The 576,716-nt window shown below is 41.7% G+C and overlaps 2 protein-coding genes across 2 annotated transcripts; one reads left to right on the top strand and one right to left on the bottom strand.

Moving 5' to 3' along the window:
- Positions 1–95,392: 95,392 nt before the first annotated feature.
- Positions 95,393–452,308, top strand: bach2b (BTB and CNC homology 1, basic leucine zipper transcription factor 2b). Its single transcript, XM_063033290.1, has 6 exons — positions 95,393–95,809; positions 214,541–214,651; positions 351,763–352,017; positions 404,174–405,679; positions 429,926–430,132; positions 441,670–452,308. The coding sequence occupies exons 2-6, from the start codon at positions 214,616–214,618 to the stop codon at positions 442,156–442,158; spliced, it is 2,493 nt and encodes an 830-aa protein (XP_062889360.1). The 5' UTR covers positions 95,393–95,809; positions 214,541–214,615; the 3' UTR covers positions 442,159–452,308.
- Positions 452,309–509,011: 56,703 nt separating this feature from the next.
- gja10b (gap junction protein alpha 10 b) lies at positions 509,012–531,171 on the bottom strand. Its single transcript, XM_063040325.1, has 3 exons — positions 530,257–531,171; positions 515,395–515,565; positions 509,012–509,050 (listed from the first exon to the last, which is right to left on the bottom strand). Exons 1-3 carry the CDS (start codon positions 531,169–531,171, stop codon positions 509,012–509,014), a joined length of 1,125 nt encoding a protein of 374 aa, XP_062896395.1.
- Positions 531,172–576,716: the final 45,545 nt, after the last annotated feature.

A 576,716-nucleotide genomic window follows, 5' to 3' on the forward strand; every position in this document is an offset into this window, starting at 1 on the left:
AGAATAAACATCTTAACTGCATCAGTCCAGGTAAATCACTTCCACATCCTCTCCGAAGCCTCAGCATTCATAACGTGGCTGTGCTCATTCTGTTGCCCTCTGTTCCCTTGAAGCTGCATGAGTACACAGCCATGCAGTAACTGAAAGGCTCCCACGCACATAGGCTTCGTTGCCACGCAGCTGGAATTGAACGCAGCCAGAGAAAGTTTGCAATACATTAACTATTTTCTTTGCTGTACTGTATTTCATTTTACCCTTCAATTAATAAATAAAATCAAAAATTTTCATTCTAAATATTTATAGTACAGTCCGCCCTCCATATCCATGTGTTCCGCATCCGCAGATTCAACCAACTGCGGATCGAAAATATATGGGGGAAAAAAGTCAGAAAGTTCCAAAAAGCAAAACTTGAATTTGCCGCGCGCCGAGCACTAAGCTGAACCCACGTGAATGAAGTGATGTGTAGGCATACCCTGCTGTAGTCTCCCGCCATCTCACAGATCCTCAGTCTCTCTCCAGCACTCATTGTTTGAGCATTGTCCGCCTCGCATCTCGTTCGCTACTTGTGTTGTGAATGAGAGGAAGGAGTTTAAGGCTAGTAAGGGATGGCTGGCTATGTAAAGCGCTACAGCCTCAAGAACTTAAAGATCGCGGGAGAATCGGCATCGGCTGACGCCGAGGCAGCATCAGCGTTCCCAGAAGAGCTACGATGGTTGCGTTTGAACTGAACATGTAGACTTTTTTTCTTGTCATTATTCCCTAAACAATACAGTATAACAACTATTTACATAGCATTTACATTGTATTAGGTATTATAAGTAATCTAGAGATGATTTAATGTATACGGGAGGATGTGCGTAGGTTATATGCAAATACTACACCATTTTATATAAGGGACTTGAGCATCCGCGGATTTTGGTATCCCCGGGGGGGTCCTGGAACCAATCCCCAGCGGATACCGAGGGACGACTGTATGCATATTACAAAAAGCATTTAAAATGCCATGCAGTTCAAAGTTCAGAGTACATTTATTATTGAAGTATGCATGCAGTATAGAACCCTGAGATTCGTGTTCCCTTGAAACAAAGTAACACCATGGAACCCGTTCAAAGAAAACATCAAACACCCAATGCACGAGAAAAAGAACAAATTGTGCAAATGGCAAAAAGCAAGCGAACAACAGATAAAATATCAAACATCAACCCATAGAACCTGTACAAAGAAAACGTCAAACACCCAAAGCGCAAACAAATCACACGAATGGAAAAGAACTAGTGAAAAACACAGAATATAAAAGATCAAACCACAGTTTAGTTCAGTTCAGTTCAACTTACCACTGTTACTCGTTGACTGCAGGCCACAGAGTCAATCTGCCCTGATCAAATTTGCACAAAATAACAAGGAGCAATAAAAAGGAGTAACCTGAAACCAAAGCACATTACAAGATGAACTACAGAGCCCAATGCGTAAACCACATTGATTAAACCTTGCCCAAGTCCCAAGGCTCCGTCACCATCCTCTGGGAGCAGAGAGAGAGAGAGAGAGAGAGACCAGTGCTCATGTAGGTAAACAGCATTGAACACCTACTCGCTTTCCACTCTTGTCCTTGTTGATTTCAGGCCAGGTAAATATTTCCTGTGCAGAGGAATAGTTGGTCTGCACAGCTGTAAAAACAATTAGAGGGAGCTTTGTTGCTGCCTACACCCTGGTTCTGCTCATGGCTGTTCAGTTTAATGTCAGACTCCTGATGTAGGAAATTACCCCTCTGTTGTTGAATTGTGCTCTGCAAGACAGCCAGCCATTGATTCTCCATACAGTGCCCTGAAATATCCTGTGTTTCAGATCTGGCCCTGTGAGGTATGAATCAGCAGTCAGCAGGGACCATACCCCAAGCTCTTTCAGTCAAGTATTAATTAGGTGGATGATTATTCTAGACGGGTCTGGAGCACGCATGCACTTGAAAACTACAAAAATATATACGATGATGCAATACTGTGTATTTTCCGATTACCACGCACAAAGCTGGAATTTAAAAAGATTTAAGTTTTAACTCAAGGCTTGTTTACATGAGAATACATGAGGGTCAGAGCTGTCTCTATTTCTTGAGGAGACTGAGGTCCTTTAACATCTGCTGGACGATGCTGAGGATGTTCTACGAGTCTGTGGTGGCCAGTGCTATCATGTTTGCTGTTGTGTGCTGGGGCAGCAGGCTGAGGGTAGCAGACACCAACAGAATCAACAAACTCATTTGTAAGGCCAGTGATGTTGTGGGGATGGAACTGGACTCTCTGACGGTGGTGTCTGAAAAGAGGATGCTGTCCAAGTTGCATGCCATCTTGGACAATGTCTCCCATCCACTACATACTGTACTGGGTGGGCACAGGAGTACATTCAGCCAGAGACTCATTCCACCGAGATGCAACACAGAGCGTCATAGGAAGTCATTCCTGCCTGTGGCCATCAAACTTTACAACTCCTCCCTTGGAGGGTCAGACACCCTGAGGCAATAGGCTGGTCCTGGACTTATTTCCTGGCATAATTTACATATTACTATTTAACTGTTTATGGTTTTATTACTATTTAATTATTTATGGTGCAACTGTAACGAAAACCAATTTCCCCTGGGATCAATAAAGTATGACTATGACTATGATTAATACAGAATCAGAATTATAAAGGCAGAACCAGGTCCTTTGACCACTACGTCAGCTTGAACTCCTATCTGCACATATCCACTTCAAGTTCAAGTTTATTGTCATTCACCATACACATACACAACTAAATGAAACATTTTCCCTCTGAGGCCAAGGTGCAAACCATAGTCGCACAGTTTACGTTTCCCAATCTGATATACCAAAGGTCAAAAGATATTACATTATTCTTCATGCCATCAGGTTGGAGGCTACACAGACAGAATATAAGGTGTTGCTCCTCTAACCTGAATGTGGCTTCATCTTGACGGTAGTGGAGGCTGTGGATAGACATATCAATATTTTGGGTCTCCCCCTCCCCCTCCCACTTCCAAATCTCTTACTATCTCTTCTTTCAGTTAGTCCTGATGATGGGTCTCGGCCCAAAGCGTTGACTGTACCTCTTCCTCTGGATGCTGCCTGGCCTGCTGTGTTCCACCAGCATTTTGTGTGCTTTGCTTGAATTTCCAGCATCTGCAGATTTTCTCGTCTTTACATTATTCTTCCACGGATTTTCCATCATCTTCTTCTGCTGTTTTTTGTCCCTTGTTTCATAGTGAAGATAATTCATCAGCCCTTTCCTTCATTCGTTCTATCCCAATAAAGTTGAGATTAACTTTGTTCAACTAAAGTTGAGGAGAAGATGGTGGCGCGACACAGCTTGCACAGCCACTCCGGTGAATGATATCTGTAATCTGTCAAGTAGGGTGCCGTGCACAATCCTGATTTGATGGAGACAGATGTGAGAGAGCGGAGGAACATCTGGAGAAACTTCTGAAATGCCTTTTTCATTGCTGCTGCTACTGTGTGATCCAGAATTTCCAGAGGGGAAGGCCCCGAGTCCTCGGCTTTGCTTGTTGCTCGGCGGCTGGGCCAGGGTCGAAGCGCTTGGCAGAGATGGTGCTCGGTGCTCGGTGTCGAAGGACTGGTCGGAAGCTCGAAGTTTTCGGACGGGATCAGAGTCGGCTGTGGTCGGGTGCTTCCAATGCATCGACAGTTGTCGGCGCCTGGAAGTTTACGGCAGGGAGAGTTTCTCCTTCTGCCGCCTGCTATCGGGGACCATCAGGAGTCGATCAGAACTTTGAGACCTTTTTTTACCGTGCCCGTGGTCTGCTCTTTATCAAATTATGGTATTGCTTTGCACTGTTGTAACTATATGTTATAATTATGTGGTCTTGTCAGTGTTAGTCTTTGGTTTGTCCTGTTTTTTGTTTGTGATATCACTCTGAAGGAACATTGTATCATTTCTTAATGCACGCATGCATTTCTAAATGACAATAAACGAGGACTGAGTGTCCTCATAATCTAATCTAATAAGAAACAGGAGCAAGAGTAGGCTATCTGGCTGGGTGAGCCTGCTCCACCATTCAATAAGGTCATGGCTGATCTGGCCATATTTGAACCACTCCTTGAAACATCAAAACACACAGTGAAATGTGTCATTTGCCACAATGTCCATCACAGTCCAAGGATATGCTTAGGGTGGCTTGGTAGCTAGTGGTTAGCACAACGCTTTACAGTAGCAGTGACCTGCGTTCAATTCCCACTGCTGCCTGCGAGGAGTTTTTATGTTCTCCCCGTGACTGTGTGGGTTTCCTCCGGGTGCTCCAGTTTCCTCCCACAGTCCAAAGACATACCAGTCAGTAGGTTAATTGGGCATTGTAAATTGTCCCGTGAATAGGCTCGGGTTAAATTGGGGGATTGCTGAGTGCCGTGGCTCAAAGGGCTGGAAGGGGCTATTCTGTGCTGTATCTCAATAAATAATTAACTGTGTGTTGCCATGCTTCAGGTACCAACATTGCAGGCCTACAACTCACTAAACTCACTAACCCTAACCCATACATCTGTGGAATGTGGGAGGAAACGCATAAACTCCTTAGAGACAGAGCTGGGAATTGAAGACCAAAAAATCTGCAGCTGCTGGAAATCCAAAGCAACATGCACACACACACACACACACACACACACACACACACACACACACGCGCGCGCACACACACACACACACACACACACACACACACACACACACAATGCTGCAGGAACTCAGCAGGCCGGGCAGCATCTATGGAAAAGAGTAAACAGTAGACGTTTCAGACTGAGACCCTTCATGTTGTGTGTGTTGGCAGGAACTGAATCGGGTCACTGGTACCGTAAAGTATTACACTAACCGCTATGCCTCTGCGCCGCACCGGCAAGTTGGGCTTTTGTTAGCGTACTTTGTGCTGTGATGTCTCTAATATTGAATCACAACTCACTCTATTGATTTTGCACCACTTTTAAAATAGATGTTTCCATATGACATGCAAGTTCAAAACTCTAACTTTACTGGTGCTCGGAGGAGCAGAAACCACTTCACTTATCTATTGATGGGCTGAGTTGTTGCATGTTAATGCAAGTTTAGCAACTGCACGTGCTTTATTACTCAATTTCATAATTTCATCCCCTAAATAACAGCCAGTAAATAGCAGATGCTTACAGACTGGTCACTCATTGGTGTGCTCATTTTTAATCCAAAATACTTGATTGAATTATGTGCTAAAGTTATCAAGAATGTAGCTATTATCCATTATAATATTTGCACGTTAACAGAGATTTCATACACATAGGGCGGTTTTAGACAAAGATAACAAGTCAAAATCAGAATCAGATTTAGTAAACCGACATATGTCATGAAATTTGTCAACTTTATGGCAGCAGTGCAATGGAATACATGATAAATAAATATAGAGAAAAACTGAGTTACATTAAATATATGTCTATTGACAGTTAAAAGAGGTTGTGCAAAAAACAGAAATAAAGAAGTAGTGAGGTAATGTTCATGGGTTCAATGTCCATTTCAAAATCGGATGACTGAGGGGATGAAGCTGTTCCTGAGTCACTGAGTGTGTGCCTTCGGGCTCCTGTACCTCCTTCCCAACAGTAACAGCATGAAGAGGGCATGTCCTGGGTGCTGGGGGTCCTTAATGATGGACATCACCTTCCTAAGGCACCGCTCCTTGAAGATGTCTTGGATACTACGAAGGCTGGTACCCATTAGCTGACTAATTTCACAAGTTGTTGCAACCCTTTTCAGTCCTGTGCCATAGACCCACCCACACCATACCAGATGATGATGCAGCCAGTCAGAATGCTCTCCAAAGTACATTGTAGAAGTTTTTGAGTGTTTTAGTTGACAAACCAAATCTCGGAATCAGAATCAGGTTTATTATCATCAACATGTGTCGTGAAATTTGTTAACTTAGCAGCAGCAGTTCAATGCAATACATAGTATAGAAAATAATTAATTAATAACAGCATACTTATATTGAATCTCCTCAAACTCCTTATGAAATATAGTCTCCCTCTTGCCTTTTTTATAGCTGCATCCAGGTTAGGTCCTTGGAGATACTGACACCCAGGAACTTGAAATTCCTCACTCTCTCCACTTCTGATCCCTCTATTGGTTTGTGTTCTCTCATCTTACCCTTCCTAAAGTTCACAATCAGCTCTTTGGTCTTATTGACATTGAGTGCAAGGTTATTGCTGCGTCACCATTCAATTCACTGTTACATCTCACTCCTGTATGCCCTTTCATCAACATTTGAAATTCTGCCAACAAGGGAATCTTGATTTTCAAGAGATACTGAGGCCCTGTCTAAGCTATATAAAAAAAAGAGGCAGCTAGGAACAAATGAGGTGTTTATGGAGTATAAGAAATGCAAGAAAATACTTAATCAAGAGGGCTAAAAGAAACCTTAGCAGGTTGCCTTAGCACACAAGGTGAAAGAGAATCTTAAGGGATTCTACAGATATATTAAGTGCAAAAGGATTGCAAGGGACAAAATTGGACTCCAGAAGATCAGACTGGTAATCTATGTGTACAGCCAAAGCAGATAGGGGAGATCTTAAATGAATTTTTTTGCACCTGTATTTACTCAGGAGATGGACACAGAGTCTATAGAAATGAGTCTATGAGGCAAAACAGCATCAACTTCAAGGACCCTGTACAAATTACAGAGGAGGAGGTGTTTGCTGACCCAGGGGCGGCTCTAAGGTGGTGCTAGCTGGGGCTATAGCCCCAGCAGAAATTACAATAGCACCAGCGTAGGCACCACCAAGAAATTAACTGCAGCTGCTTTGCTTTCTCTGGGTAGTTTTGAATACAGCTTGTTTCTCCAGTTGATCTAGTGAAACAGCGCCCCCAATTACCATAGCACCCACGCAGCAATAAAGTTATAAACTCTGTCAGATCCACTCTACACTTCTGCTTATTCGTTCGTTGTCAATGTCTTGCCGTTGCTGTCCTCAGATCAGTTAAGCTGATCTAAGATCACTTAAGGTGGTGATGTCACTCACTCTCACTCACACGAGAGATTGATAGTATACATCCAGGCGCAGATCCGTGGTCTTGCGAGACTAACGGATGCCACACGTGCACACTGTGCTTTTACAAGCGAGCGTCGACCTGGCACGTGCATTGTTTTGGCCGGCGTGAAAAATGGATCGATTTTTAGTCAGAAAACAACCTCATCCAGAGGGATCAGTGGTGTCTCAGCCTAAGCATGTCTTAATTGAAAGTGACATGCAGAAAGGAGTAAGTGGGGATGAGGACGACAGCAGTTCATCGAAGGAGCGTGAGGGTGAAATAGAGGAACAAGAAATGGAGTGGGATTGAGAAGAGAACGTGGATGAAGCTGCTCTCAGTGCGAGTGGGAATACTGTTAGCGATGTTAGCCAGCAGCCTGAGGAAGGACCCCGTCGGCCAGCATTGAAAAAGTACCGTTCGCAACAGCTTGGCAATCAGCAAGGGAGTTTTATTCATGGCTGGTTTGACCTGTACTCCTGGCTGGAATATTCAATCACAAAAGATGCTACGTTCTGCTTCGCATGCAGGCATTTCCTGTGTGGAGGACATGGGTTCCATTCTGAGTCTACCTTTACTGTCACCGGTTACCGCAACTGACGGAAAGCTACAGCAGCTTTAAAAACCCACCATGTAAGTGCAGCTCATAAGTTTGTGATGGAGGCATGGGCCAAATTCAGATTGAGAAAACAAGACGGTTCAAGATTGGGAAATATGCTTGACAAAGGACATGCAAAGATTGTCCAAGGAAATCGTGAGTATATGAGAGCAGTGGCTGAGTCTCTACGCTATACTGCGTGCCAAGGCATTGCCAAGCGAGGACACCGGGAGAATGATGGATCTGGCAACAGGGGAAACTTTGTTGAGTTGCTTAGTGTAATTGGGAAGTTTGATAAGACTGTAGCTAAAAAAATAGAGGACAATCCTGGAAATGCCAAAAACACCCATCATGATATCCAAAATGAAATTATGGGTATTATGGCAGATATGGTCAGACGTCAAATAAGTGCAGGAATCAAGGAGGCTGGATATTTTGCCATCATGGTGGATGAAATTAAAGACTTGAGTAAAAAGGAGAAAATATCAGTGATGGTGCTGTATTTGAATAACAAAACAGTGCTTGAAGAATTCTTGCACTTCACTCCAGCAGAAGGGTTGGATGCAGAGTCGCTTCTCAAAAGCATTGAACAGACACTCGCCCAGTGTGTTATTGATAAGAACGCGTGTATAGGTCAGTGTTATGACGGAGCGGCAGTGATGTCCGGGTGCAATAACGAGGTACAAGAGAGGTTCAGGAAAGAGGCCCCTCAGGCATTATATACACTGCTATGCTCACAGACTTGACCTTGTTTTAGTGGATGTTGTGAGCAATGTACCACAAGCGGGTGAGTTTTTTGAAACTGTGCGGCTGCTTTACAACTTCTTTTCAAACTCTGTTGCCCACGATCTTTTCATGAAGAAACAGAGAGAACTGGAATCAACTGCACAGCCCGTGGAGTTGAAATTGTCAGATACACGCTGGGCATGGCAGTATACAGCTTTGTGGGCTATGAGGAAATCACTCCCTGCCATTCTAGCTACACTACAGGATATTATGGGTCAACCAAATGCAGGGAGGAAAACGGAGGCCAGAGCAGTAAATGGACTGATTGACGAGCAGTTTGCTTTACTACTCATTCTGTTTGAGGATTTATTCCAAGTCACCAAGTTCATGTCAGACCAGCTACAATCTCCCAGTTTGGAGCTTTCATCCGCTGTGGACTTGGCTCAGTCTGTTATCGATGCACTCTCAGCAAAACGGGGAGAGGAATCATGGAGTGAAATTCAGACGTGAGCTGGGGACCTGTGCATTAAGGCCGGTATACAGAGCAGACCACATGAAAGGAGACAGGCCCAGCCACCCCGCCGCCTACATGATTTTGTTGTTGAGGCCTAAACTGAACGCACACCTGTCACATCCTCTGATGACCTTCGCAAGCACTGTTTCTATCCAGTTATAGACAGACTTCTGACTGAAATGAAAAGACGGTTCTCAGTTGACACTGGGAGTGTTCTGACTGGAGTCTCAGCATTGAGTCCTAAACACAAGTTCTTCCTAGACAAGAATTGCCTTTGGCCAATGGCCCAATACTATGGAGTGACTGAAGTGAACCTGACTGCAGAGCTACATCAGGTTCGGCGTCTGCTGGAAACAAAACAAAAGCAAGGACAGAGAGTGAATTTCTAGTGAATTTCTAGTCTAATGAGACCCTACCGCGATGCATTTATAGAGTTATACAAACTAATCTGCATATCACTGACTCTGCCTGTTACATCTGCCTCATGCAAATGGAGTTTCTCTTGCCTCAGACACATCAAGACTACTTAAGGAATAGCAGCGACGATGCTCGGAACAGCAACTTGGCTCTGTTGGCCATAAACAGCTGGAGGACCAAAGCACTTGACATCCAGAAAATCATTGATGCTTTCACCACCAATCACACCAGACGGATTGTGCTTCTTTGAAAACATCAATGGTAAGTGCAGTTGATTTTTTTTTAATTTGGGCCAAGACTAATGCTGATTATTATTATTATTTTGTGGTGGATACCCCATAGTCCTTATGTTTCCTGCAAGTCCTAAAATATTACATTTACTGCTATTAAGCCTACTGGTTTTGCTTATACTTCCAAGCAGTGATTCTGTTGATTTTTGTTTTAAGTTCAACAGCCGAATTAATTGAGGTACTGCATGGTCAGAGTACGATTTGTCCAACTCCTGGTAAAGGCTTGCATCTGTTGTTTGCCTTATTTGACTTTAATAACGGTGTATCTTTTGGCATTGCTATCTGTGTAATGCGAATAGCAGTGGGTTTGTGTTGTGTTTTTCAGTTGAAAAGCTGCATTTGACGCTGATTGCGGGATTGGTGCGTGATTCACGTTGTCCGCTGTTGCTCGGATGCTCTGTTTGTTTTTTTTTGTTTATGCTCCGTGTAGCCCAGGTTGTCTCCGATGCTGTTGACACAATAAGTTCTCTTCTATATTAGATCTATCAATTGCTGTTGCTTGTGAATCAACAGAGGCATTTATAGTAGGCACATAATGCTTAAAACTGACTTCTTAATGCCACGTGTCTGGCCTTGCGAATACATATTACCAAACAGTGCATCCCTCAGCTCCATCACTGAATAATTCAGCCCCTCCGTAGCACCAGCAAGAAAACATCTCTGGCGCCGCTGCTGTGCTGACCTGAGGCAAAACAGGGTGACTAAATCCCTAGGGCCTGAGAAGGTGTTCCCTTGGAGCCTGTGGCAGAAATCGCAGGGGTCCTAGCAGAGACATTTAAATCATCCATAGTGACAGGAGAGGTAGCAGAGGATTTGAAGATAGGGTAATGTTGTTTGGCTGTTTAAGAAAGGCTCTAAAAGTAAACCAGGAAATTATAAGCCAGTGAGCTTGACATCATAGTGGGAAAGTTATTGGAAGATATTCTAAGGGACTGGATATATGAATATTTGGGTGGATATGGACTGATTAGGGATAGTCAGCATGGGCTTGTGCATTGTAGGTCAAGTCTAACCAAACTTATAGAGAAAGTTAGCAGGAAACTTGATGATGACAAGGCAGTGGATATTGTCTTCATGGATTTTAGTAAGGCATTTGACTAGGTCCCACATGGGAGGTTAGTCAGGAAGATTCAGTCATTTGGCATTCAAGATTCAAAGCAAAGGAGTGCCCCAAAGAATGAACAACAGTTAAATGTTAGAACCCCAAAGTCCCCCCACCCCCAGCTCCCCTCCCTCCCGCATGTAAGCATCAGCACCTGCTACCAAGCACTCAAGCGTCAGCAAAGCAATAGCAAAGACACAGACTTACAATTACCCAAAAGACTTCGCGTTTCATCCGGTATACGACATATCACAGGCTCTCTCTCTCCCTAATAAAGGAGAAGGAGATGTCTGTTTTCCCAGCGAGTGGGGAGACATAACAAACAACTCACTGGTTTATGATGTTAGAAGTCCATTGTGTCACTTTTTTCAAGCTCTGTGCCTGAAAATCACGAAGGTCCTGGGTCTCCAGGCATAGATATTTCAACTCCCCTGACGACACACGGGCCTCCTGCTGTGACACCAACTCCCGATCCACCGATCCTCGATGTGCCCAAACAACAGCCAGTTGTCAAACCCCGAGAGCAGGTCCCAGTCCTGTAAAGAACCAAAGTCAGCATCTAACTCCAGGTCCGGGTCTTCAAAAGAACCCTGCAAGGGAAAAATACAGATAGTAAAGATAGAAATAGAACTGGCCTTCATAAATCAAAGTATTGAGTACAGGAGATAGGATGTTACATTGACGTTGTATACGACGGTGGTGAGGCCCAATTTGGAGTATTGTGTGCAGTTTTGGTCGACTACCCACAGAAAAGATCTAAGTAAGGTTGAAAGAGTACAGAGAAAATTTACAAGTATTTTGCTGGGACTGGAGGACCTGAGTTATAATGAAAGAGTGAATTGGTTCAGACTTTATTCCTTGAAATGTAGAATATTTGATAGAGATATACAAAATTATGAGGGATATAGGTAGGGTAAATACAAGCAGGCTTTTTCCACTGAGGTTAGTGGGACTAATATAAGAGGTCATGGGTTAAGGGTGAGAGGTGAAAAGTTTAAGGGAAACTTCTTCATTCAGAGAGTCTTGAGAGTGTGGAATGATCTACCTGCACAAGTGGTGCATGCGAGCTCGATTTCAGTATTTAAGAGAAGGTTGGATAGGTGAATAAGCAGTAGGGCATGGAAGGCTATGCTCCAGTGCAGGTCAATGGGAGTAGACAGTTTAATCGATTCAGCATGGACTAGATGGGCTGAAGGGTCTGTTTCTGTGCTGTACTTTTCTATGACTCGATGACTCTAAACCTGGAACAATAAAAAACAGCTTGTGGAACACATTGGGCTGTACAGCATCTGCAAAGGGAGAGGAATCATTACAGTTTGGATCTTAACCAAAAACATCAATCAGCCTTCTTTCTGTCTACACAGATTTTTTTTGACAAAAATAAAATTATGTACAATAAACCATCCAATGACTGTCAATCCTTGTTTCCATTACGGTCTATACATTTCCACACTTTTAGCCACCCACGTGGCACTCTGTTGTTCCACACCATTGTTGAGGGATATACACCCTGCCACCCGACCCCTCCCACTCCCGCGGGAGAAGAACCCTAAACCGTGATCCTTCTCCACCGGGCCCTTGCGGTGGCTGCACCGAGTTTCAGTGCGTCCCTCAGCACGTACTCCTGCAGCTGAGAATGTGCCAGTCGGCAGCATTCTCCCACGGACATCTCCATGTGCTGGTAGATCATCAAGTTTCAAAGATCATCACCAAAGAGCGTCTGTCACCGAGTTGATGATCTGCCAGCAGCATCGGATGTTGGTTTCCGTGTGCGTCCCCGGGAACAGCCCGTAGATCAGAGAGTCCTCTGTTACGCAGCTGCTGGGGATGAAACGTGACACTAGCCCGTCCATCCTCCTCCACACCTTCTCAGCGAACCATAGTGTGCAAAGAGGTGGGTCACAGACTCCTCCTCACTGCAGTCCTCCCGTGGGCAGTGGGGTGCGGAGATGACGTTCCGGGCGTACAGGAGGGATATGACTGGGAGGGCCCCTCTCACCGCCAGCCAGGCGAGGTCTTGGTGCCTGTTGGTGAGATCTGGCGATGAGGCATTTTGCCAGATGAACTGGACAGTCCGCTCACGGAACCACCCCACTGTGCCCATCACATCCTTCTCCTGCAGTGCCTGCAGGACATTACGTGCTGACCCTGATGGCCCTGTGGTCAAAGGCGTTCTCCTGGAAGAACTTTTCTATGAAGGACAGGTATGGCGGCAACGACCAGCTGACTGGGGTGTTGCGCGGGAGCGGGGGCAGACCTTGGTAGCCAGGGCGACAGGTAGAATCTGGGCACATAGTGGCACTTGGTGCCCACATACCTGGGTTCTACACACAACCTGATGCAGCCACACACGAAGCTGGCCATCAGGGTGAGGACGACACTGGGGACGTTCTTGCCCCCATTGTTCTATAGATGCACAATGGAGAATGCTGTGTATTTAATATTTCAGTAATATCTGAGATAAATGGTCTGATTAAGTATTCTTTGTTGCTTATATAATGCATTGTGGGTTATCTGTAAAAGTATGTAAATGGCATACGTTATCACACCACCAGGTGATAAGTGTGCACCTCACTTGAAGTAAAAAACCAAGTCAGACTCACAGTTCAGATTTACGTCTTTTCCTTTCAATCAGTTTTTATGTTTTGGAGTTACAAATCATAACAGAGAATATCCTGACTGGTTGCATCACAGCCTGGTGTAGAAACACCAATGGCCAAGATCAAGAAATCCAACATACAGTATGTTGTGGATATAGCCCACTTAATGTTAGGAAAAGCCCTTCCCACTATTGAACACACCTACAAAGAGCCAGAAGAAAGCAATAACCAACATGAAGGACCACAACCATCCAGAACGTGCTCTCTCCTCACTGCTGCCATCAGAAAGAGGGTACAGGAGCAATAGGCCACACACCACCAGGTTCAGGAACAATTATTACCCTTCAACCATCTGGTTTCTGCACTGGTATGAATAATTTTACTCACCTCAAGTCTGAAATGATTCCACAACCTACAACTCACTTCCAAGAACTCGACAGCTCATGTTCTCAGGAATGTTTATTTATAAATTAGCTATCTATCCATCTATTTTTTTAATTTTCTATTTATTACAACTTCCAGTAAGATGGTGGTGAATTAAGGTGCAGAGGCCAGCCAAGGGTGTTTTTGTCTTTTTGAGACATCATTTTTATAATCACAATACAACGCTGGACATTCAGAACTTCAGGTACTGTTGGTCTACCCCATCAGCGAGCTGCTTATTGAGAGCGGAGCTGGACTTAGCACAGACCGTTTTGCAGCCTGCTACAGGAAGGTATTGGAGCGAAGGCAGTGGACAGTCTAACAGCGAATGTTTGCCTTTGATGTTTCTCTTTCGATCACAAGGCCCTGCTGGACATTGGTAATGTAAGATGTTACAACTGTACATGCACAGTTCGTCTTCTTCTGCACATCGATTATTTGTCAGACTTTGTGCGTAGTTTTTGATTGAATCTGTTGTACTCTTTGTCTACTGGGGATGCCGGCAAGAAAATCAATCTCAGGATAATATATGCTGATGTACTCTGATAATAAATTTACATGGTACTTTTTTTTAGATTATGAGAACACTCAGTCCTCTTTTATTGTCATTTAGAAATGCATACATGCATTAAGAAATGATACAATGTTTCTCCGGAGTGATATCACAGAAAACATGACAAACCAAAGACTAACACTGACAGAACCACATAATTATAACATATAGTTACAGCAGTGCAAAGCAATACCATAATTTGATAAAGAGCAGACAATGGGCACAGTAAAAAAAAGTCTCAAAGTCCCTGAGTCGACCTACTCCTGAGCCCCCGATAGCAGGCGGCAAAAGGGAGAAACTCCCTGCCATAAACCTCCAGGCACCGTCAACTTGCCGATACCTTGGAAGCAACCGACCACAGCCGACACTGAGTCCATCTGTCCGAAAACTTCGAGCTTCCGTCCAGCCTCTCCGATACAGCCTCCCAAGCGCCATCCTCTGCCGAGCGCCTTCGATCTCTCCCCGGCCGCTGAAACAAGCAAAGCCGAGGATTTCGAGGCCTTCAGCTCCAGAGATTCTGGTTATCACCCAGTAGCAGCGGCAGTGAAGCGGGCATTTCAGAAGTTTTCCAGATATTCCACCGTGCTTTCACATCTGTCTCCATCAAATCCGAATTGTGCACAGTCCCCTACTTGTCAGATAACAGATATTCATCACCGGAGAGGCCGCGCGCGCTGCTCTCGCACCGCCATCTTCTCCCCCCCCCCCCCGGGAGCATTTTGTACTTTGCATGTTAAACGAAAGCACTGTTATGCATTGGCATTTAATTTGTTTTAATATCATTCCAGTTCAAGTAAATTTATTAACAAAGTACATATATACCTCCATATACAACACTGGGATTTGTTTCCTTGTGGGCATACTCGATAAATCCAATAACCGCGATAGAATCAACGAAAGACCGCACCCCAAACAGCACGGACAAGCCATTAGTGGGCAAAAGACAACAAATGTGCAAATACAAAAAAAGTAATAATAATCACAAATAAATAAGCAATAACTATTGAGAAAATTGGATAAATAGTTTACAGAATTATAAAGATAATGCTGGCTTGTAATGATCATCAAAAGTTATTATAATTTAATGTTTCACCATATCCAACAAAATTTGTTTAACAAGCATTATTGGGTCTGGTAAGATAGAAACACCAGAGGTATTTCACTCAGATGAAATTAAACTTGTTTTGGAGTATAAGCATGACCACAGATCAATTCAGCCAGCTGGCCAGTTTCTGTGGGGCACATTTGCATCTATAATGTTTTTAGCTTCGTACTTTGTGGATCAACTTTATTCGCCAGATACACTCAGTGGCCACTTTATTAGGTACACCTGTACACCTGCACGTTAATACAAATATCTAATGTATCGAGCGAGATTGAAAACACCAAGGACAAGAGTGGAAGGCAAGGTGGGCTGGTCAGCATCACCTGCTTGCATTTAACTGGCCTCCCCCCTCTTTCTCTCGCATGTTGCTGCCGGAGGAAGTTGCAGGAGTCTTGGGCGAGGTTTGCTCACTGCGGTTTGTGGATTGGACCCATTTTTAGAGGACTCTGCAGTTCATGTAACATGCGTATTTTGCGTGATTTTGACCTGGGCTCTGTGGCCTGCAGTTAACGAACAACCCAGCACTAAATTAAACTGAGCATTCCTAGACTGCTTCAAGAACTCTGGGGTTTGATGTTTAATAATCTGTGTGTTAATGGCTTGCTTTTTGGTATTGGTGCGATTTATTCTTTTTTCGCATGATAGATGCTTGATTTTTTTGAACAGGTTTCATGGTTTTTTTTCATGGCTCTCTGCGGGAGGGTTTGAGACTGCATGCATACTTTGATAATAAATGTACTTTGATTCTTAAACAGCCAATTATGTGACAGCAACTCAATGGATAAAAGCATAAAGAGGTTCAGTTGTTATTCAGGCCAAACATTAGAATGGGGAAGAAATGTGACCTAAGTGACTGACCGTGGAATGATCACTAGTGCCAGACGAAGTGGCTGCACTCTGGACAAATATCTCTGATGGGTGGAGGAGAGACCCCGATGATACTCTCAGTAGTCCCCGCAATCCGTTATAGTCCATTATAGGGACTTAATGTCAGATGCCTTGCAATTCCCCTACCAGATGGTCAGGACACCCTCGATGGTCGTGTAACCACAAGTTAAAAGAACATGTGACATGGTTAAATCTGATTTATGTCAATCGATCATGATTTGCAAAAGGGAGGAATAACTTTGTTTTATTTGATGAATGTGGTTCTATCTGTAAAATGTGGTCTGACGAAAGCTGATTTTACCAGTGAGTCACCATCAATTTTATACAATAATCATTTCCGAACAATGTGATCTGAAAGCTGGATTTACTTTGCACTGAGATGACATTAAATACTCCACAAACAAGTACTAAAAAGGCAGTTCTAAAGTAAAATCTGTGAGTTATCACCCGCCCACGCATTCTTCATCCTTCCAAGCTATATTTAAACATGGTAGCTTATGAAAATGTTGTCATATGAGAGAAAACTATTAATGGTTTCATGAATATGTAATGATGCGCAACGATGATCCAAAACAAAATTCATGAATGTGTAAATTGAGCATTCATCAATATATTTCGATTATGTTTGAGCAATAATGTGCAACACTGAGCAGTATTCCAATTAATTAACTTTAGATCTTTGAATAACTTTTCTTTAAAGTGCCTATCACTGTCAATTTCAGAATGAAAAAGTAGTTGTGGATATTAGTAATATTATTATCATTAAGATTAAGACATATGAGCAGAAATAGGCCATTTGGCCTATCAAGTCCGCCCTCCATTCCATCATGGCTGATTTATTATCCCCCTCAACCCCATTCTCCTGCCTTCTCCCTGTAACTTTTGATGCCCTGACTAACCAAGAACCTTCAGTCCTGACGAAGGGTCTCGGCCTGAAACGTCAACTGCACCTCTTCCTACAGATGCTGCCTGGCCTGCTGCGTTCACCAGCAACTTTTATGTGTGTTGCGTTAATCAAGAACCTATCAATTTCCGCTTCAGATATTCCTAATGACTTGGCCTGCACAGCCACCTATGGTAATGAATTCCAGAAATTCACCACCCTCTGGCTAAAGAAATTCCTCCTCATCTCTGTTCTCGAGGGGCCTACTCTGAGGTTATGCCCTCTGGTTCTAGGTTTCCTCACTACTGGAAACATCCTCTCTATGTCCACTCTGTCTAGGCCTTTCAATATTTGGTAGGTTAATTACCTACACAGACTAACAGTTACCCCAGCAGGTGAATTACCCAACAGTTATTACCCTTCAACCATCAGGCTCCTGAACCAGTGTGGATAACTTCATTTGACTCAATGTTGAACCAATTCCACAACCTATAGACTCACTTTCAAGGCTCTACAACTCACGTTCTCAGTATTATTTATTTGTTTGTTCTCTTTTGTATTTGAAAATTTTGTCTTCTTTTGCACAACTGTTGTTTGTCAGTTTTTCTGTGTAGTTCTTCATTAATTCTATTGTATTTCTTTGTACCTGCTGTGAATCCCCGAAAGAAAATGAATCTTCAGGGGTAGTAATCCATGGTGATATTTGATACTTTGAACTTTGAATTTAATGTAATTATCTCCAAGTGGACCACACCTTGCCATAGGGTTTGGAGGCTTGTGTGCCTTAATGACCGAAAGAGCTATGTTGGCTAGAGTCAGGGCCTTGTGCTTTGGCTCCTGGTAAGGTCACCTATATCAGTCAGGTCAAAGGATAGAGGTCAGACTAAGAGTGGTGCACCGGTCCTCCAGGTTCAAGGGTTCAGCTTGGGACTAACAACCCTGACTAGCCAAAAAAAACTGTGATCGAAACAGCAGTGAAGAATCCTTCTTTATGTGTGTATGACGGTATGGACAGTCAGAGGTGGAGGACTTTCATTGGTTCCCTAAACGTCAGTGGAGTAACGGGTAATAAGTAAATAATGCTAATTAGCCAGCGATCTCTGGTCAGGCTGCTGATTCTGTGCTCCTTTGTTGACTCTACCAGTCCATTAAACACAATTCATTGCTTCCATGGACTAAGTAATATGAGATTCACAGATAGGCTGTGGGTTTATATCTGTTCCCATGCAGTTATCAGGATTTTTATTTGTTACATTTGGAGCATTTGGAAAAAAGAGTAAGAAAACACTTCGTATATGAATCATTCACATATTTGTCAATTTTTCCTTCAAACTGCTTTCCGGAGGGCAAATGGTTCTTAAACGAGTCAATCAATTAATGATTGAAACTAAAAACAGCTACTTTCTTTTCATCTGGGGTGAGAATTTGTAATTTTGTGATTGTATTTTGTAATCACATTACAACGAAAGGAGCCAAGTATACAAAGCCCTTCCAACACATGCCTCTATCAGCTCTGGCTAAAGTGATTGAAAAGCTCCAAATTGGCCACGATGTGGATACATTGGCTCATAGTCTTGCATTTGGAATTCCACTGAAGCATTTACAGTAAGGATTGGTGTTATGAAGGGTTGCAAGTCCCGTAATTTCTCTTATTTGATTTTTTTTAAACTTTAAACTGTGTTTACCTCACTTTGTCACATTGTTCAAGATAGCACCAGCAAACATCCAATGGCAACATCCTGCTAACAGTTCACGAAACAACTTCTTTTATTTCTTCTTCTTTCAAACATGATTCTACCATGAAGCTGTGTGCGATTAGAACCTATGATTTACATTTTCTGATGCGTTTTTGGGCTAATTGACCTTTGCTGTGTCTGAGGGTGTTCTGTGAGGTTCGATGCAGAGAGTGCATCCTGGAGGACTGATCGCCTGGATAGGGGGAACGAGCCCATTATCGACTGCATGGCTTCTCTTCGACAGAAGTTGATATGGACAAGAGTGGAAGACAGGCGGATATTCAGAACCGTCTGCCTGCCGTGGCCAGACTTCCGCTCCCTCTCGCTAGCTGCTGTCGGAGGAAAGTGAAAGAGTCTTGGGTTCCGCATTATCGGGATTGATTGGCGAGGCCGAGGACCCATTCTGGAGGGGCATGTGTTCCTGGAGTCTAGTTACTCTTTTTTTTTGTTTGATCAGGGTGATCAATACGGACTGGGACACTTTGGCAAGGCTAGTGGGGTGGCACTGAACTGGACTAAATGGAACACGACAGGTTTGATGTTTGATATTCTATGTGGTGTTCACTCGCTTTATGCTGTTTGCGCAATTTGTTCTGTTTTGCACGCATTGGGTGTTTGATGTTTTCTTGAACGGATTCTATGGTGTTTCTTTGTTTCATGGCTGCCTGTGGGAGGGCGAATCTCACAGTAGTATTCTGTTAACATACCTTGATAATAAATGTACTTTGAATCATTCATGTACCTTGCTAATTTACCAATTGGAACTATCCTGCATCATGACACAGCAAGGAATGTTTTTCACCTGGTTGTCACTCATTTCTCAGTAACTCAGGTGGCAATGAGCAGGCATACAGGAGCGAAATAGATTGGCCAGTCGAGTGGGGTCGCAACAACGACCTTGCACTCACTGTCAGTAAGACCAAGAAATTGATTCAGGAAGGGCACGTCGCGAGAGCACACACACATCCTCATGGAGGGGTCAGCAGTTGAAAGGGTGGATAGATTTAAGTTCCTGGGTGTCAACGCCCCAGAGCCCAACTGATTGGTGAAATCATAGAAAGGTATACCAGTGGCTCTACTTTGTTAGTTTGAGGAGATTTGGAATGTTACCAAGTATCCTTTCTAATTTCTATAGTTAGAGCATTCTGACTATAGATAGACCATTTCCACACCTGGAATATTCTAACTGATCACCACCCTCTGGCTAAAGAAGTTGCTCTTCATCTCTGTTCTAAACGAATGTCTATTCTGAGGCTGTGCTCTTTGGTCTTTGACTCGTCCATCCCCTGTGAGAAGTTTGTACTTTTTTTGCCGTGAATACAGGGATTTCCTCCGGATGCTCCAGTTTCCTGCCATGTTCCAAAGACAGACCGTTTTGGTAGATTGTGGTCATTGTAAATTGCCCTGTGAGTAGGCTGGGGTTAAATGGGTGGGTTACTGGGGTGGTGCAGCTTGTTGGGCTGGAAAGGCCTGTTTTGTGCTGTATCTCTAAATTTAAAAAAATCACTAACTAAAATGCCATCCATATAGAACAGCGGTTCCCAACTGGGGGCCATGGACCCCTTGCTCAATGGTATTGGTCCTTGGCATGAATAAGGTTGAGATCTAGAATAAGTGAAAGTATGTTTAAGGTAACACACTGGAGCAAGTCAGTGAAGATGATGTAGAACTGAGAAATATTACTCATCCGCAGCATATATTAGAAAATGGTGTACTGTCCTCAGCCAGTCAAGGTTTCCACCTACAGTTGGAAACATGTCACCAAGTGGCCTGTTACTCCTGATATTCAAATAGAAATGGAGTGAGACATCTTATCCCTTCAACTCAGGAAATGAGAGAACTTTTTAATCTAGTTTTAGCAACAAAAAGAATTGCTTTTAGTTTTTAATTGAGTGTATACTGCAGGAATTAAACAATTTTATATAGTGATTGTGATGTGGAAATGTTTTTAATATTCTTGGCATCAAGCAGTCCATGGGCTCTACTTTAAACAACTTAATAGATTCCATCTTCTGATGTACCCCATGGTATAGAATATATTAAGTTGTTTGAAGCACGACACAGTAGTGGAGCAGTTAGTGCAATGGTTTAGAGTATTTAAAGATCTAGGTTCAATTCCCACTGCTGTCAGCAAGCAGTCTGTATGTTCTGAAGATGTACAGGTTAGGTTAGTGAATTGTGGGCACACTGTGTTGGCACCAGAAGCATGTCAACTTGCGGGCTGTCCACAGAACATCCTTGGACTGTGTTTGGTCGTTGACACAAACTACACATATGTTTCAATGTATTTGAGCAAAATTTTGAAAACAAAACAGTACTACTGACTTAAGAGATGGGGGTTTATGGGGCCAAATGTTCTCTAAATTCTCCTGTACTGTAAAATGTAAGGGAGGGGAAGAAGAGGGGGAGAAGAGGGGGAGGCCCTGTGTTCGTGGAAGTTCGAAACCTTAGAGAAATGGCCATTTATTTTGTTTTTGATGGGCTCTGTATCATGGTCTCCTGGGGCTTTGCTATTGCTTGCACGGTGGATGGCGGGAGTTTTGAATAAACGTCGACTCTTTATTCATTTGCATACATGCTGCCTGACCTACTGAGTTCCTCATTTTTGTGTGGGCTGCTTTAGGTTTAAAAATGTATCCCTTGAATTCTTTGGAGGAGAATTATATCACCATTGATAGTCGAAACTTGGTTTCCCATGAAAGCTGCAAATTTGTGTCTTTGCTGACAAAAAATCTAAGCCCTATGAAGATGCATATGCAAGGATTCTTTAATATAAAACAATAGTGTTTCTCCTTCTGCATTGAATCAAAGATATTACAATGTAAGAAGGTTTAGAGCAGAGCCTGGGTCCAACTCACATGGAAACAGGTTAAAGATCGCACTGCGGTTATACACCCCATGGCCTCTTTATTTGCGACCTCCTCGACCTAACAAGACCAGAAGGCCATAAGACACAGGAGCAGAATTAGGCCATCTGGCCCAACGAGTCTGCTCTGCCATTCAAGCATGGCTGATCTTTTCCTTTATCTCTTCCTCAACCCCAGTTCCCGGCCTTCTCCCCATAACATTTGATACTATGTCCAATCAAGGACCAATCAATCTCTGCCTTAAAAACACCCAATGACCTGGCTTCCACAGCTGCCTGTGGAAACAAATTCCACAAATTCACCACCCTTTGGCTAAAGAAATTTCTCTGCTTCTCTGTTTTGAAAGGGCACCCCTCTATCCTGAGGCTGTGCCCTCTTGTCCTAAACTCTCTCACCATGGGAAACATCCTTTCCACATCTACTCTGTCTAGGCCTTTCAACATTTGAAAGGTTTCAATGAGATCCTCCCTCATCTTTCTGAATTCCAGCAAGTACAGACCCAGAGCCATCTAACGTTCCTCGTATGATAACCCTTTCATTCCCAGAATCATCCTTGTGAACCTCCTCTGGACCCTCTCCAATGCCAGCCCATCCTTTCTCACATGAGGGGCCCAAAACTGTTCACAATACTCAATGTGAGGCCTCACCAGAGCCTTATAAAGCCTCAGCATCACATCCCTGCTGTTGTATTCTAGACCTCTTGAAATGAATGCTAACATTCCATTAGCCATCCTCACCACCGACTCAACCTGCAAGTTCACCTTCAAGGTGTTCTGCACAAGGACTCCCAAGTCCCTTTGCATCTCAGATTCCTGGATTTTCTCCCCATTTAGAAAATACTCTGCACATTTATTTCTTCTACCAAAGTGCATGACCAAGCATTTTCCAACACTATATTTCATTTTCTACTTTCTTGCCCGTTCTCCTAATCTGTCTAAGTCCTTCTGCAGCCCTCATGTTTCCTCAATACTACCAGCCCCTCCACGAATTTTTGTATCATCTGCAAAATTGGCAGCAAAGCCATCTATTCCATCATCTATACAAAATACTCTGCAGATGCTGGGGTCAAAGTAACATTCACAACAAGCTGGAGGAACTCAGCAGGTCAGGCAGCATCCGTGGAAACGATGAGTCGACGTTTCGGGTCGGAGCCCTTCGTCAGGACCATAGGGGGAAGGGGCAGAGGCCCTATAAAGAAGGTGGGGGGAGGGTGGGAAGGAGAAGGCTGGTAGGTTCCAGGTGAAAAACCAGTAAGGGGAAAGATAAAGGGGTGCGGGAGGGGAAGCAGGGAGGTGATAGGCAGGAAAGGTGAAGAAAGAATAGGGGAAAACACAATGGGTAGTAGAAGGAGGCGGAACCATGAGGGAGGTGATAGGCAGCTGGGGGAGGGGGCAGAGTGACATAGGGATAGAGGAAGGGAGGGGGAGGGAATTACCGGAAGTTGGAGAATTCTATGTTCATACCAAGGGGCTGGAGACTACCTAGACGGTATATGAGGTGCTGCTCCTCCAACCTGAGTTTAGCCTCATCATGGCAGTAGAGGAGGCCATGTATGGACATATCTGAATGGGAGTGGGAAGCAGAGTTGAAGTGGGTGGCTACTGAGAGATCCTGTCTGTTGTGGCAGACGGAGCGGAGGTGCTCGACGAAGGGGTCCCCCAATCTGCGTCGGGTCTCACCGATGTAGAGGAGGCCGCACCGGGAGCACCGGATGCAATAGATGACCCCAAAAGACTCACAAGTGAAATGTTGCCTCACCTGCATCAAAGGATATGGTGAGAAGGCAGGCATATGGGGTTGCGTGGGAACCAGGATCAGCTGTGATGGAATGGCGGAGCAGACTCGATGGGCTGAATGGCTTAATTCTGCTCCAGTGTTTGAACACGGCCCAGTCCACTGGCTCAAAGCAATCCTGCAGCCGCTCTTCTGCGTCCTGCGACCACCTCTTTGTTCTCCTAATCTCTGTAGTTTTGCTTTTTAACCTTTGCCTGTATGTAGGTAGAAGTACAGCCATGCGATCCGATTTACTGAAATGCGGTCTGTGCATGGAACAGTAGGCATTCTTTATTTTAGTATAACTGTGGTCCAGTATATGAAAAAGATGGGGTCAGAAAGCCAGTGCTCCGTCAACACCCTGAATGATATGACTATTAAGGTTTGTACAAGTTTGTTTTCTTTCACGGTTCCGATTCTAAACTGCTGCAAGAGCACTTTTCAAAATCTTTTGCGTTTATCTGCAGTTCCACAAACATTAAGAAAACATGAGCTGCAGAAAACCACAATGTATGCACAATGCCCTCAAGAAGGTTTATTGAAACCCAAGTAAAATACCAAGGACATTATAATTATCTCAACCTGGGACATTTAAAAAAAACAGAAGAAGCTATTTTGTTTAATTGATCTTCAACTTATTTGAACACCCTAAACTATAATATGCATTAGTTGCAAAGAACTGGTTGAATGTAACAAATATGTTTATTAACATAACAGAACATTTCTAGGTGGAAAACAGAAAGCCACATTAAAACCAAACAAACCACCAACGTGTAATCCTCACACCTATAACAGAAGTTAACTGCAGGATAATAAACACACCCAAATTCAGCTAAAATATTTGAAACCTTGAACACTGAATTACACTCAGTGGCCACTTTATTAGGTACACCTGTACACCTGCTTGTTAATGTAAATATCTGATCAGCCAATCGTGTGGCAGCAACTCAATGCATAAAGCATGCAAACATGGTCAAAAGTTCAGTTGTTGTTCAGACCAAATTTCAGAATGGAGAAGAAATGTGATCTAAGTGGCTTTGACCGTGACATATTCTAGGTGCCAGATGGGGAGGTCTGAGTATCTCAAACTGCTGATTTCCTGGGATTTTCACACACAGCAGTTTCTAGACCAGAGTTTCCCAACCTGAAGTCCATGGAGATCTTTGTTAATGGTAAAGATCCATGGCATGAAAAGGTTTGGGGATCCCTGCTCTGAAGTTTACAGAGAATGACATGAAAAACAAAAAAACATCCAGCTGTGGCAGTTCTGTGGACAAAAAGGCCTTGTTAATGACAGAGGTCAGAGGAGAATGGCCAGACTGGTTCAAGCTGACAGGAAAGTGACAGTAACTCAAATAACCATATGATACAACAGCAGTGTGCAGAAGAGCATCTCTGAATGCACAGCATGTCAAACCTTGAGTGGATGGACTGCAGCAACAGGAGATCCTAAACATTCACTCAGTGGCCACGTTATTAGGTACAGGTGGTAGCTCATAAAGTGGCCAATGAGTGTTTATTGATGAATTTATTTTTAAAGAATATCTGAGGATTCTGTTGTTTCACTTGCTCTAGTGGGTCCAGTCACCTCCTTCCTTCCGATTCCCTCCTAAGAAGATTGAGGTAAGCAAAGCTCCTGCTGTGCATCTCAACCACATTTTACAGGAGTTACCATTGCACGCCACCTCGGCTGAACTTTCAGTAACAGACTAAGACAAATTGTACTGCTCCAAAGAGCGCTATACGAGGTCATTCTTACTGTCAGCCATCAGGTTCTATAATGAGTCAACCTGTATCTGGGGATGTGATCTTGTAATTTTTGACTTGTAAATCTTATTTTTAACGTAACTTATTTTTCTTCTTTCTTACTTCTCTTCTAATATGTGTATACCTGTGCACTTGTAATGCTTCTGTGACACTGTAATTTCCTTTGGGATCAATAAATTATCTGTCTTTGAGACTGTCCTGACAGGTTGCATCTCTGTCTGGTCTGGGAGCAGCCGAGAGTCGGACCAGAAGTCCCTATAAAGGACTGCCAGATCAGCTGAGAGGATCATTGGGGTCTCCCTACCACCCATCGGGGACCTTTATCAGGAGCCGCTGCGTATGCAGGGCCCTTAGTATCACTAACGATCCCACCAACCCATTCAGCATCCTCTTTAACTTTCTACCATCAGGCAGGAGACTCTGATGCATAAAAACAGGAATGGTCAGGATGAGAAACAGCTTCTTCCCCAAGAACATTAGGCTTCTGAACTCCCTACTGGATTGTATTGAAAGTGTCAGGTTACTATACGACAATCCTACTGCTAGGATTAAAATCAATGGATATTTATCTAATAGTTTTGCCCTAGAAAGGGGCACGAAACAGGGTTGTGCATGGTCACCAGTACTCTTCGCATTATATCTGGAACCAGTAACTCAATACATTAGACAAAATGAAGATATCAGGGGAATAACTATTAAAGGGACAGAGCATAAATTGGCCTGTTACACAGATGACATTTTGATCTATCTAGGGCAACCAACATACTCTTTACCTAAATTGATGCAATCCTTTGAACAATATGGCCAATTATCAGGATACACGATCAACATAGATAAAACCCAACTACTTTCATATAACTGTAGCCCACCAAGAGAATTTGAAAGTAGATATCCTTGGGCATGGCAAACAGAGTCTGTCAAATATTTGGACATCATTATGCCAAAAGATTTGGCAAAATTATCAGAACGCAATTATCAGCCTATATATAAAAAAATTAAGGAAGATATAACAAGATGGAACCTAATTCCTTTTCTTGGTCTCAGTTCAAGGATTGAATCTATTAAAATGAATATACTGCCCAGACTACTATATCTCTTTCAGACCCTACCAATAGAGATTAACCAAAATCAATTCAATGAATGGAACAAGATGCTATCAAGATATATATGGCAAGGTAAAAGGCCTAGGGTTCATCTCAAAACTTTGCAATTAGCCAAGGAAAAGGGGGGATGGGGCCTACCTTCTCTTAGAGATTATTATTTTGCAGCACAGTTGAGAGCTGTGATATGCTGGTGCAACCCATCATATGACACTCAATGGAAAAACATTGAGGAGAGGATACTTTCCATCCCCATACAGGCAATTTTGGCTGATAATAACCTACCAAGTTACATAAATAATATTGATAACCTGTGGGTGAAATAGACTCTTAAAATATGGAAAACTATTATAAAAGAATATAAGCTAGAGAGAGACATTGCAATTCTTAAATGGTGTACATATGACGCGGATTTTACACCGAATAAACTGGATGCTAGTTTTAAGGACTGGACAGCTGAAGGAATAACAGCTATTTGCAATATAATGAAAGGAGGAACACTGTTCAGTTTTGAAATGCTCAAAGAGAAACACTTATTAGAAAAACAAGACTTTTACCGGTATCTACAGATGCGACAGTATGTTCATAGGACGGTTAAAAATATAACCAAGGCAAGTACATGTCTGATAGAGCTATTTAGAAAAGCATATAATTCAGACAACAGTAGTGGAATCATTTCAAGCGTGTATAAGAGTTTGTCAAATTGTAAAACATATTCGACTTCATACATTAAAACAAAATGGGAGAAGGAAGGAGGGATAATAATATCTGAGGAAGACTGGACAATAATATGGAGGTATCAATGGAACTGTACCAGTACACAGAAATGGAGAGAGTTTGGGTGGGAAAACTTAATAAGATATTTTATTACACCCTCTCAGAAATCCCATTTTGATAGTAACATCCCTGTTTGCTGGAGAAATTGTGGAAATCAAAATGCAAACCATTATCATATTTTCTGGGAATGCCCCATTATCAAAGACTATTGGAGTGGGATACATAATGCCCTTCAAGACATCTTCAAATATGAAATACCTTTAGAGAGTAAGACCATATATTTTGGGTATATACCTCAAGAATGTTTGAAAAGAGATAAGTATTTAATAAATATACTGCTGGTGGCTGGTAAAAAGTCCCTTACCAGGAAATGGTTATCACAGGAGAGCCCAACTTTAAATGTATGGATGGAAATTACAATGGACATTTACAAAATGGAGAAGATAACAGCATCTGTTAATCATAAGTTGGAACAATTTGATTCGTACTGGGGAAAATGGTTTAACTACATAACACCTCATAGGCCTGATTTTATTCTCACAAGTCAATGAATATAGTGTAAAAAAAAGATCACTCCCTACTTTGTACATAGTTTTCTTCTTTCGATTGTTCTTTCTTTCCTCTCCTTTCTATAAGTGCGTATCAGATAAATATTACGTGGAGATTTTTGACAAATATGATTATATGATATATGTACAGTATTTGAAAGACATCTTATAGAAATATTTGTTTGATGATGAACTTCAAGAAAAAAATAAATTACAACAAAAAGGAAGTGTCACAGGTTTATCTGTTCCGACTTTACAATACTTAATATTAATGTACTTTAGTTCGTTATTTACGTGATGCATTTGTAGATTTTATCCTTACCTTCAGAAGTTATTGTGTGTTATGTGTACTATTGTAATTTACACCCTGGTTCAAAGAAACGTCTCATTTCTATATACATTATATGGTTATATATGTTATATACATGTATATAGATAAAGGACAATAAACCTGACTGATATTCTCTCACTCTTTCTCTTCTAAGTGCCTTTGAAAGTGTGGTAAACCATATATATGTTGTAACTGGGTTAGCTGTCTGGACACGCCCCTCTGCTGACGGCCCCTGTGGCTCCTCCCACAGATCCCTGAATAATGGTGATTGCGCCCTGCCCCTCCCCCTCAGTCCAGGGGCAGACACTCACCATGGAGGTTGTATTGTACAGCGAATAAAAGCCTTTCAGTATTTTACCCTACTTCCGTCTTTTGGAGTTATTCAAGGAGCTTCAGAAAGGTTCCTGCAAACAAAGATTGTTCTCCACAAGCTGGAAGTATTTCTCCAACAGAAATTCAATGCCAGTGATTAGTATTTCATCCATCAGTATAGATAAGTATAATGAATCATTTATTTTCTTGCAATACTTTCTAGAATATTCTTTCCAATCCTATGGGACAAAAGGAGGTAGTTTGAACCATTGGATCTGTGTTGGCACATTCCAACTCTCCTATTCTTTCCCCTTTCCCCTTGCGCTGTATCAGACAGACACACACACACATTCACTGTCACTGTCTCACACACACACACACATTCACTGTCACTGACTCACACACACTCACATTCACTCTCACTGACTCACACACACACACATTCACTGTCACTGACTCACAGACACACACATTCACTGTCACTGACTCACAGACACACACACATTCACTCTCACTGACTCACACACACACACATTCACTGTCACTGACTCACAGACACACACACACATTCACTGTCACTGACTCACAGACACACACACATTCACTGTCACTGACTCAGCACGTACCATTACCAACATGACTTAGTTAAAATGTTGCTGGTTTTGCTCCACGCGTACTCCACAGCCCTGACAACTATTTTGCCCAATGTGCTCCTCTTTGCCCTAACTGAATCTGCCTCCAGTGAATCCAAAATCATAACTACTCTGCATAAAATATCATCTTTCCTTACTTTGTATCTGTGGTTCCTAATACTTGAAGCATTGACAATTGAGAACAGCTTTTTTCCACTTCACTTGCTCAGGTTGGCATGATCTCTGTCAAATCCTCTCTATCAACCTTCTCTGTTGCAATGAGTGTAAATGAAGGGTCATATATGAACATCAAAATGCTGTATATGAATATCAAAAGATGGAAGTGTCTAAAATCTGAAATAAAAATGGAAAACACTGGAAATACTCAGCTGGTCAGGCAGTACCTGTGGAAAGAGAAGTGCATGTAACACATTTCACGACATTTGCCGGCGATATTAAACGTTATTCCGATTCTGGAGTTTCAGGTCAGAAAGCCTCCTTCAATATTCTTCAACTTGAAGTGTAACTCTGACCTGTTGAATGTTCCGGCACTTAGAATATTCCAGATTTGCTAATGATCTCAACATATCGATGCAGTAATAAAGAAAGTAAGGCAGTGGCTAGATTTCAGCTTTCGCTGACAATGTTCTACAGTTGTACCGTGGAAAGCGTTCTGACTGGCTGCATCACTCTCTGGCATGGTGGGGTAGGGGTGCTTGCAAAGATTCAAAGTAAGCTGTAGAGAGTTGTAAAATTAGCCAGCTCCATCATGGGTACTAATCTCCATGGTATCCAAGACATCAGATCAGCTCTCGATCCCCTGCAGATTGCCTATAAGGAGCGCAATGGAGTTGGCAATGCTGTCATCTACCTGCTGAACAGAGCTTACTCCCATTTGGATAAGCAGAGCAGCACTGTGAAGATCATGTGTTTTTTATTTCTCAAGTGCCTTCGATACCGTACAGTACTCACTACTGGAGGAAAAGCTCTGTTCAGTGCAGGTTGGCACTTCCATTGCATCCTGGATAATGGACGACCTGACTGGCAGACCACAGTTTGTGCACCTTCAGAGCTGTGTGTCAGACATGGCCATAAGCAGCACTGGGGCCCCACAGGGGACTGTATTGACTCCCTTCTTGTCTATCCTGTATACCTTGAACTTTAGATACAACACTGAGTCATGTCGTCTGCGGAAATTCTCTGATGACTCAGCAATAGTTGGGTGTATAAAGGGATGACGGGAGGATGAATACAGAGCCCTGGTGGAGGACTTTGTCAAATGGTCGAAGCTGCAGATCAACATTAGTAAGACACAGGAGATGTTTATGGGCTTCAGGAAGACTAAACCTGCATTGCTCCCTGTCACTATTGATGGTGAGGACGTGGATGTGGTGAGGATCTACAAGTACCTGGGGGGTGCACCTGGACAACAGACTTGAGTGGAGCACTAACACAGAGGCTGTGTACAAGAAGGGTCAGAGTTGCCTCTACTTCCTGAGGAGACTGAGGTCCTTTGGAGTATGCAGGCCTCTCCTTCATATATTCTACCAGTCTGTTGTCACCAGTACAACCTTCTATGCAGTGGTGTGCTGGGGCAATGGCATCAACATGGGTGATGCCAGCAGGCTCAATAAACTGATTAAAAAGGCTGGCTCTGTTATAGAAGTTAAACTGGACACACTGGAGGCTGTGGTAGAACAAAGGACCCTACGGAAAATCCTGGCAATTCTGGACAATGTTTCTCACACTCTGCATGCCACCTTGGCTGAACAGAGGAACATTTTAGAGATAGACTAAGACACCTGCGTGCTCCAAAGAGCATTACACGAAGTGATTCTTACCCTCGGCCATTAGGTTCTATAATGAGTAAACATATAGTTGGAGGAGTGATGACCCCCTCCTGTTAGACTGTTTGAGGTAACGTTTTTCATTCTTTCTACCTGTCTTCTAATATTTATATCTGTGCACTTGTAATGCTACTGTGACACTATAATTTCTTTTGGGATCAACAAAGGATCTATCTTCAAGAAGCGATGATTCAAAAGGGTAATGCCCATCATTAAGGACCCCCATCACCCAGGTCATGCCTTGTTCTCATCTCCACCATCAGGAAGGAGGTGCAGGAGCCTGAAGGCACACGCTCAGTGATTCAGGAACAGCTCCTTCCCATCTGCCATCTGATTTCTAAATGGACACTACCTCACTATGTTTTTATTTCAATTTTTGCACAACTTATTTATTTTATACTGTATATACCAACTGTAATTCAGTTCTTTTTCTATATTACCATGTATTTCACTGTACTGCTGCCATAAAGCTAACAAGATTCACGATATACGCCGGTGATATTAAACCTGATTCTGATTCTAGAGTGGTGAGGCTAAAATCTTTCACACCCGGAACTATCCTAATTTTTCTTTCCTTCACCCTTTTCAGAACTTTTCTATAGCGTGACAACCAGAAATGCATATAATAGCCAGGTGTGGCCTAACCAATTTATAGTAGCATTGGCAAAGGTTTAAGAAGCCAGAGAAACTAATAACCATTAAAAGTAATTCAAAGGATTGGAAGTACATTTATTATCAAAGAATGTATAAATGACACAACATTGAGATTTGTCTGCCTACAGGCAGCCACAAAACAAGAAACCTGAAAGAACCCAATTAAAAAAAAACCAACACCCGATGCACAGAGAAAGAGGAAAACCAGAAATCAGGCAAAGCAACAGCATTCCGAACCAAATTGAGTCCATTGACCTGAAGCCCTGGACCAGCCAGAGTAGGCCCAAAAGCCTCAGTCTCAGTTCATTGATAGCGGGGCAAATCGCCGTGCAGCTCGCCGACATGAAGTGCTTAGCAGCCAGAGCAGTCTCACAGCCTCAGCACGGCAGAGAAAGGAGTAAGCGTCACAGACAGCGATGAGAAACGGTCCAACCCTTGCCTTCGATCCCGGTGCCACACCTTCCCTGTCTATCTGGGTTGACATTCAAATTGCCCAAACACCCGGGTCCTAGTGCAGTGATACACTCTGGGCTTAGACCTCGCCACACAGACTGTAGCATCCTCGGCCTCTCCAAATCGGCTCGGTGCTTGGAGCAATCCAACCTCGCACCTGCGTTAGGTGGACAGGCACCGAAACTCCTCGGCCCCAACGCCTCCCCAAATCGCTCAATCCGACTCCATTTTCAGCAGTAACACCATCTCCACCTGTGAGCCCATCTCGAACATGTTATGCTCCAATGGAATCAGCTTCGCCTCCGTTCATTGTTTGCAGTGATAGCTTAACACAAATTACTTCAGAAAAGGTGTTATTAATAATATTTTCAGCTGATTTTCTTGCCTTTTGAACCACCAATATCAACTTCAGTAGCGCCATCTTAAACCGGAATATATGTATCAGAATCAGAACCAGGCTCATTGTCACTGATATGAAGTGTGGGCACGTGGCCAAGTGGTTAAGGCATTCGTCTAGTGATCTGAAGGTCGCTGGTTCGAGCATTAGCTGAGGCAGCGTGTTGTGTCCTTGAGCAAGGCACTTAACTACACATTGCTCTGAGACGACACCAGTGCCAAGCTGTATCAGCTCTAGTGCCCTTCCCTTGGACAACATCGGTGGCGTGGAGAGGGGAGACTTGCAACATGGGCAACTGCCGGTCTTCCATACAACCTTGCCCAGGCCTGTTTCCTGGAAACCTTCCAAGGCACAAATCCATGGTCTCACGAGACTAACAGATGCTATAAATATATGTCATGAAGTGTAATACATAGAAATTACTGTAAGTTACAGTAAGAAATATATATACTATACATAAAATAAATAATGGTGCAAAAAGAGGTCTCCTGATGAATTACCTTGGCCCAAATGTCAGCTGTTTATTCCACTGCAGAGGTGCTGCCTGAGGCTGCTGAATCTCCCAGCATTTTTTATGTATTATTCTGGTTTTCCAGCATTGACACAATCTCTTGGGTTTCCAGAACAGTTAGGTAGTGTTCAGGGGTTCATAGACCATTCGGAAATCTGATGGTGGCGGGCAAAAGGCTGCTCCCAAAATGTTGAGTGTGCATCTTCAGGCTCCTGTACCTCCTCCCTGACGGGATGACGGTAGTAGCGAGAAGAGGACATGCCCTGAGTGGTGAGGGTGCTTCATGATGGATGATGTCATGTTGAAGATGTCCTTGACTGTGGGGAGCTAGTGCCCATGATGGGACTGGCTGAGCGAGCAATCCTCTGTAGCTTGTTCTGATCCTGTGCATTGGAGCCTCCCTATCGGACAGCGATACAACCAGTCAGAATGCTGTCCATGGTAAATCTGTAGAAGTTAGCTAGCCTTTGGTGACTTACCAAATCTCTTAAAATTCCTAATGAAATATAGCCGTGCTGGCATGCCTTCTTTGTGATTGCATCAATACATAGGGACCAGGATAAATCTTGAGACATAATGTATGCAGTACAACATCTAATGAAATACTACCACTATATCAGAAGATATATCTATTTAGCGATTTTAATTTCCAAATGTATTTATAAAATGGCTTAAAATGCCCCTGTTGAAAACTTTGCCCAAAATGCTTCCCTAAAGGAAAGTGTTACTTACTGGTGCAGACAATTCTGTTAGTTCCATCTTCACATTATTTTCTATAAGGCTATCAATTCATGTTATATTCCTCTGGGAGAGAACTAACAACTGAAATGAGAAGTCATTAATGGTGTAGTGTCGACTAAAGTTCATCCCTTAAAATGGATTAAGAGTGCAGGGGGTGAAATGCCAGTAAACCACTCTGCAAGGTGCAACGTGTTTTCTGTTTACAATCCTTCCTCACTCGATTATGATTACCTGTTGCTAGAGATTAGGCAAATTCTGAGGGAAAAAGACAACCATTACTACTCGTGCACACCTCCTTGTGGCTACTTTCAGATCAGCAGTGAAGGTAAATGTGAGAGATCATTTGGACTGGCCTGCTGGGGTATTCAAGGAAGGTAAGAGCATAGGACCATAAGATATAGGAACAGAATGAGGCCATTTGGCCCATCGAGTCTGCTCCGCCATTTCATCATGGTTGATCCATTTCCTCTTCAACCTCATTCTCCTGGTTTCTCCCTGTAACCTTTCACACCCTGACTAATCAAGAACCTATAAATACACCAAATGACCTGAACTCCCAAGTTGTCTGTGGCAATCAATTCCTCACATTCAATAGGTTTCATTGAGATATCCCCTCATTCTTCCAAATTCCAGCGAGAAGAGGCCCAGAGCCATCAAACACTCCTCATAACATAAGCCTTTTATTCCTGGAATCATTTTCGTAAACCTCCTCTGAACCCTCTCCAATGTCCCCACATCCTTTCTTGGATAAGGGGCCCAAAACTGCTCACAGTACTCCAAGTGAGGCTTCACCAGTGATTTACAAAGTCTCAACATTACATCCTTGCTTTTATATTTCAGTCCTCTGGTACGAGCAGAAAGCTTTAACAAGGAATAATTTCCCAAGGACCTTCGGAAAGGGAATATGTAAGTGGGCCCCTCGAGATTGTTTCTATTTATTCTATTTAAAGATACAGCACAGAACAGACCATTCACGTCCAATGAGCCTGCACCATCCAATTACAATCATGTGACCAATTAACCTACTAACCCATATGTCCTTAGCATGTCCTTAGGAAGGAAAAGATGAATTATGAAAGGAAGCTGGTGACTAATATCAAAGAAGATACTAAAAGCTTTTTTAAATATATAAAGGAAAAAAGATGGTTGAGGGTAGATATAGGACCAATAGAAAATGACTCTGGAGATATTGTAATGAGAGACGCAGAGATGGAAGAGGAACTGAATGCGTATTTTGCATCAGTCTACACAGCGGAATACATCTGCAGTATACCGGACATTCAGGAGTGTCAGGGATGTAAAGTATGTGCAGTGAAAATTACGACTGAGAAGGTGCTCAGGAAGCTTAATGGTCTGAGGGTGGATAAATCTCCTGGACCTGATGGAATGCACCCTTGGATTCTGAAAGAAGTAGCTGGAGAGATTGTGGAGGCATTAACAATGATCTTTCAAGACTCAATAGATTCTGGCATTGTACAGATGACTGGAAAACTGCAAAAGTTACTCCGCTATTTAAGAAGGGTGGGAGGCAGCAGAAAGGAAACTATAGGCCTGTTGGCCTGACATCAGTGGTTGGGAAGTTGTTGGAATTGATTGTTAGGGATGAGATTACAGAGTACCCGGAGGCACATGACAAGATAGGCCAAAGCCAGCATGGTTTCCTGAAAGGAACATCCTGCCTGACTGACCTACTGCAATTCTTTGAGGAAATTACATGCAGGGTAGACAAAGGAGATGCAGTGGATGTGGTGTACTTGGATTTTCAGAAGGCCTTTGACAAGGTGCTGCACGTGAGGCCGCTTAGCAGGATAAGAGCCCATGGAATTACAGGGGAGTTACTAGCATGGGTGGAGCATTGGCTGGTCGGCAGAAAACAGAGAGTGGGAATAAAGGGATCCTATTCTGGCTGGCTGCCAGTTACCAGTGGAGTTCCCCAGGGGTCGGTGTTGGGACCACTGCTTTATACGATGTATGTCAATGATTTGAACTATGGGATTAATGAATTTGTGGCTAAATTTACCAATTATACAGATAGATGGAGGAGCGGGTAATGTTGAGGAAACAGAGAGCCTGCAGAGAGACTTAGATAGTTTAGGGGAATGGGCAAAGAAGTGGCAATGTTGGTCATGTACTTTGGTGGAAGAAATAAAAGGGCAGACTATTATTTAGATGGGGAGAGAATTCAAAATGCAGAGATGCAAAGGGACTTGGGAGTCATTGTGCAGGATACCCTAAAGGTTAACCTCCAGGTTGAGTCGGTGGTGCAGAAGGCGAATGCAATGTTGGCATTCATTTCTAGAGGTATAAAATATAAGAGCAGGGATGTGTTGTTGAGGCTCTAAAAGGTACTCGTGAGACCACACTTGGTGTATTGTGTGCAGTTTTGGGCTCCTTATTTTAGAAAGGATATATTGACATTGGAGAGGGTTCAGAGAAGATTGACGAATGATTCCAGGAACGAAAGGGTTACCATATGAGGAACATTTGGCAGCTCTTGGGCTATAGTCATAGTCATACTTTATTGATCCTGAGGGAAATTGGTTTTCGTTACAGTTGCACCAACCAAGAATAGAGTATAAATATAGCAATATAAAACCATAAATAATTAAATAGTAATACGTAAATTGTGCCAGGAAATAAGTCCAGGAACAGTCTATTGGCTCAGGGTGTCTGACCCTCCAAGGGAGGAGTTGTAAAGTTTGATGGCCACAGGCAGGAATGACTTCCTATGACACTCTGTTGCATCTCGGTGGAATGAGTCTCTGGCTGAATGTACTCCTGTGCCCAACCAGCACATTATGTAGTGGATGGGAGACATTGACCAAGATGGCATGCAACTTGGACAGTATCCTCTTTTCAGACACCACCGCGAGAGAGTCCAGTTCCATCCCCACAACATCACTGAATGAGTTTGTTGATTCTGTTGGTGTCTGCTACCCTCAGCCTGCTGCCCCAGCTCACAACAGCTAACGTGATAGCACTGTCCACCACAGACTCGCAGAACTTCCTCAGCATCGTCCAACAGATGTTAAAGGACCTCAGTCTCCTCAGGAAAAGGCTCTATTCCCTGGAGTTCAGAAGAATGAGGAAGAAACATTCCAAATGTTAAAAAGCCTGAACAGATTAGATATGGCAAAGTTATTTCCCATGGTAGGGGAGTCTAGGACAAGAGGATTCAGGATTGAAGGACGTCCATTTAGAACAGAGATGCAGAGAAATTACTTTAGTCAGAGGGTGGTATATCTGTGGAATTTGTTGCCATGAGCAGCTGTGGAGACCAAGTCACTGGGTATATTTAAGGCAGAGATAGATAGGTTCTTGATTAGCCAGGACATCAAAGGGTATGGGGAGAAGCAGGTGAGGGGGATGACTGGAAGACTTGGATCAGCCCATGATTGAATGGCGGAGCATTAGGAGAATGACCTACTTCTGCTCCTATATCTTACGGTCATATGGTCTTATGTGAGAGGAAAAGGGAGCACCTGGAGGGAACCCACGTGGTCACAGGGAGAATGTACAAATGCCTTACAGACAGTGGCAGGAATTGAACCTGGACTGCTGGCATTGCAATACCGTCACACTAACCACTACACTACTGTGCAGCCCCAAATCTTCAATCAGGTCATAGTTGGCACTACATCTCTCAGCTAGTTTTAGCAAAATGAAACTTGCTTACTTCCCATTACGCCACTAGCATTGCGGGCAGCGATGAAGGTCTTCCATCTCTGGTGGTGTTCAAGGCTTCCTTCATCGTATCAGTCGTTTCCTCTCAGTTTTCACTACTGTCAGTCGTGCAAGAGCCGGATGGAAACTCAGGAATACAGTCGCATTCGGATTTAGAAGAATTCTTCATTGTTTCATAGATCTCCGGAGAGGAATAAACAGTCAATGTTTTCGGTCAAGTCCCTTCATCAGGTTTGGAAACGAAGAGAACAGAAGCCAGAATTAGAAGGTGGTGGTAGAGGACGGAGTACAAACTAGAAGTTGATAGGTGAGACCTGGTGAGGGGGAAAGTGAGTGGGGAGGGGGCAACTGGGAGGTGATAGGTGGAAAAAGTAAAGCGTAAAGAAGAAGGAATCTGATGGGAGAGGACAGTGGACCATGGAAGAAAGGGAAAGAGAACAGCACTATAGGGAGGTGATGGGTCAGTGAGAAGAGAAGGGCTAAAAGGGGAGCCAGAATGGGGAATGGCAAAAGAGAGAAGGAGGGAGAGGAAAGAAATCTCTAAAAGTTAGAGAAATCAATGTTCATGCCATCAGGTTGGTCGCTACCCAGACAGAATAAGAGGTGTTGCTCCTCTAGCCTGAGAGAGACCTCATCGAGGGAGTAGAGGTGGCCAAGGACCAACGTGCCAGAGTGGGAATGGGAAGTAGAATTAAAATGAATGGCCACTGGGAAAACCTGCCTTTTGTGGCTTGTAGAATAGAGGTGCTCAACAAAGTGGTTCCCCAATCCTTATAACTATTACATTTTATGATCTGTGTCCAGTATAATCAATTTGGCTTCAGTGATAGCTCATTGTTCTCTGAATAGCAGGTTCTGAACCATTTTCATTCTATTTTCTGCTGGTGGAATATTTCGTGTTGTCCTGATGAACTACACAGCGAAAGAAAATCATCCCGTATTGTTTAACTCCTGCATATTTTATCAGCCTCTCTTCTTCCCCAATGGCTGATTAAAAAAAAGATGCCAATGAATTTATTGATAGTGACATTTCAGTTGGAAAAGTTGCAAATGAAATATTTATCTTCATTAGAGCTAAAATTTTTAAAAAACTATTCACAGAACCAGAATGAGGTCTTAAGAACAGAATCAAACATCTCTGTAATACTGTATCAGGATCAATGAAAACAAGAATTTGAGGATTAAGATGAGTAAGTTACAAATAACAGTCTGTTGCTCATTGGGGTTGCAACCGCCTTTATTATTTGTTATATTCTAATGAAAATAATCACACTTCCATTCAAAGCTCCTCATTGAGTTAACCTGTTTTAATGCCATACCATCTAACATTGTAAACATTAATTCCCTCCAGCACTGGCACAGATTGGCCACAATATATATCATCTACAAAATCCACCAGTTAATCATGCAAACTACTCTGCGAACACTTCCCAAACTGATAGACCTCCATCACCCCAAATGACAAAAGCAGCACATTCATGGGAACAGATCACTTCTCCGTGCAAGTCAAGAAATCCCACATAGACCATAAGTCAGGAGCAGGTTTAGGCCATTTGGCTCATTGAATCTGCTTGCCCTTCCATCATGGCTGATTTAGTATTCCTCTCAACCCCATTCTCCTGCCTTCTCCCTGTAACCCTTAACATCCTGATTAATAAAGGCCCTATCAACCTCAGCTTTAAATATACCCAATGACTTGGCCTCACAGCTGTCTGTGGCAACAAATTCGACAGCTTCATCACCCTCTGGTTAAAAAACACTTTCTTCAGTTCTGTTCTAAATGGGCTTCCCTCAATTCTGAGTCTGGTCCTAAACTCCTCCACTACAGGAAACACTCTCTCCACATCCACTCTATCCGGGGTTTTCAATATTCAATAAGTTTCAATGAGATCCCCTCTCATTCGTCTAAACTCCACCAAGTACAGGTCCAGAGCCATCAAACATTCCTCATAGGTTAACTCTTTCATTCCTGGGATTATTCTTGTGAACCTCCTCTGGACTCCCTCCAATGCCAGCACATTTTTTCTTAGCTAAGGGGCCCAAAATTTCTCGCAAAACTCTAAGTGAGGTTTGACTAATACCTTATAAAGCCTCAGCATTACATCCTTGCTTTTATATTCTAGTCCTCTCAAAATGAATACTAGCATTGCATTTGCCTTCCTCACCACTGACTCAACCTGCAATTTAACCTTCATGGAACCCTGCACAAAGACTTCCAAGTCCCTTTGCACCTCTGATTTTTGAATTTTCTCCCATTTAGTAAATATTCCACTACTTTATTCCTACTACCAAAGTGTATAACCATGCATTTCCCTATACTATATTGCAACTGCCACTTTTTTATCCATTCCCCCAATCTGTCTAAGTCCTTCTGCAGACACCCTGCTTCCTCAACACTACCTGCCCCTAGATCTATCTTCGTATCGGCTGCAAACCTGGCCACAAAGCCATCAATTCCTTCATTCAAGTAATTGACACAGAAGAAGAAAGAAGTGGTGCCAACTCTAAAACCAGTGAAACACCACCATCACCAGTAGCCAACCAGAAAAGGCCTCCTTTATTCCCACTCTTTGCCCCCTGCCAATCCGTCAATCTTCTATCCATGCTAGTATCTTTCCTGTACTGCCATAGGCTCTTATGTTGTTAAGCAGCTTGATGTGTGGCACCTTGTCAGAGGCATTTGAATATCCAAATAAAAACATGCAATGACTCTCTTTTTTTCTATCCTGCTTGCTATTTTTTCAGAGAATTCCAACAGATCTGTCAGGCAAGATTTTCCCTTGAGGAAACCATGCTGACTTTGGTCTATTTTATCATGCGCTTCTAAGTACCCTGAAACCTCATCCTTAATAATAGGCTCCAATATCTTTCCAACCACTGAAGTCAGGCTAACTGGCCTATAATTTCCTTTCTTCTGCTTCCCTCCCTCCATAAAGAGGGGAGTGACAATTGCAATTTTCTAGTCCTCAGGAACAATTCCAGAATTCAGTGATTCTTGAAAGATCAATACTAATGCCTCCTCAACCTCTCCAACTACCTCTTTCAGAACCCTGGAGGGGCAGTCCATCTGGTCTAAGTGACTTATCTACTTTCAGCTTCCCAAGCACATTCTCCTCAGTAATAGCAATGGAACTCACTTCTGGCCCCTAACACGCTCTTATTTCAGGCATTCTGGTAATGTCTTCCCCAGTGAAGACCGACATGTTGTCCACCCAGTACTAACCCTGCAACCTCATTTTCCAGCAGTCCGATACCCACTCTTGTCTCCCTTTTACTCTTTATATATCTGAAAAAAATTTAGGTATCCTTTTTTATACTATAGGCTAGCTTACCTTCCTATTTCACCTCTTCACTCTTTATGGCTGTTTTGGTTGCCTTCTGTTGGTTATTAAAAGCTCCCCAATCCTCTAACTTCCTACTAATTTTTGCTCTATTATGTGCTCTCTCTTTAGCCTTTATGTTTTATTTAATTTCCCTTGTCAGCCACAGTTGCCTCATCCTCCCTTTAGAATACTTCTTCATCTGTGGGACGTATCTTTCGTGTACCTTCCGAATTTGCCCCAGAAACACCAGCCATTTCTGTTCTGCTGTCATCCCTGCTAGTGCCCCCTTCCAATCAACTTTGGCCAGCTTCTCTCTCAGGCCTCTGCAATCCCCTTTAATTCGCCGTGATACTGATACATCCGATTTTTGCTTCTCATTGTCAAGCTGGAGGGTGAATTCTATCATATCACGATCACTGTCTCCTAAGAGTTCCTTTACCTTAAGCTCTCTAATCAAATCTAGTCATTACATAACACTCAATCCAGAACTGCCATTCCCTGCGTGGGCTCAGCCACAACCTGCTCTAGAAAGCTATCTCATTGACATTCTACAAATCCCTTCTCTAGGGATGCAGCACCAACCTGCTCTTCCCAATCTACCTGCATATTGAAATCCCTCATGATTATCGCAACGTGGCCCTTTCGACATGCCATTTCTATCTCCTGTTGTATTTTGTTACTCACATCCTGACTACTGTTTGGGGGCTTGTACATAACTTCCATCAGGGTCTTTTTACCCTTGCAGTTTCTTAACTCCATCTGCAAGGATTCTACATCTTCCGAACCTATGGCACCTCTTCCTATAGATAGGATTTCATTTTTTAGCAACAGATTCACGCCCCCACCCCGCGTACTTGCCTGTCCTTTTGATATGATGTGTATTTTGGATGCTAAGCTCCCAACTATGATCTGCTTTTTGTCACGACTGAATCCTGAGCCCGTCCCGTCTACTTGCGTTTGATCCCTCTCCCTCCCTTCTTACTGCTACCATCGGGCAGGAAATGCTGGAATGTTAGGTCACACACCACCAAGTTCATGAACAGCTGTTGCCCTACACCAGCTTCATTTCCCTCAGCACTGAAATGACTACTCAGCCTGTACACTCACTTTCAAGGCCTTTGTTGTGTATGGCTTTTCATAGATTCTATTACATTTCTTTATCTTCTTGTGGGTGCCTACAAGAAAATTAGTCTCCAGGTTGTATATGGTATACTTACTTTGATACTAGATTTACTTTGAACTTTGAAGAACTACAGGTTCTCTCCAAGTGACACTCCACCATGGCTTGGGAGTATTTTATTAGTTCTTTGCCACTGGTCTAATGTGGTGATGGATCAGAACATAGGAGGGAGACTGAAGTTCTGGCTGAGTGGTGCCACAACGACAACCTCTCACTCAATGTCAGCAAGACCAAGGATCTGATTATTGACTTCAGGAGGAGGAAATCAGAGGTCCGTGAACCAGTTCTCATTGAGGGATTAGAAGTGGAATGGGTCATAAATTTTAAATTCCTTTATATTATCATTTCAGAGGACTTCTCCTGGGCCCAGCACATAATTGCAATTAAGAAGATAGCACAACAGTGTCTCTACTTCCTTAGGAGATTGTGAAGATTTGCCATGATATCTAAAACTTTGACAAACTTCTTGGATGAGTGATGGAGTCTGGTTGCATCATGGCCTGACAGAGGAACACCAATGCCCTTGAATGAAAAGTCCTACAAAGAGTAGTGAATCATGATGGACCCAGTCCATCACGGGTAAAGTCCTCTCCACCATTGAGCACATCTACACAGAGCTTTGTCACAGGAAAGCAGTATCCGTCATCAGGGACGTTCACCACCCAGGTTATGCTCTCTTCTGCTGTAGTCATCAGGAAAAAGGTACAGGAGCCTCAGGACTCACAGTACCAGGTCCGGAACAGTTATGACCCCTCAGTCATCAGGCTCTTGAACCAAAGGGGATAACTTACTCAACTTCACTTGCCCCATCACTGAAATGTTCCCACAGCCTGCAGGCTCACTTTCAAGGACTATTCAGAACCAGAATTAGAATTGGAATCAGGTTTAATATCTTTGGCATATGTCATAAAATTTGTTTACAGCAGTAGTACACTAACATACATGATAAATAAATATAGAAAAAAGTGAGTTACATTATATATGTAACTTGATAGAGGTATTTAAAATTATAAGAGGGATAGATAGAGTTGATGTGGATAGGCTTTTTCCATTGAGAGTAGGGGAGATTCAAACAAGAGGACATGAGTTGAGAGTTAAAGGGCAAAAGTTTAGGGGTAACGTGAGGGGGATCTTCTTTACTCAGAGAGTGGTAGCTGTGTGGAACGAGCTTCCAGCAGAAGTGGTTGAGGCAGGTTGGATGTTGTCGTTTAAAGTTAAATTGGACAGCTATACGGACAGGAAAGGAATGGAGGGTTATGGGCTGAGTGCAGGTCGGTGGGACTAGGTGAGAGTAAGAGTTCGGCACAGACTAGAAGGGCTGAGATGGCCTGTTTCCGTGTTGTAATTGTTATATGGCTTTATATATATATATAGATATAGATATATAATATATATATAGAAATATATTAAATAGTAATGTTAAAATAGGTAGTGCACAAAAAAGGAATAGAAAGAAGTAGAGAGTTAGTGTCCATGGGTTCAATGTTCTGTTGAAAATCGGACGGCAGAGGGGAAGAATCTGTTCCTGAATCGCTGAGTGTGTGACTTCAGGCTTCTGTACCTCCTTCCCAATAGTAACAGTGTGAAGAGAGCACGTCCTGAGTGGTGGGGATCCTTAATGATGGACAACACCTTCCTAAGGCACTGCTCCTTGAAGATGTCTTAGATACAAAAGAGGCTGGTACCCATGATGGAGCTGACTAATTTTACAAGTTTTTGCAACTTTTCTGTCTTATGCAGTTCCCCCACCACACCAGAGAGTGATGCAGCCAGTCAAAATGCTCTACATGGTACATTGTAGAAGTTTTTGAAGTATAGCTGCGGCCTTTCCTTCTTTATAGCTACATCAATATGTTGCGCCCAGATTAGCTCTCTCCACTTCTGATCCCTCTACAAGGATTGGTTCGTGCTCTTTCATCTTACCCTTTCTGAAGTTCACAATCAGCTCTTTGGTCTTGCTGACTTTGAGTGCAAGGTTATTGCTGTGACACCACTCAACTCGCTGGTATATCTCACTCGTGTACGCCCTTTCATCACCATCTGAGATTCTGCCAACAATGGTAATATCATCAGCAAGTTTATAGATGGTATTTGAACTGTGCCTGGCCACACAGTCATGGGTGTAGAGGCAGTAGAGCAGTGGGCTAAGAACACATCCCAGTGTTGATCGTCAGCAAGACGGAGATGTTACTTCCAATTCTCACAGATTGTCGTCTTCCGGTTTGGAAGCCGAGGATCCAGTTGCAGAGGAAGGTTCTGTAGCTTTTCAATCAGGACTTTCGGAATGATGGTGTAGAATGCTGAGCCATAGTTAATAAGCAGCATCCTGACATAGGTACTTGCATTAACCTGGTGATGCAAGGACACAAGAAGAGCCATTGAGATCACTCCTGCTATACACCTATTGCGGCAATTGGAACATTACGGTGGGTCCAAGTTCTTTCTGAGATAAGTGTTGATTCTAGCCATGATCAACCTCTCAGCAAATTTTATTACTGTAGATGTGAGCGCTACTGGATGACAGTTGTTGAGGCAGCTCACACTACACTTCTTGGGCACTGGTACAACTGTTGCCCTTTTGAAGCAGGTGGAACTTCCAACAGAGCAATGGAAGATCGAAGCTGTCTTTGAATACCCCCGCCAGTTGGTTGGCACAGGTTTTCAGAGCCTTACCTGGTACTCCATCGGGGCCTGCCACCTTGAGAGAGTTCAACTTCTTGAAAAACAGCTGACGTCAGCCTCCGGGACAGAGATCACAGGGGCACAGGATGTCACACAGATACTTTCCACTATGAAGTTTGAAGTCCCAGAACCATAGGAGTACTTTAATCAAAAGGATGAAAGCCATTCAGGAAGGCTTCTTACCCGTTATATATCCAGGCAAGCTGAGAGAGGGCAATAAATGTGTCCTTGTTAGGAATGAACGCATCCCCAAAAAACTGAGTTACTCAGCCTTCATTTTTGAGAAAGAAACTAAAGAAAGTCCTTTATCTATCATCACATTTGGGAAAATATAATGATACAGATATAAAAAATAAATATTACAGATATAAAATGCTGAAAAATCAGCAGGTCAGGAATATTTTGTGGAAAGGGTATCAAAGTTAACCTTTCAGGTTGAAGACCATACATCAGAAATATTACTGATGATGAATCAGACTGCTGTTCACATTTGTTCGTCTCTATATATAGAGACATTATAGAAATGTCTGATTACGCAGGAGTGAAACGTTACAGTACTTACTGACTTCATAGATGGCAATCTGTGGTCAGCCTACCCACCCTTGTGTGGGAGGATACACAGAGCTAAACTTTTCTTCAGTATTTCTATTGCAGGAACTTCACTTTCTGTGCTGTATTTCCAGTTATACCAACTGGAAGATTTGTTTTCAAAATTTAACAATTGTTTTAGGAAAGCATATATCTGAGCAGGTTTTAAGCAAAATATTTTCATATTTGACTCAACCATACTTCTACAAATGCACAATCAATCCAGTTCTCATGGTCCACTCTCCTCTCCTATCAGGTTCCTTCTTGTCCAGCCATTAACCTTCCCACCCACCTGGCTTCACCTATCATCTTCCAGCTAGCCCCCTTCCCCTCCCTTCAACTTTTTTCTGGTGTCTTCCCCCGCCCTTCTCAGTCCTGATGAAGGGTCTCGGCCTGAAACGTCAACTGTTCATCTCCATAGGTGCTGTCTGACCTACTCGAGTTTTGCCAGCATTTTGTGTTTATTGCTTTTTACATTCCAATTTGAATTTTATTTTGGACAATAAGACCAACAGACATAGGAGGAGAATTAGGCCATTTGGCCCATCAAGTCTACTCCACCATTCCATCATGGCTGAAATATTATCTCTCTCAACCCCATCCTCGTTCCTTCTCACTACAACCTTTGATGGCCTTACTAATCGAGAACATGAGAACGTAAGAAATAGGAGCAGGAGTCGGCCATCTGGCCCATCGAGCCTGCCCCGCCATTCAATAAGATCATGGCTGATCTGTCCGTAAACTCAGCTCCATCTACCTGCCTTTTCCCCATAACCCTTAATTCCGTTACTATGTAAAAACCTATCTGTATCTTAAATATATTTAGTGAAGAAGCCTCAACTGCTTCCCTGGGCAGAGAATTCCACAGATTCACCACTCTCTGGGAAAAAGAGTTTCTCCTCATCTCCATCTTAAATCTTCTCCCCTGAATCTTGAGGCAATGTCCCATAGTTCTAGTCTCACCTACCAATGGAAACAACTTTCCTACTTCTATCTTATCTATCCCTTTCAAAATTTTGTCTGTTTCTATAAGATCCCCTCTCGTTCTTCTGAATTCCAGAGAGTATAGTCCCAGGTGACTCAATCTCTTTTCATAAATTAACCCCTTCATCTCTAGAATCAACCTGGTGAACCTCCTCTGCACTGCCTCCAAAGCCAGTGCAAAGAGCCTATCAGCCTCTGCTTTTAACATCTTATTTTTACTTTTTATGTTTATGTGACACAATTTTCAGATGGCAAAGTGGAGATTCGTCTTTATCAAAAGAGGTGTAAAGCATTCCTCCCCTCTGCTAACCTGCAAGTCATTCTTGGACAAGGTGTACCTCCTACTTAGGACCCCGATCAGATGGAAACAGATGCTGAATGGTCTTATGAGAAGCAGGTGCAGATCACAAGTCTTGGTTATGTGACCACTGATGCCAGGCAGACAGTTTCTGAAGAGTATTGATAGTACCTGGGGTCACCAGTCTTGTAAAGACACTGCCCAGAAGAAGGCAATGGCAAACCACTTCTGTAGAAAAATTTAGCAAGAACAATCATGGACAGGGAAAGACCATGATCATCTATATCATATGTCTTAGCACATACAACTGAACTACACAGTTTTACACTGTTCAGATCTACTCTTGAATTGATCTATGAATAGAAATCATGGGAGATTTTCTTTATTCGTTCCTTATCGTGAGGTGTTAATGTACTATGTAACATTCTATTATCTTGTATGTGCCTAATACCTGTACTACACAGAGTACTGCACAAAACTGGTCCCATGCAGAATGACAACCCCCCTCACCAGTTTCATCATATGTATAAGTTGGGCAATACTTGGACCATTTCCTCAGTTAAGCCCAGAAACCACTCCGAATCACTCAGAGAGTGGTTTATACTCACCGAGTCCATGGTTGAAATGTACAGGAATTTCCACTGGCTTTTCTCCCTTTTGGTGTCTCACAGATGCAGCTGTAGTACTGTATGAGGCGGAAGTCATAAATCAGGGGAGCTCCTTGGAAAGGACCGGAGGGTACAGCATCAGAATAGAAGGATCTCTGTTTAGGACAGAGTTGAGGAGGAATGTCCTTAGCCAGAGAATGGTGGATCTGTGGAATACATTACCACAGACCAGGACCAGGTCACTAGGTCACTGGGTGCACTTAAAGCGGAGTTAGAGAGATTCTTCATTAATCGGGGTGGTAAAGGTTACGGGGAGAAGACAGGAAAATGCAGTAGAGAGGGATACTAAATCAGCCATGATGGAATGGTGGAGCAGACTCAATGGGCTGAATGGCCTAATTCTGCGCCTATGTCTTATGGTCTTATAATTTCAGAAGCAATATGCAAATCATCAATTTACCTGCACAAAGTCCCATCACATTTAACCCTCTTAAGCAGTTCTTCCCAATGAGAATCACTGCTGAAACTTGTGAGAGATCTTCAGCTGACCTCCACTTAAACTGATAAGATGGACATTTAGTAGCATCCCACTTCTGCATCACTCAATTTAATTCATGACAGAAGAGACAGACACCTGGCCAAGGACAAGAGCTATTGAGAGCAGACCCTCAAAAGAGTTTTTGAAAGCCTTATTTTAAAAAAAAAGCTGTGATCCAACTGGACTATCTAGGCATTAGTAAAGAATTGGTGGTAGAATCCCAACAATGGCTTGGGTGAAGACTTTACTAAGAACTAAAACAGATATTCAATCCGTAGGTCATAAACACAAGAGGTTCTGCAGACGCTGGCAATGCAGGTCAACACACACAGAATGCTGGAGGAACTCAGCAGGTCAAGCAACATCAATGGATGTGAATAATCAGTTGACATTTCAGGCTAAGACCCTTCATTAGGACTGAGAAGGAAGGGGGAAGCGGACATGGTGAGAGGATGGGGGAAGAATAAGGAGGACAAGCTGGCAGATGGCAAGCAAGACCAGGTGAGGGGGAATGTGGGTAGGTGGGGAGGGGATGAATTAAGAAGCTGGGAGGTGATAGGTGGAAAAGGTAAAGGGCTGAGGAAGAAGGGGTCTGATAGGAGAGGATAATGGAGCATGGGAAAAAGGGAAGGAGGAGGTGAACCAAAGGGTGGTGAAGGACAGGTGGGGAGAAGGGGCAAGATGAAAGGAGTAACAGAATGGGGAATGGAAAAAAAGAAAGGGATGGGGAGAGAAATTCTGGACAGTTGGAGAAATTGATGTTCATAACACAAGGTGGGAAACTATTCAGATGAAATATGAAGTGTTGCTCCTCCAATGTGAGTCTGACTACATTGTGGCAGTACAGGAGGCCATGGACCGACATATTGGAATGGGAATGGGAATGGGCATAGCCTGGTCAAATAGCAGTACCATTGCAGCTTTGTTGCACGTAGTCATGCTCTAATGTTGCAGCAATGATATTAACTATAATTTTTGTCACATCTGAATGCACTACAGCCTCCTCTTATAGGCATGTTTAGCACATTTAATGTGCAAGTCACAGTTGCAAAATATGCTTTACATGATAGGAAGAGCCAATTAAGCTGAATAACTTCACATTGCATTTCAAACAAATTGCACATAAAATGATTGCAATCACCTTTCCGGAACATAATTTTGACTTTGCAAAGACTTATAAAGGGTATGTTTTAATATCCCAGTGTCCTTGAAGTATTTATTTTTAAAATGTTATGTAACATAAGACCATAAGATATAGGAGCAATATTAGGCCCATTTGACCCAATGGGTCCACACTGGCTCATGGCTGATCCAATTTTCCTCTGAGCCTGAATCACCTGCCTTCTCCCCGTATCCCTTCATGACCCGGACAATCAAGAATCTGTCAACCTCTGCCTTAAATATACTTAAAGGCTTGGCCTCCACCGCTCCACAGACTCACCACACTCTGGCTAAGAAATTCCCCCTCATTTCCATTCCAAAAAGATGCCCTTTTAATCTGAGGCTGAGTCCTCTGGACTTAGACTCTCCCTCCATAGGAAACATCCTCTCCACATCCACTCTATCAAGGCATTTTACCATTCCATAGGTGCAAATGAGGTCACATCTCATTCTTCTGAAATGTAATGAGTAACTTTGCAGTAAGTTCATTTACCCTACTCCATACACTGCGCACTTTTCAGTCCTGTATTCACTCTTTTCGATTTTGTTGACTGCAATTTTACCCTATCAACAGCCTCTCCTCACTACACATTGCCTGTTTGTAAACCAACTACTTCATCTTCAGCACTATTATCAGCCTTTCCTGTAAAACGTCTTGCATTGAAATATATGCAGCTCAGGAGACTAGTCTCACCATGCTCAACCTTTTGTTTTCTTAATTTCTCTGAGGTCTTACCAACATCTGCCTTCACAACCTCTCCACTAACTGTTCTGGTGCTCTGGTTCCCATCACTGTGCAACTCTAGATTAAACCCTACCCTGCAGCATTAACAAACCTTCCCATTCGGATATTCGTTCCCCTCCAGTTCAGGTGCAAATGGTCCTTTCTGTACAGGTCCAACCTTCCCTGGAAGGGAGTCCAATGATTCAAAAATTCTTATGCCCACCCTCCTACACCAACTCCTTAGCCAAGTGTTACACTGCATGATCTTCCTAGTTCTGGCCTCACTAGCACGTGGCACCAGCCACAGATCACAACCCTGGAGCTCCTGCCCGTTAGCTTAACTCCCTGAAATCCCTATGCAGAACCTCGTCACTCATCCTACCCTTGACATTGGTACCTACATGAACCACGACTTCTGGCTATTCACGGCCCCACTTGAGAATGCTGAGGACTCAGTCTGAGAAATCCCAGACCCTGGCATCTGGTAAGCAATATGCCATCTAGGAATCTTGTTCTTGCTCACAGAACCTCCAGCCCATTCCCCTAACTAACGAATCCCCTATCGCCGCAGCGTGCCTCTTCGCCCGACTTCCCTTCTGAGACACAGCGACAGACCCAGTGCCAGGACCAGCTCCAACTCCTTAATGCGAATTGTTAGAAGCTGCAGCAGGGTGCACTTCTCATATTTCAGGGACACTGGAGCTCTCCGTGCCTTCCCACATCCCACAAGAGGAGCATTCCACTATCCTGCCTGGCATCTCTACTGTCCTAGCTGAGAAGATATAAAGAAGGGAAGGAAAAATAACTTGAGCTTTTCTTTTCTCTGGCTGAAGCCTCTCTTTGCGGTATCCTCAAAGAGCTAAAGCCTTGAGATCACCACTCTGACTCTGCCCACTCAGATGACCGCTGCTGTGGCGACGGGCACTGTGCAAGCCTTTGCCTTCCTTTAATTTGCTGATCAATCCCAAATGCCAGCTGATCGCTGGTCAAAGTGCTTTTTTGCAGTAGCGTCCCGCTGCTGCCTTTTCTACTTGGGCAGTGTATCTGACTGAAATCCCCTCCTCTGAAAATTTCCAATGTCCGGATTGGCTGCTGGTCAAAGCTCTTTTTTATGGTCTTTCAAACGTTGTAATTGTTCCTGCCTCTGCAGCTTCCTCTGGCTGTTTACAGTACCTACCACCCTCTGGTTGAAAAATAGTTTTTCCTCAAGCCCTTATGAATCTTTCTCCTCACACCTTAAGTCTATGTCTTCTCGTTTTAGACTGGACGGACATCCCAATGCCCTAGGCTTGACTACAACATGTAAATTATTTAAATAGTGTAAATAATCTTTTTTTTGACTGTGTATAAATTAAAGAGAATGCAAAATGACAATTTCTGAAAACACATAATAAAATTTATCTCTTCTCCTCACCTATCACCTCCCCCCGGTGAACCTCCTCTTCCCTTTCTCCACACTTCATGATTCACTCTTCTCTCCCATCAGATTCCTTCTTCTCCAGCCCCTTCCCTTCCAAAGTTCGAAGTAAATTTATTATCAAAGTACATATTTGACAGCATGTACGACCCTGAGATTCATTTCCTTGCATACATACTCAATAAATCCTAGTCAGGTCACTCATCTGGTACCATGTAACCCAGTACTACCTGTCGCATGGTCGGGTGGTTGGCGACTAAACCAGCTCCCCCACCAGGCTTGCCTGGTGAGGAGGGTGGATAGACACCCTGCAGGACGAAAAACGAGGCCTGTCAAAGGGTGGATGAACCCTCTCGTAGGGTCAACGGCCATCTAGCAAACACGTGCCGTGAAGCGCGGAAAGGGCATCCCTTGCACCGAAACTTGGTCTGGCCATTCACTGCAACAGAACTTCCCCCAGCCGTCTTGGACCCCACCATGCCGCTGGATCCGGGAGGGGATGTCGAGAGGGTGGGTCTGGACCTGTGCAGCCCCCTACTCACCTAAAATCCATTCACGCACACGTTGTTCCTTTCTGACGAGTGGGGTATCCTAAACCCCACTAACTGACTGAAAGGAACCATCATCGTCCTATGGGATGGTTAGCCAGAGAGACTCAATAAATCCATAACAGAATGATAACCATAATAGAATTAATGAAAAACTGCGACAGCTTGGGTGTTCAACCAGTGTGCAAAAGACAACAAGTTACAGATACAAAAAGAAAGAAATAACAATAATAAATAAATTAGCAATAAATATTGAGAACGTGAGATCAGGAGTACTTGAAGCTGAGTCCATTGGTTGTGAGAACATTTTAATGATAGGGCAGAGAGAAGTTATTCCTTTTGTTTCATGAGCCTGATGGTTGAGAGTAGTAACTGTTCCTGAACCTGGTGGCGTGAGTCCTCGGGCTCCTGTGCCTTCTTCCTGAAGCAGATGGCATGGGCTCAGTGGCTGGGGTCCAGACAGTGGACCTTTCGCACCCACCTGGCTTCACCTATCACCGCCTAGCTATCCCCCTTCGCCTCCCCCACCTTTCTATTCCCCCTTTCCTTTCCAGTCCTGATGAAGGGTCTCAGCCTGAAATATCCACTGCTTATTCTCCTCCATAGATGCTGTCTGACCTACTGAGCTCCTCCAGCATTTTGTGTGGATTTCCAGAATTTGCATAATCTCTTGTGTTTACAATAAAAATTGAGTGACTCTTTCAGTTTTACCAATACCCTAATGTTTCTAAATTACATGAAAGTATCAACTATAACTATAGGACGTGAAACTTTTTATCATATAACAATATAACAAACCATATAACAATTACAGCACTGAAACAGGCCATCTCGGCCCTTCTAGTCCATGCCTAACTCTTACTCTCACCTAGTCCCACCGACCTGCACTCAGCCCATAACCCTCCATTCCTTTCCTGTCCATATACCTGTCCAATTTAACTTTAAACAACATCAAACCTGCCTCAACCACTTCTGCTGGAAGCTCATTCCACACAGCCACCACTCTCTGAGTAAAGAAGTTCCCCCTCATGTTACCCCTAAACCTTTGTCCTTTAACTTTCAACTCATGTCCTCTTGTTTGAATCTCCCCCATTCTCAATAGAAAAAGCCTATCCACGTCAACTCTATCAATCCCCCTCATAATTTTAAACACCTCTGTCAACCCCCCCCCAACCTTCTACGCTCCAAAGAATAAAGACCCAACTTGTTCAACCTAAACCTAATCATCGAGGATTGAGGATGATTTCTTCCTCAAATTCTAGGTCAACACAAAGTTACTTGGGAAAGACATTTGCAGAAGGCATAGCCCTGTTGAAATACCATATATAGAAAAGGATGGGTAATAAAATGTTCAAAGTTTATTATCAGAGTACATACATGTCACCACATACAACCCTGAGATTCTTTTTCTGCAGACATACTTAGCAACTCTATAGAACAGTAACTGTAAACAGGATCAGTGGACAGCAAACTGCAAATGAAGATATAAATAAATAGCAATAAGAGGAAGAGATTGAAGCAAAGGTGCTTAAATTCATTGCCATAATAAAGACCTGTTTGCAGGATGAACAAGATTGCAAATTAATTATTTCAAGTCTTTTGGAAAAGAAAATGGGAGGTAAGACCGTGATAGCAATAAGTTAAAAAAATGGAAGCATATTAAGTCAGAAAATCACTTCGTAAAACTGTTTGATTGGAAATATATAAATAAAAACAAAAATCACTCTCTAAGTTGCACCTGGAGTATAATGTGCAGTTCCGGACACCACGCTATAGGAAGCATTAGAAAGTGCAGGACATTCACTAGGATATTAACCTGGATTGGAGAACTGTAGTTATGGAGAAAGAGGGGATGATTATTTATTTATTTTTTATTCTGATTTAGCACGGAATAGGCCCTTCCGACTCTTTGAGACACACCACCCAGCGACCTCTGATTTAACCCTAGCATTTTCACGGGACAATTTACAATGACCATCCAATTTATCAATCAATGTGTCTTTGGACCGTGGGAGGAAACCAGAGCAACTGGAGGAAACCCCAGTCACACAGGGAAAATGTACAAGCTCCTTACATATAGCAGTGGGAATTGAACCTGGTTCGCTGGTACTGTCAAGCGTTATGCTAACCATTACGTTACAATGTTACTTATTTAAGAGTAGACCTGATAGTGGTATATAAAATACTAAGTCACCTTAGAACAGAGATGAGGAGGAATTTCTTTAGCCAGAGGGTGGATAATCTGTGGACTTTATTGCCACAGATGTCTGTGGACGCCAAGACATTGGGTATCATTAAAGTGGAGTTTAATAGGTTCTTGATTATCAGGGTGTCAAAAGTTACGGGGAAAAGTCAAGAAAATGGTGTGCAGAGGGATAATGATCAGCCCTGATGGAATGGCTTGGTGGAGATTCGTCTCTACCAAAGGAGGTGTAAAAGCTGATTTATGCTTGTGCATCAAATTGACGCCGTAGGTACGGCGTAGCCGCGAACCCTACGCAGATCCCTATGCCGTAGCCTGACGCTCACCTCACCCAAAATGTAACTACACGTCGCGGCAACGCAGACCACAACAACTGTGATTGGTCCGCTTGGTAGCATCGCTTTTCCTCCTACGCTGCAATAGCTTCCCATTGGGCGACTGAAGGGCAGGGAAGGAACTCTGACTGCAATGCTTTCCGTAAAGCTTTACAGACCTCCAAAATTATGGAGGACACATTTCGCTTTTACAAAAAAGACGCTCATTTTAAACTTGTTTACCCTGAGAAAGACAACCATGACCATGAAGCCTTGCATGGGCAGGTGTGTGCGCATGCGTGACATGCATGAATTGCAGAACGACGCAGACACACCAACGCACAAGTATAAATGCTCACAACGGCGCAGCCCACTTGCGTAGGCTACGGCATAAGCTGGTACGCACAAGTATAAATCAGCCTTAAGGCACTCCTTCCCTCCTTAGCCTGCAGGTCACCCTTGAGTAAGCTATAGCACCTGTTTAGCGCCACCCCCAAACAAGGTCACGTCAAGCCATAGGAGATGATTGTATGAGCAGCTGGTGCATATCACAACTCCTGGTTATGCAACCACTGAAGCGAGACAGACAATCTTTGAAGAGTATCGATAATGGCTGGGATCACCTGTCTTGTGAAGACACTGCCCAGAAGAAGGCAATGGCAAACCACTTCTGTAAAAAAATTACCAAGAACAATGATGGTCAGGGAAAGACCATGACTGCTTATGTCATACAACATGGCACATGATGGCGATGATGATGATAGAATGGTGGAGAAGACTCATTGGGCCGAATGGCCTAATCCGGCTATGTCTTATGGTCTTATGTTAATTATTGATGAATCTGTTTTCACTTCATTAGTGTCGTCAATGACTGACACAGTACAAATTTGTAGGAGGCAGCCTGCAAGTGTCGCCATGCTTCTAGCACCAACATAACATGCCCACAAATCACTAACCTTAACCGTACATCTTCAGAACGTGGGAGGAAACCAGGGCATCCGGAGGAAATCTACACAGTCATGGGGAGAACACACAAACTGCTAGCAGACAGAAATGGGAATTGAACCCCGAACGTAGACTCTATAATAGAATTACACTAACCACTATGCTACCATGCTGTTAGCGTGGAAGTTACATAAGTTTGTATTAATAAATAGTACTGAAAAATTGAATAAGACTGAAGATTAAATAGTAATACCCTATTGCCACTGGCCGATGTTCCAGCATTTTATAAGGAGAGATCCAAAGTAGTTTTGATCTTGCAGAATTTTATAGATTTTAGAATGATTTCTGAAGACTAGAAGATGGCAACAGGAAGCAGATTGGAGAATCCTTTCTTAATGGTGTGGTAACAAGACATAGAACAGTATAGCACAGTACAGGCCCTTCGGCCCACATTGTTGTGCCGACCCTCAAACCCTGCCTCCCATATAAGCCCCCACCTTAAATTCCTCCATATAGCTGTCTAGTAGTCTCTTAAACTTCACTAGTGTATCTGCCTCCACCACTGACTCAGGCAGTGCATTCCACGCACCAACCATTCTCTGAGTAAAAAACCTTCCTCTAATATCCCCCTTGAACTTCCCACCCCTTACCTTAAAGCCATGTCCTCTTGTATTGAGCAGTGGTGCCCTCAGGAAGAGGCACTGGCTATCCACTCTATCTATCTAGAGACATAGGAAGTCATAACATGACTGGGCAGAGTCAGTTTTGGGTTTACCAAAAGGAAACTGTATCCCAAAAAAATCTTTTGAGTTTTTCTGAGAATGAAAATGTAACTCAAAGAGCAATTATGAAGAAGTGATTTAGTGGATTTGTATTTTTAATAACTGCCAAAGAGGCCAAGTAAGGGATTATTACAAAAGAATTAAGGATACTGGAATACAGACAGATCTGAGGCTGAATCTATTGAGATTAACTACTTACAATTTACATCAATGGATCAGATGAATGGTCATATTTCCTAGTTCAAGGTTAATTGTCATTCAACCATACATGAATGCCCATGAATATTGCTAAATGAAACAGTGTTACTCCAAACGAAACAGCAGTAATAATCTGAGTTTGCTTGTGACAATTAAACTATGGGAAGGATGCAAAGGAACTTTTTGTCACAAACATGGATGGTTGTTAATTTTTTTTCCAATTAGTTTGTCAACTGGTAGGTACGTACTGTCCTTGGGTTGTTTACCATTTATGTTTATTTGTTCTGCTTTTTCACTTGGTTTTGCAGGTGTCTCATTTGAGGTCATGGGGATTGTTGAGCTCTCTTTGTATTTATCGCTTTTCTCTAACTTGGGGTAGTTTAATTTGCATGGTATTGACAAAGTCCTATGTGCTCCAGGGTGTGTGTTAGAGGGGCAAGCCAACCTCTCTCCTTTGGGTCGTTGTGGTTCCTTGTCGGGTGAAATTCAGACTGAGTTTTTCTGTGTATCGTCGGTGATTTCTGTTCATCAAGATTCTGTACAGCTTCCCTGAGCTCTTGCTAGTTTTTCTAGTTACCTTAAGTGACAAATCTTTAGTTTTGTTTGAATTGCCAGTGTCTGTGATTCTTGCACTTGAGTGCGCTAGCAATCTTCACTCTTTTTCTGACAACCATAGGAGATGCAACACATGTCCCTACACTTCGTCCCTCACCACCATCTAGGTATCTAAACAGCCCTTTCAGATGAGGTAGAGATTCATCTACTCTGGCCTTGCGTATGGCATTCAGCCCATGTGTAACCGTTTTGTGGAATCCTGTATTCTGTTTACAACAGGCATCTTACGCTTCTGATTGTATGCAATATTCCCTCGTGTGTGTGTGCGTGTGTGTGTGAGCACGCATGCATGTGTGTGTGTGTGTGCATGCATGTGTGCACGTGTGGGTGTGCGTGTGTGTGTGCATGTGTGTGTGTGTGTGCATGCATGCGTGTGTGCACGCATGCGTGTGTGCACGTGTGGGTGTGCGTGTGTGTGTGTGTGTGTGTGTGTGTGTGTGTGTGTGTGTGTATGTGTCTGTGCATGCACACACATCTTTTGCTACTAACACACAAAGGAATTTAAACTGCACAAAAAGGCTGTTACCCTCTGCCACATTGACATGTTAAGTATATTTCACGATCATACACATTTCCTTTTCCAGTTTCTGGTGTAGAGAGTGTTGACAACATGAAATTTGCGATGATTTATCTGCAGATTTTAGAACTGGCTTATTTATACTGCTTTTATTGAAGAGATTATTCAGTGTGCACATGTTGTTGTCATGGGGCAAAAAATATCTCGGTAAAAGACTTGCGCACAGTGGTCATTACAAATTAGAGGGAACATTGATTGTATGTCATGTCAACTCCCCTCCCACCCCCACACTCTTCTGTCTGTCCTTAGCCTCTTGCACAGCCATGGTGAGGCTAACTGCAAAGCAGAGGAACAGCATCTCATGATCCACTTGGGGAGCAGACAATCCAATGGTCTGAACGTTAACATTTCCGATTCCAGGTCAACCTGTGTTTGTCTTACCAGGCAACTTAGTTTCACTCCCCATTTGTTCGCCTTTCCACCTGCCCATCAACTGCAGTACTGTGCAAAAGTCTTAGACATCTACTGTATGTGTATACATAAGTCTGTAAATCTGGCGGGAGCAAAGGGTGTTGGGAATGGCGAGTGGAGATCTGCTGGAGGGGTGTGGAACAGGTGGCAGAGGAGTGCCAGAGGCAGAGGTGGTATGGGTGCAGACACACCCAGCCCTGAGACACCAGGCGAGGTCATTTGAGTCTAAACAATTGGTTTATTGATCATTACAGAATGTCTCTCTGGTGCTTCACACTCCCTCCCCTCTCCCTTCTCCTTTCCCCAACCATGATTCCCCTCTCCCTGCCCTCTTCTCACTCTCAGTCCACAATAAAGACCCGTATCAGAATCAGGTTTATCATCAATCACATATGTCATGAAATTTGTTTTTTTTTGTGGCAGCAATACAGTGCAATACATAAAGTCAAATGGGAGGGAAAACCAGAGAGAAGTCATGATAGGTATTGTACAGTACTCTGCAAAAGTCTTAGACACCCTAGCCATATATATATATATATATGTAGCTAAGACTTTTGCACAGTACTGTACATACCTATCATGACTTCTCTCTGGTTTCCCCTCCCATTTGGTTCCACTATTCCATGTCTATCACTCCTCTTATTTCTGGTTGCAGTCTCTTGAGACTCCAAGCAGAGGAGCCTGCCGGATTAAATGAGCAGAATGGAACCTGTGCAATATGATGTTAGGTATTGCATTTTTTTTCTTGGTTGATAAAGTAGAGAGGCCAAATACAATTTAAAGTTAAAAGAATATTAAATAAACATCCCAGAAGAGAGGTACATCCCTTTAGAACAGAGATGAGGAGGAATTTCTTTAGCCAGAGGCTGGTGAATCTGTGGAATTTATTGCCACAGATAGCATAGAGAACCAAATCATTAGATATATTCGAAGTGGAGGTTGATAGATTCTTCATTATTAAGGGAGTCAAAGGAAAAGACAAGAGAATGAAGTTGAAGGGGGTAATAAATCAACCATGGTGGAATGACTGAACTGACTCAATGGACCAAATAACCTAATTCTGTTCTTATGGAAAGGAAAATAGCCTAATTCTCCTCCCTCATTCCAAAGATGTATAATTAGTAGGTTTATCAATCAAATGGGTTCAATGTCTTTTGGATTTATGGTCTAAATATTGGTATTTATTTAAAGCAAGATATCCTTGCATACCAACCATGGGAAATTACAGCAAATGATAAGGAATATGCTGCACTTCATTATAAATGAATTGGACTGTGCAAGTCAATGCATGTTATTGCAATTTTATGGTGTTTTGGTGAGTTCTTATTATTTTGGTTGACTTACCTTGGAATGAAATAAAAATTATGAAAATACTTTGTGGGAAAAGGAGATTATCTCATAAAACAGATTTTTAAAAAGATATTTAGTAAATTCAGCTCATTTGCCCGAGTTTATAAAAATGAGAGTTTTCATAGAAATATAAGTCATCTAAATCAACAGGTTAGAAGTTGGGAGGATGTCAAAAATCACGCAAAAGTCTAAAAACTAATGTCACTATCTCAGAATAATTAGATGAGAGAGAAGGAATATGTTTCCTTGATGGTTTCTGAATCTGTGCTATGTTCTTTTCTAATGGGCAGTGATTTCTCATTAGACATAAATCAAATGATTCTCCAATAAGATGTAAGAAATAGACTTAATGTAAAAATCACCAATGATCATATTGAGTTGCACAACAGGCTTCATAGACTGAAGGCCCAATTTCTACTCTTATACCTTACACACTTTAGGGGCACAATGGTTGCATGACGCTATTACAGCTTGGGTGTCAGAATTTGGAGTTTAATCCAGTGTCCTCTGTAAGAAGTTTGTACCTCCTCCCCAAGGAATGCTTGGGTTTCCTCCAGGTGCTCCAGTTTCCTCCCACAAGGCAAAGACCTATCGGTTAGTAGGTTAACTGTTCACTGTAAATTGTCCCATGATTAGGCTAGGGTTAAATCAGGGGCTGCTGGGCAACAGGGCTCAAAAGGCTGGAAGGGCTTATTCCATGTTGTATCTCTAAATAAATAAATCAACCTTTTTTCGGTTCTAGGCTTGGATGAAGGTTCGGGGATGGTGTGGTAGTGTTGTGGTTAGCACAACGTTTTACAGGACCAGCAACCCAGGTTCAATTCCTGCCACTGTCTGTAAGCAGTTAGTGCATTCTCTCCATGACCGGTTGGGTTTCCTCTGGCTGCTCTGGATCTGAATTCTGTACGGATAATTGGCCACATGGGTGTAATTGGGCAGTGCGGTCCCATTGGGCCAGAAAGGCTGGTTACCATGCCGTACCTCTGCAAAAAGAAAAAACGATGAGAACAAAGCGGCTTTAAAATGTTTAAAAATGCTACCTATCAATGTATCATGAAAATTGTTAATACTAGCTGTCAGAAGAGGAAAATGTCAAAAATGCAAAATAATTCAATCAACATTTAAAACAGAAAGACAAGTTAATATTTCAATTTTAGTTGAGACATTCTTTGAGCTATTGTGCATTTCCAATATGCTCAACTTTTATTTCTAAATAATATTTATTGTTTGAAACATAGAGATATGCATGCATCCATTCTGATATTTGAATAAAGATTCCCATTAGAGCAACAGCCTGGAATACTCCAGAGGTTTTGATTGAATGTGTGCTATGTGGTTTCAGTAATGAGACATCAGTACCACCCTCCAGCTATCCAGCAGCTATTCGACTGACTGACACCATAACCAGAGAGTCTGCCAGGGGCCAGGAGGTTCAGTCTAACTCCTGCTCATAAAAATCTCTGTTTCATTTTAAATATTCAATTACTTTAAACATATTCCTGCTGAAAAATGAATGAAAGTAGAAGACATCATCTGTCAAAATGTAAAAATAATGAGGACATTACCTGTCACAATGTAAGACTGGTAATGTAAAAGTCATGCATGGTTTTTGATGAGAGTGTGCCTTGAAAAGAAAAGCCAAGGAGCTATTGATGGCCTAACAGGATCATTATATGACGGGCAACATGAAGTAAATTTCTGATAGGACTTAACTTGTTGGAGGGTTGAATATCATTAGAATCTGCACAGAACAGATTTGGAAATGCCTTTATTCTTGTCCAAAGGATTTGATAGCAGAAAAAAAAAACATGAGGCAGTTAGTCATATTTTTTGTTTAGAAAGATGATCAAGAACTAAATTCACTAGAGAGATAATTTTCTATTCTTTTGTGATTTATTTTACATACACTCACTGGCCACTTCCTTAAGTACACCTGGATACCTGCTCGTTAATGCATATACCTAATCAGCCAATCATGTGGCAGCAACTCGATGCATAAAAGCATGCAGACATGGTCAAGAGGTTCAGTTGTTGTTCAGACCAAACATCAGAATGGGGAAGAAATGTGATCTGAGTGACTTTGACCATGGAGTGATGGTTGGTGCCTTATGGGCTGGTTTGAGCTGGTCTCCTGGAACTTTCACATGCCACAACTTCCAGAGTTCACGGAGAAGGGTGTGAAGAACAAAAAAAAAACATCCAGTGAGCAGCAGTTCTGTGGGCGAGAACGCCTTATTAATGAGAGAGGTCAGAGGAGAATGACCAGACTGGTTCACACTGACAGGAAGGTGACAGTAATTCAAATAACCATGCATTACAACAGTGGTGTGCAGAAGAGCATCTCTGAAAGCACAACATATCGAACCTTGACGTGGATGGGCTACAGCAGCAGAAGACCTCATTGGGTTCCACTCCCATAGCTAATAAGGTGGTCACTAAGGTGATTCTCTGTTCTGATTATTTGCATTTCAAGCTTTAGTTTTAAATTGTTCTTTGATTTATAGTCTGATTTTCATTTGTTGCCACTGTTCCCACTCTGTAGGTGGGATGGAGGAAGGCAACTACTCTCTTTCGTGTTGTCACTGCCAACCATATCACATGCATTTGCCAAGGATCAACTAGATGAACTTACTTCTTTCCTACTGTGACGAAAGAGGGTTACAAAAGTACACATAGACTAAGATGCTAACTGTCCTGTGCTAGCACCAGTGGGATCAACAGTTGATCTGCCATCTGTCTTCAGGAGAGAGAGATAAGTGAGACAATGGAGCAGCATTTGGAAATGTTAATGAAGAGATGAGAGAGTTTAATGGAAGGAGACACCGGTCTGAGTATTGTCAAGACCGGCTCCTTTTGAACCCTGAACTGTTTGAAGTGTGATGGACAGGCGATACCCCAGCAGGGAGATAAAAAGGGGCAGGTTCGCTAAGACACGACACACGACACCACGAGGTAACGAGACCCTGGAAGCGGTGCGCCCCCACAAGTCGGTGGGAGTTTTGGTGGTCTGGTCGCGGGACCAGCCATAGACGCACAGGGTGGAAAGATACGGTCGGCGGGAACCTGGTGAGTGTCCACCCTTGCCTGGGTGCCGGGTTCACCGCTGAAGAACGATCGTGTCTGGAACGGAGGGGTCACAGTCGGTGACCTCAGAAGACATTATAAAGCTCGTCCGAAAGCTAACTGCGAGGAATATCGAAGGTCTGTTTGGAATCCGATTTGCATATTCATTCGTTCTCTCTCTCTCTCCAATGGCACGATGGCGATTACTGCAAACTGAACTAAACTGAACTCTGTCACCTGTGATTGATCATCTTACCCCTAGACTGCGATAGAGCTTATTATCCTAGTTCTGTGTACGTGTGTTTATTCATTGCTAACCTGTTGCATTTATATCCTTACTATTAGAGTACTGTGTTGCTTATTTCTTTAATAAAACTTTCTTAGTTCCAGTAATCCAGACTCCAACTGAGTGGTCCATTTCTGCTGGTTTGGCAACTCAGTTACGGGGTACGTAACACTACAAATAGAATAACTATTTTGGTTGATGTTGGTCAATGGCCTCCTCTTCTGCCACAAGGAGGCCACACTCGGAATGGGGGAGCAACTCTTCATATTCTGTCTGGTTAGCCACTAACCTGATGGCATAAACATTGAGTTCTCCAACTTGCAGTAATTTCTCCCCTTCCTCATTCCCCCTTCTTTGATTCCCCACTCTGGCCTTCTCTTACCTCTTCTCATCTCCTCGCATTCCTATCACCTCCCCCAGTGCCCCTCCTTCCATTTCTCCTATGGCCCACTCTCCTCTCCTATCAGATTCCTTCTTCTCTAGCCCTTTACCTTTCCACCTATCACCTCCCAGCTTCTTACCTCATCCCTCCTTGCCTACCCACCTGGCTTTGCCTATCTTCTTCATATTAGTACTTCTTCACCTCCCCCCCCCCGCCACCTACCTTCTTATTTTAGCACCTTCCCCTTCCTTTCCAGTCCCGATGAAGGGTCTTTGCCAAAACGTCAACAGTTTATTCCTCTCCATTCATGCTGCCTGACCTACTGAGTCCTTCCAGCATTGTGTATGTATTATTCCATCTCTGAATGATAGACAGGGTTGGAATTAAATTGTCTGAATCGAGCCACACAGTCAATGCTTTTATGGAATAAAAATCAAAAGAGTAATCTGTAATGCCGATATCCTGAGAAGGGACTCGACTGAAATATGTCTGACCTGCTGAGTTCCTCCAGCATTTTGTGTGTGTTCCTTTAGATTTCCAGCATCTGCAGAACAAACCTCTTGTGTTTATAATAAAAAGCCTGAGTGACCCTGAGAGTTGTACCAATATCCTTCAAGTTTCTAAGTTGCATGAACACTCACCATAACTATAGGACGTGAAGCTTTTTATCATCGAGCATTGAGGATGAATTCTTCCACAAGCACTAGGTTATTCTGTGTGTGTTGCTCCAGATTTCCAGCATCTGCAGAATCTCTTGATTGACTTTTATTTCTTGCATCCTTCACATACATGAGGAGTAAAAATCTTTATGTTACTTCTCTGTCTAAATGTGCAACGTGCAATTTATAGTAATTTGTAATAAATAGTATGTACAACAGGACAGTCAATATAACATAGAAAAACAATTGTATCAGCGTGAATTAATCAGTCTGATGGCCTGGTGGAAGAAGCTGTCCCGGAGCCCATTGGTCCTGGCTTTTATGCTGAGGTACTGTTTCCTGGATGGCAGCAGCTGGAACGGTTTGTGATTGGGGTGACTTGGGTCCCTAATGATCCTTTGGGCCCTTTTTACACACCTGTCACTGTAAATGTCCTGAATAGTGGGAAGTTCACATCTACAGATGCACTGGGCTGTCCGCACCACTCTCTGCAGAGTCCTGCGATTGAGGGAAGTACAGTTCCCATACCAGGCAGTGATGCAGCCAGTCAGGATGCTCTCAATTGTGCCCCTGTAGAAAGTCCTTAGGATTTGGAGACTCGTACCAAATTTCTTTAACCGTCTAATGTGACAGAGGCGCTGTTGTGCTTTTTTCACCACACAGCCAGTATGTACAGACCATCTGAGAACCTCGGTGATTTTTATGCCGAGGAACTTAAAGCTGTTCACCCTCTCAACCACAAATCCATTGATGTCAATAGGGGTTAGCCTGTCTCCATTCCTCCTGTAGTCCACAACCAGCTCCTTTTTTTTTGCGACATTGAGGGAGAGGCTGTTTTCTTGACACCATTGTGTCAGAGTGATGACTTCTTCCTGTAGGCTGTCTCATTATTATTTGAGATAAGGCCAATTAGTGTAGTGTCATCAGCAGATTTAATTAGCAGATTAGAGCTGTGGGTGGTGATACAGTCATGGGTGTACAGAGAGTAAAGGAGAGGGCTTAGGTCTCAGCCCTGAGGGGCACCTGTGTTGAGGGCAGAGGGGTAGAAGTGAGGGAATAAGTTTGAATTAATGCCACCCTGCAACAAGAGGCAGTTAAGAAACTCAATACAATGAAGAATGTGGCTCTGGCAATATCCCAGCTGTAGCAAGGATGCCCTTCAGAATTACTTGGACCTCTAGCCAAGAAAGTCCAACTAATTGGCAGTTGTAAATTTGTTCATGATTAACCGATCTAAAAATACGGGTAAAAATCCTGATAAGCTCTTATTTCATGATCGTGCACACTTCTTTATCTTTTCTCCCTTGTTAATGTTCTTGTATATACAGTACAAGACTGTAAAAGTCTTAGACACACACACACATACATATCTATATAACCTAAGACTTTTGCATGGTACCATAGTAATTTTACGTATTACACTGTACTGCTGCCAGAAAAAAAAAACAAATTTCATGACATATGTGAGTGATGATAAACCTGATTCTGTTACGGGTCTCTCTTGTGGACTGAGAGTGGAAGGGGGCAGGGAGAGGGGAATCATGGTTGGGAAAAGGGGAAGGGAGAGGGGAGGGGGTGGGAAGCACCAGAGAGACATTCTGTAATGACCAATAACCAATTGTTTGGAATCAAATGGCCTTGCCTGGTGTCTCAGGGCTGGGTGTGTCTTCACTTGGACCACCCCCTGCCCCTGGCAGTCCTTCTCTGCCACCTGTCCCACATCCCCCCCGCAGTGCTTCACCCTTTGCCCAACATCCTTTAGCCCTGCCAGATTTACAAACTTGCACTCCACTCCATGTTACCGAGGTAAGGAAGGCTCCATGGCACTGAGTCTGTTATTCAAGTGTAAAGCAGATGCAAGATAAACAAATTTGTAAATGGATTTGTAGAAGATTGTGTGCAGAGCTCTCATATGAACCAGGTACTAGGTCCTTTGTACTGTCAATAAACATGATGTTTGAGGGTCTATTTCTAAATAGTTCTGCATTCATAAATGCTATGCTTCATAACTTCAAAACATTAAACTAATTCAAAGGAAGACATGGGAGTCCAGGGACGCAGGTGTAACTTCATACTTACTTTACACAAGGTGCACACGTATCACGTCGTAGCATGATGATATATAAAGTAAAGTAAAGGCATCCGTTAGTCTTACGAGACCATGGATCTGTGCCTGGAAAGTCTTCACTCTCCAGGGCGCAGGCCTGGGCAAGGTTGTACGGAAGACTGGCAGTTGCCCATGCTGCAAGTCTCCCCTCTCCACGACACCAATGTTGTCCAAGGGAAGGGCATTAGGACCCATACAGCTTGGCACCAGTGTGATTAAGTGCCTTGCTCAAGGACACAACACGTTGCCTCGGCTGGGGCTCGAACTCACAACCTTCAGGTAGCTAGTCCAATGCCTTAATCACTTGGCTACGTGCCCACATGATTTCATGTATTTATTACATATAACCCGTAATGAATTATTTAAACCAACAAGAATGCTAAATCAACCAATATATTTACAAGATTACTAAACGATTACTGATGTATTAAATACACAAACTAAATGCTTCCTAGCCAGCCCAACCTAAAAGAAACCATACAGATGACAAACCCAAACAGTATGGTAGCATAGTGGTTAGCATAATACTGCTACAGGCACCAGCAACCAGGGTGACATTACTTTAAGGAATTTGTGTGTTCTCCCCACGACTGGATGATCCAGTTTCCTCTCACATTCCAAAGACATACAAGTGAGTAGATCAATAGGTCACATGGGTACAATCGGATAGCAGAGGCTTGATGGGCCAGAGGGCCTGTTACCCTATTGCATCTCTGAATTTAAAAACAGGGAAAAGAAATGCTTAGCAGGATTTAGTGCTAAGTGCCATTGGAAGATGCCTATCGGCTATGCAGTGGAAGATGCACTGCCATCACTGTATATGATCATCACCGTAACTTTCCCCAAGTTAGTATCCTGCTTATTGATTTCTCTTAATTTCCTATCTGATCCACTCCCGGTTGCTTCCAACTTCTGATTGTTCTATGGCTTGAGTGTTATTCATGTTATGCCATTTCAATGTCACAGTCCAAAGTTCAAAGTAAAATTTACTACCAAAGTATGTATTTTTCTCCATATGCAATCCTGAGATTAATTTTCTTGCAGGCATTCACAGTAAATCCAAGAACCATAATAGAATCAATGAAAGACCACACCCAACAGGGCAGACAAACAACCAATGTGCAAAAGACAACTAACTATGCAAATACAAAAGAAAAAAAAGAAATAATAATAATAATAAAAATAAGCAATAAATATTAGGAACATGAGACGAAGAGTTCTTGAAAGTGAGTCTATAGGTTGTGGGAACAGTTCAGTTTTGGGGTGAATGAGGTTGAATAAAGTTATCTTCTTTGGTTCCAGAGCCTGATGGTTGAGGGGTAGTAACTTGCTGAACCTGGTGGGGTGAGTCCTGAGGCTCCTGTACCTTCTTCCTGATGGCAGTAGCGAGAAGAGAGCATGGCCTTGGTGGAGGGAGTGCCTGACTGCTTTCCTGCGACAACGCTCCATGCAGATGGCCTTACCTCTGATGGACTGGACCATATCCACTAGATTTTGTAGGATTTTCCATTCAAGGGCTTTGGTGTTTCCATACTCTGCACCACACAACTCTTGAAGTTAGTCAAAGTTTTAAATGTTATGCTGAATCTTCCCAAACTTCAAAGGAAGTAAAGGCATTGCCGTCCTTTCTTCGTAATTGCACTTACGAGCTGGGTCCAGGACAGGTCCTCGGAAATGATAACACTGAGGAATTCCAAGTTGCTCTTCCTTCCAAACATTGTCACACGCACTCCTTCTGTTTGTTCCCATTTCCCCAACTGGTGCCATCTGCCAACAATAGCTAACTACCTATGGATGCCAGATAAACTTCAGCAGCTCATTAATCCATTGTAAATGAGGTTAGAATCAAATAATGGGAAGAGTCTTCAAATCGCGGTGCAAGAATTAATCATTCAGTTATCTGAGAAGGCCTTGCTTGCAATGATCAATTTCATTGTCATAATATTTTAAGAAACATTTTTAAAGCAATTAACACAAGAGATTCTTGATTGAGTGGATGTGGAGAGGGTGTTTCCTATGGTAGGAGAGTCTAGGACCAGAGGACACAGCCTCAGAATAGAGGGACATCCTTTTAGAACAGAGATGAGGATGAATTTCTTTAGCCAAAGAGTGGTGAAACTGTGGAATTCGTTGCCACAGGTAGCTGTGGAGACCAAGTCTTTACAAATATTTAAGGCAGAGTTTGATAGATTCCTGATTGGTCAGGGCATAAAATGAAATGGGGAGAAGGCAGAAGGTTGGGACTGAGAGGAAAAGTGGATCAGCCATGATGAAATCATGGAGCAGACTTGATCGGCCTCATGGCCTAATTCTGCTCCTATATCTTATGGATGCAGGAAATCCAGAGGATCACACAGAAAAAGTGGAGGATTTCGGCAGGTCAGAGAGCTTCAATGGAGAGAAGTAAATAGTTGATATTTCAGGTCAAAACCCTTAATCAGGACTGGAGTGGAAGGGTGAAGAAACCAGAATAAGAAGGTTGTGGAAGGGAAAGGTCTACAAACTGACTGGTGATAGGTGAGATGAAGTGAGGGGGGAAGATGAGTGGGTGGTGGAGGGGGAGTGATGAAGTGAGAAGTTGTGAGGTGATGGGTGGAAGTGGTAAAGAGCTGAAGAAGAAGGAATATGATAGGAGAGGAGAGTACACCATGGGGGAAAGGGAAGGAGGAGATGGGTAGGTGAGGAGAAGAGAATGGGTAAGAGAGGAGCCAGAATGAGGAACAGAAACAGAGTGAAGGATGAGGAGCGAGAAATTACAGAGGTTAGAGAAATTGATGCTTATGCCATCAGATTGGAGGTTACCCAGATGTTACTGAGTGTGACAATGCAAGGGAAACTACTTGCCAAAGTCAGAGCTATATAATCAAAGGTATGTGAGACTAAAGAACACTAATTCACAGATTCATTACTGTCATTTTAATACTGATAAAGATTTGAAATGAGAAAATTTAAGCAATTCAGAATTATTGGCCTCTTTCTTTTATCAATGTGTTTAGTTATTTCCGCAAAGGATTCTCTTGTGGCAAAAATTGTCAGGGAGTTTTTAATTAACTCCAGTCCCTTCAAAGTGACAATTAATGTCATTCTTTATAATGGTCTCCAGAAGTTTAGCCATTTAGCTATGCTGAAGCATTAACAATCATCTGAATTCTGCAGTGCCAAGGATAATCCACTTCAACCTCCTCCTAAAGTTTCCTCTTTTATTTTATTTTGAGATAAACTATTTCATTTAGAATAGATCCGTCCTTACAGACAACACCAGAATTCAATGGTTCAACAGTTCAATTTAATACCACAGAATGTATACAGTATACAACCTGAAATTCTTACTCTTCACAGACATCCACGAAACAGAAGCAAAACCCCAAAGAATGAATGACAGAAAATGCTAGAACCCCAACTTCCCCCCTACAATGAACAAGCAGCAGAAGAAGCATCAACTCTCCCCCTCCCCCCACTTGCTCCTGCAAAAGCATCGAACCCCCCCACCACCACCACCCTTCCACCATGCGAGCAATAGCAAAGCCCCCAGAGATCATGATCCAGAGTCCATCAAAAACTACTGACCATCCCAACACTTGGACGTCTCAGACTGGCTCTCTCTCTCACTAGTGAGGGAGGGAGAAATATCGCTCCTGCAAGAGACGAGAGGGAGACCAACAGCTCGCTGTTTCGATGTTACAGTCTGCAATTTCAAACTCCAGAATGCCCAAGCTTTAATAGCATTGCATTAACCACTATGCTAGCATTTTACTTTTATGTATCTTTGGATTGTGGGAGGAAACCCATGGGCTCTTGGAGAAGACAAACAAGCTTTTTACTGACAGTGCTGGAATTGCCCCTATCTACAGGGGCACCATCGAGAGCATCCTGACTGGCTGTGTCATCACCTGGTACGGGAACGGTACTACCCTCAATGGCAGGGCACTGCAGAGAGTGGTGCGGACAGCCCAGTGCATCTGTGGATGTGAACTTTCCTCCATTCAGGACATTTACAGCAGCAGGTGCATTAAAAGGGCCCAAAATATTATCAGGGACACCAGCCATCCCAACCACAAACTGTTTCAGCTGCTACCATCTGGCAAAGGGTATCTCAGCATTAAGGCCAAGACCACAGGCTTCTTTCACCAGGCCATCAGATTTATCGATAAACATTGATCTGATTGCATAGCTGACTGTACATACATGTATACAATTATATATACAATCTTCATGTCTTACAATCAATATCCCCCCACATTTCTTGCAGGTGCATTGCAACGGAGACACAACATAAAGAATTTTACTCCCTCGGATGTAAGAAATAAAATAAATGCAACATGCAAAATACAAATTGAACTCCAAATTCTGACACCCCTGGTACTTATAGGACAAGAACAGAGGAAAGTTAAAGTTGCTGTTCAAACAGGAGCTTGTTATTTATCTAAAGGGAAAGGATTTTCATAACTTATGCCTAATATTTTGTTTTCTCTCTTACTCACATTATTTTCCAAAGCCTATCTTTATTTTCAATATTTCATTTAAATGTACTTCATATATTTTTTCTTTTATAGTCCCTTCTTTGGCTTCTGCGTGTATCACAGTTGGAATCCCTCAAAGTCATTCCACAGAGAGAACTATTGGGTTGAAATAGAACATATTGCCTCTGCTGTGAAATGAATTTATTTTATTTAGAGATACAGTGTGGCTCAGACCCTTCTGGCCCAACGAGCCACACTGCCCAGCAACCCACCTACTTAACTCGAGCCTGATCACAGGACAATTTACATCTACTAACCAGTACATCTTTGGAAAGGGGAGGAATTCAGAGCACCCGAAGGAACCAAACACCGTCATTGGGAGAAAGTACAAGCTCCTTACTGAGGACACTGGAAATGATCTCCAAACGCTGAAGGCTCCGAGCTGTAATAGTTTCGTGCTAAGCGTTATGCTATCATGGTATGGAACAGACACGCGTCTTCAATTGTCTCAATTCTCTCAATATGATAAACAAAAAACAAAAGGAAACAGTAAAGGGAATTCAATACAACAAAGGATTTGGCCTTCAACTGCATCCTAGTTGCGATCTCCAATACAGCTGACGTACTGGCATTTACCCAAAGTGTAAAATGATTCCAGGTTATCCTGTCTTTAAAAAAATGAAATATCAATTATGACTAGTTGCAATTATGTCAGTCTATTCTCTATTCCAATCACCATCCAGTAATAGCTACCATCAAAACAAAATTAAAGAAACTGAAACATGGAAAAAAGAGGAAGAAGTATATGTTGGGAGAATTTAAAAATGATAGCATACTTAAGCAACAATTCAAAACAGCTGTAGGAGAGCACCTCAACGAAAACGAAAGAACACCTATTGGGGGCAGATTTAAATATACTATGCAGCAATCAGCAGAGGAGATAATCCCAGTACAAGAAATCCAACACACCAACAAGGGGTGGGTAACCCAAGAAATTCCAGATCTGATGGAACAAAGAAGGTTAGTGAGGAATAATGAAGTACAATACAGACAGCTAGACAGACGGACCAGACAATTGAGCAATATTGCAAAGGAAGAATGGCTGAATCAAAAATGCAATGAAGTAGGAAGTCATATTAACAACAACAAAGAAATGCACAAGAAAATTAAGGAGATTACTGGAATTAAGAAAACCTCCTCTACAGGATGCATAAGATCAGCAGACGGATCCATGCTAACAGATCCAGATAAAGTATGTGAGAGGTGGATTCAGTATATAGAGCAGCTTATTGAAGATAATTGAAGGGAACCCCCAGATATTAAACACCCTAATTCTGGCCCACCTATTACCAAAGAAGAAATAACTAAAGCAATGAAAAGCATGAAACATGGTAAAGCCACTGGACCTGATGAAATTTCAGTGGAAATGATACAAGCCCTAGCAGATCTGGGCATAGATATTCTTTCTGATCTGTTTAATGACATATATGAGTCTGGTGTATTGCCTGACAATCTCTTGAAATCAGTATTTCTAACTCTGCCAAAAATTCCTGGAACTACTGACTGTGAAAATTATAGAACGATCAGTCTTATGAGTCACATAATAAAGATTTTGTTGAGAGTTGTTCTGAGTCGTATTAAAAACAAATTAAGCCCAGAAACTTCTAAACTGCAATATGGATTTATTGAGGATAGAGGAACTAGGAACGCAATTTTCATACTATTAATACTTCCAGAAAGGGCAATTGAATATCAAAATAATGTCTTTTTATGTTTTATTGATTTCATTAAAGCATTCGACAAGGTGCAACATGAAAAATTATTTCAAATTCTCGCTAAACTGAACATTGACGGAAGGGACCAACAACTACTTCAAAATTTGTATTGGAATCAAAGCGGTGGTAAAAATGGATGCTAATATAAGCAGTTGGACTAAAATTCAAAGAGGAATTAGACAGGGATGTGTTGCCTCACCAGAATTATTTAATATCTATAGTGAAATGATTCTCAGAGAAATAGAAGAGCTAGATGGGATAAAAATTGGAGGTGTTAACATCAACAATATAAGAGATGCAGACGATACCATCCTAAAAGCAAGTGCTGCAGAAGACCTACAAATCCTCCTAGACAAAGTAGTACAAACAAGTCCAGATTTTGTCTAACCATCTACTGTAAAGAAACCAAATGTATGGTAATGTAGGGTTTAAACTAATTTGGCAGGGGGATGGGAACCGGAATGATAGAATGGAGGAAGGGGAAAACAGAAATAAATCTAAGATAGTGAGCAGTAAAGATGTCAGGAAAGACAGGCAGGTGATGGGACAAATTTGTAGCCATTGGGATGAGTTGCAGTGCAATAAAGTTGCAGTGAAATCAAAGCAAAAAGTATCAAATACTGGTCTTAAGGTGTTGTACTTAAATGCACGCAGCATAAGGAATAAAGTGGATGATCTTGTTGTACAGCTACAGATTGGCAGGTATGATATTGTGGCCATCACTGAGACCTGGCTAAGGGATGCATGTCTCTGGGAGCTGAACGTCCAAGGATACACAGTGTATCGGAAGGATAGGAAGGTAGGCAGAGGGGGAGGCGTGGCTTTATTGGTAAGAAATGGTATTAAATCATTAGAAAGAGGTGATATAGGATCGGAAGGTGCAGAATCTTTATGGGTTGAGCTAAGAAATAGCAGGGGTAAAAGGACCCTAATGGCAGTTATTTATAGGCCTGCAAACAGCTGCAGGGATGTGGACTACAAATTACAACTGGAAATAGAAAAGGCTTGTCAGAAGGGCAGTGTTATGATAATTGTGGGGGATTTTAACATGCGAGTAGATTGGAAAAATCAGGTCAGCACTGGATCTCAAGAGAGAGAATTTGTAGAATGCCTGCGAGATGGCTTTTTAGAACAGCTTGTTGTTGAGCCCACTTGGGGATCGGCTGTACTGGATTGGGTATTGTGTAATGAACAGGAGGTGATTGGAGAGATTGAGGTGAAGGAACCGTTAGGAGGCAGTGATCATAACATGATTGAGTTGACTGTGAAATTAGAAAAAGAGAAGCCGAAATCTGATGTGTCGGTATTTCAGTGGAGTAAAGGAAATTACAGTGGCATGAGAGAGGAACTGGCCAAAGTTGACTGGAAAGGGACGCTGGCGGGAAAGTTTATGTGAGAAGTGAGGAAGGTGCAAGACAGGTATATTCCAAAAAAGTAGAAATTTTCGAGTGGAAAAAGGATGCAACCATGGTTGACAAGAGAAGTCAAAGCCAAAGTTAAAGCAAAGGAGAGGGCATACAAGGAAGCAAAAATTAGTGGGAAGACAGAGGATTGGGAAGTTTTTAAAACCTTACAAAAGGAAACCAAGAAGGTCATTAAGAGAGAAAAGATTAACTATGAAAGGAAGCTAGCAAATAATATCAAAGAGGATACTAAAAGCTTTTGTAAGTACATAAAAAGTAAAAGACAGGTGAGAGTAGATATAGGACCGATAGAAAATGATGCTGGAGAAATTGTAATGGGAGATGAGGAGATGGCAGAGGAACTGAATGAGTATTTTGCATCAGTCTTCACTGAGGAAGACATCAGCAGTATACCGGACACTCAAGGGTGGCAGAGAAGTGTGCACAGTCACAATTACAACAGAGAAAGTACTCAGGAAGCTGAATAGGCTAAAGGTAGATAAATCTCCTGGACCAGATGGAATGCACCCTTGTGTTCTGAAGGAAGTAGCTGTGGAGATTGCGGAGGCATTAGCGATGATCTTGCAAAAGTCGATAGATTCTGGCATGGTTCCGGAAGACTGGAAGATTGCAAATGTCACTCCGCTATTTAAGAAGGGGGCAAGGAAGCAAAAAGGAAATTATAGACCTGTTAGCTTGATGTCGGTGGTTGGGAAGTTGTTGGAGTCGATTGTCAAGGATGAGGTTACAGAGTACCTAGAGGCATATGACAAGATAGGCAGAACTCAGCATGGATTCCTTAAAGGAAAATCCTGCCTGACATTAACCTATTACAATTTTTTGAGGAAATTACCAGTAGGCTAGACAAGGGAGATGCAGTGGATGTTGTATATTTGGATTTTCAGAAGACCTTTGACAAGGTGCCACACATGAGGCTACTTAACAAGATAAGAGCCCATGGAATTACGGGAAAGTTACATGCATGGATAGAGCATTGGCTGATTGGTAGGAAACAGAGAGTGGGAATAAAGGGATCCTATTCTGGTTGGCTGCCGGTTACCAGTGGTGTTCCACAGGGATCAGTGTTGGGACCGCTTCTTTTTACATTGTACATCAACAATTTGGATTATGGAATAGATGGCTTTGTGGCTAATTTTGCTGACGATACGAAGATAGGTGGAGGGGTCGGTAGTGCTGAGGAAATGGAGAGTCTGCAGAGAGACTTGGATAGATTGGAAGAATGGGCAAAGAAGTGGCAAATGAAGTACAATGTTGGAAAGTGTTTGGTTATGCACTTTGGCAGAAAGAATAAATGGGCAGACTATTATTTAAATGGGGAAAGAATTCAAAGTTCTGAGATGCAACAGGACTTGGGAGTCCTCGTACAGGATACCCTTAAAGTTAATCTACAGGTTGAGTCAGTAGTGAAGAAGGCGAATGCAATGTTGGCATTCATTTCTAGAGGAATAGAGTATAGGAGCAGGGATGTGATGTTGAGGCTCTATAAGGCGCTGGTGAGAACTCACTTGGAGTACTGTGGGCAGTTTTGGTCTCCTTATTTAAGAAAGGATGTGCTGGCGTTGGAGAGGGTACGGAGAAGATTCACTAGAATGATTCTGGGAATGAGAGGGTTAACATATGAGGAACGTTTTTCCGCTCTTGGACTGTATTCCTTGGAGTTTAGAAGAATGCGGGGAGACCTCATAGAAACATTTCGAATGTTAAAAGGCATGGACAGAGTGGATGTGGCAAAGTTGTTTCCCATGATGGGGGAGTCTAGTACGAGAGGGCATGACTTAAGGATTGAAGGGTGCCCTTTCAGAACAGAAATGCGAAGTAATTTTTTAGTCAGAGGGTGGTGAATCTATGGAATTTGTTGCCACGGGCAGCAGTGGAGGCCAAGTCATTGGGTGTATTTAAGGCAGAGATTGATAGGTATCTGAGTAGCCAGGGCATCAAAGGTTATGGTGAGAAGGCGGGGGAGTGGGACTAAATAGGAGAATGGATTAGCTCATGATAAAATGGCGGAGTAGAATAGATGGGCCGAATGGCCTACTTCTGCTCCTTTGTCTTATGGTCTTATGGTAATATCAAAACAGCAGGATACTCCCAACTGCCAATTGTACATCGGTAACCAAGAGATTGAACAAAAGACAAGCTTTAATTACCTTGGTAGCTTTATATCACAAGATGCTGGAAGTAAAGTAGAAATAAAAAGAAGAATTGCCATTGCCAAAACCAACTTCCAAAAAATGAAACCCATTTTACCAACAGATACATTTTCTATGCTAACAAGGCTTAGGCTACTAAAATGTTATATCTGGTCAATCTTGCTGTATACTTCTTAGAAGAACGTTGAAAATATCATATAGAGATAGGGTAACTAATGAGATAGTAGTCCAATGTGCCCATACAAAAAGATCTTTAATGAGAACATTAAATGAGAGGAAACTTAAATTTTGGGCCATGTCATCAGAAAGGGAGAAATAGAATGCCTTACATTACGAGGCTGTATGCCTGGGAAACACGGAAGAGGAAGGCAAAGAAGAAAGTATGTGGACACTGTGAAAGAGCTAACAAATCTAAATGTGCGAGATATCATTGAAGCTGCAAGGGATCGTTTGATGTGGAGAGCCATGATCGCCCAAGCGTGTAACGTGCAAGGCACATGAAGAAGAAGAAGATTCTCAATCATTTGCAAAGCAATAGAAACTCTTGTTAATAGTGGCAACCACTCCCATGTGTTATGAATAAATAGATTTCCAAATAAAATTAGTCCTTGTAAATTCCCCATAGTTATACAAATTACTTATTCACAGATGCTTCCACAATTCCCTCTTGAAATTTATTATTATTCAGATTTTACAATTAGTTAATACTTCCTCTATTTGTGCTAAACATTCCCTAATTCAATTTAAAGTGGTGCATAGAGCACATATGTCCAAAGATAAGTTAGCGCGTTTTTACTCGCATATTAATCCTTTCTGTGATAGATGTTCGGGGCAGATAGCCTCTTTAACTCATATGTTTTGGTCTTGCCCTACTTTGGAAACTTTTTGGAGAGATATTTTCAATATTATTTCTAAGGTATTAAATATAGATATCTCTCCTCACCCTATTACTGCTATCTTTGGACTACCTAAAATTTCTAGTAATCTTTCCCCTTCAGCCCGTAGAATGATTGCATTTCTTACTTTAATGGCGAAAAGATGTATTTTACAACATTGGAAAGAGCTTAATGCTCCAACTACCTTTTTTTGGTTTTCTCAGACGATTTTATGTTTGAATCTGGAGAAAATTAGAAGTAACCTTTATGATTCTTCATTTAAATTTGAACAGATTTGGGGACCTTTTATTCGATATTTTCATTTAATGTAATATTTACCCTTCTTGTTTTTTTTCACTGTTTTAATGGAGGTCGGGATTGAGGACGTGATTTTAAGTTTAACTCTGTTTGGTTTCAAGTTAGCCCATTGCTTTGCTTTGCTTTTAGTTAGTTGCACGGTGGGTTTTTTTTGGGGGGTTTTTTTTCTTTTTTTCCATTGATACATATAAAATCTAGTATACTATTATGTTATCTTGGTTTCTTATGCTTAAATTACATTGTTTGTAGTATTTTCTTTTTGGTATTGTTACCTTTTGGAATTTTATTATACTTTAACATTGTATTAATGTTTATATGGCTTACCTTTTTTTGTATACTTACTCAATAAAAAGATTTAAAAAGAAAGAAAGAAATTTATTATTGAATCTTCTTCCGCAGGGAGATAAATTACAGAAGCAAGCCAATTGTCCAATCAGTCTATGCAGCATTAGTGCTCTTTTCAAGATTTCTCCCATGTTTCCACAAGACCATGAAACTTAGGAGCAGAATGAGGCCATTTGGCCCATCAAGTCAACTCCACCATTCCATCTTGGCTGACTTATTAGACCTCTTAACCGTATCATCCTGCCTTCTCCCCGAAAGTTTTGACACCCTAATTAATCAAGAACACATCAACCTTATATACACCCAATGACTTGGCCTGCACAGCCATCTATGGCAATGAATTCCATAGATTCACCACCATCTGGCTAAAGACAATTTCCCTCATCTCTATTCTAAAGGGACATCCCTCAATTCTGAGGCTGTGCTTTCTGGTCCTAGTCTCCCCCACGACAGGAAACATCCTCTCCACATCCTCTTTATCCAGATCTTTCCATATTCAATACCCAGATTCTTCTAACTGCCAGTGACTACTGTGAGGCATCATATGCTCTTCATATGTTAAACCTTTTATTCCTGGGATCATTCTTCTGAACCTCTTCTGGACCCTCTCCAATACCTGCCTATCTTTTCTTAGATAAGGGGCCCAAAACTGCACAATGTCTGACCAATGCCTCTTAAAGCCTCAGCATTATATCCTTGCTTTTGTATTCTAGTCCTCTCAAAATGAATGTTAACATTACACTTGCATTCCTTACAACTGACTCAAACTGTAAGTTAACCTCAGGGAACCATGTTCAAGGATTTCCAAGTCCCTCTGCACCTGATTTTTGAATTTTCTCCCCAGTTATAAAATAGTCCATGCCTTTATTCCTTCTGTCAAAGTACATGACCGTACACTTCCCTACATTATATTCTATCTACCACTTCTTTGCCTATTCCCCCAATCTGAGACCTTCTGCAGACACCGTTTCCTCAACTCCACCTACCTTCATATCATCCGCAAACCTGGCCACAAAGATGTTAATTCCTTCATCCAAATTGTTGACATAAAACATAGAAAGAAGCGGTCCCAACAACAGCCCCTGTGGCACACCACTAGTCACTGGCAGCCAATCAGAAAAGGCCCCCTTTATTCCCACTCTTTGCCTTCCGCCAGTCAGCCACTGCTTCATCCTTGCTAGTGAGTGCAACCCTCGTCGGTCAGGGTCGACCATGAATGTTGTGTCCTAGCTGTCTAGGTACACACGCCTGGGCAGTATGATATAGAAATATAGAAACATAGAAAACCTACAGCACAATACAGGCCCTTCAGCCCATAATGCTGTGCCGAACATGTACTTACTTTAGAAATTACTTAGAGTTACCCATAGCCCTCTATTTTTCTAAGCTCCATGTACCTATCCAGGAATCTCTTAAAAGACCCTCTCGTATCCACCTCCACTACCATTACCAGCAGCCCATTCCACGCACTCACCACTCTCTGCGTAAAAAACTTACCCCCAACATCTCTTCTGTACCTTTTTCCAAGCATCTTAGAACTGTGCTCTCTCGTGTTTCAGCCCTGGGAAAAAGCCTCTGACTATCCACACAATCTATGCCTCTCATCATCTTGTACACCTCTGTCAGGTCACCTCTCATCCTCCGTCACTCCAAGGAGAAAAGGCCAAGTTCACTCAACCTATTCTCATAAGGCATGCTCCCCAATCCAGGCAACATTCTTGTAAATCTCCTCTGCACCCTTTCTATGGTTTCCACGTCCTTCCTGTAGTGAAGCGACCAGAACTGTGCACAGTACTGCAAGTGGGGTCTGATCAGGGTCCTGTATAGCTGCAACATTACCTCTGGGTTCTTAAACTCAATCCCTCAGTTGATGAAGGCCAATGCACGGTATGCCTTCTTAACCACAGAGTCAATGTAGCAAGCTCACCCTCTCCACACATCTGATGAACCCAAAGGAACGGCAGAGACCGATACATTTTGGTATCAGTAGTGTCACAGGAGTTGCCAGTCAGTGCTGGTCTCAACATAGGATTGCCTTAGGGATTCCAGCTTCAGAGTTTTCCCAAGGGGATTACTCCCAAAGCCTTCCCCATCAGTGTGTATAGCCACAAGGCCAGTGATGTTGTGGGGATGAAACTGGACTCTCTGACGGTGCTGTCTGAAAAGAGGATGCTGTCTAAGTTGCATGCCATCTTGGACAATGTCTCCCATCCACTACATAATGTACTGGTTGGGCGCAGGAGTACATTCAGCCAGAGACTCATTCCACCGAGATGCAACACAGAGCGTCACAGGAAGTCATTCCTGCCTGTGACCATCAAACTTTACAACTCCTCGCTTGGAGGGTCAGACACCCTGTGCCAATAGGCTGGTCCTGGACTTATTTCATAATTTATTGGCATAATTTACATATTACTATTTAACTATTTATGGTTCTATTACTATTTATTATTTATGGTGCAACTGTAATGAAAACCAATTTCCCCCGGGATCAATAAAGTATGACTATGACTATGAAGGTAGCAGAAGTTTGAGATCAGAGTTCCCTAGATCTCCTAGATGAGCTGTCAAGCCCAGCTGACGAACCCCATTTGCCTGATATGACTAGTCTTAAGGTGCAGTAACTTGCCCTTGACCATTCTCCTGTCAGTAGAAATGGTTCCTCCGGGCTTAGTAGCTAAGCCACACATGAAGGCTAGGAGCTGGACTTGGTTATCAGAGGCTATCTGAGCCACATGCCAATGGGAACATTTAATAGGCAGTGGGAGCTTGTCCTCTGCTTTTACAACCTTCAAGAACCAACTATCCATGTTAGTAACTTTCCTGTAATACCATGCGGTCTTAACTTGTTAAACAGCCTCATGTGTGACACCTTGTCAAAGACCTTCTGAAAATCCAAATAACAACATCCACTGACTTTCCTTTGTCTCGACTACTAGACAGGTATATGGGGGAATTTAAGGTGGGGGGTTATATGAAAGGCAGGATTTGAGGGTCGGCACAACATTGTGGGCACTGTGCTGTACTATTCTATGTTCTAAGTTCTATGTTCTATCCTGCCTATTATATTCTCAAAGAATTCCGATCAAGATGGCACCTATGTACAACGCTCCCGTGGTCGACATCTTCTGGATAGATCACAAAATCATATATTCCACCTCTTTTATATCTTCCACATTTGCTTTTCATCTTGAATGTGTTTCTGCAACTGTTGGAGCCTGTGATTTGTAGCTTGGAGACCGTTTGGGCGTTTCAGTGCTCTGCAGTCTTCAGGACGAGACTGGGAGACAGAGGCAGCGTGTGTGAACCTCGTGGCGAGAAAGCTATAGGGGCGGGTGTGAGCCAATATTCAATTCCACTTTGCCAACTGAAGCTTCCATTGTTCACCAATTAAAGTGATGAGGGAGATTGAAACATTGAGGAAGGTGAGCACCGACTGCCTGCCTTTTGATCGCTGATAGGATCGGTCAGCTGCCAGAGAAGGGAGACTGCTTTTTGATCGCTCTGCTGCCAGAGACAGGAGACTGCTATTGATCGTTGGTGGGATCGATCTGCTGCTGGAGAGAGGGGAGACTGCCTTTTGATTGCCGGTGGAATTGCCTTGCTGACGGAGGTGAGAGACTGTCTTTTGATCGTCAGTGGGATCGCTCTACTGCTGGAGACAGGAGGCTGCCTTTTGATCAATGGGGTTTGCTCTGCTGCTGGAGAGGGGAGAGGCTGCTTCTGTGCTTGGAGAATGTTACTCAGGTTTCTGCGACTTGGACTATGGACTTTTTTCAGTCTTATTGTTTTTTACATTCTGTGTTTTCCATCCGTTCTTTCTTATTATTTTGTGGGGGGGGGTCGATGTGCCTGTCTTTGTACTTGTATTTGTATTTTTGTCTTTGTATTTTTTGTCTGGGGATGGGGAATTTGGGCGTTGATGATCGTGGTGCCATCCTTTTCTTTCTTGGTTTTGTGGTTATCTGGAGAAGAAGAATTTCAGAGTTACATACTTTGATAATGACTTCCAACAGATTTGTCAGGCAAGATCTCCCCGTTATAAAACCATGCAGTATTTGGTCCATTTAATCATGTGCCTCCAAGTATCCCGAAGTTTCATACATAATAATCGACTCATCTTTCCAACCACTGAAGTTAGTCTATAGTTTTGTTTCTTCTATTTCCCTCCTTTCTCACAGAGTGGAGTGAAATTTGCAATTTTCTAGTCCTCTGGAATCATTCCAGAATCTAGTGATTCATGAAAGATCATTACTAATGCCTCCACCATCTCTTCAGCTGCCTCTTTCAGAAACCTGGGGTTTAGTCCATCTGGTCCAGGTGATTTATTGACCTTCAGACTTTTCAGCTTCCCGAGCACCTTCTCTTCAGTCATAGCAACTCACTTCTACCCCAACATTCTCACATTTCTGGCATATTGTTAGTGTCTTGCACTGTGAAGACAGATGTAAAATACCCATTAAGTTCGTCTGTCATTTCTTTGTTCTCCATTACTATCTCTCCTGTGTCATTTTCCAGCAGTCTGATATCCACTTTTAACTCTCTTTTACCTTTTATATAATCTGAAAAAAACACTTTGTATCCTCTTTTCACTAATTTTTCCTCCATTATATGCCCTCTGTTTGGCTTTTATGTTGGCTTTGACTTCTCTTGTCAGCTAAAGTTGCATCATCCTGCCTGTGGGATATTTCTTCCTGTGCCTTCCGAATGGCTCCCAGAAACTCCTGCTCTGTCAGCGTACCTGCTAGCGTCCCCTTCCCATCACCTTTCGTATTTTAATGCCTAAGCTGTAATAACGTTGTGCTTACCTTGTGGCCTTGATTTGACCCTCCTTTGATGATAAGATTCCTTCAGTAAAGTCTGATTGTTTTTACTAGGGGCAGTATGGTACCATAGTGATTAGCACAATGCTTTACAGTACAGGCTACCTAGGTTCAATTCCCACTGCTGCCTGTAAGGAGCGTGTACGTCCTTCCCGTAACTGCTTGGCTTTCCGGGGATCGCTGGGTGGCGTAGCTCGAACGGCCAGAAGAGCCTACTCTGTGCTGCATCACAATAAACAAACCTTTGGCCAGCTCCTCTCCCATGACTCTGTAATTGCCTTGACTCCAGTGGAATACTGATACATCTGATTTTAGCCTCTCCTCAAATTGTAGGGTGAATTTTATCATATTATGATCACTTTACCCTTAGGATTCCTAAACCTTAAGCTATCCAATCAATTCCAGTTCAGTGCACAATACCCAACTCAGAATAGCTGATCTCTTGGTAGGCTCAACTATGAGCTGCTTTAAAAAGACATCTCGTACGGATTATAGAACTTCCCCCTCTTGGGATCCAGCACCGACCTGAGATTCCCAATCTGCACATGTGTTGAAATCCCCCATGACTATCATAACATTTCCCTTTTGACATGCGTTTTCTATCTCCCGTTGTAATTTCTAGCCCACCCCTTACTATGGCAATGACGTGGGCTACAAATTATAAATGTGCTTACACATTTTGTTTCCACCACTCATTTTGTTAGAGAATCCCACATTCTTATTTCTCATTGGATAAAGCTTCTTTTCCTTTCTAATTTCATTTCTGAAAGACCAACTTGTCCTCTTGTTATTTCAAGTGGAAGACTTATCTCTGTATCCACTTTGTTGCAACCTGTGATCATTTTAAAGACATTCATCAAGTCACCCTTCACTTTTTATTCCCACAAGAAAAGTGAACCTCTCTGGCCATGTTTTCCTGAGGTAAATAACTCTGCAAACTTGATATTTTTTGTAAATCTTGTCTCAATCCTCTCCAACGCCTCCATATACTTTCTTCATATGGAAACTAAAACTGTAGCAAATTACAAGAACATCACATATTTACAAAATTCAATGCAGATTCAACATGATTCTCCTGCTTCTCAAGTCTATCTTCAAGAAAAATACCCCTTTGTTAATTTTGTTTTATTTTTGGTCTTATTATTCTACAATAAGTCCATAAGACATAGGAGTAGAATTAGCCCACCTGGCCCATCGAGTCTGCTTCGGCATTCAATCATGGTTGATCCTTTTGTAAAAATCTCCTCCTCAACCCCAGTCCCCGGCCTTCTCCCTGTTACCTTTGATGCCATGTCCAATCAAGAACCTATCAATCTCTGCCTTAAATACACCCAGCGACCTGGCCTCCACAGCTGCATGTGGCAACAAATTCCACTAATTCACCACCCTTTGACTAAAGAAATTTCTCCACATCTCTGTTTTGAAAGGGGACCCCTCTATCCTGAGGCTGTGCCCTCTTGTCCTGGACTCTCCCATATCAGCATATTATAAAAAACTTAGACAAAGTTCTATATATGTGTAGTTGAGAGTGTATTGACCGGTTGCATGATAGCCCGGGATGGCAACACTACTACCTTTGAATGGAAAAGCATACAATGAGTAGTGGATATGGCCCAGTCCATCATGGCTAAGTCCTCCCTAACAGTGAGCGCAAGGAGTGCTGTTGCAGGAAAGCAACATCTATCATCGGAGACATCCACCATCCAGATCATGCTCTCTTCTGACTGCTGCCATCAGGAAGAAGGCACAGGAGCCTCAGGACTCACATCACCAGGTTCAGGAACAGTTATTACCCTTCAATCATCAGGCTCTTGAGCTAGAGCTGATAACTTCACTCACCTTTACTTGCCCCATCGTTGAAATGTTCCCACAACCAATTGATTCACTTTCAAGGACTCTTCATCACACTTTCTAGATATTTAATGCTCATTTATTTATTATTATTATTTTGCCTTTTTTTTGTTTCCTTTTATTTACTGTGAATGCCCTGCAAGAAAATATATCTCAGGGTTGTATATGGTGACATATACAGTATGTATTTTGATAATGAATTTACTTTGAAGTGACTTTCCTCTTCTGCCTCAAAATGCGTTACCTTACACTGACCATCTCCTTCTGCTCCCAGCAGCTACCTTTCACTCACACTTTCTGCTTTCTGTCCTGAGGTCAGCTGGCAATCCATTATTCTATTTGTCTCTTAACTCCATATTCTATTATTCCAAAACTCTGCATGACAATGATTGCCCTGATAAAGAGTCTCAGCCTGAAATGACAGCTCTCTAATGCCCTCTCCATAGATGCCATTTGACCCGATGAGTTCCTCCAGCATTTTGTGTGTGTTAGTCTTCAAGACAACGCACTCCAGATCATAACCATCAACACAAGAAATTCTGCAGACACCGGAAATCCAAAGCAACATACACAAAATGCTGGAGGAACTCAACAGATCAGACTGCATCTGTGGAAAAAAGTAAACAGTTGAAGTTTCGGGCCAAAACCCTTTTTCAGGACTGAGAGGGAAGGGGTGAGATGCCTGAATTAGAAGATGGGGGGAGGCGTGGGGAGGAAGGTAGCTGGCTGGAAGGTGATGGGTGAAGCCAGGTGTGTGGGAAAGGTCAGGGGTTGGAGAAGAAAGAATCTGATAGGATTGGAGAGTGGACAATTGGAGAAAGGGAAGGGTGAGGAGCCCCAAGGGAAAGTAATAGGCAAGAAAGAAGAAGGTTGCAGTGGGGAACAGAGGATGTGGGGGTGAATTTTTGTTCACTGGAAGTAGAAATATATATTCATGCCATCGGATTGGAGGGTACCCAGATGGAATATAAAGTGTTGCTCCTCCACTCTGAGGGTGGCCTCATCTTGGCGCAAGAGGATGCCCTGGAACATAAAAATCATGGATCATAGCCGTAAACCTCTGGTTCATTTGCAGGCAGTGACACGACAAATAGCGAGGAGCAGTGGAAGGGCTTTACCCTCCCTCAGATCCTGCTGACCGCTGGTAGGTAAGCAAGATTGATGCGATCTCTTCCAGTCTGTATAGCCTTCTCAGATCCTCAGCTGCTCCCATCTGGCTTTTTGTGCATTCCTGATTTCATCCTATCTTTTAGCCCCAATGGACACTATACTTCATTTATATCTACACTAATATAGCTATGGAGGAGGGAATGGTTAGATTAATCTTAGAGTAATTCTATGTAAGATGAAGAACTTTAGAGGGTTTGCACAATAAGTTCTTTAATGCTATGATAGAATTGCATGATTTTACTCATTTATTTCTATCTAATCAATGCAGCTTAATTGTTGCCCTGTGTACCTACGTCAAAGAAAGTAAAGCAATTAATATTTTCTATCAATTGTATCATACCAAGTGTCTTCAGGTACAATATGCATCAAGTAGGGCTCGCATTTGATTAGAATCTTTCACAATATTCCACAATACCTTACAGACAATGACATAGTTCTAAACTGTAGTCACTGTTACAATTAGGAAACATAACAGACCACTGCAGTACAGCAAGGTCTAAAAGCAGCAATGTCATAGTGACTGGATAAACCATGAGTCAAGTCAAGTCAAGTTTAATGCCATTTAACTATATACAGTAATGCATACTGTCAAACAAGACGTTTCTCTGGGGCAGGGTGTAAAACACAGTGGTACACCTGACACACATATAACACACAATAACTTAGGAAAGTAAGAATTCAATCTACAAATGAATTGTGCATAAATAAACACAGCAAAGTGCATAAATTAAAAATTGTAGGGTACAGAACAGGTTAACAGGTGATACTCTGAATGCAATGTGGTAGGCAGTTCAGAAGCCTAATGGCCTGAGGGAAGAAGCTGTTTCCCATCCTGACTGTTTTTGTCTTTATACATTGGAGTGTCCTGTTTAATGGTAGAAAGTCAAAGAACATGCTGAATGGATGGGTGGGATCCTTGATTATACTAAAGGCCCTGTAAATACAGCGCTCCTGATAAATGGATGGTATGGAGACCCCCATTATCCTCTCAGCCATTCTCACAGTCCTTTGTAGGACCGATGCTCAACTGATCCCATACCAAATGGAGATGCAGCTTGTCAGGATACTCTCAATGGTCCTCCTATAAAATTTGGTTAAGATTGGCGGGGAGGGGAGGACCCTCACACCTCAAACTCCTCAGGAGGTGGAGGAGCTGCTGTGCCTTCTTGTTCAGGGAGGTGATATTGAGGGACCAGCTGAGGTCATCTGTGATGTGAACTTGGTGCACTTACTGTAACTCTCTATGGAGGAGCCATATATGCACCGAAGGGGATAGTTCATCTGCACCTTCCTAAAGCCCACAATCTTGTCCTTGATCTTCTCCACATTCAGACTTAGGTTGTTTCTTTCATACCAGTCCACCAGCCGCTCCACTTCCTCTCTGTACTCTGACTCATCGTCATTGTTGATAAGTCCAGCCTCTGTTGTGTCATCTGCAAACTTGACGATACGGTTTGAGATGAATCCTGCGACTGTCATACGTCAGCATTGTGAACAGCAGCAGGCTGAACACACAGTCCTGAGGAACGTCAGCGCTCAGTGCAATGAGACTAGTGATGTTGCTGCCCACACATTCTGACTGTCCAGGATCCAGTTATGGAGGGCGGTGTTAAGACCCAGCAAGACCAGTTTCCCCAACAATTTCTGGGGTATGATGGTGTTAAACACCAAAATGAAGTCCATAAACAGCAGCCTGGCATATGAAACCCCATTTCCCAGGTGGGACACGATGGAGTGAACGGCAGAGGCAATGGCATCATCAATGGATCAATTTGAGCGACAAACAAATGGGAAAGGGTCCAATGTAGCGGGGAGAAATCCATATTGAGTGAGGACAACAAAATAATTCCTCAAAGTGAAGATTATCTTTATGAGTCACATGCGTCAAAACATGGAAACATACAGAGCAAAGCTTCACTTGTGTTGGAGATATGCTGGGGCAGCCCACAGGTGACACCATGCTTTCAGCTCCCTTACTGTCCATCATGCCATTGGATCATAGCTATTCACTTAATAGGGTGATAGGGGATAGGGATTGGGTGGTGGGCTGGAGATATGTCATCACCAAAGGCCATGTAAAGTGCTCTTTCTCTCTGTGAGCCTGCCAATCACTCTTGGGCAAGGTGTAGCACCCATTAGCACGTCCCCCCACCCCCACCAGATCAAGGTCATAGGAAGCCACGGGAGAAGATGGTGGATGGTCGAATGAGCAGCTGGTGCATACCACAAGTCCTGGTTATGTGACCATTGACACCAGGCAGACAATCTCTGAAGAGTATTGATAATAACTGGAGTCACCCATCTCGTAAAGACATTGCCCAGAAGAAGGCAATGGCAAACCACTTCTGTGGAAACATGGTCATGGAAAGACCATGATCACCTACATCATATAATCCGGCACATAAGAAACAAATGAATTGCATTTAGATCATAGACGTTCACTTTGATTTAGTATCTCCCTCAAATTTGATGGCATACTTCTTCAGCCAGCAAAGGTGCCACCGCAGCCCATTACTATAATTGGTATTAGCCTCAGCTCTATGCTCATCAGTATCAAGTGAGGCTTGAACCTGCAACCACTGGACTCTGCGGTAATAGGTCCACCAGCTGAATGACGTCAAACACTGTCTGTCCGATGCCAATGTCCAATTTATATCACCAATTGCATGACTAGAGTGGGGGAGAAAAGGATTGGGATCAGGAAGAAGGATTGGCATTTACTGTATTATACCTTGGGTCATGATGTTGATAGAAATTATGAGCTGCTAGCTGCCGTAAAATAGTGCATCACATATCCCTTAGCATTCTCACAACAGGGAAAGCAAATAACATCACCAAGCCAAAACCATTATCAAAGGCAAGCAGAAATTTTAAACACATTATTATTATTTTCATTTTTATTTTTCCCAGCTCAAGTTGGTAAAACCTGAGGTACGGGCATGGTCAAACTCACTCATTTCTCAACTGCTAGGATCTTTCAGATGAACCTAGTGATGTTTAGTATTGTGCTTTCTGAAGATTTACATAAGTATTGCTGTGTAGTCTTTATCGTTTAATGCTATTGTGCAGTGACTTTGGGTTGATACCAGTTGTAGATATTACTATTGGGACAATATATACCTTGTTCATGTTCCATAGTCTTTCAATTTCCTCTTGTAGTTCAGCATATTTCTGCTCTTTTTCATTTATTGATTTCTGTATGTTATGTGTGTTTGAAATGGCTATATCTATTAAGTAAGTTGTTCTTGCTTGTTTATCCTGTATTATTATATCTAGATGGTTATTATAGATTCTCCTATCTGTAATAACGGATTGGTAGTAATACAATACAATTTGTGGGATTCTGCCTCTAAAACTGGATCAGGCTTGTACCTATAGTAAGTTATTATTTCATTATGAGCTTGTATTTTAAAGCTAGATTTTGGTGAATGATGTTTGCTACATAATTGTGTCTGTGTAAGTAATCAGATTGAGTTAAACTGCTGCGGAATCCTGTAATGTGTTGGATTGTTTCTGGTTTCTCTTGGTATTTTTTGCATTTATTGCCTTGAATATGTTGGTCTTTTGTTATGTATTTTTGATAACTTTCTGTGTTAACCACCTGGTCGTGCATTGCCACAAGGAATCCTTCTGTTTCAGGGAAGGGGTCTCCAACTCTGAGCCAAGCATTCAATGCTTCCATGTTGACATCTAGTCTGCTCAAATTGTGAGGATGTTTTCCATGGAAAGTCATGCCGTTCCATTGATTAACTTTTTCTTCAATAGTGATAATTTCTTCATTTTTCTGGGTTGTGCTTTCCTTTCAGTTTAGTGGTGTGTACTTCTTATCAGAATTGCATATTATTATTATGTCTTTATTTATTATTTATTATCTCTTTGTATTTACTGTGAATGCCTGCAGGGAAATGAATCTCAAGGTAGTACATACTTTGATAATAAATTTACTTTGAACTTTCCTTCTGCATAATAATTTCTCTGTTGGTATCATCTAAATTTTCTATACGTTTTTGTTTTGTAATCATTTTTCAAACGCAACTTCTGGCTTATTTTAATTTAAATTTTCATCTTAGTCATGAAATATTAACTTCTGTTGAAACATGATTAGATCTTATGTGAATATCGTTATTGAATATCCTAGAGAATATCTGTTTGAAGATTACCAATTGTTGATCTATTACCTCAGTGGCCATTTTTTTATTTTCAGTTCCCTCAGGTAATTTGTTTTTAAGAAAAGCTCATCGAAATTTGGTTTCTTTTTAACCCGTACATTGATGTTTTGACACTTGCCTGCAATTTTCAATGTTTATATTGAACCTTATGTTATGGTCGTGTTTCGCCTCACCTTACATTACCTACTTGGCCCACATCAATTCTTAGAACTAGATTCAGCACTTCCTCCTTCTTTGTTACTATGGCAACAATATCGGCTTGCATTTATATAACAAATGTATAAAAATACCTAACTGTACTTTTTAGAAAAATAGTGATAAGGACGTGGCAGGATTAAATTTAGACATTGGAATAAAAGCATGAACATGAAGAAAGCTTTTGAGAACCTATTTTAGAGACATAGACAGGCAGAAAAAATAGGTTGGAGGCTGTATTTAACAGAGTCTTTGTACTTTTTACTTCAATCGATCTTATAAGCCAGCTTGACAATTTTATGCAGCGTAGTAATTCTGGTCTTTTAGCATTATGTAAGGAAATAGTACCATTCTGTTTCTTTCTCCTTCTTCCTTTTACATGTGATTCACAACATCTCCATAAAATAAATTAAGCTAAACTCTACTCTTTATGCCGTTCCTAAGTACTTCTGCTCCATCTACTAATTGTTAATGTTGGGTATACTCGAAGTTCAAAGTAATTTTATTTTCAAAGTACATAAATGTCACCATATACAGCCCTGAGGTTCATTTTCTTATAGACATTCATAGTAAATACAAATAAACACAATAGAATCAATGAAAAATCACACAAAGAATGACGAACAACCAATGTGTAAAAAACAACAAATTGTGCAAATAATAATAGTAAAGCTGAAGCAATTAATTCAAATAGTAGAACATTTTTATAAGATATAAACATGAATGTTGGACTGGATAAATGCAGAACATTAAACATAAATAAATGTGCACCAGAGCTAACAGAATACAAAACAGAGCAACAGGATACAATACAACCGATGGATGAATATGAAACATGCCGGTATCTGGGATATCAACAAGCAAAGAATCATAGTGTGATAAAGGAAAAAACTTTTCACAGAATTTACTTCAAGGCTTAAGAAAATCTGCTGAACAGAGCACAACAGAAAAGGTATAACAAAGGCAATAAACACTTTTGTTATATCTATATTAACATATTCATTTGGCATAACACCTTGGTCCAAAATAGATCCAGAAGATTACGTACACTTGAATACGCTTAGATTTACACTCCCTGGGACAGAAGGGGGAAGAGGAATAACAGACATTAAGAGTCACCACAACAGTCAGTTAAAACTTCTGAGGATGTATTTTAATAAATGAAAAGAGGATTCACCCCTCCACATCAGCATATGCAATTCTGATAGTAAATATATGCTACTAAACTTGAATGAGAAACAACCCAGAAATATGAAGAAATTATCACTATTGAAGAAAATGTTAACCAATGGAAGAGCATAACCCTCCATAGAAGACATCCTCACAATCTGAGCAGGAAGCATTGAACCCCTGGCTCAACGTTGGAGACCACTTCTCAGAAACAGAAGGGTTCCTTGTAGCAATACAGGACCAGAAGGTTGATGCAAAATTTATCAGAAATACATAATAAAAGACCAACAAATACAAGATGATAAATGTAGAAAATGCTAAGGAAAACTAGAAATAATCCAACACGTTACAGAATCCTGTAACAGTTTAACACAATCTGATTACTTACGCAAGCATAATCAAGCAGGAAAATCATAAAAGAAATCATACCTTACTATAAATACAAGCCTGTCAGAATACAGTTTTGGATCAGAGTACTGTACCACAAATTATATTATGACTGATCCATTATTACAGATAGGACAATCCATAATAACCATCCAGATATAATAATACAGGATAAACAACTTACTTAATAACATAACTTACAGAAATCAATAAGTGAAAAACATCTAAAATATGCTGAAAAAGAGGAAATTGAAAGACTATTCAACATGGGCATTGTCCCAATATCAATATTTATAATTGGTAGCATCCAAAGCCACTATAGAATAGCATTAAACAATTAGGCCTACACAGCAATATTTATGTAAATCTCCAGAAAGCCACAATAGTAAACACCACTAGAATAGTCCAAAGGTTCCTAGCAATTGGGAAATAAATGGACTTTGCTCTGCCCGTACCTCAGGTTTTACCATCTTAAGCTGAGAAAAAATAAAAATAGTACGATAATAATAAAATATAAATATGTAGTAAGCATTGAGAACATGAGTCATAAAGTCCTTGAAAACGAATTCATATTTTGTGGAACCAGTTCATTATTGGGGTGACTTAAGTTATCCATGTCGGTTCAGGAGCCTAATGGTTAATGGATAATAACTGTTCTTGAACCTGGTGGGGTGGGATCTAAGGCTCCTATATCTCCTTCCTGATAGCAGCAGTGATAAGAGGTCCTGGCCAAACAATTGATCAAATACTAAACACTATTTACAAAATTAATAGTGTTGCTTCTAAGTGTCTAAACTTCTCACTTTATTGGACGCTTCATATTCAAGCATGGGTACTTGTTGATGGAAATGTGGTTTGTGCAGAAAAATGTTACCCTGTCTCTCATGGGCTTGTATACTCTGGAATTTAGAAGGCTGAGAGGGGATCTTATTGAAACATATAAGATTATTAAGGGATTGGACACGCTGGAGGCAGGAAGCATGTTCCCGCTGATGGGAGAGTCCAGAACCAGAGGCCACAGTTTAAGAATTAGGGGTAGGCCATTTAGAATGGAGTTGAGGAAAAACTTTTTCACCCAGAGAGTGGTGGATATATGGAATGCTCTGCCCCAGAAGGCTGTGGAGGCCAAGTCTCTGGATGCTTTCAAAAAAGAGATGGATAGAGCTCTTAAAGATATTGGAATCAAAGGTCATGGGGATAAGGCAGGATCTGGACACTGATTGTGGATGATCAGCCATGATCACAGTGAATAGCGGTGCTGGCTCGAAGGGCTGAATGGCCTACTCCTGCACCTATTGTCTATTGTCATGTCTAATATCAGAATCAGGTTTAATATCATTGGCATATGTTGTGAGATTTATTGCTCTGTGGCAGTAGCACAATGCAATACATAATAATAAAACCTGTAAACTGTAAACCCTGGTCAGACTCCACTGGAGTACCCTGTTCAGTTCTGGTCACCTCACTACAGGAAGGATGTGAATTCTATAGAGAGAGTGCAGAGGAGATTTACAAGGAAGTTGCCTGGATTGGAGGGCGTACCTTATGAGAATAGGTTGAATGTACCTGGACTTTTCTCCTTGGAGCGATGGAGGATGAGAGGTGACCTGATAGAGGTATATAAGATGATGGGGGCATCGATCATGTGGCCGGCCAGAGGCTTTTTCCCAGGGATAAAATGACTAACACGAGGGGGCATAGTTTTAAGGTGCTTGGAAGTAGGTACCGGGGGGATGTCAGGGGTAAGTTTTTTACGCAGAGATTGGTGAGTGCGTGAGATGGGCTGTCGGCAGTGGTGGTTGAAGCAGATACAATAGGGTCTTTTAAGAGCCTCTTAGATAGGTATGGGGAGCTTAGAAAAATAGAGCTATGCACTTCTAGACAGTTTCTAGAGTAGGTTACATGGTTGGCACAACATTGTACGCTGAATGGTCTGTAATATGTCATAAATTTCTATGTACTATGTACAGGAAGTGTATGTATATATATATATATATATATATATATATATTTTAAAAAGTTAAATTACATAAATAGTGCAAAAAGAGAAAAAAAGGAAAAGAGAAATAATGTGGTCATGTGTTCATGGGTTCAGTGTCCATTCAGAAATCAGAGGTCAGAAATATACAGAAATAATCTGTATTTCAGAACAGAAAAAAATTGTTAAATTTGCCAATGGTATTAAAACTATGGACTTAAGAAATTCCAAAAGCCCTAGGTCATGCCTGCAAACTTCTATGCTTTTGGAAAAATATTTATTAATTTCTATTGAGCTTAAAAGTGGAAGCTGCTAAGAAAGATCTGATAGTAGTAGATTCAAACAAGGTATGTTCTGTTACTGCAGAGCAGCAATTAAAACAAAATATCGAGATGTCAGCAAAATATAAACCTCAGGTCATGAAGCTGAAGACATATAACATCTGAAGTAAGAACAGAAAAACTTCAGGAAGTTCTAGCTAAGGAAAGAGGAATAGAGTTAGTGTTTATTGTGGGGGTTCACTTTATTCTATAATATATTGTATTCTCTTCTGGTTACCAAAGGAAATGGCACATTCCTGGATGGTACAATATGTAGTGAAAGGTTACAAGGTAGGTCAAAATATTATAAGGCTGAGTTATGAGGAATAATTAATAAAGCGTGAACTCCTGTCTTGAAATAGGCAATTGATAAGGACTCTGTGCACATATATTGATACTAAGAGAAAGGGCATAAATATTGCTTCAAATTAAATCATAAATGCAGAAGACGCACTCTGTGGCCACTTTATTGGGTACCACTTGCAGTTAATAAAATGGTCACTGAGTATATGTTCGTGATCTTCTGCTGCTGTAGCTTAGAAGTGTTGTGCGTTCAGAGATGCTATTTTGCACACCACTGTTGTAACATGTAGTTATTTAAGTTGCTGTTGCCGTCCTGTTAGCTTGAACCAGTTTGGCCATTCTCCTCTGACCTCTATCATTAACAAGGCATTTCCTGTTACGAACTGCATTTTTTTTTTGTTTTTCACACCATTCTCTCTAAATAGTGTTCTATGTGAAATTCCTAGGAGATCATCAGTTTCTGAGATACTCAAACGACCAACCATCATTCCACGGTCAATGTCACTTAGATCACATTTCTTCTCCATTCTGATGTTTGTCCCGAGCATCTTGACCACGTCTGCATGCTTTTATGCATTGAGTTGATGCCACATGATTGGCAGATTGGATATTTGAATTAATGAGCAGGTGTACCTAATAAAGTGGCCACTGAGTGTAATTTAATTTGGCTAAAGGTAAAGAGGAGGTAATATATTTTTCATATTTAATTCTTTGCTGCTGCCCTCCTTACCCCAAACCATTGATTTAGTCCATTCTTATTTGAAACCCCCGTGTACTTCTAATCACTAGGAAATGCCAACGCTTCTCAGAATCGTTGTAACTCCTGAGTCGACCTCCCTTTGGATGGCATAAGTTAAAACTCCACAGTCAGGAATGATTAAACCTGAGACCTTTTTTTTTGTTTCATGTGGCTCAGATGCACGCAGCCTTAACCTGGGAAAAAGTAGAAACAACATTTCGCATTCATTTTGCGCTTTGTAACAGTAATCAGAGATTATTTTAACTTTACAGTAATACATTGCAAATGTGTAATACATAAACTTTCGTTTCAACGTTACAGTTCCCCGATTAATAGTTTATCGAATCTTTGGAGTTTACATTTAAAGCTTTATTTTTTTTTCTTCCTCTCTTCTGTGTGGCATAAATCTTGTAGTTTTTTTCAAAATTATATGCAAGCTGACATCTGCCAAGTAACCGCACACAGACCATAGAGTGGGTACCGTGAATGAAGATAAGTTTTCTTGACGTTAAACGTACCCCGCATGAACGTTGTAAGATTTTCCACTGTAAAGGTCACATGGGGGTCAATGAGGAGAATAACATCATCTCCAATTTATGAAATCAGTTATAATAGAATCCAGAAAACGAATTCCACGTACTTTTAAGATATTTTCAGGTTTTATTAAGAGTTTTACCATGCAACTTTTAAAACGCCAACGGCTTCCATCAAATCAATCCAAACATTGCCATCGGCTGAGGATCGTATCGATATCCCTGTCACCGAATCTTGTTTTGTCGTTTAGTCACGGCCGATGTTCTTGATTTCGCCAACAAGTATTTGACTTAATTAGAAGGTGTATTGGTTATTGGGTGCACGGCGTCCGGCACATTTCTATTCTCGGTTTTCTTCACTGCGATGATTGTCCTCAACTCGGCTTTGGGAAGCATTTTAGTAAATAAAAACACCGATTCTGCCAAATGTTTGATAGTGTTTCAGGATCTGATACCTCAGTCCATCCTTTATCATGTTGGACCAGTACAATCTCATTGTGAAACATCCTTATTGTGTTTTATTTTTGTTCCTTATCGCTGAAATGTAAATGTTTTCAAAAGGGGTAGCTTTCAACTACTAGCAATCACAATAACAGTAGATGTTCAATGCATACTTGATGTAATGGAACTCCAGAGGATAGGGTAATGTTATTGACTATTCCGTTTATACTGACATTAAAACAAATATTCCAGTCAGAATCTGAAGATTTTATCTTCAGAGTGCATTCCTTGCAGCAGTATAATTGCGCGATCGTTATCGAATCGCGCTAAGTAAGTGGAGAGGGGTGGGAGGGAGAGAGGCTGGCCACCGGGTTCCTCAACCACACTCCACACTCTCGGGACGGAGCGCGCCGCCGTCCACCCCCCGCCCCTCCCGCCCGCGCGACGGAGACCCGTCGCCCGCACATGCGCCGCGGGGCGGGAGAGAGCGGCGACTGATGGAATCCCGTCCGAGCGGAGCGGAATGCGAGCATGCGCGCTTGGAGTTCGGCCGGGGCGTGGGGTGTGTTGGAGGGGGGGAGGGAGGTGATTGGGCAGGGTCCGGCCGTGCCCGCGGAGGCGCGCGCGCGCGCGTGCCCGGCGGTGGTGGGGGTGGTAGGGGGGGGCTAGGTTTTGGCGGCGGCGCGTGCGTCAGAGGGAACGTCAGCGGCCGCTGTGCGAATGTCAACAAAAAAAAATGAGAAGCCAGTGAGAGTGAAGTGAGGGAAGAGGAGGTGAAGGGAGGAGGAGGAGGAGGAGGAGGAGAGGAGGCGGCGCCGCTGCTGCACCGCGCAGGGGAGGGCGGCTTTCGCTGGGCGCGCTGTACACGCGTGCGGGTGGCAGATTTTGCAAAAAAAAGGCGCTTCGGCTCCACGTTGCGGAGAGAGAGAGTCGCCTCGAGTTGGCGCATTGGAAAACATAACTCAGACACGCTGCTCTCCCCCCTCCTCCCCTCATCATCACCACACACACACACACACACACACACACAACTCAAAACAAGCCCGCAGCCACGCCGATTCTGCTCATCTCAGCTCCCTCCCTCCGCCGGTGGCCGGGCTCCTCCGGGCGCACTGAATCATGAGGTGTTTGTTTTGAACTTGGAGCTGCCTTGAACATAGTCGAAAGTTAACCAGGGTAAGGAGGATGCAATCTGCTTATTTATGTTTTTTTTAAAATCCCTTCCGAAAGTGGTGGAGGGGAGGGGGGCGCTTGTGGAAGTGTACATCACCTCCGCGATACAAGTGGCTGTTCCGATGTGATTTGCTGCGGAAAGGCTGGAGGCATTGGCAAGCGTGGCTTTGCTGAATTTTTTTTGGTTGAGTTCGAGCTGTCACGGTGCGGACAGGCTGAGTGGGAACTGGAACTCCGTCCCCGAGCCGAGGCCTTGACCGTGTGCAGCAGCGAAAGAAAGCATTACAGCTTCGCCGCCTCCTAGCCTTGGCATCTCACTCAGCATTCTGACATAATGCATTCAGCATGGACCTGCTTATGTTTTGCATTTTGATAGTTTAACAGCCAGCTGATTGTTGCAAAGACAGCTAAACTGTGTATGAACATGTAAAGGTTTTGCATGTTTATGCATACATAATACGTTTGGAACTGGCAGCAACTGGGGATGGTGTTCACAGTTTCTTTGTGCGGTTTTGAATTGATAACCTGTATGTTTTCATGATTTCTTTCACTGTGGGTGCATGCAACAAATTATGCCCTAAAATGCAGTGGTTGTGACAATGCATGAATGTCTTCGGGAGTCTCGATGCAATGATGATCTTGTTTACTTGAGAAATATTGTCTGTTGCAGCAATCTGATTATATTTGCATACTTTTGAACAAAGTAAAGTCTGTGATTATCAAATCAGTTGAGTTTATGTTATTGTGAGATTGGTCTCGACCGAAAAATGGTAGTCCAGGTAGTGAAGCTAGCATTTTGTCAATGAAAAATTGTAGCGACGAGTACGCGACCGAGTTAATTTCGGAGCCCTCTGGCTAACAGCTTGCGAGCTTTCTATTTTGAAGTTACAACTTGGAGTATCTTGAAAAATGCCGGGGTTTCTCCAGATGCTGTTCGAGGTGGAGCTTGTTTCGCTCCTGAATTCATCAGCTTGGAACAAATGCCGTGGATGTTGTTTTTGCATGTGCTCTTTAACAATGACGAAACCCCAGCCTTAAAGCCGGGGCATTGGTTTAAAGATGAAATTTGCCATATAGACCCTTTATTCCCTCCAGAATATGTCGCAGTTCTTTTGATCAGTATAATAAGGGAGCCTGCAATTCCTGGATTTTTTTTACGACTAGCTGATGTTGAATGCAGTACGGAATTCTGACAAAGGAACGCGCCTTTCGCCGTAGTCTTGTTTATGCACCCTTGTGGAACTAGGGCCACATTGATAAGAAATAGTGATGAGTAAATGACCTGATTGATGCCTGTCATTCTGCCGCTACCTAACTACATTTCAGAAGAGGCTAGTGTTTTTTTTCCGAGGAAAGACGTTTCATGTGTTCTTTTGTATAATTAGGAGGTAGTGAAAGAGTGGTGGGACTTCGGGCAATATTTCGAGTCTGCAGGATTGTTAAAGTCCTAGCTTTCGTGGTCGAGGCTGTGTTCCCAGGGTTGCAGGACAGACCCAGTACGGCCATGTTCTCAGAAACTACTCTCCATCTAAGATAACTAGCAATAATTTGATACAGTTTAAAGATAGAACACTGAGGTAACACACCTAAATGTATATACTATAAGTATAATACCTACTCAAATACACTGCGGAAAAAAAAACTTAACTGATGTTTCGTATCCTACGTCAACATTTCTAAAACGTATCAGTAAAGGAAATTTATACTCCCCACAGGCACATAAAAGATGAGGTAATGTAAATGAATGGCTTTATAGGTCATGTGATCTAAAGCTGAAGATCACCGTCAACCTGCTCCTAAACATTCCCGAACCGTGATGTGAAGATTTAGAACGGGATAACTTACTTTACATGATGTTCTGCCTTAATATTTTGATCCTAAGATATCCATTGATTGACCTCGGTTTAAAAAAAAATAAAATCCAAGGCAAAACGTTAAATAAAAATAATCACATTCTGTTATGTTTCCTAAGGCTAATAGATATTTTAAAAATATCAATCTCAGTTACCTGGAATTTAGTTTATATTACAGAATCTTTAGAAATGATGGGTTCTGACTAATGGCTAGGATTAAATATTTGTAAATCATTACCAGCCATTTTCAAAACTATTGAGCGGCACCACGAGATAGCACTTGCAGTCTGAGTTTATCATTAATACAGCACATAATCTCGGGCAAGATTCTTCAGGAGGATATTCCTGATAATCTCGCCCACTCGCAACCTAGACCTATGTTTCTATTTTGCAAGCAACTTCCGGGGGCTTTAGTACTTACGCTATTCTTCGAAAATATCAGCATTTTTCTTTAACTATATTACCTCTGATTGGCGATGTCAAACAACATGAGCCTCACCACTCTTTCAAAAGCAGAGCTGGGACATAAAATGTCTTTTGGAATTCAAAGGAAAATGTTTCTAATCTTTGATCTTTGTAACGTTTCTACTTCAAAACAAACAAGTTGAAATTTCTAGAAAAAATTGCATTTAACAGGGAAATTCGGGAAGCTTGCGGAATGTAGGTTGGCCATGTAAAATGTCAGACTGCATTTTATGGCAAAAAGTCTATGGTAACCTGAAAGTAAGCTTCTCTTTTTCATGAAGATTTTTTTTTCTTGTGAGAAAATATAGGTTGTGGGATTTGTTATGTTTTGTATATATACAAGATTACTCAAGTATTGAAATATTAAATACACAACAGGATTGCCAGGAGTTACACATCAGCAATGAAAAATCATCAGTTTTTTTCACACACACAATTAACATTAGGATAACCTAAGCGGATAGTTGAAGATCCCTGCATGTTAATAAAAGTAGTAAAATAATAAATGCATGAAATAAAAGACATAGCAACGATAATCAGCTTTCAGTAATTTGGTCCTATCGTTGATTAATTTGTGGCTTTAAAGTAATTACACAAAACCGTAATTAATTGCGGACTGTTGGAGTGCCCGTTACTTGTGCGCTGTGCGGTGATGTGTGTGTGGTGACCGCGCGTCAGCACTTTAAGCAAACCCTGCGCTTCTGTTGCTGACTCACCTGCGTACAAACCAAAACGTGACGCCAGTCCCACCTCCTTTCACCCCACAGCAATGAATCATCGCGACCCACTCGCTGGGCAGCGCGCCGCTCTGATTGACAAACCGATGCCGCCACTTACAGGTGGCAGTCGTCCTCGACTATCCAATCAGCGTGAGCCGGGGCTGACTGATGGGCGGGCAGATGGGACGCTGTTGTGCGGTCATTGTTGGCAGCGCACGGAGCCAGGCATTGCATTGCCCACGGTGACTGCGTGCAGATAGAGAACTTGCCAGCAAAAATAATAAATAAACCCACGGCAGCACAGGACGAAGGAGCTTATTTCTGATTTCCGTCACTGTGTAACCGGTGGATGACTCACCAGCGTTGTTACTGATAACATTGTGATGAAACGCTTGGTCGCATCTCCATCACTTGCTGGTGAGATGTTGGAAAATATTAGAGCAACGTCAATAAACTCAAGCTTCACGTTGACCAGATTAAATCAGCACATAATGTGCGATTTGTGTTAATTTTTTTTCTAGTACCCATAGCCTTGATTTCGTAGTCTGGTTTAAATAAAGCGACAGTATACTTAGCTTCCTTTGTCTCATCTCAAGTAAAATTAAAAAGATTAGTGAAGGAAACATTAAAATATTCAAGCAATACGAAGTTTTAGGATAATTCCTGGAAATTATCTGCTAATCTATTGAATCCCCACGTTAAGTGTCGTACCTTTCCACATTAACTCTTTCTTTCGAAACACGTTTGCTGCCAGTAGGTGACATGCAGAAAAGTGACCGAATATAAACAGAATTTGCTAAGGGCATTCAGACGTCAACTTGTATATTGTGAATTCATCGTTAGAGCCCCGGTCTCTGTGTAAGAACAAAGCTGTGGGTTCAGTGCCAATTTTAGCAATTGACATTCAAGTGCAGCTTGAAGGAGTGTGGTGTTGAAAGCTTCTGTACTTAAGAGGGCTTCCCCTATGCCAGATGAATGTTGCAGGTCCTATGGACTATATTGAAGAATATTTTCCCCAATGTTATAGCCAATACCCATCCCTCAACTATCACTAAAACTGATTGCTGTTTATGCAGCCCTAAATTAGTGCATTTGTTTTCAGGAATATCAATGGAAATACACTTCAAAAGAAGTTCATTCTCTGAAAAAGAAGCTCTGTGTAATACCCCAAGATCTTGAATACTTTGTAGAAATACATTTTAACTCTCCCTTCAGTTTACCAGCTCTTATGGCATTGTCTCCTTGTCCTTCTCTCCTTCAGTGCTTTCCATTATTCTTTTATTTCTTGTTTTGTCTTTGCCTTACACACATTCTCAAAGCTGGCCTGTTCACTCAATCTTGATGAAGGGGCTCGGCCCGAAATGTCGACTGTACTCTTTTCCATAGATGCTGCCTGGCCTGCTGAATACCTCCAGTATTTTGTGTATGTGTTGCTGTTCACTCCTGCATGTGGTTCCCCTTTTAACAGTTTGATGCCCAGTTTTGCCTTTGAAATACATTTGGACATGTTAAGCCTCAAAACATTTCAGGAGTCATCAGGGCCTGAAGATTAATCTTTTGGATATCACCGCAGATAACCTTGGAGGAGGATGTTGCTCATTTTCTTCGGAGACATTACATTAGGTTTAAAACTACAAGAAATGGGAAGAGACTAGATATTTGGAGATAGGAGGAGATTTTAGAGTGATAATTGGGTAGACAAGGTGGAGGTTGATAGGTTCTTGATTAGTCAGGGCATCAAAAGTTATGAGGAGAAGGCAGGAGAATGGGGTCGAGAGGGATCATAAACTAGCCATGATGGAATGGTGGAGCAGATAGGTTGAATGGCCTAATTCGGCTCCATTGTCTTATAGTCTTATGGACTTAATTCCAGCTAGAGTTGGGAATTGTATTTTATTGTGTTTTCTAAGAGTTATTATTGGGTCCATCTTATTGGGTACTTTATAATATATACCTTTCATCGTCCAAGGGGAAGCTCTTCGTAAACACTACTTGATCTTCAATATAAACAAGTTAAGCGTGAGACTTTTTAATTTTCTGCTCTGTACTAAAGTAAACTTGTTAAACATGGAACACAGAACAGCCCAGCACAGTAACATTTGCCTACACATAATCCATAACCCTCAATTCCCATCATGTTCATATGCCTCTCTATATCCCTCTTAAATGCCTCTATCATGTCTGCTTCCACCACCACCTCTGGCAGTGCAGCCACCACTCGGTGTAATAAAATACTTGACTTGCACATTCCTTTAAACTTTTTCCCTCTCATGTTAAAGCAATGCACTATTATTTGATATTTCTCACATGAGAAAAGGACTCTGACTATCTACCATGTTGGCGACTCTCTTAATATTAAAACTATTATCTTCAGCCTTCGATTCTCTGGAGAAAACAATCCAAGGTCACCTAACCTCTCTTTGTAGCTAATAGTCTCCCAATACAGGCAGCACCTGGTGAACCTCTTCTGCACCCTTTCCAAAACCTCCACATCTTTTTTGTAATGGATTAGTCAGGGCATCAGGAATGCACATAATACTCCAAATATGGTCTAACCAAAATTTTATGCAGTTGTAACATGTCTTCTTGGCAGTGCCCTGACTGATGAAGGCAAACATGCAATATGCCTACCCTGACCTTATCTCTTGGTGTTTCCATTTCCAAGCTATGGACTTGGATCCCAAGATTCAGATTCAGTCATTTTTGTCCCTTTTATGATCCATAAAATGGGGCTTTGGAATACTGGAATTAACATTTAATATAAGCAGAAATTTAACTATACAAATAGAAGAAGCAAATAAAAATTGTCAGTATGACCTCTTGGACTTGAATGGAATTTATTAAATATCTTCTTTCCTTTTAACCATAAGACATGGAAGCAGAATTAGGCCACTCAACCCATCGAGCCTGCTCCACCATTCCATCATGGCTGATTTATTATCCCTCTCAACCCTATTCTCCTGCTGTCTCCGCATAACCTTTGATGCTATGACTAACCAAGAATCTATCAATCTCTGCTTTAAATATACTCAATGATTTGGCCTCCACAGATGTCTTTGGCAATGAATTCCATATTCATCACCCTCTAGCTAAAGAAATTCCTTCTCATCTCTGTTCTAAATGAATGTTCTCTATTTTGAGGCTGTACTCTCTGGTCCTAGACTCACCCATTATAGGAAACATCCTCTCCACATCTGCCCTGTCTAAGCCTTTCAATGTTCGATAGGTTTCACTGAGATTCCCCCTCATTCTTCTGAACTCCAGTGAGTACAGGCCCATAGCCATCAAACGCTTCTCATAAGTTAACCATTTCATTCCTGGAATCATTCTCGTGAATGCTCTGGACCCTCTCCAATGCCTGCACGTCTTTTTTTTAGATAAAAGATCAAAACCTACTCACAATATTCCAAGTATGGTTTGATCAATGCCTTATAAAGTCTCAGCATCACATCTTTGCTCTTATATGCTAATCCTCTTACATGCTAGCATTGCATTTACCTTCCTTACCACTGACTCAACATACGAGTAAACCTTTAGGGGATCCTGCACAAGGACTCCAAACTCTATGCACTTCTGATTTTTCTCCACTTCTAGAAAATAAGTCTACTCCTTTATTCCTTCTACCACTGTCACCTCTTTGCCTATTCTTCCAATCTTTCTAAGTCCTTCTGCAGACTTTCTGCTTCCTCGACACTACCTGACTCTCCACCTATCTTTGTATCAAATACATACTTGGCCACAAAGCCATCAATTCCATCATCCAAACTAATGACATATAATGTGAAAGTAAGTTGTTGAAAAACACCATTTGTCACCTGTGGCCAACCAGAATAGGCCCCCTTTATTTTGACTCTTTGCTTCCAACCAATCAGCCAATCCTCTATCCGTGCTAGTATCTTTCCTGTAATACCATGGGCTCTTAAATTAAGCAGCCTCATGTGTGGCACCTTGTCAAAGCCCTTCTGAAAATCAAAGTAAGCAACATCCACAGACTCTCTATGTCTGTTGTTTCCTCAAGGATTTCCAAAAGATTTGTTAAGCAAGATTTCCCTTAAGGAAACCATGCTTACCTGGCCTACTTTATTACATGCCTCCAAGTAACTTAAAACCTCATCCTTAATAATGGGCTTCACTATTTTCCCAACCACTGAAGTCAGGCTAACTGACCTATAATTTCCTTTCTTCTACTTCCCTTCCTTCTTATAAAGGTTGACAATTGCAATTCTTCTGTTCTCTAGAAATGTTCCAGAATCTAGTGATTCTTAAAAGGTAAGTACTAATGCCAGCACAATCTCTTCACCTACCTCTTTTAGAATCCTGGTGTGTAGTCCATTAAGTCCAGGTGAGTCTACTGTCAGACCCGTCAGCTTTCCAAGCACCTTCTCCTTAGTAATAGCAACTATATTCACTTCTTCCCCTAGAATTAATGGCATAATGCTAGTGTCTTCCACGGTGCTGGTTGATACAAAATACCTACTAAGTTCATCTGCCATTTATTTGTCCCCCATTACTATCTCTCCAATATCCACTCTTGCCTTGGTTTTACTCTTTATATATCTATATGTGATGGGATGGCGATATGTGTCTACCAAAGGAGGAATAAGGTACTCCTTCTCTTTGCTGGCCTGCGGGTCACCTTGGGCAATGTGTAACACCTCCTTAGCCCCCACCGATCCAGGTCATGTGAAGACACGGGAGCAGATGGTGGATGGTTGTATGAGCAGTAGCCGCATATCACAGGTCTTGGTTATGTGACCACTGACACTAGGCAGACTATCTCTGAAGAGTAATAATAAAAGCTGGGGTCATCCATCTTGTACAGCAGCCCAGAAGAAGGCAATGGCAAACCACTTCTGTAGAAAAATTTGCCGAGAACGATCATGGTCGTGGAAAAACCATGATTGCCCACGTCATATGGCACGGCACATAACAAGTGAACGATTATCTGAAAGAACGTTTTATATCCTCTTTGATATTTTTGGCTAACTTACCTTTATCTTTCATCTTTTCTCTCCTTATGTGCTTTTTAGTTGCCTTCTGTTGGTTTTTAAAAGCTTCCCAATCCTCTAACTTTCAACTATTTTTTGCTATATTAAATGTTTTTGCTGTTATGCTTAGACTTCCCTTGTCACCCACAGTTGCCCCATCCTCCCTTTAGAATACTTTTTCATCTTTGGCATTTATCTATCCTGTGCCTTCCAAATTACCCTTAGAATCTCCAGCCATTGCTGTTGTGCTGTCATTCCTGATAGTGTACCTTTCCAATCAACTTTGGTCAGCTCCTCTTTTAAAATGAATTCAACTTAATAATTTTTAATTCTTAACATAATGACAGAAGTCGCTTCCTAATGTTGCAGATTGGTAGAGTCCTTTTGCTTAGGATGCCACTCTCATCGTCAGTAAGATTCTTTAATATATACTTTGCATATAAAATGATAGCAGTCACCTTCAGATTCAGTTACAGTCATTGCACAGTTTTTCATGTAGTAACTCTGAAAATAGTAATGGTTGCAATGCAGAACCCCGAAGCACACCTCAGAATTCCGACTGTCAAACGTGGACAAAAAAGATCTGCTTTCTGTTCTTTGACCAATTCGATCTTCAAGGTGTTGATTTCCCTTTAATTTTTTTTGAAACTTTATCAATCTATTCCATTGCTTTTTGAAATTGCATACGTAGAGCAACATCCCTTTCTCCTTATCACACTCCTACTCGTTTTTTTGAAGAGCTCCAATTAAATTTATCAAACGTGACTTGCTTGCTCACAACAGTGAATCTTAATTTCTAAGTGTGTCTTAATAGTTTTCAGTTTATTTAGATTACACAATTGTGAAATGTAATCAAAAATTAACTACAAGTGCTTTAAAGTGCTCTAAGTGTTCTAAAGTCAAATTATTCTGATGGGTTTTAAGGGGTTATCTTGTCATTGACATGAGGGACAAAAGCAGAGATTCAAACATTCAGAGTAGTATTAAACAGGCCAGGGTTCTTTTCACATAAATGGTCTTCCATGTGTTTGATTGTATGGATGTTTTGGGGTCAGAGGGGGGAAGTTAGGGCTTAGGAACAGGGATGTGCGGAGTTAGAGGTCAGTCCAGAGTCTAGGGCTCCATCTGTGCTTTGCATTCAAAGACCACCAACAGTGTAGACAAAGAACATCAGTGGATGGATGTCAGGCCCACAGGTGCCTTGGATGAAGACCACTAACAATGGGGACAAAAAGTATCTGTGCCATGGATGAAGACTAGTGAGGACAAGGGCTGGGGCCCCCACCCCCCAATCAGCAAGTTCCCCGCAGGATCAGCAGGCAGGAGGCACAAGGAATGATCCCCTGAGTACACAAGTCAGGGAGTCCTGGGTTGATACTGAAGGCTAAAGGTTGATTGGAAGTCCACATGCAACGTCCTGAGAGTCTGTGAGTCCACAAAGGAAGTTGAAGGTCTGATGTCTGTGAAACCCTGAGACTAATGGAGACTGGAGGCTCAGGGGTAGCCTGATCTTGAGTTGGAGGACGTCCTGTGTATATGAGTGAGTGGATGGAAGGAAGGGAATGGGCTTGTTTTGCTTTTGTTCTGCTGAATGCGGCCATGAATGTGTGGTGATATTTGTGAGCTGCCCCTGCACATGTTTAGGTTGGTTTGGTTGTTAACGGAAATGACACGTTTCATTGTGTGTTTCGATGTACTTATGGTAAGTAATTGAATCTGAATCCAATCAGATTGATATACAGATTATATTGTCACCTACCGGTATAAACAGAGTAGGAGTCAGAATAAGAAGCTAGAATAAAAATGTGAGGGGAGGGAAGGGGGTACGAGCTGACAGGTGATGGGTATGACTGGGGGGGAGTTGGTGGGAGAGGGCTATGCCCTCCCAGCCTCTTACTTCATTCTGCTCTCCCGCCCACCTGTTCACACCTTGTACTCTTTCCCTTCTCCCCATGTTATTCTGGCAACTGCCTCCTCCCTGAAGAAGGGTCTTAGCTCAAAACATCTACAATTTATTCCCCTCCGTCGATGGTTCCTGACTTGCTGAGTACCTCCAGTATTTTGTGTGTATTGTTCAAGATTTCCAGCATCTGCTGAATCTCTTGTGCTTGTGCCAAAGACATAAACTAGGCATTGGTAAATCCAGCAGTCAGATTAGGAGAAACCATGCTACACAGAGGAGTATGGGGAGGGGTGGTATGCTAGAAGGTGAAATTTATTTGTTTATTTATTTATTTAGTGATACAGTGTGGAGTTGGCCCTTCTGGTCCTTCGAAGAGTGCCGCCCAGCAAACCCCAACAATTCGGATTTAACGCTAACCTAATTACGGGACAATTTACAATGACTAATTAACCTCTCCAGTTCATCTTCGGAGAGTGGAAAGAAACAGGAGTACCTGGGGAAAACTCACGCATCACACAGGAATGATGTACAGACTCCTTACAGAGGACACCGGGATTGAACTCTGAGCTCCAACACCCCAAGCTGTAATAGCGTTGCTCTAACTTTTACGCTCCTGTGGCGTCCTATTTAGTACCACAGGGAGTAATAAAGGGCATAGCAAGAAGTATTTAAAGAGAAACTAGATAAGTGGGGAAGGAATAGAAGAACACCTTGATGTGGTTAGAGGGAGAGGGGTCATTAAGTACATCGTTGCATGGCACTGTGTCCTTTTCTCAGTGATCTCAAGCAAAAGGATAACTAGTTCACAGGGGAACCAACTTTGGTGCCCTTACGAAGCTGGAAGTGGAGGATGTTGAAGTGCATGGCACCTGAATGGCAAGAACTCTGGTAGTGATCCATATTTCTGGCAAGTTTAATGATTACATTGTTCTCAGTATGTAATCTGCTCAACTATTTGCACCGAACAATAAATATCTAAGTTATGAATGACCTCAATGTGTTGGATAGTTTATTAGCATCTAAAAATGGTAGCACCCCATTTTAAGAAATTGCTGCATACAGTATATGCGTTCTTTGTGAATTAAATTTAGGCTCGCCAGGATAGGCTCACCCGCGACATTTTGCCCCTGTAATGCTGCTTACCTTTTCCAGCCAAGTAAGGAACACTTGAAACAATGAAGCTTTATTCTTGTAGGCGGTAATTTTTTCTCAGATGTTTTAAAAGATAAGCTTTTTTTTTCTAAACTTCCTTTTCAGTTCATTTTTTTTCAGGCTTACACAATCTTTCATTCTCTTTCTTCAGAGCTATTCAGTACCTGGTTTTACATGAATTCTTACTATTTTGTTCACCATTTATTTTTGTTCATTAGAATCTTTAAATCTCTTTGGTTAATGAGGCAGATGATTTGGTCCCTGTTTCACCCATGACCCAGATACACTGTTGAAGTTGTGGCACCACTGTCAACTTGCACTTGAAATAATTTGTGATGCAAAATTATTCAAGCTCAAAGTTGAGAGAAAATGTGTGTAATGGTGTAAGCTAAGAGATACCTCAGTCCTCATATTCATGGTCCGAGTTTCACATTCGAGCAAATACAATTTTAAGTGGAGTCCTTCAAGCCCAAGATTGGAAACCCATATTCCTAACTGCGATCAGGAATGCTGTTGATTGTGTTTTTAAAAAAAAATTTACATGATGGTAGTGATGGAAATAAGAGAGAACACCTTTTTGGAAAATAGAAGCCTTGAATTATATTTCTGGACAAATCTGTCCAGAAGTGGGAGCCTGGCTAAAAGTAATTAGTATATTTATTTAAATATTGCATTGTGAACTGTTCAATTCTAGTCAGTATAAAAGACCTTCCAAAATATACTAGCAGATATTTTGATTTGACAAAGAAATAAGTTAACCAGCTTCTCTTTCTGCAAGCCAAACATTTCATTTGAGCTTATCTCGTCCGTTTTGCATTTATGCATTTGTAGTGGTATTCTGTATCCTGAATACATTGAAATATCAGTTGTCATTTTTTTTTCAAAACATTGTTTGTTATCTGAACATTGCATTCAGTGAAGTGAATAAATTCAATTTTGCTGGGGAAGCTGCAGCTGTTTTCTGAGAAATTAAAGTGTGTGTGGGAAAGCCAGGTTCAGTCAACTTGTCTAAACAGCGAAGATCACAAGACTGAATTGCAGTCATGCCTCTGGTGACACTGATATTTATTGCCACTCATTGGCTATAGATGCTTTTGTAGAGAAATTTAAAGCAGTTTCCTTTTATTATTGTGGGCATCACTGAGTCGTGGCTGAAAGAAGGCCATAGTTGGGAACTTAATATGAAAGGATATACTTTGTATCACAAGGACAGATGGGAAGACATAGGTGGTGGTGTGGCTGTGTTGCTAAGAGATGGAATTACATCTTTAGAAAGAGGTTACATAGGATTAGAGAATGTTGAATCTTTGTGGGTGGAGATAAGAAACTGCAAGGGTTAAAAAAAATTTATGAGAATCATATATAGGCCTCCAAATAGTAGCCAAGATGTGGGGTTGAGATTGCAAAGGGAGTTGGAAAGAGCTTGTAATAAGGGTAATGCCACAATTGTAGTGGGGGACTTCAATATGCAGGTGAATTGGGAAAGTCAGGTTGGTGTCAGATCACAAGAGAGGGACTTTGTTGAATGCCTGCAAGATGGCTTTTTAGAGCAGATTGTGCTTGAGCCTACTCGGGGAAAGGTCATTGTAGATTGGTCGTTGTGTAATAATCCAGGTTTTATTAGGGAGCTTGAGGTGAGGGAACCCTTAGGAGACATTAATCATAATGTGATTGAATTCAGACTGCAATTTGAAGAAAAAGTCACATTTATCAGTATCACAATGGAATATAGGGAATTACAAAGGCATGAGAGAGGAGCTTGCCCAGGTGGATTGGAGGAGGATACTGGCAGGGATGACGGCAGAGCAGAGAATGCTGAAGTTTCTAGGAATAGTTCATAAGGCGCAAGATAGATATGTCCCACAGAAGAAGTTGATCTCAAATGGCAAGGATAGGCAAATGCAGCTGACAAGGGAAGTTAAGGACTGCATAAAAGCCAAGGAAAGGGCAAATAATGTAGCAAAAGTGAATTAGAAGTTGGATGATTGGGAAGATTTTAAAATCCGCTAAAAAAACCATGAGAAAGGAAAAGATTAAATATGAGGGCAAACTAGCCAGTCATATAAAGCAGCATACTAAAAGTATTTTCAGCTGTATAAAAAGTAAAAGGGAGGCGAGAGTTGATATTGGACCACTGGAAAATGATGCTGGTGAGATAATAATGGGGGACAAAAAAATGGCAGATGCACTTAATAAGTACTTTGCCTCAGTCTTCACAGTGGAAGACACTTGCAGTGTGCCAGAGGTCTGTGAGTGTCAGGGAGCGGGAATGAGTGCCATTTATTACAAAGGAAAAAGGACGAGGCATACTCAAAGGTCTTAAGGTGGATAAGTCACCTGGCCCAGATGGACTACACCCCAGAGTTCTGAAAGATGTTGCTGAAAAGATAGCAGATGCATTAGTTATGATCTTATAAGAATCACTTGATTCTGGCATGGTTCTGGAGGACTGGAAAATTGCAAATGCCACTTCACTCTTTAAGAAGGGACGAAGGCAAAAGAAAGGAAGTTATAGGCTAGTTAGCCTAACCTCAGTGGTTAGGAAACTGTTGGAGTTCATTATGCAGGGGTACTTGGAGACTAATGATAAAATAAGGCAAAGTTGGCATGGTTTCTGTAAAGGGAAATCTTGACTGACAAATCTGTTAGAGTTCTTCGAGGAAGTAGCAAGCAGGGTGGACAAAGGAGAGGTAGTGGATGTCATTTATTTGGATTTTCAGAAGGCATTTGATAGAGTGCCACACATGAGGCTGCTTAACAAGATAAAATCTTATGGTGTTACGGGAAAGCTATTGACATGGATAGTGGAATGGTTGACAGGCAGGAGGCAATGAGTGGGAATAAAGGGGGCTTTTTCTGGTTGGCTGTCAGTGACATGGTATTCTTAAGGGGTCAGTAATGGGACCACTACTTTTCACATTGTCAACAATTTAGATGGCTTTGTGGCAAAGTTTGCAGATGGTACAAAGATAGGTGGAGGGGTAGGTAGTGCTGAGAAAACACTGTGATTGCAGAAGGACTTAGACACATTCGAAGAATGGGCAAAAAAGTGAGAGATGGAATACAGACAAGAGAAAATCTGCAGATGCTGGAAATCTGAGCAACACACCCAAAATGCTGGAAGAACTCAGCAAGCCAGGCGACATCTAGGAAAAGAGTACAGTCAGCATTTTGGGTTGAAATTAAAAAATCCACTTGGGATTTATGCTTTCTTTTGATAATGTTTTACAGGATTCCAGTACACTGGAATGTAAGAAACAGGAGCAGGAGTGGGCTACGTGAGCCCTTACAGTCTGTTCTGCCTTTCCATAAGATCATAAGTGATACCATGCCTTTGCAAATTTAACTTTTCAATTCCCATTTCTACTGATACCTTCAGTATTTGAGAAATTTATCCGTCCCTGTCTTGAATATACACAATGTCTGAAATCTTATCTGTCATTATCTATCAGTGTCCAGAAATCTATCAGCTTTAGCCTTGAATACACTCCAGTGTGTGAACATTCACAATTCAGTGAGATAGGGAATTAACCAAAAACATCCTTCTTAGTCATAAACACATGTTGTCCTGATGAAATGTCTTGGCCCGAAATGCCAGCTGTTCATTTCTGTTCATAGATACTGCCTTACCTGCTGCATTCCTCCAACATTTTGTGTGGTCACACGTCTCTGATCCTATATCCTGAGGCGTTGTGCTGTAGTTCTAGACACCACTGATAGAGGTAACAACTTCTCACCGTCTACCAGCTCAACCTTAAAATCTTGCATCTCAATGAGATCACCACTAATTTCTCTAATTCAAGATTCAAGATTGTTTAATGTAATTTCCTATACACAACATTGCATAACTGTACAAGGTATTTAACCATCTTTCCTCTTGGATGCTCCCCTCAATCCAGGAATAGGTTGTGTAAGTAATTCTAATACTGGGCTGTTATAGCAGGTAATTAGCCAAAACTGCAAGTCACAAAGTGCCAAATAAAATTTCAGTCTTCAGAGAGAATTTGAATACCTAGTAATAGATTGTCAGGCACTGAATAACAGTTCAGTACTTACGATTTAGTTAATGTGTGTGTGTGTGTGTGTGTGTGTGTGTGTGTATATATATATATATAGGAGTTAGAGTGTAGTACACTTATGCTACCATATAGGCATGCATTATCAACAAAGGTACGTGGGTAATTTTCGAGGCAATATTTCTTTCATCCTCCACTTATGAAACCTAGCAGATGTGTTAAGTGATTAACACCTCTAATACCTGCGTGTTGTGACATAGCGTATTGGTGTGTGGTTGTTGATCTATTTTGCAGACTTGCTTTTCAGAAACTTGCTTACGTCATCTGTTTTTGTTTGAAAGTCTCTATTCATACAGACAAAATTGCCTAATATCGATAAAAAATGTACAGGCTTGTTTATTGTTCAATAAAGGTTATTTTTTCTCACATTCTCACAGCATGCCTTAATTAAATAACCTTTTGATCTGAGCTCAATTTAGCAATTAAATGCCTGAAACTATGCCATCTTTGTAAAATAATGCAAATAATCTTTTGGGAGATTAATGGTGTTATATTTATTAACTGGTATTGTACGTGCAATTTTGAAAAGTTGTATGTAAAAAGAGGAAAATTTTGAAAAGTCTCAGTTGATACGTCATGAACTTGAAATGGTATCTCTGGTTCTCTCCCTGCGGATGCTGTCTGGTATTTTCTGTGTTTATTTCAGATTACAAAAGCTTTGATATTTTGCTTTTCTATTAAATTCTTCATGTTTAGGCAGGATGGAGTTGGAAGTTATGGAGTTGAACTTATTTTTAGGCTTTTCCTGTACCTAGTTTTGTTGTCAATTTGAATCAGACTGGGAACTACAATTGTGCAGATGATTCAAAGTTCAGAATTTGCAAATGTACATTCAGGTACCTAATAAAGTGGCCACTGAGTGTGTGTTCATGGTCTTCTGCTTCTATGGTCCATCCATTTTAAGGTTCGATGTTTATGTGTTTAGAGATGCTGTTCTCCACACCACTGTTATAGCACATGGTTATTTGAGTTACTGTCACCTTGAACCAGTCTGGCCATTCTCCTCTGAACTTTCTCATTAACAAGGCATTTTCACCCACAGAACTGCCTACTCACAGAATCCTTTTTTGTTTTTTGAACCATTCTCTGTAAACTCTAGAGATGTGTGTGAAAATTGCAGGAAATCAGCAGTTTCTGAAATACTCAAACCATCCCGTTTGGCACCTAGAATCATTCCATAGTCATAGTTGCTTATGTCATATTTCTTTCCAATTTTGATGTTTGGTCTGAACAACCACTGAATCTCTTGACCATGTTTGCATGTTTTTATTCATTGAGTTACTGCCACATGATTGGCCGATTAGATATTTACACATTTATAATACATTCCAGCCACTGAGTGTATATGTTCATAGATAATAAATTTATTTGATCGATGAAAAGCTTGGAGATGGGAAACAGAAAGTAATGCATAATAGTAATAATGTAATTGGAGTGGAATGATAAAGCATATGCAAAATATCAGCCATAATATTATTCAATGGCTGTATGGTGAACTATTGGTTCTAGTTCTTGCAGTTATCCATTCTGTCAGAACTCCAGAATGCTCGTATATTAAGTGGAAATGGATCCAGATCTGTGATGTTCTGGGAACAACAATTGCTGATCTTGATTATAATAAGGTGTTAAAAGGAACCAAGGCATTTTGCTGAGATTTTTCAGGGACAGTGCATAAAGCAAAGGTTTTCTACCTCATTTTCCAATCTTTAGTTCAAATGTGATACTGGTAAAAATCTAGGAAATGGAACATCTCACCATAGAAACTCAAATAAAACTGAAATAAATTTTTCTGAAAGCTATAAAGGTAATTTTTAGAACAGTGAGATTGTACATTTTATGTCTCTAGGCTGACGTTACTTGAATTAATTTCTCTGGATCTCTTTTGAATGCTCCTGTTTCTATGACTTAAATTTGTGAAACGCACTTTCAACGTAATCCTCTGCACCAGTTGGAATCACTCTACATGTGTCAGCTATATCTAAGATACATTTTGTTGCTTTATTGTAAAATAATAAAAAATTCCATTCATTCCTAAATCTTGTCCCCAAAATTAAAATATTTGCTTCCATCTGTACAAACAAAATCCATTACATCTTGTATATCCTTGGGAACTTGAAATCAACAACTGCCCCTGCAGATTTATGCTGAGGTAGGGATTTTGAATTAAAGAAGATATAGGTATGAATTTTGCAGTCTCTGGCAAAGTGATAGCACTTGTAACTTACAGCAAAGAATGTTTTACATAGATCCAATGAGTAGTATTGCATGCCTTTTACCTTTTTTGGTTTGAGGTAAAGCATTATGTCAGTCTGATCCCTGGAGTCCAGCACCAGTCATGATACAAATCAGGCTTGGCTATCGATTGTGTAGGAGCCATGTATCTGTTTTCTATGTGCAATGTATTCAGTATTGCACCTTTATTATGTTTATTATGGTAGCTAATCATTTGGGGGGGGTGCATTGTGTAGTGAGGAGAATAAGTCGAGTGTCATATCTTTTGTTGACTGCTTAACTTAGCTAAATTAAACTGAATATTGTTAGTTTTAGTTTCATTTCATCAATTCAAGATTGTATGTTTTGCTAGATGCTAATAGGGATCGAATACATTTCTTCGTCTTTTTAGAATCTTGTTATTGGATTGATCAGAAGGCACGTTGTACAGGATAACAACCCTTGTGAGATCTCCAGCAGCGACGTTGGTTTGTTCAAGTTTCTGCTACAGATTGTATTAAATAATGTCAACAGATGGCATCTCAGGTGGTAAAATTACAAAAGTCTGGCAGGTTATGAAGTAAAAATTGGCAGGTGCGCATGAGATTAAAGTAGAAATTGGAATATCATAAATCAATTAAAATATTTTCTTAATTTAAGAAGTGCTGAATTTTGAAACAGTTATTGGAGGAATTGACACCCTCCAAAGAAGTGTTTCTTAAGGGGAGAAAATATGTTGCGTTTCTAAAATATCACTTAGACCAATTACTATAAAGCATAGTATTTCCAGGGAAGTTTCTAACAGGAGTGTATTGTAAATATCTGAATTTCTTGTCAGTTCACTGATTTCTGTTGATATCCAAGGAGAAAGTTGCAAAATAGCACACCCTTTGGACTTGCGTCAGTGAGGATAATTCCACTTTCCTGTATTGGATTGCATGTGTGCATATTCCAGAAGTTGGTACCAGATTCTCTCTATTATGATGGTGAACACTGAGAGCTTCATTGTTATTTTAAGGGTTCTATGTATTCTAAGCAATTTGTGTCCTTAAAGTGATATATAACTTTTCACATTCTGAACGGAATCATTAGTTTGGTGTCTTTATCAGGCACTAACTGTCTGTTAAAATTATCTAATAGACATAGAAATGTTCAGTTTAGATACTGTTACACTTAGTAAGAAAATTTAACCAAATTTGTATTACTGACTTAGAGTTCAGTTGTGAAATTTGTGCACACTCTTTCCTGATCATTAAAGGCTGGGGAATTGTATTGTGTCCATATCATGGTGTCACCGATTAGCTAATGCACATAAGAGACTCCTCGGGAATGCACTGGTATGAGCACAATTAAAGCATTCCCGCGCTGAATACTGTCTGGGACACTCAGTCGTAGAGAGGTACCTTATAACCCATATCGTGGATCAGCAGCTGAATGCAAAGGAGGTCCATAAGTAAAACTTGGCTCATTTGCAATGTAACTTTTAAGAGCTCATATTGTATTTCTTTCCAACAAAATTGAGGCCTCTAATTTAGACCTAGGCTAATGCAGTTTTTATTGGCAGCAAGGATGAAGGGAAGTTAGCACAGTGGGAAAAAAAGAAAACATTAATTAATTAATTAATTGAGATGCAGTGTGGAATATGCCCATCCAGCCCTTCAAGCCGCACCACCCAGCAACCCCTGATTTAACCCTAGCCTAATGATGGGACAGTTTATAATGACCAATTAACTCACCAACCAGTATGTCTTTGTACCGTGGAAGGAAACCAGAGCACTGAGAGGAGACCCACGTGGTCACAGGGAGAACATACAAACTCCTTACAGGTAGCAATGGGAATTGAACCTGGGTCATCATACTGTAAAGCGTTGTGCTAACAACTACCCTACTGTACAATGGGACTGAAAGGCAGATATTCCCAGGGTTCTAGGACATATCCCGTAGATTGGAAAGCAAAATATGTAAATAACTATTTAAGGCAGGAGAGTGAAGAAGTAGTTAGTCTGTCATCAGTTGGAAAGAAAATGCTGGAATGTATTATAAATGAAGTTAACAAGGCAAAGTAATAATAAGATTAGATAGAGCCAGTATGAACTTATGAAAGGGAAATTATGCTTGACCAATTTGTTAAAATTAGTAGAATGGAGAAGGATAAGCTAGTTGGTGAGGTTAATTGGAGTTTCAAAAGAGGTTATCAAATAAAATTAAAGTGTATTGCATATCCTGACATGAATTGGCTATTTATTAATAGACAGTACACAGAGAATAGAAGTAAACAGGTCATTTTTAGCTTGAAAGGCTATGACAATACAATAGAGATCTGTGCTGGGGCCCCAGCTACTCTCAATCTCTTATCATTGATTTGGACAACAGACCAAGTGTAATAAATCCACGTTTGCTGGCAGTAGAAGCTGGAGTTGCAGTGTTGGCTGCAAGGAGAACACAGATAGGCAAAGTGAATTAGCAAGACTTGGCAGGTGGAATGAGATATGGTAAAAATATGAGATCATCTCTAGTAGAAAAGAACATTCTTTGTGTGAGGTTGAAAGGTGTTGGTCTTCAATGGAACTTGGAGATTTTTGTACTTGAAATGCTGAAAGTTTACATGCAAGTTGAGTAAGTGGTATGCTTTCTATGTTGTAAGGGTGATTTGAGCTCAAGTCTTGCTCTGTATAGGCACCTAATGAGACTGCTCCTGAAGTATTCTGTAAAGGGATTCATCAAAGGTTCACCAGATTTGGTAGGCTGTTTGTATACATGCAATACATAGAATACGTAGACTGGGTCTATACAGTCACGATTTTAGAAGAATGGGAAGTGATCTCATTCTGAATTAGCCTATCACAGTAGATGCATGGATGATGTTACCCCTGCTTCATACGTCTAGAACCAGACGTCATAGTGTCCAAAACAACACAGAGTAGGGATGAGAATAGGATGTTTCTAGGGAATTCTCTGTCCAAGAAGGTTGTGGAAGTTCAGTCGGTGAATATACTCAAGGTTAAAAAAAATCAGTAAATGTTTTGTTATAAAGTGAATGGCTTTGGTGCGGGAAAACGGACTGAGATAAAATAGTAGTCACGACCTAGTGGAATAGTGAGTAAGCATAATGACTGAATGGCCAGGTACTGTTCTATATCATATGTCCTTAAGACATTATAACAAGAAGCATGCTGTATTTCACTCACTTTGTGTTGAATATTTAAATAAGGTACGCTGTCTGTTAAGTTTATTTTTCTAATCCTGTGATGAAGTAAGAGTGATCATAAATTGGACAACCACAAATTTCAATATCAATCATATTCCTGTAAAGATAACCACGAAACAAGTAACTCTGCTGCTTTTATCTTTTCCCCTTAATATCTAAATGGTGCTAGAATGCGACCGCAAACCCCTAAAGGCTTCTCTGAAGTATTCAAATATGAACATTTGCTGGACATTAATTCATCTCATTTCTGGGAACTGATTTGTTTTGCAGAATGCTTATTGTTTCTGTGATTGAAAACTTACAAAGGGTGAGATGACTTTTCTGGGAGGACTGACTTCAGTTTAATTTTCCTACAAACATAGTAAAATGAAAGGTAGACACGAGGAAATCTGCAGATGCTAGAAATTCAAGCAACACACACAAAAAATGATTCACAGGTGAAGTGTCGCCTCACCTGGAAGGACTGTCTGGGGCCCTGAATGGTGGTGAGGGAGGAAGTGTAAGGGCGTGTGTCGCACTTGTTTCGCTTACATGATTAAGTGCTGGGAGGGAGATCGGTGGGAAGGGATGGAGGGACGAATGGACAAGGGAGTCGCGTAGGGACCGTTCCCTGCGGAAAGTGGGGGGGGGGAGGGAAAGATGTGCTTAGTGGTGGGATCCCGTTGAAGGTGGCGGAAGTTACGGAAAATTTTATTTTGGACCCGGAGGCTGGTGGGGTGGTAGGTAAAGACAAGGGGAACCCTATTCCTAGTGGGGTGGCGGGAGGATGGGGTGAGATCAGATGTGCGTGAAATGGGAGAGATGCGTTTGAAAGCAGAGTTGATGGTGGAGGAAGGGAAGCCTCTTTTTTTAAAAAAGGAAGACATCTCCTTCATCGTGGAATGAAAAGCCTCATCCTGAGAGTAGATGTGGCGGAGACGGAGGAATTGCAAGAAGGGGATGGCATTTTTGCTGTAGGGTTCGGTCCCTACGTGACTCCCTTGTCCATTCGTCCGCCCCATCCCTTCCCACCGATCTCCCTCCTGGCACTTATCCTTGTAAGCGGAACAAGTGCTACACATGCCCTTACACTTCCTTCCTCACCACCATTCAGGGCCCCAGACAGTCCTTCCAGGTGAGGCGACACTTCACCTGTGAGTCGGCTGGGGTGATATACGGTGTCCAGTTCTCCCGGTGCGGCCTTCTATATATTGGCGAGACCCGACGCAGACTGGGAGACCATTTCCTTGAACACCTACGCTCTGTCCGCCAGAGAATGCAAGATCTCCCAGTGGCCATACATTTTAATTCCACGTCCCATTCCCATTTTGATATGTCTATCCACAGCCTCCTCTACTGTCAAGATGAAGCCACACTCAGGTTGGAGGAACAACACCTTATATTCCGTCTGGGTAGCCTCCAGCCTGATGGCATGAATATTGACTTTTCTAACTTCCGTTAAGGCCCCTCCTCCCCTTCACACCCCAGCCTTTACTTTTTAATTTTATATATCCCCCCCCCACGCCTTTTTTCCCTCTCTCTTTTTTTTCTCCCTCTGTCCCTCTCACTATAACTCTTTGTCTGCTCTCCACCCTCCGGGCTCCCCTCCCCACTTCTCTCTCTCCCCAGGCTTCCTGTCCCATGATCCTCTCCCTTCTCCAGTCTGGTATCCCTTTTGCTAATCAACTTTCCAGCTGTTAGATCCGCCCCTCCCCTCCTGTCTTCTCCTATCATTTCAGATCTCCCCCTCTCCCTCCTACTTTCAAATCTCTTACTGTCTCTTCTTTCAGTTAGTCCTGACGAAGGGTTCTGGCCCGAAACGTCGACTGTACCTCCTCCTATAGATGCTGCCTGGCCTACTGAGTTCCACCAGCTTTTTTTGTGTGTAAAATGAAAGGTGTTCACAGTTCACACATTATGGCGATCAAAATTAAATAGAAGTTGTCTGTCTTTTTTATTGTAAAAGTATTTGGTGATTTTTATCCATTCTGTGAGTTGAGACAGGTCACTTCCCACATCCTGTCTCTTACAGATACGAAAGCAAAAATAAAAGAATTCTCAATGGGTCAGGCAGCATCTGTGAAGTGAAGCACATTAGCGATTTGGATAAATGACCTTTTATCAAAACCAGTGTTTATGCAAGTATTGTTTTGTGAGCTTACATTGGCTTTCCATAAATAAACATTTAACTCGTCCTTATTTACATTTACTTCCAGTCTCATCCTACACTATGTCTGGAAATACCAGGAGTCAGTCCGACATACTAATGACACTTTTCACCCCTTCTGACTGCTTACTTGGTATCTTCTTCTTTCAGTGTCAGCTAAAGCTCAGTTGACAGCATTAATGTCTATGAAACAAAAACTCCAAGTTTAAGCCCCACCTCAGTGGTTAGGCAAGTTGTTAAGTTGATGCCTGTATGTTTTCTTTGGAAGATATGAAAGATTACACGCTTTTATTGCAAAGGAGAAGTGGGGAATTATCCCCAATAGCCTAACTAATTTTTATCCCTCAGTCACAACATATCTGAAATAGGTTATTTGATTGTTATCACAATGAAATTTGTGTTTGCCACATTGTCATTTTCTACATTATAGTAGTACTTCTAATTCAAAAATATTTGATTTTCTCTGAAGCATGTTAGTGTATTCTGACATGAATGTGAAAAGTGTTATACAAACATAAGTTTTCGGTTGTTTCTAGAGTGCTCTACCTGAACTCCAGATTCTGTTTCCCTTTCATTCGTCTTCTATGCATTGTGTCAAATGAATGAAAAAGAAAATTATTTTGAATTAGGTATTTTATTTATTCCAGATCTTAATTCAATGCAGTTTAGATGTAGAACAAAATACCTTCATTGTACAGGTATCCCCCGCTGTACGAAAGTTCGCTTTACGCCACTTGGCTTTTACGAAAGACCTACATTAGTACCTGTTTTCGCTAACCAAAAGGAATCCGAAGAGGATTTTCGCTTTTACGAGAAAAGGCGAAAAGTGAAAATAGCGTTCAGCGTTCGTTTTGCAGCGAGCCATTATTGAGGCAAGCGCACACCCCAAGCAACGCTGCCAAGCTCCTTCCCCGGGAACTACACTCAGCATCCAGCCGCCATAGCTTAGAAACGTGTCTGTGAGCATCTGTGCTTTATCTTGATTTATTTTGTGCATCCGTTAGCAAGCTGTGTGCTACAGTATCAGAAAAGCCTAAGATAGCTTGTAAGGGTGTTACGCTTAGAGTAAAACTGGACATAATTAAGCATTTCGATTGTGGTGAATGAAATAAAGACATTGTGCATACGTTGAACTTGCCGGCGTCCACCATTCGTACTATTTACACGTATAGAGAAAGAATCTTGAAAGCTGCCAGTGTTACTATTGGTTCTGCTAGTAGCAAAGTGGTCTCTTTTAGTTGGCATCCAGTAATGGATAAAATGGAAAGTCTATTGCTTGAGTGGATTGATGGGTGTACAAAGCGTGGTGTTCCGTTGTTACCTTATACTTAAGGAGAAATCAGTCAGTCTTTTTAATAAGCTGAAACAGCAAGCATTGGACGATGGTGATGAAATTGTTGCGAAAGTAGAAGTTAAAGGTAGTCATGGGTGGTTTGATCGGTTTTTGAGGTGGCGCAGCTTCATAGTTTAACGCTTGCTGGGAAGAGTGCTTCCGCTGATACTGAAGCTGCCGAAAAGTTCCCAGCAGAACTGAAGAAAATAATTACAGAAGGTGGCTATTCGTATAAACAAGTGCTTAACTGTGATGAAACTGCAATTTACAGGAAAAAAATTGCCGAGCAAGACATTTATTTTGATAGGAGAAAAGCAGGCTAAGGGACACAAGGCATCGAAGGACAGGTTTACCCTAATGCCTATTATTAACACCACTGGTGGTGCTGTCCTTAAGCCTCTACTGGTGTACCATTCAGAAAATCCGAGGGCACTTAAAGGCATTGATAAGAATACACTTCCTGCTGTGTTTCGTTCACATCCAAGCAGTTGGAATACCCAAGTGACTTTTTCTGAGTACATGAGTGGATACGTTAGTCCTTTTGTTGAAAAATACTGTAGAGAAAATAACCTCGATAATAGGTGTCTTGTGATTGTCGATAATTGTGCTGCTCATCCACCTGGCATTACCGAGTATGGCGGTAACATTCGTGTTGTGTTCTTACCGCCGAATACGACATCGTTGCTGCAGCCGTGTGACCAAAGCCTAATAGCCACAATTAAGGCTTGCTATATGCAAAATGTGGTGTGTTTTATTGTAAGTACCGTTGACAGAGAGGGCAACTCCGAAGCATGTTTGCGAGAGATCTGGAGAGACTACAGTATAAAATTGGCGACCGCCAACCTTGGAGATGCTCCCAATAGGCTAACAGTCTCGATAAGAAATGGCGTTTGGAGGAAACTGTGTCCCGAAGCAGTGAACGATTTTAAAGGCTTTGAACCAACAACAATAAATACGGCAATAGTGACTTTGGCTAAGGAGGCTGGGTTTGTGGAAGTTGACGAAGATGAAGTTGATGTTGAAGAGGCTTTAGCATCCCATGACCAAGAACTGACAGGTGAAGAGCTGATGCTGTGATCGATGTGGAAGGCTTGAAATACGGCAGTATGCTTGACTGTTTAGCCTCATGCATTTTTCTATCAAACAGTTCTTTGTAAGCATTCAAAACATCCAGCAAACCTGCCCTAAACCTACGTGCCCTTTCAAAATTAAAGTCATACTTTTCTGCAATCATTGCAGCACTGTCAATCTTAGCAAAAATCTCATGCAAGTGCTTCACCTTCAGTTCCTGGACGACTTCACTTTCAGGCCATTCGCTATTGCGTTCAGTTTCAATTCGTATCCCTTCCTCTTGCGATTCTCGACCTTTGACATCAAGGCAATAGGCATAGAAGAAGGTGTTGACGTTAGTGACCTGCCTGCCCTGATGGATTCAGATGATGATGAGATGTTAATAGATGACACTCTTCCTCTCTCTCCTACACCCCAGTCTCCTGCACCTCCCACCACCTCAACCTCTGACGACTCAGCCTAACACACCATCATCAGTGTGCTCGCCGTATTCCCGATTCTGGTAAGTGGAACTACACTATACTTATGTTATTTCTACTTTATATAGGCTGTGTATTTATCATATCATTCCCGCTTTTACTATATGTTAGTGTTCTTTTGGGTTTGATGTGTTATTTGGTATGATTTGGTAGGTAATTTTTCGGGTCTGGGAACACTCAAAAATTTTTCCCGTATAAATTAATGGTAATTGCTTCTTTGCTTTACGCCATTTCAGCTTAGAAAAGGTTTCATAGGAAGGCTGTACTTTCGGGTAGTGGGGGAAACCTGTACCTTGGTTCCGGTCGGGTTGGTTCCTTTCATATTTTTCCATTTCAGCCTCAGTGAGATTGCTGATTTCAAGAAACTTCGAATATACTTGTCCGGATGCTCAAGTCCACCCTAACCAGCAAACCGAGGAGAATAGAACATAGAAATCTACATGTTGTGTTGAACATGTATCCTACTCTAGAAACTGCCTATAATTACCCTACTGCATAGCCCTCTATTTTTCTAAACTCCATGTACCTGTCTAGGAGTCTCTTAAAAGACCCTATTGTATCCGCCTCCACCACCATTACCGACTGTGCATTCCACGCACCTACCACTCTCTGTGTGAAAAAACTACAACTGACATCGCCTCTGTACCTACTTCCAAGCACCTTAAAATTATGTCCCCTCGTGTTAGCCATTCCAGCCCTGAGAAAAAGCCTCTGGCTATCCACACGTCAATGCCTCTCATCATATAATACACCTCTATCAGGTCACTTCTCTTCCTCTGTCACTTCAAGGAGAAAAGGCCAAGTTCACTCAACCTATTCTACTAAGACATGCTCCCCAGTCCTGGCAACATCCTTGTAAATCTCCTCTGCACTCTCTCCATAGTATCCACATCCTTCCTGTAGTGAGGCGACCAGAACTGAACACAGTACTCCACGTGGGGTCTGACCAAGGTCTTATATAATTGTAACATTACTTCACGGCTCTTGAACTCAATCCCATGGTCGATGAATGCCAACACACCATACACCTTCTTAAAAACACTATCAACCTGCGCAGCAGCTTTGAGTATCCTACTGACATGAACCCCAAGATCTCGCTGATCCTCCACACTGCCAAGAGTCTACCATTAATACTATATTCTGTCCTCAAATTTGAATGTCATGCCATGATTCTGTGCTTTAAATCCACGTCCACAAAGTTGCATATTTAGCAACAACTTACGATAGCTTTTAACTCTTGCAAAAATTTGCTTATGTATTTGAGTTCAATGGTAATGGGTATTGGAATAAAATCTGTTTGGCAAGGTGGCTGCATTGTGGTGTAGTTTTATTTACATTGTAGGTGTGCTTGCTGTAGTATCTGCAACATCTGTTTGAAGTAGATTACCACAATCTTGAAAAATTACTAATTAAAGTTAATTAACTGGCACTGCTAATCAGTTCTCAACTGTGTATAACAGTACCACTAATTAACTCACACACAGTTATTTCAGATCCAGTGTTTTATTTTTGGATTTATTACCAAATTGCTGCTGCAGTTCTTACAAAGATTAATTGGAAGTATAGGATACAACAGATGTATTTTTCACAAAATGGTAATTGAAAGTTTAAATGTTTCTCTTCCTCAATCAGTGATGCCATCCTGAAATGAGTACTGTCTATGCCTTCAAAAATTTAAAAAAACACAAACAAAGAGAATTAATATATTTTTTCCCCATTTGCACTCAATTTTATTGTCAGGCACCATCTCATTTCCATGTACTTCGGAGTTGATGGTCTCATTGAAGAAATGGATTGGATAAGTTTGACTCCAGCTATTTGATTCAACTTACAAAGGTGAAGTGACAAAGTGGTTGCTTGTGGAAAAAGGTTTGAATAAACTGGAACTATACAGTTTTAACAGAGTGAGGGAAAACATTCTGAAAGGACTTGAGAAGATAAATGTGAGATCTTTCTCCAGTGGGGAAAATAAAACTAGGAACATAATTTAGGATGAAAATGGCTACTTAAAGTGAGGAGGAATTGCTTCTCTTTTAAGTATTGTGAATTTTGAAAAATGATCTAGTGCTTTCCTGGCATATATTACAAATAAACTCTTTTGGACTTCTGGCTGGGTATCATCAGCATCATCATCGTCAGGTGCCGTGTCCAGTTTGAACTTTGACTGCCTTGTCCCACACACTCGTGTTTCGGGTCAAGTGGATCAATTCATTGGTATTCATTTCCAGTTCTCTGGCTGCTGTCTCCATCATCATTTGCCTTTGTCTTCTTCTTGCTTTCTTCCCTTCAATCTTTCCCAAAATTACCATGCATTCTAACTCCTCTTTCCTAATCACATGTCCAATGAAGTTATGTTGCCTTTTCATGATCGCATACATTATTTCCCTTTTTATGTTTGCTCTGTTCATGACATCCTCGTTAGGTATTTGTTCCGTCCATGATATTCTTTGCATCCTCCTCAAAAACGGCATCTCTGCTGCTTCAATTCGTTTCCTCATGTTATTAGATATTGTCCAACATTCTGAGCTATATAACGTAACTGGATAAACGTAACATTTCAGTACTCTGAGGTGGGTTGTCATGCCTAGTTTAGTATTGGTCAATATACTCTTCATTCTTGTAAAGGTGTTTTTTGCCATCCCTATTCTTCTTGTGATGTCCATGTCGCACCTGCCATCTGATGTCACCCAGCTTCCTAAGTAGCAAAAGGTTTTGATTATAACCAACGTTTCAATGACAAGCTGTGCCATCTGCATCGGGGATGATGCCTGGGTATGTCTAGTCCGGTGGTATTTATCAAGGTGGGAGAGCAAAAACCTGATTGGATGACAACTAACCAATCAGGAGGTATGGACTATGGGGGTACAAATACCACCGGACTAGACACGCCCGGGTATCATCCCACTGAAGATGACAGAGTTTGTCATCAAAGTATAATGTATAATCGATAGCTGTACCTGGCTGAAAGCCTGAGAAGAGACCATTTGCCTTTAGAGTTTTGCACCCTGAGAGCTCTGAATGTTGGATCATTAAATATATTCTAGATGGAATAGAATATTGGACTACTGGGTTTCATTGTTTAATACCACAAAGCCATAAGAACAGAATTTGGCCATTCAGCCCATTGTTAAGTGTGTCCAGGACGGATTCCTGTCACAGTATGTTGACAGGCTGACTAGGGCGAATGCCATACTAGTATTAGGTAACAAACCAGGTCAGGTCCCAAGATCTCTCAGTGGGTGAGCATCTGGGGGACAGTGACCACCGCTCCCTGGCCTTTAGCATTATCATGGAAAAGGATAGAATCAGAGAGGACAGGAAAATTTTTAATTGGGGAAGGGCAAATTATGGGGCTATAAGGCTAGAACTTGTGGATGTGAATTGGGATGATATTTTTGCAGGGAAATGTACTATGGACATGTGGTCGATGTTTAGGGATCTCTTGCAGGATGTTAAGGATAAATTTGTCCCAGTGAGGAAGATAAAGAATGGTAGGATGAAGGAATCATGGGTGACAAGTGAGGTGGAAAATGTAGTCAGGTGGAAGAAGGCAGCATACATGAGGTTTAGGAAGCAAGGATGAGATGGGTCTGTTGAGGAATATAGGGAAGCAAGAAAGGAGCTTAGGAAGGGACTGAGCAGAGGAATCTGGGGGTACATGTTCACAGATCCCTGAAAGTTTCCTACCTGTGAGTTTAAGAGTTGCGAGGTAATGATGCAGCTCTATAAAACTCTGGTTAGGCCACACTTGGAGTACTGTGTCCAGTTCTGGTCGCCTCACTATAGGAAGGATGTGGAAGCATTGGAAAGGGTACAGGGAAGATTTACCAGGATGCTGCCTGGTTTGGAGAGTATGCATTATGATCAGAGATTAAGGGAGCTAGGGCTTTACTCTCTGGAGAGAAGGAGGATGAGAGGAGACAAGATATTAAGAGGAATAGATAGAGTGGACAGCCAGCGCCTCTTCCCCAGGCACCACTGCTCAATACAAGAGTACATGGCTTTAAGGTAATAGAACATAGAACAAAGAATAGTACAGCACATTACAGGCCCTTCGGCCCACAATGTTGTGCTGACCCTCAAACCCAGCCTCAAATATAACCCCCCACCTTAAATTCCTCCCTATACCTGTCTAGTAGTCTCTAAAACTTTACTAGTGTATCTGCCTCCACCACTGACTCAGGCAGTGCATTCCACGCACCAACCACTCTCTGAGTAAAAAATCTTCCTCTAATATCCCCCTTGAACTTTCCACCCCTTACCTTAAAGCCATGTCCTCTTGTATTGAGCAGTGGTGCCCTGGGGAAGAGGCGCTGGCTATCCACTCTATCTATTCCTCTTAATATCTTGTACACCTCTATCATGTCTCCTCTCATCCTTCTTCTCTTCAAAGAGTAAAGCCCTAGCTCCCTTAATCTCTGATCAGAATCCATACTCTCTAAACCAGGCAGCATCCTGGTAAGTCTCCTCTGTACCCTTTCCAATGCTTTCACATCCCTCCTATAGTGAGGTGACCAGAACTGGACACAGTATGTACTCCAAGTGTGGCCTAACCAGAGTTTTATAGAGCTGCATCATTACATCGCGACTCTTAAACTCTATCCCTCGACTTATGAAAGCTAACATCCCATAAGCTTTCTTAACTACCCTATCAACCTGTGAGGCAACTTTCAGGGATCTGTGGACATGTACCCCCAGATCCCTCTGCTCCTCCACACTACCAAGTATCCTGCTATTTACTTTGTACTCTGCCTTGGAGTTTGTCTTTCCAAAGTGTACCACCTCACATTTCTCCAGGTTGAACTCCATCTGCCACTTCTCAGCCCACTTCTGCATCCTATCAATGTCTCTCTGCAATCTTCAACAATTCTCTACACTATCTACAACACCACCAACCTTTGTGTCGTCTGCAAACTTGCCAACCCACCCTTCTACCTCCACATCCAGGTCGTTAATAAAAATCACGAAAAGTAGAGGTCCCAGAACAGATACTTGTGGGACACCACTAGTCACAACCCTCCAATCTGAATGTACTCCCTCTACCACGATCCTCATCTATATGCCTGGTCACCTCCTCAAAGAACTCTATCAGGCTTGTTAGACACGATCTGCCCTTCACAAATCCATGCTGACTGTCCCTGATCAGACCATGATTCTCTAAATGCCCATAGATCCTAACTCTAAGAATCTTTTCCAGCAGCTTTCCCACCACAGACGTAAGGCTCACTGGTCTATAATTACCCGGACTATCCCTACTACCTTTTTTGAACAAGGGGACAACATTCGCCTCCCTCCAATCCTCTGGTACCATTCCCGTGGACAATGAGGACATAAAGATCCCAGCCAGAGGCTCAGGAATCTCTTCCCTCACCTCATGGAGCAGCCTGGGAAATATTCCGTCAGGCCCCGGGGACTTATCCGTCCTAATGTATTTTAGCAACTCCAACACCTCCTCTCCCTTAATATCAACATGTTCCAGACATCAACCTTACTCATATTGTCCTCACCGTCATCAAGTTACCTCTCATTGGTGAATACCAAAGAGAAGTATTCACTGAGGACCTCGCTCACTTCCACAGCCTCCAGGCACATCTTCCCACCTTTATCTCTAATTGGTCCTACCTTCACTCCCGTCATCCTTTTGTTCTTCACATAATTGAAGAATGCCTTGGGGTTTTTCTTTACCCTACTCGCCAAGGCCTTCTCATGCCCTCTTTTTGCTCTTCTCAGCCCCTTCTTAAGCTCCTTTCTTGCTTCCCTATATTCCTCAATAGACCCATTTGATCCTTGCTTCCTAAACCTCATGTATGCTGCCTTCTTCCACCTGACTAGATTTTCCACCTCACTTGTCACCCATGGTTCCCTCACCCTACCATTCTTTATCTTCCTCACCAGGACAAATTTATCCCTTACATCCCGCAAGAGATCTCTAAACATCGACCACATATCCATAGTACATTTCCCTGCAAAAACATCATCCCAATTCACACCCGCAAGGTTCTAGCCTTGTAGCCTCATAATTTGCCTTTCCCCAATTAAAAACTTCTCCTGTACTCTCTGATTCTATCCTTTTCCATGATGATGCTAAAGGCCAGGGAGCGGTGATCACTGTCCCCCAGATGCTCACCCACTGAGAGATCTGTGACCTGACCTGACCCGGTTCGTTACCTAGTACTAGATCTAGTAAGTGGTGGGAAGTTCAAGGGGGATATTAGAGGAAGGTTTTTTACTCAGAGAGTGGTTGGTGCGTGGAATACACTGCCTGAGTCAGTGATGGAGGCAGATACACTAGTGAAATTTAAGAGACTACTGGACAGGTATATGGAGGAATTGAAGGTGGGGATTGTAAGGGAGGCAGGGTTTAAGGGTTGGCACAACATTGTGGGCCGAAGTGCCTGTACTGTTCTATGTTCTATGTTCACTACTCAATCATGGCTTACTTATTTTCCCTTTCGATCTTGTTCTCCTGTCTTCTCCTGTAAGAAGAGAGACAGGAAGGAAAGCAGTGCTGAAACCAGCTAAACGATCAGCAGTGAACGGCGGAGCTGATTTTCAAGGCCTTATGTACCATGCTGCTGCTCTTGTTTGGTATGGTCAATTGTTCTTATGTTAGAATCATTAAGATAATAATACCACCAGGAGGTTGCCCAGAAGAAAACATCCTCTTGAACGGACTTTCTAAAAACATGATCTCACACTTTCATAAAAGCAGGAAAGTCTAGAAAGACTGAAGGTTTTAGATAAACTGTATGTGCTATTTAACCTTGTTATTTGTGAATCACATGCTCCTTTTATAACAGTAGAGCCCAAAAAACAGGGGAAATTGTAATGCACATAAAACTAAAAATTCAAAAACTGAAATGTCAGCAATTCGAAAGTATTTGTCTACCTTTTGCTTAGTGCTTAGTTGAACCTCCTCTCATAGCTATTACAGCTGTTACTCTTTTCAGATAAGTCTCAATGTTCAGTTCCTTTGAGATATCTTGTGCCCTTCCCCAGATTTGTGCTTCTCTATTATCAATTCCCTGAATTGTCTTGAATGGTCTTGTGTGATCATTTTGGTTTGATTTCTTGATAAGCTAGCATACTGTTGGATCTTACAGAGTGAGGGTGTATTTATTCATATGAATTAATTGAAAACAAGTAATCCTCCATTTTTCTACATCAGCAAATTGGGTGGTTGGTAAGGTAATATGCAGTATTGCACCTCAGCAGAGCTAGCATAGGAATTACAAAGGATGAATACTGTTTTAGCCTCAGAGTTTTTGTTTTTAATTTCAGTAAATTGTTGACCGGTTTTGGATTTTTTATTTTGATTTGATATAATGTTCAATGGTTTGTAGATTTGCTCAAAAATCCTACTTCAATTTTATTTTAATTTTAAAAATGAGATAGTAAAATGTGAAAATAGTTGTGGAGGTTGAATAGTTCATTAAGGCACTGTATATCAAAGGATGAGAATGATAATCATTATGATTTTTTGTGACTTCTTGTATCTTTAATTGGGTCTTAATAATATCCTCATTTCAATAATTATAAATTCTTCTCTTTCTGTTAATACATAAATATGTTCCCTTGTGAAATCATGTGAAATTCATGATCATGCTTATTAATAGTTAGCAGGACTTCTCCTCTGAGATTTTTTTTTGCTCTAGATTCTCAACTTAGTTTTACTGATGCTTTGGCTACGAACATGCTTTAGTACAGAGTAAATGACAGTTTATAAAATGTAATTTTGAATTTTTTTATAAAACCGTAAAATGAAAGAGCATCGAGCCCTTTCAACCAGTACAATAGATTACTGTACATTAAAATAAGTTGTTTCTTCATGTACATGAGGAAGTCTGCAGATGCTGGAAACACAAAATGCTCGGCAGATAAGGCAACATCTATGGAAATTAATATAGTTGTCATTTTGAGGCAAAGCCCTACTTCAGGACTGAGAAGGAAGGGGGAAGAAACCAAAGGCGATAAGTGAACCCAGGTGGGTGGAAGAAGCACCAGACACAGGAAATACACTACATCTACAAGTTCCCCTTTATCAACAGAGCATTGTTTGGGCCTCAATCAATCAGTCAATAAATATCCACTGGATCCTAGAATCTTGGGAAATTTGGGAGATTTACCTCCCAAATTTCCCAATTACCTCCTGAATTACCTCCCCCATCTTTCCCCTTGTGTGCTGCCGAATCACTTATGGGAGCGATCTGACTCTACTGGTGTCGTTGAAAATTGGAAGGAACTTTTCATTCTGAAGATGGTCCAGTGTGGCAATTTTTGAAGAAGAGGTGTGAGATGGAAGAGGAGGATTCTAGACCTAGGCTTGCAGACAATTCTGATAAGGTTAATAATGAAGAATTGTAATCTTCTGAGTCAATTCACTGCACTAGTGAAACAATGGACACGGGAAGTCCGTATTTACAATGAAAGCTACTTATCAGTGGGTTTTACATGGGCTGGTGATCCAAGTTGTCCTATTCCATTGTGCCTAGTCTGTGGGAAACAACTTACAAATGTAACAGTGGCTCCAGCAGAATGGAAAAAAACACTGGAGAGGGTTCAGAGAAGATTCATGAGCATGATTCCAGAAGTGAAAGGGTTACCATATGAGGAACGTCTGGCAGCTCTTGGGCTGTATTCCCTGGAGTTCAGGAGAATGAGGGGGGGATCTCATAAAAACATTCTGAATGTTAGAACGCCTGAACAGGTTAGATATGGCAAAGTTATTTTCCATGGTAGGGGAGTCTAGGGCAAGAGGGCACGACTTCAGGATTGAAGGAGGTCCATTTAGAACAGAGATATGGAGAAATTACTTTAGTCAGAGGGTGGTAAATCTGTGGAATTTGTTGCCATGAGCAGCTGCGGAGGTATTGGGTGTATTTAAGACAGGGATAGATAGGTTCTTGATTAGCCAGGGCATCAAAGGGTATGGGGAAAAGGCAGGGGAGTGGGGATGACTGGAAGAATTGGATCAGCCCATAATTGAATGGCGGAACAGACTCGATGGGCTGAATGGCCTACTTCTGCTCCTATAATCTTATGGTCTTAACTACAAAAACTACAAATCACAGCCATATACAACATAGAATATAGAATACTGTATCACAGTACAGGCCCTTCGGCGCACAATGTTGTGCCGACCCTTAAACCCTGCCTCCCATTATAACCCCCCCCACCTTAAATTCGTCCATATACCTGTCTAGTATGACACGTAAAAGTGCTGATTACTTTAAACGACTATTGGAATCTCAAAACAAACAGATTAAAGCTTTTGAAACTAAAGTCACAGTAAAAAGACTCAGGAATCAGGTTATTTAGCAGCTTTAAGACCAGTTTACTTGAAAATGTTCAAAAACAACTGTGTGAAAACCTAGACAAAGAGCATACCAATCTCTTGCTACAGACAGAAATTTGGTGGCTTAGAGTTCTCAACAGTGTGTTTGAGCTGAAAGGTGAATTGCAGGAGTACTTTCAACAAAATAATAGGTCAGATTTTGCTAAGTGCTTTTAATGGCTGCAGAAACTAGCCTACCTAACAGACATTTTTCATCATATGAACCACTGGAACATAGAACATAGAATAGTACAGCACAGTACAGGCCCTTCGGCCCACAATGTTGTGCCGACCCTCAAACCCTGCCTCCCATATAAGCCCCCACCTTAGATTCCTCCAAGTCTCTGCAAGGCCTTGGAGAAAAAGTTTTGACCAAGATTCCAGAATTTAAAGGAAACAATCTTCATGAGTGTTATTGAAAACCACTGGAAGAACTGCAGAACAAAATTGAACACTATTTTTTCCTCCCTTTCAACACAAGTGTATGACTAGGTGAGTGACCCTTTCTGATGCTTTTGCTCAGCTTGAGAACTTGGCTCTGAGAGAAGAGGAAAAACTTTGTGAGCTGCTCTCTGATCATGCATTCAAGATGAGATTTACTAACTTGCCCCTGGACAAATTCTAGATTTCTGTGAAAGAAGAGTATCCTGCAATTCATGGGAAAGCAATGAACATTTTGCTGCAGTTTACAACTTCTTACGTGTGTGAGCAAGCTTTTTCTTCACTTTCAGTTGAAGGTGAAATCTGTGAGTGATTATCTCAGGTTCAACCCAGATTTGAGAAATTTATTATGTTTGCTTTATGAATTTTTAAAATTTATGAAAGGAAAAGAAAGATTAATTTCAAGAAAGGTAAGCTAAGCTTAACTATTTGTTTTTTTCCAAGGAAGGTTGGCTAAAAATTTATTCTCTGCTCATAAGAGCATTGAAAATTGTTTTTGGATTATTATATTTACAACTTGCTGATCACGCTAACATACTATGAGCTGTAGATATAATAATTTTTATGAGGAGATCCCTGAGACCTGAAAATTATTTCAAGGGTTCCACCAGGGCAAGAAGGTTGAGAAAGGCTGCTCTAAGGGAATGTTATTTAATTCCCTTCCTTTTCATATTCTTGTAGAATATTCTTATCAGATTTTATATTTCCTGCTAGCTTGCTCTCAGAGTCCATTTTCTCCCTTTTTATTACTTTTGAGTCATCCTTTGCTGGCTTCTAATTTCATCCATTTTATGGCCTGTTCCTAATCTTGGTGACATTATATGCCTTGTCATTCAACATGATACCATCTCCAACTTCCTTTGTTAGCCACCACTGTATCATCCTTCTTGTGGTCATTTCATTGCTAAATGGAAGTTGTCTTTGTTCATAATTTTGAAATAGCTCCAGCCATATTCACTTACTGTTTTCTTTTAATCGATCTTTCATAGCCATGTTAGACAGCTCTGCTTTCATACCTTTGATATATGTATATGTGTGTCTGAGTATGTACACTTACAGCCCTAGGTTCAGGTCTAAGTTTCTCATTCCCACACCGAATATGAAATTCTGTCGTATTACGATCACTCTTTCCCAGAGGGTCCTTTACTTATAATCATTTCTCAGTACACATGAGCAGATCTAAAATAGCATGCTCCAGCATCACAACGCTTTCTTTATTCAAAGAAACTAACTTGTATGTCTTAAGCATGTCCCAAAGGCTGCCCTTACCAATTTACTTTGTCTACTCTATATAAAAAGTTTATACCTTTCCTGCTATTACGTTAGTACCCCTCTTGCAGGTACTTATTCTTTTCCTGATCTATGCTGCATTCCACAGTGCAGCTTCTGTGGGGGAACTTTAAATCATCTCCTGACCTGAACTTTTCAATAGCCTTTTCACAGAGATGCTTGGAGTGTTCTTTTGTCTTGATGGTGTAGTTTTTGCCAGGATGCTGACTCGCCAGCAGATGGACCTTCCAAATACAGGTGTATTTTTACTACAATCAGTTGAAACACCTTGACTGCACACATCTCCAAAAACAGATCTCTATTTAACTAATTATGTGACTTCTAAAACCAAATGGCTGCACCAGTGATGATTTGGTGTGTCATTCTAAGGGGGAGGGTGTGAATACTTATGCAATCAATTATTTTGTGCTTTATATCTGTAAGAATATAATTTTTATATTTCACAAATATAATATTTGTAAAAAGATCATTTTGTAGAGATTTGTTTTCACTTTGACACAAAAGAGTCTTTTTCTGTTGATCAGTGTCAAAAAAGCTAAATTAAACCCACTGTGGTTCAATGTTGTAAAACAATAAAACATGAGAACTTCCAGGGGGGATGAATACTTTTTATAGGCACTGTATAGTTAGATACACGCAAAAATGCAGGTGTAAAAACTGGTCATGGAAATTGCACTGCCAACTACACAGCCTTACCAACCATAATTATGCCACAGCTGTACAATTATACAAATCACTTCGAGATTTACTGAAGTGCAAGTGAAATTTGAAAACTTCAATGAAACATAAAAAGGACAGCTGTAAAATATGAATCAACAATTCATGTACTGTATATAATGTTTTACATCCTGATGAAGGGCTTCAACCTGAAATGTTAACTGTCTGTTTTCCTCTGTAGATACTGCCTGACCCACTGACTTCTTCTGACATCTTCTGTGTTTTTCCAGATTCTAGCATCTGCAGTCTCTTGTACCTCTAATATTTTGTGTGTTGTGCATGACAAAACCTTGTTATTGTGCTTGTACTGAAGTTACTTTATAAAACTTTTTTAGCAAAAACCAATAGTATAATTCAAACTAAGGTCTTCACAGTCAGTCTTGGAGAGTGTAGAAAATGTTCACTAGGACAATACCCTGGATGAAGAAGTTAATTGCTGAAGAGTTTAAGATGTTATTCAAGGGAGTGCACGCATAATAGGAACTGGTGAGTTGAGACATACAGCATACTGAGGTGGATTGATAGTACGGATGTTAAAAGTATGTTTCCGCTGGTGGAATTTGGCTGATATAGTTTCAGAATAACGGGCTGCCCATCTTGGATGGGGGTGAGGAGGAGATTTTTCTCCTGAGAATGATGGAACTTTGTAATTTTGATTTCCTGACATTTATGGTGATAGACTTGTTAAATATATTAGAAATGAATATTGACGTTCATTTAAACAATAAGATGTCCAAAGAGTATGAGGAGAAAATGCGATAGTGACATTGGAGCCAAATGAGAGTCAGCTGTGATCTTGCTGAATAGCAGAGATTGATTAGCTTACTTCTACTCCTAATTCTTATGTTTTTATATACTCTCAGTAAAATATGTACCCATTTGTTAATAAATATCGGGTAATATCACAGAGTGGTCTTGTTGAGGAGATGAATCAGTGAGAAATTCCTTAGAATGTTTTCAGTCCTATGGCTGGTAGAGCTAGTATGGCTAAATATATATTTAATTTGCTCTTTATGTGAACATTCTGACATATTCCCATTCCTGAGCTGTATACTCCTATGATTCTAAAAACAACTGAATGGTTATTTTCCATTATTAGATATATCAAAAACAGAGAGCAATAACATAGCAAACTATGTAGCAAAGTAGGGAAAGGAGACCAAAGAGGAGATTGGGACAATCCTCACCTACCACCCCTCCAGCTCTGCGTCCAGCATATAATTCTCTGAAACTTTCGTTAGCTCTAATGGGATCGCACCACCAAGCACGGCTTTCTCTCTCTCCCACTTTCTGCTTTATGTAGGGTTTACTCCCTATGTGACTCCCTTGTCCATTAGTCCTTCCCCACTGATCTCCCTCTTGGCACTTAGCCTTGCAAGCGAAACAACTGCTACTCCTGCCCCTATACCTCCTCTGTCACTACCATCCAAGGCCCTAAACAGTCCTTCCAGGTGAGGCAACACTTCACCTGTGAGTCTATTGGGGTCATTTACTGTGTTCGGTGCTCCTGGTGTGGCCTCTTGTACATTGATGAGACCCAACATAGATTGGGAGACCACTTCGCCAAGCATCTACCAGAGTAAGTGGGATCTCCCAGTGGCCACTTATTTTATTTCCACTTCCCATTTCCATTCCGATATGTCCATCCATGGCTTTCTCCACTGTCGTGATGAGGCCACACTTGGGTTGGAGGAACAACACCTCATATTCCGTTTGGGTAGCTTTCAACCTGGTGGCATGAACATCGATTTTTCTTAACTTCTGGTAATACCACTCTCACCCCCCCCCACCTTCTCCATCCCCTTTTCCCTCTCTCATCTCATCTCACCAATCAATTTCCCAGCTCTTTACTTCATCCCTCCCTCTCCAGATTTATCTATCATCTGGTGGTTCTCTCTCCCCTCTCCCCACCTTTTAAATCTACTCCTCAGTTTTTTTCCTCCTGGCCTGCCGAAGGGTTTTGGCCGGAAACATCGACTGTACTTTTTTCCATGGATGCTGCCTGTGTTCCTCCAGCATTTTGTGTGTGTTGCTCAGACAAGTTAAATTGTTCCTTCTCCATATGTTAAATATTGTGAAAAAGAAAGAATAGTGAACTTGTGTGTATGTTTGCATGTATGTTTGTCAGAGTGGGGTTAAGGAGTAGTATACACTTCTGACTTCTGGCGTCTTTTGGAAAGTGAAGTAATGTCATTTAAAAAAGTAAGCAGGAACAGGTGCAGCACAATAGTGTAGCAGTTGGTGTAAAGCTATCACAGCACTGGCAACCTAGGTTCAAATCTGCTGCAGCCTGTAAGGAGTTTGTACTTTCTCCCCATGCCCATATGGGTTTCCTGCGGTTGATCTGGTTTCCTCCCACATTCCAAAATCATAGGGTTCAGTCGGGTAATTGATCACGTCGAGGCCCTTCATCAGGTTGTATTTGGGTGGTGTGAGTTTGTTGGACCAGAAGTACTGTATCTCTAAATGAAAATAACTAAAAAATTTGGGGGAAAATAGAAAGGTCTGAGGAAATGACAAAAGATGGATTAAATGAATTGAACTTTTAAAGGAGTAACTCTATGACCCCTTTCTGTACAGTGTGATTCTCTTACCTCTCTTATGATATTAATATATCCAGAACAAAGACATTTATTCTTCCATTTTCAGCTTGGGAGAATAGATTGTGTGATGGATGTAAGATTTCATATACTATTGTTCTGATTTCATACTTGGCCTTTGTGATAAGATGAATATGGATCTGAAAAAAAAATAGTGTTTTGTGGCAAAGACTGAGATAGATGGAAATTAAGATACACAGTGCCTTGTAAAAATATTTAGCCCCTAGACTTTGGTTCACATGAGTGAGTATTACAACCAGGGATTTTGATTAGTTTAACTGAGATTTTTATTTGGGGATCACATGCTCATTTTTTCACAGTAGAGCCCAAAAAACAGGGAAAATTGTAAAGCATGAAAACTAACAATAACTGAAATGTTAGCATTTCAAAAGTATTTATCCCCCTTTGCTGAGTATTTAGTTAAACCATCTCTCGTAGCTATTACAGCCAGTAGTCTTTTGGATAAGTCTCTATTAGCTTTACACAACGTAATAAAGCAAGATTTGCCCACTTGCTGTACAAGGTTAGTTGGGGAACAGCAATCTTGAGGTCTTGCTAGAAGTGTTTGATTGGGTTAAGGTCAGGACTCTGACTGGGCCACCCAAGGACATCAATTTTCTTCATTTGAAGCCACTCCATGGTTGCTCTGGCAGTGTGCTTTGGATTGTCCTGTTCAAAAACAAGCTTCCTCCCCAGTTTAAGCTTCCTGGCAGAGGTTAGCAGGTTTTTATCCAGGATCTTTCTGTATTTAGCAGCATTTATCCTCCCATCAATCCTGGCTTGGTTTCTAGTCTCTGCTGCTGAAAAACATCCCCACAGCATGATGCTACCTCCACCATTCTTTACAGTAGGGATGGTGTCACCTGGCTGATGTACAGTACAAGATTCATGCCACACCTACTGCTTAGTGTTGAGGTTAAAAAGTTCCACTTCAGTCTCATCCAACAATAAGACGTTCTTACACATTTTTACAGTATCTTCCAGGTGACACTTTGCAAAGTCTTCATGGGCAAGGCTATGTTCGTTTTTTTTTAAACAGGGCTTCTTCCTTGCCACTCTTGTAAATACCCTTTTTCTTCAAGGCCTTAAAGATTATGGAGCCATGAATTTCATCTCCAGTTGCAGCCACTGACTTCTGCAGCTCACCCAGAGTGACTATTGGTGTCTCTTTTACAAGTGCTTCTCTGGCGACTTAGTGGGGTGATCTGACATAGGCAATGTATCTATGGTTTCATATTTTTTCCAGTTTTTATGATGGACTGCACTGAGCTCTGAGATATGTTCATTGCCTTTGAGGTGGTCTTGTACTCTTGCCCACATTTGTGCTTCATATCATTTCCATGACTTGTATTGAATGCTCTTTTGTCTTCATTTTGGTTTGATCTTTTGAAAAGTTTATGGAGTGAGGTGGCATTTATTCTTATGAATTCGTTGAAAACAGGTGATCCTCCAATTTTCTACATCAACAAATTGGGTGAGGTGGTAAAGTAGTCTACAGTATTGCACCTGAGGAAAGATAGCATAATAATTACAAACAGGATGAGTACTTTTCAGCCTAACAATTTTGGTTTTTAATTTTCATAAATTGTTGAGGGGTTTTGGAATTTTTCTTTTGATTTGACATAATGCACAATGGTTTGTAGAACAGCTCAAAAAATCCTACTTCAATATTTTAAGTTTAGAAAATGAATAAAGTAAAATGTGAAAATAGTTGTGGGGGCTGAATACTTTTTCAAGGGACTGTAAATGTCTATTCTCCAAGGAGAAAAAAGGACACCGCAGAGACAGAATTCTGTTGTGAGATGTTCCAGATCATTCAAAAGCATGAATTTGGGGCATCATTCTGAGCCAGATTTGAAATCTACGTCAGTTGTTGAGTTATTTTTATGCCATTCTTTTCCTCTTCATTTTGTTCACTTGAAATTTTAAGAGTTTATGTCTGTGGCCATAGGCAAATTTTGTATGCATTATACATATGTTGTCGTAGATAGATTGTGGCTCATATGATGCAGCTGGAAAGTGTGCGGGGACTGTCTGCTTCCTGTGAGATTTGTACAGGTGGTCGGGGGAGGTACAGTGAAATGGCATTTCACCCACTTCCTTTGTCATACGCAGTGACATACTGTAATCCACTGGCCGATTACAAGGCTGATTCTTCAGCAGGCTTTATTTGTGGTGACTTCTTGCTGCTACTGATTTGCCTTTTGTAGGTGTGTGACTACTCTTGTGGTTAAATGTGCCCATTTTGGTTTGAAGATCTTCAAGTCATTTTGAATTTTAAATTATTCCTTCTGCTGTGCAGCCCACCACTCTTCAAATATTTTCCATTACCTCTCAAAATTAAAACAGTAAAAAAAACACTGCATTATTAAAACGATTTTTACGAGGCATTTTAAAAAAAAATAAAAGCCATTTTGTTTATCTGAACTATAAACAACTTACCTTCAGGAATCTGATCTAGGTTAATTACAGAAGAAGCTGGAAACACTCGGTCAGTCAGCAGCATCTGTGGAGAGAGTTAAAGAGTTAATATTTCTGTCAAAGACCCATCATCAGATCTGAGGAAGGGAGAAAGTAAAGCAACACACATCAGAATTGCTGGTGAACGCAGCAGGCCAGGCAGCATCTCTAGGAAGAGGTACAGTCGACGTTTCAGGCCGAGACCCTTCGTTAGGACTAGAAAGTAAGTTAGTTTTAACTTGCCAAGAGGATTGGGGGGGGGGGTAGGCAGGGGATAGGGATAGGAGAAAGAGGATATGTCTGAAAGGTTAGAGACAGGATAGTAATGGTGATAAGTCGTTGTTGATGCCATCTAGTTGATAGATAAATAAGCAAGTTAGAGAAAACCATGTTGACATTGTGAAATGCAGGTCAGAGCCACAGGAAATGCCAAGCACATCAGGCAGCGTCAATAGAGAGGGAAACAAAACTGAGATAATAATACACATGGATGACCTGAAGCAGAACTGGAAAGTCTTGATACATATGAGAAAATGAGTTATCTGAAGTAATTGAATTTGATGTTGTTGTTCTGGTTTGTAAACTCAGCCATCTCCGTCATGGCCACTCGCCACTGAGGCTCAAAAGGCTATGCCCTAAAAACATGGCATCCATCATTAAGGACCCACTACACCCAGCACATGTCCTCTTCTCATTACTATCATCAGAGATGAGATAAAGGAGTCTGAAGACACACTCTCAATGTTTTAGGAACAGCCTCTTCCCTTCCGCCATCAGATTTCTGAACAGCCAATGAACCCACGAATGCTACATCACCATTTTTGGTCTCCTTTTGCACATATATTTTTGTATTTATGTGTATATGTCTATATATGTATATAATTATTTACAGTATGTTTTATATTGTAATTGATAGTATATTTTATGTATTGCATTGCGCTGTTGCAGCAAAACAATAAATTTCATGACATACTGCATATCAGTTATAATAAATCTGACTCTCATCCCTCTGAGTCCAAAAGGATACAATGTGCTCAGACAGAAGATGAGATTCTGGTTGACCATGTTGGTATAGAGCAGGAAGCCACAGCTATTAGTTTCACTGGGAGTGGAACCGATCAGTTCTGTTGCAGGTTATCCATCTCTGGTTTTGCTGTGAGATATACCAAGGACTTCTAAGATAACGATGAAAGAGAATATTTCTAACAGTTACCTGCAGTAAATGGAATCGTAGCATTATACTGTCTGATAAAGGAATCCACTGTGTGCAGTTATACAGTAAGCCCTTAACATCCAAAGGGAATACCATGCCAGAAATACTTGTAAATATTGATAACGGAAAATATAAACTTATCTAAAAATGGAAGTCAAGAAAAGTAGGTACAATATCAATGTAAAATTCAAAGTTCAAAGTAAATTTTATTATCAGAGTACATATATGCCACCATTTACAACCCTGAGATTCTTTTCTCTGTGGGCATACTCAGCGAATCTACAGAATAGTAACTATAAAAGGATTAATGAAAGATCAACTAGAGTTTAGAAAACAACAAACTGTGCAAATGGAAATATAAATAAATAACAATAAGTAGCGAGAACATGAAATAACAAGAAAAAGAGTCCTTAAAATGAGATAGTTGGTTGTGGGAACATCTCAATAGATGAGTGTAGCTATCCCCTTTTGTTTAAGAGCCTGATGGTTGAGGGGTACTAACTGTTGTCATTGTTAAATTAGAACACTACCGATAGTACTACAATACATATCAAAGAGACAGTGTTAATAACAATGCTGTAACTCCTGTTGATAAAATAACTTGGTAACTCTGCTGTTCGCTGCTTCATTGGTAGCCACCACTGATGGTGAGAAAAGTCAGAAGCCAGTAAATAGAAACATAGAAAACCTACAGCACAATACAGGCCCTTCCCGCTCTATGGTTACAGTAAATCAAAAGCAAACTAATCTTGTTTTGACAGGCTAAAACATGCAAGTCATCCATCCAACCACATTTATTGATCGAAATACCAGATGAAAGGGCATCATTAGGGTTGTGATATTCATTAAAATTCCAGGATTAAGGAAAATAAGGAAAATTTCTGATTAATATAGGAATTTCTTATCCAGTAATTGTTTCAGAGTGAATGGGTGCAGATTATCTTAATTTTTGGCTGATTCTTTTTATCTAATTCTATAGGTGCCCAACTGAGTTTTTGTATTCAATTTTAAGTACTGTGGATTCTAGTTAATTGGGACACATCGGGACTAGTACATTTTGGCCTAATTAAGTGGCTGCCCCAATTAGCCAAAGTTTCATGGAAATAGATAAAAATATATAAAAAAGAAAAACTGAGTAGCAAATTATATATTTAAATAAAATGCAGAACGAATTAGAACTACAGAGCAGTACTACAACACTATAAAACTGTATTAGTTCCTAATTGTAATCAACAGAGGAATTCATCCGGTGTACGCAATGAACAAAATCAGCACACGCACCTGCTGCATACAATGGACTGCCTTCATACCATACTGTCAACGATTGCATCCTTCAAATCTTCATTTTCATTGTAATATTCGAGATGTTTCTTTATACCATATTTAAGTTTATTGACATCACTACTGTTGTTGGCCGAATCAAAGGTGGTGACAGATCAGTATATGTATAGGGGGGAGATTGAAACTCTGGCTGAGTGGTACCACAACAACCTCTTACTCAATGTCAGCAAGAGCAAGGAGCTGATTCTTGACTTCAAGAGGAGGAAAGGAGTCCATGAGCCAGTCACGTCAGGAGATCAGCAATGAAAAGCGTCAGCAATTTAAAATTCTTCTCCGTTTATCATTTCAGAGGACCGGTCCTGGTCCCAGCACGTAAGTGCAATTACAAAGAAAACACAGCAGCACCTCTACTTAGAAGTTGTGAGGATTCAGCATGATATCTAAAACTTTGACAAATTTCTATAGATGTGGTGGAGAGTATATTGACTGGCTGCATCACAGACTGTTATGAAAACTCCAATGCCTTGTATGAAAAATTCTACAAAACATAGTGGCTACATCCCTGTCCATTATTGGGTAAGGCCCTCCCCACCATTGAGCATACTTACATGGAATACTGTTGCAGGAAAGCAACATTCGTCATTGAGGACCCCCACTACCCAGGCCAAACTCTCTTCTTGTTGCTGCCATCAGGAAGAAGGTACAGAAGCCTCAGAATTCACACCAACCAGCTTCAGAAATAGCCTCAACTATCAGGCTCTTGAACGAATGGGGATAGCTTCTCTCAATTTCACTCGCCCCATCACTGAACTGTTCCCAAAACCTATGTACTCACTTTTAAGAACTTGTCATCTCACGTTCTTGATATTTATTGCTTGTTTATTATTATTATTACTTCTTTCTTTATTTTGTATTTGCATAGTCCGCTGTCTTTTCTATATTGTTTGTCCATCCTGTTGGATGCAGTCTTTTTAAAAACACAAACAACAGGAATTCTGCAGATGATGGAAATTCAAGCAACACACATAAAAGTTGCTGGTGAACGCAGCAGGTCAGGCAGCATCTCTAGGAAGAGGTGCAGTCGACGTTTCAGGCCGAGACCCTTCGTCAGGACTAACTGAAGGAAGAGTGAGTAAGGGATTTGAAAGTTGGAGGGGGAGGGGGAGATCCAAAATGACAGGAGAAGACAGGAGGGGGAGGGATAGAGCCGAGAGCTGGACAGGTGATAGGCAAAAGGGGATACGAGAGGATCATGGGACAGGAGATCCGGGAAGAAAGACCGGGGGGGGGGACCCAGAAGCTGGGCAAGGGGTATATTCAGAGGGACAGAGGGAGAAAAAGGAGAGTGAGAGAAAGAATGTGTGTATAAAAATAAGTAACAGATGGGGTACGAGGGGGAGGTGGGGCATTAGCGGAAGTTAGAGAAATCGATGTTCATGCCATCAGGTTGGAGGCTACCCAGACGGAATATAAGGTGTTGTTCCTCCAACCTGAGTGTGGCTTCATCTTTACAGTAGAGGAGGCCGTGGATAGACATGTCAGAATGGGAATGGGATGTGGAATTAAAATGTGTGGCCACTGGGAGATCCTGCTTTCTCTGGCGGACAGAGCGTAGGTGTTCAGCAAAGCGGTCTCCCAGTCTGCGTCGGGTCTTGCCGATATATAAAAGGCCACACCGGGATCCAGAGAAAGCAGGATCTCCCAGTGGCCACACATTTTAATTCCACACCCCACTCCCATTCTGATATGTCTATCCACAGCCTCCTCTGCTGTAAAGATGAAGCCACACTCAGGTTGGAGGAACAACACCTTATATTCCGTCTGGGTAGCCTCCAACCTGATGGCATGAACATCGACTTCTCTAACTTCCGCTAATGCCCCACCTCCCCCTCGTACCCCATCTGTTACTTATTTTTATACACACATTCTTTCTCTCACTCTCCTTTTTCTCCCTCTGTCCCTCTGAATATACCCCTTGCCCATCCTCTGGGTCCCCCCCCCCCCGTCTTTCTTCCCGGACCTCCTGTCCCATGATCCTCTCGTATCCCTTTTGCCTATCACCTGTCCAGCTCTTGGCTCCATCCCTCCCCCTCCTGTCTTCTCCTATCATTTTGGATCTCCCCCTCCCCCTCCAACTTTCAAATCCCTTACTCACTCTTCCTTCAGTTAATCCTGACGAAGGGTCTCGGCCTGAAACGTCGACTGCACCTCTTCCTAGAGATGCTGCTTGGCCTGCTGCGTTCACCAGCAACTTTGATGTGTGTTGGATGCAGTCTTTAATTGATTTCATTATGTTTCTTGGATTTACTGAGAATACCTGCAAGAAAACAAATTTCAAGGTTGTTTATGGTGCATATATGTACTTTGATAATAAACTTACTTTGATGTTTGAAATTCTTCATAGTACCTAACTTGTTGAAGTAGTGAAATCATTTCATTTTCACACTTTTTCACTCCTGGCCATTTCTGGCATGTCTAAGCCTGAATGTTTGAAACCAAAGTGAGAAGAATAGTTTGGAATTGTCTTACTGCTTATTTCTCACGAACTATCAATGACAAAAATTACTGTTTTGCTTGCTTTGGTTTCAAGAGGAATAGATAGAGTTGATAGCCAGCGCCTCTTCCCCAGGGCACCACTGCTCAATACAAGAGGACATGGCTTTAAAGTAAGGGGTGGGAAGTTCAAGGGGGATATTAGAGGAAGGTTTTTTACTCGGAGAGTGGTTGGTGCGTGGAATGCACTGCCTGAGTCAGTGGTGGAGGCAGATACACTAGTGAAATTTAAGAGACTACTAGACAGGTACATGGAGGAATTTAATGTGGGGGGTTATATGGGAGGCAGGGTTTATGTGTCAGCACAATATGGGCCGAAGGGCCTGTACTGTGCTGTACTATTCTATGTTCTAAATATTCAGTCTTAGACAGTGACAAAAATTACTGTTTTTTGAGCACAAACACATGCAACAGAGCCATTTCTGATTGACATTCACAATCCTGATTGATAAGTTACAGAACCTGGGCCTCTGAACCTCCCTCTGTAATTGGATCCTTGACTTCCTAACGGGAAGACCACAATCTGTGCGGATTGGTGATAATATCTCCTCCTCACTGACGATCAACACTGGTGCACCTCAGGGGTGTGTGCTTAGCCCACTGCTCTACTCTCTCTATACCTCTGACTGTGTGGTTAGGCATAGCTCAAATACCATCTATAAATTTGCTGATGATACAACTATTATTGGTAGATCACAAATAGAGACGCGAGGGTGTACAGGAGCGAGATATACCAACTAGTGGAGTGGTGTCACAGCAACAACCTTGCACTCAAAGTCAGTAAGACGAAAGAGCTGGTTGTGGACTTCAGGAAAGGTAAGACGAAGGAACACATACCAATCCTCATAGAGGGATCAGAAGTGGAGCAAGTGAGCAGTTCCTGGGAGTCAGGATCTCTGAGGACCTAACCTGGTCCCAGCATATCGATGCGACTATAAAGAAGGCAAGACAACAATTATACATCATTAGGAGTTTGAATTTTTGGTATGTCAACAAAAACACTCAAAAACTACTATAGATGTACCATGGAGAGCATTCTGACAGGCTGCATCACTGTCTGGTTTGGGGGGTGGGGGTGGGGCTACTGCACCGAACTGAAAGTAGCTGCAGTGGGTTGTAAATTTAGTCCGCTCCATCTTCAGTACTACCCTACAAAGTACCCAGTTTTTAATCTTGTACATTTCCTCATATCTGATATTCTGATGTAGAGCATCTAGAGGATTTCATAATTTCATATTTCTTATAATTCTCTTTATATTTGCTTTCTGGTAAAGGATAATAATGACATATATGGGTCAGATTATTCTATCATGTTTCAGAACATTTCAAAATATTTTGTATTCAACTGATCATTTTTGAAGTTAAAACTAGAGATTGATAAAAATACTCAGACAACATGATAGCATTTGTGGAGAGAAAAGTAGTTTTAGCTCCGTGACCTTTCATTAGTTCTGGTGAAAGGTCATGAACCTGAAACATTCATGTTTCTTTTCTCACAGATCCTACATGTTCTTTTCGGTATTTCTAGCATTTGCTCTTTTTTATTTCAGATTTCCTCCATCAGCAACTTTCTGCTTTTGGAAGTATTTTTTTGAATTGTGGTCAATATTTGCCTATTGGTACTAATCTGGAAATACCATACTTCATATGATCTCAGTAGCTAAAAAGACTGAAACCTGGCAAATGTTCTGATGGGGCTCTACCAAGAACGCCTAGTGTAGTAGTCTTTAACCTGAAGGGTTGATGGGTACCACCAGATCATTCTGCCCAAAAACTACCAATGTACAAAGCTGAGTCTGTGTACCTGTGGCCTAATCCTCTTCGTAATCAGTCTCTATATAAACTCATAGTTGAGATAGACTTGAGTCTAATTTTGGCATTGAGTCAATGTATGTAGAGGAAATTGAGTTTTAACATTGTATCAGTAGCATCAGTGTCTCTGTCTTGTGATATTCCTTTAATTTCAGATTGACCTCATTTATATCACACTAAAGACTAAAATTACATTATTTGGAAAGATTATTTCTTCAAAATTCAAAGTAAATTTATTATGTAAGTACATATTTGTCACTATATACAACCCTGAGATTCATTTTGTTGTGGCCATACTCAATCAATCCATAATAGAATAATAACCATAATAGAATCAATAAAAGATCACACCAACAGGTGTTCAACCAGTGTGCAGAAGACAACAAATTGTGCAAATACAAAAGAACAAAAGAAATAATAATAATAAATAAATAAATAAGCAATAAATATTAAAAACATGAGATGAAGAGTCCTTAAAAGTGAGACCATAGGATGTGGAAACATTTCAGTGATGGGACAAGTGAAATTGAGTGAAGTTACCCTCTTTGGTTCAAGAGTCTGACGGTGGAGGAGGGATAACTGTTCCTGAACCTGGTGGTGTGAGTCCTGAGGCTCTTGTACCTTCTTCCTGATGGCAGCAGTGAGAAGAGAGCATGACCTGTGTGGTGAAGCTCTCTCATGCCACTTTCCTGTGACAGTGCTCTATTTAGATGTGGTCAATGGTGGGGAGGACTGGGCCATATCCACTACGTTTTGTCGGCTTTTCAGTTCAAAGGTACTATATTGGTGTTTCCATACCAGGCTGTGATGCAGCCCGCCTATATGTTCTCCACCCGATATCTGTAGGAGTTTGTCAAAGTTTTAGATATCACGCCAAATCTTCACAAACTTCTAAGGAAGCAGAGGTGCTGTCGTGCTTTCTGCGTAATTGCACTTAGGTGGTGGGCCCACGACAAGTCCTCTGAATGGGTAACACCAAGGAATCTTAAAGTTGCTGGCTGTCTCCACCTCTGTTCCTCTGATGAGGACTGGCTCATGGACCTCTGGTTTTGGATTAAAACTTTACCCTATAACTTATTTTTAAAAGCTTTCTTTAGATTTGGGTATTCCAAAAGGTTTTATGCTCATGCTTTTATTTTCCCTTCACACTTTCTCATTTGGATCAGAATAATTTACAAACTAAAACACCAAAACAGTGGCAACTAAGAACTTCAAGGTGTTTTTTTTAAAGTGAAGACATCCGTTAAGTAGTTTTATACTGGCTCAGTGCTGGTACATATGCACTGCTTAATGACTAGAATTTTGTTCTGTCTTGGATTTACTCAGTAGTTACATCATAAAGGAGCATTTGCTGATATTTCTAATTGTTCTTTTGTAGGGATGCCCTCTAACATTTTGTGGAGGCTCAGTTCTAATGGGGATTTGTGAAAACAAATGAAAAACAAAGTGACAGATTTCTGCCAACGGGAACTTGCTTGATTGTCAGGGAAAGTAACAAAGAATGGAATTAAAAATAACATTTAATCTCTGTGGTGTTTTTATTCTATTTACCGTATTTATTTATTTCGAGATACAATGCGGAATAGGTCCTTCCAGCTCTGATAACCCTGATTTAGCCGGAGCCTAATCACACGACAATTTGCAATGGCCATTTAACCTACCCGGTACGTCTTTGGACTGTGGGAGGAAACTGGAGAACCCAGAGAAAACCGACGCATTCCTTGGGGAGAATGCACAGATTCCTTACAGAGGATGCCGTAATTAAACTCTGAACTTTGTCGCCCTGAGCGGTAATAGTGTTGCACTAACTGCTACGCTAATGTGTTGCCCTTTTCTTTCATTCTAAGCAGGGCAATTTGATTGTTTTCTAAAGATTAAAATCAAACAGAGCAGTTGGAGTTGAATTGGCGAAGGATTTCCTGCAGTTGAATTGTCCTGCAATTTCTGCAAGTAGGTTGATAGAAACTATCAATGAGTTTTCACTGTCAGAGTTTCTGCATTGGTCTTTACCATTGCAAGAGAAATACAGGTTTTTTTTAAAAGTAGTTTTTAGATCAATGAATCAGCATGAATGTGCCATAGCAAATTTCAGGGTACTGTGAGCAAACCTATGTGGATGTTTTGTAATGTTTGCGAAATAAAGTTTCTTCATATCATTACTCTTTTCTGCCATGTTATCAGCAGGCAAACTCATGCTGGATGCTTTAAGTGTTACTTATATTTTCCACAAGTTACGTCTTGTAATGACTACATGGTAAACACTCAGTGCTCATTGATGTTCAACCGGTTTTTGAATGTACCTTGCCATCTAATTATATTTATCTCATACATTTAGCATTTCCTCATATTGCCAACCCAGTAGATGTGTAGTGTAGATTGTAGGTGTGTAATGGAGAGTGTATATACTGGCTGTATCCAGCCTTGGTATGGAAGCACCAATGCTTTTGAACAGAAAGTCCTACAAAAGATAGTGGATTTGGCCATGTACATTATGGGTATAATCCTCCTAACCATTGAGCACACTTACATAAAATGCTGTCACGGGAAAGCAGCATCCATCATCAGAGATCCTCACTACCCAGGCCATGCTCTTTTCTCACTGCTGCCATCAGGTAGAAAATACAAGAGCTTCAGGACTCACACCACCAGGTTCAAGAACAGTTACTACTCCTCAACTCTTGAACCAGTGTGGATAACTTCAGTTGTTCCATCACTGAACAGTTCCCACAACCTACTGACTCACTTTCAAGGACTCTTCATCTCAAGATCTCAATATTTATTGCTTGTTTATTTATTTATTATTATTTTGTGTTTGCGCAGTTTGTTGTCTTTTGCGTGTTGGTTGTTTGTCCACCCAGTTGGGTTGGTTCTTTTTTTGAGGCTCTTGAACAAAAGGGGTAACTACACTCACTTGCCCATTCTTGGAGAAGTTCTCACAACCAGTTATCTCACTTTAAGGATGCTTTATCTCATTATCTCAAGTTCATACTTTTTTGCTATTTATTTATAGTTGCACAGTTTGTCATTTTCTGAACTCTACTTGATCTTTCATTGATCCTTTTATAGTTACTACTCTATAGATTTGTTGAGTTTACCCACAGGAAAAAGAATCTCAGGTCAGGGTTGTATTTGGTGACATATATGTACTTTGATAATAAAATTTACTTTGAACTTTGAACTTTAATAACATGATTCTTCTCCCCCTGAAATTGTTCTATCCCCTCTTCTCCCCTCCCCTAAAGAAGGGGTTTCTTCTACAACTGTACAGCTTAGCAACTGCTCTCAGCTATGTTTCATACCTTCATGTTGTTAGCCAAAATCAATTTTTAAGTCATGGAAGTGAAAACCATCATCTTTTTCAGCTATTTGATTACAATTCTCATCTGATGATGTTCATTGCGTAGTGATCAGTTAGAAATGAGCCGGAACAGGCAAAAGATATTTTTCCCTACACCTCAACAAAAATTTGCCGAGGCAAAGCTGAACATATTTAAATGGTTAATATTTCACATCCAAGAAAAATATATACTTAGCTTTGGCAAGTGGAGGTCTTGCTCTATGTATCTATGTATCTGAATCGTATTTCTCTGTCACAGCAGATTCTCATTCTTCTTGGCCAAGTTTATTATCAGCTGCCTCACTTTAGGCTGCTCACCACAACCTCTATTGAACAGTTACAGCAATTGCACTTATTAGCCTATTTTTTTTTCACCCATTTAAAACCCCAAAAGTGAACTTCAACCATAGTAACATTTTCACCATTCTTTACCTTAGTGAGCTTCCTGCTGCCATCATCTCCCCTCAGAAGACTGTGCCCTTCTATCAGATTCCTGCTCATTCACATCCTCAAAGCCTTGGGCTTAAAATTTTGTTTTGTCATTGAGGTATACAAAATTATGAGGGGTATAGATGCAAGCATGCTTTTTCCACTGAGATTTGGTGTGACTACAATTAGAGGTCATGGGTTAAGGGTGAAAGGTGAAAAGTTTAAGGGGAACATGAGGGGAAACTTCTCACTAAGAGGGTCTTGAGAGTGTGGTACGTGCTGCCAGTGCAAATGGTGCATGCGAGATTGATTTCAATGTTTAAGCGAAGTTTGGATAGGTATATGGGTAGTAAGGGTATGGAGGACTATGATCCTGGGGCAGGTCGATGGGAATAAGCGGTTTGAATGGCTCGGTATGGACTGGATGGGCTGAATGGCCTGTTTCTGTGCTGTACTTTTCTATGATTCTAGATCACCGTGGCTAACCTAACTTCTTACTACACTATGTTCAGTGTTAAATACTGATGGTTTAATAACCAGTTCCAACTTAACTGGCGTATTCCTCCACCCCTTGTGTTTTTTTTGTTCAAATGTAGTCCACTTGAATTTCCAGATGTTTCCCACAATGTGATTTTCTTTCTCTACATCTGAATTATGAAACTCAATCTTGATTTGATTTTCCCATTTCCCAATTTCTTCTTGATTGGCTTGTTTGTTTTTGTCTTTCTCCATCTTGTCCTTGCAACTAAGTCTTTCAATTGTGTATTGAATTACCTCCTTGATTTAATTAGCACATGTAAGTTTGAGACCAGTGAATTCTATATCACTTTTTTTCCAACCCATCATGTGACCCACTAACGTGGAAAGCTCACTAATGTTTCTACTTTCTGAGGAAGCTGAAGGGAACTGGATTATGCACATCAATACTCACATCATTCTACAGATGTGTGATAGGGCGCACCCTAGGAAGCTGCATCATTGTACGTTATATTATGGAAAGTGCACTGCAGCAGACTCAAAATTTCCTAATGCATCACCAGCACCAGCCTACCTGACATCAAGGACAGATATATATAGAAAGGTGCCAGATAAGGGCCAGTAACATCATGAAGGATCCCACCCACCCTGCTCATGGACTGTTTGTCCCACTCCATGAGGGAGGAGACTATGTAGCATCCCAACCAAGACCACCAGACTCAAAAACAATTAGTTTCCCCCAAGCAGTAAGGCTGATCAACACCTCCACCCACTAACCCACCCCTCCATATTCCCAACCACCACTACTTTATCATTTCCTGTCAGAGTCACCATGTACGGCCACTTATGTGGCTGACATCACTTTATGGACATAAAAGCAATCTATGTATAGAAACAATATTGTGTATTTATATATGTATTTATTAATGTGTTCTTTAACCTATGTTTTTCTTGTGCTGCATCAGATTCAGAGTAACAGTTATCTTGTTCTCCTTTACATGTGCACTAGAAATAACTTTAAATAGTCTGGAATTGTAATGTACTTCTGACATCGCATTAAAACACAAATATTCACTGCTTGATTTTTTCCTCTTATGCTGCAATTGTGTTTATTGCTGTCAATTTAATTTAAATTTCTCTTAATCATTCTACCACCATATTATCATGTCATTTAGTAATCCAGCTATTAATAAACAATCCCCACCTTGCTGCTGAGTGAAACGGCTATCACTCTGACTTCATATCTATTACAGGTCTCCCCCACCATTCGAAGGTAGAGTGTTCCTATGAAATGGTTCGTAAGCCGGAATGTCGTGAAGTGAAGAAGCAATTACCATTTATTTATATGGGAAAAATTTGTGAGTGTTCGCAGACCCAAAAAATAACCTACCAAATCATACCAAATAACACATGAAACCTAAAATAACAGTAACATATAGTAAAAGCAGGAATGATATGATAAATACACAGCCTATATAAAATAGAAATACTTTTCTACAATCATTGCTGCACTGTTCTCCATAGCGAAAGTCTCACGCAAGCGCTCTCGGCAGAAACACTTTCTCCAGTAATCTTTAAGCTATGAAGCTGCCAAATAACACATAAAAATACACAGCCTATATAACGTAGAAATAATGTATGTACAGTGTAGTATCACTTACTGGAACCGGGAAGACAGCGCCGAGCACACTGATGATGGTGTGTTAGGCTGAGTCATCGGAGGTTGGGGTGGTGCAGTGGTCCCCAACCTCCGGGCCACCGACCCATACCGATCTGCAAAGAATGCAGGGGTACAGCGGTAGCCGGGACGCACCCAGCACATCTTTAAGAAAAAAGCCGAAATAAACAAGCTAATTAATTAGGTGCTGCCCAGCACATAAATGTTGGTCCAGATCAGAGGCAATGCAATTGGCAATCGCCTCTGATCTGGGCCATCATTTACATGCTGGGTGGCACCTGATTAATTAGCTTGTTTATTTCGGCTTTTTTCTTGAAGATGTGCTGGGTGCATCCCGGCTACCGCAGCATTCTCCGCGGCAGTGTATTGGTCCGTGGCCCGGGGGTTAGGGTGGTGGGACACTGGGGTGTCATCTCATCGTGGTCCGTTTCCATCAGGGCTGGCAGGTCATCTTCTTCTATGTCTGCCTGCCTCGATGTTGAAGGTCGAGGTTCGTCGTCTGCTGTGGCTGATGTGGGAGGCTTGCTTGACTGCTTAGCCTTGCGCATTTTTCTATCATCTCATGCAGTTGCTTCACAGTCAGTTCCTGGACAACTTCTCTTTCGGTCCATTCGCTACTGCATTCGGTTTCGATTGTTATCCTTTCCTCTTCCAATTGCATCAGCTCTTTACCTATCAGTTCTTGGTCATGGGATACCAAAACCTCTTCAGCATCATCTTCGTCAACTTCCACAAGCCAAACTCACTTTGTCCTTACTTCGTTCCCCACGATCGAAACACTTAATTATGTCTAGTTTTATGCTAAGTGTAATACCCTTATGAGCTCTTTTAGGCTTTTCCAATACCTTAGAACTCATCTTACTAATGGCTGCTCACAGGCACGTGTTTAAGCAATGCCGGCTAGAATGCAGTTCCGGGGGAGGAGCAGCTGCTCGGGGCACGCGCTGCCTTTTTTCGTAACAGTGAAAACACCTTCTGTTAGTGAAAACAGGGAACTAATGTAGGTCTTTTGTAACAATGAGGTTTCGTAAAGCGAACGTTCGAAAAGCGAGGGACACCTGCAACTATAATGGAATAACACTTAGGAAGAGTGAGTTTATCAGATCTGTGTTGTGGATAGTGTTGTAGATGCTATTTGGCTCTATTCCTGGAGAGTTCTTCATGTGATGTATTGTCTCAGATGTAATCATTCTGATGTAACTTGCTACATGACAACAACATGCTAGTGATTGGCATTTAACAAAACCTGAATAGTCTGGCCAACCTGATCAGATATTTGGATTAGGTTTCAGCTTCATGCTCCAATTCATGTCTTGATGGCATGCAGGACTTTCTCTTCCCTATCTACTATCTCACCTATAAAACTTGTGTCACAGAATCTGTCATACACCTGAAACGTGTAACGACTAGGGAAGGAAATGCCTCAAGAAGGCAGCTTCTATTAGCGACCCTCACATCGGGACATGACTACCATTGGGGAGGAGGTACAGGAACTTGAAGACTCAATGCTTTAGGAGCCGCTTCTTCCCCTCCACCAACAGATTTCTGAATGGTAGATAAACACTACCTCACTCTAATTCTTTTGCACTATTTATTTATTATAACTTATAGTAATTTCAATTTCTTGCTACTGTAATGCTGCCACAGTACAACAAATTTCACCGCATATGTCTATGGTAATAAAGCTGATTCTGGTGCTAATTGCTGTAGCTTAGGCATAAGCACACTTTGTGCAACAGGTAATGCTCAAGTGTTTCAAGTTTGTCAGTTTAGCTGATTCGCTCCCCATGAATACATCCTTTAAGTTGTATCCATCAATCGCATGAACATGTACAAGTGTGCACATACTGACAGACAGATCTATTGACAGAATTTTTAGGAGTCTTTAAGAGGAGAAGATTCCTCGTTAATGCAGAGGTCACTTCTGAGGTGATCACTTAGCATTTGGATAGGACAGATAAATGGTGAAACTGGAAACTACCAGTCCAGTGTTTCAGGCACTTGTGGATTGATGTGTATTGATTATTTAGATATCAATGACAGGTTCAGAAAGCTATCAAAATGGGTAATGGAATGGTGATCTTCACCTCTTGAGGACGAGAATGTAAGGTGATAGAAGTTGTGCCAAGTTTGTGAGAAAAGATTTCTCCTGTTGGTTAACCTTTTTTTTACAGTTGCATGAATCCTTTATTGGGTTAACTCTCCAAGTCCTTACTTTCTGTTGGACTTGTGAAATCAAAATGCCACCCTTGAGAGAAACATTTAGTTAAATCAAATATAATCTGAGAACTTCTATCAGAGCTAAGGCATCACACTTACAAAGCAAGATTTTCCATTTGGGTGCAATGGATTCAAAGTACTGTGTGATTCACACACACCCAGAGTCATATTGCTGACCCCACCATAATTTCTGGGTCAGCCTCATTTAAATATAGTGGGCGAGCTCAGAACAAACAGTTTGTCTGTTGGGAGGTGGAAATGGCACAATGTGGGAGGTGATAAGGCTTGCAGCAGCTTTAAAGGGCTCTAAGGACATCATCTAACTTGTTTGTGTGGCACTTCACCAATACATATATGGAGAAACATGGTAGCCATGACTAAGAGAGATAAGCTGATGAGGCAGACTGTTTTTAGAAAGGTGAAATGCAGGTTGCCAAGTGAAAAGCAAATACGTACTTGCAGCACCTCTCATAATCTTAGAGCATGAAAGTACTTTATATTCACCATGATACTTTTAAGATCACTGGTGCCAGGTTGCATTTGTAGCGAGGTATTTATAAAACCATAACATATAGGAGCAGATTAGGCCATTTGGCCCATCGAGTCTGCTCCACTATTTCATCATCGCTGATCTACAAACATATTTCCCTCTTAGCCCCAATCTCCTGCCTTCTCCCCGCATCCCTTTATGCACTTACTAATCAAGAATCAATCATTCTCTGCCTTAAATATACCCAGATGACTTGGCCTTCACAGCCACCTTGGGTAAGATTCACCACTCTGGCTGAAGAAATTCCTCCTCATCTGTGTTCTAAAAGGATGCCCCTCTGTTCTGAGGCTGTGATCTCTGGTTTTAGACTTCCTTTACTATGGAAAATATCCTCTCCACATCCACTCTATCAAAGCCTTTCAATATTTGATCGGTTTCAATGAGGTCACCTCCTCATTGTTCTGAATTCCAGTGAGTAGAGGCCCAGAGCCATCAAACGCTCTTCATATGATAAGTTTTTTAATCCTGTAATCATTTTTGTGAACCTCCTTTGAACCCTGTCCAATGTCAACACATCCGTTCTTAGATAAGAGGCCCAGATCTGCCCACAATACTCCATGAGGCCTCAATTATGCAAGGTAATGTCTTATAGGCAGCTCAGATAGTCTTCATCTGTTGTTTTGGTTGCCCTTTCTCATTGGTGGAGGGGCAGGTAGTGTTGAGGAAACAGGTAGGCTGCAGAAGTACTTAGACAGATTAGGAAAATGGGCAAAAAGGTGGCAAATGAAATACAATGTTAGAAAATGCATGGTCATGCACTTTGGTAGAAGAAATAAGTGTGCAGACTATTTTCTAAATGGGGAGAAAATCCAAAAATCTGAGATGCAAAGGGACTTGGGAGTCCTTGTGCAGAATGCCATAAAGTTTAACTTGCAGGTTGGTTTGGTAGTGAGAAAGGCAAATGCAATATTAGCATTTATTTCAAGAGGTCTACAATACTAGAGCAGGATGTGAAGCTGAGGCTTTATAAGGCACTGGTGAGCCCTCACACTTTTCTAATATTTCTGTTCTGAACTATTTTTAATCTATTTAATATATGTGTGTGTGTGTGTGTATATATATATATATATATATATGTATACACTCACATATATTTTTACTGTAGTTGATTTACTTATTTTTTCTTTCTACAGTATCATGCATTGCATTGTACAGCTGCTGCTAAGTTAATACATTTTTATGACACATGACGGTGATAACCTACCTGATTCTGATCATATCCAAAAACTGACAGCTCTGTCACTGCAACACTCTGTCATTATTGTACCAAAGTATGAATGTAGATTACCTGCTCAGACAAAAACAGAAATATTCAGCAAATAACAACTCAATAGATGGAGCAGCTTCTGCAGAGGTAATGGATACTTGAATTTTCAGGTTATGACCCTTCATCTGGACTTGACCTGAAACAGCGACTATTCATTTCCTTCCACAGCTAGTGCTTGGCTCGCTGAGCTTCTCCAATATTTTGCTCTGTTTTTTTGCTCCCGATTCCAGTATCTGCAGTTTCCCATATCAGTACTTGGCATATCAGACATCATCTGACATCTGACTGGTAGTGTAGTGATTAGCACCATGCTTCACAGCAACCCGTCTTCAATTCCTGCCATAGCCGGTAAGGAGTTTGTACGTTCTCCCAGTGATTGTGTGGGTTTCCTCTGGGTGCTCTGGTTTTGTCCCGCAGTCCAAAGACGTACCAGTTTGTAGGTTAATTGGACAGTGTAAATTGTCTCGTCATTAGGCAAAGTTAAATAAGGGGTTGTGGAGCAGGACAGCTCGAAGGACCGGAAGGGCCTATTATGTGCTGTATCTCAATAAGTAAATAAATAAACCTACGGAAAAAGAAATACAAGTGTAGAAACAGGAGCTGTTCAGCTTTGGAGTAACGACCAACTTTAGCATTTCCTCTACAGGTTATAGAGTTATAGAGACGTGAAAAAGTACAGCACAGAAACAGTCCCTGCTAAACCATTTAAATTGCCTTCCCCAATTGACCTGTACCTGGATCATAGTCCTCCATGCCCCTGCCATTATTGTTTTTACCAAACTTTTCTTAAATATTGAAATCAAACTGCATACACCACTTATGCTGGCAGCTTGTTCCACACTCACAAGGTTGAAGAAGTGTCCCCTCATGTTCCCCTTAAACTTTTCACCCTACATCCTTTACCCATGACCTCAAGTTGTAGTCCAACACAACCTCATTGGAAAAAGCCTGCTTGCATTAACCCTATCTATACCCCTCATAATTTTGTATACCTTTTAAATCTTCCCCCAATCTTCCATGTTCCAAGAAATAAAGTCCTAATCTATTCAATCTTTTCATATAACTCAGGTTCTTCAGTCCTGGCAACATCCTTGTAAGTTTTCTCTGTACTCTTTCCAGGTCATCCAAAACTCACAATGTACTGATAGATTAATCCACACGTGATGGATATATAATATAATATCCATATAAACCTCCATATAATCCATCGCACATCCAGTGGCTAGCAAAAATGTTCAAAGGACTATGATATAACATATTCCAACTATGTAGGTGCATAATTCTCTCTGTTTAGAGGGAAGAATTTCATGCTTTCAAAGTACAGTTTATTTGCAAACAGCTGAGCAACATGCGCCAACTGAAAATTTGAGTCTTTGGAACTTTTTAAGTAATTGTCTGTCCCAGAATTCTTAGGTTCTGAAAGATAAGCCTCAGGATAATATGTGGGAGATCAAGATTATTTACTGCAAATTAACTAATGACATCTGTGTGGTTTTGGGGAATAATAGCCTGATGCCACTCAGATACCTCAGTTACAGAACACCACACACAGTAACTGATTAATGAGGTCCAATAATGTGGACTTGGAGAAGCATTCATGGATGGCTGAATAACATAAGAGGTTGCATGGTGCCTGATGGTAGAGCATTTCTCAGGTACCAAGTTAGGGAAACAAGTGGCACTCAAAGAAGATAAGATGATCAGTCTCTTGTCTTCTGCAGGAGATATTTGTTTCACTCTGAAATGGGAGACTTTCTCTTGTCTATCGTTTTGTAAGTTGCAGAGAAGGGGGCAAGAGTGGCAAAATAATGGGATTATCTATTATAGATTAATAGTCTTAGGATACCTTTATCAGAACTTCCCCCCCAAACATTCCTCTGAATCTATGAAAACTTTTCACTGTGAAATTTAATAAATCTCTATTTATATCTGCAGTTTCAAACATCTTCACATGTACATGCATGCAGATCAATCACATTGCCACCATAATCACATGGAAAAATCATATGTGAGTAGATGAATGTAAAAAGCACAAAGTAAATTTTATTATCAAACAACACATATGTTACCATACACAACCCTGAGATTCATTTTCTTGGGGGCATGCTTAATAATTCCATAGAATAATAACTATAACAGAATCAATGAAAAACTACACAACTAGGCCATTCAATCAGAGTGCAGAAGACACCAAACTGCAAAAGCAAAAGGAGAAACAATAATAGTAAATAAATAAGCAATAAATATCGAGAACATGGAAGTCTTTGTAAGTGTGTTCATTGACTGTGGGAACATTTCATTGATGGGGTAAGTGAAGTTGAGTTGAAGCTATCCTCTTTGGTTTAAGAGCCTGATGGTTGAGGGGTAGTATCTGTTCCTGAACCTGGTGGTGTGAGTTCTGAGGCTCTTGTACCTTCACGCTGCTGAACATCTCCTGGGATGGGGGTCGCTGATGATGGATGCTGCTTTCCTGCTATAGCGTTTCATGTAGATGTGCTCAATGGTTGGGAGGGCTTTACCAGTGATCCACTACTTTTTGTAGGATTTTCTGTTCAAGGGGTTTGGCGTTTCCATACCAGGCTGTGATGCAGTCAATACTTTCCACCACACATCTGTAGAAGTATAGAATGTAAATATGTTCAGTTCATGTTTGTTGGTGCTGGATTCTCCAGACTGCTACTTTGTAAATGGACCCATCCTTGTCAGTTAGGTTTTACTGTTATCCACAGGAATAGATGAAGTGGTTATCTAATGCATTCCGGTAGAACCCTCTTGAGGCTGAAGTTGCCATTAATGGTCAGTAGCTACGTTCACTGTAGGTAGTCATGCACTGGGAAGATACCAGTAAAACCTCTGTCACTAGAAGAGTTTAACAGGTGGCAGAGGAAAAAGTTCTTCATGTTTACAAAACCACTTTGGAAAAACTGCAATATTCTGACTACTTTTTGGGAATCTCTGGCCCATGGCTTCTCAAGATGGAGAAAGAGCAGCTGGGATGGCACTGTGAGCCTTGAATTCAAGTGTCAGGGACACACAGAAGCCGAGTGATGGAACCTCACAAAATACCCACTCATCCTTCCCGTTGGGCAGCTCGCACCCCACCTGTGGTATAGTCTATGGGTCCCATATTGACCTCAGAAACCATAGAACTACAGTGCGACCACCAAAGAAGAAGAAGGAGGAGGAGGAGAAGTATTAAGTCCAGAATCAGTTTTAAATGATGATATAGGTGCAGGCTGTACTTTATTGATTCCAAAGTCAACTGGGTCCAATATCCTTTCTGATACGGGGAAGGACTGGAAATATTTTAGTGACTCAACCCATAACTGATGTTATGAAAGTTAGGACTTATTGTGTTTTATCACTAGAGCTGTTCATTGTCTTGGTAAACTGTTCTGCTTTTGTTTCTGTAGCATTCTCATTTTATAAAAGCAGTAAACAGAAGTTTGAGAGTAACTGTGATAAGCTAGTACACTTTTGCTTTTGAAAAATACAGATAGTGGAATATGTACCCAGGTTATATTTGTGGATTATATTTCAGCCATACCACTGATTTATTATGCTATTAAAATTATACTTTTAATAACAGTGATACAGCAGTTATTGGATATGGTCTGTGTGAAATTTGTATGTGACTGAATGGGTTTCCTCCAGATGGTCCCATTTTTTTCCCACATTCCAAACATGTACTCCTGTATAAATTAGAGTATTCAGATTGGCTGTATTGGACAGAATAAGTTGAAGCGTTTACAGGGAAATGAGGTGAAGGGGTAATGGGAATAATGGGATTTCTTCCTGGGGAGCCAACGTTGTCCCGATAGATGGTATGTTCTCCGTTGTTGTTATTAAGTCAACGAGGATGTTGATAAACATATTGCTCACATAAAAATATCTACCAGTTAAGTTTGAAAGAAGTTTGTATTTTGTGCAGTCTTATATAAAGTGCTTTTGCTAAGAATTAATAAATTTTCTTAATTTTACTTGGGGAATACTCTGAACTGTTTTATGAGTGCTGCAAGTCAAGTAGATATGTACCATTAGTCCATTGAACTATTCAAAATTTACATTTATTAGATTTGAAGAAGTGGATTCAAAGTATATAGCAGAAATTGTCAGTATATAGTACTGAAAAAGTGTGGGTTGGTCTGCCAGCAGTATTTTCAACTAAAACTGTGTATTTTCCATGAGGAAAGTGATTACATTTCCGTCTCACGGGTAACACAGGAAATAATCGCCTACAGTTATTTATGCGTCAGCTGTTATCCTCATTTTTAAAAGTTATTCTGTGAGGTGCAGAGGTTTCACTATGGTTTCTAAAATGTGTTTCAGAGGTGAATGAAATTGTAAGTAAAGATTTACCTGCGTGAAAAGTTATAAATACTGTGCATCACAGTACCGCAGAACCTTGTGACTTTTCCTTTTTTTTGTCATATTAAACAGCTTTAAAATATGCAAATATTTCAGCAATGGGCTCAAAATAAAGAGGAGGCAGTTGTCTACAGAATATCTTGTAGATACGTCTGGAACACATCCTATGCATGTTGCCTACCGTAAAATCACCACTAATTTTAATTTCTTTATAGTTCAGATAAAATAAATCTCAGAAATCATTAGGTATTGACAACAGGTAGTTTCTGGTAACCAGATATTGTCTGCATTTGGACATCCTTTCTGTCCAGTTTAACTATTATCCCACTCCAGTATATTTAAACTATTAGGACAGTACAGGCTTCCAACTTAACCTTGTTCTGAGTTTGCTGAACCCCTCTCAGCACTTTTAATTTGATCTGGAATATTATCATTCCTTTTTCCTTCAGGCTTATGCATAGATATTGTCCACTCTTCTGAATGAAAATCATTGGTTCTCTAACTTGTTTATTATATCTTTTTTCGGTTTTGTTTTACATTGCTGACTTCCTTATTCAGTTGTCTATGTTTGTAGGTCTATGTGTTGCTTCCTGTTTCTCTACTGAGAATGCAGCTTTGTCACCTAGTGCCATTACTAGAATTTATGAAAGTAACTCTTTGCAAATAAATGAGAATTTTGTTTTACAACCGAATTTCAGAGGTTCTGGTTGCAATTTAGATTCTTTTGAAGAACATCCTTTATCCCACAACCTATTTAATTGTGTTATATTTTTACAAGATTTGGTGCTCATGTCACATTATGGCATTGCTGTTTGATTTGTGAATCAGAATGGTCTGGTGTTTAACTATCAAATCAATTAAGTGGAAGGCAGTTGAACTGTAAGTATTGAACCATGAATCTCCTTCCTATTGCCATAATTTTTCCTGCCAATTTACCAAATGGGATAATGATTGTGTTAATCCAAGAACAAACAAAAACACAGATGCTGAACAATCTAGAAGAAAATGGAAAAAACACTGAAAATGCTCAGCAGATCAGATGGCAATTGTGGGAGAGTATTTTCTGTTTGATTCCAGGTTTCCATTTCCTGCAGTATTTTCCTTTTGTATTAATATTCCCCTTCATGATGAAAACTATCTAAATGATGTGTGGGGCATGAAAGTCTAAAAGGTTCTTCTATTTCTGTGTATTTGCTTGAAATGGATATGAAACAGCATCAGTTTGGCACTCATCGAACATAGACCATAATTCAGAAAGAATTGACTGATTTGGTGATGCCAATATGGAACTGGTTTTATAAATGCAATAATTCTCTGAGACAGACTGGAGCATTTTGTTTTTTGAAATTGGGGTCTATATGTCATATTGAGGCAAGTCTAAAGAGTAAATCAGTCCCTGCCCAGTGGATAGTGACAATGGCTTTGTGTCAAAAGTATCCAAATGGTGTGAACTAAAGTCCTGATGAACAGAGATTTGAAGGTAAAGGGCTTAAGAAAATAGACACCAAGAAACTAAGTTATGTAGTGGCTACTTTTTGTGTCGCATGGTGTAATCTTGACTTAAACTGGAATGGGTTGAGTAAGAGGACATGCATTGATTTTTTGTTTTCAAATAATGTATTCATTTTCCAGAAAATAGATCTTCATTTCTCCTTTCCAGCTGTATCTCTGAAAGCTCTGATTCTAATCATCTACAGGGTAATTTACTCTATCCTGCGATAAAATTCAATATGAAAAATCAGTTATTTGTTTAAATTGCAGTGTGATAGTTCTGCAAGATGGTGTTGTATGTACAGTGTTGCATGCAGAAAAATACGGAACTATTTTGTAAATTAAATTATTGCCTTTCCATAAACCCAATTAGGCACATTTCAATCACCAGTTTTCCCTTTATCAGTAAACGTGACAGCTGAATAATATGGATTCTAGACTCCTCCCTGTTCCCTTTCTTCCATGGTCTCCCGTCCTCTCCTATCAGATTCCCCCTCCTCCAGTCCTTTATCTTTTTCACCAATCAACTTCCCAGCTCTTTACTTCACCCCTTCCCCCTCTCCTGGTTTCCCCTATCTCCTACCATCTTGAATTTTTTTCCTCTCTTCTCCCCGCACCTCCTTAGTCTGACTCCTTTTAGTCCTGATGAAGGGTCTCAGTCCAAAATGTCAACTGTTTACTCTTTTCCATAGATGCTGAGTTCCTCCAACATTTTGTATGTGTTGCTATGGATTCTAGCCTGTTAATCTCAGAAATGAGTAGCAGCTGGCAAGTTTGTCTGTGATTACCATGAAACCAGGTTTTGAACCATAAGTGACCATCTGAATGAACTAGAGCAGCAATACACGTTACTCTACTGTCCTGCACTGTGTCCTACTGAGAATGAACATTCAACATTTAAATCTCAGTGGCAGGAAAAGTTGACCAAATAGATCATTATATAATAGAACTGCTGATATGGAAGTGTGCAGTAGATTTCTTCAGACTCAATTAAAACCATGTGTTCTCATAAAATATAGATTTGGTGAGACAGGTTTACTGTTATGTTTCCCTTCTGCCCTTTCTTTGTTTTAAATGGTTTACATTAACAAGTGTCAGGAGCCTTCCACCAATGCAGAAAGCTATTTCCTTGCCTTTGAATGAGAAGTGGACACAATAAAGTTGACTGATGTTCCATATTTTATCATAAATACTGCCATTCGTTTCATCATTGTCACTCCACTTTAGGTTAATATCTAATTTTTAACTTAGTGGTTTTGTGCTCAACAAAGTGCTCCTAGTGTGTTAATATATAATGCAATATTTAATGTTCCAGTCTTCATTATAAATTTTCTATGAAGTAAAATAAACGATACATCTATACTGAATCTACCGTAATTACATAGTACATTCTCAAACTACAAATTACAGTGGATAAAAAATAAAACTTTTTGACTTTAATGTTGTTTATGATAACTACTAATTGTGAAATTGCAAACCACTGTTACAAGGGACCACTGAATGATTTTAGTGCTACTTTTCTATTTTAAACAGTCAAAGCTTTTGTTTTACTCTGGAAGTGTCTGTTCATCTCCAACTATTTCCTTCCCTTTCCATGTTGTCGGTTTTGAAAGATATTATTGCAAATTATACTTGTGCAACATTTGGCTTTCATTGGTAAGTTTAATGTATTGTAATAGCCTAATTACATGACTTGTAACATGGTACCTAACCACATCAGGAATAAGCAACCAACGACAGCATAAATCCAGCCTGTGTGCTAAAGGTTGACCCCTTCAAGAATGTCCTACCTCTCAGTGCAATCGTGGATGATCTGTCCCAGGCGTCAACTAATCTCTTATGCCTGTTGCTCATGGCCTTTAATTCCACAGTTTTTCCAGAATATGTCCACCTTCTGCTTAAACCACTTTCAGGTGGAGTCTTCTGGAGATCCACGACAGTCCGTGAGAAGAAATTCCTGTGCACCTCACTTTTCAATGACCAAGTCCTTATATCTATGTCCTTGTCTTTGAGAGTATGCCACCAGTGGGAGTATTTCAGCATCCGCCCTGTCATTGCCCCCTTAAGATCTTATGAGGCCTTCCACTGGTTGGGGTCGGCATGGATGCTGTGTCGTAACTGTCATACGCAAACCAGGGCATACGATATGAAGAGCTAGCTGTTGCCCATACAGCAGGTGACCTCTTGCCACACAGCTGATGAATCCAAAGGAATGGAAGAGACTGATAAAGTTTGGCAGCAGCAGCATTGCAGAGGTTGCCAGTCAATGTTGAACTCAATGTAGAACTGCCTTAAGGTCTCCAGCCCTGGATTTTTCCTCAGGGTTTACTCCTGAAGCCTTCCTCACAAGTGGTTATAGCCGCAAGGCAGCAGAGGCTTGAGATCAGAGTTTTCCTTCTCTTCGATGAGCTGCCAACCATGGCTAATGAGCGTTATCTGTCAGAAGAGACTGGTTTTAAGATGCTAGTAACCTGCCTTTGCCCTTCTCCTGTCAGTGGAAACAGTTCCCCTTGGCTTAGTAACTAAGCTATACATGAAGGTCAGGAGCTGGACTTGGTTGTCAGAGGCTAGTTGAGATACACGGCATTGGGAGCTTATCCCCACTATCTCCCTCAGCTATAACAACCTTAATAAACCAATTACTGAAATCGTATATACATCAGTAAAAGCAATCCTTATAATCTATAAAGAAAATCGATCCATTTAGTGGGTTAGTCTGTTTGCAGATGACATGGAGGCTGGAGGTGTGGGTAGTGTTTAAAAAAAGCAGTTGTTGAGGGTTACAGTGGGATACTAATAAGATGCAGAGCGGATGGAGTTCAGCCTGGAAAAGTGAGAAGTGATTCACTTTGGAATATCATACTTGAAGGCAGAATACAGGGTTGCTAGCAAGGTTCTTAGTAGTGTGGAGGAACATAAGGATCTTGGTGGTCCACGTCCTTAAATCCCTCAAAGTTTCTGTATAGGTTAAGAGGGTTGTTAAGAAGATGTGTGGTGCGTTGGTCTTCATTAGTTAATGATTGACTTCAAGAGCCTTGAGGTAATGCTGTAACTCTATAAGGCCTTGGTTAGATCCTACTTGGAATTGTGCTCAATTCTGGTCATCTCAAGATATGGAAGCTTTAGGGAGGGTGCAGAGGAGATTTACCAGGATTCTGTTTGGATTGGAGAGCGCGTCTTATGAGAATAGTTTGAGTGAGCTAAGGCTTTTTTATTTGGAGCAAAGGAGGACAAGAGGTTACTTGAAATGAGTATTCAAGATGATAACATAGAAACATACAAACACAGAAAACATACAGCACAATACAGGCCCTTTGACCCACAAAGCTGTGCCGAACATGTCCTTACCTTAGAACTACCTAGGCTTACCCATAGTCCTCTATTTTTCTAAGCTCCATGTAGCCATCCAGGAGTCTCTAAAAAGACCCTATTGTTTCCGCCACCGGCAGACCATTCCATGCACTCACCACCCTCTGTGTAAAAAAAACTTACCCCTGACACCTCCTCTGTACCTACTTCCAAGCACCTTAAAACTATGCCCTCTCGTGCTAGCCATTTCAGCCCTGGGAAAAGCCTCTGACTATCCACACGATCAATGCCTCTCATTACCTTGTACACCTCTATCAAGTCACCTCTCATCCTCTGTCGCTCCAAGGAGAAAAGGCCGAGTTCACTCAACCTATTCTCATAAGGCATGCTCCCCAATCCAGGTAACATCCTTGTAAATCTCCTCTGCACCCTTTCTATGGTTTCCACATCCTTCCTCTAGTGAGGCGACCAGAACTGAGCACAGTACTCCAAGCGGGGTCTGACCAGGGTCCTATATAGCTGCAACATTACCTCTCGGCTCTTAAACTCAATCCCACGGTTGATGAAGGCCAATGCACCCTATGCCTTCTTAACCACCGAGATGAGTGGCATAGATCGAGTGAGCAGCCAGAGACTTGGTCTCAGGGCAGAAGTGCACGGGGACACAATTTTAAGGTGATTGGAGTATAGGGGAATGTCAAGGGTAATTTTTTTTTTACTCAGGAAGCGGTGGATGCATGGAATGTGCTGCCTGGGGAGGTGGTAGAGGCAGATACGTTAAGGACATTTAAGAGATTTTTAGATAGGCACGTGAATGGTAGAACAATAGAGGGCTATGATGGAGGGAAGGATTAGATTGATCTTAGAGGAGGTTAAAAGATTGGTACAACATTGTGTGCCTAAGAACCTGTACCGTGCTGTACTGTTCAATGTTCTATGTATGTTAGTTTTTGTTCAGCTGTTTGTGATGGGGCGTGGCTTCCTAAATTTATTTTTAAGAAGTTGAGGCGGCGCGTAGAAGTCTGATTCTGAAAGCAAGCTTTAAATGATTAGCCCTTTAAATAAAGTACAGGTTGGAAATACAGTGTTTGTAAAATATGATAAAGAAATGAACTATAGGCGCACAAAGCTTGAAATAAAAAAGCTGAGGATTTTCTGCAAGTCAGCAGTCACGGAGAAGAAAGCAGTCGACATTGCAAGCTAATGCTTCTTCATCAGAATGATCTCCAAAATTTTCTAAACACAAGAGATTCTGCAGACGCTGGAAATCCAGACCAACACACGCAAATTGCTGGAGGAACTCAGCAGGTCAGGCAGAAAGTATGGAAGTAAATAGACAGTCAACATTTCAGGCCAAGACCCTTCATCAAGACTTCATAAAGACTGTTTATTCATTTCCTTAGATGCTGCCTGACCTGCTGAGATCCTTCAGCATTTTGTGTGTGTTGTTCTAGAATTTTCTGATTTTTTAATTATTATTTTACCAAAAGCTGTTTTTCTATCAATGAATAGCACCTGCTCTTATTTAGACCAGTGTGGTTGAAAACTTCACCTTGGAGCACTGTTGATAAGTTGTATTCTGGAAAAAGAAATTGCTAGGGACCAAGAAAATGTCACACCAATGTAATTATATATTAATAACAATAGATTTTAATTCACCCCAAAACAGAGTTAAAGCTGGCTTATGAGCAAGTAAAATCTGCAGATGCTGGAAATCCAAACAACACACACAATATGCTGGAGAAACTCAGCAGGCCAGGCAGCATCTATGGAAAAGAGTACAGCTGATGTTTCAGGTTGAGACCTTTCAGCAGGACTGGAGAAAAAAAGTTGAGTAGAGTTAAAATGTGGGGAGAGGGGAGAGAGAAACACAAGGTGATAGGTGAAGTAAAGAGCAGGGAAGTTGATTGATGAAAGAGATACAGGGCTGGGGAAGGGCGAATCTAACTGAAGAGGATGGAAGGCCATGGAAGAAAGAAAAGAGGGGAGGAGCACCAGAGGAAGGCGATGGGCAGGCAAGGAGGTAAGGTGAGAAAGGGAAAAGGAAATGGAGTATGGTGAAGGCGAGGTGGGGTGGGTAATACTGGAAGTTCGAGAAGTTGATGTTCATGCCAGCAGGTTGGAGGGTACCCAGATGGAATATAAGCTGTTGTTTCTCCAACCTGAGTGTGGCCTCGCAGCGACACTAGAGGTGGCTGCTTTATCATGACAGCCATTTTCATTCTGCTTCCCATTCACCCATTTTAATTCCACTTCGGATATGTTTATTTAGGGCCTCTTCTGCTGTCGTGATGAGGCCACGCTCAGATTGGAGGAACACCTTATATTCCATCTGGGTAGATGGCACCTGATGGCACTAACATCGATCTCTCAAACCTCCGGTGATGTCCCTCCCCACCTTCACCATTCCCCATCCCTTTATCCCTCTCTTGCCTTATCTCCTTGCCTGTCCATTGCCTCGCTCTGGTGCTCCTACCCCCTTTTCTTTCTTCCATGACCACCTGTCCTCTCTTATCAGAATCCCTCTTCTCCAGTGCTGCATCTCTTTCACCAATCAACTTCCCGGCTCTTTACTTCACCCTTTCCCCTCCTGGTTTCACCTATTACCTTGTGCTTCTCCCTCCCCTCCTCCCACCTTTTAACTCTACTCTTCACCTTTTTTCTCCAGTCCTGCTGAAGGGTCTCAATCCTAAATGTCAACTGTACTCTTTTCCATAGATGCTGCCTGGCCTGCTGAGTTCCTCCGGCATTTTCTGTGTGTTGCAAAGTTGGCTTACACTATTGAACACTATTTTTGACTACATACTGCCTCTATTACTAGCATTGCATGGGTGATTTTTTAAAAATTTCATTATTTTCTTTTACATGTGAGCAATTATTAAAGGATAGTTTTTGAGAATAGTTTTATCCTGGTAGAACTCTGGAGATATACAGGCAATTTGTTTATTCCTAACAAATGATGCAGAAAACTGTGTTTAAATAGAGAAAAATTCCTGAAGGAATTTTCCTTAACAGCTTTTTTTGAAAATTTTATTTCAATTTATTTAGTATTTTTATTGATTGAAAAGAACCAGTAATTATATTTTTCTTTGCTTTAATCCATCAATTAATTATCTTAATAATAGATCTACTTTGGAATATGCCTCTTGGTCATTGATTGAAAGTGATGTCTTGAAATAGTAGAGTTCCATTGTTTATAGCACCAGAGGTAATCCAGTTATAATCCTGAATTTTACCCAGTGTGAAATCCCACATGCATTTCACTTAGGTTTATAAAATGCACAGTATTGTAGTAATTTTATATTTTGCACTGTACTACTACTTGCAAAAAAACCAAATTTCATGACATATGTGAGTGATGATACTGTAAACTGAATTTTGGTGTGGGTCTCTATTGTGGACTGAGAGCGGGAAGGGGGCAGGGAGAAGAGAATCATGGTAGGGAAAAGGGGAAGAGAGAGGATATGGAGCAGGAAACACCAGAGAGATATTCTGTAATTGTCAATAAACCAATTGTTGGGAATCAAATGAACTTGCCTGGTGTCTCAGTGCTGGATGCGTATGCACCTGTGCCAACCCCTACGTCTGGCACACTTTCTCTGTCACCTGTCCACACTCCTGCAGTGGTGCTCCACCCACGCCATTCCCAACATTCTTTTCTCTAGCCAGACTTACAAGCTCGCTCTCCACTCTATCAGGTCAAGTCAAGTGAAGTTTATTGTCATTTAACTACATAAATGTATATAATGTATATGGAAACGAAACATTTCTTCGAACCAAGGTGAAAAGCACAGAACACACATAGCACACAATAACTTATGAAAGTAAGGAGAAAATCTACAGATGAATCACACATAAATAACAAACTAAAGTGTATTAATATAAAGTATTGTAAGGTACAGAACACAGATTCATTTATTATCAAAGTGTACAACTCTGAAATTCTTCTTCTTCAGATAGCCATGAAATCACAAAAGAAAAGAACAGTGGCAGTATCATCAACCCCACCAAATCCCTCCTCCCTGCACAAAAAAAATCAAAAACTGATCAGGCACTTTGACCCCTCAAATTCCTCTCCCCCGCACACAAAAAAACAAGAAATATCGGGCTAAAAACACAGAATATAAAAAAACTGCAAGGCTGTAAAAAAAAGTCTATAGTCCAAATCCATATCCAAAACTGAGAAATCCTGGGTAACATTCTCCAGGCACAACAGCAGGCCTTTCCGCCTTTCCTTCTCCAGCAACATTGCGATCCCCCCAGCGATCAAAAGGTGGGCTCCCCTCTCTGTAGCAGAGCGATCTTACCAGCGATCAAAAGGCAGTCTCTCCTCTCTGGCAGCAGAGCGATCCCACCAGCGATAAAAAGGTAGGTAGCTGGCCCTCACCTTCCGCATTCGCCTGAATGTTTCAGTATCCTCGTCTCTTTACTTAGCAAACAATGGAAGCTTTAATTGGTGAAATGGAGTCGAAGGTTGACTCACACCCCATCTCTCAGCCTACTCAGCATGAAGGTCATACATGCTGCTTCTGCCCCCTGAAATCCTCTTGGATCTTGCAGAGAGATGAAACACCCTAACATCTCCAAACTGTAAATCACAGGCTTCAACAGTTCCAAAATTGCATTCAAGATGAGAAACAAACATAAAAGACATAATAGAAGTGAAATATATGGTTTCATGAAATATCCAGAAGATGTTGACTGAAAGAACGGTGTATGCAAGCGCCTTCTTGACTGGAAGGTAGATGATCTTTCATCAGATCAGAGAAAGTAGAAAAACAAATCAGTTTCAAAGAGAATACCTCTGATAGGATTAGACCAGGGTTGCCAAGGTGATAAATAGTTGATGAAATGCTGATTGATTGATGAATGAGAGAGCAAGGCAAACACAGGGACATGGAAAAGCTGTGAAATGGAGGTCAGAGGTATTGCAAAGAATTGACACCAAAAGGAAAAAAATTTGGAAAAGTCGAGCAGGTTCATCTAAAATAAATATATCCCATCCATTCATTTATTTAAATCATTTCCTGAACTTAATAATATGTTATATAACAACAATTATTATTGTACTTACAAATGTAAGCACTTCCTAGTTCCAATGGTCAAACATTTCCCATTAGAAATTAGAATGAACTTAAATTGGCTGTCCTGTGTTATTTCTAAAGGCTCAGTCATGGTAGTATCTGTACTGTAATAGTTCTACACCCACTCCAATATATGCCCCCTGATAAATAATTATTATGATTACTAAATAACTTGAATAAAATAAAATTGTTGACAAAATGACCTTTAAATTACCTATTAGTTTAGTAATTCCTTAATCTATTCTGTTGAATGCTGAGTTGCTTTCATTCCCGATGAAGCTGCTCATTCATGCAGTCATATTTTCCTGTTTTAGCCTGATTTAGATGTACAACTTCAAAGCCCAGCATGATTCAGTTGTGATATATGGAATAGATGTGTAGCAGAATAAGTGCACGTGTATACTAAGGATCTCTTTCCATCACTACAAGTTAGTACGGTACACTTTGTGCTTTTATTATGTCTCTTGCACAGAACATTTAATACCAGTTCTAAATATTTCTTTCTGTAGCTTTGGCCCTAGCAAGAAATTCTGAACAGACAGCATCAGTAGAGTTAATTTATCCCCCACCTCCTGCTAGAAATTGAAAGTTCAAAAGTTCAAAGTAAATTTATTGGCAAAGTACAGATATGTCACCATCTACAATCCTGAGATTCATTTTCTTGTGGGCATACCCAATAAATCCAGCAGCCGTAATAGAATCAATGAATGACCACACCAGATGGGCGTAAAACCTGTGTCCAAAAGACAACAGACTGCAAATACAAAACAAAAGAAGAAATGATAATAATAATATGAATAAATAAGCAATGATTATCAAAAACATGAGATGAAGAGTCTTTGAAAGTGAGTCCATAGGTTGTTGGAGCAATTCATTGAGGGGCAAGGGATGTTGAGTGAAGTTAGATCATAAGACATAGGAGCAGAATTAGGCCATTTGGCCCATCGAGTCTGCTCCACCATTCAATCATGGCTGATCCTTTTTTCCCCCCCTCAGCCTCACTCCCTGGCTTTCTCCCTGTAATGTGTCCAGTTAAGAACCTATCAAGCTTTGCCTTAAATACATCCAACGATCTGGCCTCCATAGCTGCCTGTGGTAATAAATCCCACAAGTTCACCACCTTCTGGCTAAATAAATTTCTCAGCATATCATTTTAAATGGACGCCCCTCTAGCTGACGGTGCTGTCTTATCCTAGACTCCCCCAGCATGAGAAGCATCCTTTCCACATCTACTCTGTCTACGCCTTTCAACATTTGAAAGGTTTCAATGAGATCCCCCCCTCATCCTTCTAAATTCCAGCGAGTACAGAGCCAGAGCTATCAAACACTCCTCGAATGATAACCCTTTCATTTCTGGAATCATTCTTGTGGACCTCATTTGAACCCTGTCCAATGCCAGCACATCTTTTCTTAGAGGAGGAGCCCAAAACTGTTCACAGTACTCAAGGTGAGGCTTTACCAGTGCCTTATAAAGCCTTAGCATCACATCTATGCTCTCATATTCTAGACCTCTTGAAATGAATGCTAACATTGCATTTGCCTTCCTCACCACCAACACTGCATGCAAGTTTACCTTTAGGATGTTCTGCACAAGGGCTCCTAATTCCCTTTGCATCTCAAATTTTTGGATTTTCTCCCTGTTTAGAAAATAGTCTGCACTTATTTTTCTACTACCAAAGCGCATGAACATGCATTTTCCAACATTTGCCACTCCCTTGCCCATTCTGCTAGCCTGTCTAAATCCTTCTCCAGCCTACCTGTTTCCTCAACAATACCTGCCCCACACCAATCTTCGTATCATCTGAAAACTTGGCAATAAAGCCATCTATTCCATCATGCAAATCATTGATATACAGCATGAAAAGAAGCGTTCCCAACACCAAGCCCTGAGGAACACTAGTAGTCATTGGCAGCCAACCAGAAAAGGATCATTTTATTCCCACTTGCTGCCTCCTACCAATCAGCCAATGCTCTAACCATGTTAGTAACTTTCCTGTAATACCATGGGCTCTTAACTTCGTAAGAAGCCTCATGTGTGGCATGTTGTCAAAGGCCTTCTGAAAATCCAAATATACAACATTCGCTGCATCCCCTTTATTGATCCTAATTGTAATTTCCTCAAAGAATTCCAACAGGTTTATCAGGCAAGATTTTCCCTTAAGGAAACCTTGCTGACTTTGTCCTATCTTGCCCTGTGTCACCAAGTACTCCATAACCTCATCCTTAATAATTAACTCCAACATCTTCCCAACCACTGAGGTCAGGCTAACTGGTCTATAATTTCCTGTCTGCTGCCTCCCTCCTTTCTTAAAGAGTGGAGAGACATTTGCAATTTTCCAATCCTTTAGAACCATGCCAGAGTCCAATGATTCTTGAAATATCAGTCTCTGACGCTACGTCTTTTAGAACCATAGGGTGCAGTTCATCTGGTCCAGGTGACTTATGTACTTTTAGGTCTTTCAGCTTTTTGAACACCTCCCATTTAATAGTAACTGCACTCACTTCTCTTCCTTCCCACGCACTACAACATCTGGCACACTGCTACTGTCTTCCACAGTAAAGACTGATGCAAAATACAGTTCATCTGCCATCTCCTTGTCCTTATATTCTTGAAAAAGCTTTTATTATTCATCAGAGATTAAGGGCTTTACTCTTTAGGGAGAAGGAGGATGAGAGGAGACATGATAGAGGTATACAAGATATTAAGAGGAATAGGTAGAGTGGACAGCCTGTGCCTCTTCCCCAGGGCACCACTGCTCAGTAGAAGAGGACATGGCTTTAAGGTAAGGGGTGGGAAGTTCAAGGGGGATATTAGAGGAAGGTTTTTTACTCGAGAGTGATTGGTGCGTGGAATGCACTGTCTGAGTCAGTGGTGGAGGCAGATACACTAGTGAAATTTAAGAGACCACTAGACAGGTATATGGAGGAAATTAAGGTTGCGGGGTTATATGGGAGGCAGAGTTTAAGGGTCAGCACAACATTTTGGGCCGAAGGGCCTGTACTGTGCTGTAGTATTCTATGTTCTGTTTTCTATTTTGACATTGCTTGTTATCTTGCTTTCATATTTCTTCTTTTCCCTCCTAATAATTCTTTAAGTTGCTTTCTGTAGGTTTTTAAAAGCTTCCCAATCCTCTATCTTCTCGCAAAATTTTGCTTTGTTGTATGCCCTCTCTTTTGCTTTTACATTAGCTTTGACTTCCCTTGCAAGCCACAGTTGTACTATTTTGCCATTTGAATATTTCTTTGATTTTGGAGTGCATCTATCCTGCACCTTTCTTATTTTTCCCAGAAGCTCAAGCCATTGCTACTCCGCTGTCATCACTACAAGCATCTCCTTCTAATTTACTTTGGCCAACTCCTCTCTCATACTACCGTAATTTCCTTTACTCCACTGAAATACTGCTATGACAGACTTTACTTTCTCCCTGTCAAATTTCAAGTTGAACTGAATCATATTGTGATTACTGACTCCTAAGGGTTTCTTTACCTTAAGCTCCCTTTTTACCTTTGGTTCACTGTATAACACGCAATCCAGTATAGCTGATCCCCTAGTATCTCAACGACAAACTGCTTTAAACAGCCATCTCTTAGGCATTCAATAAATTCACTCTCTTGAGATCCATTACCAACCTGATTTTCCCAATCGACCTGCATGTTAAAATCCCCTATGACAATCATAACATTACCTTTTTATCCATCTTTTCTATTTCCCGCTGTAAACTGTAATCCATATCCCTGCTGCTGTTTGGAGGCTGGTATATAACTGCTATCAGAGTCCTTTTACCTTTTGTAAACTCTACCCGCAAGGATTCAACATCTTGCCGATCCTATGTCACATCTTTCTATAGATTTGCTGCCATTCTTTACCAGCAGAGCCACGCCACCCCCTCTGGCAACCTTCCTATCCATCGTGTAATGTGTAACCTTGGACATTTAGCTCCCTACTACAACTATTCTTCAGCCACGATTCAGTGATGTCCACAACATCATACCAGACAATCTGTAATTGTGCAACAAGATCATCCACCTTACATTTATACTCCATGCATTAAGAAATAGCACTTTGAGTACTGTATTTGCTACCCTTTTTGACTCTGCATCCCTAATGCACTGATACTCACCGGGCTGACTGCAATTATGTCCTATTATCTTCCTGACAGTCTGACTGCATGCTATGATCCATCCTATCGTGAGTCCCTTCACTGTTGTTTCCCACCCTCCGCCAAATTAGTTTAAACCCTCCCCAATATCTTTAACAGATCTGCCTGTGAGAATATTAGTTCCACTCAGGTTCAGGTGCAACTTGTCACTTTTGAACAGATCATACCTCCCACAGAAGAGATCCCAATGATCCAAGAACCTGAAGCCCTGCCCTCTGCACCAGCTTCTCAGCCATGAATTAATCCACCAGATAATCCTGTTTCTACCCTCACTGGTGTATGGCACAGGTAGCAATCCTGAAATTACTACCCAGGAGGTCCTGCTTCTCAGCTTTCTACCTAGCTCTCTAAATTCTCTCTTCAGGACCTCTTTGCTTTTCCTTCCTGTGTCATTGGTACCAATACATCTGGCTGCTGTCTCTTCCTCTCCAAATTGTTGTGGACGCAATCTGAGATGCCCCTGACCCTGGCACCTGGGAGGTAACATACCATTCGGGTGTTCCATTCATGTCCACAGAATCTCCTGTCTGTTCCCCTGACTATTGTGTCCCCTATCACTACCAATCCTCTTTTCTCCATCTTTCCCTTCTGCGCCATGGACCTATGCTCAGTGCCACTAAGCCAGTCTCCATGCCATTCCCTTGGGAGGTTGTTCCCCACAACGTATCCAAAACGATCTGCTTATTATTGAGGGAAATGGCTACAGGGTTGCTCTGTACTAATTGCCTATTCACATTTCCATTTCTCCTGACGGTCACCCAGCTGCTTGCCTCCTGCAATTTCGGGGTGACTACTTCCCTGTAACTCTAATCAATTATAATCTCACTCTCCCTTACAAGCTGAAGGTTATCCAGATGCTGCTGCAGGTCCCTTACAGTCTTCAAGGAGCTACAGCTGGATGTACTTCACGCAGATGTGCCATCCAGCATGAAGAACATACAACAGCCATTTACTACACTAGGTACAGTGAGAGAAAAGACAAAGGAATCTTAACAGAAGCTTACCCAGAGCCAGTGCCTCTTTCAGGGCGAAGCCTCCTTTGAGCCAAAACCTGACACGCTTACTCTCACCACTGGCCTACTCCCAAGAATGGCCGTCCCGCTTGTCTCTTCTGTATTTATAAACAAACATCGCTGACCTGCGAGAAACCTCGTCACTGTGGTCTGCTACTGCCACTGATTGTGCAGTCAAAATGAGCCTGAACACCTGTGAAACTCCCCTTTTAAACATGCTCTGCTGACCTGTGAGAAACCTTGTTGCTGTGGCCGGCTCCTGCCGCTGATTGGGCCATCGTTATCCCCTTTGGTTCAAGAGGCTGTGGTTGAGGGGTAATTAACTGTTTCTTAACCCAGCGAGACAAAAGTTGGGAGTGTTGTGGGTAGTCTGGAGGGTTGTCAGGGGTTATAGTGTGACATCGATAGGATGCGGAACTGGGCTGAGAGGTGGCAGATGGAGTTCAACCCAGCTAAATGTGAAGTCGTTCACTTCGGTAGGACAAATTTGAAGACAGAATATAATATTAATGGTAAGACTCTTGATAATGTGGAGGATCAGCAAGATCTTGGGGTCTGTGTCCAGAGGACACTCAAAGCTGCTGCACAGGTTGACAGTGTTGTTCAGAAGGCTTATGGTGTGTTGGCCTTCATCAACCATAGGATTGAGTTCAAGGGCTTTGAGGTAATGTTACAGCTTTATGAGACCTTAGTTAGATCCCACTTGGAGTACTATGTTCATTTTTAGTCACCTCACTACTGGAAGGATGTGGATACTGTAGAGAAAGTGTAGAAAGAGGAGATTTACAAGGCTGTTGCCTGGATTGGAGAGCATGCCTTATTAGAATAGGTTGAGTGAACTTGGCCTTTTCTCCTTGGAGCGACAGGTTGAGAGGTGACCAAATAGATGTGCATAAGATGATGAGAGGTATTGATTGTGTGGATAGTCTGAGGCTTTTTCCAAGGGCTGAAATGGCTAACATGAGGAGGCATAGTTTTAAGCTGCTTGGAAGTAGGTATAAGGGGGATGTCAGAGGTAACTTTTTCACACAGAGAATGGTGGGTGTGTGGCATGCACCGCCAGTGATGGTGATAAAGGTGGATACAATCAGGTCTTTTAACAGACCCTAGGATCTTTTAGATAGGTACTTGGAGCTATGCACGAGGGAAATTCTGGCTAGTTTTTAGAGTAGCTTACATGGTCGGCACAATATTGTGGGCCAAAAGGCCTGTAATGTGCTGTAGGTTTTCATGTTCTATGTTCTATGGTAGTGTGCGTCCTGAGGCTTCTGTACCTTCTTCCTGATGGCAGCAGCAAGAAGAGAGCATGGCCTGGGTGATGGAGTCCCTGATGCTAGATGCTATTTTCCTGTGATAGTGCTTTGTGTAGATGTCCTCAATGGTGGGAATGGGCTTTATCTGTGATGGACTAGGCCATATGCACTACCTTTTGTAGGATTTTCCATTCAAGGGCATTGGCATTTCCATACTGGTCTGTGATGGAACCAATCAATAAACTCTCCACCACTCATCTATAGAAGTATGTCAAAGTTTTAGATGTCATGCTGAATGTTCACAAACTGCTATGGAAGTAGAGACACTATTGTGCTGGGCCCAGGTCAGGTCCTCCAAAATAGTAACACCAAGGAATTTAAAGCTGCTGACCCTCTCCATCTCTGATCTTCTGATGAGGATTGGCTCATGGACTTATGGTTTTCCCCTCCTGAGGTCAAAAATCAACTCCTTGTACTTGCTGGCATTGATTAAGAGGTTGTTGTTTTCGCACCACACAGCCAGATTTTCAGACTCCCTCCTATGTGCTGATACGTCACCACCTTTGATTCAGCCAATGACAGTGGTGTTGACGCAGACTTGAATATGGCATTGGAGCTGTGCTTAGCCACATATTCATATGTGTAAAGTGAGTAGAGCATGGGGCTAAACACACAAACTTGTGGTGCACCTGTGCTGATGGAGATTGTGGAGGAGATGTTGCCAATCAAAACTGACTGGTGTCTACAAGTGAAGAAACCGAAGATCCAATTGCACATGGAAGTATTGAAGCCAAGGTCTTGAAGCTTATTAATTAGTTTTGAGGAGATGGTAGTATTTAATGCTGAGCTGTAGTCGATAAAGAGCATCCTGACATATGCATCTTTGTTGTCCAGATGTTCCAGGGTTGAGTGAAGAGCCAGTGAGTTGGTATCTGCTGTGGACCTATTATGCTGATAGGCAAATTGGAGCAATCCAAGTTGCTTCTCAGCCTGAAGTTGTTATGTTTTATCACTAACCTCTCAAAACACTTCATCACTGTGGATGTAAGTGCTACTGGATTTAGTCAATTGAGGCAGGTCACCAAGTTCTTCTTAGGCACTGCTATAATTGAAGCCTGCTTGAAACAGATGGGTACCTCAGACTGCCGAAGTGAGACGTTAAAGATCTTGGTGAATTCTCCAGCCAGTTAATCAGCACAGGTCTTTAGTACCTGGCCAGGTACTCTGTTTGGGTTGGTTGCCTCCTGGGTTCACCCTCCTGAAGGATGTTCACACATAGGCCTCAGATACTGAAATCACAGGATCATCAAGGGTTGTGGGAATTCTTGATGATCCCTCCATATTTTGATGGTCAAAGCCAGCATAGAAGGCATTGAACTCATTCTGGAAGCTAAGCCCTGTTGTCACCTACGTCACTTGATTTTACTTTATAAGAGGTGATCACATTCAGCCCTGCCACAACTGTTGTGTATCCTTCATTGACTTAAGTTTAGTCTAGAATTGCAATTTTGCCCATGAGATAGCTTTTAGGAGATTGTACCTGGTCCTTTTGTAACTTTCTTGACTTGAATGCCTCTGATCTGACCCTTAGCAGATTGCGGATCTCATGGTTCATCCAGGGTTTCTGTTTGGGGAAGACTCTGAACAACTTTGTGGGGACACACTTGGCTACAACTGTTTTTATAAAGCCTGGGACAACCACGGTGTATTCATTCAGAACCACAGATATAGTCCTTGAACACAATCCAGTCCACCAATGTGAAGCTATCCTGTAGCCACTCCTCTGCCTCCCACAACGACCTCTTTGTTGTCCTCATCTCGGGGAAGCCTTGCTGTGTAGCATGTATGCAAGTAGATGAAGGACAGCTAAGTGATCAGATTTCCCAAAATGTGGTCTGGGCATAGAATGGTAGGCATTGGTTCTGCCTACCTTGACATGAATGGATACAACTTGTGAAGGTTTCTGAGAACCAACGTGACGTCATCTGTCTACTGCAAATAAAAGGATCAGATTTACCTAATGGAGTGATGGGGGTAAGAACATAAGTACTAGAGTGAGGAATAAGCTTTTCAGTCTTTTGAACCTGATCCATGGGTAAAGAAAAGAATCATGGGTGGTACTCTTGTCTTTTTTTCATCTAATCACCTTGATTCCCTTAACGTACAAGATTCAATTGCTCTTTTGTAAGCAATTGAACATACGTCACCCTCAGCTGAAATGAGAGAATCTATAGAATATTTTTCACTTTGGGTTAAGTAATATGTATTCAGCTGAGCCTTGAATGGCTGATCTTCTCTGAGATCATGCCCCATGCTTCTTCAGCCCTCAGCAACAGAAAGTTTCTTTTCTGAATCATGTATGTTTAAAAGAAATCATCTCTTACTCTACTGAACTCGAGCAAACTTGTTCCAGTCTTATCAATGCTTTCTTAAAGGATGACCCTCTCCCATCAAGAAATAAGTCTCATTAACTTATTTATTTATTTATTAATTTACAGGATGTGGGCATCGCCAGCTAAGCCACCATTATTTGCCCATCCCCACTTGCCCTTGAGAAGGTGGTGATGAGCTGCCTTCTTGAACCGCTGCAGTCCGTGAGGTGTAAGTGCACCCACAGTGCTGTTAGGGAGGGAATTCCACGATTTTAACCCAGTGACAATGAAGGAACGGCGATATGTTTTCAAGTGGTGGAGTGCTCCCAGGTATTTGCTGTTCTCGTCACTCTGGATGGTAGTAGTCATGGGTCTGGAAGGTGCTGCTTTAGGAACTTTAGTGCATCTTGTAGATAATACACACTGCTGCAACTGTTCGGCGGTGGTGGAGTTTAATACTGACAAGTGTGAGGTATTGCACGTTGGAAGGACAAACCAACGTAGAACGTACAAGGTTAATGGTAAGGCACTGAGGAGTGAAGTGGAACAGAGGGATCTAGGAATACAGATACAAAATTCCCTAAAAGTGTCGTCACAGGTAGATAGGGTGGTAAAGAAAGCTTTTGGTACATTGGCCTTTATTAATCGAAGTATTGAGTATAAGAGCTGGAATGTTATGATGAGGTTGTATAAGGCAATGGTGAGGCCGAATCTGGAGTATTGTGTTCAGTTTTGGTCACCAAATTACAGGAAGGATATAAATAAGGTTGAAAGAGTGCAGAGAAGGTTTACAAGGATGTTGCCGGGACTTGAGAAACTCAGTTACAGAGAAAGGTTGAATAGGTTAGGACTTTATTCCCTGGAGTGTAGAAGAATGAGGGGAGATTTGATAGAGGTATATAAAATTATGATGGGTATAGATAGAGTGAATGCAAGCATGCTTTTTCCACTGAGGCAAGGGGAGAAAAAAACCAGAGGACATGGGTTAAGGGTGAGGGGGGAAAAGTTTAAAGGGAACATTAGCGGGGGCTTTTTCACACAGAGAGTGGTGGGAGTATGGAATGAGCTGCCAGACGAGGTGGTAAATGCGGGTTCTTTTGTAACATTTAAGAATAAATTGGACAGATACATGGATGGGAGGTGTATGGAGGGATATGGTCCGTGTGCAGGTCAGTGGGACAAGGCAGAAAATGGTTCGGCACAGCCAAGAAGGGCCAAAAGGCCTGTTTCTGTGCTGTAGTTTCTATGGTTTCTATGGATTGTGGAAGAGGCTGCCTTGTACTGGATGGTCTCAAGCTTCTTGAGTGTTGATGGAGCTGCACTCATCCAGATGAGTGGTGAGCCCCGACCTGAGCCTTGTAGGTGGTGGACAGGCTTTGGGGAGTCGGGAGATGAGTTACACGCTGCAGGATTCTGAGCCTTTCACCTGCTGTGGGTATGGAAATGGACTTCTGCAATGGTTCTCTAACATGTATGCTCTTCTCTTATGCTAAGCATTAGATAACAATGGAAAGTATTGTTAATTACAGATACTCTATCCAAGCCTGATGTCCTTCATGCAATATCGCATTAGAAGTGTGATGTGTTGTTCCTATTGTTATGTGCTAAATATTTAGCTTTCTGTAATTTCAGATCACTTTGTGGTTATTTTCTCTTTAGTAATTAGTGTGCTGTATGCTCAGTAGGGTTTAATTCTTGTACTGTATGCCAGATTTCCGTTGTAGTTAGCTTGTAGTACTCTATGGGCAGTGTTTGGCACTGTGGTCTGTTTCAAGCTCTGTGGTATTCTGGCCAATATAGTGTGGTGTCAGTTATTCGTATTTTATGGACTGCATTTGGCACTTGGTGGTCTACATTTGTCATTATGAGCAGTTTATTGCACTTTGTTAGTGCTGCATATAATCACTTTTCAGCACAGGGAGATCATTTACATCTTTACTAAATTATGGCTTCTGGCAATAATGGAAACTTGTTCAGAGCCAGTAGATAAGTGACAGTTATACATGAGTTATCATATCTATGGAGTCAGTAAATTATCCTAACAGTGACGCACTGTCGTGTGTTAAAATTACTCAAGGACATCAGTTATCAAAACCACAATATGCCTTCTTTTTTCCTCACATTCATGTGGATTTTCTCAAAATGGTTCCATCTTCTGCTGCACTCCTTGGGTTCCTGAATGGGATCCTTATTCTAAAATGTAATTTTACCAGAATATATGCAATGGGTTCTTACTAAATAAGAGATTCAAGGTATTTATTAGGCCTGCTGGAATAAGTATTGGAACAGAATTTAAACCAGGGCAGACACAGTCACATAATTGGAGCTTTGGTACTCATTTGATTCTATCTTGCGATAAATATTGTTTGCACATGAGGTAAGAACATGGTTTTCATTATTGCATTACCTGATCTTGATGAGAACAAACTATTATAGATTGACATACCAATGCTGTCTAACATACATTAAGTTCTTGGGCTTTTATTTGTCCTTATCCAACAGTTTTGTGCAGGAAATGTGGCTGGATTAGGATGTCCTCATTACTATAACAGTGCAGTAAATCAACAGCTGCAGCAAGTTTCCTGTTTCCCAAAAGTGCACAATGAGTTTAAAGTCTGGTCAAGAAAGCTGTCTCTTGTGTTCTTTCGATAATGAGAAACTGACATCATTCTAGATTTTAAGTTCTTGAAAGCTATGAATAAGTACCTTGCTTCGTAGGATATCCCAAAAAGAATCTTTAGGAAAACAATTTGTGTAAAATTGCTTTTAGTTTGGACTTTATTTTCCTTCTGAGTTGGGGCCAGGGAGTGGGAAATCTGTGTTCCTGGATTAAATAGTTTCTGCAGCTTTAAGTTATAACCTGCAGAATCTCAACTACAATGTTTTTCATTAATCCTGGTACCTTTTGGGGAAAGTTGTGCATGCTTGTGAATGTGATGGGCTCTTTAGCTGCTTCCTGCAAACTTAAACAGCATCAATGTAGGCCTGAACTTGTTCCAAAGTTGAGTTGGTAATACCATGCACTGTTCATCTCCGCCCACTCTGCCCACTTCGTGCCCTCACTTGTGCTACAGCTGGTAGATGCAATGCATGTCCAACAGCCGTCGATCCCAAGTGATCATGGGTTTGCACCTCTGGTGGACTGTGTCCTCTCCAGGGTGCAAGCCTGGGCGGGAGGATTTGGAGAACTGGCTGTTGCCCGTGCAGTGGATTCTCCCTCTCCAAGTCACTGATGTAGTCCAAGGGAAGGGCAGCGCCAATACAGCTTGGCACCAGAGTCGTCGCAGAAGCTGCCAGAGTGAAGTTGTAAACAATCCTTGGGAACACTCCCGAACCCTTTCCCATTGGTGGGTATGGCCTCGAGGCAGCAGAAGTTTAAAATCAGAGTTTTCCTTCTCCTAGGCGGGCTGCCGTCCAAGGCTGATAAGCCCCACCTGCCCGACCAACAGTAGAGCAGGCATGGAAAGAAAGCATCGCAGAAAATTTCTGGGATGTGGTACAACAAATTGTTCACATAAAGAATAAAATGCCCTGAAAAATTAAAACACTAAGAAGAATTCTCACCAACAGCCATTGGATCAGTGAGGGTGGGGAAGTGTGGTTGCAATCTGGTATTCGTACTAGGAAGAGAGCGAGCATGTGGTATGTCAAATGCTGGGTGAACAATGTAGTCTTTGGAGTACTGCAAGTCTGTGTCTTTACTGTTGCTTTGCTCATGCTTGAGTGCTCGGTGACAGGTGCCAATGCTTTATTTTTGCCGGTGGGGGAAAGGGGGATTGTTGCTCACTGCCACTTACGCACGGGGGGGGGGAGAGCTGGGGGGGGGACTTTGGGTTTCTAACATTTAACTGTCATTCATTCTTTGGGGCACTCCTCTGTTTTCGTGGATGATTGCGAAGAAGAAGTATTTCAGGATGAATATTGCATACATTTCTCTGACATTAAATGTACCTTTGAAACCTTTGGTCGGGTGTTCCATGGTCACTGCTGGAGGATGATGGAGGATAATGGCGACCTTGTGAATGTTTCAAGACATCATTAAAGTTTCATTGATTGTGAATCAGAGTGTCTGTTAGAAAATCTGACGGATAGAGTTGGAAGCAGAACAAGAAATGTGGATGGGGAAGCTAATTAGCGAGACTGGACAGTTGGTATTTAGAATTAGTGATGTAGTATTTGAGAGCCTGGTAGAGGTCATGGGGCAGAGGCTGGGTTTGGCCTAGTATTCATTTCTATAGTAGTTTTTGAGAAATGTATTGGCTGATAGAGCATCCTGTGTGTGACGTATGTATGTTTACTGCTCTGCTGCATCGGAGCTCAGTTATAATATTCTTCTGCAGCAAACCTTCACAGATCACTGTGTACAAGTACTTAATTATGGCAGGCCTTGTACAGCAGAGACCTACTAACATTTCAGAGTTCTGACAGCTGGAATCCCAGGAGAATCACAGGGAAATTAAGCTGCAAAGTAAGAAGTAGTGAAAAATCAAATTGCTTTTTTAAACTTTCACAATAGAAGCAGCTGGAGAAGCAATAATTTTTGGCTGGAATACAGGAAAAGTTATCTTTACTGATTCGAGATGATCTCAGTGTCAGGCAGTGTAATTTACTTAAGAATAGATTTTATGATGAAGGTAGCTTGACATTTTTATTGAGTCACACAAAGAGAATATGAAAGCAACACAGAGTGGATGCAGTTGGAAATACAGCAAACCCTGGTGAAAAACAAAACAAAAACTGCTGATCAAGTTTAGCTTATTGTCATTAAACCAGACACATAAATACCACCTAATGAGACAACGTTCCTCCAGATCCTCCTGCCTGATGTTAGGGGGGTCAAAGAGATTGTTGGACGATGGGAGGGATCCTTGACAATGCTATGAGCCCTCCGCATGCAGCGCTGCTGATAAATATCGTGGATATCAGATGCTACAAGTCTGAAATACAAACAGAAATTGCTGTAACTACTGAGCAGGCAAGGTAGTTTCCATGGAGGGAGAAATAAAATTAACATTTGAGAAATAGTTGCAGGAACAGATCATTCAGACTTGGTTCCGATTCCACTATTGAATAAGATCATGTTAGATCCTTTAACTCAGCATTATTTTCCTGCACTAACTCCATATTCCTTGATTTCCTTAAAATTAGTCACAGTGCACTTGGTAGAAAATTCTGAAGATTTACTTTTCCTGGATGAAAAAACACTAACTGAATGCCTGAACTCTTATTGTGATACCTGGTTGTAGACATAGAAAATATTATTTGTGAACTTTTACAAGGCGGCACAGTGGAGCTGCTGCCTCGCAGTAAAAGTTGTTCTCATGCTTGTTCATAAATTCTCTTGCAATAAATGGCAACTGATCATTTACCTTCCCAATTGCTCACTAAACCTGCATGTCAATATTCCCTGAAAAATATACTGGGACACTTCTTTTATAACACAAATACCTTTTAATTGCTCATCCTTTCAAATATATTCTGTTTTGCTGGTTTTTTTTTACCAAAGTGGATAACCTTGTATTTTTGTACACCATGTTCCACCTTCATACACTTATCCAATCACTTAGCCTGTGAATATTTTCCTTGAAACCTCCTAAGGTCTTTCAACTCTATATTGTGAGCAAACATAGATATATTACGCATGTTCTCATCTAGATGGATAGTGAATTCGAGCTGGGGGGCGGCATTGATCCTTGTATTTATTAATTATGTTTTCCCAAACCAAAAATATGTTTATTCGATAATCAAACATTATTCCATGTTGATATCTTATCTATAATCCTGTGAGCTCTAATTTTATACATTAGGCTCTCGTATGACAATTTATCAAAGACCTGATAGGCTTGAGATGAGACCGGATAGAAGTTTATAAGATTATGAGAGGCATAGATAGCATAGACGAGCCAGTATCTTTTTTCCAGGGTCAAAGTCTGTCATTCTAGAGGGGATATATATATACTTACAGGGAGTAAGTTCAAAGGAGATGTGTGAGGCAAGTTTTTTACTCTAAGAATGGTGGGTGACTGGAATGTGCTGCCAAGGGTGCTTAAAAGGCCTTTAGATAGGCGTGTGGATGGGCAGAGAATGGAGGATATGGACAATGTGTAGGCATAAGGGTATAGTTAGGCATTTAATTACTTCTTTAATTTGTTCGTCATAGCAACGGGGGCCGAAGGTCCTGTTCTTGTCCTATACTGTTCTACATTCTATGTTCTGAAGGATTCTCCTCATCTATTTTGCTCTTTAAAATCTAAAAATCTCTTTAACACCAGCAACCAGCATGACTTTTTTTCATAGATTTTTGAATCTTTGTGAACCATACTTGACTCTGGAATTTTGGAAGATGATAACCAGTGCATCTTCTTTCTCCTTAGCCCCTCCAGGACCTTAGGAAAAAAGACAACAAATGCTGGAGTTCTATCATGTTTTGAATCTATTAATTTTTTTCACTAATGCTAATTTCCTTGAACTCCTCATTTGCATCAGAACTGTGGTTCTCCACTATTTCTGAGAGATTTCAAAACATAGAACATAGAATAGTACAGCACAGTACAGGCCCTTCGGCCCACAATGTTGTGCCAACCCTCAAACCCTGCCTCCCATATAAGCCCCCACCTTAAATTCCTCCATATACCTGTCTAGTAGTCTCTTAAACTTCACTAGTGTATCTGCCTCCACCACTGACTCAGGCAGTGCATTCCACGCACCAACCACTCTCTGAGTAAAAAACCTTCCTCTAATATCCCCCTTGAACTTCCCACCCCTTACCTTAAAGCCATGTCCTCTTGTATTGAACAGTGGTGCCCTGGGGAAGAGGCACTGGCTATCCACTCTATCTATTCCTCTTATTATCTTGTACACCTCTATCATGTCTCCTCTCACCCTCCTTCTCTCCAAAGAGTAAAGCCCTAGCTCCCTTAATCTCTGATCATAATGCATACTCTCTAAACCAGGCAGCATCCTGATAAATCTCCTCTGTACCCTTTCCAATGCTTCCACATCCTTCCTATTTTGAGGCGACCAGAACTGGACACAGTACTCCCAAGTGTGGCCTAACCAGAGTTTTATAGAGCTGCATCATTACATCGCGACTCTTAAACTCTATCCCTCGACTTATGAAAGCTAACACCCCATAAGCTTTCTTAACTACCCTATCCACCTGTGAGACAACTTCCAGGGATCTGTGGACATGTACCCCCAGATCCCTCTGCTCCTCCACCCTACCAAGTAGTGTCTGTGTCTTCATCTGTGAGGACTGACATCGCAAATTTACCTGTCATTTCCTAATTCCCAACATGATTTCGCCTGTCTTACTGTTAAAGGACCCATCTTTGCTAAGTTTTATTTTGTGTATGGAATAGAACTGCAGCTCAGAATTAAGCCTTTTGGCCCACCTAGTCCATTCCAAACCATTAATCTGCCTGCTCTCTGACTGTAGCCCTCCATGCCCCTCTCACTCATGTACCTATCCAAATTTCTCTTAAATGTTGAAATCAGTCCGACATCCACCACTTATGCTGGCAGTTCCTTCCACATTCTCGCTACCTTCTGAGTGAAGAAGTTCCCCCTCATGTTCCCGTTAAATATTTCATCCTTAACCAATGAAATCTAATTGTAGTCTCATCCAACCTCAGTGCCTGCTTGTATTTACCCTGTCTATACCCCTTATAATTCTGTATACCTCTACCAAACTTCCTCTCAATCTTTTGCATTCTGGGAATAAAGTCCTAATCTATTCAATCGTTCCCTACTACTCAGGTCCTCAAGTCCTGCCAACATCCTTGTAAGTTTTCTCTGTACTCTTTCACTCTTTTCTGCAGGCAGGTGATCAAAACTGCACACAATACTCCAAATAAGGCCTCACCAACACCTAATACAATTTCAACATACCATCCCAATTCCTGTACTTAATATTTTAATTTATGAAAGCCAATGTGCTAAAAGCTTTCTTTACGATCCTATCTACCTGTGATGCCACTTTCTACGAATTCTGGGTCTGTGTTCCCAGATCCCTTTGTTCCAGTGCACTCCTCAGTGCCCTACTGCTTACTGTATATGAGCTAGCCTTGCTGATCCTCCCAAAGTGCAATACCTCACGTGTGCCTGCATTAAATTCCACTACATCTGCCATAGCCCCTCCATACCCCTCCCATCCATGCACCTATCCAAATTTCTCTTAAATGTTGAAATCAATCTCATATCTACCACTTTCACTAACAACTCATTCCACACTTTCACCACCCACTGAATGAAGAAGATCCCCCTCATGTTCCAGCCCATTTTTCAAGCTGGTCCAGATCCTGCTGCAAGCTTTGATAGTCTTCCTCACTGTCTACTACACACCAAGCCTTAGTGTCATCCACAAATTTGCTGATCCAGTTAACCACATTATCATCCAGATCATTGACATAGCAGCAACTGACCCAGCACTGATCCCTGCGACATACCACGAGTCACAGGTCTCTAGCCAGAGAGGCTGCATCTATTACCAGTCTCTGGCTTCTCCCACAAAGCCAATGTCTAATCCAATTTACTACCTCACCTTGAATGCCAAGCTACCAAACCTTTTTGACCAAGCCTCCCATGCGGGAGCTTGTCAAAGGCCTTGCTAAAGTCCATGTAAACAATATCCACTGCCTTGCCTTCAGCAACTTTCTTGGTAACTTCTTCGAGGAACTCTTAAGATTAGTTAGACATGGTCTACAAGCACAAAACCACATTTATTAACCCCAATCAGTCCCTGTCTATCCAAAAACTTGTACTGTATATTTAGATTAGATTAGATTCAACTTTATTGTCATTGTGCCGAGTACAGATAGAAAGCAAATGAAATGCATTTAGCATCTGACCAGAAATGCAAAGAATAGTGTTATTTACAAAATAACTGCGAATAAAAAGTGCTGCTGCACACAAATATAAAAGTACTGAGACAGTACAATAAGGATGCAATACTGCTTAGCGCTGTGATGTGAGGTTCAGCAGTGTCATAGCCTCAGGGAAGAAGCTCTTCCTGTGCCTGCTGGTGCTGGAACAGAGGCTCCTGTAGCGCCTACTGGATGGGAGGAGAGTAAAAAGTCCATGGTTAGGGTGAGATGCATCCATGATAATGCTTTTTGCCCTGCCCAGGCAGCGTTTATGGTAGATGTTCTCAATGGTGGGCAATTGGGTGCTGATAATCCGCTGGGCAGTTTTCACCACACGCTGGAGTGCTTTGCGGTCCGATACAGGACAATTGCCATACCACACTGAGATGCAGTTTGTGAGTATGCTCTCAATGGTACAGCGGTAAAAGTCCGTCAGTATCCTGGGACAGAGGTGAGCTTTCTTGATGCTCTACAGGCAATAAAGGTGCTGTTGCGCCTTTTCTGATCAGGATGGAGGAGTTCAGGGACCAGGTGAGATCCTTGGAAATGTGGACACCAAGGAATTTGAAGCTTGATACACGCTCCACTACAGCTCCGTTGATGTAGATGGGGACGTGAGTGTGGCTCCTAGCATGCCTGAAGTCCACAATGATCACCGTGGTCTTCTGGGTGTTAAGGGCCAGGTTGTTGTCGGCACACTACATGGCCAGATGCTGGACCTCGTCCCTGTAGGCTGTCTCGTCATTCCCTCTGATCAGGCCAACCACCGTGGTATCATCTACGAACTTGATTATGGAGTTAGAACCATGTACAGGAACGCAGTCATAGATGAAAAGGGAGTACAGAAGAGGGCTCAGCACACAGCAGACAGGTTGTCTAACTTAACTGATTGGGGTCTGTTAGTCAGAAAGTCCAAGGTCCAATTGCGGAGGGATGAGCTAATACCAAGCTGGCAAAGTTTGACGATCAGCTTGGAGGGGATCACAGTATTAAATGCCAAACTAAAGTCAATGAACAGCATTCTGACGTAAGTTGGGGCTGTCCAGGTGGGTCAGGGCAGAGTGAAGTGCCGTGGAGATGGCGTCCTCTGTTGACCTGTTGGTGCGATAGGCAAATTGATGGGGGTCCAGGGTAGTGGGCAGACAGGATTTCAGATGTGATAGAACCAGTCTCTCAAAGCACTTTGCAATGATGGGGGTGAGTGCAACTGGACAGAAGTCATTCAGGCCTGTGGCAGTGGAATGCTTCTGCACTGGCACAATGGTGGCGATCTTGAAGCTTGTGGGGACCACTGCCTGGGCCAGGGACAGATTAAAAATGTCCGTGAAGACCCTGGCCAACTGCCCTGCACAGACTCTGAGCACACGGCCAGTTATTCCATCCAGACCAGCTGCCTTCCGTACATTCACCCTGCTCAGGGTGGCACAAACATCGGAGGTGGAAAGTGAGAGAGGCAGTTCACCAGGTGGGAGATCTGATTTGAGGGTGATCTCCTTGTTCTCTCGGTCAAAGCGAACGTAGAAGTAATTGAGCTCATCAGGGAGGGAAGCAGAGCTGGAAGGGGGCACACTACTAGGTGGTTTGAAGTCTGTAATGACCTGTATGCCATGCCACGTGCGCCAGGGGTCTGAGGAGTTGAAATGCTCCTCGATTCTCTGTTTGTATATGTGTTTAGCCTGAGAGATTCCCCTCCTCAGGTTGGCCCTGGCTGAGGTGTAAGCCTCCCAGTCTCCAGACCTGAAGGCTGAATCTCTGGCTTTGAGCAGGAGGCGAACTTCTCTGTTCATCCATGGTTTCTGATCGGGGAAAACTTTTAAGCAACACACATAAAAGTTGCTGGTGAACGCAGCAGGCCAGGCAGCATCTCTAGGAAGAGGTGCAGTCGACGTTTCAGGGCGAGACCCTTCGTCAGGACTAACTGAAGGTCAGTTAGTCCTGATGAAGGGTCTCGGCCTGAAACGTCGACTGCACCTCTTCCTAGAGATGCTGCCTGGCCTGCTGCGTTCACCAGCAACTTTTATGTGTGTTGCTTGAATTTCCAGCATCTGCAGAATTCCTGTTGTTTGGGGAAAAGTTTTATTTGTTTTTGTGATGTCACTCTATCTACACACTTGTTGATGTGCTCAAGGACAGAGTTGGTGTATAAATCAATGTTAATCTGAGAGTCTGTGGTGGCATGGGCAGCAAACGCACTCCAGTCTCTGTGCTGGAATTGGTGCTGAAGAGCAGAGTCAGCCCCCTCCAGCCAGATCTTAATAGTCTTCATTGTGGGTTTCACATGTTTAATGACTGGGCTATACTTGGGAAGCAGAAGCAATGAAAGATGGTTGGAAAATGAAAGATGATCCGGCCCCTTAGAATACCTTCCAATAACTTTCCCACAACAGATCTCATGCTCACTTCCATTAGCTATTTTCCAATCCTCCTGCTTCTCACTCGTAGCTAAAGATGATTTAAATATTTTTGCGAGGACCCCTGTAATTTCTGTACTAGCCTCCCACAGGGTCCAAGAGAACAGCTTGTCAGGCCCTGAGGATTTATCTACCCTAATTTGCCTCAAAACCGCAAACACCTCCTGCTCTGTAATCTGTATAGCGTCCATGACTTTGCTGCTGCATTTCTTCATATCTATAGTCTCTGTTTCTGCCTCAGGAGTAAATACAGCTGCAAAAAAAAAATCCATTTAAGATGAGAGTCTTACTTCAGTGGTTGGTAAGTTGATGGAGAAGATCCTGAGAGGCAAGATTTATAAACATTTGGAGAGGTATAATATGATTAGGAATAGTCAGCATGGCTTTGTCAAAGGCGGGTCGTGCCTTACGAGCCTGGTTGAATTTTTTGAGGATGTGACTAAACACATTGATGAAGGCAGAGCGGTAGATGTAGTGTGTATGGATTTCAGCAAGGCATTTGGTAAGTTACCCCATGCAAGGCTTATTGAGAAAGTAAGGAGGCATGGGATCCAAGGGGACGTTGCTTTGTGGATCCAGAATTGGCTTGCCCACAGAAGGCAAAGAGTGGTGATAGACGGGTCATATTCTGCATGGAGGTTGGTGACCAGTGGTGTGCCTCAGGGATCTGTTCTGGGACCCCTTCTCTTCGTAATGTTTATAAATGACCTGAATGAGGAAGTGGAGGGATGGGTGAGTAAATTTGCTGATGATACAAAGGTTGGGGGTGTTGTGGATAGTGTGGAGGGCTGTCAGAGGTTACAGCAGGACATCGATAGGATGCAAAACTGGGCTGAGAAGTGGCAGATGGAGTTCAATCCAGATAAGTGTGAGGTGGTTCATTTTGGTAGGTCAAATATGATGGCAGAATATAGCATTAATGGTAAGACTCTTGGCAGTGTGGAGGATCAGAGGGATCTTGGTGTCCGAGTCTGTAGGACACTCAAAGCTGCTGTGCAGATTGACTGTGTGCATTGGCCTTCATCAATCGCAGGATTGTGTTCAAGAGCCGAGAGGTAATGTTGCAGCTATATAGGACCCTGGTCAGACCCCACTTGGAGTACTGTGCTCAGTTCTGGTCACCTCACTACAGGAAGGATGTTGAGACTATAAAAAGGATGCAGAGGAGATTTACAAAGATGTTGCCTGGATTGGGGAGCATGCCTTATGTGAATAGGTTGAGTGAACTTGGTCTTTTCTCCTTGGAGCGACCAAGGATGAGGTGACCTGAAGGAGATGTATAAGATGATGAGAGGCATTAATCATGTGGACAGAGCATTTTCCCAGGGCTGAAATGGCTAACATGAGAGGGCTCAGTTTTAAGGTGCTTGGAAGTAGTTGCAGAGGGGATGTCAGTGGTAAGTTTTTTACACAGAGATTGGTGAGTGTGTGGAATGGGCTGCCGGCGATAGTGGTGGAGGCCAATACGATAGGGTCTTTTAAGAGACTCCTGGATAGGTACATGGAGCTTAGAAAAATGGAGGGCTATGGGTAACCCTAGGTAATTTCTAAAGTAAGTACATGTTCGGCACAGCATTGTGCGCTGAAGGGCCTGTATTGTGCTGTAGGGTTTCTATATTTCTATGTTATGATCTCCCTGATCTCTTTTGGTTCCATGCATAGATTACCACTCTGATCTTCCAGAGGACCTTGCTATCCTTTTGCTCTTAATATATCGGTAGAAGCCCTTCGGATTCTCCTTCACCTTTTTTTTGTTTGAACAATCTCATACCTTCTTTTTGCCCTCCTGGTTTCCTCCTTAACTGTTTTCTTGCATTTCTTATACTCCTCAAGTACCTCATTTGTTCTTGCCTGCCTATAATGCATTTTTTTCTTTTTCTTAACCAGGGCGTCAATATCTCTTGAAAACCAAGGCTCCCTAAACCTTGTTATCCTTGCCTTTTATTCTGACCGGAACATACAAACTCTGTATTCTCAAAATTTCACCTTTGAAGTCTTCCCATTTACGATGCACAACTTTGCCAGAAAACAACCTGTCCCAATCTAGTCTTGACAGATCCTTTTTGATACCATCAAACTTGACCTTTCTCCCATTTAGAATTTCAACCTGAGGACTAGTCCTATCCTTTTCCAAATTACATTGAAACTAATGGCATTATGCTCACTAGGTGTGAAGTATTCTCCTACACAAACTTCTGTCACCTGCCCATCTCATTTCCTAATAGGATAGCTAGTATTGCACTCTCCAGTTGGGACTTCTATGTGCTGATAAGGAAATTTTCTTGAATACATTTGACACATTCTTTCCCATCCAGCCCTTTAATAGTATGGGGGTTCCACTCAATATGTGGAAAGTTAAAATTACCTTCTATCACAAACTTATGTTTCTTGCAACAGACTGCAATTGCTCTACAAATTAAGTCCCATGGACTGTTGGGTGGTCTGCAATGTTATCTCATTAATGTGACCATACGTTTCTTATTTCTCAGTTCTACTCATGAAGCTTCAGTAAATGAACTCTCTAGTCTGTCCTGACTGAGCACTGCCATGACATTTTCCTGGACTAGTAATAACAACCTTCCTCTGTGACATCTAAAACAACGGAAGGCCAGTCTTGCCCCTCCTGCAATCAAGTCTTACTAATGCCTGCAATGTCATAATTCCAGATGCAAATCCATGCCCTCATCTGTCTTTCCTGCAATACTCCTTGCATTGAAATATAGACAGTTCAGAACATTAATCCCACTGTAGTCGTCCTTTTGATTCCTGACCTTGTACGTAGGATTAACAACATCTTTCTCCACAACCACTCTGTTCTGAATACAAATATGGATTTTTTTTTGGTAATGAGTACCAGGGTAGCATAGTGATTAGCGTGACGTTATTACAGCTTGGGATGTTGGAGTTTGGAGATCATTTCTAATGCTGTCTATAAGAAGTTGGTTCCCGTCAGCATGTGCAATTTCTTTGGTTTCCTCCCACAGTCCGAAGACGTATCAGTTAGTCGGTTACCTGACATTGCAAATTGTCCTGTGATTAGGCTAGCATTAAATAGGTGGTTTGCAGGGCAGTGCGGTTCAGTGGGCTGGAAGGGCCTGTTTTGTGCTGTATCACTAAATAAATAAATGTGCTAGTAGGTCAGAGTTAAGCACCCTGCAAAAGCTGTGTAATTCAGAGACACACAAAACATATGTTGCACTCAATATATAAATACTATACATGGAGCAGAGAAAAAATAACTACACAAAACTCTGCCTGTTGTGTTGCATCTTGCTGTCTTTAAGGCATCCATGTAGTTGGAGCAGCCAGCTGATTGCAGCAGACAGTCACCTGTCTGCCAATTGTGTTCTTAAACCAGATGCTGATGGTTATACAGAAAGGATGTGAGTTAAGAGCAATGTTGTCATTCATGACTTTTTCTCCTTTCCTCTCACTCTACTGTATCCTGCTAATGAAAACATATGATGGTTTGGGAATTAAGGGGAAATAGAGGCTTGTGTTCTGACCTACCATAGCTGAATGCCTCACTACATCAGCCTGCTGTGTCATTGTATTAGCCCCAGGTCGTCCTGTTGATGCTTATGATATTGCTCAGCAAATTGGAGTTTCGGTATGAGCTGCCAAGGACCGATCAAAAAATTTGATCCTCTGTATCCCAGACAGTGAGTTCTCAATCTCTGGTAGTGTACTGAATGAAGTTCAAGTTGTTTCACCACAAAGGGGATTGGAAAATTGACAAGGGCATTTCCCAAGCTGGTTACTCAGCTGCAGTGTTGAACCCTTACTGACAGAGAAAATGCGCTTTGTAATTCTTGCTGTTTTTTTCAGATCGCTACTGGCAGCTGAAAAGTATGTCGCATGATGTTCACAGAATGGTATGTGACCTGTGACGTCATTATTGAAGCGTTACCCTGAAGTGAATGTAGTTGATTAAAGGGAACTCTTGTACATGTGATTTATAATGTGTTCTATTTATACTGCAGTACTGTACAAATTCAGATTTAAACAATTTGGTCAAAAGTTCAAAACAAATTCATAACAGTATGTATACCTCACCATACACTATCTTGAGATTCATTTTCTTGCAGGCATTCACAGGAAAACTAGGGAATATGATAGAATCAATAAAAACCTTACAGAACTAAATACTGACAAACAACTAATGTGAAAAACAAGACAGGCTGTGCAAATATATATAAGTAGGCAGAAACTAAGTTGAAGTGAGTGAAGTTGTCCACACTGGTTCAAGAACCTAGTGGTGGTAGAGTATTAACCCTTCCTGAAGCTGGTGATGATCAAGTCCAAGACTGTGACCCAGTGGTTGTTGCACAGGTTCAGGAGCCTGGTGGTCATAGAATAATAACTGGTCTTGAACCTGGTGGTGATCAAATCCAAGTCCAATGGTTGCATTGATTCACTTTGGGTACAGTGGAGAGATTTTAAAGAACAGATGGATAGAGTGTAATCATTACCATCAGTCTGAAGCCATTTAATCCAGGAAGCCCAAACCAGCTTTTCCTTAAAGCGGTATAGTTTGTTCCATTCTGTTTTTTTTTTACCCATAACCTTACAGTTTTCTCTTTCTTCAAGTACTAATTCAATTCTTTTTTGAAAGCTTGAGTTGACCCTGGTTTCAAGCAAGTGTAAAGGATATCACAATCTCAAAAATTAAAATGAATTTTGTTTCAGAATGAATTTTGAATAGTTGAGAGTGTGCCTTCAGGCTCTGTACCTCCTTCCTGATGATAGCAATGAGAATAGGGCATGTTTCTGTGTAATAATAAGTAGAATTTTTAAAGTGAATTGGGCAGCAGAATCCGGCTAACATCTTTGGGAGCTATGCTGGATCAGATAGTTCGTTGATGCGATTTTGTGGAAGTCAGATACCCCATTGTGAGTTTACATTTCTCACCTTTTCGATTGAGCACAGACCAACCAACAAGGCTTGTGGTCTTAAAGTTGTAAATTCCTTTTCTATCCCAGTGTGATAGTGGTTGCCAAGAAGGGATATGTAAAAGAGATCAATGTTATTCAGCAAATGAAAACAGAGTCAAAAGTTTACTGGAATGTTGGAATTAGTATGGATCTACAGGACTCTTTCAGATTAGAGAGTCGTTATGGTTATTTCTCTCAACAACCATAATGTTGTTCCATTTTCATCCTATATGTGCAATGAAGTTACCAAAAAGTGGAAGAGAAAAAGTAGGTGTAATTGCAGTAGTTTAAAATACATTACCTGCCCTACGTAGAAAAGTTCTTCCAGGAGAACGCCTTTGACCACAGGGCCATCAGGCAGTGGTCGGCACGTAATGTCCTGCAGGCACTGCAGGAGAAGGACGTGATGGACACAGTGGGGTGGTTCCCTGAGCAGACCGTCCAGTTCATCTGGCAAAATGCCTCATCGCCAGATCTCACCAACAGGCACCAGGACCTCACCTGGCTGGCGGTGAGAGGGGCCCTCCCAGTCAGATCCCTCCTGTACGCCCGGAACGTCATCTCCGCACCCCACTGCCCACGGGAGGACTGCAGTGAGGAGGAGTCTGTGACCCACCTCTTTGCACACTGTGAGTTCGCAGAGAAGGTGTGGAGGAGGATGGACGGGCTAGTGTCATGTTTCATCCCCAGCAGCTGCGTAACAGAGGACTCTCTGATCTACGGGCTGTTCCTGGGGACGCACATGGAGACCAACATCCGGTGCTGCTGGCAGATCATCAACTCGGTGAAAGATGCTCTTTGGTCGGCCCGAAACTTGATGGTCTACCAGCACATGGAGATGTCCGTGGGAGAATGCTGCCGACTGGCACATTCTCGGCTGCAGGAGTACGTGCTGAGGGACGCACTGAAACTCGGTGCGGCCACCGCAAGGGCCCGGTGGGGAAGGATCACGGTTTAGGTTTCTCCACCCGCGGGAGTGGGAGGGGTCCGGTGGTGGGGAGCATACCCCTCAACAATGATGTGGTAAGGTGAACAACTGGAGTGCCATGTGGGTGGCCATAAGTACAGATATGTACTGACTATAATGGAAACGTATGTAAAAGATGGCAAGTTATTGAATGGTTTATTGTATATAATTTTATTTTTGAATAAAATATATTTTGAAATATAAAAAAAAATACATTTGCAGACATCCCACCTCTCCCAGAACTTCCGGGAGTCTCCCACATATTAATAGTGGCTCCCTGATGCCCGCAAATTATATACAATATCACGGAAATCAATTTTTTTGAGAGCGAGCGAGAGAAAAGCAAGAGAGAGCGCGAGAGCGACCACGAGAGAGCGAGCGAGAGCGTGCCATGGCAGAGTGTTCCAAAAAATATAAAATGTACGTCACCCCAGACTACACTAAAGTGTACCCCTGCCTAATAGGGGTCAAAATAATGACAGTGTTGCTCGCTGCACTGTTTGCAACAGTGACTTTTCTATTGCCCATGGTGGGTTAAGATTGTAAAAGACATGTTGAGGTGAGCTTAACAGGTGTCATTCGTTCATTAGCATAGCTAACGTTATTTAAACTAGCTGGCCAGCTGCTAAAGAGCTACTCTATTGCAGACATCCCACCTCTCCCAGAAGTCTCCTGCAAATTGATGGTGCTACCTCCCTGAAATGAGTTTTTGCAGGGTGGGATGTCTGCATTTGGGTAAGTACATAGGTTGCATAGCTACTGGCATTAAAAGACCTGTTCATCACCAGAGGGATGAAAAGAGCTGAAAAAATTACTGCTGATCCACCAGCTTTTATTGTGTTGTCTGTTCTGGTATTGTACTGTGTGTCATGCTTGGCATCGAACCACAATCAATTCTGGTATGTTTCACATACTGGCAATAAAATGATTCTGATGGATAGAAAAGATTTTGGACCAAATACAGGCACGTGGTACGAGATTGAATAGACATCTTGTTCAGCATGAAAGAGTTATGTCAAAAAGGGCCATTTTCCATGCTGTAGAACTCAATGATTGTCTTGAAATGTTTGGAAGGATTTAATCCATGTTCCAGTTTCTAGTGCTAAGTTCTTAACCTTGAAGGAGGAGTAGTTGTGTATCATGGCTCTTTGGAGGAACTAATCAGGCATGGAGCCAAATTAAGAATGTACTTTAAAACATTTACATTGCTTATGTCATTGTGGCCAGGATTGGTTGGCCTTGATAATTTTTGCATCATTTTGATCTGGGAACCATGAGCTTTTTGCTTTTTGAAATATTTAAGAATACCATCTGGCTATACATTTTTGAATAGCTCGATGTGGGATGTAACATTCTGTGGTGATCTTAAGATATGTGGGGGTTTGGTCTTAGTTCTAGAATTAGGTGTGAATGATACTCCAATGAAAGGGTTACCGTATGAAGAACGTCTGACAGCTCTTAGGCTGTATTCCTTGGAGTTCAGGAGAATGAGGGGGGATCTCATAGAAACACTCAATGTTAAAAGACCTGAACAGATTAGGTATGGCAAAGTTATTTCTCATGGTAGGGGAGTCTAGGACAAGAGGGCACGACTTCAATATTGAAGGATGTCCATTTAAAACAGAGATGCGGAGAAATTACTTTAGTCAGAGGGTGGTAAATCTGTGGAATTTGTTGCCACGAGTGGCTGTGGAGGCCAAGTCATTGGCTGCATTTGAGGCAGAAATAGATAGGTTCTTGATTAGCCAGGGCATCAAAGGGTATGGGGAGAAGGCAGGGGAGTGGGGATGACTGGAAGAATTGGATCAGCCCATGATTGAATGGTGGAACAGACTCGATGGGCCAAATGGCCTACTTCTGCTCCTATGTCTTATGGTCTTCAACTCCATGATTGTCACAGACTTGTTGGGCTGAAGGACCTTTTTCATGACTGTGACTCTATGACATCTGAAAACAAATTATGAGGGACTTTGAGTGGCAGAGTCAGGTGCAATATTACATCTATATTAGTAACCAATCCTTTATGCCAGCCGGACTGAGGGAGTGAAACTTTTTTTTTGCTGTTCCTGAACATGGTTAATGAGCCCCAAGACGGTTCTCTGTGGTACCCTCATAACCAAACTGCAGTAATAATTGACATCAAATGATTCTGGTTATTTGGAGTTGGAATGAAAAATATTGCCTTATTAGTGTGTTCTGAAGCTCTGCTGAAACAGTTTTGAAGCTCTCAGAAAGTGAGTCTTACATAACCGCCGGTTGTCTCAGCTTTGTCTCAGAAGTGCTTGTCCCTGACTTCTGGCCAGCACAGTCTGCATGCCCTCACTACAGCCTGAAAAGGCTCTGAGACGATCTAAAGAAATCAATGATCCCATGTACAAAACAGTCTTTGGCAATCTAAAATAAATAAAATGACACATGGAAGTAATTAAGGATGAATTTTGTAATGTGCAAATTTAGATATACTGGAATAAGTTTTATAAATATATATTTTAAAATTATTTGAAGTACTCTTAATTGCTGCCTTCTAAGTTTAGTTAGGATTGTGACCTCACATTGCTGCTTTTCATTTACTTACAACCTGCCAAATTTTATTTTCTGTTGGTTGGCATACTAGTTAGGTCATTGTTGGCATCCGAGTTTGTTTATTGTTATCTGTACTTGAGGAATTGAATTTGTTTGCATCTTACCCAATGGAACATAAATAATAAGTCCTTGCTTTCCAAAAAGTTGCCATGGCTTGGAGAACACGGTGATTTGTTTGCACCAGTATGATTATTTTTAACCACAGGGAACTCTAGGATTTTACAGAGATTGAATGAAAGTTGTTTAAATATTTAAATAAAAAGAATTTGTAAAGCTGTGAGAGTAGAGTGTGGGAATGGATGAAAGTGCAATTTTGTTCATTCTTCTCTGTCTGGATAAATGATTATAACTTGTTAGCAAATTAACAGATTTGTATGTATGAAAATATTCCTTTAAGGAACAAAGAAGTACCTTTTATCTCCCAGTGGCCACACATTTTAATTCCACATCCCATTCCCATTCTGACATGTCTATCCACGGCCTCCTCTACTGTAAAGATGAAGCCACACTCAGGTTGGAGGAACAACACCTTATATTCCGTCTGGGTAGCCTCCAACCTGATGGCATGAACATCGACTTCTCTAACTTCCGCTAATGCCCCACCTCCCCCTCGTACCTCATCTGTTACTTATTTTTATACACACATTCTTTCCCTCACTCTCCTTTTTCTCCCTCTGTCCCTCTGAATAACCCCTTGCCCATCCTCTGGGTCCCCCCCCCCACTTGTCTTTCTTCCCGGACCTCCTGTCCCATGATCCTCTCGTATCCCTTTTGCCTATCACCTGTCCAGCTCTTGGTTCCATCCCTCCCCCTCCTGTCTTCTCCTATCATTTTGGATCTTCCCCTCCCCCTCCAACTTTCAAATCCCTTACTCACTCTTCCTTCAGTTAATCCTGACGAAGGGTCTCGGCCTGAAACGTCGACTGCACCTCTTCCTAGAGATGCTGCCTAGCCTGCTGCGTTCACCAGCAACTTTTATGTGTGTTCCTTTTAAGTAAATGTCTAAAGGTTAAGATAGAGGCAGAGTTGACCGTATATTCTATCATTGTTTTAAGAATCTGTTGATATTAAGGCAAAATTAATTTTCCCTCTTTTCTCCCCATTCTCCTTTACACTGAGTTGCTGTTCCCTGCTTGCTACCTACTATGCAGATATTTTCCAGACACTGTTTCTGAAACTAGTTGACTTTTTGCTTACAAATATGACTATACAGTGACCTCAAGATTATTTAAAGAAGCACAGATATTCCAGAGAGGAAAACAGTCACTGTAATTGGCCTTTTTTTTTCAAAAGAATTCTTTTAAACGTTCTGCAGAAGTTACTCTCCCTAATCAGTTTTTGTTTGCCATCAAACTTTCAGTTGCTCTACACTTCAAAACTGATATAAAATCTAACATTACTCTATTGGAATCTGTTGGCTCCATAGCAGTAGACAGCCAGGACACTTTGGAATAATTTACTTATTTAATTTATTTTTTGGATGTAGCGCAGAAAAGGCTGTTCCATCCCTTCGAACCGTGCTGCCCAGCATCCCCTAATTTAACCCTAGACAAAACACATGACAGTTGACAATGACTAATTAACTTGCCAACTGGTATATCTTTGGACTGTAGGAGGAATCTGAAGCAACTAGAGGAAATCCATGCAGTCACAGGGAGAACGTGCAGACTCCTTACAGGCATTGGGGGGATTTGAGCCCAGGTTGCTGGCATTGTAAAGAGTTGTGCTAAGCACTACGCTACTGTGCTGCGTTAAATAAACCCAGTAACTAATTTTTGATAGTATCATGATCCTGCACTGAATGAAAAATACCAAAGTTTTCACGTTCGTGAACAAGGGAAAGTCTGTAATTGCTGGAAATCAAAGCAACAGTTGCAAAATGCTGGAGGAACTTAGCAGGCCTGGCAGCAACAACCAGAAAAGAGTAGAGTTGAAGTTTTGGGCCTGGACCCTTCAGCATTACTGGAAAAACCTCCAGTGCTGCTGAAGGGTCTCGGCCCTAGATGTCGACTATACTCTTTTCCATAGATGCTGCCTGGCCTGCTGAGTTCCTCTATCATTTTGTGTTTGTTGCAAAGTTTTCACATTTCCAAGTTGTAGCCTTTTATGTGCTCACTACTAAAAATCTTCTCATTTAGCTTTTTCTGTCTTGGTTCTTTTTAAGTATCGGGTAATGACATGCATTGTATTTTTTCCTGTATTATTGACCAATTAGAAACAAATTTATTAGAAGGCATTGTTCAATAGAAATGTAAATGAATGGTAGTCATTGACCTGAAACATTACCTCAGTTTCTCTTTCAATAGTTGCTGCCTGATGTGCAAAGCATTTTCAACATTTTCTGTCCTAAAAATCAGGTTTATTATCACTGACATATATCGTGAAATTACTTATTTTGCTTTAGTGGTACAGTGCAATTCATAATAGAAATTACTATGCATTCCATTGTACCTTCTGGTATCTCCTTTACCTAATAAAGTATGTGTATAAACTGAGTGTATGTTCGTGGTTTTCTGCTGCTGTATCACATTCACTTCAAGGTTCGCTGTGTTGTGCGTTCAGAGATGCTCTTCTGCACACCATTGTTGTAACACGTAGTTATTTGAGTTACTGTTGCCTTCCTGTCAGCTTGAACCAGACTGACTATTCTCCTCTGTCCTCTCTCATTAACAGGGCATTTTCACCCACAGAACACCCACTCACTGGATTTAAAAAATTTTGAACCATTTTCTGTAAACCCTAGAACATAAGAACATTAGAAATAGGAGCAGGAATAGGCCATCTGACCCGTCAAGCCTTCTCCGCCATTCAGTAAGATTATGGCTGATCTGGCCATGGACTCATCTCCACCTACCTGCCTTTTCCCCACAACCTTTAATTCCCCTACTATGCAAAAATCTATCCAACCTTGTCTTAAATATATTTACTGTGATAGCCACCACTGCTTCTTTGGACAGTGACGTGTGTGAAAATGACAGGAGATCAACAGCTTTTGAGGTGCTCAAACCTCTCCATCTGGCACTGGCAATAATTCCACAATCAAAGCCACAACTCTTCCCCATTCTGATGTTTGGACTGAACAAACTAAACCTCTTGACCATGTCTGTATGCTTTTATACAACTCATTTTTAATTCACTTTTTTTTTAGTTGTTACATGGTATTATTTTTTCTTCAGTGATTCAGGTAAGTTTGGGAGCACGGGAACTGGGATCACAGAAATAGAGTCATGAAGGGTTTGGGCATCAAGTTTGTTAGATAGCTTGAGACGTTGAAGCCAAGAGCAGTTATCTGCAATCCTGCTGTTCACTACATGTGGCAATCTCCCGTTGTGTCTTCTTGGTGTTGTGAGCAGGCTGCTTCTTACCATCGATGAGGAAGTTGATATCTTTTTGGGCCATTGCAAGTTCAGCCACAACTTTCTGTGTGGAGTCATTAAGTTTCGGTGTTCCCTCAGTTTGCACGTTGCCCTTTGTTGCTGCCATTCAACACTAAAATCCAGCAAAGTTTGGACTGTAATGTGTTTTGAAACAAGTAGAGTTTACTTTGACTCATGCCTTTTGTCAATGTATAGTGTAATTAATTTGTCAGGAAATCTGAAAAGAATATTTTAATTTAGTGTCTGGGATAGTGTGGCTTGAAACTACTACTAGTACGTCGACTGAGGCCTAGGGGGTCGGCGTCGGGCACGATGACGGACTGTCCTCCCTCTCCTTCATCAGTGTGTTCAGTTCATCTACATTAGCCATGCTGCTGTCTTCTAGGAGCGTGTGGGAGGGCGCCCAGGGTTCATCCTCCCATGCTTGGGCTCCCATATGATGACTAAGCTGACAGGTAGCTCGGGGTGGCATAGACAGTGCCCTGCTAGTTGCAGTCTTCTCGCCTCGATTTTAGTGGTGAGCATCTGTAGGTCGTCATAGAGCTTGACGTTCGTCTTGTGCTGTTGCCAGCTCACTTCAAGAGCCATCCGGAGCATTCGTGTATAGCAACCATCTAGAGACTTTCGCATAGTCTTGGTGAGTGTCCACGTCTCACATCCGTACGTGAGAATGGACTCTATGACTGCTGTGAAGATCCTCTTTTTAAGCCCTCTGGTCAGGTTCGACTTCCAGATTTCTTTCATTTCGTTCATAGCCCTCCACGCCAGCGCCTTCCGTATCTTCATGTCCTTCTCCGAACTCATCATTCTTGACCCGAGGTACTAGTAGTCAAAGACTTTCTTAATGGTATCATTCTTTATGGTCTTGACAGTACCTTCGTTGCAGTTAAACGCCATGTACTCTGTCAAAGACAGAGTGGCTTGAAAAATGCACCATAAATATTTTGTATTTGCTGCCCGTTGATAGCTTAACTTGTTCCTTGCTCAGTTGAAATTGAAATTCAGTCATTGAAAGTTAGTTTGTTGCTTTGATAGCTTTGGTTAAAAAAGTGATTAAAATATAGTAATATAAAGAAAGCTTCATTTTGTAATATAAAAACATAGTATTTCTTCAGATGTGGCTAGCTTCCTACTTGGTATGAAGTTTGTTGTCCATAGAAATCATTGATCCTTTCACTTGGAGTGATTTTTATGGTCAATTTTGTTTTGGAACTGAAGTTCATCTACTTTTCCTGACATTGACTTAATGGTTATAGCAACAAAATAGCCTTCCTTTCATCTCTTCCGCAGTCTGACCTTTTATCTCTTCTCAGCTGCCTCTTTCTTCCCCGGGACCCTTCCACCTTCTGTTTCTTCATTTGTCCACTCGCCTCTCCTATTAGATTCTTTCATCTCCAGCCCTTGACCTTTCCCACTCACCTGGCTTTACCTATCACCTTCCACCCAGACTCCTTCCCAGCCCCCCGCCTTTTTATTTTGTCATCTTCTCCCTTCCTTAGTCCAGTAGAAGTGTCTCTCAGTGCAAAATTTCAACTGTTTTTCCATAGATGCTGCCTGACCTGCTGAGTTCCTCTAACATTTTGTGTGTGTTGCTCTGGATTTCCTGCACCAGCAGACTTTCTCATGTTTAACGAAATAGCTTGACGGTTTATTTGGAAATATTTATAAATTAGCTTCTGAATAAAGTATTTTCTGAGAGAGCAGATTCTGTGCAGAGATAGATTTCTTTTTTTTTCCTTATTTGAGTTGTGTTTCAGTTGTTCTTTATTTGCATCTCTGCTTATTATACTCTTGAAGAAATTTGGCATTCTTCAAAAGAATCCTTAGTTTAATAAATATACTCTAAAATAAAAATATTTAAAATTCAAAACTGCTTTGCTTGACAATTAGGAGTTCTTTTTAACGTGTGTCTGATAGTTTTTATACAAGTATTTTGTTAAGGTTGTAAATCAGAATTTGCTCCTAGCACAGAGCAGAAGATACTATAGAACTGGCAGGAAAGTGGTCAGTAGAATAAGCCAGGAAATTATGATAAACGGCATTGTTTAAAACCATACTATGAATAGGCAAGTCATCTGTTTAACAAATGTGACTTGAAGTCTTGAAGGGGGTGCAAGGAGAGATATCTGTACGACAACATATATGTAATATATAGAGCTGGATGATATTTTACTTTATGGAAAATGGGAACTTGATACAATAATAATAAAAGTGTAGTTAAAGAACAAAATTAGGTTCAGAGCATTTTAAAGTGTGTGCATAAACTATGTCAGATGATAGCTTTCTTGACCTGCTAAATCCTAAAACCAGATGTCATGTATTACTTAACTCTTTTTTATATAATTTACAAATAGGAAGTTAGTCCATGTGGTTTTGATAATAATTGTTTAGATATTTAAATATTGCAACAACCACTAAAGATAAGAAATGAGTGTATCATTTTCCCAAGACTAAATGTAAATATATATCAAAGTCATTAGAATGACAAATATCGAAACAGGTTCTGCGGGAACAACCATGCTGAGTCTCCAGTGGTTATGCATGCACTTATTCAATTTGATTAAAATAAAACTATTGTAGAAATTGCAGTAGAATCTATATTAGGAAATATTTGAAGGACAGAAAAATAGTCCTTGTGGGCAGGTTATATGGTATAATGACTTGTACACACGTGCATATATCAATAATTCAACTAACAGTGGATTGTGAGTCACTATTAGCCTGTCTAGTCATCTGCTATATTATAACCTCCACCTACTGTTTATGGGACTGACCTGTCCACTCCTACTGTCACACTGACTTCTGCATTCCCACCATCACGCTGTCCACTCTCATTGTCTACTGACCTCTGCGCTCCTACTGTCAAACTATCCCTCCCCACTGTCACACTGACCTCTGCATTCCCACTATCACATTGTCCATTCTCGTTGTCTACTGACCTCTGCATACCCACTGTCAAACTACCCTTCCCCACTGTCACACTGACCTCTCCCAATTTCACATTTACCTCTCACCTAACAAAAGCTTATCATATGCAAGTTTCAAGTTTTGCTTTGCAAACTTTTCAATCATTCTGAAGCAAGTTTTTCTATACTGTATTTTGTGTAGCTTGCAAATTGTGAAACTGTAATCAGATTGATTGAAACCAGTTTGGGAAAGACACTGATGAGTTTTCAAGGAGGTTGTACTCTTAAAATTCAGAGAAGGAGATGAGAGTATGACACTGATATATTGGCTTTTAAAGTCATAGATAAATAAATAGAATTAAATAGATCCAACTTGAAAGAATGCAGAAAAATCCACAATGATGTAACTGGAATTGGAGGGTTTGAATTATACAGAGAGTACAATAGCTGGAACATTTGAACTTGGATCATATGAGGCTGAGGGGCGACCTTATAGAGTAGGGGTTACCAAACTGGGTCCATAGTTAATGGTAAGGGTCCGTGGATTCCTACATTTACACACTTAGTCCAGCAGTCGTGGAGCATACGGATCCCTCCTTTGTAGAAGTCGGGGTCTTGGACCTCCAGAAGTGGTCCATAGTAGGGGTGATTGATAAGTTTGTGGCCTAAGGTAGAAGGAGATGAGTTATTAACTTCAAACTTTCTGCATTTGCACCCAAAAAGTTGAACTGCACGTGCACATTACGAGAGTGATATAACTCATCTCCTTCTACCTTAGGCCACAAACTTATCAATCACCCTTCGTAGATAAGGTGGGTGATTACAGTCTTCTCTCGGGGTAGGGGAGTTTAAAAAAGTGTGCATGGAACTGGAGGAGATAGCAGAGGTACTCAATGAGTACTTTGCTTCAGTATACACTACGGAAAAAAATCTTGGCAATTGTAAGGATGACTTACAGCAGACTGAAAAGCTTGAGCACGTAGATGTTAAGAAAGAGGATGTGCTGGAGCTTTTGGAAAGCATCAAGTTGGATAAGTCACCAGGACCAGGCGAGATGTACTCCAGGCAACTGTGGGAGGCGAGGGAGGAGATTGCTGTGCCTCTGGCGATGATCTTTGCATCATCAATGGAGAGGTTCCGGAGGATTGGAGGGCTGTGGATGTTTTTCCAGTGTTCAAGAAAGGGAGTAGAGATAGCTCAGGAAGTTATAGACCAGTGAGTCTTACTTCAGTGGTTGGTAAATTGATGGAGAAGATCCTGAGAGGCAGGATTTATGAACATTTGGAGAGGCATAATATGTTTAGGAATAGTCAGCATGGTTTTGTGAAAGGCAGGTGGTGCCTTACGAGCCTGATTTAATTTTTTGAGGATGTGACTAAACACATTGATGAAGGAAGAACAGTATATGTAGTGTATATGGATTTCAACAAGGCATTTGATAAGGTACCCCATGCAAGGCTTATTGAGAAAGTAAGGAGGCATGGGATCCAAGGGGACATTGCTTTGTGGATCCAGAACTGGCTTGCCCACAGAAGGCAAAGAGTGGTTGTAGACGGGTCATATTCTGCATGGAGGTCGGTCACCAGTTGTGCCTCGGATCTGTTCTGGGACCCTGCTCTTTGTGATTTTTATAAATGACCTCGATGAAGAAGTGAGGGGATGGGTTAGTAAATTTGCTGATGACACAAATGTTGGGGATGTTGTGGATAGTGTGGAAGGCTGTCAGAGGTTACATCGGGACATTGATAGGATGCAAAACTGGGCTGAGAAGTGGCAGATGGAGTTCAACCCAGATAAGTATGAGGTGGCTCATTTTGGTAGGTCAAATATGGCAGAATATAGTATTAATGGTAAGACTGTTGGCAGGTAATTTCTCAGGTAAGGACATGTTCAGCACAGCTTTGTGGGCCAAGGGCCTGTATTGTGCTGTAGGTTTTCTTTGTTTCTATGAATGGGTTTAAGGTGATCGGGAAAATTTTAAAGGGGACCTGAGGGGCAACCCTTTCACACGGTGGGTTGTGCAACCAGTTGTGAGAGGAAGCTGCAGAGGCCAATAAAATAACAATGTTTAAAAGACATTTGGATATGGATATGGCTTGAGGAACATGGACCAAATGTAGTTAAATGGAACTAACTCAGACAGACATTTTAATCACGTTGGGACGAATTGGACCATTGGGCCTGTTTCTGAGCAGTATAACTAGGACTCTTGTTTGCGTTTCTAGATCAGTGTGTTGCTTTTGGCTTAAATTTCAAGAATTACAGTAGGTGAAATGGTTCTGCCTCTTGGATTATTATTCTGGTGTTCTAGACAGTTTATGCAGTAATATTACAGTTTATTATATTCTCAAAGGTTCCTTCATTGTTAATATCCAGAGTTCATGTAGCAAATCTGACATAAATTAGCCTAACTTCCAATGTGTTTATTTTTTCCTCTGTTCCTTAAGTTGAAGCAGAAGGAGTGAATGATGAAGTTCAGCCTGTATTATACTAATTAGTGGCACAGTGCATTGTATTAATGAAGTTTCAGTCTTTGGCTTCAGCTACTCTGCTATGTCTGGCCCAATCCTTAGTGTAATACAGCTAGTTTAGCTTGTTTAGACTGTTATTAACAATCAGGTTGGTAGGAAATCAATTCAGTTTAAAAAAAACTTTTTATTTAGAGATCTTACAATAATCTCAGAAAATTTATTTAATAATTTTAAAATAAAAATTATTTTGGAGATCACCCTTTTTTACGGGTGTTACCGTTAATCAAATTTTAAAGTTAATGCATAAGCCTAAAGGAGAATTGACCTGAATTTTCTTTGTAAAGGTGAAAAGTGAAAGAGTTCAAAGTGTACGTCTCTTTGAGATAATTCATTCCTATACTTTTCTACTTACACATAGGCATATGCATTGATTCCACCCACCCCACATACATACACACCCACACATCCTGCCCCCAATCCTTTGAACATTGACACATCTACATCTTGTGTTTAGTGAGTCACAGACCTTTGAGGTGCAGATACAAACGGTTTCACTTCCAGTTGACTTTATGTTAAAGCATCTGAAGAGTTCCAAATGGTTCAATAATTTGGTTAAGAATTAAGAGTTGCTTCTTATTAGTAAATTTTCAGTGTGTATTTTCCTAAGCATTAAGCCCTTATGAGGTATAACAGGCAACACAGAGTTAGTTATTTAACCATCAGCTCTTTGGTTCTCCAGAGTGGTCCCACCATTCTCAAAACCCCTTCTATCTGTAGCTCAGCAACCTATCTCTCTCACTTATCCATCTTGGTTCTTTTGTCACTTATTTGCACAAAGTAATAATTTACAATAGAAAGAAAAAAACTGCATTTCTTTAGGAACAATCTGGAATATCTGACACGGTCACAGGGCAAATGTGCAAATTCACAGAGACAGTCCCAAGTTATAGATCAAGTTCAGGACTTTGGAGTTGTGAAGTAACAGTGACAACTGCTGTGTCACTTATAATACAAAATTATGTAATTATATACAGCACATCCACATGATAGAGGAAAGGGGGCCTCAGACAATACTAACTTCAACAATGCAGCAGCTCCTCAAAAACACATTGAAATGTTAGCCTTCATGTTATGCTCAATTCTCTGAAGAGTAACTTGAATACATGACCATCTTAAATGGGAGCATGAATGATGTCACTGAGCCAATGTTGATCTATAATGAACAATTAAAAACTTGGAAACAGAATTTACTTGTGAAGGAGTTAGAGTATCATAGTAATCAGACTTCAAGCCATTTTGTTTTCCTACTTGCTTAAGTTATTTGAAAGTTGAAACAAATAATGAACATTAAAATTGTAAGCAAAGCCTTAATCGTCGAGCTGCAGAATTAGAGGATCTAGATATGTGTATGTTTATATTTAGATCATTTATGTAACTGGGGAACAAAGAATAAATAACCAATGAACAGCAACAAATATATTACATAAATTTGAAGAATGAGATGGACAGATACAGAAGGAAGATTGTGAGATTGAGAAGTAGATATGAGTATAACAGTAAATTTGATGTTGCCAATATTAAGGCAGGTCAGATAAAAAGTTGAAACACATCACCAAACAATTGGCACAGATTGTGCTTTATCTTCATAACACTACAGTGTTTGGCACCTTGAAAAATAACGAAGTATAATTTATTGAATAAAGTAATAGATATTCTATTCAAATTATGCCCACTATGATTTGGAAACATTCACCTTTGTAATCTTAAAGGCCATAAAACTGGTGAGTGATTCAAGGATGGCTATTAGTAAGATATATCAACGTTATCTGTGCTATACCTATATTTTTGTCTCAAATCTAAAATCTACAAGGTGACATGGTGGAGGTGAGTGATTGATTACTGAGTGAGGTGAATTACAGTACTGGACAGAATCAGTGGGTTAAATACCATTCAGGAGCAGGAATTTGGATGTGATCACTTTAGGAGGGACACATAATATATGTACATATGGGTGAGATTGATGTACAGTACATAATGACTATTCTGAGTGCCCTTCCCCTGCTGGCTCTACCCTGCACACTTTTTCTTCACATTAGAAGAGATTGGAATTAGCAATTCATATTTTTTTATTAATGTCTGCCACAGGGTGGTCAAGGAGATTTCATCCTTAACAGAAACATCTAGATTTATTGCATTGTTTATTAACTGAGAGCTGGACTATTGTCAAACCAATCTCCCTGAAAAACTGCCTTGAAGTTTCTACAATCCTGAAATTTCATAGACAAATGTCTCAATTATTAAATTTATCACTTTCTACTTTTACTGTTAGAAACTACACATTCACTGAGTGCGATAGAGTATGTTATCTTTGTTGTGCATGTATCTATTGGTAATGAGCTGTAAAATACTTCAATAAAATTAATAGTTTTTGACATTAAAATTGCTTCTTTTTGTTGCAGAACACAGTGTTGATGGCATTTGGAAATGTGGAAGGGGTGGGTGGGTGCAATTTTATTGTCAAGAAACCACATGGAAGGAGGTCATGAAAGAGTATAGAAATCTTTTAGTTAAATAAATCTAAGATTGATATCTACCTGTCTCTTTATCTATTTATCTATATATCTTCTTTCTTTATTTCTACTGATCGATCTATCCAGCTGACAGTGTGTGTCTAAATATCTGTTAGCCTATCTGACTGCCTGTCTATCACTCTGTGTATCTGTCTGTTGATATGAAGACACAAGAACTTCTGTAGATGTTGGAGGTCTGGAGCACCACATACAGAACTCTGAAAGAGCCCAGTAGGTCAGGCAGCATCTATGGAGGGGAATAAACAGTCCATTTCCCTCCATAAATACTGGCTGACTTGCTCAGTTCCTCCAGTATTTTGTGTGTATCTTTTGGTATAATTTCAGGAAGAACTTGTTTAGAAATTTGCACAAGAGTAATTTAATTGTATTTTAAAGATAGATTTTAAAGTGGGATTATATGCAAAATATACATAGTGATAGCAAAAAAACTTGTTTTTATCTATAAATTTCTTCTTGTGTGAAATGTTGGAGGTTTGGGGGAATTGACATCTGACACACCCAAACTAGGCACAGAATCTGTTTGCAAGTAATTAGTCTCAAATTGATCAGGGGACAATGATGAATTACATAGACTTTATACCATGTGGCATTGATAATACTATTTATTGTATAATATGCACATAACCTACCACATCATAGTTCTAACTATTAAAGTTAGGCAATACAGAACAAAAGGTCAGAATGGGACATAAACTGAAACAATAAAGTTAGGAGATAAAAATGATTAATTGAATGTATGGATGAATGGAGAAGGGGATTACATCACTTGGGAAACTGTGATTAAGAATACTTGCTTGTAGTGGGGAAAAAAAATGCCGGTTCCTGGGAATCCTAAACCTGTAGCCTCTCAGCTTAGAAGAGGCATATTCAGGATAACTTTGAGAATGTGGACTCCATCCACTAGGAATACACAGAAACACAGCATAACCAACTAACCAGTGAAGATAACTTCACTCAACTTCACTTACCCCATCACTGAACTGTTCCCACAACCTATGGACTCATTTCCAAGAACTCTTCATCTCATGTTCTTAATATTTATTGTTTGTTTGTTTATTTATTTATTTATTATTTCTTTTTTTCTTTTGTATTTGCAGTTTGATGCCTTTGGCACATTGGTCTTCCATTGATTCTATTATGATACTTGGATTTACTGAGAATGCAGGCAAGAAAGCAGATCTCAGGGTTGTATATGGTGACATATATGTACTTCAATAATAAATTTACTTTGATCTTTGAATCCCTATACCCCTATGCTACTGTCCTGCTTACCTTTAAAGTACCTCCTGACCCACTTGTACAGAATCAGTGAATCCCACATTGATCTCATTAGTCATCTCACAACCATCAGAACTGGGGTGAAAGCAAATTATTCTCAATCCCAAGGGACTGACTAAAAAGAAGAGGAGGCAAATCAAGCTTTCAAAAAGAATGTGGTCACAGAGTTATTGCATGTCATAATAAGAGCATATCCTTCCCAACTTTCTCCTTGCAAAATAGAAAGTATTGCTATAATGGCTGAGATCTTGTTGGCCTGATCCTCCAATGTGGACTGAATGTCACTATTATAAATGAAGAATGTGTGTTGCTGGCTCTCCAAGTCCGGGAGTCCAGCACCTGTAGTGCACCATGATAGTGCCTCATTGACATGCCGCTCTCAGGCTGGATGAGCATCACCTCATATTCCATCTGAGTAGCCCTCTGATGGCATGAACATCAACTTTTATAATTTCCACCAATTTTGTCCCCTCCCCCTTCTCTCTTTTTCTATTCCCCATCTGGTTCCCCTCTTACCCCTTCTCTTCTCCTAGCCTGCCCATCACCCTGCTCTGGTGTGCCTCCCCCTTCCCTTTCTTCCATTGTCCACTTTCCTCTCTTATCAGTTTCCTTCTTCTTCAGTACTTTACCTTTTCCACCGATCACCTCCTGGCTTCTCACGTCATCCTCCTTTCCCCTTCCCACCTACCTTCCAACTCACCTGGCTTCATCCAGATTCTTATTCTGGCTTTTACCACTCCTGCTTTCCTTTCCATGAAACATAGATTGTTTATTCTTCTTCATAAATGCTGCCTGACCCACTGAGTTGCTCCAGCATTTTGCGTGTGTTGCTCTGGATTTCTGGCATCTGCTGAATCTTGTGTTTATGACAGTGCTTCAGCTGCGCAGTGAGGAGATATGTCCCCCGAAATGTCACAACAGCCTCTTTCCCCATTTCCAATGGGGAAAATATGTACTTGATCTCAAAAGATTTTTTAATGTCTCTAACATCTAAAATAGATGTCAAATATTAAGAAATATCTTTTAACTTAAAAATCTAATAGCTATAAACACTTCTAAGTGCTCAATATATGAAACAAAGACCTCATATCCATAACGCATAGCAACAGAAGTATGCCATTCAGCCCATCAAGTCTGCTCTGCTATTCAATCCTGGCTAATTTAATTTCCCGCACTTTCACACCTCACAGTGTTTGGGATTTACTTAGTTGCTGGCCAGTGGTGTCAGTGGGAACCAGCAAGTTCTGGCCAGTGTCTTTGATCACCTCATACTCACTCAGTTTAAAAGGAGTGGTTGTGTTTTGCTATTGCTAGAATGTCTATTTATATATCAGGTACATGAGCTGTGTATCGCCCAGCACCCATTTATCACGTGGTTGTGTCTGTGAGTTCATGCTGTTCCTGCTGCAATTTTTCTCTTTGTATTCCACATACTGTCTTAAAAGTACCTTGCCGGTCTGAGTAATTAACACAAAGAATGCTTGGAGTCTCGGATTAGGCAAAGTAGGACGAGTGTTACAGTAGGAATAATGATGCCAGAATTTAATTCTTTCTGTAGGAAGTTGACTATGATTGCACATAGGAACCAGATGGCATTCTGAAACACTATCATGGCTTCTGGAAATGCCAAATCTACAGCATATGCTTCCATCAACTAACAATCAGTGGATGTATATAAGCTAATCTTTATAAGCTTTATATAAGCTAATATTTATATTTATTGTGTTGTGTTTTTTATGTGTTGCGTTGGATCTGGCATAACAATCACTTCGTTTTCCTTTACACTTATGTACTGAAGGTCGACAATAAACTATTGAATCTGGAACTTTCAATGAGTAAAAGGAGTTAACTGATTTGTGATTGTAACTCTTGTATCACATATACGTATATCATTTGGTTGGTGTCAAATATTGAGTTGCTTCTCTGCACTCCAGTATATCATGTTTAAGTTTTATTGTGTATTTTTCAGTTTTTCATCAAATTAAGGTAATTAACATTTATTTCATACAACAGGCAGCATTAAGGTGTTGTACTTGGGAACACAGCTTCTTCACCCCTTCACAGCTGCACTCTTGTGGTTGCAGCCTCTATGTCATTTACGAGTACAGCACCAGAGGTTGTATTTGGAAATCACTTGCTTTTGACTTCAAGCAGTGGCACAGCCTATTTAAAGAACTGCTAAGCTCATTCATCTGCTTTTCTGAGCCGTTTCCTTTTATTTTTAGCCAAATCCATCAGACTTGACAAGTGGGTAATTTGAGCCAACAGAGGAGGCTTTGCTTCAGGTTTTTATTCACAAAGTAATTCTTCTCTTCCTTCCTGGGAAGCCACCGAACTTGACTTGATCTATTCAAGTGATCTGTTGAGTCATGTGAGATCTTGTACACAAAAAAAAACATACTCATGCAGTGTGGGCAGCGTAAAAAATCTACTTAGCGGCAGTAAGGCAAAGGAATGCAGCAGATTCGTACTTGTATAAGTCGACGTCTTGTATACCACAGGGCTAAAGACTTGAAAACATTGCTTGGATAAACAAGATTCTGCGTAAGAGTTAAAGGGAGATTTTCTTGCGTGTTTTAAAATACACCTTTGAAAGGACTGTTTTCAACGTGAACTTTTTGTCAGGTTTGCTTTCAGGCATATCTTCTCAAACATTAGCAAAGTGCTAAGGTCCTTTGCATACCTGATTGACTTGTTATCATAGTTTCAGTCAAGGCGCTGACATAATGATTCCTTTAAGGACATAGAGCATTCCGAAGTGGATGCACTGCATTCTCTGCGGCATGACATTGCATTGTTTGAAGTATTGTTTTTTGCTGGGTCTTTCACCAGTGGGATAGAAAACAAGATCTAGCCCCACCCACAAAGGGTTAGCTACTTTAGCCAGAATTGTCAAACATTCAGAATATCTAAAACAGTCATAGACCTTAGTAAACTATAAAAACATTCAACAATGCCCTATATAAAATATACAGATTAATTAGACTCACTTGTGTTAGTCTTAATAATAACCACAATAACACTGGCAAAGGTTTCATTTTTGTTTTGGATTTATTTGCAGCCTCAGTTATCATATCAAATGGATTCAGTATAGGACGAATGAGTAGTGTAAGCTCAGCTCATGTTAAGACCATCAGACCATAAGAGCAGAATTAGGCCATTTGGCCCATTGATTCTGCTCTTCAATTTCATCATGGATGATCTATATTCCCTCTCAGTTCAAATCCCTTGCCTTTTCCCTGTGTTCCTTCATGCCCTGACTAATCAAGAATCTATCAAACTCTGCCTTAAATACACCCGATGACTTGGCCTTCACAGCCACCTGTGGCGACGAATTCCGCAGATTCACCACTCTGACTAAAGAGACCCCTAAACAATAGAACTCAGAACCTGGGGGGTAATAATCAGGGAAGTAATGATTAGGGCAATGTTCAATGGGGTAAAAATTTGGTTTTCGTTGTAGCAGTATATTGAGTGCTGTCAAGTTGTTGTCGACTCATGGCAACCCTATGGATAGTGTAGTTGTCCATAGGGTTTTCACGGATAGATATGGAGTTTGTAGATTACCAAGCCTTTCTTCTGTACTGATACTGCTGCTGTCCAAGTTGGAACCTGGCCAAACTTGGATCATCTGTGTCTAAAAGTCCAGTGTTGATGCTACGACACCACCAGTCGACCTAATATATGCAATATAGAAATCCATATATTATGTTACACATCCAGAATTCAGTTTCTTTAGATGTGATTAGTGCCATGTTGACAATAACTAATTTCTGCTCAGTTTTTCCTTATTATTCAGCAGATATCGTCTCTGTTTCTGAGTTATGAGTTTATTCCCCATTTTTGAGCTTGAGTAGAAATTATTGCTGTCAATTGAACCGGAGAAGAGAAAGATTAACTGAAAGTCTTGTCATATTTGAAAGACATTGATTGATTCAAAGTGCTGATCATTGCAGTACTGAATCATTGGGATTATGAGAAGTGTTAATATAATGGGGACTGTTCCATATTTGTTTTTAATTCTGAACTTTCTTTCAGAGGATAAGTGTGGAGTGGAGTCAACTTTATGCTGGAGTGAAAGCCCAGTGGAGGTGGGGCGATGGACTGTTAAATATGCACTCAGAATGTAGTGACTATTCAACCCTTGGGGTAGGTAATTTGTTTATAACTATTGTATACATTTCATTAAAATTTCATTTCATTTCTGTTGGATTATCTGTAACAAAAAAACTTGCATGTTTGTGGGGATAAAAGAAACCTTATTTCTGAGGGAGTATTTGTATGTTTATATCAACCCAAAGGGGAACTTGTACAAAATATCCTTTCTGGTGATGAACATGGGAATGAGAGGCATTTAAAATGTTAGCAACAATGGAAAGCAATTGAACTGATTGAAATCAATATAGTATATGAATGAAAAGTTTCATCAAAAATAATCTGTTTCATCCACTAGCTGGAGATGTAGTTCTCATTCTCTCATCCATATTCTGTGTACTGATTTGCAGTTAGAACATTTTGGCCCAGAATTTGAAACAGACTAGATCCAAAACGATACCAGTTTCTCCTTCAATAGTCATTTCTTGACCAGCTGAATACATCTAGCATTTTCTGTTTTTGTTTTAGATTTACAGTATTTGCGTTTTAAAAAAAAATTTGTCCCAGATTTTTTTGGCAACAGCACACTGTTTGGTGTTCCCCTACTGACTGATTTGCACTTACTTGAAGCAGATCTTTGAACAACATCTTGCTGAGAGAGGCTGGCTCCAGCATGATCGGAAAAGCCTTGTGCAGCACAGGGTCTTCTGGTGATAAACACCAACAACTGGTGGACCCTGAACAAGCTCCACTCACTGATGCTTTGTCTATCACTTAAAATCCACCCAGGCTTTTCCAGCTGCCAAAACTCCCAAATGTTTATTTTCAAATACTTAATAAAACAGATTAAAATGTGAAACGACTAATCTACATAAAACTATAGGGAATAAGATTGCCTTATTTGTCACATGTATATCGAAACATACAGTGAAATGTGTCATTTCCATCAAATCAAAGTAGCAAAGATTAGGCTGAGGGCAGCCCACAATTGTCACCATTCTTCTGGCGACAATGAGGCACCCAGTGCTCACTAACTCTAATCCATACATAGTTGGAATCTGGGAGGAAACCAGAGCACCCAGAGGAAACCCACGTAGTCACAGGAAGACTACAGATAGTGATGGGAATTGAACCATGACCTTTCAGTCGGTGCTGTAAAGCATTGTGCTAACTGCTACACTATAGGAACTAATGCATTATTTCATTAATTAAATTAAAATTATTAAATCCATATAATGAATTAAAAGTAGTATGAATTGCATTAAACTTGTTTTTTTTCCCTTCATAGTTATTCCTCTCCATAGAAAAGAATGAGGTTATTGAACTACTGCCAAGTCTAACCTTGCGCAAGTTCAGTGGGCGTATTCCACAGCTTAAATTTTGGGAAGTGGTAGTGCATCAGAAGTCCTTTCCTGTTTGTTGAGAGTATTTAAGGACGGTGACCAAAAGTGCACTCAGAAGAGATCTGTTAGTCCTGACGAAGGGTCTCGGCCCGAAATGTCGACTGTACCTCTTCCTAGAGATGCTGCCTGGCCTGCTGTGTTCACCAGCAACTTTGATGTGTGTTGCTCTCTTTTTAAGTATGTGAGATGAAATATTTGGAGTTGTGTTGAGCTTAGATGTCCCTTCACTCATGGTAGTGGAAAAGTTACACTTGAGTTACAAAAACGGATAATGAGACGGGTTGTAAGAAACGTGAACAAGGAAGGATAAGGAATTATCTTCAAGTGATGCATTTGATAAAAGCTGATAAAGATGGGCTAAATGGATTTTGTACATTAGTCAGTTTATGAATGAACAGCTTGTGAATGTAGAGGTTAGTACTGAGTCTGAAAATGACTAAAAGACAGGGATCAGAGGAGGTAAGATAGAAATGTTATTATGAATGCTTTGCAGGTGACCTTAAGTCTGTTGTTGTGCAGAACATGATGGGTTTTGCAGGTTGTTGAGTTTGTGTACTATGAGACATGTTTCACAGACAAAACTGATGAGTCAAACATGGGGATGTGTTGGTGGAGAAAGGTAGAGGTAGATATCATCAGAATCATCTGTTTGTCCACAGGTGATAAACATTAAGGACAGCACAGCAGTGTAGCGGTTAGTGTAATGCTATTACAGCGCCAGAGACACAGCTGGAATTGTACCACTTCTGCAAAGAGTTTGTATGTTCTCCCTATGACCACATGTGTTTCCTCAGGGTGCTCCAGTTTCCTCCAGTATTCCAAAGATGTACGGGTTAGTAGGCTAATTGGTCACATGCCTGTGATTGGGGTCATAGGACCAGAAGGCTCTGTTACTGTGCTATATCTAAATGAATAAAATTTAAAATATTACTTTTAATGTTTCTTCGTCACTTTACACAGCATTTTTATTTTGTTTTTATGATTGATACCCTTGAAGTTTACTATTATTAGACAATGCTTGGAACTAGGAATGGAGATCATCTAGCTGACGCTAAGTTTCCCAGTTACTTGAGATGCAGAGATACAGGATGATTTTTGAACTTTAAACCTGTGCTGATTCCTGGTTTCTGTCTTCTGTGTTGATTGTCTACTCTACAGGGAGAGGTTTTTTTTATTGTGAATGGCAAGTTCAGAAAGTGACCACCCTTCCTCACATGACACAAGTTAAGATAACTAACATTGATATTTGAAATGGAACTCTTCTGTCCGTGGTTGCGGGAAGCTTCACAATTGCTTGATAATAAGCTAGCAAAATGAACAAAGGAATGCAAGCTGTGATATGCTCAATAATGATTCATTTGATTTCAAATTGGATTCATTTTATTAGTGTACAGGCATAATGAAGCCTTGAGAGGGAAAGTGATCTGGAGTTAAAAGGTTCATGGATGATGCACTCCTGGAATGTAATGAAGCAAAGCAATAAATGGAATGGAATAGATGAAATGATCTAGTAAACAAATGATCTAGTAAGCAAACAAACAGGTATCTCTTCTCACACCAAAAGAACAGTGCATTTCAGTTGCTGTGATAACAAAGTCAATGTGATTAATTTCATGTTGAGGAAGGTCAACCAGAGCGTAGGGAAAAAAATTTTACTTCAAGGGACCTGATCTAAATAATGTAACACACACAAAATGCTAGAGGAATTCAGCAGGTCAGGCAGCATCTACAGAAATGAATAAATAGCTGACGTTTTGGGCTGAGTCTGAGAAGGGGGAACATGCCAGAATAAAACGTTGGGGGAAGGGGAAGGTGGTAGCTGAGGCCAGGTGTGGGAAAGGTCATTGCCTGGAAAAGAAAGAATCTAAGCAGGTCCGGGTGAGTACATGGTCGGAGAGTCAGGGCAGTATCTCAGCGGTTGGCAGGAGAATAGCATTTAGTAGGACATGATAGACAACTTTCTCGCTAAGGGCAAATGAAGAAAGTTGGTAGAAAAGAGATTGATAATGATTGTTATGAGTGAATTAATGTGCTGAGGATTATGTGATACAGCGACACAAGGAGAATAGAATTCATATAAGATGACTCAGAAAGGGACTTGACAGTCTAGACAATACAGTGATGCAATTAAAGTTTAGGATCCTCAATTACATAGCTGGAGGAATGAAGTGGTAATCCATGAGTGGTTGCTAAGAATATGCAGGAGCTTCATAATGCATTGCTCAGACTCCGTATATATTTCATTCTTTGGTAATCGACCAGTGCAAAGTGTTATGATGAAGGGATTTCACATCTTCAGTAAATTTTGTAGTTATACACAGTTATAAATTTGATCTAATTGAATGAATTACTGTATAAAATTCCTGGTGGCTGCTGCATTAAAAGCGGAACACACAGAAGATGCTGGAGGAGCCCAGCAGGTCCGGCAGCATCTATTAACTGCCCTGATGAAGGGTCTCAGCCCGAAACGTTGGCTGTTGATTTCCTTCCATAGATGGTGTCTGACCTGCTGAGTTCGTCCAGCATTCTTGGATGTGTTGCTCAAGATTTTCAGCATTTGCAGAACCATTTGAGTTTCTGTATTAAAAAGTGCTATTAATTAGCAACAATTTTTTAATAGTTATACTATCAATTTGCATGATTTGCCAAAATTTTTGCCTCTCAGATGGTTGTAGGTTCAAATTCATACCAGAACATGCAGTCTCTGGTGACACTTCAGTTTAACAGGGAAAGGTTGAACAGATTGAGGGGAGATTTGGTAGAGGTTTACAAAGTAATAGGGGGAATAGATAGGGTAAATGCTTTTCCATTGAGGTTGGGTGAGACTAGAACTAGATATCATAGGATGAGGGTGAAAGGTGAAATATTTAAGGGGAGCATGAGAGGGATCTTCTGAGAGTGCGGAACAAGCTGCTAGTAGAAATAGTGGATGTGAGTTCAATTTCAGCATTGAAGAGGAATTTGGGTAGATACATGGCTGGGAGGGGTATGAATAATTATGTTCTGGGTACAGGGCAATGGGACTAGGCAGAGTAACTGTTTGGCATGGACTAGATGGGCTGAATGGCTTGTTTCTGTGCTATATTGCTTCTTGACTCTAGTAGTGATAGAGTGCTAAATTATTATTGGTGCCAAACTTAAAACGATATATTAGTCTAAGGCAACACACACAAAATGCTGGTGAAACTCAGCAGGTCAGGCAGCATCTACAGAAATGAATAAACAGTCGACAGTACATCATTAAAGACCCCTCACACCCTCTCCATGAACCCCTCACACCCTCTCCTTTGTTCTTCTGCCATCAGGCAAACGTTACAGGAGCATCAAAACTAAAACCACAAGGCTACTAAATAGCTTCCTCCCACAGGCAGTCAGACTGCTAAATACTACTGACTCTGCTTTGGACACTTTTAACTTGCACTGGACACTTATAACTTGATTTTAACTGACATGTGGCTGTTGTGTTTTACTATTTATTGTTATGTTTATTATTTAGTGTTGCGTTTGTTATGTTATGATTGCACTGCTTCTGGGAAACGCTGTCTCATTCTGCCCTGCAGAGCTGATGTATGGTTGGAATGACAATAAAGTTTTTTGAATCTTTTGAATTTCAGGCCGTGACCCTTCTTTGGGACTGAAATAGAAGGGGGAAGATGCCAGAATAAAAAGATGGGAGCAGGAGAAAGAGGCTAGCTGCAAGGTGATAGGTGAAGCCAGGTGGGTGGGAAAGGTAAAAGGCTGGAGAAGAAGGACTCTATAACAGATTATTTGGTAAATCATCAGTGTTCATGAGGCTTTTGCTGTAGGCTAATTGACCACTATATTTGCCTGCATAACTTGAAGTGGTAACACTCAGCTGAAATTTATTTGCTGTAATGTGTTTTAGGATGTTAGTTGGAGCTGATAGTTCTATTATTCTTTCAGAATCCATTCCAGTAATTTCCTTCACAATAAGCACTGAAAATAAAGAAGGAAGCAGAGCCAAATACCTGTTTGGGAGCTTTTAAGTTTATTACCTTTTAGCCTCCATTTGTAACCAAGCTTTAAAAAAGTAGTCTGAACCAATTTATTTCAAGTGGCAGAGAGGTTAATGGCTGGTCTAGTTCACGTGATTGAGAAGAAATGACCATTTTCATCGTAAAGCCCGTAAGTGCAATCTGAACACTAGATTCTGCAGATGCTGGAAATTTTGAGGAGCACACACCAAGTGCAGAAGGCACTCAGCTGGTCAGGCAGCGTATATAGAGATGAGTAAACAGTCGGAAATACTTTGGGTCAAGACCCTTCATCAGGACTGGAAAGGAAGGGGACAAAAGCCAGAATAAATAGGTGGGAGGAGGGGAAGGAGTACAAACTGGTAGGTGGGGGGGCAGGGAACTACTGGAAGTTAGGGAATCTGTAGTTTGTTTATAGTATGATCTGAGGTTGCCAGATTAGGTTTACAATTTAAAGTGGCAGCATATCATGAATAAAGTTGTTCTGTTCTTTTTAGCTAATCAGTAGAACTAACTGACATCGATATTAACATCTGTCGATCAGTAACAATTGGTTGAGAGAATGAGATTTTTTACTAAACTGATAACTGTGTGGGAAGAACATTTATCTCTTGGGTGAAGCAAATTCACACTGAGGCTTCTTCCAGTGCATTTGGTGCTCATGGTGAGGTCTCCTCTACACAGGAGATACCAAACACTGATCCGACAACTACTTTGCAGAACACTTACACTTGGTCTGTAAAGATGACCTGAGCTAGCAGTTCTCTGTCCCTTTTAATTCTGCATCCCACTCCCACTATAATCTCCCTGCCTTTTCCCTCCTACTCTGTTCAATAAGGTCACGAAGCAGCTTCTCATCTTCCGACTTGACAATTATACCAATGTCAGGACTTAAGATTCAATTCAACAATATCAGATTACCTTCCTTTCTAGTTTTGTATCTGCATTAGACAGTTCAGATCCAAGGTGATCAACCAGAAATGGTCACTAATTTGAGCAACATATACAAAATGCTGGAGGAACTCAGCATCTACAGTGCCTTGAAAAGTATTCGGCCCCCAACCCTTTGTTCACATAAGTTTTACAACCAAGGATTTTAATCAATATAATTGAGAATTTTTATTTGTGAATCAGATGCTCTGTTTTCACAGCAGAGTCCAAATAAGAGAAAATTCTTAAGAAGCTAAAAACTGCACCTCTTGTAGCTAATGCAGCTGGTAGTTTTTTTGGATAAGTCTATTAGCTTTGCACAATGTGATAGAGCAAAATTTTCCCATTCCTCTGCAAAATTGCTCAAGTTTTCTGGCAGAGGCTAGCAGGTTTTTAACCAGGGTCTCTCTATATTTAGGAGCATTCATCTTCCCATCATTTTGACCAGATTTTCAGTCCCTGCTGCTGAAAGCATTCCCATAGCATGATACTACCACCACCATACTTTACAGTAGGGATGATGTTACCTGGCTGATGCACAGTATTAGATTTACACACACGTCGCTTATTATTGTTGAGGCCATAAAGTTCCACTTTAGTCCCATCCGAACACAAGATCTTCTTCCACATCTTTATCGTATCTTCAAAGCGGCACTTTGCAAAGTCTTCACAGGCAAGGATATGCTTTCTTTAGCCAGGGCTTCTTACTTGCCACTCTTCCATAAATACCTTTTTTGTGCAAGGCCTTAGAGATGATGGAGCCATGAACTTCATTTCCAGCTGCAACACTGAGTTCTACAGCTCACTCAGTGACTGTTGGTGTCAGTTACAAGTACCAATCTTCTCCGGCGACTAAGTTTAGATGGCTGGCCTGACCTAGGCAGTGTAGCTGTGGTTTCATACTTTTTCCACTTTTTCAGGATGGACTGCACAGAGCTCCAAGGTATGCTCAGTGCCTTTGAGATGGCCTTGGTAAGGTAGTATGTATATTGCACGTGAGGACAGTAGTCATTACAAAGGGGAAGAATACTTTTTCAGCCTCACAATTTTGGTTTTTAAGTTTCAGTGAACTGTTGACAGGTTTTGGAATTTTTCTTTTGATGCACAATGTTTTGTAGATTAGCTCAAAAATCCTTCTTAAATACATTTTACATTAAAAAATGAGACGTTAAAATGTGTATATAGTTGTGGTGGCTGAATTCTTTTTCAAGGCAATGTATTCAGTGAAATAAATAGTTGATGTTCAGGGCTGAAACCCTTCATTAGGACTCAATTTAACTAACTTTCTTTCTCACTCCACAGATTCTGCCTGACTTGCTAAGTATTTCCAGTATTCCCTGTTTTTTATTTTAAGTATCAATAATTTGCAGTCTTTTCCATCTCCAGATTTCACATTGCATTCTTTCTCTCTTTTTTTCATTTATCTCCTCCTCTTTACATCACTTCTGGACAGGTCATATTTGATTACCCCAGGCTCTACCATTCTCCTTCAGCTGGTACCACCACCACTTCGAGTCATAGAGGCCTAGAAAATTACAGCACAGAAACTGGCCCTATGGCCCATCTAGTCCGTGCCGAACCATCTAAACTACATACTCCCATCGACCTGCACTGGGACTACAGCCTTCCAGTAACCTGTTCCAACTTCTTGCCTGCTTGCATTAAACTTATCTATACCCCTCAAAATTTTGTATACCTCTATAAAATCTCCACTCAGTCTTCAACATTCCATTAATAAAGTCCTAACCTGTTCAGTTTTTCCACTTAGCTCAGGTCCTCCAGACCTGGCAACATCCTTGTAAACTTTCTCTGTGTTCTTCCTGCCTTATTTTCATCTTTTCTGTAGGTCAGTGACCAAAACTCACACAATACTTCAAAGTTGGCCTCAGCCATGTCTTATACAACTTCAACATTAACATCTCATCTCCTGTACTCAGTACTTAGATTTCTGAAGGCCACTGAGCCATAAGCTTTCTTTATGACCTTATCTACCTGTGAGACCACTTTCAATGAATTATGGACCTATATTCCCTGAACCCTTTGTTGTACCTCACTCCTCAGTGCCCTATCTAACTTGTGTTAGTCATTCTCTTCCCATCCTTACCGTGTCAAAGATATTCTGCACATTCCAACCCTCTATCTCCTCTGCAGTTTAAGCACTATTTGACATATAACTTTTCTGAGTCATGATGAAAGATCATCGTCCTGAAGCATTAGTTCATTTTCTTTTTCCACAGCTGCTGTCTGGCCCTACTAAAATTTTTGGCATTCTCTATTTTTAGTTTAGATTTCCAACATTGGTAACTTTTAGCATTTTCAACATTACTTTTTTTAAATAATAGTTGATCTTTAAAAGTATGTTTCTGGAGATGATACAGCAGTTGTGTACTAACAATAGCTGGCATGAAAGTCCAAAATTCACATCTGACCTGAGTTGATGCCAGCAGAACAATGCTAAGCAATACCATGAACCAGGTAAGGGAAAGAGAAAGTAATTAGGCTTCCCACACTTGTCAGTAAACAGCCAACTCAATATGCTGACATATTGTGCTAGCGTTTTTGACTTCAGCATTTTGTTTCAACAATTATTTCCAAATGCTGCCCATCACAAGTGTTATCTTTGTGGAGTGGCTGTGATGCAGTGTTCTGCAGCATGACAGATAGGTGTTTGGGAACCAAGGGTCACATCTTGTAGGTCAGACATACAGAAAGCAATCTTTGAATTCTAGCCTCAGAACGGTGCAAAGGATGAAACAGCAGTTTACAGCTTGTGGGCTGCTAAGCAGCAATAACCGTCACCAGGAAACTTATTTACTGTGTCTAAACATTAGGTTCCTGTCTCACTTCTGTTTTTATGTGGCACTGTGTTAAAACACACACACTCTCACTCACTCCATTTAAGATTGCAAAGGGCATGACCTCCAATAGAATTCTTGAGCTGAGAAGTTGGGTTGGAACTAGGTATAGTTTATTTTTGGTAAATCCTTTGCCAACATGAACTGGCATTAATAAAAATAAACTTGTATAAAATACCTCTCAGTTTCAGATTTAACATTAAATGTTTGAGTTCTGGCAAAGATTTTGGATTTAAGAAGTTGCCCGTACCTCTTTCCACAGATTCTTTCTGACAAGCTGAGTGTTTCTAGCTGTTTTTTCATTTCATTGCAAATTTCCAATGCCTGATTTTGTTTTATTTTCATGAAGCTTTCTAGTTTGCATAAGATCTCTCTGCAGACAATACCTACACTGAGATGCTTTTGAAATGTTTGGAATAAACTTGTGGTATTGAACTCTTATTGGTAAATGTTGATTTTGTTTCACATTGATTTAAAAAAAACTTCCATTATTGATAATGAGAGTTTGTTAGTGTGCAGCTTATTAGTGTGAATGGAGTAAATTACTGTAGTTAGAATTGGCATTGTGAATAACTTGTTCTGTATGCAATTCAGATGTACAGTACAGTGATATTAGGGTTAGAGTTCAGTAATGCCATCCTTTCCTCTTGGTTTAGATGCATTAATGGTAGTTAATCAATTAAGTCCTGAAAATTTAATTCAATAAAACTTGGATCAACTGCTTAAAAATAATGTTGATTTTGCTTAAAATATTCCAAAAATGTTGAACTCTGCAGCACAGTAGAAACGTTAGTTTTGAAAAATATTTGAAAAAAATATATGTATGCTTGAAATAATTAGCAACAAAACAATAAAGCAGGAAACTTGGCCTAGGATATTTATAAAAGGTCTAAAATGCTACTATGCAGGAGTTCTGCTAGAATTTGTTCTGTGAGTGTAGAAAGTGATTTTCTTACTTGTAACATGAGCAAAGCATATAATTGGCATAATTCCTAGACTTTTTGTAACAGCACAAGCTCTTAAAATGGCGATTCCTAACGGAAGTCATTACTTCAGGCAGTAGGGCTGAAGTGTATTGCAGAGATCCAAGTCTGACATGTCTTGCAGATGGATCTCTTTCGTAAGCCATAGGTGGGCACCCAGGGGAAGCATTAGTATCACCACTCTAAAAGAGTAACAAAGCTTTACCTTGAACATAAGACGATTAGTTTGTATGTGATAATTGTATTGCTGGTGTCAGTGTTAGTAGTCTCATAAAGAGCCTCTGTACTCTAAGTTTAAGTGGACTTCTATCAAACCGTTAAAACTTGTACATGTCGTCAAGGCCCAAACAGTTTCTTTAGCAGGTAGTTGGTGCTCCAGTTTCATTGTGATGATGACAAACTTGTCTTAGACCAGATGACACTACTGATGCATACCCAGTGTCAGTAAATTCAGTTGGTCTTATTGAGTCGATGTTAAGGAATGCAAATGCAATGTTAGCATTCATTTTGGGAGGACCAGAATACCAAGGCAAGAATGTAATGCTGAGGCTTTATAAAGCAATGGTCGGACAGCAGTTGGAGTACTGTGAGCAGCTTTGGGCCCCTTAGCTGACATTGGAGACGGTCTAGGAAAGATTCACGGGAGTGATCTCTGGAATGAAAGGTTAGCAAATGAGGAGCGTTTGATAGCTCTAGGCCTGCACTCACTGAAGTTTAGAAGAATCAGGGGGAAATCTCACTGAAACATATTGAATATGGAAAGGCCTGCAAGAATGGATGTGGAGAAGATGTTTCATATAGTGGGGGATTCTAGGACCAGTGGGCACAATCTCAGAATATAAGGATGTCCCTTTAGAAAAGAAATGAGGAGAAATTTCGTTAGCTAGAGGGTGGTGAATCTGTGGAAATCATTGCCACAGATAGTTGTCCAGGCTAAGTCACTCATTGGGTATATTTAAAGTGGAGGTTGATAGGTTCTTGATTAATCAGGGCATTAAAGGTTAAAAAGAGAGGGCAGGAGAATGAGGGATAATAAATCAGCTATGGTGAAATGGTGGAACAGGCTCGATGGACCCAATGGCTTAATTCTGCTCCTTATTGTGACTGGGGTCTGCAAGTGAGGAAATCAAGGATCAAAAGAGAAGGTATTAAGGCCAAGGTCCTGAAGCTTATTGATTAGTTTTCAAGAATAATAGTACTAAATGCCGAGCTGCCAGATATACAATGACACTTGAATGCATCAAATGGCCTAATTCTGCTCCTATGTCTTAATGTCTTGTGATCTGTTTGGCCAGGGTGAACCTACCAAGAGCCAAAGCAAAAGGCCCTATCTCCAGCCAACATAGCTCTCCAGGTCATTAATGCACGTAAGCTTCCAAACCCTACAACAAGATTGTGGTCCTCTTGGGGTTAAGAATAAATAGCTCTAAGTAAAGATCGCCTGTCATGTAGGCACAAACATCTTTGGTATTATATTGAGGTTTACTGCATGCAAAACCCACAACAAAATAAAATTAGAGGTACTTATAATGTGCTTTCTCAGCACAGCTTTTATAGAAAGGATAAAGTAGTGGAAAGGAGTGGTGGGAGGAGAAGATAGCAGCACGCCACGCGCGCGCTGCTTTCCGGTGAAAATGATATCATATCCGTTAAATAGGGACCGTGGACAATTCTGATTTGATGGAGACAGACGTGAAAGCACAGAGGAACATCTGGAGAAATTTCTGAAACGCCGGTTTGCTGCTGCTGTTACTGGGCGATTGAGAATCTTCCGAGGGAAGGCCCCAAAATCCCCGGCTTTGCCGGTGACCGAGATTAAGGTCGAATCGTTCGGATAGAGATGGTGCTTGGTACTTGGTGTCGGAGGGCTGATCGGAGGCTCGAAGTTTTCGGACGACTCATAGTCAGACTGTGGTTGGGCATGGCAGGGAGAGTTTTCTTCCTTCTCCCGTCTGCGTGAGATGTGGGACAGTTGAGAAACTTTGAACTTTTTTACTGTGCACTGTTGCACTGTTGCAACTATATGTTATAATTAGGTGGTTTTGTTAGTTTTTTCAGTCTTGGTCTGTCCTGTGTTTTGTGATATCACACCGGAGGAATATTGTATCATTTCTTAATGCATGCATTACTAAATGACAATAAAAGAGGACTGTGTGTTCTCATAATCTAATAATCTAATATTATGATATAGAAAAATGCGAGGTTTGGGCAATATTTGAAAGATTTGAGCAACACACACAAAATGCTGGTGGAATGCAGCAGGCCAGACAGCATCCATAGGAAGAAGCACAGTTGACGTTTCGGGCTGAGACCCTTTGTCAGGACTAACTGAAAGAAGAGATAGTAAGAGATTTGAAAGTGGGAGGGGGAGGTTTGAAAGATCTGAATAGATTACAGAGAACTATAGAGGGAATCAACATTTTGAAAAGTTATGAATGATAGCATTCTCAGACATACGGAGTACCTAACTAAAATCAAAGTAAAAATGGGAATGGAATTCTCTAGGAAGTTTTGGGTCAAACTGAAGTACAGATTGACAGTTGATTGAATTAGAATTTTAACTAAAACAGTTAAAGAAACTGCAAATTAATTGACAGTTAACAGAAGCTCCTTATCAGTGGCAGTTAACAGTTAAAACAGTCAATCAGGTAAGAAATTACTTTCAGCAAGAGGCTGAATCAGGACTTGTAAATAGGGTGGGGCTCTAAAAGGTGTATAAATGTAAATTGTTTCCGTTGGTGCTGAGTAGACTGCATATTATCTGGAAGTTGAAGGTTCAGCAAGAGTATGTAAGACTGGAAGAGAGAGGCTGCATCTTGTTTACGTGTAGTGCCTAGTGTAAACTTGAGGCAGTAACTATTTAAAATGTTGCCAAAAGTTTAATTGCTTAGTGCAGGTTATTATATTTATTAAAAACTGCAACAGCCTTTAAATAACAGACTCAAATACACAGAGCAAATAGCGTGGCTTATGAATATTGAAATTGCACAGTAAACATGTTGGCAGGCAATGTGTCTGCTCTGATCAGCGATCTGCAGTGTGAGTTCAGTCTGCAAATACATTATATAGGAATCAGAAGGATTATTTGGGCACTTCATCATAGACCATGCTCCCAACTTTTGTGAGTTAGTTGGAAATGGTTAAGGAGCACCTTGTTTAAGACGGCAGTCTGAGTGATCTGGAGGAGAAGAAGCTGCAGAAATTAATCCTGTCCATCAGGTTCAATATTGTGGCAACCTGCAAGGAAAAGGCTAAAGATTGTTCACACAAAATAATCCGCAGATGCTGAGGTCAAAGCAACACTGACGAAGGGTTCCGGCCCGAAACGTCGACTCATCATTTCCAGGGATGCTGCCCGACCTGCTGAGTTCCTCCAGTGTGTTGTGAGTGTTGCTAAAAATTGTTCAAATGCTTGAGAAAGAATGGAAGTGTAATGTTCTTGGAATTCAAAGTTCAAAGTAAATTTATTGTTGAAGTTCATATATGTCACTATATATAACCCTGCCATTCATTTCTTGTAAGCATAATCAATAAATCTTTAAAATAATAATCATAACAGAATCAATGAAAGACTGCACTAACTAGGATGTTCAAGTAGTGTGTCAAAGATAGCAAACTGTGCAAATACAAATAAATAAATAAATAAATAAATAAGCAATAAATATCGAGGAGATGAGATGAAGTGTCCTTGAAAGTGTCCATTGGTTTTGGGAACATTTCAGTGATGGGGCACATGAAGCTGAGTGAAGTTATCTCCTTTGGTTGAAGAACCTGGTGGTTAAGGGGTAGTTACTGTTCCTGAACGTGAGGGTCTGAGTCGTGAGCCTCCTGTACTTTCTTCCTGATGGCGTCAATGGGAAGAGAGCATGTCTTGGTTGTGGGAGACCCTGACGATGGATGCTGCTTTCCTGTGACAGTGCTTCATGCAGATGTGCTCAGTGGTGGGCAGGACTTTACCCGTGATGGGCTGGACCATATCCAATATTTGGTGATTAGAAAGACAAGTTGCACACATCAAAGTTGCTGGTGAACGTAGCAGGCCAGGCAGCATCTCTAGGAAGAGGTACAGTCGACGTTTCGGGCCGAGACCCTTCATCAGGACTAACTGAAAGAAGAGCTAGTAAGAGATTTGAAAGTGGGAGGGGGAGGAGGAGATCCAGAATGATAGGATTAGACAGGAGGGGGAGGGATGGAGCCAAGAGCTGGACAGGTGATTGGCAAAGGAGATATGAGAGGATCATGGGACAGGAGGCCTAGGGAGAAAGAAAAGGGGGAGGGGTGAAGCCCAGAGGATGGGCAAGGAGTATAGTGAGAGGGACAGAGGGAGAAAAAGGAGAGAGAGAAAAAGAATATATATATAATAAATAAATAACGGATGGGGTATGAGGGGGAGGAGGGGCATTAATGGAAGTTAGAGAAGTCAATGTTCATGCCATCAGGTTGGAGGCTACCCAGACGGAATATAAGGTGTTATTCCTCCAACCTGAGTGTGGCTTCATCTTTACAGTAGAGGAGGCTGTGGATAGACATATCAGAATCAGAATGGGACGTGGTATTAAAATGTGTGTCCACTGGGAGATCCTGCTTTCTCTGGCGGACAGAGCGTAGATGTTCAGCGAAACCGTCTCCCAGTCTGCGCTGGGTCTCGCCAATATATAGAAGGCCACATCAGGAGTACCGGATGCAGTATATCACCCCAGCCGACTCACAGGTGAAGTGTCACCTCACCTGGAAGGACTGTCTGGGGCCCTGAATGGTGGTAAGGGAGGAAGTGTAAGGGCATGTGTAGCCCTTACAAGGATAGGTGCCGGGAGGGAGATCGGTGGGGACGGATGGGGGGGAACGAATGGAGAAGGGAGTCGCGTAGGGAGCGATCCCTGCGGAAAGCGGGGGGGGCGGGGAGGGAAAGATGTGCTTAGTGGTGGGATCCTGTTGGAGGTGGCAGAAGTTATGGAGAATTATATGTTGGACCCAGAGGCTGGTGGGGTGGTAGGTGAGGACCAAGGGAACCCTATTCCTAGTGGCGTGGCGGGAGGATGGGGTGAGAGCAGATGTGCGTGAAATGGGAGAGATGTGTTTGATTGCAGAGTTGATAATGGAGGAAAGGAAGCCTCTTTCTTTAAAAAAGGAGGACATCTCCTTCGTCCCGGAATGAAAAGCCTCATCCTGAGAGCAGATGCGGCGGAGAAGGAGGAATTGCGAGAAGGGGATGGTTAGTCCTGACGAAGGGTCTTGGCCTGAAACATTGACTGTACCTCTTCGTATAGATGCTGCCTGGCCTGCTGCGTTCACCAGCAACTTTTATGTGTGTTGCTTGAAATTCCAGCATCTGCAGATTTCCTCGTGTTTGCGAGAGAGACAAGTTGCATACTTTTTAAAGAGAATGGATAATCTGTCAATATATATGTTGAGACTTTATGAAGCACTGATGATGCCTCACTTAGAGTATTTTGAGCATTTTTGGGCCCCTTATCTTCAAAAGGATTTGCTGAAACTGGAGACGGTTCAAATGAGGTTCACAAAAATGATTCCAGGATTGAATGGCTTGTCATAGGAAGAGCGTTTGATGGTTCTGGACCTGTACTCATTAGAATTCAGAAGAATGAGGGTTGACCTCATTGCAACCAATTGAATGGTGAAAGGCCTTGATAGAATGGATGTGGAAAGTATGTTTCCTTTGGTTGGGGTGTCTAAGACCAGAGGACACAGCCTCAGAATAGAGGGTTGTCCTTTTAGAATGGAAATGTGGAGGAATTTCTTTAGCCAGAGAGTAGTGAATCTTTGGAATTCTTTGCCACAGGCAGCTTTGGAGGCTAAGTCTTTATGTATATCTAAGGCAGAGATTGATAGGTTCTTAATTAGTTGGGCATGAAGGGATAAGTGGAGAAGGTAGGAGTTGGAAAAAATGGATTAGCCATGATAAAATGGCAGAGCAGACTCAATGGGCCAAATGACCTAATTCTGCTCCTATGTCTTATGGTATTATATGGGATGGAGACATTTCAAATTCAGAGTTCAGGGTCCCATTATTGGGCAGTCCGGGGGTCATTAGTGAAGTTTGAAGCCCAAAGGTCAATTGGAAGTCTGGCAGTCGAAGGCCAGTAGCTGAAGTCTGCACACTGGAGGCTGAAGACTGGAAGCCAAAGGTCCATGTGAGTGGGAGGGAGCAAAGGTTTTTTTTTTAGTGTTGCTGTTTTGTTGCTTGTTCTGTTTTGTTATATTGCGTTCACCAGCAACTTTGATGTATGTTGTTATATTTTGTGTTGTTTTGCCGAGATTGTGGGTATGCTGTGATGGTACTGGAATAGAAACAGAAACAGAAAACATACAGCACATTACAGGCCCTTCAGCCCACAAAGCTGTGCCAAACATGTCCCTACCTTAGAATTACCCAGCCTTTACCCATAGCCCTCTATTTTTCTAAGCTCCGTGCAGCCATCCAGGAATCTCTTAAAAGACCCTATTGTTTCCGCCGCCGCCGGCAGCCCATTTCATACACTCACCACTCTCTGTGTAAAAAAAAACTTACCTCTGACATCTCCCCTGTACCTACTTCCAAGCACCTTAAAACTATGCCCTCTCATTCTAGCCATTTCAGCCCTGGGGAAAAGCCTCTGACTATCCACATGATCAATGCCTCTCATTATCTTGTACACCTCTATCAGGTCACCTCTCATCTTCCGTCGCTCCAAGGAGAAAAGGCCAAGTTCACTTAACCTATTTTCAAAGGCATGCTCCCCAATCCAGGCAACAGCCTTGTAAGTCTCCTCTGCACCCTTTCTATGGTTTCCACATCCTTCCTGCAGTGAGGCGACCAGAATTGAGCACAGTACTCCAAGTGGGGTCTGACCAGGGTCCTGTATAGCTGCAACATTACCTCTCGGCTCTTAAACTCAATCCCACGATTGATGAAGGCCAATGCACCGTACGCCTTCTTAACCACAGAGTCAACTTGTGCAGCAGCTTTGACTGTCCTATGGTATCGGACCCCAAGATCCCTCTGATCCTCCACACTGTGGGGTGACACTTGCAGGCTCCTCCAGCACATCCGTGGGTGTCTTGGTTGTTAATGTAAATGACGGATTTAACTGTACGTGTGATAAATCTGAATCTTAATTGAGGGGAATGCTTTTTGGTAGAGGAAGAGATCAAAAGATAAGGAATAAGTAGCAGTGAGGATTTGTACATAATACTTGGAAGCTAAACTAAAGAACTGGACCGTAAGGATAATTAATTCCTGATTATTACCTGTACTATCTGCAGAATGACATGGAGAAAAATCGAATCAGAATCAGGTTTAGTATCGCTGGCAGCTGTCATGAAATTTGCAGTTTTGTGACAGTGATACATTGCAATACATAATCAAAAACAAAACTATAAATCACAATGAGTACATGTACAATCTGAGTCTGAGGTTGCTATCGGTGAGAGTTGACCGTGGATGTTGTGTTCTAGCAATATCCATGCTAGTTTTAGTGAAAGCATAAACAGTTAAAACAGTAATGCTTTTGAAAATGGCTGTAAGGACTGACAAATCTCCAGGACCAGAATGATTCAAACCCAGGGTTTGAATAGAACCAGGTGAGAGCATGGTCAACGCCACATATAATTAACTAAAGGCATCTGTTAGTCTTGCGAGACCATGGATCTGCGCCTGGAAAGTCTTCACTCTCCAGGGCGCAGGCCTGGGCAAGGTTGTATGGGAGACCAGCAGTTGCCCATGCTGCAAGTCTCCCCTCTCCACGACACCAATGTTGTCCAAGGGAAGGGCATTAGGACCCATACAGCTTGGCACCAATGCCACATATATAAGGTTCCCATTGTCTTTATTCAGAAAGTTATTCCCTTACATTGGCAAATGGCAGTTCCCTCCCTCTTCTTCATTGAAGGTTAGAGTGGAATCATAAAAAACTGAAGAGTGGTCAATTTGATACTTGTTGTCGGGAAGTCACCAGCAATTATAATAAAGGATACTGTCTGAACAGCGTGAAAAAACATGAAGTCACCTCTCCAAATTTCTAATCTGTTTTCAGGTGTTAGGGATCCCCACTTTTACCAAAGTTGACAAATGTCCTCCAACGGGATGGAGGTATGGCTGTGGAGAGCCGCAATCTTTTGGGGAAAGGCTGGGCAGACAAAAATTTAGAAAACAGAGGAGAATGTGCCTCTTGTCCATCTCCTGAGTAAACGCACATGCAAAAATAATATTTAAAATCTCCCTCGTATGTTTTGTCTCCTCATATGGATTACCATTCTGATCTTCCATAGGATTAATTTTTTCCCTTCAAGTGCCTCCCTCAGGGATGTTTCATCTTGTGCCACATAGAATTTTGGGTCGTTCATTTAAAAAGGAGATAGTTTTTGTCTTTTGAGTGGGTCTTGAGTCTTTAGAACTCTTCCTCAAAGGGAAGAAGAATTTTGAAATCATTTTAGGTAGAGGTAGGTAGTGTCTTGATAAGGGGGTGAAAGGTGCCAGTAGGTTGCAGATTGAAGGTTTGAGATTATATTCAAAGCTGCAAAGTCTTACTTAATGGTACATCAGGCTCAAGGAACTTTTGTTTATAATAATGTCAAATTGTGAAAAGTTCTTGTAACTTGTGGTATGTTTGTATTTATGAGAGAGCAAGATTGTAATATGCCATTTTACCTTTTGTTTTGCTGTTCCAGCAGTCATCAAAAATAAAACAGATACATTTCAAAGTTAGACCAGTGTTTAAATGAGACCAGGGAGAGTTGATTTCATTTAATTTGCTCTGCTTGTTATTATTTTGACATTTATTTTACATACTGACGGTAGAGGAAATAAGGAAGTGATATAATTTTTGTGCCTTGCAGCTAATTATCTGGAGGAGGAGACACCCCTCCATCGAACGATGTCTGAGCTTTTTTCTCTATATTTCTGGATAAGCAGATTTGGACAGGGTGTTAGGCTGTCTTGCCAACTACAACTTTTTTTTGTGTTGCATCAGAAGCTATGTGTTTAAGATAAATTATGCTTTAGGGTGGAATTCCTTACTTAATTTTTTGCCAAAGACTTGACTGTGAGTAATAGACAGTACAGTAGAGCTTTAGCAGAATGCAGGAGCAGCCATTGTGAGGTCCACTTTAGGGAGTGAAGAATGTGATGATACAATGAGAACCATGTGTTAGGGCAATTGATGAAGGGAAATATTTGCCTATGGCTCTACTTTTTCCCATTCATTCCTTGGCTGGATTTATTTTCACCCATCTCTTTGTATGTTCAAATGTACTAGAGATTAATGTAACCCTTTCCAGTGGAACGTTTATCGTCTTAGGGAGGAGAAAGGACTGTTTATCATTTCATTGGTTCACGTGTGCCTCCAGCAGCCGGTTCACCATGTAGGACTTTTAGGAGGTAGTGAGTTCCACCTACCCTTTTGAGAAGGTGGAATGCAATGGGACAGGAGTGTAGCACGCACAACATTCTGGAGGAACTCAGCAGCTGAGGCAGCATTTGTAGAGGGGAATAAAGAGTGTTTCAGGCTGAGGCCCTTCATCAGGACTGGAAAGGAATGGGGGAAAACGCCAGAATAAGAAGGTGCGGGAAGGGGAAGGAGGACAAGGTGGGAGGTGATTAGTGAAGCCAGGTGAGAGGACAGGAGTGTTTTTTTTTGTTTCTGAAGCTGTTCAAAATATAGAGGATGTGATCATCATCTGAAAAATTCTATCCCTTGTGCTCCAGAAGCAGCTTAAAGACTTTATATAAATGCATGCTTTTATTGAATTTAAATATATGTTAGCTCATTTGTATAAATGCAAGCATCCACCAAAATGCAAAACTAGATCATGTATTCTCTGAAAGGCGAATGGGTAATTATCCTGACTGTTAGCTAAGCGAGCCTGATAAACACAACAGGGATTGAGAGTATGACAACAATTCAGAATTATTTAATGGGTCCAGAATCTGAATTGGTTATCCAATCAAGAAATAGAGTGGGAATAAGGAGGTCTTTATCAGGATGACAGATTATGACTATTGAGGTACTGCAAGGAATAGACTATTCAGTCTTTATCAAGATCTATCCTGTGCTCAACATATTGATGCAATTATGAAGAAGGCAGGTCTGCTGCTTTATTTCATTAGGAGTTTGAAGAGATTGGTATGCCTCCAAAGATTCTAACAAATATCTACAGATGTACCATCGAGAGCATTCTAACTGGTTGCAACACCAACTAGTGCGGAGGGGCCACTGAACAGGATCAGAAAAAAACTGCAGAGGGTTGTAAACTCAGCCAGCTCCATCGTGGGCACTGGCCTCCACAGCATTGAGGACCCCATACCCAGGACATGCTCTCTTCTCATTGCTACTATCAGGAAGGAATTACAGGAGCCTGAAGACAAAACTCAACATTTTGGAACAGCTTCTTTCCCTCTGCTATATTTCTGAATAGTCAATGAATCGACCCCTGAACACAACCTCTCTTTTTCCATTACTTATTTAATTTAATATTTTGTATATATATTTCCTTTTGTAATTTATAGTAGTTTTTAATGTACAGGTTGACCATCACTAAGCCGGCACCATTGGGACCTGAGGAGTGCCGGATTAGTGAAAATGCTGAATTGCAGAAGGATCACGTTAAGCATAATCCGTGCTGGATTATTGAAGGAACCGGATTACAGGTAGTCGGATTAGTGAAGGTCGACCTGTATTACACTGTACTGCTACCACAAAACAACAAATTTCATGGCAGTTGTCAGTGATACTAAACCTGATTTTGATTCTCAGTTATTTACCCAAAGGGACCAAATCTGCAGACAAAACTAAGCTAGGTAGGATTCTGAGAATGGAGCAAGAGGCTTCCAGGGCACACGGACAACAATAGTAAGGGATAGAAGCACAACAGATGAAACAGAATGTGGGAAAAACATTTGACAATCTACAATGGGATACATATCAGTATTTGTTAAATGGTGAAGAATTAGGTATTACAGATGTTTAAAGAGACCTATGTATCATTGGATACAAGTTGCTGAAGGCCAACATACAGATGTAGCAAATGCCGTGTTAGTCTTTATTGGGAAAGGGTTTGAGAAAGGGAGTAAGGAAGCCTTTCCGCAGTTGTACAGAGAACTGCATATGGATTATCATGTTCTGTTTGGCCTCCTTGACAAAGAAAGGATGTAATTGCTATAGAGGGAGAATGCAGCACAGCTTCAGTCGACTTGTTCCGGAGATGGCAAGTTTGCTCTTTGAAGAGGAAGTGAGTGCTCTAGATCTTAAAGACCGAAAGGAAGTCTCATGGACGCATACGTAAAGCATTGGCACTGCTTCCTGCACGCATGCTGAGCTCGTTGCCTCCAACTTTCACCCTACCCTCAGGTTTACCTGGTTCATTTCCGATACCTCGCTCCCCTTTCTTGACCTTTCTGTCTCTATCTCTGGAGACAGCTTATCTACTGATATCTACTATAAGCCTACGGACTCTCACAGCTACCTGGACCATTCCTTCTCCCACCCTGACTCTTGCAAAAATCCCATCCCCTTCTCGCAATTCCTCTGTCTCCACTGCATCTGCTCTCTGGATGAGGCCTTTCATTCCAGGACAAAGGAGATGTCCTTTTTTAAAGAAGGGGGCTTCCCTTCCTCCACCATCAACTCTGCTCTCAAACGCATCTCTCCCATTTCACTTACATCTGCTCTCACCCCATCCTTCTGCCACCCCACGAGGAATAGGGTTCCCCTTGTCCTCACCTACCACCCCACCAGCCTCCGGGTCCAACATATAATTCAACGTAACTTCCGCCACCTCCAATGGGATCCCACCACTAAGCACATCTTTCCCTCCCCCCGCTTTCTGCTTTCCGCAGGGATCGCTCCCTACGCGACTCCCTTGTCCATTTGTCCACCCCCATCCCTTCCCACCGATCTCCCTCCCAGCACTTATCCTTGTAAGCGGAACAAGTGCTACACATGCCCTTACACTTCCTCCCTTACCACCATTCAGGGCCCCAGACAGTCCTTCCAGGTGAGGCGACACTTCACCTGTGAGTCGGCTGGGGTGATATACTGCGTCCGGTGCTCCCAATGTGGCCTTCTATATATGGGCGAGACCCAGCGCAGACTGGGAGACAGTTTCGCTGAACACCTACGCTCTGTCTGCCAGAGAAAGCAGGATCTTCCAGTAGACACACATTTTAATTCCACATCCCATTCCCATTCTGATATGTCTATCCACGGCCTCCACTACTGTAAAGATGAATCCACACTCAGGTTGGAGGAACAACACCTTATATTCTGTCTGGGTAGCCTCCAACCTGATGGCATGAACATTGACTTCTCTAACTTTTGTTAATGCCCCATCTGCCCTTTGTACCCCATCCCTTCCTTCCTTCCTTCCTTATTTATCTTTATCTCTGTCTCTGTCTCTCTCGCTCTATACTCCTTGCCCAGCCTCTGGGTCCCCTCCCCCTTTCTTTCTGCCTAGGCCTCCCATCCCATGATCCTCTCCCTTCTCCAGCCTTGTATCCCTTTTGCCAATCAACTTCCCAGCTCTTAGCTCCATCCCTCCCCCTCCTGTCTTCTCCTATCATTTTGGATCTCCCCCTCTCCCTCCCACTTTCAAATCTCTTGCTATCTCTTCTTTCAGTTAGTCCTGATGAAGGGTCTCAGCCCGAAACGTCGACTCTTCCTATAGATGCTGCCTCGCCTGCTGTGTTCACCAGCATTTTTTGTGTGTGTTGCTTGAACTTCCAGCATCTGCAGATTTCCTCGTGTTTTCATTTTCTAAAAGAACTTGACAGTTCAGATGTAGTGAGGATGTTTCCACTGGCTGGGAAGTTCGGGGATCACAATTTCAGAATAAAGTGTGACACGGTGATGTAGCAGCTTCTTTTACACTTTGCAGTACCAGTGATCAGTGTTCAACTCCCACCGCTGTCTGTGAGGAGTTTGCATGTTCTTCCTGTGACCGCATGGGTTTCCCCCGGGTGCGCCAGCTTCCTCCCACGTTCCAAAGACATACAGGTTAGTAAGGGTTAGTAAATTGTGGTCATTCAGTGTTGGTGTGGGAAGTGTAGTGACACTTGCAGACTGACCCCAGCACATCCTCGGAATGTGTTGGTCATTGATGGAAATGGCGCATTTCACTGTATGTTTCAATGCGGATGTGACAAATAAAACTAATGTTTAAATCTTTAAAGATTAGAGTACGAAGTTAAGTGAAATTTCTTCACCAAGGGTGAAGAAATTTTCTACCCCAGTGGATGCTCAGTTATGGTGCTCATTCAAAATGCAGATTGCTGTATGACTGGGCAATAAGGGAACCAAGAGATTTGGGAATAGAGATGGGAAATAGCACTAAGCTACCAGTTCTCTTACTGCGTAACCTGAATACTGCAGAAGGTGAGCATGGGCATTTAACGGGTAGCTTAGTTTACCCCAACTTCAAGCTTTTTATAACTATTTAGTAAACAACAGTTGAATATCTGGCCCACATTTCTGCCCTGCAGTATTACTGCTAACCCATTTATGTACATCGTTCATGAAGTTTGGCTTGAATCCAGAATCTTCTTTGTTAGGATACACTAAAAGACCTCCTGTATCTAATAAACTGGCCACTGAATGTATGTTCATGGTCTTCTGCTGCTGAAGCCCATCCACTTTAAGGTTCAACGTGTTGTGTGTTCAGAGATGCCTTTCTGTACACCACTGTTGTAACATGTGGTTATCTGAGTTACTGTCGCCTGTCTGTCAGCTTGAACCAGTCTGAGTATTCTCCTCTGACTTCTTTCAATTAACAAGATGTTTTCACCCACAGAACTGCCACTCACTGGATTTTTTTTTTCATTTCTCACACCGTTCTCTGTAAACTCAAGAGACCATTGTGCCTGAAAATCACAGAAGATCAGCAGTTCCTGAGATATTCAAACTATCCTGTCTGGCACCAACAATCACTCCACAGTTAAAATCACTTGGATCACATTTCTTCCCCATTCTGATGTTTCGGTCTGAACAACAATTGAACCTCTTGACCACGTCTGCTTGCTTTTATGCATCGAGTTGCTGCCACATGATTGGCTGATTAGATCTTTGCATTAATAAGCAGGTGTACCTGAAAAAGTGACCATTGAATGTAACTGCTACCATTCAAATGAAAACTGGAGGACTATGTGGGAAGGAATTGTTAGATTAATCTTTGAGTTGGTTAAAAGGTCAGCACAACATTATGGGCCAGTACTTTCCTTTAATGTTCTGTGCTCATCTGGGTCAAGCTAACAGTAGTGCTGACCAGTGAAATGCAAGTTATTTTACTTGTTTCCTGTTATTTTTCCTCTGATGAGATCACCCCTTTATTGTTGCTTCCGGGATGATGGCGGGAGAGCTTAAACTGTTCTCTAAACTGATAACGATAGACACCCCATGCTGGATCACTGCCTGCCCTGACTTTTTTTTAGACACCCCACCCTGATTATATCTTTTTGTAGATACCCCACCCTGGATCCTTTTTTTTGTAGACATCCTGCCCTGGATCTTTTTTTCTGTAGACACCCCCCCCCCACTCTATATCTTTTATTTTAGACGCACCCCAGATCTCTTTTTTGTAGACACCCCACCCTGTATCTTTTCTTTTTAGACACCCTGTGATGGTTTTCTGCTTGTCCTAGATCTTCTTTTAACAACTGTCCTCATCTTCTTGGACAGCCCATGATGGTTCTCCATTATTGATGCTGCCCTCACCCGCATCTCCTCCATTTCCAGAATATCTGCACTCACCCCTCCCTTGCCCTCTTAACAATGATAGAGTTCCGCTTGCCCTTACCTACCACCCATGACCCTCCATATCCAACACATTATTCTCAGCAAATTCCACCATGTGCAAATGAATATACCATCAAACGTATGTTTACCTTGCTGCCCTCCACTTTCTGCAGAGATCGCTCCCTCTGTGTATCCCTTGTCCATTCGTCTCTCCCACTAATCTCCCTCCCGGCACTTATCCCTGAAAGTGGCCACAGTGCTACACCTGCCCATTCACCTTCTCCCTCATCTCCATTCAGGGCCCCAAGCAATCCTCCTAGGTGAGGCAAAACTTCACCTGCGAATCTGCTGGGGTTGTCTATTGTGTCTGGTGCTCTTGATGCTGCCTGTACATTGGTGAGACCCTTTGTAAATTAGTGGACTGCTTCGTCGAGCATCTCTGCTGCATCCAGCAAAAGCAGGACTACCTGGTGGCTAGATATTTTAATTCCAGTTCCCATTCTCGTTCTGACCTGTCGGTCCATGGCCTTCTTTTTGCCAAGATGGGACACCCTCAGGATAGAGGAGCAACACCTTATATTCTGTCTGGGTATTTTCCAACCTGATGGCATGAATATCTATTTCTCCTTCTGGTAAAATAAAATTCCTTCCCTCCCCTCTTCTTCTATTTCCCACTCTGGCCTCTTACCTCTTCTCACCTGCCTATTACTTCTCCCTGGGTCTGTTCCCTTTCTGCTATGGTCCACTCTCCTCTCCTATCAGATAGATTCCTTCCTTTCTGCCCTTTTCCTTTTCTACCCTCTTGGCTTCACCTATCGCCGTCTAGCTATCCTTCTCCCCCCCCCCCATCTTTTTATTTCTGGCGTCTTTCCCCTTTCTTTTCAGTTCTGAAGAAGGATCTTGGTCCAAAATATCGACTGTTTATTCATTTCCATGGATGCTGCCTGACCTGCTGAGTTCCTCCAGCATTCTGTGTGTGTTGCTCTGGATTTCCAGCATCTGCAGAATCTCTCGTGTTTCAAAGATTCAAACTGCGTATGTACACAGAATGCAACTGTGAGATTCGTCCACCTACAGGCAGCCCTGAAACAAAGAAACGCCATGGAACCCATTCAAGAAAACATCAAACATCCAATGTGCAAAAGCGATAAATTGCACAAACGACAAAAAGTGTGCAAACGCATAAAATATCAAACATGAAGTGATTTGTAATCCATTGCCTGTAATTGATCCTTGATTTCAATCTTGTCTGCTGTTGTGGACTGTTCTAGCACCGGAAGTGCAAAGATTTGCTAACAGTAAAATAAAGACAAAGACTTATGTGCTAAATGAATAGCAATAAAGCCAATATGATCTAACAATAAACAGATAACATTTTATAAATAAACTTGTTTAAAAGATCATGAATCACATTAACAATTTTATTAAATGATGTTTTTAAATATAAAATTTTTGGCTTTTCCTTTCAAAGTTCAAAGTAAATTTACTATCAAAAGACATTTATATCACCAGATACTACCCTGAGATTCATTTTCTTGCAGGCATTCATAGTAAATAGAAATAAACAATGCAATCAATGAAAACACACACAACAAATAAGGACAAACAGTCAGTGTGCAAAAGACAACAAACTGCAAATACAAAAAGGAGAAAAAAGTAATAATAATGTATAAGCAATAAATTTTAAGAATCTGATTTGTAGAGTCCTTACAAGTATCCATAGGTTTTGTGAATATGATATCATCACTTGCTTAAAAGGTCATGAGTCCATCATGGGTGCTAATCTCCCTAGGATTGAGGACACCTTCAAAAGCAATGCATCAAAAAGGCAGTGTCCATTATTAAGGACCTCCATCATCCAGTATATGCCCTCTTCTCATTACTACCATCAAAGAGCAGGTACAGGAGCCTGAAGAGACACGGTCAACATTTCATTTGAGCCTCTTCCCCTCCGCCATTAGAATTCTGAATAGACAATGAACCCATGTACACTACCTCAGTGTTTTTCCTTTCTTTTTGCACTACTATTTAATTTAATTTTATACATATTATTGTAATTTATTAATTTTTCATTCTCGTTGCAGTGTTCTGCTGACACAAAACAAATTTCACAATGTACGGAATGTTAGTAATATTAAACTTGATTCTGATTCTGAATTTCATCAAGAATTTTATTACATGAATTTTAAAGATGGAACTTTTTGATGTTTCCTTTTGTGGATATGCTATCCTTATTGATGTCCCATCATTTGCACATGCCTTAATGTATTTATTTTCAAATATAATCCCTTGTATGTGGATTATTCCAGTTTCCTTTGCAACTTCTTTACCTCCTTGTTCTGACCTTGGCACAGCAACGTCACAGTAGGGTTGGCAATGCAGTCTTATGTGCTTCAGTTCTTCCCTCTGGATCTCTAGCTGCTGATTTAAATGATTATTAATGGTAATGTTAACACATAAGATGACTAAAATATGTACTTGGTCTTTAGCCTGGATAACATAGTAGCAGAAAGTCATTTGTAGTTTTGTGCTATAGCTTGTGTAACAAGGGTTAAAAGTGGAAAGAAAAGGATAAATTATATTGAATACTTGTTGTGTTTAATTGAACCTAATTAATGTACACATCTCCCTTAATCTACTGACCTGATTATGGTACTAAAGACTTGTGATCCAGGACCAGCTGCATTGCTGTACCAAGTGTTGCATGACTTGGAAGAAAGAAAGAAATAATATTAAATCATTAGAAAGGGATGATATGGAATCAGAAAGCATAGAGTCTTTATGGGTTGAATTAGGAAATGGCAAGGGTTAAAGGACCCTAATGGCAATTGTATACAGGCCTCCAAACAGCAGCTGGGACGTGGATTACAAATTACAGCAGGAGATAGAAAAGGCGTGTCAGAAGGGCATTGTCATGATAATTGTTGGGGATTTTAACATGAGAGTGTATTGGGAAAACCAGGCCAGTACTGGACCTCAAAAAAGAGAATTTATAGAAAGTCTGAGGGATGGCTTTTCGGAACAGCTTGTTGTTGAGCCCACTAGGGGATCGGCTGTACTGAATTGGGTGTTGTGCAATTTTCCAGAGGTGATAAGAGAGCTTAAGGTTAAGGAACCCTTAGGGAACAATGATCACAATATGACTGAGTTCATTCTGAAATTTGAGAAGGAGAAAATAAAATCCAATGTGTTGGTATTTCAGTGGAATAAAGGAAATTATAATGGCATGAGAGGGGAACAAAGGGACTCGAGCAGGAAGGACAGCAGAGCAGCAATGGCTGGAGTTTCTGTGAAAGCTAAGGGAGGTGCAAGACAGATATATTCCAAATGAGAAGAAATTTTCGAATGGAAGAAGGACACTACTGTGGCTGACAAGTGAGGTCAGAGCCAAAGTGAAAGCAAAAGAGAGGGCATACAAGGAAGCCAAATCTAGTGGGAAGATAGAGGATTGGGAAAATTTTAAAAACTTGCAAAAGGAAACTAAGAAGGTCATTAGGAAGGAGAAGATGGATTATGAAAGGAAGCTGGTGACTAATATCAAAAAGATACTCAAAGCTTTTTTAAGTATATAAAGGGTAAAAGAAAGTTGAAGACAGATATAGGACCAATAGAAAATGACGCTGGAGATATTGTAATGAGAGATGCAGAGATGGCAGAGGAACTGAATGCGTATTTTGCATCAGTCTTCACAGTGGAAGACATCTGCAGTGTTCTGGACATTCAAGAGTGTCAAGGAAGTGAAGTATGTGCAGTGAAAATTACGACTGAGAAGGTGCTCAGTAAGCTTAATGGTCTGAGGGTGGATAAATCTCTTGGACCTGATGGAATGCACCCTTGGGTTCTGAAGGAAGTAGATGGAGAGATTGCGGAGGCACTAACAATGATTATTCAAGAATCGATAGATTCTGGCATTGTACCGGATGACTGGGAAATTGCAAATGTTACTACATTATTTAAGAAGGTTGGGAGGCAGCAGAAAGGAAACTATAGACCTGTTAGCCTGACATCAGTGCTTGGGAAGTTGTTGGAATCAATTGTTAGGGAAGAGATTACGGAGTACCTGGAGGCACATGACAAGATAGTTTCCTGGCAGGAAATTCTTTCCTGACTAACCTACTGCAATTTTTTTGAGGAAGTTACAAGCAGGGTAGACAAAGAAGATACAGTAGATAGGTGTACTTGGATTTTTAGAAGTCCTTTGACAAGGTGCTACACATGAGGCTGCTTAGAAAGATAAGAGCCCATGGAATTACAGGGAAGCTCCTAGCATGCATGGAGCATTGGCTGATCGGCAGAAAACAGAGAGTGTGAATAAAGGGATCCTGTTCTGGCTGGCTGCCAGTTTCCAGTGGAGTTCCACAGGGGTCAGTGTTGGGACCGCTGCTTTTTACAATGTATGTCAATGACTTGGACAATGGGATTAATGGATTTGTGGCTAAATTTGATATAAAGATAGGTGGAGGAGCAGGTAGTCTGGAGGAAACAGAGAGCCTGTAGAGAGACTTAAATAGTTTAGGGGAATAGTTAAAGAAGTGGCAAATGAAATACAATATTGGAAAGTGTATGATCATGCACTTTGGCGGAAGAAATAAACAGACAGACTATTATCTAGATGGAGGGAGAATTCAAAATGCAGAGGTGCAAAGGGACTTGGGAGTCATTGTGCAGGATACTCTAAAGGTTAACCTCCAGATTGAGTCAGTGGTACAGAAGGCAAATGCAATGTTGGCATTCATTTTTGGAGGTATAAAATATAAGAGCAGGGATGTGATGTTGAGGCTCTATAAGGCACTCCTGAGACCACACTTGGAGTATTGTGTGTAGTTTTGGGCTCCTTATTTTAGAGAGGATATACTGACATTGATATCCTGGGTATGACTCTAAGCCGCAACCGGTGATGAGGCTCTGATTGGGCACTTTTAGAGCTTTGGGGAAAGTGGAGTTACCCCTTAGTCATTCATTGCTCCCAGGGCCGCTCTGACCTGGAATGGTAGCACCTGCAAGGGTTCCTGCTCAGGATACGAGCGAAGGCCAATGGCAGATCCGGCAGGTTCAGTAACTGAACTTATGACAGAGAAGGCAGATGAGCTAGGACCTCAAATGTCAATGGCTATAGTACAGGTGGATGAACATTTGGGAAGAGAAATGGCAATTTCTTTAGTTCGCCCATCCGAAGGCAATAGCAAACCACCGTTGCTATATACTAGGTTTCCTAGAATCTATTTGCTTAGAAAACCATGGTCAAACTCACAAAATGTATCACACAACAACAGCATCAAGAGGATCTTCAAGACAATTCTGAAGATGCTTCACTCGGTAAGGTTGATTCTGGTCAGCAGGGGATCCCCGACCGTCATCAAGCTACTGCTCATAAAAGCTGAAATAGGTAAAGAACAATGTGGTTTTGTGAAAGACAACACAAAAGCATTTGATAAAGTGAAGCACAATAAGTTATTTGAAATATTACAGAAAACTCTGGATCTAGATCGAAAGACCTCCGCCTAATCAGAAATCTGTACTGGGAACAAACTGCTGCTGTAAGAATAGATGGAGAAGTGAATCAGTTTAAAAAAAATCAAGAGAGGCATTGGACAAGGGTGTGTTTTCTCCCCTGATTTATTTAATGTGTACAGTGAAACAATATTACAAAAAATAAGAGACATCTTGGGAATCAAAGTTGGCGGTGAAAACATCGATAGTTTCAGATATGCAGATGACACTGTGTTAATTGCAAGTACAGAGGAAGACTACAAAACTAATTAATATTGTTGTTGAAGAAAGAGAGATCCATTTTTTGCACTATCAATTGCAAAAAGACAGAATGTATGGCGATATCCAAAGAGAAGGAGCATCCTATCTGCAGGCTGAGAATAAATGGGGAAGACATAAAACAAGTACAGAACTCTTGCTACTTAGGAAGCTGGGTGAGATCAGATGGCAGGTGCGATATGGACATCAAAAGAATAATAGGGATGGCAAAAGACACCTTTACGATAATGAAGAGTATACTGACCAATACTAAACTAGGCATGACAACCCGCCTCAGAGTACTGAAATGTTACGTTTATCCAGTTATGTTATATGGCTCAGAATGTTGGACAATATCTAGTAACATGAGGAAATGAATTGAAGCAACAGAGATCTGGTTTTTGAGGAGGATGCAAAGAATATCATGGACGAAACGAATATCTAATGATGTCATGAACAGAGCAAACACAAAACGAGAAGTAATGTATGAGATCATGAAAAGGCAACGTAACTTCATTGGACATGTGATTAGGAAAGAGGAGCTAGAATGCACGGTAATTATGGGAAAGATTGAAGGGAAGAAAGCAAGAAGAAGATAAAGACAAATGATGATGGATACAGCAGCCAGAGAACTGGAAATGAATACCAATGAATTGATCCACTTGACCCGAAACAGGAGTGTGTGGGCCATGGCCGTCAAAGCTCAAACTGGGCACTGCACCTGATGATGATGATGATACTGACATTGGAGAGGGTTCAGAGAAGATTGACGAGAATGATTCCAGGAATGAAAGGATTACCATATGAGGATCATCTGGCAGCTCTTAGGCTGTATTCCTTGGAGTTCAGGAGATTGAAGGAGTCATCGCTTAGAAATATTCCGAATGTTAAAAGGCCTGAACAGATTAGATATGCCAAAGTTATTTCCCATGGTGGGGGAATGTAGAACATGAGGTCACGACTTTGGGATTGAAAGATGTCCATTTAGAGCAGAGATGTGAAGAAATTACTTTCGTCAAAGGGTGGTAAATCTGTGGAATTCGTTGCCACAAGCGTTTGTGGAAGCCAAGTCATTGAGTGCATTTAAGGCAGAGATGGATAGTTTCTAGATTAGCCAGGGTATCAAAGAGTATGGGGAGAAGGCAGCGGAGTGGGGGTGACTGGAAGAATTGGATCAGCCCATGATTGAATGGCGGAGCAGACCTGATGGGCCAAATGGCTTACTTCTGTTCCTATATCTTATGGTCTTATGACAAGTGCATTGTCGGCATCTACTCAATAAAGTGGAAAATTACCCAGGTATATTTTGCCCATGAAAATCGGGACACATCTAACTGTGCTAATCATTGCATTCTCAATCACCATCAAAAAGACTGAAAAGGATAGTCAAACTGTGCTATTTGGTGGCACTTAAATGGCCACTGTTACTGTGATACTCATTCTGGGTTTCAGCAGGCCTGCTCCATTGCAGCATGGTCCAGTGATGGAGCAAAGAGATCACTTCTAGAGGGGAGCTGCTACAGTCATGTTAATCAGTAATCTACCTTCATTTGAAAAGCAACAGCAATATTGTTACCAAAAAGTCCACCTCCAACATTTTGTGATGTCACCAGTGACCAACAACTTGGATGGACCAGCTACATAAATACTCTGTTTACGCAACAAGTCTGAGCCTGAGTGTTTTATGGAATGTTACTTATCTCCTGGCACCCCAAAGTTTCTCCACCAAAATGTAAAATGATAAAAAAAAAAATGAGCTAAGGGGCTTTTAATGGTGTATGCTTTCCAAAAAGTGTATGTATTCACCTGAACAGTTTGCTTTGGGCAGATGTTAAGTGACTTGTTATGAGGTGATGGTTTTTAAAGAAGAAAGGATTGCTGAATTTGTGCAGATTTATTTCAGAACTTTAACCATCTTGCACACATTTGTCTGAGAATGTCTGCTTTTTGCCCTTTGCCTGATAACTCTGTGAAGTTTAGTTTTCAGAAAATAAAACATAGTTGCTGGTATTTGTTTAGAAGTTTAAGACCTGAAAGACTGACTGAAGGTTAATTTACTCACTGCCCATTACGCTGCTGGTGTTTAGGGCAGAAACAAAGGTGCCTCCACTTTGTTGGTGTCTAGAGCTTCCTTCATTGCGTCAGTAGCTTCTGTTCGGTTTTCACAATTGTCAGTCATGCGACTGGGTGGAGTCTCACAAATACTATCACATTCAGATGTAGAAGGATTCTTCATTGTTGTTTCTGTAACAATTTTGTTTTGCTATTGAGAGTTGTTAGCCCTGAATGGAACTCCCGAACCTGGAGGACCAGTGACCACTTTTAGTCTGGCTTCTACCTTTTGACCTGTTTGGCCAAGAGCCAAAACGTAAAGCCCTGTCTTTGGCCAATATAGCTCTCTGGGTTATTGAGGCATGCAAGCCTCCATATCGTGACAAGATTGTGTTCCTCGTGGAGGGAAGGTTAATTTAGTTTGGTGCTAAAACCAGCAGAGTACATTAAGGGCATGCTCTCTATAATCTTATGATGGTATAACTTTTCCTGGCAGGTGCACATTAGAAGTGGGCATGGGGAATATTGTTCTTTGAAAGAGTTAACCCTGCCATTTCAGCCATGATTTTCTTGGTGGTGGAACAGCAGAATAACCTTGAACACAATTGAATTGCCTGTCAATTTTAAAATGAGGTCATACGACATCTGTGAGATAATTTCATTTAATTTTTGTGTGACTATAGTTTGGCTGTGTTCTTAAGCCTGATTATTAAGTCATTGCCGTCAGGAATAACATGCCTAATACTTGTACTTGACAGCAGTCAGTTCAATAACTAAGGTTTCTTCACTAAGCTGAAGCTAACTGAAAGATGAAATTTCAACTAAATGTACAGAGCATGAGATCATTCTAATCAATACAATGCCTAAATGCCTCACTTTAGTGCATGACATCAGTGCTAGACATTGAGTGGTGGGATGGATTTCACTCTGTATGATTTCCCATGTTAAGATGAGAATTTAGTCATTCATCGTTCTTGGCATATTGTGTGCAGAGATATGAGAATGCCTTAAGGTACTGCAGCAATCCTGTAGTATAACCTGTAATGAAATAAGCAAAGAATGTCAATTGCATTCTTTTATAAATCATTTATAAAAGTGAGAGATTAAATCTAAGTCTCCTCTTATTCTCCTTTTGGGTATTGTAGAACGAAACTCTGCAGATGGAGTAGACAAAAGGTAAAGCTCGCAGAACTAATTTGGCTGCCTGATATATAACGTATGATGTAATCTTTAATCCATTCCAGTACTGTGGACAAATGAAAGTAAACCACAATTTTATCCCTTTGCATCATTCTTATTTTTATGTTTTCCATTTATGCTTTAAGTTCTGCTATTTTGTTTTTAATGTCATGTGTTATTTTCAACAAAATTACTTGATCAATTCCATGTCCTAAGATACTTCAAATAATTTTATTATATTTTTAATAGCAACGTAATTAGATTTGTGATTAGTAAAGTCCAGGTTCATTGCATATAATTATTAATATTACCAGAAAATTGATATTAATTAATATGAGAATAATTATGCATGTACTGTAGTGGTAATCTTGGTCAGAATGGCAGAAGCATTAAAAACTAAACTTGAATGGCCTATAAAATTTGATTCTGAACTGAGATTATATGTTTGAAATCACCCAAGTATTTTTATACATTATGAAATTAGCAGTAACTTTAATTGGTTGTAGGTCCTTCGACAATTTACTAATGGAGGTTCCAGTCAGTATTAGAGATGTTAAAAACACCTGCTTTAACAGTCCTATAATTACTACACCTATCAGTGATTTTCCTGCATTTCTGCTCCTCTAATTCCAGCTGGTAATTTGGGGACTTATTGTGCGATCCCATCAAAGTGATTCAGGTTGTCTTAGAGGACAGTGGTTGATAATGATCACCATCACAAGCCTGGGCAGAAGGTCTGCAGATCCTGAATTGCCCATTTGTCAAGACCCCCCTCTCGGCCCCACCAGCGTAGTCCAAAGGCAAGCTTGTGAAGCAATATGTTTAGCACCAGCTTGGCTGCTGGAGCTGCCTGAAAGACGTTGAATGACATCCAGCCACCTTAGGGGCTCCACTCTGGATTTTCTGTTGGGGTTTACTCCTGTAGCCTCCGTCTATTCCGAGGCTGCCCATGGGGCTATTTACCCATAGCTGGGGGTTTGGCTCACGAGCACCAGGGTGTGTCCACACACCAGTGGGCCTGCATGCTACGTGTGCAGAGGCCACGCCTCTTTCCTGTCCTTTGGTGACACACAGATCAAAGTGATCCCACCTTCCTTATTTCTATGTTCTACACACACACCTTGGACCTTCTGTCCAGCATATCCTATCTAATTACTGCCACGATGATCTCTCTGACCAATAGCATAACACCTGTTTCTCTCTATCCTCTACCTCTTTCACGACAGAAGCATTGATACCCTGGAACATTAAACTGCCAGTCGTGTTCATCCCTCAGTCAAGTTTCCGTAATAGCTACAATATCACAATCCCTTGTGCCAATCTATGCTCTGAGTTGATCTGCCTTGGCTGCCAAACTTCTTACATTAAAATAAATGCTCTTCAGCTGGTCAGGCCTTCCTCACTTGCTTGTGCCCTGCTTGACCTTTCTCACTCTAACCTCTACATTTACTTGAACTTTCATATCTGTTGGACTGCAACTTTAAGCTCTACTTTAGCAATGTAGCGTATATAGCTAAATTGTTCTGCACTGATAGCCTTTTTCACTTGACCAGGTGCCTTTTTTTTTCCTGATCCAGACAACATAGAATTTGGGAGAAGTCATTTCTTGACTTTTTAAATTAACAACAAAGTCACAATTCATTAGCATTGCAGTAAGAGCCTACACGATAGGGTTTTGTGTCCTCCATGTGCCAGTGTTATTTTGGGAAGCTACAATTATTTGAGTAGAAGATACAGTAAGTAAGATATCATTACCAATTAAACTACAGCCAACTTCCTATCATTATGGAGTCAAGGGATATGGGGAGAAGGCAGGAACAGGGTACTGAGTGTGGATGATCAGCCATGATCACAGTGAATAGTGGTGCTGGCTCAAAGGGCCGAATAGTCTACTCCTGCACCTATTGTCTATTACTTCATCACATTTAGGTCTGGATTGCGTTTTTCTTTCTTTTCGAGCTTGATAAGTTTTGTTACTGTGCTGATGATTTAAAGGACCTTTAACAAGGAAAGCATTCGAAGCTCACAATACAGCAAAATGCTGCTCTGAGTATTTCTGTTTAATCATAAATAGTTATTTAGGAGCCAGGTACAGGGAAAAAGAGAATACTGTACTTGTGAACTGAAGGCAGGTTTGTTCCAACGTGTATGGTATTTTAGAAGTGTGAAATTACTTGTCATACTCACCTAATGTCCCTGTAAATACTACTGGTTTCCAGTTTTAGTACCATCATTTTTGGGTATGAGTTTGGCGCCTCACGGGATGCTTATTCTGTTGGGAGAGTCATCGTGCAGTTATAGTGATACTGAGTGACCATGGCAGCTGTCCTCTAAAGAAACCACTATCATACTTCACCATCTGGAGAAAATGTACGTGTCAGAAAATGCAATGGCGACACTTTAGAAGAAGAGATTTGAAGAGAGCAGTCTTTAATTTTAATTTTGCTATGCAACCGTTTTCTTAGTTTTTCTTTTTAGCTCAGGATTTTTACTTGAATTCTTTTTGGTCATTATGTATTCTATATTATATTTGTTATTGTAATTTATAGTTTATTTATGTAATTGCACTGTACTGCTGCCACAAAACAACAAATTTGTCAGTGATGGTAAACCTGTTTCTGAAGCAGCTTTAGCTTTTTATCCCATTCCCACCATCATTTCCAGGCTTTCTCATCAACTTCGTATCATTGAACAGCACCAGCTCCACTCAGACGGAATCAATCTGTGTTCTGTATGAGCATTTTGAAAGACTTATGCAGCATTTTTAAAGAAAACTGTATGAAATAGAAACTCTACGTGCTTGATATTTATTTATCATTCAACACCAGGCAGGCTCTCCCATTGAGCCTACGTTGACCATCAGCACTCAGTGAAACTAATTCCCAATAGTTCCCACATGGGTTTACCACTCACCTGCAATATATATTAGAGCTAATTTATTGTGACCAGTTGGCCTACCAATCTTCACATCTTTGTGAGACAAAAGGAATGAGAAAACCCTAATGGAGATGTAGAGAATATATAAACTTTACCTAGATAGCACCTGAGTTTAAGATTGAATGTGTTCATTGGAAATGTAAGACAGCAGCTATTAGTTACTCCACTATGCTGTCATGTTTTTAAATTTGGAGTTATTTTTTAATAAAACTGTTTCTCAAGTAGACTTTTTTTAGGGAGGGGGTTCAGTTTTTATTAGGCTTATTTATTTTCTTTCCCTTTTAGGAAGAAAGGCTATGAGGATCAAAGAGTTCTAATCTCTGTCAGTGTTTTGCAAAAATTCAAAAGGACAACTTTTTGTCAGTCTGTCATGGTGAATGTTACAGCTGTAGTGAAAACACTAATTTCAAGGTTGCTTAATTGTAAAATATGAGAACATTAAGAGCTACAAGTCTTATCTGTATGTGGTACTTGTATGTTATGAGTTGAAGATGAATTTGAAAGGGTGGATCAGTCATAAAGTCTGGACCACATTGCTTTTTCCAGCTTGGTACTGGGTGACCAACTACCATCCATTAGCATGGCTGAATATAACACAAGTCCTCCCCCAGCATGAATGGGTAACTTTTCACAGAAGGCAGTGAGTCCCTGATTCGAAGATCAGCTGCAAAAGCTGTCACTAAAAATGGATATCTGAATGTTTTTGACAATCTCAAACACTCAGAAAATTGTGCGCCATGAAAACGTAAAAATATATAATTTTGCAAAGCCTAAACATAAAGATGTATACTTCAAAATAAATTTTAAACGTGCTAACCCAAATAAAAATAGCTGTTCTCACAGAGGCTATTTGATCCCATTTATTTTAATGGAGCTGGTATACTTGGAGCAAGTTAATTTGACACAGATTCTTGGGCAGGTTTCCCAATCTCCTGGCAAAGTGTGGGAGCTCAGGGACCACCAGTTAAGTGCAGTGGAACCCAGTGAGTTACATCAGGTAATTGGCCTTTGAGCTCTCTATCTCATAAACTCAAGAGATTCAGGAGATGATGGAAATCCACACATAATGCTCGAGGAACTCAGCAGGTCAGGTTGCATCTATGGAAAGGAATAAAAAGCCAACATTTCAGGTCAAGACCTTTCATCAGGACTTGAATTGGGGGGGGGGGAGTGGCGCAGCAGAGGGGAGAGGCCAGAATAAGAAGCTGGGGAAGGAGTACAAGCTTGAAGATGATAGATGAAGCCAGGTCGGTGGGAGTTGAAGTGAGATGCTGGATGATAGGTAGGGCTGAAGAAGAAGGAATCTGATAGGACAGGAGAGTGAACATGGGAGAAAGGGAAGGAGGAGGCTCACCTGAGGGAGGAGATAAGCAGGTGAGGAGAAGAGGACAATCTATCTCAGCATCTTGTATCTTCAAGGTCTCAAAAATAGTGGTCAGGTGTTTCCAACAGGCCAAGCAGCATCCACAGAAAGAGAAAGGGTAGGCGTGTTGGATCCAAGATGCTTTGTCTGGAATCATTGCTCTGCCCAGGAATAGCTGTATTTTGCTAGTGTTGCTATGATTTACTTGGCCTGCTGGGTGCTTTCATCATCTTCCGGGTGAGTCAGTTTTCATTCTGTTGTAGGTAGTCATGGTTTCCGCAGGTTGGGGGTAAAAGAAGGCTATATATATATATACATCAGCATAATTATATTGTAATTCTTATTCACAAGTGAAAGCGAACCTGAGTATTGTGAAATATATTACTAATTTGCTGATTCTATGAACAATTTTATGGCAAGAGCAAATGATCCAGGAGGATTACTGAGTAGTGTATATTTTATTGGTTCACTGTCTTAACACTCTGACATTAAGTACCAAATGAGCAACACAGCAGGCACTATTTATAATTGGCAGTCAATGAATGTGTCCTAATGGGTATTATTTACTCTTAATGTGTCTTAACTTTTTAAGTAGCTGGATGGTATTGTTAAGTACATGTAAAGCTCATTGTGTCACCCTGACACTGTAAGAACGTGAACTCAGTGTGGATTCAGCTGCAGTTTTTGACTTTTGATTTATTCAAATTGACAGACAAATTAGCTGCACCATTTAGAGAGATAGGAGAAGTTAGCTTTATTTGTCACATGTACATCGAAACTTATAGTGAAATACCAACACAGTCCAAGGAAACACAAAGACAAGAAAATCTGTAGATGCTGGAAATCCAAAGCAACACACACAATGCTGGAGGGGCTGCAGCAAGCCAGGAAGCATCTATAGAAAAGACAGCTGAATTTTCAGGCCGAGACCCTTCATCAGGAATGGAAAGGAAGGGGGAGGAAGTCAGAGTAAGAAGTTATGGGAAGGGAGGAAGAAACGCAAGGTAGCAGGGGATAGGTGAAACCGGGAGAGGAGGAGATGGTGAAGTAAGGAGCTTGGAATTTGATTGGTGAAAGAGATAAAGGGCTGGGAGAGAAGCACCAGAGGGAGATTATGAGAAGGTAAGGAGATAAGGGAGATGGAATATTCTTGGGGTAGTCCGCATGTCGCCATGCTTCCATTGCCAACATATCATGCCCACAAATCTCTTAACCTTAACCGTACATCTTTTTGGAAAGTGGGAGGAAACCCACACGATCACAGGGAGAACATACAAACTCCTAACAGACAGCTGTGGAAATTGAAGCCTGATTGGTGATTCCTGCCGCTAACAGCTACGCTATCGTACAAGGCCAAGAATCTTGGATGCATGATTGCTAAAAGCATCGGCAGGACTGCAGAAGAAGGCATTGAGGAACAGAGTTCACGGGACCTGTACGGAGTATTACATGGCTAAAGGAGAAAACAGAAATCGGAAGTGGTGTTGAGTGATAGGTTTCCAGTGTTGGGTAACCAGGCTAGGTTGCTGGTTTTGAACTGAATTGTAGAGGTCAATAGGTAGAAGGCTGGTCAAAGGTTGGAATTGTGCCATCTAATTCGGTAAGGACAAAGATTAGATAAATATTTAATTGGCAGCTGAATTATTTACTTATTCATGCTGAATTTGTTGTTTTTAGGAACATTATTGCCTTTCTATTTAATCCATATAGGAAATCAATTAAACAAACACTTTTGATGATCTTTCTGTGTAAGTATTAAAAGCAACAATCTTGATTATATTTAAATATAATTGATTACAATTTTTAATAAGTCAGTGAAATACATTAAGAATAGCAGAATGCAATATGGCTTTAGTGTAATTATCATTATCATATTTTCTTTGAGAGCAAAATCTGTCTTTGTACAGCGATTGTGGTCCTTTTGCATTGATCTGTTAATGAGGAAAAAGCAAGATATGCTCACCTGCATTAATTAGGATAAGGGAAATTCCTTGTGAATGCTCCTGGTAGCTTAAGGTAGTTATTTGATGAATCTTGTTTAGTTTTATGTGAGGCAAACTGTGCAGAGAGCTAGTTGTGTTTTTCTTTAAATGCTTGCTGACATTAACCAGCAAAGCAAAAACTGTATAATCCAAACCAAATGTATACCTCAGTACCACTCCTTCTCCATCCAGATACACAACCCTTGATCTGCCCAATTTCCAACCTGATACAAAACCCCGGTATCTCCCCCTCTCCATCCCAGTACCACATCTAGTCCATCCCAGTACACAGACACTGGCCCTCCGACCCATTAGACTTTGCCAAACCATTAATCTGCTTAGTCTCATCGATTTGCACCTGGACCATAGCCCTGCATACCCCTTATGCATGTACTTATCCAAATTTCTCTTAAATGTTAAAATTGATCCCTGGATCCACCACTTTCACTAGCAGCTTATTCCACACTCCCATAACCCTCTGACCGAAGGAATCCCCTCATATGCATTTACCCTATTTATACCCTTCATTATTGTGTATACCGCTATCAAATCTCCCCTTGCTCTTCTACGTTCTAGAGAGAACATAGTATGTACTCCCTATAACTCAGGTCCGTAATTACCTTTAAACTAATGCATTATGATCACGAGATGCACTCTTCTGTCACCTGCCCTGTTGCTTCCCTAATAGGAGATCTGGTATCAGTGCTCTCTCCATTCCTGAACGCATTTGATGAACTCATTCCCATTCAGCTCTTCTACGGTGTGGGAATCCCAGTCAATTTGTGGAAAGTTAAAATCATTTACTCTCACAACCTTATGTTCCTTGAAATAGTCGGCAACCTCTCTACAAATTTGTTCCTCTAAATTCCAGGGACTGTTGGGTGGTCTATAATATAATCTCATTAACGTGGTCATATTCTTATTCCTCAGTTCTACCCATAAACCTCACTGGTGAGCTCTCCAGTCCATCCTGACCGAGCACTGCCGTGACATTTTCCCTGACTAGTAATGTCACCCTTCCCCTTTAATCCCTCCTGCTCTTATCACGTCTGCCCATCTGCAACCAAGTCTTACTGATAGTTGCAATGTCATAATTCCATGTGCAGATCCATGCCCTAAGCTCATCCACCTTTCCCACAACACTCCTTAATTAAAATTTATGCACCTCAGAATATTAGTCCCACCATGCTTAACCTTTCATTTCCTGACATTGCATTGTATGTTGGCTTAACAACATCATCTTTCTGCACAACCACTCTACTATCTTTTCTGGTGCTCTTGTTCCTATCCCTGAGTGTTGGTTGTGTTGATTGTTAATTCAAATAACACATTTTTCTGTATGTTTCGATATATGTGCAATAAACATTTGACGTACATCTGTGGAATATGTTGCCACAGGCAGCTATGCAGGTCAAGTCATTGGGTATATTTAAGGCAGAAGTTGATAGATTTTTGATTAGTCAGGGCATGATGGGATACAGGGAGAAGACAGGAGAATGGGGCCAACAGGGAAATGGATCAGCCATGATGAAATGGTGGAACAGACTCGATGGGCCAAATGGCCTAATTCTGCTGCTGTAGCTTCTGGTTTTATGGTCTATAAATAAATAAATCTGACTCTGATCAAATCCTTCAGGCAGTATTGTTCATGTTGTTACTATTTCAAAAAGTAAATCATGAACTTGTATATTTAAATTTTGTATTGTGTACTTTAGTATTTTTATGCAATGCACTTAATATTGTTTTTAAACATAACAAGGGTTTAAGGACAACAGGATTTGGAAATAAACAGTTCACACGCTATTCTGGCTAGCTCCTCAACATGTCAATTAGTAGATTGTTTCTTAAAGAGTTGCAGAATTTAGAAATAAGTTCATCTTTGCAGACAACAATTGTGGACAAGTCTTTAAGCTACCCATGCAATGTTATGAATTATTGAAGTGGCTCTTGCGGTTGTCATGAATTACTTTGAGTGCCATTAAATTGTTTTGGGATCTTTTGGTCCTCTAATGCATCAGATATAATGAAAATCAGAGACCTTTTGTGGCTGGCGAGAATTTACTCTGTTTCAAGAACATTGCATTCATGGTGGGCATCGTGCACAAAGGCCTGGTTTTGTAATTTCCATTGTATTCATAGATGATGTGACAATGTTAAACCTTTGTCCCCTGAGGTATTAAAGATGTCCTGATGTATTTTTTTGTGGTGCATAAATCATCTACTTAGAAATACATTCTAGTCGGTTGTGCCAAACTCAAAACACGAAAGCAACTGTGCATTCTATTTTAGTATCTCCTTTAATAGATGCGACTTTTGGAAACCTAGTTGAATATACAGTTATTGGTGTATATATAGAGCAATATTTAAGTTCTCTTAGTTTTCTTTAGCTTCAAGATGGTATCTCTGAAATTCTTATTTTTCTTTTTGAATATTTCTGACCAGTTTTACTTGTGTCTTTATCCTATTGTGTCATTATGTTTTCATTAATCTTGAAGTTAAAAGAGGCTAAAAGAAGAAATCTACAGAGAAAGAGGAAAAAGCTTTAATAATTATTGTGTGGATTTTCTTGTCTTGAGTACTTGGTTGCACTTTTTGGTGAAGCACTGTACAGTGCAGACTACAAAGATTGCTTGTGGGACATAATTTCCATCTTCTACCATATTTTAACTCTGGAAGGTAGGAACACAAAAAATGATTTTGACAGTCAGCTAGAGAAGAAAACTAAGCAACTGATTTGTTGTGTGAGGTTTTTGGTGGATTCTACTGTGCTTCTCTGTTTTGTAGCTGCCTACGAGAAGATATGATCTCAAGGTTGTGTATGGTATACATACTTTGATAATAAATGTACCTTGAACAACAGTCATTAGGTTTTGGAGTTGCACTTGCAGTTAATTGAGGGTTGCTGGCATTGATTTTATTTTTAATAAATGCTATAAGGATACTTAATGTTACAGTATAGGGTGCCATGGTAGAGTAGTGATCAGCATGAGCCTCTTACAGCTCGGGTTATTCTGGAGTTTGGAGTTCAATTTCAGGACTGGTCTGTAAGGAGTCTGAATGTTCTCCCCGTGGAATGTGTGCATCTTTTCCGGGTCCTCTGATTTCTTCCCACAGTTTAAAGACATACCGGGTAGATTAATTAGTCATTGCAAATTGCTCTCAGATTAGGCTGAGATTAAATCAGAGTTCGCTGGGATGCTGTATCTAAAAAAAAACGTATTAGATATCAAAGTACTGGTCTGAAGACTCTAATTCACAATACTTTTACCATGATGAAGACTTGAAGACTTGTATTTTTAACAAGTCATTGACAAAGGTCATAAGTCACGAGCTTTTGATCCAATTTCTATCAATAAGTAATTGATTTAAAACATGTTAAAGTGCTTTAATGTGCTTGATGTCTATGTATAAAAAGCTATTAAGTGAGTCCAATTCCATGGGGCAGGTGTTCTTTTCTTTAGTGATAGAGCTGTACTTTAGAAGTTCGCTGATTTATAGTCATACAATATCAGCAACCAGAGATTATTAAGCAAAGTTAGAGTTGGAAATAAAGTGCTTTGGATACAAGATGTACTATACCAGCAGTTCAAATCAGTCTCTCCTTCCGAGAATATCGATGGGGTCGGAGCTCTTGGCCAAATCTACTCAGTGTGTAATTTCACCCATCTTTTGCTGTGAGTAATAGCATAAGAAAATAGTCCCCCACCTCTGCCTCCCCTTTGCTTCATGTGTGTACCTCAGTGACACAGCTAAACTGGGAGTAGATTTTTTTGTTTTTGGTATAGTTGTTACATTTAATATTAAATAGTCATATAGCACTACAGCATAGAAACAGGACCTTCAACGAATCTAGTCTGTGCTGTCCTGGTCTTCTGCTTTTTCTCATCTACTTGCAGCGAAACCTGAGATCATTTGAAATCACCCTCTGAGTAAACAAGTTGCTCCTGAGATTCCCATAAGGCATAGGAGCAGAATTGTCATGCCTTGCCCAGAATTCCTCTGAATGCATTAATATAGACTTCCTTTAATGCTTTTGCGCCAGTTTGCTCTGTACATCTTTGCCCTCTCCAACTATCTATGTAAACAGAATGGTTTTTGCACTATTGCCTAATATAGAAATATGTATTGTTTCATTCATTGAGCCATTGAGTCACAGAGGGCTACAGCACAGAAACAGGCCCTTTGGCCCATCTAGTCTGTCCTGAACTATTAATCTGCCTTAGTCCCATTGACCTGTACCTGGAAAAGAGCCACAGAGCACTACATTTAGTGGAAAGTAGAATATATTATGATGATTAATCATTTATAATAAGTAAACAAGACATTGATTCTGATAGAATTCGTAGTATTTGCTTTAAATGAATTATTTTGTGGAAATGAAAAAGCAGTAGTCTCGAGTTATTAATCGTTTATTTATGCAGTTATGCATTGAGCTATCAAACGTACTGAATTGAAAACAAATTGGTTGAACAGATGCATTGTGAGTGCATACCAGAAGGAAATGTATTGTTCTGGCTGCACTGAGACACCAGCTAAGTTTGAAGTTAACCATATGTGGGAAAATTGGAAACAGTTTTGAGTTTGGTTGGAGACTTGCTCATGATTCTTCAACTGTCAGTGAACAATGAATTGGTAGAGATTAAATGAATTTTGGGCTTGTTGGGGAAAATGGCACAGATCCAGTGGGCTGGATGAGATTGAATGGGAAGATGATCTCTTGTTTGAGAACTGATGGATCAGGTTGCAGAAAGTAGTGGTAATAGGGAGTAGCTGGTGAAGAAGACACTAGTCTAGGTAGACAGAATCATTCTTCAAACCTGTCAGTTAGCTGGACAACAATTAGAGATAGTTTAAGTCATGAGAAGGATAAGTTAAATAATGGTTAATAGAAACAAACTGGTTAAACATATCCATTTGGTGTTGAGGAGGAAGATTTCCAACAAGATTTGCAAAATACTTTATGCTTTTTTAAACTGCTTTCTCAACCTGCTCTGCCCTTTCATATATGTATAGTATTGTGCAAAGGTGTTAGGCACATATATGTGGCTAGGACGCCTAAGACTTTTACACAGTACCGTATTAGTCAACGTGGAGCGGAAAGTGACTGTAAATCTGGTGGGAGCAAAGGATGTTGGGAATGGCAAGGGTGAAGCACCATGGGAGGGGTGTTGGACAGATGCAGAGAGGAATGCCTGGTGGGGGGTGATGCAGGTTCAAACACGTACAGCCCTGAGACACCAGGCAAGGTCATTTGATTCCAAACAATTGGTTTAATGATCATTACGGAATGTCTCTCTGGTGCTTCCTGCTCCCTCCCCTTTCTCTTCCCCTTTTTCCCAACCATGATTCCCCTCTCCCTGTCCTGTTCCTCCTCTCACTCTACAATAGAGACCCATATCAGAATTAGGACTTACATATGTCATGATTTTTTAAAAATTTTGCAGCGGTAGTATAGTGTAATACATAAAATTACTACAGTACTCTACAAAGTCTTAGGAACTCTAGATATATATATATATCTATGTGTCTAAAACTTTTGCATAGTACTGTATATACATATATTTGTGATCTGTCTTATACAACTTAGCAATGTGCCCTCCAGTTTATATTGCCAAATAAATAACACAATGCAGTTTTATTAGCCTAAGCATGCTTGTTATAAATAGGCTTGTTCATATTTGTATCATTGTGTGCATAATTTGATTGTTGCTGTAAAATTATGTGTTTGTTTATTAAACAAAGCTGGTTAAATTTATATAAGGTGTTAAAGTTCTCTTAATCTTCAAGGCCAGCATATGTAGTATATTAGCAAGGCATTGATGAAAGGCACAACAGAGATGGTAGCTTTGTGGGCCATCCTGATCAAAGGATGCTCTTTAGTTATAAATTGGTGACTTCTTCAGCACCAAAGTCCTTTAGCTCATATTTTTATTGGGATTAGATTAGCTTTATTTCTCACATACTGAAATGCATCGTTTGCATCAAAGCAAATCAGTGAGGATTGTGATGGATAGCCAGTAAGTGTCGCCACATTTCAGGCGCCAACGTAGCAGAAATGAACCCTTTGGAATGTGAAAGGAAACTGGAACACCTAGAGGAAACCCATGCAGTTAAAGGAGGAATCTACAAACTCCTTAAAGAGAGTGGTGGGAATCAAATCCTGTTTGATTTTAAAACTGGAGCTGAAAGCATTGCACCTGCCACACCAATCTTCCAAATCTGTACAAGGACATCAGTGTGTAAATCAGGTTGTAAAACTTTTTGTGATGTTCAGCTTGGAGTGTAGCAGCACTTTGAAATGTGCAAGGGAGAAAGAAGCTAACTGCAGACCTGCCCATTTCATGGTAGTTGTAGGCAAACTATTAATAAGTGATTCAGCAATTGAACAATTGCTTTTAAAAATTGTAAGCTGTGCAATATTAATGTTGTTGATGTCTTAGGGAGGTTACTAATAAGCAAGTAAAAGTGTGGTAACAATTTATATATTGTGTTGAAGACATTGATTTCATTGGAGCTGAATGTATAGAGAAAGACAGCACAATCTGAATTCCACACTAAAGCCAAATGACAATCCTCATGGACATTATCTATATAAAAATAAAAAAAATTGACAAGGTTCTGCAAGAGGTAATTAGCAAGACTAAAAAGTATATGGAATAAGGTGAAACATTTTATCCTTGATGCAAAATTCTTTGGTGGGGAGGAGAGCGGGAATTGTCTGTCAGATTGGTAGTGTGAAAGATAAAGATTTTTTGCCCTCTGTTTCTTCATTTTACCAAGATTTGGACAAAGAGCTATAAAGTTTATAGATCATGTAGGAAATGACAGTGCATTTGAATGCTGGAAATTTGACACAGTATCCACTGTCAAAGGGTTAAAATACATATTGAATCAAGACTACCTTCAAGCAATAGAATTTGATTTATTTCATGTGTTCTTTTAAGACTTCGATATTTTGCACTTGCATTTTTTAGATAATTTGATCGAAACCGATTTTGTAACAAGTGTTTTACAGACATTTCCAGCTTAGTTATAGACAAAAGGGAAAATTTTGAAGCTGTCTCATTTTCGTCACGTAACGCCGTTTAACGTGTCAGTGTTCCTTTGAAGGAATGAATGTAAACTAGAATGGAATTTCTTTATGCCACTGCAGACAGTTAATAAGTGGGATTACCATAAGCGTAATTTATAATTTTAATTTTGGAGTCTAAAAGGCTTTATTTAATCACAGTATGGAAAGATATGCTGTTTAAAGCATGTTGGGATTAGTTGACACTGCAGGATCATGTTGTAGTGTGGTACTTGATGTTTAAGTTCCTGCATGGCAGACCAAAGAGCTCAATCACTATTTGATATGAGCAGAAGAATGCTATGAAATTGATTGCAGTTCCAGTTTAATCAGATGTGATTCAAGAATTAACAAATAAATAAATAAATTCTGAGTTGCAGAGCCCTGCCATCACTAGTCCAAATAACACAGACCAGCCACTCAGGTTGGTAAACTGCCATCCCAGACTAAACTTGAGTTAGATTTCAGGTGACTACATGAAACTAATCCAATACAAATGTATTAGGGTTTTTGGAGGTGAAGCAGTTTCTGCTAACCGGAGTTGGTATTTGTGCAGTGGATAGTTGAGGTCTGCTCACCTCTGGCAGTGATGCTTGCCCAGGAAACTGAGGAAAGCATTCAGTCTTTCTCCTTAAAAAATGAGGGGAATATTCCTGCTGCATGTTAGGTATAGTGGGACAAAGGAATGCAGTATGAATGTCTGCCTCAATATTAGTTAGCATCTACCTGCCATAAGACCAAAAGACATTGGAGAGAATTAGACCATTTGGTTCCTCAAGTCTGCCATTCGATCGTGGCTGATTAATTATCCCTTTCAAACTTATTCTCTTGCCTTTTCCTTGTATCCTTCTGACCTGAATCAACAACCTGTCAGCCTGCGCTTGAGGTATACCTAATGACTTGGCCTTCACAGACATCTGTGGCAGTGAATTCCACAGATTCACCACTCTCTGGCTAAGAAAATTTCTCTTTATCTCTGTTCTAAAGGGATGTTCTTATACTCTGAGGATGTGCTCTCTGGTCCGAGACTCCACCCTCATGAATAGAACCAGGTAAATCTCAGTGCAAGATAGTTTAGTTTTGGTTTTAGACGTGTACATGAGACTAGAAAATGACGGCCTGTTGCTGGGCAATGCCAGGGACGTTGTCAATAAGGATTTCACTTTCCACACTCTTATGATGCAAATTCTGAAAGAAGGAGAGAATTGATGGAAAGAAATTAAGGAAGACAGGTAGGGACATGGATAGATCGCTTAAGCGGTATCTGTGAGAAATGTGGTTGTATCAAGAGATACAACTCTTTTTACATCTGACGTTTACGTGCCTCATTCCTGACCTTTTCCCCTAACTAACTTAAAGAACATTGAAACAACGCTATATTGGCAGTGGAATGTGTGGTGGCACTTGTGGGCTTCTCCCAGCACAGCCTTATGTTGTGTTGGTTGTTAACACATTAAAGCATTTCACTATATTTTTATAACTAAATGGATCAAATAAGTATTGTAGGTTACATGATTGCACATTTCTTTTTTCAAGCATATAGACAGCCTAGCAGTGGCTTCACATGAACACCCAGTTTTGTTTTGAGGGTTTCACCTGGACTATGCATCTACAAGTAACTTTCAATCTATTTTTGTTTCAGACTATAGCACCTCATTTGACCATCACTGGCAGCTGGGTGCTGCATTTCTAGTGTAAACACAATGTGTTTGCCACAATGTAAGAGCATTTGGCTTCAGACGTCTTTATAGTGTTGGCCCAAAGTTGAACAACGAGCTGAATTCCAGAGAGACATTGAGAGTGAATGCTTCTTGGCATCATCCTTTGTCGATGTGTGACACCAAAGAACTTGACTAAAACTGCAGTCGTAGGAACTCAAGGGGAAACTTCAGCACTGTCTAGAGTTATAGCTGGCATAGAAAACAATAGTTACACTTGCTAGGGACAAATTCTCTCAGGGCTGTAAGCATTCCTCAAGGCAGTATCCTATGTCCAACTATCTTCAGCTTCTTCATCGGGTTGCACATGGTGGTAGCCACTAATGATTATAACACATTTAAAATGCTGGAGGAACTCAGCAGGTCAGGCTGCATCTATGGAAAGAAATAAAGAGTTGACAATACCCTTGATCAGGACTGGAATGGAAAGGAGAAGAAGCCAGAATAAGAGTGTATGGGGATTGCTGATCACTGATTATTGTAACATGTTCACTAATAACTCCAAGGGAAAGAAGCAGCTCAAATGTGCATGCAGCAAGACCTTAGACAACATTTGGGCATGGGCTGATGAGTACCATACAGAGATTAAGAGAGATTTTATCCACCTGCTCTTTAGTGGTACAGTCTAGACACACACACACACACACACACACACACACACACACACACACACATTTAACATCAGGGGGATTACTATTGACAAGAACTTTAACTGAACCACATAAATACTGTGTACAAGGGCAGGTCAAGGGCAAGATCTTGCATCAAGTGCACTTCTGAATTCCTGAAGCCATTTAACCACTCAGAAGGTACAGATCAGCAGTATGAATGAATTTGAATTGTGTAACCTTTTGTAATAATTTGCCATGTCATCCTTTGGATATATTAGAGATGAATTTGGTAACTCTAACAATACTTGATCTCAACAGAATCCAAGGTAAAACCGCCCAGTTGATAAGTACACCACTTAATGTTGTCTACTTATTGCCAACACGACCAGCACAAAAAAATCCACTGTGGCAATCTGCCTAGAAATCTTCAGTGATTGTTTGCCAAACCACCAAGAGCACTGCTACCTTTAAATTCTGCCTGAAGAGGCACACCATGCTGAAATTGAGCTGTAGCACCATTTGTTATTGTTGCATGGTTAAAAGCTGCTATTCCTACCAAACAGCACCATGTGAGGACCTTCAGTAGAAGGACTTCAGTGGGACAAGTCAGCAGCTTAAGGCAAACCAGAGAGAGAGGTAAGAAATGCTGATCGGGCTGATTTGCAACCCTTTTTAAATTTGAAAAAAACTCACTATTTATGCTGATTAGGTGCTTACTTTAGATGCATTGCCATTGATTTTGTTACCAGTATCTTCAGTGGGGATACGACAGACCACAATACCTCTTTTCAGGATGTGGGGGTTGACGCTATAATCAGTCACTGCTCTGTTGGGGGAGAGAATGTCAGTGTCGAAAGGAAGTAGGAGTTAAGAATGAAAACTGAGTAGATTTTCTATGCAAGAGCAGGTAGGTTTTGCTCACTGTTTGAAAGCCGCTCACCAGATTTCAGATACAGATGCGGTGTGGGCTCCAGGGAAAGCAGGTGCATTGGCGTTCATCGTTCAGCGGTTTCACTGAGGTATTTTGCTAAGCTCTTTCCCTTCAGTCTTGAAGTATTTTGCTATGATTCTTTTTCACAGATACTGAGAAGCAGACAAGATCGATGACTGTCTGTTCTAAGTTATTGTGAGCGATATGAATTTCAGTCGTTTTCTGGAATAGTTTTTGGCAAACTTTTCTTATTCTCTCATTCTTCTTCTGGAATATGTGATTGATTTAATGGGTGCTATTCCCCAATATTTATTGTTACATTTTGGATTTCTCTTTGAGATCACCAGTCTAATATCTGTGTTATCAGATGTTTGAGATCTTCTTGACTGATCATTTGTTTCTGTACTTTGCAATGAAACATTTTCCAAATACCTTTGTGTTCTGTTGAAGTGGCCGTTCTTGCTGTTAGGAATGAATTAAAATTCTTGAGAGTTATTCCAGGGGTGTGTCAGAAATTTTGAAAGCTGGCTTGCTATATCCAGTCAATAATTTGTTCACAGTGCCATCTACAGATGCAATACCATTAACCATCTAAAAACAGACATCAAGGCTCATTTCAGTTGTATTTTTCTCAAATAAATGACATCGGGTTGTATATCCTGGCCCATAGACAGAGAATTGAAGTTCAAAGTTAATTTATTATCAAGAAAGAAGTGTCCTTAAAGTGAGATCATTAGTTGTGGGAACATTTCAATGATAGGGTAAGGGAAGTTGAATGTAATTATCCCCTTCTATTCAAGAGCCAGATGATTAAGGGGTAGAAGCTTTTCTTGAACCTGGTGGTGTAAGCTCTGAGTCTCTTGTACCTTCTACCTGATAGCAGCAGTGAGAAGAGGGCATAGCCTGGGTCACGGCGATCTCTGATGATGGATGCTGCTTTCCTACGGCAGCGTTTCATGTAGATGTGCTTAATGGTTATACCCTATACCCATGATGTATTGGGCCGAATCCACTACTTTTGTAGGATTTTCTGTTCAGACATTGGCGTTTCCATACTAGGTCATAATGCAGCCAGTCAATACACTCTCCACCACGCATCTATAGAAGTTTGTCAAAGTTTTAGATGTCATGCCAAATCTCTGCAGACTCCTGTGGAAGTATAATCGATATTTGGTATGTTAGTGACTAGAAGTTAAAATTGTTCAGCTATTTATATAGGATATATTTGAATACAATTTATTAGTTTTAATTATGAATTAGTAATTTAATTATTTCTCAACTTGTTTCTATTTGTACACTTGAAAATACACTGAGACAAGACCTCAGCTAGTTTCTTGGTGCAGTAGCAGTGAAGGGAGTAGTTAGTGCATTGTTATGTAAGTATGGTAAATGCCTGATATTTTGCACAGTATAGATGCAGATATATTCTGTTACTTCATACCTCATTTTAGGTAGGGTTTTCATGTTCTTTCATGTAAATATTTCCATCACTTTTTTCCCTATTCAATCCAAACCCTGAACATTACTTTGCACATTTCTTAGAGTATTATCTGTGGAAGCTTGCATTACAAGCACGATGCAAGTGGCTTTTTTTCAGATTCCTTACTTATGTTAACTATTGCAACATATTCTTGTCCAACATCACCAAGGTGAAGAGAAAGCCAGCTTCTGCTTTGTTTACTGTGTATATTGATCAGTGATAACATGAAAATTAATGTAGCTGCTGGAAAGAAGTGGTACAGGTAAAACAGAAAATACTGGAAACACTCAGCAGGTCAGGCAGCATCTACAGAGAGAGGAACAGAGCTGTCATTTGAGGTAAAGACTTAACCAGAATGATAACAAAGACACTGAGAATTTGCAACTTTGTTCTTAAGGGAATTTTTAGTTTTTGTTTAAATTAAAATATTAGAGCTCTATATGTGAATGAATTGTTCACTCTTTCCTCCCCCCAGTAATATACTGCTCCCAGCTGGTCTCGGTAAGGTTACATATCTACATTTCAATGACTAAGAGACTTTGAGGTTCTTGTGAAATTAGTACTTTTTGGATAGTGGACCTTGAATTTCACTCAACATTTTCTGGAAGCTAATCCTCTGGCTTTAGCTAAGTAGATTTGGTCTAGCCTATAGACAGGACAATTTTAAATGACCAATTAACCTACGAACTGGTAGGTCTTCGGAATGTGGAAGGAAACTGGAGTACCTGGAGGAAACCCACGTGGTCATAGTGAGATTGTACAAACTCCTTACAAGCAGCAGCGGGAAATGAACCCAGGTCGCCTGTATCGTAAAGCATTGTGCTAACCACCTCGCTATAGTGTCACCCCAAGTGTATTCTCTACAAGTGTATTATCAGTTTGCAAATCTGTCTTTTGTGACTACAGCTGGTTGACAGTGGAACATTAGAAAACTGCCCTTTGTACCATAACAGTACGTATGTTGAAGGAGAATGTAATTTACTCTTATCTAGTTGTCATTTTAGGAATATCGATTAACATAGTTGCATGTGAGGTAATGCAGTGAATCAGGAACAGAAGATTAATTTCATTTTGGTAATGCTTTTGTGATCTGTAAATAAAACTATCATTCCAGCAGTGCATTCGAATATACAGTACAGCATAGGAAGTCTATTTGGACCTCAGTGTTATGCTAAGTTAATTGAAATAATCCCTTTTGCCTGCCCATGGTCTGTATTCCTCCATATTCTGCATATTCATGTGCCTCTCTAAAAGTCTCTTAAACGCCTCTATCATATCTGCTTCCAGCTCTGCCCCGGCAGTGCATTTCAAGCACCTGCTGCTGAGTATAAAATTTAAAAAAACCTTGAGCCACACATCTCTTTTGAACTTTCCCTCTCTCACTTTAACTGCATGCCCACTAGTGTTAGATATTTCAACTCGAGGATAAAGATACTGGCTACCTACTCTATCTGTTCCTCTTATAATTTTTATAAACTTTATGTAAAAATTTTATCAGGTCTTCCCTCAACTCCCACCACTCCAGAGAAAACAATCCTCCTTTATCCAACCTCTTTGATAAGTATCAGCTGTTATATTAATTACATTATATACAGTATAGAAGCATTCCCTAAAATAGTTCAGCTGCAGCAACTGTATCTCAAATACAGTAGATTCAAGAGGGGTGAAAGATTACAAAAAATATTTTAGTTTATTGAAAATCAGATGATGATTATTGTAATTTAAAGTATTCCATTTGATGATTAGTTTCACATTTTATCTAGGAAAATTTTAGATTGCATTTTTTTTTACCTAAACTTAAATTAATGTCTTTGTCTTTCAATTGTCACTCTTATCCCATAAACAGTACTGTTAAACTGATTTTAGCTGTTTGCCATGTCATTGCTGACATGGGAGCTTGGAAAAGTGCAGTTTGGCTTCAGAAAAGCTCTTGTCTGCATCACTGAAAGAGCACGGTCATTCTTTATTGGAAACTGAACTTTTGCTTCACCTCATTGAAAATTCTCTACGAGTTTTGGATAAGTTTTTAAGATGCTTCTGCCCCCCCCACCCCCAAACCAGATCCTTTTGAAATGTTTGTTGTTTGATTGATATTTTATGCTCCTGGTTTCCAAATTCACAAATGTGCGTGGCTGCAGTTAACCTTCAAATTGAACTTCCCAATTTTGTTTTCTGTGAAGGAGACTTACAACCTTCCTTTCCTACCAGAAAGGACTTTAAAGGAGATGGTCTTAAGTTCCTTTACATATGTGCTGACTTCAGCTGACTTTAGGACCACAGAAATTCTTTTCAACATCCCATGGGAGACCACAAAGGGACAAAGATTCACTTTTACTTGCAGTGTCGTGACCACAAAAGCAGTAGACCTTGCACCACAGAGATCACAGAGATTTAACACCATGGAGACTGGAAACAGTCACAGACTATAAGAACCAAAGGTCACTTTATGTCTAGTGACAATGTACCAATGAGGTATAGCAGAAATTGGAGGAAGGAATGACAGTCAGTGAGGGCAGCAGGGTTTGAATGTGTTACTGTTAAAGCTTTGTTAATTGTTAATGTTGTTATCCATAGATCAGATGTTGAACAAACTTCAACACATTGCCACCACTTTGATAGAACTCTCAGGGGAGGAAGTAAGCAGGCCAGGCAGTTTTTGAAGAGGAAAATGGACATTCTACATTTTGGAAAGGAGAAAATCTGCAGATGCTGGAAATGCGAGCAACATACAGAAAAGGCTGGAAGAACTCAGCAGGCCAGGCAGCATCTATGGAAAAAAGTGTAGTCGGCGTTGAGGGCCGAAACCCTTCAATAGGACTGGAGAAGAAAATGCTGAGGAGTACATTTGAAAGATGGGGGGAGGGGAGAGAGAAACGCCAGGCAATAGGTAAAACTTGGAGGGGGAGGGATGAAGCAAAGAGCTAGGAAGTTGATTGGTGAAAGACAGAAGGCCATGGAAAAAAGAAGAAGGGGGGATGGGTGAGCAAGGTGATAACATGAGAGAGGGACAAGGGGATGGGAAATGGTGAAGGGGGAGGTGGAGGCATTACTGGAAGTTTGAGAAATCGATGTTCATGCCATCGGGTTGGAGGCTACCCAAACGGAATATAAGATGTTGTTCCTCAAACCTAAGTGTGGCCTTATCCTGATAGTAGAGGAGGGGCCATAGATGGACATATCGAATGGGAATGGGAAGTGGAATTAAAATGAGTGGCCACTGGGAGATCCTGCTTGTTCTGGCGGACGGAGCGTAGATGCTTGGCAAAGCGATCTCCCAATCTACGTCGGGTCTCACCAATTATACAAGAGGCCACGCTGGGAGCACTAAATACAGTATATGACCCCAACAAGTGAAGTGTCACCTCACCTAGAAGGACTGATTGGGGCCCTGAATGGTAGTGAGGGAGGAGGTGTAGAGGCAGGTGCAACACTTGTTCTGCTTGCAAGGATAGGTGCTGCCAGGAGGGAGATCAGTGGGGAGGCACAAATTGACAAGGGAGTCGCGAAGGGAATTATCCCTTTGGAAAGCAGAAAGTGAGGGGGAGGGAAAGATGTGTTTGGTGGTGAGATCCAGTTGGAGGTGGCAGAAGTTTTGGAGTATTATATGCTGGACGCGGAGGTTGGTGGGGTGGTAGGTGAGGACAAGAGGAACCCTGTCCCTGGTAGCATGACGCGAGGATGGGGCAAGAGCAGACATACATGAAATGGAAGAGATGTGGTTGAGGGAAGTGTTGATGGTGAAGGAAGGGACGCTCCTTTCTTTGAAAAAGAAGGACATCTCCTTCATTGTAGAATGAAAAGCCTCATCCTGAGAACAGATGCAGTAGAGATGGAGGAATTGAGAGAAGGGGATGGCATTTTTTCAAACAGCAGGGTGGGTTGAGGTATAGTCCAGGTTGCTGTGAGATTCTGTTGGTTTATATAGACATTGGTGGATAAGCTGTCTCCAGAGATAGATACGGTGAGATTGAGAAAGGGAAGAGAAGTGTCGGAAATGGACCAGGTGAATTTGAGGGCTGGGTGGAAGTTGGAGGCAAAGTGGATGAAATTGACGAGTTCAGTATGGGTGCAGGAAGCAGCACCAATGCAGTCATTGATGTAGTGTAGGAAAAGTGCAGGACGGTCACCAGTGTAGGCTTGGAACATAGACTGTTCTACGTAGCTGACAAACAGGCAGGCATAGCTGGGATCCATGCTAGTGCCCATGGCTATCCCTTTTGTTTGGAGGAAGTGGGAGGACGCAAAGGAGAAATTATTTAGAGTGAGGACAAGTTCCGCTAGGCAGAGGAGAGTGGTGTTGGAGGTGAACTGGTTGGGTTTGTGGTCCAGAAAGAAATGAAGAGTTTTGAGGCCTTCCTGGTGGGGAATGGAGTTGTAGAGGGACTGGACGTCTATAGTAAAAATAAGATGATGGGGACCAAGGAACCTGAAATCCTTGAAAAGGTCAAGAGCGTGTCAGTTTTTTTTCACATTTTGGGTTTATCTGGACGGAACGATTGAGGGGAGCTGTTCAGAATAAAGAGAGGCGGGGAAAGAGCTGGAGAATGAAAGGTAAATCAAGGTGTGGAGGGATGATTGGCAGATAGAAGAGGGAGTAGTTGTTATAACAACAAAGTCTGGGAGGTGATTGGTGAAGGTAATGAAGGGCTGCAGAGGATGGAATCTGATAGGAAAGGAAGGTGGAGCACATGACCAAATATAGGAGTTGGGTGGGCAAATGGGCACAGTGGGGGAGAGGGTCCATTGGGAGATTCCAGCATCACTGAGGAACAACAGTGTCTATTGTTTATTTACTTGCATTATCATCCTTGAAACAAGTCACTGGACATGCAGTCAGAATTTTCGATTATTGATCCAGAGATCTGTAATTGTGAAGACTCCTGTATCTGCTAGTGATATATAAATTCAACAAATAAGAAAAACCTCCAGAATTACAAAAACTAGAAATGGTAACAGTGACCATGAAGTTACCAGATTTTTGTAAAAACCTAATTGGTTTAATACTGACCTTTAGGAAAAGAAAACTGCCATCCTTGTCCAGTCAGGTATGTTTATGATTCCGAATCCATCATGTTGTTGACTCAGCTATTTCCTCAGTCAGGACTGGATAAGTGCTGGCATTGCCAATGATGTAGTGATTTGATGAACAATAAAATAAATGCAGCTATTACTAATTTCACTCAACCATAGTGAAAGCATTCTGGATACTCTTATCGATAAAGTGCTTTGGAATAATAGACCTACACTCAATGGCCACGTTATTAGGGACATCTGTACACCTGCTTGTGAACGCATTTATCAGCCAATCTGTGGCAGCAACTCAAAATATAAGAGTGTGCAGATGTGGTCAAGAGGTTCAGTTGTTGTTCAGACCAAGCATCAGAACGGGGAAAAAATATGATCAAAGTGACTTCGACCATGGAATGATTGTTGGTGCCAGACAGAGTGGTTTGAGTATCACAGCAACTGCTGATCTCCTGGGATTTTCACACACAACTTTCTAGAGTTTATAGACAATGGTGTGAAAAAAACAACGAAAATAGTGAGTGGCAGTTCTGTGGGCAAAAATGCCTTGTTAATGAGGGGGTTCATGAGAGTGTGGAATGAGCTGCCAGCGCAAGTGGTGCATGCAAGCCTGATTTCAACATTTAGGAGAAGTTTGGGTAGGTACGTGGAACACACATAAAAAATGCTGGAGAAACTCAGCAGGTCAACCTGCACCTATGGAAAAAAATATAGTCGACGTTTCAGGCCAAGATCGTTTGGCAAGACTGATTTGCAGGAGTGTGAAGGGTATGGTCTGAGTGCAGGTCGATGGAAATAGGCAGTTTAAATGGTTTGGCACAGACTAGATGGACCAAAAGGCCTGTTTCTGTGCTGTACTTTTCTTTGACTCTGACTCTGGGTCAGAGGGAATGGCCAGACTGTTTCAAGCTGACAGGAAGGTGACGGTAAATCAAATAACCACACGTTATGACAGCGGTATATAGAAGAGCATCTCTGAAGGCATAACATATTGAACTTTGAAGTGGATGGACTACAACAGCAATCATAGAGAAATAGCTCTCCGACCATTTTATTAGATATCTCCTATACCTCATAAAGTGGCCACTGAGTGTATGTAAATATAGGTTCATTTTCTTAACGATCTTGCTGTACGTAAGTAGTACTGTTGAGCACCATCACTCTTCCGTTATCATGGAATCAACGTTCATCTCTCTTGGAGCATGTGAAAAATGTATATTGATTAAGTGTAATATGTTATGCATTTTACATGAATTTCACACAGATGATGTACAAAAACATAATGGCAATGTGGTTAAAACTTTTAACTGCTTTATTAGTCGTTTGCTTCTACCTCTTAAGCAAAGATATTAATCTGTCAAACAAATTAATTAATTCTGCATTTGGTTTCAATACTTGTGCCTTTGCTCCCGCTTTTCCAGTCAATGTACCTTTTTTTTAAATACGCAATTGTTATTTTCAATATGATGATATTTCTCAGCACCACATGTATGTTTGGGCAACTGTTAAGTCACATGATTTTTCTGTGCCCTTACGCAATTTTCATGAGAAGAGAAGGTTTAGTAAGTATTTAGTCCTGTATACAGATCATTCAAAAAGTGTATCATAGACGTGCACAGGGCTCACTTACACACTGAGATATGATTTCATAGAAATTGTAAATATTCTGGACTCCATCAAAGGCAGACATTCTTCCTCCGTGTGCCAAAACCACACAAAGGTACATATAGATAGGGAAGGCCAATTAGGCAAATATTTTCTGCCGTTATAAACTGAGTGTTTTCTGATCCTGTCTTTGACTGTATCGTGAGTGACTCCAGAGTTTTAGCCTTCACCATCCTACACAAATGTCTATTCTATTTAGTAAATTTTTTAAAAATTCCTTGAATGACAAAGCATATTTTTAACATCAATCCCAAATTTTACTTTACTTGTTGAGATACAGCATGGAATAGGCCCTTCTGGACCTTCAAACTGCACGGCCCAGCAATCCGTAATCCTAATCCTAGCCCATTCACAGAACAACTTACAATGTCGAATTAACCTACCAACCAATACATCTTTGGACTGTGGGAGAAAACCAGAGCACCCGGAGGAAACCCACATGGAACATAGAAACTCCTTACAGGCAGTGGCGGGAATTGAACCTGTGTTGCCTGTACTGTAAAGCGTTGTGCTAACCACTACACTACTGTGCCACCAGATTTCTAGCTATGATTTCATGTCTACTTATTAACTTCTCTGTGGCTCTTTTGCTTTGACAGCTCTCAGATTCATTTATCTCCTTTTTTGAGTTGTTTTTCTCTAGTACAATTTTTCCTCCAAGTGCCAAAACTACAGAAAATTTATTACCATTTATCGTTCACCATTAATTTAGCACTACCTATATCCAAAGCTTTGCACAGTTGAAAATGACAATAAGACAAAAAAACAGATGGGTTAAGGTGGCAATATAATACTAGTAGATTCTCAAATGTGACAACAGAACGGTGCTGTCTGTTTGTACCTTGGAGACAGTTGAACTGAAGGATAAGGTGGCGTCAGAGGCAAGGGTAAGGATCAGGCAAAAGTGAAGCCCGCGTAGCAAGCTATGAATTATGGGATTCAAACTTCTGTTAAATATTTATTTGTCTGTGATAATTTTTCAATAAAGTTAAGAGACCAAACAGTTTTCCTTTTTTTCTAATATGAAACAACAAAATTTAAAGATAATTACATTTTTAATAGGGTCTATTAGAAATAAGGTATTTTCTTTTTTAACTGTGCTCTTGTTCTGTGAGCCAATAATTGAATAGTAAGTGATTTGTTTATTCAATTATCAATAATCAAGGCAGTAATTGAATTTGTACATTATCATTATCTAAACCAGGGATCCCTAACCTGCAGTCCGCAGACCCATGTAGCGGCCCATGGCATAAAAAAGGTTGGGAACCTTTGATCTATACCAAATTTACAGTTGTATTTCACTGCAACAATCTCAACTTGTACATCATAAAATAAAATCAGTATGAATAAAATTAATATGTGTTAATGCTGATTTAAAAGAGCAATATCTTCTGAGATTTCCCCGTGATAGGTTTGCTCTGCTGTTCAAGTACCTAGTGATGATGATGATTGATGTCGTGACCTGGGAGATTGGGTGACTATTTGGAGACATTATATCTTGGGTTCTGAGGGCTTGAAAAATGTCATACCCAATGCTTAGTTCGTTACCTTAGGTGGAATTTTTGTCTTACCCCAACACATGGGAGGATAATGTTCTATTTACTGGAGGTATAGAGCTTGAAGAAAAATGCAGTCATAAGGACTTTCCCATCTTTAGTGCTGTGAGTCATCCTTTCAACTTTCCCATGAACAAAATACCTAACATATAGTTAAATTGATCATTATCTGCACTGGTATTTTGGTGGTGAGTCCTCTGTTACATGCTAGTGAGACCTGGTGCACTGTCTGTATACTCAGCGTTTCATAGAGACCCTATTTCAGAATATCGTCACAGCTAAATACGAGTGAAATAAGATGACTGGAATTGAATCTGTTTTCTTCAAAGAATTACAGTAAATGTTAAGTGCATATTTTGAGGGGTTTTAAAAACAGTCTTGCTTCTCAATGTAAAAGAGATGCCATTTGAGCATGAGAATGAAACCCGAGGATGTTGTGCGTTAAGGGTTACAGAAGGGTGGCTACAAAGTGTGGCGTTTAGCTTAACACTATTACAGCACCAGCGATCCAGGCTCAATTCCCCCGCTAACTGTAGGAAGTTTTGTATGTTCTCCTTATGACCACATGGGCTTCCTCTGGTTGCTCCAGTTTCCTCCCACATTCCAAAGGCATACAGGTTAATTAGTTACATGGGTATAATTGGACTATGTGGGGTCATTGGGCCAGAAGAGCTGGTTGCAGTGCTGTATCTCTAATAAAAAAATAAAATAAACATGGTGTAAGAGTTTTCAGTGTATCCTGCATTAACTTTAGAAGGGATCTAAAGTTAATGCAGAAGGGCCTTGGTCTGAAATGTCAACTATCTATTCCTTTCCATTGATACTGCCTGAGTTCCTCCAGCATTTTGTGTGTGTTGCTTTGGATTTTCATTATCTGCAGACATCCTCATGGTTATAACTTTAGAAAAATATATTTTATATCTAGCCAGAGTGAGCTAACAACACTTCCCAGTTTATGATAGGCTATGTATTGCCTTACTTAACCTTAGTTCTACACCAAGCTGTAATGAAGAAACTGTAAACAATTGTTGAGATTGAAATTTTTTGTGATTCTAAGTTTTTCTGTCTATTCAGTTGTACCATGTTTGGTACAATTGCGAATAGAAATTGAATGATTTGATATTGTAATGTGCAAAACGTTTGTTCTTTAACTTTTTCATTGTGCTTAATTATAAGCTATTTACAGTACCTAGCTTGGAAGCTGAGTAACCAACAAGGTTCCTGTACTTTCTTTCTGTCATTATCAAACTGAGTTCCAGGATTGGCTTAAGATTTCCTTTAGGATTGTACTACGATTCCATGTGGTATTGGTTTAATATCGTCAGATGTACTAAGATACAGTGAAAAGCACATCTTGCATATTTTTCATACTGATTAAATTATTATACAGTGCATTGAGCTAGAATAATGTAAAACATTGTAGAATAAAGTGGGGGAATCTTATTGAAACCTTTCAAATATTGAAAGGCCTAGATAGAGTGGACGTGGAGAGGATGTTTCCTACAGTGGGGGATTCTAGGACTAGAGGGCACAACCTCAGAATAGAAGGACGTTCCTTTAGAACAGAAGTGAAGAGGAATCTCTTTAACTGGAGGATAGTGAATGTGTGAAATTCATTGCCACAGACAACTGTGGAGGCCAAGCCATTGGGTCCATTTAAAGTGAAGGCTGGTAGGTTCTTGATTAGTAAAAACGTTAAAGGTCATGAGGGAAAAAGCAGGAGAATGGGGTTTAGAGGGATAATAAATCAGCCATGATGAAATGGCAGAGAAGACTCAATGGGCAAAATGGCCTAGTTCCTGTGTGTTATGGTCTTATGGTAAAAGCTACCAAAATAGTGTAGAGGTAAACGATAAATACAAGGTTATAAATATCTGGTTCTGTAAACTCACCAATTTTAACCTAATTTTAGTTTACAAAATCAGTCTTATAGTTAAGATAAAAATTGGTTACCACCAACTCTTAAACCCTTCTTGAGCTTTTTCCTGATATTGTATCTAACTGCAAATTTTAGTTGATTTGTGTTATGTATCTATCAAAGTCTTCATCATTGAAAGAGACAGAGGGTTTGATCTCAAATGATATGTGAACACTATTATATAAGAAAGAAGAATTAAAAAAAACTTAAATGCCTGGTTGAAACTGAATTGTTAATCTGTGCAGGTTTGTCAGATTTTGCCACTGCATCTAGTTGTACACATGCTGATTAGTTTGTCATTACATGTTTTGAATGAAAGTGGCAGTTCTACTCGAAACTTGTAAAATGTGCAACCATGCTCATTGCTTGCAATTTGACCGGTCAATGAATGCTTATTGCTGGTAAGTTCAATAGTTCAATGCCCAAGTAGATGAGAGATGGGAGGGTTGAAGTTAAGGAGATGGTCCCAAGAAGGGAGCAGTTGGGATGTCCCTTGTAGATAGAATGTGTATAGTTGTGGGGTGGGGGGAGAGTTCTGCAGAGCCATGATTGTAGCCACCTTAAAGGGGGAGGGGGGATCTACCAGAATTGATCAGAGTGGCAGCAAGAGACCTACTCAGTGAAGTCCGTCACAGGAAACCCCCTCCCACCACTGAGCACATTCACAAGAGGCACTGCCACAAGAAGGCAGCCTCTATCATCAAGGACCTGTACCATCCAGCCCATCTTCTCTTAATTGCTATTATCATCAGGAAAAAGGTACAGGAGCCTTCAGCCCCACATCACCAGGTGCAGGAATAGTTATTATGCTTCAATCATCAGGTTCCTGAACCAAAGTTCAAAGTAAATTTATTATCTAAGTATTTATATATGTTATCATATAAAACCCTGTGATTCATTTTCTTGTGGGCAATCACACTAATTACAAGAAACACAATCGAATCAATGAAAGACCGCGCCTAACAGTCGAACAACAGTCAGTGTGAGAAAAAAATAATGAACTGTTCAAATACAAGAAGAATGAGAAAAAATTATAATAAATAAATAAACAATAAATATCGAGAACATGAGATGAAGAGTCCTTGAAAGTGAGTCCAGTTCAGTGGGAACAGTTAAGTGATGATGGGTGAGTGAAGTTATCCCTTCTGGTTCAAGAGCCTAATGGTTGAGGGGTAGTTACTGTTCCTGAACCTGGTGCTGTGGGTCCTGCACCTTCTTCCTGATGGTAGCAATGAGAAGAGAGCATGGCCTGGGTGGTGGCGTTCTCGATGGTGACTGCACTCCGTGGAGATGTGCTGTTTGGTGGGAAGGGCTTTACTTGTGATGGAAGACTGGGCCGTATCCATTATTTTTTGATGGATTTTCCATTCAAGGGCATTGGTGTTTCCATACCAGGCTGTGATGTAACCAGTCAATATACTCTCCACCACACATCTGGAGAAATTAGTCAAAGTTTTAGATGACATCCTGTATCTTCACAAATCTAAGAAAATCGTGGCGTTGCTGTGCTTTCTTCGTAATGACACTTACGTGCTGGGTCCTTCACTCACCTCAATTCAGAAATGATTCCACAACCTATGGGTTCACTTTCAAGGACTCTGCAACTTATATCCTTGGAATTGTTTGTTTGTTTATTTATTTTGTATTTACATATTTTGTTTTCTTTTGCACATTGGTCGTTGCAGTCTTTGTGTGTAGTTTTTCCATTGATTCTATCGTATTTCTTTGTTCAACTGTACATGCCTGCAAGAAAATGCACCTGAGTGGCAAATAGTGATTTTGAGAATAAAGTTACTTTGAACATTTGAAGTCCCCTCTAAGTCACCTATATACAGCCTGACAGCCACCTGCAAATTATGTGGACCCCACACATCAACAAAATACAGTAAAATGCCAGTAATCCAGCACACTCGGGATACGGTAATCCCAAACTACTAGATTTTCAAAATTACTGGATATTATGCTGATCAATACCCCAACATACTCTCAATATTTTTAGTATAACTTTCCAGTAGGTTTCAAAGGAACATGGGAAAACAGAATCAAATGATTTTCAAGGATGCCTGGGAGTTGGATGCCAGTGTATTCATAGAAGAGGAGAGGAACAGGGCTCCAGCAGGTTTAAAGGAAGCGAGGGAACTGGGACCCCAGTGAGTGAAAGGGGACTCGCAGGAACATGCGTCAGAGTTCGCATGAGAATCAGATCCCAGATGCCAAATCATCAGGATTTCTCAAGAGTCCAGACAAAGGATTATAAGAGTTGGCAGCATATTATAGAAGCTCCATGTGTTTGTTTGTCTTAATGTTATTTAACATGTTGCTTTCATTTGTTTTTGTACTGGCTAGCAATACTGTGAAATAACAATGGACATTAATCTGTTTAAAAACATTTTCACCCTGCTTCTGCTTCTGTCTCTCTATCTATTCAGGCATGTGTTATGTGTATTCTGTATCACAGACAAAGTTTAGGACTTTCCATGTGTCAGTGTGTCAGACAAATGGAAAACATAGAAGGCATTTTGTGTGTGTTACTCTAGGGCAAGGGTTCCAAACCTTTTTTTATTGCCATGAACCCCTAGCAATAAGACCCTTGCTCCAGAATGAAATTGCATGATCCCAATGTTTTTTGTGTTTTCATTTGATGATGGATTGCGTAGTGTACGTAAACAGGGTTACCATTCCATTTCCAGAAAGCTATCTCTGAAAGTGGCTTTAAGGGTCAGTTTTTCTCAGTCAAGTTGGCATTGCACTCAGATTGTACTTTGTACTTGGTTGATTATGCACACGTACAACAGTTTAAAATCTAAGTTTAGCATATTTGGATTATTGAATAGACTGCTTGCAGAATACACCTTCAACGAAAATTAGGGATATAGATTGTTTTTAATCGGTATACCATTGTTGTAAATAGACATTTCGGAAGATTTCACTTGGATCTTGCCAAATTAAGATTACAAAGCACTGATTAAAATCAGTCTGTACACAAAATAAAAAAAACTGCCTGGAGGAACTGTGATCAGAAAACTAACCAAGGATAAGGTACTTAAAATGTTGAAAATAAAAAGGCAGTTAGCCACTTAGTATCTGCAAGTAATGGTCTCCCTTGATCTAAGGCACTGGTGGCTTATTGGCATGTATTGTCAAGCCTGATGTCGTTCACGGACCAGTACAATGAAAGGCACTTCTCATGCTCCGGTTCCAAAGGACTAGTGTCAAGAATATTGAAGAAGTCCTACTTGAATGAATTCTTCGATTTCTAGTTTGATAAAAGTAACATAAATAAAAGGAAAAGAAATAGTGAATACTAGAAATTGGAAATAAAATGCTGTTGTTGTCTGCCTCTGGGAAAGAAGAAAGCTATTACTAGTTTTGATGCAAGCCCCTTTGTCATTTGTTCTGTCAAACCTTGAATTACATTGCAAACCCTGTTTTTTCACTTAGTTCTTTGCTTTTCCAGCTGTCTTCTGTTTTTCTTTTGAGAAATGTTTGTGCATCATGTTATAGCTGCATTTCTGATATCTGAAAGTATCAACCATCAACCTCTTGTACCAAAGGGGAAAGCTTCATTTTACTTCACTTAACCCATCAATGAACTTTTTCCACAGCCAATGGACTCTCTTCATCCCGTGTCTCAATATTTATTATTATTATTTATCTCTGCAGAGTTTGTTGTTTTTTGCACACTGGTTGAATGCCCAGGTTGGTGCGGATTTTATTATGATTGGATTCTATTATGGTTATTATTCTAATAAGGATATATTGTGTATGCCTGCAAAAATTAATCTTAGGGTTGTTTATGGTGACATATATGTATTTTGATAATAAATAAATTTAGCTTGAACTTTAAACTTTCAATTTTTAGTTTTTTTATGAGCCACAGGAGGCAGGTATACCTCATACATTAGTTCCTCCTTGTTTCCCCTTATGTTTCCACACGTTTCTCCCCTTCCCAAACCTGAACTTTGTTCTTTTCCTCCTCACTCTTTTTATTGCTGATTGTGAACTCATTTTGTGTGTGGCTCTACCTCTTGTTATGTAGGTTATACTCACAGAATTATAGTATCCAATGTCTCAAAATTGGATCACATCACCCTGCTTTGATTTTCAGTGCTAAATGGTTGAAATTTTATTTAATCCAGAGTAAATTGCGTAATCCTGTTGGTGACTATTTCCAGATCAAATTGTATTAATTATGAAATTTAACAAGTTACTTCCAGCCACGGCTTACTTTCATCTCAGGACCAAGATCTTGTTTTATTCTACTTCAGAAGCTACTTCCTTTAAAAGAAATGCAGGGGGAGTTGGACAGTATTGTCCTTGGGCTGTTCTGAGCAATGGTGTTAAAACTGGGCCAATTTTTAAAATAATTTGTGCTGCCATTATTTCCTCTTTCTTCATGAATTATTGATGTTAAAAACTTGGTCCAGTTTTAGCACCATTGTCCCAGAAGTGCCAGATCACTGGTGGCCTCAGGATAATATTGTCCAGTTTCCCCCTATAGTTTCTATGATTATTCCCAAACAGAAGAATACAGGATCCTTACTGACCTGAAGTTCATTGTTGATCCCATCTTTCTGCATCATCAATGGGGATGGGAGAGGTTCTGGAGGATTGGAGGGTTGCAGATTTTGTTCCCTTATTCAAGAAAGGGAGTAGAAATAGTTCAAGAAATTATAGACCAGCGAGTCTTACTTCAGTGGTTGGTAAGTTGCTAGAGAAGATCCTGAGAGGCAGGATTTATGAACATTTGGAGAGGCATAATATGATTAGGAATAGTCAGCATGGCTTCGTCAAAGACAGTTTGTGCCTTACGAGCCTGATTGAATTTTTTGAGGATATGACTAAACACATCGATGAAGGTAGAGCAGTAGATGTAGTATGTATGGAATTCTGAAAGGCATTTGATAAGGTACCCCATGCAAGGTTTATTGAGCGAGTAAGGAGGCATGGGATCCATGGGGACCTTGCTTTGTGGATCCAGGACTGGCTTGCCCACAGAAGGCAAAGAGTGGTTGTAGACAGATCATATTCTGCATGGAGGTCGGTGACCAGTGGTGTGCCTCAGGGATCTGTTCTGGGACCCCTACTCTTCGTGATTTTTATAAATGACCTGGATGAAGAAGTGGTGGGATGGGTTAGTAAATTTGCTGATGACACAAAGGTTGGGGATGTTGTGGATAGTATGGAGGGCTATCAGAGGTTACAGTGGGACATTGATAGGATGCAAAACTGAGCTGAGAATTGGCAGATGGAGTTCAACCCAGATAAGTGTGAGGTGGTTCATTTTGGTAGGTCCAATATGATGACAGAATATAATATTAATGGTAAGACTCTTGGCAGTGTGGAGTATCAGAGGAATCTTGGGGTCCGAGCCCATTGGATACTCCAGGCTGCTGCGCAGGTTGACTCTGTGGTTAAGAAAGCATACTGTGCATTAGCCTTCATCAATCGTGGGATTGAGTTTAGGAGCTGAGAGGTAATGTTACAGCTAGATAGGACCCTAGTCAGACCCCACTTGGAGTACTGTGCTCAGTTCTGGTCGCCTCACTATAGGAAGGATGTGGAAATCATAGAAAGGGTGCAGAGGAGATTTACAAGGATGTTGCCTGGAATTGGGAGCATGCCTTATGAGAATAGGTTGAGTGAATTCGACCTTTTCTCCTTGGAGCGACGGAGGATGAGAGGTACCCTGATAGAGGTGAATAAGATGAGAGGCATTAATCGGGTGGCTAGTCAGAGGCTTTTTCCCAGGACTGAAATGGCTAACATGAGGGTGCACAGTTTTAAGGTGCTTGGAAGTAGGTACAGAGGGAATGTCAGGGTAAGTTTTTTATGCAGAGATTGGTGAGTGTGTGGAATGGGCTGCCAGCGACTGTGGTGGAGGCGGATACAATAGGGTCTTTTAAGAGGCTCCTGGATAGGTACATGGAGCTTAGAAACATAGAGGGCTATGGGTAACCCAGGGTAATTTCTAAAGTAAGTTCATGTTCGGCACAGCATTGTGTGCTGAAGGGCCTGTATTGTGCTGTAGATTTTCTATGTTTCTCTGTTTCTGCCCCTACTCTTCACCTCCATCACAAGCCAATAAAAAAATGTTTGCATAACCCAATAAATTGTTCTACTACCTCATTAATGACAGTTTAGTGCATTTCTATGCAAAAGAAACAGCATGGAATAAGCACAAACGAGCAAATCTGCAGATGGTCCCATTTGGACTATGGGATTAATGGATTTATGGCTAAATTTGCCGATGATGCAAAGATAGGTGGAGGAGCAGTTAGTGTTGAGGAAACAGAGAGCCTGCAGAGAGACTTAGATGGTTTCGGGGAATGGGCAAAGAAGTGACAAATGAAATGCAATGTCGAAAAGTGTATGGTCATGCACTTTGGTGGAAGAAATAAACAAGCAGACTTATACAGTATTTAGATGGGGCTAGAATTCAAAATGCAGAGATGTAAAGGGACTTGGGAATCCTTGTGCAGGATACTCTAAAGGTTAACCTCCAGTTGAGTTGGTGGGAAGAAGGCAAGTGCAATATTGGCATTCATTTCTAGAGGTATAGAATCTAAGAGCAGGGAAGTGATGTTGAGGCTCTATAAGGCATTGGTGAGACCATGCTTGGAGTATTGTGTGCAGTTTTGGGTTCCTTATTTTAGAAAGACTATACTGACATTGGAGAGGGTTCAGAGAAGATTCATGAGTTTGATTCTGGGAATAAAAGGGTTACTGTGTGAGAAACATCTGGCAGCTCTTGGCCTGTATTCCTTGGAATTCAGGAGAATGAGGGAGGATCTCATAGAAACATTCTGAATGTTAAAAGGCCTGAACAGATTAGATATGGCAAAGTTATTTCCCATGATAGGGGAGTCCAGGACAAGAGAACATGATTTCAGGATTGAAGGACGTCCATTTAGAACAGAGATGCGGAGAAATTACTTTAGTCAGAGGGTGGTAAATCTGTGGAATTTGTTGCTCTGAGCGGCTGTGGAGGCCAAGTTTTTGGGTGCATTTAAGGCAGAGATAGATAGGTTCTTGATTAGCCAGGGCATCAAAGGGTATGGGGAGAAGGCAGGGGAGTGGGGATGATTGGAAGAATTGGATCAACCCATGATTGACAGGCGGATCAGACTTGATGGACCAAGTGGCCTACTTCTGCTCCTATATGAATTCCAGGACCTGATGAAAGGTCTTGGCCTGAAACGTCAACTGTACTCTTTTCCATAGATGCTGCCTGGCCTGCTGAGATCCTTCGGCATTTTGTGTGTGTGTTGCATAGATCAAGGCTCTCTTGCCGAATGAGGCCATTCTGGTTCTTTATGTATTGGACAAGCTAGAATTTTGTTAGTATAGATCAGGGTGCTTTCTGTAGAGCAATGGAAGCTGAGGATAGACCTGATAAAAATTTGAAATGCTTTCTGCAGAGGACCTACATTTAAGGTGAGAGGGGGAAACTTTAAAGGGAATGCATGAGTTGAATGTATGAGTGATAGTGCCTGAATTGTACTGCCAACGATAGAAAGGCACAATAATATGCAGAAAATAGAGGGATATAGACCATGTGCAGGCAGAGGGGATTAGTGTAATAAGTTAATTAATTCAGCAAGCATCGCAGGCAAAGGGCATGTTTCTGCACTGTATTGCTCTATGTGCTATGCACTGTTTTTATAAAGCATTTCTGTTAGTCTCATCTCAGCATTATAAAAGTTTCTGTGACCTCCAGAAATGCACTGGATCTCCAGTGGGCCGCTGGGTTCTTGGTTAAAATTTTCAGTCTTTTGACCTCTCTTACCAGTTTTGTTAGTTACAGTTGGTCATGTAATCATCAAGGAATGAGCTAATGTAGTGAGAATTGCCACAGGATATTGTGTCAAAGCTCAGTTTATATACTGTGCAGAAGTTATGCTTTCAATGAATTCCTGGGATTAAATGTAATCAAGTTATTTTGCAACTGGTTTGAGATGCACCAGAGCACCAGCGTTCTCGTAAAAGTAAAACCTTGTCTTTGCATTAATAACTCATAATTCTGCCTCTTGAATTAAATGGAAAAAGTGTGCCAGGGTTGTAATCCTGGGGTCAGATGGGAAGGAGTGGGCCAAAATTTAACCCTATGGCCAAATCAGTAAGTAAGTTCATAACAATAATAGCTCTGTCTGTGGTGGAGAAAGTGACCACAAGTCTTGGCCTGGGATACTGCAGATTCATTCCAAGGATCCACAGGAGACTGCTGTCAGATCATCCAATTCTGTAAATTCCTGTATGAATCATCCAGGGCCTGGATTTTCAAGGCTGCTTTCTCTTTTTACAACTTGCCAATTGGCCAGGGAAAACTCTTAGAGGACAGATTATATTTACTGATTACATCAGCCACCAAAGACTGTTCCACTTGCTTGTTTTTAATGTTATATAAGTCCTTGCTGTGTTGGATGATGCCCTTACAACCCTATCATTCCTATCCCAGCTTTATTTCACAAAGGAAGTTGTTGATGGACAGCACATACCCAGCATATATCACTTCCAACAACATAGCGCACAAAATTCTGGTGTAATGGTTAGCGCAGCGCTTTACAGTACAGGTGAACCAGATTCAATACCCATCCCTGCCAGTAAAGAAATTGTACGTTCTTCCCGGGACTGCATTGGTTTCCTCCCACAGTTCAAAGACATACCAGTTAGTATGTTAATTGGTCATTGTAAGTTGCCCTGCGATTAGGCTAGGATTAAATTGAAGGATTGCTAGGCGCCATGACCCGAAAGGCTGGAAGGGGCTATTCTGCACTGTATCTCAATAAATAAAGGTTGAAATAGGAGTACCTTGTAGTGTGTACTAAATGCATCTCTTGGATCTCAAGATTTTGCTACTGGGACATCACAGTAGATTTTCTGCAGGAGTAATAATGCTGATGTCAAAAGACCAGCCCCTGAGAATACAAAGCAATAACTGTGGCTGGTGATGCATCACAGAGAAGCACTTGCTGTCCTTCATGTGCAAAGATCGTTACGTTTTAGAAAGCATCAGTCTGTAAAAAGGTAAATATGGAGTCAAGTTGCATGGAAGCAGGTCCTTCAGCCCATTACATCAATGCCAACCCTTTTGCCTTTCTGCACTTATCCAAGTTGCCTGCATTAGGACAGTATCTTGTACCTTGCCTGTTTCCTTATCTTCTCTCTCTGAGGCCCTCTGTTGGTTGAGGTTGACCCTGGATGTTGCGTGCCTGCTGTCTACGTCATACGCAAGCCAATACGCAAACAAGCCTGGGCAGTACGATATGGAGAGCAAGCTGTTTCCCATGCAGCAGGCTCCCCCTCTCCCCACAGCTGATGAATCCAAAGGAACACCAGAGATGATACAGTTTGGCACCAGCAGTATCACAGGAATTGCCAGCCAGCACTGAAGTCAACGTAGGGCTGCCTTAGGAACTCCAGTTCTGTATATTTAACATAGAAACATAGAAAACCTACAGCACAATACAGGCCCTTGTTCCAAACATGTCCCTACATTAGAAATTACTAGGCTTACCCATAGCCCTCTATTTTTCTAAGTTCCATTACCTATCCAAAAGTCTCTTAAAAGACCCTTTCGTATCTGCCTCCACCACCGTCGCTGGCAGCCCATTCCATGCACTCACCACTCTCTGGGTAAAAAACTTACCTCTGACATCACCTCTGTACCTACTCCCCAGCACCTTAAACCTGTGTCCTCTTGTGGGAACCATTTCAGCCCTGGGAAAAAGCCTCTGACTTTCCACACGATCAATGCCTCTCATCATATTATACACAATGGTTTCCTCGGGGTTTACACCCAAAGCCTTCCCCATGAGTGGGTACAGCCGCAAGACAGAGGAGGTTTGGGATCAGAGGTTTCCTTCTCCCAGATGAGCTGGGGCTAACAAGCCCCATCTGCCCAAAACAACTAACTTTAAGGTGCCAGTAACCACATTTGCCCCTTCTTCTGTCACTAGAAACGGGTTCGCTAGGCTTAGTAGCAAACCACATGTGAAGGATAGGAGCTGGACTTGGTTGTCAGAGGCTATTTGAGGAACATGCCATTGGGAGTATTTAATAGGTCGTGGGAGCTTATCCCCACTACCTCCCCCGGATATAACAACTTTAAGGAACTTAATTATTTATCTTAAACAGGTTAATTAAATCTGATTCCATCAGCTCCTCTGGAGACTACACTCAGTGGCCACTTTATTAGGTACACCTGTACAACAGCTTGTTAATGTAAATATCTAATCAGCCAATCCTGTGGCAGCAACATAAATGCATAAAATCATGCAGTCATGGTCAAGAGGTTCATTTGTTGTATAGACCAAATGTCAGAATGGGGAAGGAATGTAATCTAAATGGCACTGACCATGGAATCATTGTTGGTGCCAGACAGCGTGGTTTGAGTATCTTAGAAATTGCTGATCTCCTGGATTTTCATGCACAACGGTCTCTGGAGTTTACAGACATCCTCTTTCCTGGATTCAAATTCCCTAACTATAAACAATGATATTCTCTTGAGTTTCCTAAATTTTTTGCATATCTACAATGTATTATAATAGTTTGAGAATTATGCATTAGGATACCTAGATCTTACTGCATCTTAGAACTCCTCAATCTCACCTTCTGAATAAAATGTTTTATTTTCATATATTTCCTTCCAAAATAGACTATTTCACATTTCCATACATCATTTCCCTTTGTCTGAATTTATCCATCTAAACCCACTTCCCTCTGCAGATCCCTTATATCCTTAATTTGCTTTTTTTAAGTTCTCAGGAAATTTCATATCCATATCTTTTGCACAACTGTCATCACATTTTGCCAACCAGCTAAAGACCCACTTATCCTGTTAGAATCAAATAGATCTGTGCTTTACAGTTATCAGGGGTTCCCAACCTGGGGTCCATGGACCCCTTGCTTAACGGTATTGTTCCATGGCATAAAATCGTTTGGGAACAGCATAGATTCTAGATTGTTGCTTTCTAGACTGTTGTGATCATTTGATCTTCAGTGTGTGAGGCCTGATAGAAATATTCATAAAGTTTTCTAATAATACTAATGGGTTCTCCCTGTTGCATTCTAACCAAAAAGACTTCGTGAATATTTTATTCTGAGTGAGTGAGAACAAAAGGGGGACAAAAAGCTTTTTTATAAGTTCTGCCTGTTTTTATAAAGAACTGAAGAAAGTAAATGGATTTAAAATCAAACAATATAAAAACAGAACCTTGAGTGAAAAGGAGCTTTAAAGCACAGTCTATCTGTTCTAACACGATAACAAGATTTCTGGCTAGCAGATTATTTTCTTCTCCATTGAAAAAGTACCAAATGCAAATGTAACTGAATATAGGAATCCAATTGAATTGAGCTGAAACAGCCATTGAAATAAGTATGGGATTAGAGTTCCAAGATTAATTGAATCACTTCCATTAATTCTGAAGATCCCCACAGAATGATTTTATGGTAGTGATACTCATTTCTGATCAAAGTCTCCATTTTAAGGAAAAAGAGAAATGTATAAAATAACTTTCAGAAAGGTTTAGTGGATTTTAAACAATGTACTATAAAGTACTATAATTTGGTATTATTTTGTATAATTATTTCTGAATTGAATTTTGCACCTTTCACATTTTTGAATTTTTTTACTGCTTAGAACTTTCATATCTTATAGTCATTGAAATCTCTGAATTTTTATGGTTTTGATTTGGTGCATTTTTTTTAAAAGCTTGTGTTGTTTTCTCTGGTGTGCCGGAGGCTGAGGGGAGGTCTGATAAAGGTTTATAAGATTATGAGAGGCGTAGTAGGCAGTATCTTTTTCTCAGGGTTGAAGTGTTTCATACCAGAGGGCATGCATTTAAGGCAAGAGGGGTTAATTTTAAAGGAGATGTGAGAGGTAAATATTTTAAATGGAGGGAAGTGGGTGCGTGCAATATACAGCCTGGGGTCGTGGTAGAGAAAGATACATTGGGGATTTTTAAGAGACATTTAGATAGGCACACGAATGTGATGGCAATGGAAGGATACGGTTATTGTGTAGGTATTAGGATTAGTTTAGTTAGCCATTTGATTACTGTACTAATTTGTTTGGTTCGGCACAATATTGTGGACTGAAATGCCTTTTCCTGTGCTGTACTGTTCTATGTTCTATTCATTTTAAAAGACTAAATTCAGTGATAGTAATGAGGATGCCTGATGTTGGTTAAACTTTAACACCAGCAGTTGTTTGAGTTGCAAATTGATGACTAGGCTGAAAACAAGATTAAAGTAAAAACAATATTAATTTAATGTATCAAAATCTTTAATACCAGTTAACTTACAAAAAAAGAGACTCAATACTTTCATCTTTAATCTTTGTTAGCCAATATGCTCACTGCAATTTTTATCTCACCTTATTAAAAGGAAATATAATATTGAAATGGCTCGATCTACTTATCATCTTGAAAGAATATTGTCAGAACTGTTGCTTTAAATCTGTGGCTTTTTTAAAGCTAAACTGTGTGACAAAAAATTATTGTACATAACTGAGAAAAAAAAATTATAATTGAATGGACATTAACTCTGTTTGAAATGCACTGCCTGAGTGGGTAAAAGATGCAGGTACTCTCACAGTATTTATGAAATATTCTGTTGAGCACTTGTATGTTCAATGCCAAGAAAGCAGTGGACTAATTACAAGTAAATAGGATTAGTACAGTAGGTCAATGTGGACCAAATGACCTGTTTCTGTGCTGAATGACTGTAAATCCATGGCCACTGAAGATGCTGTATAAATGCTCATCATCTTGCACAAGTGACAATCAGCTGGAGGCAGTTTGTGTAAGGACTTCTGCCCCAGTGAGAACTGATGAAAGACATCAGTATTTGATTAACAGCAGCTTGTGCATTTGAGAAGATTCTGAATTTTGATCTTGGATTTGTATAAATGTTCAACTGTACAGGAGCCTTATTTTTTTCCATTCATAATTTTGTGTTAGTCAGGTTGGTCTGATGATGTAATATAGTGGATTCTGGTTAATGGGGCCATCGGTTAATGAACTGTTTAATTGAGACAGGAGACTGTTCCCGAACAGGTTCTAAATAGTGTGGTCATTAGACAATACACCATACGTCTTAGCATCAGTTGTGTGTTTGTGTTCAAAACACAGTGACTATTGATCATTTTGTTTTTTATTTTGACTTAATGCAGGAAGACAATGAAGGAAGTCCATCATCTACACTAGGCGTCTGCGTAGATCTTGTTCATTTACAGTTAATTAAAAGCAAACAGCAGCGATGAATTCTTCCGCCATTAAATATTACGAATTAATATACAATTTTATAATACTTTAGTAGTATTGGTACTGCTCTAGTTTGTTCTGTATTTCATTTCAAAGCATAATTTGTTAATCCGTCTTTTTTATGTCGTTTTATTTGTTTCCATGAAACTGGGGCTAACTGGGATGGCTGCTTAATTGGGCCAAAATGTACTGGTCCCAATGTGTCCCAATTAACCAAAATTTATCATATATTAACCTACTTAGTGGCCAAGTTATTCAAATAATATTGTTTGCACTTAGTTGTTGCAGGTGGATTTTGAGAGTCGTTACTAATTCCTGGAGAAACTTTAGACATCAAAGCTTGAGCTCAGAACTAGTACTGAAGAGCAGCCACTTTTTTTGGCAGCTTCACAGACCAATTGCAACCTTACCTGGAATAGATCATACAGCAGATCGTTTCCAGGTGAAATCATGCCAGATGTGCAATACTAATCACATTAGCATGACTGGGTTTTCCTGCCATCTGGTGTGTAGCAGATGATGTAACCATTTCTGCCCTTCCTGACATCAATTGAGGAGGAAAGCTGTGACCTACAACTGTTATGGAACAGTCTCTGTACAACTAGCAACACATGCTAGTTTTGTTTATTAACTTCTTAAAATGAGACTACATTGATGTCAGGTAACCTATTTGGAAAACTACATAGATAAAAACAAGCTGTCCAAAGTCCACAGAGTGGATTTAGCACAAAAAGAGAAAGTTTTTTTCTGGCGCTTTGATTCTGAGACATGCATTTCTCAGGTGCTTCAAAGCCAGAGGGTGGTGAATCTGTGGAATGCATTGTCACAGACGCCTGTGGAGGGCAAGTCATTATATTTAAAGTGGAAGCTAACTGGTCCTTGATTAGTTAGGGTGTCAAAAGATACAGGGAGAAGGCAGGTTAATGGTGTTGAGAGGGTCAATAAATCAGTATGATCGAACAGCGGAGCAGATTTGATGGACGAAATGGTCTAGTTCTGTTCCTATGACTTAGGGATATCACTAACAGAAATCCACCTCTAGGTGTGTCATTATGGCCATAACTGACCATTCAGGATAGGTGAGGGGCCTCAGAGCAGGAGTAAAAAGCTTGCACATCAGTAAAGAGCCTCTGTGCAAACACCACATTCTACTTGGACCTTTAATTAACAATGTGTTCTCAGGTTTTCCCTAGGCTGTCGTGACTGAGATAATTAATGTATAATTTGGCGAAGAAATCCAAAATCCTTGAAGGTGAAAATGCAGGTAGATTAGGTGGTGAAGAAGGCACTCAAGATGCTTGCCTTCAGCCAGAGAATAGAAGAAAGGAAATCTTGTTATGAATTCATAGCATATCGGTTTAGCCACAGCTAGAGGATTCTGTATGGTTCTAGTTGCCACATTGCAGGAAGGACGTGATTGCACTGGCTAGGCTGCAGATGAGATTCACCAGAATACTACCCAGCATCGAGTATTTTAGTTTTGAAAAGATAAACAATGCATTCCACTATACGTTTCAATGTACATGTAATAATTAGATCTAAATCTGAGTTTACTTCCCTTGGTGTGGGGTAAATTCCCTTGGTGTATACAAAATTTTCAGGGACATGGATGGCATAGATAGGACAAAACTTTGTCCTATAAATACCTGACCCTGATTTAGGATAAAGAGTACGAGCTTTAGATGGGTTCTGAGAAAGACATCTTTCTCCAGAGGGTAGTTGAAATGTGGAATGCACTTCTGAAGAGGTGATGGAGACAGCAACTTTATCATTTAAGAGGTATCTGAAGCTGGCAGGAACGTAGTTCACCAGCACCTCACACAGTTTGCATTGTCCGACTGATTGCTGATACTGTGGTAAACCAATATATGTTGTAACTGGGTTACCCGTCTGGACACGCTCCTCTGCTGATTGCTCCTGTGACTCCTCACACAGACCCCTGAATAAAGGCCATTGGACCATTGCTCCTCCTCCTCAGTCCGGGGGCAGACACTGAGCATGATGGAGGTCACATTTTAGTGCTGATAAAAGCCTTTCAGTATTTACTCTACTTCCAGTCTTTTGGAGTAATTGATGGTGCATCAGGTACAAAAGCCACATAAGTAGCAGAGTAATAGTGAAAAATGCCAATGGCCTCCTCCGGGTGAGATTTTGTTTACTGCCTTGATCTGAGAGGATACTGCAGCACACCCCCAGAAGCTGTGGAAACTCCATTGGCTGCATCACTGAAGGCAGTCGTAGTTGAGCATAGCAAAATTGTGTGCAATCATTTTTGAAGTAATAGTTGCAAATCAATGAGTAAGTTCATATGGATACAAATGTTTTTGTGGATAAATACATTTTTTTCTATAAATGTATTGTGACAGTGAATGGAAACTTTTTGGCCTCGAAGAGAGACATTTGAAATAAAAATGTAGCAAGATAGTTGCCTCAGAAAGGATATGATAGAGCGAAGTGACCCAGATTTCAGGTTTTCCTTACCCCAGGGATATTTCTAATCATTTCAACCTGTATAATGGGACTTGTGCCAAACACTTCACAGTTCTGGAGTGTAAGTAGTTTTGTCACAGATCCACAAACCAGGGCATAGCCATGAAGAACACTGAGAACTGCATACATTAATATTTCTTCTGTTTGTTCAAAAACATGCCATTTTACATTTTATTTGAATTATGAACAAATCGGAATATCTTTTTCAGTATTTCTACAGTTATGCTGATTGTAGACACACTGTAGAACAAAACTCATGGAGATGCTGCCTGACCTGCTGCGTTCCACCAGCATTTTGTGTGTGTTTCATGGAGATAGACTTTTAATAACATCATTAGGGTGACAGAATCACTGGAAAGGTGCAGCATTATGATTGTACATGCTGATGACAAGGGCAAGATTTGTATCATAATAAAACAGTGTTGAGAGCCATATTTAGAATTGGGGGCATACACGAGTGGATTTATACAAGCTGTGCAAGAGGAAAGGCATGTCAGAAGGTGAAATTGTTGACTCCTAGCAACAAGCAAAAGATTCAGAATGACGTGAATGTTCAAGGGCCTCGACACAACAGTCCTCAGTACAAATGGAGCTGTCACCAAGTGCTGCTGATGGAGTTTCCCTCTGCAAACTGCTTCTCTGTCACCTGCCCCAATTAAATGGCATACTGTCCAAAATAAACATCAGCATCTGCTCCGATTAACCGATGGCTCAAAAACTGGAACCTACTGTTTTTGTGTGTGTGTGTGTGTATATATATATATATATATATATATATATATATGTGTGTGTGTATGTGTGTGTGTGTGTGTATATATATATATATATATATCGTATTAAGGCATCCATTAGTCTTGCGAGACCATGGATCTGCGCCTGGAAAGTCTTCACTCTCCAGGGCGTAGGCCTGGGTAAGGTTGTATGGAAGACCGGCAGTTGCCCATGCTGCCGGTTTCCCCTCTCCACGACACCGATGTTGTTCAGGGGAGGGGCATTAGGACCCATACAGCTTGGCACCAATGTCGTCGCAGAGCAATGTGTGATTAAGTGCCTTGCTCAAGGACACAACACATTCCCTCGGGTGGGGCTCGAACTCACAACCTTCAGGTCGCTATTCCAATGCCTTAACCACTTGGCCACATGCCCACACATATTGCGTATACGTGTATTATATAAAATTATATGTAATATACAGTAGTGTACCAGTTAGCATAATGCTTTACAGCACTAGTGACCTGAGTTCAATTCCTGCCATTGTTTGTAAGAAATTTGTACATTCTCCCCTTGACTGCGTGGGTTTCTACCGGATGCTCCAGTCTTCTCCCTCTTTCCGAAGCAATATGGGTTAGTAGGTTAATCAGTCACATGGGTGTAATTGGGCAGAATGGGCTTATTGGACCAGAACAGCCTGTTACTTTCTGTCTCTCTGAATAAAGAAATTACTAGAAATAAAAACTGACCAGTTTTGGTGATTTCTATTCAGCCCATGAATAGAAGTATTTTTAAAGACCTCTGTCATTCATTTACAGTTTTGCAGGTTTTCTTTATAACTTAATATTACTCCTGCAATTGGAATTAAATGTTTTTCAGAATATTTGTAAAATGCAGAAACTTTAATGCAGAGTTTTGACTCATTGAAAGGGTTTGAGGATATTGTATTGGCATTATAAACATCGTATAGGCTTTATGCTTAATCTCTTTTTCGTAACAAAAGGTATAATGATGCTTTTTTACAGAAAGTGCAGTCACTGTTCAGCATGTTGGAGAGAACCAGATTACACATTTTAGTTTCATGACTTTAATCAGTTCTGATAAGAATCAACGAATCAGAATCAACATAATTCCAACTCTCTTTCTTGCTCCACTTCTATTTGCTGATAAGCCGACATTATCTCTTTTTATAATTTAGAACTTAAGCATCTATTTTGCTATTGAAATGAATGCAAATATAATACATGGCCCGAATAGAGTTTAAGCTGCCAAAGTTGAAGTACAATTGCCAGTGCTTCACCTCTTGGTTTAGTGATGTATCCAACTATAAACTGGGGACTTGATACACTTTCATCTGATCTTCAACTCATCTCTTGATTTCCACATTGACTTTCATGCCTACATATAGAACATAAAACATAGAAAAGTACAGCACATTACAGGCTCTTTGGCCCACATTGTTGTGCCGATCCTCAAACCCTGCCTCCCATATAAGCCCCCACCTTAAATTCCTCCATATACCTGTCTAGTAGCCTCTTAAATTTCACTAGTGTATCTGCCTCCACCACTGACTCAGGCAGTGCATTCCACGCACCAACCACTCTCTGAGTTAAAAACCTTCCTCTAATATCCCCCTTGAACTTCCCACCCCTTACCTTAAAGCCATGTCCTCTTGTATTGAGCAGTGGTGCCCTGGGGAAGAGGCGCTGGCTATCCACTCTATATATTCCTCTTATTATCTTGTACGCCTCTATCATGTCTCCTCTCATCCTCCTTCTCCTCAAAGAGTAAAGCCCTAGCTTCCTTAATCTCTGATCATAATGAGTACTGTTTAAACCAGGCAGCATCCTGGTAAATCTCCTCTGTACCCTTTCCAATGCTTCCACATCCTTCCTATAGTGAGGCGACCAGAACTGAACACAATACTCCAAGTGTGGCCTAACCAGAGTTTTATAGAGCTGCATCATTACATCGCGACTCTTAAAGTTGCAGAGGTAAGTTGATCCATGTAGATTTCACCAGAGGTATTCTAAATAAGTAAAATTTGGACCATTAGCACCGAGATAGTGGACATGTAAGTGCAATTGCGAAGAAAACTTAACAGCATCTCTACTTCCTTAGAAGTTTGTGAAGATTGGGCATGACATCTAAAACTTTGACAAACTTCTATAGATGTGTAGTGGAGAGTGTATTGACTGGCTGCATCACAGCCTAGTATGGAAACACCAATGCCTTTGAATGAATAATCCTACAAAAGGTAGTAGAATTGGCCCACTGCGTCACAGATAAAGCCCTCCCAACGATGGAGCATATCTACATGAACTACTCGTAGATAAGCAAATCCATCATCAGAGATCCCCATCACCCAGGTCATGTTCTTTTCTTGCTGCTGCCATCAGTTTGAAGGTGGAAGAGCCTTAGGACTCGTACCACCAGGTTCAAGAACAGTTATTACCCCTCAAGCATTAGGCTCTTGAACAAAATCCATAACTACACACCAGTTGATCTTTCATTGATCCCGTCATAGTTACTATTCAATAGATTTACTGAGTATGCCTGCAAGAAAATCAATCTCAGGGTCCTGTACATGTGGTACATATGTACGTACAGTACATGTGGTGCTGTATATGTACTTCAGTAATAAAATTTACTTTGAATTCCACTTTGCATCTTATCTTGCAAATAAAAACACTCCAAAACACTCTGTTAATTCAGTCTAGGAAAAGCATCACCCTGCTGAATTAGTAGAGCAGGTGATGTCACATTTAGTGGTCAGTGAATAGTGGATCAGTTACAGTTTCTGCTTAGCCTAGCATGGCAAATTCTGTGTGAGCGGCAATATGAAACAAGTGGTAAGGACTGATTGTTTCATATGCAACATTCAGTCCTGAAAAAGATGAAAACAGCTTGCATTTTTCCATGACTGACACAATCTATTCTAAATATTCATCATAAACAAAGCATTTCCTTTTGAAGTGACATCACTGACATTAAGGGGGAAAATATCACTACTTTGTTCACCTTCCACAGACACCCTTAAAATTCAAGTTTAAGTGCAATTTATTTTATAAATTGTTGTGAGAGCAATAAGTGTATGTCATGACATTGCAAGAAGGGAATGTGTGGCAACACTTGCAGGCTGCGTCCAGCACATAATGGACTGTGTTGGCTGTTATGCAAACAACACATTCCATTGTGTTTTTTGATGTACATGTGATAAATCTGAATCTATTTCACTCTTCCACAAATAAGACAATGGAATCTTTTGCAGCTCCATGCAATGACAGATGGGACCTTAGTTCATTTGTAAAACTTCATCCCAGGCAGTTTGGCAATTGCTCAGTATTCCAATGAAGTGACAAGTTAGCTTATATACAAAGTATCTAAACAGGGACTTGAAACCAGTCTTTCGTCTCATAGGACGGGATGTAGACTTTGGCCTACAAAACACCAAAACCTTTCATCTTTTTGTACATTCGCTAATGATCGAAGATAATCTGCATCTACATCTACTCTGGCTTTGTGCATTCCTTGTGTCTTGATCTTCAACCACCATTTTCCTCACTCAACCAAAGGATGTGCTGGTTCATGGAAAGTGGTGGATCATTTCAACATTAATCTATACCTTTGTATTAGGAGTTATCCATACTTTTTATGGTCTTGCTGTAAATGTTCTTTGTTGGAGAGCAGAAGCAGGTTGGTAGGGAAGGCGTGACTTGTGGATGTTGAGTATATGGCTGATCAACCCATTGCTTCAGTGAATAAGCTGATGATTGCTTGAAGCCAAGCCTTGGAGTGTGCAAAAGCACAAGCAATGTCTACGTTACTGAAGATCAATTGCTGGTAATAGGTTTCCTGGACAGTCATCACCATGGGTTGAACAGTTTCCCATTAGTTCTGAATATCAGCAGAATTCCCACGCAAGGTTTGTTTGAGGCAAAGTACAATATTGCAGTGAGGACGACTGAGATTATGTAGCCTAGTTTAACATCAGACAGCCACACAAAATGCTGGAGGAACTTAGCAGATCAGGCAGCATCAATAGAAAGGAATATCTGGACACCATTCTTTACTGAAGTTAACTCTGTTGTGGAGCTGTTTGTTGTTTGCCTGCAAGTGTAAGATGCAGACAAATGCTTGTTGCGGATGTACCACAATCTCTCTGATTTGTGGAGTCAGTGTGTTTAGGGAGATTGAAGAAGGCACTGTATAGTGGCTGGTGCCACTCCCTGCATATTTCATGGAATTGTCGCACTGAAGATATAGCCTCATGGCTTGGCTTTGTGAACGAAGATTTAGGAAGGGGGCTGCTGACATCTTCTGCAGGCTGGCTGGTGGCTGACGAGGCCAATACGGGACAGGCAGGCCTGGCCAAAGTGGCTGCAAGGGAAATTCTGGGAGGATGGTCGTAGACGTGGGTGTATCCTTCGGCCTGCGCAATGGTATTTTAGGTGGAGTGCAGTGTGCACTGTACTGGCCCCACCCTTTACACCTGGGGTTCATCTGCCATAGCCGAGCATGCTGGGACGGTGACAGCGAGGTCCTCGGGTCGTAGGATTTACGTCGGAGTGTCCTTGTCCGAGGTGGATGGTCTGACAAGGCTAATGAGCCCCACCTGCCCGGGTTTGGATTCAGAGTTGTCCTTCTCTTAGGCTGGCTGTCAACCAAAGCTAACGAGCCCAGCCTACCCATCCAGTTATACCGCCGGACACTTGGTCGCGCCATGACGTAGCAAGCTTGGTGGAAACGGGGGGCACCGACGACAAGGTGTTGCTACGGACGTAGTAATGTAGGAGAGGCCATTTGCAGTAGCCTCCTGCCTAGCAGGCCAGACAGTGACCACATGGCGATCACTACATCGGGAAAGGAGAGGCGATGTATTGGGTGTACACTTTCCCTGGGTGAGCAGGACGTCAGGCCCAGACCTCACCCGCCCCCCCCATATGAAGATTTATCCACTTTGGCTCTAAATGGATAGAATCCGTTTTATGATTCAGGGACTGCTCTTTGGCCACTGGGAAAAGATGGCTCAGATGACCCTGGTGATGGCAAACAGCATGGAGGCCCATCTGTTCCCACCACTCTCTGTCGACTGGACTCTTTTCCACAGATGCTCCCTTGCCTGCTGAGTTCCTCCAGCATTTTGTGTGTGTTGCTCTGGATTTCCAGCATCCAGTTCATACAGGAATTGGTGACTCTTAACAAGGGTGCAGACGTATCAGTCAAATAATAATTCAAAGGCAACCTAGAGATTGATGCAAAAAAATCTCTTTCACTGTTCAGAGAAAAGTGTGTACATTTTCCTTTTGTCTCTCAGCCAAACCCAATATATAAAACATATACTGTCTAATTTTTCTCATGGATTTTGCTAATATACGCTGCATTTTCTGCTTATTACTAAGACCTCAAAACTTTTTAAGTGGCTCTTAAGAATTAGGGACAGTCTGAGGGCACAAAAACTGTGAGTGCTTATCAATTCAGCTCTTGGTAGAGAACAATTTGTCAAAAGTAGAGTACTGGAAAACTGTTTCAAAACTCAAGATCAAAATAAAGAGAATGTTAAATATGTAAAAGAGTTATGTATTCATACACAAGTTTGTGCAAGGGGTAGCAGTATTTTGTAGTTAGGATAAACAATTGTATTGGTAAGTTTCTGAAAAAGAACAATTAGAATAATTTAGGAAATAACACAAGCTTCAGTAAGAACAAAAGATGTTCCAGCATCTCCTGTATATTGAAAATTTGGTTTGGTGTTTCAGAGATGTTCAATAGATAACTGAATTATCTTATGTGTTTACTTTTTCTGCTCATGACATAACTCTGAAATTAATCTTTGGTCTGAGAAATAATGAATTTTTGGCAGTGTTTATGGAGTCATTATTGGCAGAGAGTTATAAGTTACCACAGAAATGCATGCCATTAGTGTCTCGTACACAAATTCATTATATGCATGGTGCTAGATGTTTGCTCCTGTAAATTCTTTGCTAAGCCACAAAGAAGATTTAATCTATTGATATCATCAAGTCTGCTTAATGATTTAAATTGGGATTATGTACTGTAGAACAGTTTTTTTAATTCTATAGTGTTGCAAATATTTCTCCGTGACTTGATCTGTTGTCCTGTCAAGTGGAAAATGGCACAATTGTTGAAAGTCGATTCATCTGAAAAATTATTTCAAGGTGTATGACAAAACAGGGTGCATTACCACTTAATATTTATAAAATATAGAATAGTCAGTTATGGTTATTGATCACATACCTTAAGTAACTAACTTCAACCAGATGACAGTGGAATATACTGTATATGCAATAGAAATGCCACAGCAAACTGTTGAGGCCAGTTCATTAGCTATGTTTAAAAGGAAGTTAGATATGGCCCTTGTGGCTACAGGGGTCAGGGGGTATGGAGGGAAGGCTGGGTTCTGAGTTGGATGATCAGCCATGATCATAATAAATGGCGGTGCAGGCTCGAAGGGCCGAATGGCCTACTCCTGCACCTATTTTCTATGTTTCTATGTTTCTATATTAACCGGAGACTGTTATTCCATGGAATTTCCAACATAGTACAGTGAAGATTAGTGAGAAGTTAGAGGATTGGGAAGCTTTTAAAAACCAATGGAAAGCAACTAAAAAAGTCATTAAGAAAATAAAGATGGAATATGAAAGTAAGTATTACAGAGGATACCAAAAGTTTCTTCAGATACATAACTGAAAAGGAGAGGTGAGAGTGGATATCGGAACACTGGAAAGTGATGCTGGAGAGCTAGTAAAGGCGGACAACGAAATGCCGGGTGAACTGAATAAATATTTTTCATTAGTCTTCACTGTGGAAGATGAAGTAAGTTTGAGGTGTCAGGGAGCATGAAGTGTGTGAAATTACCTTAACGAAACAGAAGGTTCTTTGGAAACTGAAAGGTCTGAAGGTAGATAAGTCACCTTGACCAGATGGTGTACGTCCCAGAATTCTGAAAAAGATGGCTGAAGAGATTGTGGAGGCATCAGTAATGATCTTTCAAGTATCAGTAGACTCTAGATTGGCTTTGGAGGATTAACAAATTGCAAATGTCACTCTACTCTTCAATAAGGGAGAGAGGCAGAAGAAAGGAAACCAGTTAGTCTGACCTCAGTGGTTGGGAATCTTTTAGAGTCAATTATAAACGGTGAGATCTCAGGCTACTTGGAGGCATATGATAAAATAAGCCTCAGTCAGCATAGTTTTGTCGAGGGAAACTCTTGCCTGAGGAATCTGTTGGAATTCTTTGAAGAAGCAAAAGCAAGATAGACATCGGAGAATCAGTTGTGTACTTGGATTTTCTGAAAACCTTTGACAAGGTGCCACACACGAGGCTGCTTAACGAGTCACAAACCCATTGTATTGTACCACAGAGACAAAATTCAAAAGGGTGAGGAATGCAGGACTGAAGATGCTGTATTCAGAATAAAGTGGACAAGCTCGTGGCACAATTAGAGACATTGTGGGCATCACTGACTTGTGGCTGAAAGAAAGCCATAGTTGGGAGCGTAACGTCAAAGAACAGGGAGGAAGGCATAGGCAGTGGTGTGGCTCTATTGGCAAGAGATGGAATTACACCTTTAGAAAGAGTTGACAGAGGGTCAGAGAAAACTGAATCTTTATGGGTGGAGTTATTAATTGCAAGGGTGAAAAAAACCACTATAGGAATCATATATTGACCTCCAAATAGTAGCCAAGATGTGGGGTTGAGATTGCAAAGGGAGCTGGAAAAGGCATGTAATAAGGTTAATAGCACAATTGTAAAAGGGCACTTCAACATGCAAGGGGTTTGGGAAAATCAGTTTGGTGTCGGATCACAGGGTAGGAAACTTTTTGAACGCCAACAAAATGGCTTTTTAGAGCAACTTGTGCTTGAGCCTTCTAGAGGAAAGGCTGTGTTAGATTGCAGGTTGTGTAATAACCCAGATCTTATTAGGGAGCTTAACATAAAAGTACCACTTAAGGCGGTCAGTGATCATAATATGATTGAATACATACTTGAGAGGGAGAAGCATAACTCACATGTATCAGTATAGCAGTGGAATAAAGGGAATTACAGAGGCATGAGAGAGGAGCTTGCCCAGGTGGATCGGAGGAGGAACTGGCAGGGATGGTGGCAGAGCAGAGATGGCTGAACTTTCTGGGAATAGTTCACAAGGCACAGGATATATAGGTTCCACAGAAGAAAAAGTTCTCAAATGGCCAGGTTAGGTAACCGTGGCTGACAAGGGAAGTTAAGGACTGCATAAAAGCCAAAGAAAGGGCAGATAATATAGCAAAAGTGACTGGGAATTTGTATGATTGGGAAGCTTTTAAAATCAAACAAAAGACAACCAAAAAAAGCCATAAGAAGAGAAAAGATGAAATATGAGGGCAAACTAGCCAATAATATAAAGCTGGAGAGTAAAAGTTTTTTCCAGTTATATGAAATAAAAGGGAGGTGAGAGTTGATATTGGACCACTGGAAAATGATGCTGGTGAGATACTAATGGGGGACAAAGAAATGGCAGATGAACTTAATGAGTACTTTGCAACAGTTTTCACTGTGGAAGACACTGGCAGTGTGCAAGAGGTCTCTCAGTGTCAAGGAGCAGGAGTAGAACATAGAATAGTACAGCACAGTACAGGCCCTTCAGCCCACAATGTTGTGCCGACCCTCAAACCCTGCCTCCCATATAAGCCCCCACCTTAGATTCCTCCATATACCTGTCTAGTAGTCGATTAAACTTCACAAGTGTATCTGCCTCCACCACTGACTCAGGCAGTGCATTCCACACACCAACCACTCTCTGAGTAAAAAACCTTCCTCTAATATCCCCCTTGAACTTCCCACCCCTTACCTTAAAGCCATGTCCTCTTGTAATGAGCAGTGATGCCCTGGGGAAGAGGCGCTGGCTATCTACTCTATCTATTCCTCTTATTATCTTGTACACCTCTATCATGTGTCCTCTCATCCTCCTTCTCTCCAAAGAGTAAAGCCCTAGCTCCCTTAATCTCTGATCATAATCCATACTCTCCAAACCAGGCAGTATCCTGGTAAACCTCCTCTGTACCCTTTCCAATGCTTCCACATCCTTCCTATAGTGAGGTGACCAGAACTGGACACAGTACTCCAAGTGTGGCCTAACCAGAGTTTTATAGAGCTGCATCATTACATCGCGACTCTTAAACTCTATCCCTCGACTTATGAAAGCTAACACCCCATAAGCTTTCTTCACTACCCTATCCACCTGTGAGGCAACTTTCAGGGATCTGTGTACATGTACCCCAAGATCCCTCTGCTCCTTCACACTACCAAGTATTCTGCCATTTACTTTGTACTCTGCCTTGGAGTTTGTCCTTCCAAAGTGTACCACCTCACACTTCTCCGGGTTGAACTCCATCTGCCACTTCTCAGCCCACAGCATCCTATCAATGTCTCTCTGCAATCTTTGACAATCCTCTACACTATCTACAACACCACCAACCTTTGTATCATCTGCAAACTTGCCAACCCACCCTTCTACCCCCACATCCAGGTCGTTAATAAAAATCATGAAAAGTAGAGGTCCCAGAACAGATCCTTGTGGGCCACCACTAGTCACAATCCTCCAATCTGAATGTACTCCCTCCACCACGACTCTCTGCCTTCTGCAGGCAAGCCAATTCTGAATCCACCTGGCCAAACTTCCCTGGATCCCATGCCTTCTAACTTTCTGAATAAGCCTACCATGTGGAACCTTGTCAGATGCCTTACTAAAATCCATATAGATCACATCCACTGCACTACCCTCATCTATATGCCTGGTCACCTCCTCAAAAAACTCTATCAGGCTTGTTAGACACGATCTGCCCGTCACAAAGCCATGCTGACTGTCCCTGATCAGACCATGATTCTCTAAATGCCGAAAGATCCTATCTCTAAGAATCTTTTCCAACAGCTTTCCCACCACAGACGTAAGGCTCACTGGTCTATAATTACCCGGACTATCCCTGCTACCTTTTTTGAACAAGGGAACAACATTCACCTCCTTCCAATCCTCCGGTACCATTCCCGTGGACAACGAGGACATAAAGATCCTAGCCAGAGGCTCAGCAATCTCTTCTCTCGCCTCATGGAGCAGCCTGGGAAATATTCCGTCAGGCCCTGGGGACTTATCTGTCCTAATGTATTTTAACAACTCCAACACCTCCTCTCCCTTAATATCAACATGCTCCAGAACATCAACCTCACTCATATTGTCCTCACCATCATCAAGTTTCCTCTCATTGGTGAATACCGAAGAGAAGTATTCATTGAGGACCTCGCTCACTTCCACAGCCTCGAGGCACATCTTCCCACCTTTATCTCTAATCAGTCCTACCTTCACTCCTGTCATCCTTTTTTTCTTCACATAATTGAAGAATGCCTTTGGGTTTTCCTTTACCCTACTCGCCAAGGCCTTCTCATGCCCCCTTCTTGCTCTTCTCAGCCCCTTCTTAAGCTCCTTTCTTGCTTCCCTATATTCCTCAGTAGACCCATCTGATCCTTGCTTCCTAAACCTCATGTATGCTGCCTTCTTCCACCTGACTAGATTTTCCACCTCACTTGTCACCCATGATTCCTTCACCCTACCATTCTTTATTTTCCTCACCGGGACAAATTTATCCCTTACATCCCGCAAGAGATCTCTAAACATCAACCACATGTCCATAGTCCATTTCTCTGCAAAAACATCATAATTTGCCTTTCCCCAATTAAAAATTTTCCTGTCCTCTTTGATTCTATCCTTTTCCATGATAATTATAAAGGCCAGGGAGCGGTGGTCACTGTCCCCCAGATGCTCACACACTGAGAGATCTGTGACCTGACCCGGTTCATTACCTAGTACTAGGTCTAGTATGGCATTCTCCCTGGTTGGGCTGAGTGAGTGAGTGAGTGAATGCCATTGCTATTACAAAGGAAAAAGTGCTAGGCAAACTGAAAGGTCTTAAGATGGATAAGTCATCTGGACCAGATGGACTACATCTCACAGTTCTGTGAGAGATTGCTCAAGAGATAATAGATGCATTGGTTATGATCTTTCAAGAATCACTTGATTCTGGCATGGTTCTAGAGGACTGCAAATTGTCACGCCACTCCTTAAGAAGGGAAGAAAGCAAAAGAAAGGAAATTATAGGCCACACACATCAAAGTTGCTGGTGAACGCAGCAGGTCAGGCAGTATCTCTAGGAAGAGGTACAGTCGACATTTCAGGCCGAGACGTTGATGTGTGTTGCTTGAATTTCCAGCATCTGCAGAATTCCTGCTGTTTGCATTTTGAAATTATAGGCCAGTTAGCCTAACCTCAGTGGTTGAGAAAGTGTTGTAGTCTGTTTTAAAGGATGGGTTGTTGGGGTACTTTGAGAATGATGATAAAATAAGACAAAGTCAGCATGGTTTCTGTAAAAAAGGAAATCTTGCCTGAAAAATCTGTAAGTAACAAGCAGGGTGGACAATGGAGAGGCAGTGGATGACATTTACTTGGATTTTCAGAAGGCATTTAATAAGGTGCCACACATGAGGCTGTTTAACAAGTTAAAACCCTGTGACATTACAGGAAATACTAGCATGGATAGAGGAATGGCTGACAGGCAGGAGGCAGCAAGTGGGAATAAAGGGGGGCCTTTTCTGGCTGGCTGCTATGACTAATGGTATTCATCAGGGGTCAGTATTGGGACCACTACTTTTCACATTGTTTGTCAATGATTTAAGGTCAGGATCCATGCAAATGACTGAGGACCCTTCACCACTGCGGCCTCTATCCATCTTCCTGTCGTTGTAATGTGTCATCATTTTCACCCAGCTGCACCGTTGAGGTCTTCATTGCATCACTCCTTGTCTGGAATCACCACCTTTGACATTACTGCCAAGGGTCGTCCAACCAGGAGCTAAGCACCAGATGGCTAAACTCCAGATAGAATTACTCTTGGATCTCAGGACTCACAAGCCTCTCCATTATGACAAGGTGACATTCCTCAGAGAAGACTTGTCATAATTCGGAGGAACATCATGAAAGTTGGTTCAGTTTCAATCAGGATCAATGTCAACTTAACTCACTCTAGTCAGGCTATTGGCTTTGCTGTATACAGCTAATAGTAATGAGTTTGTTAGAGAAGGAGCAGCCAAGGATCTCTGTCCAACATTGCTGGACATCTGCATTTATTTGTATTAGATTAATTGTGATGACTTCGAGTATAATACTTCTGTACAATCGATTGAAAGGTTATCACATGACAAATGATTGCCACTTGGATGAAATAATGGATTGCGGTGAAATCTGTGGTGTTGTAGTCTGGCGGGTATTCAATTTATTTGGGAGGAAAGGAGATCTCTTTACATTTTCATACCAAATATAATGTATGACATTTGATTTAGACATTGTTCTATACCGATAATCCTACTTAAAAGATATTGATACATGAGTTGTATCAATTTGGTGAATCCTTAATTCCCAATATTTGTTCAATTTAGTCAGTGGTGGTAAAATCTGTCAAAAATTTGTGAGATCTATCCAGGATGATGGAATGTGTTTTTTTTTTGCTGTTGACTTCAGTACTAGCGTTCTGTGACAAAGTCATTGGTAACAAAGCATGCCTTGTTAGCAATGAACTTCATGACATATACCAGTGATAGTAAACCTGATTCTGATTAATTGTGCTTAAATCTGCAGTTAAGCAGTTTAATATATTAGATTTTTTAATCAACCATAAGGTCATAATGTTGTTAGAGGTAGCTAATTTCCAATAAACCAACAGCCTATTCTCTTAACAAGGACCCTTTTATTCTCAGATAACCCACCCTGTGTATTCCTTCATCTCTTTAGCCATCCCAACGAAGATGAATTACATTTCTAGACTGTTGCTTAAATTTGGGACTTTTCTGGCTAGAGTGGCTGATGTTGACTGATGTTGAGGCTCTATAAAGCACTTGTGAGACCACACTTGGAGTATTGTGTGCAGGTTTGCGCTCCTTATTTTAGAAAGGATATACTGACATTGGAGAAGGTTCAGAGAAGATTCACAAGAATGATTCCAGGAATGAGGAACCATATGAGGAACGAGAGTTACTGTGTGAGTAATGAAGGTTACTGTATGAGGAACGTCTGGCAGCTCTTGGGCTGTATTCCCTGGAGTTCAGGAGAATGAGGGGGGAGCTCATAGAAACATTCCAAATGTTAAAAGACCTGAACAGATTAGATATGGCAAAGTTATTTCTCATGGTAGGGGAGTCTAGGACAAGAGGGCATGACTTCTGGATTGAAGGACATCAATTTGGAACAGAGATGTGGAGAAATTACTTTAGTCAGACGGTGGTAAATCTGTGGAATTTGATGCCACGAGCGGCTGTGGAGGCCAAATCATTGGGTGTATTTAAGGCAGAGATAGATAGGTTTTTGATTAGCTAGGGCATCAAAGGGCATGGGGAGAAGACAGGGGAGTGGGGGTGACTGGAAGAATTGGATCAGCCCATGATTGAATGGCGGAGCAGACTCAATGGGCCGAATAGCCTATTTCTGCTCCTATATCTTACAGTCTATGGCACCATATGTATGCCCATTAAACTGTTAGCAGAACTTGGTGTAACACACACAATATGTTAGAGGAACTCAACAGGCCAGGCAGCATCCATGGAAAAGAGTATAGTTGACGTTTCAGACCGAGACCCTTCATTAGGACTCATCAGGATTTATGAGTCCTGATGAAGGGTCTCAGCCCAAAACATCAACTGTACTCTTTTCCATGGTTGCTGCCTGGCCTGTTGAGTTCCTCTAATGTGTGTGTTGCTTGAATTTTCAGCATCTGCAGATTTTCTCTTGTTTGTGGCAAAACTTGGTGTAATGTTCTGGTTAGACCACACTAGGAATGTTGTGATCAGTTCTTGTCACCTCATTATAGGAAGAATCTGAAAACTTTAGAGAGGGTGCAGAGGAAGTTTACCAGGTTGTTGCCTGGGTTGGAGAGCATGTCTTATAAGGATAGCTAGGGCTTTGCTCTTTGGAGTGAAAAAGGATAATATAGGGTATACAAGATGATGAGAGGCATAAATCAAGTGGATAGCCAGAGAGACTTTTTCCAACAGTGGAAGTGCAGGGTGGAGATGTGTCTCTACCATAACTTTAAGGTGATTGGAGGAAAGTACAGAGGGATGTCCAAGGTAAGTGTGTTACACATGGAATGTGCTGCCAGGGGTGGTGGTGAAGTACATTAGGAGCATTTAGGTAGGCACATGGATGATAGGAAAATGGAGGACTACAGTATGTAAGGGGGAAGGGTTAGATTGATCTTAAAGTAGGTTAGATGGTCAGCACAACATCGTGGGCCGAAGGGCCTGTGCTGGGTTTTTATATTCTATAATGGTGGAAATGATTAAAGCACAAATTAAATATTCATATTGGGTAACAAATCATATGTAATGCTATCATGCAAAACTGCAATTATGCTTTTATTTGGAGCATGGCAGTGATTCGCAAAAGATAGATGGATATTCACTGGGGAATAACGGTTTTACTTTTGCGTTTGAAGAGAGAACCATTTTTTCTGGCTCTGAGTCGGAAGATATGGTTGTCAAAAAAAGTCTTTTATAGCATTTCATAATACCTTTTATAATATTAGTGAACGGGCATTCTTCTATGATTTGCTGAGAAAAGAAAGCTTCATTCTTCATGCAATCATTCATAAGTGAAGAGACTTTTGTTATAACATGCAAAAGAAAGCCTAAGATTTTTTGGTTTAATTGAAATGTTGGACCAAATAGCACTGCCTTTCATGGAACTGCCCTTTTGTAAATCTGCATTATAATGGAAAGTTTTATTCAAATAAATCAGACAAGAACAAGAAATGCTGAGATTTTTATTTTCTTAAACAAGTGGAAAAGAGCTTTGCATATCAGTTATCAGTGAGATTAATTTGTTCAGACAATGTCGTATAATAGCGAGGAGTTATAATAGCACAAAGGAAAATAAGTCTGAGTCATTGTTACTGACATCGCTTGATATTCTGGCTGGCAGTGCTTTTATTGATTTCCTTGACTAAGGCTATTCTTTGGTGGTTACTCGATAGTGAACAGGAACTGAAAAATCAATAACAGACAGAAATTTTACCGTGTAAAGCAGAGAGCAATAAAGTACACTGAAAATAACAGACCATTACTGAGAGAATGTATTGCTAACAGGCTGGAAGTGTGAGGTAAATGCAATGGTCACAATTGTTGGAATCCGTTGCAAGGGAAACGGAGGCTTGTGGTGTGATGCAGAGGAGTGAAACCTAGGGAAAAAGTACAGGAGTGCAAAAGCTCAGAACCAGGATAAACAAGCAGTTTGTAGAAATTACTCTGAACGACTCCTCTTGTGAAGAACAAGCTTCCTTCGATTGAGAAAAAGATGCAAAAGAAAATCAAGGTGTGTATAAGGGCTACTTGTTATTAACGTTTGGTGGGGGTGTGAGGAACCTGTAATACACAATCCCAGTGATTTTCTGCTGTTAAAAAAAATATTTAAATAATGATTATTTTACTTGGTCTAGAACAAAATAAAGGCTTGCATTTTGTTACTGAGGCAGACCATTCCAGTACTTTGCTTTACTTGTGCCAATGAGTAATTTGATTATTTTTCCCCTACAAAAGTGTTCATCATCCTATTCCTTTGCCTGTTGAATTTATTGTTTCACAGTGCGGTTTCATTGGTTGGTGCTTTTAATGATTCTATAATAGTATCTGTTACCGAAGAGTTAATTCCACTATGTAGCGTAGATCAGGGTGGATGTACTTCTTGCAGCACTGCTTCATACTCCTCGTTTGAGTGCCATTTCTCTTGGGGAGTACATCATTGTGGAATATTCTTATATTTTTCCAGAAGGGTGAACTGAAAATCATTTGATCTCCCCCACCCACCCACATTCAAACATGATTCAGTACCGGTTTATTCTGTCTCTGTAAAATATACATATGATGTTTACACTGTCATTGTCTCTGACTTTATAGCTGGTAATATAATAAGGAACATTCAACTCTTTTATTTTCCAGTATTGTTCAGAAAGGAAAATATCTTCAGGGTATCTGCTGGCATATTTAGTAATTAATCTAGCGAGTCTTGCATGCCTATTGATTTACTGAAGAACACTAATTATACACACTGCTGTATTTAAGTCTCAGTGCTCACTGATTTCCTGTACTATATCATGGACTGCATTCTGACACATCAGCATTGCTAATAAGAGACATTAGAAAGTTCAAAAATATCTTCTAAAATGATCAGAAATTCAGGATTATGACAGATTTGCACTCACTTTCACTGGTGAAATAAACAAGACCTGTTCATTTTCAGAGCACAAGTGGCCAAGTGTGCAGTGAATGTCTATAATTCTCTGATCTTTGCACTAGAAATGATACTTGGATAACAAAAAAAATTCAAAGAGTGAAACTTATGAGTTCTATGTCCCTTGAATCAAAGCCAGTTTCATATTTTATTGCCATCTCGAAACCTCAAAAAACAAGTGGTATGACTCATTCAGTACGGAAAAATTAGTCCTTTTTTCCCTCGTCAGTTAACACTTTCTTCATGTTAAATTTTGAAATGAGCCTTTTAATATCTTTAAATCTCTGAAAACATATCTCCATACATTATAAACACAAGAAATTCTGCAGATGCGGGAAATACAGAATAACACACAAAATGCTGGAGGAGCTCAGCAGCACCTATGGAAATGAATAAACAGTCAACGTTTCAGTCTGAGACCCTTCTTCAGGACATACGTCATACAATGCATACATTAGCTCAACTGCAAATTGTCAGATGCTAAACAGGAAATTTCATTACGGATAGCTTACCAATTTCATATATTTTGTTAAAGTGAACACGTATGACAATCAGTCATTTAATCAGAGGACATTTAGGTATTTCAAGTTTATTGTAACAGTGGGTTTTTTGAAAAAGTGATAAAGCTTTTGCATTAGGATTTTTTAGAATATTCCTTTTAGCTCATAAATGAGTGCCCGAGAGTGGAATATAATACACTAGAATAAGGACTGAAACAAAGAGACACACAATGGACACTAGGCATAAGGAGACTGGAAAAAATTATATTAAATGTTCAATCTTATTTAACATCCTCCAAAAGATGCTCAGGTTCATAGAAAACAAAGTTTAGGTAAACATTTCTTTTTAAAATGCTGTGTGTTTCCACTGATTTTTGTTTATTTTGGCATGATCCTAGTGTCATTTAATAGACATACCGTACAATTTAATACTGTAGTATTAGGACAAGGACTGTTACGATGGAAAACAGCTTCTTCTACCAAGCCTTAAGATTATTGAACTCTCTGCCATCACTCAGTTCTCATCACGTACGAAGTACCAGTCGCATTAAACTGTATACTTTTTAAAGTGTATCATCAATACAATTTATGCTAAATGTGTATCTTTTGGACTATATTTTATTTGTTAATTTATTTTGTGGTAATATTACCATATGTGTTACATGTAGTGTATTTTTGTTGAGCACCTTGGTCCAGAAGAACATTGTTTTATTTGGCGGTGTACTGTACATGTATACGGTTGAATGACAATACACTTGAATTTAAACTTGGACATTATCTTTGATTACATATTTGGGAAAGTATAGCATATTGCATTTTATTCTTTGTCAGAAGAATGCTTTATGTGCCATAGGGTGTTAAATGTAGCAGCTTATTGAACTATGAACAGAGACAACATGAATGGATGCAGAAGAAAAGTAATTCTTTATCTTTTTTAATAATTGCTGGTGAGAGAAGATGTATCTCAGTTAAGACTTACTCATTTCTGGAATTATGTTCTGTCATGTTATTGATGGCAGCGTGAAGCAGGACATCATAGCTAATCTTATCTTCAGATGGATCAAATTTCCAAGATTTAATCAGATGAAGTAATTCTGTAACATAAAAGTCATACTGCAATTTACTGTATTTTTTTTTCAGAGAATGTAACAGAGATAATAAAAAAGGGAGTTTTGCAGAAATTTTTGGTGCTCATCAGAATGAGTTGAATGGTGGTGCTAAAATAGGAAAATGAGTGCTGTTCAGAGCCAGGCTAACGACTGAGATGAGAACACACAACCTTGGGGATGCTGGAGAGAGGTCACCTTCAAGTATTTGTCGAGTCTAGATTAAAACCCAAATCCTGCAAGTGAGAGGAGTCTACAACTGATGAATTTGCTATCTTGTCCCCAAAATGGACAAGGACTTAAGGTGGGGAGGAACTGTTTAGGGTGTATTCATGAACTGCAGCCTTGTACTGTGTTGTTTGTAGACATGACACAAGATTGGATTCTGGTCTAGATTAGCCTTTAAACCTGGATTTCCTTGCTTAAATGAGAAGAGAAATCTGGTTAGTGGAAGGGCTTTTATGCTATGTGCTGAAGTGGTATGTAAAACAATATATCATCCAATGCCTCCGCGTGCCTTTGCCACGATGAATCTGATGAAGCCTGCAATATTGTTTTAACATTTTCTATGTTTCTATGTTAAAACAATATTGAAGGCTTCATCAGTTTCATCGTGGCAAAGGCACGCGGAGGCATTGGATGATCATTCAAAATGTTGCTTATGTCAGCAATTCTTGTCGCTCAGTTTTGAAATGCATTCAAGATTCAAGATGTTATTTTCAGTACATAAATGTAAAGGAGAATGGAATAATTGTCACTCTAGATCCCATGGAGCACAAAAAAGTGTGATAAAGAATACAATAAATTTTTAAAAAACACAAATATAAATCTTTAAGTCCAATGACAAACAAGAGAAAATCTGCAGTTGCTGGAAATCCAAGCAACACACCCAAAATGCTGGAGGAACTCAGCAGGCCAGGCAACATCTGTGAAAAAGAGTACAGTTGACGTTTGGGGCAGAGACTCGACATCAGGGTACTGCTGAGGAGTCTCGGCCCGAAACGTCAACTGTACTCTTTTCCATAGATACTGCCTGGCCTGCTGAGTTCCTCCAGCATTTTGAGTGTATTGTACAAATATATAAGATAGCTTTTCAATATAAAGTGAGGCTAGACACAGGAGTGTCTGTACATAAGGTGACTCTGACAGGAAATGATACAGTGGTGGTGTTTGGGGGTGTGGAGGGGGAGTTAGTGGGTGGAGGTGTTCATCAGCCTTACTGCTTGGGGAAAGTAACTGTTCTTGAATCTGGTCGTCCTGACGTGGATGCTTCATAGCCTCCTCCCTGATGGGAGTGGGACAAATAGTTCATGAGCAGGGTGGGTGGGATCCTTCATGTTGTTACTGGCCTTTTTCCAGTACCTTTCTGAATATATGTCTTTGTGAGTAGGCTGGTGCTGATAATGCGTTGGGCAGTTTTGACTATTCATTGTAGAGCATACCTATCTATCATAGTGAGGTTTCCATACCATGCAGTGATGCACAACTCCCCACTGCTCATCTGTACTCCCTGAGATACAAAATTAATTTAAAACTTTCTTTTTATCCTGGTATTCAGTCAGACAGTAAACAGTCCACCCTCTGCCTCTCTGAGTCCAGGGGTGGCAATTATGGTCATACAAAATGTGATTTGCTACCACGTCACTATACTGTAGACCACCCATATCCTGCTGTGAAAACCTGTAAAAAAAAATCAGCTACTTCTCATTTATATGTGATGGTGCAACTTTATCCTGACGAGTGTTTGTCAAGCAAATTATTTTCATTTCATTACTATAAAAATTAGATGTAATTTAAAATACAAATTTGAATTAAAAAGAATCATTTCCAGGAAGAAGGATATGTCAAACCAAATTCTTTCACCAAGAAAGCTCATCTTTCCAGGAAAGCTTGACAGAATTATTAATACCAAAACCAGTAATAATTTCACTCTTAATGATTATTAATTGTGTTTTTACTTTATAATCTGTGAGATATAATGTCAGGCATATTTCACAAACATCGGTTGTGCACTATTCGACTAATCTCTCAGATTTAATATTATTTTACAAGCTCATGGTGCATGCACTTGGCGAGTTGTGACAAATTTTGGGGGGGATTCCCACATAATGGTCTGTAATTCCAGGCGCACTAAATTTTCTGGCCATGCAAGGGCTCTTCATCATCAGAACGGTGAGTCACAAGTAGGGAAATTTGCTTCAAAAGTGAACTTGAACCTATTGGGTTCTACCAAAAAAGTAGAGCATTTATATTATCACGGTCTAGATAGAGAGTTCTGCTCTAGTCTGGCCACCACATATTTGGCTCTATCAGATGTTGTTCTTGGTTGCATTTCTGTGTGATTTATAAATTAAGGTGCACAGTCAGGTTGTTTGCAGTTGCAAGCAGTTGTGCCCCCTCAGTATCTGTAAAGTTATTTCCTCTTTTCCAATCCCACATGAGTGGGAGTAAGCATGGTAGAAGGGAGGAAAAATCGGTTGAGTCTTCCTGCCACATACCTGTTTGCCCACCAGTTTAAAAATAGAAATTGCATTTTGGGGTAGGGTGAATGAATACTTTGCACACTCTGCCCAAAATAGAATGTGTCAAACCCAACTTCAGCTAAAAATAAATCCTGTCCTCTGCCCACATTTTCTAAAACAAACAACATCTTCCACTATCACCCACCATTACCTCTAAAATAAATAAATGCCGTTTCCTCCCCACAACTATATCAAACCATTCTTTCAGTGGACTGAAATGGATCTCTTATCTCCAGTTCTATTTGACGATCTGAAACGTAGCCCCCAACCACAAATGGCTGTGTGCTGTTTTCTGCTATGAGCCCACTGAGTCATGTACCTACTGCTTATATGATTCGAAAAAAGTAGAAAATAAAAATTAATACATCTTGCCAAGGATCGCATATTGCTTGTACAGCACCAGCTGTAAGACATGTAATCACTTCCCCCCCCCCCCCCGCTGTCTGTAAGACGTTTGTACATTCTTCCCTTGAAAACATGGGTTTCTTCCAGGTGCTATTTTCCTCCCACATCCCACAGACATACCGTTAGGGTTAGAGAGTCGTGGGCATGCTATATTGGCACCAGAAATGTGATGACGCTTGTGGGTTACCCCCAGCACAGTCCTTGGACAGAGCTGATCGTTGACACAAAAGATACATTTCACTGGATGTTTCAATGCACATATGACAAATGATGTTAGTAACAATGAAAAAACAAAATTTTATACAAGTCCTTGTGTATATTTGAACTCCATAACAAAAGTTACCGGGGACATGAGGTTGACCAGTTAATGAGACACTGCTGATACTTGATCAACTGATAGCAAAGAATTTGAAAACGAGAATTTTGGAGCTAAAATCTCCCTTCTGGCGTGAAAGGACAATGCACATCTCTCAGGGTAGTTTGTCTATCTTACTAATAGAATACTGCTTGATTTCTTTAAAGGAGCAGCAAGCAACGAAGTGTCCATTTGATTGGCCCTATCCACCCCTGAACATTTACTTCCTGCATCATTGAAGCACAGAGGTTGCATTGTCCACCATAAGTAAAATGCACTACAGCAGCTTACCAAGGTTTGATAGTGCATCTCAAACCGTAAACCTCTACTGCAAGCAAATGGTCCAACCATTACCAGCAGCTTATAAGCTTGACTTGACTTGAAAGTAGCAGCAGGACATGCCTAGCCTGCATCCTACCCCTTTAGTTGCACCCTATCCTGACTCATCATCCCTTTGTAACATTACCTTGAGCACCCTCCTTAATATCATTGTGGCAGTAACTTCACCACAGGGACCAGCTGTTCAAGAAGATGGCTCACCACCAATTTGTGTGCCATGGTAGTGTAGTGGCTAGCGCAAAGCTATTATAGATCAGTTCCATTCCAACATCTTCTGTAAGAAGTTTGTACATCTTTCCCATGGTTTTCCTTTGAGGTGCTCCAGTTTCCTCCCACAATCCAAAGACAAACAGTTTAGTAGGTAGTTGGTCATTCTAAATTGTCCTGTGATTAGACTAGGATTAAACAGATGGGTCGCTGGGCAGTATGGCTCACCTAGCCGGAAGGGCCAGTAAATAAAGAAAATTTCCCAAGGTCAATTAGAGTTAAAATGTGGTCTTGACAATTATAGCTATATCCACCAGATAATAAAAAGATTGTTTATGAATTGATTGCTAGTTATATCTTCATGAACCCAATGTAAACCTCAAGTTCAAGTTTATTGTTGTCATAGACCTGCTCTCACTGGATATAAATGCCATAACAATTGGCTTTTAACTGCAGCACATTACAATGCCAGATGAGGATAGGCATAAGTTAACTTAAACCTAACTAAACGTAAGTTATACTTACCTTACAGATGTGCAAAATAAACAGCTGATGTGATGTTACACATTGGATAATATGATGTAAATCACAAGAGATTCTGCCAATGTTGGACATTCAGAGAAACACATACAAGATGCTGGAAAAACTCAACAGGTCAGGCAGAATCTGTGGAAATGAATAAACAGTTGATGTTTCAGGCTGAGACCCTTCATCAGGACGATGGAAGTATTTTCCTGATGAAGGCTCTCGGCAAAATGTCAACTTCTTATTCCTTTCCATAGATGATGCCTGACTTGCGGAGTCCTCCAGCATTTTGCATGTGTTGCTAATGTGATGAGATTCTTTTGTACATTATTGGGGAATGGTAATTAAGCCAAAATATAAAAATGTTGTTTCTATTGCAGAATTACTTTCTATGCAGCAATTATTGCACATGTAATCATTGATGTTTCATTGTCTAGTTATCTGGTATGAGAAAGAATTAGCATAGAATAGGATATGGTTCTGTAATTTATTTATTAATTGCAATAAAACTTTCTGTTTACATAGAAGATCGTTATTCTTTAGCATTAACCAAGTACTTCATTTGTTATCTTAACCCAGAGCGAGAAGATAGTCTGCATTCTCTGTACTGTTCTTCCTTAATTATATCAAAGACACTATACATTATGTAGACAAACAAAGGATTCTGCAGATGCTGGAAATCCAGAGCAACCCACACAAAATGCTGGAGGAACTCAGTAGGTCAGGCAGCATCAATGGAAAGGAACAAAGTGTATTTTTCTTGGTGAAAGAATTTGGTTTGACATTTCCTTCTTCCTGGAAATAATTATTTTTAATTTGAGGAATGAAATGAAAATGAAGAGTCTTTTTCTCACCTGCCTCAGGTACCGCTCCTCTTTCTCTCATTGTCCGCTCTTCTGTCTGATCAGATCCCTTCTTCTTCATCCCTTATCACCGTGCAGCTTCTCACTTCATTCTCACCCACCCACCTTTCCTCTCACCTGGCTTCGCCTATCGCCTTCTAGCTTAGAGTCCTTACTCTTCCCCCCAACTTCTTATTCTGGCCTTTTCCTCCTTCCTTTCCAGTCGTGATGTAGGGTATTGGCCCAAAATGTCATCTGTTTTTTTCCTCTGCCTGACATGCTGAGTTCCTCCAGCATTTTGAGTATGTTTATAGTGGAGTAAAGGGCATGAGAGAAGAGCTAGACAGAATCGATTGGCTAGTTTATGGGGGACAACGAAATGGCGGACGAACTGAATAAGTATTTCACATCAGTCTTCACTGTGGAAGATGCTATGGAGGAAGTTCCATGTGTCAGGGGTCATGATGTGTGTGGAGTTACCATAACTAAAGAGAAGGTTCTTGAGAAATTAAAAGCTGTGAAGTAGAGAGATCACCTGGACTAGATGGTGCACACTGCAGAGTTCTGAAAGAGGCGGCTGAAGAGATTTTGGAGGCATTAGTAATGATCTTTCAAGTATCACTAGATTCTGGAATGGTTCCAGAAGACTGGAAGATTGCAGATGTTACTGTACTCTTCAAGAAGGGAGAGAAACAGGAAAAGGAAACAGTGGGCCTGTAAGATGTTGGAGTCGATTATTATGGATGAGGTCTCAGCGTACTTAGAGGCACATAATAAAATAGGCCATAGTCAGTATGGTTTCCTCAAGGGAAAATCTTGCCTGACAAATCTGTTGGAATTCTCTGAAGAAATAACAAGCAGGGTAGACAAAGGAAAATCAGTTGATGTTGTGTACTTGGATTTTCAGAAAGCCTTTGACAAGGTGCCACACATGAGGCTGCTTAACAAGCCACGAGCCCATGGTTTTACAGGAAAGATTCTACCATGGATAAAGCAGTGGCTGATTGGCAGGAGGCAAAGAGTGGGAATAAAGCGACCCTTTTCTGGTTGGCTGCCAGTGACTGGTGGTGTTTCACAGGGGTCTGTGTTAGGACCGATTTTGTTTTTTTTTTAACTTTATATGTCAGTATTTTGGATGATGGAATTGATGGCTTTGTTGCAAAGTTTGCAGGATATGAAGTTAGGTGGAGGGGCAGGTAATTTTGAGGAAGTATAGACGCTACAGAAGGACTTGGACAGATTCGGAGAGTGGGCAAAGAAATGGCAGATGGAACACAGTGTTGGGAAGTGTTTCGTCGTGCACTTTGGCAGAAGAAATGAAAGGGATCATTATTTTCTAAATGGGAAGAAAATGCAAAAACTGAGATATAAAGGGACTTGGGAGTCCTTGTGCAGGATTCCCTAAAGGTTAATTTGCAGGTTGAGTCTGTAGTGAGGAAGGCAACTGTAATGTTAGCATTCATTTTCTTTTAGAAAGGATATGCTGAAACTGGAGAGGGTTCAAAGGAGGTTCATGAAAATGATTCCAGGATTGAATGGCTTGTTATTTGAAGAGCACTTGATGGCTTTCGGCCTGTATTCACATCAAATGAGGGATGATCTCATTGAAACCTATCAAATGGTGAAAGAGTGGATGTGGAGGAGATGTTTCCTATGGTGGAAGAGTCTGGGACCAGAGGACACAGCCTCAGAATAGAGGGGCATCCTTTTAGAAAGGAGATAAGGAGGAATTTCTTTAGCCAGAGAGTGATGAATTGGTGGAATACTTTGCCATAGGCAGCTGTGGAGGCCAAGTCTTTATAACTTGATGGAGGTTGGCTTGACAGAGGTTGATAGATTCTTGATTGGTCAGGGCTGAAGGGATACGGGGAGAAGGTAGGAGACTGGGGCTGAGAGGAAAATGCGATCAGCCATGATGAAATAGCAGAGCAAATACAATTGGCCAAATGGCCTAATTCTGCTCCTATATCTTATGGTGTTATGGTCTTGTGGTGTTACACATAATGTAGTTCAAGACTAGACAAATTACAACCCCTTTACCTAAATGGAATTGTCAGAAGAAATTGTGAACTGTGCAAAGTTCATTCTTCTTGATACTAAATCAATATTTTAAATTCAGCAACCGTTTTAAATATTTATTCTGTAAAAAGTATTGTGCATGATGCTTGAATGGCTTTCGTGATTTGGTGATGGTGTGTGCAGATCAGTTTGTTCAATGTGTGATCCCTGAAAATATCTAGCCTGACGTCTCAGTCAGCATCTCAAGATTGATTTAAAGTATCCCACGGCTGAAGTCGTGGCACTCACAAATACAAATATTTGTGTATAGTTTTTCTGCCTTTTGATTATATTACTTCAGAAAACACCAGAGTAACGTAGCACAGTAGCATAACACTTTACAGTACCAGAGACCAATGTTACCTCTCATTTGTAGTGACCAGTGTGTGCAAAAGTCTTGTGCTGTGCAATTTTTTTGCCCTGTGATAACAGCATGTGTACACTGAATAATTTCTTCAATAAAAACAGTATAAGTAAGCCAGTTCTAAAATGTGCAGACAAATCATTGCAAACTCCACGTTGTCAACACTGTCTGCATCAGAAACCAGAAAAGGAAATGTGATTACGTACAATCGTGAAATATACTTAACGTGCCGAAGAGGTGGAGGGTGACAACTTTTTACGCCAGTAGCAAAAGACGTGTGTGCGCACATGTTTACACTTTAGAGGGAGCATTGCCAGCGACCTGGGTTCAATTCCCGCCGCTGCCTGTAAGGAGTTTGTACGTTCTCCACATGACCGCGTGGGTTTCCTCTGGGTGCTCCAGTTTCCTCCCACGGTTCAAAGAAGTACTGGTTGGTAAGTGAATTGGCCATTGTAAATTATCCTGTGCTTAAATTAGGTTTACATCGGGGGTTGCTGAGCAGCACAGCTTGAAGGGCTAGAAGGGGCTATTCCATGCTGTATATCAATAAATATTGTCAATAAATAAATAAATAATGAAAACAACAATTATACAAATCTATGATCTGAAACTTGGGAAATTTCCAGCAGTTTGTTGATTAATATCATCACATTAAAGGAAAGGAAGTGGCACTGGTGAAGAAATAGGTAATGTAACTGTTAATTACAAATGAACCACTAGAGATTGTACTGGGGTAAAAAAGGACATTTGTACTTAATTACTTCAATGAAAATAATGCATAAGTTACGACGATGGGAAATTGGACAAGGCATTGCTGATCATGATTTGCACTAATGGTGAGGTTATTTCCGTGCCATATTTTGTGCATTGAAAATGAAATCAATATGTATAGCACTTGTTAATTAGTTAGTGACAGAATCGGATTAAAGGGTTGAGATATACAACCCCTGCTGCAATTAACTCACAACCTAATGAGGAATGCATCATGCTGGAAGCAGTGAATTTAGAAGTGTCCTTCCTGGTCTACCATTTTTGTCTTAAAAATCATCCCCTGCCATATGTAGTTTACAGGTCTTTGATCCGTGACCCAGTGACTGGTGCTGTTCACAGGAGATTGCAGCAATCTGTGACCATGAGCCTCCATGCTCATGAAGAAATGCTGTAAACCGCGCCCCCCCCCGTCCTCTGTGCTTCCCCAGCTTTGTGTTCGTCCCTCACGCTTTTCACTACCAGCCACCCCGAGCCCCTTTTCCCCACAATTAGACCTCATCTCCTTGACGTCCTGGGGAGATCATTTCATCAACACTGACATATCCCCCTGGTTTATAGAGGGAGAGGAGAACTTCCAGTTTGGTACTATCATGACAGAGCACACCAAATATTTGAGAAAAAAAAGATTTCTAAGCAGTTCTGATCACCACACTATAGGGGCGGATTTGAAGTGGACAATAAAAACTGCTGGAATAACTCAGTCGGTCAAGAAGCTTCTGGGGACACAAAAGATGGGTTTCAGGTTGAGGCCCTGCAATAGGACTAGTGTTCGCAAGAGACTGCAGATGCTAGAATCTAAATAAAGATTAGCTTTATTTGTCACGTGTATCAAAATATAGGGAAATGCATCAATGACATACAGTCTGAATATGTGCTGGGGGCAGCCCACAATTTTTGCTGCGCTTCTGGCCCCAACATAGCATGCCCATAACCTGCAGAACCTTACCAATTCATATGTCGTTTTAAAATGTGGGAGGAAATCAGAGCATTTGGAGGAAAACCACACAGTCATGGGGAGAATGTACAAAGGTGGGAGGAAGTGTCCTTAAAGTAAGTGTGTAGTCATAGTCATAGTCAGCCTCGGCCTGTGTGTTTGATATCTGGAAGTCACTGTAAGCAGATGTGGTGGAATCACGTATTATTATTCTCTTTAAGAGGCATTTAGATTCTTCTTAGGCGTCCATTGTTCGGGGTCAACCATGAAGATTGTGCCCCAGCTGTCTATGTGATAAACAAGGCAAGACAATATGATGTGGAGAGCAAGCTGTTGTCCATGCTGCACGCTCCCCACTCCACACAGCTGATGACTCCAAAGGAACAGCAGAAACTGATACAGTTTGGCACCAGCAGCATCGCAGGAGTTTCCAATCAGCATTGAACTCAACACAGGACCGCCTCAGGGACTCCAGCTCCAGATTTTTCCATAGTCATAGTCATACTTTATTGATCCCGGCGGAAATTGGTTTTCGTTACATTTACACCATAAATAATTAAATAGTAATAAAACCATAACTAGTTAAATAGTAATATGTAAATTATGCCAAGAAAAAAGTCTAGGACCAGCCTATTGGCTCAGGGTGTCTGACCCTCCAAGGGAGGAGTTGTAAAGTTTGATGGCCACAGCAGGAATGACTTCCTATGACGCTCTGTGTTGCATCTCGGTGGAATGAGTCTCTGGCTGTATGTACTCCTGTGCCCAACCAGTACATTATGTAGTGGATGGGAGACATTGTCCAAGATGGCATGCAACTTGGACAGCATCCTCTTTTCAGACACCACCGTCAGAGAGTCCAGTTCCATCCCCACAACATCACTGACCTTACGAATGAGTTTGTTGATTCTGTTGGTGTCTGCTACCCTCAGCCTGCTGCCCCAGCACATAACAGCAAACATGATCGCACTGGCCACCACAGACTCGTAGAACATCCTCAGCATCGTCCAGCAGTTGTTAAAGGACCTCAGTCTCCTCAGGAAATAGAGACGGGTTTCCTCCTGGGTTTTCCACTGGGTTTCCTCCTGAAGCCTTCCCCATGAGCGGGTATAACCACAAAGCAGCGGAGGTTTGAAATCAGAGTTTTCGTCCTTCTATTTGAACTGCCAACCACGGCTGATGTGCCCCATCTGCTGCTGCAATTATTTTTAAGGCACCAGTCACCTACCTTTGCCCTTTCTCCTGTCAGTAGAAATGATTCCATCAGGGTTAGTAGCTAAGCCATCCATAAAGGCCAGATGTTGGACTTGGTTGTCAGAGGCTAGTTGAGGAGCACACCATTGGGAGCATTTAATAGATGGTCGGAGCTTATCCCCACTACCACCCCTGATTATAGCAACTTCAAGGAACCTACGCATTTAGGCAGACATTGGAATATGCAAGATATAGAGGAATACCATCCTGATGCAGTCAAATGAGCAAAAAGATCAGCATGGATGTGGTGAATGAATGGTCCATTTTTGTGCTGTACGGTTCTGTGCCTAAAATCTGCAGGGTATACTAACGACATTTGCAGACTCTCCATATGACAATGTAATTTCATAAAGAATGCACTGAGTAGGTTTTCAAGTAACTGTAAACGATGAGGTTTGCATCCTGATTAAATTATTTACCCAATACACTTCATGCGTCAGTCAAGTTTTTATTTTTCTTTCCCACAGTGCCCTGGAGTGCTCATTAGTAATTTGAGGCTATAATCAAATTTTAAAGTAATAGGTTTCACAGTTGGCTTGGTCATTATTTTTATTAATTTCAGTAACAATATGCCACATTAATATTGCAGAGTTAAATAAAAGATATTCCCATGTGTACCAAGCAAAATCAGCAAACAGATTTATAAGAGATGTGTCAGCAAAGTCATGACAGTAAAATAAAACATTTGAATCTATCTTTGCAAAATGTGCTCAGACCGAACAATAGAGAGAATCCATCTATAAAGTAGTTTTTACACTCTCTTCATCAAAAAGCATGAAGTCGTTGTGAAATGTAATTACTGCTTTAATTTTAGAAATGTGGCAGCCAGATTGCCCACAGCCATAACCATCCAAATCATTTTTTTCACTGATGATATTTGAAAACTAAATATTGAGAGCACACTGGGGATAATCTTCCCTACTCTTCTTCAAAAACAGTATCACGTGTCTCTTTAATGGCTCATTCGAGGGACAATAGTTTAACATTCATTCGGTATTCCTTCTTATCCAGCCCTTCGCCTTTCCCACCCACCTGGTTTCACCTATCACCTTTCAGCTAGCATCCTTTCCCTCCCCCCACCTTTTTACTCTGTTGTCTTTCCTCTTCCTTCTTAGTCCTGAAGAAGTGTCTTAGTGGAAATGTCGACTGTTTATTCATTTCCATAGATAGAAACATAGAAACATAGAAAATAGGTGCAGGAGTAGGCCATTCGGCCCTTCGAGCCTGCACCGCCATTTATTATGATCATGGCTGATCATCCAACTCAGAACCCAGCCTTCCCTCCATACCCCGTGACCCCTGTAGCCACAAGGGCCATATCTAACTTCCTTTTAAACATAGCTAATGAACTGGCCTCAACAGTTTGCTGTGGCAGAGAATTCCACAGATTCACCACTCCCTGTGTGAAGAAGTTTTTCCTAACCTCGGTCCTAAAAGGCTTCCCCTCTATCCTCAAACTGTGACCCCTCGTTCTAGACCTCCCCAACATCGGGAACAATCTTCCTGCATCTAGCCTGTCCAATCCCTTTAGGATCTTATACGTTTCAATCAGATCCCCCCTCAATCTTCTAAATTCCAACGAGTACAAGCCCAGTTCATCCAGTCTTTCTTCATATGAAAGACCTGCCATCCCAGGAATCAATCTGGTGAACCTTCTTTGTACTCCCTCTATGGCAAGGATGTCTTTCCTCAGATTAGGGGACCAAAACTCCAGGTGTGGTCTCACCAAGGCCTTGTACAACTGCAGTAGTACCTCCCTGCTCCTGTACTCGAATCCTCTCGCTATAAATGCCAGCATACCGTTCGCCTTTTTCACCGCCTGCTGTACCTGCATGCCCACTTTCAATGACTGGTGTATAATGACACCCAGGTCTCGTTGCACCTCCCCTTTTCCTAATCGGCCACCATTCAGATAATAATCTGTTTTCCTATTTTTGCCACCAAAGTGGATAACTTCACATTTATCCACATTAAATTGCATCTGCCATGAGTTTGCCCACTCACCCAACCTATCCAAGTCACCCTGCATCCTCTTAGCATCCTCCTCACTGCTAACACTGCCACCCAGCTTCGTGTCATCCGCAAACTTGGAGATGCTGCATTTAATTCCCTCATCCAAGTCATTAATATATATTGTAAACAACTGGGGTCCCAGCACTGAGCCTTGCGGTACCCCACTAGTCACCGCCTGCCATTCTGAAAAGGTCCCGTTTATTCCCACTCTTTGCTTCCTGTCTGCTAACCAATTCTCCACCCACACCAATACCTTACCCCCAATACCATGTGCTTTAAGTTTGCACACTAATCTCCTGTGTGGGACCTTGTCAAAAGCCTTTTGAAAATCCAAATATACCACATCCACTGGTTCTCCCCTATCCACTCTACTAGTTACATCCTCAAAAAATTCTATGAGATTCGTCAGACATGATTTTCCTTTCACAAATCCATGCTGACTTTGTCCGATCATTTCACCGCTTTCCAAATGTGCTGTTATCACATCCTTGATAACTGACTCCAGCAGTTTCCCCACCACCGACGTTAGGCTAACCGGCCTATAATTCCCCGGTTTCTCTCTCCCTCCTTTTTTAAAAAGTGGGGTTACATTAGCCACCCTCCAATCCTCAGGAACTAGTCCAGAATCTAACGAGTTTTGAAAAATTATCACTAATGCATCCACTATTTCTTGGGCCACTTCCTTAAGCACTCTGGGATGCAGACCATCTGGCCCTGGGGATTTATCTGCCTTCAATCCCTTCAATTTACCTAACATCACTTCCCTACTAACATGTATTTCGCTCAGTTCCTCCATCTCACTGGACCCTCTGTCCCTTACTATTTCTGGAAGATTATTTATGTCCTCCTTAGTGAAGACAGAACCAAAGTAATTATTCAATTGGTCTGCCATGTCCTTGCTCCCCATAATCAATTCACCTGTTTCTGTTTGCAGGGGACCTACATTTGTCTTTATCAGTCTTTTCCTTTTTACATATCTATAAAAGCTTTTACAGTCCGTTTTTATGTTCTCTGCCAGTTTTCTCTCATAATCTTTTTTCCCCTTCCTAATTAAGCCCTTTGTCCTCCTCTGCTGAACTCTGAATTTCTCCCAGTCCTCAGGTGAGCCACTTTCTCTGGCTAATTTGTATGCTACTTCTTTGGAATTGATACTATCCCTAATTTCTCTTGTCAGCCACGGGTGCACTACCTTCCTTGATTTATTCTTTTGCCAAACTGGGATGAACAATTGTTGTAGTTCATCCATGCAACCTTTAAATGCCTGCCATTGCATATCCACCGTCAATCCTTGAAGTGTCATTTGCCAGTCTATCTTAGCTAATTCACGTCTCATACCTTCAAAGTTACCCCTCTGACCTGCTGAGTTCCTCCAGCATTGTGTGTGTGTGTGTGTTGCTTTGGATTTCCAGCATCAGCAGACTTTCTCATGTTTATTCATTGCTTTGATTTATACATTCAAAATTCAAGTGTATTTTACCTCATAAATTACCCCACATTCCAGTCCCTAAAACCATAACCTGACCCCCAACTCCCCTCCCTACCCCAATAAACAACTAAAACTGAGCTGTAGCCTCGTTGGAGGTTGCAGCACTGCACCATCTTCCTAAGCATCATCTCTTGGATGGGTCTTCAACTATACTACCTTTTGACTCTGAAATGAGCTTCTCAGCAAGTGAAGCAACACTGACACGTAGGAATTCATAGAACAGTTATAGTACAAGAGGAGGCCCTGTGGCCCATTATGTCCATGCAGCTCCCTACAGGAACAGGTTGCTAATCCAACCCCAGAGTCCATTCCCATTGTTTATTATTGTCTTAGACCAGGACTTCTGTCCACAACTCCTCTCTTTATGCGTCATTTGCATCAATGACCAATACAGTCAAAGGACATACTAGGTGCAGCCCACAAATGTGGCCGTGCTTCCAGCAGTAACATAGCATGCCCACAACTTACAAACCTGTATGTCTTTGAAATGTGTGGGGAAACCAAAACACTCAGAGGAAACTTACGCTTTCACAAGGCAAACATACAAACTCTTTACAGATAGCAGCATGAATTGAACCTGGATTGTAGAGTTGATGCTGTGAGGCATAACACTAGCCATTAAAATACGGTGCCACTTAGTTGCTTTTAGGGCTAATTGACAGGTTCACTCTGTTATGCAGGTCAAAAGTAACAGAATATAGATATTCTTGTACCGCAATTATCACTGAATATTTTGTAAGATTGCCATCAGTATCCTTTGGAGAATTTGGATTTTTTTTCAAATAATGTGCTGCTTTGCTTCTCAGTTATTGGCAGAAATAAAGATTTTTTTTGTTGATTGTTTCAAATTGAATTGTTTAATTCTTTCATTTTGGGATAACTAGCAACTTAACTGTGGAAGAATGAGGAATTCCTGTTATATACTCTCACCTTAGAATATAGAACATACCACATTTCAGTATAGTACGTATCCTACAACCTACAATTTTGTGCTGACATTTTAACCTACTCTGCTGTGTACATACATCTATTGATGCTTCTGGACACATCTTCAGTGATGTTCCTGGAATGATCGGGTGTTTCAGGTCTTTCAACGTCATACAACCTCCTCCAGGTGACCCACCCGGGGCTGATCAGACCCCAGCTTGTGTCCAGATGGCTAGCTACTTATGACTCCATGGCTCCCCTCTTTTGAGCCACAGCCATCTTGAGGTCCTCTCTGCCGCATTGGTGGTACTGCGGATGGCTCTCGTCTTCCTCTCTCCCTCGATGCCCAAAATGCTGAAAGCTCTAACTAAAGAGTGGGCTACAAATCCCCTACAACCAACCTCCACTGGGAGACACTCTAAAATCAATCTAAGATATCCCTTACATATTCTTCGATTTTTCTATCATCCATATGCCTATCTAATAATTTCTTTAATGCCCCTCTACCACCATCCCTGGCAGGGCTTTCGCTGCACCTAGCAAGGAACTTGCTTTTGACATCTCCCTATACACTTTCCTTCAATCACCCTAAAATTATGCCTCCTTGTATTTGTCATTTCCATTGGGAAAAAGTCTCTGGCTATCCACTTGATCTATGACTCATTATCTTGAGCAACTCTATCAAGTCACCTCTCATCCTCCCTCATTCCAAAGAGAAAAGCCTTCCCTCATTCAACTTATCCTGAAAAGACATGTCCTCCAGACCAGGTATTTTCTGGCATGTGATAGTCCTTCAACAGTACTCAAGCCAAAGTGTGAAAGATTTGGTACTCTGGACTTACGCATGTCTTATTCAGACATTACAGATCCATCAGTTACTTCTATCCTCTGGAGTAGGGGTTCCCAACCTGGGATTTATAGATCCCTTGCTTAATGGTATTGGTCCATGGCATAAAAAGGGTTGGGAACCCCTGCGTCTAGAAGGCCTGCTGCTGACTATTTCACGTCAAGTCAGACTCCATTACTTTGCCTAATGCTTGTTGCAATGGAGCTTAGACCATAGATTACCTGTCTCTTTTCATTCTCATCAGTTCTTTATGCTTATCCATCCAAAACTTTTCTGGACTTCCTTTTTTTTTACAGCTTATGCTCCCTTTCAGCTGGATAAAAAGTCTTGGATTTCAGTTAAACTCTCGGTTGTTTGCTTTATTTATTTGTTCTGAGCTCCAATGATATTTAGATCCTTTGAATTCATGCTCTTATTTCTGCTCCAAATCAATTTGTCAAAAGACATGAAAGCTCAAATAGGAAAATAGGCTCAGTCTGAAATAACAGCCAGAGAAAACTTGTCAAAGTTGCTGGTGAACGCAACAGGCTGTCCTGACGAAGGGTCTCGGCCTGAAACGTCGACTGTACCTCTTCCTAGAGATGCTGCCTGGCCTGCTGCGTTCACCAGCAACTTTGATATGTGTTGCTTGAATTTCCAGCATCTGCAGAATTCCTGTTGTTTAGTGAAAACTTGGGTAGATTTTAGTGGGTTTGTCGAGTAACATACTGTAAGTGGAGAAGTAGATTGCTCATCCTCTTGAACCTGCTCTGCCATACAGATGAATCATGGTTGTCTGTAAACCAACACTATATTTGCTTGTTTGATTAGGCAAGACCCTGAATGATTTTGTGGGGACACATTTGTCCTCGAGTGAATTATAAAGATCTTGACAATCATGGTGTATTCATTCAGGTCCCCGATGAGTTCTTGATGATGGCCAAGTCCATCGCTCGAAGCAGTCCTGTAGCTTCTTCTCTGCCTTCCATAAACACCTCTTTGTTGTCCTTACCTTTGGTGCCTTACTCTATAGTCTCTGCCTATATGCAGGTTGGAGGAGGACAGTCAGATGACCAGTTTTTCCTGAAATCAGCCAAGGGATGGAATGGTAGGCAACATACTTGACAATTGCTACCATTGAATGGTTGTAGTTGTCAAGTATGTTGGGCCCTCTAGTGCTGCAAGTTATGTGCCGCTGGGAGCTGGGCAGAGATTTCATCGAGCAAACCTGAGTGAAGTTCCCAGCAGGGATATGAAAGACATAAGGGCAGGTCATTTCTTGTTTGTTAATCATGGCACTCAATACATTAAGTGCTTGCTTGACATCTACCTTTGGTGGTATGTAAACTGCGGGCAAGATCACGGTAGAGAACTCGCTCAGTAAGTAGAATGTAAGCTGTTGTTGATTTTGATACATGTCCTTTGGTATCCCTGCAAAATCTGCAAGTCTTATAAGACATGGTACACAGTAGAGCAGAGGAACAGGCTATTCAGCCCATCATCACTATACTGACCATAATATTAAATCAAATTAATTTCCATGTGTCTGCACATAATCTATATCCCTCTATTCCCCTCCTGGTCACGTGCCAGTCTAAATGTCTTTTCACCATTGCTATCATATCTGCTTCCACTGGTAGTGTGTTCCAGGCATCAAAACACTATGTGTGTAAAAAAAAAACTCCTTCAAGCTTTGGTCTGTCACCTTAGCATTTGATGGCTCTGGGCCTGTACTCACTAGAATTCAGAAGGATGAAGGGAAATTTCATGGAAACCTATCGAATGTTGAAAGGCCTCAATAGAGTGGATATGGAGAGGACGTTTCCTATGGTGGAGGAGTCTAAGTCTAGAGGACAAAGCCTCAGAATAGAAGGACGTCCTTTTAGAACAGAGGTGAGGAGGAATTTCTTTAGCCAGAGAGTGGCGAATCTGTGGAATTCACTGCCGTGGGCAGCTGTGGAGGCCAAGTCATTGGGTATATTTAAGGCAGAAATTCACAATTTCTTCTTTAGTCATGGTATGAAGGGATACGGGGAGAAGGAAGGAGATTGTTCTGAGAGGGAAAATGGATCACCATGACGAAATGGCGGAGCATACATGATGGGCCAAATGGCTTAATTCTGTACCATATCTTATGGTTTTATGGTCTTAAAGCAGTTTACAGCTTACATTCTACTTACTGAGCGAGTTTTCTACCCTCTGAAAAAAGCTAGTTATATACACAACCTCATAATTGTTTATACTTCTATCAGGGTTCCTCTTGGCCTCTGGTACTCCAGAGATAGCAATTCAAGTTTGTCCAAACTCTCCTTAGCAATCAGACATCCATCCTATGCTCGTCCTACCCTGATATCATTTCATTGTCCCAACGTTCCATTCTCATTATGATAACTTACCAGTCCAGCAACATCCTTGGAAATCTTTTCTACTTCAATTTCATTGTGAAACATGTTTCCTTCAGGCATGCCTCCATTCTCGAGCTAGGATTGAATAACAACTGCACTGTTCCAGCAGGACCTTCCTGTTCAGAATCAGTGTCATGAAATTTGTTGTATTTGTCGCAGTAGCACAGTGTAAGACAGAAAAGAAGTGACAATAAAAAGGAAAATAAATAAATAGAGCAAAAGAGGAATAGTGAGGTAGTGTTTATGGGTCTGTACACCATTCAGAAATATGATTGCGGAGCAGAAGAAGTAATTCCTAAAATGTAGAGTGTTCATCCTTAGGTTTTTGTACCTCCTCAGCAATAGTAGTAACAAGAAGAGGGAAAGTTCCTTAGTGAATGGATGCTACATTCTTGAGGACCACCTTTTGGGATGCTTGTGTCCCTGATGATGACAATGGTTTGAATGTTTTGCTATGTCTTCCAACCAGTAATGCTAAAAGCATTTATCACGTCCGTGGAATGACTCATGCTATTTAGCTCAGTGAAATATTTATGGACTATGTATTACGATTGGCATTTATGGAAAGAGGAGAAAATAGTTTTTAAAGAGCAAAGTATTAAATGATCAGGCTTTTTGATTTAATAATACTGTATTGCACAATTGCTGGGTGAACTGTTTTGATCATTTTTGGCCACAGCTTCTTCATTCCAGCATGAACATGTCCATGGATGCGTAGAGGAGATTAATGAGACCAGCGGACTTAATTGCCGTAGTCTAAGCAGAATAGTATAAATGTTTTGCTGCTGCTAAGTCAGTCCCTTTATAACTTCAATCTTAAAGCATGTATCAATCACAATAAGGAAAGCAGTGATCCATGGAAGAGGTTCATCACCTTCTTGAGGCATGAGCAATAAGTAAACCCTTGCCAAAGTTACTTGCATTCAGAGAATGCACTTAAAAGTAACGTGCATTTAAAAAATAAGTTGATCCTATACTATACGTGTATAAACTAAACCGCTTGTATTTGTTTTTTTTTTGTTCATTTTAAACTCTCAATAGTACTGTACAGGTCTTAATTTATTGACATTTACAGTATTAATGCTAACTAAACAAGGTGTAAATCTCACAATTTCCTTGTGGTCTTTCTCAACTGGTTTTACTTTGTGATTTCTGGGGGTGGAGGTTTCAGAAAAAGAAAACTAAAGAACACTTTTGAATGTGTTCATTGCCCAAGAAGGATTTGTGGTGAGGAGTGGTATCTCCAATGTTTGTAATTAGTACTTCAGACCGAGTCCAGTAATACTGCAATAATATAACCAGAGCTCTAAGGAAATAACTTTCTCATAACTGCAACACCAGAGGCAAATAATGATTATAAATAGTACAATATGACTTCAGAAGCTTCCCCTTTGGTCCACAAGCAATTGTCCTTTGACTTAATAAATCTATGCTCTGTGACTTTATGGATCTCTTAACTCTGACTGAAACTACTGGAATTTATTTTTCTTAATTTTTGTTCACATAATGTCTTTCATAATCTGCCCCATAGCACTTTTGAGGGAGGTATTTGTTACTAGCTGCACCATCTCAAAGAATAAAGCCATCTCAGGACATATTACATGTGCTGAGTTCTTCATTGCAAAGGTGTTTTGTATCTAGAGTTATTAGAGCTGTTTTTGTTCTACCTGGATTGTGAGTATAAAATTCTGTTCTCTGTCCACCCTAGTCCCAGGAGCCACAGATTTATATTTTTGAGGACAGAATATGAGGAAAGATATTTTTACCCAATGAGCGACAGTGAAATAAAATTTACATTTTACAAGGGTTTTAGAAGCAGAAACATCTAGGATTTCAAAATTAAGACCTTATCCAATTTGTGATATTATGGAATTGCAGATTCCATATTATCAGATGTGTGCCAAAATAGACTGGATTGTTCAACATCTACTACTCCCAGGATCCCATCACAGACCAAAACTCTGCCCTCTTACTCCCCACCTACCAGCTAACACTAGATCCACCGAATTAATATAACATGATCAAGGAAGTATACAGTTCATAAAATACAAAAACTGTAGAATTTCGCTGATGACTAGTTGAGCCTTGACTCGTACTGTGTCTCAATAATAAACAACACACCTTCATAGGATAAAGTTTTAAAGAGAATCCAGAGACTATTTACTACAATGGATGCAAGTTCGAGAAGCTAGTGAAGCAGTAGTTATTCTCTATAGAGCTAAAGCAGTTAGTGTATTTAGCGATTCAGTACAGTAACAGCTCTTTCCAGCCCAAAGAGCCCATATCACTCAGTTAGCCGGTGAACCTATTAATCCGTAGACCGGAGCACCCGGAAAAAACCCACATCACCATGGGGAGAATGTACAAACTCCTTACAAACAGTGGTGAAATTGAACACTGCACTACAACAGTGTTACACTAATCACTATACTACCATGTTGCCCAAAAGAGTCTTCTTTGCGAAACAAAATATTGCAAGTTAATGGCAATGTTTGAAATCATTTTGATGATTGATTCAGAAAATCAATCGCAACCTTTTCCAATGACAGATGGATCATTATGAACATGTAGATTCGAAGTAATTGTGAGAAGAAAAAGCGGTGAGATCAATATTTTTTCGATGCAAGGAGGCATGGGTAAAGTACTAAAGATGCAAGAAATATGAGCATGTATGTTATATTCCTTTGACCATTGAGAAGTACAGTAGAAGGAGATGATGAATCAGCATTGGAGGGAGATTGAAAATTTGGCTGCATGGTGTAATTACAACAAGCTCTCGCTCAATGTCAAAACGAACAAGGAACTGCTTGTAGACTTCTGGAGAGGGAAACCAGAGGTCTGTGAGCCAGTAATCATCAGAGGTGGAGATAGTCATTAACTTTAAATTCTTGGGTGTCACTGTCTCAGAGGACCTGTCCTGGACGCATCATATAAATACAATTGCGAAGAAAGCACAACAGCGTCTCAAATTCCTCAGGTGTCTGTAGAGATCTGGCATGTCATCAAAAACCTTGGCAAACTTCTATAGATGTGTAGTGGAAAGTGTAATGACTGGCTGCATTATGGCCTGGTATGGCAAGACCAATGCCTGTGAGCAGAAAGTCCTACAAAAGTTAGTGGATTCATCATGGGTAAACATTGAGCACATCTACATGAAACATTGCCGTAGAAAAGCAGCATCCATCATCAGAGATCCTCACCACTCAGGCCTGGTCTTTTCTCACTGCTACCATCAGCTACAAGAGCCTCAGGACTTACACCACCAAGTTCAAGAACAGTTACTACCCCTCAACCATCAAGCTCTTGAACAAAAGGAGATAACCACACTAATTTAAGACCTCTTTTATCTTGTTATTTCATGCTCTTTATTTATTGCTATTTATTTATTATCTGCATTTGTACAGTTTGTTTATAGTTAACAGTTCCAGATGTTTACAGTTACTATTCTATAGATTTGCTAAGTATGCCCACAGAAAAAGAATCTCAGGGTTGTATTGTGACATGTATGTACTCTGATAATAAATTTTACATTGAACTTTGAACTTTTTCTTCCGATGATGAGCTCACAAGGGACTTGAATGTGCTTTGATTAACAATAGTGACTGTGTGATGAGAGGCCTAGATCAGAATGGTAAGGACCCAAGTGCTGGAGTATTTGAGGCTAGGATCGAGACACTATTTCGAGACTCAGATGAGAAAAGGGTTGTTGACTAGATCCACACAGGCAAATGCTAGAGAAACTCAGCAGGTCAGGCAGCATCCATGGAAATGAACATTTTGGGCTGAGACCCTCCTTCAGGACTAGAAAGGAAACAAGGAGTTTCCAGAATTAAAAAGGTGGGGGGGTGGTGAGGCCAGAAGGCTAGCTGAAAGGTGATAAGTGAAGCTGGGTGAGTGGGAAAGGTCAAGAGCTGGAGAAAAAGGAATCTGATAGGCAAGGAGAGTGAACCATAGGAGAAATGGAAGGAGGAGGGGACCCAGGGGAAGTAATAGGCAGGTGAGAACAGACAAAAGTTAGAGTGCGAAATAGAGGGGGAGGAGAATGTTTTTAACTGAAAGGAGGAATCGATATTCATGCCATCAGGTTTGGGGGCTACCCAAATGGAATATAAGGTGTTGCTCTTCCACCCTGAGGGTAGCCTCATCTTGGCATAAGAGGAGGCCACGAACTGACATGTCAGAACGGAAGGGGAATAAGCATTAAAAGGCTTGGTCACTGGGAAGTTCCGCCTTTGGTGGATGGAGCGGAGGTGTGTGACGAAACTGTCATGATGAACATAGAACATAGAACATAGAATAGTACAGTACAGGCCCTTCGGCCCACAATGTTGTGCTGACCCTCAAACCCTGCCTCCCATATAAGCCCCCACCTTAGATTCCTCCATATACCTGTCTAGTAGTCTCTTAAACTTCACTAGTGTATCTGCCTCCACCACTGACTCAGGCAGCGCATTCCACGCACCAACCACTCTCTGAGTAAAAAACCTTCCTCTAATATCCCCCTTGAACTCCCCACCCCTTACCTTAAAGCCATGCCCTCTTGTATTGAGCAGTGGTGCCCTGGGGAAGAGGTGCTGGCTGTCCACTCTATCTATTCCTCTTATTATCTTGTACACCTCTATCATGTCTCCTCTCATCCTCCTTCTCTCCAAAGAGTAACGCCCTAGCCCTAGTAATGATGGGTCTCACCCATATAGAAGAGAGTACAGGAAATCCATAGATGACTTCAGCAGATCTGCAGATGAAATGTTGCCTCAACTGGAAGGACTGTCCGGGGCCCTGAGTGGATTTAAGGGAGGAGGTGAATGGGCAGGTGTAACACTTAGACTGCTTGCAAAGGTAAGTGCTGGGAGGGAGATTAGTGGGAAGGGATGAATGGACAAGGGAATCACGGAAGGAGGATCTCTAGTGGAGAGGGGGTGGTAAAGGTATGTTTGGTTGTAGGATCCCTTTGGAGATGTTGGAAGTTGCGGAGGATGATGTGTTGGGTGTGGAGGCTCATGGCATGGTAGGTAAGGACAAGGGGAGCTCTATCACTATTAAGGTGGTGGGAAGATAGAGTGAGTGCAGATGCGTGGGAAATGGAGGAGATACAGGTGAGGGTAGCATCAATAGAGGTGGAATGGAAACGCAGTTCATTGAAGGAAGACATCTCTGATGTCCTGGAATGGAAAGCTTTGTCCCAGGAACAGATATGGCAGAGCCGAGGAAACTGAGAAAAGAGAATAGCATTTTTACAGGACATTAAATGGGACGAGGTATAGTCAAGGTTACTGTGGGGGTCAGAACATTTATAAAAGATGTTGGTCAACAGTTTGTCTCCAGGGATGGAGACAGACAGATCGAGAAAGGGGAGGGAGGTGTCAGAGATGGGTAAAGTGAGTTTAAGGGCAGAGCGGAAGTTGAAGCCGTCGTCAGTGTAACCAAGGAAGAGTACAACTGAGGAAGGCTTTGAACATGGACTGTTCCACATAGTCAATGGAAAGGCAGGCATAGCTTGCCTAGAATTCTTGACTAGTTGCTAGCCGAGAACCTGATTAAACTACCCTAGAATCCAAATGAGACAGAAATCCTGAACACAATCGCAGACTGAACCAAAGTTGAGCTGCTGATTGAGCACCAAACCTGAGTTCAGGTGCTCTCTAAATACCCAAATCCTGGCTGCCAATTAGCAGAGCGGACTGAATATTTAAAGGGATCACAGCAGCTATCCATACTCTGGAGAATCGGAGTATCTAAACCACAGAGACTGGCATGGTAGGGTGTGTACCGTAACAAACTGAGCTTCCCAAATGACTTATTGCATACTGTACTTCCACCATGTTGTGAGGTGCTACACTGTGCAATAATACGTCTTGTATTTTTTTTTTGATTAACTGGCATAGTAGTTTGGATGTTAGATTGACCTAAAAAGACAGCTAATGTTCCTGTTCCTGGCAATTACCTGACTATTTGGCAAGTCACAAAAACTTCAAGTTTTGTTGTGGTCAAGCTGTATCTTCCCTCTGGTGCCTGTCATTGTCAAATAATCCATTACTGACTGATTTTTCAAAAGTTTATATATGAATCCTTTGGTTAAATCTTTGAATGCAAGTTAGAACTGTGAGGTTTTATTTGCATGAAGTATTCATTCAGCAGTCCCATAGACAAGACAAGGCAGGGGAACATGTCTGGACTAGGTAGGTAAGAAGTTTTGAAATTAAGACTCAAGTAATTAATTAAACTTGAAATTTGTCACCAGTACTTCATGCAGAACTTCCCTTATGGAACACCTTTCCCAAGAAGTTGGTTATTATCTTGCCAGAAGCAACATGAAACTTGGCTGTTTACTTTTATTTGAGTTAGTTAAGCTTGACAATATTAATAAAAGACAAGAAAGAAAAAAATACTTTTCATGACCCAGGCTTGTCTTACATTGCTTTGCATCCATTGCTATTGTGACTATTTTTAAAAGTATTTCAAATTTTTTAAAGTATTTCAATATAAAGCATCTGATCTCTACACTGTAAGATCACATAACAAGCAATGTGATAGTGATCAGATAGTTTTTTTAATAAAGATTCAGGACGCAGTGCACAGGTATAAAGGAGAACAAATTAATTGTTACTCTGGATCTGTTGCCGCACTTAAAATAACACAATAAGATAAAGAACACAATAAATATAAATACATAAGATCATTTATATACTTTGATATTATGTACATAAAGTGACATTAGGTACAGAAGTATCTGTACATAATGTGATTCTGACAGGACATGATAAAGTTGTGGTGATGGGTGGCAGGTTGTGGAAAGGTAGGTTTGTGGGTGGAAGTGTTGAACACTCTTACTGCTTGGGGAAAGTAACTGTGAGTCTGTTGATCCTGGTGTGGGTGCTGCGTAGTCTTCCCTAATGGGAGTGGGACAAACAGTCATTGAACAAGGTGGCTAAGATCCTTCATGATGTTAGTGGCCTTTTTCCAGCACCTTTCTGTATCTATGATCTTGATGCAGAGTGATACTGGTTGAGACAATAGCCTCTGCTTTTGCTAAAAAGATTAACTTCAACAATGTTCAGTCCTTTGTAACATATTGGAGAATCAGCATAGATTACGTGCTCCAGTCTCCACAATGGGATTTAAAACCATTATTACTTGGTTCAGAAACACTGACTCTGAGCCACTTGACCCCTTAAGTACAAATAAAAGTTGAGTGATTATATGTCTCACTGATAGTATTCAGTCATTACATTTCTTAATCCAATTTAAAATTGCAACCTTAATAACAATCATTCTATACAGCTTTGTTGATATTACTTACATAACTTTGCCTAATTATGGAATGTAGTTTCATGCTGTTATACAACAATGTGAACGCGCTAACTGTTTTTAGTATGACACTGCTTTGTACCTCTATTAATTATCTAGCAATGTTGTTTGCTTTCTTGTCATTGAAATTTGTATTATTTGTTAGAATTGATTTTCTCCATTTATCATCTGTAAGTCATTCCTTGACATAATTTCAGTGTGATATTGATATTATGTATGGAATTAGTTGACATTTTTAGGTGACTATTAGAAACTCCCCGTTCTTGCCAATAATCACATGCCTTTTCAAAAATGCCATCCCCCTTCTCTCAATTCCTCCATCTCCGCCGCATCTACTCTGAGGATGAGGCCTTTCATTCCAGAATGAAGGAAATGTCCTCCTTCTCCAAAGAAAGGTGTTTCCCTTCTTCCACCATCAACGCTGCCCCCAACTGCATTTCTTCCATTTTGCACACGTCTGTTCTCACCCCATCCTCCTGCCACCCCACAAGCGATAGGGTTCCTCTTGTCCTCACCTACCACCCCACCAGTCTCCGATCCAGCAAACAATCCTCTGTAACTCCCGCCATCTCCAACAGGATCCCACCACCAAGCACATCTTTCCCTCCACCCCCACTTTCTGCATTTCGGAGGGATCGCTCCCTACGTGACTCCCTTAACCTCCCACTGATCTCCCTCCTGGCACTTATCCTTACAAGCAGAACAAGTGCTACACCTGCCCCTACATCTCCTCCCCAACTACCATTCAGGGCCCCAAACAATTCCTCCAGGTGAGGCAACACTTCACCTTTCAGTCTGTTGGGGTTATCTATTGCAGGAGTCCCCAACCTTTTTTGCACCGCGGACCGGTTTAATATTGACAATTTTCTTGTGGACCGGCCAACTGGGGGGTTTGCCAGCTTTCTCACTCCCAAATAAGGGACAAAAGTAGCAGTCAAATCCTGACGAAGGGTCCCAGCCCGAAATGTCAACTGTACTTCTTCCTATAGATGCTGCCTGGCCTGCTGCGTTCACCAGCATTTTTTGTGTGTGTTGATGGGACACTTGTGTTTACCCTGAGAAAGACTACCATGACCATGAAGCCTTGCGCAGGCACCTGTGTGCACATGCCTGATGTGCACATATGTGGCGTGCGCATGCACGTACTTGATTTTTTTTCCACAAATCCGTTTTGGCTTAATCTTCCCGACTACACTGTACATAACATTATTTCTGCTTTATATAGGCTGTGTATTTATCATATCATTAATGCTTTTACTATATGTTAGAGTTATTTTAGGTTTTATGTGTTATTTGGTAGGTTATCTTTTGGGTCTGGGAACGTTCAAAAATCTTTTCCATATAAATTAATGGTAATTGCTTCTTCGCTTCACGCCATTTCGGCACAAAAGGATTCATAGGAACACTGTACCTTAGCGGGGGAAATACGGGACGAGGGCGCTCCCATATGGGACAAACCAATTTAGCCTGATATACGGGATGTCCCAGCAAATACGGGACAGTTGGCAACCCTATGTTCAAGTTCAACAGTGGGCGTGACAGGGAATGAGAAAAGGTGCAGCTGACTCATATCGTTTCCTTGCGGCCCGGTCCGCAGTCCGGTGGTTGGGGACCACTGATCTATTGGATCCGGTACTCCCAGAATGGCCTCTTGTATTTTGATGAGACCCGACGCAGATTGGAAGACTGCTTTGCTGAGCACCTACGCCAGGTAAAGCAGGACTCCCAGTGGCCACCCATTTTAATTCCGCTTCCCATTCCCATTCCCATTCTGATATGTCCATCCATGGCCTTCTCTACTGTCACGATGAGACCACACTCAGGTTAGAGGAGCAACACCTTATATTCTGTCTACGTAGCCTCCAAACTGATGGCATGAACATCAATTTCTCAAACTTCCAGTAATGCCCCCCCCAACTTCTCTATTCCTGATCCCCTTTTCCCTCTCTCACCTTATCTCCTTGCCTGCCCATCGCCTCCCTCCGGTGCTTCTCCTTTTTTTTTTCTTCCTGGGCCTTCCATCCTCTCCCATTAGATTCTCCCTTCTCCAGCCCTGTATCTCTTTCACCAAGCAACTTCCCAGCTCTTTACTTCACCCCTCCTCCCTCCCAGTTTCACCTGTCACCTTGTGTTTCTCCCTCCCTTCCCCACACCTTCTAACTCTGACTCCTCATCTTTTGTTCCTCCAGTGTAGATGAAGGATCTTAGCACAAAACATCGGCTGTACTCTTTTCTCTAGATGCTGCCTGGCCTGCTGATTTCCTCCAGCTTTGTGTGTGTTGCTTGCCTTTCCAATCATTCTTTAAAACCAAGAAGGAGCCCATTTGACCCAAAAAAAGCCCTATTATTCCATTAATTTTCCTTATCATATATTTTCCCAATATTCTCATCAATTCCATTCAGACTGGTTGGCCCGTCTTATCCATGCCAACCTGGGTGGCAGGGTGGATATACATTTCTACCAAAGGTTTTTTTTTAACGTGTCGCACCAGACAGTCAGCCATCCTTGCCTGGCGTGTGGTGTCAGGATTGGTCTCCTTTCAGATTAGCCGGGTTCACGATATGAACATTCCTGACGCGACCCTTTTTTTTAAACGGGGCTGAGTGGCTAGCTCGATGCTGAACCCGGCACAGATGGTGGGGGGTGGCCCGACTTGGATTTGAACTTGGGAGGCTTCTCTCCGGAGCCTGGCGCTGATGCCATTGCGCCACCAGCCGGCCTTCTACCAAAGGTAAGATGCTCCTTCTCTCCCCTAGTCTTCAGGTCAGCCTTGGGCAAGATGTGGCATCTGCTTAGCCTCCTCCCGATCAGGGTCATGTGAAGCCATGGGAGCAGGTGGTGGATGGTCGTACGAGCAGCTGGTGCATGTCACAAGTCCTGCCAGGCAGGCAATCTCTGAAGAGCAGCCATAATGGCTGGCGTCATCCATCTTGTAAAGATAGTCTCCAGAAGAAGACAATGGCAAACCACTTCTGTAGAAAAACTGAACAAAAGCAATCATGGTCAGGGAAAGACCAACCGAGATAGAAACATAGAAAACCTACAGCACAATACAGGCCCTTCGGCCCACAAAGTTGTGCCAACTATATCCTTACCTTAGAACTACCGAGGCTTACCCAAAGCCCTCTATTTTTCTAAGCTCCATGTATCCATCCAGGAGTCTCTTAAAAGACCCTATCATTGCCACCCTGAATCGGCCCATTTCCTCCTTATTTATAAAATATATTTTGTATTTGTTTTTTTTTCTCTACTCTTGGGATATAATTACATTTTGTAGTTTCTATATTATGGCAAATGGTGATTAATGTTGTTCTTACACTTTTTCCCTTGATATATTTTTTGTCCTTCCAAACTTTGACTGTTAGACAATAGACAATAGACAAAGGAGCAGAATAATGCCATTCAATCAATTGAGTCTGCTCTGCCATTTAGTCGTTGCTTTTTCCTAACCATCCGGTAACCCTTAACCTCTTTCCCAGTCAAACTTCTTACTGAATTCAAACTTCATTATAGCTAACCTTAAATATTTTCCTCCTGTTTGGTGCAGGGATCAAAGTAGCTCTGTTGCTATAAAATTGTTCCATAAGATGTGATGGACTATCCCTGTGGTCAAGTACAAACATCTGAATTTTCACCAAATTTATTTTCAATTTACTAAGGATCATCCACTCTTTTCATTTCAATAAAACAAACTTGCTAGGAAGCAACAGCGTCCATTCAATATTTAGTGTGCTCACAAACTATTACAACACAGATTTGATCACTAGCAGTTTGGTTCCTAGGCTTACGAGTTGTAACATGTTTTTAAGTACCTTTGCATAAATATCATCCCTGGCATTTAATCACAGAAATTTTTAATTAGGTCTTAATGGAATTATTTCTCTCAAATTATTTTCTCAAATATTTCCTTTCTCAAAGGAATTATTTCAAGTATCAACATGGAGATAATTTTGTACTATTACCACACCATAGAACCATAGAACACTACAACACAGAAAACAGACCATTCGGCCCTTCTAGTCTGTGCCGAAATGTTATTCCTCTAGTCCCATTGACCTGCAGCCAGTCCATAACCCTCCAGACCTCTCCCATCCATGTATCTATCCAATTTATTCTTAAAACTTAAGAGTGAGCCGGCATTTAGCACGTCAGATGGCAGCTCGTTCCGCACTCCCACCACTCTCTGAGTGAAGAAGTTCCCCCTAATGTTCCCCCTAAACCTTACCCCTTTCACCCTAAAGCCATGTCCTCTCGCATTTATCTCTCCTAATCTAAGTGGAAAGAGCCTATTCACATTTACTCTGTCTATACCCCTCATAATTTTGTAAACCTCCATCAAATCTCCCCTCATTCTGCTACGCTCCAAAGAATAAAGTCCTAACTTGTTCAATCTTTCCCTGTAACTCAACTCCTGAAGACCCGGCAACATCCTATTAAATCTTCTCTGCACTCTTTCAATCTTACTGATATCCTTGCTATAGTTAGATGACCAGAACTGCGCACAATACCCCAAATTTGGCCTCACCAATGTCTTATACAACCTCCCCATAACATCCCAACTCCTATACTCAATACTTTGATTTATGAATACCAGGATGCCAAAAGCCTTCTGTACAACCCTGTCTACCTGTGACGCCACTTTCGGGGAATTATGTATCTGAACTCCCAGATCTCTTTGCTCCTCCACACTCCTCAGTGCGCTACCATTTACTGTGTATGTCCTACCTTGATTTGTCCTTCCAAAATGCAACACCTCACATTTGTTTGCATTAAATTCCATCTGCCATTTTCTGGCCCATTTTTCCAGTTGGTCCAGAACAGGAAGGCATTTTGTGTCGGAAAGAAGCAAGCTTATTCTTACAATACCTGAAATGGAGATAATATTTACATCTTATTAGGAACTTCAGGAGAGCAAATATTATGGAGTCAGCTGAGCTGATTTTTTTTTTAAGATGAAACCTATAATATTCAGGTCCTCTTGCGGACTTTATCCTTTGCCACCACAAGATTGAAGATGTTGTCAAGTAAACCCCATGCATTCCCCAGTGGCCTTTCAATTAACTGGCCTCCAACTGCTGTTGTCGTTGTTGGGCAGTTTAAGTTTATAAAACCATATTACGAAGTGCTGATGTTACATGAAATAAGTTTGCTTCATTTACGGTAGTGGTCTTGACTCCCAAACCTACTGACAGATCTATGTACAGTGCAACTGCACCTAAAGTAACAAATTTTGCCTGTAATAAGCATGAAGCCGTGTAGGGTAAGCCTTTTTCGAATGTATTAGGCAAACTAGCACAGATATCTTGCTCGTTGATTCATCTGTTATGGGGTGTGACGTGAGCGATCATGGTCTTTCTATGACCATGATTGTTCTTGCCATATTTTTCTACAGATGTGGTTTAACATTGCCTTCTTCTGGCCAGTGTCTTTACAAGACAGGTGACCCCAGCCATTATCAATACTCCTCAGAGATATTCTGCCAGGCATCAGCGGTCGCATAACCAGGACTTGTGATATGTAGCAGCTGCTCATTTGACCTTTCACCACCTGCTCCCATGGCTTCACGTGACCCTGACTGGGGGCTAAGCAGGTGCTAAACCTTTCCCAAAGGTGATCTGCAGGCTAGAGGAGGTAAGGAGCACCTTGCATCTCATTTGGTAGAGATATATCGCCACCCCACCACCCAAGATCTTCTGCATAACACCATTTAGCACGTTTTCACACACAAATGGTTTTCTGTCCATTTCCCAAATCCTGCTGGAGAAGTTTTTTTTTCTTAAAATGTCTCCAATGATATTATGCATTAGCACAGCTGGGATTGAGAGGCTGCATTTATTTATTTATTGAGCTACAGCACTGTTACGTACACACAACCCTGGGGAAAGTACCGGTTACATGCACGCAACACTAAAAGTATCAGCAGCAATAGAACACACCTGGCGTCTGGTTTTGCTGTTAACAAAACACTATTTTATTAGTAACTACGTCATATAGTAACCTAACCGGGTAAATCAAGAGTTACCGGGGTTATGCATATTTAGGTGTACATATATAAATCCCCAAACTTCAGAGCAAGGGTGGTAAGTGATACAGTCTTACGATGGTATGTAAGAAAGTTCTGTTCAGTTCAATCTATGGAATTTGAGGTGAGAGAGAGATATTTGTAATCCAAACAAACAGGTGTCGTCGATCTTCCCGTAGTCCTCCGAATACTCACAGGAAATATCACCAACAGTAGCTTATCACAAAGGGGACCATCTTCGAGGGAACCACCACGCAGACAAGGGTCGACACATACGGTTATCCCAAACACACTATGTGATAGCCACTTATCCAGTTCCACGACATACAAAATAACTCCAACAGTGATTTGCCACAGGGATGCCTTTCTTCAGTGAACTACCACACCCAGACAAAGGGGAAACACACAAGTGGTATTCACTAAGGTTTTCTGTCATCAGAGAACCCACTCTTATGGATTAACTATGTGACAATCACACTTTTGTATTCGAATGGAATCAAACTCACCCTTACAGGCTACTTAGAAGAGAGTCCAAACAGTGATCTCTTTATCCCTAGGTTTCTTCTGTTTCAAACCATTCTCTCCCCTCCTCTCTGCCAACTTCTTCTAGTTGCAGTACTTTGTGAGAGTCGTTTATCAATACTATGGCTCGATCTTAACTCACCCCTTTTGGGCGACTGGAAGTTGAAACCAGCAACCCCACTCGCTGGTGACTTGCATTGATCAAAACCATCTTGGCTCTGAACTGTGTGTGTCTGTAAGAGGATCATCTGACCTTGCTTATTCAAAACAAGCCGCGAGAAACCATAAACATTCATTGTCCATCAAATAACTCCACCTCTCTCACCATAGTAATCAAGCAATTTTGCAGTCAGCAGAAATCCAACAGTGCCCCAAAAGTCAGTCTCATTCTCTCGGCGTTTTGAAGTGACAGTCCACAGAAAAAATGAACCCTAGGGCTATATCGGCATCCGTTAGTCTCATGAGACCATGGATTCGCGCCTTGGAAGGTATCCAGGGCGCAGGCCTGGGCAAGGTTGTATGGAAGACTGGCAGTTGCCCATGCTGCAAGTCTCCCCTCTCCACGACACCAATGTTGTCCAAGGGAAGGGCATTAGGACTCATATAGCTTGGCACCGGTGTCGTCGCAGAGCACTGTGTGGTTAAGTGCCTTGCTCAAGGACACACACGCTGCCTCAACCAAGGCTCGAACTAGCGACCTTCAAATCACTAGACGAACGCCTTAGCCACGTGGTCATGCGCCAACACATGCAGGTATATAACAGCACGGAGTAGTCTCTTCTAGTTGCACTGCCCAGCAACCCCTTATTTAACCTTGGCTTATCACCAGACAATTTACAGTGACCAATCTTTTGAGTCAGTATGGGTGGAAGTCAGGAACAGGAAGGGAGCAGTTATTCTATTGGGAATATTCTATAGGCCCCCTGGTAGCAGCAGAGATAGCGAGGAGCAGATTGAGAGGCAGAGTTTGGAAAGGTGAAAAAATAACAGGGTTGTTATCATGGGTTACTTTAACTTCCCTAATATTGATTGGCACCTGATTAGTTCCAATGGTTTAGATGGGGCAGAGTTTGTTAAGTGTGTCCAGGACAGAATCCTGTCATAGTATGTAGACAGGCTGACTAGGGGGAATGCCATACTAGATCCAGTATTAGGTAATGAACTAGGTCAGGTCACAGATCTCTCAGTGGGTGAGCATCTGGGGGACAGTGACCACCGCTCCCTGGCCTTTAGCATTGTCATGGAAAAGGATAGAATCAGAGAGGACAGGAAAATTTATAATTGGGAAAGGGCAAATTATGAGGCTATAAGGCTAGAACTTGCGGGTGTGAATTGGGATGATGTTTTTGCAGGAAAATGTACTATGGACATGTGGTCGATGTTTAGGGATCTCTTGCAGGATGTTAGGGATAAATTTGTCCCAGTGAGGAAGATAAAGAATGGTAGGGTGAGGAAACCATGGGTGACAAGTGAGGTGGAAAATCTAGTCAGGTGGAAGAAGGCAGCATACATGAGGTTTAGGAAGCAAGGATCAGATGGGTCTATTGAGGGATATAGAGTAGCCAGAAAGGAGCTTAAGAAGGGGCTGAGGAGAGCAAGAAGGGGGCATGAGAAAGCCTTGGCAAATAGGGTAAAGGAAAACCCCAAGGCATTCTTCAATTATGTGAAGAAAAAAAGGATGACAGGAGTGAAGGTAGGACCGATTAGAGATAAAGGTGGGAAGATGTGCCTGGACGCTGTGGAAGTGAGCGAGGCCCTCAATAAACACTTCTCTTCAGTATTCACTAATGAGAAGGAACTTGATGACAGTGAGGACAATATGAGTGAGGTTGATGTTCTGGAGCATGTTGATATTAAGGAAGAGGAGGTGTTGGAATTGCTAAAATACATTAGGATGGGTAAGTCCCCAGGACCTGACAGAATATTCCCCAGGCTGCTCCACGAGGCGAGGGAAGAGATTGCTGAGCCTCTGGCTAGGATCTTTATGTCCTCGTTGTCCACTGGAATGGTACCGGAGGATTGGAGGGAGGCGAATGTTGTCCCCTTGTTCAAAAAAGGTAGTGGGGATAGTCTGGGTAATTACAGACCAGTGAGCCTTACGTCTGTGGTGGGAAAGCTGTTGGAAAAGATTCTTAGAGATAGGATCTATGGGCATTTAGAGAATCATGGTCTGATCAGGGACAGTCAGCATGGCTTTGTGAAGGGCAGATCGTGTCCAACAAGCCTGATAGAGTTCTTTGAGGAGGTGACCAGGCATATAGATGAGGGGAGTGCAGTGGATGTGATCTACATGGATTTTAGTAAGGCATTTGACAAGGTCGAACATGGTAGGCTTATTCAGAAAGTCAGAAGACACGGGATCCAGGGAAGTTTGGCCAGGTGGATTCAGAATTGGCTTGCCTGCAGAAAGCAGAGGGTAGTGGTGGAGGGAGTACATTTGGATTGGAGGATTGTGACTAGTGGTGTCCCAGAAGGATCTGTTCTGGGACCTCTACTTTTCGAGATTTTTATTAGGACCTGGATGTGGGGGGGAGAAAGGTGGGTTGGCAGGTTTGCAGATGACACAAAGTTGGTGGTGTTGTGGATAGTGTAGAGGATTGTCGAAGATTGCAGAGAGAAATTAATAAGATGCAGAAATGGGCTGAGAAGTGGCAGATGGAGTTCAACTCAGAGAAGTGTGAGGTGGTACACTTTGGAAGGACGAACTCCAAGGCAAAGTACAAAGTAAATGGCAGGATACTTGGTAGTGTGGAGGAGCAGAGGGATCTGAGGGTACATGTCCACAGATCCCTGAAAGTTGCCTCACAGGTAGATAGGGTAGTTAAGAAAGCTTATGGGGTGATAGCTTTCATAAGTCGAGGGATAGAGTTTAAGAGTCGCGATGTAATGATGCAGCTCTATAAAACTCTGGTTAGGCCACACTTGGAGTACTGTGTCCAGTTCTAGTCGCCTCACTAAAGGAAAGGATGAGGAAGCATTGGAAAGGGTACAGAGGAGATTTACCAGGATGCTGCCTGGTTTAGAGAGTATGCATTCTGATCAGAGATTAAGGGAGCTAGGGCTTTACTCTTTAGAGAGAAGGAGGATGAGAGGAGACATGATAGAGGTGTACAAGATAATAAGAGGAATAGATAGAGTGGATAGCCAACACCTCTTCCCCAGGGCACCACTGCTCAATACAAGAGGACATGGCTTTAAGGTAAGGGGTGGGAAGTTCAAGGGGGATATTAGAGGAAGGTTTTTTACTCAGAGAGTGGTTGGTGCGTGGAATACACTGCCTGAGTCAGTGGTGGAGGCAGATACACTAGTGAAGTTTAAGAGACTACTAGACAGGTATATGGAGGAATTTAAGATGGGGGGTTATATGGGAGGCAGGGTTTAAGGGTCGGCACAACATTGTGGGCCGAAGGGCCTGTACTGTGCTGTACTATTCTATGTTCTATGTTCAATTAATCTACTGACTAGTACATCTCTGGACTGTAGGAGGAAACCAGAGCACCTGGGGGAAATCCACACGGTCACGGGGATACGTACAAACTCCTTACAGGGAGCAGCAGGAATTGAACCCAGATCACTGGTACTGTTAAAGCCTTGTGATAACCACTATACTACTGTGCTGCCTTATTATTGTGTTATGATGCGCCATCACATTGGTTTTGGTATCAAATGTACCTTCCCCGTCATGTCAAGAGCTCTTAGTTCAATGAACTGTGCAGTAATATAAATACTGCAGTCACTCAAGTCAAGTATGACGTTCTCCCAATGGGTTGTCTGTTGGTGGAATCTCAGGTGGCTGTGGGGGCTCATCAGTGATCCACATATTCTGTTGCAGTGTGGGCAGTGGTGTATAAGAAATAACATAATTGCAAACTCCAACAATCATTCATAAACCTAAGAATCAGGATTTTCAGTTACATTGTTGGACTGGAGATGCTGGCGTTATTCTCCTTGAAGGAAAGAGGATATTTGATGGAGACGTTAAATATTGGCAGTTTTAGATAAAGTAACTCTTTACTCAGAGTAGTTATAAACTAGAATTCACAGCTTGCTAAAATTGTAGAAGCAGATTCAATCAGTGCCTTCAAAAGGAATTTCTTATTCTCTGGAGAGCATCTGTTGGGCTTTGAGGAAGGAGAAGGAATTCTACTGAAGGAATTGTTCCTCTGGGAGCCAGCATGGACTCAATCAACCACTTCACTTTCTATGCCATAACAGCTACATAATTCGATTATGTAAGGACAATATATAGAGAGTCTGATATGACTGATTAAATGAACAGCAAATATAATGCATAGCCTTGAGTTGGCAATTTTGTTTAATGCTTTTTGATTTCTAAAAACTTGGTAGTTACTTTCAGTTGAACTAATTGAAAACAAAGCATTTAATCAAAGTTCAAAGTAAATTTTACAATTTCACTATATACAACTCTGAGGTTCATTTTCTTGTGGGAATACTCAACAAATCTACAGATTAATAACTATAACAGAATCAATGAGAGACCACACCAACAGGGATCTGTACTGGGTCCAATGTTGTTTGTCATATACATTAATGATCTGGATGATGGTGTGATAAATTGGATTAGTAAGTATGCAGATAATACTAAGATAGGTGGAGTTGTGGATAATGAAGTAGGTTTTCAAAGCTTGCAGAGAGATTTAGGCCAGTTAGAAGAGTGAAAGGCTGAAAGATGGCAGATGGAGTTTAATGCTGATGAATGTGAGGTGCTACATCTTGGTAGGACTAATCAAAATAGGACATACATGGTAAATGGTAGGGCATTGAAGAATGCAGTAGAACAGAGGGATCTGGGAATAATGGTGAATAGTTCCCTGAAGGTGGAATCTCATGTGGATAGGGTGGTAAAGAAAGCTTTTGGTATACTGGTCTTTATAAATCAGAGCATTGAGTATAGGAGTTGAGATGTAATGTTGAAATTGTACAAGGCATTGGTAAGGCCAAATTTGGAGTATTGTGTACAGTTTTGGTCACTGAATTATAGGAAAGATGTCAACAAAATAGAGAGAGTACAGAGAAGATTTACTGGAATGTTACCTGGGTTTCATTGCCTAAGTTACAGAGAAAGGTTGAACAAGTTAGGTCTTTATTCTTTGGAGCATAGAAGGTTGAGGGGGGACTTGATAGAGGTATTTAAAATTATGAGGGGGATAGATAGAGTTGACGTGGATAGGCTTTTTCTATTGAGAGTGAGGGAGATTCAAACAAGAAGACATGAGTTGAGAGTTAAAGGGCAAATGTTTAGGGGTAACATGTAGCAAGAGGATTCGAGTACAGGCGCAGGGAGGTACTACTGCAGTTGTACAAGGCCTTGGTGAGACCACACCTGGAGTATTGTGTGTAGTTTTGGTCCCCTAATCTGAGGAAAGACATTCTTGCCATAGAGGGAGTACAAAGAAGGTTCACCAGATTGATTCCTGGGATGGCAGGACTTTCATATGATGAAAGACTGGATCGGCTAGGCTTATACTCACTGGAATTTAGAAGATTGAGCAGGGATCTTATTGAAAGGTATAAAATTCTAAAGGGATTGGACAGGCTAGATGCAGGAAGATTGTTCTCGATGTTGGGGAAGTCCAGAACGAGGGGTCACTGTTTAAGGATAAAGGGGAAGTCTTTTAGGTCCGAGATGAGAAAAAACTTCTTCACACAGAGAGTGGTGAATCTGTGGAATTCTCTGCCGCAGGAAACAGTTGAGGCCAGTTCATTGGCTATATTTAAGAGGGAGTTAGATATGGCCCTTGTGGCTAAAGGGATCAGGGGTTATGCAGAGAAGGCAGGTACAGGGTTCTGAGTTGGATGATCAGCCATGATCATACTGAATGGCGGTGCAGGCTCGAAGGGCAGAATGGCCTACTCCTGCACCTATTTTCTATGTTTCTATGAGTGGGAGCTTCTTTACTCAGAGAGTGGTAGCTGTGTGGAACGAGCTTCCAGCAGAAGTGGTTGAGGCAGGTTCGATGTTGTCATTTAAAGTTAAATTGGATAGATATATGGACAGGAAAGGAATGGAGGGTTATGAGCTGAGTGCAGGTCGGTGGGACTAAGTGAGAGTAAGAGTTCAGCATGGACTAGAAGGGTCGAGATGGCCTGTTTCTGTGCTGTAGTTGTTATATGGTTGACTTGAGTGTACAACTGGAGTGCAAAAGACAACAAGCTCAAAAGGACAGCAAATACAAAAAGAAGAAAATAATATTAAAAAATAAGCAATAAATATTGAGAACATGGGATGAAGAGTGTTATTTGATAGCTAATTATTACAGGAAATTGATAACTAATGATATAGCTAATTGTTATACAAATGTGACTGACTGCTGTCACTTTGCTATTTGGTAGTATGTAAACCAGTACACCCCACCAGCTGGTGGTGTGGTGGTATCAGCACTGGACTTCAAGGCAGATGGTCCTGAGTTCAAACCCAGCCAGGTCCCAACCTGGGCAGCAGCAGTATCTGTGCAGAAGAAAGGCCTGGCAATTTTTCTTCCTTATCTTCCATGAAAACCCTATGGTCCATGAGGTCATGAAGAGTTGGACTCGACTTAACAACTGAACAACAAGACTAGTACACCCACAACCTGGGCCAGCCTTGGAAGTTAGCTGGAGGTCAGCAGAACTGAAAGCAAGACCTCTTGCAAGGGGAAACAATAACTAACCGGACTCGGAGAAAGGATAGACGCCACAAATTCCTTCTCCCTGAAAAACCAAAAACAATCCAACTAATCCAACTAACTTATTGTTGGCTGATCAAAAATAGGTTGTTGATCGGGATAGAGTGACGAAGGGTGCTGCAATGTCTTGGGTGCCAGGGTGGTGTAGCAGTTACCTCGAAGCTGTTACAGATCAAGGCATACCAGAGTCTGGAATTCAATTCTGGCGTCCTCTGTAAAGAGTTTATACATTCTCCCAGAGACCATTTGTGTTTCCTACAGATGCTGTGGTTTTGTCCCACATTCCAAAGGTGCACTGTAAATTGTCCTGTGATTGATTAGGCTAGTATTAAATAGGTGGGTTGCAGGCAGTGCAGCTTGTTGGGCTGAAAGAGTCCGTTCCACACTGTGTCTCTAAATAAATAAATCAAAGATGCCCCAATGGTCACAGCAACCTTGACTGAGAAGGGCCTGCCTCACTTCATAGTCATAGTCGTACTTTATTGATCCCGGGGGAAATTGGTTTTCGTTACAGTTGCACCATAAATAATAAATAGTAATAGAACCATAAATAGTTAAATAGTAATATGTAAATTATGCCAGTAAATTATGAAATAAGTCCAGGACCAGCCTATTGGCTCAGGGTGTCTGACCCTCCAAGCGAGGAGTTGTAAAGTTTGATGGCCACAGGCAGGAATGACTTCCTATGACGCTCTGTGTTGCATCTCGGTGGAATGAGTCTCTAGCTGAATGTACTCCTGTGTCCACCCAGTACATTATGTAGTGGATGGGAGACATTGACCAAGTTGGCATGCAACTTGGACCGCATCCTCTTTTCAGACACCACCGTGAGAGAGTCCAGTTCCATCTCCACAACATCACTGGCCTTACGAATGAACAACATTACTGGCCTTACGAATGAACAACATCACTGGCCTTACGAATGACGGCTATATTTCGACGGCTGGAGCTCTGATATCTATCATGATAGTTGATAGGCTTGTGTTTGTGATTGGGCAAGGGTCACGTTTCCGGCACCAGCATAGTATGCCCACAATTCACTAACCCTAACTGTATGTCTTTGGAGTGAGGGAGGAAATCCAGGCAGTCCTGGGGTGAAGCTGCTTACAGACAGCTGTGGGAATTCCTCCCCGATCTTACAGCTTGTACTTGTAAAGCATTGTGCTGACTGCTACGCCACCATGCCTCCCTCATATTAACATTAGTGTGAAACATCTCTCCGTGGAACACTATTTCTCTTTTTAAGGCCAGGCACAACAACTAGGAACTTTCACTTTCCTCTGAGAAGTAGTTGACTGCCACCTTAGAATCACCTGAACATTTAGATAAAGTGACTGATAAAAAGTGAAGAAAATTCCTGATCCACCCAGGTTCCCTCAGTAAAGGTAGACACTGGAGTGAATAAAGTGTTTGGGTCTTTGGAGAACGAGTAAAAGATTGAGGCTGACAGAATTGCTTTACCAGAAGCTGCTATTCCCGCCGGTGAGCCCAACGGCCTTGTTCTATACCAGAATAATAATTCCATTATGTATCTGGATCAGCAAAAATATTTTTGGAGTTTTGGCTATGGTTTAAAACTTTAAAGCCAAATCCAACTAATATTTGGTTGTGACTACCTATAAGTAATACCAGTAATAAGTGTTTGGCACAATGGCATAGGAGTTAGTTTTGGTTCCTCACATCTCCAGCAACCTGGGGTCAGTCCTGAACCTGGGTGCTTTCTGTGTGAATTATGCATGTTTTCCCTGTGATCACATGTATTTCCTCTTGTGTGCTCTGACAATGCCCTGCAGACGTTTCTTAACTTTTAAATTAACTTTTCACTACATTACAGTGTGGAAGTAATCTAACGTGCACATTCTTTCTTTTTTTTTAGGGTCTGAACGGAATGTCTGTGGATGAGAAGTCTGAATCGCCCATGTATGTGTATGAGTCAACAGTGCATTGTACAAATATCCTCCTGTGCCTGAACGACCAGCGCAAGCAGGATATCCTCTGCGATGTGACCGTACTGGTGGAGAGGAAGGAATTCCGTGCCCACCGCGCTGTCCTAGCCGCGTGCAGCGAATATTTCCTACAGACTTTGATTGGGCAAACAGAACATGAGCTTGTTATCACTCTACCTGAGGAGGTATGATGTAGTGTCTTACTTTAAGATTAGGGAGAGTATAGCTACAGTAATCTCTACAGCCAAAAGACAATAACCGGTTGAAATTTGCAAGTGCTCTATTTCTGATTCAGAACTCTATAAGATCATAATGAAGAGTAAACTATCTACTTGCTGTCTCGACCCTGTCCCTACCACACTTTTAAGTGTTTTCATTTCTGTTAGGAAAATCATTTACACATCCCTAGAGACTGGAGCTTTTCCAGAGGCTCTCAAACTGCGGCTATCAAAACCCTACTTAAAAAGTTAAATCTTGATAGTGAGGTACCAGCTAACTACAAGCCTGTATCAAATCTTTCCTTCCTGGGAAAGATTCTTGAGAAAGACATTTTCAACCAACTCAACAACCTTCTAAATGAGAACAAAATTCTAGAAAAGTTTCAGTCAGATTTTAGACAAAACTACAGCACGGAGCTGGCTTTTACCAAAATTGTTAGTGACTGTAGGCTCAAAGTCTCAGTTCTAGTTCTTTTATATCTAAGTGCTGCGTTCAACACAATTGATCACAAAATTCTCCTAGATTGCCTTGAGAATTGGGTTGGCCTCTCTGGTAGTGCCCTAAGTTGATTTTGTTCATATATCTTAGAGAAAAATATTTTGTCTGTCTTGGCGACCAATTTTTTAAGAGATACAATGTACCTTTTGGTATTGCTCGGAGAAACTGTCTTGGTCCCCTACTCTTCTCCTGATACATACTCCTTTTAGGAGACAACATTAGAGAGCATAAACTTGGTTTCCACAGTTATGCAGCTGACACACAATTGTATTTCTTGGTTGAACCTGATGATGAACCACACTATCTTCTCTGACTTCTGGTATGGCTGCAATAAACAAATGGATGAGCAATAATTTTTTAAAATAAATGATGATAAAACTGAAATCCCAAAGCCAAACGAAATAAACTTCTTGATTAACTTGGGAACTTGGCTCCCCTTGTAAAATCAGAAATATCAAGTCTGGTTGTTATCCTGGATTCATATTTGATTAAATCCCACATAAATAAAGTGACCAGAGAAGCATTTTTACACTTAAGAAATATTGCAAAAGATGCCTGTTTCCATCACGTAATGATGCTGCAAAACTAATCCACGCCTTTATATCGAATGGACTAGATTACTGCAGTGCACTTTTTACTTGCCTTTCTAAGCAAACTGTCGACCAACTTCAACTCATTCAGAATGCTGCTGCTAGACTTGTAACCAAACCCAGGATGAGAGAACATATCACTGCTGTACTAGCTACTCTGAATTGGCTTCCTGTATCTTTAAGAATTGATTTTAAAGTTCTCTTCCTTGTTTTTAAAGCTCTGGGATCAGAGTACATCACAAAATTATTTTGTTATATAATCCTGCTTGAGCTCTCGGGTCTTCCTCTGGCCAGTCTCTTAAATTTACGCAATTTCCCTCAAAAGATAATTGGGAGATCAGCTTTTATGAACTACACGCCTAAACTGTGGAATTTAATACCTAAAACTATAAGGGATGCAGACTCAGTTGAAACTTTTAAACACTAGCTTAAAATCTATTTATTTAACCTTGCTTTTCGCTAACATCTGGTGTCTTTTACTTTACTTATTTTTTTATTTCTATTTTATTTTCATATTCATGCTTTTTGTAAAGCACTTTGAAATACATCATCTGTATGAAAAGTGCTCTATAAATAAGGTTATTATGATTATTATTATTTAAATACAGAGCATAGGTTAATCAGATCGTACTGCTGCAGGAAGCATGACATGGGAACAGTGTTATGTTATTTCCTTGGTGTCTAAAAATAGCAACCAGTTTATAATAACAAGTTATTTTTACTCTTTATGGAATTTATCATTCTAAATTAAAGGTAAAAACATTAAAAATGCATAGTATGGAGTGTGGAGATGCAAAGGTGCGATATCTTGGAGCATTAGTATTTGTTGCTGTCATGGTAACTGTATATTCCACCAACTCACTAATCCTCCAGAGCATTGTAGAATTCCAAGTCTCAGCAATTTCCTTTCCTCATGTAAAGGTGTAAAGTTCACTAGAAATTCCTACCTGTGTTACCCCTTGAACCCCTGTTCTAATATTTAGGGCATGAATGAGAACTAGTCCAGATCCCGATCTGACAAACAGCAGGAAATTAGGACACCCACTCCTTCTGTTAAAAAAAATTATATAGACTAAAGCACTGAAGACCAATTAGCCCAAAATATTTGTGTCATCTTTTTGCTGGGAAAGCAAATTACAGACCATCTGTTTTTTTTCTGGAATACCTGTAATGACTACTAATCTGTTAAGAAATTGTGCTATGGGACAAATTTGGTTGAAGCAAGTAATTAGAGGTTTTAAAGATGCATGGCATATGCTGTGGTTTGTCTTAAGTTATAATTACAGGGGCCAGTCATTAACTTTGGAGAAAACTTGATGTTAATTATAATGTCACTGTAATATGCCTGAGTAAACACAAGTCATAAATGTATTGAATATCCTGGACAATCAAAATCAACTAGTAGTTAAGATTTTTGCTAAGTCTAATGCACTGGAACAAAAGAGAAAACCAGTCAAAACTTCGACCTCAAGGCTTCACTGAGGATAAGAATCTTATTCCAAGGCCTGATTTCATAGAAATCTACTCATCCATCCTTACTGATATCAGTACCCAAAATGTTGTGTCTAACTTAGTATTAAAGTGAGGGAAAAACTAGTCTGAAACATAAATCAAAAAGAGGAGGTATGCAGTATATCAGTAAATGAAAACTGGATTGGCATTTCAGACAGAGACTTTTGTCAGAGGCTAATAGCATTCCAGTCATCATCATATGTGGTATCATATGACATAGCTGATCATGGTCTCAAGACCATGATTGGTTTGAGGCAAATTCTTCTACAGAAATGGTTTGCTTTTGCCTTCTTCTGGGCATTGTCTTTACAAGATGGGTGACCCCAGCCATTATCAATACTTTTCAGAGACTGCCCGCCTGGTGTCAGTAGTTGCATAAGCAGGACTTGTGATATGTACCAGCTGCTCATACGACCATCCACCACCTGCTCCCATGAGTTCATATGACCCTGATCAGGGGGCTAAGCAGGTGCTACTCTTTGCCCAAGGGTGACTTGCAGGCTAGCGGAGAGAAGGATCACTTTCCACCTCCTTTGATGTATCTTCACCGCACCACCCATATTTCCAGTCCTTGATATACTTAAATGTCTGGCATTTTTAAATTTCTTTTACTCAACTAGATTGAATTCAACAGTAAGTCAATGAATTAAAGATGAGAATTGTATGATCTCTGATTATCTTTAACTTAGTAGTTGTCTTTTCATATAAAAGATATCAATTCAAAATAACACCAGAGTTAGTTAATGATACATGGATGGGAGGTGTATGGAGGGATATGGTCCGTGTGCAGGTCAGTGGGACTAGGCAAAAAATGGTTCGGCACAGCCAAGAAGGGCCAAAAGGCCTGTTTCTGTGCTATGGTTTCTATGGATGGTTCCTTTATAGCTGTATTACATCTAGTCTTTTGTTGCTGATCTCGATGTTTAAGGCATAACGTGCCTTCACACATTATGATTAAGTGGCATTAATGTGTGAGTAGAAAACATTTATTTTTTTGCTTTTTGAACTAAGAATTATGTTGTTTGCTTTTCATTTTCTCATCAGCTTTGGAGAAAATAAATTTCATGTGCATATTTTGTTTTAAGACCCTAACTGTTTTCTTCTCAGTTAACTAACTGAAATCAACTCTGAAAGAAGCAGTGACTGTGTCATTCTTAAATATGATGGTAGTGAATTTTAACAAAGGTTCTCAGATTAGTCCAGTAAATTAAAGTTGACGGGCCACAGGAACTCCTGAAAATGCTTGGTACCATCCATATTCTCCCCTGATCACTACCTTCTCAGCTCAGGATGTAAAATGACAACATCCTGGCATCATTTAAATGACATTAGCTATTATTCTGCTTTTCGTGCAGAAGAAAGTGACTTAACAACCACCAGTCTGTCTAAGTCCAAAGGAGATCAGAGTAGAATGAGGCTATTTGGCCCATTGTGTCTGCTCCGCCATTCCATCATGACTGATTCGTTATCTCTCTCATCCCCACTCTGTTTCTTTCTGCCTGTAACATTTCATGCCCTGACTAATCAAGAACCTATCAACCACCACTTTTAATATACCCAATGACTTGGCTTCCAGAGCCGTCTGTGGCAATGAATTCCACAGATGCCCTACCTACTAACTGAAGAAATTCCTCCTCATCTCTGTTGTAAAAGGATGTCCCTCTATTCTGAGGCTGTATCCTCTGGTTCAACACTTGCTTTACTCAAGGAAACATCCTCTCCACGTCCATGCTCTCAAGTCTGTTCAATATTTGATAGGTTTCATTAAAATTCACCCCCCCCCACCCCTTACTTCTAATCTCCAATCCTTAGCTGAACACTATTGGAGACTAAAGAGGGCTATTCTTAAATGTTCCATCCTAGTTGGGCCTGATCACTTTGATATTGTGCCTGTGAGATCCCTGCTTTTACCTCCAATGTGAAATTTGCAGGTGCAGGCATAGTGCAGCTGAGCTGGGCCAGCAGCCAAACTATGGGGAATGTTTCACTTCACTAGCACTGGAACAAATGTGGACTGTATGCTATAAACATGTGTAAGTACAAATAGAATCGAAAAGGGAAGGGTGCTTTACAGAGAAAGGAGGAAGAAGTAGAACAGAGATTCGATTACATAAATAATGAGGCATGGGTGGAAAGAGGAAAAACTGCAAGGCAACCACTAAACAGGAGATAACAATAAAAGGAAAACAGCTGAGCTATTTATAAGAGTAGAGGCAAAAGAATTATATCACCTAGAGAGGCAGGAAGGCCAGGCCAAGTACTGCTAGAAGTGGGGTGGGTGTCTGTATCCCAGAAAAATTGAAAGAAAAGTGCAAGCACACACAAAATGCTGGAGGAACTCAGCAGGTCAGGCAGCATCTATGGAGAAGGTTTCAGCCCAAAACGTTGACTATTTATTCCTCTCCAAGATGCTGGATCCTCTGGACCTCCAATGTCTGCAGAATTTCTAGTGTTTGTTAAAAATGTGAGCTGTTTTGTTCAGAGTGAAACATAGAAACATAGAAAATAGGTGCAGGAGTAGGCCATTCGGCCCTTCGAGCCTGCACCGCCATTTATTATGATCATGGCTGATCATCCAACTCAGAACCCAGCCTTCCCTCCATACCCCCTGACCCCTGTAGCCACAAGGGAAAACAGGAAGTACTGCAATACTCAGCAGGTCAAACAGCATCTGAAGAAAGGGAAGCTGTTAATGTTTTTGATCAAAGACTCTTGATCAGACCTGGAAGAGAGGAAGCAAGATAAGTTTCAAAGTGCAGAGAGGGTGAGGAAGGTGTGGATAGGACAAAGGGAATATTTCTGCGGTCATGAACTCAACATTGCCTTGGTGATGTGTTGTTCACAGAAACACCTTACTGATGTACTGTACTAATGAGGACTGCAGAGAGACAGAACACAGAGTTTATGTAAGAGACAGAACAGAGATGTACAAGGCTAATTTTATGGCATTAGATAGAGACATTTCAAAGTTTGATTAAGACAGAGTTAGATAAAAGAATGTCTGGCAAGTAGGAAGATTTTTAAAAGTAAGATAGGGAGGGGTCAGGGCCAAAATATTACTGTCAGGGGCATGGCTGACAGGACTAGGAACTCTAGCTAATGAGAGGCAAAGCAGTTAGCAATGCATGTTGCAGTGCCAGTGACCCAGGCTCTGTATAAGAAGTTTGTATGTTCTCTCCATGATTACGTGGGTTTGCCCTGGGTGCTCTACACTTGTTAGTAAGTTGTGGGCATGGTATTTTGGCAACACTGGCAGGCTGTCCCCAGCACAATCCTTGGACTGTGTTGGATGCCGATGCAAACGACACATTTCACTATATGTACATGTGACAAATAAAATTAATCTTGGAAAAAGGATATTGATGTATTGGTCAGGAGAAAGAACTCATACAGGTTCAGGCAGTGGTGATCAAGAGTATAAGGAATGAAGGAATACACTAACAAAGGAAACCAGGAGGCCTAAAAGAGGATGTAAGGTACCATTAAGACTATAAGATAAAGAAGCAGAATTAGGCTACTTGGCCCGTCGACGGTTGATCCAATTTTCCTCTGAGCTCCAAACTCCTGTCTTCTCCCCATATCCCTTCATGCTCTGACCATCAAAAATCTATCAACCTCTGCCCTAAATATACACAAAACTTGGTCTCCACAGCTGATTGTGGCAAAAAATTCCCCAGATTCACTACACTCTGGCTAAAGAAATTCCTCTTCATCTCCATTCTAAAAGGACACCCCTATACTCTGAGGCTGTGTCCTCTGGTCTTAGACTCTCCCACCATAGGAAACATCTTCTCCACATGCATTCTTATCAAGACCGTTCACCATTCGATGGGTTTCAATAAGGTCACCCCCATTCTTCTGAATTCTAGTGAATACAGGCCCAGAGCCATCAAACACTCTTCATGTGATAAACTATTCAATCCTGGAATATTTTCTGTGAACCTCCTTTGAACACTCTCCAGTTTCAAAACATCCTTTCTAAAATAAGGGGCCCGAAACTGCTCACAATACTCCAAGTGGGGCCTCACCAGTGCTTTATAAAGTCTCAACATTACATCTTTGCTTTTGTATTCTAGTCCTCTTGAAATGAATGCTAACATTGCATTTGCCTTCCTCACCATAGACTCAACCTGCAAATTAACCTTTAGGGAATTCTGCACAAGGGCTCCCAAGTCTCCTTGCACCTCAGATTTTTTTCGCTCCATTTAGAAAATAGTCAACCTTTTCATTTCCTCAACCAAAGTACATGACTATACACTTCCCGACATTGTATTCCATCTGCCATTTCTTTGCCCATTTTCCTAATCTGTCTAAGTCCTCCTGTAGCCTCTCTACTTCCTCAAAACCAGCTGCCCCTCCATCTATCTTCATATCATCTGCAAGCTTTGCAACAAAGCCATTAATTCCATCATCCTAATCATTGACGTATAACGTGAAAAGAATTGGTCTAAACACAGACCCCTGTGGAACACCATTAGTCACCGGCAGCTAACCAGAAAAGTCTCCCTTTATTCCCAAACAAGAGAAAATTTGCAAATGCTGGAAATCCAAGCAGCACACACAAAATGCTGCAGAAACTCAGCAGGCCAAGCAGCATCTATGGGAAGAAATACAGTTAACATAAAGTCAGAGTTGGCTTTGTTAGCCACAGTTGTGTCAACTTTAGAATACAATACTTCTTCGTCTTTGGGATGTTTATATCCTGAATCTTCCGAATTACTTTCAGAAATTCCAGCTATTGCTGCTCTGCTGTCATCCCTGCCAGTGTTCTTTTCCAATCAACTCTGGCCCAATCCTCTCTCATGCCTCTATAATTCCCTTTACTCCACTGTAACATTGATACGTCTGACTTCAGCTTCTCCTTCTCAAATTTCAGGGTGAAGTCAATTGTATTTTGATCACTTTCCCCGAAGGGTACTTTTACCTTAAGCTCCTTAATCCTTGCACAAGACCCAGACCAGAATAGCTGATCCCCTTGTGAGCTTAACCATGAGCTGCTCTAAAAAGCCATTTTATAGGCACTCTAGAAATTCCTCCTCCTGTAATCCAGCACTAACCTGATTTTCCCAATCTCCCTGCGTGTTGAAATCCCCCATGACTATTGTAACATTGCCCTTTTGATATGCATTTTTTTAATCTCCTGTTGTAATTTGTAGGCCACGTCCTTACTACTGTTTGGGGGTCTGTATACAACTTGCATCAGGGTCTTTTTAACCTTGCAGTTCCTTAGCTGTATCCACAATGGTTCAACACCTTCTGACCCTATGTCACCTGTTTCTAATAATTTAATTTCATTTTTTTTTACCAACAGAGATATACAGTCTCCTCTGCCTTCCTGCCTGTCCTTTTGAAACAATATGTATCCTTGGACATTCAGTTGCCAGATACAAATTTCTTTCAGCCATGATTCAATAATACATAAAACATCATAGCTGTCACTTTGCAACTGTACTGCAAGTTCATCCCCGTGCTGCAAGTTCATACCACTGGAAGATTAGGTAATATAGAATTCTAAGAGATTCTATACTAAGAATGAAATGAAATCCAGGGAGAGAATTGTTCCCCGTAAGGAATAGTGTGATGGTCTATCTGTTCAGATGCAGGAGATGGATAAGATCTTGAGGGATTTCTTCTTGGCTGTATTTACTGTGGATAAAGGCCTGAGAGCTAGGGAATTCAGAAACTGGACAGTGATGTTATGAAAAAGGAAGGGTTGGTGATGCTGAGGTGTGTGAAGGTACAAAAGATCCTTCGGGCCTGACCATGTTTATCCCAAGATATTGTGAGAAACATTGCCAAGTCTGGGGCTCTGCTTAGCAGCATGTGAGGTACTGTACTGGAAAAGGGTGAGTGACTAGCACTGTGCCTTGATTTACGAAGGGCATGCATAGAAAGCGGTTGATATCCAGAATGTGCTGCTGGAGGAGGTAGTAGAATCAGATACAATTACTATGTTTAACAGGTATTTTGACAGACACTTAAATCCATAAGGCAGAGGAAGATACACTCCTAATGCACGCCAATGTGATTAGGAGAGATGAGAAAAAGCTCAGCACAGAGGTGGGTCACGAGAATGATCTGGGAATGAAAGCTTTAACACCATGAGCTGGTTCTGGGCCTGTACTTGCTGTAGTTTAGAAGTGTAACTCTCGCTTCGGCTAGCAGCTTAATATAGGGGGTGATAGCCCCCCGACCCAGCCAAACTTAAGAAATCTCGTTTGGGTGGATACTGCACGATGTAGCCCCTGTTACAAATCAGTACCCCGAAATAACAAACAGTACATGATATGCGATTAACGATTAAGCTTTATAATTCTTACTTTGACTATATGCTTAGTAAAGAAAAAAAGGGCCCAACAGTCTGTTGCGCAATGTTGGAGCTCACAGATAAGCTGATCGTTCACCATCGACCTCCTCCGATCGTCACTGCCCTTCGGACCCTCGCTCCAAGTCCACCCCGTCCGGCAGTCTACCAACTCTCTCCATTTGCGTCATCTCTCCCCAGCAAAAGACCGTAAAAATCTCCTTTCCAGCTCACAAAGAACAACAGCATTCCAAACCCCGTTGTCTCTAGTCATAGAACCATAGAACGGCTGTGCCGAACCATTTTTCTGCCTAGTCCCACTGACCTGCACACGGACCATATCCCTCCATACACCTCTCATCCATGTACCTATCCAAGTTTTTCTTAAATGTTAAAAGTGACCCATATTTACCACTTCGTCTGGCAGCTCATTCCATACTCCCACCACTCTCTGTGTGAAGAAGCCCCCACCGATGTTCCCTTTAAACTTTTCCCCCCTCACCCTTAACCCATGTCCTCTGGGTTTTTTTCTCCCCTTGCCTCAGTGGAAAAAGCCTGCTTGCATTCACCCTATCTATACTCATCATAATTTTACATACATCTATCAAATCTCCCCTCATTCTTCTACACTCCAGGGAATAAAGTCCTAACCTATTCAACCTTTCTCTGTAACTCAGTTTCTCAAGTCCTGGCAACATCCTTGTAAACCTTTTCTGCACTCTTTCAACCTTATAATATCCTTCCTGTAATTTGGTGACCAAAACTGCACACAATAGTCCAAATTCGGCCTCACTAATGCCTTATACAACCTCATCATAACATTCCAACTCTTATACTGAATACTTTGATTTATAAAGGCTAATGTTCCAAAAGCTCTCTTTACGACCCTATCTACCTGTGACAACACTTTTAGGGAATTTTGTATCTGTATTCCCAGATCCCTCTGTTCTACTGCACTCCTCCGTGCCCTACCATTTACTTTGTATGTTCTACCTTGCTTTGTCCTTCCAAAGTGCAATACCTCACACTTGTCTGTATTAAACTCCATCTGCCATTTTTCAGCCCATTTTTCCAGCTGGTCCAAGTCCCTCTGCAAGCTTTGAAAACTTTCCTCACTGTCCACTACAGTTCCAATCTTTGTATCATCAGCAAATTTGCTCATCCAGTTTACCACATTATCATCCAGATCATTGACATAGATGACAAATAACAATGGACCCAGCACTGGTCCCTGTGGCACACCACTAGTCACAGGCCTCCACTCAGAGAAGCAATTCTCTACCACCACTCTTTGGCTTCTTCCATTGAGCCAATGTCTAATCCAGTGTACTACCTGTCCATGTATACCTAGCGACTGAATTTTCCTAACTAACCTCCCATGCGGGACCTTGTCAAAGGCCTTACTGAACTCCGTGTAGACAACATCGACTGCCTTCCCTGCATCCACTTTCCTGGTAACCTCCTCCAAAAACTCTTAATGGATTTGTTAAACATGACCTACCACGCACAAAGCCATGTTGACTCTCCCTAATAAGTCCCTGTCTATCCAAATACTTGTAGATTCTGTCTCTTAGTACTCCTTCCAATAATTTACCTACTACTGACGTCAAATTTACTGGCCTATAATTTCCTGGATTACTTTTAGAGCCTTTTTTAAACAACAGAACAACATGAGTTAAATATTGCTGCTACAGAGAAACCATTACATTAGCAGTGAAACCCTACAGCATGTTACAGAAGAATGAGGGGGAATCTTATTGAAACCCATCAAATATTAAAAGGCCTAGACATAGTTGACACAGAGGGGATGATTCCTATAGTGGAGGAATTTAGGACTAGAGAGCATAGCCTCATAATACAAGGGCATCCCTTTAGAACAGAGATGAAGAGGAATGTAATTAACCAGAGATGGTGAATCTGTGGAATTTATTGCCACCAATGGCTGTGTAGGCCAGGTCATTAGGTATATTTAAAGTGGAGTTCTTGGTTAGTAAAAGTGTCAAAGGTTACTGGGAAGAAGGCAGGGTAATGGGGTGAGATAGATAATAAATCAGCCATAATAGAATGGTGGAGCAGACTCATTGGGCCAGATGGCCAAATTCTGCTCCTGTCTTATTGTCTGAAATATCCATTGCTGTTCTGTACAGCTCTAGGACACTAAGATGTGCCTGTTTGTTCCTACACTGGCCGCTGGGAAATGAGCCAATTCCAAAAGATACAGCCATTACAGCTGCCGATGTTTCCCTCCACCCAAATCCTTCTTATCAGTGGCACCAAATGAGCCTCATGCAATGCAAGGCACGAGCTCCTGAGCCTGCAGTGATCGCACTCTCGTAGCACTCAGAGAACCAGCAATGGCAACTGTGGGACACAGAGCAGAGAGCAATCAAACATGCATGGCTTCTTGCATGTTGATCGCTACATCATTTGGATAAAGGAAGCTGTTAGATTCTTGGGTTTCGACCAAAGAAAGAAATGGCTGGAGTCGCTTAGCACTTTAGTGTTGAGTGCATCAAAAATCAAACTTTACAATTGGCGAAAGTAGCGAGAAGAAAACTGCCAGTATTTACAAAAAATATCTACCAGAAAACACCTAATAACTCCATACTATTTTTGTCTAGTGTGAACTCCTGGCAGCAGTCTCAATCTCTCCCTCCCTCTCTCCCTCTCTCCCTCCCCAATGAACCTCATATTACAAAGTAAACAGAAGTATCGACCTTAAATACAGTACTGCATACAAACACTATATACATATTTACACATCCCTGTTACTAAATAAATGGAATATTTTGCTGTGTATGGCGGGAAAAGCACCATAAAGCCAAACCCTTTATGACCCATTATGAGAATATACTGGAGGAAGTGCATACTCTCAGCACATCGACAGCAGAATGACGAGGCAATGGGTTTGTGTGTGTGTGTGTGTAAGGAGTGTGTTTACCAAACATTCTCCCGCACGGAAGCCTAAAAAATGCCAGCTGTGATGGGCTGAATCACATCACAAAGTGTCTGGTATTGTTTCCAAGTGGGTAGTTTCAAGTAGCAATGGATGTACCCCCATTAAAGCATGCACAGGAATGATTTACACACAGAAGTCAAGGGTTAAATACTCCCAATTTCTGGATCAAAATGTACAGATCCTCACTTATGTATTGTCTTTTCTGCCCAGTGCTACAGGTGTGAAGTGCTTGTGATTTTTGTAAAGATACTGTATCTTTTCAAACCAGCTCAGACACCAAACTGTGATTTTGTCATTTATGGTTACACTTATCATCCCATTTGCTATAAATCAATATATATCTAAACCTATTTCAAGTAGATAACAGCACTGAGTCACTTTTGATGATGTTAGCCTATTAACTGTTTCAGATAACAATCATAAATGCAAAGCAGTGGAGCCGAACATTTTATAAAAGTGATAACAAATCCAGTATACCTTATACTAAGCTGTTTTTCTGAGTATCCAGTGCAGGTTATTTTAAGTGGTAGCACATTAACAGGGATCCAGTATATTTCAAATTGGATAACTTTTGGACATTGTATTGTCAGCACACATTTTTCTGTCATTCATTCTACATGGCAAAAGTACCAAGTTAAGATCCCACTTCTATCTATATATAGTGTATTAGGGTGCTCCATTTTCCTCCCATAGTTGATTAGTAGTTTAATTGGTCATTGTAAATTGTCCTGTGTTAAATGGTGGTGTGCCTTGTTGGGCTGGAAGTGCCTGTTCCTCACTGTATCTCTCAGGAAATAAACAAAATTAATAAATCGTGCTATCTAGGTGATAGTGGCACCAAAGGAACAGAAGTGCTGGCTAGGTAAAGCTTGGACTATCATTGTCTATGTGCAGCATATGCCTGGACCTTAATATTTAACATTGTTTTATCCCAAAAGAAGCCAAATTGTGTATTTGAGTTACATTGGATCAACATCTGTGAGAGATTTAGTAGGTATGGAGGTAGCAAAAGGCAGAATGGATTCTGGAATACTGTAATGACTTAAGTTGTTGTAGAACTGACGAAGTTCCTCTCCTACTTTGCTGACTGTTCTGAAATATTTTTTGCTGATCCTTTTTGTTACCCTGAGTACCATTTGAGCATGTGAGGATAGAACTTGGAACAGTACAGCACAGTTGTAGAGTCATAGAAAAGTACAGGACAAAAACAGGCCCTTTGGGTCATCTGGTTTGTGCTGAACCAGTTGTGCCCACGATGTTATGCCAACCTTTCACCTACTTCATGATCAATCTAACCCTCTCCTGTTACATCGTCCACACACCTCGATTTTTTTCTTTCATCAATGTGTCTGTCTAAGAATGTCTTAAATCTCCCTAATATACCAGTCCCTATGTAATGTAAGCTTCCTCCGGCACATCTTGGAATGTGTTGGTCATTGATGTAACACATTTCAGTGTACATATGACAAACAAAGCTCATCTCTAATCTCTATCTGTGCTTCTTATAAACTTATAACCTCTATCAAGTCACCTCTCATCCCCCTTTTCTCCTAAAAGAAAAGCTCTTGCTCGTCCTTTGTTCGGGACATCTTATCTCACCTGCAGAGGAATTTGCAGTGGGAGGCAGAAGATCTAGTTGTCGTGGTCCATGTGGGTATCAACGACAGAGGTAGAATGAGGAAAAAGTCTCTGCTGAGGGAAGTTGATCACCTAGGGACTAAATTAAAAAGCAAATCCAAAAAGGTGGTAATCTGTGGATTACTACCTGAGCCACATGCAAATTGCCACAGGGTCAAGAAGATTAGAGAGTTAAATGCGTGGTTTGAGGATTGGTGTCAGAGAAGTGGGTTTGAATTCAGAGGAAGCTGGTGCCAGTGTTGGGGAAGGAGGGAACTGTTACATTGGGATGGACTGCACCTGAACTGTGATGGGACCTGGATCCTGGCGAAACGCATAACTAGGTTCAACAGATTGGAGAAGTGTGGATAAAGTAAAAGAGAAAAGTGTGGATAAAGACAAAGTAAAAGCAAAAGTTAAAAAAGAGAAAACTATGGGTGGAGTGCAGAAAAGTCAAGTGCAAAAGAGACAAAAGTTATTAGATTTTAGACCATAAGATATAGGAGCAGAAGTAGGCCATTCAGTCCATCAAGTCTGCTCTGCCATTCAATCATGGCTGATCCAATTCTTCCAGTCATCCCCACTCCCCTGCCTTCTCCCCATTCCCTTTGATACCCTGGCTAGTCAAGCACCTATCTATTTCTGCCTTAAATCCATCCAGTGACTTGGCCTCCACAGCCACTCGTGGCAACAAATTCCACAGATTTACCATCCTCTCACTAAAGTAATTTCTCCACATCTCTGTTCTAAATGGACGTCCTTGAATCCTGAAGTCGTGCCCCCTTGTCTAGACTCCCCTACCATGGGAAATAACTTTGCGATATCTAATCTGTTCAGGCCTTTTAACATTTGGAATGTTTCTATGAGATCCCCCTCATTCTCCTGAACTTCAGGGAATACAGCCCAAGAGCTGTCAGTCGTTCCTCATATGGTAACAGGGATGAAGGGGTTAACCTATGAGGAGAGATTGAGTCATTTTGGACTATACTCTTTGGAATTCAAAAGAATGAGAGGGGATCTTATAGAAACATATATAAGACTCGCTTTGCCTAGTGGCATGATTTCGGGGGTGGCACCCCCTACCCGGCCAAACTTTAGCACTCTTGTTTGGGTGGATGCTGCGTGTCGCGTCCCCTGTGTAACATCAGTACCCCAAAATAACATTCAGTCCACAACGTGCAGTTAAACAATTAAGATTTTATATTTAAGTATAGGGTTAGTAGAGAAACAAAAGAAAAGGAAAACATAGAAACATAGAAAATAGGTGCAGGAGTAGGCCATTCGGCCCTTCGAGCCATTCAGTACGATCATGGCTGATCATCCAACTCAGAACCCTGTACCTGCCTTCTCTCCATACCCCCTGATCCCTTTAGCCACAAGGGCCATATCTAACTCCCTCTTAAATATAGCCAATGAACTGGCCTCAACTGTTTCCTGTGGCAGAGAATTCCACAGATTCACCACTCTCTGTGTGAAGAAGTTTTTCCTCATCTTGGTCCTAAAAGGCTTCCCCTTTATCCTCAAAGTGTGACCCCTCATTCTGGACTTCCCCAACATCGGGAACAATCTTCCTGCATCTAGCCTGTCCAATCCCTTTCGGGTTTTATACATTTCAGTCAGATCCCCTCTCAATTTTCTAAATTCCAGAGAGTATAAGCCTAGTTGATCCAGTCTTTCATCATATGCAAGTCCTGCCATCCCAGGAATCAATCTGGTGAACCTTCTTTGTACTCCCTCTATGGCAAGAATGTCTTTCCTCAGATTAGGGGACCAAAACTGCACACAATACTCCAGGTGTGGTCTCACCAAGGCCTTGTACAACTGCAGTAGTACCTCCCTGCTCCTGTACTTGAATCCTCTTGCAGTGAATGCCAGCATACCATTCGCCTTTTTCACCGCCTGCTGTACCTGCATGCCCACTTTCAATGACTGGTGTACAATGACACCCAGGTCTCGTTTTACCTCCCCTTTTCCCTAATCGGCCACCATTCAGATAATAACGCAAACAACAGGAATTCTGCAGATGCTGGAAATTCAAGCAACACACATAAAAGTTGCTGGTGAACGCAGCAGGCCAGGCAGCACCTCTTCCTAGAGATGCTGCCTGGCCTGCTGCGTTCACCAGCAACTTTTATGTGTGTTATTCAGATAATAATCTGTTTTCCTGTTCTTGCCACCAAAGTGGATAACCTCACATTTATTCACATTAAATTGCATCTGCCATGAATTTGCCCACTCACCTAACCTATCCAAGTCACCCTGCATCCTCTTAGCATCCTCCTCACAGCTAACACTGCCACCCAGCTTTGTGTCATCCACAAACTTGGAGATGCTGCATTTAATTCCCTCATTCAAGTCATTAATATATATTGTAAACAACTGGGGTCCCAGCACTGAGCCTTGCAGTACCCCACTAGTCAGTGCCTGCCATTCTGAAAAGGTCCCGTTTATTCCCACTCTTTGCTTCCTGTCTGCCAACCAATTCTCTATCCACATCAATACCATACCCCCAATACCGTGTGCTTTAAGTTTGCACACTAATCTCCTGTGTAGGACCTTGTCAAAAGCCTTTTGAAAATCCAAATATACCACATCCACTGGTTCTCCCCTATCCACTCTACTAGTTACATCCTCAAAAAATTCTATGAGATTCGTCAGACATGATTTTCCTTTCACAAATCCATGCTGACTTTGTCCGATCATTTCACCGCTTTCCAAATGTGCTGTTATCACATCTTTGATAACTGACTCCAGCAGTTTCCCCACCACCGATGTCAGGCTTACCGGTCTATAATTCCCCGGTTTCTCTCTCCCTCCTTTTTTAAAAAGTGGGGTTACATTAGCCACCCTCCAATCCTCAGGAACTAATCCAGAATCTAAAGAGTTTTGAAAAATTATCACTAATGCATCCACTATTTCTTGGGCTACTTCCTTAAGCACTCTGGGATGCAGACCATCTGGCCCTGGGGATTTATCTGCCTTCAATCCCTTCAATTTACCTAACACCACTTCCCTACTAACATGTATTTCCCTCAGTTCCTCCATCTCACTAGACCCTCGGTCCCCTACTATTTCTGGAAGATTATTTATGTCCTCCTTAGTGAAGACAGAACCAAAGTAGTTATTCAATTGGTCTGCCATGTCCTTGTCCCCCATAATCAATTCACCTGTTTCTGACTGTAAGGGATCTACATTTGTCTTAACCAATCTTTTTCTTTTCACATATCTATAGAAGCTTTTACAGTCAGTTTTTTATGTTCCCTGCCAGCTTTCTCTCATAATCTTTTTTCCCTTTCCTAATCGAGCCCTTTGTCCTCTTCTGCTGGACTCTGAATTTCTCCCAGTCCTCAGGTGTGCCACTTTTTCTGGTTAATTTGTATGTTTCTTCTTTGGAATTGATACTATCTCTAATTTCCCTTGTCAGCCATGGGTGCACTACCTTCCCTGGTTTATTCTTTTGCCAAACTGGGATGAACAATTGTTGTAGTTCATCCATGCGATCTCTAAAACAAATAAAAGGCGCCGATAGTCTCATAAACATGTCCAGTGCACAAACGTAGGAGCTCGCAGATTCTCTTTTGCTGATCCTCCTCCACCCGTCATCGACCTCTGGGCTCCTGCACCGAGCCCAGGCCCATCGGATCCAGCAACCATCTCCTCAAGCCAGGTCTTCTCTCTTCATCCTCCTCGCGCCTTCTCCCCCAAGCCCGCGCAAACTGACAGCTTTCACACAGACAGAATAACATCTATCCCAATTGATTAGCAAATGAATACAAGTCTCGTTATCACTAATTATAACCCAAACATGCTGCTATAGAGAACCACTGCCTCAGCAGTTAATAGTACAGAGAAGCCATTTTATTCACCTTAGCAGTAACATGAAAAAAGAAACCCTTACACATACAAAATTTTGAAAGGGATGGATAAGATAGAAGTAGGAAAGGTGTTTCCATTGGTAGGTGAGACTAGAACTAGGGGACATTGCCTCAAGATTCAGGGGAGAAGATTTAGGATGGAGATGAAGAGAAACAGTTTTTCCCAGAGAGTGATGACTCTGTGGAATTCTCTGCCCAGGGAAGCAGTTGAGGCTTCTTCACTAAATATATTTAAGATACAGTTAGATAGGTTTTTACATAGTAGGGGAATTAAGGGTTATGGGGAAAAGGCAGGTAGATAGGGTTATGCTGCAACTGTATAGGGTACTGTGTGCAGTTCTGGTATCCTTAATCGAGGAAGGATATACTGGCTTTGGAGGTGGTGCAGAGGAGGTTCACCAGGTTGATTCCAGAGATGAGGGGGTTAGACTATGAGGAGAGATTGAGTCGCCTGGGACTATACTCGCTGGAATTCAGAAGAATGAGAGGAGATCTTGTAGTTCTTACAGAAACATCTGCATGATGCTAAGCTAGGGCACATCATCAGTGATGTTACCTGGGGTCGTCAGGTGTTTTGGGTCTTTCAACATCATACACCCTCGCCCAGGCGATCCAGAGCCATCTTGACGCTTTCTCTGCTGCATCTGTGGTGGTAGAAATGGCTCTCCTCCTTCTCTGTCCCGTGATTCCAAGTGCAGTGTATACTTTGCAGAGCGACTGGCCGGCAAAGCCACAACACCCGACCTCCACGGGCCAACACTTTGCTCTCCGGCCTCTTCTTTGGCAGCTGTTCTTCAGATCTTCATACTTGGCTCTTTTCCGCCCGTAGGCTTCCTCCATGCGTTCTCCCCACGGCACGGTAAGCTCAAACATAAGAATGTGCTTCAATGAGTCGGACCACAACACAATGTCGGGCCGCAATGTAGCCTCTGTGATGTGGGCTGGAATTCAGAAGAATGAGAGGAGATCTTGTAGAAATATATAATATTATGAAAGGGATCAATAAGATAGAGACAGGAAAGTTTATGGACAGGAAAGTTTTCACTGGTAGATGAGACTAGAACTAGGGGCTCAAGATTTGGGGGAGTAAATTTAGGACTGAGATGAGGTGGAGCTACTTTCCCAAAGAGAGGGGAATCTGTGGCCATCCAATGAAGTAGTGGAGGCTACCTCAGTAAATATATTTAAGACAAGGTTGGATAGAGTTTTGCATAGTGGGGGAATTAAGGGTTATGGGGAAAAGGCAGGCAGATGGAAATGAGTCTATGGTCAGATCAGCCATGATCTTATTGAGTGGCAGAGCAAGCTCGACGGGCCAGATGGCCGACTCCTGCTCCTAGTTCTTATGTTCTTGTGTTCAGTGTGTGTAGTTCTCAGTGAAGTTTGGAACTGCTATGTTCTCAGTCTAAGTCAAGTGGCCCTTATACAGATTATGAAAATGCAAAACACAATGGGATGAGACACAATTTTTTGTAACTTCTGAACATGGCCTTGGTCTAGAATTGGCAGCTCCTGTAATAAGCTCTGCAGTTTTGTGTGGGGAGCCGGAGAGCTTTGGGCTCCGAGGTTTTTAGAATTCCTGAATTGGTTAATTGTTGTTTAAAGAAGTCGCTAATCGTTTAAAGTTCCTTGCTTTTCTCGAGCCGACTCGCTCTTTGTTATGTGGTTTCCTGGTGCTTTCTGTTTAAGTTTGTTCAGTTTATGTTGATAGACTTGGGGATTCCGTGTTGCTTGTATTATTTAAGTGTAATCCCGATTAGCGTTAATTGTGGGCTCCTAGTTTTGAGAAAGTTATGTCTCGTGGTGTCGCTTGGCCAAGCCACCTATGTACTGTTGGAATTCTTATGAATTCTACATTGGAATCTGTCTTTCCTCTGCTCTTGGGTTCCGACATGGCCAACGCACATTGTGACGGCTCTAGTTTCTAAGAAAGAGAGCACATTACAATACAATTTCTTTGTCTAAATGTTTAAGTGTGGGCTAAAATACAAAGAACATAGCGGATACTATGGAATTGTAAGGGTACTATATGAATAAATTAAATTTATATAAAATATTACACTGCTAGCAGATTTGAATGAGAAATGTCTTTAATGAGCTTATTCGAAATAAAAACTACTGGGCTTTAAATTAACTAAAACATGTTAATTAAATATTTGAATCTTATTCAAAGATTTAATGGTGAGAGAAAATTGCAATTAGAAACATGAAGAACTGCGTCTAACACTCAAATATGATTTCAAATTAAGACAATTTTTCTTTTCTATTAAAAAGACAACGGGCATATTTTGTTATGACTTTGGTTATAACAAATGGTCTTAAGACTAAAACATTCATTCTGTTTCTCATTCCATAAATATTATGCCTTTTGCTCAACACTTTTAGCAATTTTTGTAGAATTACACATCTGCAGATTTTTAATTTTTATTTTCAGTGCTTTAGCATAAGTTTGAAAGGGTATTGATTAGGAGTGGTAATGTGCATGTGGCCTCCGTCGGTCGTGGTCGACCATGGGTACTGCGCCTCTGGTAGTCACTGGGGAGTGGCCTCTCCAGGGCGCAAGCCAGGGCAGAGTTGATATGGAGATCCGTCTGTTGCCCGTGCAGTGGGACCCCCTCTCCATGCTGATGACAAGTCTAAAGGAACGACGAAAGTCGATACAGTTTGGTGCCAGCAGCATCACAGGAGTTGCCGTGCTGGTGCTGGGTACAGCAGTCAGCCGCCTTCGGGACTGCGACTCCGGATTTTTCCTCGGGGTTTACTCCCAAAGCCTTTCCCGTGAGCGGGTATAGCCGCAAGGCAGCAGAGGTTTGAAATTGGAGTTTTCCCTCTCCTACATGAGCTGCCATCTGTGGTTAACGAGCCCCATCTGCCCAGAGCCACTGGTTTTAAGGCGCCAGTGGCCCGCCTTTGCCCCTTCTCCTGTCAGTGAGAACAGCTCCACCGGGCATAAGAACTATGCCACACGTGAAGGCCTGGAGTTAGACTTGGTTTTCAGAGGCTGTTTGAGACACACGCCATGAAGAGCATTTGTTTAGCAGTGGGAGCTCGTCCCCACTACCCCACCCTTTGGCTATGACTACCTTTGGAGCTAGGAGTTTAAAAATGGATTTTAAAATATTTTCAAGAACACCCAAGTGTGCAAGGGAAGTAGATGGCCCTGCTGCTAGTGGTCATAGTATTGTAGAAAATTTACAAGAAAGGAGGCCACTCAATCCATTGCATGTGTTCTTATCAAAAAATGTTCTTCACCCTCAGAATCGGGTTTCCGTCGGGTTTTTTTAAAAATCACTGACATATGTCGATTTGTGGCAGCAGTACAGTGCATGACATCATAGCTTTCAGCATCTGATCCATCGCCCTGCGAGAGTCAGTAGAAAAGTCTAGATGCTTGAAATGTGAAATAAAATCAAAAAAAAATCCTGTCAATACTCAACAGAGCAGGCGGTATCTGCAGAGAGAGAAACAGAGTTAGTGTTTCACGTCAGTGACCCTACATCAGAACCATATTGTGACATCCAGCAGGGTTCTCAAACAGAGGGGTGACAGAAATCCTAGTTCAATTAGTTGATTTACATGCTGTGTGAGGAGTTTATTTGCCATATAGTGTATATTTATGTGTCTTAGGGATTTGTTATGTTAGTGCAACATGCAACAAAAACAACATTCAACAATTATAATAAAGAATAAAGAATTATATAGAAGTAAAGTTAGTCTAAAGAATGGATATGGAATGAAATGAGTTTAAATAAATATCAGCATTATTTACAACGCATTATAAAAAGTGGTTTAAAGTGTCTATAGTGCAATGCAGTGACTGAGGTAATAAATAGAGGGGGATGGGGAGCCAACTAGAATGGTTGATCAGATTAACTGACTGGGGGAAGTCTTCTGGTTCTCCAGCATGCAGAATTGTAGCAATGCCAGGGAATGCAGACAAAATTCTGGTGTGTCTACATCTGACACTTCATGAAGTTTTATTTACAATAACTTACCAGAATATAACTTAATTGAACAGAAATTTAGTTATTTAGAGATGGAACCAAAGTAATAAATAATGAAATTTAAAGGAAAGTGTTGAGTCCTGATGAGATGTCTCATCCCAAGACATTTGACTGTTCATTCCCCTCCATGGATGCTGCCTGAATTCCTCCAGTATTTTGTGGTGTTGCTCATGTAACCCTCAGGCTCGGCCAGCACGTGATCGTCTAGGGGAAAACAACTTCTGGTCCCTCCAAACTGAGAAATCTCGTTTGTGTGGGTGCTGCGTGATGTGTTGTCCGGTTACAAATCGCACCACAAAATATCAGACAGTACACCATTTGCAATTAAATGATTGAACTTTATAAGTCTTAATCTGAATAAAGGGTTGGTAAGAAAAAGAAAAAGGGCCCATTATAAGGGAAAAAGTGTATTGTGCATCGTTGGAGCTCACTGATATGGCTATTCATCAACCATTGACCTCCTCCAAGCGTCGTCGACCTTCAGACCCTCGCTGCTCAGTCCACTCCGTCCGGTGGTCTTCCGACTCTCCCCATTCGCGTCCTCTCTCTCCATCGCTCCCCGACGGAAACCCGCAAAAATCTCCCTTCCAGACTCACAAGAAAGAACAACGTTTCTCCCATTGGATAATATACATTCCAAAATCCCGTTATCTCTAGTCATAACCCAAACGTTGCTGCTACAGAGAAACCATTGCATTAGCAGTGAAACATTACATAGGAGCCGTTACATTAGCCTTAGCAGTGAAACCTTACAGCAGGTTATACTGAGATTCCCACTAACTGCAGAATCTCTTCTGTCCAGATCTGAAAGGGATATAATTTTGTATTAATGGAAATTGAAGTTTTAGGATGGTAGGAAGATTATCAGTCATCAAAACAGCCATGACCTTTTGAATAAGGGAACATGTCTTGTTATGAATGACACCTGCTTGTCTTCTGATATTATTATGGTCGTATTTATTTGCAATAATTTCGGTGAAATCATGGCTGATCAGTGAGTCTGAGACAAATATCCTCAGAACTTTTGTTGGCTTACCATTTAGTTTATTATTTGCAAATCTTAATGTGTAAAAGAAATATTGATCAATATTTTTAAAATTCCTTTAAATGAAAGCTTGCACAGACCAGTAAGAATCTTATCAGAAACCAGGTGCAGAGAGACTTAAATGTGCAGAAACAAATATCAATAAAAAAGTAAGTGGAATTTTGGTGTGTTTAATGTTAAAGTAAAAACTGGTGAGTTAGATTATATCATCACATGCACCAAGATGTAGAGAAAACTTTTGTTTTGCATGCCATCCATACAGATCATTACATCAATATTTTGTGATAGTCTAAGGGTAAAATAACAACAGAATGCAGAATAAAGTGTTACAGTTACCGAAAAAGTGCAGAACAGGAGGACAATAAGGTACAATGTCATAACAAGGGAGATTGTGTGACCAAGAGTTCATCTTATCATGCAAGGCAACCCATTAAAAAGTCTTATACTGTAACAGTGGGATAGAATCTGTCCTTGAACCTAGTGGTACATGATTTCAGACTGCTGTATCTTCTGCCTGATGGGAGAGGGAAAGAGAGGGAAAGTTTGGGGTGGGTGGAATATTTGATTATGCTGGCTGCTTTACTAAGGTAGTGAGAAGTGTAGACATAGTCCATGGAGGGGAAGCTGGTTTCTGTGATGCGTTGAACTGAGTCTACAACTCTCTGCAGGTTTCTTTGTGGCTTCAGCTAGACCAGTTGCCATACCAAGCTGTGATAAATCTGAATAGGATGATTTCTAAGGTGCATCTATAAAAATTAGTGAGGGTCAACAGGGACATGCCAAGTTTCTTTAACCTGGTGAGGAAGTAGACACGATCCTGCTTAAGTTCTGGCATGCTTACAGTGGGAAAATTGCATGTAATTCATGATATGACCTTGACCCTTTGGACAGTGTACTCTGAATAGTCACTACAATTACTATTAGAAATTATACTTATTTTAGTAATTGACAGTCTGACAGCTCTTCAACGATGTCTTGAACTGGATTCGGGAGGAATGACTTTAACGTTTGTAACTTTGGAAGTACTTCAAGCAAGCAATAAATAGAAAAGCTAATTTCAAACAAAATACACTTACCAAGAAAATCCAGAGCTAAAAGTAATTTATGTGAACGACTGAGCTTTCAATTGATTAGGGTTGCCCTTACAAATTAGTTTTTCATGTTACGGTGAATGGAAGTTAAAATTTGTAGCAATGATTGGCTGTTTGGTTAATCATAGTCGAGATTGTATGGCAAAATAAAACAGTAAAAAGTACTGAAGGGTTGTACCAATATGTTAAGAATTTGGCTTAGTCTCTTAGACAAGGCAGAATCCAGGGGTAGAAACCTACAGTACACAATTCGAAGAATGGTTGTCTCAGGAGTATTCAAGCAGCTACTTGCCTTCCAAGAATTTTTTTGCCAAGTTCTTTCAAGAAAATTGCTCCAGAGAACTTAACTGCTCTTTATATTTTTTTTCAAACATGCTGTGTGTCCTGACTGACTTCAGCAATTGGTTGAAATTCCATCATTTCCTTGCGTTTGCATTTTCAACTTTTCGCTTCCCTTTGTCCATTTCTGAGGCTAGCCCGTCAACTATAGAACCCAGAACAGGACAGCACAAGATTAGTCACTTCAGCCCATTCTGCCTGTGCCAAACATGATGCCAAGTTAAACTAAATCCCTTCTGCCTGCCTTGTTTTGCTTTCGTACTGGTCTGAGTCAAATTCCATCTGCCATTCCTTTGTCTTCTCTCTTTGTTGATTAATGTTAACTTTCTTCATGAGCCACACTAACACCATTTTTTGTGTCGTTGCAAACTTGCTAACCATGCTATGTACATTTTCATCTAAATCATGAATATATGACAATTAACAGGCCCATCGCTGATACAAATCTGACAAACTGCTCTCCACTACCACCCTCTGCCCCTTCCCATCAAGCTAGTTCTATTTCCAGTTGACATCCTGGATCAGAATCAGATTTATTGTCACCGGCATGTGACGTGAAATTTGTTAACTTAGCAGCAGCAGTTCAGTGCAATACATAATCTAGCAGAGAGAAGAAATAATAATAATAAATAAAATAAAACAATAATAATAAATTAACAAGTAAATCCCATGTGTTCTAACCATCCAAACTAGCCTACCATGTAGAACCTTGTCAGAAGTTTTGCTAGAGTCCATCGAGACAATACCTACTGCCCAGTCCTCATCAATCCTCTTGTTAACTTCTTCAGACAACTCAATCAAATTCATGAGACTTCCCAAGCACGGCCCTGTGCTGACTATCCCTATTCAGTCCTTGACTTTCCAAATGCAAATAATAATCTCTCAGAATCTCTTCAAATAACTTTGTCACAACTGATGTAAGGTTTACCAGCCTGTAGTTCCTTGGGTTATCCTCCTCTTGTACTACCTTACCTATAGATAACAAAGTTACCAAAGACTGTGCCAGGGCCCCAGCAATCTCCTTCTTTGCTTCCTATTGTGTCCTTGGATACGCCTGGTTAGCCACCAGGGATTTATCCACCTTTAATGCATCTCAGGCCTTCCATCTTTCTTAATCCTGATGTGTTGAATAAGCTCAATGCTTCTTCCCCAAAAATCACTGACTTCTACAACTTTCTCCACAGTAAAAACAGATGAGAAATATTAATTTAAAACCTCACTGATTTCCCATGGCTCCACACATAGACTATCACGTTGATCCTGAGGAGGATCTACTCTTTCTCTAATTACCCTTTCACTTTTCAAATATTTATGTAATCGGTTGACTCTCCTTATTTGTCAAGGATATCTCATGGCCTATTTTGCCCTCCTCGTTTCCTCCTTAAGTGTACTCTTACATCCTCAGTATTCTTTAAGAGACCCACTTGATTTCAGCTGCTTAGTGCATAAGACCATAAGGCATTAGGCCATTCGGCCCATCAAGTCTGAAAATCCAAACGAAAACTGCAGATGCTGGAAATCTAAAATAGGAACAGAAAAAGCTGGAAACATTCAGCAGTCAGGCAGCATGTATAGAAGGAGAAAAGGAGGTACGTTTCAAGTGGAAGACCCTTTGCCAGAACTTCAGTGCCTTCTGTCTGATGAGATGTGAAAAGATTATGTGATAAATTGGACCCTTGATCTCACAATCAACCTCACAGTGATTTTGAACCTTACTGTCTAGCTGCACTTCACTTTCTCGATAGCTGCTGCACTTTATTCTGCACTGTCATCCTTTTGTCTTCTACCACTTCAGTGCATGGTATAATGAATTGATCTGTATGAAAAGTATGCAAGACAACCTTTTCACTGTATCCCAGTACATGTGACAACAATAAACCAGTAACAAATTCAAGATTTATGTATGTGTCCACTTGCAGAGAGTAAATAAAGCAAGAATTATAAACTTTACTGCCTCATAAAGGATATATTTCTTGAGTTTGTTTGCAGACTCCTTCAGTGATATAGTATAGACCTTTTGCTTAAAATATGGGAAAACTATCTCACTTCCAGGTGAGCAGCCACTGCCAGTAACAGCAGCAGACATGAGGAGGACTCTGCAGAGAGCTAACCCCCATAAGGCAGCCGGGCCGGACAACATTCCAGGCTGAGTACTCAGAGAGTGTGCACACCAGCTCACTGCCATCTTCACAAACGTCAACACTTCACTCATCCACACTCCTGCCCTCACAAGCTTCAAATCAGCCACCATCATCCCTGTACCAAAGAATTCTGTACCTTCAAAACTAAATGACTACTGCCCAGAAGCACTCACACCAGTCATCATGAAGTGTTTTGAACGGCTGATAATGGCAACATCAAAAACTCCATTCCTGCCACACTGGACACTCCCAAATCCTTACTGACAAAACCACTCTATGATAGATAACATAGCATTTATGCACCTGGCCCTGACACACCGAGAAAACAAGGACACTCACGGCAGAATACTGTTTCTGGATTTCGGTTCAGCATTCAACAGTATTGTCCCACAGACCTTAGTAAACAAGTTCCTACTCCTCGATCTAAATACATCACTGTGCAACTGGGTGTTGGACTTCCTAACCAGCAAGCCTCAGATTGTCAGGGTGTACAACTGCTCCTCCCTCCCCATCATCCTCACTTGGGTACCTCCAGGGCAGTGTGCTGAACCCACTGCTGTACTCTCTGTTTACACATGACTGCATGGCCAAACACCTGCGTAATCACATTGTCAAGTTCACTGATGACACGACAGTTGTAGGGCTCATCACCAACAACAATGAGACAGTCTACAGAGAGGAGGTAGAAGAGCTCAAGGCCTGGTGCCAAGCAAACAACCTTTTCCCCTCTTCAATCTCAGCAAGACAGCAGAGATGGTTATCAACTTCAGGAGAACTTGCACAATTCACACCCCTCTTTACATCAGCAGTGGAAACTACGAGCAGTTTCAAACCCCTGGAAGTACACATCTCGCACAACCTCTCATGGTCCAAGAACACATTCTACACAATCACAAAAGTGTCACAACCATGGATTAGGCAGCGCAGCAGATTTGGCAATTGTGCTCGTGAATATGCATGTGTCAGCTAATTATTATTTCATTGTGATATATTTAACTCCATTCATTCTGTCGTAGTATTTGTCGAGACTTGGACATAGCAATGCTTCACTGCCTGCTTGCTTTTCGCATTGCCTGAGAAATTGAACTGTCGAGTCAACTGACTCTGACAACTAGCGGTATTCGTTTAATCAACACGCACAAAACGCTGGAGGAACTCAGCAGGTCGGGCAGCATCCGTGGAAACGAACAGTCAACGCTTCGGGCTGAGACCCTTCATCAGGACTGAAGAGGGAGGGGGCAGGGGCCCTATAAAGAAGGTGGGGGGAGGGTGGGAAGGAGAAGGCTGGTAGGTTCCAGGTGAAAAACCAGTAGGGGGAATCCCTGTTTCCCCTCCCCCACCCCTTGATCTTTCAGCTTACTGGTTTTTCACCTGGCATCTACCAGCCTTCTCCTTCCCACCCTCCCCCCACATTCTTTATAGGGCCTCTGCCCCCTCCCTCTTCAGTCCTGACGAAGGGTCTCAGCCCGAAACATTGACTGTTCATTTCCACGGATGCTGCCCGACCTGCTGAGTTCCTCCAGCGTTTTGTGTGTGTTGCATCTGCAGAATATTTTGTAGTATTTGTTTAATTCCTAGCTGTTCTTTTCAGCCACAATGTAGGCTTCGTTTTCCATTTGAGAGACAGTTAACAGCCCTGTTTGCCCTAGCATTTATTGTTTTCTATCCCCTTTAAGTCTGTGAACTATCAACCTGCTTCAGTGTCTCTCACTCTGCACGTGGACCATGTCCGCACCAGGTGACAGTAAGTCTCGACCCAGCAGGGAGAGGGCAGCTGACCTTGGCCATGAGATTCCGTTGGAATTCCTATGTATAAACTGTTCCTGTCTTCATCGTGACAGAAAGATCTTGCCAAGTAATGGGCCCAGCAAAGTTTGAACAGTGATGTTTTGACGTTGGTGGCTTGAAGAGAGGGTTCCTTTATTCTGAGTGCATGTCCTGACTCTACGTTCCGAGAGTCCCAAGTCTACATTCCGAGCTTCTCTAGTCTACATGGAGTTTCTCCGGTATCCATTCCAAGCTTCTCAAGTCACAAGTACCCAGATTCCCAGTTTTGTGGTCCCATGACTCAGATCTGCGTAACAGGCTTATCAATTGATTCAACAAATCATCATTCAAGTTAATAGTGTAAATTCTGGAAGAGCCCTACTCCAAGAGTAACCCTATCAAGAGTGTTTTTAACCTCTTGATGAAAGTCATGGTACAGAATGGGAAAATTGAACTTTCATGTAGCAAATTAAACGGATCTACAGAGAACCAACTAGCTTAGCGATGAAAGAAACCTATCTATGCTGTCTTGATCTGTAAAATTGAGACCATATCCTAATTGCCTCTAGAAAAAAAGTCATGAAAGATAAAACACAGTGAGCAAGATTTGAAAAGGTTCCTTCTCTAGGTTTCAAGTTTCATGTTTTCAAGGTTTCCCAAGGACTTTTCTCGATGTTCCCAAAGTTTTTATTTTTCCGATTGTTTCCAAGGCTTATACAATGTGTTTAGGGTTTTTCAATGTCCTCCGCATCTCGAGGACTCCCAAGCCTCCCTCTCGGCCCCGCCCAAGGTTTCTTGATCTCAGTCTGTTGGGGTTCCCAGGTCTCTCTGTCTCTCTAGATCTCCGAGTCTCCCTGTCTCTCGAGTTCCCCCAGGTCTCTTGAGTCATCCCTGGACCTCGAGTTTTCAGGTCTTCCTGGGCATCAGATGCTAGCTACAGGGAGGGGGGGATCCTATAGTGACTTCTTCAGGCCCGTGCAGGGCATCAGGGAGCATTGTGCTCTGAGATTTTTAGAGCACCTGAATTGGTTAATCGTTGCTTAACAGTTATTAATGGTTTAAGAGATCCTGATGTTTTTCTTGAGTGACTCACTCTTTATAATGCGGTTTCCTGGTGCTTTCTGTTTAAGTTTGTTAAGTTTATTTTGATAGGCTCAGGGATTCTGTGTTAGTTTTATCATTGAAGCAGATGCCCGATTAGCTTCAGTCAGAGGGTCGTCATTTTGAGAATAATCCGTCTCACGCTGTCACTTGGTAGAGCTATCTCTGTAAAAGCTCTTGTTTCTGTCTCTACATGGAAGTCTTTGGCTCCGATATTGGCAGTGCACACCATGGCACTTACCTACCAGCATCACTGAAGGACAGCTTGGACAAGTCCCTCATCCAGGACTTCCAACAGACACAGGTCTGTGGCGCCTCAGGGGCTGCGCTTAGAGAGGGGGAGCCTGTCACAACCACGGATGTGGCAGCACAGCAGATTCGGCAATTGCACTCGTGAATGTGCACGTCAGCTAATTATTATTTCATTGTGATAGTATTTAACTCCATTCATTCGTCATAGTATTTGTCAAGACTTGGACATAGCAATGCTTCATTGCGTGCTGCATTTCACCTTGCCCGAGAAATTGGACAGTCGAGTCAACTGATTCTGAATACTAGTAGTACTGTATTCGTTTTATTCTGAGTTGTTCTTTTTAGCCGCAGTGGAGGCTCGTTTTCCATTTGAGAGTTTTAGTTAATGGACCTGTTTGGCCTAACATCTATTGTTTGCTTTTCCCTTCAACACTGTTCACATTAAAGTCTGTGAACTATCAACCTGCTTCAGTGTTTCTCACTCCGTACTTGGGCCATACCCGAACCAGGTGAGAGAAAGCTCACCAATACCTATGTTTCCTGAGGAGGGAGAAGGCTAGACTGTTCACATCTATTGTCACAGATACACAGAAGAGAATATCCTAATATGCTGTGTCACTGGTACGGAAACTGCACAGCAGCAAACAGGAAGGCTGTACAACTCGTAGTCAACACTGCCAAATACATCACTGGCACCAGCCTACCTAGCATCAAGGACATGTATATGGAAAGCTGCTGGAAAAAGGCCAGTAACTTCATGAAAGATCCCACCCACCCTGCTCATAGACTATTTATCCCACCCCCATCAGGTAGTAGGCTATGTAGCATCCGTACCATGACCACCAGACTCAAAAACAGTTACTTTCCACAACTGTAAGACTAATCAACACCTCCACCCACTAACCCACCCCTTCACACCCCTCCACCACGACTATTTTATTATTTCCTGTCATCACCTTTATGTTCTGACATTCTTGTACCTAGCTTACTTTATGGACATACAATCAATGTATGTATATAAGCTGTCTTAAAGCTAAATGTTATTATTGTGTTTTTTATCTTATTGTGCATTTTTTGTGCTGCATTGGATCTGGAGAAAGAGTCAGTTCGTTCTCCTTTACACTTGTTTACTGGAAATGACATTCCAGTCCTGAAGAAGGGTCTCGGCCCAAAATGTCAATTGCTTATTCATTTAAAAAGATGCTGCCTGACCTGCTGAGTTCCTCTAGCATTTTGTGTGTGCTGCGTTGAATCTTGAACTCAGTATTTCAAATCTGTACCAACTCTTTAAGAAACGAGTCCAATTAGTACCAACCATCATTTTCTTTCTCCATAATCCTGACCCGGATCTGGGGCCGTACCCTCCAAATATACGGACCTGCCTCTCAGTTTTTTTGCAGTACCTTACTTCCCATTTTTCTATTTTCTATTTATGATTTATAATTTTAATTTTTAATATTTACTAATTTTAACTATTTTTAATATTTAGTATTTGTAATCCAGGGAGTGTGAAGCGCAGAATCAAATATCGCTGTGATGATTGTACGTTCTTGTACCAATTGTTTGGCGACAATAAAGTATAAAGTATAAACCAGCGTATGTTTATTTTTCATTTTTGCCTTGGAGAGCTCTGGCCTTGTTGCACAGTCACTTGCATCAGTATAGTCACCACTTTTGTGCCAGTGGAGATCTGTTGATAGTTATCTTAGCATGAATGGAGAAATTCAATTCTGGTATAGAAGAAGGGAGTAAGCATGCCCAAATTCTTCTCCTAGACACTGGGTCAAAGTTCATTTGAGGATATTCTTATTTTAATTAGTTGACCTACAATCTCTGATTTTTATTTCTGTGATATTTAGATATTTTTGCTTAATAAATGAAACACTAGTACATTTTGATTCAGTAATCAGGTCACTGGCTCCAGTATGAATTCTGTTTTATGTCTAATTTATTGAAAAATACAGCCCTGTTTATGTTTCTTGTTGCAATGGATTCTGACATTGTGCCATTTTATCTGAAGATCCTCATACAAAATTAAAGGCTGCTTTCCTACCTTGTCCCTTTTAAGTCAATCACTCACATATGATCAAACCAGGAGCAATTCAGTCAGAAGTTGAACGTCTTTGCCGGTGCTCTGCAGAATTTGCCTTTGTTTGACATGAGAAATACTTGCATCACTTGGTCGGTGCTGTTATTTGTTATAAGGGAACAAAGGCCAAACTCTGCACAATGCAGGTCTGTGTGGCTATGTGTTGGATTTTGGCAGTGTTCCTGGACCTGCCATTGATTTTTGTGTATTTTATTATGTTATACATACAAAGTACTGACCTGCAATAGTTTCTGTTCCTCGTGTGCAGAGTAATATAAGCCTAAGCCGAGGGAACTGGTATTAGCATAAGTGTCCTAGTTCTGTCATTTTGATTAATTTGTCTCTTTGTCTGTACCCTATACCATGAGCTTTTACTACTGCAGAGCCTCATGTGTCAGTGGCTTCAAATTGTACTTTACTTCACCTTTTTTTTGTTTTTTCCCCCTTTTTCTTTATTATTTTTCTTATTCAGCACTTTTTGGAGATTTTTTTTCCACACATTTCCATTAATAGCTTGCTTTAATGCTACAGTAATCACATATGGTGCTGGATATTCATGAAGCGGTGATCTCAGGGGCAGCAGCTGCTGATGCAAGCTGAAAATAGATCCAACATACCTTGTGTAGCTCTCCCAGAGGTCCCCTGTTTGCTGGTAACCGTCTCTGACTGAGAACACTCACTTCAATAAAACAAAAGGAAGAAAAGATGACGGGGCAATTCAGCTTAGCCTTCCAGGACAATGGAGAGTGAGCCTCTAATTGATGAACACCTTAGCTTTATATCTACATACAGTATTTCCGTTGGTATTAGAAATGTAGGTGAGGGTCAAAACCTTAAATTATTAATTAAACTTGTAAATTTTGTGGTGTTTTATAGGATGCCAAGAAATTTATTTCACCATCTGTATGACTAGAAATGACTCACTCTGTACTATTTTAATGCATCAGATTGAAGTAAATTTGTGGGAAGTATTATTACTTATGAAGCTAAAAATCCACAAGAGCTGCCAATTTGGCATTAGTAGCTTATTTTGAATGCCACAGTGGAAATAAAAGAATTTATATCTCTACTGTATCAGTATGACTAGTGACAGAAACAGTAATAAAAACAGCCATTGGAACTTCATAGCCAAGAAATATTGACTCTACCTGGCACTGATAGACTACTGCAACCCTCACAAGAGCATAGCTGAATTTAATTACAACCAGGAGAGTACTGCCGTTCAGTTAAGGTGAACATTTATGGTATTTGTTTTCTGATGATCCTTAATTATTTGTGTCAGGATAGAAGTGACAAATATCTGCATGTTGTGCAGGGACAGAACCATGCCAAACTTGATAACTGGATCCTTCTATATTAATCTGAGTAAGTTGCATGCACCATTGCCCAGAAAGTTACTCTGTATTACATATGCCCAAGAACTGGAAAATCAGAGAAATCAGTATAAATTTATTACTGCCATAAACAGGAGTATCATGATGGCAGAAAATTCCTACTGTAATAGCCAAAGAATCTGGAGGTTCTACTGCAGAAGTGATACAAAAGCAAGTGGCCCTCATATATTATGAACGTATAGTTGCCACCCTAATTGATCCTCTGTACCAGATGGAGAAGTCCACAATTTTCTTCAAAGTCAAAATAAAGTATATTATCAAAGTACATGTAAGTACCATATACTACCTTGAAATTAATTTTTCTTGCAGGCATTTACAGGGAAATACAGAAATAACAGAAAATTTGTGGGGGGAAACTACATAAAGACTGACAATCAGCACATACATGTTTGAAAATAGTTGCATCCTTGAAGAAGTCGGATCACCATTGAGATCCAGGCACTAATGTGTTTTTTGGCACTACTGGAGGAGAGTAAAACTCCACTAATATATTTTCCAAATCTTCAGATATCCCGATTGTTCAGCGAGTATTGTTCCATGCATTCCCTTTTAAGTTGCCAGAGCCAGGACTCCATGATCACTGGGATTATGGTTTACTCCGCCCACTTTAAATTTATTGGGGCCATGGTTCTCAAGATCCTTTAGCCTCACTGAGGCCATGGATTCTGCGCTCTTTTGAAATTGACTGCTACCCTCATTTCCATGCTTCATTCAAACTCGTCTTGGCTCTGGATCTCTGATCCCTCTGAACTCACTGGAACCCTATTCCCATTTTCCCCTCCGAACTCACTGGGATCCTATTCCCATTTCTCCTCTGAACTCACTGTGCAACCTTTCCCATTTCCCCTCTGAATTCATTGAGACCCCATTCCCACTTTCCTCTAAGCTCACTGGGACCCCATTCCCATTTTCCCTCTGAACTCGTGAGGACTCCATTCCTATTTTCCTTCTAACTTCAGGAGGGCTGCATTCCCATTCATCCTTACCTGTACCTCATTTCCCCCACCCCCTTTAAACTTAATGGATTCAATAGAAAATGTATTATTCTACTATGTAATTTTTAAAGAATAAGTAAATTGAGAGCCGCAATAACTTCCAATCATCTGTGCACTCTGCCAGTCTGGCATGTCAAATGTGTTAGTTTAACCAAGCCATACTGTATTGGACTTCAATTCTGAGTGTTTCCAAAAAGTTTATGTGAGTCAGATAATCTAAATCAGTTTAATTTGGGAAAACATGAGTTTTAACAGCTTATTGCTAAGTTCCATGTCCAAAGCAGGTAACATAATTGCACATTCATAGCCAGTTGTGTGGTCGAAGTGTAACAATTCCTTTCAATTGCTTTGATTATATTGTTCAATTATTCCCTTGAGCCTAAATACACAAATTACAACATTTGGATGTGAGCAGGTAACATTATATCTCAGTGATGAATGTCACTCATCAAGGAGCATTTTAGTTTACAGTAGGTAATGAGGGAACAGTTATTTTTTTCCAGACATATTAACCACTTCTAATGTTACAATCCAAATTATGACCAAATGAAGTTTAATATTGAACGGAACTTATAAAGTGGAATTTTTTGTGCAGTGTTATCTTTTCTTTTTAATCTTGGACCTCTATTTGTTGTTCTCTTCGCTTCAGACTAAGTAATATCGAACACAATCTCTCAGTTCCTGGTAATTGCAGAGATGTTGAAAGATTGGGGAATGTAAGTAGTATTCCATTTTTCCCACAGCACGAGAGTGAAACAACATCCTGAGTCTGCAAGGCAACTTAGGGGACTCCACCACAACCAGTTTGTGGCTTGATATTTTGCACAAGTCATCAGCCTCCTTTCATGAAAACAAATGATCACATTTGAAGGAGAGGCATGAGAATGGAGTTACAGGGTTCTCCTGGTCAACATTTGCGTATTACACCTTGTATAACATTGCTTTTCCTCGATTCTCGTGTCTCCCATACCTCACCTGCTAAAGCTGCAGTGGATTATTAAGAAATTCCACAATTAATTCAAGTTCAACTTCAGATTCATTGTCTTTCAACCATACTTTTAGTACAGCTAAGTGAAACATCATTTCTATGGGGCCAAGGTGCAAAACGTAGTACATTTAGTCGTGTGAGCACATATAGTTATGATGCAGCATACACAGGTACAAAATACTATTACCACAAGTCCCAGAATGACATGGCCTGAAGATTGACAGATTGGTATAAGTGCAAGGTGCATATTTATGTCAGACAGTATAATGTTATTGGCACTATTATAATAAAACAAGCAGTCATATAAATATGTCAAACAGTAGCAATAAAAGATGACTGGTGCAGGAGGAGAGTGTGTCAGTGAGCTGAGGAGTGAGTGTTGGAGGCAGGTCATTCTGGCGGGGTGTACGTGTGTGCTGGGTGGCAGCAATTCACCCAAATTGTAATATTATATGCCTAAAATTGATCTGTCCAGCCTCCTCATCGAACAGCACTTCTAAAAGGAATATCAACCTGGGTAATTTCATTGTTTCACCTACTCTTCATACATTTTATATTGCCTAATTCTCTTGACTTCTTTTGGAAGAATTGAGGTGGGCAATGGTGTGGAGCAAGCTCAGACACATTACTGCAGTGTAATTTATTTAGCGGGCATACGGGATGAAGTATAATAATTTCTAGTATTCCATATCACTTTATTGGAGGAATATCTGCTTTGGATCATCTTACGAAAGTGAGTGATAAAATATTGCAAACACCCTACTCCTGCACCTCTGGAGGCTTGGATCCCACAAAATGGCAATTATGCCTGCCTGTGCATTTTCACTGGTGATAAGCAAGACGTGCCATCTAATTAATTCCAATGACAAAACACGCAACGGTGAGACACAAAATGCTAATCATGCTCCTGAACATGTATATGCACTGTGCATTCATCTTTTCCTTCACCTCTCCTCAAGAGACAGAATATTGGACTGTGTGGAAATAGCAATGATTGTCAATGGAGTGCTTAAAGATGGTGATTATCATGATTTGTTCGTTCATTATGTTCCGTGTTTTATGACGTGGGCGATCATGGTCATTCTATGACCATGATTTTTCTTGGCAAATTTTTCTACAGAAGTGGTTTGCCATTACCTTCTTCTGGGCAGTGTCTCACTGCAGTTATCAATACACTCTGAAGATTATCTGCCTGGCGTCAATGGTCCCATAACCAGGACTTATGATATGCACCAGTTGCTCATACGAGCATCCACCACCTGCTTCTGTGGCATCTCGTGACCCCATCCAGGCTCGTGTTCAGAAGGAACATCTTACACCTCCTTTGGTAAGGATGTATATTGACCCCACCTCCATCATGATTATATTGGTTAAACTTATCAAGGGCACAAAATAAACTGTGGTAAATAGCTATAGCATATAGCATCTAATGCATTGAGCAGAAGAACAGATTTGAGTGTCAAATAGTCATTGCTGAGAGGAAGTTCCTGTAACCACAATTGTTAACTAGATGTTTTTAATATTGAACAAACACATTAAAGGACCTACCCATAATTTCAGCTCAAAACCAGTGAATATCGGTGACATGCCAAATCTCTTTATTATGCAAAATCTGCACTTTTAATGCAAAAACCTGATTATTTTTCTATACTCTTGAAATACATATTTGATAACAATATAAAAATGTTAATTTTCTGTGTTGAACATCCCTTTTTACTTTTTTTGCATAATTTTTGAAAGTAGTTTGTTCAATTATGTATGTGTGTTTTGAGCAAACTATTCAGAACATATCTTGAAATATAGCATCAAAGCTATTCATATTGTGCCATGAGGTATATTTCATACTTGTGAGGAGAAATATTTGTAACCAAGAATCAGTTCCAGAGAAGAGACTTGTTTTAGAATCGAACATGTCCATTTGTTGGGTATGGGCAGCATGGTAGTGTAGAGGTAACGCTAAGTTCCTGCACACCAGTGATCCAGGTTCAATTCTGCTGCTGCCTTGAAGGAGCTTGTACATTTTCTCCATTGTCATGTGTTTCCTGTGGATGCTGCAGTTTCCTCACACATTTTAAAGATGTACAGGTTAGTAGGTCAGTTGGTCACATGGGTGTATTGTGTGTGTAGCCTCATTGGGCTAGAAGGCATCTCTAAATAACTAAGTAACTCACATTCATTAAGGAGGCTCTTCCTTTTGTCTCCTCTCTTCACTCTCATAGACATAAAAGATTCTGTGATGTTATTTAAAAGAGATGTCCTGGACATAATTCACTCATCACTGAACATCACTGAAACAAAATAGTTGCAAAATGCAGCTTTGTAGCACCTGTTGTTTGTGCTGTGTGGGGACTGAATCTGTTTCAATGCTGCCATCAATGTCTGAACAGATGTGTGCTCCAAACGGTTGGACGTCACCATATTGGTGCCAATACTGATGCACGGAGGTCTGGTAGCCTGTGGAAGAATACATAGGTGCCAGGTCACAACCTTATACCATTACTTCTATCATCAGGTAGACATTTACTAACTTCTCAACAAATGCTGACTTTGCCACTGAAGCCTCTGAACTGGTATTGATTTATTGCTGTTACATTTATCAAGATACAGCGAAAAGGTTGTCTTATGTACTGTTAATACAGATCATTTTATTGAGGTAGAATAAGGTAAAACAATAACAATGGATAATAAAGTGCAAAATCTACTGTAAAAATGAAGTGCAGATAAACGATAAAGTGCAAGATCATAATGAGGTAGATTGTGACATCTTGGTCTATTTCATTGCAAAAGAGAACCATTCAAGAGCCTGATAACAGTGAGATTGAAGCTATCCTTGAGACTTGTGGTGCGTACCTTCGGACTTTTGTATCTCCATTGAACAGTTCCCTGCTTTCTGATATTCATTTCTAGAGCACTAGAGAAAGATCATTTAATTGCTCACTTATCTTGAAAGATTGTTGCTTCCCACCATCTTCACCTATAATGTAGTTGCTGTACATCCAGTCCTTCTCTGAGTCAGCTCTCGTGTTGTGTCGATTCCACCTCTGCAGTTTTTCCCGCTGTGAATGGTTTGCATTGACAGTTCACTCTGATTGGAGGTTCTAGAGTTGGATTTGCTTTATCGAAGGAACAGGTATGCTGCAGATCACTGCCATTGCACACTTAGCACTCATCTGGTACTGACTTTCTTCCTCTCACAGAGCTCTCACTCCAATTTCTTAACTTAAGCTTTCATTTTCATTGTCATTTCTATTCCACTGTTATCAGACTCTTGAATGGACCATGTTGTCTGGAACTTAGCTCTTCATAGGGCCACACTACTACTCTTGAATGGACCCCTTGTAGGATACAATGGACCTGAGACCTCACAATCTACCTCATTATGATCATTTACCTGTACTTCACCTTTTTTGGTAGCTTTTACATTTTATTGTTCATTGTTATTGTTTTATTGTTCCTTCTCAATGGCCGATTTCATTTTCATTGTCAATTCTATCAAGATTACAATCAGATAATCCTAGTCAAATCAAAGACTCCTCAGGATCTCCTTCACGATCTGAGCTACATGTAAAACCCAGCAGTGCACAGTTTAAAAGTTCACCAAAAGTTAACAATGTCTGGATAAATCTTTTCATGCTGTAATGTAATTACTGATTGTTTCTCCTGATCCTTGATCCTTCTCGCTAAACTACCAACCCTCGTCTTCTTCAAATAGCAGTCTACTGAAATAATCGTCCAACAACATTATTTCCCTGAGTGAAACATCTTTTACTGTACTGTGCTGTTGCCAGTTTAATAAGTGAGTAGTCATCACAAACCAGTCTTAAATCAATAAGATAACTCATTATATGCTTTGAAACAATATTTTGTGCCTGCAGATTTGCAATGTTTTAGCCATTAAGAAATTCCATCCTTTCCAATGCTTTGTGAAGGACTTGTATTCACTTGTAAGTTGCTTGGCTAACCTGAATTTGAACTGCTATATGGTTCTGTTTCCCAACTAAACAGAGATGCCAATGCTCTTCTGTCCTGTGTGTTTAATCTACTCGGTAATTATAACACAGAAGACCATTCATTCCATTGTGTCTGTGCACAAATCCCAGCCCAGCAACCTTATCAGTTCCACTTAATGCTCTTCCTTTCCTCTAACTCTGTAACTCGTTCTCTTGCATACTCTCCTTTGCATTAACCACTTTTAAAATAACTTTGAGATATGTGTTTGAGTACATTCTGCCCAGAGGTCAGTGATCAGTGGTACTCTGGAACCCCTGCTCTTTATGATCTTTATAAATGACTTGCATGGGAAAGTGGAAGGGTGGATTGGTAAGTTTGCAGATGACGTGAAGCTTGCTGATGTTGTGGATAGTGTAGAAGGTTGTCACAGGACACTGACAGGATGCAGACCTGATTCACTTTGGAAGTTTGAATTCCGAAGCTGAATACAGGGTTAATGGAAGGATTCCTAACAGTGTGGAAGAGCAGAAGGTTCTTGGGGTCCATGTCCATTGATTTCTCAAAGTTGCTATGCAAGTTGATAGGGTGGTAATGAATAATAGTGGGGAGTATAACCATAGGTGTTTGGAGGAAAGTAAGGAGGCATGTCAGAGGTAGGTTTGTTTTTTTTAGACGCAGAGAGTGGTGGATGCATGGAATGCACTGCCGGGGTCGTGGTAGAGGCAGAAACGTGGGGCATTTAGAGGCATTAGAGACTTGGATAGAGGCATGAATGAAAGAAAAATATAGAGGGTTATGTGAGAAGGAAGGGTTATATTGATCTTGGAGTAAGTTAAAGGGTCAGGACAACATCGTGGGCTGAAAGGCTTGAATTGTGCTGTACTATTCAATGAAAGAAAATGGGAGGTCATGAGGGAAACCCAGATGGTTTACAGACAGAACGTGCAAACTGCGTGCAGACAGCACCTGAGGCCAGGATCGAACGCAGACTGCTTGGACCATAATACAGCAGCACTATTTTGTGGAGCTATTGTTTAGTGTTCTGTATTCACCATTACATGGTACGTGGTATGCAGTGCTACATGGTATAGATTGCTCAGGTTTACAGGCCAACACCTGAGCTTTTCTCAGCTTCATCGGTAAAGTTTTCAGGTACTGTCTTCCAGTTCTCAATAGCTGCTTCGAAGAGCTTCTTTCAACTGTTCTTTCTGAAGTTGCCTTGCAGTTTTTGTGACCAGTTGTAAAGTAATCAGAGATATTTTGTAAGCCAGTTTTGTAGTGCTGGTAAGTACAGTACATAATAATCTCCAGGATCTTCAGAATACTTCATGTAACGTTCACATGTAACCCATTTACACATTTTCAGAGTAATACACGACTTTCTGTCTCCACCACGGGAGACTTTCTGATGCAGGTGTCTGACTGTCATGGGGATTGTGCCCTTGAAGGCTGTCATTTTGAGTGCTGGGAAATGGTACAGAAGTTGCTTTACGGTAATACAACTCCCCTTGGGTCCATGCCGGTCACGATTCAGTGCATTGTTTTTAGATAGAAACTGCATTAATCCTGTGGTACACTTACTTTCAACCAATTTTGAGACTTTGGTAACTTAATTTAGCACAAACGCGATATGCAACAAAGTTTTGTTGTACCATAAGGGTGAAACAAAATTTCTAGATAGTTTCTAGATGTGCCAGTGCTCAGGAAGGGCAAAGTATTTCATTACTATTTGGCCTTGAAGTTGCATGATTGAATACTAATTTGTTACCATGTTTATCTGATATTTGTTCTTCATCTGACTTAATTGAAGTGCCCACTTATTTATTTTTTAAGCAGTTTCATACTGCCAAGAAATTTCCAAAGAATACATTAATTGCTTCTGTAGCAATAACTCAAGATGCAACTTCAAGGCCAAAATATCTTCAATTACTTTTTAGGAAGGAATCATGAGCATGATTAATGTGCATCAGAATTTAGTACCAAATGCTTTATGATATCGTTCAAATGGAAGTGGTATGTACTTTTCCTGACTCACTAGTCTCCCAATGAAACAGTTTCCCAAAATTTTTATCATCAAAGCTGTAAGAAGCTGCAAGAACATTGAGCTTGTTTCCATCTTCAAATCTGAACTGTAGCTGTGCCATCGCAGAAAGTTTAATAATTTGATTAAAGGACCTCTGCTTGTCAGCTGTTTCCTATTGAAGTCAGAAACTCCAATCGAAACTATGTAGTGTACATTATAGTAAAGACATATGTGCAATCTCACTTATATATTAATCTGTTTAGATAACTGTTAAGCTATTGATAGTTCACACACAATATAATACAGGTTTCCTGCTATCCTGATTCTTTCCTTAATCAACCTCCCATTGGTAACTCAACAGTTGCCATGATACTTTACACCACCAGCTGCAAGATCAGGGTCCGATTCCCGCTGTTGACTCTAAGTTTATATGTTCTCGTGACCGAAAGGGTTACTTCCGGATGCCCTGGTTTCCCACATTTACAAAGATGTACGTTTAAGGTCAATAAGTTGTGGTCATGCTATGTTGACACAAAAAGCACGGTAACAACTGCCCAGCGCAATCCTCAGTGATTTGATTTGATGTAAATGATGTATTTTGCTGTATGTTTCAATGTACATATGATAAATAAAGCTAATCTTTAATCTTATCACAAATAAGAGAAAATCTGCAGATGCTGGAGATCCAAGCAACACACACAAAATGCTGGAGGAACTCAGCAAGCCAGGCAGCTTCCATGGAAAAGAGTGAACAGTTGACATTTAGGGCCGAGACCCTTCAGCAGGATCATTGTGACATTTCCTGCTGAAGGGTCTCGACCTGAAACGTCGACTGTACTTTTTTTCCATAGATGCTGCCTGGCCTGCTAAGTTCTTCCAACAATTTGTTTGTGCAATCTTTTTCAAAAACAAACTGTTCATTCATCTGTGGAGTCTTCAGAAACCACATAAACTGGCTGCTGCATTCACTTCCATGACTGCAGTTCAGAGTAATGCAATGAATGGCAGCCTCTGGAACAGTCCTGTGATACCTAATGCCATATCAAAATAAATTTGGTTTTCTTTCTAATTGAAACCAAGTCTATGCCCCTTAGCTAAATTGCTCCTATTTTTGGTGGAGTATAAACATGGATACCCAAAAAGAACATCACCTAAAAGCTATGGTCTTCCTCATCCTCTTTTTATTACTGCTGCTCTTCAGGCTTCATCTCATGGCAGCCCTCTTTGATGTCCTGGTCTGCTTTCTCCTCTAACATCAATTTCTGATGGTGCTGTTGAAAGATGGCGATATTTTGCAGGCAGCTTACAAAAGTTCTAAATACAGTATACTACTTCCAATTACTTTCACTGCTTTCTGACTACTGTGACTGGAATTTCACTGTAAGTAATGTACATTTGGTCTTTGGACTTTCACAACTTTGAAGGATTTGACAGCATACAGTGCAGAGCAAGGAAGTTGACTTCCAGTAGACGTGTACTGAACTGGGGTAGGTAGTGAAACCTCACATTGAGGACACCAGTTGCATCCTCCTCTGTCACATGGGGGCATTGGTGGTGGACCCAAATGCAAGACACAGACACTGAAGTACTAGGAACAGGACTTCACTAGAGAGCTGGGACAAGAACACAGACTTGGGCTAGGACTTTGGCTAGGAAAGCAGAACTGGCACAAGGAACTAGGAACTAGGAGCCTGGGCTTGGACTCCAAGCCAGAGACTGGACAAGGACCCAGAACCTGGGTCTTGACTGGGGCTCAGACTCCAGAACTAGACAAAGACATGATGTGGCTACAGGACTGGAGGAGGCTTGGATTCTTCAAGGCTTTCCTGGGCAGGACAAAGTACTCCTGGGCTGGGTGAGGCACAACAACAGGACGAGACCCCGAAGCCTTGACTTGGTCTTGAGAGAATAGGAACGTGGAACACAGAGCTGGGACCCCTCCTTGGGAACAGGACTTGGGGCCAGGGCTCTACAGAGTCAGGACCTCTCCTAGGGAGCAGGACATAGGGCCAGGACTCATACACAGAACACAGAGAGACAGTTTTCAAAACAAGGTAGCAGCAAACAGCCAGACCTTCCTAGCAAAGGCAAGGGCACAAAGAGACAGTTCCAAACAACAATAGACACTTCCTTATTTTGCTCCAGTGGTTGAACTTGATAGCAGTGCAGGCAAGGCTCCAGGCACTGGTTGCAGGGCAAGACTTCAGGTGGAAGGAGCAGAGATGGGATTCAGACAGAGGGTTTGGACAGGAACAATCCAGCAACTGAAGCTGAACCAAGGAGCTATTTATGTAGCCAGTCCAAAATGTGAATCAGCTGCCTCAATTAGAGCACCAAGCAGAAAAAGGGAAAACCAGAAAACCTGGAATAAGGAATGATGGACCGGATTGTGAACCGGAATCCAGACTTCATGGACCAGACCATAACATCCTCGTACTTGTGTGGCTTTTGTTGTATCTGCAGTCAGCTGTGATTACAAAGCACTGTGGTGTGAGTAACCAGACAATTGAGGCGAGCCCCTACACATCAGGATCCATTGGTCTAATTGTTATAAATATTCAGCAATGCAGACTCCCTCGGGTTGAAGGAGTCACATATGCTTTGTGGAAATATAGCATTCACTATGAGGAATTTCCAATGATCCATGGGATGCTGCACATTTTCTGCTGGAGAAAATGTCTGTGCTTTTCAGGGGAGCTCTTATGGGAATGTGCTGCCTACCTTTGTAGGAAGCCTGGAGAGCTGGCAAATCCCAGTGTCCCAGATATCATCTGAGATCTTAGTAATTAAATTTTACCATAAAAGTAGTGCTTAAGACAGTGGTGAGCAACAATTTGGAAGACATGTTAGGAAAAAACTTGACAACCTCTTGGAAAAACTCCTTTTGTAAAGGGAGTTGAGAGTTAAAGTGACTTTGATCTCCACCATCCCACAGGAGAGTGTGGCCAAAGGTCATCATGCCCTTGGAAGAGCTGAACTTGCTGGCTCGGAGGTCTAGGTAGGATGTTGTGTCTCTGAAAAGTCTCAGTTGGCTCTTCTGAGATGGAAAATTCTCTGCCTTCGGCCTAAAGACTTCACCTACCCTGTCTGGCCAAACTTGAACATAATGGCACCTTCAATAATGTGGTAATGCCAGTGGTATTGCATTTTAAGATCCCCAAAACCAAATATTTCAGCTGCAAATTGCTAGAAAGAAAATACACCTTATAAGTTTAAGTAAATTGTGGACTTTAAAAATGTTTAAGAAGATTGTGATGAGATTTCCACCATCAGCAGTGTAACTCTTTAAATTGTAAACAACACACATCAAAGTTGCTGGTGAACGCAGCAGGCCAAGCGGCATCTGTAGGAAGAGGTGCAGTCGACGTTTCAGGCCGAGACTCTTCGTCAGGACTAACTGAAGGAAGAGTGAGTAAGGGATTTGAAAGTTGGAGGGGGAGGGGGAGATCCAAAATGATAGGAGGAGTTTCCCCTTCCTGTCTTCTCCTATCATTTTGGATCTCCCCCTCCCCCTCCAACTTTCAAATCCCTTACTCACTCTTCCTTCAGTTAGTCCTGATGAAGGGTCTCGGCCTGAAACGTCGACTGCACCTCTTCCTACAGATGCCGCTTGGCCTGCTGCGTTCACCAGCAACTTTGATGTGTGTTGCTTGAATTTCCAGCATCTGCAGAATTCCTGTTGTTTGTCTTTAAATTGTAAGTTGGTTTATTATTGTGACATGCACTGAGGTTTTCTGTAAAACTGCTTTGCATGATGACCGTCCATCATATTTCATCACGCTGGTACATTGAGGTAGTAAAGAGGAAAAACAATAGCAGAGTGCAGAGCTAAGTGTTACAGTTGCAGGGAAGTGCAGTGCTGGCAGACAGTAAGGTACAACACATGACCGGTTAAGAGTCCATCTTATCGTACAAGAGGTCTGTTCAAAAGTTTGATAACAGCGGGTTGAAAACTGTCCTTCAGCCATGTGGCACATGCTTTCAGATTTCTTCACATTCCTTTTAACTAAACAACTACTTTTAAGGAAGCTGGCTAAATTAAGTTGAGCAGCAAGTCAGGAAGCACAAAGGAGCAAGCTATTCAAAGTTCAAAGTACATTTATTGTCAAAGGTTGTATACTCCATAGAATCCTTTAAAATCAAAAGAAGACCATCAAACACCGAGTGTGCAGAGAGAAAGAAAAACACACAATTGTGTAAACTATAAAAGCAAACAGACAGCATTCAGAATTGAAGTTCACAAAGCCAGGCATCACTGCAGTCAATCCAGAAGCCCACTGGTTGCAGGCCACAGCCTCAGTCCCGCACAAAGAGGAGCAAACACCTACCATTCCATGCCCAGACAGCATTTTGGGAAATCTGATCACTACTTGGCTGTCCTTCTCCAACCTGTGTACAGGCAGAAGCTAAAGAGCAAAGATTCAGAGATTAGGACAACAAAGAGGTGGTCAGGGGGTTGCTGATGAGCAGTTACAGGATTGCTTCGAGTCAGGGGACTGGGTTGTGTTCAAGGACTTATCTATAGATCTGAATGAATACACCATGGTTGTAACAGACTTAATAAAAACAGTAGGAGCCGAAAGTGTCCTCACAAAATCATTCATAGCCTTCCCCAACCAGAAGCCCTGGATGAACCATGAGATCCGCAATTTGCTGAGGGTACCTGGCCAAGTACAAAAGACATGCGCTGATCAACTGGCCAGAGTGTTCACTGAGATCTTTAACCTTCCACTTAGGCAGACTGAAGTACCTACCTGCTTTAAGCAGGCTTCAACTGTACTGGTGACCAAAAAGAACATGGTAACCTGACTATCGTCCAGTAGTACTTACTTCCACATTGATGATGTGGTTTGAGAGGTTGATGATGAAACATATCAACTCCTGCCTGAGAAGTGACTTGGATCTGCTCCTATTTGTCTACCGGACTAGGAGGTCCACAGCAGATGCCATTTCATTGGCTCTTCGCTCAATCCTGGAACATCTGGACATCAGAGAAGCATACATCATATCTTACTTTCTTCTTATAGGCATCCGTTAGTCTCGTGAGACCATGGATTTGCGCCTTGGAAGTTTTCTAGGGCGCAGGCCTGGGCAAGGTTGTATGGAAGACCGGCAGTTGCCCATGCTGCAAGTCTCCCCTCTCTATGCCACCAATGTTGTCCAAGGGAAGGACACTAGGGCCGATACAGCTTGGCACTGGTGTTGTCGCAGAGCAATGTGTAGTTAAGTGCCTTGCTCAAGGACACAACACGCTGCCTCAGTTGAGGCTCAAACTAGCGACCTTCAGATCACTAGACCGACGCCTTAACCACTTGGCCACGCGCCAACACAACATACATCAGGATGCTTTTTATCCTCTATAGCTCAGCATTAATACTATTATTCCCTCAAAACTAATCAATGAGCTTCAAGACAATTGTGCAATTGGATCCTCAATTTCCTCACTTGCAGACCCTAGTTGGTTTGGATTGGCAACAACATCTCCACATTTTCCATCAACACAGGTGCACCACAAGGCTGTGTGCTTAGCCCCCTACTCTACTCATAACTGTGTTTCCACTTATAACTGTGTGGCTAAGCAGTGCTCTAAGGCCATGTTCGAATTTGCTGATGACACCACTGTCAAAGACAAATTAAAGGTGGTGACGAATTAGCGTATTGGAGGGAGATTTAAAACTGGCTGAGTGGTGCCACAACAACGTCTTACTCAATGTCATTAAGACTTAGAAGGAGAAAACTGAAGATCCATGAGCCAGTGCTCATCAGAGGTGGAGTGGGTCAGCAACTTTAAATTCCTTGATGTTATCATTTCAGAGGACCTATTCTGAGCCAGCATACGTGCAATTACGAAAAAGCACGGCAGTGCCTCTACTTCCTTAGGAGTTGACAAACTTACATAGATGTGTGATGTAGAGTATTTTGACTGGCTGCACCACAGCCTGGTATGGAAACACCAATGCTGTTGGTGTTGAATGGAAAATTCTGCATAAAGTAGTGGTTATGGCCCAGTTCACCATGGATAAACCCCTCCCCACCCTTGAGCGGCATCATCATTAGGGACCCCACCACCCAGGTCATGCTCTCTTCTCACTGCTGCCATCAGGACGGAGGCACAGGAGCCTCAGGACTCACACCTCCAGATTCAGGAACAGTTATTACCCGTCAACCATCAGGCTCTTGAACCAAAGGGAATAACTTAACTTCACTTGCTTCATCACTGAACTGTCCCCACAACCTATGGACTCACTTTCAAGGACTCTTCATCTCATGTTCCTGATATTTATTAATATTATTTTTTACTTCTTTCTGTATATGCACAGTTGATTGTCTTTTGCACATTGGTTGCATGCGATCGCACCTGGTTGGTGCAATTGTTCATCGATTCTATTATGGCTATTAGACTTATTGAGTATGCCTACAAGAAATTGAATCTCAGGGTTGCATATGATGACATTTATGTACTTTGATAATAAATCTACTTAGAACTTTGAAACTGTTTTAAAGTTCATGATGACAATAGGCGCACGATGTAGAGACAATGTTTGGTCTTCCTTCCTCAAGGGCACCAGCCATCCAGACCATGCTCTCTTCTCCCTGCTGCCATCAGGGGGGAGGTACAGGAGTCTTCAGTCCCACATCACTAGCTTAACGAACAATTATTACCCTTCAGCCATTAGGCTCTTGAACCAAGGTGGATAACTTCTCTCACCTTAACTCTAAACTGATTCCACAACCTGTGGACTTACTTTAAGGACACTGCAACTCGTGTGCTCAGTTTTATTTATTTATTTTTGTATTAGCACAGTTTGCCTTCTTTTGCACATTTTTGTCTGCTGTCCGTGTGTAATTTATATTTATTTATTTATTTATTTAGCAATACAGCACGAAATTGGCTCTTCCTACCCTTCAAGCTTTGGCACCCCAGCAATCCTCAACAATCCTGATTTAACCCTAACCTAATCACAGGACAATTACAATGACCATTTAACCTACCCATTACATCTCTGGGCTGTGGGAGGAAACTGGAATACCTGGGGCAAACCCCTGCATTCCACAGGGACTCTTTACAGAAGGCGCCAGAAAGGAACTTTGAACCCTGATACCTCGAACTGTAAGAGCATTGCGCTAACCACGACAGTGTCGTGGCTCCCCCACGGCAAGTTCCTGTGCTGTGACTCAATAATGGATTAGAATGGGTGCCAGTAGTAAGACCATAAGACATAAAAGCAGAATTAGGCCATTCAGCCCATCAAGTCTGCTCCGCAATTCCATTATGCCTGATCCTGAATCCCACTCAACCCTACACACCCACCTCCTTGCCATATCCATTGATGCCCTGACCAATCAGGAAACTGTCAACTTCTGCCTTAAATATACCCACAGACTTGGCCTCCACCACATTCTGTGGCAGAGCATTCCACAGGTGCACTACTCACTGGTTAAAAAAATTCCTCCTTACATCTGGTCTAAAAGGTCTCCCCATAATTTTGAGGCTATACCCTCTAGTTCTGGACACCCACACCATAGGAAACATCCTCTCCACATCCACCCTATCTAGTCCTTTCAACATTTGGTAGGATTCAAAGAAATTCCCCACATTCTTCTAAATTCCAGTGAGTACAGGCCCAAAGCTGCCAAAAGTTCCTCGTATGTTAACTGCTTCATTCTCGGAATCACCCTTGTGAACCTGCTCAGTTTGTTGTGTCACAGTTGTTCATGAAAAATGAATAAATAAGAATCCTGTTTTTAGGGACACAGTAGCTGATGTCAGGATTGAACTCGGAACCCCAGAACTGTAAAGGCATCATGCTAACTGCTACACTACCATGGCAATTTCACTGATTCCATTGTGTTTCTTTATGTCTGCTATAAATGCCCACAAGAAAATGAATCACAATGTACATATATAGTAACATATGCATGCTTTGATAATACATTAGAACTTTGATGCAGGAGATTCTGTAGAAGCTGGAAACCCTAAGGGACACACACCAACAAAATGCTGGAGGAATTCAGCGTGTCAAGTGCATCTATGAAGTGGAATAAACTGTCGAGGTTTCGGACCGAATCCCTTTGTCAGGGCTGGAAAGGAAGGGGGCTAAAGCTAGAATAAGAAGGTGGGGAAGGGTGTTCCTCCACCACTTTGTGTGTGTCACACTTGATGTATGCCAGATGCTTTGACATTGAGAATAATCACAAATCACGAGCATAGGTCATTTGGTGACTGAATTGATGTTTTTACACACATGCATTGGCTTTTTTGGCAAGTGTACAATGTTCTGTCAGAAGATGAGAAAATTACAAAACTTATTTATACACCAGATTTAATCTGTAATATTACTATTTGATCCTTTGCTAAATGTCTCTTTGATAATGGTATTAGTGAAAGAGGTTCCATTATGTTGTAATGTAGGAATTATGGTCTTAACGTTCAAAATTGAGGACTATTGAGTTCATTCATTCAGGGTCTGATTTTATACAGTACAGGCTCTGGGGTTTAATGTTGTAGAACTATCAAGCTACTTATTTAGCTTGCATTGTCTGAACTTTGCTTTTAACAAGATAAATTATAAATTGAATCTTGCAATATTAACGACATTATGGAATCATAGTTCAGAAAGAGGCCATATGAGAAATGAAAACGTCATACTTTATGACATCTGACAATTATTTTGCAAATTTCACATGCAAAGACCTGAGAAGTAGAGGATGAAAAATTCAGGTCAGTTACCCATTCCACATGTAACACTACTCCGGCTGCTCCAGGCTCCATATCTGTGAGCTTCACAACAATTTGCCCCACTGTGTGATGAACTGACACTAAGGCTATGGGCCTAGTCCGGCTGCTCTGAGCTTCGGGTCTATGGACTCAATTTTGTCCTAAATGCTGTTGCTTCCTTTTATTATTTGCACGATTTGTCTGTCTGCCTTTCTTTATTTCTTTCTTTCTCTCCCTCTCCCTCTCTCCCTCCCTCTCTCCTTTCCTCTCTCCCTCTCTCTCCCAACCCTCCCCCCTCTCTCTCCCCTCTCCCCCTCTCCCTCCACTTTGGGCATTTGTTAGTCTATTTTGAAATTAGGTTCTTTCAGATTTCTTGTTTTGTGGCTGCCTGCAAGCAGACAAATCTCAAGTTTGTATAATTTATACATACTTTGATAAGAAATGTATTTTGAACTTTGATCTTTTTGAATCCTTTTATACTAATAATTTTGTGAAGTCAAATAACTCCCTGGGCAGAAAACTAGCATATATGTTTAAATACCCAATGTGCTGGAGGAGCTCATCAGGAGAGGCAGCATCTACGGATAGGAATAAACAGTCGACATTTCAGGCTGAGACCCTTCAGTAGGACACATGCATCATAGCATGTGTCTATGATGTATGTTTAATTTCTACCTTAGACGTAAAGTAATAATTAAAAATAAATGCATCTATTAAAATATGCATAAATATATATTCTTGGCTGAGGCTTGTGAGTAGTTTTACTCCATGACCTATTAAGTTGGTTGATGGAGTATTGTCTGTTAAAAGTAATATCATGTTGTCTGTGCTTTAATATCCAAAATATGTGTCCCTTGGTTTCCACTAATCATTGTCCAATAGAAACCTCCAATTTATTCATTTAATTTTTGGGTTTTTTTTTGCAACTCAGTCACTTTAATTACATATTTTGGTCTTTAGAATATAACATTATCAAAAAAACTTCATTTGTTCACAGTATTTGAAGGGCATATAATGTTTGTGATAATCAGCTAGGAACATTTGAGGTATATTCATATTGACAAAACCTGTGAATTGTCAGTACTCACAAATGAAGGCAATCTCCATTTGCCTCATCACTGACTTTTATAATTGACCAGTATGGCATAAAACACTGGGATACTCTGGCCTTTGTATAATAATGTAAATTTTAACAATGGAAATGAAGCTGGCAGGAGGTGTAAAGCAATTTGCTAATTCACTCTTGTCCATTGTACAAAGTCAGAATTATCACCTCAGGGGTGGAATTTTATTTGTGGTCGATATCTTTATTCTGTGGTAAAATGGGTGTTTTTGAATATGTGGCATTTAAATTTGCAAACATATCTGCAGGCATTAACCAACACTGGTAGCTGCATTACTACCTTTTAAAGGCATTTAAATGATGTTCTGGGTCATATCAATGGTCTTTGTGAAAGTCTCATCAAGATGGAGTTCTTCAGTTGCAGGGTTTCTACAGATGAGTTCGATCAGATTTTCCTCTGCAACATTTAAAATAAAACACATCTATTAGGTGTTTGACCCACAATGGACGAGAGTCTTTGGAGGATTATGGTGTTTTTGTCATAGGATCCAGTCGTAGGATAAGAAGATGGTGAGTGTATCATGACCTAACATGAGAGGAAATTTGTTTTGAGGTTCTTGAAGCAAAGAATTGAAAGGAACTGGACAGAGTAACACACACAAATGCAGGAGGAACTCAGGAGGTTAGGCAGCATCTATAGAAAGGAATAGAGAGTTGACGTTTCAGGCTGAGACCCTTCATCAGGACTAGAAAGAAAGGGAGAAGTAGCCAGAATAAGAAGGTCGGGCGGAGGGGAGGCAGTACAAGCTGGAAGGTGAGAGGTGAAGCCAGGTGGACTATGCAAAAAGGAGAATGAGGAAAGGCACCAGTGGGAGATGATAGGCAGGTAAGGAAACGAGAAGAGGTGAGAGGGGAGCCAGAATGGGGAATGAAAGAAGAGAGAAGTGGGAGGTGGAGAAATTACCAGGTTTGAGAAATTTATGTTCATGCCGTCAGATTGGAGGCTACCCAGAGGGAATATGAGGTGTTGCTCTTCCGACCTGAGAGTAGTCTCATCTTGACAGTAGAAGCATGGACTGACATGTTGGAATGGGAATGGGGATTTGAAAGGAAATTGACATTGAGTTGTTGGAGGTAGGTAATGTTACAAGAAAGGAGCCAACGTCACTAGGAGAGGAATGAGAAGTAGGAGATAATTTACTTATTGATCATTTTAATTCCTAAAAATGTATTTGAATTATATATTTGTTTTCTATTAAATCAGCAAAAGAGTAGATTGGATAACCCACTTTTTAGGTGAATTTAAAAAGGCTTTACCTCTGGAGAGATAAATTTGTGTAGAAATTCCACCATCATTTCTCAAAACTCTTCAGCAAATAGATCTTTATCAAACACTCTCCCAGGGAATTAAAGTAAGCATTTAGATAAAAATTGGAATTTTACGGTCATCTGTTTAAACCTTAACATTTTATGAAAGTCGAGTGAAGCAAGCATTCTTGTACATTGAAGCATTTCTGTGTCATTGTTGTCTAATAAGCATAATAATAATTTGAAATGCCATATCAAGATTTTGTATAATTTTCACCAATGCATTTTAAAAATAAAATCTATTATTACATGTAGAATTACTGCCTTTTAAAGTAAATAAACAAATACAATGTTCGCCGTTGAGACACAAAATATTAACTGACAGTTTTGTGTAATTGTTTTTGAACATTAGAACTGTCAGACATCCTAACTACACTTGAAGTATTTTGGACAATAGCACTGTTGATAGTAATGCTGGCAATTTCCGTGTTTTGTAGGTCACCGCCAGAGGATTTAGCCCATTGTTACAGTTTGCCTACACTGCTAAGCTATTACTCAGCAGAGACAACATTCAAGAGGTCATGCATTGTGCTCAAGTCCTGCACATGCATAACCTGGAGGACTCCTGCTTCCGTTTCCTTGAAGCTCAGCTCTTTAATGAGAAAGATGGCTTTATCTTTTACACCAAAATGTCAACTTTCCAGCAGTCCGATGAACAAGAAGACGGGAACTCTGAAGGCGAGGAAGAGCACATGCAGTCTGAGACCCATAAGATCACCTGTTCAAAGGAAATAATGTGTGATGAGACACTTGGATGTGAGACATCTCCAAGGTTATCTGAGAAGGAACCGGCTGTGATATCCATTCCCGTGACATCGAGTGATGATATGGGACGCTGCCCAAAATACAGGAAATATCAACTGGCCTGCACAAAGCATATCAATAGCACACCACATACTAGTACCTCAGGTTTTCAAAGCACATTTAGAGAAGACCGCTCAGTCCATGCCCAAACCCAAGGATACAGCAAGGCACAGATAAAAATCGAACCACAGGCATCAGAAACCGCCGGAGAAAAGCATTTATCTGGAGTTGAATCCAATGCAATGGATCATGCTATCATGGAGAAGGAAATGGATCTTAAACAATTGAGTCCAATGTGTGTTGATAGACCTTCCAGTAAAACACCCCCTTGTTCGAGATTCACAAAAAAGACTGATATGGAATCTACTGAGAGACAAAGTCCACTGCAACAAGCCTTCAACACCAGAACATCTTGTTCCCTTGAAGAGGGAATGACTCAGGGTGACCTCAAAACAGAATACAGGCCTTACAGTGTGAACTCTGGACTATCTTGCACTCCGCAAAAAGATTGCAGTAGCTTTATTGCTGCACCATCTTGTGAAGTGATTTGCAAGCAAGAACTGGAGTCAGATAGAAAGAGTGTAATATTTTCTTCGGGTACCTTGGACGCTCCTGCTGCACATTCATATCCCGGTGGGAGTTCACTAGAAAGCGAGCTCACTGAACATGTGCCAAAGGGTTTGTGGACTGGTACCAGCCAGTCGCTCCCATGTTCACAGACTTGTCCTTCTACTGGACTTTCAGTGGAGCCTTTATTACCATTGAATTCTTGTAGAATTCGATCCACATGTAACACCAGCTGCCCAGTGCCAATTAAAGTGTGCCCCCGATCCCCTCCTTCTGAAACCAGAACCAGAACTTCAAGTTCCTGCTCTTCCTACTCTTTTCCTGAAGATGGAAGTGGTGGTTCCCCTTGCAGTTTGCCTCAGTTTGAGTTGTCCACTTCTCCCTGCTCACAAGGAACCCGCTTTCTATCTGCAGAGCAGCAAGACCTCAGCATAATGGGAGATGCAATGTACAGCCAGTGTAAGCCACCATTAAAATGTGAACAGTCCTACGTCACCAACTCAAGTGATGAATCTGGGTCATTTTCAGAAGGGGATAGTGAGTCATGCTCAACTCGAGAGAGGGGAAATGAGGTAAAGTAGCAATATTTTAATAAAATACTTCTCTGTGTGTTCATTGAACTGGGATTATCGTGCATGTACTGCCCATGTTACATGTTTATATTCATGTCATAGGGGGATAATAAGCACATTTGAATTTCTGCTATAATTAGTTCCACATCAGAGCCAGTCAGAGCAAAGTAACGTCAAGTATTGAGTGGGGAGTGGTAAAAGCGAAGGGAAAAAAATCATTGGAATGGAAATTACCCTCAATATGTTATTGTAGAAATGTGTGTTACAAAACACTTCTGGCAAACCCATGTCTCCTATGCTTTAGTGAAGACATTAACAGATTTGTTCACCTTTCAAGCAGTGTTGATGTGATAAGGTTCAGTATTCGTATCAATATTAGAACATCGAAATTTTTGTCCAGCTGCATCAGTAACAGTATTTTGATGCCACGGAGGACAGTCACATGTGGATGGTCTTTGGCCACTGACTCTAAGCTGCCAGGAACCTAGGCAAAAATAACTCCCTAAAAATATTAACCATATTTGCACAATTGCCTGTTAATTCATACATAAAGGGAGAAGATTTGTAGAATGTGTAAGGGTTGGAGTTTTAGAACAGCTTGTTGTTGAGCCCACTAGTGGATTGGCTGTGCTGGATTGGGTGTTGTGCAATGATCCGGAGGTGATAAGAGAGCTTAAAGTTAAGGAATCCTTAGGGATCAGTGATCACAATATGATCGAGTTCACATTGAAATTTGAGAGGGAAAAAATAAAATCCAATGTGTCAGTATTTCAGTGGAATAAAGGAAATTACAGTGGCATGAGAAGGGAACTGGCCAAAGTTGACTGGAAAGAGACATTTGCAGGAAGGACAGCAGAGCAGCAATGGCTGGAGTTTCTGCGAAAAATGAAGGAAGTGCAAGACAGATATATGGAGTATTGTGTGCAGTTTTGGGGTCCTTATTTTAGAAAGGATATACTGACATTGGAGAGGGTTCAGAGAAGATTCACGAGAATGATTCCAGGAATGAAAGGGTTACTGTATGAGGAACGTCTGGCAGCTCCTGGGCTGTATTCCCTGGAGTTCAGGTGAATGAGGGGGGATCTCATAGAAACATTTCAAATGTTAAAAGGCCTGAACAGGTTAGATATGGCAAAGTTATTTCCCATGGTAGGGGATTCTAGGACAAGAGGGCACAACTTCAGGATTGAAGGACATTTTTTTAGAACTGAGATGTGGAGAAGTTACTTTAATCAGAGGGTGGTAAATCTGTGGAATTTGTTGCCATGAGCGGCTGTGGAAGCCAAGTCATTGGGTATATTTAAGGCAGAGGTAGATAGGTTCTTGATTTGCTAGGGAATCAAAGGGTATGGTGTGAAAGGAGGGGAGTGGGGATGACTGGAAGAATTGGATCAGCCCATGATTGATGGCGTAGCAGACTCTATGGGCCGAATGGCCTATTCCTGCTCCTATATCTTATGGTCTTATAAAAGAATTTGGTGCACCAGAATTGGTTTTCAATTCGTTTTGAAATTACCATATAGTGCATTACACAGTATTCCAGGAGCTAGGCACACTATGTTTGCAGAGAAAGTTCCAAGAGGTTTATCTAAGCTCACTGAGGTTTACTCTCCTCTGCGCTGTAACTACCAGGCTCCCAGACCGGCTGCAGTGACGATTGGCTTCACGCCTGTGAACTCATGGTCCTGGATTTGCGTTCTGAATGTTACGCGCTTACTTTTTATTGTTTGCGCAATTTGTTCTCTTTGTTTTGCACTTTGGGTCTTTTTTAATGAGTTCTAATGCGTTTCTTTGTTTAGTGGCTGCTTGTAAGGAGACGAATCTCAAGGCTGTATATGGTTTACATTGATAATAAATGTCCTTTGAACTTTGAATTACATGTGAGCCTATAGATACTGACAATAGCAATACATATATCACGTGCATAATTTTATTGTACTTGCCCTGGTAACTTGATATTGATTGATATTTTTACGTGTTTAAAAAAAGCATAACAAAGTTCTTTTATTTAGAACATTTTATATAGCAAAATACCCTGAAGTGAAGTGTACTTCATTAAATTTGCAATTTTTGTAGACTGAAGGTCTGATTGCAAATCCAGTACTTCTGAAAAACAGTTTTTGCTATCTTGTACAGTGTTGTCTATTCAGGCTTCAGCAAAACCTTCGACAAGGTCCCACATGGTAAGGTGGTCTTACCTACAGTCCACAAACAATGCTCATATCTTAATGACATTGAGTGTGAGGTTGTTGATGCGACACCACTCAACCGGCGGATCTGTCTCAACCAGCCGCCTTGTGGCTGTCTGGGACATGGTCTACTGTTCTATAAGTGGAACCAAGCTCCCATGAACAGTGACTGCTTTGGGGCCACAGATAGATATGACAGTGGCCTGTCATATTACTACACAGATGGTTTTTGTTATGCTTTAAAGCACCAGCTGTAAGATCGGAGTTCAGTACCTACCACTCTTTAAGTTCTCCCCATGATCACATGCATTTCCTTCAGGTGCTCTGGTTTCCTCCCACATATGAGTTAGGCTTAGTAAGTTATGGGTGTGCTATGAGGCACAGGAAGCATGGTGACACTTGCAGGCTGCCCCCAGCACATCCTGGGCTGTGTTGGACATTGACGCAAACAACACATTCCATTGGATCAACACACACAAAATGCTGGAGGAAGGCAGCATCTATGGAAAGGAATAAACAATCAACATTTCGGGCTGAAACCCTTCTTTGGGACTGAGAATGAAAAAGGAAGGTGCCTGAATAAAAAAGTAGGGGTGGGGGGGGGAGGAGAAGGAATCTAGCTGAAAGATGATAGGTGAAGCCAGGTGTGTGGGAAAGGTTAAGGGCTGAAGAAGAAAGGATCTGATAGGAGGGGAGAGTGGACAGTGGGAGAAAGGGGAAGAAGGAGGGGACCCGTGGGGGAAATAATTGGCAGGTGAGAAGAGGTGAAAGAACATAGAAATTTACAGCACATTACAGGCCCTTTGTCCTATAATGTTGTGCCAACCACATAACCTAAAGATCAGAGTAGAGAATGGGGGTCGGGGGAGAAATTTGTTCACCGGAGTGAGAAAGCAATATTGATACCATCTGGTTGGAAGGTATCTAGACAGAATATAAGATGTTGCTCCTCCACCTTGTGGATGGTCTCATCTTGGCACGAGGAGGCCATGAACAAACATGTCGGAACTGGATGTTTCAATGTGCTTGTCATAAATAATTCTTTAAAATTGTGACCTGTTGTGAAGCAATGGACAAATACAGCTCCTTTGAATAGCACTGTTTGCACAGAATATGATTGTGAACGGAGATCAGGGTGATAGCTTCAAATGACAACATACCCAAAATTGGTTCTACATAGCGTTTGCATAAGAATTGGACAATCCCAAGACCACTATGTGAAAAATATCTGGAAAAAAAAGTTACTTATTCCCCAGTTTATCATTGACATCTGCTCTTCTGTAAAAGGTAGTATTTTTGACAGTGGCACAGTGAATAAAACCTGTTGTAATATTGCTGCTACTATCTGCTGTTTGGCAATTAGATTGTAAATTGTCAAAGCAGAATGAACATCCCTAATCTGTCAGATAATAGTACAATGATCTTTGTTGTAGGTGTTTAATGGATGGAACCCTCATGTAGGGCAGAGCACTAAACGAAAGCCTGAATTTTTTTGAAATTGCATATGTGCATTTTTTACCAAGCTAGTCATTATTTCTGCTGAACTATAAATAAATACAGTGCATGTCAATAGGCTGAAGAAGGAGAATGAGGTTAAAAATAGCAGCATGTTAGACTGAAAACAATAGATTGTAGAGGAGGGAGGAAACTGTCAGTAAGTGGGCAGGGCCTAATGGGGATTGTTTTTTTCTGAATTTTACATAATTATAGAACAATACAGCACAGTACAGGCCCTTCGGCCCTTTAACATACTGCAAGACCAATCTAACACTTCCCTCCCACATATAGAAGACCTCCGTTTTTACTTCATCCATGTGCCTATCTAAGAGTCTTTTAAATGTCCCTAATGTATCTGCTTCTGCCACCACCCCAGCAGCGAGTTCCATGCACTTACCACTCTATGTAAATAAACCCTACATCTGACATTCTCCCATACTTCCCTCACAATACCTTAAAATTAAGTACCCTCATAGCCATTTCAGTCCTGGAAAAAAGCCTCTGACTGTCCACTTAGTCTATGCCTTTTATCATCCTGTACACCAAATCTTATAATATAGATTTACAAATAATTGATCTAGTCATCAGCACTTCATCCTGCCTTCCCCCAATCTCACATCTTACCCCTCACCTGGCTTCACCTGTCACCTGCCAGCATGTACTCCTTCCCCTCTCCCACCTTCTTGTTCTTGCTTCTTCCCCGCTTCCTTTCCAGTCCTGGCCAGAAACGTTGACTGTTCATTCCTCTCGATAGATGCTGTCTGACCTGCTGAGTTCCTCCAGCATTTTGTGTGTGTTACACTAATGTTTAATTAATTATTGAAATTTTCAGTTTACGTTGACTGGATATAGCACACATGAATGGCATTGTTCACACAGAATAAGACTCTGAATTTAGATTAGGGTGTCAGCATGAATTGTCAACATACTTAAAGTGAGTTATACAGATTGTCTGCTTTGGTGGTTCTCCTTTATATCTGACAATGACAGAAACCCTGTGTTGGAGAGTTTTTTAAGTTTTAGCGTTGCACTGGGGGCAGTTCCACTCTCTTGACCTCAGAAGTCTGGGTCCAGTGGAACGAACAAGAGTCACAACCGGGGGTGTCCTTTGGTTTTAGTGGATGACCATGGTAGCTTCTGTGTCTTGTCATGCCCTTTGCTCTCCAAGGAGCGTTGCAGAACCACCTTCCCAGTTGTTGGATCTCATCCGCCCAGTCCACCGGAGCTGACTTCCCATGGTAGGACAGGCATGTCCCTTTCTCACCAGGGTACGAGGCTGCTGACTACCCTCACCTGGTCTAGCCCACATGTCGATGTGGTGTACTGGGGTGTGGCCACTTTCACATGCAAACAGCTACCTGAGTCCACAGGAGAGAGCTGAGTGAGCTGCCCCAGAATGGACATGACAAGCCCGTTCACCAGAGGCGTGACCCTTTCCTGGACACCCCATATAGCCCAGATTCTACAGATTGTAGATTCCTGGTAAATACCGAATTGTGTTGGAAGCCATATATTAACAACACAAACTGGTAAGTTTCGTTATTGGAGATAAAGTATTTCAGCCTTTTGTTATAAAATATTTATATTAATTGCATTAAATCTTTCTAAACCAGTTTGGCTTATAAGAGAAAATGCTTTGTCATAACTTACCTCATGATATCTAACAACGAGATGCAGTAATTCCATGTTTTGGAAGCAGTTAATGACCTGACAGTTCAGAATCAAAGTGGATTCATCTTGAAATGTCCCTGTGCTTTACAGTTTAAGAAATTTTGGCCAAGAGCTGCTTGCTGAGTTATTTTGGCTCCTGGTTCTTTATTTATATTGAAGTTGTATTTGAACCAAAATATCATGTACATTAATAAATTTGGCTGCAGGCATTGAGCTAAAATTCCTGTCCTGTATAGAAGGACAGAAGCAGATTAATGCTGATTTGCAGCCAGCTATGAAAGTATTGCTGTTTTTTTCCAATCTGGTTGTCATTAATTGTTCACATTAATCTTTATTTCCATTCTAAATCAGGTTTCTAAAGTTTATGACTCATCGTACCATAATGGGAGACGTATCAGAAAAACATCTCCCGAGCAGAAACCAGTGATTTCTAAACAGTGGAATTCATCATTGCCAAAGTGAGAACTCACAAATAACCTGAAGCTTCAGGAAAAAAAACTACAATTTTCCATTTTAACAGAAATTTTGGAGAGGTCTATATAAGCATATAAGGGAGTGGATTATACAGGAGCAGAGAGCAACCTGGAGTCACTGCCCTGAGCCAACACCTTTTACATGGTCAGAGTGAGCCTGTTTCAGTCCATATCCTGCAGTTCAGTGACCTCTCCCTCATGGTGACTGTTCAGTAGTTAATATCAGAGAATGTATACAATATACAGCCTGACAGTCTTGCTCTTCACAGACATCCACGAAAACAGAAGAGTACCCCAAAGAATGAGTGAGAGAACCCCAAAGCCCCCTACTCCCCCCTCCCACGCACGAGCAGCAGCAGAGCAATTACCCTCCCCCTCCCCCACTTACTTCAGCAAAAAAAAAGCATCAGCGCCATCCACTCATAAAGCAAGCAGTAGCAAAGCCCCAAGAACGACCATGATCTCTAGTACAGCAAAAGCTAATTGTTCGTCTGATAATTCGACCTGCCACAGGCTTTCTCTCTCCCTAGTAAAGGGTAGAGACACTTTTTTCAGATGAGCTCAAAGAAGCTGCTCTCCAAGGCCGTCATAGCTCCGCCAAGTAAAACTAAAACTAGAGCCTGGCCTCTAATAAATCCTTTTCCTTCAATTAGGATAGTTTTTAGATATCGCTCACTTACAGATAGACATCAAAAGACTATTAATGAAGAATATCACACACAAAATACTGGAGGAACTCAGCAGGTCAGGCAGCGTCTGTGAAGGGGAATAAACAGTCAGCATTTCGGCTAAGACCCTTAATCAGGACTGGATAGGAAGGAGGAAGTCCCTTCCTTTCCAGTCCTGATAAAGGGTCTCGGCCTGAAATGTCAACTGTTCATTCCCTTTCATAGTCATAATCATACTTTATTGATCCTGGGCTAAATTGGTTTTCATTACAGTTGCACCATAAATAATTAAATAGTAATAAAACCATAAATAGTTAAATAGTAATATGTAAATTATGCCAGGACCAGCCTATTGGCTCAGGGTGTCTGACCCTCCAAGGGAGGAGTTGTAAAGTTTGATGGCCACAGGCAGGAATGACTTCCTATGACGCTCTGTGTTGCATCTCGGTGGAATGAGTCTCTGGCTGAATGTACTCCTGTGCCCACCCAGTACATTATGTAGTGGATGGGAGACATTGACCAAGATGGCATGCAACTTAGACAGCATCCTCTTTTCAGACACCACCGTGAGAGAGTCCAGTTCCATCCCCACAACATCACTGGCCTTACGAATGAGTTTGTTGATTCTGTTGGTGTCTGCTACCCTCAGCCTGCTGCCCCAGCACACAACAGCAAACATGATCGCACTGGCCACCACAGACTCGTAGAACATCCTCAGCATATACTGTATACTACCTGACCCGCTGACTTCCTCCAGCATTGTGTGTGTTACTCTGGATTTGCAGCATCTGCAGAATCTCTTGTGTTTATGAAGTTGAAGAACATTTTTTTTAACATGTAAAGAAATTGAGTTCAAAAATGCACTTTTAATTAAGAACATTAACCTTAAACAAAATGTCTTAACTCATAACATACTCCTTATCCCTTAAAATAAAGGGCATCTCTAAATCCTGCTCCAAATTTGTTATTATGTTCTAGGCTTTCATGTGTCACTAGACATGTATGAAAACTGGGATTTACCACCACTGAAGCCGTTGAACCCCGGATCATACCAGCAACATTCAGAGATCTAGGCTCGGTGAATGTTTAATTAGAGAAGGACAAAAAAGTTCAAAGTAAATTTTATTATCGAGGTACATATATGTTACCACATACAACCCTGGAATTCATTTTCCTGCGGGCATACTCAGCAAATCCATAGAATAGTAACTATAACAGGAGCAATTAAAAATCAACCAGAGTGCAGAAGACAACAAACTGTGTAAATACAAATATGAATAAATGGCATTAAATAACGAGAGCGTGAAATAACAAGTTAAAATGAGATTATTGGTTGTGGGAACATCTCAGTAGGTTTTTGTTCAAGAGCCTGATAGTTGAGGGATAGTAACTGTTCTAGAACCTTCCTCGTTCTGCACTCCATTGATACCTATTTCTGTGCCTCATTTTTTTAATTCTCTATCTCCAAAGGTTAAACAAAAAATCTAGTATACACAATGGCCTCATAGATCTCTCAAATAAACATGAAAATTTCATGTTGCTGAGCTGAGCAATTATTCTCATTCTTTTATGACATGTTAATTTTATAGCTACTTTTCCTAGTACTCACTGATCTCCTAGTGGCCAACCATTTTAATTTCACTTCCATGCCGATATGTCAATCCATGGCCTCCTGTACTGCCGCAATGAGGCTGCACTCAGGTTGGAGGAACAACACCTTATATTCTGTCTGGGTAGCCCCCAACATGATAGCATGAACATTGATTTTGCGGACTTCCAGTAATGGCCCCCTCTGCCCCTCTCCTTCACCATTCCCCATCTCCTTTTCCCTCTCTCATCTTATCCCCTTGCCTGCCCATCACCTCCCTCTGGTGCATCTCCCCCTTCTACTTTCTTCCATGGCCTTCTGTCATCTCCTATCAGACTCCCCCCTACTCCAGCCCTGTATCTCTTTCACCAATCAACTTCTCAGCTCTTTACTTCATCCCTCCCCCTCCCAGTTTCACCTAGCACCTTGTGTTTCTCCTTCCCCTCCCACACCTTTTAAATCTACTCCTCATCTTTTTAATCCCGTCCTGCCAAAGGGTCTCGGACTGAACCGTCGACTGTACCTTTTTCTATAGATGCTGCCTGGTTTGCAGAGTTCCTCCAGCATTTTGTGTGTTACTCATTGATGCCTTTGTTAAGAGCACCAGGATGAAACTCCTCACAAGTGTGGAACTCATTCAGTGCTTGAAAAGTCACATCTTCGGAGCTAGGGACAAGCTACACTTATGGGTACACTTAAGGTTTTTGCAAGCTAAGGCACAACAGTGCTCTAGTTTATCTACATTGTTCTGTCAGCTTACTCTCTTGACAGTTCTCCAATAAATAATTCATGGCCTTCCAGACAGATATATCAAATTAATGGCACAAGTTTTTAATCACTACAACATAGAAACATGGAAAATCTACAGCACATTACAGGCCCTTGGGCCCATAATGTTGTGCTGACCATGTAACCTACTCTAGAAGCTGCCCAGAATTTCCCTTCCGCCCTCTATTTATAATAGAAAGAGAATATAACTCTCTATTTTCTAAGCTCCATATACCTATCTAAGAGTCTCTTAAAAAGAGCCTATTGTATCCGCTTCTACCACCTTTGTTGGTACATTCCACGCACCTACCACTCTCTGTGTGAAAATCTTGCCTTTGACATCCCCCTTATACCTACTTCCAAGCACCTTAAAACTATGCCCCCTCATGTTAGCCGTTTCAGCCCTGGGAAAAAGCCACTGGCTATCCACACAATCAATGCCTCTCATCATCTTATATACCTCTGTAAGGTCATTTCTCATCCTCTGTCGCTTCAAGGAGAAAAGGCCAAGTTCACACAATCTATTCTCATAAGACATGCTCTCCAATCCAGGCAACATCCTAGTAAATCTCCTCTGCACTCTCTGTATAGCATCTGCATCCTTCCTGTAATGAAGTGACCAGAACTGAACACAGTACTCCAAGTGGGGTCTAAATAAGGTCTTATATAGCTGTAACATACCTCACACCTCTTGAACTCAATCCCACGGTTGATGGATGCCAACACACCATACGCCTTCTTAACAACTCTGTCAACCTGCACAGCAGCTTTGAGTGTCCTATGGACATGCACCCCAAGATCTCGCAGATCCTCCACACTGCCAAGAGTCTTACTATTAATATTATATTCTGTCTTCAAATTTGACCTACCGAAATAAACCCCTTCACACTTGTCTGGGTTGAAGTCCATCTGCCACTTCTCAGTCCAGTTCTGCATCCTATCGATGTCCTGCTATAACCTCTGACAACCATCCAGACTATCCGCAACACCTCAATTTTTGTATCATCAGCAAACTTACTAACTCACCCTTCTACTTCCTCATCCAGGTTGTTTATAAAAATATAAAAATATTTATTAAAAAAAAAGGAGGGGTCCCAGAACAGATCCCCACAGAACACCGCTGGTCACCGTCCTCCTTGCAGAATATGACCTGTCTACAACCACTCTTTGACTTCTGTGCTCAAGCCAATTCTGGATCCACAATGCAAGATCTCCTTGGATCCCATGCCTCATTACTTTCTGAATGAACCTCACATGGGGAACCTTATCAAATGCCTTACTGAAATCCATAGACACTACATCCTCTGCTCTACCTTCATCAATGTGTTTTGTTACATCCTCAAAGAATTCAATTAGGTTCGTAAGGCATGATCTGCCCTTGACAAAGCCCTACTGACTATCCCTAATCAGATTATGTCTCTACAAATGCTCATAAATCCTGCTTCTCAGGATCTTCTCCAACAACTTGCCCTCCACTGAAATAAGACTCACTGCAAGATCTGCAAAATCTTCTCTACTAAAGATCTTACATGTCAGTCCATGAGATGAGGGGTCCAGAGTGGAGGAGCAACACCTTATATTTCGTCTGAGTAGATTCCAACCTGGTGGCATGAATATCAATTTCTCCTTCCAGTAAAATATTTTTTCCCTTCCCCTCCCCTCTTCTCTGATTCCTCACTCTTGTCTTCTTATCTCTTCTCATCTTCCTATCATCTCCCCCTGGGTCTCCCCCTCCTTCCCTTTCTCCTCTAGTCCACTGGGCTCTTCTCACAGATTCCTTCCTCTCCAGCCCCTTATTTTTCCTTCTCACCTGGCATCACTTATCACCTTCTAGCCATCCTCCTTCCCCTCCCTTCACCTTTTTATTTTGGCATCTTCCCCCTTCCTTTCCAGTGCTAAAGAAGGGTCTTGGCTGGAAACGTCGACTCAGCATTCATTTTCGTAGATGCTGCTTGACCTGCTTTGTTCCTCCAGCATTTTCTCTGTGTGTTGCTATAGATTCACTGCATGTTTCAATGTGCTTGTGACAAATGAAGCTAATCTTTACCTTTCGTGTTGATTGAAACCTGCAGTAACAAAAGTGTCTCAGCCTGAATGCTACACCCTGTTCAAATTCAAATCTAATTTGTAATGAAGAATAATGGTACTCAGATTTATAGGTTCTATCTCTTACAACAAGTTCCAAACATGCCCAGAGAGTAATTACAAATGCAGAAAATGAATTTGACTGTTTTGTTTGAGATATGAATAAATTCTCCAAGACATTCAATGGCATTATAGAAACATAGAAACATAGAAAATAGGTGCAGGAGTAGGCCATTCGGCCCTTCGAGCCTGCACCGCCATTTATTATGATCATGGCTGATCATCCAACTCAGAACCCAGCCTTCCCTCCATACCCCGTGACCCCTGTAGCCACAAGGGCCATATCTAACTTCCTTTTAAACATAGCTAATGAACTGGCCTCAACAGTTTGCTGTGGCAGAGAATTCCACAGATTCACCACTCTCTGTGTGAAGAAGTTTTTCCTAACGTCGGTCCTAAAAGGCTTCCCCTCTATCCTCAAACTGTGACCCCTCGTTCTAGACCTCCCCAACATCGGGAACAATCTTCCCGCATCTAGCCTGTCCAATCCCTTTAGGATCTTATACGTTTCAATCAGATCCCCCCTCAATCTTCTAAATTCCAACGAGTACAAGCCCAGTTCATCCAGTCTTTCTTCATTATGTTCACTGGCATTTAAAAACTCATGCATATTGTGTTTCCTTCCTTCCTTGCTTCCTTCATAAACTGAATCATAAAATAGTTTTCCATTAACTGTGGAAAATTGTTCATTGTCTTACCAGAAGAAAATCGTTGCCCCTGTCAATTTGTAGTAAGTTGAGCTTTTCAACTATCACAGTTCATCCCTTACCAGATGCTTTCCATACTCTATTCCATCAAGGCTTTCAACTCGTGCTGGGGTATTTCAGCATACCCTCATTAATGGCTTAGTCCCACAGCCTTCTCTTCATTCTACACACTGAACCATGTCTGTCTTTCAGTTTTTTATTTCCTCTCTCATGTGTCTCAGAGTTCAGTTTGTGTATATTGCTCCATCAGCTCCATCATTTTCTTCCCCTTAAACTGTCTTCATTAAGTAATTTATAGCTGTCCAGCTTTATTTATATGTTGCAATTGTTCCATCAGTCAGCAGGATGTCACAACTCACAGGCACTACCAATTTATATATCGTACTTGTCAAACTGAATGCATTATTACAAGCAGAACAAATGGTACACAAGCCCTACATCTCCTCCCTCACTACCACTCAGGGCCCTAAACAGTCCTTCCAGTGAGATGACACTCCCCCTGCGAGTCTGTTGGGGTCATCTACTGGATCGGTGCTCCCAGTGTAGCCTCCTGTGTATTGGTGAGACCCAATGTAGATTGGGAGGCCGATTTGCCAAGCACATTCACTCCATCCAACACAAAGAGCGGGATCTCCCAGTGACCATCCATTTCAACTCTACTTCTCACTTCCATTCTGACATGTAGGTCTCCCCTCATACAAACTCTTCTCACTCCTGCCATCTGGCAAAAAGTACCGAAGCATTCGGGTTCTCACGACCAGACTGTGTAACAGTTTCTTCCCCCAAGCCATTAGACTCCTCAATTCCCAGAGTCTAGTCTGACACCAACTACACACACACACACACACACACACACACACACACACATACACACACACACACACACTCACACCCTCAACTGAACACCATTCCACTCCCTTTGCAATTTTTGTTCATTTCTTTCTCAATTCCTGCTAAAACATTGTTTACATTTACATTTATGTTTACATCATTTATTATTATATTGTAATTTGTCCTTGACTGTGCCTATTGTCTTGTTTATTAATTATTGTACTGTTTTGCACTGTTTTGTGCACTTTATGTAGTCCCGTGTAAGCCCAAAGGCTAATGTAGTTTTGTGTTGTTTCACGTAGTCTAGTGTAGTTTTGTGTTTTTTCAGGTAGCACCATGGTCCTGGAAGATCGTTGTTTCGTTTTTGCTGTGTACTGTACCAGCAGTTATGGTTGAAATGATAATAAAAGCGACTTGACTTGACTTCTCTGCTGCCAGGATGAGGCCACACTCGGGTTGGAGGAGCACCACCTCATATTCTGTCTGGGTAGCATCCAACCTGATTGCATGAACATCAATTTCTTGAACTTCCAGTAATGGCCCTTCCCACTCTTCTCCTTCATCATTCCCCATTCCTGTGTCCCTCTCTCACCTTATCTTCTTACCTGCCCATCATCTCCTGCTGGTTCTCCTCCCCCTGGGTGTCATCATCTGTAAAGACCTATCTTAAGCCCAACATATTGATGCAAGTACAAAGAAGATGTAACAACAGCTATATTTCACTAGGAGTATGATACTAATGACACTCGCACATTTTTACAGAGGTACCGTGGCGAGCATTGTAACTGGTTTTCTCGGGTGCTCCCATATTCAAAGGCAATGGATTAGTTAGGGTTAGTAAGTTGTGGGCTTGCTTGTTGGCGCCAGAAGCATAGTGACACTTGTAGGCTGCCCCTGCACATCCTCAAACTGTGTTGGTTGTTGACGCAAACAACACATTTCACTGTATGTTTTGATGTTTCAGTGTACATATGACAAATGAAGCTAATCTTTAATCTTTAAAAGGAAAAGATTAGCAAAGGTTAGTGCTGGTCACTTGGGCGAGAAAAAGAAACAGCAGAGAAATTAATTAATTACACAGTGCCTATCTTCACAACAGAAAGGAGAGAAGAATTCCTACATCCAGATTGAGTGAGGCGCTGCGAAAAATAGCATTCTTTAAAAAAAGATTGGAGAATTTAGCAAAGATGGAGTGTGCCTAATGGCTTGGAATTGATGGCTTGCACCCCAAGCTTTTAAAAGATTGTCATCTTCCAAGGTTTTATAAACTCTAGAATAGTTTCCAAGGGTTGGACAACAGGGACGTACAGTCAGAAAAAACTGGAAACGGACAGCAAGTTAGGCAGCGCCTGTGGAAAGAGAAGCCATCAATATTTCAAATGAGAATTCCTTCATCAAGCAAGCCAGTTGGCATGAATTAATAGTAAGGAAAATGCTAGAATCTATTCTTAACAAGGTGATAATGGAACACAAGAATATTAGAATTAAGCATGGAATTATGAAATAAAAATTATTTCTGACGTATCTTAGTTTTTGAGGCTGTGACTAGCAGAGTAAGTAAGGGTAAGCCGGTGAATGCGAGTAGTATTTGAATCATTATTCGAGGTTTCAGAGACCTTTGATGAGGAGGCTATCAGGTTAGAGTGCACTATAATCAGCATGGACTGAGGATTGCTTAATGGATTAAAAACTGTCGAGTGAGCTAATTTTAGATATGATGTTTGTGTCCACTGGGCTACAAGAATTGGTGCTGAAGCTTCAGATGTTCACAATTTGCATCAGTGTTGTGGATGTTGGGACCAAGTGTAATATATCTAATTTTGCTGGGGACACGTATCTGGGTGGTAATGTGGGTTCTGAGGAAAACGCAGAAAGACTCCAGGAGGTTTTAAGCTGGTTGGATGAATGGCAAGGATTATGGTAAATGGAACATAATTAAATAAAATGTGAGGTGTGCATTTTGTTTGAAGTAATGGAAATGCACAGTATTTTTTTTAAATGTTAAGGGACTAAAAAGTGATGGTGTTCAGACGTACTGGTGCTCCCCTTTATGTAAACCACTGGAAGTTAACACATAAGCATTGTAAGCAATTAGGAAACAAAACTTAAATCAGTCGTTTCTGCAACGGGAATGAAATGTTCGCACCTCGCTGGAATACTGCAGGGCCAAGAGAACCTACGTCTGAAATATTCTATACAGTACTGTGCAAAAGTCTTAGGCACCCTAGATTTTTTATATGGTTTCAGATTCTGTGGCTTCTACAGAGCCCTGATTTCAACATTATCGAAGCTGACTGAGATTACCTGGAGACACAGAACCAAGGGAGACAGCCAAAGTCTGCAGAAGAATTGTGGCAAGTTCTCCAAGGTGCTTGGAACATCGTACCAGCTGATTTTCTTGTAAAATTGCTCAACAGTGTACCCAAAAGAATTGATGCCGTTTTAAAGGCAAGGAGTGGTCACACCAAATATTGATTTGATTTAGTTTTTTAGTTTACTGCACTTTATAGTAATTTTTGACATTTAAAAACTTTTTGTTTCATTATTTTGAAAGCATCTTTGCTTTACAGAATTTTTTTTTACTTGTGCTTAAGAATTTTGCACAGTACTGTCTATGGTAATATAGATGAATTTGTCAGGGATGGAATGCAGCCAAGGTTCAGCAGATTATATGAAGAGATTGAGGAGATATGGATGTGCAAAGTCTGGAAAGGTGGGAGATGGTCTCACATTAACATTTGTACAGTGCATAATAGGATAACTGCGGTGTTGATGCTTTCCTCAACTGGAGGAACCTGACACACAATACTTAAATAAAGGGTTGTCCAGTCAGGACCAAGATGAGAAGAAATTTCTTTGCCCAGAGGGTGGTGAATCTTATTGCAACTATAGCAGCAGAAGTCAAACAATGGAAATTATTGTCAAAGAATGGTGATTTTTTCCAGCTTCCAGCCCATGCAGCTGACACTGGAGGACTGTCAATGTACATGGATGTGAAGGGTAAACGCTTGCAGGGTTTTTTCTCCTCGGGAGTGGCGAGACTAGAACTAAAGGTCAAAAGCTAATGATTATGATTATGAGGACACGCAGTTCCTCCTTTATTATCATTTAGTAATGAATGCATTAAGAAATGATACAATGTTTTTCCAGAATCATATCAAGGAAATACATGACAAACCGACTTAAAAACTAACAAAAACCACATAATTATAACATATAGTCACAACAGTGCAAAGCAATACTGTAATTTGATAAGAACAGACCATGGCATGGTAAAAGTCTCCAAGTCTCTCGAAAGTCCCATCATCTCACACAGACGGTGAACCTCCAGCACCGCAAACTTTCCGGTGCAGCATCCTGGAAGCATCCGACCACAGTCCAACTCCGAGTCCGTCCGAAAACTCTGAGCCTCCAACCAGCTCTCCGACACCGAGCACCGAGCACCATCTCTGCTGAGCGCTTCGACCCCAGCCCGGGCAACAGGCAATAGGCAAAGCCGAGGATTTGGGGCCTTCGTCTCCGGAGATTCTTGATCGCACAGTAGCAGCGGCAGCGAAGCGGGCATTTCAGAAGTTACTCCAGGTGTTCCGCTGTGCTTCTCACGGCTGTCTCCATCAAATCCGGATTGTGCATGGCCCCCCCTACTTACACATAATCGATATTTATTTGGAACGGCTGCGCACACTGCGTCGCGCCACCATCTTCTCCTCCCTCCCCTTAGGGTGAAAAGTAAAATATTTAAGAAGAACCTGAAGGGCAGTCTTCACACAGGGTGGTGCAAGTGTGGAATAAGCTGCCAGTGAAAGTGGCAGATGCAAGTTTATTTGTAACACTTAAGAAGTTTTGATAGCTGCATAGCTGTGGTCCAGGTGCAGGTTAATTGGACTAGGGATAAGATGGACTAGATGGGCCGAAGGGACTGTTTCTGCGCTGTAGTATTCAATGACAATGTCATACTCAAGGTTAGTTCCAATTATCCACTGAGATGAAACTATTAACATATCTAACAGCATAGGATCTACGCTTGTTCAAAATTCCAAAATCCATAAACCTCCGAGATCCAAAATTTCCTTCAGCCCTGACATGACATCACAAGTGGAAAATTCCACAAAGTGTCACAGAGGCAGACTCAGTGTCAGATACCCGACTGCAGTGGTCATCCCCCTTACAGATTTCAAAGTGATATACCCGTTGTTGACAGGATAGCCACAGGGTTACTCTGCACTGGCTCCTTAACCTGTTTCCCCTTCCTGACTGTTACCCAGTTTCCTGTGTCCTGCACCTTGGAGGTACCTACCTCTCTATATGCCCTTTCTCTCATCCCCTCAGCCTCTCAAATGATCCGAAGTTCATCCAGTTCCAGCTCCAGCTCCTTAACATAGCTTGTTAGAAGCTGCAACTGGATGCCCTTCTCACAGTTGTAGTCATCAGGGACACTGGAGGTCTCCTTGCCTTCCCACATCCTGCAAGAGGAGCATTCAATTTTCCTGCCTGGAATCTCTACTGTCCTAGCTGAGCAGATATAAAGAAGGGAAGGAAAAAGAAACTTTGCCTAGAGCTTTTCTTTTTTGCCTTCTCTGAATCAAGTCGTGAAGAGCTAAAGCCACCACTCTGATTCTGCCCACTACAACGATGTCCACTGTGACGATTGCCTCTGGACTTGCCCCTGCTTTCCTTTAATTTGCTCTTGCTAATCAATCCTAAACGCCGATTGATCACTGGTAAGAGCTCCCAATAAATTGTCACGATTCACCACTGCCTTTTTCAACTTGGTCAATGGACTTGAGTGAAATCCCCTCCTCTCAATCTTATGACGTCCGGATTCGTTGCTGGTCAGAGCTCCAAAAAAACACATGTAGTTGCATGCACTTACAGTAGAACAAAGAAATTTAATAGAATCAATGAAGCCTGCATACAAACACCGACAAGCAACCAATGTGCAAAAGAAGACAAGCTGTGCAAATAAAAAGGTAATCAATAATACTGAGAACATGGGTTGCAGAGTCCTTAAAAGTGTGTTTGTAGGTTGTAAAATCAGTTCATAATTGTCGTAAATGAAGTTATCTAAGCTGGTTCAGAAGTCTGATGGTTGTAGGGTAATGACTGTACCTGAACCTGGCAGTATGGGACCTAGGGTGTGGGCAGTTTACGTATCAGTGCCTAGACTTTGGAGCCAGATTTCAGCATTATCATGGCTGTGTCAAAGTCAGTTGCATGACCTGGAAAAGATCACCGTTCTTTGACAGTAAGTTTCATTGTTTGACTACCACTGCTGCTGTAGTTGCAGTAAAGATTAATTAGTGATTCAATTGCTGCAGAGTATAACCACAATCTATCATATCTAGTTAATATTTGGTTCTTTTCATCCCTCCGTTAGTAAGTGGGCGTGCAATGTTGTAGCTTGTTGATGCAAAACGACATACTTCGCTGTATGTTTTGATGTACAGAGGAGGCCATGAACTGACATGTTGGAATGGGAATGGGAAGTAGATTTGAAATGGGTTACACTGGGAGCTGCCACTTTTTTTGACACGGGTGCTCAGCGAAGCAGTCTCCCAATCTACATCGGCTCACCAATAACAGAAGGCCACATTGGGAGCACCCCAACTGTAGATGACCCCAACAGACTCACAGGTGAAGTGTTGCCTCAGCTGGAAGGACTGTTTCCCATTCCAACATATCAGTGCATAGCCTTCTCTATTGCTGCGATGAGGCCATACTGAGGTTGGAGGAACAGCACCTTATATTCCTTCTAGGCAGCCTCCAACCTGATGACACGTACATCGATTTCTTGAACTTCCAGTAATTGCCCCCATCCCATCCTTTACTATTCCCATTCCCATTTCCCTCTCTCACCTTATCTCCTGACCTGCCCATCGCCTCCCTTTGGTGCGCCTCCCCCTCCCTTTCTTCCATGGTCTTCTAGCCTCTCCTATGAGATTCCCCCTTCTCCGGCCCGTTATCTTGTTCACCTGTCAGCTTCCCTGCTGTTTACTTCACCCCTCCCCCTTTACTAGTTTCACCTATCTCCTATCTCCTTGTACTTCTTCTTCCCCTCCCCTAACCTTCTTATCTTTTTTTTCCAGTCATGATGAAGGGTCCAGCCCGAAACATCAACTCTTTTCTCTCTTCCACAGATGCTCCCTGGCCTGCTGAGTTCCCCCAGCATTTTGTGTGTTGCTTAGATTTCCAGCTTCTGCAGATTTTCTCATCTTTAAAGCCAACTCCTGAAGTGATTTAGTTCCCATCTTTTTCCCTCCTCAGTATAACTTGTAATAATAGCTTAAAATTTTCCAATATGTTGTCATTTTTACCTGGCTTCCAAAACCACACATTCCAGAATTTAAAATTCTGCACCACACCCTCATAGAACAGAAACTTACAGCGCATTACAGGCCCTTCTGCACACAATACTGTGCTGACCATGTAACCTATTCTAGAGACTACCTAGAATTACCCTAGCACATAGCCCTCTATTTTTCTAAGCTCAGTATACCTATCTAAGAAGGTCTTAAAAGATCCTTTTGTATCCGCTTTCCACCACCGCCGCTGGCAGTGCATTCCAGACACCCACTGCTCTCTGTGTGATAAACTTACCCCTGACATCCCCTCGGTACCTATTCCCAAACACCTTAAAACTATGCCCCCTCGTGTTAGCCAATTCAGCCCTCGGAAAAAGCCTCTGGGTATCCACACGATCAATGCCTCTCGTCATCTTATACACCTGATGAAAGGTCTCGGCCCGAAACGTTATCTCCATAGATGGTGCCTGGCCTGCTGAGTTCCTCCAGCACAACACACACTTGTGTCCCCACAGCCAAACCCAAAATATTTGCAGCTTCAAATTCATTAATGTTAACATCCATTTTAGCAGTATTTTAACAGTCTTAATAAAAGATGAGCCTGTAAATTGATGCCATATGCCTTGGCGAGAGGAGGTCTTCTTAAGTAAAGAATGGAGGTCACCTATTATATCATCAGTGCACTAACATGGTCCTCATGGCAGGACCCTGAACTTCCCACAAAGAATTTAAATCCTTTGGGTATCTGACACTTTGGAGTCTAGTAGCAAGCTCTGCTGTGGAAACTTATAAATCAGGATCAGAATCAGGTTTATTATCACCGGCAGGTGACGTGAGATTTGTTAACTTAGCAGCAGCAGTTCAATGTAATACATAATCTAGCAGAGAGTGAGAGAAAAAAAAATAAAATAAAACATAATAAATAAACAAGTAAATCAATTAAGGTATACATATATTGAATAGATTAAAAAACATGCAAAAAGCAAAAATATTGTGTATTAAAATAAGTGAGGTAGTGAACAAAGGTTTAATGTCCATTTAGAAATCAGGTGGCAGAGAGGAAGAAGCTGTTCCTGAATCACTGAGTGTGTGCGTTTGGGCTTCTGCACCTCCTACCTGATGGTAACAGTGAGAAAAGGGCATGCCCTGGGTGCTGGAGGTCCTTAATAATGGATACTGCCTTTTCTGAGACACCGCTCCCTAAAGGTGTCCTGGGTACTTTGTAGGCTAGTACCCAAGGTGGAGCTGACTAGGTTTACAACCCTCTGCAGTTTCTTTCGGTCCTGTGCTGTAGCGCTCCCCCCACCATACCAGACAGTAATGCAGCTGTCAGAATGCTCTCCACGGTACATCTGGAGAAGTTTTTGAGTGTATTTGTTGACATGCCAAATCTCTTCAAACTCCTAATGAAGTATAGCCACTGTCTTGCCTTCTTTATAACTACATTGATATTTTGGGATCAGGTTAGGTCCTTGGAGATCTTGACACCCAGGAGCTTGAAACTGCTCACTCTCTCCACTTCTGATCCCTCTATGAGGATTGGTATGTGTTCCTTTGTCTTACCCTTCCTGAAGTCCACTGACTTTTTCATCTTACTGACATTGAGTGCCAGGTTGTTGCTGCGACACCACTCCACTAGTTGGCATATCTCACTCCTGTACGTCCCGACGTCACCACCTGAGATTCTACCAACAATGGTTGTATCGTCAGCAAATTTATAGATGGTATTTGAGCTGTACCTAGCCATACAGTCGTGTGTATATAGAAAGTAGAACAGTGGGCTAAGCACACACCCCTGAGCTGCGCCAGTGTTGATCGTCAGTGAGGAGGAGATGTTATCACCAATCCGCACAGATTGTGGTCTTCCGGTTAGGAAGTCGAGGATCCAATTGCAGAAGGAGGTACAGAGGCCCAGGTTCTGCAACTTGTCAATGGGGATTGTGGGAATGATGAACTATAATGAAATGGTACAGACTTCAATATTTTAAGAGTTGATGTGTGTGCACTTTGCAGTGCAAGGTGGATGTGCCTCTATAACAGGGGTTCCTAACCTTCTTTATGCAATGGACCCCTACCATTAACTGAGGGGTCTGTGGACTCTTGGGAACCCCTGATCTATCATCCCCCAGCCTCTACTTCTCTCCCCACCCACTCACCTTCCCCCTCACCCGGTTTCTCCTGGCATCTGTCAATTTGTACTCCTTCCCTCTCCCTCCACCCACCATCTTATACTGGCTTCTTTCCCTTTCTTTTCCAGTATTGATGAAGGTCTCAGCCCAAAACTGTTTATTCCCCTCCATGGATGCTGCTTGACTTGCTGAGTTCCTCTGGTATTTTGTGTGTATTGCTCTGGATTTCCAGCATCTGTGTTTAGGATAACCAGGGATGTAGATTACTTGTTTTTGTGTCTCAGTGGATTAATACAAAAGCAGAGAAGTCATCCTAAAACTCTATAAAACATTAGTTAGGTCACACTGAGAATATTGTTTATATTTCTGGTCAGTATGATACAGGAATAATATAGAAAGAGAGAAAAGGAGATTTACGAGGATATTATCAGGACTGAAGAATTGTAGTTATGAGAAGAGTGACTTGGCTGCTGTGGTTTTCTTCAGATTGTAGGAGACAAAGAAATGTAGTTGAGGTCTATTAAGCTGTGCAGGCCTAGACAGAATAAATGGAAAAGACACAATTCCTTTAGCAGTAACTAGAAGAATATAGATTTATTTAAGTGGTAGAAGGATGGGACGGGGATGATTTAAATAAAATATTTCGCTCAGTGAACGGAGGGGTCTATAATTTATCTGCTGAGAGGGTAATGGAGGCAAAAACTCTCAGCCTGTTTAGCAAGTACTTGGATGAGCACTTTAAGAGAGCATTACAACAGGCGTGGACCAAATGGAGATCTTCTGTGCTGTAAATGTCTGATTTCATGAAATTCACTTTTTTACTGATGGTTGACTGAATGATAGAGTTCTTCCAAATAACTCTCCTGACTGTGTACGATTGTTTTCTCGTTGCTCTTCTCTGATTGTCAGAGAAAGTGCTTTCTTGTGCGTTGATGAACCGTTATTGTAAGATTGTGAACTGCACTATAATAATTAAAAGTGATTAACCACCTTTTGTTGTTCCAATCCAGAGTGCATGATGGTTCATTCTGCCAGTGCCACCTGCAGGTTGGAGACGGCATTGCAAGACAACGGGGCTTTGCATTGAAATTATGGAGATTTGTCATCTCTGTAAAATGCCAAGCTCCCAGTCTAACTGGGTATTGCTATGAAATACTTTGCAGGTTCATATGTCTTGCAGTATTTGTGACTGGATGTGTTTCTAATGTAGCTTTACCAATTTTGCAGATTTTCTTTACAGCTATAACTCACACCTACAGTGCACACCTGCATATTAGATTAGATTAGATTCAACTTCATTGTCATTGTGCCGAGTACAGATACAAAGCCAATGAAATGCAATTAGCAGCTGACCAGAAGTGCAAAAGAATAGCCAGTCAGTCAGTCAGTGGGTGCTGTCCCAAATCCGGGGTTGGCGGCTATGCACTTCCATCTTCTTCGATCTTGCGCTCTTTTTCTGGCCTCGGCATAACTCAACCCAGTCCATTGCCTCACATTATCGTACCAAGTGGTTCGCTGCCTTCCTCTTTCCCTCTTTCCTTCTATTGTCCCATCCAATAACAATTCCTGCAGTCCACCACCTCTTAACAAGTGCCCGGCATATTCCAGCTTCCTTTTCTGCACATTCTTCAGCAACTCCTTTTCTCTCCTCGCTCTCTTCAACACTTCCATATTACTGACCTTCATCACCCATCTAATTTTCTGCATTCTCCTTAAACACCACATTTCAAATGCCTTCAGTCGTCACTGTGCTTCCTTGCAAAAGGTCCACGATTCGACTCCATACAACAGACTGCTCCAGATGTAGCATTTCCAAATTCTACAACGCAGCCCAGAGTCCAACCTCTTGCCACACAGCACATCACTCAGGCTCCAGAACGCTGATCTTGCAATCTCAATTCTTCGTCTAATTTCTGTATCACATTTCCCATCCTCTGTGACCAGCTGTCCCAAGTACACAAACTTCTTGACTTGCTCTATGCCTATGCCGTTAATTTTGATACTGATTTTGGGGACTTCTTTCTTCCGTGATACTACTACCATCATCTTCGTCTCTGCGGCATTTATTTTCATTCCAAATCGTTCTCCTTCAGCATTTATCTTATCTACTATTCTGAGTAACTCGTCCTCAGTCTCGGCTAACAACACTGAATCATCTGCATAGCTCAAGTTGCTCACCATCACTCCACCAATTTGGACACCAGCTTCATCATTCAACACCCTAAAGATTACCTCTGAGTAAATGTTAAATAATAAAGGGGAGATAATGCAGCCCTGGTGAACCCCTTTTTGGATCTCAACTTTCAGTGAATTCCCACCACTAGTTCTTATTACTGCCTTCTGATGCCAGTACAGACTCACAATCAGTCGAACATCTTTCCCATCCAGTCCCAGTGAGTTCAGGCAATTGACCAGCTGTTCATGATTGACTCGGTCAAAAGCTTTTTCGTAATCCAGGAAGCACATGTAAATGTCTTTCTTTTTTTCTAGACCTCGTTCCACAATTATTCGCAAATTGAAAATCCCTTCACGGGTGCCCTTACCCGGTATAAATCCGCTCTGGCACTCATTAATTTCATTAAGAACTGTCCTTTTTATTCTGCTTATAAGTATTATTAACAAGATCTTGGAGGCATGATTTATAAGACTTATAGTTCTAAAGTCTGAACATTTCGTGCTCTTACTTTTCTTTGGGATCATGACAAACACTGACACCACAAAATCTGCTGGCCACTTTCCTGTTGAGTAGATTGTATTGCAAAGCCTCGTGATCTCCTATAGTATTATTTACAAAATAACTGCGAATAAAAAGTTAGTGCTACAGCACACAAATATAAAAGTACTGAGACAGTCCAATATGGGTGCAGTACTGCTTAGCGCTGTGATGTGAGGTTCAGCAGGGTCACAGCCTCAGGGAAGAAGCCCTTCCTGAGCCTGCTGGTGCGGGAGAGGAGGCTCCTGTAGCGCCTACCGGATGGGAGGAGAGTAAAAGGTCCATGGTTATGCTGAGATGCATCCTTGATAACGCTTTTTGCCCTGCCCAGGCAGCGTTTATGGTAGACGTCCTCAATGGTGGGCAACTGGGTGCCAATAATCCGCAGGGCAGTTTTCACCACACGCTGGAGTGGAGTGCTCAACCTCCCAGCGTAGATCCTGCTATTCTAATTTTAGTGTACTCTTTTTCTCAATTAATGATGATCCCAATTGGAACTATTACTTTTATAGATGGATTGTTCCAATGTACTTGATAACCAACTTATGTTACATTTGTATTCTAGGTTAAACTCCCCTTTCCAATAGATCAAATCACAGATCTTCCAAGGAATGATTTCCAAATGATGGTAAAGATGCACAAATTAACCTCTGAGCAGTTAGAGTTTATTCACGATGTCCGCCGGCGCAGTAAAAATCGGATTGCAGCCCAGCGTTGTCGGAAGCGAAAACTTGACTGCATTCAGAACTTGGAATGTGAAATTCAGAAGTTGGTGAGTGTTTATTTAAACCCAACTATTTGTTGTCAAAGTTAGATGAATTTTTGTTCACTGCTTGCATTATAATTGGCTATGGCAGTAAAATATTCTTATATTCTCATCTTGGGGAGGAGCCATGGGTTTGTATCTAGACACCAATCTACAGAGAAATAATTGACTTCAAAGTGGCCTAACGATATGTCAAACATGAGAAAATCTGCAGATGCTGGAAATCCAAGCAACACACACAAAATGCTAGAGGAACTCAGCAGGTCAGGCAGCATCTATTGACAAGCGTAAACAGTCGACGTTACGGGTTGAGACCTTTCATCAGGACTGCCCTGAGGGTTTCAGTCAAAGAAGTCAGTTGTTTCCGTTTTTTCATAGATGCAGTCTGAATGGTCGAGTTCCTCCCGCATTTTGTGTGTGTTGCTAATGATATGTCTTTGTGAGATATAGCACACAAACATGCCAGAGACCACAATCAAATACCCATCGTTACACCCAATCCTACTTTAACCTATTTTATCCTACCACTCACTTGAACATAAGGGGAAATTTACAATGACCAGTGAAGCACCACACATTTTGTCATGTAGGAGGAAAACAGGGTGCTTGAAGGAAACTCACACAGGTATGGTACAGGAATAACGTGCAAACTCCACTCCAACGGCACTGGAAGTCACAGTTAAACCTAGTTCTTTGGAGCTGACAAATCAAGTCAAGTTTATTGTCATTTAGCTATAAAAATGTATACCATCAAACAATGTTTCTCCAGACTATGGTGTAAAGCGCAATAGTACACATTAACAGACACAACACACAATATCTTATAAAAGGAAGGATAAAATCTACAGATGAATCACGAATAAATAACAAACTAAAGTGCATAAATTGAATATTGTACAGCCCAGAACAAATTAACCAGTGACACTTTAACTGCAGTGCGGCAGGGAGTTCAGAAGCCTTAATGGCCTGGGGGAAGAAACTGTTTCCCATCCCAACCGTTCTTGTTTTTATGCATCAGAGTCTCCTGCCTGATGGTAGAAAGTCAAAGAGGATGCTGGATGGATGCGAGGCAGCAGCTCTCTCCATTCTGTGCCATCCTGTTATCTTGGAGCTCATTTTACCATTAAGATATGTTAAACTCTTATCAACCTCAGGGCACATTAATAACACATTATGTAGTGTCACTGTTATTCTAAACATACTTCTATTATAAGCAATAATTTGGGTGGAAAACCATCAGATGGAGTTTAATCCAGACAAGTGTGTATGTCTATATAAAATAAAAATAAATAAAGTGAGAGGCCATTTTTTTTGTGAGGTCAGATGCAAGTGGAAGGAGTTCACTAAATGGCGGGATCATTGGACCGTTATATGCAGGGGCATCTTGGGGTGCAAATCCACTGGACCCTGAAAATGGCAGTAAGAATGAATAAGGTAGTAAAGAGAGCTTGTCTCCATTTGTCAGGACATTGAGTATAAAAGTGGGAGGTCATGATGCAGTTGTATAAAGATTTTGTTAGACCACCTATGGAGTATTGTGTGCAGTTCAGCTCGCCACGTTCAATGAAGAAAGCTGAGATTCTGGAGATGGGTAAGGGTTCACCAAGATGCTGCCTAGATTGGAGATAAGGAGATCGTGAACAAACTTGGATTGTTTTTGCTGGAGCATTGGAGGCTGAAGGATAACCTGATAAAAGTATATGGAATGATAAGAGGCATAGATAGGGTAGGTTATCTCTTCTTCTCTTCCTCACTCTGGCTGCTTACCTCTTCTCACCTTCCCTGATGCCCCTCATTTTCTCTTCCTTCCATGGTCTGCTCTTCCTCTCCTATCAAGTTTCTTCATCTCCAGCCCTTTTCCTTTCCCACCCACCTGGTTCCATCTATCACCTTCTAGCTAGCTTCCTTCCCCTCCCCCAACCTTTTCATACTGCTGCCTTCCCCCTTCCTTTCCAGTACTGAAGAAGGGTCTCAGCCCAAAACATCAACTGTTTATTAATTTCTGCAGATGTTGCCTGACCTGTTAAGTTCCTCCTGCCCATTTGGTGTGTGATGCTATTGGATTCCCAGCATCTGCAGAATCTCTTGTGTTTAGGTAGTAGAGTCCTTTTCCTATTTGAAAATATCAAATAGTGGAAGGCAAGGTAGAGAGAGATACAGACCATGTGCATGAAGATGAGATTGGTTAGACTGGTATCATGGGGAGTACAGATTTAGTGAGACAAAGGGCCTGTTCCTACTAGGGTGCACTATTCTGTGTTCCATGTATGTCATTAGAGTTTTTTCCTTAAATATTTCTCATGGATTCAAAGCCTGAACCAATTCCTTCAGATACTGACGGGCTCAAGCAAAATATGTTTGGCAGTACAAAGTAATAGATTAAAAATCTCAGTTTATAAATTGGAGTGTATTTTAATGAACTAAATAATTTACCTTTGACATGATGCATTTTTATTGCACTTTGAAGAATCATGCGCATTTTAAACACACACAAAGTCTGACTGCACTTGGCCATAATTAGCTGCAATATTAATTAGCAGAGTCCTGACAAAGGGTCTCAGCCCAAAACATTGACTGTTCATTGATGCTGTCTGACCTGCTGAGTTCCTCCAACATTTTGTGTGGGTTGTTCTGGATTTCCAGCCTCTGCCGAATCTCTTGTATTTCTTTTTTTTTTACTTAAAAAAGGATTTTTGTTATTTTAAGAAATTCCTATAGAATTCTATTCAATTCAATTCAATTCAAGTTTAATTGTCATTCAACCATACATGAATACCCATGAATACAGCCAAACGAAACAGTATTACTCTGGGGCCAAAGTGCAAAATACAGTACCAACAGTCACACACAGCACAAAGTACACACAACATGTGCAAGATGACAAGCACATATGGTATTACAGCCACGTAATAAAACAGTCCAAAACTCAAGCCATCAATCTACAGTATCTATAGTGGACCACAATACAGCTTGTCTTCTGCCGAGCAAACACAGCGGGGGGGGGCGGGGGCAATGTGGACCCCAGCCTGGATGCTCACCACACTCCCCCAGTGGAGTGCACTGGGTCTGATGGTTCTCAGGCAACGCCACATCTTGAGGCCTAGTGTTCGCCAATGCAAGATAATAAACCACATATAGAATATCAGTAAAATAAAACATATATACACTCTAGACCTTTTAGAGCATAAGAAAACCACTCTTAACCTGCTGGTTTCTTGCAGTCTTGATAAACTGACCCATTCTCAAGAAAAAAAAGACATCAATTTACAAAGGTTCTTAACAGCAGCTGCATTGCCTTCTCTTTGAACACAGCATGTAGGTAATGGGAGGCCTCAGATGAACAGACAGTTTAAACAGAAGTGACCCTTGAGAGCAAACAGTCACAACCAGACAACTCATAAGCAATGTTACGATGAGTTTGCCATCTGGTGAAACAATATGTTAAGTATTCAAGCTGTTTATACAGTTAAAATAATTAATGTTATTATCCTGTTCTTGATGTGGCTTCCAGCAACAAATCTTTCCTATTGCCATTATTCCAAGCTGTGAAGCATCAGTTTAAGGATGCACAGCAAAGCCAGGCCTGATGGATTGGAGCAACAAATTGTTTGCAGTTATAGATTGCCAAAATTGTTACCTCTAACATAAATATACTTGTTAGGGCTCTGAATGAGGACCAGCCCCTCCTCACCTGCCTATTAAGTCCATAGTGCTCCCTTTAGATCCAATCAGTGCTGTTCCCTGCTCATTCCCCAAAGCCCTACAAATAATTTATTTTTTATTGCTTATTCAATTACCTTTGGAAAATGCTGACTCGCTTTGTTTCCACCACAGAAAATGATGTATGGATAATAAATGTAGTTTGTTTGGCCTTCCCTCACATTCCCTTTGTACCTTTGCCCAAAATTGAATTTGCATATCCTGGACATTAAATCATTTACTAATGGGAAGTGTAACACCTGTGTAGTGCTGGTCTTATCTCGTGTGACTGGTTGCCGCACTGTTTATGAGAAAATCAAATTAGATAGTACTACACTAGGTGCTGGTAGGCGATCAGAAGCTCTACATATCGGAAGGAGGCAGTGAATAGAAAACACACACTTCTGGAGGTAAGTTTGGTTTATAAAAAAAACAATATATACAAAATATTTACATGAGTAAGTCAAAATTCCAACATTTGTCAGGTTCCAAATCTCAGCTATCAAATTAAAACCAAAACCAAATCCTGTTTAGTTAGAATCAGTGATATTCATTAGAATAACTTTTATTACTCTAATTAGATCTAGTGTTATTCCCTATTTAAAGGGTACAGATTAATCTTTCCTTTTTATTTATCCCTAATTAGTTAGAAAACTAATTGAATTCCTATTCTTAAATATTATGGTTGACTTCAGTTTCAGTCAGTATGTCTACAAATTCAAATTCAAACCCCCCCCAAAAAGAATATAGCTTAACTCCTTTCACAACAATTCTTCAACATCCCAATTTTTAAACAAAGTAAGTCATGTTCAGTAGTTTATAAAAGTCTTTGCAAAAATGAACAGTTCTTGCAGAAAGTCAAATTCAGATCCTTGGAATGAAAATAAACTTGTATATCCAACCGTATTAAATCCTCTACATCATTGAACATTTCATTCCCGTGCTGGTTCTTCAATCTTGGGTGACTTGCCATCTTGTTTCTTGGCTTGTTGGATGAAATTTCACACACAAATTTCATACACTTGGAACAGTAAAAGTTTTAACTCACCAAATCCCTTGGTACGATTAACAGAACTAATTCCCGGTTACACTGTAGAGATCTTGGACACTCGTCTCTGCCGATATTGTCTTGTTATAGCTGCTGCTTGTTATAGCCGTAACTTCAGTAAATCTTTTATTGCTATTGTCTCTCCAGGGGTTTCACCCTCAGGTTTTCAAGTAGAGATACTCACTACTAATTCCACTTTTAACCATTTATATCTTTAACTTATAATAGTTTTTCTGTGTTTCTCTCATTTTCCCATGTCTGCATCAGCCACGCCTTGTTCTCGCATAGCATTTTGTTTCCCCAAGTATTTTTTTTTAATTTGGTAAACTTCGTCTTCATCCTTCCACAGGAGGAGCTTTCTAACATTATATGTTTGGGTTTAATTAACCTGGATTACAGAAGACCTTTTGGTTTTCCAGCCATTATGATCTGGAGTACTGCTATCATATTCCACTCCCCCCCGCCCCCCGCATCTTTCAATGATCCAGGGAAAACAATCCCAGTTTCTCCAATTACATCTTGTGGTTAAACTTCTTCATACCTGGAACCATTCTAATAAAGCAACGCACATCAAAGTTGCTGGTGAACGCGTTCACCAGCAACTTTGATGTGTGTTGCTTGAATTTCCAGCATCTGCAGAATTCCTGTTGTTACCATTCTAATAAAACTGCTTTACACCCATAAAATGTAGTAACCCAGGATGGATTGTAATTTGCATTTGTGTCCTTAGCACAACATAACCTTTCTACTTTGCTACTCGAGATCTCCTTTTAAGAAGCTTTATTTGTCACATATACGTCGAAACATAGTGAAATGCGTTGTTTGCATCAATAACCAACATAGTCCAAGGATTGAGCGGGGCGGGGGGGCAGCCTGGAAGTGTCACCTCCTTTCCAGCACCAATATAGCATGTGCACAACTCCCTAACCCTGACCCGTACATCTTTGGACTGTGGGAGGAAGCCGGAGCACCCGAGGAAACCCGCGCGGCTACAGCAAAGACATACAAACTCCTTACAAACAGCAGTGGTTGTTGAACTCCAGTCGGTGATTACAGGCACTGTGAAGCTTTGCACTGATCACAACACTACCATGCCGTCTCCTTTTATACCACAATATGTATGAGCAGAATTAGGCCATTTGGCCTCTCAAGTCTGCTGTACCACTCCATCATGGCTGATCCATCATCCCATTCTCCTGCCTTCTCCTCAGAATCTTTGCCACCCTGATTAATCGAGAACCTACCAACCTCCACCTTAAATATACCCAATGACTTGGACTGCACAGCCATCTGTGGCAAAGAATTCCCCCAATTCACTACCTTCAGGCTGAGGCTGTACCCTCTGGTTTATTAATTCATTGGACTCCTCTGCCATCCGATTTCTAAATGGGCATTGAATCCATGAACGCTACCTCACAACCTTCTTTTCTTAATTTTTATTTTTGCACTCCTTTAATTTAACTAGTATATAGCTGTGTATATGTGTGTGTGTGTATATATATATATATATATATACACACACACAAACACATACACTTTTTTTCTATTATTATGTATAGCATTGTACTGCTGCTGCAAAGACTCCAAATTTCACAACATACAGTATGCTGGTGATATTAAACCTGATTCTGATTCTGACCTCCAAAACTGTCTGAAATACTCACATAGTACCTGCCCATTGTCCCCACTTTCTACCTCTCGACAATGGGTCAGTAACTTCCATTTAAATTCCTTAGTCTCAAATAAAAACTGCAGACACTGCAAGTCTGAGATAAAATCAGAAAATGTCAGAAGCACACAGCAGGTTAGGCAGCATCTGTGGAGTGAAAAACAGATTTGGCGTTCCCAGCTGGAGACCCTTCACCAGAACTTTATGCCAGTGAGCTCCGATTTAACTAAGTATCTGTGAGAATGCCATCAGAGTTCCACGAATAAAATTCATAGCCATTTACCCAATCCTTCTTTAGCTCCCTCTTTAAAATACTAAACATGTTTATTCAACATGACCTCATATTTGCAAACCCATAGCAGCTATCAAGGTTTTCCGCCATTCTATCCTTAATGAAGTATCTTTATAATTTCTGGTAAAAGTTGTTAGGTTAATTTAGTCTACAGTTCCCTCTCCAACCTTCCATAGATATTGGAGTAACCTACAATATGGGTGGATGGTGGAGATTTGTCTCTTCCAAAGGAGGTATAAGGCGCTCCTTCCCTCCGTCAGCCTGCAAGTCACCCTTGGGGAAAGTGTAGTACCTAAACATAGACATAGAAAATAGGTGCAGGAGTAGGCCATTCGGCCCTTCGAGCCTGCACCGCCATTTATTATAATCATGGCTGATCATCCAACTCAGAACCCCGCCCCAGCCTTCCCTCCATACCCGCTGATCCCCGTAGCCACAAGGGCCATATCTAACTCCCTCTTAAATATAGTCAATGAACTGGCCTCAACTGTTTCCTGTGGCAGAGAATTCCACAGATTCACCACTCTCTGTGTGAAGAAGTTTTTCCTAATCTCGGTCCTAAAAGGTTTCCCCTTTATCCTCAAACTGTGACCCCTTGTTCTGGACTTCCCAACATCGGGAACAATCTTCCTGCATCCAGCCTGTCCAATCCCTTTAGGATTTTATACGTTTCAATCAGATCCCCCCTCAATCTTCTAAATTCCAATGAGTACAAGCCTAGTTCATCCAGTCTTTCTTCATATGAAAGTCCTGCCATCCCAGGAATCAATCTGGTGAACCTTCTTTGTACTCCCTCTATGGCAAGGATGTCTTTCCTCAGATTAGGGGACCAAAACTGCACACAATACTCCAGGTGTGGTCTCACCAAGGCCTTGTACAACTGCAGTAGTACCTCCCTGCTCCTGTACTCGAATCCTCTCGCTATAAATGCCAGCATACCATTCGCCTTTTTCACCGCCTGCTGTACCTGCATGCCCACTTTCAATGACTGGTGTATAATGACACCCAGGTCTCGTTGCACCTCCCCTTTTCCTAATTGGCCACCATTCAGATAATAATCTGTTTTCCTATTTTTGCCACCAAAGTGGATAACTTCACATTTATCCACATTAAATTGCATCTGCCATGAATTTGCCCACTCACCCAACCTATCCAAGTCACTCTTCATCCTCTTAGCATCCTCCTCACAGCTAACACTGCCACCCAGCTTCGTGTCATCCGCAAACTTGGAGATGCTGCATTTAATTCCCTCATCCAAGTCATTAATATATATTGTAAACAACTGGGGTCCCAGCACTGAGCCTTGCGGTACCCCACTAGTCACCGCCTGCCATTCTGAAAAGGTCCCGTTTATTCCCACTCTTTGCTTCCTGTCTGCCAACCAATTCTCCACCCACACCAATACCTTACCCCCAATACCGTGTGCTTTAAGTTTGCACACTAATCTCCTGTGTGGGACTTTGTCAAAAGCCTTTTGAAAATCCAAATATACCACATCCACTGGTTCTCCCCTATCCACTCTACTAGTTACATCCTCAAAAAATTCTATGAGATTCGTCAGACATGATTTTCCTTTCACAAATCCATGCTGACTTTGTCCGATCATTTCACCGCTTTCCAAATGTGCTGTTATCACATCTTTGATAACTGACTCCAGCAGTTTCCCCACCACCGACGTTAGGCTAACCGGTCTATAACTCCCTGGTTTCTCTCTCCCTCCTTTTTAAAAAAGTGGGGTTACATTAGCCACCCGCCAATCCTCAGGAACTAGTCCAGAATCTAACGAGTTTTGAAAAATTATCACTAATGCATCCACTATTTCTTGGGCTACTTCCTTAAGCACTCTAGGATGCAGACCATCTGGCCCTGGGGATTTATCTGTCTTCAATCCTTTCAATTTGCCTAACACCACTTCCCTACTAACATGTATTTCGCTCAGTTCCTCCATCTCACTGGACCCTCTGTCCCCTACTATTTCTGGAAGATTATTTATGTCCTCCTTAGTGAAGACAGAACCAAAGTAATTATTCGATTGGTCTGCCATGTCCTTGCTCCCCATAATCAATTCACCTGTTTCTGTCTGTAGGGGACCTACATTTGTCTTTACCAGTCTTTTCCTTTTTACATATCTATAAAAGCTTTTACAGTCCGTTTTTATGTTCCCTGCCAGTTTTCTCTCATAATCTTTTTTCCCCTTCCTAATTAAGCCCTTTGTCCTCCTCTGCTGAACTCTGAATTTCTCCCAGTCCTCAGGTGAGCCACTTTCTCTGGCTAATTTGTATGCTTCTTCTTTGGAATTGATACTATCCCTAATTTCTCTTGTCAGCCACGGGTGCACTACCTTCCTTGATTTATTCTTTTGCCAAACTGGGATGAACAATTGTTGTAGTTCATCCATGCAACCTTTAAATGCTTGCCATTGCATATCCACCGTCAATCCTTTAAGTGTCATTTGCCAGTCTATCTTAGCTAATTCACGTCTCATACCTTCAAAGTTACCCCTCTTTAAGTTCAGAACCTTTGTTTCTGAATTAACTATGTCACATAGAAACATAGAAACATAGAAAATAGGTGCAGGAGTAGGCCATTCGGCCCTTCGAGCCTGCACCGCTATTTATTATGATCATGGCTGATCATCCAACTCAGTTTCCCGCCCCAGCCTTCCCTCCATACCCCCTGATCCCCGTAGCCACAAGGGCCATATCTAACTCCCTCTTAAATATAGCCAATGAACTGGCCTCAACTGTTTCCTGTGGCAGAGAATTCCACAGATTCACCACTCTCTGTGTGAAGAAGTTTTTCCTAATCTCGGTCCTAAAAGGTTTCCCCTTTATCCTCAAACTGTGACCCCTTGTTCTGGACTTCCCAACATCGGGAACAATCTTCCTGCATCCAGCCTGTCCAATCCCTTTAGGATTTTATACGTTTCAATCAGATCCCCCCTCAATCTTCTAAATTCCAACGAGTACAAGCCTAGTTCATCCAGTCTTTCTTCATATGAAAGTCCTGCCATCCCAGGAATCAATCTGGTGAACCTTCTTTGTACTCCCTCTATGGCAAGGATGTCTTTCCTCAGATTAGGGGACCAAAACTGCACACAATACTCCAGGTGTGGTCTCACCAAGGCCTTGTACAACTGCAGTAGTACCTCCCTGCTCCTGTACTCGAATCCTCTCGCTATAAATGCCAGCATACCATTCGCCTTTTTCACCGCCTGCTGTACCTGCATGCCCACTTTCAATGACTGGTGTATAATGACACCCAGGTCTCGTTGCACCTCCCCTTTTCCTAATTGGCCACCATTCAGATAATAATCTGTTTTCCTATTTTTGCCACCAAAGTGGATAACTTCACATTTATCCACATTAAATTGCATCTGCCATGAATTTGCCCACTCACCCAACCTATCCAAGTCACTCTGCATCCTCTTAGCATCCTCCTCACAGCTAACACTGCCGCCCAGCTTTGTGTCATCCGCAAACTTGGAGATGCTGCATTTAATTCCCTCATCCAAGTCATTAATATATATTGTAAACAACTGGGGTCCCAGCACTGAGCCTTGCGGTACCCCACTAGTCACCCCCTGCCATTCTGAAAAGGTCCCATTTATTCCCACTCTTTGCTTCCTGTCTGCTAACCAATTCTCTATCCACATCAATACCTCACCCCCAATACCGTGTGCTTTAAGTTTGCACACTAATCTCCTGTGTGGGACCTTGTCAAAAGCCTTTTGAAAATATCCATCTTAATGAAGAATTCCACCATATTATGGTCAACCTCCCTACCCCCTACTTGATCAGGGTCACGTGAAGCCATGGGAGCAGATGGTAGGTGGTCGTAGGAGCAGCTGGTGCACATCAGAGGTCCTGGTAATGTGACCACTGATGCAGGCAGACAATCTCCGAAGAGTATTGACAATGGCTGGGGTCATCTGTCTTGTAAAGAGACTGCCCAGAAGAAGCAATGGCTAACCACTGCTGTGGAAACATTTGTCAAGAGCAATCATGGTCATAGAAAGACCATGATCACCCACGTCTTACGACACGGCACATAGTAGAGATGACGAACCTCGAAGAAGCAGCCAAGATGCCTCAAAGTTTAATTAATATTAAAAAAAAATGTCATGTTATTGAATATATTGGCACCGGATTTTCATTTTACTCTACAGAAGATTAATTTTAATTTGAAGTGGGTGTTCAGATTGATGGAGGCAGTGTGGAGATCATGTTGGATTTAAGTCTGGTGATTTACTGACGTTCCACATCCTGCCCGATTCCACACAAAAATCAGAGTGACTATTGAAAAGTGAATGTCGGGCAACAAATTTCACAACATATTAAACCTGATTCTGACGCCCGTGGCCTTTTCCATGGTGATGGGATATGGTTTTCAGGATGTCTTGCAAGATGGAAAAGGGGAGTAGGAGTCTAGTAGAAATGAGTCTGGATGATAAACCAGTGGCCTTCATGCTTTCTCAAAGAAACACTTCATACATACTTGAAGTGTAGATGCCATCTGGTTCCTTTTAATGTTATTGGGTCCAATTTCAATAAAGGTACGAGACTCCTGAAGTAAGTACCCCACTTGCTGTAAAAGCCTGTGGATTAATAATGAAATAACTGGGCAGTTATAAATTCATGTTCCCATTGGTTTCTGCCAGACAGGTATAACTAACAAGTTAAATTGTTTAGTCTGCTTGGAATGGAAACTCAGCTCCAGAACATTTTACTTTAAGTTATATGGCTCTAATCAGTTATATAGAAGAGAGATTATGATCAGATGTTGCCAAGATCCTAAGGTATATAATCACCTATTTTTTTCTGGATTTTTCCTAGCTTTGTGAAAAAGAAAAGTTACTGACCGAAAGAAACCAGCTGAATGCTTGCATGGGAGAACTGTGGGATAATTTCTCATGTCTTTGCCAAGAAGTGTGCGGCGACGTCCAGTTAAGTCCAGAGCAAATGCAGTCATTACACAAGTTTTGTCCCGTCTTCAGGCCGATGGATGAACCTGCAGCCACGGGTGGCACTACCTCGCCCCCGGATGGATTAAAGCAGAAGTTTCTGAAAACACAATGCACTGGAGATAGTATGCAATGTTGTGCAGAGCAAGGAGGGTCCCACCATCAGGATCAGTGGTCACGTAGCCACAACGCAGAAGTATGCTCGTCAGGAAATATGCAGGAGCTGCTTGACCAAGGAACATGCTCAGAGAAGAGGCCCTCATTTGAACAGTGCAGTCAGACAGTGACGGTAGATTTCTGCCAGGAAATGACAGATAAATGTACAACCGATGAACAACCGAGGAAAGACTGCACCCAGTGACTGACTCGTTCTTCCCTTTTTTTCTGGTTGTTTTTTTCTTAAAGTAAGCAGGAGGTTCACTTGTTCAGGATGCAGGCAACATTCATCTGTTGATGCTTTTTGTCTTTGATGCACACTACAACAGTCTTAAACTGCAGCAGAACTGTCCAGGTACTACTCCTCAGAACAGCTGAGGTCTATCCTCACATTGGTGCTATACCTTGCTTGTGCAGGGAACTTGACAGTGACAATGACGCTGTTATTTTGTAATGATTATTAATTATTGTTGTAAGGACCTGACCTTCATTCTCGAAAGGGAATGAGTCAGGTGGCATCTCATTTTACCTTGAAGGACCCTACAGAAATCTCAGTTAAGTCTTTCAGCAAGCTCGGTGGCCCATGTCACACAACAACTCAGGAAATCTTCTGAATGTTCAACATGACTCAGTAACATAAAAGATGGTTTCTCATCTAACATCTGCATACTGTAAACATACTCCTGCATTCTCAGTTTTAATTAATTAGATTACTGGAACTCTTGTGTTTGCCTTGTACAAAGAATCTGGTTACAACATTCCCATTTTGCCTTCTGCAGAACCTGACCGAAACTTTTAAGAACTTAGACAGTTAGATTTTCACACTTGAGCAATATCACCTTCTTTGTACTTTAGAAAAAAAAGAGAAAAAATATTGAAGTGTAATTTATGTAAATTGTAACACACCTCAGGCACTCTTTGAAGGTGCCTTTTGAGCAGGGAAGATCTGTTATTTCTGATGTAGAACAGTGATGGTCGAAACTGCCACTTGCACTGTGTGCGTCATTGGGTTCTTTGCTATACCACCTGATGCATTACACAACTGTATTCAAAAACAAAACAAAGAGATGGTATTCAGTGAGATGGGGTGAAGTTGCGTCCCTTCCCAACCCAAACTTTGAGAGATGATGCTTGCTATAGCAGCTGCTACAAACACAAGTTGTGTAGAGTGACCGATAACAGCTTTTGGCATTCATAACCATCAATGTTTTTATTTTAAACTCTAGTTTTCAATCCTAATTATCATTGTCTAATGAAACTTCTGCTTTTAGACGGTGTAACATTGGAGTGCAGGGAAATTACTACATGGGCCATTGAATCTAAAATATTGTATGGACAATCTTTTTTGAAAAGATTTTTTAAAATTGTTTGAACTTTTATATAATCTCAACTTTTTTTTGTTTTTCTGTTATAATATCCCAGGAAGCAAGCTTTTAAGGAGAGTAAAATGGCAGTGGTCTTTGGTCCTGCTGTCACACTCTGTCGCTAAGTCAGTGACTAACTCCAAATCTCCCTTTGAATTTGCTTCTCTCCATCTCTCTCTATCCTGCTTTTTCTCTCTCCCCTTCCTCCTTCTCTCCCTACCCCTCCTTTGCTTCTCTCCTCTTCTCCCCTCTCTCATCCTCTCTCTCTCTCTCTCTCTCTCTCATTCTCTCCCCACCCCCCTCCCCCTCCCAGGTATTTGCCCAACTGAATAGAACATGGATGTATGAACTGCCTTCCCATTGGGATTTACACATAGTGCATGAAACCTCTGCATAAGAGGACCACACAGATATTACTGAAGGCAAACGCTATATCACAAGGGACCAGGTGACAGTTTTGTCTTGAAGCTTTCTGCACATTCACCCTTGTTACTTTGGTTTATTAAATGTGATGAAAACCACACAGACTTAATAGCCCAATTCAAGAGTTTTTCTTGATGTTCTTATTTAAAGAAAGCTGAGGAACTTACTTTCCAAGCCACATTACAACATTTAATTGAAATATTTCATTGGTTGTGAGATGTCTGGGGACACACAGAGGCTGTGAACATGTTAAATAAATGCAATTTTCTTTATGGTTATTGGAGGAGATAAAGGATGTTCCTCCAAAGCTAGGGACAAAATGGCAGAAGTAGTGAGAGCAAACAAAGATTACTGCTATCAATACTATACGGCAAAGCATTCCGTTTTCCAGTTTCTTCAGCCCTTAGCTGAAAAGTATAGTAAGGAAATGATAAAAGCATTCCTCCCTGGCCTACCTGAACTGTAAGAACACCTGAATTTAAAATGTATCACCCACCACACTCCTTCCCGCAGTAGCCGATGATTGCTAATAATTTTTTCCCAACCAAGGTCACATTTCAGCGGAATTCAGCATTGTATAAGGAAAACATTTTTGCTAAATTGTGAAACAAATTTAAGTGTGTTTCTGAAACACAGTATTTGGCAGGGCAATCACTTTGTCTCTTTCTGCCCCCCATAGAAGCCTACAGAGGTTGAGATGGCAGGGGCAGGGGCAGGGCCAGGGTCCCAGAGGCAACAGTGGAGAGGGATTAGGGATTTGGGAGTTAGCTGGAGACGCAAGACTGGCCAGACTGGCAGTGGGCGTACAGAGGCTGGATCAGGAGTGGAGTGACGGTGACAACATTTAGGAGTAGGGTCCTAGAAGTGATAACAGGAGGGAGTCTAGGGGGTGAACACTGAGAGTGTGATCCTAAAAGTGAACACTGGGAATGGGATCTCGATGGTGACATGGGAGGTGGGGTCCCAGTGGAAACATTGGAAACCAGGTCACGGACTTGATTTTGGGAGCAGGGTCTCAATGGCAGAAGTGGGAACAGAGTCCTGCAAGAACAGTGCAAGCAAAGATGAGCGAAAGGTATAGGAGCAGAATTAAGCCACGCCTCTGCTTGAACCTGAAGCTGGGACAGGAATAGAGTGCCGGTGTCAACAATGGGAGCAGAGTGTTGGAGGTTCAATCAGGAACCTAGTCTTTGTCACAAGTGTGAGGTCCCAATGGTTGCAGCAAGGTGGAGTTCAGGAAGGAATATCATGCTGAGAGCCAGGTCCCAATGACAGCAGCAGGAGATGAGAAGGGTCCAGGGCAGGCTTAAATCTTGCCCAGTTTAAGAGATTGTAAGCAACCTAGAAGTAAACTCTGCAGTACGTTAATTGAGAAGTGATATAGAGTGAGCATTAGATCAGATATTATTAGGGATGGTTTACTTTTTAATTTGCAAAGGCAAGAATGACTTTCTCTGTTATGCTAACACCCTGTCACCAACCATCCGTCATCATCATCAGGTGCAGTGCCCAGTTTGAGCTTTGACTGCCATGGCCCACACACTCCTGTTTCGGGTCAAGTTGATCAATTCATTGGTATTCATTTCCAGTTCTCTGGCTGCTGTCTCCATCATCATTTGTCTTTGTCTTCCTCTTGCTTTCTTCCCTTCAATCTTTCCCATAATTACCGTGCATTCTAACTCCTATTTCCAAATCACATGTCCAATGAAGTTACGTTGCCTTTTCATGATCTCATGCATTATTTCTCTTTTTGTGTTTGCTCCGTCAATCCATACCTCTGTAAACTCCTCAAGCATGCCATCGTCTTTCAAATCTTTCAATTCCGCCCAAAAAGTCCCTGCTTTGCCAAGTCATAGAGTCATGGAGCACTCTGGCACAGCAATGGGCCTTCAGCCCATCTAGTTCATGCCAAACTATTATTCTTCCTAGTCCCAGCGACCTGCACCTGGACCATTGTCCTCCATACCCCTTCCATCCATATATAACCATATAATAATTACAGCACAGAAACGGGCCATCTCAGCCCTTCTAGTCCGTGCCGAACTCTTACTCTCACCTAGTCCCACCGACCTGCACTCAGCCCATAACCCTCCATTCCTTTCCTGTCCATATAGCTGTCCAATTTAACTTTAAACGACAACATCTAACCTGCCTCAACCACTTCTGCTGGAAGCTCGTTCCACACAGCTGCCACACTCTGAGTAAAGAAGTTCCCCCTATCATGTTACCCCTAAACTTTTGCCCTTTAACTCTCAACTCATGTCCTCTTGTTTGAATCTCCCCAACTCTCAATGGAAAAAGCCTATCCACGTCAACTCTATCCCTCTTATAATTTTAAATACCTCTATCAAGTCCCCCCTCAACCTTCTACGTTCCAAAGAATAAAGACCCATGTACAGTACTTATCCAAATTTCCCATATATGTTGAAATTGAACACGCATCCTCCACTTCTGCTGGCAGCTCATTCCACTTTCTCATCACCCTGTGAAGAAGCTCTCCCTCACTTAGTACTGAAACTGTTCTGATCTAAGTCACAGATGACGGCCTTCATGACCATGATGTAAATGATCCCATTGACTTTATTTTGAATGCATTAAGAACACGGTCCCCTTACAATGCCTTTCTATTCTTATCCTGTTAGATGAGACCATGATCTGCAGTCACCACACAGTTACTGCTGGTGTCCCTCAAGGACCTTTTCCTGGTTGTCTCCTGTCTTTAGCAACGTACCACCCTCAGTACCGTCATCCAAATCTGTAATGTCTGTAGTCGTGTGTGTGTCTGTTAATTACTCGCTCTCTACTGCTTCTCTTACTGTCCAAAGGTAGTCTTACTACACAACACTGGATGAGCAGAATTTCCTTAGAGGTGAATAATTAGGAAACTAAAGTCATTGTCTGCAGTCCCTGTCAATAAATGTCTGCAGCCTATGCCTTGCAACATTCTCATTTAACATAACAAGTGTCACAGTAATCCAGGATGTGCTTTGGACCAGAAACACATGTCATCACTGAAACTACCTTTGTCCACCTCAGTGACATAACCAGTGACAGTGACAGAATTAGCCTCAGCTCATCTCTAGCTGAAACTCTCATGTAAATCTTTCTTCCCACATTTTAACGTTTGTAAGTTCGGAGGTTTTTCCCAAGTACTGCATCCTATATCCGAACTTGTGCCATCCCATTTGCCATTCACTCCTCTGCTTGCTGGCCTGTTCAGTTTCAGGTTAAGCAATGCCTTTTTTCAAAAATTCAGAGTCTTGCTGAAGGACCTCCGTCCAAAACATCGACTGTTTATTCATCTCCATAAATGCTGACTGACCTGTTGAGTTCCTCCAGCATTTTGCATTTTGTGTGTGTTACTCTGGATTTCCAGCATCTGCAGAATCTCTTGTATTTCTTTTAAATTCACCTCTTTTCAAATCTTTCCGTGGCCTTGACCCTCTCAGTCTCAGTAGTGTCTTCCAGCCCTAGAATCTTCAGTTTTAATCTTTAGAGCATTCCCTGCTTAAATCTGCTTAGCACTGTCAGTGCTTAACAGTGCTAAGTCCTTAAGCTCTGGAATTCCTGTCCCAAGTTCCTCCACCTGTCTACCTCCTTGTTCATCTTTGATGCACTCCTGAAAACCTACCTCTGACCAAAGTTTGGGTTATCTTCCCTCATAATCTCCTTTTGTGCTTGGTGGCAAATAATTACTCTTTGGAATGTTTTTACAATTTACAGGTGCTACATATACAAGATAACTGTTGTTGCTATTAGTATGCAATCGCATGTTCCTGCTGTTGGGGCAATGATCTGTCCTTGTACAGAGCCTGAAGTTATTGGGATGCAGACCACTGGCTGTTTAAAGTTGGAAGGCGGGACATTAGCAAACCAATTAACAGAGAATAAAAGGGAAGCTTCTGTTATATTAATTTTTTTAAATTAAAGTGAGTTTAAATTTCACCTTGAATTCAAATAGTGATTATTCTATCAAAAGCTGTTTCCAGGAGCTGCCAACATTGTCTAGTTCATAAGCTATGCTGGTTGTAACTGTATAACCCAACCATACTGAGAAAATGCTATTAATTTTTTGATGTAACTTTAAATAATCTTAGAGATTTGATCTCTTGAAAGCAAGCAAACACCCCTTCTCCTGACACAGATTTGCATTTGTCAGTTTTCACCCTTAGTTTTATCTGAGCACGTTTTTGTTGAAATTTCTGATGCAGCTTTTTAAGCCTGTTTTTAACTGTCATAGTTGTCCATCATCATTTCCAGTTTCCAAAAAAAATGTGAACTGTAACAACCTTCGATCAAAGTCTTGCATTTAAAACCATTGTTCAAACAACATTTTTATGCTTCAGTGAAGTTCAGTTTAGGAGTAAATAGTCTTCATATTTACATAATTGATTATATAATTTTTTGTTGCTATTCTGAACCATGTTACAAAGCTTATCAGGAGATTAACAGGAAACATTATTCATCTCCCAAGTATTCTTGTAATAAATAGTGCACAGGTGACCTCATTTCATTATGTGTTGTTGACAAGTTAGCGTAAAAGTAGATTAGGTATTTTTGTTCATGACCCAAAGGTGCCTTGTTTTATTCCAAATTGATTCTGGAACAGACAGAATTTATCCCATGACACTTTACCCTTGTTGATGTCTTCATGCATGTAAATATTGTAAGATTTTAGAGTAAGCTGCTGTGTATGTTTCTTGTTACTGAATTATCCTCATGCATGGTCAGAATCCTAATTTTAGATGTTTTGTGTAGTAATTCAGTTAAACAATTTGATATTAACTTTTACCCTTTTTAAACTTCTGTGTTTCCACCATCTAAAAGATCTAACAGACTGTTTATTTGATTGGATAACATTCAGTATAAACTGACAAGGTATTATTTCTAGTGATTTGAAAATATGCCCTGCTGCCTACTAGAAGTTTAAATATCAAATTTTATTTTCCTTTACAGAAATTTTAATTCTTTTAATATTTACAATTTCCAATGTCTTCCCAAATAAGTAATTTTTCCATGGATTTTTAAAAAAAATTTATAAGCCTAGTTATAGTTTTATTTTGGCTAGTATGCTTTTTTAAATTAAAAATTGCTCATTCTGCACTGCTTGCTATCCATTGAGTAAATGTACCTTAACCAAGGAAGAACCCAATTTCAAACTGCTTTGTTATTCAATCTCAGACCGGACAGTGACCAGAGAATCACAGGTAACTTCAAGTTCTTGTTGTTGGGTAAAGTGGAAGAAAATGAACTGGGTATCCAATTTCTGGCTCTCTTTGAGTGTTGTGTTGAAGTAGATTCAAATGATCGGGAATGTTTTTCCAAGCAGTGAGTGGTGGTACATGGTGAAACCGAAGTGATGTATGGACTCTTGATCAGCTATGATGCAATTTTATGTCATTATTCCAAGTCAAAGTAAATGTTTATGCTGAAGGACATCATAATTAGGAACACGGTCACATGATTGAACTGAAATTGTGCGAAGTCCCAGTTCTAACGAGTTCTTGTTACTTTTCAACTTTTTGTGGTACCATAAATTAGTAATAAGTAATTATTCCGATGTTCTGTTAGCAGAGTTCTAAGGTTACAAGTTCAACAAATTAATTTTGTATTACTTTATTTTAAATCCTCCCTTTTTTTAAAAACAGAAAAATAAATTCATCTGTTTCCCTCCCTCAGGCAAATTGCCACCCATTTTTAGACTAACACAAAATTATTTCCCAGGATCTGTTTTAAACTCCAACTTCCCAGAAAAGCCAGGATGATTTCAAAGTTTACTCCAATCACATCAAAATCACAAGGTTTGTCTTAGATATTTGACCAGGCATTGCAAATTATAACAGCTATGAATTGTCAGAATTACTCAGGGGTAATTACATTGAATAGTTCTTGAGTTTGTCTCTGTGACTTTCAGTTCAATTTCATCACATCAGCCTTGGCAATCTCTCCCAAGCATATTCCCCAGTGGGTGTCATAAGCATTCATTATGTTCAAAAGTGAAAAGCCTTTTATAAGCAAATATCAGTTGCACTTCTAATTCACCTAGAAAAGGTTCGGACTGTGAAAATCAATATACAATATTAATTCTGGATGCATCAGCAGGTGGTATGAAACACAAGCACGGTATGTACCTTTCTGAGGGTTAAACAGTGGATAGAGCTTCCTGTCTGATCCATGCCCATAGCTTGTGAGGTAGACTAGGAATTCTGTAATCAAAGAAGATTCATTATTATGTATGAGAGACGGGTCTCCTATAATAGAGAAAAAAAAGGCAACATTCTGAAAATACAAGCAGATTAGGCAGCATCTATGAAGAGATAACAGAATTAATGTTTCAATTCAATAGCCCTTTATCCCAATCCCATCTTCAGTTTTTGTGACTTTCCACAGGCTCTGCAATATCTCAGTCTGAAGGAGGGTAGCTTTGAGCTATTCATGAACGGTTTACTGTGCTGTCGGTTCTGTACACATGCAAATGCTGTAGTTCTGTTGAACAGGAATAGACAACATATGGTCAGATTCCAAGTGTACCAGGTGGTTTCTAGAACAGTATTTCACATTCCAAATCAGTAAAAGTCAATGTACAGTGATAACTAGATACACATACATTATCCACTTGCACAAATAACATTTACCGTAGTAGAAATAAAAATAGGCACTGCACACATGGTATAGAACGTTTAACACATTCGGTCTCCTTGCCTGTCCCCATCCTTTTCCTCTGCAATTCTGAGTTGTCTTATAAAATGGCTGCACTACCCTGCCATTGCAGAGCCCCCCAAATTATGAATTAATTTAATCAGGTGTTGAACCTGATTTTTGATTTTGGCTTGTGGGAACTGGTGAAAATTCACACTCCATTTCCAACTCAGTGCAGTAGGACCGATCTAATTGATTCATCTGCCTACTGGGGCTTTATTTAAATCCACCCCTCCTGGTTGCAAACTGAATGGGCAACAGTGGCTTCTGACCCATGAGGTTTGGCTGACCGGGTGGCGGGGCAACTCTCACCTAAATGGCCACAATCCAAGTTGGGAATGAGAGGTGGAACTGCGGTCTGGAAAGGGATGGAATGGTTACCTATGTTCACTTCCCTCCAACCCCCATAATGAATGTCGCAGTCCTTGATTTCTCATTCATGGCATTTTTTTTTCATTAAACGTCAGCATGCAGTCTCTGCAGCGAGGAAGTCATTAAAATTCGATGAGCGCCTTTTGAAGAAATTATTTCCATAAATATTTTTGCGGTTGAATCACAGGCACTTCCACTCCACTAGTTCCCCCTTGCCCGTCTGCCCCACTCCCCCTTTAAAAGACAATGACTCAAGCAGCAGTTTTTATTCTGGCTTTTCCCAGTTTCTGTCAAACAAAGAGAGTCAACATTTCTCATGAGTGGAGGTGCTTTCCATTATTCAGGAATATTCCCTTTGTATTGAAGCACACTTTACACATGCTCAGTATTTAGATCTGATAAAACTTCAGGCAATGATGGATGTAATACCAAAGGGGAAATTTAAAAAATATTAACAAGTTTCTACGTTAAGAGAAATTGTAATGCTATAATTTGATAGCTGTTTCTTGAACAATTTGATAATGATGCTCTGCTGCTTAACCATATACTCCAAGAGGATAAATACCCTGTTAATCAGGTTAAAATATCTTTTCAAAGGCAATGGTTTCATTAGCTCTTTATGTCTCTCAAAATTAAAATACTATCACTACTAATGTAGTGTTAACAGATTCAAATTAAGATCCGCAAGTTTTGCGATTGTTTGTTTTATTTTTTAAATGTAAATATGTTTTACTTTTTAAATAACCTCTTCATGAGTATAATTTTATCCCTAAAGTGTTGTGTGAAGAAATATGTTGCTAATTTAAATTAGTGTGTTATTTAATGTATGAAATACATTAATGCCCACCTTATGTCCCTCTGTGCATACACCTCCAAAGGAGGTGAAATGATTAAAAACGCGTCACCTAGGAAGCCTGGCTGTTTGACAGAACAGGTGTGTTAGAATCATATTGGAATTAAATGCACCTTCACTCTTGCCTTATGTAACATAGAATACTGTGGAAGCCATTTTCATGATGGGATGGAAATAGTTCATCTGGAGTGGGTGGGCTTGGGACAGTGGGTAGAACAACCCATGTCAGAGTGTAAGATCTTCTCTCGAGCGACACATATCTACCTGTATATTAATCCATACCTCTCATACCTGGTCAACGACTGTTACCATCAGGTGTTTTTCTACATATTTTTTTACACAGATTTTGTGTGGAATTAATGTAGTAAATAGATTCAGCATATCATTTCAAGGTTCAAGGTCTGAGGCTTGTAGTTCGGAGTTATTTTTATCCCAGGTGACTGTGTTTTCTGCGGTGTTTTTACTGTCGAGATCAGATAGTTGTAATCGCTTCCTCTTTGTCTAAAAAAATGTTGGAATGAAGTGAAGAAAAATCACATTCAATGTAAATACAGTATTGTTCAAAAACTGTTTTAATAATTTCACTTCTAGTGTTTAAAAGATTTTTGTCTAAAATCTGTTTCCGTTGAAATAAATGACATATCATCGCATAGCATATCAGATTGTGTTTGTAATTGCTAATTGAGTTCAAACACATTATTTGCATCTATGAATAAATTAACTTATATTCATTTTTTTTAAATATACATTTTCATTCTAAACAGTCAATTGGTTTAAGGTGGTTGTCCTATTACTAAGCCTACTTACATAATCACCTGAAGAATTAGCAACCAAGGATGGTATAGCAGTTAGCGTAATGCTTTGTTGGTGGCCAGATATCACCAACTGGAGTTGAATTCTTACCATCATCCATAAGGAGTTTGTATGTTCTCTCTATGATTACATGAATTTCCTCCAGGTGCTCTACCTTCCTTCCACATCCCAAGGCTGTATGGGCTAGGGTTAGTGAGTTGAGGACGTGCTATGTTAGTGCCGGAGACATGTCAGCGGTTGCCGGCTACCCCCAGCATATCCTTGCTGACTTGGTTTGATATGAACAAAACATATCACTGTCTGTTTTGATATACACATGATAAATAAAGCTCATCTTTATCTTTTTCCGAAGCACTTAATCTAGCTAAATTTTCAGCCGGTGGACATAAGAATGTTACTCAGTAAAGCAGCTCAAGTTTAACAGTTCTGATTTTGGGCAGTCTGCATAAGCCACAAGATATAGGAACAGAAGCAGGCTATTCTGTCCATTGAGTCTGCTCCACCATTCAATCATGGCTGATCCAATTCTTCCAGTCATCCCCACTCCTCTGCCTTCGCCCCATACCCTTTGTAATTCCTCCACATCTCTGTTCAAAATGGATGTCCTTTAATCCTGAAGTCGTGCCCTCTTGTCCTAGACTCCCCTACCATGGGAAATAACTTTGCCATATCTAATCTGTTCAGGCCTCTTAACATTCGGAATGTTTCTATGAGATCCCTCCTCATTCTCCTGAATTCCAGGGAATACAGCCTAAGAGCTGCCAGACGTTCCTCATACAGTAATCCTTTCATTCCTATTTGCATAGTTCCAAATAATCAGCACAGCACAGAATTCTGTATTTTCATCTGTCATTTATTACTGAAAGACATGGGATTTTATGGATGGAGAAATAATCTAAAAAAAAGAACATAATATACACGCTAGAGATTCTCTAGATGCTGCAAATCTAGAGCAAGAGCACACAAAATAGTGGAAGAGCTCAGCAGGTCAGGCAGTACCTATGGAGGGGAATAAAAAGTCAACGTTTCGGGTCAAGATCTGGTGAATGGTCTTGACCCGAAATGTTGAATCTTTATTCCTTTCAATGGATGCTGCCTGACCTGCTGAGTTCCTCCAGCATTTTGTGTAGAACATAATATACAGACTCGGAGCCCTCCGTTGTTTGGGCTTGACCATGAATGTGGCATGCCAGCTGTCTACATGATATGCAAGCCAGTACGTAAAGAAGCCAGGGCAGTATGATATGGAGAGCAAGCTGTTCCCCATGCAACAGGCTCTCCCCCCACCCCACACACACACACATGCACACACACGCCAAGATAGGCAAAGACCATTACACTTTGGCACCAACAGTGTCGCAGGAGTTACCAGTTATCATTGAACACAACACAGGACTGCCTTCGGGACTCCAGCTCTGGATTTTTCCCTCAGGGTTTACTCCTGAAGTCTTCCTCATGACTGGGTACAGCCGCAAGGCAGTGGAGGTTTGAGATCAGAGTTTTCCTTCTCCTAGGTGAGCTGCCAACCACAGCTGACCAAAGTGACTGGTTTTAAGGTGCCAGTAACCTGCCTTTGCCCCTTCTCCTGCCAGTAGAAATTGTTTTGCTGGGATTAGTAGCTAAGCCACACATGACGGCCAAGATGGACTTGGCTGTCAGAGGCTATTGGAGGTGCACACCATTGGGAGCGTTTAATAGGTAGTGGGACCTTATCTGCACTACCGCATCCAGCGAGTATGCACTACTTCATAACTATAACCAATAACATCTGATGTGAGACTGACTCTAAATTAGTAATCTGAACAGGCAGTACTATAATATTGAAGCAGTAAATCCGTGTTGGATAGAAATGTTGACTGGAAAACTAAACACAGTTTCAAATATTAAAGAAAGACTAGAATCCAGAGAGACTATGCAGGGCAATCCCCTGTACAGAGTATACAATGGATTGCTGAAACGTACCATCGACTTTGTGAAAGGAGGCTCATTATTGATTCAGCACAGGAAAGGTGATCAGGATTCTGCACAGCAAGAACTGCAGGTTTTCATCAACCAGTACCTGAGAAGGATCATAAACATCAGCTGGACTGGCAAAGTAACCAGACACTGAGGAAACACCAACCAGGAATTCGTAGACATACAAATACACAAACGGAAATGGAGGATGATTGGCCACACCTTGAGGAAGCCAATCAACAACACCATACAATATTGCGGATAGGATAGGGTCTTTTAAGAGGCTCCTGGATAGGTACATGGAGCTTAGAAAAATAGAGGGCTATGGGTAACCCTAGGTTAAGATAAGGACATGTTCGGCACAGTTTTGTTGGCCAAGGGGCCTGTATTGTGCTGTAGGTTTTCTATGTTTCAATAGACAATAGGTGCAGGAGTAGGCCATTCGGCCCTTTGAGCCAGCACCACCATTCACTGTGATCATGGCTGATCATCCACAATCAGTACCCCGTTCCTGCCTTCTCCCCATATCCCGTGACTCCACCATCTTTAAGAGCTCTATCTAACTCTTTCTTGAAAGAATCCAGAGAATTGGCCTCCACTGCCTTCTGAGGCAGAGCATTCCACAGATCCACAACTCTCTGGGTGAAAAAGTTTTTCCTCAACCCCGTTCTAAATGGCCTGCCCCCTATTCTTAAACTGTAGCCTCTGGTTCTGGACTCCCCCAACATCGGCAACATGTTTCCTGCCTCTAGCATGTCCAATCCCTTAATAATCTTCTTTGTTTCAATCAGATCCCCTCTCATTCTTCTAAATTCCAGTGTATACAAGCCCAGTCGCTCCAATCTTTCAACATATGACAGTCCCACCATCTCAGGAATTAACCTCGTGAACCTACGCTGCACTCCCTCAATAGCAAGAATGCCCTTCTTCCAATTTGGAGACCAAAACTGCACACAATTCTCCAGGTGTGGTCTCACCAGGGCTCTGTACAGGTGCAGAAGGACCTCTTTGCTCCTATACTCAACTCCCCTTGTTATGAAGGCCAACATGCCATTAGCTTTCTTCACTGCCTGCTGTACCTGCATGCTTACTTTCAGTGACTGATGAACAAGGACACCTAGATCTCGTTGTACTTCCCCTTTTCCTAATGTGACGCCATTCAGATAGTAATCTCCCTTCCTGTTCTTGCCACCAAAGTGGATAACCTCACATTTATCCACATTAAACTGCATCTGCCCATTCACCCAACCTGTCCAAGTCGACCTGTATTCTCATAACATCCTTCTCACATTTCACACTGCCACCCAGCTTCTAACACCAGGTAGGCATTAAAGTGGAATCCTCAAGGAAAGCGGAAAAAGAACATCCAAAAAACACATGGAGGAGAGACATGGACGTCAATGCTGAAATTAGGTGTTGGGGACCCTCACCACATAATTTCTGGTCCACCCTCAAGAAACTGGCTCAGAACAGAGGACAATGGAGACAGAGGTCATCAATGGCCTATGCTCCACTAGGAGCTCAGGGCCCAAGAAGAAGAAGAGTCTAGAAAGAAAGAAAAGCTCATTAAAGAAAGGCAGTGGCATTTAGGTCTGGTGACCAAGTAAGATACAAAAAGTCCTGGTACAATCTCTAGAAACCCATCTCACAGGCAATGTGGCAATTCCAGACTAAAGTTGAGTCACAGAACGATGCTCAGCAGCTGTGGCAGGACTTGAATGCTATCACCTCTTACAAAGTGAAACCAAATGGCAACAGGGTTTCACTTCCAGATAAGCTCAATTCCTTCCATGCTCACTTTGACTGTTAAAACATGGAGGAACCTACATGGACTCTCACGGCCCCAGTGACACTCGGATTTCAGGCATCTTGATGCTCTTTATGAACCACAGCTTGGCATCCCCTCAAAACTAATCAATAAGCTTCAAGACCTTAGCCTCAATACCTCCTTGAGCAATTGGATCTTGATTTCCTCACTTGCAAACCCCAATCTATTCAGATTGGCAACTATATCTCCTCCACAATCTCCGTCAGCACAGATGGAGTGCTTAGCTCCTGCTCTTCTCGCTTTACACCTATGACTGTGTGGCTAAGCACAGCTCCAATGCCATATTTCAGTTTGCTGACAACACCATTGTCGTTGGTCGATTCAAAGGTGGTGACGAATCAGCATATAGAATGAAGATTGAACAATGATCTCTCACTCAGTTTCGGTGACCATGGAACTGATTATTGACTTTAGGAGAGGGAAACCTGAGGTCCATGAGCCAGTCCTCATTGAGGAATCTGATGTGGAGATGGTCAGCAAATTTAAATTCCCCAGCGTTGTCATTTCAGAGGATCTGTCCTGGGCCCTTTACTTATGTGCAATTACAAAGAAAGCACAGCAGAGCTCTACTTCCTTAGAAGTTTTTTGAAGATTCAGCATGATATTTAAAACTTTGACAAACCTCTGTAGATGTGTGGTAGAGAGTGTAATGACTCGTATCACAGCCTGCTATGGAAACACCAATGCCCTTCAAAGGAAAATCCAACAAAAAGTAGTGGATACAGACCAGTGCATTGCAGATAAAGCCCTCCCCACCATTGAGCACACCTACACAGAACTTTGTTGCAGGAAAGCATCATCCATTATCAGTGACCCCCACCACCTATATCATGCTCTCTTCCCACTGTTGCCATGGGGAAGGTGGTACAGGAGCCTCATTTCTTACTCCACCAGGTTCAGGAACAGTTATTACCCCTCAGCCATTAGGTTCTTGGGGGTAATCACCCAACTTCACTTGCCCCCCATCACTGACCTGTTCTTCTACCTATGGACTCACCTTCAAAGACTCTTCATCTTATGTTCTCCATATTTATGGTTTATTCATTTATTTATAGGAAAATAAATCTCAGGAGTGCATATGAGATTGAGAAAGGGATGGGTGATGTCAATAATGGACCAAGTGAATGTAAGGGCAGGGTGGAAGGTAGAGGCAAAGTTGATGAAATTGAGCAGCTCAGGATGAGTGTATGAAGCAGCACCATTGCAGTTGTCAATGTAGCAGAGGAAGAGATGGGAAGCATTACTGGGGAAGGCTTGGCAGCAGGACTGTTCTACGTAGCCATCAGAGAGGCAGTCATGGCTGGGGCCAATGCAAGTGCCATGGCTAAAGGTGCATTGGGACTGGACATCCATGGTGAAAATGAGGCGGTCAGGGCCAGGGAATTGAAAGTTACCGAGGAGGTCGAGAGCTTGAGATGTGTCGTGGATGTAGGTGGGAAGGGACTAAACCAAGGGAGATAGAATGGAGTTGAGGTATGAGGACACAGGTTCAGTGAGACAGCAGCAGGCAGAGACAATGGCCCTACCTAGACAATCAGGTATGTGGATCTTGGGTAGGAGGTAATGCTGGGTAAGGAAACTATGAACTTGGTGGCAGTGGATGGGAGATCATGGTATGCTCACCATCAAAACACTATAGCAAGCTATTCAATCTATTCTCCTGCCTTATCCCTGTAGCCTTTGACACCCTGACTAATCAAAAACCTATCAACCTCCGCTTTCTGACAGTGGTGTCTGAAAAGAGGATGCTGTCCAAGTTGCATGCCATCTTGGACAATGTCTCCCATCCACTACATAATGTACTGGGTGGGCACAGGAGTACATTCAGCCAGAGACTCATTCCACCGAGATGCAACACAGAGCGTCATAGGAAGTCATTCCTGCCTGTGGGCATCAAACTTTACAACTCCTCCCTTGGAGGGTCAGACACCCTGAGGCAATAGGGTGGTCCTGGTCTTATTTCCTGGCATAATTTACATATTACTATTTAACTATTTATGGTTCTATTACTATTTATTATTTATGGTACAACTGTAACGAAAACCAATTTCCCCCGGGATCAATAAAGTATGACTATGACTATAACTATTAAATAAGACTTGGCCACCACAGCTGTCTGTGGTACTGAATTCCACAGATTCTCCACCCTCTGGCTCAAGAAATTCCTCCTCATCTCTGTTCAGAAGCTGTGCCCTCTCGTCCTAGACTTTTCCACTGTTTTAATCATCCTTTCCACATCCATTCTATCTAGGCCTTTCATTTCAAGAGCATTTCATACTTCAAGAGCAAGTGCCGAGGTGCTTGATTGTACGAGACTTATGCTACATATAAGCAGCTTAGTCTACAAACTTGGTCATACCAAAACACAAATATGCTAATAGGAGTAGGAGTCTCTTCAACACTGTGTTGCTATTTATTAAGAACATGGCTCATCTGACTGTAACATCCACATTACTTTTTACCCAAAGTAAATGGTAACCTGCTTGCTTGTTAAGAGAGTGTTCCAAAGACTCACAGCCCTCTGAAAATTGGACTTCCTCTCAAAGTTCAAAATAAATTTATTATCAAAGTACATATACATCACCATATACAACCCTGAGATTCATTTTCCTGTGGGCATACGCAGTAATTCTATAGAATAGTAACTATAACGGGATCAAGAAGGATCAATCAGAGTGCAGAAGACAACAAACTGTGCAAATGCAAATAGAAATAAATAGCAATAAATAACAAGAACATGAGATAAAGAGTCCTTAAAGTAAGATCATTAGTTGTGGCATCTCAATGGACAAGCAAATGAGTGTAGTTATCTCCTTTTGTTCAAGAGCCTGAAGATGTGTTGTAGAGTCCTTTAAAGTGAGTCACAAGATCACTAGTCCATTTCGACAGTTCAAAAGTACATTCCTTAAATTACAGGCTACGAACTGCAGGGATTGTAGCTCAAAAGAAGTACATGAAGAAGTTTCATGAGCTGCCCACAAAATGCTGCCGTCTATGACTAGTAGTATCCTGGATCAATAAGTTCAATCAAAATCTCACTTCCCTAAGCTGCAGCTGATAAAACCTATCTCAAAAGAAAACCTGTCCACTATTTGTCCAATTAATCTCCTCTGAATGGCTCGAAGAGTTAATGAAGATCAATTCTGTACATAGCACTCCAGATGTAGTCTCTTGTTTGCCCTTTATAAATGATTTATAACTGCCTTACTTTTGTATTCTAGTTCCCTAGAATACACAACAAAATTCTGTTTGCATTTCAAATTATTGGCGCACGAGCCCTTTGTCAATGATGCTGCGGGATACCTAGATCCTTCTGCATCTCAGAATTCTTCAGTCTCACCAGTTCAATGATCTTTCCTGCTAAAATTATCATTTTCCTACATTTTGCTCATTTGACAGATCATCTCTCACTCATTTAATCCATAAGTTTAGCAAATATACCTTCAGTAGTTTCATTCAACTCATTTAGATAAATTGTTAAAAATCAAGGCCCTGCCTGTGATGCACCCTTTATTGCTCTGACCAAACAGGAAATGACTTGCTTAAACCCACTTAATTTACTCTGTTAGCCAGCTAATTCTCTCCCTCTATCAGTATCTTGTCCATGAAATTGTGGATTTTTTAATATTAACCCTTTAGATTTAGATCCATTTAGTTATCATGTATACATCACAACACCCAGTGAAATGTGTCGTTTGTGTTGACAACCAACACAACCCAAGGATGTTCTGGGGGGAGTCCGCAAGTGTCACCAACATGGCGTGCCCACTGTGTTCATCAGAACAACACAGCAACACGAGCAACAACAACATAACCATAGAACATTACAGCACAGAAACAGGCCTTTTGGCCCTTCTTGGCTGTGCCGAACCATTTTTCTGCCTAGTCCCACTGACCTGCACCTGGACCATATCCCTCCATACACCTCCCATCCATGTGCCTGTCCAAGTTTTTCTTAAATGTTAAAAGTGAGCCCGCATTTACCAATTCATCTGGCAGCTCATTCCACACTCCCACCACTCTCTGTGTGAAGAAGCCTCCCCCCCAATGTTCCCTTTAAACTTTTCCCCCTTCATCCTTAACCCATAATCCTCTGGTTTTTTTCTCCCTTAGCCTCAGTGGAAAAAAACCTGCTTGCATTCACTCTGTCTATACCCATCATAATTTTATATACCTCTATCAAATCTCCCCTCATTCTTCTATGATCCAGGGAATAAAGTCCTAACCTATTCAACCTTTCTCTGTAACTCAGTTTCTCAAGTCCCGGCAACATCCTTGTAAACCTTCTCTGCGCTCTTTCAACCTTATTTATATCCTTCCTGGAATTTGGTGACCAAAACTGCACACAATACTCCAAATTCGGCCTCACCAATGCCTTATACAACCTCACCATAACATTTCAACTCTTATACTCAATACTTTGATTTATAAAGGCCAATGTACCAAAAGCTCTCTTTACGACCCTATCTACCTGTGACGCCACTTTTAGGGAATTTTGTATCTGTATTCCCAGATCCCTCTGTTCTACTGCACTCCTCAGTGCCTTACCATTAACCCTGTATGTTCTACCTTGGTTTGTCCTTCCAAAGTGCAATAACAACAAGCAACAAAACAGCAACAGCAACGTAAGCTCCTTTCCTTTCTCCCACTCCCTCACGCACCCTCTCATACACACACACACACACAGGCCTCCAACTCCAGGGCAGGCCGCATCCGAGCATTTAGCCTGCAGTGGACTTGCAGGCCCAGTGCTTTGGCCATTGGGCCTCAACTTCTAGACTTGCTGGCTTCAGTTTTTCAACTTCAGGCTTTGATCTTTGGTATTGACCCGAGGACTCACCAATGGTGGTCCCCTGCCCTCATGCCTCCTACCCACACAGAACTCCAATCCCTTGAATGCAGTACCTTCTCGAATTCTTCTGTAAATCTACAGAGAATATTCACTTCAAGATGACTAGAATATAAAGAACAAGGATGTAATGTTGAGGCTTTATAGGGCACTGGTGAGGCCTCGCTTGGAGTACTGTGAGCAGTTTTATCCATGAAAAGAGGTGATGATATTGGAGAGGGTTAAAAGAAGGTTCATGAAAATGATTCCAGGATTGAAAGGCTTATCATATGATGGCTCTGGGCTTGATTCACGGGAGTTCAGAAGAATGAGGGGTGACCTTATTGAAACCTATCAAATTAAAACCTTTTGAAAGGCCTTGATAGAGTGGATATGGAGAGGATGTTTTCTATGGAGGGAAAGTGTAAGGGCAACCTTTTAGAACGGAGATGAGGAGGAATTTCTTTAGCCAGGAGTGGTATGTCTGTGTAATTCATTGCCACAGGTGGCTGTAGAGACAAAATCATTGGATCTACTTAAGGCAGAGGTTGATAGATTCTTGATTAGTCAGGGCATGAAGGGATGCAGGGAGAGGGCAGGAGATTGGGGCTGATAGGGAATTGGATCAGCCATGATGAAATGGTGAAGCAGACTCGATGGGCCAAATGGCCCAATTCTGTTCCTATACCTACCTTATGGTCTTATACCTGTATTCATAGTGCATTAGTTCTTCAAAGAAACCCCCAAAAAATTGGTTGAGCAAATGTTTGCTTTTCACAAAATTATGTTGACTTTGTCAGATTACCTTAAGTATTTTGGGGCGCAAAGATATAGCTTCCGAGCAACTTCATCTGCATTCATCGACTCTGGAATGCTTTTGAGCAACTCAGGGTAACAGAAGAAGAATTTTCCCAGTCTTCCTTATCTTTATCTGAGCTTTCTCCGGTTTTGCTTTCCTGATTTAGGATCAAATGTGAAAAGTCAAAGTTAATTTAATATCTGAGTGCATTCATGTCACAATGTACTAACGTACAAAATCCTAGTGGAATCTACCCAGTACAGCATAGAAACATAGAAAATAGGTGCAGGAGTAGGCCATTCGGCCCTTCGAGCCTGCACCGCCATTCAGTATGATCATGGCTGATCATCCAACTCAGAACCCCGCCCCAGCCTTCCCTCCATACCCCCTGACCCCCGTAGCCACAAGGGCCATATCTAACTCCCTCTTAAATATAGCCAATGAACTGGCCTCAACTGTTTCCTGTGGCAGAGAATTCCACAGATTCACCACTCTCTGTGTGAAGAAGTTTTTCCTAATCTCGGTCCAAAAAGGCTTCCCCTTTATCCTCAAACTGTGACCCCTCGTTCTGGACTTCCCCAACATCGGGAACAATCTACCTGCATCGAGCCTGTCCAATCCCTTTAGGATTTTATACGTTTCAATCAGATCCCCCCTCAATCTTCTAAATTCCAACGAGTACAAGCCCAGTTCATCCAGTCTTTCTTCATATGAAAGTCCTGCCATCCCAGGAATCAATCTGGTGAACCTTCTTTGTACACCCTCTATGGCAAAGATGTCTTTCCTCAGATTAGGGGACCAAAACTGCACACAATACTCCAGGTGTGGTCTCACCAAGGCCTTGTACAACTGCAGTAGTACCTCCCTGCTCCTGTACTCGAATCCTCTCGCTATAAATGCCAGCATACCATTCGCCTTTTTCACCGCCTGCTGTACCTCATGCCCACTTTCAATGACTGGTGTATAATGACATCCAGGTCTCGTTGCACCTCCCCTTTTCCTAATCGGCCACCATTCAGATAATAATCTGTTTTCCTATTTTTGCCACCAAAGTGGATAACTTCACATTTATCCACATTAAATTGCATCTGCCATGAATTTGCCCACTCACCCAACCTATCCAAGTCACCCTGCATCCTCTTAGCATCCTCCTCACTGCTAACACTGCCACCCAGCTTCGTGTCATCCGCAAACTTGGAGATGCTGCATTTAATTCCCTCATCCAAGTCATTAATATATATTGTAAACAACTGGGGTTCCAGCACTGAGCCTTGCGGTACCCCACTAGTCACCGCCTGCCATTCTGAAAAGGTCCCGTTTATTCCCACTCTTTGCTTCCTGTCTGCTAACCAATTCTCCATCCACACCAATACCTTACCCCCAATACCGTGTGCTTTAAGTTTGCACACTAATCTCCTGTGTGGGACCTTGTCAAAAGCCTTTTGAAAATCCAAATATACCACATCCACTGGTTCTCCCCTATCCACTCTACTAGTTACATCCTCAAAAAATTCTATGAGATTCGTCAGACATGATTTTCTTTTCACAAATCCATGCTGACTTTGTCCAATCATTTCACCGCTATCCAAATGTGCTGTTATCACAAATAATAAAGCTCGCCCAAATATTGAGCACATCTCCTTGAAATGCCATCATAAGAAAGCAGCATCCATCATCTAGGAACCCCACCACCTAGGTCATGCTCTCTTCTAGCTACTGTCATCAGGAAGAAGGTACAGGAGCCTCAGGACTCACACCGCCAGGTTCAGGGAGAGTTATTACCCCTCAACCATCATTCTTCTGAACCAAAGGGGATAACTTCATCAACTTCATTTGCCCCAACATTGAAATACTCCCACAACCAATCGACTCAGCTACGAGGACTCTTCATCTCATGTTCTCATTATTTATTGTTATTTATTTATATTTGTATTTACATAGTCTCTACACTCTAGCTGAACGCCCTAGTTGGGCAGCCTTTCATTGACCTGTTACAGTTACTATTCTCTAGACTTATTGAGTATGCCCCAAGAAAATGAACCTCAGGGTTGTGTATGGTGACATATCTGTACTTTGGTAATAAAATTTCATTTGAACTTTGGAACTTTGAGATTTATCTTTTCTTCACAGGCATTTATAAAAAAAATACAATAGAATTTATGAAAACTATAAATTATCAAAGACTGACAAACAACCAAAGTGGAGCAGAAGACAAATTATACCACTGATAAATATGTAAATATACATGAGATGTAGAAGCCTTGAAAGTGGGTCCATAGATTGTAGAGTCTTTACATGTTGAGGTGAGTCAAGTTTTCCACATTGATTCAGGAGTTCCATGGTTGTAAAGCCAGTCCACACATCCCAGAGTTCCAGAGGCTTTAAAGAAATAAATCATCAAATATTTTTTTTCCAAAAGTATTGTGTCAGGGAAAATGCATCTAGCTGTGTGTGGACGTGACCTGGATTCAATAATTTATGAAATTATACATGTCCAACAATGCGGCATAAAACTGCCCCGAAACAGAATTAAATCCAAACCTTCCTGACCGACAATAATAAAAAAACACTGAACTAAGATGTAACAAAAAGGTGATATACAGAAGAAAGAATTGTGAGGGAGAACACATTAATAGAAAATAGTGAAAGTGAAAGATGCGGTTCATACTGCGGGAAACTTTTTGCTAATTCAAAGGCTTCTGAAAGGATAAGTTGCTTTCAGACATTAGCAGGAAGACGTCTTCTTAGAGCAGAGGATGACTGTGAGAAGTTCAAAGTCCAGCAGAACTGACTGCTAGTCAAGTGGGTGGTAGCTAGAAGGCGTGGTGGGGTGGGGAGGGGTGGGGGGAAATGAGTACTTAACTGATGGTTATCCAGGATGTTCTGGCAATGAGTAGCTAAGGAACAAAATATGAGCCACTCACCAAAGAAACCCCGTCAACAAAAAACATTTTGCTGAGATTTCTGTGGATAATTATAACTATGTTTAATGATATACCCTCATGTGGGCAAATGAAATTCGTGCATCAGCGGTGGCGAACCTATGGCACGTGTGCCCAAGATAGTACAGTCAAAAATTTTGTTGGCTTGTGTCATGCATTGCCATTGCCTCCAACTGCAAAAGCAAAAGATTCAAGATTCAAGAACACTTATTATCAAAGAATGTATAAATTATTCTACCTTGAGGTTTGCTTGCTCCTCACAGGTGGCCCCAAAGCAAGAAACCCAACAGGACCAAATTTAAAAAAAAAAATTTTTTAAATAAAAGACCAACAGCTGAAGTGCAAGAGAAAGAAAAATATAACAAAAAAACATGCAAACAATTGAAGTGAACAACAGCATTCTGAACCAAATTGAATCCCCAAATCCAAACCCTGGAGCAGCGCAGAGTAGGCCCAAAGCCTCACTTTATCAGTTCATCATATTAGTGGGCACAGAGCACAGCATCCGGGGCAGTCTTCATAGCCTCAGTGCCATGGATAGGGGAGTGAGCATCGTGGAGAATGAGCACAATCAGCTTTTGCCTCTGATCAGAGTTGGCATTTAAATTGTCTGAACAACAGTTCGTACTTTGCACTAGGACCCGGATGCAGTGAAAGACTTTGGGCTTAGGCCAGGCCACACATCAACTTGCACTCGGCCCAAATTTCACCACCCAACCCAAAGCCACTCTCAAACTCTTCAGCTCAGCACCCAGAGCGATTCAACCTAGCACCTGGGTCAGCTGTATGGGCATTGGGACTCCATCTGCAACACACCATCTCGGCTCATCCTTCAGACTCAACTCGCCACCACTCGCCCCTTCACTGTTTGTGGCAAAAATTTAACACAAGTTACCTCAGAAAATGTATTTTTAGTGATACTTTAGTTGGATTTCTTAGCTGTTTAACTAACAGAGAGCTGTCGCATTTGTTCAGTAGTGCCATCTTAACGGAAAGTTCATCACGACTATTTTAACATCAGGATTATTAAAAGATACATACGATTACCTTTACTGCCAAAGGAAGCAGTGAATGATCTTTTACACTGCTAGAACAGTGAGGTGTTTTCACAGGAAATGTCTCATGCCAGTTTAGTGCCAGCTAGATGGTTGTGAGAACAAGTGACATTGGATAAGAAGTCTTGGAATCCTCACAGACCTGGCATACACAACAGTCTTTGGACAGTTACTATAACAATACTACTTAAAAATGCTGTTATTTTTTGATTGTTTACTTATTGAGATACCTCGTGGAATAGACCCTTCCAGCCTTCAAGTCAGGTCAAGTTTTTTGTCACTTAACTATATACTGTACATGTATACAGTCAAACGAGACAACGTTTCTCTGGGCCAGGGTGTAAAGCACAGTAGTATACATACAGTAACACATAATTTAGGAAGGCAAGAATAAAATCTACAAATGAATTACACATAAATAAACAAAGTTAAATGCATACATTAAATATTGTAGTGAAAAGAACAGATTAACCAGTGACACATGATGTGTTGGCGCGTGGCCAACCGGTTAAGGCATCGGTCTAGTGATCTGAAAGTCGCTAGTTTGAGCCTCAGCTGAGGCAGTGTGTTGTGTCCTTGAGCAAGGCACTTAACCACACATTGCTCTGCGACAACACCGGTGCCAAGCTGTATCGGCCCTACTGCCCTTCTCTTGGACAATATTGGTGGCGTGGAGAGGGGAGACTTGCAGCATGGGCAACTGCCGGTCTTCCATACAACCTTGCCCAGGCCTGCGCCCTGGAGACCTTCCAAGGTGCAAATCCATGGCCTCATGAGACTAACGGATGCCTATATATGAGTGCGATGCAGCAGGCAGTTCAGAAACCTAAAGGCCCAAGGGAAGAAACTGTTTCCCATCCTGACTGTTCTTGTTTTTATGTATCAGAGTCTCCTGCCTGATGGTAGGAAGTCAAACAGGATGCGGGGTGGACGGGTAGGAACCTTAATAATCCGAAGGGCCCTGCATACGCAGCACTCCTGATAAATGTCCCCGATGGAAGGTAGGGAGACCCCAGTGATCCTCTCAGCCATTCTCACAGTCCTTTGTAGGGACTTCTGGTCCGATGCTTGACTGCTCCCAGACCAGATGGAGATGCAACTGGCCAGAATGCTCTCAGTGGTACTCGTGTAAGACACAGTTAAGAAGGGGATTGAGGATGGGGCACGCCTCAATCTCCTCAGGAGGTGGAGCTGCAGTTGTGTCTTCTGATTCAGGGAGGTGCTACTGAGGGACCAGGTGAGATCATCTGTGACATAAACTCGGTGCACTTAACTCTCTCCATGAGAAGCCATGTATGCACAGTTGTCTTTTTGGAAGATTAACATTAATAATTTTTGATGTCACAATTTCTCAAAATACCAGCAACAAGAGATGACAAATTGAGTCGGGTTTTAATCTTAAAACCACTATATTTATTTACATCTACTCAAAAACATAGAAAATCGAAAAACTACTTCCTTAAACAGAAGTTAACAGTGTTAGGCATCTATAGCTCCCTTACAGTCAAACTTAAAACCCATTCTTAACAAATCTTACTCAAGCATAGTCTTAAAGTGGCAGTTCAGAGAATCCCAGTAATTCACGAAATAGGTGAGAGGAGAGAGTTGTGGATTCACAATGTAGCAACGAGGCGATCACGACGAATTCCAAAGATTCCATGGCTAGCGAACGAGGAAATGGTTACTGAAGATCCCAGCTGAGGAATACATAAAAGCTTCTATAGATATGTGAAAAGAAAAAGATTGGCTAAGACAAATGTAGGTCCCCTACAGACAGAAACAGGTGAATTGATTATGGGGAGCAAGGACATGGCAGACCAATTGAATAATTACTTTGGTTCTGTCTTCACTAAGGAGGACATAAATAATCTTCCAGAAATAGTAGGGGACCGAGGGTCTAGTGAGATGGAGGAACTGAGGGAAATACATGTTAGTAGGGAAGTGGTGTTAGGTAAATTGAAGGGATTGAAGGCAGATAAATCCCCAGGGCCAGATGGTCTGCATCCCAGAGTGCTTAAGGAAGTAGCCCAAGAAATAGTGGATGCATTAGTGATAATTTTTCAAAACTCATTAGATTCTGGATTAGTTCCTGAGGATTGGAGGGTGGCTAATGTAACCCCACTTTTTAAAAAAGGAGGGAGAGAGAAACCGGGGAATTATAGACTGGTTAGCCTAACATCGGTGGTGGGGAAACTGCTGGAGTCAGTTATCAAAGATATGATAACAGCACATTTGGAAAGCGGTGAAATCATCGGACAAAGTCAGCATGGATTTGTGAAAGGAAAATCATGTCTGACGAATCTCATAGAATTTTTTGAGGATGTAACTAGTAGAGTGGATAGGGGAGAACCAGTGGATGTGGTATATTTGGATTTTCAAAAGGCTTTTGACAAGGTCCCACACAGGAGATTAGTGTGCAAACTTAAAGCACACGGTATTGGGGGTAAGGTATTGATGTGGATAGAGAATTGGTTGGCAGGCAGGAAGCAAAGAGTGGGAATAAACAGGACCTTTTCAGAATGGCAGGCAGTGACTAGTGGGGTACCGCAAGGCTCAGTGCTGGGACCCCAGTTGTTTACAATATATATTAATGACTTAGATGAGAGAATTAAATGCAGCATCTCCAAGTTTGCGGATGACACGAAGCTGGGCGGCAGTGTTAGCTGTGAGGAGGATGCTAAGAGGATGCAGGGTGACTTGGATAGGTTAGGTGAGTGGGCAAATTCATAGCAGATGTAATTTAATGTGGATAAATGTGAGGTTATCCATTTTGGTGGCAAAAACGAGATAACAGATTATTATCTGAATGGTGGCTGATTAGGAAAAGGGGAGGTGCAACGAGACCTGGGTGTCATTATACACCAGTCATTGAAAGTGGGCATGCAGGTACAGCAGGTGGTGAAAAAGGCGAATGGTATGCTGGCATTTATAGCGAGAGGATTCGAGTACAGGAGCAGGGAGGTACTACTGCAGTTGTACAAGGCCTTGGTGAGACCACACCTGGAGTATTGTGTGCAGTTTTGATCCCCTAATCTGAGGAAAGACATCCTGGCCATAGAGGGAGTACAAAGAAGGTTCACCAGATTGATTCCTGGGATGGCAGGACTTTCATATGATGAAAGACTGGATCAACTAGGCTTATACTCATTGGAATTTAGAAGATTGAGGGGGGGATCTGATCGAAACGTATAAAATTCTAAAGGGATTGGATAGGCTAGATGTAGGAAGATTGTTCCCGATGTTGGGGAAGTCCAGAACAAGGGGTCACAGTTTGAGGATAAAGGGGAAGCCTTTTAGGACCGAGATTAGGAAAAACTTCTTCATACAGAGAGTGGTGAATCTGTGGAATTCTCTGCCATAGGAAACAGTTGAGGCCAGTTTATTGGCTATATTTAAGAGGGAGTTAGATATGGCCCTTGTGGCTACGGGGATCAGGGGGTATGGAGGGAAGGCTGGTACAGGGTTCTGGGTTGGATGATCAGCCATGATCGTACTGAATGGCGGTGCAGGCTCGAAGGGCCGAATGGCCTACTCCTGCACCTATTTTCTATGTTTCTGTGTTCCAAAGTCCACAACGAGCGATTTCACAAAGTGACTGTCACAAAATTCACATCCACGGATCATACGAAGGACAGACACGTCTCCACAATGCACAGTGTGCCGCTAATTAACCCAATCCTTTGGGTTTGGGTAAGCATTAGACTTTACCCTTCTCGATCGTGAGCTGTTCCCGGATAGCTCGAAGCCTGCGACCTTCACTCTCTCTCTCTTTCCTTCAACTCTTTCTCAGCAAAATGTCCACATTTCTTTTACGCCGTTGGCACACGTCATAAGGTAACGCTCACAGAAACGAAACTGTGGACTCAAAGTAAAAGGAAACTGGGGACACGTGACTCCCTCAGTAAACGAAACTATGGACACGTTAACATTAAAAAGGGTGGAATGGTAGCATAGCGGGAGAGTCAAACCTACGATGGTATATCACGGAACTGAAATCAGTAAAGCTTGTGATGTGAGCTGTGGGATTTAGACATCATGAAAGCGATGGGATTCCTAGAGAAACTAACTAATGTTCTGCAGCAACAGGGCATTTACCAGTCCTGTTCATTCAGTCCGTATACCACTCCAGTACCACACACCGGTGAGACTTCTATTCCTCTCTGAACTGCCACGTCGGCCTACAGGGAGACCCAAGAATGGTGGCAGATGCTGCAATGAAGCCATTTTGTGCTCCTCCCCCTCCCCTCCCCTCCTACCCTTTCATTCTGGCTTCTGCCCTCATTCTATCCAGCACCTGCGGAAGGGCCTCAGCCTGAAACATCGACTGTTCGGGTGAACCAGTGGAATTCTCTACCACGGATGGTTGGAGAGGCCGGGCTGCTGAGTATGTTAAAGGAGGGATAGATTTATTGATGGGACTTTGGAGGAGGGGGACATGGTTTTGATCATCGGTTAAATGGTACAGCAGGCTTGAAGGCCTGATCAGCCTACTCCAGCTCCTGTTTTCTGTTTTTTATTTTTCCAAGTTTTCTTTAGGAAAGAAATGTTATGCCAGTCAGGTAGATAGCTACAGAAAAAGACCTTCTCAGCTCCTTGATCTGTACTTCAGCTCTACCCGTGTTTACTGTTATAAAAACAAATTAATATTTGATCATTTGAACTGATCCATAATTTAGAATCTTCAGGAGAGCAAGCTCTCAGGTTCTATTAGCCTTTGTGGGAAATTGACAATTCCTCGTTATGCGCATCCCTAAGATCACATTGTTTAACTTACCTCTCTCCAGCTATATGTTTGATATCAAGTGTTATACTTCGGATTTTTTAAAAATTTAAAATTAGGAAAGGTACTGATTTGCCAATAAATGAAATGGCCTACAAAGCTTGTTGGTAACACCGAGAAAATCCAATTTTAACCCACAAGAAAAAGGTATGAAAAATTGTTACTTTTCAAATATCTTAGGTCTCACTTGATCCCTCAACATCACCTCTTTGGCCAAGAAAACACAGCAGCGTCTCCACTTCCTATGGAGATTGAAGCAAGTGATGCTCCCTCCTCACCTCCATTTTAATGAGGGCACCATTGGGAGTGTCCTGACCAGCTGCACCGCTGTGTGGAACAGGAATTGTAAGGCCTCGGAGATCAAGACCTTAGAAAGGATTGCAAGAGCTGCTGAGGGGATCATCAGAGCATCTTTTCCACCCATCAGATATTTATCAGGAGTGCTGCATAAGCAGGGACCTTATCATTGACAATGATCCTTCCCATCCATATAACCATATAACAATTACAGCACGGAAAGAGGCCATCTCGGCCCTCCTAGTCCGTGCCGAACTTTTGCTCTCACCTAGTCCCACTGACCTGCACTCAGCCCATAACCCTCCATTCCTTTCCTGTCCATATAGCTGTCTAATTTAACTTTAAACGACAACATCGAACCTGCCTCAACCACTTCTGCTGGAAGCTCGTTCCACACAGCTACCACTCTCTGAGTAAAGAAGTCCCCCCTCATGTTACCCCTAAACTTTTGCCCTTTAACTCTCAACTCATGTCCTCGTTTGAATTTCCCCCACTCTCAATGGAAAAAGCCTTTCCACGTCAACTCTATCTATCCCCCTCATAATTTTAAACACCTCTATCAAGTCTCCCCTCAACCTTCTACGCTCCGAAGAATAAAGACCCAACTTGTTCAACCTTCCTCTGTAACTTAGGTGCTGAAACCCAGGTAACATTCTCATAAATCTTCTCTGTACTCTCTCTATTTTGTTGACATCTTTCCTATAATTCGGTGACCAGAACTGTACATCATACTTCAAATTTGGCCTTACCAATGCCTTGTACAATTTTAACATTACATCCCAACTCCTGTACTCAATGCTCTGATTTATAAAGGCCAGCATACCAAAAGCTTTCTTCACCACCCTATCCACATGAGATTCCACCTTCAGGGAACTATTCACCATTATTCCTAGATCCGTCTGTTCTACTGCATTCTTCAATGCCCTACCATTTACCATGTATGTCCTATTTTGATTAGTCCTACCAAAATGTAGCACCTCACATTTATCAGAATTAAACTCCATTTGCCATCTTTCAGCCCACTCTTCTAACTGGCCTAAAACTCTCTGCAAGCTTTGAAAACCTACTTCATTATCCACAACGCCACCTATCTTAGTATCATCTGCATACTTACTAATCCAATTTACCACCCCATCATCCAGATCATTAATGTATATGACAAACAACATTGGACCCAGTACAGATCCCTGAGGCACACCACTAGTCACCGGCCTCCAACCTGACAAAGTTATCCACCACTACTTTCTGGCATCTCCCATCCAGCCACTGCTGGATCCATTTTACTACTTCAATATTAATACCTAAAGATTGAACCTTCCTAACTAATGTTCCAGGTGGAACCTTGTCAAAGGCTCACCCACCGCTTTACCCTCGTCAACTTTCCCTGTAACCTCTTCAAAAAAATTCAATAAGATTTGTCAAACATGACCTTCCACGCACAAATCCATGTTGACTGTTCCTAATCAGACCCTGACTATCCAGATAATTATATATACCATCTCTATGAATACTTTCCATTAATTTACCACCACTGACGTCAAACTTACAGGCCGGTAATTGCTATGTTTACTCCTAGAACCCTTTTTAAACCATGGAACAACATGAGCAATACGCCAATCCTCAGGCACCATCCCTGTTTCTAATGACATTTGAAATATTTCTGTCAGAGCCCCTGCTATTTCCACACTAACTTCCTTCAAGGTCCTAGGGAATATCCATTCAACAATCTCTTTGACTCCCTACCATCAGGCAGGAGGTCCATAGCATTAGGACAAGAACTGTTAGGATGGGAAACTGCTTCGTCTCTCAAGATGCAAGACTGCTGAACTCCCTGCCACCACCCAGGCTTCATCATGTAATGAAGTGCCAGTAGTGTTATCCTGTGCACTGTACATTTTTTTTTGGGAATAGAAAGTCACTGCAGGATATTAAGAACATCAAACATATAGGTCTACCCCATCAGCGAGTTGCTTGTTAATGATGGAGCTGGTGTTATTGTGTATTGTTGCGATGTTACCTGGACCCATGGTGCCAAGATGGTGCATAGTCTAACTCTGGATGGCAATTGTCTTGGACATTTTTATTGTGATCGCAGCACCTTGCTGGACATTGGTAACATAGAATTGGTGTACAAAGGCTGTTGTAAATCTAGTCAAGAAGAAAAGAAGAGTTTACGAAAGGTTCAAAAAACTAGGTAATGATAGAGATCTAGATTATAAGAGGAAGGAGCTTAAGAATGAAATTAGGAGACCCAGAAGGGGTCATGAGAAGGTCTCGGCAGACCAGATTAAGGAAAACCCCAAGGCATTCTGCAAGTATGTGAAGAGCGAGAGGATAAGACGTGAGAGAATAGGACCAATCAAGTATGACAATGGAAAAGTGTGTATGGAACCGGAGGAGATAGCAGAAGTACTTAATGAGTAGTTTGCTTCACCACGGAAAAGGATCTTGGCGATTGTAGGGATGACTTACAGCGGACTGAAACGCTTGAGCATGTAGATATTAAGAAAGAGGATGTGCTGGAGCTTTCGGAAAGCATCAAGTTGGATAAGTCATTGAGACCGGACGAGATTTACCCCAGGCTACTGTGGGAGGCGAGGGAGAAGATTACTGAGCCTCTGGCGAAGATCTTTGCATTATCAATGGGTCGGGAGAGGTTCTGGAGGATTGAAGTGTCGTGGATGTTGTTCTATTATTCAAGAAAGGGAGTAGAGATAGCCCAGGAAATTATAGACCAGTGAATCTTACTTCAGTAGTTGTTAAGTTGATGGAGAAGATCCTCAGAGGCAGGATTTATGAACATTTGGAGAGGAATAATATGATTAGGAATAGTCAGCATAGCTTTGTCAAAGGCAGGTCACGCCTTACAAGCCTGACTGAATTTTTTGAGGATGTGACTTAACACATTGATGAAGGTAGAGCAGTAGATGTAGTGTATATGGATTTCAGCAAGGCATTTGATAAGGTACCCCATGCCAGGCTTATTGAGAAAGCAAGGAAGCATGGGATCCAAGAAGACATTGCTTTGTGGATCCAGAACTGGCTTGCCCACAAAAGGCAAAGAGTGGTTGTAGACGGGTCATATCCTGTATGGAAGTCGGTGACCAGTGGTGTGCCTCAGGGATCTGTTCTGGGACCCCTACTCTTCATGATTTTTATAAATGACCTGGATAAAGAAGTGTAGGGATGGGTTAGTAAATGTGCTGATGACACAAAGGTTAGGGGTGTTGTGGATAGTGTGGAGGGCTGTCAAAGGTTACAGCAGGCCATTGATAGGATGCAAAACTGGGTTGAGAAGTGGCAGATGGAGTTCAACCCAGATAAGTGTAAGATGGTTCATTTTGGTAGGTCAAATATGATGGCAGAATATGTAAACATAAAATAATCTGCAGATGCTGTAAAAGAGCAAAGCAACACTTTCAGTATGCTGGATGAACTCAGCAGGTTGGGCAGCATTAGTCAGAAATGATGAGTTGACGTTTCAGGCCGGAACCCTTCGTCAGGACTGAAGAATGAAAGATGGGGAAGGATTTGAAGAATGCTTGTAGCGTCAGTTGAAAGACCAGTATTTTGAAAGTCAAAAGGGTGGGGGAGGGGAAGCATTGACGTCATAGCCCTGAAAACAATGGGTGGTAGAAGGAGGAGGCAGAACCATGAGGGAGCTGGGGGAGGGGGCAGAGTGAAATAAGGATAGAGGAAGGGAGGGGGAGGGAATTACTGGAAGTTGGAGAATTCTATGTTCATACCAAAGGGCTGGAGACTACCTAGATGGTATATGAGGTGTTGCTCCTCCAGCCTGAGTTTAGCCTCATCATGGCAGTAGAGGAGGCCATGTATGGACATATCTGAATGGGAATGGGAAGCAGAGTTGAATCTATTGCATCCGGTGCTCCCGGTGCTGCCTCCTCTACATCGGTGAAACCCGACGCAGATTGGAGGACCGCTTCATCGAGCACCTCCACTCCGTCCGCCACAACAGACAGGATCTCCCAGTAGCCACCCACTTCAACTCTGCTTCCCATTCCCATTCAGATATGTCCATACATGGTCTCCTCTACTGCCATGATGAGGCTAAACTCAGGTTGGAGGAGCAACACCTCATGTACCGCCTAGGTAGTCTCCAGCCCCTTGGTGTGAACATAGAATTCTCCAACTTCCAGTAATTCCCTCCCCCTCCCTTCCTCTATCCCTATTTCACTCTACCCCCTCCCCCAGCTCCCTCATGGTTCCACCTCCTTCTTCTACTACCCATTGTTTTCAGGGCTATGACGTCAATGCTTCCCCTCCTCACCCCTTTGACTTTCAAAATACTGGTCTTTCAACTGAAGCTACAAGCATTCTTCAAATCCTTCCCCATCTTTCATTCTTCAGTCCTGACGAAGGGTTCCAGCCTGAAACATCGATTCATCATTTCTGACTGATGCTGCCCGACCTGCTGAGTTCATCCAGCGTACTGAAAGTGTTGCTTTGATTGCAGAATATAGTATTAATGGTAAGACTCTTGGCAGTGTGGATGATCAGAGGGATCTTGGGACCCGAGTCCACAGGACACACAAAGCTGCTGCGCAGGTTGACTGTGGTTAAGAAATCATATGGTGCATTGGCCTTCATCAACCGTGGGATTGAGTTTAGGAGTCGAGAGATAATGTCGCAGCTATATAGGACCCTGGTCAGACTCCACTTGGAGTACTGTGCTCAGTTCTGGTCGCCTCACTATAGGAAGGATGTGGAAACCATAGAAAGGGTGCAGAGGAGATTTACAAAAGATGTTGCCTAGACTGGGGAGCATGCCTTATGAGAATAGGTTGAGTGAACTCAGCCTTTTCTCCTTGGAGCGACGGAGGATGAGAGGTGACCTGATAGAGGTGTATAAGATGATGAGAAGCTTTGGTCGTGTGGATAGTCAGAGGCTTTTTTCTAGGGCTGAAATGGCTAGCAGGAGAGGACACAGTTTTAAGGTGCTTGGAAGTAGTCGCAGTAAGTTTTTTTATGCAGAGAGTGTTGAGTGCGTGGAATGGGCTGCCGGCGACGATGGTGGAGGCAGATACGATAGGGTCTTTTAAGAGACTCCTGGACAGGTTCATGGAGCTCAGAAAAATAGAGGGCTATGGGTAACCCGAGGTAATTTCTAAGGTAAAGACATGTTCGGCACAGCTTTGTGGGCCGAAAGGCCTGTATTGTGCTGTAGATTTGCTGTGTTCTATGTTCTAGATTGCTGCTGGTCTGGCTTACACGTTCTTTGGCCAGGCCAACAGTGGGGTAGCTGCTTTGCCTTGGTTGTGGCAAGGACTAGGCCCATGATGTGGGGTCGCCTGTACAGTTGTCCAGGGGTGGAGATGATGGAGGTGGTGTGGAAGAGAGCAGGCCCTTCTGTCAGTGCTGCCCTGGTTTTCACACGATGCTGCCTAAAGTGTTCGCTGTGTGGAGGAACAAGCTCGACCAGATCAATTCACAGTCATACCAGTCAGCTATTTTATTATTTTTTCCTTGAGATGGTATGTTTTCCTGAAATCATAAACGTATGTGCTATTTGTGCTATGTGCAAAGTACTTCTGGCAATGTAGTCTACAGCTTGGCCCCAAAGGAATGCTGTTTTGTTTGGCTATACCAAGTTTAATTTGATTTATGTATTCTGTGGATCGATCCAGAAACAATCGCACAACTGGCAAAGGATTCAAGTTTGATGTGTATGTTATATCCACCAAGGGGTGATAGAGTTGGAAAAGGGCAATGCAGGCGATCAGGCAGCCCTCAATGGAGAGGTCCCTCAACAGGACCCTTCATCACGACAGGGGGAAAAAGAGGTTCTTTGTCCTTCTTTTCCAGACCTGATGAAAGGTCTGAGCCTGAAACATTGACAATGTTTGATTCTCCAAAGACACTGCCTGATCTGCTGAGTTCCTCCAGCATTTTGGGTGCGTTGCTCTGGATTTTCAGTACCTGCAGAGTCTTCTGTGTTGAAAGTGTACTTGGCTTCAGAGTCATATTGGCAGACTGAGAGAATAGCATTGATATTAATTTATTATTGTCACATGTACCGAGATACAGTGAAAAGCTCGCCTTACATACTTAATCTGTTCATACAGACCAAATCATTACACAGTGCATCGAGCTAGAATAAGGCAAATCAATAAAATGCAGAATGAATTGTAAAAGAGTACCGTGCAGGTGAACCATGAAGTGCAAGATCAATGAGATAGATTCTTGACCTCACAATCTATCTTATTGTAGAAAAGATCCATTTACGAGTCTGATATCAGCAGAACAGAAGCTGTCCATGAACTTGGGTGGTATCATCTGGCCAACGGGAGAGCGCGAAAGAGAGAAAAAGAGCATGACAAATGAGGTTGATTGTCATTTAACTACATACATGTATAATGCCTAGAAAAAGTATTCAACCCCCTTAGAATATTTCATGTTTTATTGTTTTACAACATTGAATCATAGTAGATTTAATTTGGCTTTTTTCCACTGATCAACAGAAAAAGACTCCTTCGTGTCAAAGTGAAAACAGATCTCTACAAAGTGATCTAAATTAATTACAAATATAAAACACAAAATAATTGATTGCATAAGTACTCACCCCATTCAAGTCAGTGTTTAGTAGATGCGCCTTTGAGAGCAATTACAACCTTGAGTCTGCGTTGATAGGTCTCTATCAGCTTTGCACATCTGGACACTGCAATGTTTCCCCCATTCTTCTTTACAAAACTGTTCAAGCTTGGTCAGACTGCATGGGGATTGTGACTGTACAGCCCTTTTCATGCCAGCCACAAATTCTCAATTGGATTGATGTCTGGACTCTGACTTGGTCACTCCACAACATTAACTTTGTTGTTTTTAAGCCATTCCTGTGTAGTTTTGGCTCTATGCCTGGGGTCATTGTCTTGCTGGAAAACAAATCTCCTCCCAAGTCACAGTTCTCTTGCAGACTGCATCAGGTTTTCCTCCAGGATTTCCCTGTATTTTGCTGCATTCATTTTACCCTCTACCTTTCATTTTAAAATCTTTATTAATTATTATTGAAGATCAACAAAAAAATACATTAAGGTAATCAAGTCAACATGTCAATATGTACAATGAGGAATTAAATTACCATTAAATACAATTAAATTACAATTAAATAACTGATTAACAAGGCTAAACAATATATCAAAATTAAGAAGAAAAAAGTGTTCAGAATATTTTTTAAGGAAAAAAGAGGAAAAAATGAACCCCTACTAACTAAAACAAAAAAAACCCTAACAAAAAAAAAACCAAAAAAAAAATCCCATTGGGAGCACAACCCTGGAGCTATACGCCACACAAGCTTCCATAAAAGAAAAACATCAATCTGCCAACACAAATCCATTTAAACAAGAATCAGAAGGAAACCATCTTAATTAACTCAAATCAGATGATAGTAGCAGGCAAATGAACCCCACCTTTTCTCAAAGTCAAATCGAGGATCAAAAGCTTGACTTCTGATTTTCTCCAAACTAAGACGTAATATCACCTGAGAGAACCATTGTATCAAAGTGGGAGCAGAGGCATCTTTCCATTTCAATAAAATAGCCCTTCTGGCCAATAATGTGACAAATGCAATTACATGTTGGTCTGATATAGAAATACAGTGAACATATTGAGGGATTATACCGAACAAAACTGTCAATTTATTAGGTTGTAAATTAATTTTTAAAGCTTTAGAAATTGTAGAGAAAATAGATTTCCAAAATTGTTTCAATACAGAACACGACCAAAACGTATGTGTCAATGTAGCTGTCTTAGTTTTACATCTATCACACTGACTATCAACATTAGGAAACATTTTAGACAGTCTCTCCTTTGTCAAGTAGTAACATGTACAATTTTAAATTGAATTAGAGTGTGACTGGCACAAATCGAAGAAGAGTTAACCAACTTCAAAATTCGCAACCAATCCTCTGTTATCAGGGTCATGTTAAGCTCCTTCCCAATCTTAAGTGAAGGTTGATTGTACTGGTGTAATAGTAAATTATAAATTTTCCCAATAAAACCTTTCACTAAAGGGTTCATTTTTAAAATAATGTCTAACAGGTCAGAATACTGTATATATGGAAACTTACTTAAATATTCTTGTAAGAAATGTCTGACCTGATACCCTCTACCTTTAGAAGCCTACCAGGGCCTGCTGCAGTGATACATCCCCACAGCATGATGCAGCCACCACCATGCTTCACAGTAGGGATGGTGTTCCAGAGAGATGTTGAATATATCTGTTAGCATCTCCATCAGCTGAGCTGCACAGTCTTTCAGAACCTGACCTGGTATGTTATCAGACCCCGCAGCTTTGTGTGGGTTGACCCTGACCAGGGTCTTCCTCACCTCAGCTTCATCCAGACGGAGTGTTTGCTCCCCTGGGGGGATGGGGGCCTTCCTCGCCAGCTCTTTGTTCTGCACATCAAATTGGGTGTAGAAGGCACTCAGCGCCTCAGGTAGCGAAGCATCCTGGTCACTGACGCACAGGGTAGACTCGTAGTCTGTAATCCTCTGAATTCCCTGCCACATGTGCCTTGTGTCTCTGGTAATGCAGAAGTTACTGTAAATTCTCTGAGAATGCTTCCATTTCACCTTCCTGATGGAGCGGGAAAGCACAGTTCTTGCTTCCCTGAGAGCTGTCGCATCCCCCGATTTAAAAGCAGCATCACAATTCCTCAGCCGTAAGCCATGGCTTCCGATTTGCCCTCACCTGGATATGTTTCCTGATAGTAACATCCTCAGTACACTTCTGTATGTAGCTGATCACGTACTCCTCACTGTTAACGTGGCTGCCACAGGTAGCAGCTCCCTGAACGTTCTTCAGTTCGTATTATCAAAGCCGTCCTGTAGTGCAACCTTAGGCCAGGTTTTCACCGGGTTTGGCCTGTCAGAGTGAGCTCTTTGAACTCCACCAAAGAGAGGCTGAGGTAATAATTCTATTCATTTAGAGATACAGCACAATAACACCCCTTCTAGCCCAAATCGCCCAATTACACCCATGTGACTAATTATTCTACTAACCCATTTGTCTGCGGAATGTGGAAAGAAACCTGGAGGAAATGTGTGCAATCACGGGGAAAATGTACAAACTCATTACAGACAGCAGTGGGAACTGCACGTGCATGTAACGAGAGCGTCTTGGACCTCCAGGTGGTCCACAGCAGGGGTGATTGATAAGTTCGTGGCCTAAGGTAGAAGGAGATGAGTTGTACAGCTCTTGTTACATGCACATGCAGTTCAACTCTGAGTGAAAATGCAGAAAGTTTGAAGTTTATAACTCATCTCCTCCTACCTTAGGCCACAAACTTACCAATCACCCCTGCTGTGGACCACTTCTGGAGGTTCAGGACACCAACTTCTACAAAGAAGGGATCCGTATGCTCCATGACCGCTGGACTAAGTGTGTAAATGTAGGAAAAATAAATCTGCCTGGGTTTTCTAAAATTGACTCCTTCTATCTTAGGCCACGAACTTATCAATCACCCCTCGTAGAGGGGGTCTTCAGGAGGGGGCAAGGGATTGAAAAAAGCATCAGCAAGGATAATCAATGGTCTCCAACACTACTGTAGATCTGAGGGGAATCAGAGCTCTCCTGCAAGCTCCATACTCATGTTAAAGGTTTATTGTAATGTTCTTTTATGCTAACGGCTATCAACTAGATCGCAGTCTGATACTGTGTCCAGACCAATTGCTTTATTAAGCGACTGAAACTCCAATGGGCAACAGCATTGTGCTTCAGCAAGAGCTCCCTGTCACTTTTAGTAATTTTTTTTGATATTTAGAAACTTTTCATTAGTTTTGAAAGCATCATCGCTTTACAGAATTATTTTTACACATGGCTAAGAATCTTGCACAGTACTGTAGTAATTTTATGCACTGCACTGCTGCCACAAAAAACCTCTCAAATTTCATGACATATGTAAGAGATGATAAACCTGATTCTGGCATGGGTCTCCGTAGTGGACTGAGAGTGGGAAGGGGGCAGGGAGAGGGGAAATCAGGGTTGCAAAGAGGGGAAGGGTGAGGGAAGGGAGCAGAAAGCACCAGAGAGACATTTTGTAATGATCAGTAAACTAATTTTTTAGAATCAAATGACCTTGCCAGGTGTCTCAGAGCTGAGTGTGCCTGCACCTGTGCCAAGCCCTTCCCAGCACTCCTTCTCTGCCAGCCATCCCATAACCCTCCCATTTCTTATGGTAGTGTATAGAACCTTTTATATATTGCACTTAAATGCCGTCACAAAACAACACATTTCATGACATATGCCAGTGACATTAAAGCTGATTCAGATTCTGATACAGTAACTGAGGTAACAGAGGCAATGTGGAACATCCCTCAATCTGTAGTATTCATTTATTTAGACATACCGCACAGTAAACCATAAGACCATAAGACAAAGGAGCAGAAGTCGGCCATTCGGCCCATCAAGTCTACTCCGCCATTTTATCATGAGCTGATCCATTCTCCTATTTAGTCCTACTCCCCCGCCTTCTCACCATAACCTTTGATGCCCTGGCTACTCAGATACCTATCAATCTCTGCCTTAAATACACCCAATGACTTGGCCTCCACTGCTGCCCGTGGCAACAAATTAAACGGGCCCTTCTGACCCAACCCATACTGCCCAAATATTCCTAAGTGACTAATTAACCTACTAACCCAGACCGTACCTCTTTGTGACGGTGGGGAGAAGGAATAGGGCTTGCTTTGCTTTTGGTGTTGCGTTGTTTGTTGCGTTCGGTGTTGTTCTGCCGAGCGCTCTGGGCATGATAGCACGGGAATGTTGGGCCACACTTGCGGGCAGCCGCAGTGCCCTCTCCAGTGTGATGCCTGTTAACACAAATGATGCATTTCACTCGATGTTTCACTGCACATGATAAATAAACTTGAACCTTGAGTCCTTGGAAGGTGGGAGGACACCGTTACACCCCAGGGTCACGGGGAGAAAGTAGAGACTCTGTACAGATAGTGGCAAGAATTGAACCCCGCCCCAGTCGCTAGTGCTGTAACAGATATGTTAGCAGGGCACCACCATGCCATCCAATACAAGTTAATATAAAGATTACTGCCAACTGCAGTCATACTGTACAGTGTCAGCCACAGTAACACTACAACTGCTACAGTAACTTACTGGAAACCATTCAGTGGGTGCTGGAGTAATATTACAACTCAACTCGAATGATTGCACGGTTACAGATGACGAGTCCAAATCTCCTTAAAACTGACATCACAAGTAGGTAGGCTAGGAAAGAAGGCAAATAGCATTCTTGCCCTAATTGATTGAGGTGCTGAAGATAACCTGTAGTTTCTACCAGGGCCAAGAAGATGCTGACCATCTGAAGCACCTTCAATAACTCCAAGAGACAGAGGTTTGGCAAACTACCGAAAGGCTTTTATTCGCTGTACAATACGACCTCCACGGTGAGTGTCTGCCCCCGGACTGAGGGGGAGGGGCAAGGCAAAACACCTTTATTCAGAGGACTGTGGGAGGAGCCACAGGGGCAGTCAGCAGAGGGGCGTGTCCAGACAGTTAACCCAGTTACAACATATATACATAGTTTACCACACCATCTAACTTATCAATGCCTCTCATACCTTTATATAGTAAACTAGCAGGTTCTGCCTCAGTCTCTGATACTCTCGTTGACTCTACACGTGAAATTTTAGACTTGAGGAGCAGAATTAGACCAACTGGACCAACAAGTCTGCTCTGCCATCCCGTCATGGCTGATTTAAGACCACAAGATACAGGAGTAGAGGTAGGCCAGAGTCTGCCCCACCATTTAATCATGGGATGATCCAATTCTTCCAGTCATCCCCACTCCCCTGCCCTCTTCCCGTACCCTTTGATGCCCTGTCTAATCAAGAAACTATCTAACTCTCCCTTAAATACACCCAATGACTTGGCCTCCACAGCTGCTCGTGGCAACAAAATCCACAGATTTACTACCCTCTGACTAAAGTAATTTTTCTGCATCTGTTCTAAATAGACGTCCTTCAATCCTGAAGTCGTGCCCTCTTGTCCTAGAATCCCCTACCAACATCGCGGTCCCAACACCGACCCCTGTGGAACACCACTGGTAACCGGCAGCCAGCCAGAATAGGATCCCTTTAGTCCCACTCTCTGTTTTCTGCTGATCAGCCAATGCTCCACCCATGCTAGTAACTCCCCTGTAATTCCATGGGCTGTTACCTTGCTAAGCAGCCTCATGTGCGACACCTTGTCAAAGGCCTTCTAAAAATCCAAGTGCTCCATATCTACTGCATCTCCTTTGTCTACTCTGCTTGTAATTTCCTCAAATAATTGTAGTAAGTTAGTCAGGCAGGATTTTCCTTTCAGGAAACCATGCTGGCTTTGGCCTATCTTGTCATGTGCCTCCAGGTACTCCATAATCTCATCCCTAACAATTGATTCTAACAACTTCCCAACCACTGATGTCAGGCTAACAGGTCTACAGCTTCCTTTCTGCTGCCTCCCACCCTTCTTAAATAGCAGATTTATTTTCCTTCTCAACCCCATTCCCATGCTTTCTCCTCGTAACCTTTGACGCTCTTACTAAGCAAGAACCTATCAGCCTCCTTTTTAAGTATACCCCATAGATTGTTCTTCATCCCCTCAGTGGCAATGAATACCACCACCTTCTGTCTAAAGAAATTCTTCTTTCTCTCTGTTCTAAACATATGTCCTTCTGTCCTTCTATTCTGAGTTTGTGCCCTCTGGTCCTAGAACCCGCCCCCCCCCCACCATTGTAGGAAATCTGCTCTTTACATCCACTTTGTCTCGGCCTTTCAATATTCAACTGTTTCACTGACATTCCCCCTCCTCTTTCTACTAAACTCTAGCAACTACAGGCTCAGAGCCATCAAACACTCCTCATACTCTAACCCTTTCATTGGCGTGAACCTCTTCTAAACCCTCTTCAATGTCAGCACATTCCTTCTCAGATAAGCGGCCTGAAACTGCTCAGAATGCTCCCAAATGTGGTCCGACCAATACCTTACCTTTTTGAGGGGATGCCTCAAAGATTTGTCACCCTTCATTAAGAACCCCTACCATCCAGAACCCGCCCTCTTCTCACTACTGAGATCAAGGAGGTGGTACAGGAACAGCTTCTTCCCCTCTGCCATCAGATTTCTGAATGGACAATGAACCCATATACACTATTTCATTTTTTTTCTTTTAGTATTACTTATTTAATTTAAATATACATTTGTTTTTGTAATTTATAGATTAATTATGCATTGTAATATACTGCTGCTACAAAACAAATTTCACAATATAGAGTACATCACTAATATTCAACCTGATCCAGGTAATAAAGCCACAGCGTTACAATCCTTGCTTTTCTACCTTGAACTGTACAGGAGCACCATCGAGAGCATCCCAACAAGCTGTATCTCCTCCTGCTGAGAGCAGCCAAGCATCGGACCAGAAGAATGGGGGTCTCCCTACCACCCACTGGGGACATTTATCAGGAGCACTGCGTGTGCAGCGGCCTTGGTATTATTAAGGGTCCCACCCGTCCACCCAGCATCCTCTTTGACTTCCTACCATTGGGCAGGGGACTTTGATGCCCAGAAACAAGAACGGTCGGGATGGGAAACAGCTTCTTCCCCCAGGCCGTAAGGCTTCTGAACTCCCTGCTGCATCGCCTTTGAAGTGTCACCAGATAATCTGTTCTGTACCTTACAATATTTAATTCATGCACTTTAGTTTGCTATTTATATGTAATCCATGTGTAGATTTTATCCTTACCTTCCCGAATTATTTCCCAAGTAGGTCATGTACTCCTGTGCTTTACATCCTGGTCTGGAGAAGTGTTGTCTCGTTTGACGGTACAAATGTATATAGTTAAATGACAATAAATGACTTGACTGATGTGAATGCTTAAATTGTATTTACCTTCCTCAGCACCGACTCAACCTGCACTTCTGGTATTTATTGGTTTTTATTTACTTCAAGGCCAAGGTTGCTGTTTAGCGTGACATTAAACCAAAAGTCGTGCTCCGCACATGGTTCTGCAATCAGTTCATACCGCTCAGATCCGTCTGTTCAGACACACAGCAGCAAAACATTAAAATCGCAGTGTGTCGGAGTGCATTAGAAATTTGCAATTCCATCGACAGACATCAAAGACAAAAGAATATCAATGAGTATTTAATTACCCCGGGGGAAAATGATACAAGACACATCATGAGTATTCAATTAGAGCCAGTCCCTTTGTGGTTCCAAGTTGTTTTCAATTACCTAGCCATTAAAAGGCAAGACTGCAGGTTATGACAGATGGCAGCAAAGTCTTACTTCGACTTGTAAATAAAGATACGAGTCATGTTTCATAATTATTAAACCGTACTGTGCTTCTTTTTCTTGTTTGTGCTTAATTGTAGATCAGCAGCTTTCCACGTCGGGGAAGAATACATGTCTGGCCATTTAGTGGAAGGGTTATCGGGAAGGAAAATCGGGAACAAAATGGTGAAGCAGAATTCCATTCCAACAAGGGGAATGAATTGATGCCACAGAATGTTCCAACACAAACTGGTGGAGAATCTCAGCAGGTCAGGCAGCATCTATGAAGGGGAATGAACAGTTGACATTTTGGTCTGAGCTTCTTCATCAGGACTGGAAAGGAAGGGGAACAAAGCCAGAATAAGGTGGTGAGGGATGGGGAAGGAGAACAAGCTGGCAGGTGACAGGTGAGACCAGACAAGAGGGAAGGTAGGTGGGTAGGAAAGTGGGTGATGAAGTGAGAAGCTGGGAGCGGACATAATAAACCCTATTCTAATAGATATCTTTATTTTATTTCTTTTCATTTTCATCATCGTCATATGCCGTTGCTGTATGAGATGGGCGATCATGGTCTTCCACCCATCCTAATCTGTGATGGGTCACCACATGTGGGGAAGAACCCCTACCCCCAAATTGCTGCTTTCTCTATCCATGACCATGATTATTCTTGGCAAATTTCTCTATGGAAGTGGTTTACCATTGCCTTCTTCTGGGCAGTGTCTTTACAAGGTGGGTGACCCCAGCCATTATCAATACTCTTCAGAGATTGTCTGCCTGGTGTCAGTGGTCACATAGCCAGGACTTGTGACATGCACCAGCTGCTCATACGACCATCCACCACCTGCTCGCTGGGCTTCACATGGCCCCGATCGGGGGGTTAAGCAGGTGCTACACTTTGCCCAAGGGTGACCTGCAGGCTAACAGAGGGAAGGAGCACCTTACACCTCTTTTGACAGAGATGCATCTCCACCACGTCACCCAAGATAAGGCCACACATAACAGACATTTCCAGTAATTGGCAGTCAGCTGTGGTGTCTTATGGAGATGCTCAGTCTTGGAATACAGGAGGAGAACAGTCTGAGACCACTCCCAAAGGCAAAGGGAATTTTTACCTCTCCAAATGAAAGATTACTTTACACACTAATTGTTGGAGGAACTCAGGAGGTCAGGCAGCATCTGCAGAATCACTTGTGTTTATTATTTTCTAGGATTAGACTGAATAACAATCACAGAGTAAAGACAGTTCTTCTGTTACCTGAATGATATACTGTAAATTCAGCATGTCCACTGTTACTGCCACTTCCGTGTAGAGCAAATGAATGAAAAATAAAATATTGAGGCTGCTGTTCTAATGTGGGAATGCCACAATGTGGCACGTGTGACACTGGAGGAGAAATAGGCTATTCAACCCATCCTTTCTTAAATAAAGGGCCCAAAACTGCTCAAAGTTGCCCTTAATTCAAGTTCCCATCTTCTTTCACTGGTGCAGGCAAATAAAAAGATGTAAATAGGGTTGAAAGAGAACGAAGAGAACTTACGAGGATATTGCCAGGATGCGAGAACCTGAGTCACAAGGAAAAGTTGAATAGGTTAGAACTTTATTCCTTGGATGGGAGATTTTAATTTCACAAATATCAATTGGCATCTCCCTAGAGCAAGGGGTTTAGATGGGGTGGAGTTTGTTCAGTGTGTTCAGGAAGGTTTCTTGACACAATAAGCCTACAAGAGGAGAGGCTGTACTTGATTTGGTGTTGGGAAATGAACCTGGTCAGGTGTCATATCTCACAGTGGGAGAGCATTTTGCAGATAGTGATCATAATTCTATCTCCTTTACAATAGTATTGGAGAGAGATAGGAACAAACAAGTTAGAAAAGCATTTAATAGGAGTAAGAGGAATTATGAGGCCGACAAGCAGGAAATTGGAAGATTAATTTAGGAACAGATGTTCTCAGGGAAAAATACGGAAGAAATGTGGCAAATGTTCAGGGGATATTTGTGTGGAGTTCAGCATTGGTACGTTCCAATCAGCCAGGGAAGTTATGGTGGGGTACAGGAACCGTGGTGTATAAAGGCTGTAATAAATCTAGTCAAGAAGAAAATTAAAGCTTACAAAAGGTTTAGAGAGCTGGTAATGTTAGAGATCACAAGATCACGAGACAAAGGAGCAGAAGTAGGCCATTCGGCCCATCGAGTCTGCTCCGCAGCTCCCCCATGAGCTAAACTATTCACCCATCTAGTTCCAATTTCCGGCTTTTTCCCCATATCCCTCGATACCCTGACTAATTAGATACCTGTCAATCTCCTCCTTAAACACCCTCAATGATCGGGCCTCCACAGCCATATGTGGCAACGAATTCCACAAATCCACGACCCTCTGGCTAAAAAAATTTCTCCTCATCTCTGTTTTAACTGGGTACCCTCCAATTCTAAGACTATGGCCTCTTGTCCTGGACTCACCCACCAAGGGAAACAACCTTTCCACATCTACTCTGTCCAACCCTTTCAACATTCGAAACGTTTCTATGAGATCCCCTCTCATTCTTCTATACTCTAATGAATACAATCCAAGAGCCAACAACATAAGAGCTCCTCATATGTTAGCCCCTGCATTCCAGGAATCATCCTCGTAAATCTTCTCTGAACTCTCTCCAACATCAGTATATCCTTTCTAAGATAGGGGGCCCAAAACTGCACACAGTATTCCAAATGAGGTCTCACTAATGCCCCATAGAGCCTCATCAACACCTCCTTACTCTTATACACTATTCCTCTTGAAATGAATGCCAACATAGCATTCGCTTTCCTTACCGCCAATCCAACTTGGTGGTTAACCTTTAGGGTATCCTGCACGAGGACCCCCAAGTCCCTTTGCACTTCCGATTTTTGAATTTTCTCCCCATCTAAATAATAATCTGCCCGATTTTTTCTTCTTCCGAAATGTACAACCGTACATTTGTCAACGTTGTATCTCATCTGCCATTTCTTTGCCCACTTTCCTAAACGGACTAAGTCTCTCTGCAACCTTTCCGTTTCTTCAACATTTCCTGCTCCTCCACCTATCTTGGTGTCATCAGCAAACTTGGCCACAAAATCATTTAATCCATAATCCAAATCAACGATATACATCGTAAAAAGAAGCGGCCCCAACACCGACCCCTGTGGAACACCACTAGTAACCGGCAACCAATCACAATAGGATCCCTTTATTCCCACCCTTTGCTTTCTGCCTATCAGCCAATGCTCCACCCATTTCAATATCTTTCCTATAATTCCATGGGCTCTCATCTTATTAAGCAGCCTCATATGCGGCACCTTATCGAAGGCCTTTTGAAAAACCACAGCCTCTCCCTTGTCAATCTTATTCGAGATTACCTCAAAAAGTTCCAATAAGTTGGTAAGGCAGGATCTTCCCTTCATGAAACCATGCTGGCTTCGGCCTATCTTGTCATGCACCTCGAGGTATTTCATAACCTCGTCCTTGAGGATTGACTCCAATATCTTTCCAACCACCAATGTCAGACTAATTGGTCTGTAATTTTCTTTTTGCTGCCTCCTTCCTTTCTTAAATAGAGGAACTACATTTGCGACCTTCCAGTCCTCCGGAACCATGCCAGAGTCTATTGATTCCTGGAAGATCATTTCCAATGCTTCCACAATCTCCAAAGCCACCTCCCTCAGAACCCTTGGGTGCACCTCATCCAGACCAGGGGACTTATCTATTCTTAGTCCACTTAGCTTCCCAAGCACTTTCTCTCTAGTTATCCTGACTGTACCTAATTCTATTCCCTGATACCTCTGGCTATCAGGTATATTGCTCACGTCTTCCACTGTGAAGACTGATGCAAAATACTCATTCAGTTCCTCCGCCATCTCTTTGTTATCCATTATAATTACTCCAGCATCATTTTCAATCGGTCCCATATCTACCCTTGTCACTCTTTTACTCTTCATATATTTAAAAAAACTCTTAGTATCCTTTTTTATGTTAATCTCCAACTTCCTTTCATAATTCATCTTTTCTTTCCTAATGACTTTCTTAGTTTCTTTCTGTAAGTTTTTAAAAGTCTTCCAGTCCTCATTTTTCCCATTAATTTTTGCTTCCTTGTACGCCGTTTCTTTTGCTTTTATTTTTGCCTTAACCTCTCTCGTTAGCCACATTTGTGCCATTTTTCCATTCATGATTTTCTTTTTTCTTGGAATATATTTTTCCTGCATTTTCCCTATTTCTTGTAGGAATTTCATCCAATTCTGCTCTGCCGTCCCTCCATTTAGTTTACTTTTCCAATTGACTTGGGCCATTTCCTCTCTCATACCACTGTAATTTCCCCTGTTCCACTGAAATATTGATACACCTGATACCAGCTTCTCCTTTTCAAATTTGAAACGGAACTCAATCATATTATGATCACTACTTCCAAGAGGTTCCTTTACCTCCAGCTCCCTAATCGCCTCAGGTTCGTTACACAGCACCCAATCCAAAACAGCCGGTCCCCTGATGGGCTTCTGGACAAGTTGCTCCAAAAAGCCATCCTGTTGGCATTCTACAAACTCCCTCTCCTGAGATCCATTACCTTTCTGACTTTCCCAATCCACTTTCATATTAAAATCCCCCATAATTATCTTGACATTGTGAGATCTAGAAGATTATTAGGCTAACAGGAAGGAGCTTAAGGAAATTAGGAGAGCCAGAAGGGGCCATGAGAAGGCCTTGGTGGGCAGGATTAAGGAAAACCCCAAGGCATTCTACAAGTATGTGAAGAGCAAGAGGATAAAACTTGAAAGAATAGGACCTATCAGGTGTGACAGTGGGAAAGTATGTATGGAACCAGAGGAAATAGCAGAGGTACTTAATGAATACTTAACTTCAGTATTCACTATGGAAAAGGATCTTGGTGATTGTAGTGATGACTTGCAGCAGACTGAAAAGCTTGAGCATGGAGATATTAAGAAAGAGAATGTGCTGGGACTTTTGGAAAGCGTCAAGTTGGATAAGTCGCTGGGAATGGATGAGGTGGACCACAGGCTACTGTGGGAGGCGAGGGAGGAGATTGCTGAGACTCTGGTGATGATCTTTGCATCATCAATGGGGACAGGAGAGGTTCCGGCAGATTGAAGAGTTGCATATGTTGTTCCCTTATTCAAGAAACGGAGTAGAGATAGCCCAGGAAATTATAGGCCAGTGAGTCTTACTTCAGTGGTTGGTAAGTTGATGGAGAAGATCCTGAGAGGCAGGATTTATGAACATTTGGAGAGGAATAATATGATTATGAATAGTCAGCATGGCTTTGTCATAGGCAGGTCGTGCCTTACGAGCCTGATTGAATTTTTTGAGGATGTGACGAAACACATTGATGAAGGAAGATTTGTAGATGTAGTGTATATGGATTTCAGCAAGGCATTTGATAAGGTACCCCATGCAAGGCTTATTGAGAAAGTAAGGAGGCATGGGATCCAAGAGGACCTTCCTTTTGGATCCAGAATTGACTTGTCCATAGAAGGCAAAGAGTGGTTGTAGATGGGTCATATTCTGCATGGAAGTCGGTGACCAGTGGTGTGCCTCAGGGATCTGTTCTGGGACACGTACTCTTCGAGATTTTTATAAATGACCTGGATGAGGAAGTGGAGGGATGAGTTAGTAAGTTTGCTGATGACACAAAGGTTGGAGGTGTTGTGGAGGGCTGTCAGAGGTTACAGCGGGACATTGATAGAATGCAAAACTGGGCTGAGAAGTGGCAGATGGAGTTCAACCCAGATAAGTGTGAAGTGGTTCACTTTGGTAGGTCAAATATGATGGCAGAATATAGTTTTAATGGTAAGACTCTTGGCAGTGTGGGGAATCAGAGGGATCTTGGGGTCCAAGTCCATAGGACACTCAAAGCTGCTGTGCAGGTTGACTCTGTGGTTAAGAAAGCATACGGTGCATTGGCCTTCATCAATCATGGGATTGAGTTTAAGAGCTGAGAAGTAATGTTGCAGCTATATAGGACCCTGGTCAGACCCCACTTGGAGTACTGTGCTCAGTTCTGGTCGCCTCACTACAGGAAGGATGTGGAAACCATAGAAAGGGTGCAGAGGAGATTTACAAGGATGTTGCCTGGATTGGGGAACATTCCTTATGAAAACAGCTTGAGTGAACTCAGCCTTTTCTCCTTGGAGCGACGGAGAATGAGAGGTGATCTGATAGAGGTGTCTAATATGATGAGAGGCATTGATTGTGTGGATAGTCAGAGGCTTTTTCCCAGGGCTGAAATGGTTGCCACAAGAGGACACAGGTTTAAGGTGCAGGGGAGTAGGTACAGAGGAGATGTCAGGGGTAAGTTTTTTTTTAGGCAGGGAGTGGTGAGTGTGTGGAATGGGCTGCTGGCGACAGTGGTGGAGGTGGATACGATAGTGTCTTTTAAGAGACTTTTGGATGGGTACATGGAGCTTAGAAAAATAGAGGGTTATGTGTAACCCTAGTAATTTCTAAGGTGGGGACATGTTTGGCACAACTTTGTGGGCCGAAGGGCCTGTATTGTGCTGTAGGTGTTCTATGTTTCTATGAACATAGAAGATCGAGAGGAGATTTGATAGAGGTATACAAAATTATGAGGGGTATAGACAGGGTAAATGCAAGCAGGCTTTTTCCACTGAGGTTGGGTGGGACTATAACTAGAAGTCATGGGTTAGGGGTGAAAGGTGAATTGTTTAAGAAGAACATGAGGGGAAACTTCTTCACTCGAAAATGGTGAGTGTGGAGAATAAGCTGCCAGCACAAGTGGTGGATGAAATTTCAATTTCAAAATTTAAGAGAAGTTTTAATAGGTACAGGGATGACAGAGGTATGCAGGGCTATGGTCCAGGTGCAGGTCAATGGGAGAAGGCAGTTTAATTGGTTTGGCACGGACTATGTGAGCCAAAGAGCCTGTTTCTGTGCTGTAGTTTTCTATGACTATCTCATGGTACAATCTTTAAGAAGATTGGGTCCTGCTTACTATGAACACATTAACTGCTGCTGCCCTGTATTTAAACCGTATCATAATGTAGCAGTTAGCAAAAAGCTTTAGAACGTCATCTGCAAGATTGTGGTTTGATTCTACATCTATAAAAGTTGTGGACGGCCTACATGGTAATCTCTTCCCATGACAAACTGTTTGTTTGAAGAAAGTGGTATTGACCTGGGGTAGGACACTGATCTTACATTATGGGATTTGGTCCAGGCTGCATTGGTGATATCTCTTTACTGCCAGTGTAAATAAACCAATTCTCAGAGGTAACTACAGGAAAAAAAAATCGGTCCATTACCTTCAGCCGGTGTGCCAGTGTAGATGCTACTCCAAAAGTAAGCCTATGATAGTTTTAAAGCCCTTTGTGAGTGTGTATGGTGAGAAACACTTTGGACTCTTCTTCAATCTCCATCTGTAGGTAGACCTCAGCTAATTCCACTTAGCTGAAGTGTTTCCCTCCAGAGAGGATTGCACAGATATCCTCTGTCCTGGGCAGAGGGTGTTGATCTACTTTCAGTACTGGGTTCATGGTGACCTTAAAATCACCACAGATCCTGACGAATCCATTCTTCCTGGCTACTGGGACCACTGGCATTGTCCATGGGCTCCTCTCAACCTTGGAAGTAATTCCTTCAGCTTCCATGTGCTCTAGCTCACTGGCTACCTTATCACAGATGGAATAAGGAACAAGACAGGCTTTGTAAAACTTGCGTGGCATTTTCATATTTTACCCTTGATACGTTTTGAATTTTCCAATGCCATCCTTGAACACTGTTGTGGCAGCATCCAGTGACTTTCTTAATTTGTTTCAGTTCACCTCTATTGCAGGGGATGTGGATACAAATTGGGGATGGATCTTCCATCATGTTGTAGTTGTCTCAGCCACTCACATCCCCACAATGCTGGCACTCCTGTTTTTACCACATACAAGCCCAAAGTGGCTTGTTAGTTGTCACATTTCACTGTCACGAATGTCATTCCCACAGGAGTTATCTTTTCGACACTCACAACACGCTGGAGGAACTCAGCAGGTCAGGCGGCATCCATGGAAAAGATCAGTCGACGTTTCCAGCTGGAACCCTTCGTCAGGACAACCCTTCGTCGGAACGTCAGGGTTCCGGCCCGAAACGTCAACCGATCATTTCCACAGATGCTGCCCGACCTGCTGAGTTCCTCCAGCGTGTTGTGAGTGCTTCTTTGACCCCAGCATCTGCAGATTATTTTATGTTTGGTTATCTTTTCACCAGTACAAGTTCTTAGTTGCAGGCTTCAGTCAGACCATAAGACATAGTAGTAGAATTAGGCCATTTGGCCCATCGAGTCTGTTCTGCCATTTCATCATGGCTGGTCCAATTTCCACTCAGACCTAATCTCCTGCCTTCTCCCCAGGGAGAATACACTACACTAACACTGAATCAGAAACTCACCAATTTCTTCCTTTCACAATCACAATGCAGCAGACTCCACAAGCAACAACTTACCAGTTATGCTGTTCTTGGGTTGTCCCTTGCGTTTCTGCTCGGATCTCCTCAAACCCAGTCTCAGAAGGTCTGTGCAGGACAAACAGCTGAGACAAATTGAAGGCTCATCAAGCAAGAAGGTTTGATGTTTCACTCCTGGACAAGCAGTCCTGGCGAGGGACTTCAGAGGTGATCAAAGGTGGGTACTTGGGAAGATTAAGGACTGAACTGGACCACTGTCCTACACAGTGGAGATTACATCAGATGTCATCTCAAGACAACACATCAATCCAGTGAGAAGAGTAGATTCAATTGTTGGAGAAGAAAGGTGTCCAGAACTGTCAGAACCACTTCCTGCAGTCCCAGTGTCAACCCCTACAACCACTATGGAGGAGGCCCCAGAAGCTGAGATTGTTTCAATAGACAATAGGTACAGGAGTAGGCCATTCGGCCCTTCGAGACAGCACCGCCATTCATTGTGATCATGGCTGATCATCCAGTTCCTGCCTTATCCCCATAACCTTGGATTCCGCTATCTTTAAGAGCTCTATCCATCTCTTTCTTGAAAACATCCAGAGACTTGGCCTCCACAGCCTTCTGGGGCAGAGCATTCCACATATCCACCACTCTTTGGGTGAAAAAGTTTTTCCTCAACTCCATTCTAAATGGCCTACCCCTTATTCTTAAACTATGGCCTCTGGTTCTGGATTCACCCATCAGCGGGAACATGCTTCCTGCCTCCAGTGTGTCCAATCCCTTAATAATCTTATATGTTTCAATCAGATTCCCTCTCATCCTTCTAAATTCCAGTGTATACAAGCCCAGTCGCTCCAATCTTTCAACATATGACAGTCCCTCCATCCCAGGAATTAACCTCGTGAACCTACGCTGCACTCCCTCAATAGCAAGAATGTCTTTCCTCAAATTTGGAGATTAAAACTGCACACAGTACTCCAGGTGTGGTCCCACCAGGGCTCTGTACAGCTGCAGAAGGACCTCTTTGCTCCTATACTCAATTCCCCTTGTCATGAAGGCCAGCATGCCATTAGCTTTCTTCATTGCCTGCTGTACCTGCATGCTTGCTTTCAGTGACTGATGTACAAGAACACCTAGATCTCGTTGTACTTCCCCTTTTCCTAACTTGACTCCATTTAGATAATAATCTGCCTTCCTGCTCTTACCACCAAAGTGGATAACCTCATATTCATCCACATTAAACTGCATTTGCCATGCATCCGCCCACTCACCCAGCCTGTCCAAGTCACCCTGCATTCTCATAACATCCCCCTCACATTTCACACTGCCACCCAGCTTTGTGTCATCTGCAAATTTGCTAATGTTACTATTAATCCCTTCATCTAAATCATTAATATATATTGTAAACAGCTGCGGTCCCAGCACTGAACCCTGCGGTACCCCACTGGTCACCGCCTGCCATTCCGAAAGGGACCCATTAGTCACTACTCTTCATTTCCTGTCAGCCAGCCAATTTTCAATCCATGTCAGTACTCTGCCCCCAATACCATGTGCCCTAATTTTGCCCACTAATCTCCTAAGTGGGACTTTATCAAAGGCTTTCTGAAAGTCCAGGTACACTACATCCACTGGCTCTCCCTTGTCCATTTTCATAGTTACATCCTCAAAAAATTCCAGAAGATCTGTCAAGCACGATTTCCCCTTCATAAATCCATGCTGACTCAGACCTATCCTGTTACTGCCATCCAAATGTGTTGTAATTTCATCTGTTATAATTGACTCCAGCATCTTCCCACAACTGATGTCAGGCTAACCGGTCTATAATTTCCTGTCTCTCCTTCCTTTCTTGAAAAGTGGGACAACATTAGCCACCCTCCAATCCACAGGAACTGATCCTGGATGTATAGAACATTGGAAACTGATTACCAATGCGTCCATGATCTCTAAAGCCATCTCCTTAAGTACCCTGGGATGCAGACCATCAGGTCCCGGGGACTTATCAACCTTAAGACCCAACAGCCTATTCAACACCATTTCCTGCCAAATATAAGTTTCCTTCAGTTCATCCATTACCCTAGGTCCTTTAGCCACTATTATATCTGGGAGATTATTTGTGTCTTCCCTAGTGAAGACAGATCCAAAGTACCTGTTCAACTCGTCTGCCATTTCCTTGTTCCCCATATTAAATTCACCCTTTTCTGTCTTCAAGGGCTCAATTTTGGTCTTAACTATTTTTTCCCTTTTCACATACCTGAAGAAGCTTTTACTATCCTCCTTTATATTCTTGGCTAGTTTACCTTCGTACCTCATTTTTTCTCCACGTATTACCTTTTTAGTTACCTTCTGTTGCTCTTTAAAAGTTTCCCAATCCTCCGGCTTCCCACTCGTCTTTGCTATGTTATACTTCTTCTCTTTTATCCTTATACTGTCCTTTAGATAGATAGATATACTTTATTGATCCTGAGGGAAATTGGGTAATTTACTTCCCTTGTCAGCCACAAGTTTCAATTGCAAAGCAATGTGGCCCTCCGCCACCCTCCCCAACCTTGTCAGGAAAGATGTTATTGCACGAGAGTAAGAAATCCTCCCTCACCACAATTCAGGGCCCCAAACAGTCCTTCCAGGTGAGGCGACACTTCACCTGTGAGTCGGCTGGGGTGACATACTGCGTCCGGTGCTCCCGATGTGGCCTTTTATATATTGGTGAGACCCGACGCAGACTGGGAGACCACTTTGCTGAACATCTACGCTCTGTCCGCCAGAGAAAGCAGGATCTCCCAGTGGCCACACATTTTAATTCCACATCCCATTCCCATTCTGACATGTCTATCCACGGCCTACTCTACTGTAAAGATGAAGCCACACTCAGGTTGGAGGAACAACACCTTATATTTCGTCTGGGTAGCCTCCAACCTGATGGCATGAACATCGACTTCTCTAACTTCCGCTAATGCCCCACCTCCCCCTCGTACCCCATCTGTTACTTATTTTTATGCATACATTCTTTCTCTCACTCTCCTTTTTCTCCCTCTGTCCCTTTGAATATACCCCTTGCCCATCCTCTGGTTCCCCCCCCACTGTCTTTCTTCCCGGACCTCCTGTCCCATGATCCTCTCGTATCCCTTTTGCCTATCACCTGTCCAGCTCTTGGCTCCATCCCTCCCCCTCCTGTCTTCTCCTATCATTTTGGATCTCCCCCTCCCCCTCCAACTTTCAAATCCCTTACTCACTCTTCCTTCAGTTAGTCCTGACGAAGGGTCTCGGCCTGAAACGTCGACTGTACCTCTTCCTACAGATGCTGCCTGGCCTGCTGCGTTCACCAGCAACTTTGATGTGTGTTGCTTGAATTTCCAGCATCTACAGAATTCCTGTTGTTTAAGAAATCCTCCACAGTGATTAAATCTTGAGGCCTGAAAGCAACAATTTAAAATTTACTGTGCTGTGGATGTCTATATCGTAGTTGTATTATACAGTATACTGTCTGCAGTGCCCATAAAAATTATTCACCTTCACCCCCCAAAGTTTTTTTGTTTCATTGTTTTACAACAATGCATCATAGTGGATTTAATTTGTCATTTTTGACACTGATCAACAGAAAAGACTCTTTCATGTCAAAGTGAAAACAAATTTCTACAAATCAGTCTAAATTTATTACAATTATTAAACACAGAATAATTCATTGCATAATTACTCACCCCCTTCAAGTCAGTATTTAGTAGATGTACCTTTGGCAGCAATTACAGCCTCGAGTCCCTGTGGATAAGTCTCGATCAGCTTTGCACCTCTGGACATCGCAATTTTTCCCTATTCTTTGTTACAAAACTGCTCAAGCTCTGTCAGATTGCGTAGAGATCATGAGTGAAAAGCCCTTTTCAACTCCAGCTACAAATTCTGAGTTGGATTGAGGTCTGGACTCTGACTTGGCCACTCCAGGACATTAACTTTGTTGTTTTTAAGCCATTTCTCTGTAGCTTTGGCTTTAAGCTAGGAGTCATTGGCTTGCTGGAAAACAAAACTTCTGCCAAGTCATTGTTGCCTTGTAGACTGCATCAGGTTTTCCTCCAGGGTTTCCTAGTATTTTCCTGCATTCATTTTACCCTCTACCTTCACAATCCTGTGAGGGCCTGTTGCAGTGAAGAATCCCCACAGCGTCAGAATCAGGTTCATTATCACTGGCACGTGTCATGTAATTTGTTAATTCAGCAGCAGCAGTGAAATGCATAATATAGAAGACAAAAAGAAATAAATAAGTAAATCAGTTACAGTATACATGTATAGAACAGATAAAAAAAGTGAAAAAAACAGAAATAATATATATTTGAAAAAGTGAGGTAGTGTCCAAAGATTCAATGTCCATTTAGGAATCGGATGGCAGAGGGGAAGAAGCTGTTCCTGAATCGCTGAGTGTGTGCCTTCAGGCTTCTGTACCTCCTACCTGATAACAGTGAGAAAAGGACATGCCCTGGGTGCTGCAGGCCCTTAGCAATGGACCTCCAGGACAGGAACATGATGCAGCCAGCCAACTATGCTTTACAGTAGGGATGGTGTGTTTTTGATGACGTGTGGTATTTGGCTTATGGCAAACATTGCATTTAGGCAGAACGTTCAATTTTAGTTTCATCAGACAATAGAACCTTCTTCTATCTAACTTCAGAGTCTCCCACATGCCCTCTGACAAACACTAGCTGAGATTTCATGAGAGTTTCTTTTTAAAGTGGCTTTCTCTTCGCCACTCTGCTATAAAGCTGTGACTGCTGCAGCACCCGGGCAACAATTGTACACACAGTCTCTCCCATCTCAGCCACTGAAGTTTGTAGCCCTTCCAGAGTTGTCATAGGTCTCTTGGCCTCCCTCACTAATCCCCTTCCTCTGTCTGTCTCTGTCTTGTTGTACGGCAGTTGGCACCCAGCTTAATGGTGCATTACCGCCACTAATCCCCTTCCTGCACAGTCACTCAGTTTTTGAGCACAGCCTGCTCTGAACAGATTTACAGCTGTGCCATATTCTCTCCATTTCTTGATGATTGACTTAACTGTTCTCCAAGGGATATTCAGTGACTTGGAAATGTTCTCAGATCCATCTCCTGACTTGTACTTTTCAATAACCTTTTTTCACAGAGTTGCTTGGAGTGTTCTTTTGTCTTCATAGTGTAGTTTTTACCAGGATACTGACTCACCAGCAGTTAGACCTTCCAGATACGGGTGTATTTTTACTACAATCAATTCAAACACCTTGACTGCACACAGGTGATCTCCATTTAAGTAATTATATGACTTCGAAACCAATTGGCTGCACCAGCGATGATTTGATGTGTCATTAAAGAGGATGAATGCTTATTCAATCAATTATTTTGTGTTTTATATTTGTAATTAATTTAGATCACTTTGTAGTGATCTGCTTTCACTTTGACATGGAAGAATCTTTTCTGTTGATCGGTGTTGAAAAAAAGAAATTAAATCCACCGTGATTCAATGATGTATAACAAATAAAACATGATAACTTTCAAGGGGTTGAATACTTTATATAGGCACTGTATATACAGTATACTATAAGACCATAAGATATAGGAGCAGAAGTAGGCCATTCAGCCCATCGAGTCTGCTCCACCATTCAATCATGAGTTGATCCAATTCTTCCAGTCATCCCCACTCTCCTGCCTTCTCCCCATACCCTTTGATGCTCTGGCTAATCAAGAACTGACCTAACCCTGCCTTAAATACACCCAATGACTTGGCCTCCACAGCCGCTCATGGCAACAAATTCCACAGATTTACCACCCTCTGACTAAAGCAATTTCTCCACATCTCTGTTCTAAATGGACGTCCTTGAATCCTGAAGTCATGCCCTCTTGTCCTAGAATCCCCTACCATGGGAAATAACTTTGCCATATCTACGCTGTTTAGGCCTTTTAACATTTGGAATGTTTGTATGAGATTCCCCCTCATTCTCCTGAACTCTAGGGAATACAGCCTAAGAGCTGCCAGGTGTTCTCATATTGTAACCCTTTCACTCCTGGAATCATTCTCATGAGTCTTCTCTGAACCCTTTCTAATGTCAATATATTCTTTCTAAAATAAGGAACCCAAAACTGCACACAATACTCCAAGTGTGGCCTCACGAGTGCCTTATAGAGCCTCAACATCACACCCATGCTCTCATATTCTATAACTTTAGAAACGAATGCCAACATTGCATTCGCCTTTCATCACAACCGACTTAACCTGGAGGTTATCCTTTAGGGTATCCTGCACAAGGACTCCCAAGCCCCTTTGCATCTCTGCATTTTGAATTCTGTCTCCATCTAAATAATAGTCTGCCCGTTTATTTCTTCCACCAAAGTGCACGACTATACACTTTCTCACATGTATTTCATTTGCCAATATAATTTCATTACTATATAATACAATGGTGATATTTATATATAACTTATATATATAGTTTGAGATGCATTCTATATTGATTTGGAGTTTATAGCTAGGTAGGGAGGAGTGTTGTGCATTTAATATTTCAGTAATACTGTATATGAGTAATATTGTGAATATTTTGTTTTGTTAAGCATTTTTTGTTACTTACATAATTTATTATGTATTATATGTAAAAGTATGAGAATAGCATTCTTCTTTATGCTATCATGTCATACGTGAGTGCCTAAGAAAATTAAACTATGTAGATTTGTTATCTTCCGGCTCCTTGTATTTTTCTTTTGATTAGCTTTATGTTTTGGAGTTACAAAACATAACACTTTCTTTCTCTGTCTGTGGTACACTCTGTTTATCCGACGTTGACCCATTAAACTGTAATGGAAAGCAGTCAATCCTTGATTCCGGAGGATCTAACTGGTTAGTGAAATGACAGATAATTACCGAATGCACTGTCAATAGAAATATCTCGGATGTCAATGGAAATAAAAAGTAGGAGAGGTATAAAATTTCCAATTGGGATATTCGCACAAAGTCAAAGCCAAGAAACCACGCTGTCTTAAGCAAGTAGGGGATCATGGTAATTGTTGTTTCTACCCAAGTTTTAAATTATCAGATTGTTGTTTGTGTTTTGAACTAAAGCCTTAGTTGCAGGTGTTTTCTGTGAATGACGGTCTATTGCAGCCTATCCAGCACAGCTAACGTTTATCTTGCAAACATGGTTGGAGAAATCCTTGCAAGTGTCACTGCCCCTACTCTTCAACTTTCATCACCATTCAGGGTCCAAGCTGTCCTTGCGGGTGAGGCAACACTTGACCTACAAGCCTGTAGGTATCCAGTGCTCCTCGTGTGTCCTCTTCGACATCGATGAACCGTGCAGCAGATTGGGAGACTGCTTCATCGAGCGCCTTCTCCGTCCGCACAAACAGTGATATTTCCTAGTTGCTGCTCATTTCAATTCGACTTCCCATTACCTCACCGACTTGTCTATGGTACATCGATAAAAATCTGTTCCGCCTCCTGAAGAAGTAGAGACGATGGTGACCAGTCTTGGTCGTGGTGTCTACACGGCCTCGCAGGACAGGATTGATGGTCACTTGAAGTTTTCAACCCTCTTCAAAGTTCAAAGTGAATTTTATCATCAAAGTATATACAACCCTGAGATTCATTTTCCTGCAGGCATACTCAATGGATCTATTGAGTAATAACCATAACAAAATCAATGAAAGACCACACCAACTTGGACATTCACCCAGAAGACAACAAACTGCAAATACAAAAAGAAGAAATAATAATAATAAATTTCAAGAACAATAAATATCAAGAACATGAGGTGAAGAGTCCTTGAAAGTGAGTTCATTGTTTGTAGGAACATTTTAATGATGGGGCAAGTGAAGTTGAGTTCAAGAGTCTGATGGTTGAAGGGTAATACCTGTTCCTGAACCTGGTGGTCTGAGTCCTTGTCCTGGGTGGTGGGAAAGCTTGATGATGGATGCTGTTTCCCTGTGTCGGTGTTTCATGTAGATATACTCAATAGCTCAAAGGTTCACTTTCATGTCAAGACATGCATGTACAATCCAACTCCGATATTTGTTTTCTCCAGATAGCCATGAAATACAGACAGACCATACTCTGTAACTATATCAGAGGTATTGTCCTGAATCTCTCATGCAGAGACTCAACTTGGAAAATTCCTCAGAGCTGTTCCCACTCCACTGGAGTTCAGCGAGATTTCTTAGCAGATTTATCAAACCAACACCAACACAATGGCAGTTCTTCTCAAATACTTCCCGGCCCGTGCATGAGACTGTGCCTCCACTTTGTACTGGGACCTTGCAGACTAATAATCCCTAAACCCCATCACAATTTTCTCTCAGTACAGGAATAAAAAGAAGAGATTTTTATCATAAAGCACCAACATGAGACTTTTCCAAATCAGCAGCCCACATGCTGCAGCAGGCTCAGAATCTCTGCAGAAGTTATTAAAGTAAAAAAATAGATCACACCAAAGCTTATGTTATTGTCATGCAAGTTCATAAATTTAAAAATAATTATTGTGGATTTCATATTTACTTCTTCCTCCCTTTTCCACCTCTTCCTCAATGTCAGCAAGACCAAGCAGCTGATAATTGACCTCAGGAGGAGGAAAGCGGAGGTCCATGAGCCAGTCCTCATTGGGTGATCAAAGTGGAGACGTTCAGCACCTTTAAATACTTTGGTGTTATCAATTCAGAGGACCTGTCCTGGGCCCAGCACGTAAGTGCAATTACGAAGAAAGCACGACAGCATCTCGACTTACTTAGAAGTTTTTGCATGACATTTAAACTTTATCAGACTTCTATAGATTGTGTGGTGGAGAGTGTATTGATTGGTTGCATCACAGCCTGATATGGAAACTCCAATGCTCTGGAATGGAAAATCCTACAAAAATAGTGGATACAGCCTCGTCCTTCACAGGTAAAGCCCTCCCCACCATTGAGCACATCTACATGGAGTACTGTCACAGGAAAGCAGCATCCATCATCAGGCACCTGACTATCCAGAACCTGCCCTCTTCTCCCTGCTGCCTTCAGGAAGAAGGTACAGGAGCCTCAGGACTCACACCACCAGCTTCAGGAACAGTTATTACCCCTCAACCAAAGGGGATAATTTCACTTAACTTTACTTGCCCCATCCAACTGTAACCGCAACCTATTGACTCACTTTCCATAAGACCATAAGACAAAGGAGCAGAAGTAGGCCATTCGGCCCATCGTGTCTGCTCCGCCATTTAATCATGAGTTGATCCATTTTATCCTATTTAGTCCCACTGCCCCGCCTTCTCACCATAACCTTTGATGCCCTGGCTACTCAGATACCTATCAATCTCTGCCTTAAAGACACCCAATGACTTGGCCTCCACTGCTGCACATAGCAACAAATTCCATAGATTCACCACCCTCTGACTAAAAAATTTTTTTCGTATTTCTGTTCTGAAAGGGCGCCCTTCAATCCTGAAGTCATGCCCTCTCGTACTAGACTCCCCCATCATGGGAAACAACTTTGCCACATCCACTCTGTCCATGCCTTTTAACATTCGAAATGTTTCTATGAGGTCTCCCCTCTTTCTTCTAAACTCCAAGGAATACAGTCCAAGAGCAGACAAACGTTCCTCATATGTTAACCCTCTTATTCCCGGAATCATTCTAGTGAATCTTCTCTGTACCCTCTCCAACATCAGCACATCCTTTCTTAAATAAGGAGACCAAAACTGCATACAGTACTCCAAGTGAGGTCTCACCAGTGCCTTATAGAGCCTCAACATCACATCCCTGCTCCTATACTCTATTCCTCTAGAAATGAATGCCAACATTGCATTCGCCTTCTTCACTACCGACTCAACCTGGAGGTTAACTTTAAGGGAATCCTGTACGAGGACTCCCAAATCCCGTTGCATCTCAGAACTTTGAATTCTTTCCCCATTTAAATAATAGTCTGCCCGTTTGTTTTTTCTGCCAAAGTGCATTACCATACACGTTCCAACATTGTACTTCATTTGCCACTTCTCTGCCCATTCTTCCAATCTATCCAAGTCTCTCTGCAGACTCTCCGTTTCCTCAGCACTGCCGGCCCCTCCACCTATCTTCGTATCGTCAGCAAACTTAGCCACAAAGCCCTCTATTCCATAATCCTTTCAAATACTTTCAAGAACTCTTCATCTCATGTTCTCAATGTCTATTGCTTATTTATTTATTTATTATTCCTTTATTTTTGTATTGCACAGTTTGTTGTCGTTTGCACACTGGTTGTCCACCCTGTTGGGCGTGGTCTTTCATTGATTCTATTATGGTTATTGGATTTATTGAGTATGCCTGCAAGAAATTGAATCTCAGGGTTGTATATGCTGACATAAATGTACTTTGATAATAAATTTACTTTGATTTTTTTTGCAGCTTGTCTATGGTGACACCTCTTGGTCAATAAAAGAACTGCAGAACAGTTTTCAGGACTCACTTCTCCAGAGCCACTTTATCATTTGTCCTGATATTTCCTCGAACTGTTAAAATTTGTTACCTCCTGAATGCACTAAACAATAAAGAAAAAAAAATGAAGTTTACCTTCCAAACTTTCCCAGTCAATATGTCAATCTAAATCATTTACCAGCCAGAAATCCTCAGGAAACATTTGTGTGATCACATTATTCAAATATACAGAAACTTCCTGGGTCCATTTTCAGAATCAGAATCAGGTTTAATATCACTGACAGAGATTATGAAATTTGTTAACTATGCGGTAGCAGTACAAGGCAATACATGATAAATAAGTTAAATTAAGATAAGTAATGCAAATACAGAACTTTTAATAAAGTAGTGAGGTAGTGTTCATGGGTTCAATGTCCATTCAGAAGTCGGATGGAAGAGGGTAAGAAGTGGTTGCTATTGTTGCTATAATGGTAGAGTGTGTGCCTTCCTGCTTCTCTACCTCCTTCCCAATGGTAACAATGAGAAGGGGGCATGTCCCGTATGTTGGGGATCCTTAAAGATGGACGGCATCTTTCTGAGTCACTGCTCCTTGAAGGTGCCTTCAATTGTCCTGAAATTGGAGAATGTTATCCTAGCGAGTAGAAGAGAAATATCTATCTGACATTTCTGAGCAACTGAAAAATGCACCAATTTATCTTGCTGAAAAATGGAGTGCTATGTGAGGGAAGGGTTAGATAGATTGATACAAGGGTTGGCATAACATTGCAGGCCAAGGGCCTATACCGTACTATGCTGTTCTACGATAAGATCTTCAAGATAATCCTTACAGATATAAAACATAGAACATTATAGCACAGTACAGGCCTACAATGTTATGCTGAACTTGTAACCTACTCTAAGATTAATCCTAGCCTTCCCTTCTACATGGCCCTCCATCTTTCTATCCAAGGGTCTCTTAAATGTGCCGAATGTATCTGCCTCTTCCACCACCCGACAGTGCATTCCACGCACTCACCACTCTGTGTAAAAAAAACTTACATATTAGTCCGGTAATTCTTCAGGATCCTGGCGATCCTTCCAGAAACCATAGAAATATATGGAGCGCGGGCGATAGCGATGGGTTCCTGCTCGTTGTTAGGTTTCCTGGTTTTTCTCTCAGCCCGGGATTAGTACCATCCACGAAACTGTAAGGAAGTTCAAATCCCAGCTAATGCGGATCAAAGAAGATCTGTACAGTCTCTCCTCTTGTAGGCTAACTACATATTGCGTCAAGAAACCTTCCTAGCAAACTCCACCCCATCTAAACCCCTTGCTCCTGGGAGATGCCAATCGATATTTGGGAAATTAAAATCTCCCACCAGGACAACTCTGTTATTATTACACCTTTCCAGGATCTGTTTCCCTATCTGCTCCTCGATATCCCTGTTACTATTGGGCGGCCTATAAAAAACCAATAGAGTTATGACCCCTTCGTGTTCCTAAACTCCACCCACAGAGTCTCCGTAGACAATCCCTCCATGATGTCCACCTTTTCTGCAGCCGTGAAACTATCTCTGATTAACAGTGCCACACCCCCACCTCTTTTGCCTCCCTCCCTGTCCTTTCTGAAACATCTAAAACCCAGCACTCGAAGTAACCATTCCTGTCCCTGAGCCATCCAAGTCTCTGTAATGGCCACCACATCATAGCTCCAAGTACTGATCCACGCTCTGAGCTCATCCGCTTTGTTCACAATACTCCTTGCGTTAAAATAGACAGATTTCAAACCGTGGATCCGAGCGCGTCCCTTCTCTATCACCTGCCTATCCTCCCTCACACACTGTCTCCAAGCTTTCTCTATTTGTGAGCCAACTGCCTCTTCCCCAGTCCGTTCAGTTTGGTTCCCACCCCCCCAACAATCCTAGTTTAAACTCTCCCCAGTAGCCTTACCAAACCTCCCCGCCAGGCTATTGGTCCCCCTGGGATTCAAGTGCAACCCGTCCTTTTTGTACAGGTCACACCTGCCCCAAAAGAGGTCCCCATGATCCAGAAATCTGAATTCCTGCCCCCTGCTCCACCTCTCAGCCATGTATTTATCTTCTACCTCATTCTATTCCTATACTCACTGTCACGTGGCACAGCCAGTAATCCCGAGATTACTACCCTTGTGGTCCTGCTTCTCAACTTCCTTCCTAACTCCCTGGAGTCTGCTTTCAGGATCCCTTCCCTTTTCCTACCTATGTCATTGATACCAATATGTACCATGACCTGTGGCTGTTCTCCCTCCCACTGCAGGATATCAAAGATGAGGGTTTTGTTCTATGTAAGTATTGGAATACGATATTAGACAAAGAGGGGCAGCAGAAACCTGATTAGCTGAGAACTAGCCAATCAGGAGGGACGGACTACGGGTGTTGAGTATATATACAGGATTAGACATGCCTAGGCATCATTCCTGATGAAGATGGCGGAGTTTGTTATCAAAACATTGGTTAAAATCGATACCTATACCCAGTTGGAAGCCTGGGAAGAATTTATGCATTATATATGGCTGGAACGTACCAGCTCATTTGTCGGTTTGTATTTTCTCCTTATGGCTGCATGGGTTTCCTCCAGGTGCTCCATTTCTTCCCGGAGAAAACGGGGTTGGTAAGTTGCGGCAAGCTATGCTTGCACCAGAAGTGTGGCCACTCTTACTGGCTGCCCCCAGTACATCATTAGACTGTGTAATTCAGGGGTCCCCAACCATTTCTGCACTGCGGACTGGTTTAGTATTGACAATATTCTTGCAGACCGGCTGACCCCGGGGGTGGTGGGGGGGAGGTAGGGATGCCAACGGACAGAAGTAGCAGTCAAATACGTTGTGTTTACCTCGAGAAAGACCACCATGACCATGAAGCCTTGCGCGGGCACCAGTGCACATGCGTGTACGTGCCGATTTTTTTCTACAAATCGTTTTTGGCGATTCTGCTCGGGGGGTGGGGACTGTTAATCACGACCGGAATATAAGTGATAAGTGGCTAATACATTCCATTTCGTTTCTACAAGGGTTTATCTGATGAATTTAATATTAAACACACAGCGTATATTTTCCTTGCATGAATATAGTGAAAAGTCAATTATCAGGGGAGGACAGGGCAGCTTGAAGTAAGTGTTGAACGAACACCCATTAGAAGTGGTAGAGGCAAGTTCGATATTATCATTTAAAGAAAAATTGGATAGGTATATGGACAGGAAAGGAATGGAGGGTTATGGGCTGAATGCAGGTCGGTGGGACTAGGTGAGAGTAGCGTTTGGCACGGACTAGAAGGGGCGAGATGGCCTGTTTCCGTGCTGTAATTGTTATATGGTTATATAAGTCACTTATAAGTCAATAGCATCATAACATTTTAAGTATCGTTTGGATATTAAACACACAGCACATATTTTCCCCGTATGAACAGATAAAATCATTGTAACACACCAATATCGCTGAATCAGTGGGAGCCCTGGGTTTGTTTCCCTGCGACAAGACGGTGCCATCAAGGGGTGGTGGGAGACAGCGATACTCGAAGGGGGTTCCTTATGTCCAGTCTATTCCGCAATTTAGTTTTCGTTGCATTCATTGCAGAGATATGTTGGAAATGGAAGCAACGTTTTCAGTGCTTTCATGGCTACCTCAGGATATTTAGCCTTGACTTTGACCCAAAATGCTGGCAGAGATGTTATGTCAAACATACTTTTCAGCCCGTCGTCATTTGCAAGCTCAAGGAGATGATCTCCTTCCCGCGCTGGATGACGGGTGGGTAATGACCTTGCGTGCGTTCAAGCTCAACAGTGGGTGACAGGGAATGAGGAAAGGTGCAGCTGACTCATATCGCCAAATCATATCATTTCCTCATGGCCCAGTAGTACATGCTTTGCGGCCCGGTGGTTGGGGACCGCTGGTATAATTAACACAAATGATGCATTTCACTCTATGTTCCAATGTTTCGATGTACATGTGACAAATAAAGCTAATCTTTATCTATCTATGTTTATACGATTCCTTTTGTCTCTGTGACCACCCTGGTTGGGCAGCCTTTCAATGATTCTGTTATAGTTATTATTTTATAGAATTTATTGAGTATGCCCATAAGAAAATTAATTTCAGGGTTGTATATGGTGACATATATGTACTTTGATAATATAATTTACTTTGAACTTTGCACTTTAACATTGCACCTCCCCCCTGCAAAATGTTGCTCCAAGTCTTATAACAGCGGCCAGGTTAATCAAGAAAGATTTGGCTGGGTGTATGTTTAACACTGACAGCTTACTGATTTAACACAAGAACGAGGTTAACTATAAAATACAAGAAGAAATTCACATAGGTCCTTCTAGGCAATCACCACTACACCTCGATAGATAGTGCTCAGAACAAGCTGTCCTGCTGAAGGGTTTTGGTCCGAAATGTCCACTGTACTTTTTTGTATAGATGCTGCCCGGCCTGCTGAGTTCCTCCAGCATTTTGTGTGTACTGCTCAGAACAAACATTCAACAGTAATATTTCAACAGTATTTCTCACTTTCAACAGTAATATTTTTCAATGAATTGATCACTATAACTCAACAAAGAGTTTTCTGTCTTAATTTTGAACAACAGCTGGGAGAAGTTGGAAATGTCTCTTACAGTTTATGAACTTTGTACTGATTAAATAAATAAAATGAAACTGGTCAAGTTTATCAGTTTTTATTTAGACATCTCTCATTCTGATGCACTTCAGCAATTTGTAACTTACATCCTTATAAAGACCAATAAAATATATATTACTGAACAAGGGGATTAAGACTAGAACGTGGAATGGATCTTATTAAACATGTCAGCGATTTGAAATATTAAGAGATTATTATTAAAGCATTTATGCTTCAGTATTTGTAACATTCCTTTTCCATTACTTCCCTTTGGAACTTTGTATACTGGAGGTCTTTAGATTACTCAGAAATCACAGCACAATTATTTTCTCACTTTTTCATAATGGAAGATAGCTCGAGGAGCACGCTCTGAAAGAGAAAAAAAAAGCTTGAAGATGACATAGTTTTTATCATTTGCATTAATAGGTCGAAAAGAATTCGGAAGCAATCCCCTATTAGTTATCAATAGATCCGAGGATTACTTTTCAATATTGGTTCAATCTGTCAGCATTAACTATGGACTCCACTTAAACACCAATGTTTTAGGGCATTTTAGAAGATTCTTCTCCAGCCCTTTACCTTTCCTACCCACCTGGTTTCACCTATCACCTACTAGCTTGTCCTCCTTCCCGTCCTCCCACCTTTTTATTCTGGCATTTTCCCCCTTCCTTTCCAGTCCTGCTGAAGGGTCTTGGCTCGAAACATCCACTGTTTATTCATTTCCATAGACGCTGCCTGACCTGCTGAGCTCCTCCAACATTTTGTGTGTTGCTTTGGATTTCCAGCTTCTGTAGAACCTCTTGTGTTAATGTTTTAGGGCAAGGGGTTCCCAACTTTTTAATGACACGGACCCCTACTATTAACTGAAAGGTCTACGGACCCCAGGTTGGGAACCTTAAACTTAGGGCATTGTTTTCTAATCATAACATAATGTTCCAGATGACGCTGAAGGTCATTTGATGGCTCTGTAGAGAAGCACCAGCTATCATATTCCTGCCACTGGGCCCTGTGGTGGGCACTGAGTACTGAGTACCGGAGCTGAAGTTATATACAATATTGGTAACACCAAATAAGGAGTGTTGTGTGCAGTCCTGGTCACCTAATTACTACCCCTCTCACCCTCAACCCTGTTCATTACCTCAGTACAGCAACATCATGACCACTTTGCACTACAATGGACTTTTTAACTTGTAAAAAAAGTTTATAATGTTTATAAATTGTGCTTAATTGATGTTTTCTTGTGAAAGCTGCTTGTCTGATGCTGTGTGTCAGTAATGGTGCTGCGAGTAAGTTTTTCAACGCGGCTGTACACACATGTACTGTACTCGTACATATGATAGCAAACTCGATTTTGACTTTTGACTTTGAGATATTACACAAGATTCAGGAAATACTCAACTGGTGAAGCAGCTTCTGTGGAGAAAGATACGGTTAAAATCTCAATTCAGTGATCTTTCATCAGAAACAGGGAAAAATGGAAATAAACAGGCTGTACAATGCAAACAAAGCAAGGGAACTGGGAAAGGGGGAAAATTTGTCTTTGATTGGGTGAAGGGCAGGAGCTGTGTAGAAGCAAGAATGTTCCCATGGCATAGGGCGCCACAGTAGTGTACTGGTTAGTGAAACACTATTACAGCTCAGGTTTTTGCAGTTTGGAGTTTAACTCCATTGTCCTCTGTAAGGAGTTTATTCGTCTTCCTTATGAACGTGTAGGTTTCCTCCGGGTGCTCTGGTTTCCTCCCACAGTCTAAAGACATACCAGCCGGTTGGTTAATTGCTCATTGTAAACTGTCCTGTGATTGGGCTAAGGGTAAATAGGTGGTTTGCCGAGCAGCGAGGCTCATTGGGCTGGAAATGCCTATTCCGCACTGCATCTCAAAATGAGTAATATAAAATAAAGGGCAAGTTCCACTGCAACGTTTCAGAGAAGTTTGGATGGGAGAGGTCTGGAGAGCAATGGTCCCGATGCAGCTCGATGGGATGAGGCATAAAACTGTTTGACACAGACTAGATGGACCAAAGTGTCCGTTTTTCTGCTGCAGTGTTTTGTGATTCTATAACTACGTCAGACTGTTGCTGGGCTATTCTGTGTTAGCTCTCCTAACAAATCCTCCTTCTTTTGAGAGAAAGACTTTCGAGGATCAATGGGTTGTGAGTGACTTTACCATATCCAGACTCAGGGCCGAAGTAGGTACCAGGTGACATTCCTGGTGTATTCCAAACCAAATAGCTTGCTAGGCCGTGTCTGGGGCTATTGGAGCGTCTGGAGTCACATGCTGGCCAGAACAAATAACAAGGGCAGAATTCCCCCTCTGAGGAGCAGGATTTTATGGTTCTTCAGAAGTTTCACAGTGATCCTGATTAAAACTACTTGGTGTGTGTTTATTTTTCCCAAAGTTTGGAATAATAACTGAAATTAAATATCTCAGCTGCCACGGTGGGATTTGTACCTACAACTTTGGATAGTTGGTCCTGGTCTCTGGATTCCAGCTCTGGTCATTAATCACTGTACCACCACTATAGCCATCTCTGTTTTGTCTCCTACTGAAACATTAAGACCATAAGATATAGGAGCAGAAGTAGGTCATTTGGCCCATCAAGTCTGCTCTGCCATTCAATCATGGGCTGATCCACTTCATCCAGTCACCCCTGCTTTCACCTCATACCTTTTGATGCCCATTAAAGCTCATGAATGAATAACCTTCATTTTTGTGACCCGTGCATTATGGTTCCTCCATAGACAGAATTAGGAGCACCAACTTTCTGGGAGTACACATAAGGGACAATGTCACTTGGTGCCAGAATGTGGAGTCAAGAAAGCACAGCAGCCTCTCCACTTCCTGAGGAGATTGAGGTGACTGAGGCTCCCTCCACCCTCTATTCTAACCAATTTTTACAGGAGAACCATCAAGGTTGTCCTGACCAGGTGCATCACTGTCTGGTATGGGAATTGCACATTATCTGCCCGTAGGTCTTTACAAAGGATTGCGAGGACTGCTGAGAGAATTACTGGAGTCTCTCTTCCATCCATCTGAGATATGTATCAGGAGTGCTATTTATCCAGGATTGTCAATGATCCTTCTCGTCCATCCAACGATCTCTTTGACCGCAGCATTAGAACAAGAACTTGCCCCAGGCTGTAAGATTACCGAGCTCCCTGCCACCACACAGGTCTCATCACGTATGAAGTGCCAGTAGAGGTATACTGTTAACCTTTTAACTTGTGTCATAAATGCACCAAATTATTTGTTAATTTACTTAGGGCAATATTACTTTATGTGTTATGTGTGTGAGGTTTATGTGCTGTGTTGTCCATCTTGGTCTGGAGCAAGGGTTCCCAATTTTTTTTATGTTATGGATAATCAAGGGGTCTATGACCTCAGACTGGGAACTCCTGGTCTGGTGGAATATTGTTTCGTTTAGAGATATACATGTATACAGTTGAATGACAATAAACTTGAACTTGAACTTCCATTTGAAACCTATTCCAGTGAACAGCAATGTGCTTGGGGTCATCTCTGACAATGCAGAAATGTGAAACAGTGGTGGTCCTTTAAAAACCTGCTATGTACGACCATGAATTCTGATGGAAGTTCATGGCTCACCAAGTCACAGTGAGATAAAAAAGGGAAATACTCTTTGGCGCAGTGGCGTAGTGGTTAGCGTAACGCTTTACTGCAACAGCTGTTAAGATCAGGGTTCAAACCCTGTGGCTGTCTGTAAAGAGTTTGTATGTTCTCCCTGTGACTGCATGAATTTCCTACGGGCGCTCCAGTTCCTCCCTCATTCCAAAGATATACGAGTTAGGGTTAGTAATGTATGGGCATACTGTGCTGGTGACAGAACATGTCAACACTTGTGGGCTGCCCCCAGTACATCTTTGGACTGTGTTGGTCATTTCTCCGTGTGTTTTATGTTCCAATGTACAGTGGTAGAACCTCAGGTGGTGACGAGAGGGCATACAGGAGTGAGATATGCCAACTAGTGGAGTGGTGCCACAGCAACAACATGGCACTCAATGTCAGTGAGACAAAGGAGCTGATTGTGGACTTCAGGAAGGGTAGGACGAAGGAGCACATACCAATCCTCATAGAGGGATCAGAAGTGGAGAGAGTGAGCAGCTTCAAGTTCCTGGGTGTCAAGATCTCTGAGGATCTAACCTGGTCCCAACATATTGATGTAGTTATAAAGAAGGCAAGACAGCAGCTATACTTCATTAGGATTTTGAAGAGATTTGTCATGTCAACAAATACACTCAAAAACTTCTATAGATGTACCGTAGAGAGCATTCTGACAGGCTGCATCACTGTCTGGTGTGGAGGGGCTACTGCACAGGACCAAAAGAAACTGCAGAAGGTTGTAAATCTAGTCAGCTCCATCTTGGGTACTAGCCTACAAAGTACCCATGACACCTTTAGGAAGCAGTGTCTCAGAAAGGCAGTGTCCATTATTAAGGACCTCCAGCACCCAGGGCATGCCCTTTTCTCACTGTTACCATCAGGTAGGATGTACAGAAGCCTGAAGACACACACTCAGTGATTCAGGAACAGCTTCTTCCCCTCTGCCATCCAATTCCTAAATGGACATTGAATCTTTGGACACTACCTCATACTTTTTTAAATATACAGTATTTCTGTTCTTGCATGTTTTCTTAATCTATTCAATATACATATACCGTAATTGATTTACTTATTTATTTTTTTAAATTTTATTTATTATTATTATTAATTTCTTTCTCTGCTAGATTATGTATTGCATTGAACTGCTGCTGCTAAGTTTACAAATTTCACGTCACATGCCGGTGATAATAAACCTGATTCTGATGAAGGCTGTTTGCCAGGGCAATATCTAGAGTTTGCTCCACCTTCCTAGATCAGCGAAGAACTACTCCAGAGTTCATAACAAGATTACCTCTAGAGCCAACATGATTAAAGGAGACATTTCTAAGATTCTGTTTGCCTGGAGCACCCACCCATTCCTACAATAGTCAATAGTATAATAAGACCTGATCTATCACCTGCCTTGGTGTGGGTCTATTAAACATTAGGCCCTGGGATATCAGTTACATCAGTGTTGGAGAGATTGCTGAGCCTCTGGCTAGGATCTTTATGTCCTCGTTGTCCACAGGAATGGTACCGGAGGATTAGAGGGAGGCGAATGTTGTCCCCTTGTTCAAAAAAGGTAGTAGGGATAATCCGGGTAATTATAGACCAGTGAGCCTTACATCTGTGGTGGGAAAGCATTTGGAAAAGATTCTTAGAGATAGGATCTATAGGCATTTAGAGAATCATGGTCTGATCAGGGACAGTCAGCATAGCTTTGTGAAGGGCAGATCGTGTCTAACAAGCCTGATAGAGTTCTTTGAGGAAGTGACCAGGCATATAGATGAGGGTAGTGCAGTAGATGTGATCTATATGGATTTTAGTAAGGCATTTGACAAGGTTCCACATGGTAGGCTTATTCAGAAAGTCAGAAGGCATGGGATCCAGGGAAGTTTGGCCAGGTGGATTCAGAGTTGGCTTGCCTGCAGAAGGCAGAGGGTTGTGGTGGAGGGAGGACATTCAGATTGAAGGATTGTGACTAGTGGTGTCCCACAAGGATCTGTCCTGGGACCTCTACTTTTCATGATTTTTATTAATGACCTGGATGTGGGGGTAGAAGGGTGGGTTCGCAAGTTTGCAGATGACACAAAGTTTGATGGTGTTGTAGATAGTGTAGAGGATTGTCGATGATTGCAGAGAGACATTGATAGGATGCAAAAGTGATCTGAGAAGTGGCAGATGAAGTTCAACCCGGAGAAGTGTGAGGTGGTACACTTCAGAAGGACAAACTCCCAAGACAGAGTACAAAGTAAATGGCAGGACACTTTGTAGTGTGGAGGAGCAGAGGGATCTCGGGGTACATGTCCACAGATCCCTGAAAGTTGCCTCACAGGTAGATAGGGTAGTTAAGAAAGCTTTTGGGGTGTTAGCTTTCATAAGTCGAGGGATAGAGTTTAAGAGTCACGATGTAACGATGCAGCTCTACAAAACTCTGGTTAGGCCACACTTGGAGTACTGTGTCCAGTTCTGGTTGCCTCACTATAGGAAGGATGTGGAAGCATTGGAAAGGGTACAGAGGAGATTTATCAGGATGCTGCCTGGTTTAGAGAGTATGCATTATGATCAGAGATTAAGGGAGCTAGGGCTTTACTCTTTGGAGAGAAGGAGGATGAAAGGAGGATGAGAGGAGACATGATAGAGATGTACAAGATAATAAGAGGAATAGATAGCCAGCACCTCTTCCCCAGGGCACCACTGCTCAATACAAGAGGACATGGCTTTAAGGTAAGGGGTGGGAAGTTCAAGGGGGATATTAGAGGAAGGTTTTTTACTCAGAGAATGGTTGGTGCGTGGAATACACTGCCTGAGTCAGTGGTGGAGGCAGATACACTAGTGAAGTTTAAGAGACTACTAGACAGGTATATGGAGGGATTTAAGGTGGGGGGTTATATGGGAGGCAGGGTTTGAGGGTCAGCACAACATTGTGGGCCGAAAGGCCTGTAATGTGCTGTACTATTCTGTGTTTTATGTTCTATGTTAAGACTGCCCACCATTTTCAGTGTATTAGTGTTTTATCTTCATCCAGATCAGTGCCCTGAAAATTCACCCCTTATCTCCTAATACTTGAACAGTTTTATTCCAAATGTGTCAACAGGAATTCTTTATACTTGCCATTGACATTCTGCGTCCTGAAGGAGGTGGGGTAACAGCTGGACTTTCTTCTTTATGCTTGGACTCAGTACTGGAGCCATTTGTAGAGCAGGGACTTCCAGGGCGGCTGGCGATTGTGGTTTGCGAGATCCTCTTTGATTTAATCCCAGGGCAGCTCGCCCTCCTGACATCCTGACAATCACCACAATCATCTGGACTGTCTTTATAACAACTAGCTCTGCTCTGTCTGCGAAGAGTGTTGCGGGTGGCAGCTGGGATTTCTGATTGGTTTGCGTGGTACATAGTTACCTTCGCGTGCCCCAATGCGCTATCAACATTATCACTGCTTTTTGAGTCATGCTCATTCGGGTGGGACGTTTTGGAAGTAATATCACTCACGGGTGAGTGATCCTGATCTCCTGTTGCATCATGGATGTGCTTCACTTGATTGGGGTCCTCAACAAAGTGTTCATCATGGTGTTGTCTATGAAATTGCTCTTGGTCCTGTTGAGGTTTATTCACTGAGAAGTCTCTTCCAGCTTGAGCAGATGGCTCTTAATATCACAAATAAACATGATAAGGCATTTATCTCGTGTGAGTCAAAAGTATTTACTTGCATGCAACATATTGAAAATACTCATTTTGTAATATGTATGTATCTTTTTAATCTGTATATATTCACTTGACAGCATTGAAGCGATGCCTCAAAAAGATGGCATCCATCATTTAGGAGCCTCATCACCCAGGGGGTGCCCTCTTCTCATTGCTACAATCAACGAGGAGATACAGGAGCCTGAAGACAGACACTCAACATTTTAGGAACAGCTTCCTTCCCTCTGCCATCAGATTTCTGAATGGACAATGGACTCATAAACACGACCTCACTATTTGTTTTTACGTATTGCACTGTACTGCTGCCACAAAACAACATATTTCATGACACGTTTATAAGATATTTGCCCATAAGACCTAGGAGCAGAATTAGATCATATGGCCCACTAAGCCTGCTCCACCATTCAATCATGGCTGATTTATTATCCCTCTCAACCCTATTCACCTGCCTTTCCCCCGTAACTTTTGACACCTTGACTTATCAACAACCTATCAACCTCCGCTTTAAATATACCCAACGACTTGGCCTCCACAGCTGTCAGTGGCAATGAATTCCACATATTCACCACTCTCCGGCTAAAGAAATTCTTCCTCGTCTCTGTTCTAAAGGGAAGTCCTCCTATTTTGCGGCTGTGCCCTGTGGTCCTATAGCCCCCCACTAATGGAAAATCGACTCCACATCCACTCTATCTCGGCCTTTCAATATTGGGACAAAACTTCATGCAGGCCTGATAATAAAAAAGGAGATAAATGTGGTAGAAATGGTCATTGATCAGAAAATCAAGAAGTAGAATAACCTTAAGCAGAGCAAGGAGACTGCAAAAGGAAGAACACAATAATGGGAGATGTGCAAAGGTCCACAAGCGATAGTGGTAATGTAAGGAGAAGAATCAGGAAGTTAGAGGTACATCTAACAAGACTGATACAATAACATTGGGGAATGTTAATCTACAGATTTACTGGGAAACCAAATTAGCAGTAATGATGTGAAGATTAATTCATAGAGCAGTCCAGGCTTTTCAACCAATTATGTTGTACCACTCTTTTAACCTAATTTAATATCAAATGCTTTGCTTCTATATAGCCCTCCACTTCACTTTCATTTGTCTACCTAAGAGTCTGTTAGATGCCCCCTCGTGTCTCTGCCTCTACCATCACCCTGACAGTGTGCTCCATGCACTCACCACTCTCTCTGTTAAAAAAAAGCTTATCTTTGACACCACCCACCCACCCCCGCCATACTTTCCTCCGATCGCCTTGAAATCATGCCTTGTGTTAGCCATTTCCACCCTGAGAAAGGGAATCTGGCTACCCACTCAATCCATGCCTCTTATCATCTTGTACATCTCTATCAAGTCACCTCCCATCCTCTATGGTCCCTAGCTCGCTCAAACTATTCTCATAAAAGGACAAGATGATTCTCTGGATCAGTACACTGAGGAACCAACAAAGGGTATTTCTAATCACAAACAAGGGAAATCCAAGGAACCCATACAGAATGCTGGAGGACCTCAGCAGGCCAGGCAGCATCTATGCAAAAAAGTACAGTCGATGTTTTGGGCTGAGGCCCTTCCAAAGGGTCTCTTTGGGTATTTAGAATATTTCTAATTGTTGCCTGCTTGTTTGTTTGTTTATTTATTATTATTGTAATTTATTTTTTTCTCAGCTCATGCTGGTAAAACCTGAGGTACAGGCAGAGCCAAGCACACTCATTTCTCAATTGCTAGGAACTTTCGGATTATTCTGGTGGTGTTTAGTATTGTGGGTTTCTGGAGATTTACATAGATATTGCTGTGTAGCTCTAATTGTTTAATGCTATTATGCAGTGACTTTGGGATGACACCAGCTGTAGATATTATTATTGGGACTATACCCTGTTCATGGTGAGAAGGCGGCGGAGTGGGACTAAATGGGAGAATGGATCAGCTCATGATAAAATGGCGAAGCAGACTTGATGGGCCGAATGGCTGACTTCTGCTCCTTTGTCTTGTCTTATGTTCCATAGTCCTTCAATTTCCTCTTTTAATTCAGCATATTTCTGGTGTTTTTCACTTATTGATTTCTGTAAGTTATGTGTGTTTGGAATGGCTGTATCTGTTAAGTAAGTTTCTCTTGTTTAATTATCCTGTATTATTACATCCAGATAGTTACGGATTGCCTCATCTGTAACAACTGATCGGTCATGATACAATTTGTGGGATTCTCACTCTAAACCTGGATCAGGTTTGTATTTATTGTGAAGTATGATTTCTTTTCTGAGTTTGTATTTTATAGCAAGATTTTGATGAATGGTTTTTACCACTTGATTGTGCCTGTGTAAGTAATCAAGTTGAGTTAAAACTGCTACAGGATCTTGTAATGTTTTGGATTGTTCCTGGGTTTTTCTTGGCATTTTCTACGTTTACCATCTTGAATTTGTTGGTCTTTTATTGAGAATTCTTGATTTTTTTGTGTGTTAGTCACCTGGTCCTGTATTGCCACATGAACTCACATAAAAGTTGCTGGTGAACGCAGCAGGCCAGGCAGCATCTATAGGAAGAGGCGCAGTCGACGTTTCGGGCCGAGACCCTTCGTCAGGACTAACTGAAGGAAGAGTGAGTAAGGGATTTGAAAGTGGGAGGAGGAGGGGGAGATCCAAAATGATAGGAGAAGACAGGAGGGGGAGGGATGGAGCCAAGAGCTGGACAGGTGATAGGCAAAAGGGATATGAGAGGATCATGGGACAGGAGGTCCGGGAAGAAAGACAAGGGGCGGGGGGAACCAGAGGATGGGCAAGGGGTATATTCAGAGGGACAGAGGGAGAAAAAGGAGAGTGAGAGAAAGAATGTGTGTATAAAAATAAGTAACAGATGGGGTACGAGGGGGAGGTGGGGCATTAGCGGAAGTTAGAGAAGTCAATGTTCATGCCATCAGGTTGGAGGTTACCCAGACGGAATATAAGGTGTTGTTCCTCCAACCTGAGTGTGGCTTCATCTTTACAGTAGAGGAGGCCGTGGATAGACATGTCAGAATGGGAATGGGATGTGGAATTAAAATGTGTGGCCACTGGGAGATCCGGCTTTCTCTGGCGGACAGGGCGTAGGTTTTCAGCAAAGTGGTCTCCCAGTCTGCGTCGGGTCTCGCCAATATATAAAAGGCCACATCGGGAGCACCGGATGCAGTATATCACCCCAGCCGACTCACAGGTGAAGTGTTGCCTCACCTGGAAGGACTGTTTGGGGCCCTGAATGGTGGTAAGGGAGGAAGTGTAAGGGAATGTGTAGCACTTGTTCCGCTTACACGGATAAGTGCCAGGAGGGAGATCAGTGGGGAGGGATGGAGGGGACGAATGGACAAGGGAGTCACATAGAGAGCGATCCCTGCGGAATACAGAGAGGTGGGGGGAGGGAAAGATGTGCTTAGTGGTGGGATCCCGTTGGAGGTGACGGAAGTTACGGAGAATAATATGTTGGACCCGGAGGCTGGTGGAGTGGTAGGTGAGGACCAGGGGAACCCTATTCCTAGTGGGGTGGCGGGATAGTCACAGCTATCTGGACTATTCCTCTTCTCACCCTGTCTCTTGCAAAAACGCCATCCCCTTCTCGCAATTCCTCCGTCTCTGCCGCATCTGCTCTCAGGATAAGGCTTTTCATTCTAGGACGAGGGAGATGTCTTCCTTTTTTAAAGAAAGGGGCTTCCCTTCCTCCACTATCAACTCTGCTCTTAAACGCATTTCCCCCATTTCATGTACATCTGCTCTCACTCCATCCTCCCGCCACCCCACTAGGAATAGGGTTCCCCTGGTCCTCACCTACCACCACACCAGCCTCTGGGTCCAACATATTATTCTCCGTAACTTCCGCCACCTCCAACGGGATCCCACCACTAAGCACATCTTTCCCTCCCCCCTTCTCTCCACATTCCACAGGGATCGCTCCCTACGCGACTCCCTTGTCCATTCATCCCCCCCATCCCTCCCCCACTGATCTCCCTCCTGGCACTTATCCGTGTAAGCGGAACAAGTGCTACACATGCCCTTACACTTCCTCCCTTACCACCATTCAGGGCCCCAAACAGTCCTTCCAGGTGAGGCAACACTTCACCTGTGAGTCGGCTGGGGTGATACACTGCGTCCGGTGCTCCCGATGTGGCCTTTTATATATTGGCGAGACCCGACGCAGACTGGTAGACCGCTTTGCTGAACACCTACGCTCTGTCCGCCAGAGAAAGCAGGATCTCCCAGTGGCCACACATTTTAATTCCACATCCCATTCCCATTCTGACATGTCTATCCATAGCTTCCTCTACTGTAAAGATGAAGCCACACTCAGGTTGGAGGAACAATACCTTATATTCCGTCTGGGTAGCCTCCAACCTGATGGCATGAACATTGACTTCTCTAACTTCCGCTAATGTCCCACCTCCCCCTCGTACCCCATCTGTTACTTATTTTTATGCAGACATTCTTTCTCTCACTCTCCTTTTTCTCCCTCTGTCCCTCTGAATATACCCCTTGCCCATCCTCTGGTTCCCCCCCCACCGTCTTTCTTCCCGGACTTCCTGTCCCATGATCCTCTCGTATCCCTTTTGCCTATCACCTGTCCAGCTCTTGGCTCCATCCCTCCCCCCTCCTGTCTTCTCCTATCATTTGGGATCTCCCCCTCCCCCTCCAACTTTCAAATCCCTTACTCACTCTTCCTTCAGTTAGTCCTGACGAAGGGTCTCGGCCTGAAACGTCGACTGCGCCTCTTCCTAGAGATGCTGCTTGGCCTGCTGCGTTCACCAGCAACTTTGATGTGTGTTGCTTGAATTTCCAGCATCTGCAGAATTCCTGTTGTTTGCCACATGAACTCTTCTGTTTCTGGGAAGAGTTCTCCAGCTCTGAGCCAGGCATTTTCACTTCCTTGTCGATATACAGGCTGCTCAGATCGTGGGGATGTCTTCCATGGACGCTCATTCCCTTCCAATAACTTTTTCTTCAACACTGATTGTTCTGGGCTGTGCTCTCATTTAATTTAGTTGTGTATACTTCTTACCAGAATTTGCTATGCTCATGTGAAGTGCTGAATCATTTTGTGCTGATGAAAGTATATCCTTAGAAGTCTTATCCGACTGTTGCGTAGATTTTTAATGTCTGTCATTTCTCTGCCCCTTTCTGTCAAGGTAGTGTTAACCTAAGCATATTTGAATGTACAGAATGTTTTCTGAAATTTGTCATTTCAGTTCTTATTTTTCTTTGTAAATTTTCCAGATCAGTTTTGGACCAAGATATTATGCCAAAATGATACATTAATAGAGGGATTGCGAGCGTGTTTATTGCCTTTGTTTTATTTTTACTGTTGAGCTCTGTTTGGCCGAATTCTGTCAAAAGCTTCTCCTTTCTCACACTACGATCTATTTTCTTTGCTTGTTGATATCCCAGGTACTTATATGCTTCTTATTCATCCATCGGTTTTATTGTATCCTGTTGTTCTGTTTTGTATTCTATTAGCTCTATTGCACCTTTCTTTATGTTTAATGTTCTGCATTTATCCAGTCCAAAGTTCATGTTTATATCTTTCAAACATATTTCTACTCTTTGAATTAATTGCTTTAGCTTTACTGATGAAGGAGCTTATAATTTCAAATCATCCATGTATGTTAAGGTATAGCTCATTTCATTGTTTCTGATTTGATATCTAATTTTCAGCTGTTTGATATGAAAATTGAGTATCAAATGAGAAACAACAAGATTAGATTTATTATTTTTATTATTATTATTGTGAAAACACATTTTTTCTCAGCTCAAGCTGGTAAAATCTGAGGTACGGGCAGAGCCAAGCACACTCATTTCTCAATTGCTAGGATTTTTCCAGTTTAGAACCTGAGGACCAGATCTATCCTTGTCCATGATCAAGTTGAAACTAATGGTGTTATGATCACTGGAACCAAAGTGTTCCCCTACACACACTTCCGTCACCTGTCCTAACTCATTTCCTAATAGGAGATCTAATATTGCACCCTCTCTAGTTGGTACCTCTATATATTGATTTAGAAAACTTTCCTGAATATATTTTACAAACTCCAACCCGTCTAGACCATTAATAGTAGGGGAATCTGTCCAGCCTGAGCACTGCTGTAACATTTTCCCTGACTAGCAATGCCACCCGCCCCCCCCCCCCCACCCTTCATCTCTCTGCCTCTATCACGTCTGAAAGATTGGAACCCTGGAACATTAAGCTGCCAGTCCTGCCCTTCCTGCAACCAAGTTTCACATAGACTGGGAAGCCCACACTGTAAAAGGGCTGGATGGTTTGGAGTTTGTAAAATGTGTGCAGGATAGTTTTTTGCAGCAATACATAGAGGTACCAACTAGAGAAGGGGCAGTGTTGGATCTCCTGTTAGGGAATGAGATAGGTCAGGTGACGGAGGTTTGTGTTGGGGAGCACTTCGGGTCCAGTGATCACAGTGCCATTAGTTTCAATATAATTATGGAGAAGGATCGGTCTGGACCCAGGATTGAGATTTTTGATTGGAGAAAGACTAACTTTAAGGAAATGCGAAAAGACTTAGAAGGAGTGGATTGGGACAATTTGTTTTATGGGAAGGATGTAATAGAGAAATGGAGGTCATTTAAAGGTGAAATTTTGAGGGTACATAATCTTTATGTTCCTGTTAGGTTGAAAGGAAAGGTTAGAAGTTTGAGAGAACCATGGTTTTCAAGGGATATCGGAAAGTTGGTTTGGAAAAAGAGAGATATCATGGAGTAAATGAGGTGCTCGATGAATATAAAGAATGTAAAAAGAATCCTAAGAAAGAAATTAGAAAAGTTAAAAGAAAATATGAGGTTGCTTTGGCAAGTAAGGTGAAAATAAATCCAAAGGGTTTCTACAGTTACATTAATAGCAAAAGGATAGTGAGGGATAAAATTGGTCCCTTAGAGAATCAGAGTGGACAGTTATGTGTGGCGCCAAAAGAGAGGGGGGTGATTTTGAACAATTTCTTTTCTTTGGCATTCACGAAGGAGAAGGATATTGAATTGTGTAAGGTAAGGGAAACAGGTAGGGAAGTTATGGAAACTATGATGATTAAAGAAGAGGAAGTACTGGTGCTTTTAAGGAATATAAAAGTGGATAAGTCTCCAGGTCCTGACAGGATATTCCCTAGGACCTTGAGGGAAGTTAGTGTGGAAATAGCAGGGGCTCTGACAGAAATATTTCAAATGTCATTAGAAACGGGGATGGTGCCGGAGGATTGGCATATTGCTCATGTTGTTCCATTGTTTAAAAAGGGTTCTAAGAGTAAACCTAGCAAGTGAGTTTGACGTCAGTGGTGGGTAAATTGATGGTAAGTATTCTTAGAGATGGTATATATAATTAGCTGGATAGACAGGGTCTGATTAGGAACAGTCAACATGGATTTGTGCGTGGAATGTCATGTTTGACAAATCTTATTGAATTTTTTGAAGAGGTTACTAGGAAAGTTGACGAGGGTAAACCAGTGGATGTTGTCTATATAGACTTCAGTAAGGCCTTTGACAAGGTTCCACACGGAAGGTTAGTTAGGAAGGTTCAATCGTTAGGTATTAATATTGAAGTAGTAAAATAGATTCAACAGTGGCTGGATGGGAGATGACAGAGAGTAGTGGTGGATAACTGTCAGGTTGGAGGCCGGTGACTAGTGGTGTGCCTCAGGGATCTGTACTGGGTCCAATTTTATTTGTCATATACATTAATGATCTGGATAATGGGGTGGTAAATTGGATGAGTAAGTATGCAGATGATACTAAGATAGGTGGAGTTGTGGATAATGAAGTAGGTTTTCAAAGCTTGCAGACAGACTTAGGCCAGTTAGAAGAGTGGGCTGAAAGATGGCAGAAGGAGTTTAATGCTGATAAGTGTGAGGTGCTACATTTTGGTAGGACTAATCAAAATAGGACATACATGGTAAATGGTAGGGCATTGAAGAATGCTGTAGAACAGAGGGATCTAGGAATAATGGTGCATAGTTCCCTGAAGGTGGAATCTCATGTGGATAGGGTGATGAAGAAAGCTTTTGGAATGCTGACCTTTATAAATCAGAGCATTGAGTATAGGAGTTGGGATGTAATGTTAAAATTGTACAAGGCATTGGTAAGGCCAAATTTGAAGTATTGTGTACAGTTCTGGTCACCGAATTATAGGAAAGATGTCAACAAAATAGAGAGAGTACAGAGAAGATTTACTAGAATGCTACCTGGGTTTCAGCACCTAAGTTACAGAGAAAGGTTGAACAAGTTGGGTCTTTATTCTTTGAAGCGTAGAAGCTTGAGGGGGGACTTGATAAAGGTATTTAAAATTATGAGGGGGATAGATAGAGTTGACGTGGATAGGCTTTTTCCATTGACAGTAGGGGAGATTCGAACAAGAGGACATGAGTTGAGAGTTGGGGGCAAAAGTTTAGGGGTAACATGAGGGGGAACTTTACTCAGAGAGTGGTAGCTATGTGGAACGAGCTTTCAGTAAAAGTGGTTGAGGCAGGTTTGATATTGTCATTTAAAGTAAAATTGGATAGCTATATGGACAGGAAAGGAATGGAGGGTTATGGGCTGAGTGCAGGTCGGTGGGACTAGGTGAGAGTAAGAGTTCAGCATGGACTAGAAGGGCCGAGATGGCCTGTTTCCGTGCTGTAAGTGTTATATGTTTAATGACTATATTATTGTAATTCCATGTATTCCATGTCAATCTACGCCCTCAGCTCGTCAGCCTTCCCCACAATACTCCTTGCATTGAAATAGACACACCTCAGAAAATTATTACCACCACACACAGCCCTTCTATTTGTGACTTTGCATGAACTTTTAACATCATTTATTTTCACCCCCACTCCACTATCTGCTCTGGCACTCTGGTTCCCATCCCCCTGCAAATCTAGTTTAAACCCTCCCCAAAAGCACTAACAAACCTCCCTGCAAGGACATTGGTCCCCTTGTAGTTCAGGTGTAACCCGTCTCTCTTGTACAGGTCCCACCTGCCCCAGAAGAGGTCCCAATGATCCTGAAATCTGAAACCCTGCCCCCTACACCAGTTCCTCAGCCACTTGTTCATCCTCCAGAGCATCCTATTCCTACCCATCAGTCGCCATCAGGCGCTATTGTCCTCACCAAGCATGCCCTACCTTTCATTCCTCTGCCTCGATCACATCTGAAACATTGGAACCCTGGAATATTAAGCTGCCAGTCCTGCCCCTCCTGTAGCCAAGTTTCACTGATTGCTATAACGTCATAATTCCACGTGTCAATCCACGCCCTCAACTCATCCGCCTTCCCCGCAATACTCCTAGCATTGAAATATATACACCTCAGAAGATTTTTACCACCACTCACAACCTTTCTATCAGCGGATTTGCTTGAACTTTTAACATCATTTATTTTCACCCCAGCCACACTGTCGGCTCTGGCACTCTGGTTCCCATCCCCCTGCAAATCTAGTTTAAAGCCTCCCCAATAGCACTAACAAACCTCCCTGAAAGGATATTGGTCCCCCTGTGGTTCAAGTGTAACCCGTCTCTCTTGTACAGGTCCCACCTGCCCCAGAAGAGGTCCCAATGATCCTGAAATCTGAAACCCTGCCCCCTACACCAGTTCCTCAGCCACTTGTTCATCCTCCAGAGCATCCTATTCTTACCCTCACTGGCACGTGGCACAGGTAGCAATCCTGAGATTACCACCCTCGAGGTCCTGCTTTTTAACTTCCTACCAAGCTCTCTATACTCACTCTCCAGGACCTCCTCACTCTTTCTTCCTACGTCATTGGTACCGATGTGCACCACGACATCTGTCTGATCAGCCTCCCACTTCAGAATGCTAAGCATGCGGTCAGAGTCATCCCTGACCCTGGCACCCGGGAGGCAACAAACCATCCGGGAGTCACTGACACGACCACAGAACCTCCTTTCTGTACCTCTAACTATCGAGTCCCCTATCACTACTGCTCTCCTCTTCTTCCACCCCCCCTTCTGAACTGCAGAACCAGGCTCAGTGCCAGAGATCTGGCTGCTGCAGCTTGTCCCAGGTAAGTCATCCCCCCCAACAGTATCCAAATCGGTAGACTTGTTATTGAGGGGAATGGCCACAGGGGAACCCTGCTCTGCCTGCCCTTTCCTGTTCCCTCGCCTGACAGTGACCCAATTACCTGTGCGCTGCTCCTTTGGCGTAACTACCTCCCTGTAGCTACTATCTATAAACTCCTCATTCTCCCGAATGACCTGGAGGTCATCCAGCTCCTGCTCCAGTTCCCTATAATGCGGTTTGTTAGGAGCTGCAGCTGGATGCACTCCCTGCAGGTGTCGTTGTCAAGGAAACCGGAGGGCTCCCTGCCTTCCCACATCCTGCAAGAGGAGCATTCCAACATCCTGCCTGGCATTCTCTGTACTCTAAACTAACAAAACAAAACTTACCGGAACTTACCCTCGCTTCTGCCTGTTCACGCCGAAGCCTGTTGAGCCAAAGCCATCCCACTCTGCTCCCTCTCACTCCGCTGCCTGCTGTATACGGTGGTCTTTTCTTAAACCTTTAGCGCTCTACATCACGCGCCTGTGCAGTCTAGCCTCTTTTCTCCAAGCAGTGTAAAAAAAAAGCCTTCTCTCCGAGATTCCTTACTCCTTCACTCTTGGCCTCTTGCTCCAATTTAGTATTTTTAGTATATTTAATATTGTGGCTTTCTGGACATTTACGTACATATTGTTGTGTAGGCCTAATGCTTATTGTGTCGTGACTTTGAGATGTAGATATTACTATTATTATTATTTCCTTTCTTTTCATATTTGCACATTTTGTTGTGTTTTGCACACTGGTTGTCTGTCCTGTTGGTGTGGACATTGATTCTATTGTGGTTATTGGATTTATTGACTATGCGTGCAAGAAAATGAATCTCAAGATTGTGTATGGTGACATATACTCTATGTACTTTGATAATAAACTTACTTTGAAGTTAGAAATTTGAACTTTGAGGTAATAGTTATCATAAAACAGTTAAAGAGGCGGGAGGAGAAGATGGCAGCGCGACGCAGCACGCGCAGCTCTCCGGTGAAATGATATCGTATCTGTTAAATAGGGGCCGTGGACAATTCTGATTTGATGGAGACAGACGTGAGAAACAGAGGAACATCTGGAGAAATTTCTGAAATGCCTGGTTCGCTGCTATTGTTACTGTGCAATCGAGAATCTTCGGCGGGAAGGCCCCCAAATCCCCGGCTTTGCCTGCTGCTGGTGACCGAGGCTGAGGTCGAAGCGTTTGGATAGAGATGGTGCTCGGTACTCGGTGTCGGAGGGCTGATCAGAGCTCGAAGTTTTCGGACGACTCAGAGTCGGACTATGGTCGGGCATGGCAGGGAGAGTTTTCTTCCTTCTCCCGTCTGCATGAGATGTGGGACTTTTGAGAAACTTTGTACTTTTTCACTGTGCCATGGCCTGTTCTTCATCAAGTAATGGTATTGTTGCACTGCTGTAACTATATGTTATAATTATGTGGTTTTGTTAGCTTTTCAGTCTTGGTCTGTCCTGTGTTTCTGTGATATCACACCGGAGGAATATTGTATCATTTTTTACTGCATGTATTACTAAATGACAATAAAAGAGGACTGCGTGTTCTCATAATCTAGTCTAATGTACTGTATAATGAGAAGGGGATTAACTAATAATCTGGTAGTCAAGTGGGCCGTGAAGAAGGGAGAGCATAATATGACAGAATTTTACATAAAGATTTAAAAATCCAGTTCTTGAAACTAAACAAGGCAATTTATAAAGTTATGAGATGTGAGTTAGCTATGGTAGATTGGGAAACTACATCAGAAGGCATGAGAGTAGGTGTGCCAGTGCCTGTTCCTCAGGACTTACACCAGTGGACATGCTTGTAACATGAGTGGAGAAAAGTTGAGAAAATACACAGATAGTGGTAAGTTCCTGGAACACACTGCAACGGTTGGTGGTAAAGACTGATGCATTAGGGACTTTTAAAAATACCGAGAGCGAGGAAGACCCGAGGTTCGATGGGTGTAAGTGCTAGGCCAAATCAGAACAGTCGGGTCCAGGCCCCAGGACACGTTGAAGCTACTGAACCCAATGTCTGGATGACGATTAAGCGCCAGGCCGTATTGGAAAGATCAGGTACAGGCCCAATCGAGGCAGTGGGGTCCAGGCCCAAAGCATATCGAAGCAGCAGGACCCGGTGTTTGGATAACAAACATCGTTGGGTCAGATTGAAAAGTCAGGTGTTGGGGAGAGATGGGCCAGTTCAGCTCACTGCTTCACAAAGTTTACTCCGCTCTGCGCTGAACTAAGAGTCTGTGCATGGGCTCTCTTTGTGGACCGGTTCAGAACGCTATTTGCTTGTGTCTATTGTTTGCATGATTTGTAGTATTTTTAATTGTATTTGGGGTGTTTGATGATGTAATGGGTACTTTTGGGTTTCTTTGTTTCATGGCCACCTGTTAGGAGACAAACCTCAAGGTTGCATAATGTGTAGGTACTTTGATAATAAATGTACTTTGAACTATTAGAGAGGCACCTAGATTAAAGAAAGACTGAGTGATATGGGTTATGCAGGATGGTATGGTTAGGTTGATGGTGGACTTATTTTAAAAATCAATGATTGGTCTCTAATGTGCTGTACTGCTCTATGAGCAATGGCTAACAGAAAAACAGTTAATACATAACTAAACAACAGGAATTCTGCAGATGCTGGAAATTCAAGCAACACACATCAAAGTTGCTGGTGAACGCAGCAGGCCAGGCAGCATCTCTAGGAAGAGGTACAGTCGATGTTTCAGGCCGAGACCCTTCGTCAGAACTAACTGAAGGAAGAGTTAGTAAGAGATAGATAATACATAACTAAACTAAAGAGTTAATGACTAGTTTGTGTTAAACATCAGACTCTTTAAGTGCAAAACCCAACATGATAAATGGTCTAATTTTGCCTAAATCAGATAAAAAGCACAAATCCATGAAAAAAGGAAAGAGGAATCATGATGACGGCCTGGTCTTTGGGTGTATTTAGAGTGGAAGTTGATAGGCTCTTGATTAGCCAAGATATCGAAGATTCCCGTGGAGAAGGCAGGAGAAGGGGATTGAGATGAATAAATAAATCAGCCATGATGGAATGGTGGAGCAGACTCGATGGGCCGAATGGCCTAAACCTGCTCCTATTTCTTAAGGTCAAAAATGTCAATGTGTGGAGTCAATAGGAGTGCCAGAGGTTGAGAGAGAACCTGGCAGAAGTTTATGAAGCTGTAACTACGTTGATAACTGCTGTTTCAGCCCAGGAAGCCAAGTATACCATTTCGCTTCTTTGCTACCTTATCTGCTGGTGTTGCCAGGAGAACGGGGTTGAGGGGGATAATAAATTGGTTATGATGGAATGGCAGAGCAGACTCAATGGGCCGACTGGCATAACTATGCTCCTTTATGTTATAGTCTCACGAAGGGTCTCAGCCAGAAACGTTGACTGTTTATTCCTCTCCATAGACATTGTCTGACCTGCTCAATTCCTCTATCATTTTGTCTGTGTTCTTCTGTTTTGGTTTATAAACGAATGGATGCACAAAATACATTAATCTCTACCGAATGAAGGTATTCGCTACGAAATTTAATGCGTGTGCCTGGGGCTTGTCAGCATTTCTACCACACAGCTAACCGGTAACCGTCCGGTCTTAGCCGTGATTAGTCAACCAGCAAGTTTGAGGACATGAGGGCGTCCATGTCACTGTTTTACCAAGTGTGTTAGAGCGCAGGACATTGGGAGGAGATCTGATGCAGGTGTACAGCATTTTGAGGGGTATAGATAGGGTAAATGCAAGCAGGCTTTAACACTGAGGTTGGGTAGGACTACAGCCAGAGTTCATGGGTTAAAAGTGAAAGGTGAAATTAAGGGGCAGATGAAGGGAATTACTTCACTCAGAGGGTGGTGAAGGTGTGGAAAGAGCTTTCAGTGGGAGTGGTGGATGCCGGCTCGCTTGCAACATTTAAAAGGCGTTTAGATATGTACTTGGACAGGAGTTACGCAGGGCTGTGGTCCAGGTGCAAGTCAATGGTCAGAATAACTAGGTGGGCCGAAGGGCCTATTTCTGTGCATTAGCGCTCTATGACTAGAGAATCCAACGAAATATCGGACTGAGCATTTGAAATCCAGACTGCCAGATTATTCCAACTGGCAGCTCCTGTTCGATTATCACTGTGCCAACTTTCTGTTTCATTTTAAATTATCAATCGTGGAAAAAAAAATCAGTTCTCCAGACAAAAATAAGGAAAATAAATCTAAAGGCGTCACCTTTAGTTACCGCAGGCGCCGTAGTTTCCGGAGGCAGGCAGGTGGCGAGATGTGCGAGATCTCCCTGTTCTGGCAGAGGTTTGTAACCGCTGAAGACCATCGGGACGAGTTTGTGCGGAGAAGAATTGGCCATAATGCGAGCCTGCTGGACAACTGAGTTTTTCTTGGACTTGCAGATACTTAACTCGGAGCCCGGGTATAAACCTAGCTTGATCTTCCTGATGCCCAGGTGAATGATTTCGAGCACGTTCAAAAACAAGGAGAAGGCGGCTATGCTGAGCATGAAGACGATGAAAATGGTCTTCTCCGTGGGCCTGGAGACGAAGCAGTCCACGGTGTTGGGGCAGGGCGACCGCACGCATTTGTACAGGGGATCGAGCCGAAAGCCATACAGGAGGTACTGGCCCACCATAAAGCCCACCTCCACCACTGACCTGGTCAGAATGTGGAAGACGTACGTGCGCAGGAGTGTGCCCCGGAGTGGCGCCTTGTTGATTTTCCGCTGTTCTTCCAACTTCCTCAGTTCTTTCTCCAGCAGTTTGTGCTCCTCCAGCATCGGCTCCGCGCCCTCCAGCTCGGCTCGCAGGTGGGCTCGCTTGCGCTGCCGTTCTTTCTCCAGCGCTCTGAGCCGGTAGAGTGCGTGGCCCATGTACACCAGGGACGGCGAGGACACGAAGATGACTTGTAAGACCCAGAACCTAATGAGGGAAATGGGGAAAGCCTTATCGTAGCAGACGTTTCTGCAGCCCGGCTGCTCGGTGTTGCAGATGAATTCAGCCTGCTCGTCGTCCCAGACATCTTCCGCGGCCACCCCGAGGACCAGCATCCGGAAAACGAACAGAATTGTTAACCAAATCTTCCCCACGATGGTTGAGTGAACATGCACTTCTTCCAGAATACCTCCTAGCAAGTTCCAGTCACCCATCTTCACTCTTTCATCTCGGAGTCTGACAAACGCCGAATTTCTTTCTCACTTCAGTGTCCCCTCACGGCTCAGAAGCGGCGCAGTTACCCGGTCCGCTCCCTGTTTATTTGCCCATCGATCGGCCAGTCGCCCACGTGAACCGCCAGCACCATTCATGTGACCCCCCCTCCCCTCCCCCAGCCCCATCATCGCCCATCGCGGTCAATCACAGCCCCCTCGGTCTCAAAGGCATTTTATCAGAATCAGGTTTAATATCTCCTGCAAATACCATGAAGTTAGTTTACTTTGCGGCAGCAGTACAATGCAATACATAACAATAGAAAAGGGAAAAAAACTGTGAATTACAGTAAGTATACTCATTAAATAGTTAAGTTTAATAACTAGTGGAAGAATAGGAATATGAAAGTTGTGAGGTAGTGTTCATGGGCTCAGCGCCCATTCAGAAATCAGATGGCCAAGAGGAAGAGTCTGTTCCTGAATTAAGAGCGCGCCTTTCTGCTTCTGCAGCTCCGTCCTGCCGGTAGCAACGAGAACAAGGCATGAGCTGGGTGCTGGGGGTCCTTAATGATGAACGGCATCTTTCTGAGGCACTGTTCCTTGAAGATGTCTTGGGATACTGCGGAGGTTAGTGTCCGTGGGAAAACTCAGACACGGCAAAGCATTGGGACCGGATGGTGTGAACCCCCAAGGTCCTGAAGGAGTGTGCTAAGGAGTGTGGAGCTCTCCAGCGCATTTTCAATCTGAGTCTCAGCCTGGAACGGGTCCCGACTGTGTGGAAAACATCACGTGTAGTCCCTGTACCCAAGTAAGGTCAACCGAAAATCTTGAATGACTGCTGTCCAGTGGCCCTGATCTCACACGTCATGAAGACCCTAGAGGGGCTGCTCTTGGATCACCTCTGACCCCTGATCAGATCAGCCCTCGATTCCCTCCAGTTTGCCTACCAGGAACATACTGGAGTCGATGATGCTGTCATCTACCTGCTGAATAGAGCCTACTCCCATTTGGATAAGCAGGGCAGCACTGTGAGGATCTTGTTTTTTTTTTATTTCTCAAGTGCCTTCAATACCATACAGCCCTCACTACTGGGGAAAAAGCTCTGTTCAATGCAGGTTTTCACTCCCACTATATCCTGGATAATGGACGACCTGACTGGCAGACCACAGTTGGTGCAGCTTCAGAGCTGTGTGTCAGACATAGCTATAAGCAGCACTGGGGCCCCACAGGGGACTGTATTTGCTCCCTGTATGCCTCAGTCTTTAGATAAAACACTGAGTCATGTCACTTGCAGAAATTATCTGATGATTCAGTAATAGTTGGGTGTATAAAAGGAGGGTGGGAGGATGAATACAGGGCCCTGGTGGAGGACTTGGTCAAATAGTGCAAGCTGAATCTGCCATAAGGGGGGCATTGGAGTGGACCCAAATGCAAGACACAGACACTGAAGTACTAGGAACAGGACAGGACTAGAGTTAGGGATGTGACTGGATGCAGACTAGGACCTGGGACAAGAGCACAGACTTGGGCTAGGACATTGGCTAGGCAAGCGGGACCTGGACGAGGAACTGGGAACTAGGAGCCTGGGCTTGGACTCTGAGCCAGAGACTGGACAAGGACCCAGAACCTGAGTTTTGACTTGGGCTCGGACCCCAGAACTAGGTGAGGACATGACATGGCTACAGGACTGGACATGGCTTGGGTTCCTCGAGGCTTGAGTTCGTACTCCAAACCAGAGACCGGACAAGGACCCAGAACCTGGGTCTTGACTCGGGCTTGGACTCCGGAACTAGGTGAAGACATGATGTGGTCTTGGGAGACAGGACTAGGCGAGGCTATAGGACAGAACGAGAGTCTCCTGGGCAAGATGAGGGAACTCCAGTACAGGACAAAGCACATAGACAGGATGAGAACATGAAGCCTTGACTTGGTACTCAGGAACAGCCGAGCCTTCGACTTGGGATGATAGGAACCTCGGAACACAGAGCCTTGGACTTGAGAGACAGGAACACAGGGACATGGAACACAGAGCTGGAACTTCTCCTTGGGAACAGGAGGTAGGGCCAGGACTCATACACAGAATGCTGAACACGTCGAGACAGTTCCAAACACTAGGTAGTGGCAAACGGCCGGACCTACCTAGCGAAGGCGTGGACACAGGGACAGTTCCCTACACTAAGTAGCGGCAAATAGCCGGACCTACCTAGTGAAGGCATGGACACAGAGACAGTTCCAACTCAATGATAGACAGTTCCTTATCTTGACATGGCAAGGCTTCAGTCTCGCTCCAGTGGTTGAACTTGACAAGGTTTCAGGCAAGGCTCCAGACACAGGTTGCAGGCAAGGCTCCAGGCAAGGCTTCAGGAGGAAGGTGAAGGGAAGGGAAGGGAACAGTCCCGCCTCAGGGTAACAACAAAGGCAGCCTGGCTTACCCAATGGAGGCAAGGAGGAGATACAGACGAGATGAACCAGCACCCACACTCGAACCCAGGGCCACTTATATTCCCAGCCCCAAGACGAGCATCAGGTGCCTATGATTAAGCCCAAATGAAACAAGGGACAGTCGGAAGACCCGGAGTCCAGAGTTCACGGACCAGACCGTGAACCGGAACGTGGACTTCACGGACCTGACCAAGACAGAATCATCTGCAGCTCAACATCAGTGAGACAAAAGAGATGGTGATGGACTTTCGGAAGACTAAGCTTGCACTGATCCCTGTTACTATTGATGGTGAGGATCTACAAGTACCTGGGAGTGCACCGGGATGACAGACTTGAATGGAGCACCAACACAGAGACTGTGTACAAGAAGGGCCAGAGTCACCTCTACTTCCTGAGGAGACTGAGGTCCTTTAGAGTATGCAGGCCTCTCCTTGATATGTTCTACTAGTCTGTTGTCACCCATACAATTTTCCATGTGGTGGTGTGCTGGGGAAAAGCATCAAAATGGTTGATGCCAACAGGCTCAATAACTGATTAGAAAGCCTGGCTCTGTTATACTGTAGGCATGGAAATGGACACACCAGAGATCGTGGTAGAACAAAGCACCCTACGGAAAATCCTGGGAATTCTGGACAATGTCTCTTACCCTCTGCATTCAACCTTGGGTGAACTTTCAGTGATAGACTAAGACAACTGTGCTGCTTCAGAGCACTATATGAGGTCATTCTTACCCTCAGCCATTAGGCTCTATAATGAGTCAAACTATCGCCGGGGAAGTGATGACCCCCTCCTTTTAGACCGTTTGAGGTAACATTTTTTATTCTTTCTGATATTTATATCTGTGCACTTGCAATGCTACTGTGACATTGTAATCTCCTTTGGGATCATTAAAGAAGCTATCTATCTATCTTCTTTGCCTTCCACCCCCACCTTTTTATTCTGGCGTCTTCCCCCTTCCTTTCTGGTCCTGAAGAAGAATATCAACTCTTTACTAATTTCCATAGATGCTGCCGGATCTGCTGAGTTCCTCCTGCAGTTTGTGTGTGTGTTGCTTAAAATACATATCAGTTTCTGCAAATATGTTGTTCTTGCTTTTTTTTATTGCGAAGGGAAAATATGGTGCACAATACCTGCTGTTCTGTACATTCTAATCATGTACTTAAGTGCACCGTACGTAATCCAGACTTCAACAGTCCAAATCAGAAATTACATTCATCTTCAAATGATCGATCATAAGTTAATTTCACATTGTCTGGAATTCAGAACTAGCCTATGACCACTGCAGTAGTACAGCGACAGGCCTCAGGCCTCTAAGCTGTTCATTACAGCTATTAAAGGTGTCATCACTCATTACAATCAAAGACAGAACATTCAAATAGTGGGCGACTTAGGTGAAATCTTTCCTGCTGCGCAGACAATATTTTACAAATGATGATTGTAAGGCACTTTCCATCAGTAGTCCATGAATTGAATCAGAGTCAGATTTAATATCACCGATGTATGTCATGAAACTTGTTATGTGGCAGCAGTACAATGCAGTACTTAATGATAAAAAAAACTATGTATCTCTAAAATTAAATAAAATACGTAGTGCAAAAGGAGACCAAAAAGAAAAGAAAATAGTGAGGTAGTGTTCATGGGTTCATTGTCCATTTAGAAATCTGATGGCAGAGGGGTAGAAGCTGTTGCTAAAAGTGTGAAAGCTGAAGTGTGTGTCTTCAGGCTCCTGGATCTCCTCCTTCATGGTAGCAATGGGAAGAGGCCTTGACCTGGGTGATGAGGTGAGGGAATCGCTACTATTTTGATAAATTGCATGTTTTAATTGCTTAAAACATGCATTCTCACACAAGGTGATGACATCTTCAGCTTTATTTATAGTTTGTAACATGACCAGCAAGAAATCAATAATGTTTTGCAAACGCAGAGACACAGATCAATCGGTCATGTCCGATTTCATAGACAACTGCTCAAGTGTTCTATTTTCCTCAGCACTGTTTCGTCTATTAGTGCTATAGCTCATGTTAATTCTACAATCATACGCAGAGTGTTTACTGTGTAACAATGCTGTCAGCAGTCGAACTCAAATGGTCAAATGGCTCGGTTTGTGATCAGAGAATGTATACAGTATACAACCTGAACTTGCCTTCACAGACAGCCATGAAATACAGAAGAACTCTGTAAGAATGAACGAGGGAAAATCATTAGCGGGGTGTTACAGGTAGAACCCCAAAGCCTCCTCTCCCCCTCCCCCACACAAGCACTGCAAGCATCAACACATCAACCTCCCCCCTCCCCTGCCCATTTCAGCAAAAAGCATCAGTGCCCACCACCCAGCAAGCAATAGAAAATCACCTGAAGGGAGACCATGATCTGCAGTCAACAAAAACTATTGTTTACCCGACAGTTCAGCATGTCACAGGCCCTCTCATTAACAAGGCACAGAGAAATGTTACCCATTTCACAGAGGAGGGAAGACTGACAGTCACTGTTATGATATTACAGTCTATCACATCACTTTTTATTCCGAGGTTCTCTGACTCGAGAATTGGTAGCAAACTCTCCCGCTATTGAGAGAAAGAGGGAGAGAGTGCGGCCGCTCGACAACACAGACCTCTGTTCATACACCCGCCGCAGCAAAATCCTGGTGTTCCATCTCCCGCGACAACACCGGCCTGGAATCAGTCGTCCCAGAGGCGCCATTTTCCAAGCTGTGTCTGGAGAATGTGGGAAAACGGTCAGCCAGCGAGCTCCAAGCACGGGAACTGGGCTGTTGTAAAAAAAAATGCAGTTTGAGTGCCATTTGCAGGTCAGGATCTCAATAGAACCCCACTCACCTTGAAAAGGAAATGAAGAGACATTAAAGAGAAGAGTTTAAGCTGTTTCCACAAATGAGCTTGAAGAGGCAGCTACTTGGCCCCATCTTAACTCTGCCCGATTCTGTAAACTATTCTGGAATAACAACTGAAAGTCAATCTTGGCAAGCGATTAAAGTCCTGACGAAGGGTCTCGGCCTGAAACGTCGACTGCACCTCTTCCTAGAGATGCTGCCTGGCCTGCTGCGTTCACCAGCAACTTTTATGTGTGAAGCAATTAAAGTTCCCTGACTTCATCTCGTCATCATCACTGAGGCCTGACGTGGTCACTCTGTCCGAAACCTCGAAGCAGGTCGTCATGGTAGGACTGACAGTGCCTTGTGAAGACCGGATTGAGGAGATGCTTGAGCGTAAGAAGGCCAGATTCCAGGAGCTGGTCGAGGAGTTGCCAAAGACAGGGATGGAGGACACAATGTGAGCCTATAGAAGTGGGGTGCAGAGATTTTGCTGGCTGCTCGCTGTGCAGAACCTACTCTCTCCTTGGCATTATGAGGGCTCCAAAGGGAAGAGCCATCAGGACCATCACAGAAGCTGCTGAGAGAGCCTCCGGAAGTGTATGGATCACGAGGAGTGACCTGTGGACCAGTCAACCTTGGCTGGGTTGCATGGGCTGGAGTGTCATACTGACCAATAAAGTAATCGTGACCAATGCCCATGCTGTAATTTTGACACTCAGATCATATTATTATCACTTTACTTAAACTAACTTAATCTGAAATTAAATGGCAAGGTCACCTGCAGAACAATTTATAAATTTCCCTGCCATCCAGTTGTTAACAAAATGGTTCATGTAAAGTGACTGCATGGGTCCTTCAGTCGACAAACAACCTTGAAAATTGGACCGTATTTTTCACACGTTTTCTTCATTTTGATGTGGAAGTTGTGGCAAGTGCTTAATATTAATGGAACAACTTCAAGACAATGAAGATTTTGCTTCCTGAATACTTTTGGGTGCATCTTATGGATTGGGGCTGCCGATCATAAAACTACCATGAAATTATTTCAATTCATAATTCAAGTCAATTAAAATATTGCTCATAATGTAAGCCAAAGTTTTTCTGTCTTGTCCAGACATGACTGAGCATGCTTAGGCAGAATGGATGCGGTATGGTAGGGCAGTTTTTAGAAAGGCTATAAATTTCTGTGAAGTATTTTGATACTTGAGACAGATGTTTCCCAGAATAACTGATACCAAGCTTAAGGAAGTTGTTGGTCCACATATCAAACAGGTCATCAATGACAGGTAATTTGAAGAACTTCTAGTGGGACCAGAGAAAATCGTGTGGAAGGCATTCAAGGATGTTGTTGAAAATTTTCTTGGCAACTACAGAGCACCAAACTACGTGCAGCTGCTTGACAACGTGCTTCAAGTATACAAAACCATGAAATGCAACATGTCACTAAAGATTCATCTTCTGCATTCCCATTTAGACTTCTTCCCTGAAAATCTTGGTGCTGTCAGTGATGAGCACGATGAAAGGTTTCACCAGGACATTGTGGTAATGGAAAAATGGTATCAGGGCAATTGGAATCCGTCAATGCTGGCTGATTATTGTTGGACACTTAAGCGAGAAGCCTCAGACACTGTGTACAAATGAAAATCATCAACCAAACATTTTTAGCTTAGTTGAACTACTTCAAAGCATCAACACTGTTATGCAATTAAATGCAGTATGTTCAATAAAAGTTAGTTTCTTGTTTCTCCAAAATGCTACATGATACAAGTAGTCTGAAATTATATTTGTGTTCAGATTCAAGTGGCCTATCATAAAACAAAAAACACAGTGAGGAAACACGACTTTTGAAAAGATTGTCCAGTGTTATCAACTTGCTGGTCCAAATTAATAGCCAGTAATGCCCTATTTTCTTTCAAATAACTGTCGTGAAATTTGTTTGGTTTCATTCCCAGAATCATTTTTGTGAAAATTCTCTGGACCTTCTTCAAGGCCAGCATATCCTTCCTTACCTTTGGGACCCAAAACCTCTCACAATACTCCAAATATGGTCTGACCAATGCCTTATAAAACCTCAGCAGTACATCCTTACTTTACAAACATTGCACTTGCCTTCCTTACTACCGTCAGTGGATGTGGAGAGGGTGTTTTCTATAGTGGGATGGGTGGGGGGGGGGGAAGTTTTCGGACCAGAGGGCACAGCTTGGAATAAAAGGGCTTGAGAACAGAGATGAGGAAGGATTTTCTTAGCCAAAGGGTGGTGAATCTGTGGAATTCATTGCCACAGATGGCTGTGGAGGCCACTGAAAGTGGAAGTTGATAAGTTCTTGATTGAGAAGGGCATCAAAGGTTACAGGGAGAAGCCAGGAGAATAGGCTTGAGAGGGATCATAAATCAGCCGCAATGAAAGGGCAGAGCAGACTTGATGGGCCGAATGGCCTAATTTTGTATCTATGTCTTATTGTCTTAATGTAGTCTGACCAATGCCTTACAAAACCTCAACATTACATCCTTATTTTTATATTCCAGCCGTCTTGAAATGAATGCTAGCATTGCATTTGCCTTCCGTAACACTGACAATAGACTGACTGGTGGTTGTTAAGTCTCCTCCTTCTGCAAGAAAAGCAGAATAATGATTTGTATGTCATTTAAATGTATTTTTAAAAAGTGTTGTCAAAATAGCTCTTAAAAGACAGGCTGACAAAACTGCATCTTTTTGAATAGGAGAGTCAGTTTAGATAAAGATTTAGCCTAAGGACATTGTGGTAACTTTTTTTCAGATTGTTTCATTATTGCTAGAATCTTTGTTTCTTTTATATACACTCAGTGACTACTTTATTAGGTACCATGGTAAACTTGCTCGTTAATGCAAATATCTGATCAGCCAATCACATGGCAACAACTTAATGCATAAAAACATGCAGACATGGGCAAGAGGATCAGTTGTTCAGACCAAACATAAAAATGAGGAAGAAATGTGATCCAAGTGACTTTGACTGTTGGTGCCAGACCGGGTGGTTTGAGTATCTCAGAAACTGCTGCTCTACTGAGATTTTCACTCCAGAGTTTACAGAAAATAGTGTAATAAACATCCATGGAGTGACAGTTCTGTGAGTAAAAGCACTCTGCTAACATGAGATGCCAGAGGAGAATGACATACTGTTTCAAGCTGACAGGAAGGTAACAGTAACTCAAATAATCATGTCTTCAGTTGTTCAGACAAAGCATCAGACTGGGGAAGAAATGTGATCTAAGTGACTTTGACCATGAAATGACTTGTTGGTGCCAGATGTGGTGGCTTGAGTATCTCAGAACCTGGTGATCTCCTGGATTTTCACACACAACAGTCTCCAAAGTTTACAGAGAATGGTGTGAAAAACAAACAAAAAAGGTCTAGTGAGAAGCAGTTCTGTGGATGAAAACAACTTGTTGATGAGAAATAGACCAGAAGACCATAAGATATAGGAGCAGAATTAGGCTATCTGGCCCATCAAGTCTGCTCCGCCATTCAATCATGGCTGAACTTTTTTTGTTTACCTCTTCCTCCACCCCAGTTCCCAGCCTTCTCCTCGTAACGTTTGATGCCAGGTTCAACCAAGAACTGATCAATCTCTAAAATGTCAGAAGAAAATGGGCAAACTGGTTCAAACTGACAGGAAGGCAACGGAAACTCAAATAACCTCGTGTTACAACAGTAGTGTGCAAAAGAGCATCCCGGAACGCACAGCATGTTGAACCTTGAAGTGGAAGGTCTACAGCAGCAGACGACCATGAACATACACCCAGTGGCCACTTTATTAGCTACAAGAAGAACCTGTAAAGTGGCCACTGTGTGTATCTATACAATTTCAATATTGGAAATACGGGTAAAATGTCAAAATTTGTTGAAGGTATTAATTTTACAAATGCAGTAAACAACAAGGTCGATGGCAATCGACTGTCTTAGGATAACAGCAAGAGCAAATAACCGCAGTTATTTGGGAAACATAGAATCATAGAAAACATACAGCACAATACAGGCCCTTCGGCCCACAAAGCTGTGCCAAACATGTCCCTAACTTAGAGCTACCTAGACTTTACCCATAGCTCTCTATTTTTCAAAGCTCCATGTAGCCATCCAGGAGTCTCTTAAAAGATCCTATCGTTTCCGCCTCCACCACCACCGCCAGCAGCCCATTCCACACACTCACCACTCTCTGCGTAAAAAACTTACCCCTGACATCTCCTCTGTACCTACGTCCAAGCAACTTAAAACTATGCCTTCTCATGCTAGCCAATTCAGCCCTGGGGAAAAGCCTCTGACTATCCACACGATCAATGCCTCTCATTATCTTGTACACCTCTATCAAGTCATCTCTCATCCTCCGTTGCTCCAAGGAGAAAAGGCCGAGTTCACTCAACCTATTCTCATAAGGCATGCTCCCCAATCCAGGCAACATCTTTGTAAATCTCCTCTGCACCCTTTCTATGGTTTCCATGTTCTTCCTATAGTGAGGTGACCTGAATTGAGCACAGTACTCCAAGTGGGGTCTGACCAGGGTCCTATATAGCTGCAACATTACCTCTCGGCTCTTAAACTCAATTCCACGATTGATGAAGGCCAATGCATCGTATGCCTTCTTAACCACAGAGTCAACCTGCACAGCAGCTTTGAGTGTCCTATGGACTCGGACCCCAAGATCCCTCTGATCCCCCACACTGCCAAGAGTCTTATCATTAATACTATACTCTGCCATCATATTTGACCTCCCAAAATGAACCACCTCACATTTATCTGGGTTGAACTCTATCTGCTACTTCTCAGCCCGGTTTTGCATCCTATCAATGTCCTACTGTAACCTCTGACAGCCCTCCACACTATCCACAGCACACCCAACCTTTATGTCATCAGCAAATATACTAACCCATCCCTCCACTTCCTCATCCAGGTCATTTATAAAAATCACAAAGAGTAGGGGTCCCAGAACAGATCCCTGAAGCACACCACTGGTCACCGTCTTCTGTGCAGAATATGACCCGTCTACAACCACTTTTTGCCTTCTGTGGACAAGTCAGTTCTGGATCCACAAAGCAATGCCTCCTTGGATCCCATGCCTCCTTACTTTCTCAATAAGCCTTGCATGGGGTACCTTATCAAATGCCTTATAAAATCTATGTACACTACATCTATGACTCTACCTTCATCAATGTGCTTAGTCACATCCTCAAAAAATTCAATCAGGTTTGTAAGGCATGACCTGCCTTTGACAAAGCCATGTTGACTATTCCTAATCATATTATGCCTGTCCAAATGTTCATAAATCCTGCCTCTCAGGATCTTCTCCATCAACTTACCAACCACTGAAGTAAGACTCACTGGCCTATAATTTCCTGGGCTATCCCTACTCCCTTTCTTGAATAAGTGAACAACATCTGCAACCTTCTAATCCTCTGGAACCTCTCCCATCCTCATTGATGATGCAAAGATCATTGCCAGAGTCTCAGCAATCTCCTCTCTCACTTCCCACAGTAGCCTGGGGTACATCCCGTTCGGTCCCGGTGACTTATCCAACTTGATGTTTTCCAAAAGCTCCAGCACATCCTCTTCCTTAATGTTTACATTCTCAAGCTTTTCAGTCCACTGCAAGTCATCCCTACAATCGCCAAGATCCTTTTCCGTAGTGAATACTGAAGCAAAGTAGTCATTAAGTTCCTCCACGATTTCCTCTGGTTCCATACACACTTTTCCATTGTCACACTTGATTGGTCCTATTCTCTCACGTCTTATCCTCTTGCTCTTCACATACTTGTAGAATGCCTTGGGGTTTTCCTTAGTCATGTCGGCCAAGGCCTTCTCATGGCCCCTTCTGGCTCTCCTAATTTCATTCTTAAACTCCTTCCTGCTAGCCTTATAATCTTCTAGATTTCTATCACTACCTAGTTTTTTGAACCTTTCATATGCTCTTCTTTTCTTCTTGACTAGATTTACAACAGTCTTTGTACACTACGGATCTTGTACCCTACCATCCTTTCCGTCTCATTCTAATGTACCTAATCAGAACCACATACAAATATCCCCTGAACATTTGCCACATTTCTTCCATACGTTTCCCTGAGAACATTTGTTTCCAATTTATGCTTCCAAGTTCCTGCCTGATAGCCTTGTATTTGCCCTTACTCCAATTAAACGTTTCCCTAACTTGTCTGTTCCTATCCCTCTCCAATGCTACGGTAAAGGAGATAGAATTGTGACCACTATCTCCAAAATGCTCTCTCACTGAGAGACCTGACACCTGACCAGGTTCATTTCCCAATACCAGATCAAGTACAGCCTCTCCTCTTGTAGGCTTATCTACATATTGTGTCAAGAAACCTTCCTGAACACACCTAACAAACTCCCCCCCCCCAAACCCCTCACTCTAGTGAGATGCCAATCAATATTTGGGAAATTAAAATCTCCCACCACAATAACCATGTTATTATCAGTCCTTTCCAGAATCTGTCTCCCTATCTGCTCCTCGATGTCCCTGTTACTATTGGGTGGTCTACAAAAAACACCCGGTAGAGTTATTGACCCCTTCACCAGATTGATTGCTGATTCCTGGGATGGCAGGACTTTCATATGATGAAAGACTGGATCGACTAGGCTTATATTCATTGGAATTTAGAAGATTGAGGGGGGATCTGATTGAAACTTATAAAATCCTAAAGGGATTGGACAGGCTAGATGCAGGAAGATTGTTCCCGATGTTGGGGAAGTCCAGAACGAGGGGTCACAGTTTGAGGATAAAGGGGAAGCCTTTTAGGACCGAGATGAGGAAAAACTTCTTCACACAGAGAGTGGTGAATCTGTGGAATTCTCTGCCACAGGAAACAGTTGAGGCCAGTTCATTGGCTATATTTAAGAGGGAGTTAGATATGGCCCTTGTGGCTAAAGGGATCAGGGGGTATGGAGAGAAGGCAGGTACAGGGTTCTGAGTTGGATGATCAGCCATAATCATACTGAATGGCGGTGCAGGCTCAAAGGGCTGAATGGCCTACTCCTGCACCTAGTTTCTATGTTTCTATGTTTCCTCTTCCTAACTTGCATCCTCAGAGACTCCGTAGACAACCCCTCCATGACTTCCTCCTTTTCTGCAGCCGTGACACTATCTCTGAGCAGCAGTGCCACACCCCCACCTCTTTTGCCTCCCTCCCTGTCCTTTCTGAAACACTAAAGCCTGGAACTTAAAGTAGCCATTCCTGTCCCTGCACCATCCAAGTCTCTGTAATGGCCACACCATCATATCTCCAAATGCTGATCCACGCTCTAAGCAATCCGCTTTATTCATGATACTTCTCGCATTAAAATAGATACATCTCAAACCATCGGACTGAGTGCGTCCCTTCTCCATCACCTGCCTATCCTCCCTTTCTCACTGTCTCCAATCTTTCTCTATTTGTGAGCCAACCTCCCTTTCCTCAGTCACTTCAGTTCGGTTCCCACCCCCCAGCAATCCTAGTTTAAACTCTCCCCAATAGCCTTAGCAAACCTTCCCGGCCTTCTCCCCATAACTTTTGATGCCATGTCCAATCAAGAATGTATCAAGTTCTGCCCTAAATACACCCAATGAACTGGCCTCCAAAGCTGCCTGTAGTAATACCTTCTAAAAGGTCACCACCCTCTTGCTAAAGAAATTTCTCAGCATCTTTATAACATTTTCAAAAGGCTTTTGACAAGGTCCCACATAGGAGATTAGTGTGCAAACTTAAAGCACACGGTATTGGGGGTAAGGTATTGGTGTGGGTGGAGAATTGGTTAGCAGACAGGAAGCAAAGAGTGGGAATAAACGGGACCTTTTCAGAATGGCAGGCGGTGACTAGTGGGGTACCGCAAGGCTCAGTGCTGGGACCCCAGTTGTTTACAATATATATTAATGACTTGGATGAGGGAATTAAATGCAGCATCTCCAAGTTTGCGGATGACACGAAGCTGGGTGGCAGTGTTAGCAGTGAGGAGGATGCTAAGAGGATGCAGGGTGACTTGGATAGGTTGGGTGAGTGGGCAAACTCATGGCAGATGCAATTTAATGTGGATAAATGTGAAGTTATCCACTTTGGTGGCAAAAATAGGAAAACAGATTATTATCTGAATGGTGGCCGATTAGGAAAAGGGGAGGTGCAACGAGACCTGGGTGTCATTATACACCAGTCATTGAAAGTGGGCATGCAGGTACAGCAGGCGGTGAAAAAGGCGAACGGTATGCTGGCATTTATAGCGAGAGGATTCGAGTACAGGAGCAGGAAGGTACTACTGCAGTTGTACAAGGCCTTGGTGAGACCACACCTGGAGTATTGTGTGCAGTTTTGGTCCCCTAATCTGAGGAAAGACATCTTTGCCATAGAGGGAGTACAAAGAAGATTCACCAGATTGATTCCTGGGATGGCAGGTCTTTCATATGAAGAAAGACTGGATGAACTGGGCTTGTACTCGTTGGAATTTAGAAGATTGAGGGGGGATCTGATTGAAACGTATAAGATCCTAAAGGGATTGGACAGGCTAGATGCGGGAAGATTGTTCCCGATGTTGGGGAGGTCTAGAACGAGGGGTCACAGTTTGAGGATAGAGGGGAAGCCTTTTAGGACCGAGGTTAGGAAAAACTTCTTCACACAGAGAGTGGTGAATCTGTGGAATTCTCTGCCACAGCAAACTGTTGAGGCCAGTTCATTAGCTATGTTTAAAAGGAAGTTAGATATGGCCCTTGTGGCTACAGGGGTCAGGGGGTATGGAGGGAAGGCTGGGTTCTGAGTTGGATGATCAGCCATGATCATAATAAATGGCGGTGCAGGCTCGAAGGGCCGAATGGCCTACTCCTGCACCTATTTTCTATGTTTCTATGTTTCTATAAATGTACGGGGAGAAGGCAGGAGATTGGGACTGAGAGGAAAGTTAGATCAGCCATGATGAAATGGCAGAGCAGACTCGATGGGTGAAATGGCCTAATCCTGCAGCTTGTGGTCTTATGGTCTAATGTATTTTCCTCTTTCACCATTCCTGGCAGCACATTCCAGGCATCCATAACTCTCTGAGAAAAAAAACTTATGTAGAACATAGAACAGTTCAGCACGGGAACAGCCCATTCGGCCCACAACATTATGCTAAACCACCTAAAAAACAAATCTAAAACACCCAAATACTAATCTCTTCTACCTACATCATGTCCGTATCCCTCCATCTCCCTCACATCCATGTGCCTATCCAAATGTCTCTTAAAAGCCTCTGATGTATTTGCCTCTACCACCAGACCAGGCAGTGCATTCCAGACATCCAGCACTCTCTGAGTAAAATACTTACCCCTCACATCCCCCTTGAACCTACCCCTCTCATCTTCAATGCATGCCCTCTGGTATTAGACATTTATATCCTTGGAACTAGATATTATCTGTCCACCCTACGTCTCTCATGATCTTGTAAACCTCTATCAGATCTTCTCTTTGACGCTCCAGTGAGTACAACCCAAGTTTATCCAGCCTCCAGTGATAGCACATGCCCTCTAAACCAGGCAGCATCCTGGTAAGCCTCTTCTGCACCCTCAACATCTTTTCTATAGTGGGACTACCAGAACTGTAGACAATACTCTAGATGTGTCCTAACCAAAGTTTTATAAAGTTGCTTAACGTTCTGAACTCAATCCCTCAACTAATAGGAGCAAGCATTCCATAAGCCTTATCAACCACCTTACAACAAAGCAAAAATTAGTGGGAAGATAGAAGATTGGGAAGTTTTTAAAAACCTACAGAGAGCAACTAAAAAAACATGAGAAGGGGAAAAAATGAAATATGAAAGCAAGCTAGCGAATTACATCAAAGTGGTCACTAAAATTTTTTTCAAGTACGGTTAAAAATTAAAGAGAAATGAGAGTGGATATAGGACCACTAGAAAATGAGGCAGGAGAAATAATAACGGGGACAAGGAGGTGGCTGGTGAACAAAATGAGTAATTTGTGTCAGTCTTCACTGTGGAAGACACTAGCAGTATGCCTGAAGTTGTAGTGTGTGAAGGAAGAGAAGTGGGTGCAGTTACTATTACAAGAGAGAAGGTACTCAAAAAGCTGAAAGACCTAAAGGTACATAAGTCACCCAGACTAGAGGAATCGCATCCTAGTGCTTTGAAAGAGATAGCACTAGAGATTGTGGTGGCATTAGAAATGATCTTTCAAAAATCATTGGACTCTGGCATGCTGCCAGAGGACTGGAAAATTGCAAATGTTACTCCACTCTTTAAGAAAGGAGGAAGGCAGCAGAAAGCAAATTATAGACCAGTTAGTCTGACCTCAGTGGTTGGGACGATGTTAGAGTCTATCGTTAAGGATGTGGTGATGGATTCCAGGAATGAAAGGGTTATCATACAAGGAATATTTGATGGCTCTGGGTCTGTACTCGCTGGAATTCAGAAGAATGAGGGAGATCTCACTGAAACCTTTTGAATGTTGAAAGGCCTAGACAGAGTAGATGTGGAAAGGATGTTTCCTGCAGTGGGAGAGTCTAGGACAAGAGGGCACAGCTTCAAGATGGAGGGGCGCCATTTCAAAACAGAGATATGGAGAAATTTCTTTTGCCAAAAGGTGGTGAATTTGTGGAATTTCTTGCCACACGCAGCTCCGGAGGCCAGGCCATTGGGTGTATTTAAGGCAGAGTTGATAGGTTCTTGATTGAACATGGCATCAAAGGTTACGGGGAGAAGGCCGGGGAATGAGGTTGAGGAGAGCAAAAAACATGTCAGCGATGACTGAATGCTGGAGCAGACTCAATGGGCCAGATGGCTTAATTCTGCTCCTATGTTTTATGGTCTTATGGTCTAATTCCTGTGTAACCCTCTCACTTGGCTTGATAGCTAACTTGGACTCAGCCACAGGACTCAGCGGTGAAAAGGCCACCTTTCACAAACAGTATACATCTACTGTCCGTATGATTGGGGTTCAACCAACTAGGAATATTGTGATGTTCCGATTAAAGAAACCTCAGTTTGAGTGAATGCTGTGTAAATAGTGCCCATACGCAATTATCGGACGTCAAGAAATAACAGATTGTATACCATGTCAAATTTATACCACATATATTTGGTCTGTGTTGGTTATTGATGTAAATGATGAATTTTACTGTATGTTTGAATGTACTTGTGTCTAATGTGAACTAAACTGAACATTCTTAGACCGTTTCAATGACTCTGCAGTTATGATGTTTCATATTCTGTGTTTTTCATTCATTTTTTGCCGTTAGAGCGATTTGTTCTTTTTTTGTAGAATTTCTCAACTCCACCGTGGGCACTGGCCTCCAGAGTATCCAGGACATCTTCAAGGAGCTGTGCCTCAAAAAGGTGGCGTCCATCATTTGGGATTCCCATCACGGGGTTCCATGGTGTTTCTTTGTTTTGTGGCTGTCTGTGGGTAGACACATACTTTGATAATAAATCTACCTTGAACTTTGACAAATGAAGCTAATCTTTAATCAAGTGTGTAATGGTACTGGGTCCCCTGTCCACAATGCCCTAAACTCAGCAGAAGATTTGTAGCCCTATCTAATATAGCTATCTGGGGGTACCCTCACCAGAGGGGAGTTATACTGTACCCACCAATGCTTCAAGAACTAATTTGCTTGCCTCTCTAGTCTCTGTGACTGGGTTTTCTGCTGATACCCACTGCTTGAGTGGTGGTTCCTCCCCCGCCCCACACCAAGGAGGGGATACTTCAGCTAGTGTAAATATAGTTTATTTTAGTTTTATTTTTAATGATACGTGTTTAAATCAATCACATAAGACCACAAGACAATAAGATATAGGAGCAGAACGAGGCCATTTGGTTCATTGAGTCTGCTCCGTCATTTCATCAAGACTGATCCATTTCCCTCTCAGCCTCAATCTCCTGCCTTCTTCCTGTAACGCTTCATGCCCTGACTAATCAACAAATTCACCACCCACTGGCTAAAGAAATTCCTCTTCACCCCTCATTCTTTACAATTCCAGAGAGTAGAAGTCCAGAGCCACCAAATGCTTTTCACATGACAAGCCTTTCAATCCCAGAATCACTGAATGGCTTATCATATGAGGTGCATTTGATGGCTCTGTGCTGAAACAGGGAAATCTACCTCCTGCACTTTCCACAAATACTCAAATTGTTATCATTTGATGCCATATCTTAAAGGCTCAAAGGTTCATTTATTATCAAAGTGTGTACGCAGCATACAACTCTGAGATCCTTATTTTCCAGATAGCCACAAGAAAAAGAAAATCTTGGGAGTTATTGAAAGGAAGCCATCAACCCCACCCCTCACATAAAAAAAGAAACAAAAACTTGCAAACCCCAAACGCCCAACCCTTCCTTCGCACACTAAAAATTAACAGATCACTCCAAAATGACAACAAGGACATCAAAACCCAAACAACCAACTGCAACACACCAATCGGCAACAAGAAAGAGTGGGCGAGAACACGGAAAACCGAAGGAGATCAATATGATCTACAGTCCACAGTCCATTCCATAAATCCAGAATTTCAATAACATCCTCCGACAGCATTGACCGCTTGAACACAGCTGTCTTGTCAGGATTTGCATATACTTCAATAAAATCAGCTTTGATTTCTCAGTCTTTTATTGACATCATAATATAAGAAACATTTTGTTTTTTTAACAATGAGGAAAAATAAAATCAAAATGATGAAAATAACACTTCAGTTGGAAGTGTTTGCATTAATGCCTTTGTATTCCTCTGGAAAACAAAGCACTCGTTTGGCTTTCAATTCCATCCATTTGAGTTAGGGTATCTGATCGGCAGAGATCAGTGTATGCACAGAAATGGTTATCCTGTTTGATTGACAAGCAAATAATCTAAATATCTGCTCCATATCATTCTTTAGTCTGTTATTCCAACTCAAATGTGTTTTTTTTTTGGTGACATCAAGATTTACTCAAATTAAGCACCTCAGTGGAATTGGCACCATTTTCATTTCTCATGTAGAACATTTCTGAAAAATATTAAGAATTCCCATTGCCTTTGCAAATGAACAGATAATGGCATGTCTTTCAAATTTCTTCAAACATAAACAAGAATAATTTTCAGATATTGGAAAATTTATAACATTAAATGGCTGTGGCTATTTCCTTCATTCCCAGTTAGATGTCTTGCTGAATGAATCTACTATTCAGAGATGCCACACCGCTATTAAATGGGAAGCTTGAATGGTTTGAATATGGACAATATGTGTTTCTTCCACTTCTACTTTTCATTCACAGAACTGGATAGTAAAGGATCTAAAAAAAAAATCAAAAACATGCTATTCAATACAAAAGATTAGTACACAATAAAAGTCATCCTTTCTTCAATAGCACACAAAAATAACGGGGGAACTCAAGGAGTAAGTTTTTTACTCAGAGAGTTGTGGATGCCTGGAATGCCCTGCCTGGTATGGCGGTAGAGGCAAAAATATTAGAGGCTTTTATGAGATACTTGGATAGGCAGATGAATGTAAGGAGGATGGAGGGATATGGATGAGGTGTATGTGGGAGAGATTAGTGTTTGAGTGGTTTTGTTTGGCTTTTTAGCTGGTGAGAGAGAGAAGAGAAAAAGAATGTGTTTCTATAAATAGATGCCCCACCTCCTCCTCGTACCCCATCCGTTATTTATTTATATACACACATTCTTTTTCTCTCTCTCCTTTTTCTCCCTCTGTCCCTCTCACTATACTCCTTGCCCATCCTCTGGCTTTACCCCTCCCCCTTTCTTTCTCCCTGGGCCTCCTGTCCCATGATCCTCTCGTATCCCTTTTGCCAATCACCTGTCCAGCTCTTGGCTCCATCCCTCCCCCTCCTGTCTTCTCCTATCATTTTGGATCTCCCCCTCCCCCTCCCCCTCCCACTTTCAAATCTCTTACTAGCTGTTCTTTCAATTAGTCCTGACGAAGGGTCTCGGCCCGAAACGTCGACTGTACCTCTTCCTAGAGATGCTGCCTGGCCTGCTGCGTTCACCAGCAACTTTTATGTGTGTTGCTTGAAATTCCAGCATCTGCAGATTTCATTGTGTTTGCAAACTTATATGTGACGTGCTTTTGAAGAAGGGAAGGAATTTCTCTATGAGGCTTGGCTTGACATCCTCCTAACTAATGTTCTCTTGAGGTTCACCTAATTGGCAATAAATTTTGTCGAAGAACAGTGACTTAAAATCAAAAGCAATCCATTAAGTTTTTAATTTTATGCTAGTTTAGGAAACTTAATATCTCAGGTGATATCCCGATGAATTTTTACTCAGCTATCATTGAGAGTGTTGTGACCGCCTCTGTCACCGTTCGATTTCCTGTCGCCTCCTCCGTCTCCAAGTGCGAGATGCAGTGAGTGGTCCACTCAGTGGAGAAGATCATTGGCTGTCAGCTACTGACATCAAAAGATCTGTCATCGCCAGAGCAAAGAAAAGAGCTGGAACAATTACTGCTGGCTCCACCCACCCGAGCAGTCACCTAATCACCAAATTGCCATCAGGGAGACACTACAAGTCCATCACCAGCAGGACGACACATCATCTCCGAGACTTCTTTCCTGTAGCTATCCAGCTTCTCAACACAACTCACTCAGGTGTAATACCCGAACAGTTCTTGCACAACATCCGTTAAATAGTCTTCCCTGCTCTCCTGGTTCTGTTGATAATTATTGAGTCTGTTCATATGTTCACATTTATTTTAGTTTGATGATTGACATTTGGGCATGTGACCATTCTGCTAAATGTGAATTGCTCACGACTGTTTGCACCGTTGTCTTGTAAATTGTTGGTTGCAACTGTGTTGTCTGTTATGGTATTGTCCTGTAGTTTATGCTTGGCATTGAACCACAATCAGTTCTGGTATGTTTCACCTACTGGCAATGAAGTGATTCTGATTCTGAAAAATGATATTTAAATGCAAATTATTTTATTACATGCAATGATTAGTACTACTCTTTCATACTTTCAAATGAAAGCGTGGGAGCTATTTATGAATAGTGGCACACAACGTTTGCTGGAGGAACTCAGCAGGTCAGATAGCATCTACAGAAAGGAAAACAGAGTCGATATTTCAGGCCGAGACCCTTCATCAGGGTCTCAGCCCAAAACGCTAACTCTTTGTTCCTTTCCACAGATGCTGCCTGACCCACTGAGTTCCTTCAGCAGTGTGTGCGTGTGTGTGTGTGTGTTACTCTGGATTTCCAAGATCTGCAGAATAACTAAATGAAATTTTACCCTCATAATAAATTTCTCTTATATCAAACCAAGCAGCTTTTTTTGTCTTAGTAGTTAACATTTTAAATTAAGTTAACATTAATATGTTAGGAGGCATACTTAGTATAATTGAATTTCCTGTGCATTAATTCTTTCATAAAAGTACATATCTCAAAATGCTGCTTTTCATGCCTGATTTCTCATCAGGATAGTAAATACAAGATATTTACTAGAGTAAAATACAACAATAAATACAGGAGCCTCAGGACTCACGCCACTAGGTTCAGGAACAGTTATTACCCCTCAACCCTCAGGCTCCAGAAGCGAAGGGGATAACTTCACTCAGCTTTACTTGCCCCATCACTGAAATGTTCCCAAAACTAATGGACTCATTTTCAGGAATTCTTTATCTCATGTTCTCGATAGTTATTACATTAATTTATTATTATTATTTCTTCTTTTTGTAGTTGGACAGTTTGTTGTCTTCTGCACTTGGTGAATGCCCAAGATGAGTGGTCTTTCATTGATTCTGTCATGGCTATTATTCTACTATAGATATATTGAGTATGCCCACAAGAAAATGTATCTCAGGGTTGTGTATGGGACATATATGTACTTTGATGATAAATTTACTTTAACATTGAAATACAGAACAATTGATCATTTAGTATTTCTGTAAAGGATGGGGAACTATTGTATATTTGATTTTGATTGGCATATTAATTTCTTTGTAATAATGTTTTCAATATAACTTACTTTTGAAAGTCGGGTGATCTATCAATTATACTTTCAAACTCTACAAATGACAACATGCCGTCATTATTTAAATCTCCTTCATCTAAGATCTGTTAAGGGATTTAAAGAAATGAAAAGTATTGTTACAAGTATAACTTACTGAATTATTTGGCTTGTACTGTATTCATATTATTTTTATGCTTAAAAGTTTGATGATAAGGTCATTTATAAGATAAACTAACTTATTAACAGAATGATATTTACATTTTATTTATTACTTTGTAATTTGGAACTGAAAGTTGAACTCATCATTTAATTTAAGATTTAACATTGTTTAAGTGGGTGACAGGGTGGTGATATGTCTACCAATGGAGGTATAAGGTGCTCCTTCCCTCCGCTAGCCAGCAGGTCTCCCTTGGGCAAGGTGTAGCCCACGGTCAGGGTCATGTGAAGCCATGGGAGCAGGTGGTGGATGGTCGTATGTGCAAGTGGACATCTCAAGTCCTGGTTATGCGACCACTGATGACAAGCAGACAATCTCTGAAGAGTATTGATAATTGCTGGGATCACCCGTCTTCAAAAATGCTGGCCAGGAGAAGGCAGTGGCAAACCACTTCCGTAGAAAAATTTGCCAAGGACAATCATGGTCATGGAAGGACCATGATCACCCACTTCATATGACACGGCACATAATAAATGAACGAATGTGTAAAGGAGAACAAAATGATTGTTACTCCGGATCTGATGCAGCTTAAAAGAGCACACACACAATAAAAACACAGTAAAATACACAATAAATATAAATACATAAAAATAGCTTACATACGTAGACTAATTGTATGTCTATAAGTTGATGCCGGTACAGGGGTGTCTGTACATAAGGTGACTTACAGGAAATGATTAAGTAATGGTGGTGGAGGTTGTGCAGAGGTGGGTTAGTGGGTGGATGTGTTGATCAGCCTTACTGCTTGGGGAAATACTGTAACTTTTTTTGAGTCTGGTGGTCTTGGGGTTATTGGACCAATTGTTAACTTGGCAAGTGGTTTAATGCTATCTTTATAAGGTTGAAAGAGTGCAGAGAAAATTTGCAAGTATGTTGCCTGGTCTGGAGAACCTGAGTTATATGGAAAGACTGAACAGGCTGGGACTGCATTCTTTAGAACGTAAAAGACTGACAGAAGATTTGATAGAGGTGTACAAAATTATGTGGGGTATAGATGGGGTAAACATAAGAAGGCTTTTTTCACTGAGGTTAGGAGGGACTACAACGAGAGGTTTGGGGGAACATGAGGGGAAACTTCTTCTATCAGAGTGTCGGGAGAGTGTGGAATGAGCTACTAGCACAAGTGGAGCATACGAGCTCGACTTTAAGAGAAGTTTGGATAGGTACATGGATAGTAGGGATTTGGAGGGGTATGGTCCCAGTACGGTGCCGATGTTCTGTGAATTTAAAAAAAATCAGAGGTCATCTTATTGAAGACTGAAACTCTTAATAACCAAAGTACCAGGAGACAGAGGTTGCGAGAATAGTTGTGAATGCACATAAGGTACTTTAGAGGTACAGGACTCTGCAAAATTCTTAGGCATATGTATGTAGCTAGGGAGCCTAAGACTTTTCCATGGTACTGTATTTGTCAATGTGGAGCAGAGAGTGAGTTTGTAAATCTGGCGGGAGCAAAATATGTTAGGAATGGCGAGGGTGGAGCGCTGCGGTAGGGATGTGAGACAGGTGGCAGAGAAGGAGTGCCAGTGACGGGGGGGTGGCACAAGTACAGACACGCCCAGCCCTGAGGCACCAGGCAAGGTCACTTGATTCCAAACAATTAGTTTATTCATCATTACGGAATGTCTGTCTGGTGCTTCCTGCTCCCTTGCCTCTCCTTTCCCCTCTTCCCAACCATGATTCCCCTCTTCCTGACTCCTTCCCACTCCCAGTCCAAAACAGAGACCTATATCACAATCGGGTTTATCATCACTCACATATGTCATGAAATGTGTTTCTTCGTGGCAACAGTACAGTGCAATACATAAATTACTACAGTACTGTGCAAAACTTTTAGACACCCAAGCTACATGTATTCGTTTTCGGAGGACAGGAGACCAGTGAATTAAGAAGAGAGAGGGTAAGACCTAAAAGCGTGAGAGATCCGTGGCAAAACTTGCAAGAGCAATAGTTGGGGCGGCATGGTAACGTAGTGGTTAGCACATTCCTTTACAGTACAAGCGACCTGGGTTCAATTCCCACCGCTGCCTGTAAGGAGTTTATACGTCATCCCAAGGAATACTTGGGTTTCCTCCAGGTGCTCCAGTTTCCTCCCACATTCTAAAGGAATACCAGTTGGTAGGTTTATTGGTCATTGTAAATTGTCCCATGGTTAGGTTAGGGCTAAATTGGCAATTGGATGGTGGGAAGGTCTACTCCGTTCTATAAAAATTATTAAATTTAATAGCAAGTTGGGAGTAGTAAGAGGCCAAAAATAAGGAAATATCTCCAAAAACTGATGATATCCAATGCTTTAACCTAACAAAAACGGTGATACTGCCAAAATGGTGGCCTGTGTAGATTGGGTGAACAGAGAACAAATCTGTATATTAATAAAGGATGAAAAGGCTCCCTTAGATAATTCTGGGATTCAAATTAATTAAGTGTTAGATAAATTAAGAGTACCAGTTTTGTTTATTTTGTGGGATTTTAAATGCATTAAATAATGACAAATTTAAGTTATGTAGTTACTTACATTGTAAGTTAAAACAACTATGTTTGGTTCATCCATCAAACCGTTAGTCAAACGAAGGACGATATTCCGTATGTCCTCTTCGTCAATGTAGCCATTTCCATTTAAATCTAGGTGAAAAGTAAAGGAAATTATTAAAAGACAGCCTGCTAAACACGAGTTATAGAGCCCTCAAATCAGGCCCTTGGGCCCAACTAGTCCACGCCAAAAACCATTCATCTACAAGGCCCTGTTGGACATTGGTAATGCAGAACACTGCAGGTCCAGTTCACTGGTTCATTGGTGAGGTCAACGGCGAGGAAGTTGCATTGCCTCGGTTGTGATGAGGACTAGGCCAAGGCTGCAGGATCGCCTGTTGCAGTCGCCCAGGGGAGGAGAGGCGCACTGGAATCCATTCGGGTTGGGGGCTGGCCTCTCCTGTCGGTGTGTGAATGCAAGAATTATCATCTTTGAACCCAATAATTTTCCAATATTTTATTTTACATCAAGTCTCTCTGGACTTGTTTTACTTCATTACTTCTGGGAGGAAACTGGCAAAATATTTTGTAACTTTTCTGTTTTTTTAAAATTTCTGAATATAGTTTCTATTGTTTGAGTCTGTGAGGAATCCACATTAATTTTTCTTACAAAGCGATAGAAGCTTTTCACAGGCTATTTTTATCCGTCACCTGTGATTGTGTGAGTACTTTCTCTTGCTTTATCAATACTTTGGTTCTTTTTGCTGAGTTTTGAAAAGCTTACAATTCTCAGGACTTACTGCTTTTCTTGAGACAATGATAAGCACTCTATATTGATTCAATGTGATTTTTAACTACTTATGTTAACCATGATTTGGACCATTAGGATTTAGGGCCTTAAGGAGGTGTATGTATTTGTTATAAGACACAGATGGCCCTTTGCTTGCTTACTGTCGGAGCCAGTAGCACAGCAGCATAGTGATTAGCAGAACACTTTACTTACTTCAAGATACAGGGCAGAACAGGCCCTTCCAGCCCAATGAGCCACACTGCCCAGCAACCCACTGATTTACCCCTAGCCTGATCACAGGACAGCGCTGTCAAGTGCAGTCGCTGCAGCCGAGACTGTCACTCCTGTGTGGGACTCTACAGCCACAACAGACGCTGCTCTAACACAGACTGAAGCAAGAATTTCCAGGCGCAGATCCATGGTCTCGCAAGACTAACGGATGCCACACACACAATCACAGGACAATTTACCTACCAAAAGGTGCCACATTTAAATGCGGGAGGGAACCCACACATCCAGAGGGAGCATGCACAAATGGCGTCAAAATTGAACTCTGAACTCTGACGCCCGGAGCTGTAATAGCGTTGCACTAGCCGCTACACTTCCATTGCTTTACAGTGCCAGCTGTCTTTAAGGTGTACATGCATCCTCCCAATCACTGTGTGGGACTATTCTGGGTGCTCTGGTTTCTTTCCACATTCGGAAGACGTACAGGTTAGGATTAGTAAGTGATGGATATGCTACGTTGGCACTGGAAGCTTGACAGTATTTGTGGGGTGTCCCCCGCACAATCCTCAGATTGTGTTGGTCATTGACTCAAACAAAGCATTTCACAGTAAGCTCCAATGTTTCGATATACACGTGACAATAAAATTAATCTTTATAATGTAGTCACCCACAGCTTATACACTAATTCCAAGTAAAGAAAATGCATGTGGTGCTTCCTTAAGGTTGCTATAGCTGGGTGTGGTAATGGGGATAAACTCCCACTATCTATTAAATGCTCCCAATGATGTACACCCCAAATAGCCTCTGACAACCAGGTCTGGCTCTTGGCCTTCATGTGGGGCTTAGCAACTAAGCCTGGCGGAACAATTTCTACTGACAGGAGAAGGGACAAAAGCAGATGGGGCTTGTCAGCCGTGGTTGGCAGCTCATCTAGGGGAAGGAAAACTCGGATCTCAAACATCTGCTGCCTTGCAGCTGTACCCTCTCATGGGGAAGGCTTCGGGAGTAAATCCTGAGGGAAAAATCCAGAGCTGAAGTCCCTAAGGCAGTCCTAAGTTGAGTTCAATGATGACTGGCAACTCCTGCGATGCCGCTGGTGTCAAGCTGTATCGGTTTCTGCTGTTCCTGTGTATTTATCAGCTGCACAGGTGGGGGTGGGTAGGAGAGTCTGCTGCATGGGCAACAGCTAGCTCTCCATATCGTACTGCCCTGGCTTGTGTACCTAGACAGCTGGACGCAACATCCATGGTCGACCCCGACCCATGGGGAGGCTCAATGCATGCTTCATACAATAGAAACAAGACAATGTTATACAAACAACTTGGGCCATGAAGATCAGTGACCTCTTTCAAAAACCCACAATATATTTCTGGTATGCTGCACCAACTCATTATCTAGCTGAGATTTGAATAAATGTAGAGAATTTATTGCACTGTGAATTAAGTTTGATAACATTCCTCTTTATTAAATGGTAATATAAATTGTAGTAATTTCTTACTCTGTATTGAATGAAAGATAAAGGTCCATCTCTTTACGTTGTCATTGTCTATACTCAGAATAGGACAAAAACAAACCATTGGAAACGTACCGAAGATTCGAAATGCGTAGTCAGTTTTTACAGCAAGCGATGCATTTGCACTGAAGACGGAGAACATCTCCAGGAAGTCTTCGAATGAAAATAAACCATCTTCATTTGTGCTAAACACCTTACAGATTTGGTCCCGAAATGGATTCACCTGTTTCAGATAATTATACTTGATATCTGCTGTAGGTTAAGGTTAAAAATTTAACCAAGATTGCTTAAACTACCAATGATTACACTTTTTTTAAGCAAGAACACTTGGAGAGCTCTTGATAAATCAATTAATAATCATAAAGAACCTTGGGAAAAGGGGAAGGTGGACGGCCCCAGAAAGAGGATGATGGTAGCTGAGGGAGAGCCAGAATATGGAATGGGAAAATAGAACGAGGGAAGGAGGAGAAGTCAATCCTCATCTTGATGAAGGGTCTCAGCTTGAAATGTCTCCATAGAACACGAGTTCCCAACCTTTTTTATTACCATTGACTGAGGACCCCAGGTTGGGAAACCCTGACATTAACGGTGTCTGACCTGCTGAGTTCCTCCAGCATTTTGTGTGTGTCGTTCTGGATTTCCAGCATCTGCAGAATTTCTTGTGTTTACAGGTTTCGGGAGGCTTGACTGCTGACAAACCATGGGACATGTGCTTATTGTTGATAGCACAGTGGTTGGTGGCAAACACGATGACTTGACAATTACTAGAAAATCCAAGCCTTTAAAAGAATTAATCAGCACATGATATTCCTACGTTAGAAGATAATGCATTAACCTTGTCAATCATGTGATTAAGTATGATTAATCATCAGGTTGAACTTGGATATGGGGTATAATTTCAAAGTTTATATTTGATGCAAAATAGAAGTGAACAATGAGAACAGGCCCTTCAGCCCACAGATATTGTGCTAAACCAATTAAATTAATTTCTGCTTCAGACAAAATAACCCAAGTTTGTCCAACCTCCTGTTATAGCTCTGCCCTCTGATCATGACAGCATCTTAGAAAACCTCTTCTGCGTATTCTCCCAAGTCTCAACATTCTTCCTATAAAGGGGCAACCAGTACTGTATAGAATACTCTAGATGCAGCCTAACTAGAGTTTTTAAAGCTACAATAATGCTTCCTGACTTTTGAAGTCAATGCCTTGACTAATAAAGACAAGCATGCCATATGCCTTCTCAACTACCCTGTCAACGTGTGCAACTACTTTCAGCGAGCTATGAACCTGGGCCCCAACATCCCTCTGCTCATCAACACTGTTAAGAGTCTTGCCCCTAACAGTGTAATGTCTCCTTCTATTTGACCTACCAAGGTGCAACACTTCACATTTGTCTGGGTTAAACTCCATCTGCCATTTCTCTGCCCATATCTGCAACTGATCTAAATCCCACAGTATCCTTTGCCAGTCTTCTACACTATCCACAACACCAGCAATCTTCATACCATCTGCAAACATACTAACCCACCCATCAACATTTTCATCCAGGTCATTTAGATACATCACAAACAGCAGAGGTCCCAGTGAAGATCCCTGTGGAACACCACTAATGACAGTCTCTAGAATAAGTCCCTTTGTCTACTACTCTCTCTCTCCTAGGAGTAAGCCAGTTCAGAATCCAAACAGCCAATTACGATGCATGGATCCCATGCTCATCCACATCTCTACCTTCACCAATCATCCTCATCATCTTGTCAAAAACTCAATCCAAGGTAGTAAGGCACGACGTGCTCTACACAAAGCCATGGGACTCATGCAGTGCTTTGCATTAATGCATTTAAATCACTGTGTGAAGTACAAGATTTGTTGGTGTCTATCGTGCATTTGTATGTCCAGGTGGAAAAAGCTCTCTGCATTTATCATAGTAAGTCATTTTATAACCTTTTCGATCATACTTCAGACTTATCTTTTAAGAAAAGAATCTCAGTTCGATATTTCTTGAAAACAGTAGTTTCTCATGTCTTTATTTTAGCTTCTTCAGTACCTCTGGGTCTATTTTATAAGATTATTAGAACTGACCACAATAATTCATGTAGACTAACCAAGTTTTTATGTTTAACATAAGTCCTTTGCTTTTCAAATGCATCCCTTTAGATTACTGGTGATCTGTTGTTATAGTTTTACTGAACATTTTGCACCTTTATTTATCTCTGCCATCAGATATCTGTGTGAGTTCCATAAGACCATAAGATATAGGAGCAGAAGTAGGCCATTCTGCCCATCGAGTCTGCTCCACCATTCAATCACGGGCTGATCCAACTCTTCCAGTCATCCACACTCCCCTTCTCCACATACCCTTTGGTGCCCTGGCTAATCAAGAACCTATCTAACTCTGCCTTAAATACACCCAATGACTTGCCCTCCACAGCCGCTCGTGGCAATAAATTCCACAGACTTACCACCCTCTGACTAAAGTAATTTCTCTGCATCTTTGTTCTAAATGGACGTCCTTCAATCCTGAAGTCGTGCCCTCTTGTCCTAGACTCCCCTACCATGGGAAATATCTTTGTCTTATCTAATCTGTTCAGGCCTTTTAACATTTGGAATGTTTCTATGAGATCCCCCCCATATTCTCCTGAACTGCAGGAAAATACAGACGTTCCTCATACGGTAACCCTCTCATTCCTGGAATCATTCCAGTGAATCTTCTCTGAACTCTCTCCAATGTCAGTATATTCTTTCTAAAACAAAGAGCCCAAAACTGCAGACAATACCCCAAGTGTGGTCTCACGAGTACCTTATAGAGCCTCAACATCACATCCCTGCTCTTATATTCCATACCTCTAGAAATGAATGCCAACATTGCATGTGCCACTTCTTTGCCCATTCCCCTAAACTATTGAAGTGTCTCTGCAGGCTCTCTGTTTCCTCAACACTACCCGTTCCTCCACCTATCTTTGTATCATCGGCAAATTTAGCCACAAATCCAGTAATCCCATAGTCCAAATCATTGCCATACATTATAAAAAGCAGCGGTCCCAATACCGACCTTGTGGAACTCCACTGGTAACCGGCAGCCAGCGAGAATAGGATGACTTTATTCCCACTCTCTGTTTTCTGCTAACCAGCAAATGCTCCACACATGCTGGTAACTTTCTTGTAACTCCATGGGTTCTTATCTTGCTAAGCAGCCTCATGTGTGACACCTTATCAAAGGCCTTTTGAAAATCCAAGTACACCACGTCTGCTGCATCTCCCTTGTCTACTGTGCTTGTAATTTCCTCAAAGAATTGCAGTAGGTTTGTCAGACAGAATTTTCCTTTCAGGAAACCATGTTGGCTTTGGCCTATCTTGTCATGTGCTTTCAGATACTCCGTAATCTCCTAACAATCGATTCCAGCAACTTCCCAACCACTGATGTCAGGCTAACAGGTCTATAGTTTCCTTTCTGCTGCCTCCCACCCTTCTTAAATAGTGGGGTAACATTTGCAATTTTCCATTCATCCGGTACAATGCCAGAATCTATCGCTTCTTAAAAGATCTTTGTTAATGCCTCCGTAATCTCTCCAGCTACTTCCTTCAGAACCTGAGGGTGCATTCCATCAGGTCCAGGAGATTTATCCACCCTCAGATCATTAAGCTTCCTGAGCACCTTCTCAGTCGTAATTTTCACTGCACAAGCTTCGCTTCCCTGACACTCTTGAATGTCTGATATACTACAGATGTCTTCCACTGTGAAGACTGATGCAAAATACGCATTCAGTTCCTCTGCCATCTCTGTATCTCTCATTACTAGATCTCCAGCGTCATTTTCTATTGGTCCTATATCTACCCTCGACTCTGTTTTACCCTTCATATACTTAAAAAAGCTTTTAGTATCTTCTTTGATATTAGTGGCAGCTTCCTTTCATAATCCATCTTTACCTTCCTAATGACCTTCTTAGTTTCCTTTTGCAAGTTTTTAAAAGCTTCCCAATCCTCTAACTTCCCACTAGCTCTGACTACCTTGTATGCCCTCTGTGGTAAACCATATATACATGTTATAACTGGGTTACCTGTCTGGACACGCCCCTCTGCTGACTGCCCCTGTGGCTCCTCCCACAGAGCCCTGAATAAAGGCGATTGTGTCACTGCTCCTCCCTCAGTCCAGGGGCAGATACTCAGCATGGACATTGGTCCATTTACTGTTAATAAAAGCCTTTCAGTATTTACTCTACTTCCAGTCTTTTGGAGTAATTGATAGTGCATCACCCTCTCTTTTGTTTTTACTTTGGCTCTGACTTCACTCATCAGCCATGTTAGTGTCCTTCTTCCCTTTGAAAATTTCTTCTTATTTGGAATATATCTGTCTTGCACTTCCCTCATTTTTTACAGAAACTCCAGCCATTGCTGCTCTGCTGTCCTTCCTGCTAGTGTCCCTTTTCAGCCAACTTTGGCCAGTTCCCTTCTCATGCCATTGTAATTTCCCTTTTTTTCCACTGAAATACCGAGACATTGGATTTTATGTTTTCCTTCGCTACAAATTAAGAGTTGTTGTTCTTGAGATACTGCAGCATAATGTTGTCATCTTATTAAATATTCTTTAAAGTGGTTACATTAGAAACTATTGTATCTGGTCTTGAGGAAGCAAATATTAACTTACAAGTCCTGATGAAGTGCCTCACTCCAGAACATCTTCTGATTGTTCCTTTCCATAGACGCTGCTTGACCAGCTGAGTTCCTCCAGGTGCTTTGTGTATGTTACTATTAGCTTGCAAGAGGTCATGTTACAAGTCTATTTATTGCATCAGGTTCTGGTTGGGCAGTCCATTCAGACTGCGGATGACTGGTTTTCTGGATTCTTGTGTCCGATGAGACCAATATGTGAGTCGTGGAGTCAGAGGTGCTGGAAAAATTGGGCAGGCGGGGATTGGCATGCTCCTTCCAGTGCTTATGCAAAGCTTCTGTGTGATTTTAAGGCATGGCCTCAACATTCTCAATACCATCTCCAGAAGGTATGGGAGCCTCAGGTCCCACAGCACCAGGTTCAACACCTCATTACCCTTAAACCTTCAGTTGCGATGAGCTCTTTGGGCCTCTGCAGGGAGCTGAAGAGCGTTGGGCTCCATGGGTTTTAGGGCACCTGTATTAGACCATAAGACCGTAAGACATAGGAGCAGAATTAGGCCATTTGGCCCATAGAGTCTGCTCCACCATTCAATCATGGCCAATATCTTCTCCTCAATAATTGGTGAGTTATTGTTTAAAAAGAATAGTTAATCATTTAGATTTCCTTGTGGTCTTTCTCAAGCAAATCACTCTTGGTAATGTGCTCTCCTGGTGCTTTCTATTTAAGCTTGCCAAGTTTATTTTGATAGGCTTGGGGTTTCCATGTTACATGTATTATTTAAGTGGACGTTCAATCAGTGCTAACTGTGGGGTCCTAGTTTTGAGAATGTTACGTCTCACAGTGTCGCTCGGCCGAGCCACCAATGTTCTGTTAGAATTCTTATGAGCAGACGCTGGTTGTGTCTCTACATCAGAGTCTGTCTGCACTCTGCACTTGGGTTCCAACGTTGCCAGTGCACGTCGTGACATTAGGCTCCTGAACCAGCATGGATAACTTCACTCACCTCGGCACTGAACTGATTCCACAATCTATGGAGTCACTTTCAAAAACTCTACATCTCATGTTCCTAGTATTATTTATTTCCTCATTCACTGATTCATTATTTGCTTGTTTGTATTTGCACAGTTTCACTTCAAGATTCAAAAAACTTTATTGTCATTCTAACCGTACATCAGCTCTGCAGAGCAGAATGAGACAGCGTTTCTCAGGGGTAGTGCAATCATAACATAACAAACGCAACACTAAATAATAAACATAACAATAAATAGTAAAACCCAACAGCCGCATGTCAGTTAAAATCAAGTTTTAAGTATCCAGTGCAAGTTAAAAGTGTCCAAAGCAGAGTTAGGTAGAGCAGCTATTTAGCAGTCTGACTGACTTCTTTTACATATTGGTTGTTTGTCAGTCTTTGTGTGTAGTTTTTCATTGATTCTATTGTATTTCTCTGTTCTACTGTGAGTGGCTGCAGGAAAATGAATCCTCGCATAGTAAATGGTGATATATACGCACCTTGATAATAAATGAACTTTGAACTTTGAACTGAGATATGCAGCTGGAACTGGAGCCACGGTACGGGGTCGTGGTGAGGTGTGTGGCATCATGATTAGTAGATGTGTGAACAGTCACAATGGAGCCTTGAACTATAAGAACAGGTTAACGATATTGCTGATTCTTGTTGACCTTGCCACATTTATCATCGTCGTGGTGAAAGATCTTTTTTCATGACACTAAATTTAATATTTAATAAACGGCGGGAGGAGAGAGAGCAGCGCGCCACATGTGCGCAGCCCTCAGGTGAAAATGATATTATATCTGTTAAATAGGGGCCGTGGACAATTCTGATTTGATGGAGACAGATGTGAAAGCACAGAGGAACATCTGGAGAAATTTCTGAAACGCCAGTTCGCTGCTGTTGTTACTGCGCGGTCTGGAATCTTCCGGAGGGAAGGCCTCAAAATCCCTGGCTTTGCCTGCTGTTGGCGACCGGATTGAGGTCAAATCGTTCGGATAGAGATGGTGCTCAGTACTTGGTGTCGGAGAGCTGATCAGAGCTCGAAGTTTTCGGATGACTCAGAGTCGGATTGTGGTCGGGTATGGCAGGGAGAGTTTTTCTTCCTTCTCCCATCTGCGTGAGATGCGGAACATTTGAGAGACTTTGAACTTTTTACTGTGCTCATGGACTTCTTCATGAAGTTATGGTATTATTGCACTGTTGTAACTATATGTTATAATTATGTGGTTTTGTTAGTTTTTTCAGTCTTGGTCTGTCCTATGTTTTGTGATATCACACCGGAGGAAATACTGTATCATTTCTTAATGCATGTATTACTAAATGACAACAAAAGAGGACTGCGTGTCTTCATAATCTAAATATTGAGTATTGAACATTTGACATTTCACCTCCTTTGGAGGTAAGATGCTGATTTATATATTTAGAGATAGAGTGTGGAACAGACCCTTCCGGCCCTTTGAGCCATTTTGCCCAGCAACCCACCTATTTAACCCCAGCCTGATCACAGGACGGTCTACAATGACCAACTAACCGGTATGTCTTTGGAGGAAACTGGAGCACCCAGAGGAAGCTCACGCGCATACAGGAAGGACTTACAGAGCCCGTCAGACTTGAGCTTCAAACTCCGATGCCTTGAGCTGTAATAGCATTGCGCCAACTATAGAGTCGTGTAGTGGTTAGCGTAACACTAATGCGGTGCCATCGATCAGTGACCGGGGTTCAATTTCCACTGCTGTCTGTAAAGAGTTTGTACGTTCTCCCCGTGACTGCGTGCGTTTCCTCCGGGTGCTCTGGTTTCCTCCCACACTCCAAAGGTGCACAGTTAAGGGTAGTGAATTGTACACATGGTTTGTTGGTGCTGGGAGTGTGGTTGCCCAGCACAATCCTCACTGATTTGATTTGATGTAAACAGCACATTTAATTGTGTGCTTTAATGTGTTGATGTACATAAGACAAATTAAGCCAGTCTTTATCTTCATTCCATAAGTGTACACGAAATGATACAATTGCATCTCAATTGGCATTGCTCCTTTGCGAGGTCAGAGTACATCTAACAAAATAGATTTATTTTATCGAGCAGTTTCTAATCTCATATTATACTTCAATAAAGTCTGAACTGCTATTTGCTTCCATTGGTGATAAGCAGAGAAGTAGCCTAAAGGCAGCCTGTGGCCCATTTTCCAAGCCTATAAATTACTCTGTCTGATATCTCTTGACCACTATTAATTTAATTTTGGCTCTGTAGATGAGCTGGTTGTTACTTCTTTGTTACTATTTTGGGTGACGGGGTGGAGATATGTTCCTACAAAGGAGGCTCCTTCCCTCCGCTAGCCTGCTGGTTGCCCTTGGACAAGGTGTAGCACCCGCTTAGCCCCCCACCCCTCCCCCAATCAGGGTCACGTGAAACCATGGGAGCAGGTGGTGGATGGTTGTATGAGCAGCCGGTGCAGATCACAAGTCCTGGTTATGCAACCACTGAAGCCAGGAAGACAATTTCTGAAGAGTATTGATAATGGCTGGGGTCACCCGTCTTGTAAAAACGCTGCCCAGTGGAAGGCAAAGTAGAAATTTTGCCAAGAACAATCATGGTCATGATCGTCCACATAACGAGTGAACTAGTTTTCCCAGCAAAAAAACAAATCGCCCCACTTACTTACGTCTTAATGTCATTTAAATCGTGATTAGCATAACACCATTTTGGTTGCCACGGTAACGTAGCAGTCAGTGCCACACTATTACTGCTCGGGGTGTTTGGAAGTTCAGAGTTCAACTCTGGTGCCGTTCCGTAAGTAATTTCTGTATATCCTCTCTGTGGAATGCATGGGTTTTCCCCGGACAATCCCATTTTCTCCCGTAGTCCAAAGACGTATCGGGTAGGTTAATTGGTTATTATAAGTTGACCCGTGATTAGGCTAGGGTTAATCAGATTTGTCGGGGCCAGGGCAGCGTGGCTTGAGGGGCAAGAAGGGTCACTGCGCTGTATCGCCAAATAAATAAATAAATAAATTTCAAGGTAATTAAAAACTGGAACAATTTAATTATGCAACATACACAAAATGCTGGAGGAACTCAGCAGGTCAGGCAGCATCTATGGAAATGAATAAACAGTCGACATTTTGGGCCAAGACCCTTCTTCAGGATTGAGAAGGAAGGGCAAAGACACCAGAATAAAAAGGTGGGGGGAGCAGAAGGGGCAGAGCTGGAGGGTGAGAGGTGAAGCCAGGCGGCTGGGTACGGTGAAGGGCTGGAGAAGAAAGGATCTGATCGGAGAGGAGAGTGGACCATAGGACAAAGGGAAGGAGGAGGGGACCCAGGGAGAAGTAATTAAATTATGCAATTCTTATGATTGAAATAGAATGTAGTTATGATAAAGGGGCTGATTCCACTGCCTGTAGGAGAACATCAAAATATTGCATTTAATCATTCAATTTCTGTGCTGATCTAACCCAGAACAATTTTATGTCATAGTTTGAAAGTTTGTCTCTAAACTCACAGCCTAAACTCGAAACTCATGTGGTGCCCCGCCAACTAAAACTAAACTCTAAACTCATGTGGTGCCGCGAACATCGCGGCCTCTCTCCCAGGTGAGCTCAATCGCTTTTACGTTGGTTCGATGTTGTCTCTGAGCCTCCAAGGAAAGCCACCGCTACAACCTGAAACCTGGTCACCTCTGAGGCCGAGGTACGCTGATGCTTCCAAAGAGTGGACAGTCTCAAGGCTGCCGGACCAGGCGTCATCCCAGGATGAGTACTCAGGATGTGAGCAGCACAACTGGCAGATGTGTTTACTGACATTTTTAATCTCTCCCTATCTGAGTGTCGAGTGCCCTCCTGCTTCAAATTATCCACCATTCTCCCTGTACCAAAAAAGACCAAGGTAACATGCCTGAATGACTGGCGTCCTGTCACACTCACCTCAATAATAAACAAATGCTTTGAGAGGCTGGTCAAGGACCACATCTGCAGCATGACACCACCCAAACTGGACCCCCTACCGATTTGCCTACTGACACAACCGATCGACAGATGATGCAATAGCCTCTGCTCTACATAACGTCCTTACGCATCTCGAGAAGAGGGATGCTTATGTGAGAATGCTGCTCTTGGACTACAGTTCAGCATTCAACACCATAGTTCCATCCAGGCTCGACAAGAAACTCAGAGACCTCAGCCTTCACCCTGCCTTGTGCAGCTGGATCCTGGACTTCCTGTCAGATCGCCGGCAGGTTGTAAGAGTGGTCTCTCTCACCTCCACCCTCCTCTGACTCTCAACACAGGAGCCCCTCAGGGCTGTGTACTAAGTCGCCTCCTATACTCCCTGTATACCCATGACTGTATCGCCACCCACAGCTTCAGTCTGCCAATTAAATTTGCCGATGACACTACATTGATTGGCCTAATCTCAAACAATAACGAGGTGGCCTACAGAGAAGAAGTCATCTCTCTGACACAGTGGTGTCAAGAAAACAACCTCTCCCTCAATGTCACAAAAACAAAGGAGCTGGTTGTAGATTACAGGAGAAATGGAGATGGGCTAACCCCTGTTGATATCAATGGATCTGGGGTTGAGAGGGTAAACAGCTTTAAGTTCCTCGGCATCCACATCACCAAGGACCTCATGTGATCTATACACACCAGCTGTGTGGTGAAAAAGGCACAACAGCATCTCTTTCACCTCTGCATTCCACACACCCATCACTCTCTGTGTGAAAAACTTACCTCTGACATCCCCCTCGTACCTAATTCCAAGCACCTTAAAACTATGCCCCCTTGTGTTAGCCATTTCAACCCTGGGAGAAAAGCCTCTGACTATCCACATGGTCAATGCCTCTCATCATCTTATACATCTCTGTCAGGTCACCTCTCATCCTCCATCGCTCCAAGGAGAAAAGGCCAAGTTCGCTCAACCTTTTCTCATAAGGCATGCTCTCCAATCCAGGCAACATTCTTGTAAATCTCCTCGGCACCCTTTCTGTGGTTTCCACATCCTTCCTGCAATGAGGTGACCAGAACTGAGCACAGTACTCCAACTGGGGGCTCACTAAGGTCTTATATAGCTGTAAAATTAGCTCACGGCTTTTGGACCCAATCTCACGGTTGATGACGGCCAACACAACATACGCCTTCTTAACAACACTGTCAACCTATACATTCTCTCTAGTGTATCCCCATCCTTTTTGTAGCAAGGTGACTGGAACTGAACACAGTACTCCAAGTGTGTTTTAATTAATGTCTTATATAGCTGTAACATCACCTTGCAGCTATAGGAGCAGAATTAGGCCATTTGGCCCATTGAGTCTGCTCTGCCATTTCATCATGGCTGATCCATTTTCCCTCTCAGCCCCAATATCCTGCCTTCTCCCTGTGTCCCTTCATACTCTGACAAATTAACAATCTATCAACCTCTGCCTTAAATATACCCAATGACTTGGCCTCCACAGCCACCTGTAGCAACAAATTCTACAAACATTTGTACAGATTCACCACTCTCTGCCTAAAGAAATTCTTCCTCATCTCTGTTCTATGTCAACGTACCTCTATTCTGAGGCTGTGTCCTCTGGTCTTAGACTCCTCCACCATAGGAAACATCATCTCTACATCCACTCTATTGAGGGATCTACATCCACATAATTTGATAGGTTTCAATGAGGTTACACCTCATTCTTCTGAATTCCTGTGAACACAGGCCAGAGCCATCAATGCTCCTCATATGATGAGCTTTTCAATCCCAAAATCATTTTTGTGAAACACACACAAAATGCTGGAGGAAGTTTCAGTCCGAAACGTCAACGGTACTTTTTTTTTCCATAGATGTTGCCCGGCCTGTTGAGTTCCTCCAGCATTTTGTGTGTGTTGCTCAGATTTCCAGCATCTGCAGATTTTCTCTTGTTAATCATTTTTGTGAAACTCTTTTGAATCCTCTCCAATGTCTGCACATTCTTTCTTAGATAAGGGGCCCAAAACTGCTCAAAATTCTTCAAGTGAGGCCTTATCAGTGCTTTATAAAGCCTCAACATTAGATCCTTGCTTATGGCTCATACCTGTACCATCTCTACATATTCATGTGCCTAAGATCCTCCGAAATGCTTCTGTTGTTTCTGTCTAACTTCACCTTTGGCAGCTCATTCCAGGCATCTGTGTAAAGCCCTGCCCCACCCCGCATATCTCCTTTGAACTTTCTCCTTTTCACGTTAAGTCTCCAGTATTTTAACCCTGGGAAAAAGATGCTGCCTCTCATAATCTTAAGAATTTCTAGGATAGAGATGATTTGATTCTGCATCTTTACATGTAGCCCTGTTACAGATGAATCATTGTAAATCAAAAGGGACCCTTCTAACAGTGGTTGATAATGAACAACACGGCGTTTATCCCCAACTTGGCAGAAGCAATGCTGTTTGCACGAAGGTCCTGACAAGTCACAAATCAGAGTGTTGAGTGCAGGAGGTGGGATGTTATGTTGAAGTTGCATAGGACATTGGTGAGGCCTAATTTGGAGTATTGTGTGCAGATTTGGTCACCTACCTAATGGAAAGATGAAAACAAGATTTGAGTACAGAGAAAATTTACAAGGATGTTGCCGGAACGGGAGGACCTGAGTTATAAGGAAAGATTGAATAGGTTAGAACTTTATTCCTCAGAATGTGGAAGATTGAGAGGAGATTTGATAGAGGTATACAAAATTATGAGGGGTGTAGATAGGGTAAATGCAAGCAGGCCTTTTCCACTGAGGTTGGGTGGGACTGCAACTAGAGGTCATGGGTTAAGGGTGAAATGTGTAATGTTTAAGGGGAACATGAAGGGAAATTTCTTCACTCAGAGGGTCATAAGAGTGTGGAATGAGCTGCCAGCATAAATGTGGTTCACTGGTCCTCCAGGTTCAGGGATTCAGCTCAGGGCTAACAACCCCGACTGGTAAAAAAAATTGTTATAGAAACAGCAAAGAAACATCCTGCTATACCTGTGTGCGACAGTATGGACAGACAGAGATGGATGACCTTCATTGCTGGTCTAAATGCCAGCAGTAAAAAAGACACAGTTTAGTAAATCTCCGTGTGATAGAAATACAGGGATCTCCATACTCACCCTTAAGGCTGGAATATTGCTGACCTGCTCAGAGGTGAGAACTGGTTCCTCATTGTCAGTTGACCCTTTAGTCAAATGAAGGAATGCTTTGTGAATCCTGAAACATAAAGCACAATTTTTTGATTAATTTGTTGACTAAAGTTCAAGAGTAGTATCACGTTTTTTTCACTCCCAAGTCTCCTCTCCAAGATATCCTTCTCTACTTCCCAGCACTGGATGCAAAGCACTTTGGGACGTCTGACATTTTGAGAACATTACATAAGCATGAGAAAGCCCGGAAATCCAGGGCAACATGCACCAAATGCTGGGGGAGCTCAGCAGGTCGGGCAGCATCCGTGGAAATCAATAGATTTTTTCTGTTTTTCTGTCATTTGCTCTTTGGGGTTTTCTTCTGTTTCGGGGATGTCTGCGAAGAGTAAGAAATTCAGATTGTAAATTTATACATTCTCTAATATTAAATTCAACCATTGAACCATTGAGATAATCAATGCTTTGGGCCAAGACCCCCCTTCAGGTCTTGGTCTGAAACCTTGACTGTCTATTAATTTCCACAGATTCTGCCTGACCTACTGAGTTTCTCCAGCATTTTGTGTGTGTTGCTTTTAATACACGTAAGAGAAAATAACTTGCTTATTTGTGTTTTACTAAGGTACAATTTCAGGATACATGTGGGAATAGTACCTGCTAATACGGCTTTGTTGAGCCGCTGATTCCATTTGTAAGCTACCTTCTGAGTGAGAAAGAACCCCCTCCCTCACCAGTCCCTTTTAACTATTTCCTCTCTCAGCTTATATCTATGTTCTCTGGTTCTAGACGCCACTACCTTGGGAAAAGGCTGTGACCGTCCACAGGGACTTGTGGTCTTATGGTCGTATAACCAGGACTTGAGATATGCACCAGCTGCTCATACAACCATCCACCACCCGCTCCCATGGATTCACGTGACCCTGATCAGGGGCTAAGCAGGTGCTACACCTTGCCCAAGGGTGACCTGCAGGCTAGTGGAGGGAAGGAGTGCCTTACACCCCCTTCGGTAGAGACATATCTCTACACTTCCGCCAACCACTATATCTACACCCCTCCTGATTTTATAAATCTCTATAAAGTCACCCATCAGCCTTCTGCACTCCAGGGAAAAAGCCTCAGCCTATTCAACGTCTCCTTATAATCAAGTCCTGCAGTCCCAGTAATACCCTAGTGAATCTTCTCCGTGCTCTTTCCTGCTTAGCGACACCCTTCGTATAGTTGATGACTAATATGTCACTGTCCAGTCTAATTTTATCTTCATGTAACATCCGGACAGAGGCAATTTTCATTCGGAAATCAGCAGGCATTGATCTGCCTTTCCTGGCCCGGAGGCCGGAGGCTAGTTTAGACCTCTAAGTGCTACCCTGCCTGAGTTTAGCTCACTCACAGATCCAGACCCAAACCTGATCTGATATCACAGTGATGAACAGCGGCCTCCTAAATGTGCTACAAATGTAATTTTGTTTGCGGTGTTGTATAAGTGTAGCGGGCATTGGCACTGCCAATCCCTTTGTTCACCCTAATTGCTCACGCTGAGGCTACGTCCACACTAGACCAGACAAATCCCTAACCGGAGCTTTTTCTCTTTGTTTTGACTCTCTGTCCACACTGAAATGGCATTTTCCTCCCCTGAAAACGGTGCTTTTCTAAAACGCTGTCCAGAGTGTTTAAATCTGAAAACGCCGGCTGGGCGTTGTAGTATGTACGGGGTAACTGGAGGTTTTAAAAAACCTGTCGTCCCTTTCATCGGTGAAGAGACTGTGGCTGTAGGAAATGTTTCCAGGGTGACCCCTCTGTGGGAGAGGGGAAGATGTTGGTGGGGCCAGCCGGCGGTCTGTGTGTCCGTATGTGTAGCTGTTCTAGTGGCTGTGAGGCTGGTATTGTGGCGGTGAAAAGTACTGGGGGGGAGCCATCATATTCCTCATCATTGCAAATCCCTCTGCAACAGAGTTAGTCGGTTTTTCAATGTTTGTCGTCAGCCAGGTCATACTGTCCGTGAACTCCCTGTCGGTTGCCTCCATACGCTCCAGTATTCGTTTTTCAGCTTTAAGTCTTCCTGCGCGACAGCCAACAGCTGTCCGTCATTTGGCAATTTCCTTTTAAGTTTTTCTAGTCTGTAACTGGACAAACGCACACCAAGTATACTGTTTCCTCTTCGCTTGTTTTCTGTAGATGCGTCCTGCGCATGCCCAGTAGGAGGAGATTTGCCCAAATACCCATTTTAACGTGGACGGAGGTATTTTCAAAAACACCTCGTGTGGACACTTATCATTTTTACGCGAAACCGGCGATTTCAAAATTATCCGGTCTAGTGTGGATGTAGCCTGAGTGTGACTGTTATAGAGGGGCTTACTGTGAATGCTTGACCCTTTGTACGACCTTGCTGTACTGATATTTTGGAATAGTCTGTATGAACTTCATGTAAAATAAAGTTTTTCACATTATCTTCATACATGGCTAGTGTAGTGGTTAGCACAACACTTTATGGTACCAGCGACCCGTGTTCATTTCCCACCACTGCCTGTAAAGAATTTGTACGTTCTCCCCGCGACTGCGTGGGTTTCCTCTGGGTGCTCTGGTTTCCTCCCACAGTCCAACGATGTTCCAGTTTGTAGATTAATTGGTCATTCTAAATTGTCCTGTGATTAGGCTAGGGTTAAAATATTTGGGGATTGTTGGGCAATGCAGCTCGAAGGGCCAGAAGGGACTATTCACAGCTGTATCTCAGTGGCATCAGTGCTGGACTTCAGAACAAAAAGTCCCGAGTTCGAATCCAGCCGGCTCCCCTGCACGCTTTCCATCCGTGCCGGGTTATAGCTGGTGATCTCTTTGGAAACTCACCAAGCAGAAGGCAATGGCAAACCACTTCTGTAACTTGCCTCGTATGCAGTTCCCCACTACATCAGAGAGGCGTGGAGGGAAATCGGCCGCTAACCGGAGAAGCACGGGATGTGGCGTACCTTTCCTTTCCTTTATCTTAATAAATAAATAAAATGTGACAATAATAGTCCAAATAACAACAAGGAACTGACACATTTAGTTTTGAGCTGGAAACATTTCCAAATGTTAGGTAAATAGGTTTTTTAAAAAATAATTTATCCAGGTCTTGAACATTGTATCATTTGGGACTTGTTTTCCTTCAAATCTTGTCTCACTATTTTCTACAGTGTAATATGAATAATATTTATTTTGCTCTTATAACAGAGGTTGTTCGACTCCTGATTAGTTAGGGCGTCTGTTACGGAGAGAAGGCAGAAGTATGGGGCTGAGAGAGATAATAAATTATCAGCCATGGTAGAGTGGCAGAGCAGAATTGATGGTCCAAGTTGCCTAATTTGCTATGATCTAATACACCATGGGTCCAGATTGACTAGTTGGGCATCAACACTGGGAACGTGTAGTCCCTGTATTATTTCAGATTTGCAAAACTCATCTTGTATAGGATTAGTGTAGAATAGTAATCTACTGCATTCAATATTTTTCAGGCAATGCACTTTAATCAAATGGTTCACCTACACGATGCAAAAAAATAGGTCATGGACCAATATTTAATTAAAGGAGAAAATATAACAATCTTTAACGTCCTGCAACCCACCAGTGGGGCTCAGCCCCACTTTGAAAATCACTGGTGCAGTTGAGCCCTGCTCTCAGAAGCTCTAGAGTACTGTGCGATAGTCGCCACTAGGGGGCAGGCAAGTCTTGAAAACAAAGGTGAGATGATCGAGAATGGAAATAGAGATTTATGTGAAGTAGACAAAACAAATTGGGAACAGTTGAAAAAAAGAATGCAGTGATTAAGTATATACTAATTCAGAGAATTATTGACAATGATGAATGACACGTCTATGAAAAGGCAAACAAGTTTGAATATATATATGAATGGGTAAACTGATTTATCATTGTCATATAAAACAGTACAGCACAGGTTGTTTATCTCACATGTGCTGAGGGAGAGTGAAAAACTTGTCTTGCATACCATCCACATAGATTAATTCGTTACAACAGTGCACCGAGGTAGTTTGTTAGCTACTGCCTGTTATGCCGCTGGCATTTAGGGCAGCAATGAAGGTCCTCCATCTCTGTCTGTCCTTGGCCATCTTCTCTATTGTGTCCCAGATGTGGTTCAGGGTCTTCATTTCTGTCTCTGGGGTATGATGAAATTGTCTCTGGTCTCCTGTGCTTCCTCCGGCCTTTAGGTGTCCAATCTAGTGCTGTCCTGATGATGAAGTTGGCTTGTCTCCTCATCACGTGCCCAATCCATCTCCAACATTTCCTCATGATGATTGTGGCCATGCCTTCTTGATGACACTGAAAGAGTAGGACGCGGTTGGAGATCTTTCTTGGCTAGAAAATACTGAGAATCTTCCGGAAAGTGGTGGTGTGGAATGACAACAGCTCAGTGGCTCAGAGGTAGTACAAGATAAAAAAAACAAAATGCAAAATCAAGTGTTGCAGTACTGAGAAAGTCAGTGCAGGTAGACAGTAAGGTGCACGGCCAATAAGGTAGATTGTCAAGACAGGAGTCAATCATATCATTTTGTAGAACCCTTCAGTACTCTTATAACAGCAGGACTGAAGCTGCCTGTGAACCTTGTAGTGTGTGCTTTCAGGCTTTTGTATCTTCAACCTGATGGGAGAGGAGAGAAGAGAAAAATTCCAGGGTGGGTGGGAGATGATTTTGGCTGCTTTATTGAGGCAGCAAAAAGTGTAGACAAAGTCATTGGAGAGGAGGCGGTTTTCACGATGCGCTGAACTGTGCCCACAAAACATTAGTAGAATACAGAAGTTATTGCTACTTTTCTTAAAAAAACTTTTTACTATGTTTTTTGTTATGGTGAACTGCACAGAATAATGGGTCAGATTTCCCTGATCAGCCAGCAATGGCTCATTTGGTTGCATTCTCACCTCTGAGAAAGTTTCAGCTTGAAGTTCTACTCCAGAAGCTTGAGCACATAAAGCTAAGCTTCATGGTGTAATGAAGTACACCTAGGCCACTCGGCCCATCAATCTTCTCTGCTATGGCTGATTTGTTATTCTTCTCAACATCGTTCTCTTGACTTCCCCTGCAACCTTTGACAACCTGACTAACCAAGAACCCATCAACCTCCACTTCAAATATACCCAATGACTTGGCCTCCACAGCCACCTGTGGCAATGAATTCCACAGATCTACTACCCTCTGACTAAAGAAATTCCTCCTCATTTCTGTTTCAAATGGATGTCCCTCAATTCTGCGGCTGTAGCCTCTGGTCCTAGACTCATACACTATAGGAATCATTTGCTCCGCATCTATTCTATCCAGGCTTTTTAAGTCAAGACTCCAAGTCCTTTTACACCTTGAATTTTGGAATTTTCTCCCTGTTTAGAAAATAGTCTGTGTCTTTATTCTCTCTAACAAAGAGCAGGACCATACACTTCCTTACACAGTATTCTGTCTGTCACCTCTTTGCTCATTCCTCTAATCTGTTTATGTCCTTCTGCAGACTCCCTGCTTCCTCAACACTACCTGCCCCTCAACCTATTTTTGTATCGTTTGCAAACTTGGCCACAAGGACATCAATTCCATCATCCAAATCATTAACATACATATCATGTGAAAAGAAGCTATCCCAATACTGACCCTGTAGAACACACTGGTCACCGGCAGTCAACCAGAATAACATAGAAACATAGAAAACATACAGCACAATACAGGCCCTTCGTCCCACAAAGCTGTGCCGAACATGTCCCTAACTTAGAACTACCCAGGCTCTGCCCATTGCCTCTATTCTTCTAAGCTCCATGTCGCCTTCCAGGAGCCTCTTAAAAGACCCTATTGTTTCCGCCTCCAGCACTGCCGCCGGCAGCCCATTCCACACACTCACCACTCTCTGTGTAAAAAACGTACCCCTGACATCTCCTCTCTACCTACTTCCAAGAACCTTAAAACTATGCCCCATCGTGCTAGCCATTTCAGCCCTGGGGAAAAGCCTCTGACTATCCACATGCTCAATGCCTCTCATAATCTTGTACACCTCTATCAAGTCACCTATCATCCTCCGTCGCTACAAGGAGAAAAGGACAAGTTCACTCAACTTATTCTCATAAGGCATGCTCCCCAATCCAGGCAACATCCTTGTAAATCTCCTCTGCACCCTTTCTATGGTTTCCACATCCTTCCTGTAGTGAGGCGACCAGAACTGAGCACAGTACTCCAAGTGGGGTCTGACCAGGGTCCTATATAGCTGCAACATTACCTCTGGGCACCTAAATTCAATTCTACGATTGATGAAGGCCAATGCACCATATGCCTTCTTAACCACAGAGTCAACCTACGTAGCAGCTTTGAATGTCCTGTGGACTCAGATCCCAAGATCCCTCTGATCCTCCACACTGCTAAGAGTCTTGCCATTA

Source organism: Mobula hypostoma, chromosome 2, assembly GCF_963921235.1.
Source record: "Mobula hypostoma chromosome 2, sMobHyp1.1, whole genome shotgun sequence".
Taxonomy (NCBI): Eukaryota; Metazoa; Chordata; class Chondrichthyes; order Myliobatiformes; family Myliobatidae; genus Mobula; species Mobula hypostoma.

What these genes read in the sequence shown, in the direction of transcription:
- bach2b (XM_063033290.1), top strand. Translation starts at nt 214,616, where the DNA reads ATGCACTCAGAATGTAGTGACTATTCAACCCTTGGG. An exon ending in TTATCACTCTACCTGAGGAG is followed by an intron (nt 352,018 to 404,173) that starts GTATGATGTAGT and finishes CGTGTTTTGTAG; the next exon opens with GTCACCGCCAGAGGATTTAG. An exon ending in AATGTGAAATTCAGAAGTTG is followed by an intron (nt 430,133 to 441,669) that starts GTGAGTGTTTAT and finishes GATTTTTCCTAG; the next exon opens with CTTTGTGAAAAAGAAAAGTT.
- gja10b (XM_063040325.1), bottom strand. Translation starts at nt 531,171, where the DNA reads ATGGGTGACTGGAACTTGCTAGGAGGTATTCTGGAAGAAGTGCATGTT. An exon ending in CGGAAACTACGGCGCCTGCG is followed by an intron (nt 515,566 to 530,256) that starts GTAACTAAAGGT and finishes GGTGATTGTCAG; the next exon opens with GATGTCAGGAGGGCGAGCTG. An exon ending in CAGGACGCAGAATGTCAATG is followed by an intron (nt 509,051 to 515,394) that starts GCAAGTATAAAG and finishes TTTCTCTTTCAG; the next exon opens with AGCGTGCTCCTCGAGCTATC.